The sequence below is a fragment of the Leptonotus elevatus genome, chromosome 14 (assembly GCF_054856555.1).
Source record: "Leptonotus elevatus isolate MCC_2025b chromosome 14, RoL_Lele_1.0, whole genome shotgun sequence".
Lineage (NCBI taxonomy): Eukaryota > Metazoa > Chordata > Actinopteri > Syngnathiformes > Syngnathidae > Leptonotus > Leptonotus elevatus.
In genome coordinates this window covers 11998541-12547318 of record NC_141252.1, presented here as the reverse complement: position 1 = coordinate 12547318, position 548778 = coordinate 11998541, and the positions used below count along the sequence as shown (strand labels likewise).

Below are 548778 nucleotides of genomic sequence, written 5' to 3'. Positions count from 1 at the left end.
GATGAATATGAGACAAAAGTTCAGAATTCCGGCTTTTATTTCATGGTATTGACATCTACATGTGTTAAACGACTCAGGACAGAGCACTTTTTGTTTAAAGCCACCCACTTTTCAAGGGAGCAAAAGTATTGGAACGGACGTCAAAAGTATTCATATTGTTGGAATTAAGACATTATTGAATTGATAGAGAAGTTAAGATTAGTTAAGTTGAAATAAGCAAGTATAGAAGTTGTACCTTTGTGTTAGTTTTGCTTTGTTTTTGAAATCTTGACCATAGTGTGGTAGTTTATGTTTAGTATGATCCCCCATTGGCCACTTCCTGCTAGGGTAAAAGGTCAAAAGCAAGATGGCTGCCTTAGCTCTGGCTGTGCGTGCCTGTGTGGGAGGGGAGACAATAAGCTAGGCAGGCCTCTTGGCTCGTTAAGGTTTTCAAGCATTATTTGACCGTTGTTTGACATTCTGCACTATTTCAATCCTAAAGGATTAGTATTGTTTATGTATCAACTCTTCAAACTACCCAACATCCATAACCCGGTTCCTGACCTCTTTGCCTGAGCAAACAATTAGTGAGTCAATGCATTGAAGCCCTGCTGAAACCTGCACTTGAAATCTTTGAAAAATGGCACAAGCACACATGCCGCCCTTACAGTAAGTTGGAGAAGCCTACTGACACTACTCCTCTACCTACATAAAAATACAGACTTTGAAATGTACTTAAGTTGTTATTGCTGTGACTTTTGGCATGTCCTTTCAGATTTATTTGTACACCTGCCGATTGTCCTCCCTGAAAATCAAGCCTGTGTCATCTACATGAAAAGCAGCAGAATATGTATTGTGTTTCAGTTCCATCCATATCAATGTAGCATATTTACTTAAAATTGCATGAAACTAATGGCAATTTTCTATTCTTATCATTTCTAGTTCCTCATCATAATACTGCCATTATCACGGAAAAAAAGAAAAGTAATATTTATTTTAAAAAACTAGAAAAGTTTTTTCACTCAGCAATTCTAAGTACATTTTTGAGGACATTTTACCGGTTTATTAAAAATAAAAAATAAACGGTTGTGTGTTAGTACGTATATTGATGGTGTCAGGCGGAATCCTTCTACTTCCAAGACCCTTTGGTCTCATTTTGGACACACCAGCAATGTAGTATAGTGGCAAACAGCAAGAGTGGCATGGCTCAGGTGGTAGTGTGCTCCCAAGATGAAGGTCATGAGTTCGTTCAACACTTGAGTAACTTTTTTTTATTTTAATAAACTGGTAAACTGTACTCAAAACTCTCCTTTGTAAAATGTACTTAGAATTTCAGAGTGAAAAAACTTTACTAGTTGTTTTTTTTCAAGTAAATATTACTGCTAATAGTACTTTTCTACAGTGTAGGCCGTCGTCTCGAATGCTGATACCTGGAAATAAGGGTATCGGCCTGATACCAGACTTGGTATCAGTGCTCGCCAATCGTGAGTAAACACTAAAAATATATTTTTTTATTTTCAGTAACTTGGCACAACAGAAAATAAAACTATTGCATCCAGAATAGTTTCCTTCTTTTAAAAAACTTGCATAGTGCTTCTGAAAAAAACAAAACAGGTACACATTATCAAAACGTGTTCCCTATGATTTTTTTACTTTGTGAAGTGAATAAGACAAAAAAAAAAAAAAATTGCTTCAGTCAGCAACTGTTAAAAAACAAACAAAAAACCTAACCTAACCTACATTAGAGATTATCTTAATTTCTTTGAATCTTTTGCGGCATCGTCAACGTTTTTTTTCCGCCTTATAAGAAGTCCCCAAGTTTCAATCAATCAGCTTTGTTATCTGTCCTGATTAAGTATTGGGCCTATTTTGACAAAATAGCTATCCGTTTTCAAATGTAGGCAATGAAAGTAAAGAGTCATCAAAAAAATAAATATTCAAATAAATATGCTAGAAAAAGAGTAACAAAGTGAAGAAACAAATGCATCCAGCCCAACCCTTGATTGATCGTGAAGTTTGTGTTTTCATTCAGTTTGTTTCGCACAATTTTGGGGGGAAAACATGTTAAACCAAACCATGATAGTTTTGCCTTGGCATGTTAAATTCTAGTTAATTAAGAGTTGTCTTGTATCGTATAATAGTTTTCTAGGATTACACTTCTAGTAGGCGCAATTATTCTTAATAAAACAAACTCTGTGTCTGGTAATGCCAAATTTGTCCTGTGTCAGACGCCCCCGTCCCCACAGACACGCACACAGCACTGACCCCGTTGTGATAAATGTGGCAGACAGATTTTGTTGAATACGAGTGGGTGAAAAGCCCACCTGCTAAATCCATCGCTTTAATCAGTGAGCAAACTGCGATGAATTGTGCGCATTTAAGTATGATTTACCGTAGGTGTACGCTGGACTGATATTACAATATTCCGCAGACAAATTTCAACTGCGGGAGATGCAAGACACCAGTCAGCCCTCTGATGAATGGAGTGTTAGGGTTACGCACCGTATAGGTTTACATCTCCTTAATTGTGATTAATCGCTATATTGGGGCAGCCATGTGTTTCTTCTTGAGACTTCTTTATTTGGGCCTTTATTGTTTCCCTGTGAAGAGCTTTGCAGGGCCTCCGCTGCAAGGAGATAGATCACCAACCTCCTTTCCTTTGCTGTTTTACAAATTACACTCCATGTATTACGTAAAGTGTCTCTGAGCTGATGATATTATCCAGCAGCCTTGTACGTCTCCGTTTCTTTTTTTCACCCCCGTCCTTAGCTCTACGTCTTCTGCCACTTTTTCTGATGGATGGTTACACAACGCAACACATGATTGTTGTATGTGCACAACGCTGTCAACAGGTAAACATTTGTCTGGATAACATCAGCATTTGGTGCCAGTCATCTGTTCTGGGATGCTTTATCCAAATGATTACAAGCAGTGATGTCAGGAAATTGGAACAGTACCCCATCACACACATTTGTCCTATAATCTCTATTTAGACCTCACATACGGAATTGTTTGGCATCTTACTAACAAGAAACAAAAAGCACAATTACTATAGTGCTTGTTTTTTGTTAGTTACTGTGTGTACTGTATTTTTGTTTTGTTTTTTTGTTAAATTTCACACTATGCCTGAATCCTGCTTCATTTCAGTCTAATAGACATATTTTAGGACTACTAAAATGCTGGCATTTTCTCTGCTTGTAACCTTACACATTTTGTCATAGTATTTTTTAAACACAAAAATCATGTAATGTAATGTGCATTAAAAATATTGGAATATATATATATATATATATATATATTGATCCGCGTTAAAATAATAAAATGGTCACATATTACCATTACACTTATAGTTTAAATATTTTAATAATTTCAATGATAATGACTAAAATATTAAAATAGCACATCAAAACCAATGCAGTAAATACATCTAAAAATGAGAAGTCGTAAATTTATTGATAACAAGATCTCATTAAAATTCACTTGTTAAAAACAGCAAATAGGGGTTTCACTTTAAATATTTTTTCCTTCCTCAAGACAACTTATTAGAATGATTTTTGCCGCAATGTAGGTCCATGATGGTGGTATGGCACAGGCATGCCCATATTCGGTGCTGGTTGCTATGTGACCAAACAGGAAGTAGCCTGGCGCTGTTGTCGGCTGGTTGGGACATAAAGAAGGCCTTAGCTCGGCAATATGTATTTGACAGTGGAAAATCCTGTCTTTGCTTATAATGAGGAGGAGGAGTGACGCATGAGTGGCTACGGTGAATTTGATTTTAATCACATTTTTTTTTGTGTGTGTTAAAAATACTAAAATCATACATTGCTACCACTTGGCTTCTTTTGTCACTCTGCCACCATCTCTCCTATTGGATGGGCCGAGATGTCATCACAGAGCGCTGCACCTACCGCGCTGGCAGACAATGGTTGGATTGCTCTGTACTTCTTCTTAAACGTGTTATGGTTAAAGTAAAGGTACTTGTATTTAATTGAATGCAATCCTTATTCACATTGTACAACATGCAGTTACTCATAATCACTGAGTGTGTTTAAGTAAAGCGGCCATGGAAGACTAATTGGAGAAAGGAATGACAGCATGGATGCATACAGCCCGGCCTGAGTCACATCACGATTCCCATCAGGCCCATGGTCATCGCCATGATTTTATTATAATGCAGCAGCATGTGTTTTCTGTTTACGAACAAGTTGGGAGGACGTAATCTGCTCAGTGTATCACTGCAGCTTCACTTCAAGAGGAACGGCTCCTCTTAGAGAAACAACTCTGACAATGAGTTTGGCAGCGGGGACGGGACAGCTTGACTTTGTTTAATGCATAGCAGGCGGCTTTCCTTCTTTGCGCCGAGTAGTTTACACTGAAACATTTCTAAACACTTGTACGCCAGTGTGTGTTGCCTTTATTCCAGGAGCACCTGATGTCATGTATTTCCCTTTTCAGTCACTATGGCTACTTGTTATCGACTGCTGAAAAGAGGCCTGATGGGGTTGGGATTTATTTGGACTGTGAAATTTTGTGCGTCAGCAGACATAACATTGTCCCACTTTAAGGCCCGACATGGTTCACTATTAATAAATCAGAGGATGCTTCAAAGGATGATCCCTACTGTCTGCTAAATGTACGACTCGGCATACGATGTAAGAACAGATGATTCGGACACAGAGTTCTATTTTATATTGTAATGCAGTTGTCAGCAGTTGGTAAAGAGAAGCATTTCACTTTGGCCCGTTCTTGTTCTGAAAACATAGCGGGAAAGAAATGTCAGATATTGTGATGACATGGTAGTCATTCAAGCTCACATCAACGACCCCAGTACTGAAAGCAAAGTATTGAATGAGGTCTGTGTGGCAGCACTGGAGAGCCCTGACCTCAACCCTATCAACCACATTTGTGATGTGCTCCAACAGAGATTGTCCTTCTAATATCACATTGGTATTTTTGCAAAAGTGTGGAAGCTCTGAGGACTTTGTGTTAAGGTCATTTTTCTGCCACTAGATGGCATAATTGCATTTGTAAGGCATTGGTGGCAGCTCATTGCATTTTTCTTTTCTTGTTTAATATCAAGTAACTTGTGAAATTTTGCAATTTTTTTTAAAATTGTAAAATACAACTTGACCCCAGTCTCCACAAATATATAAATTTGTATTACGTTTATTATTGCCAAATTTTGACATGGCTGTGTCTGCTACGTTCCGACTCAAATTCTCCCAGTACAGGATTTCCATGTAAAGGGCGGTCTTTTATCGCGCGTTAAAGACAATTAGCGGCGCTGTTTAGGCACTTTCAATTAACTTAAAATTAACACACTCATTTTGACACCCCTAATAATAACTAAGATATAAAAAGGTATAAAAACAACCAAAGTGGGTACTTAGTAGTACAAATGACTGTAGCTATAGATGAACACATACATACATACATACATACACATGCTGTTTTCATTTTACAAAATAATAGATGAAGTTGAGGAGAGAGAGGCACATTCTTAAAAACAGTGTGGTTGCTCTTTTTCCAGACCAATAGTTCACTGACAGTTATCTAATTCATAATTTGCCGCCTTTATTACAGGCTGTCATTGAGGAGCAAGGTCACTGAGAAGACACGGACACCCACACGGGCACACACACATGCTATATGACTTTGGGGCTAGTCACTGAAGATGTAGTGGTCCACCCGCCGACTTGCTTTAATGTGAGTTGTGAATATTTCTCTCACTCTCTGTCTCTATCAGTTTGTGTGTAAATTGGCTTTTGCCAAAAGTCAACTTCGATAGGCTGCAGTTCTCTGCGATCCTGAACATCGTCAAACAGCGTAGAAATCGGATGGATGCAGAGTGAGCTATTTCTGTCTGCATTTTTATCTCACCCTCTTTCTATCGCTCACTTTACTAAACAACTAAAGAGAGTAGGCCTGAGAAAGGAGGCTCGCAAGTGTATATAATCCAGAACTCTCATCTTATCTTTGCGCTCCTCTTTGTTTTCTTACCCCCTTCCTCTCACCTAAAAGTCTTCCAGGAAAAAGAATGTCTTCAATTTTCCTGTCCTTGTTAAAAAACACACATTCCTGATAGCAATAAGTCAGATCCTCCTTATCTGCTGTCAGCACTCATGGTGCTGAAACTCTTTAAGAGAGACAGCATTGCAGGGAACGAGCAGATACAACTTTTTTCTTCTTCTTCAATTTTGCAATGACAACATTGCTGTAAATGGTGCTGTCAAGCGAAGATTAGGAAATTACAACATATTGAGGGATGGCGGTTTGCTCATTTTAGCTTCCCAGAGCGATTCAATTATTTTTTCAAAAGCTTCAACAGCCTAATGTCCCATAAACCGTTTATTGTTAGCTGAACAGCCAAAACTCCTTAGTTGCATAGTTGCTTTGCTCGAATAATAAAACTGGCCTGTTACATTTTCATAGGAATGTAATAAAATACATTTTTTTATGAATTCATCAGTAAAATGTACTCTTTAAAATTCTCTTTATAATGCGGAGTTAAAGGAATTTCTGGCAAGTATTGGCGGTTTAATACATGCAACAACAATCTCCCAACTTAGACTACGTTCACACAGCAGGAAAATGCGACCCACATCGGATTTTTTGCCCAAATGTGACCTGTCAGTCTGAACGGCTCAATTCTGTTTTTTTCATATCCGACTTGGGTCACTTTCATATGTGGTTCTAGATCCGATACGTATCTGTCTGAACGGCTAGGCCCGCATATAGCCGACCTCGCCGTCATCAAAAATCCAATATGCGCTCCTACTTAAAACATGAAGTTTAAAGATGACATTTGTGGTGGTGATATTGGTCATTTAGCCACGCAGACGGCTCATTTATTACGTGCGGAAATGACGCGACGTCATCGTTAGGGAGAAAAAAAAAAAGGAGAGGTCTCCGTCAGCTGAGGCGCTCAAACAGGCTCGCCTCTTGTAATCTGCCAAAGATGTTTGTGAAAAACGTGCTATGGTAAGATTAAAAAGCAAAGTTACACTTTTTGGCCATAAACTGAGCAGTTCCAAATCCTTTCAGTGTTAGCACTTTCAGCAATTGGATGAAGGTGCAGGAATCTATTTTCACCATTTGATCACTATTGCAACAATGGAACTGTGTAATAATAATAATAAATAAATAATAATGGAGGAAAACCATTGCACAGTGGAGTAAGTACACTCGTCCATTCAGTGCCCTATGATGGGTTAATCAGACATGAATACTGTATTGAGCAACGTTCTGGCACAGCATCCCCGCCACTGCAGTACCGAGACTGGACAAACATCAGACAAAGATGTTTGCAAGATGACCTTAGAAAGATTAGTCCATGATATTATTCTCTTCTGTGCTGAGATGTCCCGTGGTGTTCCAGGAAAGGAAAGCTCTTGCACTCAAAAAGCACAGATGGTCCCCCTCGTCCCCAACCTTCCTCTCCTCCAGCTTGTCCTCTCTTCGCATCCACTCCTCCTTCTCGTCAGGGCCTTCACGACCGCTTCCCATCATCCTTTTTCGGTACGCGCTCCAAAAGCAGGAGCCTCGGGTGAGGTGGCTGCTTCTTATTCCGCATCGGAGCCATCCCAACTGGGCCATGGCCTAATGAATCATTTCCTCTGCGATACAGTGAGAAAATCACTTTCAGAGTTTGAAGAAATGGAGCTGATGCACCATGAAGACCGTGTGCCCTCTTTTCTCTAATTTGTGGTAGAGACAGTTTGTATACACATGCACATGCTTACCTAACCAAATCAACAAACTAACTATGTGCATGTATTTTTTTGTTTTTATGTCCCAGGCAGCTACTAAGCCCCCAAAAACCACAAACTTGGAAGAAAAAAAAATTCAAATTTGTTCTAATTTTAACATATGCATATCAGATGTGTCTGCTGTCTGTCAGTGTACTCTCTGTCCCTTTTTCTTGCACAAAAACAAACGCGCCCTTGCGAGGCAGATTTATTTGGATAACACAATTCATACACAGGATTCACAAATCACAATTCACGTTTCTTTACAAAAAAATAGAATAAAGGCACAAATTCTGAAACTATTTTCATCCGAGTAGAGGCTTTTCTGTCTGACTGAAATGGACCCCCGAGCATAAGACTCTTTTTTTTGAGAGAGAGAGCTCAGTAGTGTTCATTCGGTAATCTTACCGATTTGACATGTCATCATCATTGCTCTCTCTGAGAGTATGTGCGTGTGGGCATATGTGCGTGCGTGTGAGTGTGTGCTCATTAATTGACCTAAAACCTATTAAAAATCCCATACCGTTCAACTAAACCGAATAGTTCAGAATCCCGCTAGAGTCGTGAAGTTGTCAGGAGACCCGAGGAAGGATCAAAGGAAAGAAAGAAAAGGGAAATCTAGCACCGACCAGACATCACCTACTACCCACCGGGTAACCAACCAGAAGAGCATAAGACTTAAGCTTACTTGCTGGTTCCACTCGAATCCGTGCATTTTGGTCTCAGCTCGTTTAGAGAGTCCTGCGAGAATGCCATGCAAGTAGTCAAACGACCTCAACATAAATAAAGTCTGGTTTGGATAATAAGGCTTTAATTCCAGCTATGTTTCCGAGGTGCAAGGCTGATGATGTTATGAATTTAATGTAGCTGTTGAAGCCATGCCGTGCGTATCGTTGTGAAAACACACTGCCACTCATCATCATATACATGCAGTATGGAGACGTTTATGCAATCAGTCACACGGCCCTGTTTGAACCTCCAAAACGGACTCGTACAAACATCCATGCTCAGCCTGCTCTCTGTCACGTACCATCCCTCTGGCTTTGCGGACCTCCCTGCTGCGCAATCTGTGTGACTTGGCAGTACTTTGCTTTGCATTGGAAACACAGCGCACAGTTGTAATGCGTGCGTGCATGCGTGTGTGTATTTGTGTTTGCGTGTGCGTGTAAGAAAAGAAGGCCGTAGAGATGCCGAATGCATTCTGCACTATATTAAATTTGAAAATATTTAATTAAATAATAGTTGCTTTTAGTAATTTTGATAAATACAATATTAGTTACGTTTGAAAAATTGCCACAAAAACTTGGGATTATCATCAACAGCGGTGACTGGTGGTGTGTGTATATTAGGGGTGTCAGGCGATTACATTTTTTTTATCATAAGTAATCACATGATTTCAATAGTTAACTCACAATTAATCACAAATTTTATATCTGTATTAAATGTACAATGAAATGTATAATAAAACATATTTTTAATTTTTAAGTTTTTATACTCTTGTTAACATAAACATGGAAAAAAATGTTAAACTAATAAAAATATTGCTGCATCTTTTAGTCAGTTATGCAGTCATTTCATAATAATGATGCACCGAGTGTGATATTAATTTGTTTTAATTGGTCATTTTTCTGCCACTGGATAGCATAATTGCATTTGTAAGACATTGGTGACAGCTCAGTGCTATATCATCTTTAACATGAAGTAACTTGTGAAATTCTGCACATTATTATAATTGTAAAACACAACTTGAACCCAGTCTCCACAAATATATGCATTAAATATATTAAATGTATTACCGCTAAATTTTGACGTGTCTGCTGCATTGTGACTGGAATTCTCCCAGCACCGGCTTTCCAAGTAAGTGATCGCACGTTTAAAAAATTGTGCTGATAAAGGAACACACTCATTTTGACACCCCTAATATATGTTTTATATATATATATATATATATATATATATATATATATATATATATATATATATATATATATATATATGTATGTATATGAAAATGCTTAAATCAAAACGTAATCAAATGTAATTAGTTACTTGTAACTGCAACCAATTACATTTCCAAAGTAATCTTCTTCGTTTGTGTTTGTTAAGCACCATTAAACAAGTGGCTCCATGTTGCCGTGCAACCAGACACACTGTTCCCATAAAAGAACCGCAGCACAATTCCCAGCGTCTGGCGTCTTAGTTTTGTCCCTATCTTTATGCAAATGAGCCCCCTCCACCTTCCATCGACTCAATTTGAACCCTCACTTTTCCCTTTTGCCCTCCCATGGCTGTTTGACTTGGCCGCTTGCCCGGGTTAGCGCATGTATTTTGTCCCCCCCGGTTGCGCTCATTTGGGAGGATTATTTTTCTTTCATGCATGCTCTGCCTTCCTGTGTAGTTCCTCTATTTAAAAAAACAAAACAAACAAACATACTCCCTTCCCCCCGGGCTCCTTGTGCCACCCATCTCAATAGAATGCCAGGTGAGCGAATGAGTCTGATTCGGAACATGAAAACTTTGCTTCCTCTCAGCACTTATCTGAGAAGAATGTTGCAAGCTGCAACCACTTCAACATCAGTATAACTTTGATAAAGCCATAGGAATTTGGCAAATCAAGTGAACAACCCAGCAAAAGCAATGTAGGCCTTGAAAAAATGTTTTCTTCTTCATCTACTTCATGTACATGTTATTTTACTCAGCCATTTTAAGTCATGTGAGGCAACACAAGACACAAGTAGAAATTTTGGTCATAATTATGAGCTCTTTTAAAGAGAAAATGCATTTCAACAATCATGAGTCACGAGTCAAAAAGTCTTTTATAATTAAAATAAGCATGTGATGATGACATTTTTTCAATTCTATATTTCACTATTAAAAATTGCAACCCACTAAAACGGGCTCATTAAATAACCGTTTAATAACCAAGTTTGCTTTCTCCTGTCCTGCTACAGTATATTATTTTGTCCCTTCTGTCATTGGTTAATTTGCATCATCAAGAGTGTAAAACTCCGTCATTAATTTGGAATTTGAAACAGGTTCTGTTTTCCCTTTTTTCTTTTTTATAAATGAGATAGCATTTCAGAGATAAAAGCTTACATTTTCTGAACTGCATATACACAACACATTATATTTTCTAATAGTTTCCTCCGAATGTACTTTTAGCCTACTTAACAATTAGTAATGCTCTCCAGTCCCCAAAGAGCAATTTGATTTGATTTGATTTTATCTTTATTTGTCTCGAACAAATGCAAAAAAATATATAAACAAAAAAGGTCATATAGTGTTTGGTTCGAGAAGGGACAGAAAGAAGCCAAAATTGATCTAGTACTACCCCACCTTACAATCCAAATAATTACCGCTAACAACTTATAAAATAAAATACAAATAAAATAAATAAATAAAACATAAACTTGCATACATATACAGAATGTGTATACACACATATACACAAACCAAATATAATTTAGAATAAATACATTTCCACAAATATACAGAATGAATCACCTCTATACCAGTCAACATCCCAACCCCGCATACATGACCATAAATGACTATTTGTATCTATACTTAATTTCCTTAACATTTTGACACTTTTTCAGTTCAACAGCAAGACGATTCCAGAGCTTTACCCCACAAACTGAGATACACATACTTCGAAGACTTGTACGGACAGCAGGATGCTTGAGATTCATAATGTCTTTGTCTATCCATGAAGATTTTCTGAATATTTCCTGGGAGAAGTTTATTACAGGCCTCAAACATAATCTGAGCAGTTTAAAATTTTACTAGATCCATGAATACAAAAAAAAAACGTGACTTCAAAAACAACAAATTGGTTTGCTCTCGATACCCTGCATGTTGTACAATCCTTATTGCTCTTTTTTGTAATGTGCACATTTTTTGTAAAGTGCTTTTATAGGTATTCCCCAGACTTCAACACAATAAGACAGATATGGAATAATAAGTGCGTAATACAGAGTATATAATGCATGCTGATTTAGAACATTCATAGATTTACACAATATTCCAATATTGCACACATATTTCACATGAGTTTCCAGCAGAGCTTGTGATCTATTAAGACACCCAAAAAGTTGATTTCATAAACCCTTTCCACTTCCACATTGTCAATTTCCATCTTGACTTCTGTGCCTATTTTACGATTTCCAAGTATCATGAACTTAGTATTATTTAGGTTCAACTAAAGCTTATTTAAATCAAACCAATGTTTCAATTTATGCATTTTAATTTTGACAACCTGTAGAAGCTGCTGCAAGTCCTCCCAGAACATCAAATATTTGTGTCATCAGCAAAAATAACAAATTTCAATAAGTCAGAAACTTTACATATCTGATTTATATATAAAATAAACAAATCGGGTCCCAAGACTGACCCCTGTGGAACACCACAGGTTATATTTAAACACTCAGACTTATGGTCATTGTCTCCTGTTACTAATGTAACTTCTTAACCAGTCAAGTGCCACCCCTCTAACACCATACCGCTTCATCTTTATAAGTGATATCTCATGATCAATTGTATCAAATGCTTTTTTTAAATCAATGAAAATCCCCACTACATATTTTTGCTTTTCTGTACATCCTGTTATCTACTCTACTAACTTCATTAATGCCATGTCGGTTGATCTATTTGATCGAAAGCCATACTGACCGTCCATTAATAAATTGTTTTTTTCAATGAAATTGTCCAGTCTCATAACATAGTTTTTTCCAAAATCTTTGAGAATTGTGATAACAAGGCGGCTGGCCTGTAATTAGTAAAGAGATGTTTGTCTCCAATACCTTAAATACATTAGTTACTCCATCCCCTGCATGATAAAAATGTTTTAAAAGCCCTCAGTTAAACAAAGTTTCATTGAAGTGAACGATTGTCACAGTTAATGCTTTGTTTTTGCAAAAATAAATAAATAAATAAATGAAAACTCATCTCTCATTCACAAAGGTATAGTCTAACTTATTATTAAAATAAGAATACTTAACAATATATGAGCACCAAAAAAAAAAAACTGTCTTGTTCCAGGAAATTTCCACAAACTTGGCCTGAAATTAGCTGTCCAACGAGTAGTAGCATGGCAAATGGATTTAAATTGACTTCATGTCTACAATTCTGTCATCGGCATTCATAACTCAGCTATGTGAAGGTCAGAAGATTTGATGTACATTTCGTCCTCCTTCACGCGAATGTTTCCATTCCGGCACACCGCTGTCAAAAATTCAGCCCGAGTGCAGTCACTTTTAATACAGAAACATTCTGGCTTTATCCTGCAGTGCCTCCAATGTAGCAATTCGTTTTAATGGTGTCTGTAAAGCAGACACATTTTGCTGGCTTCAGTGCTTAAGCATTTAATGCAATAAGCACTTGCAAATGTGTGACTGTATCGGAATGTACGACAGACCTGATGAAAGCTCACTTCCCTTTTCACATACACAATTACACATATTGGCCAGCTACATAAATCAGTACTTGGAGACCTAAGTTAAAGTCGTAATGATGTGTTATGACATATAAAGCACTATCAATCGACTTTGACGGCTCATAGGCAAGATGAATGGTTGTAATTTATTGTATATTATCATCTTATTTTGGTTTTGGAATTATTGTTGGCCAGGCAGCGGGACTGGAAACGAGGCTGATGAGTGTGAAGAAAAAGCGGTGTTGGAGACAAACGATGGTAGCTGAGGGGACAGCTGAGTCATTACTGACGTGTTTCTGTCCAAGTGATTTTGTGCAAACTGGAAATGAGCAAAACTTTCATATAGCAAAATAAACATTTCATGTTTTGGCAAAAGGATACAGATATGAACTCATAGGTCAAAGTGATCTTTTTGACTTGAGAGTCAATCCTATTAAGACTAAGATAATTGTGTGTGATTTTGCATTCATAAAAGTTTCATGCAGATGGTATGAAAAAACTGGAAGAAATAAGACTTTTTTTTTTTTTTTACCAGTTCTTATTAATGGAAAATTCTTCTAATCTTTAAAAAAAAAATCCCAATATTGTTCAGCCCTTAGATTTCTCACTTTGAAATTAAAACAAATCTCCCATTATTATGGAACTGGATTTGGCTGAACTGCCGCCATGAGTATGTTCTTCCTGTGAAATCAACCGAGTTCTTCGTCCTCACAATCAGAGCTCATGTGCTGCACCAGCATCAGTACTTAGTTTTGACGATTGCTCGTAAATCAGTCATAGACTGCATGCTTTCCGTGCAGTGTTTTATGAATTGAGGAGAAGGAGTGACGGCCACATGGGGACAAACCAAATGAGTGTTGTGGGATGCGAGCGCTACAATTTCATTGTTGCCAGAGTTTCCTCCTCTTGCAGGTTGTGTAGAAAGTGCTGTTTTCTCAGCTGCTCTGTTCAGGAAGACACAAGCTAGCTCATAAATGTTTATATATCCAGAGTGAGAATTCAGCAAGGATGTATTCATCAGGGATCAACGTAGTCATAATTAATCTTGTCAATACACTGACACAAAAAACTAAAATAAAAATCAGTATTTCTTTGCAGCTGTCTAGTTAGATAAAGAGATAGTATAGAACTGAAATGCATCTTGGTGACATTTGTTTATATATACACACTCTAAAATACAGTTGGGTCAAAAATAACCCTAATTGGGTCAAAAAGGGAGCAACTCAATGTTTTGGTTTATTTTTCTAAAACAAAAATATAACCCCAAAACCAATAGTTTGGGTTGGTTTGTGGTCTATTCATTTTGACAACAACAAAAAATGAAGAGAAAATGTTTACAACCCACTTTTTGATTTGTTTTGTGTGTTTTTCACTTCACCCAACTTTTTGCTTTAACAAATTAACCCAAAACATTTTTGGGGGAACCAGCCCAACATTTTTGGATACTTATTTGAACAAAAAAGGTTGGGTCAAATGAATTACCCACAAAACAACACCATTTCTTTGGGACCATCCCAGCTCTTTGGGTTATGCATGTAAACCAAAAACCTGGGTGAAAAGAATAACCTAAAACCCAATATTTTGGGTTGTTTGGGTTTTGGCTTGTTTTGTGGTCTATTCATTTTGACAACAAAAAATGAAGAGAAAATGTTTTCAACCCAATTTTTGGGTTGTTTTTGTGTGTTATTCATTTCACAAAAATGTTTGGTTTAAGAAATAACCCAAAACATTGGGTCGGTCCCTTTTTGACCCGATTCAGTTATTTTTGACCCAATTGCAGGTCAAACAAAGACAAACAACAATTCACCATCACATTTATGCCTATGGTTGATTTAAAGTCTTCAAACCTGCACGGTTTCTGGAATGTGGGAGGAAGCCACCACACAAAACTCACACACGTACGGGGAGAAAATCCAAATGGCACACAGGAAAGGCCGCATGAGGTCCGCACCCCGGAATATGAGGCAGATGTACTAAACTCCAAACCTGTATCCCATGATTGAATGGCAACCAGTCCAGCGTGTCAACTGGGACAGGCTTGAGCTCACCCAATGAGGGCAAACACTGTAGAAATAGATGGATGGACGGAAGGTTGCAGAACATTTAGCTTTCCTTTTCCCAACTGAGCCATAACAACATTTCTGTGCTGTTTTTTTTCCTTCCTCTTCAATCCTTGGAATGGTCACATGTCCTAGGAATAACAAATATCGTCCAAATTTAGGAACTCTTGTCCTGAGTTTGAAAAGTGGCTGTCTGGGGATTAAGAATTTGGAAGAGAGCCGTGATTGGATTCAGGTTTAAGTTAGGATAAAGATTACTGAGGAGCATGTCGTTGTTGCTGTTTCCATTATCGCCGGGGGCCTTACAGCCTGAATAGGTCAATTGCATGTTCCTACCACGGTGATTTTGCGTGTGTTTAAGTGTCTGGCTTGTTTGTACACACTGGTATTCGTGTCGTCTTATCTCACATCTGTGCTGAAGACATTGGCTTCGTCTCATTTTCAAAGTGCTGTCTTGGACTCATTTTGTCAAACTAACAATGCAGGCAACAAGTGCTCCAGTGTGTGCGTAGTAACGTATTTCTGAGAACACAAAAACTATTGGCCCCCTTTCGGTATAAATTCTCCTGGGCCAAGTCCAGAAGCCAAAAGGGGAATTGGGGGCAAAGTGGATTGAACTATTGTTGGCTGCAGCTCCTGGCAGCTTTTTTGACCATTGTGATGCTGAAAGACGGGATGGAGAGAAGGTGAGAGAGAGTGAAAGAAAGTGCAGAATGTCTTATTTTTGCTGGCAGAGGCGAGGACGGCTACCTTGGAGGCAGTTCTCAGCAGAGGCCCATACATCTCCGTTCCTGGCAGACAACACGGCAGGGGGTGGGAGTGAGCGTGGGAGGAGTAAAGGGAAGAGAAGAGAAGAGGGAGGGTTGCGGTGGTATGCCTCGACGCCTGTGCTGCTGGAGAGTCAGCCAAAGTCCAGCACTGGCTTAATGGTTTCTCCCCGCAATGTGATGCCGGTTTGGAGAATTGGAGCAGACACCCCGACTCCCGTCTCTAGGGTGTGCTCTGGATGGAGCTGTTTTTTTTGAGGGGAGTTTGTGGATGCCTCATGTTTCACCATGGGCACTGGTTGACAAAACTAAATATCGTCTCTGTTGTCCTTCGTTTTGAGCTCTGTTCCCCCAGGTGCGAGCTGCTGTAAAGATTAGCTCACTGCAAACGGAGCGATGTAGCGGAACGGAACTCAAAAAGTTCGTATTGGGAAACGTTTTGAGGTCCCTAATTTTCATTTTTACTAGGGCTGTCAAGTGATACAATTTTTTTAATTAATCGCATAATTTTCCCTAATTAATTGTGATTAATTGACTTTAATTACTTGAAATTAATCCAACAAATGTCAAGTAAAATTGAAAGTAAAACTACCTGTAGTCTGTGTTTGTCTATCATCAGCGAAGTTTGGCTGCAGGTTATTGGTCATAACAGGAAGTAAATCAAACTGAGTTAACTCAGTAAAAAATGTTTGCGCTTGATTTTTAATTAATCTCCAGAATTAACGCTTTGATTTTGACAGCCATAATTATTAGTATTTTTCTTTCTCTTTTTCTTTTTTTGTATTGAAACTCAAGCAATTTGGTGTGATTGTCCAGGTAAAATGCATTGCTCTGACAATTTAAGAGATTTGAGTGCATAGAACCGAATCGAATCGTTCCATTTTGATTATTATCTCGAGGTATGTATCAATTGTACAAGAGAGAAATACCTTGAAATATAGTATAGATATTTCTTTTTAAATCGCATATGCATCATTGCAATCAATTTTTTGGAGAAAAAAAATTACATTATTTTCCATAATCATCCAGCCCTAATATATACTTACATAATAAATATAAATAAGTATAATTTTGACTGTCATCTTTTCATAAAGTAGAGTATTCATTTTACACAGTATTCATCTGATGAGAAAAGCTTTGTCAGCTATGAATATAGTGTGACATAAAAAATACAGTAAAAATGTCCATGCTTGTGCATGTGGCCTTTAATGTACATTGAAATGTTTTGTGTATAGGCAAACACCTGAACAACAGAGGCACCCAGTCACGCATTGTTGTGTCAGTAATCAAGTCGAGGCTGCGTGCTGTGCGACATGCACCTGAATGTCTCTGCAGTGTCGCTGTCTGGGGGTCTGGCACAAGCCCAACAGCATTACATAATGCTATGAAGTCACCCGTCACAGCTTGGATCCTGTAATGTGTATTTGTTGTTGTCATCCATCATGCTGTTCTTCACTTAACAGCTCAATCCAAAATCTAAGTGGTTGGTGCTGATGATCTGGCTGCAACAAATAACTCTAACAGTAAAGCTATTATTGCATATGACACATATTGGCAAGTCATGGCTTTGACATGTCGTATTTTTCCTTTGGCTTACTTTGGTGGACACAATAAGGCCACATAAATAGTCGAAGCATGATCGGCTTTGGTGTCTCCTCAGTTTTTCCCTGGGAGGATTAGAGCTGGGCTTCTCACACTGGAGGAGTCGAACCCGAGCCAAGGCCTCCAATGCTGCCAGGCGGAGTAAGCGTTTGTCTCCAAACCCTTGAAACCATCATCCCTATAAGCACACTTCATCCTCAGTGTTATTCTTTATGATCCTCACCTCCGCTCCAGCTCAAGTGGCCTTCTGAGACGCACTCTATGATGCATCTTGAAAGGCCTCCTTACTCCTTACATAGAGTCCCGCACAAAGATTCTCCAACTTGTTTGATAATTGAGTCAAGAAACAAACACAGACGTATTTGAGTGGATGAAGTCTCGCACAAAGATTCTCCAACTTGTCTGATAATTGAGACAAGAAACAAACACAGACGTATTTGAGTTGATGAACTATGCGTGTTTTTGTTGGAAGCGTGTTTATTATTAATATGGTGAGATGACACTGGGAAAATATGGCCAATTTCACGATACCAGTGGTGGCAAAAGTACACTCTGTACTGAAGAATTAGAACAACAGATACTTGAATAAGAAACTTTAGTGTAAAAGATAATTAAATTCAATAATCTGGCACAATGAGGGGGAGGAGGAGGTCACATGTCACATGTTGTTGCGATAGTGTTACCATATTTTCAAAAATAAAAACCAGGACACTGCAATTTTGCTGAAAATTTATTATACAATAAATATTCACCAGGAACTAACCGGTGGTTGTGTTATTGCTTTAGCTAATGCTAAGTTTTACCTTGGTTGACAGTTCAACAGCGCTAAACAATTCCAAGCACTCACCATTATGCTGTACAACCTTTTTGTTGGGTCTGACTAGAGACTGCAGTGTTAGGCTAGTAGGACTACATTTCCCATGATGCTTAGACACAGATTCAGGAAGTAGTTCTATAATTCCGCTATGGTGAAAACACATATGAATCGCTATGCGAACTGTGTGATTGACAGGCACGTGGCCCAAACAATTGGTTTGCTGACTGGACTGAAAATACAGGACGTTGGGATGGCACCTGCATAAATATCGGGACAAATCCCGGGACTAGGGGATAGTCCTAGTTAAGTTGGTATGTCTGTTCACCTAGTTTGAGAGCTTGTTAGCATTAGCTTGACTTTTATGCTATCAAAATATGCTCACTTAGTTTTGCTAATATTGCGAACTTGTGCTGCATTCGAGGAAAGTGGGAAGTCGGACTTTTCCGACTTCAAACCAGGAAGTGTGTACGGGAACGCCCCCTTGAACTCCGAAATCCTACTTGCAAAGGACCCCGACTTCACCGACCGACTTCGATGTGACGTCACTCTAAAATGGCGACCACTATTATAAAACTAGAAGGCTTTCTTCATTCATAAATATTCAACATGACTTGTCGTAACACAATGTATGTGACAATATGCCGCTATCTCCCTGCATGAAATTATACGGTGAGCTACTGAACTGTAAGGAATGCTTATGGAATAAGATAAATACAATAAATGTAGCAAAATTGCGTAAAGGCAAGTTTTGAGGACCAAAATGTTTTTTTTTATCACTATCCGCCGTTTTGGTTGTTTACTTTCGTCTCGAACGCTTTCAGGTCGGAACTAGGAAAAGCTAACTGGGACAAATCCGACTTCCGAGTCCTGACCTTCCTTGAATGCAGCATGAGTAACTAAAAATTGAAGTAAAAAAAATAAAATAAAAAATATGTAAAGATACCTGAAAATCTACACTGTAACAAAATATAGTTCCATCCATCCATCCATCCATTTTCTGTACCGCTTGTCCTCACAAGGGTTGCGGGGGTTGCTGGAGCCTATCCCAGCTGGCTTCGGGCAGTAGGCGGGGTACACCCTGAACTGGTTGCCAGCCAATCGCAAAATATAGTTTTATTTTTTTATTTTTTTGTGGCTTTCCACCACTGAATGCTACAGTGCACTAACCATAAGAAAACAATTCACTTTGTTGAGCAAGTTAGCCCTAATTTTGTTGCAGGGGTGTCTATTGATTTCGTTTTGCTCATTTCTATGCGTGCTGAATAAAGTAATAAGGTACATTATGTCTCAGCAGCATGACGACATGTTCAGTAGACAGCACATGTTCCAGGTGCATCTCTAGAGAAAAAGAAATGTGGAGCTGAAGTGAGGCGTAGGCCGCACCAAAACAGGAGACATCGTCTGCTGCAAAATAACGTGCACTTTTGAAAAAAAAAAAAAAAAAAAAAAAAACACAAGGCTATTAAATGCAAGAGGAGCTGTTTGTTTGTAGTTCTTGTTGTTACTGCAACCAAGACAACGAAGCCATAATATTTCCCTAACCCAAAGCGTTTTGGGGCATTAGCCTAAACAGGAAAAACTACTGTGGACCTTGCCAGGGAATTTGTGGAAATAATATACAGTTGACCAATTATGCTGTGTAGGTATATATGAGTCGCACACTGTGAACATACTGAAGAAACTATGAATACATTTTCATTTCCGTGTGATGTCAATATCTTGTTTTTATTCATCCGCCAAGTTAGTCACAGTAAAGCGAAAGTCAAGTGAAATTGATTCAATTGTCATTCAGAAACAAAACCACTCGCACTGTCAACAACATGCCTGCATGTTCAGAGTCTTAACAGAGCGACATATTTTCAGTAGTGGTCAGCCGTTATTTCCTCTGCGAGTGGCGGGAATTCTGTCAGGCAATCTGAGCCCACTACAAAAGGAGCATGCGAAAACAACCGAAAATTAAACGCCGCAGACGCAAATAGCTTATTGCTGAATTGTTTTGGTCTGGCTCGAAGCAGTGCTGAGACGAGAGCTTGGAGCTGAGGAGCGTGAAAGTGACAGACAGGGCAACGCTTATGCTGCAGTATTGGCGATGAATTATTGGTGGCTTGTTAAATAACGGGATATATGCAATACATATGTGAGGACACCATGAAACTGAAGTATACCCATAAATAATCAACATCCTGAGGTCATGGCATGTTCATCATAATAAGTGTCTCTCATTCTTACATACTTTAAAAGTTGTCTCAGAATTGTTACTTTCTGAACTGTTATTGAGTTTAAATGCCACAATATTGTTACCATATGCTTTTTTTGCTTTGAAACTTGTGAATTGTTTTATTTAAAACAAACCATGTGGGAAAATTACTAGTATAATCATAAATTAAATGTATACCTAATATAATACATTTTTCAATACTGTGAAAATATTTCTGAATCTTATTATTTACAGTGAGTCAAATTACTATCAACATAAGATATATTTTTTTGTCCGTTGATGATTTGCAGACCTTTAAATTACCAATAAGGGAGGCGAAATCACTCCCTTGAGCATTTCTCAATGTTATTCTGTTACGTGATATAACCGAGAGAGCTATAAATTAAAAACAAATCCAAAATGTATTTCAAAACACATCAGACACCTGCTCTGTGTCTTGAATAGAATCCACGATCGTCCAAAAGAATGGTGCTGGCGATTCGTCATCGTCTGGGTCGACTCCTTCCGTCCCTGACAACGCACGAGATTGACGGCACGTCAACGCTGCTGGACCACCAGGTGCACGTGCTTTAAAGTTCCACAACGATTTATTAGGAGATAAGTGACAACATCAATTATTTGTGAGTGGGTGTGTAGTTTACATCCTTTTCTCCAGTAAGTCAGAAATGCTGCCTGTGCCGCTGCACATGTTGCATATATCAGATGATGCACTAAATCGTAGTGCAGGGCCGGCTCGCCCATCAGACAAGATAGGCAGATGAAAAGGGCACCGTGGACTCTTGGGGGCGCCAAAAATCGGCTAAAATTTGACCGTCATTATAATTATTTTTTAAATTATTACCTATAATTCTATTTTCAAGTAATATAAACATTTAAAATCATATAAAATGTATGTTATTTATTTATATTACTTTTACCATTTTAAAAATGCTGAATTTCACAAGTGAATTCATGTTAAAGATTTAGATAGCTCTTAAGAAAGAAAAATGCACTGAGCTTGTCTTACAAACGCAATTATGCCATGTAGTGACAGAAAAATGGCCTCAACACAAATCAATGTCGCACTCGTTTTTTACAGTGCAGTACATATTTTTAATTTTAAAACAATTTTATGACTTATGAAATTACTGTATTAATGACAAAAAAAGGCAACCATATTTCTATTAGGTTAGCATTTCTTCCCACTTTTGTTAACAAGAGTATGAAAAATTAGGGAATTTTTTTCTGACATTTTATTGTAAATTTAGATATAAATTTTTAAATAAAAATGTGATATTAATTTGCGCTTAATTTTGAGTTAATTATTGAAGTAATGCGGTTAATTACGATTTAAAAATTGTATCGCCTGACACCTTTAATATAAATGTTAATAAAAATATTTTATATTTAAATGCAATAAGAACATGTATTTAATATCAATATTATTTGTATACAGTATTGACTATTTAATATTAAACTAAAATGTTCAAACAACAGTGACAACCTTATTTGTTGTGGAGAAAAGTGCAGCAGAGCTGGTCGTAACATATTGGGGGCTCGTCCAGGATTTCAAACCGGGACCTCTTGCAATGCTATTGAGAATCATACCCCTTGTAGATTTTTGTCGAAGAAACAAAAGAAAAACGTTTTTTGATTATGGACTAAAATTAAGATACAATTTTCTGTGGATGAAAAAAAAAGATACGGACATTGATGCATGCATTAAAAAAAATTCGGTTTGTCCAATAAAATTCAACATCAAATCACTTGCATGATCTGTTAGACAGAAATGAAATGGCCATGAAATTAAGAAAAATTTAAGTTGTGTGATGTTATCAAATTAATTAAAGTCAATGTTAAAAAATTATCTTTTGTAAGCGTATGTAAATCATCATTGAAGGGGGGCGCCACATGGGCCAGTCATAGTGAGAAACATTTGTCACGAGAGAGACAAAATTACAAAATAAAATTAAAAAAATTTTTTTAGTTCTTGTATTGGCTCCCACTGGCAAGCGTACCTAATGATGTGGCTGGTCAGTGTATGCTAGACGTCAGATTAAGAGCAATATCGTTGCCATGTTTCCATACCAAAGGGAAAAAAAACACTCGACGTAAACATTGACAGAGTACATGTTAGCGTTTGGCCACACTGACCAACATGGAGCACTTTCTTCCAGACCTCTTGAAAATAATCGCTTGGAAAGTATGGAAAGAACTATGACAGACTGAACCACACAATGTGTGATTTTATAAGAAAAGGTCCTCCGGTGCTCAGCGTTACGCCTTGAGAGCTCACGGGCGAATGTTTAGTGAAACGGGTCACTTCACGTCACGGCTTTACAATTGTTTGTCTTCCAAAACAGGAACAATTTGACGGCTTATTGGTTATTTGACCCATTCCAGAATATAGATTCAACCAGACATTGGTGCTGCAAAGTCATTATGATGTCAATTGGAACAATATAAAAGGTTTTTACTCAGTGTTTATGTCTATGACATAATCCCACAGTGGGAAATGGGGAAAATGTTTTTTTTTTGGGAGGGGAACCAATGGAACATCACAGGAAAACAATGGAATATATTATGGTCAGAGTGCAAATTATAATTTGTTTGGGGAATAAATAATCTTTTTTTTTTTTTTTCGCGTGGAGGAATGCAGGATTGTCGTCACTGGATCTTTATGCTATCTTGTTTTCTCTCTAATTATGACTATCAATTTTTACTAGAACATTTTCAAATGGTACTTCTTTTTTTTTGTGCTCAGTGTCACTTGACCCAAAGTCAGAAAACAGGTGATCCATGACCGATTGCTTCCTGACCCTGAGCAACTGTGATGTCATTTTCATTCGGGAAGAAGTTGAAAATGTATCTCGTGCTACCACTTATTCTTTGTATGTTTTGACTCATTCGTAAATGTAATGTTTTGCCTCTTTACAATATGTTTTACGTGCCCCCACTAGTCTAAACACGGCATTCTGGTTAATACTGTGTTAGTGGAATATGAGTTATGCAGCAAAATCCAGCCGTTTTTATCAATATCAGAAGGCGGCCATTTTGCCACTTGCTGTCAAGTGAAAATTACATCAAAGTTGCTCAGGTCTCAGGTAACAACCAATCACAAATCAGCTTCAGCAAACAGGTGAGCTGTGATTGGTCGTGGCCTGAGCAACTGTGATGTCATCTTCAGTCGACACTAATTGGCAAAATGGCCGTCCCCTGAGATGCAAAAAAAATGTTGCTGCATAACTCAACACAGAATGTCATGTTTAGACTAGTGAGGTCACATATAACATATTATTAAAAATAAATGTTTAAGGTTGACTTCATCTTTTAATGGTTGAACAAATATACCGTTTTGTATGCAATACGGGCCAAATGCAAGAACATCTCAATATCTGGTTAAAAATTTGAAATGCCTTGATTTGAGGTTTTGTAAATACATGAACTTTATGCATGCCATCCAAATGGGATAAAGTGAGTGAACCTCTTTCGAATACACTGGAGTAATTCATATTGAATGCATATATTTGTTTTTAAGTATTTTAAACACATTTGATTGATTGAAGATGGTGATGTAACTGTCATTATTATATGTACTTATTTTCTTAATCATGACACGAATACTTCTTGCCCTTCTATGGATAACGTATGTCTTTTATTTTCTTTTTTTTTAACAAAAGAGTGATTCATTCTGTTTTTATGTTTATGCTTTGGCTCGGAACCCGCAGAATTACAGCTGTATTTTCTTTTGTCGGCAACAATTTGGATAAGAAGTGAAGTTGTGGTGAATACGTTGGTGTCGAGGGCAGCCTTGTAGGAAAGACTGACAGACACCAGCCAACACGCAGACACAATTTTCCGCATGTGTTCCAGTAGAAGATGAGGGAAGAAATAACTCTACCCCACTGTGTGTCATCTAGAAGTGACTCTAGTGTGCATGTTAAAAAAAAAAAAAAAGAAGAAGAAAAAATAAACTGGCAGAGCTCCGACAGCCGAGCTGGAATGGTGTTAGCGGAGACATGCGTGTGGGAGACTGAATGTGAATAACCCCCAAGAGAAAAACTGTCAGCTTGTACATATTTTGTTTTTCTCTCAGGAGTCAAACTTTGCAGGTCATAAGCTGTGTGTGTGGGGGGGCAAAACTCAGGAGGTGAAAGGGAACCTTTCAACTGGACAGAAATCATGGATGTTTCGGGAAGTTGGAAACCGGGGAGGTCGGCCTGCCCGTTCCTCCCTCTGAGGTCCTTGCGGTGTCAGAGCAAAAGTTAGAACGTGATGGAGAACTTGTCGAGGACAGAATGTCAGCAACAACAAGCTTCCTTCACAGGGCTGCTCCTGCGAGTTGATTTTAGCACCAAGTGAAGTAAAGCCAAAGTTATGATAAGGATGATAAGCAGCTTGGACTAACATTGATCTAATATACTTTAAGGTAGGACATATTTCAACACAACGTAAACACAATGTTGGAATGTTATTGGGCAAAAGTAGAGAAGTGTAATTAGCTGCTGTGACACATTGTTTACTTCTATGTAAGTCATGAATACAGATGTATGTCACCTTAAAACTGAAACTTAACAACCAGAAAGGCAACCACAATTTATCCCACCCTCTGGATTTTCTAATGCATTCATTCTATAGAGGAGAAAGCACAATCTTGGCGAAGTTGTTCTACCCAGTGGCCAAAATGACAATTACATTTACATCTTAAATCCCTTAACATTTTAGTCCAATATTAAAACAAACACCATATTATATGATTAAAAAAACACTCCACCTAAAAATATGCCAAAAAAATTGTACAATTGCATGATTGACTATGACATGAGTACTATAGTGAATATATATAGGGATGGGCGAGTACCGATACCAGGTATGATTATCGTGCTGACACCAGCTATCGTATCGGGCCAATACCCAGCCTTATTTCAAGGTATTAGTATTCACAACGGTGACTGATAATGGCATTTTGTGGTGATTACAAGAATAGAAAATTTCCATAAATTTCATGCATTCATCTCAGGGTGTGGCCATTTTGATACTTGCTGTCAACTGAAAATGAGAGATGTGCAGTTATGGGCCTGATACCTGGCTTTATTTCAAGGTATTGGTACTTGATGGTGAACGATACGGGTCTCTTGTGGCTTTTTTACCACCAGAAGTTAGAAGAATAGAAAATTGCCATTTTATTTCATCTAATTTTAAAATAAAATTCTATATTGGATATATAGGTCTAACTTTAAAATTGTCTCTTTTTTTGAGGTAAATTGTATGTATCAAAAGTACTAGTGGTATCGGTACTTGGTATCGGTGACTAAAAAGTGATATCGCACATACTACATATATACAGAAAAACATATTATGCATATTACTGTCTGTTGTTGTGATGCACTTAATTCGCCCTTTTGAATCTTCGCATTCTGCACATAACATATCATCAGTTGGTTGCATCTGCAACAACAAAAAATGAAAACATTGTGAAACGAACCAAAACAGAAATTTGGAGACAGTTTTCCACCAGAAACAAAGCTGCAAAGGTCAGCCAAAAGTATTTTCCCCCCTCATTCAATAAATTGTCATAATTACTAAAGTGGGATAACTCACAGGAGCCCATCAAGGGTGGAGTAGCTACTTGTCACAGAACCTGAAGATGATTTAGTAGTTTTTAGAAGTGTTGGGACTTGACTGCCTGTCCTCCATTTGTCAAACCATCCAACGCTCACACTGCCTTCCAACATTTCAACCTTTTTCTTTCCAAGGATATAAAAGTCACTGTATCGACAGAGGCCTGAAAATAACTCGTCTGCTCTCAATTTACCTAAGACACAAAAAAATGAACCGAGAGACCTGTGTTAAACATTCATGAGTGGCTGATGTAGTGAGTCACGGCCTGCTTGGTAAGGGTTCAGTGCAGGCGCGACATGGGCTCGTAACACATATTAATCTTTCACAACAACACAACGCCAGACATGAGGTGCTATTATTATCTCCTTGACCTCATCGGACTTTTCTTTTTTTTTTTATTCTAGCTACCCTCGCTGACACACCACACTTTCACTTGTAAGTCAGTGGAGATGTTTATTTTACCTGTGAGGTTTTAGTCACACTCCAAAGTATATATTTGTCAAGTTTATTATAAGAAACTACTGTTTATATACTGTATATTCAGCTCTTTTCTCGGGTAATGTGGTAATTAGTCATAATTGTACTATACATAATGTACAAATAAAACAAAAATAGTTAGCTATTACCCTGGTCTCAAAATTAGGTACTGCACTGAAGCAATCCCTTCGCTCCTGGCTGTTTTACTGGATTTTGACTGATTTTGCAAGGCCTACGTAATATTGTGATCTGTTGCTACAAAACAAAACAAAGATTAGAGCCACTTCTTACATCAGGAAAAAATATATATATTTCTAACTGTTTCCGTTTTGCAGCAATTAGCATTAGAATATAGCTAAGTTTCATCATTATTCACAAATATATTTAAAATTGTGAGTAAATTAGCTTTTTTTCAACATGGCCCTGGTTGATCTATTTTGCTCTGCTGCCACCTGCTGGCCGTTTTTGTAATAACTATTTATTCAACTGTTCTCTGCAGTTGAGATGCTGCATCAAAGCTTTCTTTATGCTCTAGCATTAAAAACGTATAAATATGTCTTTGGGACACTTAAAACGTTTACAATAGAACGTATTTATACGTTTTTGGGAGCAAATGAGTTAACAAAGTTAGAGGCATTACGTCTAATACTGAGATGTTTTTATTTAAAAATGTTGGGTACATTATATGGAAAAGGGATGTTTGATACCACTTTTTTTCCCAGACTGATACTAGTATGAGAACTCCACTCCTGAGGAGTTGCCGATACCAAGTACTGATACCACCAGTATTTTTGACAGTACATAAATCCCCCCGCCCCCAAAAAACAATAACAGATCATTTTAAAGAAATAACTCTATATACGACGTTTTTCCATAAAGTTGCATGAAATTAATGGTACATTTCTACTCTATTATTCTCCGGTTCCTGATCAAAAACGGCCGCCCTTGTGAGTACCGATACCTTGAAAAATGGCCATGTATCAGCCCGATACCGATACGTGGTATCGTTACTCGCCCATCTCTAACCTTGATAACAGTGAGTTTAATTGTTGCGCATACTACACTTCATCATAATTTGCAGGTGTACCTAATAAAGTGGCCAGGGATATATACGTGCTATGCAGTATTTATAGTCAATTTCTAAACACAACAATCCCAACAAGTACACACAGGGTTTCTTATGTGTCCATTCACAGACAGTGAAATAAGTTAAACCAGGGGTGTCCAAACTACAGAAAAATAAAAAGATGCAAGGGGCAGTTAGATTTTTTAAAATTATTTATTTGATCATTTTTATGAAATTATTTTATTTATTTATTTATTTATTTTATTATTTAACACTTATTGAACTCCACTAAGCAGCAGAAATGTTTGCAAATCGGACTTTGACAATTTGCAGAAAGTGGAGAAACAAATGTTGTTTCTGAAAGTGTTATGAAGAGAGCTTCTGCTACTATGTCAGCTTTAAATTAATTTGTATCTTTGCATGGCTAGAAATGTTTAGTTCCATCACTCATGTCCGTCCACTTTAAATATAAGAATAAAAAAATAGCATTGCGGGGGCCATGTCAAAAGTTATTTTTAGTATATACCGCAGGCCGCTAAAAAAATGGGTGGCAGGCCATAAATGCCCCCCGGGCCGTAGTTTGGACACCACTGAGTTAACCAATAACACTATAACTATACTAAAATGTAACTTGTACAATTTGTATCCTTGTTCTGATTTAAAATGTCAAAAGTGTTTATAGCATGTTGTAAAATCATTCAAGCATATTGCTTCTACTTTTTACCATCTTCAGTTTAAAGTTGCTCTCGCCTGGGCTTGGCAGTGACTTTGAAATCCAAAGGCCTCAGTGTTAAACCGTAGGCGCAATTTAGGGACAGGTCTTCATCAGGACATTTCTCGAAGTGGCACTGATGAAGAAGGATCGCAAAGAACAAGAAGATCTCCACCTTGGCAATCTGGTCGCCGATGCAACGTCTCTTCCCTGCGGAGAAGATCATAACGTCGTTGGTGAGATCCTTGTCCAGGGAGCCGTTTTCGTCAAGGAACCGTGAGGGGTCAAAGATCTGCGGGTCCTTCCACTTCACGGGGTCGTGATTGATGGACCACTGATTGATGAAGACCACCGTGTCTTTTGGAATGCGAAGACCCTCAATGGTAACGTCGGAGGTGGTAGAGTGTGGGATGGTGACGGGCACGAAGCTGCTGAAGCGCATCGTTTCATAGATGAAGGCGTCTAGATAGGCCAGGTGACCTCTGTCCTCCACAGAGGGGAGCCTGTTTGGCCCCACCACCTTGTCCACCAGCTGGTGGAGTGTCCTTTGGATTTCAGGATGTTTCACCAGAAGAAGTAATAACCAGTCGAGAGCAGCGGAAACAGTATCCAAACCTGCGCCGATGAGATCTGACACCGTCCCCTCGGTGTAGCCTTGAGCGAGTCCCTTGTCACTCTCGGCCTCGTCAATGACCCCAATGATGGCGTCGCTCATATCCCGGGTTACCTCGGGATCGAAAGTCTGTCTGTGCTCTTCGACCTTACCCTGAACAAACTTGAAAAACTCCTTGTTCAAATGTTTGAAGTTCTTGAAGACACTGCGGACGGGATTTGGGAACGACTGCAGCCACGGCATCACATCCACCAAGCTGCCGGCTCCTACTGTCTGTCCAAAGTCGCTGACCCTCTGCAACAAGGCTCTGAACTCCGCGTCATCGTGTCCGTAACGTTTTCCGAAGCACAAGGCACAAATCACGTTAGCTGCGGCTACTGTTAGCTCATGGGAAGGGTTGAAATAATGACCCTGAGCACCGAGTTGAAGGAAAATCTCAACCAGTTCTTTCGCTTCTGCCACAATTTGCCACTCAAACGCTTTTTTGGTTTGACTGTTGGCAGATGAGAACGCTCTGATGGTAGATTGAGCAATTTTCCTGTGCATCCTCCACTCTTTGCTGTAACTGTTGAAAGTTAGGCTTTTCCCTCCCGACACACACTGAAAGGACGCAAAGTTCGGTCTGCCGGCAAACTCCCTGCTGTGCTGAATCAGAGCTTGGCGGATGGCCCTGTCGCCATTCAGCACCACAATGTCACTGCAGCCGAGCCGGATCTGGTACACGTTACCGTATTTTTCGGCCAGTTTGGCGAAGGTGATGTGAGGCATCCGGCCCAGCTGCATGGCGTTGCCCACCACGGGCCAGGCGAAGGGTCCCGGCAGTCTTGTCTTCAGCTTCAGGTTCCTCACCCACAGGCCGACCTCCAGGCAGATAAGAAAAAGAAAGGTCGCCAGGAGAGCAGGCTGGAGCTGTCCACTCCACTCTCGGGCAAAGCTGCTGCCCTTGACGGCAAACTCGGCGTCCACGTGAGCCATCGTCTGTCCTCCTTTGCATCCGAAGAAAAAGACAACTGACTTGAAATGTCAAGAGGTCACAGCCAAGGCCGTTCTTGTGCGTGTTCATTCATGATCAGCCCAAATAAAGGCAGCAACTTACAATCTCCACTGCAGTTTATGACAAGATCTCGATTAGGCTGCGCAGTGAGTCGCGGTGCAGCTCGTCTTCAGATGACCACTTTAGAAGAAAGCAGATTCAAGCCTTCACTTATATGTATCGCGATGGTGGGAGGGGTCCTACACTTGTTTTTTTTAACAGTTACTCCCCTCCCTTTTTGACCACAGTTTTGCAGACCTTAGTCCCACTTAGGCCTCCTTCCAGCAGCATCCCTTGCAGAATGACTGCACGCCATGTTGCCAAAAACGAGATATATTCATGATTTATGGCATGAAGACGATAAGCATGTCGAAATGGAAAATGTTCTACCAAACTGTAATATAAATATTTTTTTGGTGTATTATACGGTGTTATTTTGGAGGCTGCTTTGTCTTCTGCGATGACTGCTTTCCTTCACATTTTTTTATTAGCGATGGGCAAGTATTGGTCCGATACCAGGCCTTATTTCAAGATGTCGTACCTGCGAGGTTGACAATACCAGTATTGGCTGCCCTCTTGTGGCCGTTTTTATGATCAGGGACTAGAATTTTGAAATGAGAAGAATAGATAATGGCCATTAATGTCATGCTATTTTAAGGGAAAAGAATATATTAGGACGTATCAATCTTTCTTTAAAATAGTTTTGTTTTGGTGGGGGGGGATTATATGTCAGAAATACTAGTGGTATCGCTGCTTGGTATCGGTATCGATGACTACTCAGGAGTTGAGTACTTGCACTGGTATCAGTCTGAAAAAAAAGTGGTATTAAACATTCCAATAAATAATACGAGGAGATTTCCATAAAATGTATAGGGTTTCAAGTAATGATGATTGATACCACTTTTTTTAGACTGATACCAGTATGGGTCAACTCTTGAGTAGTCACCGATACCAAGTACAGATACCATTAGTACTTTTGATACTTAAAATGTACCCCCATATAAATCCAATTCAATCCAATCCACTTTATTTCTATAGCACATTCTATAAACAAGCACATAGAGTTCGACGATATAACAAATAAAAACAAATTACTACAAAAAATGAAAAACTGTCAATATAATGCTAAAATCCAATAAATAAAATAAAATAACAAATAATGACAGATTAATTTAAAGAAACACCTATATATCCCCAAAAAATTAATTTTTCATTAAAATTGTATGAAATTTGTAGCTTTTTTTCTTTTCTTTTAATTTCTAGCTCCTCAGCCACTGTCGCGAGGAACAATACCTTAAAATAAGGCTTGTATTGGCACAATACTGATACCTGGTGTCAGTATCCGCCCATCCCTAGTTTTAAGGTTTCAATACAAGACAATACAAGTTTCATCACGACCCTGTGTCATGTGTTGGTCAGTCCAAAAGAGTCTGTTATGTGTATTGCGTTAATTTCAAACAGTTGTGAAGTCTCTAGCATGTGTGCATGTGAGTGTTTGTGCAACAATAGGAAGGACTTAAAAAGTCATTGTCTCGTGGTCTGGTTGTTACGCGGCCACAAATCAAGGTTTGTTTTACTTAAAAAACCATGTCTAATGTCAAAGAAATAAACAATAGCACTTAAAAACAATGTCTATTGACAAACAAGTAGACAATGGTGGCTGTCACATGTTTGATTGTATGGTAGACATAATAGATCCACAGTCAGTCAGTCAGTCTCTACTGCGGGATTTTATGTCAATACAAAAAATAAAATGAAATTAAATCCAGACACAGAAATCACTCAACATTTTTTATTGTCATTATCAGTATTAAGTTCAGATATAGCTTATTTTTTTTCAAGCCGTCACATGAAGCCCCCGCCTGAGTAGTTGGTTGCAAAAGGTGAACGTGCACTGAGCGTGCAGGCCGAAAAACCGGTGCAGGAACATCCGTGTAGCTTTGAAAACTTTGTAAACAAACATAGTCATGATAATGCCTCAAGGGGAAACAAAACATGGCGCACATCTGTGCTGTGTGTATTGGTGGGAGCGTGTTTGGCAGGCGCCGTTCGGGGGAACACTGGCCGGCCGCAAGAAAAGTTTCTGCACATTTTCTCTGATGGATGTTGATGAAAGACTTCCTCTTCACTTCCAGGTTCTCTTTTCCCTTTCATCATCCCGCTTTATTTCAATGTCTTCACATGCTTTGAATACAGTAGATGATAGTAGACAGATATTCTTATATTTAGTGTTTTACCCAAAACGTATAAAACCACATTGTAAATGTGACAAAGGTTAAATATATTCTTATTAGATATGACGACTGAGAACAGTGAGTCAACAAGTGACTGTAACATTCGCAAACATTTCTTACATTACATTGTTAGTTCTAAATGGGCATTAAAGGTCTGTAGATGCCCCGTGTGCAGAATCTACATGCAAAACAAACAAACTCTTTAACATTGTGTAGAACATTTGGGGAACTTTTTGAACTTCTTGCACAAACCTGAATTCAGATTCAACACATTCCCGATGCATGTTCAAATACATTAAAGGAGGAGTCACATTTCTGGATAATAATATGTTATATGTGACCTCACTCGTCTAAACATGACATTCATTTGTGGAATACGATTTACGAAGCAAAATTAAACCGTTTGTATCCATTTTGCCACTTGCTGTCGACTGAAGATGACATCACAGTTGCTCAGGGCTCAGGCAATGACCAATCACAACTCACATGTTTTCTGTAGCTGAGCTGTGATTGGTTGTTACCTGAGCCCAACTGTGATGTAATTTTGACTCGACAGCAAGTGGCAAAATGGCCGCCCCCTGACATGGATGAAAACGGCTGGATTTTGCTGCTTAACTCATAACCAGGATACCGTATTTAGACTAGTGGGGCTGAATATAACATATTGTTGTCAAGAATTTTGTGAGGTTGTTGACGTCCCCTTTAAATAGAAACATTTTACAAGAAGACTACGCACTGTTAGATGCCACTGGCGGGGAAAGAAGTGTGAAGACGTCTCTGCTGGTCTTGAGTCACAATTCCGCTCACGCTGGGGAAACCAAGCCAAGTAACTTTCCTCTGAGCTTGGCGGTGACGCAGTATCTGAGGGGCTTTAACGAGAGCCCGTAGGCGCAGTCCTGGGTGACGGGCTGAGAGGGGTCGCTCTCTAAGCCGCACTGGTGCAACAAGACCGCCGTGAATAGAAACGCTTCCACCTTTGCAATCTGTTCGCCGATACATCGCCTCTTACCTATTGAAAAAATCATCACGCTGTTGACGACGTCCTTATCGAGGGTTCCGTTGTCAGCCAGGAAGCGCGAGGGGTTAAAGATGTACGGATCCTTCCATTTCAAGGGGTCGTGGTTGACGGACCACTGGTTGATGAAGACCACCGTGTCTTTGGGGATGCTGAGACCTTCAATGGTGACGTCCGAGGTGGTGGAGTGAGGGATGGTGATGGGGACGAAGCTGGTGAAGCGCATGGTCTCGTAGATGAAGGCGTCCAGGTATGCCAAGCTGCCGCGGTCCTCGGTGGAGGGCAGTCTGTCCGGACCCACCACTTTGTCGATGAGGTCATGCAGCTTGGCTTGCTCCTCGGGATATTTGATCAGCAGCAGGACGATCCACTGCATGACGGTGGATATCGTGTCTTGGCCCGCTCCGATCAGATCCGTCACCGTGGCTTCGACGAACTCCTTCGTCAGGCCGCTCTCTTCCCCGTGCTCGATCACGTTGATGATGGCGTCGCTCATGTCCCGGGTCACATTGGGATCGAAGGACTCTCTGTGCTGCGCCACTTTGCCCGTCACGTAGGCGAAGAACTCCTCGTTGAGATTCTTGAAGTTTTCGTAGATGCTGCGGACCGGGTTGGGGAAGGACTGGAGCCACGGCATGACGTCAACCAGGCTGCCCGCTCCGACCGTCTCGCCGAACTTGTCCAGCCTCATCAACATGGTCCTGAACTCCGGATCGTCATGCCCGTATCGCCTCCCGAAGCAAAGAGCGCACAAGACGTTGGCAGCAGCTACCGTGAACTCGTGAGACGGGTCGAAATATTGTCCGTCGGCGCCGTGCCGCAAAAACGCCTGCACCAGTTCCATCGCCTCAGCCATCACGTGCTGCTCAAAGGCTTTTTTGGTCTGACTGTTTGCAGAGGAGAAAGCTCTCAGGCTGGACTGGGCGATTTTCCTATGCGCCTTCCACTGTTTGCTGTAATTAGTAAATGTCAGGCTTCTTCCTCCTGAGATCATCTGGAAGGAGAGAAAGTTCGGTCTGCCGGCAAACTCCTTGCTGTGCTGTATCAACGCCTGACGGATGGCCCTGTCGCCATTCAGCACCACAATGTCACTGCAGCCCAGCCTTATCTGGTACACGTTACCGTATTTTTTGGCCAGTTTGGCGAAGGTGATGTGAGGCATCTGGCCCAGCTGCATGGCGTTGCCCACCACGGGCCAGGCGAAGGGTCCCGGCAGTCTTCGCTTCAGCCTCAGGTTCCTGAACCAGAGGCATGCTTCCAGGCAGAAGAGGAAGATAAAAGATGCAACAAGAGCAGGCTGGACCTGTCCACTCCACTCTCGCATGATGCTGCTGCTCTTCACAGCAAAGTCAGCGTCCACTGCCATCGGGACAGATATTCAGACACTGCTTTCAAAAAAAGAAGAAGAAAAAAATTGGAATTAAATTCTGAGGAGAAATGTTCCGTAAATGCCAGGCAGTTTAGTATAAATAAGTTTGTCTCAAGTTTTTTTTTTTTTTTTTTTTGCAGATGATTTAAGGTTTGAGTGGCCGACTGCCTCCCTCCACCTTATATATTTTGCTGTTAGTGGGCAGGGCTCGGAATAGATGTCATACTCCTCCCATCGAGGAAGTCCTGCAGACCCCCATTACATGATCTCCCTGACGCGGAGCGCTCTCACAAGCGAGCGCCGCATTTGGGAGCGCACGCGGGCTGGAGGAGTAGAGACTTTATAACCGGTGAAAGATTTAGTGGCGAGCGCGTCGCGCCAGTTTGTTTTACTAATTGGAAGACTGGCAACGTTTGCACTTCTGTCCGTGCAACTTTTTTTTGACATGCCTTTTTAATTCCTTCTTTTTCGGTCATTGGAAGGCTAACTGTGCTCAGAAAAAATATATATGTAAATGGTTTGTGTGACTTTTGGTTTGCAGTTGAAGTTAATGTACACTGTGGATGAGTGATTTATTGTGGTAATAGTTTGTTTTGGTCAGGACTTGGACTTTGAGGACTGTGCACTTTAAATGTGAACTAGTTTATTAATGAACTCTACAATACATGTTTGAAATATTTGTTTGTGTAAAATACCTGTTAATTTTAAATAATTTGTGATGAAAAAAAAGTATGTTTTAACAATTTATTTAAATAAATGTAATAATAATAATTACAAAATAATAATATATATATAAATAATAAATAAAAAACAGCACAAATAAACAAACAATAAATCAGAACTATCAGACTATATAAACAAAGTGATAGTCTTCACTTGGCTAAAACGTATAGAATAGCTTGAGGGCTGACACAATAGACAATGCACAATAATTAAGATAAGACAAGATACGACGTTACTGACCACACTGCAGGGAAATTCAGCAATGAAAGACAATACAATGAAAAAGAAAAAAAACCCATCAAAATACCAGATGAGAGACAAATATGTGCAGACGTATAAAATATTGATGCGCCAGTGCATGCAACTGACTTTGCCACATGGTCAGCTTTCTTGCTGCACATATATTCTACAGCGGGGGTTACTTGAGTATGTTCAGGTGGCCCACTTTAAGGTGGGCATTTGTTCAGCGGGGGTTTATTGGATTTAAAGAATTTCATTGCCACACCATGGATTTGCAAAAACATTTGGCACAAAATATAATACCTGTTCCAGGTTAGCCCAGTAAATCCCAAGCCTTTTGACAATAAAGACAGAATAACATTTACAACTTGCTCAAACAAATGAAAAAACACAACTTGCGTGACTGAATAATACTGTAAACACAAAGCATGCTTGTGGGAATTTTTCTATAAGTGATGGTGTCCTTTCACCCGCTGCTTTATTTTCTGTCATGTTGCTCAAACGCCCGATGAATAATAAATGATAAAAAATACTGTAAAGGAATGATAAAAAAAATAATAGAAAGATGACCAAACAATGTGTCTTCTATCTAAAAAGGAAGAAAAACACGTCAATTGATCAAACTTTTGATGTAACGATCTTACATGAACCGAGCTTTTTCTTTTCTTTCTTTTTTTTTTTAACAGAAAACAATTGTATATCAATTTCAATATCGGCATCCATTCGGTTAACTAGTCAGTAGCACCCTGGCTTCAAGATGAACGCATTCATATGCCAAAAGTGTGCTTTCCTCGTTGCAAATTCAAATGGGCAGTTTTACTGTCTAGACCACCACTTGTAACGTTTCCTAGGTAGAAAAAATATCATCTACTTTCTACTTAGTAACATGAACTGTTACATACGGCAAAACTAACGGCTGGTAATGATAAAAATGAGTCGATATTGAGTGGTACAAGTTAAGAAATTTGCCACATTACATTGTTTATGCAATATGCATATGACTACTTGCACACTTTATTGAGAAGAGGTTGGAGGGATGGGGTGAATCAAACCATTTTTTAGGCAAGGTACTTTTGTTTATGAAATATTATGTTTTTACCAAGTACTGTATGGTTTTAAGTTTAACACATATTTATTTTGTTTAAAAAAATTTTTTTTAAAGAGAGTAAATAAAATCTCAAGATCTCTCAAGTTTTAAGGGTTTAGACACGCCTACGGCGTGGTTTAAACCTTTTGCTTTTAATTAAGTGAAAATGTCATCATGCCTAAATTATGTCAACAAACAGGAAGGTAACAATAAAAGTTTGGTGTATCACAATGTGTCATTCTTGTTCATTGCTGACAAGAGGGCATTTACAGATACGGAGTTGTGCTGATTCCCAGCCTGGAAGCCGTTTGTCTGTAGAAATGTGGCGTGGCTAGGAACCAAAGCCTCCACAATGATTCCTGGGTTAACCAGAGAAATAGCAATGTCTTTGAATACACTGCACGGGGGGATGACTGTTTCTTCTCTTTTCCTATAGGAGAGCATCCCCCCGCCCCCACCCCAACCCCCCCTCGCCTTAGTCTGCTCCTCGCACACATGCGGCCACTTGCATCCCCATCATGCTAATTCGAGCCAGGTTTGTGGCTGAAGAAGAGGGTGGTAGGGTGCTGGGGTGGGAGGGGGGCGGTCACGGTGGGGGGGTCATGTGTTCATTTTGCGTGTGGCTGCTGTGTTTGCCTGTGATTACCTCTTGTAACCTGGCTGTGGGAGGCTGCCCCTGACCCGGCGTTGACTCTAGCTGAAGGCATCATGTGCGTGTGTGTGGGGGTTTGGGGGTGGGGGGGTCTCTCTATATGCTGCATGTGCTGGTGGGTGGGGGAAGTCAGTATGCGGAGACAGGACCAATTGTAGACCAGGCTGCTCTGGCTCTGGAGCTAATCATTGTTTACTAGTCTCATTTCCACTTCTCAGTGAGCTACTGTCACGCACAGCACCGACGGGGAGGACGGAAGAGAGGGAAAGGGGGTCAGGTTTTGGATCGGACTGGGTTGGGTGGGGGGTGGGGGGGTGGCAGTGAGAGCAAAGCCAGGGGTCCAACAGACATTTGGGGAGCTGGCGAAACTTAGGAAAAAGTAGTGTAGCGTGCATATAGGAGCATTTTTTTTTCCTGAAAAGCTGTAAACACACCAACAAAAACATCCTGTGGGCAGGCACCTCCGCAGACAACCAGGAGGCAACCACAGGGCATTTGTGCTTGGACTTGGTCACGTCTTTATATGCCAGACCACGATCTGAAAGCAAGTTAACTGAGGAACATTGTCAATGTCAGACATGATTGTTGTTCGCGTGAAAAGGCATTCAAAGTGATCTAAAATGGTATGTAAGCAGTATTTTGTTACATGCTTTAAAAAATGAGCAGCCCCCCCACACACACACACACGCACACACACACACACACACACACACACACACACAAGACTGAAGGGAACACTTCAAGGACTGCGGTCAGTCTCACGTGCCAGCCTTGGTTAAGTGCATAAGTAAAATGTTAAATATTTGCTTCTAAAGAATGCCAATTTGTACTCTTCCGCTTTCGGAATGGCACTTTCCATCTTTTTCTATGAACTGGGGTGCTTAAATCCCCCTAATAAATTTATAATTTGAAGTTGAAGCGTGATAGTTTGTTGCCAACTGTGTAAAAAGCGGCCATGATCATTTGCGTGCAGCTGTACATGCAACCTGATATAAAATTGACTCAATTACAACGTCACTGAGGCCTCTGGGCCCTGTGTTCATTTTTGGAACAAATAAAAACCCAATGAATCTGGTTATTGCGAAATATTTATTTCATTTGTGTCAGACCAAAAAAAAAAATCAACCATGACCAAGAGAGACGAGCATTTTGGAAAATGTTAGGAATGATTCAAGATTTGCAGAGGCCTTCCAAAAATCTCTTTTATGAGGTCGTGCGAATAAATATAGCAGGAACAGAGTGCAAAGCAGGGCATGGTTATACTTTTGTGACCTCAACTTTTACTCCAGGTCATTTAGGAACACGCTGGTTTGGCACATATGGGTTGACGCTGTTCAATACGTTTAAAAAATAAATAAAGAATGACACTTAACATCATGCATTTTTGTGTACAATTTCCAACACTTCCCAGGTGTCTTATTAACTTGCTTTCTTAAAAATACTGCAAAAGAATGATATACATATTAAATTGACAGCGTATTTCTTGTCAATATCAAATAGCTTTAGCTATTAGCCCCCCCCTCCCCACACACACACACACACCAACTTTTTATTTATTTATTACAAACTCCCAAACATTCTTCAATAGCCTCTAATGAATATTCAGTAAACGCTTTCCACTAAAAATGATGAGATGAGTTGCTTGGGGATCCCGCAACTGTGTGGCAGACATGTTGACCACTGCTGTGCTGCCCTGAAAGTCTTAACATTAAAGTTGATATTAGATGCTTCGTCACACACTATAAAGGTTAAAGACTCGCACAGAGACACCATTAACTTCTCACCTCCGCTGCATGCAGGCTGCGTGAGAGAACTTCGCTGCGTGGCACCCAGCACAGCGGCCATGTATTATGTACAGTATAGAGATATTTCTTTCTAATGCCGTGGAGTTTTTGCGTGCTTGGGGAGCTGAGCGGGGGATGAGCTTGCGTGCCGCGCCGGGCCTGGCGTGCGCGGACCTCGGCCACTGAACTCCGGCTACCCAGGGGAGCGGGGAGCGAGGAGTGGGGGCTCGCGCAGAGGAGGGGGTGCGGCGCTGTACCGAGAGATTAAAATGAGACGAGGGAGAGAATGTGAGGAGAAATGGCTTCCAGATGACCCCCGAGTCTGTGAGCTCATCAGAAGGCGCTGTTAGGACACTTTGTTAGGTGTCTCACCTCCTGTCTGAATAATACAAATGGAATCAGTCGAGAGGAGATCTCGACCAAGTAATACAAAAGAGATGATAGATCCCTCAATAATTGTGTTATGGTGCTAATAAGTGTTTTATACCTACAGTAATTTTCTGTCCTTCCTTGTTGGCCTTCCACCTTTTGCATAGAAAAAAGACAGAATGTGAAATACTTTTTTTGTCCTGGTTAGCTGTATTTACTACATACTATATCCACACATTGACAAAATTGTTAGTTTCCCACTGTTAATGAAAGAAAAACACACACAGAAATAACTCATCTGACAAAAGCAATACAGGGAGTCCTCGGGTTACGTCGTACGCGACCTACGTCATTTTGACTTTATGGCACCCGTGCCTCGTCCGTACTCGGGGTTTGCCCAAAATATCGATTCTCATTTAGCATGATTCATAATCGATTTTAAATGTCCCAAAATTGTATTTAAATTATTTTATACTGTCTTGCCTTTGTCTATGTGTGCCTTTATTTGGAGCGCTGTTCATGTTGTACCCGGTTTGGCCACTGAGGGGCAGTGTGGTTTCATGCGGTCTAATACACTGTTAAGTTGTAGCCACATTAGAGAGTCGAAGGAAAAAGTCACGATCAAGTTATTCCAATAAAAGTTGGGGTTTTTTTCAGTGTGGAGACGCTCTTTTGAGTGATAGAAGTGCTGCAAGTAGCGCGCTATTTAGCATTAGCGAGTCAGACTGGAGTAGATCATTACAATTCCTTGCACATTTATAGATAGAAGCAAAAATCATTGTCAATCAAATCATTTTGAATAAAATCATTCTTAATCGAAAATGTATTCTGAATCGAATCGCAGGCCCAAAAATCGTAATCGAATCAAATCGTGAGACATTCAAAGATTCCCACCCCTCGTCCGTACCACCTTCTTTTTCATTAGTTTCCCACAGTAATCACGCCATTCTAAAGTTATTTAAAGTTGTGTTGTTGTTACCTCCAGCAACGGACGTCCATCGAGCAGGTCGGCTCGCCATCAGGCGCGTCACATTTCCATGTTTAAGTTTGACTTCCGTCAGCAATGAATGTCTGTGCGAAAACGCAAAATATAGTTTTTTAAAACTACTGTACAAAGTATTTTTACGTAAATATCGACTTTAACGGTGAAATCCGACTTAAGTCAAAATTCGGGCTACATCGCCAGCGTAGGAACGGAACTTTGCCGTAAATTAAGGACTCTCAAAAAACAAAACAAAAAACAAAAAATCAAAAAAGGAAATTGAGGACTCTCTGTAATAAATAAAAATATTATGAATATAAACCCATGAAAATCAGGCATTGTTTTTTTGGATTGTGGTTCAAATGAATTATTTTAAAAACAAACTCATGAAACAGGCCTGGACTAACATGATGATACCCAGAGAAAGGATGTGTTCTCACAGGTGTCTTCAAATTTGTAACCAGTCAGTAGACCTATTTAAAGAGTGACAAGTAGTCAGCGTGCTGCCGAGTAACACTATGTGTCACACGAAACATGGACCAGAGGAAGCAAAATAAAGAGTTGTCTCAGGAGCTTAGAAAAAAAATGATGGAAATGCAAATTAAAGGTAAAGGCTATTTAGACAATCTCCAGCTTAATGTTCTTGTGACTGCAGTTGCACGAATTATTCCAAAATTTAAGATCCACGAGGCTGTTGTAAGCCTCCCTGCATGTTGACAAGTTACAAAGCTGCTGGAAGAATTTCCTGTGTAAAGAAGAGACAAATCTGGCAGCTCTATGTTCACAGATGCAAAATTGGACCATAAAAAGAAAAGAACACTATCCCAACTGTGAAATCAGAAACAGGCTCTGGTCAGATCTGTCAGAGGGTGTCTTGAATCTGTGCAATAAAATCTCAGACTATCACAGTATCGGAGAGAGAAATGTGCTGCCCTGGTGTCAGTCACGGGTCACGGGATAATGACCCAAAACACAGGTAGAAACACCCAAGAATTCTGTTTTGGCGCTCTCCATATAGACGAACACAGGAAAAAGTTTAAAAACATTTTTAAAACCATCATTTCTTAAAGCACAGGACGTTCCTACCTTTTTAATTACTATATATTTTTCCAATTTATTTGCTCCTCAATTACTTCCTAATGATCAGCAGCTTGTTAGATGTGGAACCAGACAGTGTTCTCATGCAACATGTGAAGTGCGACAAAGCAGCTAATGAGTTGACTAGACTGCTTTTTAAACCCAGTGCATGCTCATGTTGTTTTGCTCCTATTTATTTGTTTTGCTGCTGTTTGTTGCGATGAACTAGATCGCCGTCTTTGTTATGAAACAGGACGTTGCTGGGTTCTTGTTTTTTGATCGTTTTTTTTTTCTTTACTGATTGGCAATTTTTGATGAGCTCCTTTGTCTGTGTCTGTGCAAGGCTCGGCAGGTGGGGAGGCAGAGGCCAGTGGCTCAGCCTCAGGCGCACGGAGCGTTCCGTGCCGTATGGATACGAGCAGCAGGTTGCTCTCCTCATTGTGTAATTGGGCGGATAAAGTTCCGTGATTCCCTCTCTTTTGCACCTCCATGTGTTCTGCATGAGCAGCTCTGTGCATTTTAGTATCCTGAAAATGAAGCCGGGTCAGTGTGCGGTCACGATATCCCCCCTCCTACCCTAACCCCCCCCCCCCCCCCCTCCCTTCACTGCTCCAATTCTGCAGATGAGTGGATGGAATTGCCGCAAGATTGGGGCAGTGCACTGAGGGCAGAGTTCATTCACGGCCCTCGGTGCTTCACAGTAATCTCACAGCTATTGTTGCTTTCTTACAAATGCCCTGCGATTTGTCTGAAATCTGCAATTATTACTAATTGCTTTTTAATTTTTTTGAGAAATTATCATTTTTACGGTACACTGGCTAGTAAAAGGAGAAGTGTTTTAGTCTACTGTTGATGCACCAGCTGGTTGTTTTTCCCATGCTAATGCTGATTATGTCACTTGGGATTACTGTATCACAATATGTTGAGAATAAACGTGTAACCCCCGACGAAGGTCAAACAATCCTAAATTGAATCAGCGCGTCAATTAATTTTGACGGTCCGTCATTCATCAGTGGCCGAGATACCCGTCTTCTTCTTCTTCTTCTTCTTAGACTCTTTATTGATTTTAGTTTTTACAAGAGAGCAGGAGATTTAGATCGTTTTTGTGAGATGTGGACTGTTAACGGGGCACTGTGCGACGTGAATGAGGAGGCGCTATGTTTTAATGGTGTTCTGATGTAAAAGCATTTTATTTTTTTGATCTATTTATTTAATTGCTCTTGCCGAGCTGTGTGTTATGAAAAGAATGTAAATAAGTGCGGCAAATAAATGTCATTTTTCAAAATCAAAATCTCTTCCTCCTCCTCCTCTTCTTTTTCTTCTTTCTGTTTTTCTTTTTCTTCCTTCTTTCTTCATCTTCTCCTCCTCATTCTTCTCCTTCATGAGCATCTTCTTTTTCTTCCTTTTTCTTCTTTCCTCCTTCTTCCTCTTTCCTCCTCCGCCTTCTCCTCCTTCTTCTTAACTGCTCTTGCCGAGCTGTGTGTTATGAAAAGAATGTAAATAAGAGCGGTAAATAAATGTAATTTTTTCAAAGTCAAAAAATATTTTTCTTTTTTCTTCCCTCTTCTTCTCCTTTTTTCTTCTTCTTTCCTCCTCCGCCTCCTTCTCCTCCTCCTCCTCCTCCTCCTTCGTCTCCTTCTCCTTGACAGAAGCTGGCAGTAGAAGGCAACACAAGATGGCTGCCGTCTGCCTTCAGCCGCTATTATTGTAGCGTTGCGGTAATCAGGCCAAATGTCAAGCTATTTACCGTCATTCCTTATCCGTCAACAAAAGCGAGCATCCGTCGTTGATGGATTGATGGATCTTCCGTCAACATTGACGGACTGCCCACTTCTTGCGCACTTAATTCAAACCTCAGCATTATTCACTGATTAATTAAGGAGTATGTATGGAATTAGCAGTAACCCTGGATTTGCACCAAAATAAAATGTTTGGACAACATTTCTTGGAAATTCTGCTCAAAAGCAAACAGGCATTGATTAAAAAGATGTTCCTGTCTGATAAAAGCACCAGCCAAGTACAGTGGGAGCCTGGGAGACAAAAAATCAATTGTAACCTTGTTTAATATAACAGTTTCTGCCTTGGCCCTTCTGAGAACAGACCTCACTTATGCTAGACAACTCGGGCCTGCTTGTTGACTTTGAGCAAGCAGTAAAAACGAAAGGAGGTGTGCAGCTGTCTAATGGGAATAGGATTATCAATGAGGAGAATAAGTCATCCTAACGCTAGACCAGACGAGCGCTTCTCTAAACTGTGTTGAGCGAGTGCTGAATCTGCTGTTCTATCCTGTATATACACTTGCAAGGAAATTGGCTTTGGAGCTGCTGCCACTTTCCAAATACATGAATTAATGATTTCACATTTTTGTAAACAACTCATTGTAACCATCTGCTAGCATTTAACACTTTTTGGCAGGTCATCAGCTCTGTTATTAATTGACCTTTTTTCCCCTCGGGCGTTAGTCTTGTGCTTTTATATTTCTGCTACTTAGGGATCAGAATAGCTACTGTGAAGCTACTGAGCGAAGCTACTTTACGCCGTACATTGTATGTAACTGACGAGCACTCACAGCAAGCTGATGGATAATCACAGCGTGATCCTTGGTGTGATGACACATCTCTCGCGGCCTCTTGTCCTCTGGTGCACTCCACTAGTGCGATGTGTCATATTTGCTTTCAGTTGACTGATGAGGGGCCTCTGAGCGCCTGAATGTTAAAACGTTCACGCCTCCTTGTTAGCACGGAATGTTTTAGGTCGCTCTCGCATTTTAATATCACTGCGTGATATTATTCCTTTGCTCAAATGATGACTAAGCATTAATAACACAATACCGTGTATTGTACATACAAAATGGATCCTAGGGTGATCCCTCCTCTTTTGCACAGATGCCGATACTTTGGGGACCAAGAAAATGCATTTAAACCACCTGGGATTCCGTTAACTCGGTCCTTCAACAAAATCCACAAAGTAGCAAGCATGTGTGTTTCTTTTAGTAAGATAAGTAAGAGGATTTGCATTTGTATATGCTGTATATATATTTTTAAGATTTATGCATAATATGAATCAATATGCATGTGAAGTATAGGTAGTATTTTTGTACATTTGGGGTCACTGTGTGTGTGTGCGTGGGGGGTTACAACCCCCCAAAATTATTTTTTTTTAAAAGACAATATATGTTGCATATAGTATACATTTTCCACAAAGAAAGAAAAATTGGGTAAAAAAAACAAAACTGAAAAAAACAAAAGTATTTAAAAACAAATTTTTAAAAAGAAATTGTGAAACAAAAAACACACAAATATGTACATTCCTGGGTGTCAAATTGTGAGTATGCAGGGGAAGACAATAAAAAAAAATGCAACTAATCCAATCTTTTCAACCTTTATTTACAGTTTAAAACGTTAATGGTTCACTTCGGAATTAAAAAAGCTTTCATGAGCCTGAGCTACGGTAGCCCTAAGTGATAAAAAACAACAACAACAACAACAAAAACAAAAACACAATGCCCAGGGCAACAACACACAAAAAAAAACCTGGGAGCCACACTAATATTGAACTTTGATGTCAAGTAGGGGCCGCAAAATATCATCCTGCGGGCGACTAATCGTCCCTGGGCCGTGAGTTTGAGACCTCTGTTTTAGAGCATTATTGTATTTAAATGTGTTGTGGTACTTCACGAATAATTGAAATGAAATGAAATGTATTTGTTCAAAATAAGAAAAGTCGACCTGCTGTCTGTGGTTGGTTACTATAACATTGAATTGCTTCCATTATATGCTTTAATTGAATTAATGTTACAAAAAAGTTCAGCATTTGAGTGTAAAGTCTCAAATCTAATTTTGAACACAAGCTTTTACAGCAATACATCCAGCATGATGTCTTGGCCTTGGTCAAAAATAAAAGGTGAATTTTGACCTTTTCCATAAACAATTGGTGATGGTTAAATTCATTCTTTATTTTTTTGTGATATTTACAAAGGTGGTATGGGTCTTCACAAAGTGCACCATTTATTTGTGTACCAAGAGTTCATCTGTCACACATAATCGTGTAGCATTATGTCATCACCACTACAGTAGTCCGTTTTATTTCTTCATTTTCCAATGCATGTTTGACCACCACATGTGCACTGTTGCCATGAAGATGATTTCAAGCAGTTTGCCACACGCACACATCTAATTTGTGTCATTTTTACTTCTGCTAGCATGACTGAAGTTCATACTTTCCATTTCACACATAGTCAGGGTCACCATGTTCAGCCAGGAATTGAGAGTAAGGAAAAATACATTTACAGCCACTTTATCTTCGCCGTGTATATTCTTGTCTGCATTTTGTCTCCATCATTTTGGATTATATTTCAATACTTTTCACTAGTATTATGGATTGTAAACACAAAACAGTTAATTGGCCATTTGTCCTATTGGCCAATCCTCTCTCTCTCTCTCTCTCTCTCTCTCTCTCTCTCTCTCTCTCTCTCTCTCTCTCTCTCTCTCTCTCTCTCTCTCTCTCTCTCTCTCTCTCTCTCTCTCACCACACACACACACATTCATACATATTCTGTACACATTTACACACGTTAAGTTTTTCCAAAGAAAACACCCAGAATGATGTGCTTCTACTACTTACAACTGTTTGGAGGAAAGATCAACACAATTTTTACGAGAACATGTTCCAAATCTGATGTTGCTGATTACACTATTTATTACTTGTATATGTTTAATTCCATCCCACGACGTCCCAATTATAGATTTCATACATGAGAATGAAGTTAATGTCATATTTTGAATTCAAGAAAAGAATGAGAACAGTTTGTTTTTTTTTGAATGTGTATTCCATTCTCCCAGAGCTCTAAATTGTATGCTACAAAAGGCACTTTGTCATGAAATCTAAATGCAAGATAAAATAAGCATGGTCATTTTGGCGTCTCTCTGCAAGTCCCCATTGGGAGTAATTTAAATTTGGTGTTTATGTACAAGCAAGCACAAGATCGCGTGTTTGTAAGCAACAATTTGTGTTATTATGTTAGCAACAAATATTGATGCACATTGTAGACATGTTTTTGGAATGATTATTATTAAAAATGCTTCAATAATGATTTATTTGTAATTTGATTATTAAAAAAAATGTTCAAGGGCAACATGGTGGCTGAATGATTTAGCACACCTTCCTTGCGTTCAAATCTGGGCTTCGGCTTCCCTGTGTGTAGTTTATGTTTTGCTGTAATTTATTCATATAAACACGTTGGGGAACAAAAGTACAGAGAGCATAGATCAAAAATGTCCGACAGCATGACATCTTAAAACAAATCTTGAGTCCCCCCACCCTCGGACTTCTCATGGCGGCAGACCTCGATACAAACAACACTTTTTTTTTGACCTTTTCAGTTCTCCCCACAATCCTCCCTTCTCATGTCGCACCCTCCCCTCAAGGTGATACATTTCTAAATCATTCCTTAAGGGAAAAGTGGGGGCTGCCCCACAAGGTAAATAAAGTCTCCCATGCACAATGTATTCCACATTCTTTCTCAGGGGGGCCGAGAGGTATACCCTCTACTCCACATGTGGCTCGGACCACCTATGTTAGCTGATGGAAACGAGATGGATGTGACAAAATGTGGCAGATAGGATGAAAACGCATGACAGGCCGTGATTGCCATGGATGCCTGGCCAGATTTTTTTAAATGGGTATGAAAATAGAATTGTTCGAGTAGGCGTACAGTTTGTATTTCCCTGACATTGGGGGCGGCATGGCTCAGTGGTAGAGTGGTCATTTCGCAACCCAGATGTTGTGGGTTCAATTCCATACCATTATGGTTCAAAGTCCTCAAGCGTGTTGTTTATATAAATACCTACTATGTGCTTTTCCGGTTTTAAAGGCACACAGTAAATTCCGTCAATTTGACTCTATTTAGAGTAGGACCAAATAGACTTAGTTTTAGAGTAATATTTACACTTGGAAAAGAGTAAAATAAAGATTTGGTGAAAAAAGTACATAAAAGTCTCTCAAGGGTGGAAGAACGAACTCACAACCTTCAGCTTGGGAGACAGCCGATCTACTCCCTGAGCTATGCAGCTCCTGCTGTGTGTTAGTATATCACTCGTGTCAGCCGGAATCTTCCAAAAATGATGTCTTTGGTCTCTTGGACATAGGCAAGCACTAGGAGGGGCATAGCTCAGATGGTAGTGTGGCAGTCTCCCAAGCTAAAGGTCCTGAGTTCGTTCCTCAACCCTTGAGTGACTTTTATTTTATTTTTTTAAATTATTTTACTCTCTTCCTAGTGTAAATCTTACCCTACTCTAAAACTGAGTCCCTATCTAAATAAAGTCAAATTTACTCTACAGAATTTACTGTGTAGAAATGCGCAACAGCGCTCCCGGCACTAGTGGTGGAAATGCAGTAATGCGCGCCTGGCTTAAATGGGTTTTAAGTAAAAAAGAAAAAAAAGAAAAGTAAGGGCATGTTAATAAAATGTTGTCAAAGCTCAGTAAATTGTACTTTTGAGTGGATGGCAGTTTTATTGTTCTGCCTGTGACTATAGGTCGCTGGCATAGAGGAGCAAAGATACATTGTTAGTAGTAAATAAAACATTTTCAGACCAGAAAGTGAAAATGGATGATTTTGCACGGCACGCTAAATGTGCAGTGGCACAGTGCATAGAAGTCACAGAGACATGTTAATTCAATTTCCCTTGAGGGATCATTTTTAAATAAAAACTGCACACTTAAGGCTGGCTAAATGTTGTTAGCTCAACTTAACGGAAAGTCAACGGAGGATGAAGGAAGATGGTTCTGGTTCTGCTCTGCATCCCGCTGTTTTTGTTGCCCCCTCTGACTTTAAAGACACTGGTCATTAGGGGTGGGAATCTTTGAATGTCTCGCGATTCGATTCGATTCCGATTTTGGGGCCTGCGATTCGATTCAGAATCGATTTTCGATTCGGAATGACTTTTGATTCAAAATGATTTGATTGACAATGATTTTTGCTTCACTCTCTAGATGTGCAAGGAATTGTAATGATCTACTCCAGTCTGACTCGCTAATGCTAATTAGTGCGCTACTTGCGGCACTTTTATCAACTCAAAAGAACGGCTCCACGCTGAAAAAAAAAACAACTTTTATTGGAATAACTTGATTGTGACTTTTTCCTTCTACTCTCTAATGTGGCTACAACTTAACAGTGTATTAAACCGCATGGAACCACACTGCCCCCTCAGTGGCCAAACCGGGTACAACATGAACAGCGCTCCAAATAAAGGCACACACAGACAAAGGCAAGACAGTATAATATAATTTAAATGAAATCGATTTTGGGACATTTAAAATCGATTCTTAATCGTACTAAATGAGAATCGTGATTCTTATGAGAATCGATTTTTTTGCCACACCCCTACTGGTCATCTTCTCGTCTGCTCCCTGTGTTTGATTACCTCCATTGGCCCTAATGTGGCATAGTGGGGTCGGCCGGTGCATGACAAGACACACGTCTGGGCCCCTGCGTGACAAGGCCACCTCGTTCTTGCTGGGCTTGTTTTCTTTGCGTGACCATGTCCCTCCGCTCCGTCACTCCTGGCACCTTCCTGCAGGACCCCCCTCTGACCCTGTTCGTGCCCTCGTTAGCTGGCACGGTGCTGGTTTATTTGCTTTGGCCGCCCGCCCGTGTGAAAGGCACTTTCTGTGACAATGTTCACAGAGGGGTCATCGCATAGAGCGGAGGTGTGGCGAGGTAGCCGTGTGTGGAACAGAAAGAACTTTGCGCGCCGCCGCGTATTTGAGTGTGTGACCTTAGTGTCTGGTTAAAGGAGACAAGGTCCACTCCATCTACTTTTGAGGGGTGACATGCACAAGCAGGTCATTGAGAGTTTACTGTCCCACTTGTCCCGTCTACCGATGAGGGGGAAAAAAGGGAACATGATGATCACTGGGAGGAACTTTCGCTTGTTCCCACTGATGTAATCCGCACAACGCTCACGCTAACATTCATGTCTTCTGCCAAATGTCCTGTATTGTATTCTGAGTGAAGATAGCGAAGGAGAACGCGACACAAGAGCTTCGCACGATCATTTGCTGTCAATTGACACTTGTGAACATGAAAAATACACTCATTGCATATTGGATGTTTTTTATAGTATTATAACCAGAACAAAAACATTTTAAAAAAACCAAACGTATATTTTATAAATCATAAATGGTTCACTACTTGGACAACTATGAAGGGAAGCACAGTGATTAATTAGCACATCTGTCTCTGGAAAATGTAGAATTTAAAAAATGCATTCAACTTAGTCGACTGGCTTTTGATGATTAAATATTGGAACGGGTTACATTAATTCAAAAACATTGTTGTTAAGAAACAAACACAACAGCCAGGGTCTTGCATCGTGACGTTTTTACAAACATAAATGACTCTTGCGGCCATTAATGACTCCAGCGAACTTGAGGACTTTTTAAAGCTTTAGTTTTCTTACGCACTGTATGATATTTGCCACGATAATCACATCACGTTACACTCAAACGCTATCAATGCCTTGTAGACATTTTTTTTGAGCGAGCTAGTATGCTAAGTTCACTAGTAACTCACGTCAAAATACAATATAGTGTGTTCTTTTTTTTTTTTTTTTTCTTTTTTCTATAAAGAGCTCAGTATTGTTCATTCGGTAATGTCATCATCATTGCTCTTTTTTTTTTATTTATTTTTTTATTTTTTTATTTTTTTGTATGTGTATGTGCGTGCGTGCGTGCGTGCGTGCGTGTGAGTGTGTGTGTATTCGTTAGTTCAACAAAAAACTATTTAAAAAATCCCATACCGTTCACCTAAACCGAACACCGCCGTCAGGAGACCCGAGGAAGGACCAAAGAAAAGAAAGGAAAGTGTATATATATATATAGTGTGTTCTAACAAGCAATGGTAGGATACACTAGATGGTGCTAATGAGTTTTAAAAAAAATCCTACCTTTACTTACGGTAGTCCTAAAGTCATTGGTAGGTGGCAGCGGCTCGATGTCATGCATTTACTAGGGTGACCAAACGTCCTCTTTTGCACAAACTTGTCCAGTTTTTACACACTGTCCAGGTGTCCATTTTTTTTTCTCTTTGTTTTGTATGAATTCATGAAAATATCCGATTTTCATCGTTTTTCATGTGACGAATTAACATGTGTTGAATTTGACTGACACTCGACAAATAGGAGTTAGTGTTGTTACCTGCGTATTTGACGTCCAATGTGTGTAACGTGAACACGAGTGGCAGGGGAGGACCCGGAAACAAAGGCAAAAGTAGGAGTTCGACGGCAAAAATGTTTTGTTATGATACGTTAGTGCAAGAGAAAAGTGGAAACAAGATGGAAAATGAATGTAATATTGAATGCAATATGATAATAATGCAAGCAATATGACATTGTGTTCATTTATCTGCCTTTCATTGATGTTGTGCTGTGTTGGTGGTCCAGAATATCACGGAGACGTGATATATATATATATATATATATATGTATATGGAGAGTTATATTTTTTGTTTTATTTTCTACAAGTGTTGTTCCGATAACGATACAGGTATCGGGAGAGGCCCTGATACCGCAATAAAAACAGTGGTATCAGCAAGTACTAACAAGTAACATGCTGATACCGTTATTTCCGACGCTAATGTCGGACTTTGGATGCAACATCTTGTGTCTTGCTCTCGTGCACGACATTCACTGATGTGTGACGTGTTCACTGCATCCTATTGGCCCTTGAATGCTCTGAACCAATGGCAGGAAAGTTTTGTCATGTACGGTATTGGCATCGAATTTGGTATCCGAATCGATATCGGGGGACAAAAAGCGGCATTGGAACATTTTTACAATATTTTCTATGCATACATTGGCATATGCTAAAATATTTATAATGTAAAGTATGATCAACTTTGAGAATGATTTAAGGTTGGGCCGAGTGTCCTCTTTTGTAGAAATCAAATATCTTTGTATTTCTTTGAGTTCTTTAACATCCCCGGGTTCCCATTTGCAAGCGACCCCAGCGCCGCAGTTACGAGGTACGAAAACTTTTTTACTCCAAACTGATAATTCTGTAGCCTGAAGAGTACAATTTGCGTCTGGCCATCCACGACAACAATTGTCCGTACGGAAACACGGGACAATGGTTCCGGGCATCGCAAATACGCTTTAAAAAGATTATAAAGGCTTATTATATAGTTTTGAGGCATACGTTTTTGCATCGAGCAATTTTTGGGGTCAGCAAAACGAAGCTGGTTAACTTCTTTTTTTTTCTCCCAGCCCTATACTAGTCGAGATGCTGCAGTGTGATGATCCACAGTCTCCAATTTGCTGCAGCCCTCGATGTCTTATTGAGAGATTCAAAATTGAGAGTGAGAAAGGAAATGTCGTCTCTCGTTGCCCTTCACTGTTTTGTTAGCGTGTCTTATGACTGATAAATTCAATGTGGTGCGGTTTTTTTTTTTAAAGTTTTTATTGTATCCCTATTGACAGTAATGCCCCCAAAAAAAAAGGATGATACATTGCCACAGGGGTTCTATTAAAAGATCCACCCATCCATTTTCTGTACTGCTTGTCCTCATGAGGGTCATTAAAGCCTCCCCCAGCTGTCTTTGGGCGAAATTCGGGGTACACCCTGGAATGGTGGCCAGCCAGTTGCATGGCACTTATACACAAATAACCGTTAATATAACGCTGACATTCACAATGACAATGCGAAAAGGAACTCCAATGCATCATACCGAGAGCCATTTTGATTATTTTGGTAAACATAACATAAAAAAAAATGTCAAAACAGAATTTTACCTGGCACAAGTTATGACTAAATATACCGCAAAGCAAAATTCCCCGAAGAGACCAAGAGAGTCGCAAAATATTTCTGACTTTTTTGTTCACGCAAAAGCTTTTGTGATTGTGATTAAAGATGTTCAATGACTGCATGTGCACATGTGGTATTCATTCCCTGCTCGGAGACTTTCAACTGGCTGTGTTGATCAAACTCGCCACAGTGTTTAGTGTATGATCATTAGACTCAACACAGCAACAATATGGACCTCCTACTAGCGAAGGTTTTGGGTGTATTATTATACCGGGTTATTGACACATGCAGTCATACAACTTTGATATAGTACGTTGACTCCTGGAGAAGCCGCGTTTATTCGCTAATCCTTTAAATCGGGGGAAGGCAAGGAGCAATTACAGTATTTTGGGGACGGCAGGATATGTTCCTGATTAACCTCTGCCACCGTTTCTGTCAAGGAACCACTTTGGCTATTAAATACTGACACTCAAATGGTTTTCCGCATTTCTCTCGACCGGCTGATTGATGTCGTTGTCATCGTGTCGCAAATGCTCTTTTTTTTTGTTTTGCATGCTTGTAACAGAAACCCCTCAAAGTGAATCATTAGCATTTATTTGCTTCAAATTGGGAGCTCATCAAGCTCTAACTGTGTGGCTTCCCATCGACCTGGCCACATATTTGGACCATGCGCAAATAGAAGAGCCGCAACCTTATGTGCAGACATGGCCGTCAATGACAGAGGAGACATTAAAAATGAGCCACGCAGAAGATGAAAAAGCGAGCGCTGTCTGCTGTTCCAGGAAACCGACTTCCTGGTGGTCTCCGCACGTTACACTGCCACAAACCCAAACACAAATAAACAGATACAAACACGATTTGATTAGGACTGGCTCCAGCATGGAGGCTTCCTCAGTTTGTCTTCTCTTACTTCATTTGTTTACACGCAATAATAGTTTGTCACTGTTGGGTGTGCAGAAGGGTGATGGAGAGCTCCCTTGAGTGGTGTGGTACGGAGGAATGTGGCTACAGCTGAGCAGCAGTGTTCATTAGGGGGCTGCCAAAAAATCGATTCTCATAAGAAACGCGATTCTTATTTAGAACGATTCAGAATCGATTTTAAATGTCCCAAAATCGATTTTATTCCAATTATTTTATACTGTCTTGCCTTTGTCTGTGTGTGCCTTTATTGGGAGCGCAGTTTATGGTGTACCCAATTTGGCCACTTAGGGGCAGCAATACACTGTTAAGTTGTAGCCACATTAGAGAGTAAAAGAAAAAAGTCACGATCAAGTTATTCCAATAAAAGTCAGCGTGGAGCAGTTATTTTGAGTGATAAAAGTGCAGCGAGTAGCGCGCTAATTAGCATTAGCAAGTCAGACTGGAGTCGATCATTACAATTCCTTGCACATCTATAGATTGAAGCAAAAATCATTGTCAATCAAATCATTTTGAATCAAAAATCGGTCCTAATCGAAAATCAATTCTGAATCGATTCGCTGACCCAAAAATCGGAATCGAATCGTGAGACATTGAAAGATTCCCACCCCTAGTGTTCATCCTTGCACACAATTTAGAGCAGTGCTTCCCAACCAGGTGACCGTGACACATTAGTATGCATTAATGAGGGTAAATATCACTTAATTGTCCAAAACTGTAACTTTGTTTATCTATCCATGCCAGCGATGTCTCATGCTGAACAAATAAATACTCTTCCTTAAGACAGCGGAAGGTACAATAAACTGTTGCCATTCAGATCACAGAATAAGTCATGGCTTCCTTCCAGTATATCAGCTTTGCTAACTCATATTCCAGCGATGCGATATTAATCATAACACCGCTAGTGGGGCTGCATAGAAAATATTATTGTAAAGAAATGTTGGGGGTTGGCTTCCCATTTAGCTAAATATTTCAACTCATTCATTCCCAGCCTTTTTCACTGAAGCAACCCCCTTCGCTCCCGGCTGTTGAACTGGATTTTGACTCATTTCGCAAGGCCCACAGAATATTGCGTTCTATGACTATGAAAACATGAAACCTAGCAAAAGAAAGATAAGAGTCTCTTCTTTCATCAGGAAAAAAAAGTATATTTGTATTTGTTTCCGTTTTGCAGCAACTAGCATTAGAATATAGCTAAGTGTCATCTATAGTCACATTCCTAGTGAAAACACTGGCAAAAAGAGCTTTGTTGCAACATGGCCCTGGCTGATCTCTTATACACTGCTGCCCGTTTTTGTTTTTTTTGTTTTTATAACTACCATTGCTTTAAGCCACCTCGCATGTCAGAAGCTGCATCAAAACCTTCTGTATGCTCTGACATAAAAAAAAATACGTATTTGGGAGGGAAGGACAAAGTATTTTTTTATTTATTTACACGTTATTGGGATAAATGAGTTAACAACAAAATATGAATTCGGTACAGACAATAAGGTACGACCTTTAGCTGATCTGACCTGGATTTGGCACTTTGCACTTTAAAATCCGAGCAAAGTGAACATAAAATGTCTTGTAAATTTGACACACTTGTTTTAAAAAATGTCAAGTATATAGAATGAACTTCAAATTTGTGTGGGAAAAAAATCTAACTATACTCTCAGCTCTCTAACGCAGTGGCTAAAGTACTGACCATATGTTAAGTATCGCCATGAAAATGTATGCCTCTGAACTATTTTATTGTAATAAGGGTTAAAAGTTATTGCAACTTAAAAACTGCATGGAGAGTCTGATGCAAAAAAAAAAGTGGAGGGAGGGGGGAGGACTATTTTTACTGTTAAAAACATCCTTCCTACTACTGCCAGTTGTTTTTTATTGTGGTTCTATTGAATAAGAATACGATGGCAGGAAATCGTAAATCCCGTCATCTTTTTTCAATTAATATTTATCTTCTTTGCAAGATTCCTCCAGCATTGTATGTGACACCTCGCGTGCGGGAGAGCTTCTCTGTGAACGTGACCGTCACGGATGGAATAGAATTTATAGCCTCCTGCCTTATCCGCTTTTATCGTACCTTGGGCTCCACACGGCGGGGAGTCCGTATTGAAGGGGCGCTAAAGATGAGCCCATAATGTGACATAAGACGGAATGAGCCTTCCTGCTGCTGCACATAACGTGCGAAGGGCAGACATGCAACTGCGGGGAGGAGAAGCATGAAATCCGCAGGTCATGTTTTCCATGCGAGTGTTGAAGAAAGGTCATAACCTCGGTCACCTCACCCTCCCCTTAGTTTCATTTTAATTAGGCATGTTTTGGCCACCTACGTTTAAGACCCACGCTAATCATCAGGTGGAGGGGAACGTAAACACAAGGAACTCAATTTGTGCCTCAGTATTAAGTGTTATTAGTGAGTGTTTGTGTGCATTGAGGTTAATGCTACCTGTATTATTTGAACTATGCAATCACCTCAGCTAATTAGCATTGTATAAACGAGACATTTAAAATAAAATAACTGGCCAAGCCTATTCATTTGTCACTGCTGTTACGTACAAAAAAAAGAAGAAGATATATATATATTTATTTATTAATTTTATTTTATTTTTTGCCAATTTGAGCCTTTTTTTCTTTTTTTTTTACAATATCGTAAGTATTCTTTTACAATATCGTGAGATTTTTTTATATCACCAACCTCCTCATAACGTGAGGTTCATATCGTGATAATATTGTATCGTGATGTTTGGTTATCGTTACATCCCTGGTTATTACATCGCTAAATTTGTTATTGACCAGTTAACCGAGGAGCAAAAACGCTTAACATTATCAGTGATTAGCAACTTTGCTACTGTAATTAGCGTAATACTCAAATTAAATAAGTATTCAAATAAAATGTAACTTTCTTTGTTTCGATGTAAATGATTTATTCAGAAATAGTTTTGAAATTGTTTTTCATTTGCCTGAGTAAGAGTTGGGCCAAAAACAGCAAAATATATGATATGACAAAAAAAATCTCATAAAAAAAAAAGTGTAGCTACCGTTGACGGTGGAGCTGGGCTAAAAAAAAAAAAGATGATGGTTTATCGCCTGTTTTTTCTTGAAAGCAATTTTTTAAAGGTCTGTTTTTCATAAATGTTCATGCCTATATTGTCCTCGTGAAATCACCATCCTACTTGAATTTAGTGCTCGTGCAAAAGCAACAACGTTTGCACGACACGCTTTGTCATAAATCTGCGCTCCATCAGCCGCGGCGCTTTTGAGTCTGGGCCCACATGGTCCCGTGCGAGGATACGCGTTCTCACAGGTGCCCCCGTGCCGAAACTTACTGCTGGCCCCGCCGCCTCCCGCCCCCGACACGCTGCAGTCACGCAAGCGCTGCCCCCACGCCAGGACCTCAGACTGATTTTACTGCAGCCAGCAGGGAAACCAGACGCTCGAAAGGCCTCACTCGACATCACTTTCATGAGCAGTTTTACTAGGAAATAAATCATTTGGAGGATTTATGATATGCGGAGACGAACAGATTTTTGTCTTTACATGCTGTATAGTTGACTATGTACTGCACAGTTGTGCTATTTCTTATGTTTGTTTTTTAGTTTTTTATTTGGGGGGGGGGGGGGGGGGTCAATGTCCAATGTTTAAATTTGATAAGCCATTCAAAACAAAGTATAAGAACTTTATGTTTTTCATTTTTGCCATAATTGTGACGTCAAATTTAGTTTATTTCATCCAGTTGTGGACAAACTAGTAGAGCTGACTCAAAATGTTAAAAGGAAGACATATATTTATTGTTGATATTGATCTTGAGAAAAAGGAATTTAACAATACCGTCTTGTGCATACACTTTTTTTTGTCTTGTTTAGTTTTTTACCCTATAAGATCACTATATTTCCTACATGTTGAAAGTTGGCATGTTTAAAAAAAAATAAAAATAGATTAGGTTACTTGCAATACGGATGACACATGTCATACAAATGTTTAACTCAAAGAAATACAAAGAAGTGAATGTACTGTTTACCTGATTTATTTTTTCTGGACTGTCATTTGACAGAGTCTCCTAACAGGAGGGAGAGAGTGAAACGGTATGCCAGGTCAGGGGTGTCAAATTTCCCAACATCAACAGGAAGTGGCTCAAATCGAGCAGGAAGTGGCCTGAGGTGCCCCAAAATCAACAGGAAGTGCCCCAAATTGAACAGGAAGTAACACTGGATTTCAAGAATATTAAGTTTGGGATTGTAACACAAGACAGAACAAGGGAAATGATGATCAATACTTTGACAATAATGGCAAAGCAATTTATTCACAAATGTAGATTTATTAAATGTCGACCTTTGTTTTTGATTTATTGTAAGGAAATTGAAGAGTTTGGAAGGACATTGCGGAGAGTGAAGACGAAGCAAGCCTTGTCGGTATTTAATAACTTAAAACGTTTACTGTCCGATTAGACCTTTTGTTGTTGTTGTTTTTTTGAGTGTTTTCTTTTTCTTGTGTCTTGTTTGAAACAGCACCATTTATGTGCTCAGTTTGAATTGGATGTTGAAGTGTGAATTAATAAAGAAAGCAAAAAAAAAATATTGTTTTTATTGAACAGGAAGTGACATGGAAGTGCCGCAAAATTGAACAGGAAGTGACATGAAAGTGCCCCAAATTGAACAGGAAGTGCCCCCAAAATTATTATTTTTTTGCTTTCTTTATTAATTCACCCTTCAACATCCAATTCAAACTGAGCACATAAATGGTGCTGTCAAACAAGACACAAGAAAAAGAAAACACTGAAAACAAAAAACAAATTGAACAGCGTCGCCAAACGACCTGAAGTGCCCTAAAATCATCAGGAAGTGACATGAAATGCCCCAAAATCAACAGGAAGTGCCGATTACCCGAATATTTTAGAGACATCCAACATTTGGGCCTTTGCTTCTGTTTGAACCTTGAGGGCATTTATTTGCTTTTTGAGGTTCCGGCATATTTCCATTTGCCAAATCATATTTGAACAAGACCTCGAGGCTTTATAGGTGGCTTGAGATCAGCACTCTGCATTTTATAGGGCAGGCCTCCATCCAGACTGCGATTCATAAAACACATTCAAAGCCAACGTCTCTTTTCCTGCACCTGAAATACGCCACTCATAAAACTGAAGCCATTCACACGTTGGCTGTGATTAGAAACACCAATTATTCTTCATCCTGTCGCACTAAAACTAAGCAAACAAACCCTAAAGAAGCAGATGACGGGGAATAATTCACTGAGGTCGGTCAGATGACGTGCAATCCAACGACACTACGAAGATTTTGGTGGCGTTTCTAAAACGTCGGGAGATTTGCGCTGGTGCAGACCCAAGCCGCCGCTCCATCTGGTTTAAGGCTGAGAACCATTCAAAGTGTTTTCTCCGTTCCCCTCCACTGACGGAAACACAACTTTGCATGTTTGGCTTTTTAATCAGTCGGCCGCATTTGACACTTTTACGAGATGCCGTGAAAGTTGAACATTCTTCATCCGTCTCATTATGAAATCATTTGGATTGACACATTAAAATGTTCCCATAGGCCTCGGCACAAGAGCTTCCTTTTACGCATTCCTCTCAAAAGCCTGCTGCATGTATACAGCCCCCCCCCTTGCCCCCACCCTCAAACTGCTTTTCAGAGAAGTTATAAAACGACACGTTAAATCATTTATGTCTCGCGTGAGTATCTTTACAGACTTTTAAGTGTATTAATCAGATTAGCGCATAAAAACGATTGTGGCTTTGTGAAGAAATCCCCGCAGGGCCCATTCAAGTATGTAGCGCTTTCATTTTTTACATATCATATCAGTGTGCTCATTTCAACAGGGCTGCGTGGAATTGCACTCACACGCACACACACACACGCATTTAAGCACACTCACCAGTACGCCATAGAAACCTGCTGTGCGTGGCATGAAAGGCCTTTTTGGGGGAAACACAAATGAGATGTGTATGGCAGTAATTACACCACTTTTCGCCTGGCAAAAGCCGCTCGTTAAGAAGATTAATTAGTCATAGATAAATAAACACCGTTCTTGTCACAGTCTGATGTCTGTCCACACGAGAGCAGGATCCCCCGCCCCAGAATTTCCTCGGCAAACAGCTACTTTCACAAAAGTTGCAAGGTCATATAGCTGGAGGATTAAAGCTCGGGTCAGGAAGTTGAAATGGCGCCAAAAAAACTTTTCAATAAATGGAAAAGGTGTTCTTTTATCACTTTCTGATGCAATTTATTGAGCATATCCCACCTTGACTTCATTAAGTTGAGAGCAAAAATGGTAGTGAAAAATATCTGAGACTGTCTTAATAACTTTGCTTTATATTTGTTATATGTAGGTGCTAGATTTCGTTATGTGGATTTCATAATACTTTAGTTAATTTTTGCTTTGTTTTGACTTGTGTGTGTGTGTTTTTAATGTAGTTAGTTTTATTTCATTTTTAGAGTGGTTGTCCTAATTTTCATTAGTTTTTTAGTTTTTTTGAAATGCTTAATTTCAGTTGTTGTTTTTAAATTAGTTTCAATATTATTAGTAGTATTAACCAATTGTTTTAAAATATGACAGACCTAAAAAATGAGGAAAATTGGTCTTGTTACTGCTGTTACTCCAAATGACCAATCCAGCACACTACACACATAAACATACAGTGGGTATAAAAAGTCTACACACCCCTTCAAATGTAACATTTTCTTGCTATAAAAAAAAATAGATCAAGAGAAATTATTTTTAAACTTTTCACATCATTATTGTGACCACCTGTGGAGTACAACTGAAAAAAAAATGTTTTAACGTACAATAACATGTTGCATAAATATGCACACCCTCAAAGTGTGTTGCAGCACAAGTGTATTTTATTACAATTTGTGTAGGTGTCTGTCAGTGAGGCATGAGATTGCTTAGAGATGGCGTGAAAGTTTCTTTTATAGTCTACAGAATCAGGAGGAAAATGTGTCTACCAGGTCATAACTGACTTTGATGTGAACTTCTGAAGTGAGGGAAAGTGCTCAATTTGGCCCGTCGTCAGTACGCTGCGCTTAACTTTTCAACATCCTACAGAAAGTGAAAGTCAAGAATTCACAGCAAAAAAAAACGTATTTTCATGTTAAAATGATTCATTGCATTCCTATCCATGACTGATACTTTAATAGAAGAAATAAAATGCCTATTCTCAGTGAGTAACAACATTTTTTGCATGTTTCTAAATGAGTAAGATAAGACTTATGTCGGAGTCATCAGCATAAATAAAGGTTTACAAATGTTCTCTTGGGCCTCAGTTGGATGTTTTCTTTGATGAAAACATCTGAATTATTCATTTCCAACCAATCCAGTCTTTAGTCATGAAAAGGAAATACCATTAATGTAAAAAAAATTAAATTAAATAAAAAGAATGAGGCGGACGATCCATGTTTTAGAACATCTGTCTGTTCTTAACTGTGTGCAATTAAATGTCGCCCTCTTGTGGCAAACTATTTCATGTATTTTTTTCCCCCCTGCATTTCAAAAGTCACAATACAAAATCAAAAGGCGACTTGTAATGACTTTGAGATAGGAATGAGGCCTGTTAAAATAGTACGATAATGTGGTCATTTTAATTGAAATAAATCAGTATGCAAGCAAATGCTTCTAACTGTAAATTAAAATTATTATTATTATTATTATTGGTGTTTTCATGTCATATTTCCATGCTTTCGTGGCTTGTGAGATGATTTACATTCGGTATTTCATCATATTTCAATTATACTGCTAAAATTTCAGAACCAGGTAATCAAGAAGAAGATCTATTGGAAACATGAACATCGACTGAATGAAAGGCACTGTAAATCATCCCATGGGTAAAATAAACATGGCGGGTCATTGTGAAGAAAATTTTGAACGTTTTCGTGCATCGTAGCGGGCCACTGTTGTCATGATCACGTCAGAAAATGTAGGCTATGTGAATGTATACTTACTGAGGGGCTATATGTCAACAGTTGTTGACACTGTGGCAAAATTGATCAATTACAGTCAATTTTAATTTTGTATAAAATTTGAGGCAACGGTGAAAGCAACAGTGGCAAAGAACCGTTGAGGGAGAGAGAGAGAGAGAGAGAGAGAGAGAGAGAGAGAGAGAGAGAGAGAGAGAGTGAGAGAGTAGAGAGAGAGAGAGAGAGAGAGAGAGAGAGAGAGAGAGAGAGAGAGAGAGAGAGAGAGAGAGAGAGAGAGAGAGAGAGAGAGAGAGAGAGAGAGAGAGAGAGAGAGAGAGAAGCGTCTCACTTGTCTCACTATTTCACTTCAAATATCTTACTAACTTAATTGTCACACATGTCTTCAATCATTACGAGGAGAAGAAGAAGAAACGTGTATTCAATCAAAAAGGTCCTTGTTTCTTTTGGTAATTGTGTATTATGTTTGGAAATAATAAAAGGCAATTAAAAACAGGGGTAAGAAAAAAAGTGGGGAAAACGAGAACTCTATTTTAATTATTATTATTTAAATTAGAAACACCAAATTTGAATGATAGCCTGATTTTATTGATTATTATCACGGACGATTAAGGGAAATTCTAAAAACAGTTTCATTTCCAATTTATATTTCGGAAACGGGAAAAAATAGAGCACAATAAACAAATAGATGGTCCCTAGATTTGTTTTAGATTACCGGAAGTCGCCACCAATACTGACCAGAAGATGGCGACAGTGACACATACAGATGTCATTAGACACGCCAACCTTCTGAAAACACGTAGGAGGAGGGAATTTCTTCCAAAAATAAGAAGGCTATCAAGACCTTAATTTTGTGTTCTCATTTTGGTGTTTTTAATATTTCTTAGTTTAAGACCCATGACATTTTTTCCCCTTTTCCTTTACTGTTATTCTGAGATTGTTGTGTACTGTGATGATGATTATTTGCTTAATGTTTGCCATGTTTGGCTTTTGATTTCAATTTGTTAAATAAAGCAATAAAAACAGAAAAGAAAAAACATGTAGGAGGAGGTGCAAAATTAATTATGAGGCTTCATACAACTTTTAAGAAAATTAACCAATGTGAACATGCCCAACAAATGCACTTAGATTAAAAAAAAGAAAATAAACTCAAAATGGCTCCATATTTTACTATGCAGTAAATAACATGTTTTTGATCATGATTAGGATTATTATGGAAGCATTTGAACTGTCTATGCTCAGTTCAAAATTAAATGTATTGTAATAATAATAATAATAATGGATGTGTTCTTTCTTTATTTTCAACATATTTAAGTAGTTATGAATCCAACTAAAGGCTTCCACAGAATTAGAAAGACCTCATTTGATCAAAGACGTATCTAAACAAGACTCATGAAGACAAACGTGACCCGAAAGCACGAGCGATTGAAACAAATAGCGGTGATAAGCAGAGTGCAAGTGAGCGTACGTTGATGGATGGTTCCGCCTTTGGAGACGCAAGTTGTGCTTGTCTGTTAACAGGTTGCTAACATCATTACAGGCAGCCTGCTAGCCTGCCGAGGCAATTAGCGCTCCGGCAGCAGCAGCAGCAACGCTAAACGCGTTTAAGACTCAGTCGCGCGAGACCTGGTTGCCTTCAATAATGCTGTTTTTATTGACAGTGCGGGCTTAACTTGAAGGATGTGGTCAGTCAGCTGATGTCATTCTTATGTGCATTATTGTGGCTATACAGTATGTATGTGTTGTTAAAGAAGCAACGAGGAGTACGGTGCAGTAGTTGCTTATTTTGGCTCCCATCAGTGGTGAGCCATGAATTTGACTAAGTCATCTGGTGGCGCTATCATTTTCTTCTCTCTCTTGAGTGATATTCTGAAGGCCAAGGTGTTTCGTAATTGCTTCGGTTCTATTTGGTTGCATTTGTGATGGTCTGAAATAACTAACACATGAATTGCTTTGTATTGATTGTAGCCTTGCCAGCTTTCACAAATGAATAAATCAGCATCGCTGGGTGGAGGTGAAGTCTCATTAAAGCTGTGTCTTGGCACTTCACTGCAGGCGTCCTCACTTTGTTGTTGTTTTCAGCATCACTTTTCTCGCTGGGTTTTCTCTTTTAATGCCGCAGCGGGGAGAGAGGCAAAGCCTCAGTGCCGTATGGCAGATGAATATTTGATGGCCCTTAATGGACCCATCGCCCTCGTGCCGCCGCTCTATTTTTTCCGCAGCCCAGCGCCACGTTTTGGCATCCGTTTTCGGTGCTTCCCCCGGTGAATTCGGTTGCCGGTCTGTGCTGTGTGGCTCAACAGCTGCACAGATTTCATCAGAGCAGTTGGCGGCCTGGCTACAAAGTTGACAGACAACTGGTAGTGATGTGGAAGTCAATGGCGGAGCACAAAGCCACCCGGAGCACGCAGCTGGTTGTTTTGCCCTCTGGACGAACTTGTCATCGCTGAGGCCACCGGATCAGCCGCCATCTATAAAAACGCAGGTTCTGCGTCATATTATAAGTCGCCCCGCATACATCTGGACACATGTCAATATTTATGTCCACTGAGTATGAAACATTGTCCGCACCAATCCGGCTGAGCCGATTAAGATCTTCGGTGAAGAGAGATGTGACCCAGCCTGTCTTTCCAATTAAGAAAGTGACAGTGAGACTATGCGTTTGCTTGGTGACCTCATCGTCCACACAACACACTCCGTAATCATGACAGAGGGTCACCTCCAACAAAAGTCTCTTTGTCGTATTGCCGGTGTAACGGAATTACTCGGTATTTAGGAGCCGAGTGGGTCTGAGATGAAGGGCGTGAGGAAGAGGAGCTTGCTTGGCGTCGCGCTGGAATGTGGCATAACTGTGGTTGTGTGCGCATGTGTGTGTGTTTGTGTGATGTGCACCTGTTTTATACTGTCCCTGCATGTTTAAGCCTGTTTATTATGCACAATCACAGCTGCCCCTCACGTCACATTGCTATTTCGGAGTCGCCCGGCAAGTGTGAGGGAAGGAAGGACAAAAGAGTCACGAAGTTGCACTTTCAGTTGAAAACAATAGAATACAGTAGAATAAACTTTATTGTTATTGAAGTACACAACAAAACTGGAATACTACTCCTTTGCTGTGATAAAAAAAAAAAAGAAGGTAAATACAAACAATTGTTTGATGTGTATGTAAGGGAAAGTCAAAACTTTTCTATGCAGCCCCACTTGTCTAAACATAGCTTTCTGATTTATATTGCGTTTGTGAAATATGATTAAAGCTTCAAAAGCCACCCGTTTGTATCCATTTAAGGGGGCGGACATTTTGCCACTTGCTGTCAACTGAAAATGACATCACAGTTGTACAGGGTTCGGGCAAAGAGCAATCACAGCTCAGCTTGCGGACGTCACGTGACCAAAGTCAGAAAACAGGTGAGCCGTGATTGGTCGTTACCTGAGCAACTGTGATGTCATTTTCAGTCAACGGCAAGTGGCAAAATGGCCGCCCCCCTTAAATCGATAAAAACGGGTGGATTTTTAAACTAAAATGGCCGTACCCCTTAATTCATATTCCTCAAATGCAATATTAATCAGAACCCTCTGTTGTATTTCCTTAACCTTAAACGTATAATTTTTCTTCTCTGGCTTTCTTCTTGTGCTCATTTGCATAATCAAACCTTCACACGGACGTTTGTGGGGCTGTATTGAACATTTTTGTCAAGAGGGTAAAGTTTGGTGGAGGACCCAGTCGCAGGGAAGCAGGGCAAGGAGGCGAAGGTGAAGTGGAAAAAGGGACTTTAATTTCTACAAAACAAAAAGCGAACTCCAAATTACAAGGTAAAACAAAACATGGGGAGGACAACAAGGCAAAAACAGGCAGCATGACATGAGGGGAAAGACAATGAACCAACACAGACAGAGGGGAGACTGGAGACTAAATACATAGACGCTAATGACACAACAAGACACACCTGGGGCAAGACACAATTGGCTGAGGGCACTGATTGGTTCACACGAGAAAGGGCAGGATTACACACTTAACAAGACCAAGGGAGAACACACAAGGAAAACAGAACCCAAACATGACAATTTTGTTGTAAAGAAAATGTGTATGTTGACTACTCGTTTATGTGCAATTGAAAATCGTGAAATAATGTGACAGGAGCAATAGAAGCAATTTGACGAAAACAAATAAAAGTAAAAAATTATGAATTAAATGAAGGATAATATGGTGAGCTGGTAGAGCAAAGTAGTGGCATAAACAGTTTTGCCTTCATAAACATGTTAGTAAGATTGCCATGATCCATGTTTTCATTTAGATTTGGATTTGGTTTTGATTCATGTTATGTTGTGTTTTCTTGTGGTTCACAGCTTGCCCCGTTTGTTAGGTCTTTCGTTTCCACCTGTGCTCTTCTACCTTGTGCCTTCCTATCAACTCCCTCAGCCACTTGTGTTGCGTCCAGGTGTTTCTCAATGTCTCGTTAGTTTGCTTCTATTAGTTCCCTGCTTCTGTTGAGTTTCACTTGGCCATTTGCTTTTGCTCATATACTCCCTTTTAGTTGTCCTGTACATGTACTCAGGTGAGTTTAATGTTCGTGTGTTACTTTTTAATGATCTGCTTGTATTTATTTATTTATTTTACATTCATCTAGTTTTTTTCTCTCTCTCTCTTTCTCTTACCATCCGGTGACATCGTGTGTGGCTTTTTAAGCATAAATTGTTGTGAACATAAGAGTAAAAGTAAAAGTGTGAAACTTTTTTAAAAAACGCTGGGGGGAAAAAGTTTATTGTTAATGTACACGTGACTGGAAAATGGCTTTATAGTGCACCGTGTAAAAATATAGTGTGGTGAGGTTTTAGTGATCAACCAATGTTGATGAGACTGGGACCACCACACTGAGGTGTGAAGGGCTCGGGAGGGGGCCGAAGGACTGAAGATCACAAATTTTGAACCCCCTTCACAATAGAGGTGTGAAATGGCAGAAGAGTGTGAAGACATTATAAAAGCAAAGGAATGTGGATGTGCAGGTGATGGCTGGGTGATGATGGTTCATCGGGGGTTGGGGTCAGGACATCTTTGGGGTAGCTTGTGACCTTTTATTTAGATAATGACAGAGGTCATGAAGTGAGCAGTAATTCACATATATGTGAAAATGTTGACTTCAGCTTTGGGATTTAGGTGCTAAAAACAGGTTTGGTCACATCCATTCCAGCCTCCCAAACTTCACCACAAATGCTAATTTTATCACCAACTGCATCTTCAGCATTGCCTTTTTACTCAATAGGAAATCTTTTGTTGTTGTTGTTGTTGTTGTTGTTGTTGTTAAAGGCACAATTTCACTGTCTGAGACATTTAAAGATCCATTTATGTTGCAAAGTGATGATTTCATCACCCGGGTAGAGTTTCGTATAGGCGGCAGACAGAATTGTTCAGGATATTTTGACTGAAATGATAGACTCTATGTGACACAAGACTTCTTTACTTCCTTTATTAGCGGCAGCAGTCTGTGGTTAGCAATTTCTTCAGAAAAAAAAGGACCTTTTTTCAGACTGTTCCTTTGATTGGTGTAATATTGTCAGGGAAGTGCCACTTGCTGCCAGGCATCAGACTGCATGACGTCATTCTCTTTGTGCTGCAGTATTGTGTTGGTAACTGTCTGTAATTTGTCTGAAGAGCTGCCAGCAGCTTGATTTGTCTGTCTGCCCGGTGTCTGCCAGGAATCCCTGCCTGGCACTGCGCCCAAGGACATAATTTGTCTTTAAAGGTTGAATGCAACCATGTCACCTAAAACTGAAAGATGTTCTATTACATACAGTATATTATTGCCCATAAGTTATATGATCCCTTAACTTCAGCGATGCCTTAACAAGGCATATTATATATTTAATACACAAGACAGAGAGGAAACCATTTGGATAGATAGATAGATAGATAGATAGATAGATAGATAGATAGATAGATATCCAGGTAGCTAGCCAGCTCGACGGATGGACTTGTATTAATGCTATAGGCTAAAAGCAAATCATAAAATACACAGCCTGAATGATATCTAGCTAGCTATCTTGCTACTATGACTATATCTAGATATCTAGTAGCTAGCTAGCTAGATAAATTGAGTTGTAGTAATGCTATAGGCTACAAACAAATAATAAAATATACAGCCTGAATGAAACAGTCAGTTAACTGGATGTGTCTCAATTGTTTTGGTCAGCTAGTGTCTGGTGGTCACATTATGACTCGAGGCATTCTTGAAGAAGTAAACATTATTTGCTGTCTTTCAATATGCCCCTACACTGTTGCAATGGAAGCCTTGCACGTCTGAGACTTTGCTCACGTGATCGTCTTGTTTACAGTTGTCTGATTTTTTTTTCTTTTCTGCTTGCGGCCGTATTGTAAACACGAGACACAACAGTTGTCCCTTTCCGGAGGTAATAGAAAGTGGGATCCACTTTCCCGCCTGTCACCACTTTTCAGCTCGGCGGTGCCGATTTGAAAACCCATTTATTCATTAGCTTCAATGTCACAACTGCCCCTGCTGTTGTTGCGTTGTATTGATTGAAAGCAATCCCTCACCCCTCCTGACTTCTCGAAGGGAAACCTAAACAGCCGTCCTGCATGACCTCAAAGGCATCCCATTGTCGAGGACAATAGCGTGATCAGTCCTCGGTTGCAGGTGGCCAGGAGCCCTCCCGCTGAGGCAGGGAGAATCCCAGAGTCAGCACATTACCTTGTCAAAAGGAGCAGATTAGGCAACCAGGGATGGCTGGAGGGAAAGAATCCCTACTGAGACCCCCCAGTGACTACTTTGCAGCTGTAAATTCAGATAATTAACTAATATCAACTTGAATGTGTTAAAATGGTAATAAGATAACCTGCATTTAAATGTGTCCATCAGTTTGAATTTAGGCGTGAGCAGGTGTAGGCTTCAGGCCACATCTTGTTCCTGTTTACCCAATTTTCACATAAACTGTCAATAAACCCTCAAATGAAAAGTTCTGTGAGCACAAAAAAAAAAAAACGATTGAAAAAGAAAAAGTCTCATAGTTAGATAGTAATAAAGAAAAAAAGATGACCTCCTGCATGTTCACAGCAACGAAGGTAGAGTTGCTTCAGAGGCTTGAGGTGGGAGTGGAGCGAAAACCTCACAGCACATTTGTTTGGTCTGAGAAATCAATAAATCTTTCTTCGTATGAACTTCCCAGGAAAGAATGACCCAGAAACACTCGCTCGGCTACTTCAGTGATTATGTTGAGTTTCTTCGCAGCAGGACTCAAACAGCCAGCAGTTGCCTATGGGCAAGTGAAAGGGCAGAAAGACAAAGAATTTTTTTTTTTTCCACTTGCCATATGGGACAGCCTACATTAAATATGAATGTTAATCCATATGTTGAGTCTTTCACCATGAATATTTAACATTCTAGCTATGCAGATACGTAAGCTTAAACTCATACCCCTGCATCACCTCTATGCCCCCCCCCCCGCCATCTTACTGCAATCAATAAATGATGGCGCTTGACAATCAAAAGCCTGCCAGGATGAAACTAAATCAAACATCTTTCACTGACCACCTGAATCCAAACATGAAAGAGCAACGGCACTCCAGGACGGAAATATTGATCAAGCGCCATGGCGCGGCGTGTTGAGTTCAAGTGCGTCGTGCGCGGATCTGTGCGCTCATACTGTGGTTGAGACAGACACCGGGGTTACGCGGAGGTAGGGGTTACAGGTTCAAACTCCTCGCAGCTGTGGAGTGAAGTCTGAAACTTTCACAGAGATTACATTCATCTTTTGTTGCTGCAATTTCTCCACTGCAACACGGCCTCCATAAAACAACAGAAGTTTGCTTACATGTGGCTTAAAGTAGCATCGGTTTAAAGGGATTTTTTTTGGGGAATGCCCCGAGGATGTTATTTGTGCTTGGATTTTGTTTGATTTTCATTATCCAAATTCTCTCCTACATGAAAGGGGACCCTTCCCCTCTATTAATAATTGACATTTTATGACTTTCCCTCTCCTCGTGCCTCGCGCGCGCTTTGATGCGCGCACTGTTCTTTTATCAGCGTCGTGCCATGTATTGATCGCCTCGCAGATAAGCACAATCAAAGGGATTCCTCGTGGGGGAGTCAACGCGTGGTCACATCGCACTCCTGGAATGTGCTGGGACTCCGTCTTGTTTGGCTCATCCTGTCTGAGAGGCACTTTCTCTGGGTTAAATATTCACACACAATAACAAAGCTCTCAAAATGACATCATTTGAAGAGGAAAGGGAGGGATTTGGGGGATTCAAAGTTGTCTGAGAACAAACTTTAAAAGTGGAATTTCTTAACAACTGAGTTCCATTCGTAACATACGCTAAAGCAGTTGCAATGACATCATCACAGTAAACATTTCCATGAAAACCAAAGCCGGTACATCCAGTAATTGAGTGGTAACTATGTGGACCACTACACTGTCTAAATATAATTAGTCTTAGTTTTTTGTCTATTCTTTTGCTGTACTCCCTCCATCTCGGTCAGACAACATCATAGACTATATTTACATGCAGTAAATAACCCTTTCAAAACCCAAATATTGTCAATATTCAGGTTTTAAAAGGCCATGTAGACACACACAAAAACCGTACGCTTATTCTGTTTTTTAAGAATAAGTCAATATTTGGTCAATATAATGAAATATATAATAAAGTAAATATTTATAATTGAAAAATATTTGATAATATAAACGCGATCGGGGTACTTCCTTTAAACTGAACATTGTCTACCCGCAAGGAAACTTTTTTTTAACTACTTGCATGTGTGGGGGACATCTTACGTTGCCACGCGCTAAACAAACCTAACTTAGAAATATTGATTTCTCCACGTTATTTTCGGCAAAAATGTCACAGTGTGTAGTGCTTTGCAGACGAATGACGGGAAACGTAAGGAATAACAAAATACAAAAATGACAGAAGTGGGTCGTCCATTAGCTTAATCGTCACTAACCGGGTCAAGCACCAACGGACCTCTCAGTCCGTCATTAACAGACACCCATTTTTTTGAATGACGGACTGACGGACAGTACTGTACTGACAGAATATCCACCTCTGTCTGTCGGTTCTAAAGAAGTGGTTAAAATAAAATGACGGACCGGCGATTACAATTTGGCTCGGCTTGAAAATATGACGGACTAACGAAGACACAAGGGTGGCCAGGGCGCTGATGAAGGACGGACCAGCAAAGTTTTGTAAAATGGCCACCTGTGGTATTTGTCAGTTGTCGGCTTCATACAGCACTGGACAGAGTTTTTGTCTCCATTGGTTGGTGGTTTCAGCCAAATACGAAACTATTAATTACGATTTATTTTTTTAAACAAAGCCAATTAAAAAAGTGAGTCGAATGAGATAGATAGCACAATAGCATCTGCGTAACACAGCATAGCATCACATGAACAGGGAGTACTTCACTCCATAGCTATGCTAGAAATGCCTTTTAAATCCAGGAGATTTACATAATCCATCTGTATCCATGTAAATATATTTATAACTCTGTTTATGCCTCCCACATAAATGCTTTTCATACATTTACACCTCCTGCAGATTTGAAGGCCTAGCATCGATTGCCATTCGATACCCTGAGATCAATCGCCGAAAGCACTCACAACAACGCGCAGCACGCTCATAATGAGCACCTCCTAATAAATGAACATATAATGGCCACATATGAAAAGACACAGTCCATTTTCTGTGCTGAACACTTAAAGACCATTAGCAGTAATGTAAAAGCTGACCATCTTTCCATCATCAATATCAGATAAGTGGGCCGTGGCGTGTATGGCGAGGGCCCGGCCCGTTACGATCCTCCCAGGCTGCCGCCGCCGCCGCCGCCGCTGTTGTTGACGTCGAGTGTGATTGACAGCACTTTTGTTTTCCGCGGATTAAGTAATCTGACTTCATGCCTATCCACGAGGGGGTTCACGTAACAGCGGCTCGAGGTCACTCCGCCCCTTGTGACCCCTCCAGACCAAGCCCAGGCAATGGACGTGCCCCCACTCACACAGGTCACATACACATGACATATACTTTGACACGCTCCCAGGTCTTCGCGGCCAGAGTGTAAATTTTTAATGAAATATACATTAAGGAGCATTCACGGACTGATACGTGATGTTTTCCCCCGCAGCTAATATTTCAGGAGCCTGAATATCACATCAAGACTGAATGATTGATTTTCTATCAGGCTGCTTTTCTTAAATGAATAATTCAGTGTTATAGCTGGAGACCAAAGTATGCCTGGGACACCTTCAGCGTATTTCATTGCACTCCTTTCACCACAACAATCTGTTTGATGTTAAAAGTTAGCGCCGCAAATCATGGAATTGGATACAGACAAGACGAGACAGTTGGCTATGTAAAATCATTCTATGGATCAGCTGGTCGTGCGAGTGCGGCGCACACTCATGAGGAGTTTGCAGGTCGACTTTCTCTCCTGGCCTCCTGTCAGCCCAGAGAAATGAGAGACGGCAGCGTCTGAGGTCACACACTGATTACTTGTCCCCACACGGGGTTTAAATGACTCTTAAATGCTTTGTTTACACTTCTTCAACCACGTCCAGCCTCTAAACCCAAGTGAAGTGAACCATTAGGGTTGCTTAAAGCTCGTTACAAACAATGTGCTGGCTGTTAATAAATCGAATGTTACGCAACAGTCAAGGTGAAACTGATGATGACGCAAATGCCTTTCATTATTATACATGCCCTCATTTGCCATTTCATTAGGTACAACTGCACAGTCTAATGAGGACTAATACAAGATCTAAAGCTCCCGTTCAAGACAATAACAGGTACAATGTGCTTGATACTGTGGTTTGTGTCCACCGTCCAATGATGTGGAACTGCATTGCATCATACTGTGAAGTGATTTAAACATTGTGGTGACCTCATTGGGGGTTTAAATGCATGAATGTGAATTTTCATAGGAGACTTTTTTTTTCTTACACATAATTTGTATTTGATCTCATTGTGCTTAATGCAAGGGTGTCCAAACTTATTTATTTACTTACTTATATATTTATTTCTTTATTATTTATTGCACCCATTTTTATTTTTATTAAAAGGATGCAAAGGCTGCTTTAAAATTCTTTGACACACTCAAATCAATCAAGCAATCAATTATATATTGTTTATATTTTCTAGTTATTTTTGAAAAACTGCTACATGACAGCTTTCTGTTAAATAAGATTTCAACATTTCGGGGTGGCCTCTGCCCTGCTTCCCACTAGTCTAGATCCACCCCTGCACTTTGGAACCAAAGCAAGGGCAAACTGTAGTCAGCTGACCAATTTTAAAACTGTTACCTGAAGATTGTTAAGGTTCATAAATCGGATCTTGACACAGCACAAAGTGGAAGTTTTAAATATTTACTTAATTTACTTTGCACATCTAGAAAAGCTCTATAAGTATATGAATCAATTTATTATTATTAGTGGCATATTAGTAGTAGTGGCAGCTATGTCATTTTCGGTGTATGCCACGGGCCACTGAAAAACAGATGGCGGGCCGCAAAAACGCCACCGGGCCGTTGATTTAATGCCATGACCACTAAGCGCATGTTGCAATGTCTGTTTTTAAATGGCGAACACGTAATCAACAACATAGGGTAACTTATCTAAAAACAATGAATCGATCAATAATAATTAAAAAAAGACTCCATTTCAATTGTGTGTTCAATGGTGGACTCTTTTTTTCATTGAAGTTTGTTGGTGTAAAACATGTATTATCCATTAAGTAAATCATATCATTGAAAAGAATCATATTTAAATTTGTGTATGTGTTCCAAGAAAACAAATAATGACGTGTTTGGCTTTGTTGTTGTCGTGTTTTTAATAGCTTGTGAATCTTTTAGAAGCGTCTCCCCTTTCAACAGGCTCAAGTCCTCGAAGTGGACAAACAAGCGCTGGATAATTAGCCGTACCAGTGTTAAGTACAAATTGCACAGAATGGCTCTTAAAAGGATTTGCAAATCAGGCAAACACTATCCTGCCAATTAGATTAAACTATACTGACAATTACACCCCCCCCCCCCCCCCCCCTTATCTGTACACTGTGTTTTATTAATGGTTATACTTTGGGCCTTACTTTGTGGTGCATTTCAAGTAGCCTCACTAATTACAGAAGGGTCCTCCTGCAGTACTATTATGCTAATATGAAATAAGAGCCCAAAGATATTAAACACACATTAATGTCTAACTCAAAATTATTATGTTGCGCATATAAAAACTCAACATTGTTATCCTCATCCTCAGTTCTTGCCTGGCATTTGTGCTCATAATCTACCGCATCAGTTACAAAAACAACCCGAGGGCTATTTTACTGGTAATGCATCACAGGATATCATTATCCCTAAATATACTCCCGAGTATCCTGATGTTATTAGAGGCATGATGTTGATTAATCCAAGTGGAAGTTTGCGATTTTCTATGAAAGTTAAACACACAACGCAGGGTGGGGGAGGGGAAATGCAATCGTGAAATATGTGTCACATCATATTGAAAATATAAGACCTTAATTTGCTGGTTGTAACAACAACCTGTCATGTCACAGGATGCGTTTTAGCATTTTCGTTGCAGCACAACATGACGGTGAATGCTTGTCACTTGTGCAGAGAGGACAACCCGACACTGTGTGAGCTGCAGGACACTTGAAGGGCATGAGTCACTATATTTAGTTTCACCTGCATGACAATAACAAAGGCAGCCGGTGGCCTGAGTCATATTTGACATCCAGCATCAGTTGCGTTACACCTGAGGCAGGTGACGTCGTCATGACCCCGAGCTGCTGACCCAAGCGGTTTTTGTGAGGCTAAAGGATTAGCGCTTGTTTTTTTTTCTCCTCTCGCTGCCCTTTGAACCTGAAACAACAGAAAAGAAAATCTCTTGCATGAAAGGCCCATCTTGTTGAGAAAGCACAGAATTGAGGCGACGGACTGATGCACGCTCCTTACGTGTTGTTCGCATTTCTCTTCACGAGTGACTTCATAATGATTTTCTGCTGCTGTATCTTTTGTCCAATCAGGTGAGGCTTTCCCAGCCTCCTCGATAACAAAGTGTGATTAAATATGATTGCTAAGTGTTTGGTGGCTGCAGCCCAAAGCTGAAACCAGATCCATTGTGGGCCACTGGCAACATAATTAGTAGCTGATGATAGATGTCATTAACGCTCACAAGCCTCTAAGCCGGACCTCCAATACTGCGGCAACCTTTGAACCCGTCCAGTTAATTAAGCTGCAAATAAATAAATCTGACTGCACGGCGTCACGAGTGCTGGTTTTGATTGTAATCAGCTTTAGTTGAATTGTTTAAGTGATTAAATATTAAGCTACTTGTAACTTTTATTTGATCTGTAGTCGAACCTCTGGCTAGATGATGTTGAAAGAATGATGAAAATCCTGCAAAAAAACATATCACCATTTCAAAGCCTGACAGGCCAGTGTGACGCCTTTAACGGCGGGTAAAAGCCCTTTGTGTGTGCGCCGAAGGTTCCGAGGGCTCTTTGGATCGTCATAACCCCGGTGTGAGATTTGACTCATTCGTGACGAGAGCTTTCCAAGTTTTCATCCAGCTCTTCTTTCTTTGGATACCGCTGGGCTTCCACACTTCAGAGGGAGAGGCAGAGTCATGTCCACAGCTGTGAGGACATGCCCGCTTTGAGGCCGCGGGGCTTTAATGCGCCCGGCACATTAAACAGCCCGGCTTTGTTAAGTGGTCAGCTCCCACGCTGTTATCCAATCCAAGTCTGTGCATGTTGCGGCGTGATGGTTTGCGTTGTTTATCGTCCTTCATAGGCCAAAAAGAGCGAGCAGAGTCGCTCGACCGCCAGTCAAGACTCATTAGGTTTTCTCCAGATGACTCCCGACAACGAGGAGCCGACGGGCAATCTATGGAGGGAATTTAGGAGGAAGGAGTCGCCGTTGTGAATCGATTCTTCTCACTTAACATGAAAGCATCACCTGCAGTCTGTGAACTGCTCAAGTAGAATGTATCCAATTCATGATATCAAATACGGCGGATCGTGTCGGGCTCCACAACGTGATGGCAGCCTGCAGAGAAGATCAAACGCTTGACCCCCTAAGCTAGGGTCAATGAATGCAGAGCAGTTCAAAGTACTTAAACAGTTATGAGGTTTTTTTTCTTCTTCTTCAAATCCAGTAAAAGAGGACCTCCATTAGTTTCAATTAATAGATGAATAAAACAATCATTTGCAGTCTACAGATGGTTCAACGCGATTAGGGGCCATTTGCACATTGTCAACATTCAAACACTTCAAATTACTATAAAAAAAATGTTCATGCATTATTCTTTAGTGTTTCCCAAACTTTATTGAACCAAGGCACATACATACAGTGGCTATCAAAAGTGTACACACCCCTGTTCAAATGCCAGGTATTTGTGATTTTTTTTTAACATCACCAAGATGAATAATTAAAAAACTTTTCCGCACTAATGTTCAAATTAGTTGAAAATAATATAAATTTTCGTGAAGGAATGTAATAATCCCTGGATTGGCTGGCAACCAGTTTAGGGTGTACCCCGCCTACTGCCCAAAGCCGGATGGGATAGGCTCCAGCACCCCTGCGACCCTTGCGAGGTGTGTCACTTAAAGTGTACGTGTGGTGCTCAGAAGAATATGCAAGAAAAACTGCATTTTTTTTAATGAATTTTTTAATCAGAATAATCACATCATAGAATTTTGATTAATCACGATTAATTGCTTAATTAAAAAGGCTTTTTTATTGGAATTTTTCCCCCCGCCAAACTTGAAGAGCACCGGTTATGTGTTAATTCTTTCGACAATTAATGTTATGAGGACGTCTTCAACATTTTTGGATCCACTGCACACGCTCGTCCTCCTCTTTTTCTAATCAGTTAATTACTTGCATCATTTAAAATGACCCCAATATTTTGACATAAACAAATATTCTAAATGTGATACGCAAGCATTTATTACATGCTTTACTTCAATGCATGTAATTATGTTTATTGCTCAAACACAACCTGTGCTACCTTAAACGTAGCCATCCGCTGTCACGCTGAAGGATCATCTATGGTCAAAATTAATAGTACGATGAATCTGTGTTAATTCATGATTAATGCCATATTTTTTTGTGATTAATTAATCAGTTAATATTTGAACTTTGACAGCACTAGTTATATCCTTTCACTTTAAATAAATAATAATGAATAAATATCCGAGTCTGAATGTCAGATTGACATCCAAAAGCAAGCGATCTGGCATATCACATATTAGTGGGTACGAGTGACGGACTGTCAACGCGGTGACATCACATCCATCCCAACACGGCGACGCCAAATTATTTTGGCAAATGCAAGACTGGAAACAAAAATTTGAAAAATATTGCTCCGTTTCACCATCAATACCACAAAACGGGCCGCCGTTTAAGATAATGAGCGAAGGACCTCCAAAACCTAGCTGGGCACAAATGGACCTACTTCAAAGCAAAATGGAATGACGTGATTGAGTTCCCACTCTGTTTTTGAAACCCCGAAAGGTTACTTGAGAGGGGGTCATTTGGCCATACAGGGATGCATGGCGACCAGGCACACACACAGAGGTGGCCGCCTCGTCTTCTCAGTTACAAGGCTCAGATCAGGTGGCGTTGCTTCATAACCAGGCCGCGCTCCTCAACGAAAAAAAGCCAAAAAGACTCAACTCCCCCACGACTTTATTATTCACGCCGTCTTCACCTGAGAAGACCCGAGAGGGGCATGGGGCGGGCAGACTACTCTTTTAAGCTCCAATTTAGTCAGCAACCACTCCAGACTGTTGCTAAATACAAGTAATAAACACAGTATGTCACACACAAGCCTTGCATGTCAAAGTCTTAAAGTTGCAGTAGTTAATAGGCTTAAAACAGCAGATCACTTTGATGACACAATAACAAACCTAATCCAGTAAGAGCTTTAACATTTATGCTTACTGTATATGGATCTTCGAGTCAGTGTGTGCAAACATTGAAACAAAGATTAAGACGTGCTCGCCTCCTTTGTTGCTAATCTGACTTGGCTGATCCTGATCGTGTAATATTATTGAATATGTTGGAAAATAAACGCAAGGAAATAGATTACGGCGTTGTTGTTTTGTTTTGCTCATAATATCAAGCGGAATGTCAGAACCCCCCCCTTGTTGTTATCAGGTCACTGCTCCAGTGCCATCTCTGCCATTGGGTCAGTGTGCCACACATGTCTCATCGAACAGACCCGCAGTCGGGATGCGGTTGCCATGGTTGCCGCGGAGCTTGTCCATTATCTCGCTTTGCAGTTTCCAGGCAGGATTGCCGCTTTGTTTGGATGGCGCACGTGTGTGATGCACGTGCCCGTGCAGAGACGGAGATATCATGAGGGAGAATACGCTTTTGAGGTTACAGGGGAAGTAGGGCGTGTGATTGTGCAGCCATGTGTGTTTGTGCATATGCATGTGTGTGCGCGCAAGGGCGCTTGTGCAAGCGTCGCTGTTGGGAAACGACTCTCTGATGTAACATAAACTGATGCCTGCTTGCTCTCTCCCAGGGATCTCGGGCGTCCACGTGAACCTGTTTATGCGATGTGGCGCTCTCCCATAAAAACTCAAGTCAAAAAGTGTGTTGGCACGGTCACCGCTATTTATTATTAAGTCATATGTGTTAGTGGATTTCGGTGTTTTCAAAAAGCTCGCTGTCAAAAACACATCAAGTGAGTCTATTTATATCATGTTAAGAGGTGCAAGGACTTCATCTACTGTATGTTTATTATTAATGGATGATGTATTGAGTTGCAGTGAGTGTTGCCTTCCAGCCACTGCTCTCGGCAGCAACTGCCAAATGCTAAAACAAAGAGTTAAATGCGTGATGAATTAAACATGTTTGTTTTCTTACGATTTGTGAACTAGTGTCAACGTATTGTGTGATTTTATTATTTTATTTGGGTCAATGTATCACAAAAATAAATCTCTCACATTCTTAACTGTCGTATAACGCTGAGAAGAAGGCAAGTGCTACTTAAATGCCCATCTTGTTGTTATTTTCTTTACTGTAATTGATAAGTTTGTCTGACGATGCCCATTTTATGAATTATCATGTGAAATAACCAATTTAGGCCTTTATTTTGAAAAACATTTAAAGACAGGAGTTTGTATCATCCACAAGACAGTCAAGAACCCATGGAAGAAAGTATCAGGTTTGTACATGCAGGCTCATAACTACGCTAAAAAATAAAATAAATAAAAATTAAAATAAAGGGTTTTACCCTTTTAACAACTGGTAGGTAGTGGTCAAATGTGGACATCATGTGGTATGCCTGGGAAAAATATATAAATTTTGTCCAACAAATGGATATTTTCATTTTGTTTGGCTAGCTGGCTAGCTTGCTTTGTTTAGATGGCTAATTGCTAGCCTCCTAACTAAGTTGGAAATATTAGCTGGCGCGACCATTGTAGAAAGCTTTCCACGATAAATGTATGTCCGAATAGTACTAATGTAGATACAAGTAAATAATAATAAAGAATAAACATTTTATATGTTTTAGGATAAATTAACTGCGCTGGGTCTGTTACAATCCAGAAACCCTGATACATTATCTCTACTGAAAAGACAAATTCACGTTTTCTTGACAGTCAGCTGGAGCTCCTTTGTTGTGCTCGAGCACAACAAAGGGAAGCTGCAACTAATGCTTGCACATCTTTTCTTGTTTACAGCGATCGCTCAGGCAAGAAGTGATCCGCTTTCCAATATCTCAGTGGACATGAAATCCAATCCTCTCTTCCCTCATTGCATCCACTCATTCTGGCTGGACGGCAGGAGGATCAAAGTAACAAACTCACGGTATGTCCAACACTAGAAACACAGAAGCAGGGACCCATGACTTCTCACACAGCTCTGGTGGAGGGACGACATAGATGAAGGGCAAAGGAGTTGGGGGAAGGGTCTGTGGGAGAATGCTGAGGGTGAGAGGACCAGCTGGCCACAGGGTTATTGATCAATGCTCGTCCCGTGGGGAGGGGTGATCAGCAGCACCTGATCTGCACAACAATACTTGAGTTGGCACAGTGAGATTGTTGGTGAAATGTCAGAATGCACTTAGGTACACCTGCACAATGTAGTAGAATACAGAACAATGTACATTAAAATAAATTATTATACTCAGTTAATTAACACTGTCAAAAAGGTCAAATGATTAGAAATACTGCATTATGAGTCAGTGCTGTATTCTACATTACATTAAGTAGACTTTTGGTTGCTATACCATTACCATAAATGCATGCTGGATTCTCTTTTTTTCGTCCATTACAGTCGTCCTTGATTTCAGTATGCTACTAATGTTTTACCGCCATTGCATTGCAGCAATAAATGATCAATAATCTATAATATTGGCAGACATAGAAGACAAAAACGCCATGTTTTGCTTGGGGCACAATGGAGGCGTTGGCAACTAAAGCAGCACACTCAAGTGCATGTTTGGGACCAGATGAGAAAAGCACCGCACAGTAGTAGAAGCGTGCAAGAGCTCGCGTGAGAGTGGGAATTTCCCGTCCACGTGTCTGAAGACGCGATGGAGGAGGCGGGATCACAACAAACTCGACGATTGGTTACGGCGAGGCACTCTTAAAGGGAAGTGCTGCATCCCCGCCCGGGGCCACAGGAGATGACCGACATAAATACGTTCGTCTTTAAGAGGGTCTATTTACCAGGTTGAGGAGCCACGCCCCGGCGGCGGAGTTTAGTTTTGCAGCTGACGTCGGCGAAATGAAATCGGCTTGTTGCAGTTTTCCCCACAGAATGGAACTTGTCGTGGCGGAGGTACGGGCTAAACTTGGTTGACCTGGCAGGATATTAACGTCGGTTTACGGTTTATTTTTCTCTCTCTGAGTATTAACAAGGAAGCCTGTGTAACGGGTAAGTTCCGATTAATACACTCAAGGCGGCCTTTTTGTTTGTTTGTTTTTTTAACAGACCGGCGAGCCGGGTTTTACGTAAATTAGCATCAAAATACTTTTATCCTATTTAACCCAATTTAGTCTTAACACCGTGTCGAAACCGAAACTAAGATTACAATGCGCTTTACTGACTTTTCTGTGTAAACAACAACGTGTACTAACTACAAGTATATATAAACATAGCGTGCTTTACTCACATTTATTATAATTGCATTATTATTAAAAACAAACAAGCAATCTAACTGCCAAACGCCTACAACGATACAACAAAACATTAACGAGCCTCTTTTTTTTTTTTTTTTTTTTTTAACAGTGTCATCGCTTGAAATGTGCACTTAAATTTTTTTGGGTCATTATTATTGTGTTAAGGATGTTTTTATTAAACATATTTATGTGTATATGATTATTTCTAATGTCATGGGAATGTTTAGTTCTCAAACGAGTCGAGTTATAATGCCATAACTTAATATATATATGTCAACTTAATGATTGTATTTTCATTTGACAATGATGGTATCTTGATGTGAGGCTCTCGGAGAGTATAAATAAAGTGCACAACCCCCATGGCCTTCCCTTGGCTGCATTGTCTTACAGCAGGGGGAGCCATGACACAAATACTGCTCATTGCAAAGAGCAACTCAGGTTATCTGGAAGGTTTTTTTTTCTGGCTCATCCGAGTCTTCTATGGTCCTTGTAATATGTTTGTTTAACAAAGCCTGGAGTGTTGATTGTGAAGGCACAGACAGTATATACTGTAGAGTATATCAAAAAGGTTTAACATGTTCAGGCTGCTTGTGTGGGGTGAAGAAATGAAAACTTAATGTCGGAGAGTTGGCAAGCTGAGAGACCAGAGTAGGGAGAGGGATTGAACATTTTCCACCAAGACTGTCATTACTCTTTTTCTGTGAGCCCTAATTTGGTGGTGTGGTAGTAGTCTAACCCTGTATTACAACTCCATGTTGACTGGGGGATTAGCTCGGTGATGCAACTTGCATGTCACCCGTATTTTGATAACTCTTTGACTCTGGGTTGAGTGCAATAAATCATAATGTCACTGGAGAATAGCACCTTTTGCCTTTTGGCGGCAGAGTTGCAAGATTTTGTATCATTGTTTCTGTGTGTTGTGTTAAATGTACACTGATAACTGCCTTTATTACCTTCCGTTATTACCTTTTACCCCAGAAGCCAATCTTTAACCACAGCGAGCTGTGTGGTTTAAACAGTGAAAGGAACACAACTATCATCTTCACAGAGGGAAGACTCATCTCTTACCCAGCTTGTCCATTGTGGTTTTATTGATTGGAGAACACACATTATAAACCAGACAGGTTGTCTAGTATGCTTATGAGTGTATTAGGAAGACGTCTGATACAATCAGTAAATTGCTGTGTGTCCTCATTGTGGGCTCCTCATATTTCGCTCTCTTTCCCCCATTTAACCTTGTAGTGTGCACATCGTGTAGTGTCCCCGCATGGAGGATGAGGAGGATGATGTGTTTGAGCCAGACCCCCACTGCTGGCGCACCACATTCAAGGAGATAAAGTGTGAGGAGCGGGCTACACAGACACCTGGCCCCGTCCTGGCATCGAACAACGGCATGCTGCCCTGTGGAGTCGCAGAGGAGCCAAGACCACTCTTCTACGGTGAGTTGGAGCTAATCACTAGCGATAGGCCGCTTTATTGTTTTTTGTTTTTTTTAGGGCCGATAACGATTATTAGTCGTCAAGGAGGCCGATCACCAATATTTCGAGCTGATATTCACTTTCACTAAAAGGGAAAAATATTGGCGTAAAAAAAAAATCAAACTTATCTGAATTTTTTTTCAATATTAAGTAAAATATTGAATAAAAAAAAAATCTTAGATAATACCATCCTTGTTTTCAAATTCTAAAAAATTGTTTAGGGAGCTCTCTCCCAGGGTAATTAACGTGCCTTAAAAATTAAATAAAAACTTTAAACAAGTAAATAGCTACCTATTGTTTTCTATAGTAAATAACGTTTTCAAAAATTACTAAATATTTTAAATATAAAATATTAATTTATCTTGTCTTTAATAAAAAATACAAATAAACAGAAAATAAAAAGTTAAATGATATATTATAATCATATATAAATATAAAATAATAATTATTAATTTAAATAATAGATTCCCTGACGTTAACGCCGTTTTAAATTGACCTATTATCGTCCATCAAATTAATAAAAAAATGCTGATATTTGTCAAAATGCAGAATATCGTCACCGATAATCAGGCCTGCCGATAATCAGTCTATCACTACTAATCACCAACGAGGAACTGCGCGGAGAGCGTTTTCTCGTGCGTGACACAGTTGTTGCGCTGATGTGACCTGTGGCGCCTGAGAGTCGTGATCACGGCGAGCTTTTATGGCGCGCGTGGAGTGTACCCAGCTGCTTTGCTATTCAAAAGGCGCCCGGCTGTCATTGTGACTGAGCGGACATGACAGGGGCGACTGACTACCTGTGTGAGTAGGCTGTAACTGATTATCAGTGGCAGCGAAGTTTCAATGGCACCATATACTGTATATGTAATCATTGCTGGGTTGCTCCATAGTGATGATAGATACCGACTTTACACCGCATTAGGTGAGCGTGACTTTTAACACCGTAAAATGACTCGCTGTGATTGGCTCAGGAGAAAATACAGCAGCTGTGAAAGTTCAGTTTGAAGCCGAGCAGACTGACTTTCTGCCTGCTTTATCATCATCACACACACACACACACACACACAAAGAAAAGCCCATCAGGTGTCACGTTAACACATTCTAAGACCAAACCTCGACTCTTCAACAGGTAACGCAGGTTTTCGATTGCACTTCCCGGCCCACTTTGAACTTGTCGGGGATCAGGAAGACAGACTGCAAGAAAGCGAAGACGGAATGGAGCGGCAACGCCAGCAGCAGCAGCAGCCGCAGCCGCAGCCTGTGGCACGCAGCATAGAGGCCTGCATCGGTCAGAAACTCCAGCTGATTGGAGACCAGTTTCATCGGGAACACTTACAGCTGGTGAGGAGGAATCAACAACACAAACACAAATAAGACTGGCTCAAGCAGCGACTTTTGATTGGATTGAATGGATTAAAAAAAAATAATTATACATCACTCTATTTTGAGTCATCAAAAGCTCAGTTGGCAAAATACATATGCTTAATGTAGTATGTAAATCACTTCTTTCTGACCGATACCAGTGTGAGTACTCAATTCCTGAGTAGTTATCGATTCCAAGTACCGATACCCAGTGGTGTAGTGACCCCTGGAGAAGAGGGTATACTTTGAATTTCCAATTTTTTTTTAAGTAGTCCAGAAAAAAATCCTATTTTAGAAACTAGCAAGAATTAAAAATGTGATTATTTAATTATTTAATTTAATTAAAACTTGCTCACAATAATACAATTATCATCACTTGTTAAGAACTGTTTGAAGTGGGTATACTCAATGCTGACTGAGAAAGAAGGGGGTATACTCTGTATATACTGCTGATACCACTAGTACTGTTTGATAAATAAAGTCGCCCAATTAGATCAATGACAGCCAATTTGAAAGAAAAAGCTTTTTTAAAGCATTTATCCTTAAAATTGCATGAAACCAATGGCAATTTTCTATTCTTGTAATTTCTCATTTCTTGCCATGTATTGGTATTTACCCGTCCCTTACTCCTGCACATTTGAGTAAGAAGAAATACAAGAGCTGAGCCCATAGAAATATTATAATGCTCAAGCTCAATTGAAATCTTGAGATATTATTAGGTATTTAGAGCTTCACAACATTAAGAGATGATATGTTAAGTGTAGTCTGATGTCATGTAATTTATCTGATGTTATTTATTGGGTCATTAGCTTACCTAGAGATGGGCGAATACCAATACAAGACGTCAGGCTGATACCCAGCCTTATTTCAACGTGTCGGTATTCGCAATGGCCTTGTGGCCGTTTTACAATGAGGAAGTAGATTATTATTTATTTTTTAAGGAAAAATGCTATATTCTGATAGGTCTTTCTTTAAAACTGTCAGTGTTTTTTAAATATGTTTTTTAAGGGTGTGTGGGGGGGGGGGGGGGTTATGTATAAAAAATAATAGTAGTAGTACTTGTTATAATTATTGGTGACTACTTAGGAGTTGAGTACTTAAAGTGGTATCAATCTGGAAAAAAAAGTAGTATCAAACATCCCTAATCTTACCCAAACAACAACTATGAACTCAAAGTTAGTTATGTCATTGCAAATAGTTAGTAATGCTACCATCAGCAAATATCTTTGTAAGTTTGTCCCAATTCGGGGCACAGTTTATTTTTCAAAAGTAACCTTCCAACACTTGCTGTAAAGAAAGAGTATGTTGGGTCAAAAGTTTGTTCTCCTTTATTGTGTTAGCCCCATATTTGTTTTGGAGACGCTGCATGTGCATGTGTGTGTGTGTGTTCGTATGCTCCCCCTCCTTCCCAAGCCAAAGACAAGCTGAACCAGGGCAGCCCTTCCCCCACCTCACCAAGCCCTCCCCTGCCTCCTCTTCCTGTTTATTACTCTCCCCTCTCTTGTTTTCTCTGTGGCAAGTCGCATAGAAGATGCTTGGCCTCAGCAAGCACAATGTACTGTGTGGTCAGGGTGACATTGTCCGCACAGTCACCGAGCGCGCCGAGCAACATCACTTTTATGTATTTTTACGCGCTGGGTTGTAAAACTGTGCACGGGTTTCTTTTGCAAAGCGCGAGCGTTCTGTTGCACAACTGGTTAATGGTATGTTTGAACGCACAAAAAAGCAGAAGCGGCGGGAGTGCGTAAACATGTAACCTGAAACCCAGCGCGTGAGTCCGAGGGGAGCAGCTGCGGTTCCAGGGAGTCTCCAATCAGCCCCTTTACTGGGCGAGGAGTGGTCAGCTGAGAAACCATAATAAGACGTCTGCACACATGCGGGCTGGGGTGAAGGGGTGGGGGAGGTTGTATTACAGTCACTGAGGTTGTGAGGTGGAGAAATTAACCTCAAATTACCAAGTACAGTGCTACCTTATAATTCAAACGCTCCAAAGCTTGTCAAATTTGACATGGGACCAACGGTTTGGGGAAAAATATACCGAAAAAGTCACACTAAAGCTTCTTGTCAGCAAATCTCATGAGACCTCAGAAGGCTTTTTTTGTGTGTTTTGTTGTATTTTAAAAGATGGGACTGTGTCAATACGGCACCGTAGTTTTTTCGAACTTGGGCACACCAAATTATTCGACAATATCTGTTTTAAATTATTTTCATACATACGGCGCTCCACGTTAGTATTTAAAAAAAAATCTACATTAACCTTAGGGAACTACTTATTTCAATGTAGGTTACAATATGGTGCGTTTATATGCATGAGTCTCATGTTTTGTTCATTAACATGCACTCTCCAGACTAAATAAATAAATAATAATAATAAAATCAGTTAATTTATAAGAGATGTCGCTGACCCTGGGAACTCTTTTGTGTTTTGTTCAAAATTAAAACTAAGACGTGTGAAAGTTTTAAAGCTGCTTTACGGAGGAATTTGCCCTGAAATATCTTTACAATAGCCTTTTAATTTGACCATTTATGACTCAAGCGTCTTCTAATGAGCAGATTAACACCTTTTTCTGTTCACAATGGGTACTACAGTTCCAAAACATAACCTGCCACTCAGTTTTAGGTGTTCATCTCATAACCAGTGGAGGGCAGTCATGCATTAAACGTTGCCAGAAGAAGACAGGAACAGGAAGTTGACCTCACGTAGCTAACAGCTAGCTCTACCCTTGTTTACTCTTGGAATAAAGTTGAAGCATTGTTTGTAAGTGGCTTTTAAGACACTATTACATGTGTAATGTATATATCAGTTGTGTGTGAACACATGCAAAGAAATAGGTCGTTAGTATTTGTTTGCCTGAAGTGGTAATCGCTAGCGTGCTAATGCTAATCGTGATTGCTAACCTTTTAGCATAAGCTAATTTTGTTGGTGTTTAATAATGCACGTGTATAGAAGATAATAAATTATGAGAACTTATATCCACTCAGGTCATGTTACTTAAGTCAACTTCATTCTGGAATATTATGATGGAATAATCAATAGGATAATTGATTTTTAAAAGATTCTATAGCGACATCACTTGGCCTTGTAAATGGGAATGTTGCTGTATGGTGAGCAGAACGAGTGAATTAATGTGATTAATCAGAGAATCGCATACCTGCAGTTTGTATGTGTGAATGTGTGTGTGGTTTTGCAGCCTCGGTAATTGGTTTTCCAACTCTGTGCTGCAGTTGTGCAATTAGTTTCATTGAGCCTGCACGTGCTCGTACACGAACACAAGTTGTTTATCAGCTTTTTGCCATTTCTCACTTCTCACTATCTGCCCGTGAAAGAGGGGGGGGAAAACTCGCCTCACTCAATAATAGTGTTAGTGTTCATCCATTTTCATTCCTGTCAGTGGGTGATTGCAGTTATTCAGTACAGACACTTGTCCCTGAGCCGTCCAAGTGCTTGGACTGCCATCTGTTTGATGGATCGGGGAGCCTTGTGGCTGTGAGGGTCCTCCGTGGGAGTTGGCGGCCCCCTTGGCAAAAGTAGGGATTAGGTAGCCAAGGAGTGCCGGAGGATGCTGACAGATAAATTGCTCTTCTGTCAGTGAAGGCTAGAGGGGACACTCGAGTCCCCAGAGGATTGCCAACATTAGCCGCTCGGCCATTTGAGACATAGCGATAATGACAGTCACAATGGCAGGAAGACGGCTCCAGCTTGCACAGGGCAAGGAGCAGAGTCGGGTTTCATCCCGTGTTTTTTTTTTTTTTAAACACACCAATGACTCCTGTTGCTTTTGATAGGAGGTGTTGAAAGCTGGTTTGAATATTGCCTTGTGCGCATGTGTGTGTGTGTGTGTGTGTGTGTGTGTGGTGGGGGGGGGGTGAGACTTTATCTCTGCTGTTTCAGCACTTTGCAGAAGGGAAGAAATAAAAACACACCAATGTGACTTGGATATCTACTTGTGCTGCTTTTTTGTTGATAGTTAGCATCCGACGTCATGAAGTTTATTTTTCTTTGACTCCACGTCTCCTCCCTGATGAGAGTTTGTTCTTGCTCGGAGGCGGGCCTGCTTTGCTGCAGAGATAAGGGCGAGCTAGTGAGCAGCTGGCCTGATCGACAACCCACACGGGACACTGATAAAGCACATCAGTGCGCCGTTGGAGTGACGACACCGAGCATCTGGCTAAACTCTGGTGCGCTGTTGCCGGCTAAATTTAGAGCAGTTTTGACAGTTGGTGGCATGAGTTATTTGGAAGTTTTGACAGGCCTCCTCGCTTCTTTCTGTCTCAGTGTCACTCTTTCAGCTTGATTGAGTAAAGTGCAAAAGTCAGGATGAATTTCTTCTCGTCTGGTTTGTAGTAAACACACTTGTACGTAGTAGTGTGAAAGGTTGGACTCATCCATATCAGTCATCTAAAGACACATACCTTTAAGATGGACGTGTTCCTTTCGTTTTGTTCGATAGCTATTTGTGCTGGACTCGAAAATCACGCAGTTATTATGATGACTCCCATCACTCAACTCTATATTTATAGAGCACTTTAAAAGAACCACCGCTGTTTTCTTAAGACGGAAGCCAGGGGCAGCAGATACAATCAAAATAGCAGAGGCCCCAGAATTGAACCCTGTGGAACACCATACGTTCCGTTTATACATGTGAATTCCTATTGCACATATTCGTCCGACCACTTTGTTTTTTTTCTCGACATGCTCGAACTTCTGAGACTGACTCACCAAATCCCTGGGGTTCGATCGAACCCAGGTTAAGAACCACTGTTTACAGTATTCTGCTTTAATCTTGCTTTTACAGGTGGACTTTTTAAGCCGATTGATGCAACAAGTGAATCATTAAAAGTTAACATTCTGAGTCATGTACAAGTTGTTTTGAATCTGACGTAAGCAGGATTTAGCGCCCAATTGTTTTTTTTGTTTTTTTTTGTCTGTTGCGCTAGCATGTGTTTATATTACAGATTTCTTCATTTTGTTCCCTCGACTTAATAACTGCTGCCTTTTTTTGCACGCTGTCATAAAAGCAAAACCAAAGTTTACCAAGCACAGACATGTTAGCACTGATGTGTCAGAGTGACCTCATCAACGGCAAGATTCTTGAAAGTACCCCCACACATGGCCAGACACACAGGGCAGAACTCACAACACTCCCAAAATTCTCTTCTTTTTATTTTTTTAATTGAACAACATGTGAGTAATAGTTTGGAACAAATGTAAAAACCCTGGTTGGAAGTCAGTTAACCTTAACACTGGACATGTTCACCACACAACTGCAGTATATAAAAAAATGGAGATGTCCGTCCTTAGTGCTACCTCTTGGCTTGATGGCACTTTTGTGGAAAACTGTTCTCAAGGAAACAAGTAGTGATTTTGCCGTGTATCAATCTGGTGACAAGGTGCACAACTAATAGATTAATCAACAACTAATCCATTATCAAATTAATCAACAGCTCTTTTGATAATTGATTAATCATTTGTTTAACTTAAAATGTCCAAATCCTTTCAAAAAGTGTAAGCCTCCCAACAGTAAATACTTCTCAGATTTCTGTAATCCTCCATGAAAGTAGACTGATTATCTTTGTGTTGAATCAAAGTAAGACATTTGCAAACATCTGTTTTTACTTTGGAAAGCAACGGTCAGCATTTTCAACTATTTTCTGACATGTTACCGACCAAACCAGCCACAGAATCATAATCAATTTAAGTTGGCATGTTTTCCACACTGTCAATTTGAAACAAAGTCCTGATTTTGAATAAAACAATCGAAATTGCAAAACATGTTAAAAAAAAATCGGATTCATTAATGACTCGTACAAATAATTGACATTTTAATCAATTATTGAAATAGTTGCAACCATAATCAGTAAGCGGTGTAATGGCCTCTCCGCCATTGCAATGGCAATCACCTTGGTAAAATATATAATGGCTCAGCCTGATTAAAGAGTCCACATGGAAATGAGACGTGTGGAATCCATTCTCTAAACTCAGCGTACTGTGCCCCGGTTTTGGTCGATATTCTCCCCGACTAGGTGGCAGTGAAGAGCGTCTACGGCACAACATATAGATCTTCACCACAATAGAAGTAGAACACCTTTTTTTTTTTTTGCGCAGATAGATGAGGGTGTTTGCGCCGTTGTGGGTTGAAGCAACTCCCTGCTCTTCCCTTTAATTTCAGAGCAGAGATAGCGGAAGGACTCGCACATGCAAATTGATTAATGAATTCATCATTTTAAAAGAACTGCAAGAACATCTCAATAACTTGGAGACCACCTGTGACCATGTGTCTGCGTGGATTCCAAAATATTTTGCCCAAAAGGAAAGAGCATTTTCTTGGGGACGTTCAACCCTTTATTAACCGTACAGGCAATTTTTAAGTGATATTTGAGCATTCAAAATGGTCATATAAGCGTAAAAGTAACTTTGTATTAAAACAGAAAATAATAAGTCAACCATAATCATTTTAAAACATTAATGTTATATGCGCCCCCAGTAGTCTAAAATGGCATTCTGATTAATATTACATTTGTGGAATATGAACTTTATCCATCTCAGGGGGCGGCCATTTTGTCACTTGCTGTCGACTGCAAATGACATTACAGTTTCTCAGGGCTCAGGTAACAACCAATCACGGTTCACCTGTTTTCTGAGTTAGGTCATGTGACATTCGCAAATTGAGTTCTAATTTATTGTTACCTGAGCGACTGTGATGTCATTTTCAGTTGACAGCAAGTGACAGTATTGTACAAGGCAAAATGGCTGCCTCAGGGTTGAATATCCATCCATCTACTATTTGAATCGCTTTTCATTATCATCTTAACTCATTCAAACCCAAAAACGTATAAATATGTTTTTAATACTTTGTTATTCACTCCCCAAAACGTATTTATACGTTTTTATGTTTTTTTTTTAATGCTAGAGAATACAGAAGGCATAGAAGCAGCTTCTGACATGAAGAGGTCGCGTAAAGCAATTGTTGTTATTACAGTAAATGGCCAGCAGGTGGCAGCAGAGTATAAGAGATCAGCCAGGACCATGTTGCAACAAGCTATTTTTCCCAGTGTTTTCAACAGGTTTGTGAATAATGATGAAACTTAGCTATATTCCAATGCTAATTGCAGCAAATGGAAACAGATACAAATATACATTTTTACCTGATGAAAGAAGAGACTCGAATCTTTCTTTTGGTAGGTTCCATGTTTTTATAGCAAGAGAAGACAATGTTCTGTAGACCGTGCAAAATCAGTCTAAATCCAGTAAAACAGCCAGGAGCGGAGGGGGTTGCTTCAGTGAAAATGGCTGCGAGTGAATCAGTTCATGAACTCGTCCAACTTTAGAGGCAAATATTTCTTGAATTTTACCACCGTTTGTTAGCAAAGACACGATTTCTGCTTAAATTTGAATGAGACAGTGAAAGCGCACTAAGAATCCCACCACTTGAACTCTTGTTTACAACCCTTTGAGTCTTAAACGGCCTTCGCATTATCAGGCGCGGCGGCGTCTGCCTTTCGTCCAGAGATGAGCCGCCGGTCTGCTACTGTACCTCTCGCGTGCTGAGACGTCTTTCCCAGAGGCTCCCTGACTCTCATCAAGAACTCCCTAATCCCATTTGGCGCAATTATCTTATCTCGGCTACTCAATGGCTGAGATAGTATTATCCCGCTAATGGCGCACAGTCCAACTGGCTCACAAAACCCGAGCGTCTCCTCCTCCCGCATCGCTGCTGCTTTTTTTTTGCCAGAAAGGTTACAAAAGTGTGGACGCATTTACAGTAGGACTGGGAATGTCTGCTGAAGAAGGCCGTCTCAGGGACGATTTGCAGTTTGGTAAAGAAGAGACCGCCGTGAAAATATCATCATCATTTCAGCATGTGGTTTCGTTTTAGCCGCTGTAACCTTTTCGCTGTGTTCATTCAGCAAACACAAATCAATGTTTATTGCCCCTGCTTTTTGATTGCCCGACGCCCCGCCAACGTTGCTCTCTGTTTGTTGTTGCAGTATCATCGAAACCAAAGGATCCGGGGGCTGCTGTGGTGGCGCCTGGCCACGGCCGTCCTCGGCCTGCTCTTGGACAGGGGCTTCTTCTTGGCCGGACGAGGCGGAGCGAGACGGAGGTGAGGCGCTCTTTCCCCTCTCGTCCGTTGCAATCATCTCCACGAGGAAGCGGACTCCCGATGGCACTGTCAAATCGAACACGGGTCTGTTGGGCGGCGAGTGGTGGCACAGGAAGGGTTTGAAAAAGGTCACCGCGGGACGGAGACACGCAACTTTTATACAAGGGTTTTTCTTTCCAAGAAGATGCCATGATGCCCAGAGATTCCTCAACAGGACATTGTTCATATTTTGCGATAATTGGGGTGTAGTAGTTTTGTACAGATCATTAGTTCCATTTTTTTGCACTTCACAATTTTTGATGACCTCTACAGATCCTGGGAATGCCTTATTCAATGTTTTCTGCCATAAAGAGTATTGAAAGAATTTTACACGATGGTTAGAAAACAAAAGGAAATGTGGCTTTTAAACCTTTGTGAAGTTTTTCCAGGTAACCACTCAAGTTGATTTATAATTTCCAAAGAGGCAATTTCTCAGAAAAAAAAAAGCGTTTTGCACCTCAGTTAATGGTTATCTTCTTTGACATGTTTTTAGCTTGTCATTTCCCGCTCTTACTCAGTCATTTGCTGTAAAAACATTGACAGACTGTTTCTGTACATTGACGTCTCCTCACCAAGACAAACATTTAGTTCAACAGCGCTCATGCTACATGTCGCTATCCCATGAGTTTGCGCAACTTTAATGTTGCTCACTCATCAACCAAACTTCTGTAAAAAGGAACTATTCAGATTGGAAGGAATTCGAATTTTGGGCTCCATTTTCGTATACAGCGCAGGTCTGGCACGAGGCGCAGTCTTAATCGACGCGAAGGCAGGTTAGACCAAGTTTTTGGTATTTTCGCAGATGCACGCAGCTCGGCACAGTTAAACAGCAGAAACTGCTTACACAAAGTTAATTTATAAGGAACTGAAAGCAAACCTCCACGGGCAGGTAATAAAGAGGATGATGATAATAACAGTTTCTGCAGTGATTCAAAGTGTTCAGTGCGCACTGTTGTCAAATGTATACGACCTGCGCCAATACTTAGGCATGGTTCCAGCAGGCAAAAAGTCTACGCCATCTACGAGTCAATCAAGATTCTGAGACGCTGTATGAATAAATGTATTGCCACATGAAATATATCTTTAATTAATGGAGTTTTCTTTCCAGACTTCTCTAAATTTTCATTCTCCATAACACTATGCTTCCAAATTCATCCGAACAGTTTAGGGAGGGCCTTTTCTTTTCCCGGAATGAATTTAAACAGCAACCTCTGACCTCCCAGACACACTCCAAAATGTTGTAGAAAGTCTTCCCTCGAAAAGCGAGACGTTTTAGAGCTGCACAAGTGAGACTCGCGTCTTCCTCTAAGTTTCCCTTTCGGTGTCACGTATCTGTCCCAATACTTTTGTCCACACCGTGTATCAACCCATCTGCTGTAACGCTGTCCGACGACAGACACAAAAACGTGAGTTGCAATTTGTGCTAAGTGCGCAAAATGACAACTCGCGTCAAGCCAATTGCGCATTCAGCGAGAGCACCAAATCCTCTCGCATCCCGTCTTTCTGCTTTGTTCTGTCCGTGTTATTTGCAGACCTTCATGCCCTTGAAGTGGAGCTGTGGATCCACTGTTTTTGCACTAGCGCACCCTTTAAGACTTCCACTCACCGAACCAAGCCCGGTCTTACTGTATATGAAGGTTTTTCACTCAGTCGGTGATCACACAACATCCCGTTTTTCAATCAGTATCTGGGATCTGGGCTGGAAAGAAAATGGCTCGTCGTTTTTCCGCACCAAACGGTCCGCGGGTGAAGCAAAATCCTCTCAGGCAACTCTCAGGGGATTAATACCCTCTTGTATTGTCTTTGGTGCTCAGATCCAGATGTGAGGCAGTTTTATTCCGCACCACCATTCACTAAAGACTGTATAGTTAGTCACGATGTTTTGAAGACACTGTCGAAGATTTGTGTGTGGGGGGGGGGGGGGGGGTTCCCCATTGATAAACACAGGCCAACTTTTGGACCCACGGAGCATTTACGTGTCAAGGGTCTGTAATTACTTGCTCCTAACAATGTGTCAAGTTGATCACTGCGTCATTATTAGATTCCTCTTGCAATCTCAGGGACAAGGCTTTGTGGGCCACTGGTGACCTTGAGAATCGCTTTAATGGTCAGACGAAGAGCGGCGTTGCCACCCATGACGAAACCTGGTCTCTTATGACTCTTTTCCTCCCCCCGTTCGTCCACACAAAGGTACATTTTGACCAAGGAGTCGGAGGCTGACTGTTAGGAGGCGGTGACGGGGGGCTACTGAGCGTGTAGTTAGGAGGCGTGTGACGTGCACTGAATGTGGTTGTAGTTTCCTGCGGATCCTCAATGCTGAGCCAGTCCATGTAGTGCCCCGTCCCACCTCTGGCTCTCAAGTCCTCTTTGTACTGCTCCTTTAAGACACACCCATTGTTCATTTATGTAATTTATTTTTTCTTATTATTTATTTTCTTTTCTTTTATTTGTATATTTGCCCTATTCTACTGTATACACTCGTGTGTGCGATCACTTCTTATTAACCTTGTGAGCCTTATAGCACCCAATGCAATAATTTCCTGAAAATGTCATACGATTTGCACTCAAACTTGATCAAAAATGTAATAAAACCCAATCATATAATTCCACCAATAATTTAATTAAAAAAAAGACTGATATTGTAATAACATTTTTACGATAGTGTAATTACTTTATTACATTATTTTATCATATCACTGGCGTCAAGCCAAACCTCCAACATCGTCACTTTTCAGGAGACCCCAAAACGGCATGTTTGTTCATTCATTAACATTACATCATCAAAGAAAGTCATTTTCAACACATTTTCGATTGGTCAATAATTTGTAAAAAAATAAAAAAAAAATAAACAACATCCGCACCTGTGCACTGACCAATAATATAGAAAAAATTGGAATTTACCAAATTAGGAATTATGAGGTTTTGGCCGGACACCAGCAATATGTATTGCTGTATATCATATCCCAGAGGTCTTTGCGGCAGAGCAGTCAAGTGGGCGGAGCTTACTTTGATTAATGCTCTGCAGATTTGGTATCACACTAAATAAATCGGCTTTGTCAAATAACTTCAGCACTGACCTGTGTTTAAATCAGTCAGTGTTAAAAATACACTTTGGGTGTAGAAATCAACTCTGAATTTAACACCAACATTTTAACACTCCAATTTTTACTGTGAATGCATACAATAGTCCTAGATTCTCAAAACACAAAATGTGAACTTTGGACTGAAATAAACACATTATCTGCTTGCTTTACATGATCAGTTTTAACAGAAAAATAAGACACACCTGAAAAATGTAATGTAATGTTATTACATTGTCATAAAAGTGTTATTACAATATCAGTCAGTATTTTGAATTTTATTTGGAAAAAAATTGGTTTTCTTACATTTTTGATCGAGTTAAGTGAAAACGAATACATTTTCAAGTGTTTTCAGGAAATTATTCGTTTATAGGGTGCTATACAAGGCTTTCACTAATTTCAAGTTGTGATAGTTGTAGTCTATCACGAAGAGCAGTTTAGTTTAAAATTTGTTTTGTACAAAATGGACGAAAGTAACCCACTCTGTCACCAAAAATCACAGTCTCAATTAAAACCAGACTTGGACCTTGGCTCATGTTGATTCGAATATTCATCTTGCCTTTCAACTTGAATATTGTTTGCCTTATCGATGACAGCAGCTCCGCCTCTTCTTTAATACAAATACAAACCTCGTCCAATAGCCTTTCAATCCAGGGGAGCTCGTTTGCCCCTCGAAAAATAGATCCCGCTCAATTCAGCAGATTCTCCGTGTGCGGTTGAGAAAAGCAGCAGTTTCAATGCAGTTATTAATTTGCATAATAATTATAACGGCACATCTTTGCCCTAATGAAAAGTCATCCATCGAAAAAAAAAAGAGTTTGGATTCATGTTCCTTGAAGACACAGGGTGTTGGTTTATGCGTTCAAGTCCCGCAATCTTGATCAATGTGTTGTAATCAACATGCACTGGAAAGTACTTTGTTTCTGTAGATCCCATGGGTCCCTTACGTGTTGTGTGTTCATATATGATGTACAGTTTTGCTTTGGATTGTTCATGTTTTGTCACATCAGCTGTATATCTGTGCATTGGCCAAGGTGGCCCACACGTTTGATTTATTGGAAAGGGAAACAATCCGCCGCGGTCCCCCGCGTGCGTTTTGTTGCGATGACGTTCCCGCGCTGCACTCAAGAGTGGAGCGGCCCCCCGTGTGCGGGAGGGCATTGTGTTTTACGGAAACCGTCAGTGTCTTTCAATTTTGTAGTCCACTTTATATAAATTTGAAGTTTTTGAGGAAGTTTTTTGATGATTTTTTTTTTATAAGATTCCTTCTTCACGTTCTTTCTTAACTTTTTAAAATGTATTTTCTTAACAGAAAATTGTCCGTTTTTATAAGGATTTGATTTTTAAAGACTAGGATCCTTGCGACTCCATGATATCAAGGGCTTTTATTTCTTTTCTTTTTTTTTCAACATTCCTTGCACAGCTCTTTGCAGCGTGTAAAGCAAACCAAAACAATTGACCGTTGCTAATCTAGCGTGTTCCGTTGCCCTTCTTTTGGGACCCGATGGAGTGTACATGTGTTTGTAAAACCCTGGAATATGCCTTTAACTGCTCAGTTTCAAATGAAGTCTTGATTATCACACACTCTCTGTATACCAAGAAAGGAGACCCAGCGAAAATGTAGCAATTTTGTAAACATTGACTGTGTGTTTTCGAGACTCTACTGTGCACTCATTTTGTGTTTATATGTTGTTTTTCTTGGTTGTTCATATATTATGGAAGTAAAGACAATGTGTTATGTAGTGCAATATGCTGTACATATGGAGCTTTGCTCTACAAATCTTTTTTTCTGGATTTCCTGTTGTTTATTGGTACTTTTTTTCAATAAAATTTTATTGAACGTGTCGAGTGGAGTTGAGTCTTTCTGTATTTATGAATGTTAAATGTGTGCCTTTGCCAGATCATTTATAGTATTATTCTTCTTTTTCATATTATTATCATTATGTACTGCTTGTCCTAAAATGAGTACTATAAATAAATAAAACGTATTCATATCCTAACCCATTCATGATTAAAGAAAACAATTCTCAAGATGTGCAGACATGCAAAAAAAAAAGCAATACAATGTAGAATATTAATTCATACTGTACATACACCACACATATATGAAATTGTCCTTCCTTAGAAAATACACTGTGAACGGACGAGTACCGACACCAGGTATCGGGTCGGTACCTGACAATACTAGTATCGGCAGCCCGCTTGTGGCTGTTTTACGATCAGGAACAAATTGGAAGAATAGAAAATGTTCATTCATTTCCTGCATTGTGAAAATTCTATATTGGGATATAACTGAGATGGGATGTAACGAAGTACAAATACTTTGTTACTGTACTTTGCAGAGTATTTATTTTTTAGACTACTTTTTACTTTTATCCGTTACATTTTAACATGAGTATCTGTACTTCTTACTCTTTTGTTTGTAAATGCATGAAAACAATTACAATACTTGTAATCGTCAAGTATATTTCAGAGTCTGTACTTTTTTACTTTTACATGAGTAAATATTTGGCAGAGTGCTTTTACTTTTACCAATGTTTTTTTTGCATAAGTAATTATACTTTTACTCAAGTAGAGAATGTCAGTACTTTTCCCATCTTTGAAGGTATTTCTTTAAATTGATCTGTCATTGAGGAGAAGGGGGGGCATATTTATCAAAATCAAAAGTACTATTGTTATCATTCAGTACTTTGTATCGGTAACTACTCAAACGTTGAGTACTCGTACTGGTAACAATCTGCAAAAAAAGTGGTATCGAACATCCCTAATTGTTAGCCTAATAGCGTAAATTTCCATTTCATTTTTAACTTATGTTCCAAATCAATAAAATATACCAGTGAGCTTGCTAGAAATTGTAGTAGTAGTAAGTAGTATGTAATAGTAGTAATATGACTTTGGCAAGTATGCTATTAGAAGGGTTGCAAATGGTGTGCACGGTTCTTTTTTTTTTTTCTGGAGGAAAAAAAAGAAGGTGTGCAGGGTTCTATTTCACAAAGCAAGTTTAGTCAGAACCCTGAGTCAAGAAACCCTGAAATGCGGGAAACTGCGTTTTCCGTTTCAGAAAGCTGAAACCAACTTTTTTGCTAAAGACACGTTCAAATTCGCCATATGATCGCATTAAGATTTTCAGTTGAGAGGGGTAAAAAAACGCGCCGCCCTCTGCTTCCCCGTTGCCGTGGTGGCTCGTCCAATCGGGGCTCCATTCATGTGGTCTTTTTTCAGTGTAGGTGAAACGCCAGGTGAAACTACTCTGCGTGGATAAAACGACCTCAAATTAGCTGGAACCGAAAACGCAGTTTCCTCTCTCAGTGTATGTCAACTCGCTGTTCAGGGTTAGTCTCTGTGTTTGTTGAACATGCTTTGTGAAATAGACCTCAAGTGTGTAAGTGCACTGAAAATGTATTTTTCTGCTAGGAAAAAAGTATCTTTTTTTTTATTGCCAATTGTCATATGAACTGTTATCCAAAAAACGGAACCACCTGATGGATGAACTTAGTGTTTGTAGGTAACAAGCCACTGTGAGGCTGGCCAAACATTTGGCAAGGTCTGTCCTCATCACATCACTCCCGCTGTTAGGTCGTTAATTTAGCGAGCGCAGCGGGGCTTCCAAACCTCTCCGATATCTGTTGCCCGCCCTGTACACGTACACAGGCAAGTGTTGCATGACAACAGAATAAGCCCACGCATGGAGCCAATGAGCGTTACCTCACACTGCATTAAGGCAGAGGCTGCTGAGCTTATACAGATTAGTTACACCACAGCATGGATGCCCTCAAGGCATGAGAGTGATTGATTACTCCTGACACACATAAACATGAAACTCTACAGCTTATCACTGGTGAACGTGGACACCAAAAGTGCACTCTTTTCTGAGTTTTTTAATTAAATTAGTATAGAGAGCCGATGCAGGCCATCAAAAAATATTTTATAAATATTGGACAGTTTGAATGACATTGAGGTGTTTGTTTTGCAATAGTTAATGTACGCTAAGGTGTTTATTACCGTGGTTGGAGACTTGTTTGCTAAAAGTGTGGTTCTGCAGTTATGCTTCGTGTTTCAAGTATGATGTAATAAAGTCAAATCTAAAGTCAACACTGTTACTTAAGATTGTCAGTTATACTCCCTCATGCGCTCTCGCCCGCCTGCCTGAAGCACGAATCGGGCTTTTGATGGCGTGAAGGTCGGATACATGCGACCCGTCTGTTCAGAATGAGGTTGTGTAGCAAAAATTCCGATACGTAGCCGATCTAGGACCACAAATGAAAGTGACTAGAAGTGCACCGGTCAATCGGCCGGCCTATTTTTCGGCCCCGATTTCCTTAATTTCGGCCGATCCCTGACAAAAGTTTGGAACACTTGAAGGTGAATGCTGCTTATGAAAAAAAAAAAACAGGAACGGCAGGTCAGACTTTTTAAAAGATTGGGGATCGGTGATGGGACGGAAAATTGTGATTGCCGCACCCCTAAAAGTAACTCGTCAGATTTGAAAAATATCTGAATTGAGACATTCAGATTGTCTTTAAAAAATCAGATGAAGGTCACATACTGTATGGGCAACAAAAAAATCAGAAAAGGGGTAACCGAATAAGAGCATATTTAGGGTTTTGCGCGTGTTTACATTGCCTTTCTAAACTCGAATATTCTCAACATTTGGGTTTTGAAAGGGTTATTGACTGTATGTAAACAGAATGTCATTCAAAATGGAGCCGATTTGGATCTTTAACTCTTTTATCGCCAAAAACGTTTAATGACGTATACTAAAATCCAAATGAATGCCACCAAAAACGTTAATTGACGTTTACTCCTTCTTTTTTTTTCTCAATGGGCAGTGCAACTGGTCAATGCGCTTGTGAAATAAAAAACACCCACACTAACTATTGCCAGCAGATGAAAGCATTGTATCTCTTTTCAATGGGCTCCCGGTAGTAAGAAATTACAATGAAACATGACGAATCTGATGAAATAGAACATTTTCAAGGATGACGTGACTGATCAAAGCTTTTGTCACATTAAATGTTATTCACAGAGCGTCACTAAACAAAAATATTAGTGTCAAAGTCACTGTTGTGCAGAAAATGTATCTTTTCACAAAAAGCTTGTTTTTTCCTTATCTTTTCAATTTCCGTCACTCAAATGACCAATTTTCAAACGGTGATTACTAAAGAGCGGAATAAGGTAGAAAACATTTTTATTGTGGCCTGTGGGTGTACATGCGGTGTTTTGTTTTCAAGCATGCTGCTATATCTTCCAGTCCGTAACCTCCGGGTAGACACGTGGCACTCGTATTGTCATACATGCCAGGTACAGTTTCATGCTTCGCTGATACCTGACTCACCTGTTTGGCCACTTGCTAAGGAAAAAAAAAACACTCTTGTCTGCAGCCCTTCAACACAAACATAAGCGCAGGATGTGGTTAGAGAAGAGAAAAACAGCTCGTCTCCTCAGTCATCCTTGGCTTAGTATACACAACTGTTCCCCTCCTAATCCCGTTTTGGGTGTTTTAAGCGAAGGAATGTAGGACACGTGTCATATCTGCTTGATTTCGCTTGTATCAGAGACGAGATGTGACATCGTGCTAAGGATGTTCGTGGTCCGCCTGGCTGTTTACGCAGCTTCATGGCCCCAGTGCTCCTCTCCTCTAGGCCGGGCTCTTTAATAGGGAGAGAATGGGCTTCCCCAGGCCCAAACAATGGCTCCTCTGTTCCACTGGACTGGCCTCCTGCTGAAAGAGACACCCATTAGAGAAGCTCTATCTCTGGGGTCAGGCTAAGGGGTCACATACAAGTGCGGCTCTTGTTTATGTCTGCAAAGTCAATCAAAACACGGCAGCTTAACTCTTACTTGCCTGACTCTGCTTGGCGGTTTTCTGTTGGGGCTAAAGAGCAACAAATCCGAGCATGGCTTCAACTTGCTGGAAGCTTAAGAGATACGGGATGCTAAGTGAATGAGGCGGCTGCGTGAGAGCGAGAGAATAACAGCAAAGTGGCGTTGACATGCACCTCAGCACCTGCTCTGCACCAGCAGTCGCTGAGTTGACACCCCCCCCATCTCATCACCCAACCAGGAGAACTTCTCAAGTAGCTGCTAACACCACCACACAGAGACAATCACTTAATGATCACTTGCAGGCTCACCTATTGAACTGAACTGCTTAACATGATGATGACTATTGAAGATGATATGGCTCCTCTGAAAAATGAAAATTAGGAATTACTGACTTTTAATTAAGTTCTCCCTCTGTGACTGTAGAAGCGAGATGAGTCCAAGTGGGTTTTACTCGCGTTCCAGATGCTGGATGGCGGAGTCTCTCATTAAGTCAGTCTGTTAAGATGGCATCTCCCATCGTGGAGCTGCCAACACAAGCAAAACCAAAACCATCCATGCTTTTTCTACATCACTTGTGCTGTTCAGAGTCTGTTCTGGAGCTGATCTTAGGTGAAAGGTGGTCTACACCCAAGTTAGATTAAGATTGAAATAGTAGCCCAATAGATAGAACTTGATGGATTCCAGATGCAGTCCTCAAATGTTTATATCAAACTAACAGGACTTTGCATCAATACCCAACATTGTTGGTTATTTGCTATCCATCAATGGCTTCAGAGCTAGACGTTCCTTCTGCGATGGTTTTCCTCCGGGTTGGCCTGTCCTTAGCTCAGGTCGCCTACGTGTTTACGGTGACGTTGCACTTGTTTCAGATTGGCTTTCAGAAGATCCTTGTCACTTTTATTCTGGCCTCCTCAACTGAGGACAATGGAAGGTTTGTTTCGGTAGTCGGGAGTTCGGCATCCTAACGACGTGGCCACTCCATCTCGACTGGTTCTTAATGATGATGGCTTCAGCGCTGGTGGTCTTTGCCTCGGTGCGGTAGTCCACCCAGGAGATGCCCAGGATGCTCTGCGGGCAATGCTGGTAGAACTCCAGTTGCCAGTTCTCTGAGAGGTGTAGAGTAGCGTCAGAAGCATGACAGCCTTGTAGACGACCATTGTACCCGTCCGGATGTCAGTCTAGAAGTCACGGCAACCTCCGACATAATTCAGTTTGGTACTGGACTTGATGAGAGGTGGCTTCCAATATATGGCAAGTGGTTGATGATCTCCAGGACTTTGTCATGGATGGAAAAGGTGGGAGCTGCAGCTGCGACCCAGTGCCCTAACCATGACCGGTACAGGATCTGGGTCTTTTTTTGCGTTGACGGGAAGACCGAGACGGGTGTAGGCATGGTTGAAGGTGTTCAGGATCAGCTGAAGGTGGTCTTCCAAGGTGGACGTCATGCAGTTGTTGTTGTCGTGCTGGAACTCCATCAGGGCGGTGACGGAGGTTTTGTTCTTTGACTTCAGGCGAGACGGATTAAAAAACTCCTTTGTCTGTCCTGTAGACAATACCTAATCCTGGAGGGAGGGAGGCCATGTACAGAGGTTGGTATTACTCTCTGCACTTCTTCTGGAGTTGAGGTATGGAGAAGATCATGTCTGTAGTCCCACATTGTGAAAATGTAGTAACAAGAAGGTGATAACACAGCGAGAGCTACCGAAGGCACTTAACCGTAACTGTAACCGTAAGATTTGAGCCACGGACAGTTTAGTCTTGTGGATATATGGACGGATCAACAGGTGCCAATGTACTGATGCGTTGATGGCTATACCCAGAGGTGGGCAATTTACAAAATGTTGCTGGTCCATCATTCGTCAACTGCCTGGGAACCCTTCTGTCATCATCAGTCTGTCCATTTTTTAGGACTGATAGACAACGGTGGGCATTCCATCAATGCTGACGGACTGTCAGTTCATCATTTGTCAAGCAAAATGGGCGCCCGTCAGTGACAGAATGAGAGGTCGGTTGGTTCTTGACCCGGTTAGTGACGATTACACCTACGGATGAAAACCCACTTCCATCAGTGTTGAATCCGTTATTTAAAAAAATTAAAAAAAGAGTTTCTCATCATTCGTCAGAAAAACGAGCGTCCATCAGTGACTGACAGATTCAATCAATAGACCAATGGATTGATCTATGGGCAATATGGTGCAACTTGAGAAATGAGTAATGAGTTTTCTCCTCACTATTAAAACTTCAACTTCATCTTATATGCTTTTTAATACACTGCGCTCTCTTTTCCTCACTTGCTGTGCGAAGGGGAGGTTGGGCAATCACTATACACCCCTGCGAGTTCCTTTTGTTTACCAAGAGTAGGCCGGCTTTGCTCGGTGCTTTGTTGAGCAGCAGTCACTCGCAGCCTCACAGCTGTGACACACACACACGCATACGCACACACAAACGTCAGCACACATACAGAAATCTCTGACTCACAAACTCTTGTATCCTGTGGTCAAGGGGAGGGATTTAAATCCTCAGAGTAACGCTTATGAACCTGCTGAACTTGTCTTCTGTGTCTCCTGCTAGCTATTGTTCACCTCTCTGTATTTTCAGCTCGATCACTTTTCATACTCATGCACAGCCATTTTGGAGCCAATTAAGCCATACACCCTGTAAGCCTGCACACAGTGGGCAGCTGTCTCTCCGCACTGAAAAGAAAGAAAATCACGCACTTGGCATGTAGCTGCGAAAGACACAAGCCCGGCCTAATTATCAGGGAGATGTCACTCAGTAGACACTACATAAACAAGCGGGGGTCATTGTCGAGAACTAATTGGCAGGGAAAAAAAAGTTCCTGTAGCGGAGATAAAAATACGCAGCCGGCGTGGTTTCCTGAGGACACATGAGAAGCCCTCAGCTCGCTCCACCGAGGCCTGAGGTGTGCGGTAATGAGAGACGAGCTCACTTGGTGCCCGCTCTCCTGACGCATTGTCCTCGCAGCGGCGGAGGCGCGTACGAGATACACAAGCGGGCCCGTTTGAGGCCGGCGTCCTGGCGGGACGCCAAAGGCACGAGGCAAGCTGTCTGTCAGGTTAGCGCGCCTCACCTTGATAAGGGCGTAGGGGGGGGGGGATGAGGATGAGGAAGAAAAACAAGCAGTGTTACAGGGGTGGGGCAGCGGGACAATTAGGTTGGTGCGTGCGTGCGTGTGTCTCACGCAATGGTCCTCCGAAGGAACACTAACAACTGCAAAAACATTGGGTAGAGTGTTAAACGCCGAGGGTTTTTTTTTTTTCCGAGCTCATGTTTCACAACAGACCAGGTCCTCCCTCTCCTTCCCTCCTTTTCTTTCTCTCTCTTGACGTTTTCTTCCATCCTCCCATCCCCCAACTTTCAGCTACTCTATCTCCCCTCCTCTTTTTCTCTCTACTTGCTTACTATCTGTATGTCTATCACATACACAAACACATGGCAAAGTTTGGAACCCCCCCCCCCCCCACCACCACCACCACCACCATCCCTACATGCCCCCCCCCCCTCCTTCTCTTTCCAGGCTGTTGTTGCTGACTGACAGTGCTGATTTACTCCAGCTCTGGCAAGCAGCCAGCTCTTCTCAAACAATTGCACATGCAACGGGCCAGCCTGAGGACTTGAGTTTGCATGGCAGTAAACAAAGTCAGAGTTTGCCTCCCTTCCTCCCTCAGGCAAGCCCCAACTTTTATTTTTGCTCTCCCTTTTCGATTTTACTGGTACTAAATGTGTTGAAACCCCTTAATGGCAGCAGTATAAAGAAGAAAAAAAAATTCTTCACTTTCTATTATATTTGTATTAATTGTTTTCCCTCACGAAGTTTGCTAGCCAGCTTTTTATACAGTTGAACTTCAACTCAATTCACTCTGAAATGATTAGTATACGTTTTTCGCCATAGGAAATAATGCACATCATAAAAGCTTTTTTAAAAAGGTATTAGATAAGATTCTGCGGTGAAAGAGTAGCCCAACGGCTGTGTGTGATTTTCTCAATAGTGCGCATGCGTGAAAACACCCCCCACCCCCATCCACCCCCCGTCTCCTCCCTGCTTTTTACGCAGGAAATGTAGCATCAATAAACAAACCGTTGAGCTGCATTGACGCTGGTGTGTGTCATTATACAACTTTACATGCTTAACAAGCTTCATAAAGTATAGGTCTTACTCAAAAAGTAAACTGAAGCTGGTTTAGTTGAGTTTTTAGTTGATAACAAAGAAAACAAAACACGCAACATACATCACACAACATGTGTTTGATGCCGCCAATATCTCAACATGCAGAAGTCTCATGAGACGCGCACACATTCTGCTGTCCATTATTCCTCTTTTCGGTCAAGTTTTATGTCGTTTCCAGACGCTGCCAAAGCGGCTCACAATTATAAAAAAATATATATATTCTACACACAGTCCAGCTATCAATATAGCTGCATAATAAGCGACTAATGCTTTTCCCCAAAGGACTGCGAATAAACTCCTGAACCCGCTCTTCTCAATTGGAGAGAAGCAGACATCTGGAATCGGGAGCCACTTGGGACTAAAGCTCTGATATCCAAACACGTCTCAATCATCACATTTATGGCTGTTCATCATTAACCTGAAATCACCTCAATCCCTCTGCGGGATGACAAACTATCCGTCTAAAATAAACCAAACAACAGATCAACAAAGTGTCTCTAAAAACTGTTGGGAAAAGGGATTAAAATAATATCTGTTAAGAAGATTTAATTATATTCTTTAAGCAAAAAAATAGCATACTTTTTGTATCTTTTGTTGTTTTGGTGCAGTGGTCCCATTAAAAGTGGATGATTCTGACAGACGGTCCCAGCAGAACGGCATCAGGGGAGCGCTGTGATGCAAAACAAGACTAACCATTCCAGTGAGCAGAATCACTCATGAATAATTCTCTTCCAAGGCAGAGGAATTAATTTCAGAGGCAGACAGAGGAGATGAGTGTGGGCTGAAAAACAATTTAACAGGCATAAAGTACAATTGTGTGCTACAAGTGCCTTTGACAGGTCCAGCCCGCCAGTTAAAAATCGCTTTAGTAGAAAGTGTAGACATACAGATAGGAGTTGCACATACCTGCTCTAACGCAGTCTGTTAAATAAGAGCTCACCCATAAATACTGTTATGGCCTCAGGAGCTGACCTTAATTCCTTGACATTTCACTCTGTGCTCCATGTAGAGAGATGAACTTGTACAATGTAACTCTCTGTGATTTGTTTGCGTCGACCATTTGAACTATGTCACCTGCTATAGGATGTTAAAGGAAGATGCACTTCTTCTCAGCGTAACACAAAAGTTCACTCAAAATTGTAACTTTTTTTCCCCTGCATCATCTCTCTGATGATTATATGAAATGGAGGGGGGGAAAAAACTTTTTAGGGCCTAGACATTGATGCGTAACGCAAAAAGTTCCTTTTCACACTGCACTTGGTGTTTTTGGTGTTCACTGTGGGGCAGTGTGCAAGGTTGATAGTGCACCAGTGCACGCTTGCCCATATTTGGAAGTGCTTGCATAACTACCAGGAAGTAATGAGGAGGATTTTCTTACTGGTTGGCTCATAGTAGTCTGAAATCACTCCGCCCAGCCCCTCTCCTATTGGATGCGCTTTCTGATGTCACTATGATGCCGCTCTAAAGTTGAAAAAAAATTGTGTGTCACATAAAAAATTAATCGGTTCGTCGACAGCTGAGTATTAAGTGCAGTGTGAAAAGGCCATTACTGCCATGTCTCGAGAGTGATCATCAATTGATGTGCTGGCAAAAAGGGGGACCAAATGCAGAGAAGCTGGCAAGGAAGGCAGTCTCAAGGCCGAGATACACCAATCCGACGTCGGGAGTCGGACAGTAAAGTCAAATCGAGTTGGAATAAGTCGGGTGGCAAATTCGGCATGTTGAATCGGCGTCGAGCTTGAGAAGTATAGCAACTGTAATTAGTAAATATAATTACTTTTTCAAACACGCTCGGTTTCCGGTTTCCTTTAGAATGACTACCGCCGCCGATGGTACGGAGGGGAATTACTTCTCCCGCATGCCCTGAAGGTATGTAGTAGTTTTCTACGTGACGTGCTGACGTCTGGGCCAACGTCACGGGGGTAGGCATCGGTCACCTTCGGCCGACTTCGGATTGGTGTATCTAGGCCTTCAAAAGTATTTATTACAACAACAAAAATGTTATATTACTATATTAACTCTTTGACCGCCATAAACGTTATAAAACGTTTAGCATAAACCTACGGAAGGGCGCCGAGGACGTTAAAAGACGTTCACTATGTTTTTTTTGTTTTTTTTTGGAAACGGGTGGCGGAAAGCCTTGGGCAGCTGTGCTGAAAGTATCAGGCAGATCTGGTTAGTATAAGGACTCGTTTTGGCCCCTAGATGGCAGCGATGACTCTCTTTGCACAAGGTTGGATGGGCCGCCCACCGTGGGCGTCAGTAGAAGACGTGAGGCGGAGCTAGAGTGTTGAGGAGACAATGGCTGATGAAGCCACAATGGCTGATGAAGCAACCGGTTGCAAGCAGCTCACGCTTGAGCATTTTTTTCAAAGACGGAAAGCATCGATCAATACTAAAAAGCGCATTGATGTCGACGATGATGATGACTCCGAGCTTGACGCCAAAGTTGGAAGCCTTGACGCGACCGTTATGATCACGTAGTAAGCCTCACCGGCTAAGCGCGGCTAGCGCTGCTAACGCCGGAAAACGCGCACAATAACCGACCGGGTACTTCTACACAATCGGACATTCGAGAGTTGTCGAAAAGCATCGACTAATGCATTGATGATGATGATGATGATGATGATGATGGTGAATCCCGAGGTTGACGCCACAGTTGGACGCCACAGTTGGACGCGGCCTTTATTCTCACGTCATAAAGCATCACCGGCTAGCTCTGCTAACGCCGGAGCTCCACATGCGGACATTTTGTCGGACAATGAAGAGTACCCTGAGTCCAATGCATATTCATCGGAGGAGCGGGTACAGTCTGATCACGGAGAAGACACTGTTTCTGCTATTCCCCGGAAAAAACGGCCTGCAAGAAAGTGGAGCTTTTGCACGCGAAGAGGCAATCTGTTGTGCAAATGCTGTTGTGTCTCCTTGCACGCAGGGGAGAAAAAACAAAAAGAAAAACTGTCGTTGAAACATCCACATATTTGTAAATAGCACCACAGTTGCACACATTTATAAATAGTTTGCCAAATTGTTGTCAAATTGTTACACTGTTGAATGTAAATAAACGTATTTTGCTATCAAAAAACACTTTTTCATTCTTGGTGGTAGTGTTTTATAGAAGTAAAGCCCTATTTAGGTGTTTGTGGCATCATTCATGGACAAAAAGAAGTGTAAAATTCACTAGAATGCATGAAATAATATCGTTTCACTAAAAGCTTGATTTCTCCGTATTTAGTCCAAAACAAGCGAAATCGGATGAAACTAACCATTTTCTATTGTTGATTACTAAAGAACGGAATAAGGTAGAAACAAACTTTTTTCTGATGAAAGATGAAAGTCCAATATTTCATTTGGTAGTATGTGTGTTTCCATAGTCCAAACAGAACATTTTCTGTGGACCTTGAAAGATCAGTCAAAATGCTTAAATCGGCTGGCACTGACGGCATCCCTTTTCTGAAAACGTCTGGCAGTCAAAGAGTTAACATTTGGTAACATTAGAGTAAAAAAAAAATGGGTATAAAGTGAGTTAAACAGGGAGGACTCACTGCCACAGATGGTAGGCAACAAAACACATGACATAGTACATGCAACATTGACAATAAGTTGAGAACATGTGAAAAGAAACCAGGAACTCTAAACAAACATTCTGACAAGATAACGAGGCACACCTGGACTCGATACAAATTGCTGGAGAGATCTGATTGGTTGATACAGTGGGAGCAGTGCTCATGAGACCAAGTGGAGACAAAAGACACAATGACTAGACAGGGAAACAACAAGAGACACAGGAAAACATACCAAAACTAAAACACAACATAGCCAACTGAAATATTCAGTACCCATGTCAAGCTAAAAAAAACAAAAAACAACAACAACCCAAAAGCTAAACAAAAAACATTGTGAAACTTATAATGCATATCAAGTAAATGGTCTTATTGTGACTATGAGAGAGTGAAAAGCAAACCAAACAAGCAAACAAAAACCAAACCGGCTTTTTTTTTGTAATCATAATCAAATATAAAAATGACACGCTAATCAAGTCACAACCTGATTGGACAGCGTTTGTTTTGTTGTATTGTGGCCAACCAAAGCAGTAATGTCATCTTTTGCACTTTATTTTTACCAGCTGACATGTCATAAAGAGCCTCCTAAATGTACTGTATATGGTTATGGCTCCTCACACACACTAGTCAGACATGCAACGTATGCCCGTTTCCATCTGTTGTTCTTTTGCGAATATTGAGAGGGGACTCCGCCGCTGTAGGTGGCGGTATACACTATAGAGATGTGATCCATTAGTAATGTAACAGAAGAAGAAGACCAGGAAGTGACTGCACCGTGCGATGACGTCGTATGAGTTTGCTATTGTAATTCTTGATAAACCGTAGCGTTTCTTTGATGTTTTCTATCTAAAATTGCATTAATATTCGCTTATTTAATTAATTCCAAAAAGATTGTTTGGAATGATGTTTTGACGTCCGCCCAAACATACCTTACTTTATCGTCCGACAGTGCTTTGGGATTGCAAAAGTACGTGTGACGTAATATCCGGTCAAAACGTGTGCCAACATTCACATTTTCCTTTTTCCAATACGCTTCAAAATCCACCCCCTCTCATCATAAAAACGTATTTTTTTCGAATTTTTTGCATTTCCATTCAGTTTTATTTTCGCATTTCTTGAAAATTCGAGTAAAAGTGGGTGGATAGAAACCCTTCAACTGATGGAGAGATGACAGCTATATGCTTATCTTTACTCTCATATACACTATTAAAGCAAATGTGTGAATACACGAGAGAAAATTATATTTTTCACTTCATTTTTTGAAGAACTCAAAATAAAAGCCTACCAAATCACTGATGTCTTACTGTATTGGGTAATATTTTTTTTCGAATTTGGCCTTCGCACCACAATCATGACGTCATTTTACCGTCGTGCATTGCTACGGCTAATTTACGGCTAACAAATGGGTATTCGAGGTATTAAAAAAAAATGGAAGTCCTTGAATAAGTCGAAGACTCTTGTACTTAAATTACAGAAACGACAAGTGTTCACTGATACCATATTCACAAATGGTAAACCTATCAGGACCCTCAACCATTTCACATCACTCTGTAAAACTTCTCTATTTACTAACCTGGTAATCCCATGTGCAAATCCAATCACTTCAGCCATAGCTTCACATCCTCTGCTGAAGAGGATGTGAAAACCAAGAAAAAGCCTACATTTCTGCCACTGTACCCGACGACACCGTGCATGCAATGTAGAGAGGATCACGTGACTGTGGCTGCGTTCTGTCACTGTGTTGTGGTCCCGTGAAGTGCGGTGAGGTAAAGTCGGGCCCTGCCGACGCTGGAGCGAGACGGCGGCAAAGCCTTGCGGTCCTCGCAGACGACACGCGGCCAGCGAAATTCACCGCATGGGGCGAAAGCAGGCACGGGCCCTCAGCTGTCTGACCACTGCAGAAGCCGCCATCATACTATGTTATTACATCTGATTGAGCATTTGAACACGGCTCATCATTTGGGTTTGACATGCAAGGACCTGCTCGGCTGTCGAAGCTGCGTACAAACCGCAAGTTGCCTCCTATCTTGCTGGAGAGTGTTTACATAAATCCAACTTGTTTTGCCTCCTGATACTGTTTTCAAGGCTTTCTTGGTGAAAACACACAGTGGTCATCTGCCTCCGAGTAGATAACCAGGAGGTAAATACCAGCTTGTGATAGAAGGAGACGTAACTCCATTGTTTTTGGCATGCTCTGACCTCAGACACTTGTCTGTATTTGACAAGATCACAGTGCGTCTGATAAATACTCCGAGGTTGGCGCATACTTGAAAACAGCGATGGCTCTTTATCATCTTCCCTGTATGCCGTTATCTCCCCTCCAACATGTCCCCTAATGCGTTTACTCTGGAAATCAAGAAGATTAACAGCATTAGGCTTAATAAATCCAGTCATGGGCGTGATAAAAATTGAGGCTGGGGATTGTAAACTGCAGCCGGTCTCTCCCTGCTGGGCTCCAGCATGGGAGCGCTGCTCTAATCTGGTTACACGTGGCGGGATTTCACACTGGGCCAAATGACATCAGCTCTGCAAGGAAAAGTGAAAAACAAACGAAACAACATGCACATCATGCAAAAAGCAACAAGGCGTCATACTTTTACGAGCTATTTTTGGCATGATTGCAGATATTGTAATCACTTGTCCAATGCACAGTGTATTGCCAGTGTTTTTAATGCCCCACACACCTGTAAGATTTTTCAACCTCTGTAAAAAAAAAAAAAAAACATGTACTGGGTTAGATGTGCAACTGTAGACTTTTTAGGTCATTTTGACATGACATTAACAGGATAAGCGGTAAAGAAAGTGCATGAATAGATGGAGTTACCCAGATTAGCTTGTGTGTTTAAAGCTAAAGGTAAAACTTACTCCTAGAGTTGTTGACGCTCATCTCTATGCTTTATTTATATATATCTGTTTTTGTTTTGCAGCAATTAGCATTTGAATATAGCTAAGTTTCTTCATTATTCACAAATCTGTTTAAAACTGTGGGGAAAACAGCTTTTTGCAGCATGGCCCTGGTTGATCTCTTATACTCTGCTGCCACCCCCTGGCCATTTTTTTTAAATAACTACCATTGCTTCAACCGTTCTCTTCAGTTCAGAGGCTGCATCAAAGCCTTCTGTATGCTCTAGCATAAAAAAACATTTAAAAAAATGTATACATATGTTCTTTGGACACTGGTAATATTTAAAGTAGAACATACTTTTACGTTTTTGGGATTAAATGAGTTAAAGAAAAAAGGACAAGATCGACTGTAATGTAATTTGAGAACATTTATTTTGTAGACCACAAAAGACAAAATCAAAACTCATGGCTCTCGTTGTGAAAACAAATATTATTTGTGATAATTATACTACTTGTATATTCTTCATTCATTTTCCGAACTGCTTATCTACATATTTTTAAGCTTTTGGGCTACTCTTCCAGGCTGACATACACCATAGCATAGCATAATTCCTGTCTGTTTCCAGTTCTGTTTAGCAAATTGACTTTGCTTGCTGTTTCCTTGTTTAAAGTTAGATGCTCTCGGCTTGAATGCGGTTCCAGCCAGATGTCTGTCCAAAGTGGACTCGATCACCCCAAGCACTTCATTTTGGTGTTAAATGTGCTAGCCATGTCGGTCTTAGGTTAGCTTAGCAATTAGCATGGATTCTCCGTCGTAGTCCTCGTCATCCCTTTGTGAGAACGATACTTGTCAGATATGTAGCTTATTCGTCGCCTTGGTGATTACTGACTCAGGAACAAGTCCACAACGTCTTTATCCACACTAGTAGCTAGCGAAACTTGTTACTAGCTAGCTGGTTGTGGCGTAAGTAGCTTGATCACTTACGTCTCATGCGTAGCTGATGTAAGCGCGTTAAGCCTAGCGAACCTTTTTTGGGAAAGTCTCCACAGTTTGGAAAAAATTCAAAATATTTGATTTTCAAAGAGAAACCACTAATTTCGAGCCTTGCAGTTGTTTGTTTACAATGTACTCGTCATGTGAAGGTTTCCAGTTTGTGAGTGAAGGGCCCAAAAATTCCTTAACCGATAATGTTTGCTTGGACATGGCTATTGACTGGTTACCTGAATGATTACATTACACTGACTGGGTCATTTAGCTTCATTGAAACATGTTGTTCTCTCTTAAACACATTGGCTGTAAAGGCGGTTCCACCCCAGTAAATAGAGGGCATCCAGGGATGAATGGCGACTGCTCTCATGGGCCCGCCGACAATGCTGACTCCTACAATGCCTTTAGCTGGCATACAGATTTCAGTAATTAGACTGTGACTGCTGCTGGCAGGGGGCCAGGGTCAAACACACATGCACACACATGAACACACATTCTCTCTCTCCTATCAGCCCCCCCCCCCCCCCCCACTACCGACCCCTCCCCTATTCTCCCGTGTTGTGTTTTTATGGGTCTGAGTCAGGGTGCCGGGGCTGCTCGGGTTTGTTTACCAGTGGGTACTTCTGGGTTTTAATGGGGGCAGGGTGATTATAATAGTGGGGGCGAAAACAAACAGAGGACAGAGCAAGTCACATGAGAGCTATCTATTCATTATTGCTCCGATGGGAACCTTGCTTCGTTTTGCTTTAGGATGTTTGGAGTTTTGTGGAAGAGCAGAAAACAAATATATGTATTAGCAAACTGCTGAATCACTAGTGGGAGATTTACACGGGTTCTTCTTGACTCGTGAAATAGCAAGCGTGAAGAAGAACCGCTGTGTAGTTTGTGCTTGTTATTTCAATATTCTAAAAACACGCCAGCGTGCAAAGTTGAATGGAACGGCTCCCTCTCTTACTCAAACAACTGCACCTCGATGAACTCCGGCTGAACCGCCCCTCACTGCTGAGGTTTTATGAGCCACGTATCATGGTCAGTCACCCCAAACCAGTGCTGGTTGGCAGAGTGGCGTCAAGTGGTTAGCAACACGAGACAACCGATCCTGATACGATCTTCAACTCTTCAACTTCTATACCGCCAAAGTGTGCAATCAGTTTCGCTCCATCTCTTGACTCGATGTCTCGTTATCTCACTTGTCTTTTCAGACTCATGGCGGCATGCATGCACAGATTACATAGGCATACAGAGGACAGTATTTGTGTGTTGTACACTCTAAAAACAGTTGGGTCAGAAGTAACCCAGTTATGGAAAAACAAAAAATTGGACCGATCCACTTTATGGGTCAATTTGACCCAACTTTCTGGGTTGTTTTACACAAAATGTCCTTCTTCTTTTTTTTTTGCAAAACAATCCAGGAAGTTGGGTCAAATTAACCCAAGTACAGCATCTGACCCAACTTTCTGGCCCAATTTCTGACCCAAAGTTGAGTCAAATTAACCCAAGTGGAGGATCTGACCCATTGGTATGGTTTGTTTAATACAAAATAACCCCCCCCCCCAAAAAAAGGGGGGGGGTATTTTGTAACCCCCCCCCACAAAGTTGGGTCAGATCCTCTAATGACCCAAAGGGTGGGTCAAATGACCCAAGTACAGCATCTGACCCAACTTTCTGGGTTATTTTATACAGTGCGATCAATTTTTACCCAAAGTTGTGTCAAATTACCCAATGTGGAGGATCTGACCCAACTTTATGGGTTGTTTTATACAAAATGACCTGTTTTTTTTGTTTGTTTGTTGTTGTTGTTGTTTTTTGGGCGCAAAAAAAAAAACAACAACAGAAAGTTGGGTGAGATCCTCTACTTGGGTCATTTTCTGGGTTGTTTTATACAATATGACCAATTTTTGAACCAATGTTGGGTTAAATTGACCCAAGTACAGGATCTGTCCATTTTGGACCCATAATTGGGTTATTTTTGACCCAATTGTTTTTAGAGTGTAACAAGGCGGCTTCAGGCACACAAATGCCTGTTATGATGGCTGATGTTGTGAGAGTGAACAAGGAGAGTCTGGACATCATCCTGAAGTGTAGGTCCAAGTTTTCCCCAAGGGGAGTGCAGTGCGACGGGGGAGGGCAAGCTGACTGTCCCTTTGCTCACACGCACACTCTAGATTAGAACGTTTGGAATTGCAAGCGCAAGTGCCATCGGTGCCTACAGCCCATCCCCCACCCTTCATTCTCTTATATGACCCCCAGGTCATCTGCCTGGTCCAAGGATTGGATTTATGGTCGTTAGTAGGGAAAAAAAGGTAACATGATGAATAGATATAAATCAAAACAACAAATCAAAACAAGAAAGCCTTTTATGTTTTATTGAACCAAAGCTTGTAAAAATCATTATACGAAACTGGTTTCAAGACAGAAAGCAAACATATTAATAAATAAAGTAAAACCATAAACAAGGCAGACTTGCAATAAAATTTAATTAAAACACAGTCGAGGTTAGGTTCCGACTCCTTGATAGTGTGAATGTTAGTGAGAATGGTTGTGTATCTTTATTTAAAAAAAAAATGTGTGCATATTCCGTATTCCACAAACCCAGTAATAATCATAATGTCGTATTTAGGCTGGTGGGGGTGCATATAACATATTATTGTAAAAAAATATTTTAAAATATCTGTAAAATCTGTGTACAAATTTCCCACTGTTTCCTGACAACAATATGTTCTATGCAACCCCACTAGTCTAGATACGGTATTCTGGTTAATATTTAGTTAGTGGAATATGAGTTAAGCAGCAAAATCAAGCTGCATGTTTTATCGATCTCAGGGGGCGGCCATTTTGCCACTTGCTGTCGACTGAAGATGACATCAATGTTGCTCAGGTGTCAGCAAACCTTCAAAAAGCAGGTGAGCTGTGATTGGTCATTCCCCGAGCCCTGAGCAACATTGATGTCATCTTGAGTCGGACAGCAAGTGGCAAAATGGCTGCCCCCTGAGATGGATAAAAACGGCTGGATTTTGCTTCATAACTCATATTCCACAAGTGCAATATTAATCAGAATGTCATGCTTATACTAGTGAGGTCACACATAACATATTATTGTCAAGAAATGTTTCAGGTTGACTTCCACTTTAATTTAATATGGATAGTACGTTGTTTATCTAGATTTGATTCTAAAAATTAACACAGATCAGCCATTTTGTGTGAGTTTCAGCACAAATCATGAGGTTGAGTCTAAATAGCTTGCGGAGAAATCAAGTTAAAATTCTTTAACTTTTATTATTCCAGTAGTAATCAAATGCAGTGTAGTGACTATAAGTAACCATTTTGTTAATGGTGGAAATAAGCTGGAATCACATGATCTGCTGCTTGTGTTCACCTCTCACAACAGATCGTTTCATTCACTCGGTGGCGCAAGTTCAACTTTGGTGTTTACCGTTGCTTCTTTAAAATCTGTGAAAGCTGCAGCAGCTGGCCAACTCAAGAGATCGTCTTTAGCTCTCTTTCTCTCCGATTTTGTCCTCTTAACAACTTCTCTCACATGGTTCTCACACCCTGGAACCTCACGCTTTTCATCACAAAATGAGGTTGGAGTCCGTTACAAAGCACTCACCATTTCCCTAGTGTTGGCACAACCATGTTATGCTTGTGTTGCTCCAAAAGACAAGGAGGCTTGTGTTTTGTTTGATTGCTTTAAAAAAGAAAAGTGCACTAACATGTTTAATGCTGTACACCCAGTGTGACCATCTCAACAAGCTTTGGTACTTGTACTGTGGCTAAACATGTCATGTATGGTCTAAAAAACCCCCAAACTGATTTGTTTCCATGTTACACATGGTTGACTTCTCCAAAGTAGTAAGCCTGTTTATTGGGAATGCACGACTGTTTGGCAAAGTGTTGACGCCCGAGGGATAAACTTCTCAGAATTATCAATAAAGGGTTAATGATTTGACCTTTGGGGACTATGTGGCTAAATCACGCTTGGAAACCCCCTGCGGAGAGTTGCGCTTCATCTGCCAGGCTTACACTTGCGCCCATCCCCCATTAACTTTCATTCAACCTCCAGCTATCCACGGAGGCGCACCCTTGCACAAGTCTCTCCTCTTATCATGTGTGGCGCTTCAAATAGCTCCATACTGGCTGGTCCAGTAACTGACCTCAATCTGTCAATGCCCACAGGCCTGTGTCAATGTGCCACCCAGTAGTTCGATCAACTTTGTAAGATGTGCAGGAGTCTTTATCAAAGCCATCATCAACTAGTATGTTGTGTATGCATCCATCTTTTACAAAAAAAATAAAACATAATCAAAGAGTCTAACCAGACATACTGATCGTCTATAATTGCATCTGCTCTTAGAGGTTGATGTGTAAAGTTGTGGATTGTTTGTGTAGGCTCCAGCTCACCTGTGTCTCTGGATGTCTAACAGAGGTGGCAAATCCAGGTCCAGAAAGTAAAAACCCTGCCCCAGTTTGGGTTTAGCCCCGGGTGCGAGCTAGCTAGCTCCCTAGCTAGCTCCCATGGTGCTCGTTTACCTGCTAGGGAGCTAGCTAGCTAGCACCTGGGGCTAAACCCAAACTGGGGCAGGGTTTTTACTTTCTGGGCCTGGATTTGCCACCTCTGATGGCTAGATGTAAGAAAATTAGCAAATTAATGACCACTTGAAATAAGAAAGGGCTACAACATTGTGACAGCAACGTTGCTATCTTAACAGAATTTTCACTACATTAAAGTGACTTATTGACCTATAGTGACCCTTTTTTATACAAAGAAAAAGGAGATAATGCTAGCAGTGGACCTTATATTCAGAAGATTCTTATATAGATGGAATAAGGCCAAGGGGATTTGCACTGATAATGCGCGTATCTAGAGTTTAACAGCATTATAATTCATCATTGTGTCACTATCAATTATCATAATCATCTTTTTTTCTGTTTGATTACTGTACGTTTGTCTGCTGACTTTTAAACTGCAAAGCGTATTGGCGTTATATTTAAAATAAAATTTATTATTATTATTATTATTATTATTAATTACAGGGATGTTCAATACCACTTTTCCTCCAGACTTAGTGCATACCAGTAATAGTTAGTTAGTTAGTTAGTTTGTTTGTTTGTTTGTTTTGGATCCCCATTAGCTGTCATATGCTTGACAGCTACTCTTCCTGGGGTCCATTCATTAAATCACAAATAAAAGAGAGGCATTAAATGAATCATATTAAGTATTACATATTCTGGTACGTATCTTACACATTTTCAAAAAATAATTAGAAAAAAAATAAGAAAATTTTGCTCAAGTCCTCAACACTTGAGTATTTGTTGATACCAAGTACCGATACCACTAGTACTTTAAAAATATTAAATTATCTATATATCCCAATATAGCATTTGCATGATCGAAAAAGCTTTAACATGACCTTTTTAACATGCACAATTCACCTTTAATCTATGAAAAACCATTAGTAGGTGAAAACTGAATTTCCTCTTTTGTGCCACAAGACAACATATTCTTACTGTTTGCAACTTGAAATGCTGTATGTCATACCACTGGAGCCTCTGATCATACGTTGAAAATTGGGCTTTGGGTAAAACCTGAGAGGACAACCAGATGGTGCACGTGTTTAGTGACATCACCAACTCTCGGCTTTCCATGCATATTTCAGTTATCACATGTTTTGCTTTAGACATCTACGTACAGTATGCCTGAAACTTGAAAATGGAAAACTGCTTCTAGCTAAATCTATTAAATATTTGCTTGTATTAATTTGTGTTTGTATGCAGTATATTTAATTATTCATTCCGCTGAGGGCTGTTTGTAGTGACTGCCATTAGTAATGTTTGTTGTTTATGATGATCATCATTCCTGGACAATGTCTAATTATCATTATGTGTGGTGGTGAAAAATACAACCAGTTACAGGTGTTGACTACTGACCTAACATCCATTGAGCTCTGCCCAAATCCTTTCTTTGCCACCCCTTTCCTTTCTGAATCATTTCCTTATGAGAATGACAATAAAAGCAAATGCTTCAGCCTCTCTCTCTCTCTCTCTCTCTCTCTCTCTCTCTCTCTCTCTCTCTCTCTCTCTCTCTCTCTCTCTCTCTCTCTCTCTCTCTCTCGCTCTCTCTCTCTCTCTCTCTCTCTCTCTCTCTCTCTCTTATGAAAATGACAATAAAAGCAAATGCTTCAGTCCCCCCCCCCCCTCTCTCTCTCTCACACACACACCGCTATCCTCTCGTGCATCCGAGTTAATCTAAACAAGCTGACGTCTTCCCGGCCAGGAAACCAGCAGAGGCTCCGGTCTGTGGTAATCACGCCACCAGGATAATTGCACTCTGTAAAATACTAACTCAATGTTTATGTCCCAGCCCGGAAGGAAGTCATTAATGCCGTCTTAATTAAAGGTAATAAAGTTTTTGTTGTTGTTGTTGTTGCCTTTTGGGATGGGGGCAACCTTAAGTTGATCTCTGACAGGTCAATGACGAAACTCTATCGCTCACTCGAGCTGTTTTCACAGCTACACGCAAGATTCAGTTGCAGGCTCACCTCGATGTCTTGATCCTGGCAGCACAGGAAATAAGATGACGGCTTTAGTTGGCTCCGTCAGTGTATTACATGTTTTGCTTTGTGCGTTCTCATTTTGCTTAATCATTTCTGTGCGCTTTCATTTTCAGATCGTCAACAAACAACACAGCAGACACCAAACAATGAGTCAGTAACTGTAATTTCTTTCTGCCCCAAACAAAAAGGAATTAGCGGAAAAAAATATTGGGACAACTGATTAAACCAGACAAGCATTTTCAAATGAGTTGCTTTAAGCGCCGTGGCAGGAAAAACAAGCTGGCAGGGTTAGGCCAACAGTCATACAGCGACCGGAGCTCCAGTGGCTCGCAAAGAATAACACTGGGTCAGAGAGTGAGAAGGAGTGCATGCTGATATGAGTAATGGCAAACAGCTGCTCCGTTTGTCAGCTAAAAATACATGCGCGCGCACACACACACACGTGTGTGACAGGTGTGTGCATGTGTCAGTGTTAAACTACACTGTGCTGCAAGTTCGGTTTAATAGATGAAAACCTAGATTCCATTAAAGAGGCATTAAAAAGGCCTCTGCCTTAATGGCTGTGGTTAAAGAAAGTGCGTTCAATATGTGAACATCGGCCGCAAATAAAATACTGATAAAACAGTATTTTTTAGATGGACCTAATGTATAGCTGAGAAATTATTTTAATGACATCATCAAAACACATTATTATTATGATGATTATTAAATAATAACAATAATAATAATAATAATATTGTTTTTGATGATGTCATTAAAACAATGAATATTATCATTACTTATATTAACATTAAATAATAATAATATTAATAATAATAATAACAGATGTTCAATACCACAGAGCGATACCAATATGAGTACTCAAATATTGATACTAGTACTTTTGATGCATAAAATTTACCCCCAAAAAACAATAACAGATATAGAAAAACCTATATATCACAATATAGCATTTTTTCATAAAGTTGTATAATTTTAATTGCAATTTACTATTCTTCTCATTTTTAATGTCTAGTTCCTAAGGGTGTCGCCAATGCCAGTACCAATACCTTGAAATTAGGTTCGGTATCAGCCCGACATCAACACCTGGTATCCCTATCACCCATCCCTACAAAAATACAAATATACACTTGCTTTTTGCTTAACTAGCTGTACAAAGAACAAAGCTTGTAATTCTGACTTTAAGATAACCCATTATTTTAACTCTCTAGTCTCAAATGAGGACTTTTGGTGATTTCTATGGAAATAACACCAACACGTGTTGGTGAGATCTGCAGTAAGGCACCTTTTCAAGACATTTCCAACATGGCGTGAAAAAAAGCTTGACTTGGCATGCAGTGACCATTTAGTATTTACTTTATGAAAATGGTGTCCAATGGTTTAAGTTGAAATAATTTGAAACTATTGATTGGTAGAAAATCCGACTTACATGCATTTTTGGTTAACCGATAAGGTTCAGCCCAGGGTATGTTTTCTAGACAATAAGCTAGTTGGGGAACTCAAATCTCCTGTGTGGTTGTGTTGTGTAATTAATGACAAGATACGTGACTTTTGTTGAATCGCCGTTTACTTCCTGCATGAACACGACGCGACGTGCACTTGTCAGCTCACAAGGCTTAATCGGCGGTCTCGGCATACTAAGAAATCAATTGTAAAATTAGCATTATTGGCTAAGTAGCTATTAGCAAGTGCACAGCAACAACTGAACTGGCGCCACCTGTGGCACACCAAGCTATTTATACCCGCCACATGCAAGTGGGCGGCGCTGTTAGATGAACATCCTGTGTTTAGTTCACTGCAACCATTCAGAGGTTATATTTTCTTGCAGCAGTAAATATACATATTTAGATGTATGCAGATTATAGAAATCTTGGGATTTAGGACGTATGATCGACCTTGCGTTTGGAAACATCCTCGGTCCCGGTAAGAAGATCTGGTGAGTGTGAGGCTGGACCTCGGGCAGCAAAAACAATCATCTGGTTTCTACTGGGAGTTAGGAGCAGGCCCTCTGCCAACCATAACAAGCCTCTCATCAGGCGAAAAAGCGAGCGAGAGCAGCGGGGGGGGGGAGTCAATGTGTTTATTTCTTGTGCGTTGTGTAGGTGGCCGCGCGCATTCTCAACAACGTCTCAGTCATGGAACCGAAACGTCGGAGGGACCACAACTCTGCCTCGTGACCTTTTGTGCTGTCACGCGCGCAAACGCAAGCACAAACTGTCAAACAATAAAAGCAGCGACAGGAGGTACTGCTCACTGCTACCACAACTCTCCCCATCACATGCAGCACTCCCACAACATAACAGCCCGGCGATAGCAACTATTTAGCGCCTTCTTTTTTCGGGGTGTTAAACTTTGGCTATGCATGTGCAATCACAATGACACGCTTATGATGTCACTGAATGGGGAGGTCAACAAATCGCTTGGCTTTGAGAAGCTACTAAATCAGTATTGCACTTAAGCATGTCAGGCATGCGGATATTCTTAAACGGTGGCACTGCTAATGCTACATTCAGACCAACAGCGGGGGAGGCCTTCTGGAACGCTCCCTTCGCTAGCGTTTCAACGCGTAGCGTTTGCATGCCGCTCACACCAGAGAGGAGGAGGCGTGTTGCTTGGTGTACAACTACTGTCGAGCACTTTTAGTAAGCACAGTCAACAAAACAGAGCACCGCTAAGTACTTCTACTTCTTTCCTGCCACCATTTTCTCTAGCAGCGCCTTTTTTTGTTTTTGTTTTTTAGGTACATGTTTACTTCCACTTAATTTGGCGGCCGGTGGTAAAGCTAAATCGTTTTAGCTAATGCATGCTAAACACTATTGCTATCTTGGTCCAGTTCAACAGTAAATAAATACACTTACCAGCACTCAGTATGCTACTTTCTTGTTCACCATTCGGTCCCGCCTGGCCACGTTGTTTGGCCCCGTGTGACCACAGACAGGACGCTGTGTGTGACAATGCCGTTTGGCTGCCGCGAGGCGAAACGCGAAGAAAGTTAAAATGATTCAACTTGAGTGAAAAGACGAAAGTGCAGATCGCGTCGCCGCCGCTGCCCCCTCGCACCATTTCGCGCAAAGTACATTGACTACAATGTAATCGCACCACCTGAAATGCCTCCCCCGCTATTGGTGTGAATGCAGCATGCCTGAGATTTTGCTTTTTGGAACTCTGAAAAAAGCCCATCATGAACAGTCACAATGTTGGATTTTTCTTTCCAAAACAACCCTAACAAATTGAACCGATTTATTACACTATATGTTATAAAGTAAAAAGTATAATCTGTGAGTGTACTATGGCTCACTCTATTTCACTGGGGGGGGGGGGGGGGGGGGGGGTGTAATCAGAGCCCTATAGTATTTCATACAGTATGTTAGCTTATTTGCTAGCTACAATATTTTAATGCAAGAAACAACCTCAATCCTTAGTTTCAGCTCAGAATTTGTGTTCACGTTTCACACATTTTTATTCCTCCAAACTTTCATACTACAATACAAATGTAACAAATGTATTTCCTATCTAGGGATCATTAAGATTTAAATGTCAGGTTTACTGACACTTAACATGGATCTCAATGCAAATTGAACACAGATAAATAATAGAAAATTGTATATAAAAAAGAAAAAGAAAAAAGGAGCGCATAGATCGAGAGTCAACAAAGACAAATAAAAAACGACAAAGACTAACTGTCATTTAATTGTGTGAAAACTCTAAGTAAACAATATAACTCAAGGTAGCGGAAGAAACCACAGTGGGAAGGAGTTACCAAAACCAAAAATGCAATCAAAATTCCAAATCATAACTACAAGAGGTACGAAGCAAAAATCGCAGATGTGCTTACTGTAAAATGGAGACGGTCAAAAAATAGTATGCACACTACAGGATAGAGATAAGCAATTGGAATAGTCCTACATCTCCTCTCCGCCACAGCTGCACCTATAAACCAGCTGATTGGCAAATACACAGCAGGTGCACAACAAAGAGACTCCGCCCACCAATTCTCACCAAGGCAACTGAAACACAAAACAAAACTAGAAGAGGAACGTAACACTAGCTGAAATATATAAAATCCATGTTTTCAAACGTGTAGAAAGAAAGGAAATGGTCTGATTTATTGTTAATATTTTCTTGCTCATGTTAATTATCATTATTATTCATGTTGATTAATAAAAAGGTCATATCCCCTTCCATGTTCAATGTTTTTTTTGTTTTTTCCCCCCATGTTCATATCCACTTATTGTGGTATGAAAACAACATATTTGGAAATGATCGACCCTGTCCCAAATGTTGAGGTTTTGGTGGACTTTCAGGATTTTCATATTTCAAACTGCGGCCTGGAATTTGTTAGGTTTTGGGAACAATTGGGGTAGTGTTTGATTCAAAACATTCGAATAAGTAGGCAAAACTATAGATCAGTTTTTCCAAAGTCCATGAATGTCTTGTTTTGCTTAAAAAAAATTGTCTGATCTCATTGAATACTAAAGAAATCATATTCACATTTGTGTTCAGTGTTGCCATCCAACAATTAAATCCGTCATTAACATAGTTTAGTTCTTGGTTATTATATGAAGAGGATCAGTTAAATGCATTAGGATTATCATTTCCTCATAAAAGTTGGCTTACTCATGCACAATTTGTCCCGCCACTTCTGGCTATGCCCCTTATCTTGATCAATGTTTAAAATGTGAGAAAGACCCCACACATGACAAGGGGGAGAAAATCATCAAGTGTGTGTTTGTTGCTCTTATAGTCTGAGAAGGGCAGGCAAAACCCAACCATTTGCCCAGCTGAAGGGGGCCCCGAGGGACGGCTGACATTGGCTCATATCAATGCTGTGACATTGCTTTAGACACTGCAACGACATGTGTCAGAATTCCCCGCATAGGGCCCCTTGCTAGCTGTTGCTGGGGCCCAGAGAGATGGCTGATACTGATCCATGTCAACTGGAAACCCCTGAAGATAATGCAATGATACGTCGGAATTCTGGATTCTCCCTAATGGGGCCCCCTACCAACATAGAAAATGCCAATATTTGTCTCGATTGTCTGTTGAGTGTACCCCACTATAGAGGTTCCACTATACAGGGGTCTGAAACCTGCCGCTCTGGAGCCATATGTGGCCCTAAAAAAAAGAAGAAGTAGAAATTAATGTTTTTGTTATATATATATATATATATATATATATATATATATATATATATATATATATATATATATATATATATATATATATATATATATATATATATATATATATATATATATATATATATATATATATAGATAGATAGATAGATAGATAGATAGATAGATAGATAGATAGATAGATAGATAGATAGATAGATAGATGGATGGATAGAATATTCTTTAAATGAATTAATGATTCAGATAAATTTTTACGTTTTCAAAAAAAACTGACGAAAGATAGAGGATTAAAAATTTTTTATACCTAATAACCTTATTAACTAAAATTGTCCAAAACGTGACCATGAAATGTCCAAAAAGGAAGACGAAAAATAGAAAATTACCATTAAATGTCTATGAAAACAACCCCCCACCCCCTCCTCGCCCACTATAAGTCAGAAAATGTATTAAAGAAAAAGCAGGAAAGGCAATGTTTCAAAGTAACTATCAAATGTCCAAAAACAAAAGATGAAATCCCGAAAATTTCCACTAAATTGCCCCAAAAAAATATCAGAAAAATTATTTAAGAAAAGGCAGCAAAGAAAACGTTCAAAAAGTAACCATAAAATGCCCCAAAACAAGAAGAAATCACGGAAATTAACAAAAGGTCAGAAAATTGATAGCAAAAAAAAAGTCTGGAAAAAATGTAAAAAATAATAATAATAGCCATGCAATGTCCAAAAATGGAAAAAGAGGCAGAAGCTCTCCATGTCCATAAAAATGTAAGAAATTTGACAGGAAGGCAGAAAAGTGTAAACATGTATGTAAAAGAAGTCCAAAAATGTACCCAAAATGTTTTCATCCAAAAACGGAAGACAAAAATAGAAGAAATGTATGTCTAACGCATATTTTTCTGTTATAGTACAGCTCTGATTAGGGGTCTTCAGTACATTAGGCTAACACTAACACACTGTTTTGTTTATCACAATATTTAAAAGCTTAGTGGCTCCAGACAGATTGTTTTTTATTTATTCGGCCTAAAAGGGCTCTTTCAATATTAAAGGATGCCGACCCCTGCACTATACTGAATATATGAATAGTGATGAAAAGATGTGTACAATATATATATAGTATAAAGAAAAACAGATGCATGCAAGCACACTTTTCTTTTTTTCTTCCCCTGAAGTCCTTTTGTGAATCCCCACCCTAAATATAGCCTGTGTGTGAGCTTGCGTGTGATTTGAGTCTAACTAAAGGGATTAGGGAGGCCTATCTTAAATGTTCTGTCTGCTCTCCCTTGAGGCCCACTGGTGAGGACAGATCCCTGCAGGAGACCATCACTCCATCTATGAATCACTGTGTGGGCGTGTGCGCGCATGTGCATAAGCCATGTATCGCACTTTGTCTGTTATGTCGTCCATCTCAGCAGATGTTTCCCTCACTGACTGCGCTCTCGAGCAGATGTCTGTAAGGACTCATAGACATACATTTAAGGCCATTTCAAAAAACCGCAAGACTGCTTTTTATTTGCAACTGGCTGACTCACATTTGAAACTGCTGTGAATCTCGCAACCGCAAACGCACACCTGTGACCACTCACGGCCCGCCCACAGCGGCGTACTTTTGTGTCATTTAGTGTTCAAGCGCGGGTGAATATTCACAGCCATTTGGCACCACTAACGCCGCAAGTGGCAGTGGTGATTTTGCGCAAGTACTTACAGGAGGCAGCTGCTTGAAAAGTAACCCAAAAAATCAGTTAAGTCAACACAGCTTTTGCAAAATGCTTGTCAGTTCACAGCTGAGTCGACATGTGCCATGCGCTCAGGTGCTACCTTAGAGAAACATGAACAATTTCTCTGAAGCCACCTTTGTCAATGTATTGTTGACAGCCAATTGTAATGGTAGCATCCGTTGACCCTCCAACAGTGTAAAGTTGTCCAACCGACTAATGGTTGTCGATCTAAATAGAAATAAATGACAAGGTCCTCAATGAGTCTTAACTATTATTAATAAAGTGTACCAAAGTGCTAATGTTTTTTTTGGGCCATATGAAACAATGTCACAACAGATTTTTACAGTTAAGAAGTTAATTTAGCTATTTTGTCATTTTAAGTAACTACTGGTATGGAGGACCAACTATGCCAAAATAAAAAGTAAATAAATAAATAAAAGTGAAAATAAAACCGGATATAAAAATACGATTAAAAAATTAACAAATAAAGTAAAAATAAATACAAAAAATAAAACAAATAAAAAACGAGACTCCAAAATTGCACACTTAGGACTGCCCCCTCATTTGAATAACATTTAATGACGCTTTTCATGCTTACATCGTCTGTAGCATGAAACAAATAAATATGTGTTTTTATTTATGATTGACATTTAATTCTATTTATATATTTACTTTTGTATTTATTTGCACATTTATTTTATATTTATTTAAAACATTTTAAATCTCGTCTTTTATTTGTTTTATTTATATATACATTTATTTATTTACTATTTACTTTACATGTTTTTATATATATATATATATATATATATATATATATATATATATATATATATATATATATATATATATATATATATATATATATATATATATATATAGTATATATATTGTTGTTCTTGTTTTATTTCCATTTATATTTACTTTTTGTATTTCATTTTTTTCTTATATTTTTATAACCGTTTTTATTGTCACTTTTATTTATTTGTTTATTTAATTTGGGCATTTTTGGTCCTCCATATTGCACCCCTCGAATTTCTGCAGATATTCAATTATCTTTTCATGGGACAACACTGAAGAAATGACACTTTGACACGATAAAAAGCGTTCATCTTATGTAACAGTGTAAACTGCTTTTACCCTCAAAATAGCTCAAAAATCCAAGGTCTCAGTTTTGAATAGGGAGCGGGTGTGTTAAATTTGGTATAACAGCTTTCACAGTCTCTCACGCTGGTCACCGAAAGTTCAACAGGGCTCCTCACAACAAAGAACTCTCTAAAAAAGCCTGTTGTAAAAATGATGAGCAAAAAAGTCCGCAAACAGTTTGCTGAAGACAAGACAAAAGGATGGACTACTGGAGCCATGTCCTGCGGTCTGATTAGACCAAGATCAACTTATTTGGTTCAGATAGTGTTAAGTGTGTGTGGCGGCAATCAGGCGAGGACTACCACCACCCACCCCCATCTCTAAATTGCAATAATTTTTTAGAAACAAGAACAAAAACAGCATACGTATAATTTTGAAAGCAGTTTAGTTGAAGATGAACTCCTTTGTGCAGATGTAAAAAGTTGTCAGACAGATTGAAAGATCTTTGTGGCCAAGGAGGCGTGTCTAATATGTGCTTACTTGCCAGCACCTTTTTTTGCAGAAGCAACAGTGACCCTAATCACTTTGACATCAACCAGCAGACATACAAACAACAATTTGCAATCAGGTTCAGTGCCGATGACGATGAAGATGATGACATGATCATGATCAAGTGTCATGGCAGCACCGATCCGCCGGCCTCACTTCTAACACAGTCTTGATGTTGAAGATCACTTGCTTGTAATGGCTCGTTGCCCTCTGGATCTTTGCAGCCCGGGAGCGACTGTTGTTCTCTAATCAGCACCATTTGTCTCCGTTCTACCGAATGATACAGTGTACACTCGTATGTTTATCACCCTACAGGAACAGTATAACTTAGCCACATCGGCACTGTATCAAATGCGTAGAAATACAGGGGGAAAGGGTTCTTTTTGTCACAATAGTATGCAATGTTTTTGGTCAATTATTAAAAAGAGGGATTTGAAATAAGTACAAGGAAACTATGAGTGGATCAGCACTATCACAGAACTCACAGGGATAATAAATCAAAGGAAGAGTTCACTACGGTGCAGTTAAACATTTATCTAGTTTGGATCACGGAATTTGGAATTGTGTAGACCTTTCCTTACAACACATGTCATCTGTTTCTGCTTATATGTCATGTTACATGCTTCTTCTTTTTTTTTTCTTCTTTTTTTTACTTCCAATGAAGCCCAGTCATAGATTAAACCTGTTGGTGAATATTTGGCCAAATAGTTAAGCATTCACGTTTCTGTCCTTTGCCTCTTTTCTAGCACCTCAGCAGCATTTGCAGTCGTCTGCCGAGGCTGTTGTGATTTGGAAGCGGGTGATTGGCAGCCGTGACCTCAGCTGACCTTCAGTGCGGCTGTTGCTGATGTCAGCATCTTGCAGTAGATTGAAGCGTGCAATTTTTAAACAAGGTCCTCATCTTGGGCCCCACGGCGGGGGAAGGGGCGTCATCCACTTTACTTTTTAAAGAAACCGTATGCCTAATGAACTAGTGCCACTCAAGGTCTTACAAGGTATTCACTTCTGCTTTATTGTTACTGCACTCACTCAGTTTCACCATATGTCTAGTATTGTTGTTGGAGTTTGTACTTATGTACACTGCATGTTGTCTTAAAAATTGTTTTGTTTTTTATTTATTTACAGTACATGAGAGGACCACAACAAATCATCCCAGTATGACCACAATAATTAATATACATAGTTTTAAATGACCAATTTTTGTTTAGACTGTAACGGTAAAATTTACTTTAACTGAGTTAAGAATGTTTTTTCTTTTTAAAGACAAAACCCCTTTTTGTCTTCAAAAAGAAAAACAGTTACTTTAATTTAAAAACTTACATTTTCTCAATGCTTCAATTTTCTCAAAAATCAACAGTGCATGGATGGATGTCGGCTTTTTAGTTTGTCATCTTTAATTCAAATTTCATCTTATTACGTTCACATTTTAATCCGCATCTAATCACTAACAGGCTTATGTGTTTGTCATACCGGAACTAGAATTACTTTCTGCTTCCGTATCTAAGAATCATGGGAAATGTAGTCCTACTAGCATATTGCTGTCATCAGACCAATGCATGTTGATGGGCTGCGCATTTCTAATGTGGTATCAGCATGAGGTAAGCAACACAGCCAGCTTCCAATACATAGTATTCACTGACGTCAGGCCTTCATGGTGGGGCAACTTTCTAGTGAAGTCAGCTTTGCTTCTATTGAGTTTACACTGAGTGTTATTTTGTAATTGACAGCTTCCTCTAACGTTACTTGTGTAAGCAAGACGTATGCGGAAGATTTAGCTCAACACTCTTTGCAGCGGTACACGTTGAAACGTTTGGTTAGTGGAATTGATTGGATTACAAACATTTGCCGATATTGCCCGCACCGGAAGACTTGAAAACGTATGTTCTAAAGTAGGATAGCTCTCAAAACACGGACATTTTTTGCGTCTTCTGGGCTGTCGGATTTTACTGGTTGCTAAGTGCATTTATCAATTGTGAATTCGAGGTGAAGAATCTCGGGTTATTTTTAAACCAAGTAGCTAGTTCCCCCGAATGCGCTAGCTGCTAGCACTAGCATGTTACTACAAAAACAACAACAACAACAATATCAACAACAATTGTTGATTCATCACTTATTTTCATACACTTTAACAACAATTTCAACTTTTGGGCTGCTGGGAAAGGAAAATAAGAGACCTTAGTATTTGGAGAGCTCTCAAAATTGAACATCTTGACCACAAATCTATTTTTAGCCAGAGCTAGCCACGGCTAACAACTCACATATATCACGATAGCATTATGGTAAAAGCATTTTTACCATCTTACAATGACACTTACCTTAATCAAAATGGTCAGAACACACTTTGGTAGACTTTTTCGGTTGGAAATCCTTTCGATGTATCTTTGTAATTCTGGACACTTCTTTGCCGTTCCCATTCGACATTCCATGGGCCGGTGTACACCGGCACACAATGTGGCGCAAATGACGGCATGTGAATACTATCTAGAAGTCTCATTTCACATCTTTGTTCGCCCAATTTTGCACCCGTGAACGGCACACGTGTACGCCATTGTGAAGCGGTTCGTGAAAATCCGGAATGAATGAACAAATGAATGAATCAAAGTAACTTGTAGCAACACGAGCGCACCTCAGCATTTGGTTGCGTTGTCTCGCTGGTCGTTTGCCCCACGAAAGGCCTGCTGGGTCGATAGGTGGGGGTCGGTGACGTCATGTGAATACTATGTATAGCCGAGCAAAAAAAGTTAGATCATTGTGAGTGAATTGCCTTGTTTACAACTGTCAACCAAGATAGCATTTAGCATTAGCCAGAGTAATAATACAACCACTGGTCACCAGATTGACTACAATGTTCAAACTTTTTCTTTTTTTACCTGCTTGAAGCAACCCTCTTGCAGTTGCGAACAAAAGCAAGTGAGACACGGGGAGCTAACTGATATTTTATGTCCGATGTGAACCTAGCATGATAGCGCTAAACCTAACAAATAAACGGTCAAATTAGAATAAATGCTTCACAAAGATGCTCATTGATATTGTGCCTAATACGGTGTGCCTAAGGGTCAATAAAATACACTAGCAACTCTCTTACTGTCAAATCAAAATTTAAGGTAGACTTATTTATACAACACTTGAATGTGATCCAGTTGGCCAGTTGTGCAGTGTCTACTTGTTGCATAAGCAGTGCTAGTAGTGAGGCAGTACAAGAGAAGACAGTGTTGGCGTATGCTCAGCGCTGTGTCTGGTCAGGATATCCTGCCATGCCCTCGTCTTGTCTCAATGAACTCTCTATGGAGGAGGAAGAGGCATTATGAAACCAACTCATTATTTAGCATCTTATCACTCTGTCCGTCTTCCCTTCCATTTTCGACACACTTGCCCACACTTATTAGTTGTTAGATTTATTGGCTTTTTACACCCTAAGGCATTATGTATTATTTGAAAGTTGCCATGCTCTAACTACAAAATGCTTGCATCTATATTTGTTTTTTTTGCAGGGTGTGTGACACATGACATGTTGCACTAAGCTCAAAGAGGTTCATTAGACATCCTGCACAGGAGATGAGCCGGATTGGCTCAATGTAAACATGATATACACAAATCCCTACATTCAAATACTCACAGTGGGCACGCTGCCTGCACCTGACCCAACTTTATTGGCCCTGCGTGCCCTCCTCTGTGGCTCAGTGTCTTGTCTGTGGAGGTTTTGTGTGAACAGCTGGCTTGAAGACTCCATGGGCTCCGCAGTCCAGTCATCTAATATCTTCTGGTGGGCCCCGAGGCCTCCAGTGGTGGGGAAACACCAGCCATAAAGAGCCTCTTATCTGGACAGGGCCTCTTTACATTGCTAATAAAACACCACAGAGACTCTTTGACTGTATTTGAAATCTCTTGGATAATAACTTTGGATCAAAAGAAGGGATTTGCCATCCTCCGCTTTTAAAGTATTTGGTTCAAGCCCCATTCTCAGTTGGCTGAATAAATTATACATGATGAATCAGTTGATTTACAGACCGTCTCTCTCAAATTTTCTAGCAGGCAACATTAACCTTTGAGCATGATTATTTTTTTATGTATTTGTACAGATGCGCTAATAAAATGAACCTCCTCATTCTTGGCACATTAATAGATCCAATCAGTCACAGAGTACGGTTGTATTAATGTTCCAAAGATGTTGGTGAGTCCCACACAGAATTTTCGTCGAACAGTGAAACTACTGTCTCTGATGCCTCACAAAAAAATGCTGAGCATCTCATCATGAGATACCCGTTTGATTTTCATCAAACACTCTTTGCTGAGTGCATGTGTAAAATTTCGACAGGCAGCAATTAGTGCTTTAAAAAAAAAAATCAACATCATTGTCAAGTCATGTCTGCTGTAACAATGGGCGGAGAGTTAAGAAGGCTAGTGATCAAGAAGGTGTAGTCACAGGACGGCACCTGCATCCAAAAGCAGAAAATAATGTCTAAATGTTATTCTTTTAAAGCTCTAGTCTGTTGAATTAATTTGAATTTGTCTTGTTCAAATACATGGGTAAGGTGCGAAGTGTGGTCGAGAGCAGTTGAGCCTCACCTCAAATTGCACAATCCCTCAATAACTGGGTTAAGCACACTTGTTAAAAAAAATAATAATTAAAAGGTTCCTGTTTTAGTATATAATATAAGACACTTTTAATATACACTCTATATATTTAAATTTCCATAGTCGACTTCATGGATGGCAAGACAGCTTTATTTATGCAGCACATTTTATATACAAGGTGACTGGGTGTGCTTCACAGGATTAAAAGTGCATCTTTTAAAAGCATTTACAAACAAAATACATTTTTTCAACTTAATTGTGTTTGTGATTTACAGTTTATTTTTGTAAGGACCTCGATTTTGCGGACCTGGAAGTGATGGACTCAGCCAGAAAATAGAGTGCAGTCCACTCAAAAGCATAACGTCCTGTCAAAAGTCCAGCCTTCAAAATAAAAGCACACCAGCTTCATAACAGCTTCACCACACTTTTTTTTTTGCCTTAAAGTGCTTTATTTAGCAGTCACATTCAAAATTGTGCTTGTCTATTGAGTGTGAGTGTTAAATAAGGCACCGTGTGGCCCAAGAAAGCCGGATGAATCTTTTATTATACTGGTGTGAGTTTTAAGTATGAAATTGAGGGGATGTTCGAAAACCAGGACATTTACACCCCACAAAAAAAAAATCACTTAAAAACGAATCATGAGAACTAGGGCATACAAATGCTTTCAAAATAGTAATTCATTCTACACATGCTTTGGCACTTGATGTGACCAAAAAAAATTGAGGAGCCACTTGGGAGCTTAATGAGCTCTCGAAAAAGAGCCAAAATTCCCATCACTAATACTTGACCTTGTCATCTCAAACTTGTTTTTCTAGCCTCCAGGCTATTGCTGCCTTGTACACAATGCGTAGCTCTTCTCCAGTCGCCCTCTTTCCCTCCTGGCATCTGTCCAGTGCCTCAAGCCATCGCAATAGTCACACGATGAGTCTGTCAAACAGACGACTGTCAGACTCCGGCCAGTTTAATCGTTTTAGGTCCCGATGAGCTGTTTGTAAAAGCAACCCCGTAGAGGGGGCAAGAATAAATCCACCTAACAAAAATAAGGAACTTTTTGTCTCACAAATGATTAATACTTCACAACCAGATGTAGGAGTCCAGATCCGTTCCTGAAAGTGCAGGATCTATTCTACATTTAACTACATCACAAGGCTAAATATTGGACTCGAGAGAGAGTACAAACAACTTTTGTGGGCAACAATGCAGAACCAGGTTCAACTTTGTGAATACCTTCAATGATACTTTATATATTTTTGGCCAAATGTTCTCCTTCAAGAACTTAAAGGCCTCAAGACAGACACAAAATGAAACTCAAGCATTTTAACTATTATATTTTCACAATTAGCGCTGTGATCTTTTTTTATGGAAGCGTGGAGCTGCTAATGTGGAGTTAAAAAATTTTGACCGGCAAATACGTTCAAATGCATTTTTATACATGTTTGAATGTACTGTACGTTTAAATGTATTTAGGAAATATGTTTAATCAAACATATTTGTATGTACGTTTGACCGTATTTAAATACATTCAAACATATTTAGACATATATTTAGACGTTTTTTTTCAAGTGTGTTAAATGAACATACCGTGGTATTATGTGGACACATGGCAAACAGAAAATCCTGCAGTGGAGGCAAATTGATAAATCTGAAAAATTAGGAAAAAATTTTTGTGGGTTTTTTACGTATTGTTATGATGTAAGCCAAATGCTAAACAAAAAGAAAAAAAACTTTTTTTTGTTTTTTTTTTACGTGATCATGAGCAAATCAATACCCAGTGGAATTATGGGGGGGAAATGCTAAGGTTTTTTTTGTTAGTTTTTTAGCAATTAGCCTACGCATTTGAATGTATTTAAATATGTTTAAAAGTATTTGCAAACATGTACGATCGTATTTGCCAGTCAAAAATGTCGAGTCCACATTGGCGTTCAATGCTTCCATATTTTCTAATTAAAGTGGAAGGTATTTTTGATTTGTGACGTATGTTTTCTGCATTCAAATGAGATATAAGCCATATTTTATTGGCAAACATTCACCAGTATTAGCAGCCTGAGCACAATTAACATAATAAGCAGCTAATACTGAGAGTCACGGGGGGGGGGGGGGGGGTATATTAAATGGCAGAAGTGGCAACCGCAATGTGACTCAGCACACGCACACACACAGAAGAGCAATTAAATCTGATCGCAGTATAGTGAACAGTCTTACGGCTGGCTCCGTGTCCTGACATGTACCCTGACCTGAATGGGACTGGAAGCAGCCCAAGGCAAGAATCAACACTTTAATAAGATGTTACTCTGACATGCTGCATGGGCTACCAACTGCTGCTGCAGGCTGTCATGTGAGTGGTTGGAAACAAAAACACTCGAAAAAGACCACATTTTCAAAGATGTCTACCTTTAATGAAGTTCCAAACAGACACAACAACTCACGGAGAGGGGAGGAGGAGGAGGTGGCGACTGACACGAAGCGCTTTTGAAATAAGTTCGTATTTTGGACTTGTGTTGCCTCTGCAGCAGCTCCAGCACAATGTGCAACATAAAAGCAAGCCACTTCACAGAGCTTGTTGAGCTTTCAACTTTCGGCATGTCCCTCCTGAGACCTCCACTCACTGTCAGAGCGCTCACAACAAAGCACCCCCCCCCCCCCCCTCACGGCGGCCGCTGGAAACGTTAAGCGTGAGGGATAGTGACGAGAGCCTGCTGCATTAATGCAAGAGGCGAACCCCCCCCCCCCCCCCCATTCAGAATGTTACTGTTTGTACTTGTTTGCTTTCGAAGTTGACAGGCGCATATTTTGACTCGCTGCATGCAGACCTGTTCACTTGAAACCACGTCTAATATGACGAGTGTTTGACATGGTGCTCAGAAAACAACAATTAGTGTACTTTTAGGGATTGTGATGGCTTGACGCTTTGGTGGTACCCTAAAAAGTGTTGATTTTGTAGCAGTGAACACTTACCGCTGCACTTGATGCATAATATGGCAGTGCATGCGTTTCATATTTAATACAGAGCATTTTGGTGATTGCAAATGATGTATTTTGGCAAATGTGTACAGAGAAACTTTTAAAATACAAATGTTATTGTTGGAGCCTTTTTTGGTCAGCTGAAAGTTTGCCAATCCGAAATACGCCAATTTCCCTTTTTGGCTTAGGGGCATTAATGATTGTGCTTGATAAATTCTGCCTAGCAACAAATGGATGTGAAACGTGTGACTTTGAAAAGTTCTGTTTTTATTTTACAGTCTGCTAGATCGTTGCAAAATCACATTAAACCCCTAATCATATCCATAACATAGTGGCTCTGAAACTTATCCACTTATCAAATCAACTACCGACTAAAAAAGTTCTTAGCTCCCCAACTACCACCATAATGATCAATATTAAAATACTGTAGTTTACTAGGGTTTATTAAAAACACGTCAAAGGTTTTATTTCTAAATAGTAGATTTTATATTATTGTAAGCAACTGTAGCATGCGCAGTTTGAACAATAAGATGAAGGATGGGCAAATACTAATGTCAGGTGTCGGTATCGGCCATTACCCGGCCTTATTTCAAGGTAAAGTATCAGTACTTGCAACAATTGCAGATACCAGTATCGGCCGCCCTCTTGGGGCCATTTTTCGATCAGGAACATATACAAAATAGATGATAGAAAATTGCCATTAATTTAATGCATTTTAAAGGAAAAAAATGCTAGATTCGGATATATAGGTCTTCTTTTAAAATTAGCTGTCATTGTTTCTTGGGGAAATTTTTATGTATCAAAAGTACTTGTAGTATCTGTATTGGAGACTACTCGAGCATTCATAACGGTATTGATATGAGTCTGAAAAAAAGTGTTATTGAACATCCCTAACACTGCTGAAATGGGACAACTAAAAGAAAACTCAAGTAATGATCAAATTAATGTGTGCTGCAAATAAAATGAAAATCCTATTGTACCTGAACACATGTTTGAATACAAATATGATATGCAAATGTCCTTAAAATTTAGATCCAACTGAAGTGTACTTAACAAATGTGCCGTGCTGAATTCAAGAAAGGCGACATTGGGGAATATTTCATGTTTGTGCAACGGAAGAGAAATTATTATTATTATTATTATTTTAAACACATAATTAGGGGGGCTAGTGCAATGTTTTTGATAGTAGTCACACTAATGACTTAAAAAACCCAAATTACATCGATTGAAAAACAGATGTGTACAGAAAAATCCACACCGCCGTCTAAAAATCTGCAATCTACATTGTCATATGCAAACGACAAACCTGTTTCCGTCAAGATGAAATATTTTCATCTAGAGATGATTTTTTATGGCTGTGGTCAAAATGAATGAAAGTGATACAATGAACGTTTTGTGATCCTGCAAGTATGATCTATGTTTGGAAATGCCCTCTAGAAATTGTCTGCACATATGTCCATAAATCAGTGAAATCATGGACTTTTTCAAGATCTTCCAACAAAGCAAATTAGATCAAGATGACTGTAAGTGCACCGAGCTGGTCAGTATTTTATGTTGATTTGCTCCAATTGGTCTTTTCCTTTCATGTTGTCCTTGGCTTGGGTGCAAACAGGTCTTCAAAGGGAGTGTTTGACCCGTGTTCTGAATCCCTCCGTCCAACACAGCCACCCACACACACAAACACACACCGTACCCTTAGCCAGCACAATTTGGTTTGCAGACGGGCTCATCAAAGACATCGTTTGGCTTTCTTCAGCTGGTCTGACCACCATGACTGGAAGCCAGATTCTTTACACAAGCAGGATAGCATGGCCGGTCACTTATTGTCTGCTTGTGGCTCGGGACATTTCCAGTGAGGTGCAAAAATGTACAAATGTAAGGACAAGTAGCACAATGTAGTCAATTGTGCTGTCCACCAAACATATGCAGTCTTGTAAACATCGTATTATGATTCTAAAATAATGTACAAAGCAGAAAAGGCTATAGCAGCATTCAAGAACTATTGTCCAGCATCCACCAAGAGTCCCACATATCGAAAAACACTTCTGTCCATTATTTACGTTTTTTTGGGGATGTCTGCATTCAATTTCATCTCATAAACATAAAAAAAACAAAAAAACAAAATGGACTTAAGTGTTGTCTGGGAGTGTCGGCTTAGCTGCTTTAGCTAGCTAAACCTACAACATTAACAGGGCAGCTGACATGGTAAACTCAAGAAGTGTGCCAATGGAAGCTAGCTAGCTAGTAAATGGCACACTTTAGTGCTATAAATGGGGTTAGTAACAATAACAGAGTAACTTAAAATTGTGCTGGATAACCAAAACATAGGCAATCAAGTTTTTATATAGTGGTGCAGGTGGGACGCTTACCTGAAGCCCAGTTAGCGCCTACGCACTTCTGTGTCGTGTCGCCACTCAGAACGAAAAGTGAAATGGGGAGCAAATTGTTGAACGTTGAAATTCAGTACTGCATACTTCTCAGTCTTTACACATGTTTGTGTTTTTTGTTATGGAGAAAACAGACAAATTAGAATAACGTCGTTGTCCTGTGAACAACACTAATGTCCTTTTTTGTTTTTGTTTTATTACGTTTTTTGGGCTGTCCGCATTTATTTTCACCCCCTCAACATAAAAAATGTAAAGTGTCTTTCACAGGACAGCAACGATAAGTAAAATAGAATATAGAACAAAATCGGTATCTGTTTGTATTACGTTAAATGTTACGTCATACGTTCATATGCAAAACTAAAGAAGACTTGAGCAAGTACTTAGGTGCATCCCAATAAAGCATAACACACCTGCAGCTGTGTCATTTCCTTCACACTCATCATGTTCCTGTCTCTTTTACTCATGTAGCCTTCCTCTCACCTCTTCCTTTCCTCCCATCTGTGCCTCATCTGGACAACATTACCAGTGCAGCCGACATGGTAGACTCCGCGAGTGTGCCAACGGAAAATTTGACCTGCAATTTAAAGTTGCAGGACGAAGGCCGGCCTACTACAACAACAGTGGCACCTGGCTCCAGTTGGGGCAGGGGAAGCACTCGTCCCAGAGGACATGGAGAGATATGAGACTTTCTCAGAAACAAAATATACTGAGCGCTTACAGTGGGAGGGGGTGTCGAACTGTCACTTAGCTTGACGCATTAATCTGTTGACAAGCTCAGCTGCTCCCACAGCTCCAACCTTCCCTCCGCTCAGAGCAAATTGGCCGTCCTCTCCGGTCCGAAGTGCTTGACTCGGATCTCCAGGCTTAGCTGTTACCTGAGGCAAGTCAGACCAAGACCTGCCTTCCAGCCTGGCCTGCCTTCTTTTCTAAATTATAGCCTTCTACTGTCACGGGTGCCTGGGGCCATCTGTGCGTGGAAATGCGTCGGCTAACTCATTGCTTTACTCAGAAACACACGTTGACTCACCACCGCAGCCACCACACGCACAAATACATTGAAAAGCGAGGAAGGGGCCCCTTTTTGCAGTGTTATCATTGAACATTGTGTTGTGGAGAAACAGCTCCAGTAGCCTTGGTTCGTCCTTCTCTAAATAAAGACGCGTGCTGTCATTTTCCCATAAAATGGCTTAAAGCAGGAACCTTCTTGGCTCTCTCCTACTGTGTCATTTCCCGTAGTGCAGCAATGGCATCCGTTTTTTACTCCAATCAATCAATGCGTGCCGTTTGCAGCAAAGCTAAAGTCCCATTGTGCGCAGCTGTTACGGAGCTTAAACGTAAAAGAAAACATTGTTTGTAGCTATATTTGTGTTTCTGCGAGGAGTTTGCAATTTGCAGTGTTGCCATGGTTACCCTAAAAAAGTAACTTTTCTGATTGCATGCTTTCAAAAGTAACTTAGTTACTTACCTGATGACTTGATTTTAAGTTAGATTGCAAATTATTTCATTAATGGTATTATAGTATTATATATTCAGAAAATGACCAACAGCCAGCTGACATCAACTCAAAACGAGTGACCGTACGTCCATCTTGAAAACGTGAATCTCCACCTTCCTCCAGTGCCGTTTATGGACACATGAGTAGTCAATGCGCTGAAAGCGATGATGTCACTCCCTCGGACGGTAATATGAATTTGAATACACCCACAATTCCCTTCTCCTTATTCAAGCTGTCAATACCAGAGTTCCCATTTCTTACGTGTTCTAAAATTTGTTTTGTGACTTTAACTATAGAATCCGGTGTCCACCTGTATTATATTATTCATTAGTTTCGGTGCATGAGGGTGCCATCATGGGTGAGAAGAGTGTGCTGTTCAACTTGTCAATTATTTCTCTCTGTTGCCTCTTGCAGGCGCTCAAGTGCTACTGCCGATATTTATCAAATACTGATGCTACTTGCTTGTGGAACCACTTGTATTATTCATAGTGTATTTTAGATATATTGGAAGACTTGACTTGAAATATACGTGTTGTAGATTAGTTGTTAATTAGGTGCCGGTAATTGTTTGCAAACCCAGTTTAGTATGCCATAGAAGATACTGAAATACTGAAACAAATGTTTTGTATGTGCATTGTGTGTTTCAATATATCAAAATAAACAGGTATTTCGTTTACTGGCTTTGAAATGTGCAACAAATTGGAATAGTGATGCAAAACATGTGAAACGCCACACATATTTTTAGAAAACACACGACCCCCATGATTAATAATTAAGAGGAATTTCCAGTCATCTCAGATGATATTCTATAGAGCCTTTACTTTCATTTTGAGACAAGACAGACATTTACTTTTGTGGAGCTGTTGACAACCAGTACCAAAATCTGTATTTTCATTTCTTATCATTTATTTGCCATTCACATTCATTTGATTCTGTTTCAAACATTTTTTGCTTAAGCCACTCCTTATATATATATATATATATATTTATATATATATATATATAGGGGTGTTAAAAAAAATCGATTCGGCAATATATCGCATTATATATTACAGTGCACAATTCTCGAATCGATTCTATATGCGGCCGAAACGATTTTTAAACATCAATTTTTGATGGAAATATTTAACAAAATGTCTTACTTAGGGTTAGGATTCACACTTTAAGCATCGAAGAATGTTCTATTAATGGAACATTAAACCTTAATATTTTATTTCATTTTCATACAAATCTTATGGTGTGCATGTATACGTTTACTGATTAGTATTTTCTAAATTTGAATTAAAAAAGAAAAAGAAAAAAAAACTAATCGCAATAATCGATTTATAGATTTGTATCAGGATTAATCGGCATTGCATCGAATCGTGACCTATGAATCGTGATACGGATTGAATCGCCAGGTACAACGCAATTCACACCCCCAATATATATATATATATATATATATATATATATATATATATATATATATATATATATAATCACCATCATCATCATGAAATGTTTGACTCATACCAATGATAAATCATTCGTAAACGTTTCGGTTTATTTGGTATGCATTGAGCCAGCATGTACTTGAAAGGTAGGAGAGCAATTTTTTTATTTTTTGTTTTTTTTGGTCACGTTTCTTTCTGGCTGGTGAGAGGTCTGTCATTATGCTGTCCCACATAACACATCAAAATGTCACCATTGGGGTTCTTCACGTTGGATTGCATCATTGCTGCCAGCACTTATTTTAAAGTTATTTAAAAACTTTTATGTAGGTCATTTTTGAAACTGCAGCAATGATCTATCTGTGGTTTTGTTTCGAAAGCTTGTGTCTTGTTCACAAGGCAAGCACTAGAACATATAAAATACGCCCGTCGTGTCAGTTGTGGAAACGACAGCATTCAAGTGGAAACATATCCACCTGTAACATCCACAGTGCTCACAACAACAAGAGCGCACGAGGCAGGTTGTGCTTCCAGTAAGATTCCTTACTGTTGAACTCATTGAACTGTGTACTGATGACAGACAAGCGAAAATGAGCCACAATGTTTATCCGGGCTATCGATACTACAGTTTCTCTTCACTCCGCATGCTACTTAACAACTGAGTTACTCTCTTTTGTGCTTTAAAGTGCTTGTGTTATGTTCACATCTGCAGTGTGCTGAACTCTCGTCCAAACCGCAACGCCATGAGAGTTGACTGTTTCGTTTTACAGCTTTCGCAAGGCCATATGAATCCATAAAAGCTTGTAGTGACGGTGTTGCTACGTGATAAGCGATTGCCCCGGAGGTTATTGTACTAGTAAGAAGAGCAGTTTCTTAACTAGGTTCGTACAAAGTAACAACCTTCAGAGAAAGTAGAGTCCACATTTAGTCCAACAATATTTTTTAAACGACTTTTACAGCATTTTCTTTTTAACCACTTAGCAGGCACCCATCCGTCTATTCATCCTTCCATCCATCCATCTGTTTTCTACTGCTAATCCTGTTCAGGGTCACCGGTGAGCTGGAGGCGGGGTACACGCTGGACTGGTGGTCAGTCAATCACAAGGCGCCCTTCAGCAGGCATGGAACCATATTTGGTAACTTCAAAAAAGAGCACCTTGTCACTTCTGGAACTCGTTGATTTCACCACACCAATTAGCCGACCGCATCTTTTACAGTTTTAATTTAATGATATCTTCGGTATATAATTATACAATTCATGAAAAAGGCCACATCATCTGTGGTGGTTTAAAAGTATTGTTTAGATGAGAATAAAGTTGTAGTATTGCAAGAAAAATTTAATCTCAGACTGTTGGCAACACTCGCGATATTGTCTTATTGCTAGAGCTGCCAACCGATTAATTTTTTTAATCAGATGATCACATTTTAGAATTTTGATTAATCACGATTAATCGCTTAACAAAAAAGTTTTTTTTAATCAACATTTTTCCCCGCAATTTTTTTGAAGAGCACCTTTTATGTGTTAATTCTTTTGACATTTAATGTTATGAGGACGTCTTCAACATTTTTTGATCCCCTGCACTCGCTCGTCCTCCTCTTTTTCTAATCAGTTAATTACTTGCATCATTTAAAATGGGGAAAAAATTACCCCAATATTTTGACATGAACAAATGTTCTAAATGTGACATGCAAACATTTATTAAATGCTTTACTTTAATGCATGTAATTATGTTTATTGCTCAAACACAACCTGTGCTACCTTAAACGTAGCCATCCGTTGTCACGCTAAAGGATCATCTATGGTCAAAAATAATAATAATAATAATAATTCATGATTAATGCGATGATTTTTTGTGATTAATTAATCAATTAACGCTTTAACTTTGACAGCACTACTTATAAATACTCATACAATTGTAACTATTATTATAAAATAAGCAAGCTTTTTTCTGTTTTTAAGAACCCAATAAAGAGTAAGGGCTTAAAAAATAATAATAGCAAAACTGCTTCTACAAATTGAATGGCATATTATGAAGAAATACATGAGAGTCCGAAATAAGGCAAAAAGAGATGTCAAACACAAAAGGTTTGAGCGTGCCGTCACTTCTCCTTGAGGTTTACTTTGTTTGATGTAGTGAGCAGTGCCCACATGTCCAGCCACTCTCTGCCAGGAAATTACAACTGCGTCCCCCTGGAGCCCCTCTGACTGCTGGGAGAAACTCTCTTCGTTTGATGTTCTAAAGAAGGCTCTTCAATACAAGTTGGCCTTTCATCCACTCGTTTCTCTTTTTGTCTGTGATTCATCCAAATACTGGCAAAAGTTAGCAACATTTGTGAATTTCCCTTGTGGATGATTTATCCATCTATCGCTCTATCTATCAATTTCACAGGGCAAAGGTTAGAATAAGACACTGAAATAAACAGCTTGTGAGACAAAGGGAGTAATGTAGACTTTAATCCTGTCAGACATCAGTCAACTCGGAGTGTGTGAAAATAGTTGAGGGCAAAATTAAATGCAACGAAAGTGGCGGTTTTTACATTACAGGCAGGAGCGTGCATGATAATAAGCTAGCGTAGGCCGAGTTGGCCTTGCTGTAATGGAATGTGGGATTGTACTTGAAGATGAAGAGGGAAGTGAGTCGTTGTTGTGTCATTGTGGGTTTCTGTTGTCCTCAGGCCAACATAAAAGGATCAAGAGCTGTTAAAGAGGAGTTTAACTTCTTTCTTTTTTTTTGTGGTGGTGGTGGTATCCATAAATAGATTGACAATCAAATAGATTCCTTTTCCAGATGACTAGTATCCATCTATCAAGTTCCTTTTTTTGTTTTGTTTTGTTTCCCTGTCACCCTCTACAGTTGTGAGATGAAACTAGATTTTTAAGGAAAATTTGGCGCAAAAAAATTTTCTCCAGCTTTTTCCTGTGTAGGCAAAGAGGAATGTGGTAATTGTGTTTCTGATTTGTGTTGGGGCCGAAGTGTAAAAAAAAGCAAGTTCAAACTTTGAAGCACACACCATCTAGGTACAAACCACAATTTCAGTTGGGACGTTGAGTAAAATATAAATTAAAAACACAATACAATAATTTGCTTATACTTTGCAACCCATATTCAATTGAATGCATGACCAAGAGAAGATATTTAATGTTCAAACTGATCAGATCAAATCAAATTTCATCTATATGGCACTTATTAAAATTTGTAATCGTAATTAATTGCATGACTTCGATAATTAACTCATGATTAATCGCAAATTTTACATCTGTTCTAAATGTACAATGAAATGTACAATAAAATATAGTTTTGTAAGTGTTCATACTCTTATTAACATAAAAGTGGAAACAATGTTTAATAGAAATATGGCTGCATCTTTTAGTCATTGGGAAAGTAATTTCATAATAATTCATAAAATTGAGTTAAAAATAAGATGTACTGTACTGTAAAAAAAAAAGGTGTGATATTGATTTGTGATCAGGGCATTTTTCTGCCACTAGATGGCATAATTGCATTTGTAAGACGTTGGTGACAGCTTTTCTTTTCATATTAAGAGCTATCTAATCTTTGAAATTAAGTAACTTGTGAAATTCTGCTCATTTTGAAAATTTTAAAATACAACTTAACCCCAGTCTCCACAAATATATGCATTATTATTACTGTAATATTCCCAGTACAGGCTTTTCAAGTAAGGGGCGACCGTTAATCACACATTAAAAAAAATTTTTTTTTAAATAGTGCAGTTAAAGGAACTTTAAATGAACTCAAAATTAACACACACATTTTGACACCCCTATTTTTTAAACATTAAGTGAGAGGGGGGGAAACTCCATCTGATGAGATAGATAAGAAGCGCTTTTAAACTTGATTGCTTGTCAAAGAGGCGTTGAAGGATGGAATCATGCAAGGTTTTTGAATGAATTGGTTTCTCAACATGCATCTGACGACTGTAACTAAGATTGCAATGTTACTCACTCACCATGTTGACCTTGAGGGAGCAAATAACTCAAAATATGGATCGCTTTCATCCTCATTCACTCTCTGACAAGCGTCGCTTCCCACCAACACCAGCCTGGCCCCTGAATCTTTGCTTGGAGCTCAGCTCAGCTGATCTGACAGCAAACAAAGTCAAGGACCAACATCTGCCTTATTTTGATGACGGAGAGAGCTTGGCACCGACACGTTTTGGACAGCATCCAGTTTCACATTTTAAACGCAACCAGAAAAACAAAACAAAAAGATTTTTGCCTTCTCTGGATTCATAAAGCATGCAGGCACAAACAGCTGTTTTGTGTTGCCCTCCATTTGCACTGACTCTTATTAATCAGCTCTTGGTTCACACAGGTGATTTATGTAACTTGCATCCTGCATGGGATTGAAGGAGAAGAGAACGCAAATAGATTGCAGACGCCAGCTGGGGTGTGAGTAATGTCCAACAGGCGGCGGTTTGCCAAAACGTGTCACCACCACACCTCCACTTTATATCAACACCCTATCCAAGTTGACATCCAGGTGAAGTGGCATGACACCAGTCTCTCCGTTTAATTCTGACTTACAGCCATCCATTTTCCACGGCTCATCCGGTTCAGGGTCACAAGTGAGCTGGGGACCATCCCAGCTGAATTACAGCACACATTGGTCAGCAGTCAATCATGGGAAAAGGGCAGACGATTATTAGAGTTTTCAATCAATCTGTAAAAGGTTCTCGCCAAATTTTGGATTCTAACTTCAGTCCTACTTATGTTCGTACTGTGGTATATAATAAATAAGTTAGAGTGCGCCAGAGTCTATCACTAACTAAGCTAAGGCAGTAGTGAAGACATAATTTCAACCATCTGTTTTCTCCCTGCCATCATTCCCCGCTCCCAGAAAAGTTTTTCATTATCACACTACATACAGTACATGGTAAAAAGTTCAAGTAGAGACTTGTTCCCCTCCATTAATGTTTGTTAGCATGTCTTGTACTCAGTGATCCATTCAACGGATGTGGTTTTCTACTACAAAAGTGATACTACCATTTCCCAGACGAGTACCAGAGTAATGCATAAATAAATAAATAAAACAAAAATAAAATAACAAATATAAAATATAAAAAAATAATAATTTAAAAATTTAAAAATTAAAACATTGAACAATTAAAAAATTTAAAACATTTAAAATGAAAAAAATTTAATTAAAAAAATAAAAAAAATTGAAAATTACAAATTAAAAATATTAGAATATTTAAAAAAAAAAATAATAATAAAAAATTACAATTAAAAAATTTAAACAATTATCTTTCTGAATTCAGACTTCAACAAAAGTAAAATGCCAGAGATGAGTCATCAAAATCCCTCGTTACTAATTTATGCACTGGGCAGTTCATCGCATGTGGTCTAAATCGAGCCTGGCTGTGGTTTATACTGACGCCTCAAAGAGCTTTGCCTCTTTCTTTAAGCCCCATATATGGATGACTATATCATAATAGTAGTAAACTACTTGATTCCCCTTGAGATAGGAGTAAAAGTCAGCGGGCCTGGGAACAAGAGACACAACAAAACAATGTTATCCTGTTCGGTCAATCAGAATGCACAAGACTGATGATGTGACTATGGCTATTTGACAGTGTACATAACCTCAGCCAAATAATACCAATTCTCTCCGTATGCAAGACAAACGTCTAATTAAGTAGGATATGGGATTATTCAGTCAGGGAGATTTGTTTTGGACTTTTCCTCAACCTGAAACATATGGAGCGCTATAATTTCTTGGCAGGCTTATGTGGCAAAGGCCTGACCTCTTCCTGTGGTTCTTTTGTTCTAAGAGGGGCCAGGAGGTATCGAGGGATTATGCTTATCATTGACACAGGATGCCAGCAGGAGTTCATGGTGCAAGAAGGGAAGTGACAGTGTGGCATTTGCTTGTTTTCATAAAGAACGAGGCGCTATTGTGACACACGGCTGTGCGAGATGGTGAAAACAGGAACACTAATGACGTCCCTGAAGATTGTCAAGCGGTTTCTGCGCCGTAGCTGCATAACATCAGGCTTCTTTTTTTTTTTTTTTGTCTCCTTCACTCATTTTGTGTGCTATCCATAGCTGGTCAAGACTTCAGAGAGACATATTGGTTTCTTGCATATGTGCTTGGGAAGGGGATGTGGTTCACGGGTCGGAGAAGTGATGATATGTGTCACAGGTGCACTTCCCCCTGAGTAAATGTGGTTTTACACCGGCGTCGAACAGCTTGAATGTGTTTAAGGTTTCCGTGTAACAAACACATGACGGCTGCAAGCAAGTGCAGGGCAATGATCGTGACACAACTGATCACTCTTGTTACAGTATCAGCGCAATTGTAAATGCTGCAGAGAGCATACCGCCGTTGTTTAATGATATTCACTCATTCGCTGCCATTGACGCCAATAAACGTCAAAAATTAATTTGAACTATTTCTATTAGTTTAACATTTTTTTCCACTTTTGTTAACAAGAGTATGAAAACCTAGACATTTAAAAAAAAAAAAAAATTTGGGGGGGGGCAAGAAAAGATGATTAAAAAATTAGGGGCGTCAGGCGGTAATTTTTTAAATTGTAATTAATTGCATGACTTCAATAGTTAACTCACGATTAATCACAAATTTTATATCTGTTCTAAATGTACAATATTTTTTTTCGAGGTTGTCATGCTCTTGTTAACAAAAGTGGAAAAAAAATGTTAAACGAATAGAAATAGCTCAAATTATTTTTTTATTTTTTTATTTCTTTTTAAATGATCAAATTATTTTTTGACGTCTGTAGCCCTCAATGGCAGTGAATGAGTTAAAGGGAAGTCAACACCCAAAAATATTTATTGACAATATGTTCTATGCAGCCCCACTAGTCTAAATACAGTATTCTGGTTAATATTGAGGCAGTGGAATATGAGTTAAGCAACAAAATCCAGGATTTTTTTTTTTCAATATCAGAAGGCGTCCATTTTGCCACTTGCTGTCGAGTGACAATGACATCACAGTTGCTCAGGTCAGGTCTCAGGTGACAACCAATCACAGCTCACCTTCGGAAAACAGATGACCTGTGATTGGTCGTTGCCTGAACAACTGTGTAAACTGTGAAAACAAAAGACTGTGATGTCATATTCAGTTAACAGCAAGTGGCAAAATGGCCGCCCCCTGATGGATAAAAACGGCTGGATTGACTTCCCCTTTAAGACTGTCTAAAGCAGAAAGTACTTCTCACCATCGCTTAGTGAAATCTTAAGTTTGTGCAGTCTGCCTTTGAGGAGTTAAATCCACCAATCCCCTTGAGGCACTTCATTAATCATGTGCAGCCTCCCAAACTGCCACCTCCACCCCAACCAAAATCATATATATTTTGAACATGACCTGTTGCATCAGAATGCATTATTAGAGCATTTCACTTCACGTTAATTTGTGAAAGTTATCCTGTATCGATTGTTAAATCAGCAGCAACCCACCACCAGAAGTGGTGAGTTTTGTCTTTCAGAATAAGAGTACAATACATTGTTAAAGGGAAAGTCAACCCCAAAATTCTTTACACTATGTTCTATGCAGCCCCACTAGTCTAAACACGATATTCTAATTAATATTGCATTTATGGAATATGAATAAAGCTTCCAAATCCACCCATTTTTATCCATCTCAGGGGGCAGCCATTTTGCCACTTGCTGTTGACTGAAAATGACATCATAGTTGCTCAGGGCTCAGGTAATGACCAATCACGGTAGCTTGCAAATGTTACATGAGCCAACCCAGAAAACAGGTGAGCCGTGATTGGTCGATACATGAGCCTTGAGCAACGGTGATGTAATCTTCATTTGATAGCATGTGGAAAAATGGCCACCCCCTGGAATGGAAAAAAATGGGTGGATTTTGCTATTTTGCTATTTATACTAGGTGTATAGAACACATTATTATAAAGTAACTTTTGGGGTTGACTTCCCCTTTAACTGTGGACACTGTTGTAACACATTGCACAAAAATGGCGTGTTCCAAGTTCACTGCTAAAAGAAAAGTGGAACACACTGGAACACACTTGAAGTGTGAAGTCCCGGAATAATAGGACGGACACCCCCCAACTAAATAAAAAAATAAGGGAAGTTCGACAATACTTTTTTTTCCCAGACACATAACAGTACAAGTACTCAAATCTTGAGTAGTCAGTGATACTGTTACCAATTACCAACACTACTAAAACTTTTGATACTTAAAATGTACCAAAACAAACAATAACAGATAATACTAAAGAAAGACTAATATATCTCAATATAGATTGCATTAAATTAATTGCAATTTTCTTTTCTTCTTATTTTAATTTCTAGTTCCTGACCATAAAACAGGCACAAAAAGGCGGCCACTACTGGTATCGGCAACTGTCGTGAGTAACGATACCTTTAAATAAGGCCTGGTATCGGAACTTGCCTTGCAAAAGCATCTGCACCACTTGGCTACCACTGAACACACAACTGAAAGTCAGTGCTTTGTCTTCTTTATTTAGGTGCAGACAAAATACGAGTTTGAGACGCAAAGGTTAAAATCGTAAACGTCCAGCAGCTAGAAAGTTGCCTTTGAATAATAGTGTAAAAAAAAAGGAAAAAAAAGTCTATTAGCTCATAAATCATAGTTGATTATGTTTGTCTTATGACTTGTCTCCACAAAATGGGGACCAGAGGTCAGAGCTGGTCAAACGTCTCCACCCCTGTCACCTTTTGAACTTTGATCCGGCTGCCCCCCCCTCACCCACTCAATGCTCAGTCGCAGGGGTCAGGGGTTTGACCTCACCCACTCTGGCTCAGCAGGCTAATGGCCTGCCACTGTCACTGCCTGCCACAATGACAGCTCCGCGACGCCTTATTACAGCCAGCGAGCTGCCTGTGGTCGCTGCAAGTGCGTCTGCATTGGCGTGACACTGATTTGTCTTATGCTGCAAACACAGACGGCGTAGTGATAAGACGCAGACACAGAGGGAGCGTCTGTGCGTTTCTAATCAGTGCAAGCATGTAAAGCCACAGAATATCAAAACAAGGCCAACGCTGCTGCTTACCCTTCCATTGCAGAAGGAGAATTGTGTGCATCTGTCTAAAAAGGTCCTGTGATAGCGAACAATGCTTCCTCTTCATCTGGTCATGTGGCGCGTTTGTGCGCGTGCGTGCGCGCACGTGTGCGTCGTATCCAACTGTGTGTGTGTGCGCGCGCGTGTGTCTTGCGGTGCAGCCCGATCACATGAAAACAGTGCTAATGAGGGACTGCTGTTCACAAACATTAGTTGATCTCTGCTGTAAGCACACAAGTACGTGTGTAAGGTTCAACGTGTGATCATGTGATTGAGGTCACGCTACTTTTTCAATACAGATGCACATGACCATGGGCTAAATTGTGTACACGCTATTGAAAGTGATGAAACTAACCCCCACCCTCACCCCTGAGTACTTATTGGCTCATTACGATTAGTGTGTGGTATAGGACCCAAATCCATGCCAGCAGGTTGGTGACAACAGGAAGTGAATGGAACAGAGTATCATCAAATCTATGTTAATGCTAATTTAATTCAAATGAATGTTGTTCCATTTTAATGCAACTTAATGCCCACGTCGTACTGCATATGTATACTGTTTATTTATTGGGGCTGTCAGTCGATTACAATTTTGAATCACAATTAATCGCATTTCCATAGTTAACTCACGATTAATCGTAAATTAATCACACGTCATATCTATTGTAAATGTACAATGAAATATATTTGTCAACGTTTTCATACATTTGTTGATTAACTCATTCACTGCCATTGACGCCTATAAACGTCAAAAATTCATTTGAACTATTTCTATTAGTTTAACTTTTTTTTCTATTTTTTTTTAATAATCTTTTTTTTTTTAAGAAAAGATTATTAAAAATTAGGGGCCTCAGGCAATTCAAATTTTCAATTGTAATTAATCACATGATGAATAGTTAACTCACGATTAATCACAAATTTTATATCGGTTCTAAATGTACTATAAAAAAAATTCTAGGTTTTCATACTCTTGTTAACAAAAGTGGAAAAAAGTTTTAAACTAATATGAATAGTTCTAATGAATTTTTGACGTCTATAGCCGTCAATGGCAGTGAATGAGTTAACATAAAATTGGACAAATATGGTTACTGAATACAAATGTGGTTGTATCTTTTAGTTCACTGAATGGTTTGAGTCCTGAATATATTGAAGAAATGCTGATTGAATAAAAACCCAGCAGGGCTGTGAGATCTACAGACTTGGGCCGAGTGGAACCCAGAGTTCGAAGTAAACATGGTGAAGCTGCATTTAGCTGTTATGCTGCACACAAATTGAATAAGTTGCCAACAGAAGTGAAGTCAGCCCCAAGTGTAAATGTTTTTAAATCCAGGTTAAAAACTTTGTTTTTTTTTCACATACCTTTGATTAAGGCATTTTAAACAATTTTAAATAATGTTTCTTCTCCCTTTTATTTTATTTTTTTTAACTTTCTTACGTTAAATGTTTTCTAATGTTTTAACATTGTCAAAGTATGTTCTTCAAGTAAATTTTGTAATCTACTTTTTTTTTCTTTGCTTCTGAATGCTGTTAACTACTGTTTGTTGATGCTTAGAGGTGTTGTCTTTCCTTGTGTATGAAATGTGCTATACAAATAAACTTGCCTTGCCTTCATTGATACAGTAATTGTATAGTAAGTAATTCATGAAGTTACAGTTAACAGCTATGGTTAAAAAGAGTGTGAAACATTGAGTCATAGGTTTGTGTTGAGGTAATTTTCCAGCCACTCGGTGGCATTAGTGTTTTATGTTGGGCATTGAGGAACAGTACCTTTTTCTTTTCAAATTCAGAGCAATTGGTGTTTGGAACATGAAGCAACTCATAGAGTACAGGCCATTTTGTTCATTGTAAACTGTATTGGCCCCAATGAGTCTGATTTAGATTCTGTGATAGAAAAGTAAAGTCCTACCTGATGCGAGAATCTATGATGTTAAGTCTTGTAATCGACAGTATGTGAAGGGTTTTAATTGGTGGCTATAAACGCACTGTATACATGTGCACACAAATACACACTATACACACCGGGATGCACAGAGAGTCGAGGACGCTTTATTGTGCCAGTTAGTAATCACTGTCCCATTAGGAGGTTTTGCCAATGGAGCTTATTTAAAAAGGCCTAATCCCTTCTCCCAGTGGGGCGCTATTGTTGGCCACCGCTCGGCGTCCAGGTGAATCATTACAGGAAGTGAAGTGGATGTTATTGGTGTGTCTGGCTCACAGTCTCTTATTGGAAAGAGGCCAGCTGACAGCATTTGGCAGCGCCTGTGGAGTCTTTGTGTGAAAACTTTCTTTAGCCAGAGAACCAAACACACAAGTGTAGTTTTGTGTGTTTTAGTGTTTAATGTGCATTTACAGCAAGCAGATGAAGACAGATGCCCGCATTGGAGTCATTTTGGGAAAACAAAAGCCTCTTGGCCTTTTTGTCTTGTTTGCTCCTCTGGTGCCTAATTAGAGAGTTCCATTAAAGCCACCAGCATGACTCAAGAGTAGCCGTCTTGTCCCTGATGCCTTTTGATGGAGCGCCTTAAATTGCTGGGCCTCGCCCAGTGATGTTTCACTCAAACTGCTCTGCGGTCACATGATGAGGATTAACGGCGACTGGTGGTCAGAGTTAGTTGTTTGAAGATCACACAGGTTCAGACGCAAAAGATAATACAAAAACACGCTTTTGCTCAAAGGGTTTAGCTTATTGAAATATTCTTTAAGATTCTTTAAGGGGATAACACGTTTTCCTACTCAACATTTCAGTATTCGCCTTCATGTACTCTCAACACTGTGCATCTTAAATGAACAACAAAATCATGTTTTATGGTTCTTCTAACACAGTGGTGTTAAACTAATGGCCCGAGGGCCATTTGTGGCCCGCCAGCCATTTGTATGCGGCCCGTAGCATAAACTAAAAAAGACATCTGTTCCTAAAATATGTGTTTATATATTGTAGAGCTTTTCTGAATATGCAACAAGTAACATTTCTCTTTGTAACACCGTGGAGGATAAAGACAATGAAATGTTACAAGTCAAAATAGTTTACTCCACTTTCTGCTCCCTGTCAAGTTCAAAATCGCGAAAATATCACATGAATCATTCCCAAGTAACTGTTTTTAAAATGGTCAATTTGGCTGCGGTTCGGTGCAGGGACCACAACCACCTCGAAACCTTGTAAAAGTTACAATTATTTTACAGAAAGCTGTTCAGGTAGCGATTTTTCAATAAACAATACGCAATTGCTTGATTGACTGATTTTAGTGTGCTTCATGAATTAAAGTCAAAATATTTCCAAGCATCCCTTGCATTTTTCAGTTTTTCTTAATATGACCCTCGGAGGAAAAAAGTTTGGATGGCCCTGATGCAAGAAGTTAGAATCTAACATATTGCTGTATTTCACAATATTTGATCTTTCATATTTTGTCACAACAGGTGACTTTCCTGTGCTGGTGCACCAAACACAACCGACTGGAAATGGCACATTTTACCAAGCAAAACGCAATACAAAGTCTCACATTTGTAAAAAAATTAATAAATAAAAATAATCAAGCTGACTTTGTATTTCTGTAAATATCATACAATCTTTAATTAATCCATCTACTGGCTGACCTTCAAAACTGAATTAAAACAAAACAGAACCACATGATGAGGAGATGGTGGCTCGGCCTAGCTTACATCGCATCGACAGCTCTGTTGTTGTAATGCAAAATTCCAGCCGAGAGGGCGACAGAAGCTACTCACTGCAGCTTTATATTACGCACATTTTGACAAGCTTGGGTAACCAACGTAATGTTTTGAGCTGATTATCAACAATAAAGACATGTTTTTGCGAAACAAAGTCCAAATTGGGAGGCTAAAATCCCCATTAGACTTGAACTGCCAAATTCGCAAACAGGCACATTAGATGTCTGTTGTAGTACCAAAACTGACCTGTGAGTGGCAGCAAGGCGCCACAATACATCCTAACCGCCACAAAATATAAAGAACTCTCAACACAACCAGGTGCTTGTTTGTTTAATTCCCGAGCTTCAGATCGCTTCCTATCGTTCCACAGAATGAAAAATAAGAAAGGGGGCATCGAGCCTGACAGACAGTGGCCATATGTTGACTGTATGTTTTAAAATGTTAGAACTTGAAGAGAGTTGTGAGAACAATGCTAACAAAAAGCACAGCCTGATCTTCTAGCCAGGAGCAAAATGCAGTAGGAACAGAAGATGATTCTAAAACTCCGGCTTCTTTCGTCCCACCTCACGTTGACAAAAGTGCACACGGCATTTGAATCGATCACATCTGCGTGACAGAGCAGCCTTCACTCGAAAAGTCTTGATACGAAAGTTAGTGCGTGTGAAATGTGCGCAACACAAAACAAGGGGATTAAATGAGGAGGGTGACTATCAAAGCCATATGTGGTTGGGAACACGCCACGCTAGCCGGTGCCAGAAAGGAGAACGTTCGCAAGCCTTCATGTTGGTGAATGCTTTTAATCAGAGAGAGAAGTGACAAAGAATTCAAGAAAATCCATTGGGAGAGGTTAGCGGGGGGTGGTGGAGTCTTGGCGAGCTTCGACTAATGCGGATGTGCAAATAAACTTTCATACCACAAGCTGTTTTATAGTGATATTTACTACAGAGCAGGTGCACAACTATGAAAATCTCTTTTGACTTTTTAGGGCAGCCACACTGTAAATAATTGGTGGAATCAATCTTAAACATTTCTTGACAATAATGTTAAATGTAACCTCACTCGTCTAAACATGACATTCTGATTAATATTGGATTTTTGGAATATAAGCGAGATGGAGAAAAACGGCTGGATTTTGCTGCTTAACTCATATTCCCCTAATACCAGAGGTCATATTTAGACTTGTGGGGCTACATAGGACATATTATTGTCCCGAGAGAAAAAAAAAGGTGGACTTCCCATTTAAGACACTGCAATAGTAAGTCACGATTTAAAAATGCAAAAAAAAAAACATGAATATAGGTAGATATTGGATTGGTTTATAAATGTGTCTATGCACAGCTGTTTCTTTATTATTATTATTATTATTATTATTATTATTATTATTATTATTATTATTATTATTGTTCAGCTGTCTCTGTCTCTGTCTCTAAGTCACTGAAAGAAAACAGATCATCCCAAAAAATTACATTTTTCCAACAACAAAACAAGTTGCTGTTTTTTTTTTCAAGTGTTTTTGAGTGGACAAAATATTAATTGTAATCCTTCATGGCACGGCCTGCCAATAAGAAACGGTCTCCTTCACATATGCAAAAAGGGAGGGGGAGTACTAGTTGAGGTGGGAGAGAGGGGCCCACAGGTGCTGAGCCTTTAGACTGGGGGAGGAGTGTTTGAGGAAGGGAAAGAAGGGAAGGCCTGGGGCTGCCGTGGATTTGCTTGTGTTGTGCTGAGGATGGTCAAGGGGGCGCTAAATGGCTTTGCCATAATTACGCAACCACGTCAGGTGACAATGTATTTTCTGAAGGGATGTTGGCCATAACGCATGCTCGCTTGCATAGTGATGGATATTTTCTGCATGTTTCCAAAATGTGTGTCAGGAGCAATAAAAGTCTGCATAAAACTTTTAAAGTTGCCGTAAACTCCACTTGAAGATGTATTCACCCACTCAGGGAGAGAGAGAGAGTGAGTGGGGGACACATCAGCATATTGTATTTGCTCAGCAGAATTTAATATGCGCAAGCTGGAGGTGCTTTTCTTCTGGGGCCAATTCCCTGGAGACACATCCATCTCTGGGAGATGGTTGGGAGGACAAAAAGAGAAGGGGGCGGGGATGTTGGCGGGGGAGTGTTTTGCCCCCGAGGCCCAGTCCGGGCTCGCTTAAACACACACACAAGCATGATGGCGCAAAGCAGATATCAACAGTTGCGAACACACACAAGACGTACACACAGATGCACGTATTCACACATGCACGGTCCTCAGACAGAGACCGCCTTGTCTCACAACAAATACAGACTTGGTCAAACACAGGGGGGAGGAGGGAGGAACGGGAGGAGGGTGAAAAGGATTTAAAGGGGGGCACAGGGGGAAAAAGACATATACTCTAAAGTAAAATGTCGAGAGAGAGAGAGAGAGAGAGAGGGAGGGAGGGAGGGAGGGAGGGAGGGAGAGGGAGGGAGGGAGGGAGGGAGGGAGGGAGGGAGAGAGAGAGAGAGAGAGAGAGAGAGAGAGAGAGAGAGAGAGAGAGAGAGAGAGAGAGAGAGAGAGAGAGAGAGAGAGAGAGAGAGAGAGAGGAGGCTATTTTATTAAATGAAACATGGTAGATAAAGAAGCTCCAGAGTGAGTAGAGGTGTGTGCTGGTGAAAGCGAGGGACAAGTGAGAGGAGCGCTAATGTCCACTGACAGCCTTGTCAGAGTCAGGAAACAACATGAACTTAAAAAAAAAAAAGAAAAAAAAAAGAAGAAAAGAAAAAAAGGAAACAACATGAACTCTTGTTTATGTGAGGACTTGTTGCTGCTTTGTGCAACAGTTTGTGCCACATTACTTGCCCAGCTTGTTTGGCGCTGAGTCATTTCTAGGCTGCGAACAGGTGATCTTGTTTTGTCATAGTCTGAATATGTCTCATACGATGACGTAGACTAAATTAGGCCTGAAATAGCAGCACTTTCAATCTACTGAACACAACTGAACTGTTACGCAGTTCTGGAACTATAACCTTGATTCCAATGAAGAACCTGTATTCAACTAAAGCCAAGAGCCAAGAAATAAATACGCAGTTCAACAACATACGATCAAAACAATTGAAGATTACTCATGGGGTTCCCCAAGGGTCTGTGCTAGGCCCCAAACTATTATATTGTCTATAAATGATATCTGCTGTGTCTCAAAATTACTCAATTTTTACCGATTTTGTGATGACACAACTCTCTAATGCTCTGGAGAAAATTTGAAACAGCTTCTGAATACTGGGGGAAATGAATTTAACTTTTTTTTTTTTTTTTATGGTTTGCTAACAAACAAATTATCACCAAACACTGAGGAAAAATTATGACAAAATCGATGTGTTTGAAAATACATTTCTTTGAGTCTTTATTGAGGAAAAATTATGTGGAAAGTTACAAATATAGGATCAAGGATGTCCTATATGAGAGAAACCTACAAAACAACTCCCTGTTCTCAAACTACAAAAAAGAGCAATAAGAATGATTAATCTGTCAAAATATAGAGAGACACTAAATTCAGCATTTATCCAATTAAACACACGCAAAAATTAACTCAGTTTTATTTACTTGGACTTGCTGGAGCCTATCCCAGCTGTCTTCGGGCATCTAAGAGCAAATGATTTTGCGTCAATTCCAATATTTTGCTCAAGTAAATATCTGTTGCAAGCTTTGTATAACATACTAGTAGAAAATGCGATTATATAGCGATTAATTACGGAATATTGCATGATTAATTATTTTTAAATAATGTCAGCGTTTGACAGCACTTTGAAAAATGGGACTTTAAACATGGCTGTTTGAGAGACATTTACACGTAAAACCACAGCAGCCTAAATATGGCAAAATAAACTATATATATATATATATATATATATATTGTGTTTTGCAAAAATATTTAACTCTATTTATAATTTCTTATCTACCTGTGGCTAAAAAGCAAAGTGTGGAGAATCTCTGTCACTGAAATGCAGTCCATTGCAAACAGCTTGTCAAGTATCTGCACTCTCTCCTTTATTTCTCACTCGTTTCTTCTCTTTAACGGGTCACTCGGCAGGAAATTCGATTCTCTTTGCTCTACCCCTCACTAAGATTTGAAATCAGCGCTCAAAGGGGGCGTTGCCTGGAGGACCGTTGGGTTGCAAATGGGGAGAGGGTTGGGCGTGGCCTGACTGTGATTGACAGCAGCAACTCGCTAAGAAGGCGTTTCAGGAGGCGTGTGCGAGACTGAGCCGGTGGCTGGGGGGGGGGGGGGGGGGCTACATCATGCGGCACAAGTGACGTAGTTTATAACTGTAATGTGATGTAATGAGAGGACAAACAGCCAAATTGTGTTTATATCAGTGTTTAATCTTAAGATGGCACCAAATTCAAGCTTTCAACAAACATACACTAAAATGTCAAAAATAATGAGTTACCCTTTAAAGTTCAGTTTCTTTCATGACAATTGTGCAATGTCTCTGTGAACTGTAATTTGTTTGTGATTGTCTATATAGAGAGAGCTCATACTGTCCATCTTTTATAGCCAGCTTCCTTTTGAATCCTCAAGAGGAAGCAAAACTGACTTAGCATACAAGTGCAATTACGGGAAACTGTGTTTTGGTTAGCTGCTATAAGAGAATATGTCAACACAGTTGAAGCAATCCCGCGGAGAGTTGATGCAGTTAAACGGCCCCGCTTAGTTCATTTCCGGTTAGGAGCGCAGGCAATGAGGGATGAGAAGTTCCAATGCTATGCTTGTTGCTTTTTATGGTGTGGTCACACAAGCCCTCTAATTGGGCAATCAGAGAGAGACGGGTACACACATACGCACGATTCCAGGCTGGTGGAACTGTTCTATTTAGTGTAAAAAACCGCACCTCTGAGTTCTGATGTTTGCATTTCGGTTCTTGGCTTCAGCCTTCTGTTTTAAAATCACGCATGTTAGGTTCAGTGACGAATCTAAATTGGCCATAAGTGTGAATGTGACCGGGAATTGTTGATTGGACATTAATGCAAAGACTCCGTCTCACCCGTGACTCAAGGTCAAGGATATACGATCCCAAAGCTGTATGAACATGTCTCACTTTTACTTTATCCATTATTTTATTTCATTACAGAATGTGATTCTTTGTATATAAATTAAGTATTTAATTCATTTGATTCTGTGAACTAAATGCACTGACCGTGTGTTTATTGAATGACAATTAAGCATGACAAAGTCTATTTTTTTTTACTAATTCAGAATGAAAAATAAAAACAAAATAAATACAATTATTTATATTTATATATATATATTTATATTTAACCATTTTTAACACATATAAACTCAGCAGTTTGCCCGAATGGCCGAATAAAAAAGCCGTTAAAATAACAAATGCAAAGTGTTTATAATTGAATGAACATTCTAGTCTTTGTGGGCATACAGCTCTTGTATTAGATCTCAAATGGGAAACTTAAATGATGGTGATGACATTTTTTTTCACCCACGCTAATGGGGGGACCACGCTCTACCTAACCAATGGCCCGCGAATAGCGAAAATCCGTATAAATTTGACATCCATTGAAATGCATTCGAAAATTGGGCCTTTTTTTTTTCAAAACAAAAAACACTGATAAATATCCAATATGTTGAGACTCCCCAAATCACAAAACACACACAATAATTTAAGGAAAAAAAATCCAGTGAATAAATATTGAAAAACATTATGTGAATAGGTGAATTCATGCAGAATTGGGACTATGTGGGGGTCCACTGTAGTAGAGGAAACATGTTTATAAATATATATATATATATTTTTTTTTAAATTGTTTTAATATTATTATTATTTTTAAATTATTTGTTGGCCACTCAGAGTGTTTCTCCCCCTCCCTGCTATAGCTTATGTGGCCAGCACCTTTAAAAAAATAATTATCATAAAAACAAGACCCTAAAACATGCATACAACAGACAGTTACAGAGTCCACATAATCAAATCATTCGGTGGTGAAAATAAATGATGTTGGAACTTTTATCTAGCCTGAACCAAACTCCCCCCAAAAAATGCTAGTCACAAATCATAAACACAATCCTCAGTTCTTCAGCAAATGACTGCCCGGATTGCATTTGAAACCCATGCTGCATGGTTGCAGATACCCATGACCAATCTTATGATACACTTACCCAATTACTAATGTACGAAGTCGGGACACTCACACACATACGAGCCTGCGCGCACACGCTGTCCGGTTTATCGAGAGGCAACAGGGGTCGTCGAGTGTGAAAGAAAGGATATTGACAAAGTGCATCAAGTTTGCATCCAGGCTTGGCTTCTGCCCAGCTGGCCTTGGACCATGTTGCAGGTGCCACATGAGATCACTGGCCAAACTCGTATAGCCCCCAGCGAACCCGTATCGCTGTCCGGCTACTGTGAGGCTCCACAACAGGTGCAGTAAGGTTAGGCTGCAGGCATCAACACGCGAGGAAACAGACTGTTATTGTGGACCTTCCTTCCATCATCTCCTCTTTTTTCAGCCCAGGATAGACCCCCCCCCCCCTCCATCCCATCCCTCTCGTGCCAACCCCCCCCCCCCCCCCCCCCCCGCTTCTCTTCCCAACAGCCCCGGGGAGCAATCGAGAGGTCCAACCTGGACGTGTAACCTGAGTGCAGCTCTTGTGTATCGTGCAAGGATGTTGAAAAGAGGAGGGGAAAGTGGAGGATATGTTGCACATGGGCAACTTGGCAGTGTGTGAGTGTGTGAGTGTGTGAGTGTGTGCGCGCGAGTGTGTGTTCCTGCATCTAGTGTATTATAAATTCCATCAGTAAATTTTAAGACCGACATGACAGATGATTGCAACACTGTTGAACGCAGACTACAACTGTTTTCACGACTTGTACAAAACTTTACGCATGCTCTCATTATATTTATATTCAATATTGTCATTTGAAGATAGAGTCAGGGCAAGGTTTGGAAAGTCCACCCGCTTTTATCAATCTCAGGGGGCGGCCATTTTGACGCTTGCTGCCGACTGAAAATGACATCACAGTTGGTAGTTGTCAGGTGATGACCAATCAGGTTTGGCAGGATTCTCACTTTATTCTCAGAATTCTTACTTTAAAGTTAATTCTGACTTTAAAGTCAGAATTCTGACTTTAAAGTTAATTCTGATTTTAAAGTCAGAATTCTGACTTTGACTTTATTCTCAGAATTCTGACTTTAAAGTGAGAATTCTGACTTTCTCAGAATTCTGAGAATGTACTTTAATGTCGGAATTCTGACTTTAAAGTCAACATTCACACTTTAAACTCAGAATTCTGAGATTAAAGTCAGATTCCTCACTTTAAAGTCAGCAATCTCACAATTCTTACTTTAAAGTCAGAATTCTGACAATAAAGTCCGAATCCTACCAACCTTTTTTTTTCTCCTCACTGGCCCTAATCCTCTTCCGTAGATGTGAAGTTTACAATAAGAAAATATGCAGACTATGAAACACAAACTACTGTATACTGATTTTATGTCCACAGTTTTCAGACCCCCCCTAACGGTAAGGGCGACTCTCGAATCCAAGATAGATTTGAGAATGTACCATTTTTACACTGCTTATATTTTTACACTATATTATATACAATATACTTGCTGCAATGTGCATGTAGGAAAGGAGAGCCACTGTAGCAAATACACGAGTCCAATTTATTGAAACCTGGGAGAACAGTTAAGACCTTTTCACACTGCACTTAGATGACGACAGGCCCCCGGGAAGTTGTATGACTGCTTTTCCCATTGGTTCGTCTATTGCTGTCACTCTGAAATCTCTCTGCCAACCATTTTCTTATTGGATGGGTTTGACACAATGATTGTTTTCTTTGTTTTGTTTTCTACACACAAAACAAGCACAGTCACGGTGCAGCTGCTGTCAGCCACAGCTCACATCCAGACATTCACTCGATGATGTCACACATCATCACATGTTTTTGTGTGTTGAAAATCATGCAGGAGAATTAACCTTTATTTTAATTTTATTTTCACACGGTCTTCATATATTACTTTGCCGACTGCTAACATATATGCAATCCAGCTAGACGGCACCATTTGAATGCAACCGATAATATGCTGCATTCTGTATGCATGTTATTATAACTTTTACATGTGTGCCGAGTTACAGATTGTGTTACAATTAAATGATCTTAACAAGACCTCGTCATTGTGTTTCTACTGTATGTGCGCTCAGGAAAACTTTTCAGGCGACTGCATTTCTTTATGAGAAATCCAGATGTGTGTGTTGGCTGCCAGTATGTGTTCACAATGAATGTCTTCAGCTGTGTATGACACCGTTCTTGGCCTCGGTGCACCCAGCTCAGACACACAAATGATGCCTCGGGCAAGACTTAGTGTTCTCTCTCTTATTATTGTGTCTTTCTTCCATCTCGCTCCCTCATGCAGTTTCCTCGCTCCTTTTGTCTTTCTTTTCGCTCAGCTACGCTTACTCTCACTTTTTTTTTCTTCACCTTCCTGCGTGTGTCACCTCTCAAAGTGTTGTCTGATCTTGTTTCAAACCCTCACTTATAACTTTGCCCCTCCCGTCATGGCGTCGGCTCAAGGTGGGTCTGACCAGTGTCTAGTCGTCAGAGGGCACGAGGGAGCCGGCTCCAGAAAGTCTGCCCCTATACCAACTTTGACACTGGCTTGCACACACGCGCACACACACACATGCATGCATTCACGCAGCCTGCATGGCGGGACAGCGATGTTGACTGTCAACTTGGAAATGAGTCTACTTTTGAGTTTCAAAGAGTCAGTCAGAGAGCATCAAATTTGTCATAGTCATGTTAGGCATTGTTCGGAAGCCCAACACACTTGAAGGTGCTTGTATTTGTGCGTGCAATTTTAGTGTGGTTTTTTTTTGTGTTTTACACCAAATCACATATAATAACACAGGGGCAAAGAATTTTTGAATCTTATTTCAGTGTGTAAGACAACCCGAGTCTGATTATTGTATTGAACACATGAATGCAGTTTTGAATAAAAAGATTAATGGTGGCAATTCACAAGTCAAAATGGCGATCAACTCAGTGACTGTCCAGTGAAAAGCACTTGACTTTGGATCATTGTAATTTGATTTGTGAGGATTATTTTAATCTCGGTGTGATGAAAATGTTTAACAATCTGCCTTGTTTGTATGCTAGTCACAAAATCAATACAATACGCCGTTTGTTTTCACCTTGTAAGGAAATATTTACATTGCATTTAATATATCATTAGAATTGTCTCGGATTAGCATTCATTTATGTGGACCTTTGCATTGTGACCTGAAAGAAACTCTGGTAGTGTTCTAGTTGTGTCATTCTGCCCTCTATGTCACAAGACATGTCATTGCAGCTAGTAGCGCTCGCTTCGTGTAAATATTGTATTTGCAGTCTATCATCTTTGAGCATTTTTGTGGAGTTGTATGTAAAGTGTCTTTTCTTTGCTTATTATTACCCCCTCAGGCTGAAAGCAAAAGGATAGTTTCCTGTTGTCAATGGAAAGCAGAGTAACATGATCTTCACCAGATTAGATCATGTTTTTGTTGGGGGGAGGGGGAGGGAGGGTTTGAGGAGGAGAATTCATGCAGTGTAAAGCAATCCAAACTTCTTTCTTCAAAGTGACCTCAGCTAGACAGGTCAGTTGTCATGGCTGTTGTTGAGCCGCACAGAATCACATCAGACGCAGCTGATGGGCTGCCGTCTAGACAAAGAGCGGACCCCTTTCCTAGTATTGTTTGTTATTGGTTAGCGGGGAGAGAAAAACAGGAAGCGAGTGTGACTAAAAGCCGGTAAAAAGCCTTGGCCCGTCAGGAATGAAGGCTTCCTTCCTTCAAATGTTGCTTGTTATGTTATATGAGTTGCAAGCACATAGAATCATCAGGTTTTTTGTTTGGTTTGTTTTTTTACTGTGTGATGAAATGAGGCTGTGCTCAAGCGTCACACACCTACTTAACTGCACATTCTCTATTTAACCACAAGAGGACGGCAGAGCATCATTAAAAACAAGGCTCCTCAGTATGTATCTGTCTATCTATCGAGAGGGAGATAGATAGATACATACTGGGGCTGGGGGGGGGGGGGTGCAGGTTGGTATGAATAATGGTAAGTTAAATATATCACAAAATAATCATTACTTGCAGCTGAAGTATGACTACCCAGTATTTTACATGCACTTAGTATAGTGTATGAGTAGTCAAGAAGTAGTTCTCACTTTCAAAAAGGTCGTATAACATTATTCCCTTTTATGTGATGTTGCTGAAATGACGAATTAAATTAAATTTACAACAATAATCAGTTGATAAACAATAACGGAGAAATAATCTATTTTACTAAATGATTGAGTAATCGATAGAATAATTGAATTCTAAAAATATTCAATTGTGGGTTCTAGGTTCAGTTCCAGATTAGAAACTCTCCGTTGTTGGGTTTGTATATTTTTTCCTGTGCAAAGAATATCCACAAAAGGATGGCATTCATCACGTAGGAATGACAGATGCAGAGAGCAGTGGTTGTCAAATGTTTTACACCAGAAAATACCACAATAATGAGAAACATAAAAATAAAAAAATAGATGTGTAATAGGCCGGAGTGTTAGCCTTAGGAGGTTAAGGCTCCCCTTAAATAAACGTTACTTAAAAATTGATTAAATTAAAATGTATTCATAAAAGTAAATAAAAGTCGACCTAAATATAAAACATTGTTTGTAAATGATTCAATACTGCACTCATAAGTTAATTACAACTCAAATATATTTAGCATATCGATTTTTAAAATACCACTGACATATACGCACCCTTTGAACATTTAATTTAGTAATTCTTTCACATACCACTAGAGGGTGCCTGCTGACCACTAGTGGTACTCATACCACACTTTGAGAATCAATCAGGTAGAGTACAGTACCCCCATTTCCAGTCAACATTGAAAATCATAATAATTTCTCTAATCTGGAGGGAAAATTCTGGCCCTCTTGGATGTTACCAAATTTTAGAAACCCTACTAAAAATGAATAGCCAGGCCTTCACAACAGCAACCTTCCCTTGTGGCTTGTTTGTGCATGCATCTCTTTTGTTCATCAAATAGAGGGTGGGGGCCACAATTTTTCATCAGCATTAAAGGGGGCCACATAGGACAAGATGTATGACAAAAATGAAATGTAAATAATGCCAAAATATGTGCCTGTGTCTGTTGTTTGTTTTTTTTTAACCACAGAAGAGTATCTTAATATATTTTTGTATATTGGCCAAATGCAAAAGATCCACTCCTCAACAATAAAGGCTGCCATTGACCGCTGTTCTGCCCGGTTCAAAACAAACCGTACAATCAAATTTGCTTATTTGCTGTGACATACAGTGTTCCTCACTCTTAGGTGCGGAAGTCCATTGGGAGCGACAATAGTTGCTTTCTTTCATCATTCAACTCAGTTTTAAATGCGAGGGACAGCCACCCCCCCCCCCCTCATATTGTGGCCTGCATCTACTTTCTTTTGGCTCTCCTACAAGCATACACACGCCGCTGACTAATGATGTCAACTCCCTGTTGGCCTTCACAAAGGTGAATGAGCTCAAACATTTCTGACATTCCTGCCGCTCGTAAAGACAGGGGTGAATCCCCCCGTCCCAGACATAACATTAAGCACTGATGATTTTACCCTCGCAAGGTGGTTGTTTCGCCTCGACGCTTCAGTTAGTGGCACTGTAATTATGTCAAGTTTACAGCTGAAACACAGGTTGTGAAATTCCTCTGCCAGCTGGAGGTCCACCTGTAAATGTGGCACCTACAACCGAAGAGCTTTTCGCCTAAAGACAACAGAAACGGCGACAATCAGTTTGTACAGACGCAGGTGTAAGGAAACACGGATTGAAGACCAGAGACTGAATTCATTTTAGTGAATTACACTGGATTATTTCTAAAGCTAATGTCAATGTATAACTTCATTTCTCAAAGTAAAGTTGAGTCCAGCTTTTGGAGTGTCCTCTGGAGGACGTTCTGGAGAGTCTAAAAATGTAACTTATCAAAACCTAAATACATTCTATACATTTCGTTGCTGCTATGTGAAAAGCACTTATGGCAATTATTATTTTTTAAATACATTTTTACATTTGTATGTTTTTGGGATGTCTGCGTTTAGTTTCATCCCCAAAACATAAAAATGTAATGCAATGTAAAATGTAAGACAAAAATGGGCATAAGTGTTTAAGAGGCAGCGCAGTGGAAGTAGTGGTTTGCACATCCACCCCAAAGGTCTGAGGTTGGGGGTTCGAATCCTTCCTGTGTGGCATTTGCACGTTCTCCCAGTGCTTGCGTTTGCCTGTATGTGCCCTTGCCCTGCGATTGACTGGCGACCAGTCCCAAAATCACCTGGGATAGGCTCCAGGTTACCTGATGCTCCAAGGATTAGTGGTATTACAAAAAAAAAAAAGATATTAATGAATAACTCTCTGCAAATTCCAATAACAATTACAACACACTTGGATTTCAAATCCAGCCTTCCTGAGTGGAATTGCATTTTGTTCAGGATCCGCAGCTTGCATGCATGTTATGTTGATTGAAGACGTCCAAATCCAAGAATTCAAATCGAAACGCAAGTCGCGTCCCTGCTATCCACGCAGTCAGCACGTAAAGACACGCCCACTGAAATTGTATAACGACCTGTTTGAAAATGTGTCCTCTCCTCATTGACTGTAACTGTAGACTCTGAGAGGCTCACTGGTCCAATAGTTGAATGATCCCATGCATGAAAGAGGAGATTACACCAGGCAGGTGCTGTAACAGTCGGAGTGGGTCGGACACAAGAGTGCTTTATGGTTCCAGTCCACTGAGGAATTCACTATCATCACATAGATTAGCAGATTGAAACCACCAAGAGATCCACTTTAAGATCGGCTGAGCAAGTCGGCCACCTATGAATGTCAAACAAGCTAAGCTACTTATGTCATCACTATTGCATCTCGTCCTTCACCTTGGTGTTCATCCACCAACCACCAGGGGATTCCTAATTAGTCTTTTTCTTGTTTTACTTTGAAATGAGTTACCTCGTTTGACTGTTTAACTTCCTGCCTTTGTGTGTCTCTTGCGGAGAATTTGCAACATACAGCCTTTTCATCACTTCACTTCAACACTTTGCTCTTTTTTTTTTTGTTGTGGCATATTTTAGACTATAGTAGAATAGAATAGAATAGTCTTTTGTGAAGAACAATGAAAAACATTAGCAAGTCTCAGTTTAACAGCATATTCATGTAAAATCAAACTATCTGCAGTATCTTGCAAAAGTGAGCACACCCCTCACATTTCTGCAGATATTTCATCATATCGTTTCATAGGACAACACTAAAGAAATTACACTTTGACACAATGAAAAGTAGTCAGTGTTCATCTTATATAACAGTATAAATTTATTGTTCCATTAAAATAACTCAAAATATAGCCATTAACAGATAAACACCTGGCAACAAAAGTGAGTACACCCCCAAGTGAAAATGCCCAAAGTGTTGATATTTTTTGTAGTGGCCATAATTTTCCTGCACTGCCTTAACTCTCTTGGGCATTAGGACCAGAGCAGGTTGTTACTGGAATCATCTTCCATTCCTCTACAGTATGACGACATCGTGGAGCTGGTAAAAAGCATATTTCGGTAGGCCGCCACCATTTTCTTTGTCAATAAGAATTGCCTTTTCTACGTATGCCTAAAATTTGTAATCATCAATAACTTTTTTGGAAAAATTGGATTTTAAACGGCTGTTTCAGAGGTGTAAATATGATATATAAATATGGCAAAATAAACAATAATTATAACTAATCAGCTCTATTTTTTTTAAATAAAACACAAACACATAAAACAAACAATTGTAGAGACAAAAATAAACATAAAATCAAAAGAATAATAAAAAAAACGGCTGATGGGTTAATGGAGGTTGAATGCTAATTGAAAGAGGTAACGTTTCACACCATGTAGATCCTTCAAATAAGCTAGCATGCATATTTTTGGAATGTGGGGGGAGGAAGCAAGGCAAGTTCATGCAAACTTCACTCGGGACGGCCAAATTCGAGGTTCCAACCCAAGAACCCTTGTACTGGGTGACAGACATGCCAACTGCTACTTCCCCATACGCCAAAATAAATCATGATATTTAATAAAAGTGCTTCCTAATGTGAGTGCATTCTTTGATTACTATTTGCTACTTTCTCTATGATAACCCATGGCAAACATGATATCTGAAATGATATCTGGTTTAGTATATTTTGTACGTGTTTAATGATCTTTGCTGTTCTGTTGTACGTCATAGTTAACAATGCGGTCTTGTGGTTGTCAACACCTTTTTTTCATGCTTAAATTTGGGCATTCTTCGTATACTTTTTTAGGTTCCGAGGCTGACTCATAATGACTCAGCGAGCCAGTCATTCCTAAAAATATTTGACATTACAGCAGCTGGTCAAAGCAGCGGTTGTCATACTGATGCCTCATTTAGTCTTTTACACACACTTTCCCACACTGGTGGAGACTACACGTGGAAAACTTCTCATTGAGAGAAAAAAGGTTTGAGCATAAACCTCAAGATTACCACAATAAAGTCTGCAGGATGTTGTTTTCTGACTTTTTCCTGCATTTTCTTGAAATGAGACATAATACTAATCTGCAAGTTATTTATTTTATTTTTTTATTTGGGGGGGAGGTAAGTATTTATATGCTAATGATAAGTAAATATCAGTTGTATGCCATAAGATATTTTTTGTTAAGATGTCAGACTAAATGTAAAGAGTGGGGTTTTTTTCACAGGTTGCTTTTGGAATGCCTCAGGTGAGTGCATTTTGAAAATGATTCTGTGACCAAAGACCAATTCGTTTTGAAACGGAAAGATTATTAAGACTTGAAAATCATCACTGAGGCGCATAGAGGGTTTATCCATTAGTACATTTCATCTGAAAAGTGAGTGAGAATTAACACAGAGACTTTTCCAGTCCAATGACGTGATTTATATGCTGTTCTTTATGATGCAGGACTCAGGAGATGACCATCTTTACTGTTATATTAAAACGGCATCTCCTTGTTGACAGAAACAATCAATCCATTTCACAGATCGCAAATCATCCGTTATGTCCTATAGCCCCAGGCGTGCTTGAACGTCTGCGATGGGAGTTTTTTTCCTGTGAGTGGGGAGAAGACAGCTGGAGACCTGATGTGGTCATAAAAGAAACACAATGTATTTTATGAATCGGCTGCTTTTGTAACATGAGCAGTGTTTCACAATATTTCCAGTTAAGTTTTCTGGAACATGTTTGTTTACCTCGGCCTTGATTTTCAGATTCAACATTTTCTCACAGAACACTGTAACGAATTTACAAGAAATAACTGGCAAACAAGTTGCCTGCTAATTTGTGTAAAATCTCATTAATTTTTTTGTGAAACTATATTACAGTATATTACTGTATTTATTTTACAAGTATTTACTGTAGATAAATTATAGTTACTTACTGTATTTACTTCTTTTTTTCTTTATGTTTTAAAAAGAAAACAACAATTCACTGTAATCTAGTTTACCACAGTTTCTTGTATTCTTAATTCCTGTACCTGTAATCCACATATATACATGCCAAAACATAGCTGCTGTAAAATTTACAGCATTTGACCGCTAATTATACAGCAAAATACTTTGTTTTACCCATAATGCATTGCTGTATACATTTAATTACTGTAAAATAACAAAATAAGATAATGCTGTAATTTTATATTTTATATCATATATATATATGGTTTTGGAGAAATTCTTGAGAGAGAACCCACATATGAAAAAAATAATAATATTGTAGATAAAAGTGTTTGTGGTAGTTTTTTTTAAGGTATAAATATCCAGATTACCTAAATAATCTCATTTTATGTAAAACAATGCAAGATATGAATAATTTTTTAAAATAAATATCTACCCATATATGTCTCATTTACAATGTAATCAGCTTCACTGGATTCCTTGCCCCAAGAATGTGGATTTGACCACTGAAATTTTGATTTTAGGACATCCAGGAGGTGAGATATTGAGACATTTGTTTCTAAAAGTAGCCATTTTTAAAGGTCCAAGATGGCTGATATAAACAACCTTGGAAGAAAATGGCAACAAACATTTTCTGATTTGTTAGGCTGTAAGGTTTGCAAAAAATATGTAGTTTAGCAAATCTCCACACACAAAAAAAAAATCCTACGAAATTACACAAGGAATCTGACTATAAATGGAAGTCAGCACACACCTGCCACCATTTAAGTGCCTCTGTTGTTCTAGTAGGCCTTTCCTGATATGTATTCTTTTTTTCTTTCTAGCAGAGGCCTGAAGGTTTTGACTGGTCACTTATAAGCCACAAAAAATTTTCAGAATGATTTATGTTGGGGTCATTTTTATATCACAAAAAAAACCCTGGCATTTTCAAAAGGGTGTGTAGACTTTTTTAATTTTTCATCCAATATATCTTCCCTTTAATTGGCTGACAACCAGCTGGATATGCTCCAACACACCTGTGACACTAATAAAAAGGACAGATGGATGGACGTGGAAAGGCGTGAAGTGAGTTTTTTTTTTTCAGGGCCCCAAATCCCTGCCGGCGCCCCTGCTAACCACCATAGGCTGACGCTTGTTGAGTCAACCCCGACAGATGTAATCAGGTGTGGTGCATACTGCCCACTTAACATGCCCTCAACACGTCATAGTTGACGCCACGTTCAGCCAAGTGTCACCGTGCTGCTGCCAGTGAGTCCGACAACACCCCATCATCCCCACCCTGAAACACCTCCTCAGCACCAGCGTGACGCTTCCACGCCGTCGGGGCGAAAGTGACTCGGCGCTCACTTGCAACACGACCAAATGGGGGCGAGGAGGGGCGGGGGTCGTCTAATCTCCATCAGATGGAGCCATGAATGCGGACCACCTGAAGCTGTTTTCACAAGCCTCGATCACATTCAACACACAGGGGAGCTCATCGTTGGAGAGAGAGAACCTGGTGCCCTCACACTGCTTTAGTTTTCCCAGAGTTGTGTGACTCACAACATCATTAGCACACGCACACTACAGTTATTCAGAACATGCTAACGCCCTGCTCGACCCCACCTTTCCCCTCTTACAGCGCCTCTCTTCAGTCCGAAACCCCTCTGCGAGGATGACACATGTTTTGGAGAGGCCTATCGAACAAAGGCTAATCGTGTTTCAATCATCTTGTTGACTAGGGCAACCAGATTTTCAAAACTAAAAACAGAGACAAGACAATTTTGCTGAAAATCACACAAACAACTAATTATTACCAGGAACTATTTATAACAAATGTAATTGCTAATCAGTCTGGTGTTCTTACTTTAGCTAATGCTAAAATGCTATCTTGGTAGTCAATGCGGTCCCTATAGCCAACCTTTTTTGCTCGGTAAAGTTGTTGTGGCAAGGTAGTTACCCCTGAAAATAAAAAATGCAACATCTTGTTCTGATATTGGTGCGTCAAATAAATTATAAAATATTTCCATGTACTCCATGTAATTTGATTACGTACTAGTCATTGCTTTTTGGTGCAATGAATGAGTATTTCTATGTATTGATGAGATGTCGTACTGTATGAGTAGTCATTGAACGCAACCCGTCACTGATCTGAATATGTGACTGGGTAGCCCGTACACGCTAGCCATTGAAGTCACAGGACGGCCATCTTGCTCCTCCAATCGCTCGAGCAGACTACTGCGACGCGGGGGTTCGTGGGGAGGTGTGTGTGTGTATGTGTGTGTGTGGGTGGGGGGATGGGGGTGGGGGGTGTGGGTATTTATGTATTTTTAAATTAACAAGTGGACGGAATGTGCTGCTTTAAAGACCCCCTCTTTCTATTATCACTCAGTTCCTTAGACCCCAATATTAGATTTAGAAGAGGCATTTTTTGTTGAATTGCAGTTATAATTCTTTAATAAAAAAAATATACAAGTGTGTTACGTGTGTCATGTCTTTAAAGGGGAAGTTAACCCAATAATTTTTTTCACAATAATATATTCTATACATCCCCACTCTCTCTAAACACGGTATTCTGATTAATATTGTGTTTGTGGAATATGAATTAACCAGCAAAATCCACCTGTTTTTATTCATCTCAAGCGGCGGCCATTTTTCCGTTGACTAAAAATAACATCAGAGTTGCTCAGGGTTCAGGTAACGACCAATCAGCTTGCAAATGCCACATGACCAAACTCAGAAAACAGGTGGGTCGTGATTGGTCGTTACCTGACCCATGAGCAACTGTGATGTCATTTTCAGTCGATAGCAAGTGGCAAAATGGCCGCCTCCTGAGATGGGGAAAAAACTGGTTGTTTTTACTGCTTAGTTCATGATCCTCAAATGCAATATTAATCATAATGCTATGTTTCCACTATTTGGGGCACACACAACATATTTTTATAAATAACATTTTGGGGTTGACTTCCCCTTTCAATGACAACAAACGCACTTCCAAAAACGCTCAGCTGACATTCAGTCCGACTACATTTCCCATGATTCTTAGACACGGAAGCAGGAAGCAGCTCTCATTTCGGCATGGCATGAATGTGAAAGTAGATAAGCAATAATTTAACAGTTAAAGTCATTTTCTAAATTGGTTTATTGTACGAATTGCTATGACAACTGTGTGATTAACATACACTTGGGCCAAACAATTAGCTTGCTGACTGGAAAACCGGGATTATATCTGTGTAAAATGAGACAAAACAATGGGGCTGGCGAAATCTGCCGGGACTGGAGATACAAGTCTCAACAATGGGACTGTTGCGATTAATATTGTTGGCTAATGCCTTTCTGACAACCTTCATTCTTTTTTTTTTACATCAAATTGGACAATTAGTGAGAGGAAAAACGGGGAACAAGAGGTACCATGACCTTTCTGTTGGCTAAACATAAACGCATGCCCCATGATAGCAGTATGACGGGCCTCTTACATTAGCCAGCTGGCCCCTATCGCCCAAGCAAATAGGTCAGCGTGGTCAGGCAGCAATCTCCACATGTCACAGGAAACGGAGGCTCTCCAAGTTCCACAAGCGATGTGTCGTCAACCATCAGAGGCTTTCTGGCCTCCGCTCAGAGAGGCTGCTGAAGTGACAAGGGCTTTAAAGAGGGATGCAAGGGAGGAGAGGAGAGAGGGAGAGCCATTGGACAAGAGCACGGTTGTGTAGCAAAGGAGCTGATTATACTCACAGCAGACCAGCTTTCCTGGATGTTATGTTTGTGTTGGCGAGGATAGCGGCAGGCAGTTATGCGTTGACGCACTTATCCACAATGACATCAAATCAGGGATTAGTGAGTGCATAAAAAAATGGATCCATCTATTTTGTTATCAGTCACCATCATTGCTATTGCTCTTTTCCTGTCTACAATGTAGGTGGCACAATGACAACCGACGTCCCAGATGTGCCCGCACGCATCCGCCATCCATCTGCCAATGTAAGCACACAAACACAGCTTCAACAAACACCCGGCGACCTTTAACCACGCCAAAGCCACCTGCATACACAATCGGACACCAACAAACACAAATAAGCTCACGTTGGCGCCGCACAAAAGGCAACGCTGTGGAATGATAAGGTCCTGATAGTGTCTGCCATGTTTGACTGCGCAGCATTGACAGATTGATGGCTTTGTTGCGGGGTACGATAAAGAACAATTTGGCGGTTGGTGACAAGAGATGGAGGGTAGGATATGGTCAGTGTAGGTAGGTCCGTATCTGTAGCTTACCTTTATAGTGGAAGTCAACCATAAACATATCTTGAGAATAATATGTTATATGTGACCTCACTAGTCTAAACATAACATTCTGATTAATATGACATTTGTGGAATAAGAGATATGCAGCAAAATCCACCCATTTTTATCCATCTCAAGGGGCGGCCATTTTGCCACTTGCTGTCGACTGAAGATGACATCAATGTTGCTCAGGGCTCAGGCAACGACCAATCACAGCTCACCTGTTATCTGAAACTGAGTTGTGATTGGTTGTTACCTGAGACCTAAGCAACTGTGATGTCATTTTCACTCAACAACAAGTGGCAAAATGGCCACCTTCTGATATTGATAAAAATAAAAATAAATGCTGAATTTTGCTGCTTAACTCATATTCCCCTAATACCAGAATGTCATATTTAGACAAGTGGGGCTGCAAAGGACATATTATTGTAAAATAAATAAATGGGTTGGTTTTCCCTTTAAGTGTACAATGGCTTGGGTTGACCTAAAGGTTCTGCTGTAATACACTCGATTTAGCAAGTTAACAATATGCAATAGCAGTAAAAAAATTTAGAAAGATGACATTACCTTGGCGATGCACAACATGCAATTTCCACACAAGAAGGCTTCAGGCAGAGATGCAAACCTTGGCCCGGTAACACCAAAACTGTCAGGCAGACATGCTAACCCTTTTTACACGTTTGGGCAAAAGACACATTGCATTTTAAACTGGTGACCAGTCAGTCACAATGTACATAAACAACCATTCACACTCACATTCACACCTTCACTGAGTAGGAACTGAACCCACACTGCCTGCACCAAAGCCAGGCGAAAGTACCACTATAGTGACTAAGCATATTTGTTCAAATTAAATTAAACTAATAATTAAATTAATGATTAAATTAATGATTAAATTATATTATTATGTGCAGTGTTCCCTTGCTATATCGCGGTTCACTTTTCGCAGCCTAGTGGATTTTTTTTTTCTTTTCTTTTTTTTTTTACAGTAATGTACCTATTATATAAAATTTGGACAAGAGAGAAATGTGAGGAAATGTAAATGCCTAGATGAGAAAAGTGTATAAACTGTGTCATGAGGGGTTTTAGAGCCTTAAAACATTTATAATAAATGTAAAACATAAAGCTAACTGCTTCGCGGATTTCATTCATTGCGGGTATTTCTTTTTTTACCTAACCCCAGCGGAAAACGAGGGAACACTGTATATAGGCACAGGAGGGGAAAAAATATACAGACAGTATGTATTTATTTTTATAGCACAATAACTTCTACTATCAGTTATGAGTTCAATCAGAAGCATAATTACATTTGGAAGTGGTGGGAACTGGGAAGTAAAAAAAAAATACTTTGTTGCTGTTCTTAATATGTTTTGCTTGAGTATTTATTTTTCTGATTACATATTTGTACACCTACATTTGAAAATGTTTTGATTTTGGCCATATGATTAAAAGGGTCCGACATTACTCTATTTTCTTTTTTTACTTTACAAGATCATCTCGTGGGCCGTACATTTGACACCCTGGATTATAGCATTATGTTATTACGAGCACAACATAAATTAATTCAACTATTTTGTTTAAGTCAAGTTTTTGGGGGGGCGCGTTTTCAAAACAGGCGATTATTGACATTAAAGACATTTAAAGGAATACTTTTTACGTTTAGTATAGGCTATTACTTTACGTTTACTTGAGTAAAAGAGTAGAGGACTTCCGTATAGTCATCCTACTATTACTCAAGTAACTTTTTACTCAAGTATCTGTAGCTATACTACTCCTCGTGTGAGTACTTGTTCCACTTCTGTTCATTTCTCACTTCATGAGTTCATTGAAAGTTCTTCTTCAGTGTAGTATCATTGCGCAACAAACAGGGGTCCATGGACCGTGGTCCTCCCTTCCTTTTGGCTCCATGTGACTGGTCGGTACCGGTGTCAATCAAGGGGAGGGGTAAACCGCTAATTTCTAAATGCACGCTGTGTCAATTTGGGTTTCAGTTGCGTCCTCGTGTAAGGCTGTCAGCAGGCAGCAGCAGCAGCAGCAGCAGCAGCAGGTTCGAGGCAAGCTTTGGGAATCCTGCACGTACTTCATCACATGAGCAGTTGTACAACCTTTTCATTTGGATCGTTGTGCCACAAAGTGTGGCGGTGAGGGAAGACGGAAGACTTTGCTGTAACTTTTTTTGGTGTGCGCCGTGGCTGCTTCATCATTTGACAGTTTTAACAACACGAGATTATTTTTTGGCTCACGTTTTCTTTTTCTTTTTTAAAAATATGTTCCTCAAGAGGTCCGTTTTGCTTTTGATTGTGTTTTGTTTGGTTCGGGCGCTTGAGGCACACGAGTGCACTCCGTGCCAGCTCCGGACATGCCCCGCTAAGGCGACACAAGGCTGCGATGGTGGCCGGACCTTGGCCAAGGATCCTTGCGGCTGCTGCGAGCACTGTGCCCGCCTGGAGTGGGAGCCGTGCGGGGGGGCGGACTGGAACCTCGGCTACTGTTCCCTGGGGCTGACATGCGCTTCTGTCAACTCTACTGGACATGCCGTTATCCCTGAAATTGGGGTCTGTAAAAGTGAGTAGAACATGCATGCCATTTATGTAGTTTTAGGAATTTCAGATAGTATTTGGTAGTAGATATAGAACAGGGGGAGTACCATGAATTGCCATTTGCTTTTGCACCAACTTGCCACTTTGTGGGATCATACTTTTTTTTGGTGACCTTTTCAAAAGTTACCCTATAAGTATAATTATTAATCCTATTGGATACATTGACCCTGGTTCACACCATAATTGCATCATTGTACCTGCATGCTGCCTTTTCCATTGACACTGTAACAAAACGTTACATTTAATAGAGTTATTAGATATTTAATAGATATGAAATGTGTATCCCTTTGAGGACAAATAGGAAGTCGATATTGAAGGACAAAAAGGGGCTCGGAGTGCATGATTGTATTTGTCATTGTACAATATCTTGTCACTGAGATAATAGTCTCTCATCGTTTCAATATAGATGTAACTTCTTGGCTATAGTAAAAGAAGCTGCAATTCAATAATTAGGCAGATGATGCGGAAATTAACTCGCGTTGTACCACTATTTTGTGACAGTTGTGCTCGACAATATTTACATCAGCCAGTGAAGTCCTGGCAGTAGTGACTACTATGAGTGTGTGCCCGCTGTCAGTTTGGAGCAGCTCCACAGCTCTCTCAAGGGCTCTTCACTGCCAGCAGACTTTCCAGGTTCTATTGCTTTTTCTTTTCTTCGAGGCTTGAGTCACTCTCTAAGCGCAGAGCATGGCAATATGTTTGGCAAATTGAATTACATGCACTCTCGTCTTGGCAAGTCTTGCTGTTGAAAAACTCACAAGGTTGTCAAATGTCAATTGAGATGGGAGGAAATTAGAGGAACTGTGCAAGGGAGCGTTTTTGAAAGTTGGAGCAGTTGTTCTCTTGCCATGCTGCATTACTGTTAGGATGTGGACTTCAAAGTCATATGTGAGGTGTCAGGTTCCTCCACATCCACAATGAATCATGGAGCGATGGCTTTCCTTAAGGAAGCAAGCAACCAGACCCTCCACCTGCACTCTGTCCAGCCCCATGTGGAAGATTGAAGCGGACTGACAGCTCTCAGTGTGTGTCTGCTTTCCTTGACCCAGTCTTTCAACTGTCCCTCTGTAAGGGCAGTTGAAGTCAAGGTTCCACGGGAATTAGCAGGGGTCTCAACCCCCAGGTCATCCGGGAGACACTGCTTTGGATTGTGCCTCGTACTCGTGTTGTTTGGAGGACATCTCGTCTTCAAAACGAGGAGCTCTGGCAAGGCCAGGAGACCTAATGGCTTCCCTGATTGAGTTGTGGCTCTGGTCATGTGGCTCCAGGCTTCTCGGAGCATGCTGCTGACCCTCAAGTCACACACACGCACGCATGCAGCCCAAGGGTCTCGGTGGGGGTAAATCAACACCTCCCGGCATGTTTTCAGGGGCCACAGTAGGCAGCCTGCTCAAGACTGATCCCAGATTTCCCTCCTCAAGCTCCAAAGGTCTTAAAGTGATTAGACCTGCAATCAGCAGCAGGGGGTAAATGTTTCCACTTTCTGATCCCCTGCTCTTCTGGTCTTCTGGGTGGTCACAATGTGTTAGTGTGGACTGTGGTACCGTTGTAGTGCAGGTGTGAGGCCTTGATCAGGATGCCCTTTTTAATCTACTATCTTACATCATCTTGACTTTTTTTTTTTAAATACAAAATCCTGTTGTTTAGAGAGGATGCTGCCATTGAAATATGCTAAAAATGACCGGGTAAGTGCTTAATTAAGTGATTTCTGAAGGGATAATAAACAGAAATGATTACATTAGCCTGAGAAAAATGTTGCTCGTAAAAGAAAATACGAGTTAAGATAAATTGTCTACATGGAGTGCAGACAAAATATGCAAAATATGTGGAAGAACTGTAGCCCCTTCCGTTTGCATGCCGTGTCTTGAGTATACAACGACATACTTCGAAGGATAATCATCAGGACCTCTTGACTTATCTGTGATCTGCCTGTCAGGCAGGTGAAAAGCATCCAGTCTTCACTGCTCAATGATTTGTTTGGATGTTCTCGAGTCAAAGCGTTTACCCTCCCACATTTATTTCCCCCAACTTTGCATAGGTTGTAGCAGAATGCTAGCTTGGACGCTATGTCCTTTGCCCTCCTTCACATGCTTTTCTCCCTTCCTCCGGTATTATCTAATGTTTCAAAGACTTCCTTTTTAGCCCCCTATCAACCAGAGGGCCTCTAGAGGTCAGCTTTCTCATCCCGACTGTGGATGCCAAGACAAGTAGCCTGAGTGGCTGAGCGAGGGATCCCCCTGGGATGAAGCCACGGGCCTCGGCCAGAGTCATGCCAGGCCAGATCCCAGATAACCCGGTCAGACTAGACTGTGGTCAGGCAGGCTTTGCATAAACAATGTCCAGTCTTTCATTGACTGTTTGGACTCGCTCGGCTCTACCCTTATCCAAGTGCCATAGAACGACACCCGCCCAATACGGACGGGCAGCTTTGTTACCAACCATTTCATAACAAAACACCTTACCAGTGACAGGAATATGGAAAAATGTTGAGATGAGGTTTATTGAAAGGACTTCTTTTGCTTGCTGCCTGGGAGCGCTATTAACAGCACAGACTAACTCAGGTTAAATAAAGGTAACATTGCCTCCTCGTTAGCATCCGTCATCACTCAGGAATCAGCAACACAACCATCCGGACCGTGCGGAAAGAGCTTTAAAATATGCTTGCGTTCATTGTCACAATGTCTACATTCAATATTCAATATGCATTCAATATTCGGGTTAAGGTCAAAATTCCGGTTTCGGAAACATTTGTGATAGCCCGTTGGGCAGAGTTAATACCATTTACATATCCCAATCTGAACCACAAAGCACGGGCAACTTCGTTATGCAAATAGAGGTCCTTTCTGCTTTAAACGATTAATAAAATGCATTATATTCATGTCACTCACCACACTAATAAAGGTAGTCGGTTTCCTCCTCGCTCCAAAAGTGAGCTGCTGTGTTGCGTCGCCATGTTTGTTTACCTCTGCTTGTGTATTTCTGGTGGGTCGAGCGTGAGACGCACAAACTTATTTATATACATGCATGTAAATGTATAATCACACTGTGGCATTTTTTTTTTTTTGCTGCAGAGACAGAAAATAACATGAAAACATAGCGGACAAATCAATGTATTCAAGTTTGGCACGATTAGCAAGTGGCAAAGTAAGATGGCCGCTGTAAACACAAAAAAACAAAACAAGATTCCTTTTGAACAGAACAAGAAGGTACCACGATTATATTTGTATGATCGAACTGGATTAGAGAAGGGATAATCCTGCAATCATTATTTTGATATTAAGAAAAAAAGCATATTCGGGTTTTGAAAGGGTTATTGACTGTCAGATAACTATTATCAGATAACGGCAATACAACTGTAACTGAGAATAAATAGAATTCTTAGTATTGAAGGCTATTTAAAGTGAGAATTTTACAACGGTATGCATTCCAACTCTTGGGAGAAGAAAGCCAGAGAGTTAAAATAAACCCAAATTGTGCTTCATCGTGGTTTTAATGAGGCATGGGAGCCACATGCTTGGGAAAGTGTCACACTTTGTCTCATCCTGTTTACTCCGTTGCCGTTCTTGTTGATCTTTGACAACTATGAAGAAGCGTAAATTGATGTATGCAGTAGTCTTTAGTCATGCATTCATAGGAAAGGAACACTATGCCTAACGTGTATGTGAGGACCCTCTAATCCTGCCATTTTCGGTGGGGATATTCAGTAATGTGGCTCATCACTCAGTCAGTCGCTCATAGTATTGGCTTAGCCTGAATGCGCCATCGTGGAAGAGGCGTGCCTGGCAAAAGAACGGTAGCTGGTGTAATGAGGTTGGTGCAAGTGGCCTTGGTATAAAGGGAGGCGTTTCTAGGAAGCAGAAAGGATTCACTCGCTGGGGGTGCACCATGCTGCGGAACAAAAGCGAGAGAATGGGTTCAATGGTTGGAGTAGCATGGCACAAGAAGGGGGAAAAGGAAGGGCAGCCCGGAATTACACTTGACACTTCACTAACTGTTGAGCTGTAAAATGTAGCAATTTACAACAACAAAAACAAGCAAATTATGTCTAGTAAACTGTGAGTGAAATTACATAATCATTACGTTAACATGCATTCAAGAACCCTTTCAAAATATGAATATTGGCAATATTAAGGTTTTTATAAGCCCCAACAAGACCCTTGGGTTACCTCTTTTATAACCTGAATACTTGGTCACATAAACGTGTCTCGGGGTATCTCCTATGAATGAAACTTTGGTTTGTGTTCTGAGCATGCTCTATTTGCAAGGAATCTTGAGCTGCGCGGCGGCCATCTTGCGTTGCCACTCGCTGAACAAGCCAACCTTTTAATACATTGATTTCTCCGCGGCATTTTCACATTATTTTCTGTCTCTGCGGCGAAAATGTAGCGTGTAAATATACACACACACACAGTGCGCGTTCGAAAATACGGTCTGAAGTCTCAAGTCTGTGCTCTGCACTGAGAGTGCGTATGTTCAGAGAGGCAAAGTGCGCTCTGCTCTCGTTGATTTCTCAACGCACCAGCCTCTTTTGCTAGCAAGACTACTACTTGTGTTTTGTTTACAACTCGACTGTAGTAGTCAATTCGCTAGCCAACACAGCTAGCTTGCGTCAACGTTAGCCAGCCTAACAACCACCACCTTAAGAAAAGCCCCAGATTTAGCACCATTAAATTAAACTGCAAACTTCTAAAAAAAAAAAAAAAAGTTCATAACATACCAACTTGAGAAATATCCACGCTACACCCGCTGGGCCACAACCGATATGAATATAATTCCTTTTGTTGACCCAAGTTAAAAGTGGAAATGACGTCCATTTGTGTAATGACCTTCCGTGCGTTGTGGTTTAGAATGTATGCGGGTCTTGCAGGAGTAAATCTGTCCACTCACACTTGTAAACATGTTATCCCAAATGTTACTGAAACTGCAATTTTGACCTTAACCTGAATAAAGACTGCATGTAAACGTAGCCAGTGACAACAGCTTATCATTAACCCATTCACGCTGGACTTTTATAGCATCATTACAAACCAGAACCTTTTTTTTTTTGCTGCAAAGGAAACTAATACTTACCCTTATGAGACACACTTGTGTCAATTACAGCTCAACAAATGAGCAATTCGCTCAAGTGACAACGGTCCTGACCCCTCATCCCTTTTCTACCCAACTCTCATCTGCAGTGCTTCCGGACCATCCAGAAGCCGGCCTGGAAGACGAGCGATGCCCACTGATGACGGGCTGCGACAGAGAAGAAGGTCAGTGTGTTTGTGACGCCAGACACACCTGCTTGGGATCTTTCACCTACCCAGACCAGGAGACCTGCTTGAAGGCCCATTCAGGTGAGCAACCCATCCCGTTTCGCAGTAAAGTAGTTTTCAGAACAGATCCGTAACAGTCTAAGACATAGGTGTCAAACTCCGGTCCTGGAGGGCCTCGGTCCTGCAGGTTTTGGATGTTTCCGTTCTCCAACACAGCTGATATATGATCAGCTCCTCAGCAAGCTCTGCATAAGCCTGATAACGATCCTGCTGATTGGAATCAGCTTGTGTTGGAAGAGGGAAACCTCCAAAACCTGCAGGACTGTGGCCCTCCAGGACTGGAGTTTGACACCCATGGTCTAAGAGGTTGTAATCCTTAACAGATGTTGCTCAGATGTGACTAACGCTACTTAGATATCGTAGTGATGACACACACGTTAAGACTTCTGGTTTCTTGTGACTCATCGATGACTGTTATGCTGCTTCATGGCTGGCGTTTATCCAGAGGGTCGGAAGCAAGAGCAAGCAAGACACAGGCAGAAGTATGTGGGACCGTCCAACCCGGCCTGCATGTTCTCTGGATGTAACCTGACCACTGGCGGCTGCGTGTGCGAGTCGCAGAGCTGCAGCCACCACTTTGCCTACATCAACCGCAGCCAGTGCAAAGAAGCTGCAGGTAACCTTCAGCTTGATTTTTTTTTGCCAATTCCTGTCAAATGGAAATGACATCACAGTTGTTCAGGTTTTCTGAGTTTGGCCATGTGACGTTCACAAGCTGAGGAGCTGTGATGTCATTTTCAGTTGACAGCAAATGGCAAAATGGCCGCCAGATGGATAAAAACGGTTGGATTTTGCTGCTTAATTCATATTCCACAAAACCAGTATTAATCTAAATATCGTGTTTAGACTTGAAAGTAAAACTTATTGTAGAGTGTGTGACTAGAAGAGGTTATTATATTGTTGTTTTTTTACACTTAAAAATGTTACATTTGCTACGGAGCTCAGTGAAGACTGAGTGAAAACAAAACAAACCTTTATTTTGTGACTCACAGTTCATAGTGGTCGTTTGTTCCCCCGGGAAGTTATGGTCGTCAAAAGCACCATCATTAAAACCTGTAGTGACAATGAAAGAACTTTCATCCCAAAGCCCAACTGATGACAGTTTCAGCTCACACCAGCGAAAAGGGTAAACAACATTTTTCAGCGGCTTATGACACACACACACGCACTCAGACACTTTTATGGCCTCTCATTAAAAGGCAAATGCGCTTCCTTGCAGCTACTGTACATATTGTATATTGTATGTGCGTATATGAACCCGTGTGTCTGTGTTTATACACGTGAGTGATAATTATCCAGTCTGTCGCTGCGCCCCAGCCAGACATTTTCCTTTGTCTGCCATCAAGAGGTACTTCCTCTTGCAACCACACCAGAACGTCACGGTTGAAAGTCTGTTTGCTGCCTCTTGTGAGTGCCAATAGTGCCCGAATCCATGATTTTGTTCATTTATTTGAGTAAAGAAATGTAACCTAAAAGCTGCCCTTTTACCCCAGACATTTTTATCTTGACAATAATAATAAACATTACTCTTCTAGATAACTCCAACCAAAAATAAGGTGATATCACGGTATTACAATTACAGCTCTAAAATGACCATTTTGAAACATTTGGGTAAATAAAAACACATTTTTTTTTGTTGACATGCTGAGTAGGAGGAGGAAAAAAAATAGTTGGAGGCAATTACCTTCAAAGAGGCGTCTCATTTAAGCAACTCTGCAAGCAGCCAATCACGTTGTGCTCTGCGTAGAAGTCCCCTAAAAAAAAAGAAGAAGAGCTCATTACCAGTTACCATGTCCAGTATTAGCTGTGACTTGACTTTTTAGAACCACGGTAAACCGCCAAACCGGTAATTGGCCAATGACTATTTCCAACCTTTATTGAACCAAGGCACATATTTCACATTCGAAAAATCTCACAACACAAGCACCCAACAAAAATCTGACAAAAAACATACACGTACTGAAATAATGATCAGTTAAACACACCTATTCTGTTGAAGACATTTCAACAACAGGTGGTTACATGCTACAGGTTAATAATGAACTATTCCACTAGATGGCAGAAGGTTCAATTAACCGTTAATTGAACCTTCTGCCATCTAGTGGAACTTGGGAGAGCATTAAATTGTCCTGCCTGTTACGTCACTGGCATAAATAAACAATTAAACAAACTTGCTTAAAATGACTGATTTCTGTCAAGTATTGAAATCAAATGATCCTTACATTACTTCAAAGTGTTGCACACAAAATGTTATTTATAATACAAGTAATAGAATAGCCCTTTTTAAACTTGTTAGTGTGTTTTGACACTTTCCCTCATTTCTTTACGCCGTAGCGATCCGTCATAATATTGCAACTTCGCTGCCGCCAGCGCTCAGTGACATTGTACTGTATTTTCGCTGCAATCTTGTTCTCCGCTGGTTTACAAATTGCTGATGTAATGTGGATGCAAACATTTGAACCGGGGCGACACGGTGAGAAGACACACTCCCTCATGTCCGGGACTAAAGAGGACGTGATGAGTGTAAAGGAGAGGAGGGGGGAGGAGGGGGTGGGGGTGCATGCAGGCGATGTAAGATAGGAAATCACGGGTAAAAGCAAACATTTTGATGAGGTTTTTCTGTCAGGCCTGTCGCTTAGACGGGTGGTGTTGGGTCATTTTACACTCAAGGAGAGTGTATGTGTAATTCCTGATAAGGTCTTGGTCTGCTATTTGGAAGGAATTCCCCTTCTTTTTCTTGCTGATATGAAGAAGCACAAACAATGTTTAGAGAAGTCATACAATTGGCGGCACATAATAATAGAGCCTTATCAGCCTTTCACAGATAGCAGTATGAGCAAATATACACTTTAAAGTAACAACACACACTGATACAATCCCATGTGGATTTCCCAGTTTGTTGTTCAGATTTAATACCTAATCATCATGCATTTCATATTACGAGAATGTTGAGCATAAACCTTATACCTACTGGCCACAACATTACGTGCACCTTCCCAATTAAACAAATACATATACCAATTCTGAACTTAGAAAGATATAAATGCTTGCCTTTGATCGACACGCTAAGAGAGGTGTTAATTCAAATATACAGTATGTGTATTCTGGAGTGTTTCTAATGTATTGCTGCTATGTAGCTCAATGAGGTACAGCCTTGCAAACTGTAACTACAATAAACATCCATCCATCCATCCACTTTCAATACAGCTTGTACGCATTACGTTCACAGGCCACATACTGACAACCAGTCTTTCACATTTACACCTATTTAGAGTCTTCAAATAACCTAACGTGCATGTTTTTTGGAATGAGGGCGGAAGCCAGACTAAGTGGAGAAAATCCATTCAAGCGCAGGGCATGCAACGTCCAACTTGGAATCGCTCAACTGTTAGTTAGTTAGTCTTACTTGGCTAGTTAGTTAGCTAACTTACTCAAGTAAGTTAAGTAAATTTAGTAAGTAAAGTTAGTAAACTAACTTAAAAGTAAGTTGGTTAGTTAACTAGTTTAGCTTTGTTAGTTAACTTGTTTAGCTTCGTTAGCTAATTAAGTTAGTTTACTTATTAACTTAGTTACAGTAATTTCTGGACTATAAGCCGCTACTTTTTTCACTTGCACTCAACCCTGCGGCTAATACAAAGGTGCGGCTTATCCATCAGATCACAAGGGGGCGCACTATAAAGGAAACGCAAGAGCGTCAGGCAGAGCAAAACAAACCAAGTGAGCCCAAATACAGTAGGAGGGACAGAACCAGAGCGAGGCAATTTGCGCCCTCATTATGGAAAAGAAAGTAGCAGGAACCTGGTGCAGTAACATAAAAACACCTGCGGATTACAGTCAGGTGCGCCTTATAGTCCAGAAATGACTGTAGTTAGTTAGTTAACTTACTTAAGTAATATATGTAAATTAAGTAAGAAAATAAGTAAAGTTTGTAACGTAACTTTAAAGTTAGCTAGCTTTAATAAGTAAAGTAAACTAACCTCTTCTCATCGGATGGACTGCTGCTGGCTGCTGGAGGTAGTGGAAGGTAGGAAGTTTAGTGTACAGAGGAATGAGTGAAATGGGGTTAAACACAATGTAAAGCAAATTATTATTCAGGTTGACTTGCTCACGGTCTCAAAACAATTATTACAAAAATAGTGTAGTGAAGATGAGTTATTTCAGTTTTTTTTCCACATCAGATTAAGAGAATCACACAAAGAGGGGAAGCAAACCAGATTTCTATTAGGGTTTAAATGGACTTTAACTTGTATAGCGCCTTTCTACCTTGGGTATTCAAAGCGCTTTGACACTGTCTCCTCATTCAGCTATGGGGCTGGGGTCCATATATTGCTCATTAAATGCTCAAGGACACTTCGACATGCTCACAAGGGCTGAGAATCAAACCCGCAACCTTCAGGTTGGGAGACGACCACTCTACCATTTGAGCTATGACGCCGAAGTACTCATCATTGGCTGTACATCATCATGTATAGGGCAGGACCTGTTCGCAGGTGATGCTCAGACCCACAGCTTCTGGCCATGGTCTCAATTTCCCCACACGGCATCCTGCTCCGTCGGCCTCACACTTGCTCGTACACATAGTACAAACAATGCCAACCCTCCCAGCTGTAACCTCTTGTTAGGCATGATGCCAGACCCCTACAGTTTTACACTAGAGACGGCCTGATGTGTCCCCATTGTGGCGCAACTTTATTAAACCTTAGGACAGACCAGAAACCCACAGAGGGCAGCTGGACTGAGACAGCTTTGTTCTGTGCTGACTTGCTTCCAAAGTCAGTTGGTGAACAAAACTTGCTTTGTGCACTTTTTCCATGAGTAAACGGAGGCTGTCAACACAAGTCTCCTCTGCCTGGTTGAAGCGCTCTGGTTTGGGGAAAGACTGCTCGCCTTGTGCCCTGGTTGGGAGTGAAGAAAAAAAACATTTAGAAAGGAGATGTTTTTCTTTCTTCAATGAGCTGCTGAGATGCCAGAAATACGCATTGTTGACAAAAGAGCTCATTCTGTGGTAATGGCGCAATTTTCTTATCCTAGCTCCTTCAAGGCTAGCGTCAGATATCTTTGTGCATGCCTGTAAATTAGGGACAGGTTCATTTTTTAATTCTTGCTGATTATGTTCTGGCCTAATGTTTTCTTTTTTTTGCCACTATGGTGTTGGAACAAAGGCACCAAACGTGATTTTGGTTGAAGCACTTAATCAAGCATACCAAATCAGGCCTTTTGTGTTCGTGCAAACTGGAGTATGGCCACCATTATAATACAAAGATTGGTTCTAATTACACCCATCCATGCTCAGTGAGAAAACACAAACATCACAAAATCCATTTGCTGTTGACTTTTCCCATCCTCTATTGTGTTTGAAAATGTGCAGCCAGAAAATTATATTAATTAGTCGTGCAAGGGACGGACGGTTTTGCAAATGGATTCTATTTATTCTGGTCATTTGAATGACAATAGTGTGTCTGACAGCTGCTTTTCCCAGTGCACTCTAACCTCAGCCATTATCAGCGTGAAAGAGTGATCAACATTCTCTCCGAGACATACAATACATGGAAAGTGTTTTTCAGTGCAGAGCGAGAGCATTTTCTATGACTTGTGCCACATGAGGTTTTCATATGCAAAACCTTGAAATGATGTGTGGCAGACGGAGTTAGAAGAACTCATTGTCGGTAATCCAATCACAGTGACTAAGACGTTTATTCAACTCCACTTTAGGAATAAGGCCAAAAGTCATTGAATACAGGGCTTTCCCCAGAATTTCTATGACTCCATTTAATGAGTTTTGTGACAGTCCTCACTATTCCCATGCTGCCCGAATAAATGGTACAGTGAAAATAAATCATGCTCCTGCTCTATTTATCAAAGGCAAAATCAAATAAATGTGCTTTCCCAATCTTCAATTTCATCTTTCAGTCCCTTCCACAACAATTTAAATACAGCAGTCGACGTGACTGTGCAATGCGACTAGACCATCTTAATTTATGGCTGGAGTGATTGTGGATCAACTTTGGTTGTAGGTTCTAGTTTATCAAGGTTCTGAGCAGGACATTTTTTCACTCTCCCATTCTGTTGTCCTATTTCGTTGGCAAAGTTCGGAGGGCCTCTGGTAGTTCTTTAAATATCAGGGATGAGGCATATCATCAGATGGAGTCATGTTGCACCATGGAGCCAACAGTTGGGGCATGCTCCAGTCTGGGATGCTCATCACGAACTGGAAATGCAACCAAAAGACTTACAAAATTTCACACAATGTCAATGTGTGGGATTTAACTTCATTCACAAACCATATAGTGTAGTGCAGGCAAATATTGTCAAGTACGTCCCATCACTAAATCCGAATCCAGATTTTAACGCCATTGTCTATTGACACATTCCAGTCTTTACAAAGTCAGTAAGGATTTAGCAATGACTGGATTTTTCCTTAACCATCATCTCTGCTCTAGCTGCTACTGCAGATTTCCTTTCAACGTCCAAAGTGTTTATGTGCCGTATGTTCAGGAGCGGATCTGTGAAATTGCTTCATGAAGTGATTGACAATTAGAGGACAGAATATGAGTCTGTGCTCCCAATCCTCTCTGCCAGTGCTGTATACATTTCTGTAGTACTAAGAACCAGAATAGATGTGATGGTTGGGGTAATCCAATCTTGGTAGGGTAGATTCTTTTCTCGAACAATGTTGGTACAGAGAGACCTTCCACTTTTCTTTTCCTGAACAGCCTCCAAAATATACCCTTGCAGCCCCTTTGCCCAGATTTGCAGTGGCCCTGCATGCATCCATCTCCCCCTTAACAAGGGGTATCAGAGCTATTATGTTGGCTCTGGTGAATGTATAGACCAACACATGCCAAGTGAAGCGAAGTAGGGAGAAGAAGAAAAGCTCTGTTGAGGAGTTGTTTGGATTGTGATCCAGTCCAGTCATGCTGGGTGGGATCCGAGACCCCTTTGACGGAGTTTACAAGGGCCTTGTCACGTTTAAAGTAGCACCCTCGTTTCCCTGACCGTAAAGCTGTCACAGAATGAAGTGAGGATCTAATGACTGTGTGTAGGGTTTGTGTTGGATGGCGGTGTGAAGTTGGGTTTTTTAGCCGTAATAGGAGTAGCGTCTTTGTAAAGTCGCTGGACTGAGTATGAGGTGTGAGGTAGCCAACATGCCACACGTTTGTACTGATAATGCAAGTTCACAAGCAGCTCTTGCGTTCCTACCTTTGTCATTTGATCAGAGTGGGTATGTCTGTTCGTATGGTCATTATTTGGTCTCCAACTCCCTGTGTAGAGTGATGTATGAATTTGGATACTTCCTAATAAAAAGGGAAAGCTTCTTTGTTTAAATGGCAATTTTTTTTAAATCTGTTACTAGCTCTGCCAAATTTGATCAGATCCTGTTGGAATTTGCGTTTCTGGATCTGGATGAATATCCATACATCCAGCCAGCCATATTCTACCCTACATATTCTATATTAGTCTGTGCAGGGTCGTTGGTCTACCTTTTTAGCTGAAATAAGATGGAATAGGCTTCAGGTGCCCTGGACCTGGACTGGTCGCCAGTCAGTCATAGGGCCCATAAAGAGACAAAGACTATTCACTCTCAAGTTCACACCATCACTGAACCAAACACTGCCTGCACCAAATGCAGGTGAAAGTGAATGTACCACTACACCATCAGTGACTGGATGAAATATACCAAACGTTAATATATTAATATCTTGGATTGTAGCCAATCACATATTTATGTTGCAGCAGGGTTGTAGTACTTGAGTCTGAGTCTAGTCTCAACATGTTTTTTGTTGTCTCGGACTTGACTCAGACTCCTATGTATTTGACTTGTCTTGGACTTGGACCTTTGTGATGCAGACTTGACTTGGACTCTGATCTTGTGAAGTTGGAATTCACTTGGACTTAATTTGGACTCAGACTTTGTGGACTTAAATTTGACTTAGACTCAGACCCTTGTGCCTCGGACTTGACTTGGACTAGGATCTTGTGAACTTGGACTTGACTTGGACTCAGACCCTTGTGACTCAGACTTGACTTGGATTCGGATCTTTGTGACTCAGACTTCACTTAGGCTCGGCCCTTTTGACTCAAACTTGACTTGGAGTCGATAAAGGTGAACTTGACTACCCCTGTTTTGCAGGTGACAAATATTTAAACTGTATGTGTGCTTCACATTCATCCCGCATGTTCCTGTGTCTTCATGTGTGTCCATTTCAGAGACGCTAAGGTGTTCCAGTGTTACCTGTCCCGCTCTCCAGGTGTCATCGTGCCCAAAAGGCTCAGTTTTGACCAAGAGTTACACGCCTCCTGCTGGTTGCTGCCCCTCTATCCCACCCCAGTGCACCTGTGACTTCGGGGCCTGCCGCCAGCCCAACTGCCCAAGTGGACAGCGTGCTGTGCCGCTCAGCAAGGCCAGCGGTCAGCCTGGAGACTGCTGCGATGTGTTTGAGTGCCAGAAAGGTGATTCCACAAACACAAACTGTTCTGACTGCTCTCCTACTGGGGGTTGTGGTTCTGGCATAGGAGGTGAGGGATTCATCTCCTTCTTGGAGGCAATTATTCACTTACGCTCCTTATCCCTCCTGTTGGCCAAAAGGACACACATTTCCTGGTTACAGATAGAGGTTTATCCCCCCCCCCCCCCCAAATCAAGTTAACCGTTATCAATAGATAAAAACTTACAGTATCTGTGATGACGAGTGACATCAAAGACTGGAAGGAAAGCTGTGGCAACCATGGTGATCATGACGATAGACTGGTACACATGTTTAATCCCACACCTATTGTCCAATAACTGATTGGAAAGCTTAGATTTTAGACTAATGACATGAGAGCCAAAACTTGAGCCAATGAATTCTTAAAATTATTCAGCAAGGTAAACACAGCAGCAAGAAATTGATCTTGAAGCATGTGGAGAATAAATAAAAATCCTGCAACATAACTCTTATGATGCAAGTCTCTAAACTAAAAGTGCTGTAATCAGTCTTCTAGCCACCTAAATCGAACTGACAAAGATGAATGAGTCAAGCAATTCCCTGTGTAGACCATTAACATTTTTCATATAATGCTCATCCAGGAAATACAATGAGTGTCTTGGATAACTTCCTCAGAGACTTTCATGCTGTTTGTGCAGCTTAACCCCCCCCCCCCCCCCCCCCTTTTTTTTGTTTTTTTGTGTGAAAGCCTTGTAGCGGCCCAGCATCAAAACACTGCTGGAAAATGAACTGAAGTTCCAAATCCTGCTTCATGTTTCAGGCCCCATGACAACTCAGTGAGGCTGGGAGGGGACCTGTGCGAGTTCTCTGTTTACTCTGCAATCTCAACAAATATTCACTGTTTTACCAACAGAACAAATTCTCATTCTGGCCCTTCCACATGTATAAATGGATGCCATGTCCTGGAATTAATGGACTTAACAAGCCCACTGACCAGAAAAGTGCTTAGGCTATGAATTTGTTCAACAGAAGTGCAATGTCAAAGGGTTTCTGTCTGGTCACACGTCCAGAGGGAAAAGGTTCAACAGTTCATTGATGGGAATGCTTTTTATGTGCTCCATTCTGCCAGTCGGGAGGGTAATCGAGTCCGGCAGGCTGGCGGGGGCTGAATGGCAGCCGTGGGGGCCAAGGGATCAGTGTTTTGATAACAAGTGTCTGCTGCTTTTTGGGTGTAAGGCTTGATGCCTTTTGTGCACCCTCTACTGTCTGTTAGCCATGCATGCCTGAGCTTCATGACGCAAAGTTCAATAGACGGGGACATTGACAAGGACAGGCACCAAGACTTGCCGTCGCAATAATAGCCTGTTTTTTTCCCCTCTCTTGTTGCCTTTACGACAACCTCAGTGAACCCAGGAATCCTGTGTCGTATAACTCAAAACGATAAGAGGTTTTACTGTAAAAGGTCTACAAAAGGTCCTGACAAGAAACCTCTTAGGACCAAAGATATGCCAGAGACTAGAATTACACACAACATGCTCTCATTGTCACATTGTATCCACTATTGGAATGACTCACATGTTTCCATTGCCCACTTGGCTCTGACTTTGTCCCACTTGGCTGTGGGTTGGTCGCGGGTCTGCGGGCTGCAGTGGCACCATGTTCCACCTGTTTTTAGAGTCGTGCCATTGTTGGCTGTGCGTGATTAGAGAGAAAAGAGCAAAGCGGGCGGCGTACAGAAGTTACTAATGATTCTGTTTGTTTGTGGTAGGCCTGCTGAGGATTGTCAATTACGTTGGCACGTCTTGACGTTCTGGACAACACTTGTTTTCCGAAACTTTGCGTCAGTGTTGAGCAAGAAGGATGAGCTCAGCACACTAATTGCTCCCATGGAGCTCAGCTTGAGTCTGCTACAAACATGCACAACCGTGAGCTTAGCATGATGACATTATTGTACTTCATCTTGGGGATTCGAGCTATGACTGCCAAGGTTAAAACTCATGTTGTTTCCAACAAACTGTCAGCTTGTTAAATATGGTGACATTAAAACAGCTTGACAACTCACCAACGATTTAAAAAGAGGATCGTAGGATCTCTGTCGACCAATCAACAGCAGTGTGGCTTGCGCCGCCATTTAGGTGGTTGGTATCTAAATATAGGGTGCCAAAATTTGATGGGGGGTACTGGTCAGTTATTAAGCCTATGATTCATATGTGAATGCTTAGTTTTCCGAACATGGTGTAACAAAGAAGAAATGTTATATTGTAGAAGAGAGGTTTGATTGACTTCACCTGCCACAAGCCCACTTTCTGCCAAAACCTCAGAACCACTTCTGTTTTCTTTTGCGCTGTACAGCAAGCGGCTGACACGCTTTCAATGCTTGACAGATCCCGATGAAAGTTCTCCCCATCGCCTTGACTTCATTGTTTAACACACACCACACCAACCCACATGGTTAACCTCAGCCATCAGAATGTCCCTCAGTGCCAGTTGGTTTCATGAATGCCAACAGAGGACAATCATGAAAATGGCTTTTTACCAAGACAAACTCCAGTACTGCCTGCTTGTCGGCTTAGGGCTTTTTTAAGCTTAATTACATTTTTCATGTTTTTCTCTTTAGTCTCCCCTAAGTGTGTGCACAACGGGAAGGAGTTCGCCGATGGCGAAGTGTACCGCATGGACCCGTGCTGGCTGTGCCAGTGTCGGGGAGGAATCTCCTTCTGCTCCAAGGCAGAGTGCGCTGAGATCGACTGTGAGAACTTTTACATTCCTGATGGCGAGTGCTGTCCTGTCTGCATAGGTAGGTTTTTATAGAGAATACAGAAAAAATGAAAATTATAACCTTCTAGATGAACTTATATTTTGAAAGAGGTATCAAACGCTGACTTTAGATTAATTACCCTAGAAAGAGTACAGTAGTAGTCATTTTGATCAATTACTCTATATGTCAGGGTTCACCAATTCCGGTCCTCGAGGATACTAAAGATCAGGATCGTTATCAGGCATGCTGATGAGTTGATTATACGAATCAGGTGTGATAGTGGGCGGAAACATCTAAAACCTGCAGGACTCTGGACCTCGAGGACTGGAGTTGGTGAACCCTGCTATATGTCATCCAGAATGTCTCTCAGCACAGTGCTGGCTTCCACCAAAGCCAAACAATCCTAAACAAATTTGTCAGCTCAGTAGGTGTGCTCTGTTGGTTCGAACAATTTGGTCACTGCTTCACTTCACCCCAATGCAAGCGGACTGTAAACTAAAAACAGTTGGGTCAAAAATAACCCAAATTGGGTGAAAATGGAGCAAATTTTTTTGAGTTGTTTAGATGAAATGTTGGGGCACATTAAATTAATAATCCACAAAGCAACCCAATTGTTGGGGTTCTTTTGTGGGTTATTCATTTCACCCAACTTTTTGTATTAACTGAATAACCCAATTGAATTGGGTCAAAAATGGCCCGACCCAGCTTTTTGAGTTATTTAAATTTGTCTATGTTCATTTGTTGAGTTGTTTTGTGGGTTATTCATTAGACCCAACATTTTTGTATTAACTGAATAACCTAATTGAATTGGGTCAAAAAATGGCCCTATCCAGCTTTTTGAGTTATTTAAATTTGTCTATGTTAATTTGTTGAGTTGTTTTGTGGGTTATTCATTAGACCCAATTTTTGGGGTTAACTGAGTTACCCGATTGAATTGGGTCAAAATGAATCGACCCAACTTTTTCATTTTTTTCAAGCCTAAAAGATGGGTCAAATTGAATGAATAACCTACAAAGCAACTGTTTTTTGGGGGGTTGTTTTGTGAGTTATTCATTTGACACAACTTTTGGGGTCAAATTAATAACCCAAAAAGTTGCGTTGGTCCCCTTTTGACTTAATTTGGGTTATTTTTGACCTGTTGCTTATTACTGCAACTAAACCAATCCAGACACAAAGCAATACATGACACATTTGCAGGCAAAAGTGACACTATCAGCACATTCAAATGATTGAAATCAATCAACTTTAATGGACATCATGCACATAGCACTACAAAAATGACAGCGTCAAACTCTTCAAAGTTCACTTTCTGAATGCTTGAATTACTTAAAGCTGCTAGAATGACTTATTAGCGTTACAATGGCCACATTTATGCAATTAACGGCCAAGCAATCAATGGATCCGAATCTGGTTTAATGAACTATTCACAGTTTCACTGTACAGGTCCAAGTTTACTTGGATTTGCACGTCTTAATCTTGGATACACCAAACTATATAGAGCAAATGCTATTCATAACAAATTTGATGATTTGAAGAGTCACTTTTTACCAAACCGGATGTTGCAAACGGTAGCTTGGGCATACAGTAGTAGTGCGACTTGTGTAAAAATGGGGCGTGAGAGAGCTTAACGATTGTAACCTTTTTGTGGTGCCAAAAAGTTGCATAACAAAAGCAAAGACTTAATTTATCATATGAAATAAACGTGCCAAATGCAATGCATTACCTCAGACTTAGAGTGGAAAGGTCAAACTGTCACAAAACGTCCTGATTGGACTATAGCTCTTACCTTCTCTTTGCTTTGTAGTCAAATTATGACTGACCTTCGCCATCCCAGCTTTCAGCAACAGCCGACCATTTATGACTATTACCCCCACCGAGTTGAAACGATGATGAAACGGTCTCATTCCAAGCCCTCATTCAAGTTAAATCCATTCATAAGTCAGGAACCTAAGTCATCCAAATCCAACAGCGTCTTCTTCATAGCTCTTGGTGTCTGGCCAGTTTCCTTTTCTTATTAGCTCCCCCTTAGAGTATCATATTCCCGGCTCCTACTTACAGTAGGGGCACACAACATACATTTCAACTCACTCCGAGGTCGCCAAAGCAAACGACCACATAAATCGGAATGAGTTTTTTATATTTTCTTTGCTCCCCTGCTCAACGTTTCTCCCCTTCCCCAGATGTGGAGTTACTGTCAGTGGACAGCACAAAGGCCAGTTGCTGGGTGAACAACAAGCTGCGAGCCCATGAGGAGCAGTGGAAAGAGGACGACTGCACCTTCTGCCAGTGTGTGGACGGCGAGCCGCACTGCACGGCCATGGCCTGCAAGCAGAGCTGCCAGAATCCCGTCAAGATACCCGGAGAGTGTTGCCCCTTCTGTGAAGGTATACGGACGGAGCAGTGCGGTTTTTATCTGGCTCCTGTGAGCCTTTAGTTTTGCTCCAGAGGCAATGCCGCTGTGGGCTCATTAAAATGGAGGCCACGGAGCATTCTTCAAGCCGCGGGGTTCTTTGTGTCCCTTTTATTACTCTTGCCCGCCAAAACGAGACCCACCTGTTTATGAGGCACATTGTAGTGCTCTCTAAAAACAGGAGGGCTGCATAATTGAAGTGGATCCCCCTTTTTTTGTGTGTGAGCGTAATTAGTTACAGCTCATTGCTCCGTTCCTCCTACTTGAGCGTGGCAGGGGATGTTTGACAGGACTTCACAGCACTGGATGTATGTTTTTGTCTCTTTGCTCTCATCTCAACCCCCGAGGTACCTCTCACTGTGTGCCCCTCAAGTGTAATTGCTCTATATTTATCTGTATTTTTTTTCTCTCTTGAAAATAATAGTAGTCTGAATAGGCAATGATTAAAGTTGGTACTGAAAAAATGCGCTACAGGCTATGGCAGCACTAATACTCATACAAAAATAAACCAATTTGGGTCAAAAAGGGACCGACCCAGAACCCAAATATTAGGGTTGTTTTGTGGGTTATTCATTTAACCCAAAAAGTAGGTTCAACACAAACATTTTGTTATTGTTGTTTTGTACCCTAAATAAACAAACAAACAAACAAACAAACAAGGTTGGATTGTTTTGGGGAAAAAAAGGGTTCTATATGACATGAAACAACCCCCCAAAACTGGGTTGTTTTGTACAAAAAAAATAATGTAAAAATAAATAAAATAATAAAAAATTAAATAACAATAAAATTAAAAAATAAATAATTAAACCGCCCCAAAAATTAGTTATTTTGTACAACAAAATTAAAATTTAATTATTTTTACAAAACACCCAAAAATATACAATAATAATAATATTAAAACATAAATAAATAACCGCCCCAAAAATGGGTTGTTTTGTAAAACAACAACAAAATTAAAATTATTTTTACAAAACAACACAAACAAATGTACAAAACAAACACAAATATGGGTTTTTGCTGCACAAAATAGCACCCCAAAAAACCGTACAAAACAAACTTGGGAAAAAATGGCTTGTATAACCCACAAAATGACCCCATCAAAATAGGATTGTTTTGTACAAACGTTGCAGGTTATACATTTAACCAACTTTTTAGATTAAATGAATAACCCAAAAAAGTTGGTTCGGTCCCTTTTGGACCCAATTTGGATTATTACTATTATTAGCAAACCTAATTGTTTCGTTTTCAAATATGTTTGCTGTCTTCTGCCATCCATCTCAATTTTCTTTCTCCAGAACCTTCCTATGAAACAGTCAGCCCCATGCTGTGTCCTCCTCTGGAAAACTGCACCCTTTCTGCGAACGACTGCCCTTATGGCTTCTATCAAGACAGCAATGGATGTCTGCTCTGCCAGTGTCTCAATAGTAAGTTTGCTTTTACTTGCTTATGTTGGATGGAATTAGTTGAAGTATCATGGAATTTCTCAAACATGCCGATTTATGTAATAACAGATTAAGGGAGTGACCGTAAGATTAAGTGGCCTTTTGGGGCATGAAATTGTTAACATGTGAAAACAGGCATTAAAAGAGACATGAGACACGGCTTTTTTCTTTCTTTTTTTTTACAATTTCAAACCATTTCCATGTGTTACAGTACGTACAGTAAGTCTTTAGATTCTTCAATTTCGTTATTGTATTTGTATGCAATATAGTGCCGTTTTTCTTTATTAAAACACATGACAAGTTTCAATTTAATTTCAATTGTCAAAACAGATTTAGTCAAGTAAGTTGGACTACATTCTGATACAGAACCAATTTAAACTCTTAAGTGAAGTTACCACTATACAGAGATTTTTGCAGATGAATTGGGATCGCTTGACAACATTGTCAAAACCTATTTTTCCACTAGATTCTTGTCATACAGATGCATATTTACACTCCAGACAATATGAGAAAATACAATTGTGTCCATGGCGACGAGCCATGTCCCAAGAATGTAGTCTGCATAGTAACTGCTGATGGATGACCTGTGCCTGTAATCAGCTGACCTCCCTCTCAACACTTTCAGATGACTCCTGCCCCGACTTGGGAAAATATTGTTCCCTGCAATGCCCCATGGGATACGAGAGGGACGACTTTGGCTGCGAGGTGTGCGAATGCAGCATCCCCGTGCCCAGGTGCCGACCTTTGACCTGTGCCAAGACCTGCCCTTTTGGATTTGTGTGAGTACACGCAATACAGCACACATCCACGCCAGCTCAACTCATTTGTCATATTTGTTTTTGGTAAGGATGGGCGAGTAGTGATACCATGTATCAGCCTTATTTGAAGGTATTGGTACCTGTGGAGGCTGCCGATACCAGCCACCGATACTTAAGGCAAAAATAAAAAAGCTGTTCTATGTAACAATTTGCCCAAAAATATTATAATATAATTAATAAAACAGCCTTTTTATTTGACCATCTATGACTCAAACAGCTTCACATCTTCTAATTAACAGATTAACACCTTTCAGACTGGATTCGGGTTCAAATTTTCCACCCCCTGTCTGCGGATGTGACGTCATGCATACATTGTGTACGTGAAGGAGGGCGTGTGCACTTTCATTTTTCGGCCACGCGTGGCAATAGAGATTGAAGATTATATTTCCTGCGTTGAGCAGCTTTAATTGAAATTCTGTGTTAAATTACATTTTATATATCAAAAGCACTACAAAGTACTTTGTATCGGTGATCAGTGGTATTCAAACTATACACGTTTACAGTAGTGTTGTGGGATTATTGTATTATCAAACGACAGATGCTAATAAATATGAGCTCATGAATTCTTTGCCCGTATTCCGGCGAAATACGGCCTTTTTAGCAACGTATCGTGCTACATCTCGTGCTATAGTGCTAGTACAGTGTGACGCATCTTGGTGAACAAAGCACTTCATTCAAGCGGGGAAACGTGAGGTTCGAGCAGTCTTACCAGGGGTTAAGGTCTCACAAGTGCATCAACATTTAGCTATTTCGCCCCCCACACGCCCACCCACCCGCAAACCACAGCTTATGTGTAAACTGCTGAAGTTAAAAGAGGAATTCTTATCTTAGTAGAGAATGCCAGTGTAAGTCTATTTCTGCATTGGTTTGCGTTGCAACTAAAAGCATCGACCGTGTTGGTCAATGCATGTTTCTAAATCTGTGTATGTGGAAGCGATTCACTGTGAGATCCTTCTTGGCCTCGCAGTCCATCAAATATCTGGAAGCTGTTTCACTTCCTTGACAATAGCCCTCTTTTTACAAACTGTCAACCTGTCGTAACAGCGCAATCAATAACACGCCAGGATAAAAGCGTCCTATTGTGTAATGTAAACGCATTGGGATTGTTTTTGTATCCCAAACACGCCCATGCACGCCCCGTGGTCAAAGGAGGGCCTGATTCATATCGGCACGTGGTGCCAGAGAGGTGAAAGGACGAGTTGGAATAACAGCAGCGGTTAGTTCCCATCGTTCATAAGCAGCTGTTAAGGTTTGGTCCATCATCCCTCGTCTGCGTGTGGATTGACACAAAGCCATATAAGATATTTGTAATCGCTTTCTGTACTGTATTTACTATACACATCGGCAAGGCATTATGCTTTTATAATAATTGAATTGGTTGCCTCTCTATAAGTTTCTTCAGGAATAACTTTCTGCAAATATTTTATCATGGGTCTGTTTTGTCTCAATGTACAGAAGAACAACAGTTATGCAGTCCCTGATGTTGGACCAGATAGCTCTCTGTTCTAATTCATCCTAAATGTGTTTGATAGGGTTGAGGTCAGGGTTTTGTGTGAGGTCTTTCACAGCAAGAGACTGTCAAGTTGCAGAATGTTAACAGTAAATCCGACCAGTCTAATATTATTTTTAGCCAAATGATGTTCCCGTGAGAGTGAATGGTTGTCTATATCAGGGTTGTAATAGTTTGCGATTTATCATTATAGTGTAGATAGTGTGCATTGTAGTCGCTTTTTATTTGTTTATATTTGAGTGGGTTTGTTAGTTCTTTAAAATTAGTTTTTATTTGTATTTGTAATTGTTCATTTTAGTTTAGATTTAAAGGGGAAGTTAACGTTAAAGATTTCTTGACAATAATATGTTATATGTGGCCTCACTGGTCCAAACATGACATTCTGATTAATATTACATTTGTGGAATATGAGTTATGATACCGGTACTCAACGGCTTTTGACCTCTCTCTTTTTTTATTTGTTAAATTGTATTTATTCATTTAATTGGGTGGTAGCAAATGTTCATCATTGTTTATTTAATAGTAAAATGTTTTTAAAAATCTATTTAACAATTACCTTTCAATATATAAAACTTGACAAATAAAATCAAATCATTCAAATGAGCCAGAAAGGAATAGTAAAAACAAAGGTTTAACATTTTACAATTACTGAAGTATAATTAATCAACATAAGTTAATATTGCAAAAAACAAAGTGTAAGTTCTGTGCAATGAACAACATTCCAGCATGATTGCATTCAGTGGGGGAAGACCGCCGCCGACACCCCCCTCCCGTGCGCTGATTGTGCGGGGACATTGCCAGCTTTCCACCCGGGGTGGAGGCTTTCATACTTCATAAACTACAGTATATTTGTTTGGCTTGGCGGCGCGCTTGTTTCCAAACCCGGAAATGTTTACGGCCCGGCCAGGACCAGGTTGGATGGACGCAGCGGGGCACCCGCCAGCACCCGCTCACCGCCTGACGTTACCGCTAGCCGGGCTCCGACCACGCCACACCAGTACGCTGGTGCACGTAAAATGTTGTGTTCAAGTGCGCCATGGAAAATCGCCAACTCTTCCACTCCCGCACGTGCTTCAGAACATGACATTGTGATGCTCTGAAGTACCGACCCAAATCGGTCCATACCACAAAAAGTACCGTCTTTGGTACCCATCCCTACCTCAGAGGGCGGCCATTTTGTCACTTGGTGTCGACTGAAAATGACATTGCAGGTGCTCAGGCAATGACCATTCACAGCTCAGCTGTATTCTGAAGCTGAGCTGTGATTGGTTGTTACCTGAGCAACTGTGATGTCATTTTCAGTCGACAGCAAGAGGCAAAATGGCCGCCTTCTGATATTGATAAAAACATATTGTTGTCAAGAGTTTTTAATTGTGGTTTACTCCGTGAGTAGTAGAAACTCAACAGAAAGGACGATCTTGCTTCCCTTCCCTTATTTGCCAAGTTTCCAACTTCTAAAGTGCATTTGTGGCTTAAATTACCTTTTAAGAAGTACTCCACACATATTACTAAAAGCTACTTTGATAGTCATAATTATGCTGAGGATATTTTTGCTCCACGTGCTCAATTCACAAGAAAGATGACATTTTACTGCTTCTCCATACAATACGAATCCAATTGCCTTCTCGTGGGTTGCTTCTCAGCGTTCTTCAGGTTAAACTGAAAGCATCTGAATTGGATTTAGAATGCGTCTTAGGCTCGTATGATGTGCAAACCGCAAGGACCTCTCATGTTGGTCTTTTTGTTTGGCCTCCTTCAAAGGCAGCCAATACAGAGATGAGGAAAAGCGGGTCCAGATGTCGATTATACCAGTCAAACCTCGGCATCTGGTCTTCACCGTGTGCCACACACAACATTCAAACTTTTACACGTGTTGATGTTTTATGGCCTGGTACGTGAATATGTTCTACGTGTGTGTCATCCCACAGTCGCAACAAGCACGGCTGTGAGATGTGTCGCTGTGTCAAGTGCCTCCCGTTCACCTGCGACAAGCACTGCAGCGACGGCTACAGGCAGAACAAGAAGGGCTGCTCCATCTGCATGTGTCAAGGTAGCTCGCACTCAAAAAACCGCACACAAACTGTGTTCAAAGCACTTTGATATTAATAATTGGACGGTTTGGCAGAGCTTTGTGGTCTCTCTTAGCGGTTTAAGCAATAAAGTGTCAAATTGCTCGGTAGGAGAGCTTGATAATTACATATATTAAATCTAGTGTGTTATTGCCCCATTGTGTAAATGTTCACATGCCGGCAATGCTTAGTCATGGCCTTGTTTAAATTAACACTTCAACTGCAATCATCTCAACTACTGTAAATTCCTGTGGTTGGTATAAGAGTGTTGCATTCAGCAAAATGAGTTGAGAAGGCAGCCCAGTTTTGGTGACGCCAATGGTCTGAACACAGGCTTTTCATTTATGTTCCAAGATAATAAATACGCAGTCAAATTGTTAGCACTTCTTGTTCACGCGCACACTTCAACCACTGTAAGTCAGTATAAGAGTAAATGGATGCACGCATGGAGCAAATCTACGTGTGAGTTTGTTCTACAAAGCTGCACTTTTGATTTCCTGTGACCTCTGGCTGCTCCTCTGCGGAGACTTAAATGTTTGCCTTTTTGGGGTTTTGGTTGGTATTTGGCTTTATCCAGTAGCTGTGGGTGCAAGTCTAATTAGATTCCTGAAACCTCCAAGTTAAAATCTAGATGACTGATTTATACTCCTATTTTACTGTAAGTGTTTAGTTTTTTTTTTTAGCTGTGTTATAAATATTTCAACCTCAAGATATGCTTTACAAATAGAACGACTCACAGACCTTTACTGTAAACAAACTGATGCTAACCTGAAGAGCTGGGGGCGTCTTTATGTGGTTTGTCAAAATATTCAGTGTTGGTAAATTATTTATAGAAATATTTTTTCCCAAAAGAAATATGGAAATGAATGAGAGGGCACATCTCAGTTAGTGCTTGAACTGGGAAATGCTTTTTATATTTCAGTTTGGCTCTCTTTGTGTAGCCAAGAAGCCCTGAAAGCTACTCTGGGTTAAATGCATTCTACTGATGGTTTTGGGAGTTGAGTCTTATTTTGACAAAAAGCAAGGAAGATGTATCAGGATTATCATACACCACGAGGCAATATGTCTGCTGTATTTTAGATCTCAACATAATTTTCAATTAATTAATGTATTAATTGCTTTGTCGACCAACCTTTATGGTATTTGTAATCATATACAGTAGGGGTAAATAGGTCCTCGGGTAATTTGAGTACCTCAATAAAAACAAAAAATAAATTCTCAAGGATTTTTTTTTTTTATGCCTCTGGGAGGTGTCAAAATGTGTGCTTTAATTTTGAGTTAATTTAAAGGGTTTTTTTTTACGTGCAATTAACTAATTTGCTCCCAAAAACGTATAAATATGTTCTAATAGAAATGTTCTTCATGTTAAAGATTAGATCTTAATATGAAAATAAATATGCACTGAGCTGTCACCAATGTCTTATAAATGCAATTATGCCATCTAGTGGCAGCAAAATGACTTGCACAAATCAATATCACACTTGTTTTTTTAACAGTACAGTACATCATCTTAAATTAAACTCATTATTATGAAATTAGTGTATCAATGACTAAGATGCAGCCATATTTATATTAGTTTAACATTTTTCCACTTTTATGTTAATAAGACAATCAAAACTAAATTAAAATTAATGTACATTATATTGTACGTTTAGAACGGATATAAAATGTTTGATTTATCCTGAGTTAACTATTGAAGTCACATGATAAATTACGATTAAACATTTCAATCGCCTGATACCCCTAAATTTTTTTATTTTTCATCAATTTGTATCAGTTTTAAGAGTTTTCAGTAGGATATCTAAATATTTCAATAGTGCATCCCTAATATACAGTATCTCACGTTATGGTTGTCTACACCAGGCCATACGTTTGTTTCTAGTTCTTTGCCAGTGGTTCAATTAATCCCTTCTCTTCTAACCATAAATGGCCGCTTTTAATGTTTCCTTATCCAGAGAATGCCCATTCCCCCAGCACCACCGCCCCCATCCCAGTTCCCAGCATTTGCTTTACTGCTAACGGCAACCGATACGAGGAAGGCGATAGCTGGCACGACGGCTGCCGCGACTGCTACTGTCATTCCGGAAGGGAGATGTGTGTGCTCATATCCTGTCCTGTGCCCAGCTGCTCTCATCCAGTCATGAAGCCTGACCAGTGTTGTCCTACGTGTGAGGGTATGACACTAAATTACCTCATCTAGATACCCGTTTTCTTTACAGCTTGTCGAGATGGAGTACATTTGTTGCATAAAGAATTGAGCCTTTACAGAGATGATGTTGGTTCATTTTGATTAGTAGTTACAACATAGTTAACAATAGTTAAGTAGTTCTCTTTGGACCCATTATCCCTTTCCGTAAAACCTGTTTGAAGATGCTCATGGAGAAGTTAATTGCTTAACTGTTTTGGCAATAAATAACACATTTAGACCCCACTTTTGCATGCCAAAGACATCTCGCTAACGCTTTGCGTCAAAACACAACCTTACCAGTGCTATAGGCTATTACGTTGTGGGTCTCTGGATACGCAACGTGCCTGACTGTGACATCGTTTCTCTCCTGTTGTAACACTTTAGACGAGTCGGGTAGCGGCCTGCCGGAGGGGATAGACATGGTGGTGTGCAGAGCCCCTGGGGGGGAGTTCTACGTGGAGGGGGAGACCTGGGACCTAGACGAGTGTACACGTTGCACCTGCAGACAGGGACGCGTCCTGTGCGACACTGAAGTTTGTCCCCCGGCCCTGTGCCCGACACCGACCAAGAACAAGGACACCTGTTGTCATGCGTGCCTCGGTAAGTTGTTAAAAGACTTGAGGAAAGCAGTGTTTCCCAACTAAAACTAGCTGGGTTTACATAGCGATCCTTTTCACCCTGCAGGAGTGTCTGTTGTCATCTATCTCTTTTCCAAATGATCCCGCCAGATCTGCGCTGCTCCTAAAGCAGTCAACATCCCGCATATAAACTGACACAAAACCACACGGATCTTTATTTACAGCTCAAGTCGCATTCAATTAGCGACAAGATGTGGCAATTGCTTTCAAGCATAAGGCCTACAAATCAGCAATGCATGACTGCGCCTGTAAGCTTCTCCTTGAGAATGTCGGCCCCGTCTTATCGCTGCATCTGCCTTCGCAAAAGCAGATTGCGAGAGGCCTGGCCTTTGATATATACGTGGGCCCGGTCACCAGGAATGTGAGAATAATACACATGCCGCTGACAGGGCCCTATGATGGATGTCGACGCTGGGCAGGCTAGAGCCAAGCCTCGGGTCAGGAGAAGACTCTTGGTCCCTCAAGAGAGTTGGATGAGATATGCAGATGAGGCCTCAGACTGAATTAACATCTGCCTGCTAGAATCCCGTGTTTATACTCCACATTTGGGAAGCATCTTGAATCAACAACTCGTCTCGGCTTCTCACGCTCCTTAATTAATGATCCGCAGTTAGCTTTGCAGCGAGACGAACTAGCTAGATTAGGAAAAAGGAGGCATGCAGTTTTTTAAACATCTAAAAATGACCTGGTCCATTTGCCCATTTTAGAAAATTCTGTAAAAAAAAAAACAAGTTTGCCCACCCCTGTTGTTTTTTCATGTTACCGCTGCAATCTGGACGAATGAATCACCAAAAGCGATTTCTCTTATTTGAATGGCGTTTCCATGCATCCACAGAGGAGACGCAGAGTCCGCTACTGCCGGTGAACACCAGCCAGCAGGAGTACTGCATCACCAACGATGGAGACGTGCTGCTGGCAGGGGACTCCTGGAAGACCAACGCTTGCACCAGCTGCATCTGCAACAACGGCACCATTCAGTGTTTCTCACAGCGCTGTCCGCCCGCCAACTGCAGGGTGCCCGTCTTGCGCAAGGGCCAGTGCTGCCCGTACTGTCTCGGTGAGTTTTGCTTTACACCCACAAAAGGACACTTTTTAGGTAGTTTTTTCGTCCTATTAAAATCTTTAGCCAATTTAACACCACCATCACGTCATAGTTATAAAAAAAACTATAATGCAGTACAATAACATGACATGAAGTAACATACATCATCATAATCACTTGACATGCTGATTGATAAATGTATAAATGTGTGCATATCGCTTAACACTAACTTGGTTTGCTCTGACTAACCAATCATTGGACGGAAAAGTGCTAACGTTATTGTAGGCTAGCTGTCTGGCACTCTGAGATTAAATGAAATCTGATGGGTTAGAGAAATGGTCCCATTGCTAATATATCTAGGCTAGCTAGCTAGCTCTCTAAGAAGAAATTAAATCTGATTGGTTAAATAAATAGTCCCATTGCTAATATGTGTATGCCAGCTAGCTAGGCCCTATAATTGCTAATGCTAAATGCTATCTTTGTTGACCGTTCAACAGCACTAAACAAGACAATGCGCTCACCATTATCCAACATTTTTTGCTGTGTCCCAACAGCTATTGGAAGCTGGCTGTGCGGTTTACCTCGTGCCAGTCACGCATTGCAACAATGAAAATATACCGCTAGAAAGTTAATCTTGCGTTGTCTGACTGGCAAGTGCTGACCGCAGTGGATAATAGGACTACATTTCCCATAATTCTTGGATGCAAAAACAGGAAGTAGTTCGAGTTGTGGTCAACGCCTTCTTCTACCGAATAGATGTCAATAAGAACGCAACACAAATAAATTTTGGAAGTAAATAGGAAGGAATTTAACAGTGAAATTCCCTTTTAATGGGTTTATTGTATGAATCGCTATGACAACGCGGCAAAAATAGGGCTATGGGAAGGGACCTGCGCAATATCGGGACAAAATAATAAGGTTGGCAAAAACCGGCAGGAAGCGGGACCCAAGGCTGAAAACGTAACTGTCTCAGTTATTTGCGAGCTAGCTGGTCCTTAGAGTTGAAACGAAATATGATTGGTTAAAAAAAAGGGCCATATAGCTAATATATTTCAAGTTACATCGGCACTACTAATTCTGAAAGCTGTGGGCAAATTCGATTGACATGACAGCACATAGAGACTGAAATATGATTGGACGTTTAAAAAAACTAAACAATAAAATCGTCTACATACTGGAAGCAATGCAGCCAAGAGAAACGCTACAAAATGAAGAGAATAGGCTGTTGGGAATAAAGAAATGCAATTTCATGGAAGAAATATAAAAATTTAGGTTGTAAATGTCAGTCATTGATTCTGAACCACCACTGCTAAAAGTAGCTTGTACAAGACTTCCACACATAAAAATCATAATAGAGGTATTAGGAGAACAAGGCACAGCCTGTTGATGGGGGAAGTTATAATTTATAACGGTACCTGCCAAAAAGAAGGAGTGACTGAGGGAAAGCCTGTTTCAAAATGCGTGTGTATACGTGTTAGTTCGTTAGAGCCAGCCATTCTGGCGCTGCATATGCAAACACCATCTATCGCAGCAGCATTCCATGTGACATACACACAGTCAATTCAAAAACATTCCTCAAGCATCCGCACATTCACACGTGTTTCCTGCCCCCGGCTCAATCGGACCGCAACGCTCGCTCTGTGGCAGCGCAGGAAGCTCCGCGTCAGCTTTTCCTACAGGGGAAAACCTCGGCATAGGATCGCATTGTTCGGCCTGATATGCCGTTTGAGCGCCCTTTGTTTTTATTATTTGGCTTTCGCACAAGCCGCAGTGAGAACAGTTCCTAGCTATTCACGGAAACACAGGGGACTCGATACAATAACATGCTTGTGCGTCTGTTGGGTTTTGCATTACAACAGCCGCTTTGAAAATAAAACCTTTATTTCTGTCTGGGAAGAAATGACGACATCTGCGCCAGTGCTGTTGTCCACCGTGGCCCCAAAAACAAGGGTCACCACGAGTGTGCGGCGGGCTGATGGGAACGCTGTTGTCACAGAAACACCCGTTGTTGCAGACACAGGTAACGATGCAGCACCTAATCCACACCTGCTTTAATCTCTTAAAGGGGAAGTTGACCTTAAAAAAAATTATTTGCCACAATATGTTGTAAGCGCTAGTCTTCCAATTAATATTGCGTTTGTGGAATATGAATTAAGCAGCAAAACCATCTCATGGGGCGGCCATTTTGCCATGACCAAAAAATGACATCACAGTTGTTGGGGATCAGGTAACAGGTAAACAGGCTCACCTGTTTTCTGGATTTGGTCATGTGACATTCACAAGCTGAGCCCTGATTTGGTCATTACCTGAGCTCTGAGTAACTTTGATGTCATTTCCAGACAGCAAGTGGCAAAATGGCCGCCCCCTGAGATGGATAAAAACGGCCGAATGCTGCGCCTTTATTCATATTCCACAAATGCAATATTAATCGGAATGTCGAGTTTAAACAATTGGGGAAGCACAGACTACCTTAGCATAATTGGCACATTTTTCTTTGTTGATGGCTACTGACATTGGGTTGCTTGTCTTTGAATCCGTCTCACAGATGAGCCAATATTGGGTAAAAATTACCCCAACCAAACAGAGATGGCCCTCATCTACCAGTCAGCGGCCTGGATCTTGGCAGGTCTCCTCCTGGCTATCATCATCTTCCTCGTTGTTGCTTTGCTCATCAACAAGAAGAAGAAGTGGGTGCAGATGTCCTGCTATAGCGCTCCAAAGAAAGTAAGTTTATAATAAATAAATAAATAAATAATAAGAAGAAAGAAGTTTGTATTAATAATAATAAAAAAAAGAAATATAATAATTAATACAATAAATAATAATAACAATAATGAAGAAAGTAAGTTTGTAATAATAATTTAAAAAATATATATTTAAAATAAATAAAAATAATAATAAAAATAAAGTAAGTTTGTTGACTTTTATAGCATCAGTATGATATCACTGTGGCTCATTTTCACTTTGCCCTCTTTCCTTCCAGACTGTGATCCTGAAGCATGTGAACAAGAACCAGGTGGTGTACATGGAGCCCTCCAAGGAGAACAAGTTTCAGAACGTGAAAAACGACTGCGGGATCCATTTCTCCCCCGAGACGAGTTCTCCCTGTGCGGACAAGATGACCATCCCCAGAGCCAAGCTGGCAAACAACTGGACGGCGCGCTAACATCAGCCAACAGCAGATCGGAGCTGTCCGCCACCTCATGCTCTCACGTCATGCTGTAATCCATAGTGATTTGCGCATCCACACACACACACACACACACACACTATGGACGACGCCTGCTAAACGCGATTCACTCTGGGACTGGGAAACAAGAGGGACACCCTCACGTTGGATAAAGCAACAATTTAACGTGACCTTGTGTGTTTGAACTGATGTGAGGTGCTGGGAGGACACACACTTGCTCTGCTTTACTGCACAATCACTGAGGCTTCTCAGTCAACCATTGTTACTCTATCACCTTTTTTGCCTCCTTTCGGACTAGAAGGGGAGGAAAAAAGTTTCCGGATGTGGGGGTCAATCTTAGAGGTTTACAGCAGTGTTCATGGATGTTGTCAGTACAATTAGCAGAGAGGCCAAAAAAAAAACTGGTAATCCACCAAATTGTAACAGCCCAGCAGGCTTTATAGACAGCCTGCGCTCGAATGTGTGGTTTCTGTTTAGTTTGTGTATATTGCAGCAGTACTGTATTCCTATTCATGTTGTTCTAGGCTCACTCTTATTTTTGTTGATATCTTTTTAGGGCCAAATTTACGCTGGTCGAAACATTCCCACCACCGCGTGCACAAATCTTATAAAACGATTGCCAAGAATTCCCTCTGGAATCTTCCGTGCAAAACAGAATCTAACCGTTTTTCCATATAACTTAAGATGAACCTAGCAGGCTGGTTTTCACATTTCATCCTATCTGGAAGCTGAATCGGAGTGATGTCCATCTCGGAAGAATGTAAGAAGCGGAAAAGGAGATAAAATGGTGCAGTTTAGAATGGTTTTAGCTCAACTTTTAAGGAATGCCGCTTCAGAACTGCACATTGTGTGTGAATGTTGCCAATGATTCCTTATAAAGCATTGATGCTGCAGTCTTAAAGGAGAAGTCAACCCCAGAATTGTATTTACAATATGTTCTACGCAGCCCCACTAGCCTAAATACACTATTCTGATCAATGCGTTTGTGCAATATGGGGAAAAAAATAAAATAAAAATCCACCCGTTTTCATCCATTTCAGGTAGTGGCCATTTTGCCATCGACTGTCAACTGAAAGTGGGTGGGTTTCCATTCACCTATTTTTTCCCCTTGTATTTTCAAGAATTGCGAAAATAAACCTGAATGGAAATAATAGAAATTCTAAAGAAGGCAAAAATTTGCAAACGTTTTTTTTGTTTTTTGTTTGTTTTATAGCATATCGATAGGCCTCATGGCGCCGTCTCCTCTAAATATTTGCAAAATTAGCATGTTTGTTGTGCTCATTTTCACTAAATTCGCTTAAATAATTTGAAACATTTGGATGGAAACCCCATTGAGATCACAATTGCCCAGGTAACGAGCAATCATGACTCAGCTTCAGAAAACAGGTGACCTGTGATTGGTTCTTACAGCATGAAGCAAAATGGCCGCCTCCTAAAATGCATGAAGCAAAATGGCCGCCTCCTAAAATGGGAGAATTTTTATATTCCACAAAGTCAATATTAATTGGAATGCCATGTTATTGTAAATATTTTTGGGTTGACTTCCCTTTTAAAGGTTTGTTTGCAAACTGTTTAAATTGAACTGCTTAACAAGCCCTCAAAAACAAAATGGTAATCACTCTAAAAATTCTATCTGCAACTTTAAGATGTATGGCGGAATATAAGGGCCACAAAAAAGTTTACAAGGCAAAACAATTATCTTTAATGTACAGTATTTTTGCAAAATTTTTAATCAGAAAAAAATATTGTGTTAGTTTCAAAACTCTTCAGTGTGGCCCTTACTCTCGTAAAAAACTGTCAGTAATTGCACATAAATGCATCAGTGCGTATCATGTATTTAAAAAAAAAAAGTAGCATTTTCCTTTTTTTTTTATGCCACTGCAGGATTCTTGGAGGGATAAACACGCTAATCAGGGATTTGATGTGCGCATTAAGCCACTCCAGTAAACACACATTGTTCATGCTGGAGGCCATCAGCTCAGAGTAGAATTCCATTTTTCAATCACCACTCCAACCTACGACTCCATAACAAAGATGATTGTGATGCCAAAATTGGTAGATTGGTTTATATTGGTGTGTTTTAGAGACTCTGAATTGTTTGACTCATGAGCATGAGCTTTAAAATGAAGTGTGGAAAAAAATCCCTGTTCTTTGTTCTACTTTGTGTAAAAAGTTAGTTTAAACTAGTTGAGCAGAAGAGTACCCTATTTATTTTTTCACATAGCTTTATTTATTAATACTATAGTTTGACTTTTTTTTTGGAGGATGATGAACTTTGGTAGCCAAAGCTGCTGTACATTTTAGAGCATTTACACCTTTCTGCTTTATTCAGCATCGCCTTATTTATTTCTCTGTTCCAAGCCCTGTAAATAAGTGAAACTGTAACATTTACTCATTTTTGAGAAATAAACGTGTGAAACAAAGTGGTCTATCCTGAACATAAGAATATGCTCAAATGCAGACCATTCACAATGTGTTGCGTTTTAATTCAGCTGTAGAATGGCATGTGCCTTTCCAAATAGGGAATTCAAACTGTGGTAACAGAAGCACATGTTAAGCAGAGGCAGTCTGTTTCTTCACGATTACTTCAGATGGGAGGGCAAGAAGCCGCTCATCTCGCCAATAGCCTAATAAAAAGCCAGGAAAGTCATGCAGGCTTGTCCGTCAAAACTTGCTCATAAACTTCAAGGTGAGGAATCTTCTCCGGAAGGATCAATAAAGCAAACTCTTTTCTCATGTTCCCACATTTGAGATGAAACACATTGAAAAGGAATAACATGCAACATCATGTTAGAACGACAAGCGAGAATGGTAAAAACACAAGATCACAGCATGTGAGGAAAGGATTTTTTCCTACTTTCAGTCCCATTCTTTATTACAAGAAAATAAAATTTTCATGTGAAAAAAGCCTACTAATGCATTAAGGCCATGTTTAAGTCCACAAACCTTCTTGTACCGGGTTACTACATACAATTTCATCAACAAAGCTGAGGTATGATGAAGGTAGCAAAGAGTCTTTGGGGGCAAGTGCTTGACGACATCCAAGGACTCATTCAAGTACAAAGGCGAATGTTTCCCGAGCCGGCGGCAGGAAGTGGCCCAGGTCAGGGAATGCAATGCTTTTCACACGAGGGTCTTGTAGTAGTCATCCTTCAAGCTGTACAAGACCACCACGGCCACCCTGCAGCAAGACGACACGTGTCAGACACTTAAAAGAATTTGCAAAGTCGTGGCACACAAATGCTTTTTTTTTTTTTTCAAGCTACTCATGAAAGCCGAGCCCCCAGGACATGTTGACTTTATGGCCCGCTCCTGCCAGGTGACTAATTTGACCTGCTAATTTGGCCTTGCTTATTTAGTTCTCACATTCTACAAAAACAACTACACATATACTTAGCTTTAAAAAAATATATATCTTGCTTCTGTGAGGCCTTGAATCAGTTTCGACTCACTCAATTGTAAATCAAACACAGACAGGAAATTAAAACCAACTGTTCTTGCAAGGCTGTGATTTTTTCCCGCTACCGTCTCAGTCATGAAAGAGAAAATCCTCCACAATCCCTCATGTGGCTGATCTCTAAGGGCATTCACGGGTGTCACAACACGAGAGGCTCAAACACGGCGGATTTAACATCGCCGGGGGAGATTGAGAATATTCAACAGGAATGCGCAGCGTAGACCTACCTCTCTGCGCTACTGTTTCAGTGGCAAGCAACTGTGGTGCAAACAGGTCAGACATGATAGGTGGCTAGGTCAAAAGTCAATGGTGGCAGTTTCCTTTCTAATTGGGAGTCAAATTTGAATCTTCAACAATTCATTGACAGAACAGTGATCATCAAAGCAAAAGCAAAAGCTACGACTTGTGTCTTTGCAGTGTTGCCAATTTAGCGATGATTTTGCAATATTTAGCGACGTTTCCCAAACCCTCTAGCAACTATTTTTTCTAAAAAGAAAACCACAAAAATGACAACAGCGCCTTAATGTTAACAACATTCTTATTTCCTTCACGGTGGAGGGAAGAGGCCCAAGGAGATTATAATACTTATAATACTGTATGCAAATCTGCATATATCTGTATGTACTGTGTGTATTGCAAGTCTTAGTAAATACAGTATTTCACTAATTCCCGCCATCACAAATGGTAAATTGACTGCTATATATATATATATATATATATATAGAATATATATATATATATATATATATAGAATATATATATATATATAGAATATATATATAGAATATATATATATAGAATATATATATATATATATATATATATATATATAGAATATATATATATATATATATATATATATATATATAGAATATATATATATTCAATATATATATATATATATATATATATATTCAATATATATATATATATATATATATATATTCAATATATATATATATATATATATATATATTCAATATATATATATATATATATATATATTCAATATATATATATATATATATATATTCAATATATATATATATATATATTCAATATATATATATATATATATATATATATATATATATATATATATATATATATATATATATATATATATATATATATATATAATATATATATATATATATATATAATATATATATATATATATATATAATATATATATATATATATATATATTGAATATATATATATATATATATATATATATATTGAATATATATATATATATATATATATATATATTGAATATATATATATATATATATATTGAATATATATATATATATATATATATATATATATATATATATATATATATATATATATATATATATATATATATATATATATATTGAATATATATATATTGAATATATATGCAATAATATCTGATAAACTTGCCATTGACAATAAAAAACAACTTTTTTCCCTCACAATTGAAGTCACGTCATCGGATCAAAATTACGAACGTGTGCGAGACAAGGGACTGAGGCCCAATTTTGACCTTGAGATCGCAAAAAAAAATCTGATTTTTAATTAAAAAATCCTTTTAAATCTCCCTCAGTGATGCTGTTAAACGTTCATGAGTTGTTTAGTTAATTGGCTTGTCATTTATATTCCAGATGACTGCTTAATTAAAAAATAATGTCAACAAAAACAAATTTCACTTTCACTCAAAATGTGTATGAATCATTTAGTTCAATTGAAGGTAGCATATGATGGCAAATCGTACCTCTTGGTCATTTTAAAAGTGTGGATCTCATCACAGATGGACTTGAGGTAGCGCTGCTTGGGGAGACGCGACAGCAGAGTCCTCACGCTGCTGTTGTACTGCTCTTCGTTCTCAAACTGTGGAAGCGAGACAAGTGCAAGTTGAGAAGGGCAAATGTGCGCACCGTGTTATAATTAACCGGAGGCTGTTCACTTGGAAGCCTCTTGCTTGCTTGCTGTCAAACTGCCATTGAAAACATGACGGCATCTTATTGCAGACTCAAAGAAACGTTTTTGTTTTTTTATAGGGTTTTGTTACGTACCATTGGCTATGTGGAGCTTGTTGCATAGGTGGCTCGCTAATTTATGAGGTGCCGCTTATATAACAGCGCTCCCCTTCACCCTTTTTTCCTTGTTTCTGGTTACAATGCACTGTAATTAAAAGTCGTTTCAACCCTCAGTTCTTCGGGCAGTTATTGCAAGGAGACTTTTGGTCAGGTCACGGGTTTGGAATGTGAACATTTAACACCCCCTAAGCATGCACGCCTGACTGTATAGCAGCTTTGTTATAAAGGGGTGCGGGTTTAAGCGACTGGAGCAGGTCTCCGAGCTGGTGGAAAAAGTCAGGGGTGTTCCCTCGCACCACCTCCTGAATGGAGACCACGTTAAAAGGAAGGAGACGGGATCCCCTCTTCCTGTCTGGGCTCTTGAGTTATAATGCCCACTCTTTCCACGCAGCCCCAACCCACCGCATTCCTCCCATCACCAGGATGTAGCCTTTTATTGAAATGTGTTTGACAATGAAAGTCATAAGGTAACCAACCTCCAGAGACAGGAAGTTGATCAACGTTTCCTTCTGAAGGTCCACCTGCAGGAAAGAAAAACAATTTCAAAGAGTATATTTTGAAACCATTGTGTTTGAAAATAATGTGACGATTTTTTTATGCCGTCTGTGCAATCTCACTCAACAGGTTGCGTAATTCTTTCAGAACACGATTTCTCAAAATTCCACTTTCCCCTGGCTTGAAAAACAGCCCGTGTCCCTTTCCCAGGAAGGGGCTAATTGCCTCCTGGGCCTATCATTGGAAAATGAGCGCTGCTGTGTTCCAGTCGGACCGATACACAAACAGGCTGCTGACATGCAACAACAAAGACTTGGAGGCCTGCGCAACCGTTTAGTGGAATGAAGGTGATTAGGCGTGGGGATGTTTCAATGAGTTGTATTTACAAATGAGAGCTTGATACAATCCAGAGTCTCGCGGGGAGGACAAAAAAAACGTTTGGCTCAGGCAGTGACAAGGCAAATAAGATGATTTATGGTGTGAATATCTTGGCAATAAATCTAAGAAGCAACCACAAAACAACTCAAAATGGCAGTAGTGTATTGATAATGTTGTAAAGCGTATTCAGAGCAATCTTTGCCAGAGCTTGGCATGAGGAATAGTAAAACAACTCTAAAACGGTCTTCCTCCTGATGTTTCATACTTCTATCTATCAAATACTTCTATCTACTATGCTATCAAAACCCTTTTCCTCGCACAAAGATGTCAGGCTTGAATTGGAAAGATAAAGAGGGACAGTACTAGAAGGGCAAGTGGATGTATGGGTAAACAAACAAAATGACTTACTGCCAGAACCTCAATGTCACTGTTCTTGTTTTGCAAACTGTTTGCAAGAGTCTGTAATCTGGTGTGGATCTGAGAGGGGGAGAGCAAGATAAACAAAGTCAGAAATCATGAAAAGGAGTAGGGTGGAAAAAAAGAATTCTTGCCATGATCAAAATGAAATGGCACAAACATAAACATATAAAAACAAAAACAAAAAACTGTTTTTCCATGCAGTTACTTCATAAGCAGACCATTAGGCTCATGAAGACCCTTATGTTGAACCTGATGCATTGTGGGTACTCAAACATTGACAGGAGATCACAGTGATGGGTACAATAACAAATGAGTCAATTAACTGATCCTTAAAGTGGAAGTCAACCTTAAGCATTTCTTGACAATATGTTAGATGTGACCTCACTAGTCTAAACATGACATTGTGATGAATTGTATACATTTGTGGAATAAGAGTTATGAAGCAAAATCCAGCTGACATCACAGTTGCTCAGGGCTCAGGCAACGACCAATCACAGCTCACCTGTTTTCTGAAGCTGAGCTGTGATTGGTTGTACTTGTTACCTGAGACCTGAGTAACATTGATGTCATTTTCAGTCAACAGCAAGACTAAAAGGTGCAGCCGTATTTCTATTAGTTTAACATTACCCGCGTGTTTGTGTGCGTCCCATCCCTAATCAGCACCCCACAAAATATTAAAATATCCCAATGCCAAACTAGAAATATGCAGCGATTCACTTGACTGCAAAAACCCATTGAAAAAAAAGATTGTTTTAAAAACTGCAATATAGCAGGGATAAAGCATAAAGAGAGGGAAGCAACAGGATTCCATTTATGAGAAATTGTGCAACATAATGCTGATCAACAGTCTATAATAAAACATCAAACAAGCTAACAATATTTATTTTCCGAACTGCTGTGGACCGTTCCTTGTAAATGTGGCAATGGATAATTTGTCTCAGTTACCTGAGTCTCAAAGCGGCGTCTTACACTGGCAGACACTTTCTCCGAACTGATGACATTCACATTCATGTTTATCCCGCAGTTGCTTCCATGCTGCTCAGAAGATCCTGCGGGCCAAAACAGTGTTAGGTAGGTAACCACGAGCCAATGAGGCAGCAGTTTAAAAAAAATAAAAATAAAATAAAAAAATAAAATAAGTACTTGTGTGATCAATATACAATATCATTATAACAAATAAATTGTTAGCTGTGCATATGTGGGTAAGTAATGCAACACTTTAGCCTAATCTTTCAAAGCACTAATCTTTCATCACTCAGGTTGAAAACATGAATCCCCCGTTTCCCAACATGAAACTTTTATTTTGGAAAAATGAAAGTAACTCTGCAGGGAAACAAAGGCACAACTGTTGAATGTGTTGAGTGCAACATAAGGCAAATGCTTCACATCAGCGTTGCGTGTAAACAGTGGGGGTGGAGGTGAAGGGGTGTGTGCGCAATACCTGTGGTGTTGAGCTGGGAGCCTTTCGGGTTCTGGCCCATGCTTTCAGATATTTCCCTGCAGGAGCACAAGGAACAACTTGTAACAAGCTTCCCAGAAATGAAAGCAACACTTTAAGCCAGCACAGAATCACTTTACCTGATGTATCTTTCTTCTAAGAATTTGGTACGAAATTTCTGAATGATGTGCTCCACCACTTCCAACTCAGGAACTCTTTTCTCGGACTGTCTGTCCTTCTCAAAGGATTTGACCTGAGGATTGATTAAACGACTTAAAGATGTGCTTCAGTGGAATGGCAAGCCAAGTGTTGACAAACTAAAGAACAGATGCTTTATGGACACACTTATTTGTATTTACTTGACCATTGGTTGGGTGAGATCACATAGGTGGCCTTGAATTCTAATTCTTAATTCATTTTGGACAAATCTATGCTTTAACCTTGGTGGGAAGTGTGGTAAAGGACTGTGTCTTTGCTCCAGTGCACAAAGTAAATTCCATCTTAACTTACGCTAGAAAATACATAGGTACAGAAATAAAAATAATAAAAAAATGGAACTGACAAACTAAAATCTTACAGAAAGTCTTCCGAGAAGTGGAAATTAAATCAACTCCATATTTTTTGAATATGTATAAAATCAATTCTGTTACCTTCACGTAGTTGCCCTCTTTGTCAGATACTATGGCCATGCATGTGATGCCAGCCACCCGGCAGTGGTCCATCAACGTCTCCTGAGACTAAAACAGAAAACAATTGCTCGATTTTAGTTAGCTTTGGAATGAGACATGCATGGAAATCTGTGTTTTCAAATTATGCGTCACATATATGTGTACACTGTTAGAATAAATTATTTGCCAAAATAACTCAATTCTCATCATGTTGTTTATCTGTTAATACAGAACAAAACCTGCAGTTTTCTGCAACTGTGTAAATAAAGTTAAAGTCAAAGTTTAAGTACCACTGATTGTCACTAAGTGAGCAACACAAAAAATGTCTTTAAAAAATGTTTCTATGCGCCGCCACTAGTCAAAACATGGTATTCTGATATTGTGTTTATGGAATGTGAATTAAGACACAAAATCCATACGTTTTTATCCTTTTCCAGGGGCAGCCAATTTATAGGCTATGACACAAAAAAAAGACATCACAGTTGCTCAGGGGTTAGGTAACGACCAATCACGGCACACCTGTTTTCTGAGTTTGGTTATGTGATGTTCGCAAGCTGAGCAGTGATTGGTTGTTATCTGAGCCTGTTATGTCATTATTAGTTGACAGCAAGTGACAAAATGGCCACCCCCTGAGATGGATTAAAATAAGTGGGGGGGTTTTCTGCTTTAATTCTTATTCCCCAAACGCAATATGAATCAGAATATTGTGTTTAGACTACTAAACTAGACGACTGTAAATAATATCTTTGGTTTGACTTCCCTTTTAAAACATCCCCTGATGTGAACCAAAGGTTACAGATAATGTGAAAATGCTCCTTTGCTTGACCGAAAGCCATATTTGGCTTAGGCAAACTGGAATTGTGCCTTAAGTGTCGCTGCAAAAATTTGCCATGTGATGGGAGCCAACAAAAGCCTAATCTGAATAAGCTGTTCTCAAAAGTCTCACCACTTATTTGGGTGCTGGGCCGCACACGTAATCAGCTAAAACCACACAAACACCATCAACAATTAGAGAGTGCTGCTTGTTTCCAGCCAGAAACCAACGCTTCCTAATTTGCTTCTGGGGGTTTTGAGGCAGAGAGGGTGGCCACTTACATCCCATGTCAGTACAAAAGAGCAGAAAAGTAAACACTGTCAGAAGTGGATTATTCAAATAAAGAATCGAGGGGGGGCTGTGCGGGAACTGTGCAATGCCCGGGTTTACATCTATGTAGAGTGCTTGGACTTATCAAATATACTAAAGGAAAGTGAAAGTGGCATTAGGACTTTCTGGTTGCTTTTTTCTCCAATCACAGCCTGTTATGTCTATAACAGAGACAAATGTCACTTTAACCCCTAAAAGGCAAAGCCATGCTCATCATATTCAATGTTTACTATTTCTGATCCTGCCCTTGTAACGTATTTATTGGGGGGCAGTTGTCAGTTGCCATGAGATAAAAAGTTGTTGGTTGGTATTGTTTTTGAAAGATTCACACATTTTAATTTCAAATAAGGGGAACTAAAATTCTCCTGACCACTTGAACTTGCATATTTACAGCGCTGAAGTATCGTGCAATGTTTTTAGATTTCTTACTTGCGGGTCAGGAAGTCTGCATTAATGTTAACACACAGTCACTGACTTGCAAAATTCTGTATGACATTTAAATCCATTTTCATTCAAGGAAAACTTAAACGATTTCTATTGGGTGCCAAGAGAGGAGCTACTTATAAAGCAGTGGACAGAGAGGTTAATTTGACAATGTCTTTATTGCAGCCGTTACCTCTGTAAACCTAATATTGGGTCATTAAGAATTTTTATAGCAGTGCTCTGGGCTCATACAATATACAGTTTATATTTGCTGATACTGTTGCCTGTGAGAAGATGATAAGGCTCCATTAAGTACCGACCGTTGCATGACATTGTTACTGCTCACTCTTATCAGCAAGAAAAAGGGGCAGAATTCCTTCCAAATAGCACCGAGACTGTATCATTTAGGTTGAAATTGCCCAGCTAAGGGCCTGACTTTAAAGCTGAACTAAAACGTTGGCTTCAGTTCACGTCAGTAAACATTCAGTTGGGGACATATACCCTTCACAATTACGAGTAAACATAACCATTAGATTGACACAAACCTGTGAGACGTCGTAGGCAATGTCTGCAGAGACACTGTTGCTCCACAGCTTCTGGACAACAGTGATGGCTCTGGGCATGGATGAATGTCCCACAGGGACCACAAGGACATCACAAGAACTTACTGATGGCTGAAAAAAAGAGCCCAGACATGATAGTGTTACAAAAATAACATTGAGAGCAATTTATGTCAGTGAACACAGCAAGCACAAATGGACGGATGGAACTCATGGCAAAGTTGCTGAAAAGTTGCCCAGGACTACAAGCACTTCTGAAGCAAGTCACATTGAAGCCAAGTTCCACAATTAAAATGTATATAAATAAAAAAACATGTTTTTTATTCTTCAGCAGCAAAGTTTTCTTGCACAGCACTTCATTATACATTCTGATTTGTATTATGTGCATTATTTTCAAAGGTTTTAAAATTGCAGAACAACATAACCAATCATTTCCTCTTATATTTTTTCTCCGAAGATTATATCTGAACCTAAAATATATTATTAAATAGTAACTAATAATAGAACCCCAGTGATCATAGTTATTAACTTGCTTTTGAGAATGTCGGCCAACTGCTATAATAAGGAAGGCATTAAATATGAATTCTGGTCTGCCACTTCATTATAATTAGATGTCAGATGTTATTGTGTGCGTGTATATGTGTGTGTGTCTCACTGGCTCCTCCATGCTGGCCACCACGGCACACACTTTGTCCAACGCCACACTGGCACCTACTGCAGAAGGCACTGGCGCCGTGGAGGCGGGCCCGCGGAATTCCAAGATCTAGCAATAGAAACAGCAATCTTTGTCAAGACACCCCTCATCACTAAATGAAGTTCTGACAAATGTTCATATAGAGAATTTTAAGTTTGAGGATTAAACTTCTAGTACAGATGATTTATTTAATGTGTAAATGTGGCTTGTGCATGATTCTACACTACCAGATGGTCGTAGCGTCCTCCAGCAGCCAGGATATCTGGTACAGTCCGTTTGCGCTTCCTGATGAAGGCCACAAACTGGAAGATTATTCCAGAGTGGTGCTGCACCTTGTAGACTAAACCTAAATTGACTACCACCTGTAGGGGGACCAAATTTACATTAAATGAGCTCAGCAACATACTGTGGATATAAAGAACCCTGTTCAAATGTCACATTGTGATATAAAGATAAATCATTTCAAAACTTCTCTCACCATAAATGTCACCTAAGATGGGTACAACAAAGAAATTGAAATCTTCGAGAGGGGAAGTAAAAATTAATGACCGAGAAAATATGGCTGCACAATGTGTACAGCCGCTTATAACTGGGGATGTGATAGCGTCTAAATGGTACGCTCACTGCTCACCATCAAAAGACACACCATACATACAGTGATACATGGTGGTGGCAGTATCATGCTTTGAGGCGGTTTCGGAGTTTGAATAAGAACACTTTTGAAACCGGGCTCCAGAGTTTCAAAAATCTGAAATTCTTCTTCTTGTTCTAATAGTTTTTCATATCACAGAAACCTGGCATTAGAACCAGGGTGTGTATTTCCTTTTTATACCCATTATGTACATTGATAAATTTGCAAGAGACTTCCTTACCGGCAGTTTCACTCCAAGTCTTTGAAGTAGCGCCGTAACCTCCTCCAGGTCCTTGAGGCCCTGCTTGGCCAGTTGCATGACGGCCGTCTTCTGCTTGGTTAGTGAAGTCAGCAATGGTGCCACTTCTTCCAGAGTACCTTTCTGTTCTATGTACTTGTACAACACCTGCAACTGTACATGAGAGGAGAAAAAGCTCAGCATTTACAAGGGAGCAAGATGCTGCTATGGGATTATTTATCCGGACAATTGAAACACCTGGTGGACACTTACACTGTTTGTGGACAGCGAAAAGTTGCAGAACTTTGCTTCTACCTCACGTTTGGTCAGCTTTTCACTCTAGATATTTAACCAGAACAGGACACTAGATTTAGCAAAAGCTAACAGCACATAACCTGCTACAGACACGCCATGTGGACAACATCTGTGATACATGTGAGACAGTTACTGACCATGGCATCACATAGTATGTTGGAGGCCTGGTTCAGTTTGTCCTCAGGGATTCCGCTGTGAAGAAGGATGGCCTTCAGCAAACTAGTATGGTTCAGGTAAATGTTGTAATTCCGTTCCTGGAAATGTGGGATGCAGAAAAAAATACTTCACTAGATGCTGCTACTCCATCTACATATATGCATTGTGGAGGCCGTGGCTCAGGGTGTAAAGACGGTTGTTCAGTAACCAGAAGGTCGGCTGTTCGATCCCCGCTCTCTCCAAGTCATGCGAAGTGCAAGGCACACACATTGCCTCCAGTGTTACTCACACTTGTGTATGGAAGGTGCGAATGTTTGGAGGGGCCGTAGGCGCACATTGGCAGCCACGCTTACGTCAGCCTGTCCCAGGGCAGCTGTAGCTACTTAAGTAGCTTACCGCCACCACAATGTGAATGTCTGAGTGCATGAATAAGGTATCCATCCCATTGTAAAGCATCTTTGAGTGTCTAGAAAAGCGCTATATAAATCCGATGCATTGTAATTATTATTATAACGAAACATATGGCGTTCCACAGGGTTCAATTCTGGGGCCTCTGCTGTTTTCATTGCGAGATTTGATCTAGATTTCATCTCCCTGTTCATGTTGTTCACCAGTAAACCCTATACTAATGTCTTGAATTTGAATAAAAAATTATATTTGTTTTTCAATAAAGAAGGCTTCGGTTATTGCGCATAGGAAACTGGTGGGGTTCAGTACCTCCACAGCAAAGTCATTGCTTATAAACAGAGAGGAACCTACTACTGTATGTAACAACAGGACAGGGTGACTGTCTGCAAAAGTGTCATATCTTAAAAAATATATGTACAATGTACAGTTATGACAATCCTGTCCATTCCTCCTCCCTTTCATTCCAACCCCTATTGGGTGGCTTGTGGGACCCCTGCACAGGCTGAACCAGGGTTGATTAGGTTGAAGAGACAGTGGCAGCATTGGGAAGTGTGGGCAGGAAATGGATTTTGCAGGGAGGGAGGGGAGGAAGTGGAGTAAGCTTTGCCAAACTGATTTCGGGTGTATATAATAAACATGGTGTAAATCTGTCAGGCTTCCTCAACAGCTTGGTATGTTAGGAATGTGAGTGGGACATTAAGGGGAGAAAGAAAACAAACAACGCAGGTTGAGATGACGACATCCGTTGGATAGGACCAGGACGCGTCAAATCGGTCAACAAAATGTTCTGTGTAGAAGTGGCAGCGCAGCGCAGCACGCAGTTACACTTGAGTTATTTCAAGTATTGAATAAGGGGAGTAACCTGAAGAGCAGGGAATTCCTGGACTATTTCAGAAATGGTGTAAATGGTCTCGGCATCTGGGAGCAGGCTGTTGGTGACGGGGGTAATGATATCAAAGGCACACTCGAGAAGCTCCCTTGGGTGAGCGCGATCCAGCTTCCTGGGCCGAAACACGCGGTCAATGCTGTACCTTGGAAAAAAGGAACGCATTAACACAAGCTTGTTTTTACTCAACGTAATTACTAAATGGCAAAAAAACAAAACAATTATATATTATTCTACTGCTGTTATTTTTCATGAGCATTTTTAATGACATATGGCCATAAGGAAAAAGCATGGGATTTATTAATTTGGAAGTCAACATCAACATTTTCTTGTTGTTGCATGCGCCCTCATTAGTCTAACATGGCATTCAGATTAATAGTGCATTTATGGAATTTGAGATAAGCAGCAAAATCCACCCATTTTTGGTGGCAGCCATTTTGCTATTGACTGAAAATGACATCACATTTGCGCAGAGCTCAGGTAACGGCCAATCAGGGCTCACCTGTTTTCTGAGTGTGACCATGTAGTGTTCGCAAGCTGAGCCGTGATCGGTTAATACCTAAGCAACGGTGAAGTCATTTTCAGTTGACAACAAGAAGCAAAACGGCCGCCCGCTGAGAAGGATAAAAATTAGTGGAATTTGCAGCTTCATTCATATTTCACAATTGCAAGCTTTATCAGAATACCGTGTTTAGACTACTGAAGATGCATAGAATATATTGTAAAGAAATCCATCCCAAATTAAATATTTACCTCTTCATATGTGTTATGTTGTTTCGGGCGACATATCTCGCAAACGCCATCTAGAATTGTGAAAAAAGTGAAAGTTGAGTTGTTGGAAGCATTCATATAATGAATTTTGTTGGTGCATATCTTCTCTATCATCAATCAACCACTTAGTCCACATGATGGAAAAATAATCCCTTTCTAGCGTGGAGATGCACATCTGGCACCGCATGGTTGTGTTGAGCAAAGTGTAATAGGCTCACACGAAGGTTGTAGGGAAGCGTCACCAGCATACCACTGTGGTCCATGAAGCAAGCCGGCTCGCTGCCTTCACAGAGCTTCCTGTGTTTGGGAAGCAGCAGCGGTGTCTGCAGGCGTACTGCACCTGATGACAAACATCACACAGGGCTGACAACATATGCATAAGATAACATGACCTTCACCTTGAAAGAAGTGATGCATGTGAGGAAACAAACCGACAAAAAGAGCATAAACTAATAAGTACAGCTGGAGGTAATCAGTGTTTGCACAAATGCAGTACAACACAGACACCTGCTTCGACTCTTGCTCTTCAGAACACAGCATTTATTGTTCATGCGACATTCAGTGGAGCAGATGTCTGAACCTCAGAGGTTCGCAGACGGATGTCAGCTTCCCACATGCACAAATGCAACTCACTGTGCTTTTTGAAAATCCTGGTGATTGTCTCATACACATACTGCTGCAATTTGGCGCTGCTGAAGCTGAAGCTGCCCTGGAGGGGGACAAAACAAACAACCTCTGTTAAGGATCAGAAGGCATGGAACAAGCATTAACATGCCTTTGCAGGGCACATGATGAGCAAGTTTGCTGCTGTATATCACTGGGCCACAGTGACATCTAAAGGCTGAGAAGGGGAACGGTGAAATAGGGCGGTCAAACCATTTTTATTATGGATTTTTTATTTTTTTAAATCTGATTAATACCAGTAAGCGCACTCAACTCTGGAGTAGTCAACCAATACCACTAGTACTTTTGATGCATAAAATTAATTAAAAATAAAATAAAAATAATAATAATAAATATTTTTTTTAAAACGACAGACAATTTTAAAGACTTATATCTTAATATAGATTTTTTTCCCCCCATAAAATTAAATGGCACTTTTCTATTCTTTAAAGTTATAATTTCTAGTTCCTGATCATAAAACGGTCACAATTAGACCTGGTATCGGCCCGATACTCATACCCGCTCATCCCCAATTTTTATGAAAACCATTTAGTTCAATTTACTTAATTTGTAACTTAAATGTGTGTGCAAAATTGCCAGTTAAACCGTCATACCTTGTGGTCTATATCGTAGGTGAAATCCATGACCGGTGAATTAATCTGAGAAAACAGCTGGGCCACCATGCTGCGGTAAGCTTTGCAATTGATATTGGCCATTGTGTGCTGTAACACTTCATGTAGCTCTGACTCCTCCATCTGGGGCGGAGGGAGCAGTTCACTCTTGAGAAGCTCCTGGGCAGTCGGCCGCAGCACAGGGTCATGCTTCAGAAGCCACTCTATCACCTTCCTCTAACATGACAGATGGTTGATATTATATTATTGGGAAGGGCCGATAACAGAGAGAGAACATATTCAATTCTGTCATGCAAACATTCTTCACCTGCGTTCCTTGCTCATATCTACTGTAGTCGTCAGGGAAGTGAATAGCCTCCTGCAGAAAGAAAGGAGATGAGGTAAGTAACATGGCCCGAACCGCTTCCTATTATAAATCTCAGGTGTGAAACATACCACACGGAGCTGGCTCAGGACAGAAATGCGCTCAGCCCCAGTGATCATTGGTCGGTAGGACATCTCGAAGAGGATTATACCCAGGCTGAACAAATCAACTTTCTGAGAACAGAAAGAAAAAAAAACTAACTATCTGCACTGTGTGGTCAACTACTGATTACAAACAAAATAGCACAAGGCCAGCTACAGTTTCCAAATTTATTTGACTGATCCCAAAATATTTTGTCATAAACATAATGTCCAAAATACGAAACCTTACCTGATTGTAGGTGGCTTTGGTATTTCCTTGAACTTCTGGACTAACATAGAGGGCTGTACCAACCATGCCAGTCAGGTTTCCTACAGTTGATAGCAGTGCAGAAGAAAATATATGTCAGAGGGCATAAAACAATAAATAAATAAAAAATGTCAAGCTTAAAAATATATAAATATATATATTTTCGGGTTTTTGCACCTGTTGGGTCCAGCTTTTGCAGTGCTGCAGAGCCGCTCTCTTCCACCTCAAATTTGCCTGCAGCCTGTGAGAGAGATTATATTTGTTGTAGTAACAAAAATACTAACTAACTAAATAAATGAACAAACAAATAAATACTGATTCTTTTCTATCTATCCAGATATTGTAGTGGTGGTTCTCAGTGGGGCAGCAGTAGCTTATCTGCTTTCGAACAAGTGGGCTCAAGTCCCATTGCGAGCAAATAAAATACCCGGTAGCAACTTAATGTTTGCAAAATGTTAGTCTACATCATTTGAAAGGTGTACATTAGCAACAAAAACTCAGATTACAGATTAACAATTACCACAGTGGCTGGATGGTCCGTAGCCAGGCCAAAATCCCCAATTTTCACATGATCTTGGGAGTCAAGGAAGATGTTGACAGGCTTCAGGTCCCTGTGAATCATCCCCTGAGAAAGAGGAAGATAAATGGGAAAGTTTCATCAACAGAAATTGAATCATGAGTAAAACATAGTTTTAAAAAAAATTGTCAATTTAAAAGCATGCATCAAAACCTGTTCATGGATGTAAGAAAGACCATCTAGGATTTCCCTGAAGAGCCTCCAGAGCCGATTCTGGTCCTGATGCAGACCTTGGTCGATTGTGTCCCGCAAAGTGCTTTTTTCACAGTATTCCATCTGCACAGGAATCAGACGGTTTACAAGTTGTGGGACCACATCGAGTGGTTCTCGTGGCCGCTTACTTGTATGTACAAATAATGCACTGTGACAAAGGGTCGATCAGAGTCTGCACTTCCCGTTGTTTCGCACAGCCTTTTGCTTGGCTCACCCTGCAGAAAGACACCATGCATTAGTTGTATTGACTTGACAACAACAAACAAGTAACCAGGTGATGGCAGAAAACATTCAAACCTGCGACATCTCATCTGTGCTGTCATCGCCATTGTCAAATATGATGTCAATGATGGAGTCATCTGATGGCCTAATGGCAGAAAAAAAAAACTTCAGCGGTGTATGATGAGTTTGCACTGTCAGAGCTAAAAAAGAACTCACAAAAAAGAGGCACCAAAAACATCATCATCCTCATCATCATCCTCTTCATCACTTGACTGGTGTCGACCACATTTAGCGCTGGAAGACCTCTCAATAGACGTGGACCACTCCACTGAGCTAGACAAAGCTGGAGGTGGTGCAACGTCCTCCGTATTGTCAGCAAGGCCCAGCTCGTTGACCCAGGGCAGAGGTTTCCCGACCGGAGGCTGCTTGTCAGCAGTGCTCGGAGGCTCTGAGCTATCTGTGTTGCTCGACAAACCCGCGACTGGCATTTCGCTCCTCTCGATCCACGCGTTGTAGTAGCGCACAATGTTCTCATGGTTGAGACGGGACAGCAGCGTCACTTCGCCTTTGATGCGTCTGAATTGTTTGCTGGCAGGGTTGACCTGAATGCACTTCACAGCATAGTAGCAACCATCAAGATTGTTCTGAACCTAAATATGAGATCGGGGATGAGTGATGGACATGTAATGCAAGTGACATCATTTCAATTTTAACTGAGAATACCTTAATCACAGCACCAAAGGCCCCTTTCCCCAAAAGTTGTTGTTCCTCAAATTCGTTGAAGTAGCGGGAAAACTGTCTGTGAACTCCAGGAACGAATGGAGCATTAAGGATGTGGCTACATGGGATTACAGATGATGCGAAGTCCACAGCAAGATCTGCAAAAACAAAAGAAAAAAAGAAAAACAAAAAAAAGGGAAAAATAATTAGACTTGTTTCAGAATTAAAAAAAAAAATCTATATAACACATTTGCCACATCTTAAAGCAACACTAAGGAACTTTCAGTTTACATTGATTATGGCGACGCCATATAGACAAAAGCGGTATTCTTATGAAGACCACTTTCCTATGAGGACAAGCATATTGCGTCGTTTTTTAGCTCACACCAGCGAGTGAAATCCGGGCCAATGTTGATCCTTGACTCTCCTTTCGTCCGGGGTAGCTTTTGACATATGCCACAAAGCAGCCAGCACATTTATAGTTTTTGGTGTGGCAGTGTTCCTACCATCATCGTCAAAGTTGCTTGTGCCAGTAAAAATGATATAGACCCCCTCAGGCCATGGAAAAAGTACCATTCAACTAGTATTAAGTCGATGTTTCATCAGAAGAGTTATGAAAAGATTTTATTAAGGCTGAAAAGTACCTTAGTGCTACTTCAAGCTACTTTAAATTATTTACCAAAAAAAAACCCTGACTGTCATGACAAGTTCTCTCTATATTATTTATTTGGTTGTTACCAACATAACTATAAGATTCAGTTTTCAAAAATCATTATTTGGATGTACGCCGCCATTGTTATTTACGTTGCAACGCATTTAGTGCGTAGTGACGTAGAATGGCGGCAGGCTCGCTGCCGAACAATGTGAAATGCCCATAAAGAAAGCAAGTTAAGCCTCGTAGCGTTCCTAAAGAAACAACATGCAATCGGGAGAGCCAACCTCCCCCACGCCGTGCTTTCGACATTCACCAGACACATTTAAGAGTTTTGATCGTCCCTTTATAATAATATGTAATATTAACATTATGTCACTGTCGAATCAATCGAGTCATTTATTTAATAGCTCCCGCGAATCTGCATTAACCATAAACGCTCAAATAAAATTCCAGGACATGCAACGAGGCCCACGTCACCCTCTCGTGCATATTCTGATTAATTTAATCGGCTAAGAGACCAAGAATTGGTCAAAACGAAACAAAATGACATATCCGCTCTCCCGAGTTTAAAGGGAGAGGCGTGGTCACGCGCACCCGGCTTTAACGGTAAAAGCGCGGTCACGCACTCCCCGGTCTTAATGGGTTATATTAATACCTCTCTAACAATGACATAAAAGCTTGGTATTACCATGTTGGTAAAGTCAAATTTATTTTTATTTTTTTAGCATCCGCTAAGTGTTTGTCCTTATAATATTCATATATTCACCTTCTGGGCTGCTATCCTGCAACTGAGGCTGTTTTTTAGGTGATGGAGGTTTAAGGAAGTTGTGGTCCAAAAGTTGCTGGGTTGTCCATCGATCGACGTCATTCAGGCAGACGCACCTATGAAGCCACATTATGCGTTGATTTCTGGCATTGACTTGCAGCGATCTAGGATCTAGTGGCATTGTCTGAATTACCTTAATTTGGGCCACATTTACACTTAATTCTAAAAAGACAGACTTTCTACAATAAATCTTATAAGAATGCTTCAGTAAACAGGATTTTATTATTAAACTTATTCATAAAGCTTCTTGATCTGATTCGAACGTAAAGGTATGACAAAACTAATTGCGCAGTGCGTATTTCTTGCTATAAATCCATACGTACTTTTGGAGGAAGTCCTTGAAGTCAGCAGGCAGGTTGGAGGGAACTGTCACAGGATACTCGTTCACCTCTTTACCTTGACTTAGAGCCAGCAGCATCAGCCCCAAGTTCCACACGTCCCCCCTTTTGCCCATCTTCGTGGGCATCGCAGTGTCCTCTGAAAAACGCACATGCGCCTGCTCGAAAATATCTTCTTTGCAGATATCGGAGAATCTCTTGGATAAGCTGTAATCAGTCAATCGAACGTTGCCCTCAGAGTCCACCAGCACGCTGGAGGCCCCCAAATGTTTATGAACCACAGAGTTCGAGTGCAGGTAGTCAAGCGCTGCCAGCAGCTGGGCCGTATAATGGCAGAGTTTGTCCAGAGGGACGGGGGAGTGATTGATGAGGCTTTGGTTCAAGTTGATGCCGGCCACATGCTCAACCAGAAGGTCCACCACGAGGCAGTCTTCCTTCTCTCTGGAGCTCAGCGCCCGGTAGTGCACTAGGTTTGGGTGCTCAAGTCGCAGTAGGGAGTTGAATTCATTTTCTGCAGCATGGATCTTCAGAGGTTTCAGTGACAAGCTTAGTTAACAACTTTGACGTTTGTAAAAAGTTATCTTACATTTATTTATATGAACTTTGATCCAACTCATGTATATGTACTGATATGTCTTTTGGTTTCAGTCATGTTAGATCTTATAAAAGACATAACTAAGAAAGTGACAGTAAATAGAGACTAGTAAAACAAAGACATCAAACAACTAATTTGTCCCTTGACAATCTGGCCAAATCAAATGTTTTGACTAAGATTCATAAACTGGATAAGCAATTTCTGGAGAAATTGCGTGTGAATGCTGAATGCATTGGGAATGATGTAGAATGCTTTTTAAGGATATTGAAAGTGATATATTTTGTGAAAATTATTAAAGATTTAATGATATTAATTGAAGCCAACACTGAGCTACAGCTGCCTTGTTAAAAAACTTGAAACAATGTTTAAGTGTATTGAATGGCATGAATGAATACTGAAAGGTGTCAAATGAAGGCGATAGATTTAATGGGTTTAATCATCATTTATGTGATATCTTAACGCATTTCATGCAAATATATTTAATAGGTATAAATGCACATCACTTAGTGTCTTGCTCATGGATACATTTGCAATATACAGTCAGAGTTGGACTTCGAACTCCTGACCCCTTTGGTCACTGACAATACACTTTACGAACTGCTCCACTGCAGCAGTATCAACAACCTGTGCATGATGTTAGTATTTACTATTTAATTAAGTGGAATGCTGAATTAGAATGTTTAAAGTCTGTCTCGTTGAAAATTAATGGGACATTTTAGATGTGAAATATTAATTTGTGGGGAAACTCTAAGCATGGGCATTGAGAAATGTAATGTCATGTAACACATGAATTGGTGTATATGGAATGTATTATGTGGGAGTTGAAACGTGTCCAAAAAATGAAGCGAATAATAAAAATAAAGAATCAAAATTTTAACAATCACATAGTAAGACTGATGAGAAGATTAAAAATGAAGCGAATAATAAAAATAAAGAATCAAAATTTTAACAATCACATAGTAAGACTGATGAGAAGATTAACTCTTGTAAATAGAAGAGTACTGACGAGGAATTTACTATGAGTTGGGGGAGACGCTGAACAAAATGCTAAACCCCATGTGAATTTATTACATGGCAGCACAAAATTATTATCTATCTGTACTCGCCTGCTTTTTGCAGTTCTCAATCTTTTCTTTCTCCTGGCTGGTGAAGAACTTGCCCATATTCTTGTTCCAGCGCAGTGACCACTCATAAATTACTACAAAGTCACCCGAGTTCACCTCAAATCCATTATAAACGTCCCGACCAAGCCTCTCACTGACCCCTGTAACATTAACACACACACAATTAATAAACAGTCAGCATTTGGAAGCGTAATCTCACGACTGTTATTCTCACCTAAATGTCTCCCTCTGTGGACATCGAGCTCTCCAAAGGTGCTGCTGTTGAATTGAAGACGCTCCTGCGTGTGTGGGTTGTCTTCACTAATTGTCTCATGTCTGGCAGATGAAGAAAGATCATAACTGCAGTGTTTTTCGTTCAAAATAACTCAAATAAATTTTAATGTTTTTACGTACCTGTGACGTGTAGTTGAGGTATTCCGTCGGCGGTTTGGGACTCCTTTCTTGGCGTCTGTGATGTCAGGAGGAGTTCCACATTCACTGGGTGGGCTCCTTCCCAACACGCTAGCAGGGATTGGTACCTCCTTACTCTCAAGTCGCTCCTGTTAATGTAAGCACTAAGTGGATCAGAATAATGAGATACATTTTGTGTCACAAATTTGAATTTCTGAAGCTCTGGGACCTGTTTGGCAATTTCCTTTCTTCTCTTTTCCTCTCGTTTCTCCTCCTCTCGCCTCTGGATTTCAGCAATTATTTCTTTTTCCTATGAGAGGAACATTTGTCACTTCCCATTTCAGCACAGCTTCTGCATTACAGTGGACACCTACATACTCTAGGTTCAGCATCCGCAAATTCTTTCTTTTTTTTTTCTTCTTTTTTCCCCCAAATATTTTTTCATTATTTTTTTATATGCGAGTGCACAATTAATCAAATTTGAATTGTGGTCATGATTTTAGCTGTCACGATTAAATTAACCTGATCGTGGCTGATATTTCTTTTAAACGCTCTACTCAATGAAAAGCACCCTGCAGTGGGAGCTTTAAGTTACCTGGTAAGACTGAGAGAAGAAAGTACAGGAAAAAATGTAAAAGGGAAACTATTGATGTAATGTTTGCTGAGATGTAGTGGATTAAACATACAGATGTTTTCTCTAAAGAATCACAATACTGATCAAAAATAATAGTGATTATCATTTCATTCATCACTCAAATGAGGACTGAAAAATTATGATTCTGCAAACCATCTCCTCCTCTTGCTTGCGCCTCTGGTCTCTCCTCTGCTGCTCCTCCAGATCTCGTTTCTCTTGCTGTCTGCGAAGATTCTTCAGCATCTCGTCGTGGAACGAGCGCTGGGGAGGTTTGTTGTGCTCATACAGGAATCCCTGGATGTGGTCCGCCAGCTCGTAAATCATCACCTGGGTGTTAAGGGGCAGGCCTACACGTTTGAGACAAGACGTGTACGTTCACAAGCGCATGTGTGTTCACTCTCACCTCTCCACATCGTGCCGCTGCCAGCTTGGTGAGTTCACTCTGGAGGGTCTGCAGGTTATCATTTGACAGACCTTTGACATTCGTCAGCTCCAGCTCGGGAGGCCTGAAGAACGGCCACGGAAAAATAAATAAAAACGACTCTTTAGAACTAAACGATTGTTCTTTATCTTAGCGATAGACAAATATGGGGGGGGGTTCCCAGAGCCAATGCGATACAGATTATTAGTAGCCGATATCACTTTCACTAAAAGGGAAAATATTGGCGTCAACATTTTAGAAAATAAAAACTTCAACTTTTACTTTGTTAAAATGTCTTTAAGTATATGTTTATCAAACAACTTTTCAGATTTGCAAAATGTTGTTTTAAATTTTAGGCAGTCGACATCATTGTTTTAAAATTCTAGCAAAAAAATAATAAGTGAGCTCCCAGGGTCATCAGCATGTCTTAAAAAGTTAAATGCCAATTTTAACAAGTAATAAATAGCTCCCTATTGATTTCTACAGTAAATAAAGTTTTCCAAGATTTAAAAATATCTGAAATGTTAAATTTTCACTTATCTTAGTTTAATTTCAAACAAAAACAGAAGGCGCACTGCAAAGAGTTTCCATGGTCAGCAGCATCTCATACAAAGTTAACTGAAAATTTTGATAAATAGCTCCCTGAACTTAACACAGTTTTAAATTGATTTATCATCGGCCTTCTGATTTATTCCTATATTATATCACCATCTGTAACCATGTATGTTATCTTTCACACACAATCCATAAGCCTAACCATACCCACCTTGAGTCACCTGAGTGCTTGCTCAAGTTGGGTTATGTTGGGTCCTGAGAGGACTAATATCAAAGGACGCTAACCTTTTTTCCCATATTTTGCTAACTGAATTGTGGCATTTAGGAGACATGCTTAAGATATTAGTCAAACACATGACACTGTGATGAAGGGGGTGTTGAAGCAGCTATAACAACATACTTGGATTTAAATATTCACAGCTTCTCTTTGCAACCAGGAACTATACAACAAAAATGTAAACAACTAAGAGGGCACTCACACGTCTGGGTAGTTTGGTGGGCATTTGACCTGAAGGTCCACAGTCACGTAACATTCCTGACTGTGGTTCAGGCCTTTAGGGCGCAAACAGAGGTGCACCTCAGGAGGTCTTCTCACCTATGAGGAAGAAGGAGTCAAGAGAAGGATGTACAGTACACTATTGCTTTGTTGGGCGTGTTCGCCAATGGTAACAGTGGTGCGTCGCAGTTACCTTCCACGGATCATTGTGGCGAAGATCCTGAAAGTCTTTCTCGAAAATAGATGCTAGCGCCTCCAACTCATTTTCCTGTTGGACCGTGTGGTCGTCTGTGGCCTCTGTGGAAAAGAATTGACCACTCATTCTTCTTCTGCTGCGTCTACATGGCAGCCTTCCTCAGCCCTGTCACGCTCAGCCGAGAAAGCGGAAGACGAGTCTTCAGTAAATCTCTTTGCTGTCCCGCCACTCGCTCAACATCAAGCTTTTCACTTTTATTGAAACACAAACTAGAAACCACTTATTTAGCTTCTTACGCGCTGGGCAACTGTGTTTTGTCGCGTGTCTGCGACTCGACCCGTCGCAGATATAGACGTCACCCTGTTCCTTTCTTTAAAAAAATAAAAATAAAAAAATAAAAATAATAATAATAAAGAGCCCTCTAGAGGGCAGCAACCGATATGAAGAGAAATACGCCAGCGCGCTAAGAACCCGGCTAATCGACGTGCGTATGTGGCGGCCATCTTGGTAGGGGCGATGGTCCTATCAAAGTCAATGCACGGATATTGAAAACATAAGGTGTTTTTGCCCTTTTCTCAACCTATTATTTTTTCAGGCTTACTGTTTTCTCAGTGCCAAAGCAAGCGCTATTATTACCGAACATTTGAAGGGGAGAAAAAAAGTCCCCAAAAATTCACCTGTGAAAGCTTCATTATAAGTGTTTATAATTATGTGAAGACACTTGATAATGTCAATGATTTCTCACAAAAAATACAGATAAATATCAATATGCAACATTTTAGTCCTATAAATCACTGTAAGCGTTTATATTTTCAAATGCTCACATCTACAACATTCCTAGGAAATCACAATGCTCCGGTATAAACCAGAGAATTAAATGCCTTGCTACTACAGTGCATATAATACAACCCATCTCACAAATTTGGAAATGCAGGCTTAAACTACCACATGTTGAAGGAAACTGCAGGGGCGACTGCATTAAGTGGAATGTAGTTCTCCTGGTATGTGTCTTAGAAAATGCTGAGAGGAAATACTGCTTGGCAGAACACAAGTATAGGGAAGGTGCTGATTCCCCAAAACAGAAAGTGTAATTACAGTTAGTGAAGAAGCCAATATGGCGGGGGGAATATGAAATGTCCAAATTAGTGCGTTAATTTTGAGTTAATTTAAAGTTCCTTTAATGCCGCTAATTCTTTAAACGTGTGATTAATGACTTGGAAAGCCGTCCAAATTTAATAGTAAAGCATATAGTTGTATTTAACATTTTAAAAATGTGCAGAATTTCACAAGTTACTTCATGTTAAAGATTAGATAGCTGTTAATATGAAAAGAAAAATGCACTGAGCTGTCGCCGTTTTACAAATACAATTGCGCCATCCAGTGGCAGAAAAATTACCTAAACACAAATCAATATCACACTCACGTTTTATACAGCACAGTATAGTGCATCTTTTTAATTCTAACTCAATTTTATGAATTATTATGAAATTACTACATCAATGATTAAAAAATGCAGCCATATTTCTATTAGTTTAACTTTTCTTTTCTTTTTGTTTTACATTTTTATGTTAACAATAGTAAGAAAACAGAAAAAAATATTTTATTGTACATTTAGAACAGATGTAAAAATTTGCGATTAATCATGGGTTAACTATTGAAGTCATTAGATTAATTGGGATTCAAAAATGTAATCTCTTGACACGCCTAATTTGAACCATAAAAAAAATACACTACAATAGAATTTGCACACACACACACATAAGTCATTACTTTCCCCAGAGCTCGGACAGTTAAATTTGCACAGGTAGCAGAAGGTGGGTGCAAATCCTTGTCAGGAGCAGGGCTGAATAATGATTAAAGGGGATTAGGAGGAGGGTCATTGCTTGGCTACTAGTGCTTGCGGCTGCCTTTATACAACCTGTCTGTCTACTACTACTTTTACTACTATACTTGTTGCTTTATGTGAGCAAGCCTGGAAGACAACGAGAAGAAAAAGATGAGATGGAAAAATTATTTGAGCCTTTCTACTAATCGCTAAGCAGGTTAAGGTAAGTGGATGTGACAACCACAGCTTATCACCTGTTTTTTCTTGAGCAACCTCACTCTAATGACATTGTGAGGTGCTTTGTCAATCCAGAAGTATAAACACTTTTTTTCATATACGGTAATGTTTGTGGTCATAGCATGTAGATGTATAATAGACAAAATAAATGTCAACACAAGCAGGCTAAGTTGCTTTTGAAAGCACGCTAGGAAAACTCTACATCTTCCCACCGAATTGTCAGCTCCTCTTTCTGACTTGCTACCTTAATCCATCCACAGGCAAACAGGATATAAACAATGGCTGTTTTGAAAGTGACCTTTACCAAGACCAAGAGGGACAAACTAGCTCAGGTGCTTTGGATCCTAAATTGGATTTCCGTAGTGACGGGCGTGATTCTGTTCAGCCTGGGCCTCTTCCTTAAGGTGGAGCTCAACAAGCGGTGGGAGCTGATGGCCGACACGGACATTCAATACGTTCCCAACATGCTCATCTCCGTCGGCCTCATTGCCTGTGCCATTAACTTCTTGGGCGGCAAGATCTGCTACGACTGCGTCGACACGGCCAAGTTCCTCCGCTGGAAGCTAATCATGCTGCCCTACATTGTATGCACTTTCTTCTTCACTTTCTGCATACTGGTGGGGGCTCTTATGTGCTATACAATGCATTGGGAGCTGGATGAGTCCCTGAGAGAAGGCCTGAACAAGGCCATGAAGTACTACAAGGACACGGACACGCCGGGGAGATGCTTCCTGAAGCGTGCTGTGGACATGCTACAGATAGAGTTCCAGTGCTGCGGCAACAAGGATTACACAGACTGGTTCCGAATCCAGTGGATCAGTAACCGCTACCTGGACATGTCTCACAGAGAGGTGGTTGAGTAAGTACCAAGCACACATTAATCAGTAAACGTTTCTGGTATGGGCAATGTGTACGGATGCACAGGGTGGCATTTCTGTGGAGGCGGCAACAGGTGCAAAAGGAGGGTCTCACATTGAAACCCTCAGAGCCTGCACAAGGCATGACCTTATCAAGCACCTGCTTAGGACCCTGCGACCACTAGAGGGCACCCAAATGCAAAAAGTCATTAGAGCAGGGGTCACCAGAGTAAACAAAAAAAAAGCCTGGAAATCCAGACTCACTCGCGGGAGAGTGAGTCTGGTCAACCGTCCTATCAGTCGCGTTTATAAGGCGGGGCAAACCTGAGCAAACAGACAGTAGAATGAACCAATGAGCGAAGAGCGGAGTGACGTCAGAAAAGCGACTCGTTGAAGTCTTTTTTTTTTCCTGCTGCGGAGACCTGCTGTTGGAGTAAAAATCCAACATCCAGCCGAAGAGAGATAATAGTGAATGCCTTATGTCGTTGTTGAACCTGAAGAGTGAAGACTGACGTTGCTCACGAAGACGTCACGCAAACAGACGAATTTGATTGGTTGGCCTGTTTTCGGCCCGAGCTAGCTCACAGGTGATGGGACATTGGAATGTTGAAGAAGTTACTTAAAAGGGTGAGCAGTGACAGATAATTCGATAAAAAGTGATGAGTATTTATATTTGTTTTCCTAATTATTGTGAAAAATCACAATAATGAATATCATAACTATTATTAATATAATTATATCACTAATAAAGTCGAGCATATTTCAGAAGTGTGTATGAAACATCGCATTAATTGCTACCCAAGTAGCTCTCAGCTTAAAAAAGGTTGGTGACCCCTGCATTAAAAGGACACCAATAGGGAAAATCTGCCAATAATTGATGGCTATTGAAATGCATGGTCAATGGGTAATTAAAAAAAAAAAGTTTCCCCCACCCAAACCTTTTTTGTTACGTCACATGTGGTATTTCCTGATTTAATATATTGTGGCACTTTATTGCTGTTCTTGCACAACAGATTATTTTTGTAACAAAAACAAGTCTGAAAAACAACATTTTTGTTGTTGCAGTTGTTCAGACTAAAAATAAATCAAATAGCACAGTAATGTAAATGTTAGTTCACTGCTTTATGGTTTATAATTTTAGTGGGCCTAAATCCATTATACCTGTGTTAACGCTTTATCACTTGGAATTAGTAAACCCGTCTGCTCTTGAACGTCGCATGTAATATACTCATAGTCCCTCAAGTGGAAAATTAAAAATGAACAATCAATAATCAATATTACTGGCATAGAGGACCCCAAATTAAAATTTTGCTCAAAGCCCCAGTGACGCGTTGGCCAGCTCAGACCCACTGAACCTCTCTTGTGTTTCAATTAGTCGCCTGAGGAGCAACGTGGAAGGCAAGTACCTGATGGACGGCGTCCCTTTCAGCTGCTGCAATGTCAACTCCCCTCGACCGTGCATCCAGCAGCAGGTCAAAAACAATTCGGCCCACTTCAACTATGACCACCACACGGAGCAGCTCAACCTGTGGACCAGAGGGTGTCACCAGGCTCTCTTGGACTACTACAGCGGCATCGTACACTCCATTGGCCTGACCGTGCTCATCACGTGGCTCTTTGAGGTCAGTCAAGAAAGTCATCGTATACAGTATAGTAACATTCTGATGCTCTAGTCCCAATTTACTCTCAAGCAATTCATGAGCCTGTTGTGTGTCGTTTTAGCTGTCGGTGTTGACGGGCGTGCGTTACCTCCAGACGTCCTTGGAGAACATGCTGAGACTTGGAGACCCCGACTGCGATTCTGACGGCTGGCTGCTGGAGAACAGTTTCATAGAAACGGCTCGAAGCAACCTGAACATCATCAAGACCCTCAGCAAAAACAACCACGTGGACGCCGCCAACAACGGGGACCCCAACATCAACGTACCCTCCACTTCCAAAGCTCACTACGGGCCGGATAATGTGCCTCCCCAGAAAATACCTGTAGTCAGTTGACCAGGAACTGGACTATGGAAAATTTCATGTTGGAAATAAAAGATGCCTCGCTCATATTTAGCATCACACCTTTAATAATTTTTACTTGGAGGAGAAAGGACATTTTAGAGATCATTTCTGACTGATGTGCAAATTGACAATCTATCAGAGCCTTTTTAATGCAGGGTAAAACAACCTGCCTCTGACACTTAAAGGGTTACAGGACAATGTGGCTGTGGATGATGTGGCCTTGCCTTGCCTTAGACTGCACTCTCCACACACCACTTGACGGAACACTTGTCTTTTAATTTTTGAGTGATGAAACCTCTTCTCACGCAAGATTTTGGAGAATTCTTGTGTGCTTTGCTCAAACAAACTGTGATGCCTTTTTGAACTTGGAGAAGTTGTATTGGTATCAAGTTTACATCCAATCACCATCCAACTAAATGTTTTGAACTTATCTTTTTTTGCGGGGGTAGAATGGCTGTAAACACTATATGGACACAAGTAAAAGTAATGGGACACCAGAGGATGTGGACATTTGAAAATTGAGGAAAATCTCAAATTTGTCAACAGCTTGTACTTAACATTTTGGCGTGTCAGTACTGCATCAATCAACAATCTCTGTTGCAGTCTACCCCAGCTGTTTTAGATGGGGTTGATGTCAGGGTTCTATCCACATTCAAGGGCTTCCCCCAAAATGTTCACACACACCATTACAAGCATACAATTGTCCAAAAAAACTAATGGGTCTAATTCAAATCCTCATTGATTGATAGGTGTGTCCAATGACTTTTGTTCATATATGCAATATAAAAAGTCTACACACCCAGGCTGTTCAAATGCCAGAATGCGGTTGAGATCATTAAAAAAACTTTTTACACCCTATTTTGACCTACAACTTGTAGAACTCAAATGGAAATCAACAACAACAACACAGGAATGTGGCTGTGTTAAAAAAAATTAACCAATCATATTCAAACTCTTGTTAAATGGGAGTCTGCACACAACTGTAACCATTTAAAGTGCCTCTGATTAACCCATAATAAAGTTAAGAGATTCTGGTAGGTTTTTGTGCCAACATTGACTGCTACTGTACATGTTTCTTTTCACCTTGACTAAGACAGTAAGGAAAACAGCCCCAGATAACGATGACGCCCCAATACTTCATGGGAGGTACAGTACAGTACAGTGCTCTTTTGCTGAAGGAGCATTGTTGTGTTTGTGCACCAAACATATATTTTGGAAGTATGGCCAAAAAGTTTGCTCTTGGTTTCATCCGACAGAGCATTTTCCCCATGTGTGTAAATTGGGAAATCTCAAATTGACTAGTTATCTTGTCATCTTTTCAACAAGTTTGAAAAGTCGTCCAATTGTGTAAGGCGATTACTATGCTCTATGGGTTAACCCCTTGGAAATTCTTTTTGTAGCCTTCTCCAACATGTTGAATAATGAGATCCTCAGATGCTCTGGAAGCTGGAGGAGCATAACTTGTGATGCAAGATGTGACTACAAAAACGTCAAGGAAAGCCTACTAAAACATGTTGAATGTGTTTGTAGTGAATCAGAGGCACCTTGCATGAAGGCAGGTGTGCGCAGACTCCCATTAGTGTGAATGGAATTTTTTTTATACACATCCCGTTATAAGTGGGTGTGCACACTTATGCAACCAGATCTTAGGTCTTAATGTTTACTTTCCCTCTCCAATTGAGTGGTTCTCGTTGAAAAAAGTTCTTAAATGGTTCATCTTAGTCTCATTTTTTTTTTTCAACATGTATGAAACCTGGCATTTGAACAGGGGTGTGTAGACATTTTTCATCCACTTTAGTGCGGATTGAAAAAAAACAAGAACTTGCCTTGATCAACTCAAAGTTCAAGCATAATTAATCAACAACCAGGTACTTCTACAATCTATTCAATAGACTGTATAAGTACTTAATTGCTGATTAATTAAGTTTCTAGATTATATCCCATTTGTTTATGTACATGTTAAAGTAGGAGCCATTGATTAGATAGACTGGTGGTTTTATTACAATGTTGCGCTATCAAACAGCACAAACATACTAAATGCACCTATTTCCAAAGGGTAACATACGATGAAAAGGTGTTGCAATAAACTGTGTGACATTATTTTTGTTTACTTGAAGAAGTGTTAAAAAGTGACCTTGTGGGGAAAGCAACATTCAGTCAATACAGTATTGCGTAGGTTTGGCTTGATACATGATTTGTGATTGAGAAACCCCAGCGGGTTTAAAAAATTGGAAGAAATTTAAGATAAGGAAATCAGGTAGCTGCTTGTCAGATGCTACGCTAGTGAGATACCAAAGATTAAAAATGGTTAATGGACATCACAACGTGTGGATCTCATGTATGGTATTGTCTTTTTTTGAATACATCTCTATTAGCAGGAGGTTATTTGCATTCCCAAAAATGATAAATACAAACAAGGCTAATGCGCTTTGTTCTTCAACTACACAACCTCCACCCTTTCTTTCTGTCCATTTCTTCTCTCTCTTACTTTCCCTAATCTCTCTTTGAGCTCCAGCAGGAGGCTGGGACTTCTAAGGAAGCGTCACTGTGCGTGCGTATACGCACATCAAGGGGAAGCGGCAGAGAGCAGCTCCGACGGCTTCGCTCTGCTCAAACGTCACAACATTTGCCAGTCGAAAGCGAACATGACGTTGACCAACTCCAGGCTGCGAGCGATCTCCTCCAGTATACAGTGCTGCTGCCACATCTGCTTCAATTTCCTGTAACGCTCCGGACAAAGGTGCAGTGGATTGCCCCTCCTTGGGAACACAAACAGAAACAATCAATGATTAATATACGGAGGATTTACTTTCTAAGATCTCGTCTATGCATGGCCTCTGGAATGCCTACCCATTCCAAATTTAACAAACAAGTAAATCTTTTTGATACCCATTTCTGAAAATGTGTCAATGAGTGAGCCAGTCTGCGCATCTGCCCCACTGTTACGTAACAACTAATTTACATAATGACAACCCCCAACACCTAATTCAGATTCAGAGCCACTTTCAAGGGATGACTGCTGGACTACACTGTCTGAAACACTATCACGCACCGAGGCATTATCATGCATGAACACCTACATCACCGAAAGCCCCTCCCTCTATCATGTCAAAGGCAAAAAGGTAAGCAGAGTTGAACTGAGTTTTGTTGACTGCTCAGATTAACGTTAGCTAACAGTATTAGCTTCAGGTTACCGGAACATACTTGATTGCCCAGTGAAGTTGTTGACATGGTTGCTAACATTTGTGTTTGGTTATGTGCCCATGCATCTTTAACACATTATAAAAAATGAAGCAAAGTTTCTACCAAACTCAAAAGAATAAAACATTTAATTTAGAATTTAGGGTGTAGAATCAAGGTTTTGAGAGATGAGACATTTTTCAAAAATTTTTAGTGACTAAATAAATCATAGGCATAATGACTTTGTTATGCATTTACACATTATAAAAGGTGTACAATTGGGAAGAAATCAAATTAAGATAAGTATGAAGTGGCAGTCAACAATATTCTGATGAGTAGAATGAGTCTCATTGAAATGCCAAATTGTCACTCACTCACTGTCAAAATATCAATAAAAATACCAATGTGCTTGCAAAAAAACCCCCACTTTTCTTCACGTCTTTGTAGATTCTCATTCCAATAGTTCAAGATAACTGGCACTTTGTGTTTATTGATTCCCCCCCCCCCCATTTTTCTAAAACATAAAAAAATGACTTAGATGCTTATGCTATTAATAGGCTAACGAAAATATATGGTCAAAATAATGGGAAACTGAATTGTCATGACAGTGAGCACCTTAATGCATGAATATAATTTAAATAAAGATTTTCTAGAGACTCAAAGAAAAATGGCAGAGAGAAAAAAATACATTCATAAAAAAAAAGTACTGAAATTGAGAAAAAGGGGTGGGTGACATAAGTCAGTGTTCGTGTCATTTAGTCTGTTGAGCACAGGTAAACAAAATATATTATCATTTTCATTAGCATTATTATGACAGGGAACACAAACAGCAAATAGAGATTCTTACCCGAGATGTGGATCAGTCTCGCCATAGTCATCCAAATAAGGAGCGGGATATGTGCTTCCTCTGGTCTTACTGGCCATCAGTACAATTTCACACACTCGTATCCTGCCAGCGGGTACAAACAATATCACGCTACAAAACTGTGGGTACGTTGAAGTCACAATCAATATTTGGGTCTTGAAACACACCTAAGGAACATGCCCACTCCCGCGCCGCAAACGGCGGCATGTGCGGTGCAGGCGCCCACATCTTCTCCATCCAGCTGACTGAGGCAGCAGGAGCTTTGAGAACACAGCATGGCGCCACAGAATAGGCACAGGGTGGGATGCTTCCTCTCGTCATCTGCGGATTTGGGGCACCTGAGGGCAAGCACAAGAGATGAGATCCCAAAGCCCAAACTTTTCCTTGGAATGAAGGAGCTGTGCGGCACATACTGAAAATGGCTGGCTTGATTGAGAAGAGCGCTATAGTCCTCAGGGAGGTCAATAAGTTGATTTCTTCTCCTCGGGAATCTGTTTAACAAGAACTTACAGACTGAATAGGTGGAATATAGCGTGACTCCAATTTAAAAAGCAAATCAACTACCTGATTGTCTGAGTTTTGCCTCTCAGACCTTTGGTTATTGCTGGGTTGCTGCACCACCTTAAAGCAAAAAAAAAAAAGTTGATTCAGTCATTTATGTTGAAAACATTACTGCTAATGCTAATATTAAACACCCACCTTTGCAACAGTGGTGCCACGGTGTCTCTGTGCTCCTGGAAAAGCTGGAACACATTGGAAGGCAGTGCCAAATAGCTGCATATTGCCTCCATTTGACCTTGACAAGAAACTGCAACAGCCACAAAATGTCGGTGTAAGAATACTGTACTGTACATCATCATAGGGAAGTTTGAAATGATATTAAAGTCTTACACACTACAAGTAGTTAATTCAAGAAATTGCGAACAAAGAAAATAGGCGGCACCCATTCATGCTATGTGTGTCAGGGCCTGGTTCCCAACCTGCCAATCCACTTACCAGATGCACCGAAAAGCTCCTCCGGAGGACGGACACCGGTAAGACAGCTGAAAAAGAGAGCGGTACAGCGCAGAAAGGACTTGATTCCCGTCTTCACTCTTTCAGCCACAAAGCTGCCGCACACATCAGGAAGTAGCCTGGAAAGAAAACAATAATCAGTTCAACATGACAAAAGCCACAGTATGTTATCCTATATTACTACATTATCCAAAAAGCACTGTCCATATAATGGGTTTGTCTATCCCATTTTTTAGGAGTGCTGAAGTACCCTGAAAGAGAATCCAAGCACCCACAACTTTTTCTTGATCTTTATATGATTTTTTTTAAATTGTATATCAATAAGCTAGAAAATTGTAAAAACCATACAGTATTAAGTTGAAATGCAATATTTTATTATTCCTAAAAATGGTTTGAGCCACCTTACACCTCCCACCTCTGCTTTTGAGTAGCGAGCAAAGCATGATCTGTGCATTTCCATCATATCAAGAAAATGTAAGCTTTAACCAGGTCATGTGGCAAATTCATTATCACATTATCATTACCAGCCTGCTTTTCTTTTCTTTTTTTTGTTGCTGCATTTACGACCCGTGAACATTAAAGCAGGGAACAAGGAATAGTGTTTCCATTAACATTAAGAAAAGTGCAGTACGGTCTTGTTAGAATCAAAAGCACTAAGCAAGCAATAATTGGTCACGTGTACCTTCCAGTGTGTTGTGACACAACAGTGTGTAGTTCGGCTGCTGCTCTAGCTTCCTCCGTTTCTTCATCACCAACCACAACAGGAATTTCTGCACAAGAAAGAATTATTTTAGACAACAAATGGTTCATCTTATCATAAAATAGCATTGAACTCTTTTGACGATAGTACAGAGAGAAGGCCTGAGGGAGGGTTTAAACTTAGAATATTTACTTCTTTTTTTTAGGGTGGATTTATAATATTCCAGAATTCTGCCCCTACTAAGTTAGAATACATTACCAGAAATAAATATAAATAGTTGAATGCACAGCTACAACTGACTGCATGTCAAAATAAAAATTAAATTTTATTTCGGTTCGTGTTTTGTTTGTTTGTTTTGAATATTACAGAATTATTTCATGTGGCATGACAGACCTCAATATTGAGACCTTTGACTCTTAAAAAAAAAAAAAATCGCCCTTTTAAGATTTGTATTTAAGTATACCTGGCTTAGAGCATCTCTCGTAATGCCTATACTAAACAGGTAAGCATAAACAATAAAAACAATATCAATATTCATGTATTTGTCAGTTTTCCCACTAGATATTCTGTCGATTCACACATTTCTCCAGTGATTCAAGAGGTAGCATTATCAGCACGAGGAGAGCAGGTGGCATGGTAACATTTGCATTGTGTTTACCTGTTGCTAGAAGCAGCACCTGCACGACGTGAGCCATTGTAACCAGATGCAGGATGTGTAGATGGTTGTAGGCTGAGCTGACAGCAGAAGGCTGCAAGTCTACAGCCTCCTCCTGGTACAGCGAAGGCAGAGACAACACTAAACCCACCTGGAAAAACACACACGTACAAAGACAACATTTAGCATTTACTACATATGAATACTCACTTCTTGAGATGACAAAGATGCCACATCCATTCATTTTTAGGAATAAAATAAAAAGCTAGCACTCTTGTCTATATCAGCACCACCAGTCCACAAACATTTGCACTAATTATATTCATTATGTCCACTCAAATAAACACTTTTTTTTTTGTTTACCTCAAATACATCAAACTGTAGCACTGTGCAATTCTCATATGAAAAGTGTATTAACAATAATATGTAATATACACGTAGTAGTAGGGATGGGAATTTATACGATTTTTATGATTCCGATTTTGATTCTGTACAACGATTCGATTCTTTAATTATTTTTTGGGGGGAAAAGTGAATAAACATAGATTAGCATCCACTTTTTAATGTCTTAGTTGTATCTCTCAACAAGAGACATGTTTAAAAGTAACATGGCCTTACAAACCCAACAATGAAGTTTTAAGAGGTCCACATTCGATGACTCCTCAATGGGGTCCCCAGAAGAAAAAAAAATAGGAAAAAAAAGAAAAAGATTTGAAAATAAACATACATTTTCTTTTAAATTATCTTCTGTAGGAATTTACTAAATATAACCTAGATTATTTTGCTGGCGGCTATTGCTGCTGGGTTGATCCCCCCCGGACCCCGGAGCGCTCACAAACACGACACACGGTAATCGCATGCTGTGCATTTGCATAGATGGTAGTGTTTCCTCCCTTAGAGGAAATATCCAATTTGCAAATATTGCAAGTTGGCCTTTTGTTAGATGTCAACAAAACTTCGAGCGTGGCGCCATGTTTGTTGCTCGACGCGCACGGAAATGATGCGCGCGTTGTGACGTCATCGTCCCACACGGACCCGATAAGAGAATCGTTTGCAAAAATGGCAAACAATGCCCAGGAATTTAAACACTCCACAAGAACCGGTTTTCGTTTCCCATCCCTACGTAGTAGTAGTTATCAACTGAAATGGACAGAATGTCAACTGAATTGCTGATCACCTACCAGAAGATGGAAGAAGTCGACTTCCAGAATAGAAGGCGTGTTCTTTCTGCTCGTGACCGGAAGCAGAACTGGGATTTGAGATCATTTCATGATGTAAAAGATGTCACACAAAACAAATGAAAAGTGCAAATGTGTTGTATTAAAGGTATTGTACCTGCTAACATATCAGTGAAGTGTGTTTGGATGACTGCCTGGGAGCTTTTAATTCTTTGTGCTGCTGAAAACTGAACAATTGCCTTCAGACCTGCCAGCTAAAAAAGAAAAAGCATTTAACAATAACATCTATTTAAAACAAAAAAGCTCTAATTATTATCATATAAATGTGCTTTGTTGCAGACCAACCTGTCTATTTTGTAAAGACCCAAAGAGCGGCTTGTCCTCTTCCAGCAAAATGTTCTCTGTGAAGACACAGCATTCACACTGACAATCGCGTTGATAGTGAATATAAAGAAGCTTTTCAAGAAAGAGTCACACCAATTGCTTGAATGGTGAAGGCACAGGTGTTCCAGGCCATAAGGGGCACACGTGGGCACAGCTCATTAGGTACTGTCTGAAGCCCAACTCTATGGACCGTGGTGGCGCACACCGCCAGCATCTCTGCTATACTATCGGAGAACTTCCTCCTAAAAACAAGCAGTCAAGAACAATGTTTTAGGATCAGAGGAGAGATGAGATAAAGAATGAGGATTCCTCACGGTTCTTGTACGCCATAACTCAATATGGCCCTGAAATCCGGCTGACCGTCTCCACATAAAACCATGTCGCCATCATTATTGCTTTCCATGTCGCAATCTGTAGGAAAGCGCGAGGAATTTTATTTGGCGTCGCAATACTTCTGTCCATATACTAGTAGATGACTTGTATCTCGGCTCACCATTTTCCTGCATGTTGAGTCCTTTAATCCTGGCCTCAAGAATATCGATCCAGCGACTCAGAGTCAAATGTTGACCAATTATCTCTGCATTTTCACTGCAAAGACAAACACAATGTGTACATTGACATGATAAATGCGTATAGACCTCACTAACAAAGAAGGTGGAATGAACTCACTAGTTGAATACGAGTGGCTCCAGCGGGATGAGGGGGACAACGGTGTTGCATAGCGACTTGCACAAAGGACACAAGTACTCCCCATTCTCAAGGTCAATAATCAATTCAGTGTGGAGTCTGTTTCTGGTGGTGTTCTGGACCGCTTCAAAATATCTATTAATGAAAAACACACAGGATAGCAATGCAAGAATTAGATAAAATGGAGGGAGTGCTTTTTATTAGGGATGGGCAAGTTCCGATACCAGGCTTTATTTCAAGGTATCGTACGATCAGGAACTACAAATTAAAAATTAAAAAAAGAATAGAAAATTGCAATTATTTTCATGCAATTTTAAGGAAAATGCTATATTGGAATATACAATATAGGTCTTCCTTCAAAATGATCTGTCAGTGTTTTGGGGGGAAAATTGTATATATCAGTGTATACCAGCTCAGTAGCCCATGAGGACGACGGCAGAATGTCAACTGAATAACTAAATTGAAGTTTGTTTGTTTTATTATCTTAAAATAATTTACCTTAACGAGAAACCGGGTGACAAATGTCACAAATGAAAGTCCACGATAGAGTGAAATGGCAATAATTGAATTGCGAAGTAGCGAGGGAACATTGCATTAGTTAACATTACAATCAATTCGCACAACACAACCCTATTATTAACAATCAATCAACCATGATTACGCCCAACCCTACTCTTATCAATTGCTTACTTACTTCTGCCAACATGTGGCATGCATGACGTGTCCACAGCTGCCCGTGTGGGTGCCTACAGCCAGTTCAGGAGGCATAAATAATGCGTAGGATGTTGCTGTATCTTTAAAAAAACAACACACACAAAATGGCTTTATAATGTATGCCTCTTCTTACGTACGTGGATATGAAGGTATAAAACAATACACTACCTAATGTTGTGGTAAAGATGATCTTATTATGAACATTTCCAGTTGTTTAAGGAGAACATCTAACGTGTACTATGTGTTTTGAAGTTCTTGTTATTTTTAAACCTGTGTTTGGCATTGTCATTGTCCAAGACAGACAAGGGTAAACCGTATTATTTGCAACTGATGAGACGTCACGTGTAAAGAAACCACTCAATCAGCGCAGACTCTATAAACGATAGCTTGCATTATGCATTGACTCGGTCATCCTACTAACTGTATGTGTCCTATTATGGTTTATTCCACCAATATGGCAACTGAAAACATTTGTATTAAGTGAATGGAGGCTGACCGTCAGCACTGCTTGTTGGCATCTTTCCTCTGCACTGGGTCAACACAGTGGATCTCTGCACACACGCAGTCAATACCATGGCCGGAGCCTGGGACGCCACTTCCTGCTCCTCCTGACAAAGAATGCAGGTCAGCACCTCCCTCTCAGCGGGGGCGGACCCTCGATGCGGTCCCACGGCAACGCACAGCTCCTTCTGCTCCATCGAACTGCCGGAAATATAGATATCACAAATGAAATCGATAGAATTGGCATTTGAAGAATGTTTTTCAAGCATCTCTCCTCACCTCTCTGTAAATGTAATTGGCTCTCCCTGTATGCCGCTCTCCGGCATGTTGTCATAAAGCATCTTGTTAGACTCGATGAAGTTTTTCTGCATGGCTGACATCTGGGCCATGATTTTCTGACGGTGAAGTTTGGCTGCTTCGGCCTTTCTTTTGCGCTCAGCTTTTTCTTTGTCCTGAGCACTCTGTGGCACCAAATTAAAAAGACAAAATGATACTGCTCACTAACAGGCCAAGAGATAATGTGTAAAGTCATCATTATGTTGTAGTAGTTACCTCCTCAGGCTTGCTTGTCTCCATACTCATGGAAGTAGTTGGACTGGACTTCTCTCTGAGGCACTTGACAATCTCAAACATCTAGCAAAGGACACCCACACAGAACAATGACGGCCACACCAAAAAAACAAACATGATTTGTAATTGCTAAAGCCAACTACCTGTAGTAGCCATGTGATCGTGTCTTTTTGGGCTTCAAGCGAGCGAACACCCTTAATTTTCGATAGCAACAGGAAAAGAGTCTTGCTGTGTTCAAGCCCGACTCCTAGAAGACAAGAAGCAAAATCCCACATTGCAGAAAATGACAAAACCCTTTCCCGCCATTTTGCACATATGAAAAGAAGTCGACTTACTCCGAGCCTTCAGGCTGAAATCAAAGGTCGCTTCCTCTGAAGCGTTGTCCTCAAGCTGGCTTTTTTCTTCTAGCAAAGCCTGGCCAATAAGGTGCAGGGCCTGTGGTATACAAGGGAAAATGGTTTTGTAGATCTCTGCCCAAGCTTAAATGTTTGTCATTTAGATTTAAATGGATGAATGGATATAATTTAGACTAAGTTGAAAAATGGTAAGAAAAAAAAAAACTTGGACTTGAGAATTACATGTTAACTCATTCACTCCCAGCCATTTTGACTGAAGAAACCCCCTTCACTCCCGGCTGTTTTACTGAATTTTGACTGAAGGCCCTGTGCTCTATTGCTATAAAAACATGAAACCTTCCAAAAGAAAGATAAGAGTCTATATTTCTATCCGTTTCCGTTTTGCAGCAATTAGCATTAGAATATAGCTAAGTTTCATCATTATTCACAAATCTGTTTAAAACTGTAGGGAAAATAGCATTTTGCAACATGGCCCTGGTTGATCTCGTATACTGCGCTGCCACCTGCTGGCCGTTTTTGTAATAACTACCATGGCTTCAAGCATTCTCTAGCATAAAAAACATAAAAATGTAGTTATACGTTTTTGGGAGCAAATTGGTTAAATAGTAGTTTCTTGCTGAATTAAAATGACTGACAAATGCACCGAATATATTTTTTTTATTAAAAAAAACTTTTATTATTAAATTTTTAATTTTAAAAGGCTTGATTGATTTTCTTCCATCAAATTTCCAACGTTTCATGGGATCACCTTTTGCAGCAGTGGTACTAAAATACAAATCCTAAAAGGCTGCAAACGTGTTTTTTCCCAGTCAAGTCACACACATGATAATACTGTAATATTTAAAACAATATGTAAGTTTCATAAAAAAAAATAAAACTGCAATAAAAATGTATTTTCTATTTTCACAAGAAAATAATATAAATAGTTGAATGAAACAAAACTTGACTGGTCATGAATCCAAAACAAACATATCAGGAGGGTGATAAGAACATAACTGAAACTCAATTATGTCATTCCAAATATTTGATCTTTACTACTATTTAACATTAACTTTTGTAAAATGACTGCTGTGAAAAATTTAATTAAAATAATAAAGTTAGCAAGTGTTCAGGCTTTGGCACACTGCCAAAGTCAGGAAGCTGCATCTAAACAAATAAATGAAAACATAACTTCCTTTGTGAAAGTAACAAACAAATCAATTATCAAAATTCAATGCAGTTTTGTTACCCGCTGGATCATGATTTCCGTCCAGTGAGTAGACTTCTCCTCAACTGCTCTCTGTAGCACGCGTCTAAGGACATGGATGAGGATGTCGCAGCAGAGGAGACGTACGATGGAGGAGAAGGCCGGACAGAAGGGAGGCGGCACCGGAGGGCGGAGAGCTGAGCGTAAAAAGACAGAAAAGCATCGTTTAGTACAGATAGTTGGTTTATAAACAGGTGACTGACTAGAGACGGTGGTGCAGAAATCTACAGTGGATCACCTTTATCAGCGCCTTCATGAACACGTCTTTTCTTTTGTGACTCTTCCGCCTAGAACGGATCAGAGAGAGGAATAGTATGAATGATATTAAACAAACAAGTTTTACTGAGAAGTGGTACCTTGCTGTGTTGTGATCTTGAATAATGGTAGAAGAATGGGTTGAATTGGGCCAAATACTCTCTTTTCACCTCATACAATCCATGTCCTGACACTCCTGGTTTCCTATCATTAAAAAAAAATAAAAAATACTTAAAACATGTTGAAAAAGCCCTGAAAGCAAATATAAAATCAAATACGTACTTGAATGTGGCAACTTTGTTGATTACAGACTCGAGGCCTGTTTCATGGCTCTCCTGTAAAAAATGTGATGTTAAATTGTTGTACCTACATAGTATGAAGCAAGATAATGTGGCATACATTCTCCGGCAGGCCTTTGACCAGGCTACTGTGTGCCATGGGTTCAATGCACAGCAGGTGGATGACCTCCCTCATTGTCACGTCCTCTTTGGTCACATTAGTGACACCGGGGACGTATCGCTCACCTGCAATCATGTTGGTCAGCCACATCATTAAGCATCAATTAAACTAATAAGTGCCATAAAGTTACATTACCAACTATGGCAATAAGGAGATACAGCATCTCTTCTGTCAGTCGATTCCACTGCAACAATTCATTCTGCAAATGAGTCCACATCATCATTTATACAAAGAGTTGAGAGTAACACCCGATTATTACTTTAAATTTGAAACATTACGTACATGGTCTCTGCTGGAACAACTCCCATTGAAGAAATTAAAGAGTTCAAATCTTAGTAAGAGCAGCATGAGAAAATGGTTGGCTTCCATTCTGGAAGCAGCTATCTGCAAACAGAGTTTGGCAAGTTATTTCCAAAATGGAATACGCATATCAAATAGGACGAGTTTTATTACAATATTACTTCCTCTGAATTATAATTGCATTACACTACTTCTATTTTTTGGGGGGGGTTATGTTCACCATAATGTCTGCAGAACTAGTCAAACCAAGTTTGACATTTTACTGTACATTGGAGGGCAACAGATCACAAAATAAAATAAAATAATTTATAAATAATTGGCAAATATACGGTAATATTAATGATTTATATGCAACATATAAACTAAAAGGTTAAGATTTGTTGCTGTGTGTAGTGTACACTAGGGGTTGTACTGTCTCGTCAACTTCACTATTCCACAATGACGTTTGGGGCATGGCGTCAAAAAGTCACCAATCCCATTTTTGGCTCGAGGATAACGCAGAGTACTTGCAGAAACAGGCGAGCGTGCTGAATAAAATTAGTCTGTCACCTTAATTGACTAAATTAATTCAATTTACTTCAACACAAATAGGTCCATGAACCAGATCAGTGGCCTCGTGGTAGAGTGTCCGCCCCGAGACGGGGAGGTTGTGGGTTCAATCATACCAAAGACTATAAAAATTGGACCCATTGCAGCCCTGCTTGACACTCAGCATTAAGGGTTGGAATTGGGGGGGAGGTTAGATCACCAAATGATTCCCGAACGTGGCCCCTGCTGCTGCTCACCGCTCCCTCAGGGGATAGGTCAAATACAGAAAACGAACTTCGCCCCACTTAGGTGGGTGTGACAATCAGTGGTACTATAACTTTAACTTTATTTGCAAACACGGCAAATTCCCATCATGCAGAAACCGCAGTGGTGGGCCCAGAGAGGTTATAATGTAAAAGTTCTGGTCAAGTTCAGTATGAGTAGTCTATTGTTAATTAAAATAAATTATTGCAAAATACTCCTTGTTTTTTTATTACAGCTTTCATCTAATACCTTTAAAAAGAAAAGAAAAAGAGTGAGTAGTGCTGCTATAATAATGGTTCTATAGATGGGTCCAATGACTGCCTAAACAGTAACATAAAAAAACTGGCCAATTCCACAAGAGTAAGATCGCAATAGGATGTGGCCTTTAACAGAAACGCACATAGGATGCAGACTTTTCTATATGACATCTGGTTAATGGATGGTCAAAACATATTGTTGCATGAAGTGATAATTAATGCAATTTTATTATAACAGAAAAAAAGGTTACTCCAAATACTGTTTGAAAATCATTTTCAGAGTGGAGAGGGTAGCTTATTGCAAATGAACCAACCTGAAGCATAAGGACATCTTTATCATACATTTCATCTCTGCATTTTACGTCTTGATAGTAGTAGACCTAAGCATGAAAGAAAAACAGGCAACTCAATAAGCAATGTCAATCCTTTTAGACAATTAAAAAATTTAAGCAAAAAAAACAAAACATGTATCACACCTGGCTGACCAAAGACAGTCCATTCCTGCGCCACATTTCAGCTGATACCTGTGCAGCCAGTACCACACAGCGCAGAGGATGCTCAGCCAGGCTGCGAAAGTCATAGGATTCCTGCCATAAAGCGGGAAAACATCAACTGTAACAACAGACGCATCAGTGGACACGATAGCTGAGTATGTGATTTGAACTTCAATTAATTAATCCTCTTTTTGAAAATATTTTTAAATGGGATAGGAAAAAAACTGTCTCTGAAAGTTCTGAATTCCTCCCCAAAAAAACAGTGCTCAAATATTAGAGTTTCAAGGCCAGCGGTAGAATTTCAAGTAAGTCTGTGTGTTGTTGACCAAGTAGACGCTAAAAGTGGCAGTGGGACCAGTCCTTCTTCCTTCCTTCCTTCTTCCTAATTTGCTTCCTTCCTCCCTTTTATAGAGCCTTGTTAACTCCCTTCCTTTTGTACATTCTTCTGTCAAGTCCTTATGACATTTTTGTATCTGTCCTTCTTTCCTTAAATTAATAAATATAAAACTTGCACACCTACATTTAGCACACACGGTGTATGTTTTTGGCTGCATCTTACAACTTACCTCGTCAAATAGTTGATCACATAACCCATTCTTACAGATAAGAACATACAGGCCTGGGGACCACAGAAGAAGCATAAATTCATGGAAAATATACACTAAAAAAAGCATACGACTCGAATAGTTATAGTCTACCTGCAAGCAGCCTGGAGAGTGGTACATGTATGCTGACGGGCTCCTGAGACACTTTGTAGGGCCGAACATGGATGATTTGCTTGCACATGTAGTGATCAGCTGCCTCCCTGCGGAAAGGTTGATTGTTGCATTGTAGCAAGACTTTGTGGCAATCTCTGAAGGCTTCCAGCAGGATCTTGTCCTGTGGAAGGAAAGCGGTAAGACAAAAGCAAAGGGTGCTGAACAGTACATTGGGAGATGGCAGAACAGGTTTGACAGTCACGCACATCTGAGGAGCACCAGTCCTGAAACATAGCAAGAATGTGGCGGAGCTGGATCTGAAGCGTAAAGCCGGCTTCCCATTCGGGCTCCACAGCAATGTGTTGACCAAACTGACGCTCAACTTCTTCCATACCCTAAAGAACAAGGGTCAACATTCAGTATTTCTAGATAAATAGTAGATAGTTGTGATAATAAATTACCTGCATGCATTTGAGAAGGCCTAGAAAGGCATTGAAGCCCTCTATGAACTGTTTCCGAAGCTTAGAATTCCACATTGACGGTTTACTGATCAGAATATACCTAAGAGAGACACTCGGATAAGAACAACAACAACAAAAAACGTTGCTAAAACTGCTACCTGGTCAAACTACCTGAGGTCATGAAAAATGACCTGGATGCGGGAGAACTTGTCAGAGTTGTAACCCAGGAAGAAGAAGCGATTGTTGACATCCAAATGCTCCAATAACAGTGCCATGACTGTATTAACTATCCTTGTAATGACATTTGTTTCTTCAATCAGGTACCTTGCCTGGAGGGGGAACAGAAATACAACACAGAAGCAGATAACCTATTTAAAAACAGCTTTTTAATTCAAATAATTTCTTAGCCTCCTTTAGATGAATCAATGATGTTTGTACTACAAAGTGCACTCACCAGTGTGGGCACAGTGAAGATTTGAACAGACAGCGCCGTAATGGAAATACTCCTTTCATGATCATCATCGATGAAGTTATTCTGCAGATTCTTATACAGCTAAAAAAGACCACATATGTAAGAACACTGTAAAAATATACCTATACTTGGTTTAAAAATGTTTTACCTTTGTGAATTCAATTGCAAACAGCCTCTTGAATTCTGTTTCCATTAGTATGCTAGAGAAAATCAGCTCATGTACAATCTTGCGTGCACCTTTAAGAAATAATAACAAATGTTGACATATGATGCAAGTGTATTAAATCACCAAACACGAAAGTGCTGTTGCATGACCGTTAAATGGCCATGCTACCTGCCTTTATACAGTTTGGCATCGAGCAACATGAGCCTGCTGATGCAGCAGACGCTGATCTGGTCTGTGTTTGGCTCCAGCGCCACCATGCAGAAAGCCTGTCTGAAGCCCACTGCACAGTGCACACGACACAGAAGATAATGGTCACATGACACGCAATGAAGCACTGTTTTTGTCTAACACCGAGGTTACAGAGCATGCACGGCAGAACCTGAATAACTGATGATCTTCTGGAACCAGGAGCCGAGACGCAGAGCGAATGTTTGGTGAGCCACGACGGTCGAGTGCAGGACTTCCACACGCAGCGGCTGCAGGGAAATGTGCTCCGAGTTGTACTGCAGCACAAACAAAAATATTCATGCTTACTGTAGAAGTGCAACAAATCTTTATTACATAAAAAGGAGAACATTTTAAGGTTCATTTGTCCTTGGCAAAAGCGCTGCTCTGCTGAGTGCCATTCCATTTTTCCTACGAGACCAGTTTTTACCTTGATGAGGTCTTTAGCTTGCTGGCATGACTCCAGACTTCCTCTCTTTACTGCCCGTCGACCCTGTGCAGTATAATTAAATCGCGCTTGCATTAAAAGGAATAATGAGACAGTGATATTGTAGAGGTGTTGTTGAAAATGTCACACACAGCCAGGAAATAATGCGACATAAAACACACATATACCGTGGATTAAAAAGTCTACACACCCCTGTGGAAATGCCAGATTATTTTATTTTTTTAATAAATAAATATAAATACAAATAACAAAAAACGAGGGCAAGAAATTATTTCCCTTGAAAATATTTCCTTTCCCCCCCCAATTTAGATGTACAGGTTATAGCTCTCGTAGGTTGTGGAAAAAAGTTTTGAAATTATTTATTTTGGCCTCTTCAAAGTTGTATTACAAAAACCTGTCATTTGAACAGGGGTGTGTAGACTTTTACTATCCACTGACTGTACCTCCTTGTCAATAAGTGCCGTGTGATTCTGCGCTTCAGCCTGATCACAGTTAACAGACCGCTGCAGGGTGTAGATCACATGGTCGTATGAATGGTGCTCGTCGTTGTACAGCACACAAAAGTATGTGTTGTCTTTTTCCCTGTGCACATGATGACACACTTTTTCAAAATGAAGTCATACTCTGTTGAGGCTGCTGATTTGTATACACATCATATGCAGTACATGCGTGCAAGATAAAGTGGGCCGTACTCGGGTTTGAGTGGAGCTAAAAGCTGACGGTCCTCTGCCCAGTCCAGGAAGTCTGTAAAGTAGTTCAGCAATACCCTGAAGAGCATCTTGCTGCGCTCACACAGTTCTGGCTCCAATGTACAATCATCCTGGAAAACATGATTTAAGGGACATATGAGCATCAAGATATTGCTCTAAAAAGCCGACAGAGAGGGGTCCTCAGTTTATGATGGCGCCCCGTTCCGATGGCAATGTAACAAGAATTTGTATGTAAATCACAAAGCAATCATAGCCAATCACATGCAGGAACTTGGCGTTCCCTTATGTCATGTGACCACGTACCGGTACTCTTACGCTGCATCAATCTAATTCTCTGGACACCATTCCTAACCTTGAGCTGAGTTGTACAACATACGTCATAGGCCGAAGGCCTTATGCACTGTTTTATATGAGTAATTGCCTGCAATAACATCGACTGGATTCATTTCCTGTGTCACTAGCAGCAAGTTTATCCCTCCGTCCATTTTCTTAACCGATTGTCCTCACAAGGGTCGCGGGGGGGGGCGCAGTAGGCGGGGTAAACAGCAAGTGTAAACTAGTTCAAATATTTTGCTCAATGGGGAAAAAAAAAAAATCTGTCCCTGTGACATTGCTGGTAAGTCTCACAAGAGCAAACATTTCTCTTGGAAGCTTTCATACAAATGTCTAACATTTATCACACAAGTCAAACAAACATGCAGCTCGCCTAAATCCCTTGCTACGTCACACCACTGTGTGACAACAAGCACTGGGATCTAGCATATTGTAAACACAATGCAAAAACTGGAATTGGGTGGAAACACTGTGAACACATTTTGGTAGTCGAGCATTTTGGCTTTAAAAGCAAAGTGTACATTACAAAAGACAATAAGCCAAATTGATGCTAGCCATTGACTCCTGTTCATGGAGGCACCTGTTATTGACGGAAACAGGCGCAATGCAGTCAGGGTTACAAGATCTTGACAAAGGCAATCTGATAAAGACACTCCTAACAAGCAGCAGCTGGACCATTAACCAAAAAAAGGGAAGGAAAAAAAAAACACACACACCCAATGTTATCAAACACATCCCTGCACAGATAAAGGAAATATTCTAAATGTTGTTTTCACCCAATGTTACAATTTTTCATCCAGTTTATCAATAAAGCCAGTTTCCACATCTCTCAGTCGAGTTTAAAATTAGATTTTTCCAGAGCCAAGGCCACGGCCAAGACAGGGGCACTCAGCATGCACAAGATGAGAAAATAAGCATTCTGGGATTCAGTGACACAGTAAGGGACAAGTATGTCCCTCCCCACTTGCCTCCTTCCGCTCTGTTATGTAACTCACCGTTACCATGGCAGTGGCTGCCTCCGGGTCGTGTTTGGCGCAACACGGGCCAATCTTCCAGGCTTCCACATCCCCACAGTCACAGAAACCACCACCAGATGACGCGTGCATCTGAGGAAAAATAGTAAATATTTACATTCTATGTTACTGTGTAATAGAGACATGAACCAAGTGAGGTGTGTTTTTAATGATTAATGGGCTCCATAGGTGTTCGAAACAATCAAACGCACACAATAGTGGACAGGAGTGAGGTAATGCTTTAATAGTGAAGATGTTATCGGCAACCAAGCATGATCAACAATATTTGGGTGACAAAATAGTAAATAAAGTTATAAAACGGAATTGAATTTTACGATAACAAACACAAATGTCTAAAGTTTTATTTTTACACGGGGAAAAAAAAACGAGACATAAGAAAATAATAAATATGAACATTAAGTCAAAATATTATAAGGATATAAAGAGAGGAAATAAGTGAGTTTATGAATAAAGGCATACAGCAATAAGCAAATGGAAATATCACAACAAAAAACATTTTCTATTTATCTGTCATTTTCTTTTGTACATAAGTAATAATGAAAACGTATACTACTCCTATTTATGAAGGAGAACAGTGTGACCATTAATTCATTCATATTGAAAATTTCAAATGTAAGAAACTCAATTGCAGTCAACATTTGCACCCACCTTGTAACGATGACTTTTGTGTACGCTCTCCTGAAAGCAGTCCATGCACAGCACACATGTAGGATCTATTGCACAATCCCTGCAAGGTGTGGAAAAGCATGTCATCACATAAATGCCTTCTTTCTTTTTTTTTTAAGTGGGCTGAAAAAAATGTTTTTACTTTCTCATCCTCTCACCTGGAGACACGGAAGGCTTATAGTGCAAATGATGAGATAATCATCAATATTTTAAATAATTGAAAGTTCAACTTTGTGGCCAACGGTAGAATGATTATGTAATTACCACTGAGAAATATTTGGTTAGTTAGCAGAATTTTGGAAACAAATGTTTAATAAATATTTGATTTTGGTGCAAATCTGCATACATTTGTTAAAAGTTAGGATCCATATTTTATTTTGTAGAAGATAGACAAACATGAATTTACAGATACACTCACGTTAACATTCACATCTCGGGACAATTTAGAATCTAGACTACCTGAGGATATACCTAGTATGGTCATCCAATTGCTACGTCGATAGATATTATTTATTATTTACATCTATGTTGTTGGGGAAACCATCACAATACTCATTTCTAACACACACTCGGGGATCATTTTGGAACCTGCAAGAGTAGACTGTCTCCCCCTCTTTGAAGACGCGTCCACAGAGCTGGGAAGACGAACTGTCCTGCTTGAGCTTTTGTACACCTTCATCAGGATCTTCACCAAACAGCAAGTACTCCAGCGGGTGAAGGAGGAATTTCTGTACTTGCACCTCTTCCACCTGAGGATTTGACTCCTCCTTGTGGCAGAAGATCCGAGGCACCTGCTTCCTCAGGTAGCCATACAGGGCCGGCTTCAGATCGGCGGACGCCTGCCATTCCTGCAATGCAACACAATTTGACATTGATTACTTTTCAATGTTGCTTCCTTAGCCAAATCTTCATCCTGTGTTGTAATGAAGGAGGAATTGTTGCATTTTTTTTTTTAGCCTTTCGTAAAGAATTTTAAGTGGTGTAATGTATGTATATGAAGGAAGAATTGATATTTACTTCTCACTGTTTTCTCTGATATCTATCTTAGTAGTAATATGCAGTGACACACTAACTTTATATGTTCAATAAACCAACACTCGTCAATGTGGGGGAAAAAAGCAGATATTCAGTTTAGGTGAGCCGTGAGAGATCATGCGTGCCACTGGAAATTATTCAATTTAACCTAATCAATCTGAAAGTTATCATTTATTTAATACAAATGTTGTGTCTTTGTTCAGCTCTTTGCAATCAATGTATAGTGGCAGGTTGAACAATGACTGTGCACTATGTATATTTTAATGTAAAATATATGATTTAGCTCAATAACTGTTAGAAAGCGCTGGTACAATCAGTCTATTTAGCATTAATCGCTCCAGATAAAATTGTTGATGAGGGATGAAACTGCAATGACTTCACTTTCGGAAATTTGGACCAAGTCACGTTGTTATAATTTATCAAACGGACTAAACCTGGGGTCACCAGCATAGTGCCCGCGGGTAACCCCCAAGTATCACATGAGTAGACTGTTCGGGCCTTTTCTAAATGTATCCGTTTTCTAATTACTGTGAAAAATCAAATTAATTAATATAATTAGCTATCAATAGTAACATAAAATAACATTATTAAAGGTATGTTGAGCACATTTGTTATCTCAGAAGTGCGTATCAAACTAGTAGCCCTTCACATTAATTAATCAAATCGCCAGGAAGTAGCTCTCATCTTCAAAAAGGTTGGTGACCCCTGGACTAAACCATCGGTTAATAAGGCAGCACCCTCCAACACATTAAGACGCGACAAATAAAAATACAGTAAACACTAGTCAACATCCACCTTTTCAGCAGTATGTGAGGCACTGCAGAGGCATTTTGTGAGAGTGAGTGCACAAGCTAAATGCCACTGCTCGTGACACGTAGAAGTGGAGCGTGATTTCAGCGCATCATACGTGTAGAGTGAGCGAAGTAGCCAACACATTTAAGCCCGTCGCTTTCTCCATAACCCTCCGTGCACGATGCCAGTTGTGTACGGTTGTTGAAACCCATACCTTTATGAGCTCCAGCTCGTCAAATGGTTTCTCAGGCTCCGCCATATTCCATTTGCCGTAAAGGAGACGGAGGGACTGTCGTTAATGCTGCATTCCAGAAAAGTGGGTGTAGCGCCACCGCTGGTTCAGAACGTGCGGATTTAGACGCCATATTTAACCGGGAGCCCCCCGACCATTTCATTTACATGTATGTTGTATTTGGCTCATTAATCATACATCGTCCAGTTCTTTAGCTATTTTGACACAGATTGTTTTGTTAGAAAAATCAGATATGCAGTTGTTCTACCCGACAAGTGGGTAATTTATTAATCGCGGATTTCCCAACACATTACTTTCATGTTTACAGTCAATGCTGCATTCGAGGAAGGTAGGAAGTCGGATATATTCCACTGGAAATCTCGCAGTTCCGACCTCAAAGCGGTCGAGGCGAATTAAACATAAAAGATAATTATTACATTGATAATTTGATAATAAATGATTTAGATAGATGTATTTTTATAGTCTAGTAAATAACATTTTACCATTTACGTTTCTCTATGGGGGTCGCAGTAGTTTTCGAGTGATATATCACATTATACTGAGCAACTCGGTGAAGTCGGGGTAGATATTTTCTCTGACATCGCGACTTTGGACCTCGACGAGTGGGTGGGGTTCCAGTGCATTAAGTGCAACCTTTCTTGATTGAAGGTCGGAAAATTCCTAATTCCCACTTTTATGGAATGCAGCGTAATTAAAAGCTCCATGTCAGGCCCTTGTAATACAACACCATTGCAACTATTTAGACGGAATGTTTTACGTGGCTGAAATATAGTCATCATTTCAATTAAACAACCGTTAAGCGTACGTCATTTGTGTTTGTGCTCGTTCCCCTCTTTTCCATTGGGAACATACCTTTGTAAACAAAACATACCCGAGATCAATAATATCAAGAACAGACAGCGCCCTCTGGAGGTCGCTTAATTTGCGTCCTTTGATTTCGGTGTCACGCGTCAGCATGCGTTTAAATAAATGTTTTGTGTTATGTTATGCCCGTGTATTAAATATTGCCGTTTTCTGATGCCTATCCGGTGTCAAAAACAACTTATTCATAACGTGTCAATGAAATTTTGAACGTCGCGCGCGTTTCTCAGTTTATCCACCAGGAGACGCTGCTCGTTTTGTCTGTGTTGTGACGAGCGAGGTCAGAGTTGAATGTTTGACAGGGAGAGCAATGGATGCCATATTTCACGAGAAAGTAAGTTAAACGTCTACATACGGCTTTTAACTCCACCTAAGCCCCTTCGTGTGTCTATTAAAGCGCGAGTCTCGTGCCAGCGATATGTAAACTACGCTGTTTGGTCAGTATTTGAGCGGTTTGTGCTTGCAGTATTGTTTCCCTATTAGCTATGTTGCTAAAGTTGCCATTCAGTAATCGTGAAAAGTTTATTTACAGGAAGAACCCAGGGAGTATAGTTAAGGCTCAAACTGCTAAACGCGTGGTTTTATTATGGTGTTTACCTGCTAAGCGAATAACTCATAGTAGCTTCTTGGAATGACAATCTAGGCTAAATAGCAGCAGTGGGGAAAATGAATATTTGATCCCCTGCTCAATTTGTTTGTTTGCACACACTGTTAATGTTGATTGAGTGAAAGGAAAGGAAAGCTAAAATGTTTGATCCCCAAGCAAAACATTGGCAAATAGTATAGAAAACCTTTACAATTTAAATCACTCTTCTTTGACATGACTAAAATATGCAATGAATACATAACTGTAAGGCACAGTGGAATAATAATATATGTACATGGAGCTCAAATCCTTGTGGGCAACCAAAGTGTGATGAGATGTTTATTTTTGTATTGCTTGACTGCTGCATGGAAACTCGAACCTTTAGCTCCCGCCACATGATTTCTATTGCGTTGAGGTCTGGAGACTGATTAGGCCACTCCATGTCCTTAGTATACATCGTCTTGAGACACCCCTTTGTTGCCCTGGTAGTTAATTGTAGGTCATTGTCAGTCTGGAAAACACATCCGCAACCCATTTTCAGGGTTCTTGCTGAGGAAAGGTTTTCATCCAAGATTTCACAGTACATGGCTCTGTTCATTAGTCCCTAAATAATAAAGTGAAGTCGCCCTGCACCTTTTGCAGAAAAGCAGCCCCAAAACGTGTTTCTATGGGTTTGTGTGCTTGGAAAATACTTTTAACTGTACAGTATTTGTGTTAAAGAAAAAGAAGATGATTGTGCTTTCATTGCGTTAACTGATGTTTAATGTGCAGCAAGAGGGCTCTCTCTGCGCCCAGCACTGCCTCAACAACCTGCTGCAGGGTGAATACTTCACTCCCGTGGATCTCTCCTCTATTGCACATCAACTGGATGAAGAGGAGAGGATCAGGATGGCAGAAGGAGGAATGGGCAGCGACGAGTACAGGACCTTTTTACAAGTGAGGGAATGTTAGAAATGTCGACGCATTTGTTGACATTCTAAAATTAACAAATGTGCTGTGTTTGTTTCTAGCAACCATCTGGAAACATGGATGACAGTGGGTTCTTTTCGATACAAGTGAGCTCCAAAGATTGGCTGTTATGTTTTTGCAGATTACATATCATTCTAGATTCATAACATTTTCTTGGGATTTCATCATAGGTTATTAGCAATGCTCTCAGAGTTTGGGGACTGGAGCTTATCCTCTTCAACAGCCGGGAGTACCAGAGCCTGATGATAAATCCAATGTACGTTTCCGCTATCAAGCTTGTTTGGCGTCATAAACTGGACTTCTGAACATATTACCATAATAAAGTGTCTTTCTGTTTGTTTAAGCAATGAAAAAGCCTTCATATGCAATTACAAGGAGCACTGGTTTACTATTCGCAAACTTGGACAACAGGTACATGTCTTCCGACATAAGTGTCGCATAGCTTAAGTCATGAAATTAATCTTTGGTTTCTCATTTCAGTGGTTCAACTTGAATTCCCTTTTGACTGGACCAGAGTTGATCTCCGACACATATTTAGCCCTTTTTCTTGCACAGTTACAGCAAGAGGGTAATGTAATAGTCAAATGCATAAATGAAAATGAAGAGTGTGTAAGGCACTAATAAAGTCAACATGTGCAGGTTATTCCATATTTGTGGTCCGAGGAAATCTCCCCGACTGTGAAGCAGAGCAGATTCTTGGGATCATGAGAGTGCAACAACTGCAACGACCAAAACTTATTGGCGAGGCCCAAGCTCAGACGAGTGCAGGGTACATACAGACATATTGAATGGTCAATCTAGAAACTTTATTGTTTCAAATAAGTAACTTAAATGGTTGAAATTAACATATATATTTTTTTAATCTATGTGGGACTTGCAGCAGGTCGGCAACACTGGGCCAGACGGAGATGAGCTTTGGTGTGGAGAGTGACATTGTGGATGAAGATGAACAGCTGAAGAGAGCTCTCACACTGAGTAGACAGGATATTGATGTAGAAGATGAGGAAGCAGATCTCCGTAGGGCCATTCAGCTTAGCATGCAAGGTAAAATAACACATTAGTGGTAGGGCTGGGCAGTTCATTTATTTATTTGATCAATTTCAAGTTTATTGCTTGAGGTGTGTCTTTACAAAAGTGCAGACAGTGTTACTATTGCCAACTTAGCCTTTTTTCCCTCCCAAAAATTGACATGTGATTATAATATCTGCTGAGAAACAAATGAGTGGAATCATTTTTACATTGTTTTCCATATGACAAGCAAGAAGCCTGGTAAAAGGCAGTCGTCAAGTCAATCTTGCTGAACGTTACCAAAGACACGCTGGCAGTTAATTATAAAAGTAGGGATTTGACATGTTGGAATCTTTTTGAGATATGTACATCCCAGCAGCGCCTCAGATAAGATCATGAGAAATATGCTGTATAGACCTCATGCAAATTGAGGGCTCAGTCATTTCAATATGTTAATTTCAAACTTTTATTAGTGAACGAGGCTTTTTATAAGCAAAGGCGACAAAATAGATGTATATCGGAAACCTGTCGCCCAGCTTTAGTTGATCAAGTATATGTGTGTCTTTTCAACTGTCTGATTGAAATTTTGGTTTTCCATCAAAATGATAGGAGCTGCGTTGACCAACACTTCTTCAGATTGTGGGAGTGGAAATGTGAACCCCGGCAGCGAGGCTGCAGGAGAACTACAAGCCCACAATGAGGCACTCACAGCAGACGAGCTGAGGAAGAGGAGGCAGGCCTATTTTGACCGGTGGGTACAACAGTGTGTGTCGATACGGTCCACGTTCCATTATTATGAGAATGCCTAATCGACCTGGCAAAAAGTTTCCTTTTCGATTGATTTTCTATTTTGATGTAGTTTTTCAATTCCTTCATTTGTCCAAATTGTGCAGTCTCACGTCTACTGAACTGAAATGCAATGTACACTCTAAAGTCAATAGGAAACTAACAGCATTTTTTATAGCATATTAAGGTGTGTTTTTAATGTCAGAAAGTTATTAAATATTCTTGAGTATGACAACATGTAGAACAACAATACTGTGCAAAATGCTCAAAACTAGTGATAGACCGATAAGAGTCTGACTGTTATTAGTAGTCAAGGAGACCGATAACCGATATATTCAAGCTGATAGTCATTTGCAGTAAAAGAGAAAATATTAGTGTCAAAACAAAAAAAGTATTTTAATTTTAAACATATAAAGAATAACCAGCTTTGTTTAAAAGTTATAACAAAAAATTGCGGGTAGCTTCCAGGGTCCTTTCCCTTAAGTTTTCTACTGTAAATAAAGTTTTCCAAAATTTTAACAATTTTGTCTCTGCATGACAATGTAACTAATTAGGGGTTTTCATCACGGTTTGTAAAAGTTTTCAAAAGATCTTCGCAGACAGTAAAAAAAATAAAAATGTGAAATGTTTTTGCGACAAGTAAAAACTGTGCACATCTTACAAATTCTGATGAAAACCCCAAATTTCTCTAGGTTCACAAGCATTCACCACTCAGTGAGATACCAGCTTTATCGGCCTTCACTTTCGTAAAAAGGCTGATATTTTTCAAAATGCCAAATATCAGCACCGATGATCGGTCTGTCCCTACTTAAAACCATTCTTGTTTATTCAGGCAGCAGAACCCTCACCAGTCTAACATTCCTCAACAAAGCAACACAACATCAATAGGTAAGCATGATGCAGATCATTACTGTCGACAGTGATAGATGAAGAAGATTCATTCCTACTCCTTGCTGGCCTTTTCCCCAGAGAACAGTTGCACTGAAATGGACCAACAACAAAATCCCAGCCTGTGAAGGTGCAACACGTCTGCTTTTGTTGAAAAGCTGCCTCGGCCTGACAACCCCTCCCAATTCAGGGGTAGCTTTGCTCCTTCCGCGAGTCTACCTTTTTGCACCTTTTGCGAACATGTGGAACATTCAGCAGAGAGGATCCCAGTTGGTTCGCTGATGGGCATTGGAAAGCCACAAGAGAAAAAGAAGCAGGCGGCCTAGTGTTGCTTCCACTGAGGCTCCAAAGGAGCTGAACTCATGATGCAGTGAAACAAGTTTTGCCTCTTTTTTTTTTTTTCTAACCACAGCGCCTTCTATTTCTACTGTATACTGTATTATTTCCTAATTTTCTCTCTGCAAGGGATCGATATAGGAACTGTTGCATTCAAAAGGGTGTTTATGGTGGGAGGTGAATTTATAGCGCTTGTCCACTGTCAAGTTGTAGTGAAAGTGCTCTTGCGTTTCTGTTTCCGACCCATTTATCAGTCCTTTGTTAAGTCATTTCTTGTGGCTATAAAGCAACAAATCATTTTGAAGCCAGCTCTGAAAATGTCTTCTCATTTAATATCAGAATATCATTTATGTTTTAGTTGACAAGGTAATTGAGCAACACCTTTTTTTCAGTTGCTGCGCCTTGCTTACTGCTGTATATTAATTAGTTGTTGTCGTAACTCATACAGTAATTTAATATATAGTAACATATGTTATAGTCAGTCTAGTTTGTGAACATTAAAGAAAACATTAACTGTCGGTGACTTTTCGAATTATACTTAATTTCCCATTTGTTGCTGTCATTATGTATGCAGTACTTTGAAAGGGAACAAGATTTGCCGTGTGATAAACAAATCAATTCTTTATTCCAGCAGGACTTGGTACATTCTTTGCTCATCAGTATCTATAACGATGAATGGAGGACTTGTATTTTGACAAGTCCCCTTTAAAAAGGTTGGCTGTTGAATTGCGCTGCTTTGAATAATTATGTGTCTCTGCCACTGATTGATTAGTGGCCTTCCAAATTTAATAGTGAAGTTTTGCTAAATGAGCTGTTCAGATGATTACAAATCCAAAGAACACATTACAGCATTATTGTTGCATTATTATACCATCATTGTATTATGGCAACAGTTTATTGTTCACATTTCCAGTTATGCATAGGTGGAATTTCTATGAAATTTGAATTCATGTGCAGTTTGACCTCAGTTGAGATTCCATGATTTAATGATTGAACACTCCCCACTGCCACCCCTTTTTTTAATCATGTTTTGCTTGATTTAAAATGTACAGGCAAGCATGCATTCATTTGCTTCTCACTGTAAGCACTAACTCACCATTTTGTCAAGTTTTATTCCGTAATGCACACATTCTTAAAATACAGACTGGAATTGTTCCAGGATTAAAGAAACATTTGCCATGCTTTGTCATTTTATTCAACTTTTATGCACAGCACATAATCAAGCAAAAATAGCCCAAAACGTGTGGACAATTTCCCATAACTCCCCTCATGTGCAAAGGGCGAATACGCCATGTTTTTGTGCTTCTGACAAGTGGAAGAAAATGGATGGAAGGACACTTGATGCTCTCTCACAGTACACTTATGTGTCACAGCACATTGGTTGGGAACAGGGTTATTATAGTTTTGGAATTTTTCATTTTAGTTAGTTTTTATTTCGTTTTGTTTTTTTAAATTGTGTTCGTTTTAATTCGTTTTCAGGGTGCTATTTCATGAATGCTTAGTTTTACTTTAGTTTCAGTTTTTTGTTTTATTTAAAGTGTATTACTTGTGCGCAATATTTAAAAAAAACACCATGGGAAAACGTCATCTGAAGGTGCTTTTCTATTGGCTGCTGCTAGATGACGTCACTTTTGTGTGACACACTTTCAAATGTTCTTATTCCGGTTAATATCAAAATAAATCATCACCAAAGGCTCATGCATTAAATTGATTACCAAAGATTAAAACGAAGGACATTTTTGTTATATAGTTTTAGTTAGTTTTGTGAACATAAAATGTAGTTTCAGTTAGTTTTAGTTTTTTTTTTTAAAGCATTTTCGTTTTTATTTCATTTCCTTAACTAAATAGTTTATTGAATTTTAGTTTTTGTTTTTTCGTTAGTTTTAGTTAACTAAAATAACCTTGGTTGGAAATCACTGTCCTAGACTGATCGTTGTGGATTAATATTATAACTATTTCTTTAACTATTCTGAATCGAATCGTGAGACATTCAAAGATTCCCACCTCTAATACTCATCCATGTCCTCCACACACATACATAAGCAGAGAGACACTGATTCTGGCCCCATAATTGACAGGAAACCCTCGCCCGTTATTATTATTTAATGATTAATTAATTAATTTTCACCCACACAAACACACACACACACACACACACACACGCTGAATGCATCACATTTGGAGGGAGGGGGCAGGCAACAGCAAATAGCCTATGTGCCTTGGTTAATGTGTAACACTCAAAGCACACTTGCACTTTGTTTCCCCAAATAACAAGTTTTGGACTTAATGTTACTCAAGATGGATGGTATGTATGACAGTCATCTGGAAATAATGTTTGTACAAATTAAGGGATGTCAGATGGAATGTTATTGTTTGAATTTGCCGTTAACAGCATGTTTGTCTTCATGATTCAGGTTGTGCGCCCAAACATTCCCAGTTACAAATCATGGCTACATACAAGCTGAAGATGGGCTTTGTTTTTGCGCTGATGTGTCTCCTCGCTCCGGTGCAGCAAGCACCGATTCCCTACTCCAGCATTTTGAATTTCTCCTTCAAAAATGTGGAGTTTGCTATGGACCTCTACCGCAAAATATCCACTTACCACGACGAGAACATCGTTTTCTCCCCTCTGAGCATTTCCACCAGTTTTGCCGCCCTCTCCTTGGCCTCTGATGGCAGCACGTACGAAGAGATACTTAAAGGACTCAAACTGCAGAATCTGGAGCAAGCTGACCAGCCAGATCTTATTCCAAAGTTGTTCCAGATGCTCCACGAGAACATCTCGCAGAATGGAACGACGAAACTGGACCAAGACATGTCCCTCTTTGTCCGCCAGCATTTTAGCATCGAGAAGACGTTTGAGGAACAGATTAAGTCCTATTTTTACGCAGACATCAAGAGTGTAGATTTTGGAGACACAAATGCAAGCATCAGTCTCATTAATGAGTATATAAAAGACAAGACGAGGGGCAAAGTGACAAAAATGGTCTCCGGAATTGATCCAACCACCGAGCTCATGATGATCAACACTTTTTACTTCCAAGGTAAGTTTAAATTTAATGTTGACAGTTTTCCAGACAACCTCATGTGCTGCACTGCCATGTACTTTTGACTTCTACAGGTGGGTGGAAGATGCCCTTCAACCCCAATTTCACATACAATGCACCCTTCTACATTGACAACTACAACATTCCGCAAGTGCCAATGATGTTCAAAGAGGACAAGTTTGAAACAATGGAAGACACTCGTCTTGGTGCCCGTGTGCTGAAACTGCCCTACCTGGAAGGCGTGGCCATGCTCATCCTGCTGCCTAACAAAGGAGTAGATTACAATACTATCGACGATGAGATCACTGCGAAGAGAATGCTTGGTTGGATCAAAAAACTGCAAAAGACGTGAGATGCTTTTTTTTTTTAAACGCCATGTGACAAAAGATCAGGCTGTCTTATGCATTATTCTGTTCACAGTAAACTGGAGATCAACATTCCCAAATTTAAGATGGAGGAGTCGTACTCTTTGCACGACATTCTCCCGGAGATGGGTTTCACCAATCTCTTCAGTGGCTCTGCCAATTTGACGAAGCTGAGCAAGGACAAAGGCCTTAAGGTTTCAGAGGTCAGTTTCACACATATTACAGTCTGCAACGTTGTCTCTTTTAAATGTCTTCAACTGACTTTGAATTGCAGGTGCTACATAAAGCCGTTATTGATGTGGATGAGTTGGGGACGACTGCAGCCGCTGCCACAACAATTGGCATTATTCCCTACTCACTACCCCGGACCTTCATTGTCAACCGTCCGTTTTTCTTCTTCATATACCATGAAGACACAAAATCTCTGTTGTTCATGGGCCGGGTGATTGACCCCACCAAAAACTAGCAGCTGTGACTCGCTGTACTTAGGAAATGCATTAGGCACTTCTTGATTCAGGCGTATAAACCTCAGACATAGTTTGAAAATTTTCTGATGGTATATTATGTAAAAGACCTATGATCTGTAATAAAATGATACAAAATATGTTGTTGTCTTTGTGTATTTCATTAAAAAAGAAAGAAAACAAAGACTTGCCCACTTGTGCTAGCCTGTACATGTCATAAAAAAAAAGTGTCTCTAGATGATAATTGGATTTAATCCATCTTTAAAAATGTCACAGTGGTTGTCTTTCAAGAAAAAGACAATTTCACGATTAAAAAAGCATTGTAAGAGGATCCTTGACTTGTCCGTTTAAATAAAAGCTAAACCAAATGCCAGCACATCTGTAATGCAGTTGTTTCATGGACCAAATATTAGAATTGAGAATGTAAAGAATGTATGCACTTCTGATAGCATCGGTCGATCTTGGGCCTTGCTGTGTTTGATGGCCCACCACTGATCTCTACCCCATGCTAATGCAGTACTAAGTCATAATTACGGTAAATATATGAAAAACACTTGGCCATGAATGTAAAATATTTCAATGAAAAAACAATAAGTAGGGTGGTGGTGGTTACTGAGCTTTCGCAACAAAAAAAGAAAAGAAAAAAAGACGACCTCCTCGTTACTTGGGGGAGGGCCTTATTATTATTATTATTATTATTATTATTATTATTATTATTATTATTATTATTATTATTATTATTATTATCTATTTTATTTTATTTTTAGAACGTGAACAGGCATACTTGATCCATACTCCATACCAGTAGTCGGCAGTAATGCGCATAATCGTACCACCAATGAAGTTATATCTAACCACGTGACAACCAGTAATGGCTGTTCTCTGGTGACAATGTGCCGATATCTTCAAACTCCACAACATTTTAACGCTATCAAAAGGCGACAGTGTTATTAATCGTAGCGGTTTGTATCCTGTGAATTTTGAAGGAGAAGATTGGTGCCACTGAACCACTTTTATTGCGTGAGTCACGCGTTGCCTCATGCTAAACAGTGCACGTGTCGCTTGATCTAGAGCCTCTTTTTTTGTTAACATTTTCAGAAAATGGACACAAAGAAGTCAAAAAAGAAGCGAATGAGCTTCGCGGCGCCCAAGCAGAAAAAACGGAGCATTCAAGTAAAGGGTCAATGGACGGCGGTGAACTTGGATCCTGAACTATTCTCCGAGAATGGCTTGCTGGAGGGACTGGTTTGTTGTGAAAAACTGACAAATTACACCATAGTGGACTGCAAAAAGCCTGTTGTTGTTGCTAATGCTAATGCAGAGAATGAACTTAAAGGTAAAAAGAAAAAAGTAAAGAAAAGAAAGTCCAGTGAAGATGAGGCGGTTGAAAAGGGGGACGTGGACAGCAAAGAATCAGAGAAGACTTCCGAACCTGTCAAGAAAAGGAAGAAGAAAAAGAACATTTCAGAAAACGAATGGACCAAAGATGAGACCATCACGGAGCTGGTGATGCAGAATGATGAAATGGAAATGAAAACCGGTCAAGAGGACATGTCCATAACTGCACCACCAGCCACTACTAGCTTAGAAATTAAACCAAATCTCAAGATAAAGACTAAAACGAAGAAGAAGAAGAAGAAGAAGAAGCAAAAAGAAAAGGACACAAAGGAACATACCAACTCCAATCGAAATACAGCGAAAAGGCAAAAAAAAATAGTGAAAAACTGGACTAATGCCGCCCTTTCAGGCTCTGAAGTGATAAACGCTGATATGCATGCATGGAAAGACCTGTTTGTACCACCTGTTGTGCTCAAGGCCCTCGGCAGCCTGGGCTTCACATCGCCGACCCCAATTCAAGCCCTAGTGCTGCCTCCAGCCATCAGAGATCGTATGGATATATTAGGAGCAGCTGAGACAGGTAAGAGTCTAATCAATACAAATTATTTCCCCACATGCCTCACATTATAGGTCAGAGATGGGCAACTTAAATGATGGTGATTAATTCGTTTTTTAAATTTGATCTAGGGGCTACTGAGAGCATGGGCATGGGGGGCAGTTACCCATCCCTGTTATAGACTGAGACAACTTTTCTCATTTCAGGAAGTGGTAAAACATTAGCTTTTGGCATTCCCATGATCCATAACATCCTGGAGTGGAAGGAAAGCCTTCAAACCCCCGCAGATGACCGTGCGGAACCAGACACAACGGATCATGCAAGCTTGACAGAGTCCCCTGAAGCTGATCCTGAGGACCGGGACCAGGAAGAACCTGGTCCGACTAATGAAGGCGAATCTGCGCAAGATGCCAGTGAGGATGACCACGATGACGATCAGGATGGGAGGCTTGGGTGCGTGCGGGTCATCGAAGACGTTGAATTTACCGCCGCGATAGAGAAGAACAGCGCTGTTGGTCAGGCTCGGCCTCTGCTTGGATTGGTCCTCACCCCCACCAGGGAGTTGGCAGTGCAGGTCAAACACCACATAGATGCTGTGGCCAGGTTCACTGGTGAGTTCTGCATGCACTCACACCCAAATGCAACATTTTTATGAAACACGGCTGCCTTGAGATTTGAGTTGGACTCGTAAAGTGAAAATACTTGTATCTCAAATAATATTTTTTCACTAAAATTAATGGAAATTATATTATACTATACTAGCAGTAAAAAGCTAATATTTTATGCAGAATGAATTTGATAACGTAATTATTTTTCATGTAGAATTAATACCTTTAAAAACAAACTTTTCCACTTGCTGTCGACTGACGATGACATCACCTGTGCTGAGCAAGTAGGTAATGACCAATCATGGCTGAGTTAGCTGACCAAACCCAGAAAACAAGTGAGCCATGACCTCTAAAGGGTTATACCACCATGACACCAATGTTTCTTGTTAGCTCTCTCTGTTATTTAACATTGTTAGCTGTTAGCTCAACTGACTTTAGGAAGGCAAAACCAAGTTGTTTACCTGTGGTTTTAATATACGTGTAATTAATTATTTCTTTTTTTTTAGGGGGGGGGCAATACATATACTAACTATACTATTATACGGACTATACTTAACTCATCCCTATTTTGCATATAAACAATATTGGAACATACTTTCAAATCAGTCAACCAATGAAGACTTTAGGGAAAGCCATTTTTGTTGCTTTACTAGTGCACCAAAGTTGGTAGGCATTCTTCGATGACTTTGGTGCGCAAGTACTCGAGATTCCCGTCCTTTTACCTCATTCAACACCAGTAAGCTTAAACTGTTCTTCAGACAAACGGAAGACAGCAGAATTGTACATTTTATTTCACTGTCACCTGCACGTTGTCAATAAAGCCACTCGCATATCAGAAATTCATCAAACAGGCTCTATTAATAAAACGGTTTCTCTTGCACAGACATCAGGACAGCCATTGTGGTGGGTGGGATGGCCCAACAGAAGCAGAGGAGGATCTTGAATTACAGACCAGAAATCATCATCGCCACACCTGGACGACTGTGGGACTTGATCAAGGAGCGACATCCACATCTTCTCAACCTCCGACATCTCAAGTGGGTCACATATCTGCTTCTGCACTCGGCCGCTAATGAGACGTCTTTTGATGCGGTAATAATGTTTGCCGCGTTCTCCAGGAGCCTCGTGATCGACGAAGCCGACCGCATGGTAGAACGAGGCCACTTCGCCGAGCTGGAGTCTCTGCTGGAGATGCTGAACACCACCTTCTTCAATCCCAAGAGGCAAAAATTTGTCTTCTCCGCCACGCTGACCATGAGCCACAGCCTACCCATGCGCGTGCTGCAGAAGAAGAAGAAGGAGCAGCTGACCGACAAGGTGGCGCTCCTCATGGAGAAAGTGGGGATCAAGTCCAAGCCCAAAGTCATCGACCTGACCAGGAAGCAGGCCACTGTGGAGACCTTGACCGAGACGCAGATTCACTGTCAGAAAGAAGACAAGGACTTTTTCCTCTATTACTTCCTGTTGCAGTATCCCGGGCGCACCATGGTGTTCGCCAACAGCATCGACTGCATCAAGCGACTTAACTCGCTGCTGATCATTCTGGACTGCACGCCGCTGCCGCTGCACGCCAACATGCACCAGAAGCAGCGGCTGAAAAACCTGGAGAGGTTTGCTGAGAGGGAGAGGTGAGGCTTATTTTCTGCCTCTATTGGGTATATCAGATATACAGCCCATTAACATAAATGAGACATGCATTAAATGAATGCATATAAAGTTGCTTCATATTTGAATACAAGATACTTCAGTTTTTGTGATGTAATGGACACATTGTGGGTCAGCGTGTTTTCACAGTCTTGCATACCTTTTACGGTGTTTTTTTCTTCTTTTTTCCCCCCAGTTGTGTGTTGCTGACGACTGACGTGGCGGCAAGAGGGCTGGATATCCCCAATGTGCAGCATGTCATTCACTACCAGGTAACATTTTTTAACTTGACATTCTCCTCTCAGGAAAGCATTTACTCTGAGGATAATTGAAAAAGCACAGATGTTTTCGGCAAATCAAAATGGCAGATTACATGCTTGACCACATGATCTTTCAAAATGTATAAATCATTTCAAAACTTTTTCCACCTGTCGCCATGAGACGGATAACCTGTACAATTGAAGAAAAATAATATGTGAGAGATGGTGAGTAAAAATAAACAACTGATATAATGTGGTTGCATAAGTGTACACCCCCTTTTTAAAACTGGTCGTTTTTTTGCAATTGCCTGTAACCATTTTACATTCCATTTCCAACTCATTAACGTATTGTTTTTTTATGCTAGAGCATACAGAAAGAAGGCTTTGATGCAGCAACGGTTGAAGAAATGGTAGTTATTACAAAAACGGCCAGTGGGTGGCAGCAAAGCAAAGGAGATCAACCAGGGCTATGTTGAAACAAAGCTGTTTCCCCCGCAATTTGAAATAGATTTGTGAATAATGATACAACAGCTATATTCTAATGCTAATTGCTGCAAAACGAAAACAATGGAAATATACTTTTTTTCCTGATGAAAGAAGACTTCTAATCTTTCTTTTGGTAGGTTTGTTTTTGTAGCAATAGAACACAATATTCTGTGGACCTTGCAAAATCAGTCAAAATCCAGTAAAGCGGCCAGGAGTGAAGGGGATTGCTTCAGTGAAAATGGCTGAGAGTGAATGAGTTAAATGGGAGTGAGCAGACATTTGCCAGCATTTTAAAGTGCCTCTGATCAACACCAAATAAAGTTCAGATGTTCTAGTAGGCTTTTCCTGAAGGTTTTGTGCCAACACTGACTCATATTATACTGTCAGCCAATATTTAGCATTTTATGCAAAATCTGTGATTGACTGTAATGTCATGATTTGCATATCAATCAAAACAAAATTACAGTAAAAAAAAACATTGTTCCCTCCAGGGGTGATCCGTGCTGCCATGTTGGAGCCTGAAAGTTCATCTATTTTTAGCCTTGCTGCCACTAGTGTGAGCGGAAATCTTTTACACTGGCAGGCGGGCGTTCTGCCTCCGCATCACATGCAAAATGTCCCCCACTGCCCAGGAGGTAAATCAATTTGGAAGATTTGCTGAATTCATCATATCCTCCTCTTTTCAGGTTCCTCGCACATCCGAAACATACGTCCATCGTAGTGGCAGAACGGCCAGAGCGACAAATGAGGGTCTCAGTTTGCTGCTCATCGGCCCTGACGACGTGATGAACTTCAAAAAGATTTACAGGAACCTCGGAAAGGATGAGGAGCTTCCCACTTTCCCTGTCGAGATCCAATTCATGGAGGCAATCAAGGTGAGAACTGTCACTTAAAATTCTCTATTCAATTGTAGGGCTGGACGATTAACCAAAATATTATCGCAATTTTGATTTTAGCTTCTCTCATTCATTAAAATGTAATGATCGAAGAAAAAGAAAAAGAACAAGTTCCCTATGTTGTGTAAGGACCCTGAATGCACCATGTAGCTAGCCTGGAGCAAAGTGCATTTCGGACGTCCCCAAGCGTCCTTTAAGCTGTTTAATGACACTCGAGTTGGAGTTAACTGGAAAACTAAACACACGATAAGGAGAATTACATACAGTGTGTATTTAAATGCAAAACCTGCTTCGTTTTTAACACATTGTGAGCCTAGCGCTAATGCAAGTGAATGGAAGATCCCATTCAAATGCTAACAGGAAGTTAGCATCAACTTCGGGAGTAATAGTCCTTCAAATAACAAATATTCACACACAAATGCTGTGGAAACACATATGCACAGGTAAGATAACACTACTCAAAGGCACACATTCTTACCAATTTGTGAATTTTTATTTTTATTTTAACTCTTTGACTGCCATAAACGTTATAAAACGTTTAGCATAAACCTAGGGAAGGGCGCCGAGGACGTTAACTCTTTGACTGCCATAAACGTTATAAAACGTTTAGCATAAACCTAGGGAAGGGCGCCGAGGACGTTAAAAGACGTCCCCTATGTTTTTTTTTTTTTTTTCAAAAACGGGTGCAGGAAAGCCTTGGGCAGCTGTGCTGAAAGTATCAGGCAGATCTGATTAGTCAAAGACTCGTTTTGGCCCCTAGAGGGCAGCGATGACTCTCTTTGCACAAGGTTGGATGGGCCGCCCACCGTGGGCGTCAGTAGAAGACGTGAGGCGGAGCTAGAGTGTTGAGGAGACATGGCTGAATAAGCCCACAATGGCTGCCCAAGCAACCGGTTGCAAGCAGCTCACGCTTGAGCATTTTTTTCAAAGACGGAAAGCATCAATCAATACTAAAAAGCGCATTGATGTCAACGATGATGATGACAACGAGCTCTACGCCAAAGTTGGAAGCTTTGGCGTGACTGTTATGAACACGTAGTAAGCCTCACCGGCTAAGCGCGGCTAGCGCGGCTAGCGCTGCTAAGGCCGGAAAACGCGCACAATAGCCGGCCGGGTACTTCTACACAATCGGACATTCGATCGGGCGATGGAGAGTTGGCATCGACCAATGCAGATTGATGATGATGATGATGATGATGAATCCGAGCTCTACGCCAAAGTTGGAAGCTTTGGCGTGACTGTTATGAACACGTAGTAAGCCTCACCGGCTAAGCGCGGCTAGCGCTGCTAAGGCCGGAAAACGCGGAGCTGCACAAGCGGACATTCGATCGGACAATGAAGAGTACCCCGAGTCCAATGCATATTCATCGGAGGAGCGGGTACAGTCTGATCACGGAGAAGACACTGTTTCTGGACTACGATGCCACCATGAATGGAGTGGATAAAATGGATCAGAATATCTCCTACCACCCGGTATAGCAACTGAAGGACACGGGGAAGCGAGACGTAACGAAACCGTAACGTAACCGTAGCATGATCCTGATATTAGACTTGATGACACACTGCAGTATATACTTGCTATTCCCCGGAAAAAAACGGCCTGCAAGAAAGTGGCGCACGCGAAGAGGCAATCTGTTGTGCAAATGCTGTTGCGTCTCTTTGCACGCAGGAGAGTGTTACAAAAAGAAAAACTGTCGTTGAAACATCCACGTATTTGTAAATAGTACCACAGTTGCACACATTTGTAAATAGTTTGCCAAATTGTTGTCAAATTGTTACACTGTTGAATGTAAATAAACGTATTTTGCTATCAAAAAACACTTTTTCATTCTTGGTGGTAGTGTTTTATAGAAGTAAAGCACTATTTAGGTGTTTGTGGCATCATTCATGGACAAAAAGAAGTGTAAAATTCACTAGAATGCATGAAATAATATCGTTTCACTAAAAGCTTGATTTCTCCATATTTTGGTCCAAAACAGGCGAAATTGGGTCAAACTAACCATTTTCTATTGTTGATTACTAAAGAACGGAATAAGGTAGAAACAAACTTTTTTTTTCTGATGAAAGATGAAAGTCCAATCTTTCATTTGGTAGTATGTGTGTTTCCATAGTCCAAACAGAACATTTTCTGTGGACCTTGAAAGATCAGTCAAAATGCTTAAATCGGCTGGCACTGGCGGCATCCCTTTTCTGAAAACGTCTGGCAGTCAAAGAGTTAAAAGACGTCCCCTATGTTTTTTTTTTTTTTTCAAAAACGGGTGCAGGAAAGCCTTGGGCAGCTGTGCTGAAAGTATCAGGCATATCTGAATAGTAAAAGACTCGTTTTGGCCCCTAGAGGGCAGCGATGACTCTCTTTGCACAAGGTTGGATGGGCCGCCCACCGTGGGCGTCAGTAGAAGACGTGAGGCGGAGCTAGAGTGTTGAGGAGACAATGGCTGATGAAGCCACAACAATGGCTGACCAAGCAACCGGTTGCAAGCAGCTCACGCTTGAGCATTTTTTTCAAAGACGGAAAGCATCAATCAATACTAAAAAGCGCATTGATGTCGACGATGATGATGATGACTCCGAGCTCTACGCCAAAGTTGGAAGCTTTGGCGTGACTGTTATGAACACGTAGTAAGCCTCACCGGCTAAGCGCGGCTAGCGCTGCTAAGGCCGGAAAACGCGCACAATAGCCGGCCGGGTACTTCTACACAATCGGACATTCGATCGGGCGATGGAGAGTTGGCATCGACCAATGCAGATTGATGATGATGACGATGATGACTCCGAGCTCTACGCCAAAGTTGGAAGCTTTGGCGTGACTGTTATGAACACGTAGTAAGCCTCACCGGCTAAGCGCGGCTAGCGCTGCTAAGGCCGGAAAACGCGCACAATAGCCGGCCGGGTACTTCTGCACAAGCGGACATTCGATCGGACGATGGAGAGTAGTCGAAAAGCATCGACCAATGCACATTGATGATGATGATGATGGTCACTCCCGAGGTTGACGCCGGAGTTGGAAGCATTGACGCGGCCGTTATTCTCTCGTCATAAAGTCTCACCGGCTAGCGCTGCTAACGCCGGAAAACGCGGAGCTGCACAAGCGGACATTCGATCGGACAATGAAGAGTACCCCGAGTCCAATGCATATTCATCGGAGGAGCGGGTACAGTCTGATCACGGAGAAGACACTGTTTCTGGACTACGATGCCACCATGAATGGAGTGGATAAAATGGATCAGAACATCTCCTACCACCCGGTATAGCAACTGAAGGACACGGGGAAGCGAGACTTAACGAAACCGTAGCATGATCCTGATATTAGACTTGATGACACACTGCAGTATATACTTGCTATTCCCCGGAAAAAAACGGCCTGCAAGAAAGTGGCGCACGCGAAGAGGCAATCTGTTGTGCAAATGCTGTTGCGTCTCTTTGCACGCAGGAGAGTGTTACAAAAAGAAAAACTGTCGTTAAAACATCCACATATTTGTAAATAGCACCACAGTTGCACACATTTGTAAATAGTTTGCCAAATTGTTGTCAAATTGTTACACTGTTGAATGTAAATAAACGTATTTTGCTACTTTTTTTTTTTTTTTAACTTTTTTTTTCTGATGAAAGATGAAAGTCCAATCTTTCATTTGGTAGTACGTGTGTTTCCATAGTCCAAACAGAACATTTTCTGTGGACCTTGAAAGATCAGTCAAAATGCTTAAATCGGCTGGCACTGACGGCATCCCTTTTCTGAAAACGTCTGGCAGTCAAAGAGTTAATAGAATTCAATCGCAACTTCTGTTCTCATTGTAAGCATGTATGTACAGCATGGATGCATGGCACCACACTGCCCCTAAGAGGTCAAAACATGCAGGTACACCCAGTATTTGGTTTTGCAATTCCCGTTTTAGTATACAATATTTTTAAATTTACTTTATTTGAACTTTTTTTTTTTAGATTCACAGAATTTTCTTTTTCTCATAATTCAAGGATACAAATATATCCAAGGACTTTTTGTGTCATAGAACACATTTCCACATGACAAGCACAAAAGACTTGTGAAAATAACATAAGATAAAAATAAATATGATTAGACTTTAGTGTAAATAATGCTTAAAGTTGCAATATGGAACTCCCCCCCCCCCCAAAAATAACTTTACAATAAGCTTTTTATTTGACCATTTATGAGTGAAAGGCCTTCTAATTAGTAGATTAAGACCTTAGCTCTTCACAATGGGTACTCCTTCACACCTCTGGCCAATAGTTTTCAGACTGGATTCGGGTTAGAATTTCCCGTGCCCTGTCTGCGGATTGACGTAATGTGCTTGGCGTGTATGTGAAGAACGATATGTGCAGTTTCATTTTTCATCAGCAGGTGGCAGTAGCCATTCATACACATTTATAAGATTGTTATACTTGACAAAAAGAATAGTGTTCAAGAATAAAGTGTTCGTGAAGGGATGAATGGCTATGATCATAGTTTGAGTAGTTGAAAAAAAGATTACGTTTTAAAATCAACGAATAATCGTTTTATTAATCGTGATTTAAATCTTAATCAAAATAATTGTGATAATTATCTTTCCCATAATTGTCCAGCCCTATTTAATTGGTTCTTTGGGTGTTGTATTTAATGTTTTAAAATGTGAATCTCAATACAGGAGCGTGTAAACTTAGCCAGAAAGATAGAAAAGATTGAGTTCTACAACAGCAGGCAAAAACATCACAACTCCTGGCTCAGGCAAGCAGCAGAAGCTATGGACATGGCCCTCGACGAAGACCTCTTGCTAGGTGAGCACAATAACACACAAGTCTACATTTCCAATCAATCAAGCGCAGAGGCCTGAACATTCTGTGTACATCTTTCTGCAGGCAAAGGGAGGGATGAGGACGATGACCGGGAGCAACAGAAAGTGGTGAAAGGGATGAAGAGACACTTGAAGTATCTCATCTCCCAGCCCGTGTTCAAGAGTTTGACCAAGACCAAGTACCCCACTCAGATGGGACGCCTGTGCCTGGACAACCTGCCTGTCGCGGGGAAACAAAACGCCCTCTCGAGTGTGTCGGCGCAGCAGAATCAAAGGAAGAGTGGTCCGCCGCAGCAGAATCAAAGGAAGAGTGGTCCGCCACAGCAGAAAAAAAGGAAGCAGAAAAAAGGCCAGCACTGAATTCTTTCAGAAATAGAAATTTTAACTCCGGAGTTAACTGCAGCTTTAACTTTGACAGCGCTAAATTTTCATATCTTGAAAGTGGACAGTTTGGAACAGCAATCACATACACTGCAGCTTTGCCTCATTAGAACCAACTATTTTAATAAATTGTAATTATTTCTTGAATTACATACGAGTTGGAATGCAGAAGAAATAAACTGACTCACACTAGTAAAACAGTACTTAAGCTGTGAAAAGTAATATCGCTAAGCTTCACATGTTGTCAATGAGAATTGACAGTGCTTTGTAAAACATTTGACGTGCAATTGTGTGTGGAAAAGTCACTCACACGCTCCTAAAACACTCTTATCGGAATTTAACTCCCAGTCTGCATTTCTGCGACTGGGCGGCGGGGGGGGGGGGGGGGGGGGGGGTTGACAGTCAGGGTGGGGGTCGCGGCCCCAGAATGCTAAAGTGTGAAATATGGTGGAGGAGGTGCATGGAGGGCTCGGCGCCATCAGGGATAACGTGGTGCACCAACTGGTCATCTTCGCCGTCCATCGAGACGATGTGGATGCAGATGTCCAGTGCCTGAGTCAGAGCCAGGATGTCCACATGGTCGCACTCCATCCCCATCGCTTCCACTTCCTGCACGTAAGAGTTTATTTTGAGGGGCTACAGAGGCCTTCGAGCCCAAACGTTTGCGCCCTCCTGCTGCAGAGTATGACACGTTTGTTGACTTATGGGGCAGCAACTGACTTGATGACAGTAGACCTGCAGACTGGGCGCCTCCACGAAGTTGCAGAAGTCGTCGGCGTGGTTCTGCAGGTGCGCGGATGTGAGCAGGCGCAGGTACTGCACCACGCTGTCCGAGGTGACGTGATCGTTGAGGAACCTGAACAGCATTTCCTCCCGCTCGCTGCCTTCACAGTGCTCGATGACATTCAGGAGCTTTGCAAGTGGAGAGAATTTAAAAAATATATATACAGCTGTGGGTTCAAACCAAGGTTAGGGTTTTAAACCAGGGTTAAGGTTTCAAATGTAACCCCGGGATTACACTGCATGCGTGTGCATTGCGGCGGAGCCCGCAGCACGGATACACCTATTTTTGCCGGACAACGCATGCGTCGGCATCCGTCAAATGGCAAACTAGCACAGAACAGGAAGAATAAAACACTCGCCAGATCCTATTTCGCAATCATGTCAGCAAAACGTCATAATGCTTAATTCACTGTTTAAACACCAGCGAACATGGACGAGTAGAGATTTATAATGAAGGTGGAAAGCCACAAAATTATATGACATGGTACATCATTTTTATAATGACAACCTAACTGTGGGAGTGGATGGTGAATTCAATCAAAGGAAGTCAGCTTTCAGCTTGCTTCTCTATTGAGCACAGACTTTGTGTTTGTCGTTTTTAATGCCACGTTATCGCGCGCCATCATGTGAGAGACAGTGGGAAGTGGTCGGCGACGTTGCCAGACCGAAACGGTGTGCAGCTGGTGAGTTTTTCTATTAAATTGACCTGTCCGGAGCACGCGGTGTAATCCCGGGGTTAGGGTTTCAAATCTGGGTGTGTTTTAAAAAGTGACAAACAAATGTTTGGCTTCTACGTTTTGAGAAAATCCCTGAATACACCATTAAATTAGTTGAACATTTTCTTAATGTTTACTATGCAGCCCCACTAGTCTAAACACAATATTCTGAGGAATGTGTTTGTGGAATGAGTTAAGCGGCAAAATCCACCAAATTTTTTTCCCCATCTCAGGAGGCGGCCATTTTGTCACTTGCTGTCGACTGAAAATCACACCACAGTGGCACAGGTAACCAATCACGACTCACCTGTTTCTGAAGTTGAACCGTGATTGGTCGATACCTGAGCTCTTAACTCAAAATTCACAAACACAATATCATTAACGCTATAGGGCCACATACAACATAAAGAAAATATTTGGGTTGACTTCCCCTTTAAGAGTTTTAGTATTAGTTTTGCTTAATATATTTCGTATAATATAAAGAGACATCACTGTGTTCAAGTGGAGCTGGAAGGAACTCTGGTCAAATCCTGCCGAAGAGAGGTGTTCACTCGTCGTGATGATTTTCTCCTTGAATCTGAATAATTCAAGATTAATACATGACAGTAATCAGAAGTTTGAAGAAGATTAAAGTTAGTTGACGGTAAGAAAAATCGTGACCTTTGCAAAGCCTTGACATTGTGCAGGATTGATTCCAAATAGGCGAAACAAAAGGCTCTGTAAAAACAGTTTCCATCGCCTCGCACTTTCCTCACGGAGGAGAACAAGCCGCTCAGCTCCTGATGAAGCACAGCAGTGGATTAACACCAGAGCTATGTTATTTGCGCCTTCGGCTGCGGCGTCATTACCTACTTGACATTTGCTGGAATGTTTTTGTTGTCCGAAGAGCACAGAGACATCTTCTCTGTCAGATACCAGGCTGCCAGCCTCCATTTTACGGAGAAAGATACCTGATGGCACAAGCTGCAGCTTCGAACGGCGATCTCGTCATGCCACTTGGCACCACAACATTCAGTCACGTTTCGTTGATAAAAGTCCTGGACTAATCAGAGGCATAGCGTTCAAAAGCACTAGGTTTGTTTTCAATTTTGACGGAAGTATGATAGTACCACGTGTCTGTCACTTAAAGCTGCAGTGCATCTTTATTGTAACACTAGGGCGGTAACGACAACGTGATGTCCTGCCTCATGCAATATTTTTTTCAAGGATACATTAAAGTAGAGGTGAGAGTACGTCACGTATTATGAAAGTCCTACGTTTCAGGTAAAGTTTTAAACAATCCAAAAGTTACTGTGTCAAAAAATAAGCAGTTCAACAAATTGAGTCCAGGGCAGGAGTGTGACTTATTTTCAGCTGAGTTTCAGAGCTCAGACTCAGATCAGCCCACTTTAGTTCACAGCGTTTTAATGAAGATATGGCACTAGACATTATACACTTTTTTATTTATTTATTTATAACTTAGTAAGGCAGCTAACACTACTTCCTGTTAGCGCTCTTATTTAGAAAAACTATTCACACATTTTCCGGTGCACTATTTAACGGACTGAAGCCAACTTTTGATCGCCAAACAAGGAGGCTTTCATACTTTGTTGTCGTTAGCAAGTTTGTGCTTGTGGCCATATTATACCTCTTTATGTATTTATGTATATATTTATGTATTATGTAAGATATTAATTCAAACCCATCCATTTTGATTCGTAGTAATGAGAAAAAAAATCTAAACCACATAATTTTGATTCGTACTCATGTAAAAAAACAACTGAAAAACTATTTTGATGCGTTTTAGTAGTCACAGGGAAACAACACTCCAATTATGTTATATGCGTCATTATTCATATTTGTAGTGTTATGGCAAATATGACTCATTATTATTATTATTTATCCTCACTGAGAATCACCAGAGTAAATCTGGTTTTTTTCTTCTTTTTTGAACCTTTTATTTCCTCATATTGCCTCTCTGCCCATATGTTCATTAATAATGCATCATGCTTGAGTCTACCAATACACTGAATAGGAATGAACAGAAGTTAGAACACTGACTCAAACTTTATACACTGTACACACATCTTTTGTCTTCAATGTACTGTATTTATTTCAAATATGCTCTGTATTTGATTACAGGTACTTTCAAAACAAATTACAGTACTAAAACAGTTAACAGTAATATGGAGCAACAACGCAGACTAGCCTTTAGTTGTACTTTTTTTTGTGAGTGCCCCTTTTTTTGGGGGGGGGGGGGTGTTAATACAAGTCTGTATATCATCAAACATAAAATGAAAATGTTTTGCTCAGATTTTTTTTCCTTATGTGGTCTAAATCCTCAATATGAATTTTTGTGACAATGTCGCTTTTACATACATAAATACATTTGTGGGAGACAAAATGTCTCATTTTTTGACACGTCACATTTAAGTTATTTTGTTAATTTGTGTCGTAACACAAGGTGTAAGTTGCATTATTTTCAGAGGACCTTTGTCATTAGTGTAAAAGTAAGGATACATTGTCCAGTGCCCATTCAATTTTGGCCAATTGGAAACATTCTCGCGTGTGTATAATTCAGTGTTTGTAACTGAATCCGAGAATGAAAGCGACCTTGTGTCAGTGTCAACTTTAACTCGGATCCATCGCACTTTCACTTTGATTGGCAGATTCTTGGATTTATATGGTAATGAAACAATGCTGTATTTATCATTACGGAGTCTAATGCCCCATACAAAGGAGCTATGCGGCAAATGAGAGTCCCCACCAACCACCCCCACCACCCAATCTGTGTTGTCTCCCACCTCCACATCCCAAACGTGCGTCCCCGAGCTCAAAGCTGAACCGAGGACGCGGTTCCAGTACTGGTACCTCTCTAGATTCCCTGGACGTTGCTCTTTGGTGTTAAAACTCACACTGGTCAGATCTTCAGATAGGTTGAATTGTGAAGAGGCAGTGTTTGGATCCAGAATCACGGGACTATAGGATACCATCTCCTTCATTCGTTCCCACACGGTGAACTTGAGGTTGCCTAGATGTTTGGCTTCATCCAGCAAAGCTCCTGGAATCAGCTTGGGCTTGTCAGGCAGCTGTTGGATTCTGGTCATTGCAATCTGGTAGCTCTCCATGAAGGAAACGTGGTCAGCAGAGGTCAGCTGCTTCTCGGTGGTTCGGATCGTGTCTGAGAGAGCGGCAATGTCTTTGCTGAGAAGTTCAATCTTCTCCTTCATCATCTGACTCTTCTTCTGCTCTTCCTGCCGCACCTCCCTCAGCTTGGCCGCCTCCTCGGCCTGGAGGAAACGTTGAAGCTCCGCAAAGGTCTTCTTAATCTTGCTTTCAACCTGGTCCCTCTGGACCTTGATGTACTCTGCTTGTTCATTGCAGTTGTCTCGGACCATAGTAACATTTTCCAGTTTTTCCTTGACTTTTTGCAGGGCAGTGCCGAGCTTCTCTCTGTGATCCTGCGCAACGTCGTCAAGGGAGCAGAACTTGTGGCCGACGTGGACTTGCGCATCTCGGCAGATGAGGCACACACACTCCTGGTGGTCCAGACAGAATAGTTTCTTTTTCTCCTCGTGTAAACTGCAGATGGCCTCTGACTCCAGCGAGGCTTGTTTAAAAATCTCACACACGTTCTTCAGTGTCAAATTCACAGTCACATTCCCCGGTGAACAAACTTTCCTGCAGACTGGACACGAGTGAGTGAGTTTGCGTTTCCACCACTGCTTCACACACGCTCGACATAAGCTGTGGCTGCACTTCAGCATGACGGGATCTTTAAAGATTTCCAGACAGGTTGGACAGCGGAGCTCATCCGCAATTATTCCAGCCATGGCTCCTGCGAGGACACGTCTCAGTGTATTCCTGTAGTGTGATGAAACAAAAGAGGTCAACAGATGTGAGATCTCTTCTCAGCCTTAAAATGTTCTTAGGATATAACATGCATATGAATGAATGCCGTGCACTTGGAACCACATTTCATTTAACTTTTAAACAGGGACGTTCGATGCCACAACAACCGATATCACTCGTACTTTTGATACAGAAAATTATTATTATCATTTAAAAGAAAACCTATATCCCAATACAGCATTTTCCTTAAAGTTGCATGAGAAATTGACAGCAATTTTCTATTCTAATTTCTAGTTTCTGATCAATAAATGTCCACAAAAGGATGGCCGATACTAAATCGGCCGGGTATTGGCCTAATATGATACCTGGTAGGTACTCGCTCATTCCTAATTTAGATGATCCATGGCTTTTACACATACGCAGCGAAACCCGTAGCAAGCCGTTTTGTGTTTTTTATACTTCGCCAGTGAATATGGGCACACCGGTGACCAATGACCCTTTAGGTTTCTGAACAAAGCCTTTGCCTTTTAATCAAAGCAACAAAGAGCATAACCTACTTTTTTTTTTTTTTTTTACTATTACAATTTGTGATTTCAAAGGCCTTAGCCAGCATATTTAAGAGATGAGTGAAGTTTTAGTCTTCCGGAAATGTTCACTAGTTTTAGTTAATTTCAAATCTTTGATTTTTTATAAGAAAGCCTATGAAAGAAGACATAATGACAAACATTTTGCTGTAGTATGTCAATACTTCTTAATTAAACTAAAGTGTTGAAAATAGAAACTATCATATATATATATATTTCATATATTACATTTCTAAGAGTGGTACCACTATGAAGTTGCTTGAACGCACTGCTCCCTTCACCACCTTTGTAAATATATAACATATATTACATGCTTTGTTTGTGTGAGTCAAGTTAAAAACATCCTGATGGGTTCTCTCTTTGTTTTATGACTAATTTTGTCGATGGGTACCACATTTATTTTTTGGGGGTGTTACAGAACCTGCCCAAAAAGTCCAATCACGCCGCACAACATGAAAATAACCAAATACATGACCAAATGACTGTAATTTTCACATTCAATGAATGTTTATTTAAAGTTTTAACTCGTGTTTCAAATACATACCTTTCCCTTGGACAGGATGAAAGCAGACTGATAAGAGATTGCGTGTCGCCTATATGTCCACCCACTACGATTGACACGTCAGAGAGGCCGCCATTTCGCAGTATACCGCCACCGCCCTGTCAAAAAGTTTAATACAATTTGATTTTTATAACACGGTGCCGTGAGTATGGAAGCTTGCCAGTAAATATTTATCATATTTTTAAATACATATAGGCCTAGCCTAGGGCAGATAGACTTTTATTTATTTTTTTTAACAAGAGAAGAATGCCCCTTTCCGTAATAATTTATTAATTTGAGCAGTGTGAAACCATTCACAGGTGAACTGTATTTATGGTGACTTCTGAAGGGGATCGATCGCACTGGATTGTATTATCAGACAGGGCTCAATAATGCACACAATACTTTCAGATTTATATTAGCTTACATTTTTGAATAGCTCCACTTAGTGATATTTGTGTTGGTCTGCATCAGGGTTATTATAGTTTTGGAATTTTGCATTTTAGCTAGTTTTGATTCCGTTTTGAGTTTTGGTTTTTAAATTGAGTTAGTTTTCAAGGTGGTTGTGTTAGTTTTTATTAGTTTTAGTTATTTCATAAATGCTTAGTTTTAATCAGTTTCAGTTTTAGTTAAAAAAAAAAAGTGTATACTTGTGCCCAATATTTAAAAAACACCATGGGAACAAGTCATCTGAAGGGGCTTTTCTATTGGCTGCTGCTAGATGACGTCACTTCAGAGTGACATACTTTTAAACGTCCTTATTCCGGTTAATATCAAAATAAAACTACTTAAAATCACATTTAAAATCATCCCCAAAGGCTCATGCATTAAATTAATTACCAAAGACTCAAACGATGGACATTTTTACTATAATTATTGTTAGTTTTAGTTAGTTTTGTAAACATAAAATGTAGTTTCTGTTAGTTTTCATTGTTCAAAAAGCATTTTCGTTTTTATTTTATTTCGTTAACAAAATAGTTTTTTGAATTTTAGTTTGAGTATTTTCGTTAGTTTTAGTCAACTAAAATAACCTAGGTTTGCATACAGTTTTTGATTCTAAGGGTTTCAAATGGCAACATGTGGACTTTCAGGGGCTTCACCAATCTGAGATTTGACTTCCTGGCATCATGGCTCAGGTGGTAGAGTATCTCCCAACCCAGAGGTTGTGAGGGCAATCCCTTGCCCTTGTGACCATGACGAAGTGTCCTTGAGCAATATACAAGTGCATATGGGGTAGATGCCACGGACTTCCGACTTCTACACATCAGCGCTGTTTCCGCCCACTGCTGGCCGCGTTCCTAACACTCGCACCCCCACCCCTGCGCCCCCCAACCGCGCGCTCCCGCTCATCAGCGGGAGGGCGTCTCGGCTATCTGAAATGTTGAGACTGAGACAGACACTACACACTCGCAGCCTTGCACCCGTCGACGGTAACGCGCAGCCGAGGGACACAAAGGCGGAAGCAGCAAGTACTGGGACGCGGCCCACACGTCGCAAACCAGAAACGGAAACAAAGTTGATGGGTGAAAACCCGGAAGTCCCGCCTCCTCCGTGGCATATAGTCTATCATGCTTTGCAAAAATACACAAGAAATATTTTTATTTAAATAAAAAACTAAAGCAATGGCAGTACAGTACAGAATTTGCATTTATACAACAGCCTCAATTCACAAACACATATTTAAGTGAATAATAATAGATTTCACTTCATATCACACTTGCGTTACAACTTTTTATTACCAACATTTTAACATTCAACTGCATGTTTTTTGAAATGATAATCTTGCCACACATTGTATTTAAATGTTGGCTGTAAGTAACACAAGGCATTTAATTTATTGTGGTGTCTCAGTGTAAACACTAGGGGGCACTATGTAAAAGGCGTACTGGAGCAATTCAAATGTTCAACGAGACTGATCACTTGTCCCACTGACTTAACTCTGACTTTTAAGTTGACTTTTACTGCCAAAGCTGCTCATGGAGGCCTTCGCTTTCATGTCAGTCAAGGCTGTTTTACTCGTAGTTTGGGAACCACACACCATCAGTTTCCTCGCCCTCTTCTCTGTGTCTGCCTTGTCCATGAGGTACTCCTGAAAAACAGTCATTGTTTAATTAGGACTCAAGTTAAAGCGACCCAAATCATTTCTTACCTTCACCATGTCCATCATTAAGGATGCGCTCATGTTTTCCAGGGTTCCGTACGCTGGCAGGAAGCACTGCTCTGCAAGGTTGCTGATGGCCAAAAATAAGCTTCCCACATCTTCAGCCTGAGAGATGATGACATGATTCATAATCCCACACTGAAATAGGACTTTATTTTCTTAATATTACTCTTAGTGTGGCCTTAAAGGGAAAGTCAACCAAAAATCTTCTGTTCTATTCTATTCAGACTCACTAGTAGACTTTTTATCCATCTCAGGTGGTGGCCATTTTGCGACTTGTTGTTGACAGAAAATGACAACGACAAATCACATCTTACCTGTTTTCTGAAGCTATTATATTACAATTGTGGAACATGACTTAAGAAGCAGAATTTGCAGTATTTTGAATTTTGAGTTAAGCAGCAAAATCCACCCGTTTGTATCTATCTAAGGGGGCGGCCATTTTATGGCTTGCTATCGACAGACAATGACATCACAGCTGCTCCAGGCTCGGTAACGAGCAAAAAACGGCTCACCTATTTTCTAATTGGCTGCTGCAAAGTGGGCACTTAGAGACTGCCCGATTTTAAAAATATAATAAATGCGATAATAATAATAATAATAATAATAATAATAATAATAATGATGTTTTCACTGAATTTATTTCAACAATAGCTCAGATGGTTTGATGCACGCTGACATCATATTTAAGAATGAAATACAATGGCATCCATCACCACATGTCGGAATCTGTCTGCCTGCACCAGGATCAAATCCATCAAACTCGACTAGCCCCGGCATAAAAATGAAGATGCATCAGTTTCTACGCCGAGTGCACATGAGTGAGAACACCTTTTTTCTGGACTGTCCCTGCTCCTTCAGCAGTTTGTCCTCTGCCTGTTTGTTCTTCTCTTTAAAGCTCTCCAACTCCCTCTGAAGTTCATAAAGTTCTTTACTGGCCATCTAAGCAAAAGGTAACAATTCAGGTCAAGTCAACCTCGCAAGTGTATGAATTGATACACGAAATATTGTTTAATATCTCTCGTCAAACCTTACCAATTTGTGCAAGCTGTGTCCTTGCTTCATGGCGTGCAGCTGTCGCCTGCCTCTCTCCACCTCCTCCTCCACACGGCCCAAACGCCGCAGGAGCTGCTGGTGAGTGAAGCACATCGTCTCGTGGCGCCGGATGATGGGCATGGCTGCACATTCTGAGTCGGTCTCAAGGTGACCTTAAAGTAGCAGAGTTAGCGCCGTGCTTCACAACATTTGATCGAGTGAAATCATTTCTTGAGTACAGTGATTTTCTTTCTTTGTCATTGCTGAAGGTGTCAATTTACACATGGCAGTTATTTGTCTGTATCACCTTGAGGTTGGAATAAAAGGAATTAATTAGGGGCGTCAAAATTGGTTTGTTAATTTTGAGTTCCTTTAAAGTTCCTTTAACGCCACAAATTTTTGTAACGCACGATTAATGACCGCCCCTTACTTTTAAAGCCTGTGCTGGGGGAACTCCAGTCACAACGCAGCAGACATGTCCACGTCAAAATTAAATTTAGCAGTGATAAATTTAATAATAATGCAAAGTTTTTTCATGTTAAAGATTAGATAGCTCCTAATATGAACAAAACAAATGTACTGAGCTGTTACCAATGTCTTACAAATGCAATTATGCCATCTAGTGGCAGAGAAATGACCCCGACACAAATCAATAACACTCGTTTTTTTTACAGTACAGTACATATTTTTAATTGTAATTCAATTTTATGAATTATTATGAAATTACTGTATCAATGACAAAAAGGTGCAGCTATATTTCTATTAGTTGAAATTTTTCCAATATTTATATCAACAAGAGTATGAAAACTTATTGTACATTTGTAACATATATAAAATTTGCAATTAATCATGAGTTAACTATTGAAGTCATGCGATTAATTACAATTTAAAAAATAATCGTCTGACACCCTTAGAATTAATAAATGTAATGAATAAAATAATCAATATAGTATAGTAAATAATATAGTTCCAATAGGGGTTGAACAACTATGGATATTTTTTGTTGTTGTTGATGCTTAAGTGATGTTAGTGCAAATGAAGCCGACTAATCAATGACGTCGTCATCAGAGTCATAACAGTAAATGTCCACATACTTTTTGGGAGATAATCCAACGTTTTCATCAAAAAGTCCTCGTAGATTTTGTATTTGGATAATCTCTCCTTTAAAACGAGCCGCCTGCCAATTAAAATAAGCAAATATGTCACTGGAGTTGTGATTGAGCATCACATAAAGGTGGCGGCTCTCACCTGGCTCGAAGTAGTTGCAGTTGTTTTGTCAGCTCCTCCAGCTCGCGCTGCTTCATCAGGTTGTGCTCGCGCACTGCCTTGTACTGCTGCACAGCTTGATTGCGCCTCACTTCATTGTCACTCACAAGCTTTTCAAATTGAAGCACTTTCTCTTTTGTCTGTGGGAAGATGCATGTCACACAACAGAGTAGAATGTCTAACATAACACACATACTGTGTACCTCCTGATGTTTTATTTGCAGCCCAGTCTTCCTTTGAGCCAGCTCCTCCACGTTTCGTTTAAACTCTTCTCTCTTGCGTGTGAGAAAGCTGTTCACCTCATCCAGCTCGGCTTGTTTTTTCAGAACCAGAGTCTTTTGTAATGTGTTCACGCCAATCTTAAGGATCCTGCTTGGAGGCTATATATCAAACCAATAATATTTTCATGCACTTACTATGAAATGCTGGTCCCAAAAAATGCACAGTACAGTCTGTCTTATACTGCCCCCAGGTGGTCAAGGTGAGCACACCAGAATGAGCAGTACAATTTGCATTCATGGAAAAAGTGTGAACAAATATTTTAATTATACAATTCAGCGTGCTCCCTCCCATTAAAACACTTCTATTTTTTGTTTTGAGGCTCGATTAAGGTGTTTTAATTCGTTTAAAGTTTCTCTCACCTCAGTTACAACTGGGATATAATTCACATTCTCTTCTTTGTTCCTGAGAAGGGAAACATTACACATAATTTAGTCAAAAGTAGGTTGAGTGGGATTTGAATGCAGAAAAGAGCAGGCCTACCTGCAGTCATCGGGCTGAGTAATAAAAATGTTCTTCGTCTTCTTCTCTACTCTGAGCTTCAGCCGCTCGTGGTCGGCCAGGAAAGGAAGCGAAGTGGTCGTCATGTTGATGACAAGTAAACAAGTGTTGTCCACGTTCGAACAATCAAGGGCAGGGAACGTTCCGGATGTTGTTGTTTTCTGGATTTGACGCCTGGTTGCTCGGAGATCACACGCCAGTTAAAGGGAATGTGTTCAGATCGGTTCTCAGTTGTCATAGCAACGTCCACAAGAGGCGGTGCCGTTTGTCGCACCGGGATGCAAATGGCTTCCGGAAGGTTACATTCGGGTCTCAGGAAGCCAGTCCTCAAGGTGGATTTCACACTCACTGAACAAATAAACATACGACTTTATTTATTTATCTATTCTATTTCTTTATTTTACAGTAGATGTTGTGCAATGCGCAGTAAGAAACAGCTTTGGATAAGCCGTTAAATAAAACAAAAACAGAAAAAAAAACACAATCACAGATTTTTGCTGCCCTTGCATCATTATTTTAGAATAGGAATGTTCAATATTAATTTTAATATGGATACATTACAATAGGTTTTGCAACATTGTACATTTACATAATTATTGTAAAGATTTACTGATGATTTTAATGCTCTTGTAAAGGTATACTTAAAATAAATGCATTCATTTCCTCACAATTAATTTTTTAAAATATTTTTTATTGTAATGTTATTTATGTTTTTTTTAAATGGCCCATTGGGTGCTCCACGTCAAAATGTTTGGACATTGTGTGTGGCATCCTCTAGGGGTCAGTATAATGACGAAAATTGCTTAATGATTGTAAAGTTTCCCACTTATTGAAAAATGTTTGTTTGCAAAAGATACAAATATTTTTTTGTGAGAAAGTGCAACATATTTTAGAGAAAATAAGATCAGAATAAAAAATGTGGTTTGATGAAAACAAGTTATCAATAAACTTAAATAAGACTAAACCTGTGGTATTTGGAACTGTTAAGGTAAACAACCAAGAGTACTAATTATTGACTGTCAAATCTAAACTGTCAAAAAGTATTTATATTCTGGTTGGAGTGAAACATTTTTCTCAACCAGAAATCTTTGCACATGCTTTGCATTTCGTTAGTGTTACCATATTTAAACTATTGTTCAGAGGTTTGGGGAAACCTACAAGAATTCATTACAGACTGTTTTTACTGCAAAATAGAGCTGTCAGAGCAATCCACAATGTCGGATAGCTTCACCATACAAATGCACTGTTTCTATTTGTTTTTCTTGCAGAATATAAAACATGTTGTCGATTAAAATGACATCACAGTGCCTGGGGCCTCAGGGTACTGACCATCACGACGGTTTGCCTGTTTTCCGGTTTTGGTCATGTGTTTTGTGGAAAACACTACTTTACCTTTATATTTTTATGCAGGATCGTGAGTGGTCGGCGGTAACAATGAATACACAGAGACTTGATATGCTTTGCTAGAACAACTGTGTCTTTTATTCCCCGCAAACAGCAATCAACATTTATACTGTGCTAGGATAATCGTACGTTTTATCCCCCGCAAACAGTAATCAACATCTGCGCTGTGCTAGAATGATTATACCTTTCATTCCCCGCAAACAGCAACAATCACAACTCGATTTGCTAGAATTATTGTACCTTTTATTCCCCGCAAACAGCAATCAATACACTACAACGTTAAGCAGCATAATATGATCATCATCAGCGCTTACCTTGACACTAGACCGGAGAGCCTACGGTCCGGGTTAAAACGAGCTGCAAAACGGCTGGGCAATTGTAAGTGTTCCACAGCTGACTCTGTCCGGACCGTGTGCCGCTCCGTCTTTTATTCGTTAGCAAAAAGTTGTGAGCGTGAGAAACCGGGCTGTCCAAGCCCTCTCCCAGACACTCTCGAAAACATGTTTGCGAAGCAGGGAAGGCTGTAGTATAAACAAGGAAGAGTTCCCAGGCTGATCCCGCCCTTTATTTACAAATTGTTGGGCACCTGGATTCGTACAACATTTCAGGACAACAACATATCCTTATATAAGAGGTTACATGAGGACATATCAAACCATGTTTTTTTCCCCCTTCATCATGTCATGTGACATTCACAAGCTTAGCCCTGAGGCAGTGATGTCATTTTCACTCGACAGTGAGAAGTGAGCAGTACAGGGCAAAATGGCCGCCCCCTGAGATTGATAACAAATGTTTTTTTCTGCTTATTTAATGTTCCACAAATGAAATATTAATCCGAATCTAGGCTATTGGGGGCACAGAACATAATATTGTAAAGAAACACTTTTCCGAACAATACTTTTTTTTTAAAAATCGGAAAAATTGCATCAATCTCAGTTAAAATTATTCGTTTCATATAGAAATTAGGTTTGTCACACAATGAAAACCATTGTGCTTTTGACATACACAAATATACTTGCGGTTAAAAGAAGTGACGCAACCACGTCAACAAGTTAAGCTTACCCCGGTTGAGCAATGATGTGGTGATCCACATACATTTGCTAACAGTAAGTCTGGTCCAGTTCCTCTGGCTGCAAACAGACACGCTTGAAAGACGTGTTTGTGTCGCACAACAAGCAGACGCCACCTCCAGTTTTGTCACAGGAAACATATTTCACAAACACTTCTGCAGACATGATTGCGAAACCCGAATGTACGTGACAAGCGCTGATTCATCACGAGAACTCTTTGATATTGATTCAATGATCTCTGGCTCTCGGGTGAGTTAAAACCTTGTATATGATGTAATATTATATTTGGTCATACAGTACTGTACATGTATTTGGACCCCCCCCCCCCACACACACACTCTACAGATACAGTATGTGTTCTGTGTTTGTATGTTTTTTCTAATCTGCGCTTTAATGTCAAGCGTCAAACTCCTGCTACAACATTTGACAATGCAATTAACTTGACCAAGACATAACTTCCCATCAGCTTTCCCAGTGGAGCTGCAAATGGGAGCAAAGTCAGTTCAACATATCCTTAAAAGGTATCTGTCCTCATCGCCTGAGCTGCTCTCTGATGTCAACCACAGCACATCGCAGAGCTTTCATGTTAGTGTAGCCTGATTTATAGAGAGAGAATGCACAATCTCCTCAAATGGGCCTCTGGATATTATACTAAATGTTTTATTGACGCGCCATGTTAGCGTTTTTGCTCTTCTTATTCTGCGTTCCGGATCAACAGCTACGTCGCGAGTCTGTGGGCAAAACATCAGGACGCAGTGGATATTTGACTGGACTTTTGGGATGATTGCAGTCAACAGATTTGGGTCTCTTTATCAGAGGCTGGACGTGGATGTCAAAAACAGGCTGGCTGGCGATACTTTCCATGCATCAAGCAACACTGTACTAAGGTGAGCAATGCAATGATGTATTCTGCTTCCTTGTCACTATCGTTAAGTCATCAGCGTGGACTGTTTGTTGTGGTCTTCTAGAAAGTATGTTTGAATGTTGACAACAACAACAAAAATCCAAAAATCACAAAATCCAGCTCACTCGTCACCCAATAAGGACAAGTACTAGACAAAATGGATGGCTAGTACTCTTTATCTTATTAGGAACACTAACATGTTTCCTTTACATCATGACATTGACAAAAATGCAAATTGTAAAGCCACAAAGTTGAAAAAAAAAAAGACCAATCATGTGCGTGATGTGACACTTTAACTTTACCATGTCAACTTTTATTTCTTCATTGAGACAACATACTTATTGGCTTGCTGCTCCAAAATAATCTTTGTGCAAACAAGCAATACTTGTAGGATTAAACGTTCTTTTTGTCCATGGATGACTATAAGGTTGGCCAAAGCACACAAAAAAAAATCATATCTACAGGATTGGCTGATTTCATGTTTGATGTTGAGGCAACATGGAAGGCCGCCCATATTCAGTAATGTTAAACACATACAGGTACTACCATACTATATACATTTTCCAGGTCGTATGCACGGTCACATGGGTTTGCTGTAAGAATACAAACACCGCACCAGATAACAGGTGGAAAAAAGGTTATACGAAGGGCAGACGTGTTTTTCATTTCCTCTTTTGAGGTCCCAGCAAAAATGAACTGATGACTTCTGTTGTGGTCTTCTAGAAAGTATGTTTGTTCTTTTGATTCCACTTAAATGAACCTAAAGTTGCAATATGGAACTTTCCCCCCCTCCCAAAATAACTTTACAATAAGCTGTTTATTTGACCATTTATGAGTGAAATGCCTTTTAATTAGTAGATTAAGACCTTAGCTGTTCACAATGGGTACTCCTGCAAGCCTCTGGACAATAGTTTTCAGACTGGATTCGGTTTAGAATTTCTCGCGCCCTGTCTGCGGATGTGACGTAATGTGCGTGGTGTGTACGTGAAGAACGGTATGTGCAGTTTCATTTTTGGTCAGCAGGTGGCAGTAGCCATTCGAAATGGAATATTCTATGTTCAGTAGCTTTAAGTTCAAGGCTGATTACTGTACTCAGCAGCACTATTTCTTTTACTGAAATTATTAAAGACTTAATACAGAACGAAACAAAAAATCATATTAAAAAAGAACGTTGAACATATTTAGCATAAGTGTCATTATCTGTTTACATTTCTAGACAGAATATTTCAGACCGGCATTGCTGCATTTTTACAAGTACGAGAACAGTGCACCCGTAATAAAAAAATAAATAAATTTATTTTCTTGAAACGTGTCAATCATCATGAATTGAGTTTATGGTTACGAATACAGTAGGCCTATCTTGTTTTTTCCCCCACCCGTTTTAAGCAGAGTGTTTAAATAGCAAAGGACGCATGCAAATAACGAAGGCAAATGATGGCAAGGCAGACAAGTCTGCGTTGTGTTCAGGGCAGGCTTCATGTTATCAGAGGACGCGTGAGTGTCCTGACATATAAGGATGAAGCATGCCTCACAATAAGATCCTAAAATAATCCGAGCGGCCACAGCTGATCCCCCCACGCCTGCTGCCTCCTTGCCTTTCAGCCTGCCCACCGCCGTGCTCGTACGACTGCGTGTCGCGTGTGACAACTCAGCTGTCACCACCCGGCGCCCTCCAGCCACGATGACCAAATTCAGCTATTACCAATATTTAGCTCAGTTTCGTCACGGCCGAACGAAGCCATCTATTGATAATGATGATGATGACGATGAGGTAACGTCGAGACTGCGTGGAGACAGCTGGGGAATTAACGTGACGTCACACGCTGAGTGAGTCTCTTGGGTGTTTATGTTGTGCGTTTATATGGCTGCCATTGTGTGAATACGATTTACAATACTACCGAAACGGAACGTACCGTTTTTAAAATACTGCGATCGTTCTCATTACTTGCGCCAAGGAGTTTTTTTTATGTTCCTATTTTTAACCGGTGTAATAACGACCGTTTTGTTTTTTTGTTTTTGTCTTTCTTTTGATGAGTCTGCAAGCCTACAGGGACATTGCCATTAATTCTGGTGACATTTATTGTGTAAAATAATAATAATAATAATAATAATAAGGATGATGATGATGATGATTAATTTTATTATTATTATTATTAGTACATCAAGTCATCTTTATTTATATAATCATCATCGTAGTAGTTGTAATAATCAGGGCCGCAGATCAAGGTTATTATAGTTAATTAAAACAAAAAAAACAAAAAACATTTTGTTAATAAAATATATCTCTACTGTATATATGTGGTCATAATAGACTGTATGCCACGGAGGAGGCGGGACTTCCGGGTTTTCACCCATCAACTTTGTTTCCGTTTCCGGTTTGCGATGTGTGGGCCGCGTCCCAGTACTTGCCTTTGTGCCCCTCTGTTGCGCGTTCCCTTCGACGGGTGCGAGGCTGCAAGTGTGTAGTGTCTGACTCAATGTCCGAAGCATTTCAGATACACTCCCGCCGATGAACTGGAGCGTGTGGTTGGGGGGGCGCAGGGGTGGGGGGTGCGAGTGTTGGAACGCCAGCAGTGGCCGGAAACGGCGCTGATGTGTAAAACCCGGAAGTCGGAAATCCGTGGCATCTACCCCATATGCCTTTTTTTTCTATTTTCTCTCTCTCTCTCTCTCTCTCTCTCTCTCTATATATATATATATATATATATATATATATATATATATATATATATGATCAGTCTTATATGATGGATGTTGGTGTGATTGTAATTTGTAACACTATTGTGGGCGCTGTCCTCTGCCCTATTTTATTCTATATATGACTATGACTAAGTGGTTTCTTCTTTCTCTTCCAAGGGATGTTGACCCAGTGGTCCTGGCCATCCGAATGGGGGATGTGGAGGCTGTTAAAAAGCAGGCAGCATCTTCTCCTCACAACCTAATGTGGGAGAACAAAGAAGGCTGGATCCCTTTGCATCATGCAGCCTCCAGTGGACAGCCTGAGTGCTTGAGGACCTTACTGAAAGGTAATCAGCTATCGTGCAAATATATTTAAATGGCCATGTTTGGTTCACAAATGTATCCCTCAACTGGTTTGTGTGTTGTTTCCTGTTCCAGCGTATCCAGGTTGTGCAGACAAACGCACCCTGCAGGAACAGACGGGCTTGCTGCTTGCTGTGTCTGGTGAACATTTGTCATGTGTGAAGTGTCTACTGGAATATGGAGCTGATCCTGACATTAGCAGCAAGAACAAAGAAACCCCTTTGTATATAGGTAGAGCGGTTCCATTATTTATCAAACACACAACGACAATAAAACACTTACTGGCCCACAATATTAGCTGCACAGTGCAATTAAAAAGTCAGCTGTGTTCTGTTTTTTTGTTGTTGTTAAAGAGCAATGCATCATTTGAGAGTTGTTCCTAATGATTTGGTTTTTATTCAGGCACATGGGGGAGGCTAACAATACACAATAATATTAGTATGACTGTTGCTGTTCTTCTGCAGCCTGCAGGTTGGACAACGCGGACATGGTGAGCCTCATCCTCTCCTTCGGGGCCTCCGTGAACCAGCGGTGTGCTCGGGGATGGGCAGCCCTTCACGAGGCCGTGTCCCGGAACAATATTGCCATGTGTGACATACTCATTGGAGCGGGGGCCACTGTTAAGCCCTCCAACATGTACAGCATCACACCACTCATTGTAGCAGCTCAACTGGGACGCTTGAAGGCACTGAATTACCTCATTGGGAAAGGTAACTATAGTTGTATTGCTGAATATTGACTGATAGGAATAAGCGGTTCAGAAAATGGATGGATTATAAAATAGTGTTTTTTTTTGTGGTTTATTAGGTGCCAATGTGAACATGCAGACTTGTGACGGTGTGACAGCGCTGCACGAAGCCAGTAAAAATGGCCACAAGGAAATTGTGGCGGTGTTGTTGTCCAAAAATGCAGACGCTAATAAGACGTCAAACTCAGGATTACTTCCGCTGCATATTGCAGCGCAACATGGACACCATGAGTGAGTTTATTTCTCCATTGCAAGTGAAAACACTGTGCCTATGAATATGATACAAAAAGCAGCAATGCAAGATATTGCTGTAACCACAAAACAGAATCCTGCAGATAATTGTTAGTGTCTGAGGCGATCTACGTGTCAGACGCACTCTAAAAACGGTTGGGTTAAAAATGGGCCAACCCAACTTTTTGAGTTATTAAACTGATTAATAATCCACAAAGCAACCTAATTTTTGGGGTTTTTTTGGGGGGGGGGGGGTTATTCGTTTGACCCAATTTTTTGGCTTCATTGAATTAACCCAATTCAATTTGGTAAGAAATAACCGACCCAAATTTTTCAGTTATTTAACCAAAAATGTTGGGTACAATTCAATTAATAACCCACAAAGCAACCCAATTTTTTGGGCTATTTCATGTGTTATTCATCTGACCCAAATTTTTTGGGTTAATTGAATAACCCAAAAGATTGAGTGTGTCCCTTTTTTACCTGTTTTTTAACTATTTTTAGAGTGCAAAGACAATAGCTTTCAAGTTTCAACACATTAGGTTCTGGGGGATAAATGTTTTAACTTTTCATTTGCAATACACTTCAAATACAGCAAAAAAAATAAAATAATACTCATCAGTTGTATGTAACTTTTAAGTACAGTACTGTTTCATATAACCTTTAGGAAGAGTTTTTTTGGTAACAATTTTGATAAAAAAACATTTTTGTGCAAAATTATACAAAAATTCAAATTATACTATTTATTGTTGCGACGTAGAGCGTGTGTGTCGGGGGTGGGGGGTGGGGAGGGGGATCATATGTTCTTCCTGGGGGGCAAAACAAAAACATAATTGAGGAGCAATGTTAAGGAATAAAACCTTTTCCCAGTGTTTGATAAACCCTTAAGGCCTACTTTGTCACCATATTTTAATGTTGACATACTTGTAGAGGTAATAGAGGAGTCAAGTATTTTTTGTGTGATGGTACTTGTAAAAAGTTAGCCAATCATTGAACTAAAGTTTGTCAGTTAACATTGTGCCTTTTGTTTTCAGGATAGTGTCCCTGCTTGTCCCTGTGACGAGTCGCACCAGGCTTCGGCAGAGCGCGATCAGCCCTCTGCACCTGGCAGCCGAGCACAACAGGCCGCAAGTGGCAGCTGTGCTCCTCAAGGCAGGTGCCAACGTCGACGGCACGCTGGCTCCCGCTCGCTCGGCGCGCTACGCCGACGGACGCGTGACGGCCCTCTGCTTTGCCGTCGCCAACTGCGGCGTCGAGACGGCCGAGGTCCTTCTGAACGCTGGTGCCGCCACGGGTCTGGACCCCGTCAGTCCTCTGCTGCTGGCCGTGCAGAGGAGCTGCATGGCCACGGTGTCCCTGCTGCTGCAGAGAGGGGTTGACGTTAACGCCAAAATCCCATCTTGGGCCACGGCATTCCCTGCGGTTGTTGCGCTGTGCGGGGATAATCTGCCTCTACTCAAGTGTCTTCTAGATAATGGCTGTGATGCCCTTTCCTGCTTCTCCTGCCCATTTGGCAGAGGCCCTCATCCAGAACATTCCCACATGAGAAGTATTGGCACTGTGTCTTCCTTGAACTGCAATGGACCAGCACATGAAGTAACACAGGTGCCACAATGTACCAACAACATTTGTGAGATGCCGTTAGTCATAGGTAGCAAAAAATGTTACACTCTTCCGAAAATGGCAAAAATCCATGAGCTATTGACATGCACTTAAAAAGGGTTGTGATTACCTATAGATGCCACAAGGTGGGGGCAAAACACTTTTCCCCCCTTAGATTTTGGCCTGAGCACAAAAACAATGATTAGGGTAGTTTTTCAGCCATTAAGAGAGGATAGGTTCCCTCCCAAAAATCTGTCAATTAGCAAACTTGCAAATGCCGAACTCCGGACATGAGGGGGTTCACTACAGATACTCGTGCACTTTGGCAATGAATGCTTCTTTTGAAACCGAGAGCTGGCTAGCTAGCTAAAAGCGTTGGAACACATTTTAATATCATAAAAACCTGAGCCAAGGCTCTTAGCTAAGAGCTAGCTAGCTAAATTCTGAAATGATGTACAATACACATTTTGATAAATTGGTAAAAAGAATGTTTCTTTTTAAACCAAGAGCTAGCTATTTAAGAGCTAGCTAGCTAAGAGCTATTTTTTGATACATTTTGATAGCATAAAATCCTTGGCCAACTGTAGCTAGCTAGTTAGCGTTGGCTCAAGTTTTTCTTTTTATGCTATTCTGTACTTTTTTTCCGTACTCCCCCCCCCCCCCCCTCAGATTAGACAGAATTTTTGACTGCCATAAGCATATGGTTTTAGACTGGTACAAGACACAATTTACACACAAATTGTTCTTGGAGCCGACAACATCAAACAATTCTCTTAAATAAGGGGAATATCTTGCTTCTCTCATCAGTGTTAATGTTCCCTGGTTCACGTTCCTCCGTGATCCTGCTGACCTTGTATTTTTCCACCTCAAAAGTCCCCAAGATCTCAATCACTTATCCGACCAAGCTCTCAGCCACGGTTGACTTCTCTCTATTTACATATTTTTTAAATCATGTCATCCGATGAACGTTATTTTAATTTTATTTTTTTTAAATAACAAGCCTAACATTATAATGTGCAGACATTTGTAGGGAGTAAAATTAAAAACATATTAGAAAAATAAACACTCAAGTAAAGATACATGAAAAAAAAGTAGTAGTCACAAAGTAAGCATTTGTTTACTTTCTTACTTCCCACCACTGTATTTGTTTATGTAACTTCTCCTTTTTTTTTTTTTCTTGTGTGTTCCTCTCTTTTAGTTCTGTCAATGGATTTCAACATCAACAATGAGCCAATGGGCCGGACCCATCATTGACGTGCTGTTGGATTATGTCGCTCATGTTCAGCTGTGCAGCAAACTCACTCAACTCCTGGACAGCCGCCACGAATGGGTCGCTGTCAAGAGGAAGTCATGTAAGACAACAAACAAACACATGCGCGCACACACAGTACTTACACTGACTGGTCACAATATTAGGTACACTTGCACAGTTTAATGAGAACCAACAGATCATAAATTCTACCTTCACAGTGTAACAATTCACCTTTTTGCTGTCGTACTGAACTTGTTAGCAGGATTACGCATACACAAGTGATTTTCCATGAGACTTTATGAAGTTGTATGTCAAATAAAAAAAAAACAATTTGATATTTCTATTGATATTGTGACATATTGTAACACAGTAAATGCAGTTAAAGTCACCTTAAGTTCTTCGGGAAAATATGGCCACAGCGCGGCGCTATTCCTACCTGAGCATTGGCGAAGTAGTGCAATAACCATCAAAAACCAGCAGATGGAGCTGTTCCAGCACAACTAAAGTTCAATCTGCTATGTATTTAGTACGCAAACAATTCAGCTAGACAAGTTTGAATAATTTTTGCCTATTGGTGATTTCTTTTTTAACGCACACTTTTTTTCAGACAACGCAAGCGGCGAATGTGTTTCTTTCTACTTATACACATCCATCCGTCTATTTTCAGATTTAAACTAATCATTATATTTCTTTCCATAGTGGCACCTCGTCCGCTGCGTCACCTTTGCAGACTGAGTGTTCGCAGCCAAGTGGGCCCACATAGACTGCAATCCCTCTCGAGTTTACCTCTACCAGGACGACTGATCACATACCTCACTGTGATGGACTGATGACGTTTAGATGAACCTCGCTTGGCATCTCAGCCATTAAGTACTTTTATATTTGTCCGTGTGTGTTTTTTTTTTACAACCTAATATATCTCATCTGTATGTCTTTTTATAAACTCTGTGATGTGACATTATCTCCTTTATTATTATTTTAATTTTACAGGAAAACTCAGTGAAGGATAAAAATTCACTTAAGCCCACGGGACTTCTTGTGGGAATTGTTTATTTAAGAAATGAAAGCGGCTGTATCAAACATTACTGTGACTAAGAAAATCATTTCAACTCCTCACATTTATAGCTATTCTCATAAGATGAAAGAGACCTTGAGTATTTTTTTTAAGAGAGGCCTTTAAAAAGTCCTAAAAATAGAAACCTGTCAACTTACTGTCTGCCATCAGAGAATAAGAGAATGAAGAAGTGCATTTTAGTCCTGAACAAAAATAGAGCCAAGTATTCCATTAAGTGCCTGAGGAAGAGTCTCATTATTGATTGCGGAGATGAACATAATTAGTTTTGTTTACGTTTTAAATGAAGCCAAACACGCTGAAGATAGGAGACGGGATGGCGGGCTTGGTGGGTATGGGTTTGACCACCACGTGAGTGTGAATCTTCTGCCCACGAGGCTGTTCTAGTGGCTCGGGCTCCGCCTTGCACCACAGTCCTAGAGCTGGACGGGGCACCACCATGTGACCTTGGAGAACCTGCTGGTGCTGGTGGAATTGGAACGGGCAGCAGGCGCACACGCTTAAGCCGTGGTGAGAGTTCCGCTCCAATTTAAGTGCCTCTCTGGAGAGCGTGACCTTGGCGTCCTCATCTTGACCTCCCTTCCTGTGTTCTCGCGTCTCCATCGAGGCGGCGTGACTCTTTCTCAGTCCTGAGTGGGAGTGCTCCCGCTTGCTCAGCTTGGGTTCCTCCCAGAAAGAGGCCGGGAGCTGGCGTTTCCTCATGGGCACCTGCTCCACAGAACCCCCCACTTTGCCTGTGCTTGTTTGCACGCAGCTGCCGGCCGCCTTTTCCTGCGGGACGTGCAGCCCCGCAATGGGCTTGGCACACTGAACGGACCTGAGGGGGTGACATCGTGGCACTCGGGAGTATTTCTGAGAGAAGCGCTTGAGCTGCTTCTGCAGGTACTTCCTGTGGTCCACCGAGCGTCTGCACGGGGCCGACTTATCCAAGGCCGCCTTGATGTCGCTGGACGCCAGGTTTACGAAATTTAGCAACGTTCTCACCTCGCTGTCTGCCATTTCATCCGGCGCTTTTGTGTAAAAATGTTGGTTGTTGAATCAGTCCATGTTACAAATGGTCGTCCATTTTGAAAAATCTGCAGGTAGATGACAAGGGACATGCGTCAATCTTCTGACTATGTTTACATGCCGTCGACAACAACGGGGTGGGAACGCCGAAAGGCTAATGCTAATGCTAATGTCAATCAAAGCAGCAACATCCGCTTTGTTTTCTGTTTTATTTTGACTAGCCAAATGATATGTTTACGTCATGCGTGAATGGGAATGAGCGTGTGTGCGTCAAAGTTTTTTTAGAGTTAATCAAACAAAAATTTACACACAAAAAAAGAAAAGAAAAACATGCAGGCAATAAACTGCTCACTTTTTTTCTAACCCAAATTCTTGGTCATATAAACGCATATCGGAGTACTTTCTTTGGTTTGTGTTCTGTGCATGCTGTATTCGCAAGGATGGTCTTTGAGCCCAGAAACTAATTGTAAAGGGCACATTCACAATTATGGACACATTTTAACACCGTTTTCAAACTCAAGGCCCGGGGGCCAGATCCTGTTGTCGCCATCATTTTATGTGGCCTGCTGAAACAATTCATGTGCATGTGCTTGATGTTTCTTGCTAAAATAAAATGTTGTATTGTGAGCTTTTTTTGTTGCCAAACCTCTTTTTGAAATAAAATTAAGCAATTTTCAGTGAGTTTTGATATGATGAGGCGATTATTTATATTTCTCAATTACAATAGCCTGAAGAAAATCCACCTGTGACAAAAATAATTTTACACCCCTGAATTTTAATCTTCAATGACACATGCTTGTTTTGAAATTTTGGAGAAAATTGACAAATACGATTCGAACCATGAACCTCAGAACTACGAGGCACATGCTCCCCTCCATTATGGTGCTTCTCATTGTTTATGTAAAAATACGTCAGCTGTACAATTTATTTCTATTATAGATATGAAATAATAGTAATAATGCTCACCTCTGGTGTGCGGATGCGGCTCTGTCCTGCAGCCTCCAGCCTGCATTTGGGGGTACTTGACCAAGCTGAATGAATATAAACTGCTTGTAGTTATGGTGCTTCCCTTGAACCAATCAGCGACCTCAGACCCCTTACAATGGATCACAATCAGCCTGCGAGCGCCCTGCTATCCAATTCTTCTCCATCGCACATTGTTGTCATGGAGATGTAGAGGTTAAAAAAAAGGCACTTTAGTAGCGATGCGTTGTTTGCCTTTCGCTGGTCTTTCTATTACGTCATTTTTTCCCCCCTTTACAGTATGCGGCATTTAACCGCGGCGATGCGCGGTAATGTTTACATTTAAATAAAGTTGCGTTTGCATCTCCAAGTTACGGCGGGAAGTGGAGGAGGAGGGGACGGGGGCTATCTAAAGAGTGCATAACCATGGAAAGGGGCTTGAGCGCTCAAGAATCTTGTCTTTCTGTTTGCCCCCTCAATCGAGCCGCACAAAGGCTGAATTACTCATTCAAACCCGGCGGGACAAAAGCAAAGGGAGCTGGATAGCACTCCTGCATTTGTAGTCAAACATTTAGAGACTTAAATCGAGTCGTCATGAAGGAGAAAGAGTGGGACAAAGCCCATAGAATTGCCATCAGCAAACATTTTCCTGTGTCATATTATTGGGGGTCTCCATGGCTCCCCCTGGCCGGTGGACAATGGCACAAGTTTGCACACTCGAGCACTGTCACCCTGCCAACGGCCACAACAAGGGCCCATGCAGGACAGGAGCGGAGGACTGCGGGGAAGGTGGAAGAGGAGGGTGAGGAGGAGGAAAGGCCCACTTGTGAAATGCTAATTGGCCTTCATCCCCTCATTGATGTGGAGCACCGAGGATAGAGCTTTTGTGTGGGACACCTCGGGGTTGAGTGTACAGTCTGAAATTCACACAGCGGAAAAGCAAAAGTCTTGGGACACACCTCTTGAAAGGTTAAATAATCAGTCAAAAGTCAGGATGGACCCAGACACGGTCGGTGGTGATCTGATTTTAATTGGATTTTAGTTGTCATATTTTTCCTTGAGTCCCTTTTTCCACTGTCACTCTCATTAGGTTTTATATTGTGTACACCTGTACTTGTCAACGTGGGCCACCGTGTCATCCAATCAGCTCCCTCAGCCACTTATGTTTTGTTCAGGTGTCTCTCGTTATCTCGTCAGCTTATTCTCTGTTTTCCCGTTTGTTTGCTGTCTCCAGTTAAGTCTTGTTCATATCACAGTATTTTTTTGTGTGTGTTCAGAATCTTATATTTTGGAGTATTTTTAATTGTGTGTTTTTTTGATAACCCAAGCACCTTTTTGTTGGCCTGATCATTCTCTTTAAATTAATTTACTCTTTTGTGAGCTCACCTGCCTCACCGTCTTGCTTCCCGGCATACCAAAACGTCACAATCAGCCTCGTTTTGTGGCTTGTTATGATCAAGAACTAGAAATTAGAAGAATAGGAAATTTGCCATTATTTTCATGTCATTTTAAGGAAAATATTGGGTCTTTCTTTTCTTTCTTTTGATTTGATTTTTTTTAAATTAATTAATTTATGTATCAAAAGTACAAGTGGTCTTGTAACGGTATTGGTGACTACTCAAGTTGAGTATTGGTATTGTCTGAAAAAATAATGGTAACAAACATCCCTAATAGAAATAATTAATAAAAAAAAATATATATTTGTGCCCAAGTAATAGAGAACACCTGCATATACATTAGATCAGATAAACATTTATTGGTCTCACGATGGAGAAATTTGCATTGGGAGGTTATCGTTTACATTGAAACATTTCATTTCAAGAATGAAAGTTACCCAGATTTCTTGAACATCGAAGTTAAATCAATTTGAGGATCATCTTAACTCTGAATTCATAGTTAAGAAAACGGATTTCACTAAAATACTCAAATAAATTTTGTCCACGTTTAACATTTAATCCCTTGTAATTTTAATTTAATGCTGTGAGTTCCAAATAACTCGAAGCTTTGGAATGAGGATAGCATAAAGACCATTGTATAGTCTACCATACATGCAGTGTCTATAAAATGTCTACACACCCCCTGTTCAAGTCCTGACTTTTTGTGCTACCTGTGCTACCACAGCCACAATAACTCTTCCAAAGGAAAGCTGTCCTTCTGGCATCTCTGAGGACTGGAAACGTTGATCAAATTGATCACAGACACACACACAAATCTTGCAGAAAGTCTTAATCGGAAAGTAAAAAGTTTGAAGCAGTCTCGTAGTTTTTCTTTTCTGGTTCTCGTAAGATGTCCCAACACTTTTGTCCATGTGTGTTTTATTTGCTGCCAACGTGATTGATTGTCCTCTTTCAGTCACTTTTGTGAGTGCAGTGAGGAGAGTCACACCAGCCCGCATGCTCCGACTGGTCTATATCTTTTCAGCCATTGCATCCTGCTTTGTGTGAATGAGGCAATGAGACCCCATTGTCCTACTCTCATCTTCTTTTTTTTTTTTTTGTGCTTTCAGTTCTGTGTCTAGCTGAAAAGTCCAATTAACAATGGGAGCACTCCCACCGCCCTCCACCCAGTGGGGCCTTTCCATGAAACGTTTGAAGTGCAGGAGAATGAGACGGAGGAAGTAGAGTGGCATCTATAAATCGAACTGGCTGTGCGTGAGTACAGGTGGCTTCAACTTTTTGAACTAAATCTAAAAGGCAGTGGCTACATTTATGATCATGTTCTGAGAGCTATTTTTTTACTTTTATAGATCCAAACATCTTACCTTGGTTTACCTTGCAGTGTGAAATTGCATCCAATAGACTAAAAATAACATAGACCTAAAAGACACCAGCTACAATGAAGTGACCTCAGTCATTAGATTTTTTTTTTCTGTATGGCTTTAGTTCAACATAACCGTTTGAAATGATACACCAATTCACATATAATATAATACACTATATACTTAAATTGTATAGTCCAAATGCAAAAAGTTTAAGCTAGCTTATCATGCACAGACATTGAAGTAGCCCCAGCATATCTTCCATCTTGCAGCATTGACGTGAGCCTCTTTTCTTAGTCACCGGATCGTCATTGCTTAAAAATAGCACTTCATTGATCCCCCCTGGGAGCAAATCGGGTGTTTTTGCAGCATAAGAAGCAAGCCAGATAAAGATGTATAAAAAAAGGAACGTTGGCGTCAACATTTGGCTTATGAGCTTCCTAATGGAAGTTAGGCCGTAACATTGATAAGAGAAAAAGCTTTTATAAGACGTTTATCGTTGTGTGACTTTGCATATAAATAGATGGGCATTGCAAAGATAGGCTGGAAAGGCTGCGATGGCGGACACTTTCCTGGAAAATGCGAATCACCTTCACTACAATCAACAATACTGGATATGTAAAAGTAAACATACAGATTTCAATTTTTTTTTATTTCTTAATTAAAAGTGTAATAAAAACAACCTGAAAAAATGAAATATGACTTACAAACATGCAGAATACATATTTGTAATTTAAAGAATAATAACTACTGGATGATTATCTAAATATGCAGTAGTTTTGATGACTCACACATACTGTCCTACGGGTCAAATTTGGGCAGCAATAGAACCCCCCCAAATGTATGCCTTTCTTTCACCGTGAAATGTAACGAAAAACAAAAAATTAAAATAATTTAAAACACAAATATATCACTTCCTTTGGAGGGTTAAAGCAAACAAACCCATTTGTATTTTTTCATTTCCTCACACAATGAGAATCGATACGGAATCAGATTAATAAGCGATACCATAATGGAATCGCAATTGTTAAATTCTGAGCGATTCCTATCCTAGTGGAGATGACGTTCATGTGGGAATTTGAAACTGTCCAAATAACTGTCTGTATTTCAGAAACATTTGTACAGGTTGCTGCAAAAACATGTACATTTTTGTCTTTGGAGGTCATACATACTAAACATATACAGTATGAGGTCAGAGGGTGCCTTGACATGTTTGATAGTAGATGTTTTTTTTGTTTTTTTTATTATCTATAAGTGGTGTAAAACATGAATAATACATTTTCACTTTCTCTTAAATATTGATGATGGCTGAATCATCTTTGAGAATCTAAGAAAGGCTATTAGTGGTTCATAATTTGATAGCAACAATCATTATGTGTAAGTTTTCAAAACTGACCAATTAACGCACTATATTTAAACTGGACAATGTAAATAAATGGTGTTGCTGGATTTTAGGCATGTCATGTGCACTTCCTGCCACAAGAGGGCACTCCACTTCCACGCTCACCCCTAACGCTGACGCAGAACCTTCAAGTACATCAAGAAATTGGCCTCTACATTGACCACCATTGATTGGTTGAGTTTGAAATGATCTTCTTGGCACTGGTGTGCTCGCCGAAATGGAAAGACTTGGCAAGGACGCATACCAAAAAGCAATTTAATAAGGACGCTTCCTCATGTGACTTGAAAAAAGGGCAGTGATGTATATGCTGAGGCTGCTTGTTAGATTAGAAGGAGGAAGGAACCAGGGAGGATGGAGTGCTTTTCGCCTAGTCAGATAATCAATAACGGGACGTATTGAAGGAGAGACTGGACGAGCGGAACCGCTTGGTCGACGCTTTGCCCGATCCAATTCTGTACTTCATAAAGTCAGTAAAAAAGAAGCTGACTGTTTTGCTCAGTTTCACGTGCAGTGGGACAGCAAATAGGTGTTTTCTGCTTTACAAGTCAAATTTATTTTTCTATATTTCGTCAAACGTTTTTGTATTTTTTTATTTTTTTTTTAAATAATTAATTTGTCATACATGTTTAGACTTTTCTCCTTTTCTGTCAAATTTTTGACATTTTGGGCAGTTTTATGGACACATTATGTCTCTTCTTCATTTTGGACATTTTATTATTATTATTTTCTTTTTTTGATTATTGTTTTTTTTTTTAAATAATTGTTTCTGCCTTTTTTGCTATAATATTTTTCTGACCTTTTTGGCAATGTTGTGGACACTTTCTGCTTTTCTTCTTCCTTTTTGGACATTTTATGGTCATTTTTTAAACACTTTTTTGGATGTTTTAAAGTATTTTTTAAAGACATTTTCATCTATACCGTCTGTCTTTTTCTGACAACTTAAAATTTTGGATTCTGTCATTTTTTAAATATTATTCGTTTTTTATCTAATCATTAATTCATTTAAATGTTTATTTTTCTAAGAAATGAAAATACATATGTAATAAATAATTTCTACTATATACTGTGTTTATATATATATATATATATATATATATATATATATATATATATATATATACATATATATATATTAGAGAGAGAGAATCACAAAGAGCCACATGTGGCTCCAGAGCTGCGGGTTGCAGACCGCTTTTGTTAGACAAATCAAGCCATGCAAGTTTTAAAAATGCTGCATAATGCACTCGTACATGATGAGGCTCTCCACAAGAAGGCTGCACTTTGCTTTTTCAATTATCAACTGGCTTTATTAAAAGTGACACGAGCAGAGAATAATCTAACCTCAATTTCCTTAAAGCCGCTTCCACTTTTTTTTTTTTTTGGGGCAGGTCAACCATTCGGAACCTAAACATATTTTAAGATTAACATGCAAAAAGAGGAAAGATTATTCCAAAGTTTGTTGTTGTTTGTCACAGTTCTGAAGTTCCACATTCAAACCTCAGCTCAGGCAGAACTGTGTGAAGTTTGCGTAAATTTCAGTCATGGAGTCGTGGACCCATTTGGGTGATGGACAACTGAAACCACAAACATTAATTTTCTTCATTAGTTGCAGTAAAAGAAAAAGGATGATTTTGCAAAAGTTATCAGTAATAGGCGGTGACATAATGACCACAGGAAAATGTGTGTCCCAGTAAGTGTGAGTTGTAGAGCCGTGTTACCACGCAGCAATGATCCAACGTCTTTCCACCAGCTCTTGTGTCAGAGGCAGCACTACAATGAGCACCAAAGGTTTGATTCTCACTGCCAGTTAACTGTGATTGTCACGTACACTACATGGCTGTGGGCTGCGGCATCATTTCATAACCGACCAGTGTTGTTACGCAACAGGCCGATGACGCAGAGTATGGAAAAAGTATTGGGAAACCTAGCCCTAGAAAATACATTAGATTATTGTTATTTTTATAACAATGCAATGGAATTAGCGTGGCAGACAATCGAGACAAAGATTTATTCTAGTCGAGCCAAATTTATTTATAAAGCCCCTAATCACAGAAGAGTCTCAAAGGGCTTCACACGCCCACGGTTGACAAATATTAACGACATCCCCTGATTTTGACCACAAGAAGGCAAAGAAAAAAATAAGAAAAAACTTGAGAAGGAACCACAAATGTGGTTTGTAAATTGGGAATCTTAGAGAATAGCTGAAATCTCATGAAATGATCTGAAATCACACATGAACATGGTCTGAACTCCAAGTTATGTTGGACTTTCGAGGCATATTTTTCCCAGACCATTATGGCGGAACACTGTAAAAAACAAAAGAGTAATATTTACTTGAAAAGTTATTTTTCTGAAATTCTAAGTACATTTTACAAAGAGAGTTTAAAGTACATTTTACCATTAAAAAAAATACTCAAGGGTTGAGGAACAAATTCATGACCTTCAACTTGGGGGATAGCAACTCTATCACCTGAGCCTTGCCACTCTTGGTGTTTGCCACTATACTGCATTGCTGGCGTGTCCAAAATGAGACCAAACGGGTCTTGGAGGTACAAGGATTATGCCTGACCATAAATATACTAACACACAGCAGGAGAGGCATAGCAAAGGTGGTAGAGTGGCTATCTCCTAACCTGAAGCTCTAGGTTCATTCCTTAACCCTTAAGTAGCCCCCCCCCCCCTTTAATTAACCGCTAAAATTTACTCAAAACTGTCCTCGTGAAAAGTAACTTTTTTTTGAGTGAAAAAAATTATAATAACGTTTTTTAATAGTTGATCAAATAAATATTACTTTCTTTTTTTTGTTTTGTTCCTAAGATATGCTTGTGAAAATAGATAACTGTATCGTCACCACATCATATTATTTTGCATACAATACACAACAGATTAAGGGATAACAACTTTTGAAATCAGACAGAAAAATTATTTGCTCCATTACTGCTTGATTTCTTTAAAAAGTGGTTATAAGAAAAATGCTTATCATATCAAACTGTTATTAAAAGTGAAAACAATTTGCGATATTTCCCCCCCAAAAATTATACTTTCATGCCCAAGTGTAGCGCAAAGTGTGGTCTAGGTGTGCGCATGGGTGTAGTCTCCTTTTTTTTTTTTTTTTTTAAAGTATAAACGCTCTGTTGTGGGCGTGAACACAGCCAACTAGCTCCAAGTCAATGCAAGCGGCTCCCTGAATTCCATTTCAATTCAGCGCAGGAGAGGTGCACGGGGGATGGCGTAATAATAATAATGCCTTTAATGAATTGGTTTCTATAATGCATGCTGTGATCATATTTATGAACAAAACATGATGGCTTGAGCTCAGAATCTGTCTGCATACTTGCACCACAAGTTAGACCTGCTTTCTTCAGAGGTAAAGTTTAGTCTAGGTGCGCCGGGGGCAGGTAAAGGAAAACATCCTCGGTCCGATTGGAACACCCAAATTCCCAAATACACAAGCCGAGGCACTGGACTGAAAATCAAGATGTGTCACTTTTTACGCACGAGTGCACCAGGGCTTTCTATGAAAATGAAAGTTACTGCGTTATATATTGAGTCACGTAAAATGATGTGGCAGCTCGGACCCCGGTGACTTGGGAGATCCCACTGCACTTTGACCCAGCATGCACCAGCATAACCCCTGTCCAAAAATAAGTCATGAGTGAGAGTGTGCGTGTGTATTTAAAAAAATTAATATCTTATGAATATCTTATAAATGTCTTGCAGCTGAATGCCAGGTTACATCAGTGCTGTTTATCCCAGCATGCTTTGGGACATTGGAGTGTTCTAAGCAGGCGCACGCAGCACAAGACATATAGTCAGTTGTAGGCGTCTCTCTCTCTCTCTCTCTCTCTCTCTCTCTCTCTCTCTCTCTCTCTCTCTCTCTCTCTCTCTCTCTCTCCTCTCTCTCTCTCTCTCTCTCTCTCTCTCTCTCGACTTTAATTGGATTTCGTCATACTCCACACACATGTGCACATGCTCACTGTTGATAGGTTGATGACTTTTGGCGGAGGGGAACTTACATGCATATTTATTTTCATGAAATTCAGTAATATTTCTTTTGTCTATCATCGATTTGGGCATTGCATTTATTAGATTGTTTTTTTTTAACATGCTGAACTTTTGTTACTGCGCATGTCATGAACACGAGAGAGAGAGAGAGATGAGAGAGAGAGAGAGAGAGAGGAGAGAGAGAGAGAGAGAGAGAGAGAGAGAGAGAGAGAGAGAGAGAGAGAGAGAGAGAGAGAGAGAGAGAGAGAGAGAGAGAGAGAGAGAGAGAGAGGGGGGGGGGGGGGGGAATCCGAGCGTCGAAGAAAGAGTTTTGAATAAAGACGAACATGAATCCTGTCCTGCCGTGTCGGTTCACTTAGCAAGGAAGACGCCAGAAAACATCTGAACCTTAATTAATCCTAATTGCAACCAAGCCTCCGAAGAAAGGATAACAACACGTTAGGGTTACACATACAAACACACAAACTTGCACATGCGCAAACACACACAGACACAAACGCATTAAGATACTCTTCATAAACACGCACACTAACACACAGAAAACTAACGTATAGTGCAGCTAACGCGCACAAACACACAATAGGCTACTCTCATATCCAAACACACTCAACACACACGCAGTCACGCACTGTGAGCTGATGCTCCCAGGTGGCCAAACCCAGCTTGTATTTTGGCACATAAAGGGGGACGGGGAGGAAGAATCAGTCGAACCCTCGGTTCCGCCCTCCGGACTCGCCCTGCACGCACTAAAGATAAGTTCTGACTGAGAAATCTCTCTCTCTCTGTCTCTCTCTCTCCCCCTCTCTCCCCCTCTCTCTCCCCCTTTCTCTCTCCCTCTCTCTCCCTCTCTCTCCCCTCCAACTTCCACGGCTTGAGTGGCCCATTTGCACTCCTGCTGGCAGCCGAAGAAGGGACAATGTAAGACATCGCGTAGATCCCACCAAAAGCAAAACAACAACACAAAGCCGAATTTTTTTTTTTTTTTTAGCGCGCATGCGAAAGAGAGCAACTTTAGAGATGTGGATCTATTTGGGTGATTCGCCGCTCCTCATGCCACCGGCTCGCACCGTCCTCCGCTATCGACACCGGTACTATTGCGTCGCCGCCGATTTGGACTAGGATCCCGCCCGGTGGATGAGGAGAAGGAAGGTGGTGTCCCGAACACTTGACGCCCGTGCTGTATGGATGCCGCATCCGTTCGGATCGCCCAGAAGAGCGCCGATGGGAATGTCGCTCCAAGATCTCATGCCATTCACTTTAAGTTGTTGGCCTCTCATCTTCGCTCACTGCCTTCTCTCGCTGCTCTTACTCTCATGTCAGGTAACATGCAACACTTTGTTATTCCTCTTTTTTTATTTTTTATTTTTTTGGTAGGACACTCCACCCAGGACACCTCATTAGGCACACTTACACATTTGACCATTCTGTATGATCACATTTCTCGTGTAATAATTGTGTTACTGTGCTTAGTTTGCACAGTACTGAGAGCTGTTTCTAATATTCTGGTTATTTACTTCCATGGTACGTGAACTGCAAGCTGATCAATATCACACTCTTGATGTTTCGAATATTTTTAGTCACATGACTCCCTCATGTCAATACAAAACATTAAGAACGCCACAATCATAAATATTGTTCAGTGTACTGTATTTTTTTAAAGACTGTCTGCCTCTCTTACCAGGTAGCCATTTTTTTAAGAACACCTCACTGCAGTTTTTGGCAAGTGACCAAGCCACAATAATAGACATCCTGTTTAAATTTGTGTCAAATGAGAGCATTACAAAAGCTTCCCTTCTGCATGACCTCTTTCGCTAAAATCAGGTTGTCGTCAACATTCCTCCGTATAACCACAGCAATAGACGTATTGTTGAATTAGTATTAAATAAGAACATTGTTTGGAAAGTCTGCAGCACTTGCATTGCCTATAAGCGCTAAATCAGGTCGCCAAAATATTAGAAACACATGTCAGTAATTCTTCTACATTTAAATAAACATATAAACCGCTACAACACAGTAACACTTACATCGTGATAAATGACTACCTTTCCAAAAACGTCACAATTATCTGTGTAAAGCCCGACAACCTACACGCTTTGTGATTTGCATGTCACCATATTGTGCAGACATATCTAATGTTGTGGCAAGAGAGAGAAGTGAATGCATGTCAGGTTGGCGGTGAGGTGACACAGCTCATGGCACACAAATATATCACCAGTGGGAACATGGAGTGTTTTTCCCCCGACACTATTCGTCGATCTCAGCGGGATGCGTGCGGCAGGCGTATGCCAGTGCTGAGTAGTGTAACCTGTGCCCCCCCACGCTGCTGCCTACAGATACACGGTGAGCTGTTGCTCACGCACACGCACTGTTAAGCAGGGTTCACGTGTAATGTGATCCGCTTGAGTTTGCAAGTCCACCCACTCGCACTCCTCGGGGCAGCCTGCTGCCCACTCTGTTTGGTGGGTGGGTGGCTTCTTGCAGGGATTGCAGCTGGAGATGCGCTACTATTCCGCGTGAGCCAGTCACAACAGCAGCGGGAGAGGATGCTGAGTACAATCAAACTCGTGTGTGTGTTGCGAGGATGGGATTTCAGTCTTTTTTCTTCTTCTTCCATGTCTTCCCGGTTACAAACAAAGGGAGAACTCCAGAGGTCATGCTCGCAGACCGTGGCAGAGAAAGTTAGCCAACAGTGCCAGCTGGCGTGCCACTGTAGAAGATACCCTCCACTTCCCCCACCGCCGCCTCCTCCACCTCCCCCGCGGCTACTGGGCGCCACAGGTAAGGACTCCAGCATCTGTCTCACTCTTCTTTGCTCTCTGTATAATACTTTTACTTTTACTCACTACATTAAAACACAGATCCTGTATCTGTATTTTCATCATTATTATCATTTGCTAACTTATCACTTTTTGTTTCTCACTTCACAAGGTTAGCAAAGCTGCGGGCACAAGTTTTGATAACCTCAAAACCTATTGACAATTCCGAACATCCAGGCACTTCTGCTATTTCCGCAACGCTTCGTTTTTCCACGGCGTATTGTATTGCTTTTGTCTTTGACTAGCATACAAACCAGGCATATTGTCATAGTAGTCAAACCACATTTGATCACATTTTCAAATGAAAAGAATCCTCACAAATCAAATTACAATAATCCGAAGTCCAATGTACTTCAATGAGCGGACAGCGTTGTTTCACCGAGGAAAAATGCTGCATTCGAGGAAAGTGGCAAATTGTTATTCCACTCGGATTGCGTCGGTTCCGACCTCATAGCGTTAGAGGTAAATGGAAATACAAGACACACAACGTGATTTAGAATGACTGTGTTAACCAGAAAAGCAAAGAATTTATCGGAATCAGCCATCTTTGTTGTTTACATTTGCCTCAAGCACTTTGAGAACCGAACTGGGGCACTTTGAGTGGGATAATCCGAATTCAGACCCTCCTTGAATGCAGCATAAGACCGCCATTTTGACTTGTGACGTAATTTCGGAATAGTCAATTAGCCAATGCTAGTTAGCACGCGAAAAAAAAGAAAAAAAGGGAAGTCTGTTGTTTGTAAAAATCTTTGTTACTGTTGTATTTCAGAGTCTGAACTATTGCACTATTACTGAAGTGAAGGATTTGAATCGTGTGTACTTAAAAGTTAGAAAACTCGAGAAGCATTATACTCCTCATCCATGGCTTTTATTAATAGAATTCTTTGATGTTGTCAGCTACAAGAATTATTTGTGGCAAATGTGTCATGTCTTATGCTAGCTCAAAACCACCATCTTCTGAGATTTAATTACTCAATTTAATCTGTAAAAAACACAAACAAAGGTAAGGTTTATTTGTTCAGTAGTTATCATGCTAACTTAGCATTTTTATTTTATTTCTGAATTTGCGTTAGCAAAGGTATGGGAATACGTTTTGATAGCCTACAGTAGAAGCTTATTAACCAACGCTAGCTAGTATTTGAAAAAGGCAAGTGTGTTGTTTGACTGTAAAAATTGCTTGTTACTTTTCTACTTTACATTTCAGAATCTGAACTTTTACTGAAGGATTTGAGTCAGTGCTTTCTTTATACATGTATACTTCTACAGAGTGTCAGTACTTTTTCCACCTCTGTCTCTCTCCCAGCTTTCCATGCGACAGGCTTCCTTTCGTGCAGAAACGCACCATCCGTCCTCTCGAGTTTTTACACGTGTACGCTCGCGCATGTGATGGAGCCAGCAGGATGTTGACAGCAGAGCTAATTTATGCTGGGGCTGACCTTGGGGAGTACCCAGCTGCCTGTGAGATCCAAAGCCTGCTGGGCCGCCAAGCTCACTGGCTCATTGCGAGGGTTTCCCCCGAAGGACCCCCTGATTAAAACACAGACGACTTAATTAAATTAGCTATAATTCGATCAAGAGAAGAGGCTAATGAAGCAGCACACTTTTTTGTTTTGAAGTTGAGCTGGCGGCGATAAGTGTGTGTTGTGTTCAGCGCCTGTTGCAGCAGTTTTTTTGTGTGTCTGAAATCCGCTGATAGACCAACATATTTCACCTGCTAGCACACAGAAAGTGGATATGATTTGTACATGGCCCCGTTAATGAACAGCGCACTGAAATATGGGCGACAGGCGCTGCTGATGATGCAGCCATTGTGAGCTATTACCGTGACTCTTTAGAATCACTCACCCTGAGCCCCTTACACGAGGAGGGATGAGTACTTCATCATCAGCAGACAGCACTGGAAAGGTTTTCATCAATCTGCTCCAGTGATTTTTATTTATTTATTTATTTTTTGCCAACTGTTTATGTTTTTTTCCCTTGACACACCAGTGGGCTCCCTTTGAATTAGAAGTCAGAGCCCCTTCGTGATTGTAGTCAAGGTCACCGTGCAAACACTGCCAGAAGCATCTGACAGCAAGGTCAAGTGGGGCTGTGAATGCTCAGTTTTTTAAACTAGGTTGTTTTTGGCAGTTGATTTATATGACAGTTATGTTTTGACTGTGTTTTGGCTCGGGACATGGGGTCATTGAATTGCTATGGTCCTGTAGATGTATATATGATGATGATGATGATGATGATGATGATGTCAGTTGCTATGTCCCTTTTTATAGTCCTGTAATGAAGATTATGATGAAGTTGTCAGTTGTTATGCATTTGCTTGTGATTATGATGTCAGTTGTTATGTCCCTTATGTCCCTGGTTATGGTCTTGTAATGAAGATGATGATGAAGTTGTCAGTTTTTATGCATTTGCTATGTCCCTTGTTATGATGACATTGTAAGTTGCTTTGCAGTTGCTATGTCCCTCGTGATGTTGATGTCAGTTGCTATGGCCCTTGTTATGTCCCTTTTTATGGTCCTGTAATGAAGATGAAGTTGTCAGTTGTTATGCAGTTGTTATATCCCTTGTGATGTTGGTGACAGTTGCTATGTCCCTTGTTGTGTCCCCTTTTCATGGTTGTGTAATGAAGAAGATGATGAAGTTGTCAGTTGTTATGCAGTTGTTTTGCAGTTGCTATGTCCCTCGTGATGTTGATGTCAGTTGCTATGTCCCTTGTTATGTCCCTTTTTATGGTCCTGTAATGAAGATGATGATGAATTTGTCAGTTGTTATGCAGTTGCTATGTCCCTTGTTATGATGAAGTTTTAAGTTGCCGTGCAGTTGTTATGTCTCTTGTAATGATGATTTCAGTTGCTATGTCTCTTGTTATGATGAAGTTTTAAGTTGCCGTGCAGTTGTTATGTCTCTTGTAATGATGATTTCAGTTGCTATGTCTCTTGTTATGTCCCTTTTTATGGCCTTGTAATGAAGAGTATGTTGTCAGTTGTTATGCATTTGATATGTCCCTTGTTATGATGCAGTTGTAAGTTGCTTTGCAGTTACTATGTCCCTTGTGGTGATGACTTTGTCAGTTGTTATGCGGTTGCCATGTGTCTTGTTGTGATGAAGTTGTCAGTTGCTATGCAGTTGTGTTCCTGCAATTGTTACTCTTAGGTCTTGCGTTTTAGGTTATGTATTTGTGACCCTTATTTTTGCCATATAAGCCTTTATTCTGTCATCTTTACGTCAATGTTCCTTAGTCAAGGTTTTCTCTCAGGATGTCGAGGTTTCCGATCTCTACTCTCCAGCAAGTGTTTTTTTTTAGGTCATCTGAATCCAACCCCGCTATCTGTTGTTACTTTGTATAAAGACTCTCTGTTTCCCAACACCCATGTCTTGTCTGTGTTTAGGTCCGCACCTCACCTGACAAGTTATTTGGGACCTGAAAATGCTAACTTTTGAAAATACTATACGTCCAACTTCCTAGTTCAGTTTGGTTCACCATAGTGCTGTTCGGTTCTATAAATCCTGATCTGGCTCACTTTGCTAATGTTTCTGGGCTTGTAGGATGGCACTTCTGAAGATCCAGTATATGTATTTGTCCAGCCCTTTGAGTACCCATTGTCAGTCAAAGTCATAACACAATAAAAAGAATGCTTACTAATTGCCTACATGCATCTTACAACAATTTCACTTGCTTTTTGCAATTCAACTGTGTTATCTGTACGAGGAGTTTTGGTTTATGACATAGGTGTCAAACTCCGGTCCTGGAGGGCTGCAGTCCTGCAGGTTTTGGATGTTTCCGTTCTCTAACACAGCTGATATATGATCAGCTCATCAGCAAGCTCTGCATAAGCCTAATAACGATCCTGCTGATTGGAATCAGCTTGTGTTGGAAGAGGGAAACCTCCAAAACCTGCAGGACTGCGGCCCTCCAGGACCGGAGTTTGACACCTATGGTTTATGACATTATAAGGTTCTAAACCTTATGGTATAGAAGTGTTTTTCATAAACATATTTACTGTAAATGTTACTTTGCTACTGCAAAAACACATGTTAGTAATGTACATACTTCAGACTCTGTTCACAGAATAAACTGAGGAACCATTCCGCAAGGCTTTGCAAAAACGCACCCAAAAAGTTCTTGTCATGTAACATATATTAATGCCTTACAGCCTTGACGAGCTGTTCTGTGTTGTGAGAAAATATAACAAGCGGGCCCATTTAGTGTGTTTTATCTCCTTTACAAGACTGTTTAAAAAAAGGGTGGAGACCTCATGAATGATTCACATAATGGAGGCCTACTTTAATCCTTGTAACTGCATAATTATCATCCCATTCTTTCATCTCAGGCTTGAAGTTTTGCTCCAAAGTGTAATCGTTAGAAGGCAATGAATATGGATGGCCAGAAAAACACTCTTAAAAAATAAAATAAAAAAATAAATAAAATAAAAACTATTTTCCTTCAAAGCAATTGGTTAAGCTGAACCTTACCTTAAAGTGAAACCTGTGTTATAGGGGGTGATAAAATGATGAGTAAAGAAATGCAACCATTGACCACTGATTGAGTGGTTCAATTTGGTGTGACTTATAACAAGATCTTTATGCATATTGATGAACAATAAATAGCGTAGATAGCGTAGATAGCGTCGCTAGATAGATAGATGCACTACAATTTCAAAGTTGCTGATGCATACAATGTAATACAAGTGAGTGGATCTTTCTGCACACACAACTAATGTGCGGTGTAAGAGTGCTGGTGTAAGGGAATCTAAATGATTTATGTCGTCATGTATATGGATATTACTGACTTTTAAACAGAAGAACACAAACCTTCGAAGTAGATTCAAGTATCTCCTCAGCTTTTTCTCGATGCCGTGTTGAGATCCTGCTTTTCTTCTCTCCAGTGGCAGAACCCATGGCGCCCTCGGTGAGACCCTGGTGGACAGACATGGACTTAATAGTGCTGGGAACAGTGGGCTGCGCCTCGGCGCTTTTCCTTCTCTCAGCTGTCATCATTTGCTACAAGGCCATCAAGAGGTCAGTTGTTCTTTTTCTTCAGTTCAGTCAACCCTCTCTCATAGTTGGGGATGAAAAAATCACAAACACCTTGCGGCGAGCAGCAGCAGTGAAACTGTAACGATGAATAGAGAGAGATTGATTGTTTCCATGTTGAAAATGGACCAAAAAAAATGCTAACTAAAGTGGGGGGAAAAAAAGTGCTTGTATACTGAAAAGAAATGTCTTCTAAATTTGAATGATTAAATAATTACTGTATATAAAATGTTTCAAAATCGTGGAAAATCAAGCTCTTGTCTCTGCTCTCAGACGGCGAAGGCACTGAAAAACTGTCATTTAAATACCATTACTACAAACAGAGGCTACTTTATCGAGCATTTTTCCTATGCCTTCACATAACTACATGATTGGAATTTCGGGAGTTTCTCCAACGGCCGGTCCATTTTCAGACAGGTCGCAAGCCCCACCTTCCGTTTGATGAATCGTAAATACTGCATGCGCACTCTCTTCCCACGTCAACAAACGACGAATAGTAATAGCTGGATGTCGGCCCCACGTCTGTCTTTTATTTGCCTATTCCGGTTTATGTTGCACGGTTACTAGCTTGTCAAGTACTTGGTCGTATGCGTGGAATTCATTGTTGGATAATCACAATTGAGGCAAAATGGAGTTGACGACATCAGTGCATTTGTAACTTCCTGTCGAAAGAAGTACTTGACGTCGGCTATGTCATAGCGATAATTTAGCTTGACTACTCGCAAAAGTACAAATACGACTTGAAGGTAGTAACATTACGTGCAATTTGACACAGGTTATTTGTGTTGTGTCATGTGAGGGTTAAAGGTTTTTAAATGTCAAAATCTCAATGGCGGCTGGGCGCATGGGAAGGAAAGCAAAAAAGGAATCCCACGTGGGTGCTGGTGTGACGGAAAATGTTTCCCCCCCCCCGTTTGGCTTCTTAGAGGAAAGGCCGCGTGAAGTTTCGGCAGACATTTAGTAAAGACACATACGCACCGATTCCCATGACATGCATGTGAGCAACCATCCATAAACATCTTGACATGTTTACACGCCCGTGTGAGAGTAACTCCAGATGTATGCTAATTCAAAGCTGTTTTATTTGTCCGTGATGAATCCACATTGTTGTACGTTATATTTATTGAACTATATGAAACCTCCCTCAGCAGAACTCAATTTTCTCCTTTCTCCAAACAACAAATAGGCAAAGTCAGGCAGCGGAAGTAATGGGTGGTTGGCTGAGGAATTCATTATGGCAATTCTCCAGCCTCCCACCCCTGTGTAGCCAGGGGGCACCTTTTTATTTTTTCTTAATGCAGCAGCAGCAGCAGCAGGAAAGTGTTGTTGCAATACAGACTCCATCCCCAAACCCAAGTCATTATTTATGAATTAATTTGCTCAATCATTCAGTTGCAGGCCACATCTTTTATACATGCAAGCGGGTCGTGTCCTGAAGCCCCGTGGGCTGCAGACTGCATACAGACTTCAGTGCCACGCCACTTAAAACCAGCTCATTATGCATTCATTTGTCAGCGACAAGCAATCTAAGGATAAATGGGCTTCCTTTGGCATTTGTCACGGCTGCCCTAATCATTTAAAAGTCAAGGCAGAATAAATGACGATGAGAAGGAATGATAAAATGTTCTGTGGCAAGGACAGTCGAGAAAGTCATTGAGAATCTTGACCCCTACACACAATACGCTGTGCTTATAGTTTGTGGCGTACTTAGGATGACCAACAAAGCACATGACATGCAACATTATATCCATTCACAAACCGGATGTTTTGTTGTGCTAAGACTGACAAGTGGGAGGCGACGTGGTGCCACGGGGTATCGAGCCCAAAAAATACAAAGAAGAAGAAAGGGTAGTTGCAGTAGTAGTTGAAGAAGAAGAAGAAGAATCTGATATACACAAATATCTTCTCCAAAGTTACACGGAAAAGGTTATACAGTCAAAAAGTAGTTTTCAAATGTGGCTAAGCTAAGTGTTAGCTTCTCCATTAACTACATTGCGGTTGCAAACTCTTCTCGTCATTTTCATTTTGGTGACTGACTTGACGTGATTTCACGTCACAATCACAGACTCCATGGTTTGGCCTTGTTTGGCGTTTACCACACACAAGGATTTGCCATCATAGACAATGAACATGTTTATTACGGGGGCGGCCATTTTGCCACTTGCTGTCAACTGAAAATGACATCACGGTTGCTGATGGCTCAGGTAACGACCAATCACGGTTCACCTCTTTTCTAAGTCACATGATCAAAAGTCAGAAAACAGTTTGAGCCGTGATTGGTCGTTACCTGAGCCATGTGCAACCGCGATGTCATTTTCAGTCGACAGCAAATGGCAAAATGGCCGCCTCCTGAGTTGGATAAAAGAACAGGTAGATTTTGCAGCTTTATTCATATTTCACAAACACAATATTAATCAGGATGCTGTGTTTAGACTAGTGGAGCTGTAGAGAACATATTGTTTTAAAATTTTTTTTTTAAATGAGTCCTAGTTACCAGTTTGTGTGCAGTTTAATTCATCACGGTACGCTTACTTCCACAAAAACATACCACGTGAAAAGGTATGAAAGAGTAGGACGGTTTACATAGTAAAAATGACCTTTAAAAAAAAAAAAAGTGGTTTTCATCAATACCAACAATACCAATAAGTGCGAAGGGATTGTCAGAGAGAAATAAACCACATCAGTTGACTTCTCCCAGAGCCCTCAGTGCTTCAGGCTTTCGCAAATGAAATCATCTGGACGAAGGCCAGGGCAAGAGCGCCGCAGACAGCCGAGGAGGTGAGGCCACAGCCCTCCTGGCCTTTTCTTATTTTTTAGCATCTTGGTCTGCCACTCATGTGTCACGAGCAAAGGTCCTGGCAGGGTGGAGAAAAAAAAGATGAAGAAAGAACACTTCCCCACTATTCTATTCTATTGAGAGTGCACAGCAGCAGCAGCAGCAGCAGCAGCAGCAGCAGGGAGGCTGGTGTGCGCAAGCATAAAGAAGAGGATCAGACACATGCTGCCTCTCAGTGTTGCCGTTGCATCCCAAGCAAAAGACATGAAGCTGCTCTCCCTCCCGGCTGTCTGCCAACCCAGAAAGCCAAAATAAACAAAGCTCAGCCCGACGTGCTAATGGAGCGAGATGCTTTTCCTAATCACTTAGCGCTCTGGGAGGCTTGTCTAAAAGCGGATATTACTCCGCAGCTGCTCCCGACCGATTCAAGGGCAATGCAGTACATCCCAAAAACTTGTTAAATGTTAAGATCGACGAATTCTAACGTAATATTTCATCGTTCAGCAAAAATTCATGACAAACATGTACGGAGCACTCCACAGTGTTGCGGAGCACCGAATGTTACTCTAATTTCCAGATGGTGGTCGTAAACAGCACGTTTCACATGTCCTAATTTCACTACGAGCCCAAACTTCAAACACGACTGTGATTGCACAGCTTTCCTATAAAATATTCATCTAACATGTGAAGTGTTGTGTTGCCACCTGCCACATGTCAACAGCTTGGCATCCATTATTGAAACCCTGCGTACAGGTCTGTTGGAAGCCCAAGAATGCTCTCTGTCCAGTAGCCTCAAGCAACATGGTCAATTGGAGTGGTTGTGAAAAACAAAAAATTAGAATATTGTGGATAAGTACATTTATTTCAGTGGTTCAATTACAATTATAAGTAATTAGATAGCACTCCTGTGTCAACTACAACTGTCAAACGATTCATTTTTTAAATCTGATTAATCACATCTTCAAATTTGGATTAATCACGATTAATCGCTTAATCGAAAAGGCTTTTTTATCCACATTTTTTTGCCCGGCAAATTTGAAGAGCATCTGTTGTGTTAATTCTTTTGACATTTAATGTTATGAGAAGTCGGACGTCTTCAACATTTTTTGATCAGTTAATTACCTGCATAACTTCAGATGGGAAAAAAATGACCCCAATATTTTGACAAGAACAAATAATCTAAATGTCATACACAAACATTTATCAAATGCTTTAATACATGTAGTTATGTTTATTGCTCAAGCACAACCTGTGGTACTTTTTATTTTATTTTATTTTTTTTTTATAAAGAGCTCAGTATTGTTCATTCTGTGTGCTGTGCTACCTTTAACGTAACCATCCGCTGTCAACTAAAGGATAATCTGCGCTCCAAATTAATAGTGGGATTATTCTGCGTTAATACATGATTAATGTGATCATTTTTTGTGATGAATTAATTCATTGGTAAACGCTTTCACTTTGAAAGCACTAGTGTCAACCCATCTCCTGGCCGCTGACTGTGAGACTAAATTCAGGGCAAATTTCCCACAGCTCCACACATTGTTGCAAGTTGTTGCTTCCTAAATTGGGTTGAAGTGGTTTGGTTAATCTTCTGAGTCTGGCTAGAAAATTCCCATCACCTTGTAAAAGATGTTTTATTTATTTATTTTTTATTTTTTATTTTATTGTTTCCTACTAAATTCTTATTCTGTGCTACTCCTGTCCCCGTAGTTGCTTTTCATTGTCTCGCACCCTTTTTTAAATTCCCATGTAGATGAGAAAATTCATATCATATCATACACATAAAGAACTTGATTGTGTGCTGTGTGTGTGTTTGAATCAAACCTCTAAGCTGTTAAACAAACTCAAAACTCTCCAAATATAGCATCAATCTAATTAATGACAGATTTAAAGAGGTTTTTCCTCGAATCCAAAAATCGACATTGAGGCGCTCGAGGTTGGCATTAAACTCGAGTCGCCCTCAATTAATTCAATAATTAATTGACCCAATTTACTTTATAGCATAGATTGATTAAACACAATGGAACAAAAAAAATTAACAACAGCCTACTTGAGGAATTCCAACTACACTCCTATCGTAGTGGTAGATGCAGATGGCACGGGTTCGATTGCCAGCCAGCGGCCACAGCTGGTTCCAATCCCAGACAAGAAAAGTGGGCCGGTTGCATCAGCAAAAGCATCTGGTGTAAAAACTGTCACAAACAAACGGGTGAGTCCCCTGATGGAACGAGCCGAGTAGCCGACAGTTGCAACATCTTCAGAAGGCCAATTCACACTTCATTTCTATTCGAAGAATCATTTTTATTGTTTATTATTTAAATTTAGTCAGATGGTGAATTTGGGCTAGCTATAATCAGCCAAATTATATATTTTTAAAAGACACCACACATACACTGCAATACACAGTAAGTCGTATTTCACTCGGTGTGTAATAAATCTGTATAATACTGTATATGACTTACACGTTTTTGAATTGAACCATGATATTCCAATTGATTGAAAGGGTTAAATCCAAAGTAGTGAGCCATTGGTGGGAAGTTGGATACATGAATATGGCCGCTGCTGACTTTTGTTTTCAAACTAAGAGAATCCCCAAATTGCCCGTTTGGTTCCCTTGAGAATACCGTCAGTACACCCCAGCTCCCATAGCCGGCAGTCACATGGGCCCATCCTCACCCACACAACAGATTCCCCCTCCGGGCTGGGCTATCATATCTCTTGGGCTTTCCCAGGGTCCTGCGAGGACTCGGCGAGCAGCATCTGTCTCCAAGGAAGCGTACGTCGTGACTCATTCTTTGTTTACAACCAAGCCATTAGCCGAAAAGCACCACCTCCAGGCAGCGACCTCAAATACTTTTTAGTGAAGTGCTCATGTTCACTGGGTTTAGTTATTATATGGTATTTAACACAGCACAAGAGTCTACAGTACTGTGTTTTGATTCGATTTAGTTTTGTTTCATGCCTTGTTTTCTCTGTGTGATGTCTTGCTTATTGCATTTTTGTTTTCACCTGTTCTCGTCAGCCCGGTCTCGCGTGTCTACCAATCAGCTCGCTCAGCCTCTCGTGTCTTGTCCAGGTGCTCCTCGTTGTATCATCAGTTTGCTTGCATTTGAGGATATGGCTTGGAAAATGGATAGATGAATAGATAGTTCCCTGGTTTGTTTCACTTTTTGGCGGTTTATTGCTTCTGTTTCTGTCAGCTATTATGTTCCCAGTTGTGATGAGTTTGTTCTCGGTGTTGGTTTGTTTACTTGTTTTTTTATTTTTTGGGGGTCTTTTTTGGAAGCCCACCAAATTTAAGTTGTGACATACAAGGTTATGAACGGGGTGCAATGAATTACTCAATAATTTGGTCACATGGCACAAACAAACATGCTCAGTCACACTATACTTAAAGACCTTGTAATATGGAGAGATAGCGGTAAACTGTTTTTCACCATTTCATTTTTACTATTAAGCCCGTCGCTCAAATGGTGTCCAATGATGTGCATGAGTTGCCCCTCCCTGACTGTATAAAAACTGAGTGCCTTCGTTCATCAGTGGCTACTTGTTGCTATCATAAATTAGCATGTAGTTAGCTAGCTAGCTTGCTATGCCTACAACCCCAAAAATGTATCTTAGCTGATGCTGCAATTTTACAGAACAGCTTTTTGTCATATTTCTAAGTTATATGTATTTGTGTTGAGTTACAGTAATACTATATGTTTAAATACAAATAATTGTTGAGTTTATAACTAGCAGGAAGCATGATATCAAAAGTGTGACGTGATCTATACTGTGAGTCAAAGGCTGAATAACTTGATTCAGTGATTAATAAACACCAAAACAACACCAGCAAGGCAAAAATAATCACATTTTTCATTTTGGAGGCAACGCTAGTGAGCTAACTGCACACTACAGTGGCAGAAATGGACCAAGTAATTATAACTATACTAACTCACAATTCCGGACAGACGCTGATAGAATGAAGGTGTTCAGTGCTGCGCCATTTTAGCAATGCCCAAAACAACCAGGAGAACTGAAATCATGAAAAAAAAAAAAATTAAAATACTAAAAATACACAACTCTAACTTTTTGTTTCAACAATTATCTTTAAACATGTACAGTATATTGACAAACAAATCACAAAATTGACTTTGCACTCTCTTTAAAAATGTGAACCTGTTCTTCAGAGGTGGTCATTCTGTCAATACAGGCAGTACTCGAGTTACGTCGTTTCGACTTTACAGCGCCATTTTAAAGTTATTTAAAGTTGTGTTGTTGTTACCTCCAGCAACGGGCGTCCATCGAGCAGGTCGGCTCGCCATCAGGAGCGTCACATTTCTTGGTTGCCGTCCGTCAGCAATAAATGACTGTGCGGAAACACGAAATATTGGTTCCGGCTCTTAAATATGTTTTACAAAGTATTTTGATGAAAATATCGACTTTAACGGTGAAATCCGACTTAAGTCGAATGACGGATTGATGATTACAATGCAGTTTGGCTTGAAATATTATATATAATATATATCCCGACTGTTGACGAATGAGGAATGCTTATAATTCATTTTGGCAGCCATCTCTGATGTTCTTTGTTTATCCATTCCGCCGCCTCCTCAGTTTTGTTGTGGAAATCATATCTCAAAAATCCATGACCTCACATATAACCAGTACATAAACCCAGTCCTTGCACTTGGTGGCGTAGAATACATCATGATTCTTGTCGTGGCGACACAGTTGTTGAGAGCAACTTTGTTCAGGGATGAACGTCCTCTCTTGGACGAGACAGCCGAGCAGGAATCCTGAGGAGTTGTGTCGTGCATGAGTGGCGGAGGCCATGACAGCCCAGACAGCACCAAGTGACATAACGATTTAACAGGTGTGACAAAATCACATTCACATTCGAGAACGGGGGCAAACTGAAAACGAGGGCTGACGAATCAACTCGACAGTGGGAAAGCGTTCAAACAGTGTGAGTGTGCAGAGGAAAAAAGTCTTGGCAAACCAAAACAGAAATGCTGTACTAAACTAACCTTAGATGACAAAACGGCAGGAGATTGAAAAAAAAAAAGGGATTTTCTTTATTTTTCATTTTTACAACATGCAAACAGCAAAATTCTGTGCATCTGAAGACCATAAAATAAACAAGTGAAGGAAGAAAAGAATAAATAAATATAATAAATAAATATAATAAATACATATAATAAATAAATATAATAAATAAATATAATAAATAAATATAATAAATAAATATAATAAATAAATATAATAAATAAATAAATAGAATAAATAAATAGTTCGTAAAATGGCTGGCTGGATAAACAAACAAACAAACAAACAAATAAATAAATAAAAGCATTTCTCATCTCCACATTCGACACTATGTATAGCACTGGACAAACAACACTGGGGAAAAATGAAGGAATTGCTACTACTCTGATATTGCTACGATTATGTTTGAGTAAAATTAAAATTTTATTTAGACTATTGAAAACCTAAATGACAAATTCCAAATACGAATATTGTCATTTAGAGCTTTAGAGAAAATACAGAAAACGGCCACTTTGTCCATCTCCTGCTGGGGGTTCTTGAGGCGTTCCCAAGCCAGCAGTTTCTCCAGTGTGTCTTGGCTTGCTCCGGGGGCCTCGTCCCAAGGGGATGTGCTCAGAACACTGCACCAGGGAGGCATCCAGGTGACATCCTGATCAGATGCCCGAGCCACCTCATCTGCAACAGCTCGACTCGATGGTCGAGTTGATCACCTTTTTTCGAAGACACTCTGTGCAGGAAACTCATTTGGGCTACTTGTATCTGGGATCTTGTTCTTTTCGTCATGACCCACAGCTCGTGACCATAGGTGAGGTTAGAAACGTAGATCAACTGGTAAATCAAGAACTTCATCGCATCACTGCAGACAATGCACCAAGCTCCCCTCCTTCGTGAACAAGACCCCAAGATACTCCTTCACTTGGTCTCAGATTTGGAGGTGCTGATTCTCATCCCATGGAATGTGGGAGGAAGTTGAAATATGCATTGGGTAGAAAATACAAACTCCACACAGGAAGGCCACCAAGCTAGACAATCGTTTGTTTGTGTTTTTTAGCTAGCAGGCTACTTCCTGGTTTGTGGACGATAACAAATAGTTGGACAGGGCTCGCGAACAATTTCATCCTTGAACAGGGACAACTTTGCCATGGTGACTAAAGGAGTGAAAAGAGAAAAATAATTAGTGTAACACGCTAAATTCACTTAAGTTGTAGGTTACTTCCTGGTTCATGGCAGATGACATACCATGACTGTACCAGTTTATTATTCTTTATTATTGGGCCAGAGGCAACAGACTCATCCATCCATCCTTTAAGCTCTTGTCCACATTAGGTTGCGGGTGAACTGGAGCCTGATTGTGACAAAATGTAATCACACAGTAAATTTGAATTTGAATTATTGTTATTAATTATAAATATTATTTTATATAAATTATTAGAACGATAAATTATTTTTTAATTAATATTATTAAATTATATAAATATCATAATTAATCATTTATATATTTTTATTCCTATCTCATAAAAAAACTATTACAGATTTTTCGCCCAGAAAGTAAATTTTGCAAGGAGAGATTTTGACAAAATTGTATTTATTTATTTATGTGTGTGTGTGTGTTTTTTTTTTTTTTTTAAGTAAAGTCACTCAAGGGTTGAGGAACAAACCCATAACTTCAGGTTGGGAAAACACCACACCACACCACGCGTACTGCGTGTTAGTATGTCGCTCGCGCCAGCTCGAATATTTGTTCCTCCAAGACCCAAAATTATGTTTTTAATCTCCTTTTGGATATTAGCTAACAGTAGGAGTGGCATGGCTCAGTTGGTAGAGTGGCCATCGCCCAAGCTGAAGGTTGTGAGTTTTTTCCTCAACCCTTGTGTAACTTTTTTGCTTTTTAAAAAATAAACTAGTAATATTAACTTTTAAAATCCTTCTAAAATATGCTTATATTTTCTTAGTGAAAAAAGACTTAACTAGGTTTTTGTCATGGGATAGGCCACAGTAAAAATACTTTGAGTAAAATTTACTCTGTTTAGAGTGGGACCAAATAGACACTTTTCAGATTTAAATGTACTCTCCCAAATTTACTGTGCAGTGATGTGTACCAACTATTTTTTTTTTACATAATCCTGCCAACTAACAAAGTTAACACAAACAACTCCAACGTACACATATTTCCTTCAGTGCCAGGTCACAGTCAAGCATAAGTAGTTAGCGGGTGCACGTTGGGTCTGGACCGGTCTGAGAAGGAGCGGTCAGTCGGAGCGACCAGTCGTTGCTTTTGAAAGACAAGATGTCGCTCAAGGCTCCTCTGCGTTGGAGAGGACATTGTACGCTGCTGAGCGGGACAATGACTGTACTAACTGTATTCACATGTGTCTCTTGAGTTACATAAGCCAGGCCAGTTGAGGGGGTCGCCGCACAAGGCACAGTACACTGGACAAATATAATAAGCACAAAGGCGCACAAGAGTGCATGAAAGGCACGTCAGTGAATGAAACTAGCCTTCAATTCGTGCCATCTTTAGTTTTGCACCAGGAGGTACTTTCACGTATGGATGGATGTTATTCCCAAGCTCGTTTCGACAGCCGAACACGTACTCATTACTTGGGGGAGAGATTGCATCTAGCAGTCGCAGGAGGTAATTGCCTTATCGCCTGCGTCGCAATGCATCTTTCCCCTCCTGCAAATGTGACCTTTGGACACGGACGGGCCTTATTAGAAAGGATCGACGAGACAGAGGGAATCAAATCAGCCTGTTGAATAACTCAAAAGTTGCTTTTTTAATGGCGTGGCCTTTAGCTGACATGGGGCGCAATGGGGAATCGCAGTGACCATTGATGGCGGCATTTCATTTCCTCTCACTTGCGCTACCTACATTTGCTAACGCAATGAGACATATGCAAATTATAATGAACCCCTGAAACAACAACGACGGAAAGAAACCAGGGGAACTAACTGATGAGACAATGAGAAACACTTGGACAAGACACAAGTGGCTCAGGGAGTTGATTAGTAGATGCAAGGGACCGGACTAACGAGAACAGGTGGAATTAAAAATTAATTAGCAAGACAAGGCATGAATTAACATTACAAAATAAAATCTAATCAAAACAAAGTCAGCAAAAACCTTTTGGGTGTAGGACGTCAATTACTAGCAATTACTTTCAATTACTAGCAATTACTTTCAATTACTTTTCAATTACTTGCTGATAATGACTAAGTAAAGATTGCTAATGTCTTGTTATTCATGCATTCAACCAAGATTTTTCTTTTCTTGTTATGAGCAAGCCTCAGATACACAACCTCTAGAGTGAAGTAAAAAAAATATATATCTGAACAATAAGGTACAGTTATCCTCATGTGGGCAAGGAGAGCCACATTCACTGATGCATTTTCTGCTTTGAGCAGGACAAATAATAAAACACACAAATACAAAATGAGAACACTCACGTGGATCTGCTGTCAGCCACAACTCACACTCAGACGCTCACATGCAGGCTAACCGAGTCCATCAAGTTCATTTATCACATTCTCAATTATACAGATACGACTCGTAGTATTTCCAGTGAACGTATAAAAGCAATACAACATTGCCCACACAAAAAAATACCCGCATAAATCACCCACAATAATAGTACCAACATTTATTTTGCATTTTTTACACTCACTAGGCCTTTTAAATGGGAGTATGTCTTTTTAAAACTCCACCTCTCCCTCCCTTCCAACCTTGGGTCTCGGATCAAATGTCCCTCACAAAAACTTTAGCCAACGTTAGCCACGGCTGCTAAGTTGGCAGCATGACTTATTGTAAAGGAATGTTACTGTAATGTTAAATGTTATCACTCAATTTAGATTTTTTTTTTAAATGTACAATTAATTAATAATCAAAAAGAGATTATAAATGTACCTGTCCTCAGCTGCCTGAGGTTCCCCACTCCGTTTCTGTTAGCTCGTCTTATGCTCAGTTGTTACTAAATGCCATAGTTTCAACAAAACACCCGAAGCCCAAGGTCACAATTCAGCGTGAGTCTGCAAGAGTGTGCTCACAAGTGCACGGCAAATGATTGACACCATGTTGATCTCGCCTTCTCTTTTTGGTTGATAATCCTTGGGCGCATTGATTTTCATATTAGGGGTTCAAGATGGGGGGTAGAGAGGGCTACTTTATTTACACATCATTTTACAAAAGTACTACTGTCAGGTTTCGGTTTGTACAGACAATTTGAACAAATATGACAAAAACAATGATTTTTGTGGAGGCACACACCCAGCACATGAATCATGTGCTGGGTGTGTGCCTCCACAAAAATCATTGTTTTTGTCATATTTGTTCAAATTGTCTGTACAAACAATACTGTATATATGTACAATAGTATTCATGATTCATGAATACTATTGTACATATATACAGTATTAACACCTTATAAAATCCGCTAATGTCTTTACATTCTTGAATATAAACACAACGCTGCTCTGAGGTCTGCAAACTCGGGTCAATCAGAGCTCAAAGCAAAGATGGTGGAGCAGCCTTTAACTATTATGCTGCACACATCTGTAATAAGCTGCCAATAGCATATGCGAATGCTTTTAAATTAAATTGTATTCCCCCATCCCTATGATTAAGGTTTTTCAAAGCATTAAAAAAAAAATCATGTTCTTGCACTGTTTGTTCTGTTAGTGATTTTAGTAAGCCAATTTTATTTATTTTGTTTGCTTTTAAATATCATTAACTATTGTGTTTTTAAATGCTTTTAAATATGTATGCCTTGTCTATTATTTGAACATGTTTTTTTATGCAAAGGAGTGCCATTTTTTCTGATGAACTGATGGATGTGTTTATTTATTCATTTATTTTTCATCATACAACTTTTGAGGCCCTTGGAGATTTGTCTTGTAATTTGTCCTCATTGTTTGTTTGTTTTTGCCAGGAAACCGCTGCGTAAGGAAGAGAATGGGACAAGTCGCGGGGAATACGCCATGAGCATCCGCACCAAGAAGGCCATGGGTACAAACAACACTGTGGTATAGACTTGACTCCAGCTCGGAGCAGGAAGTGACAGCATTCATCATCTTTCAGCACCCCTTCCTCAGTGACCCCTTCTCACCCAGAATGCAACAGGGTTGCAGGGTACCCCTCCTCTTCCGCTCGGACCGAGGACACCAGTGAGCTGAAGAAAAGGTGGAAGGAAATGCCATGAAGGCAAGCGAGGATGAAAGGCCCCCACCCCACCCAACCCCTCCGCCGATCCCCCCCTCCCCCGGTGTGTGTTGTTGAAAAGTGTCCCAGCAGGCTGAGCACTTGCTCTTAGTAAGAGCAAGTGTTGCTGACAGGCTGCTGACTGTCGGCCAGTCTGCCGCACATCCAGACCTCACGCGTGCGATAGAAGCGCAGACAATAGAAGCGGCCCCGCGGCGCCATCACACACAATAAATAACGTGCATGCACTTTTTACAGAGAATGCAACTTTTTTTCTAAATAGTATATCCTCCATTTTTGGTTCTGCATTTTGAAGATGGGATGCCTTGCAGGGGCGCGAGCTGACTGTCACTCCTGGCTCTGAGGCGTGCATTCATGACTATGCAATTTAAAGAAATCCATATTTTGAGAAAAAGAGGAGACAACATCAACACGTTTTCAAGACTCGGTGTAATATACTTCAGTCATTCATCTATTTATTTTCTCTATTTATTTTTCTACCAAAAAAAGATATTGTACAGTCCTCAGCATTTTCTTTCTTGATTTTTTTTTTTTAAGTGAATTATTTATACACAATTTCATTTGGCCACCGAATGCCGTTGACGGTGTTGTGGAGACACTGATGCAGAAAACGGCATCTCTTGTTTGTGTCTGTGAGTCTGATGAGATTCTGTGTTTTTGTCACGGTGTGCTTTGGAGAATGGGAGTTCTTTCTCTACTGCATCACACGCTAGCCCACTTCGGAGTTTGCAAAAGTCAACTCGGTACACGTACTTCCTTACAAGGACAGTGGAGCCTCTAAGGTCCAACACAATCCATTTTGGGACACAAGGAGACCTCTGAACTGTTTGTAATGCATTTCCCATAAGAAATGATTAAAATGAGAAATAAGTCCCAGATTGAAATTGTTGCCGTCATAAATATATAAGTAACATTTTAACATTCTTATTTGCCAAAACAAGTGTAAAAACAACTCAAATTCCCCAGATCAATTACAAATAAAATTCACAATAATAATCGCTTTAATGTTATGGCAGAATTCCTCGGACGTTTCTTTCCTGTTATGACATCATCGTTGTATTGAAAAATGAGCACGATGCTGCCTACAGGTGTTGTGCCACAGCTGACGTCTTAAATGTATCCTCTGGGGCTCAATAAAGGATGATCTCATCTTAGGTTGAACTTCTTGAGACAGCAAGCTAATTGTGAGTGAATCAACAGCGCCTCTGGTGGTTACAGCCATGTAGTGCACTTCATTTAGCTTGATTTGCTTCAAGAAATGTCAATTCTGCGCAATCAACTGAATACTGATTATGCCCATACGCAGTGGTAGCGTATAGTGGATACAAAAAGTCTACACATTGAAAGACTGTGTTATGGTCTGGAGTACTTTGGCGCTACTTTTCTTCTTCTTTCTGCAACAATGAAAGCTACATCTTGTCAAGGTGCGGTCTGTCGACAAAATCGCCGTATTTACTTCCTGGTAGGTTGCTATGCAATATGCACCACTTTTTAAATATGGGCACGCTGGTAATCGGTAATTTCGCACATGCGATTCTTTCACAATGAGTGAGTGCAGTGTGAAAATGGTCACGTGATTGGTGTAAAACGTTTAGAGGACATTTTACCTGGTCTCATTGTTTGTTTTTTTATTATAGCACAATAACCTGGCATGTGTAGACATTTTAAATTGACTATTACTGCATCTCATTCTGTTTGTGAGGCAAATACATTTTCACAGTAACACGACAGATCAGTCCTCCGCCATTTTTCATCCCATTAATTATTCATTATTTATGTCAATATTATATTATATATTATAGAATTATTTATATATTTATTAGGGGTGTCAGGCGATTTAATTGTAATTAATCGTATGACTTGAATAGTTAACTCACGGTTAATAAGACATTTTAGATATGTTCTAAATGTACAGTAAAAAAGTTTTCATACTCTTCTTGCTAACTCAAAAGTGGGAAAAATGTTAAACTAATAGAAATATGGCTGCATCTTTAAGTAATTGATACGGTAATTTCATAATAATTTATAAATTTGAGTCAAAATTAAAAAGATGTACTGTACTGTAAAAAAAACATATTGACTGATATTGACTTGTGCTGAGGTAATTTTTCTGCCACTAGATGGCATAATTGCATATGTAAGACATTGGTGAGGTAACTTGTAAAATTCTGCAAATTTTTTAAATTGTAAAATACAACTATACCCCAGTCTCCAAAAATATATTCATATTTTTTTTAATTTTGATGTGGATGTGCCTGCTGCATTGCAGGACAGGCTTTCAAAGTAACGGGTGGTTATCAATCGCGCGTTAAAAAAATTAGTGGTGTTAAAGGAACTTTAAATTAACTCAAAATTAACGCACTATTTTTGACACCCCTAATATTTATATGTATTATTTATGTATTTATTTTTTAGTAATTATATTATATAATATTATATCAATATGCATCATTCATTATTTGTAATTAATTGAATTAATTCATTTTAATCAGCTCACCAAAACACCACATAAGCTATAAAAAAAAAAATTGTTGTTGTGTTTTTAGATTGCTTTGGTGTAATTGACACAGCCCTCAATCTGTAAACATTCTCATTGGGTCCAGTGTGCCCCTTGTCCACATGCTGCAATAAATTCCATGGTCCGTTCAATAGTTATCATCACGTCTGTCTTAAACATGCAAAAGAAAACCAGAAAAGCAAACACTTGTGGAGTTAATCCTTAAATGCACAACGAGCGGTAAGATTTTCTGAGGTCTCGCATCAAACTCACATTCCAAATGCAATGAGTTGAGGACACTTGACTTTAGAGGTTCCACTGGAGCAGAAGTGCCGCGTGTGCGTGTGTGTGTGTAGACTCGACAATCTTCTTGTTTCTAAGTGTGTCACCGAGGACTCGTCACCCTTCACCATAGTAACCGTGGGCTGACCTTGTGACTGGTGAGAGACAGGACGCTTGGCCAATAGTCAGAGATCAGATTGCACCCGTGTGTGTGTGAGTGTGTGCGCGCAAAGTGCTATCAAGGCTGTCAGTTGAGTATCGTTATTGGCTAATCTGTTGAAAACAAGAAGCTTGCAAGCACCCCTCTACCATGTACCTAACTGTATGTGAGAGACGTGACGGATGCATGAATGTAAATATCGCTATTTAAATATCTGCCTTCTGGACTGTTAATTTATGCACAGGATCATGTGTTTATACGTACGTCAAAGGAAAATAACGTGCTACCATTTAGAGTTGTTAATGTTGTCATGTTGATGGAACAAGCCATTAATGTACATATGGCAATTGGCACGCTAAACACACACATTACACTACAACAAACAGAAAGAACCATGTGCATACGTTGATATCCTTGCTGAGTTTTGTAAATAAAAGTGTACATAACAACAGAGTTACCTTTGATTTTGTTGAAAGGACATCGATGCACGCTTTTAAAAAGGAGGTGTTATATTTAGCCTGTGCCCGGTCAGCTCTGTGTGGTGCAGGTCTGGAGCTGGGCCCCTCCCCTGTGGTGGGGCGGCGGGGTGGGGGGGACATGTGCTAAGTCTGTCTCACACGCTGCATCTTTAATGAGGTGCCATCAGCAGACCTTTTCCAGCCTGCTATGCCACAAACCAGCAAACAGGTCACATATTAGCCGTAACGTCAACGTGGAGGCAACAATAAAGTCAACATTTGAAGTGGAGCGGAATAATGAAGGGCATACTTGAGTCAGTTAGCCATTTTCTGCATCCATTTTTTGACTAGCTCCTCCCGCTAGCCGCTCTTATTAGCTGCTCCGGCTAATTCCGGCGTCACAACGGCTGCCAAGTCGGCGTCGCTGACTGAGATGCTCGTTTGCTTATGCACTATAAGAACCGGTGGTAGGCTTTTGAAATATGATCTCTCTGAGCCACCGTAGTGTGCGTGCTCCTGCGTGCTTCTGATACTATTCTTTGACCACTAGATGGCGCTAAGGACTACACACACCGGGTCTTTAAGAGCTCATTTTGCCACTTGCTGTCGACTGAAGATGACATCACCCGTGCTCAGGAAACAATAACGACCAATCATGGCTCACTTTTCTGGCCTTTGTTGCCGTGTGCTACTACCATTGTAAATGGGGTGTAACCGTGGTAACAAAAAAATGTATTATACACAGCTAAATTGCCAGTGTTAGATTAACACTAAGAATGTTATATCTAACACTAGAAAAGTGTTTATATAGGTCCACACCGATGAGTGTAAATCTGACACTTTTGAAAGTGTTACTTTTTTCAAACTTATCCAGTGTTACTCCAACACTGTATATTGTTAAAAATCGACTCTGAGTAGTGTTGAAAGTACTCTAAAGTAGTGTCAGAGTTAAACATTTAATTCTGCCAAACTACACTTATGGATGTATTGCACTAGTGTCAGTGTTAAAAATTTAAGTTAAACTACACTTTACTCTAGTACATCTTTCATATTGTGTTTTTCCTCCTTACAAGGCCCTCTGAGCGCTTTACATTTTGACTACTTATAGCGCAGCATCAGGAGCAACTGGGGGTTTAGTATCTTGCTCAAGGGTACTTTGACTTAGTGACACTGGCCTGGGATCGAACCGACGCTCTTAGGGTTGCAAGACAACCACTCTACTACTGATTCACGCTGCCCCAACAGCAACAACTGGATGTATCGCTATTAACTCATTCACTGCCATTGACGGCTATAGACGTCAAAAATTCATTTGAACTATTTCTATTAATTTTACACAATTTTACACAGCAGACACGTCCACGTCCAAATTTAGCAGTGATATATTTAATAATAATGCATATATTTGTGGAGACTGTGTTCAAGTTGTATTTTACAATTTAAAAAATGTAGTTACTTCATGTTAAAGATTAGATTCTTAATATGAAAAGAAAAATGCACTGAGCTGTCACCAACGTCTTACATATGCAATTATGCCATCTAGTGGCAGAAAAATAACCTCCGCACAAGTCAATATCACACTTTTTTTTACAGTATAGTTCATCTTTTTAATTTTGACTAAATTTTTTTAATTATTATGAAATTACCGTATCAATTACTTAAAGATGCAGCCATATTTCTATTAGTTTAAATTTTTACCCACTTTTGTGTTAACAAGAAGAGTATGATTTTTTTTATTGTACATTTAGAACAGATATAGAATTTGTGATTAATCGTGAGTTAACTAGTGAAGTCATGCGATTAATTACAATAAAAAAAATTAATCGCTTGACGCCCCTAATTTTTAATTATCTTTTCTTTTCTTTTTTTAATCACGTCAGGCGATTAAAAATTTAAATTGTGATTAATCACATGACTTCAATAATTAACTCACGATTAATCACAAATTTTGTATCTGTTCTAAATGTACAATAAAATAAAAACATTTGGGGGGGGGGGGGTTCATACTCTTATTAACAAAAGGGTAAAATTAATAGAAATATTTCAAATGAATTTTTTGACGTCTGTAGCCGTCAATGGCAATGAATGAATTAAAATGTAGACAGCGGGCTGGAAAATTGGAAAGTTTCTCCTTCACCAAAAATTAGGGCGTGGTCAATTCAACACTCAGGTTACGCCCAACATCCACCCCAACACTCAAGGAAAAACTACTCTGACAGTGAAACGTTTTATCCTAACACTGCTTACTGCATATTTGATCAAACTCTGGAAATTTAAAACTGACCAATTTGCTGTGTATAGTTATCAGTTTCTTCACGTTTTCAGCCCTTATCTTCAATTACTTATAATGTAGCCTACATTAGAAACAAATTTCTCAATTCACTTTACTGGGTCTTATCCATATGTTATGTATCGTAAGCTGTCCTAAAAGGAAGGCCTGCTACTATCACCACTGATGAAAAAAAACAAATTTAAAAAAAAAAGTCTATCCAGAGGACTGCACTGCTCTCAGCATAAAAAAAAACACTCAATTCAGCGGATGTTTCGGAGAGCAATAAAGCTTTATCTATTTCAACTTCAGCTTGCGCAAAAAACAGAGCCCAAGCTGTCAAATATTGACGGCCTCACATTTGTCTAAATGATAACTCAATGACACATGAATACTACTGTGTGTGAGTGTGACCTTTATCTTAATTACACTTTATAAAAACTGTTAATTTCCTCACATTATCTGTCATTGTCATTATTTTTATCAAGGAGAGTCCAAAATGTAGCTAGCTCAAGAGGCGCAGCACTGTTTGCATGCCCTTTCACATGTGAAGTGAATTTTTTGAGGTGGAATTATCCGGGCAATTTCGGATGTTGTCAGGATTAAGAAACTTCGGGACACAGCTATCGTTGATTAGTCTGGTTTTATTTTGGTAACCAGCTAGATCCAAGGTAAATCTAAAAAATGGTGCATGCTTCCGAACCTTTTCTAAAAGTGTCCGCTTTCACCCCAAAACCATCAGCCCAGCAATCTTCCTTTTTTATTTTCAAACTCCAGGAAACAGACATTCCCTCTCTGCCGCTTATTAAGAACCACAATTACAAAACACAGTATTAAATGTACAATATAACCCTCTTCTTTGTAAAGCATAATTCCTGATACCACTCTCATGTCTGATCAGGTGTGCTTAATGTTGTAGCTGTGTATATACACTGCATAATGCAGGCTGATTCAGAGGAAGGCTGAAGACTCAATGAATTCTAATGTGAATGAGGCACCGTAGACTACTTTTACAGCGGCACTCGCTGTGGATGTGCCGCTTGACGCTAACGCCAATGGACACGGTGAGCAATTTAAACATTCATGCATTGGCCAGCCTGGCCTGTGTGGCTTTTGCTGTAATAAAAACAAAGTGACAGCACTGGGCGGGGGCACCAGAGATTGTCATTTTCTCAACAGGCTTTTACCAGGAACGATCATCTACAGGACAAAAAGGGATGTTTTGTTTTCCAGGTGGAAAAAAGTAAGGGAGATAATTATAACACTTTTTTTTGCAATTGCTCTAATCAGGAATCATCTAAATCTCCTTACACGTGATTAGTTTTAGTCCTTGGTCCACATGTGAATAAATCCTGTCATAAAGCAGAGGCAGAAAAAAAAAAGTGACAGGAAACATAATTTTGACATTAGAAAACCAAAATTTTTGCTCAAATTATTTTTGGGAGAACATAAAGTAGCCTGCTTTAATAACTCATTAAACGTGTATCGTGTTGTTTATGTGTCTGTTTAGCTCTATTTTATTGACATTGTGGTATAATTGTCATGTTTTGGTTCTGTGGGGTTGGGTTTTTGTTTGCTTTTGGGTGTTCATACTCTTTGTTGTTTGTGTGTTCAGTTTTGTGTTTCTTGTCTTTCCCCTCGTCCCGTTATGTGTAACCACATCCGCCTGTGTATCTTCCTTTCCGCTGCGTGTCAACCTATCAGTGCCCTCGGCCGCTTGTGTCTTCCCCAGGTGTTTCGTGTCAAGTAATTAGCAGAGGTGTACTTCGTTTGCGGGATTTGTTCAGTCAGTGTGCGTGCATTGTCTGCGTTTTGTGTGGAAGTTTGTGTGTCAAGTCTTCACCACAGCCACAGGCAAGCCATAGCCCTATCCAAATCATAGCCATTCCACAGCAAGTCAAGGCAAATCAGGTCCTGTCACGTCACGCATATTTCAGTCGTGGCGACCAGTCCAGTAACGTCACATCCAGTCATGGCGACCAGTCGTGACGACCAGTCCAGTCATGGTGACCAGTCCAGTCACGTCGCATCCAGTCTTGGCAACCAGTCCAGCCACGTCACGTCACGTCCAGTCATGGCGACCAGTCCAGTCACGTGCCGTCCAGTCATGGTTGTCTGCTCACCTTTCAACCTATGTTTCATTAAAGTACTACGCATTGCACTTGGTTTCTGTTTCACTGCCTTATTGTCCTGCATTTGGGTGCGCCATCCCTCAATCTCTCACACAACAGTAATGTTTTAACTGTTAGCGATGATAGCTAGCTTATTACTTATGCACTGAGCGATATGTAGCTACAATGTAGCATATCACTCCATGCCATTTATTATTAGACACTCGAAACGAGTTTGCAAAGTGGTTTGAACACACAAGGTCGAAAGAGCTCAAAGCAAGAGACACAAATGTCCAAAATTTTACAATTGTCCAAGGTTTCCCCTATTCACACTGCACTTAGAATACGTAGATGCACATATCCCTGTGTATAAAAAACACAAAAAGACTGGTGAAAGTGAAAGTTATAAAGTACGGATTCTAAAAACGTATCAACAGTAAAAAAGCAAAAATTATTTATTTTTTGATTGTCAGAGATTACGCGTTTAGAAAGATGACTTCACCACTTTTGCTAAGTGCAGACTTTCTTAATCACTGACAGCGTAATAAATTAGCAATTTTTGGGGCATATTAAATTAGCAATTAAAGATTATTTTGGGGTGGTATTGTGCTGCTATCGGTGTACAACAGTAACTTAGACAATATGAAGCTGGTCGTTGATGAATATTTACTAACCTTGTATGGTTTTCTTTGGAAATAAAGTGGTGGTGTAATAAGGTGCAACATGTCTCGAGACTCACAAGAGTGAAAAGACCTAAAATTGACAACCCCTTTTAAATGTATTTTTATATCAATTCTTTGCACATTTAATTTAACAACTCTGATAAAGAAGATCGGATCAGAAAAACAATAATAATAGTACAGAAACAAAGTATTTGTACTTTGGTACTTCCCATCACTATGCATGAGTGTTTATATGGAAGAGTTGTGACTTTCACAATTTTTTAAGAGCCACTCGCACCCTTATCCACCCAAGAGACCTTTGGTCAGTGTTAATTACTGCTGACTACCACGCCGTCCACCAGGAGTCCATCAAGCAGGTGGGTCTGGGCGGGGAAAAAAACGGAATACCTGTAGGGCACTGATTACATAAGCCTGTTTGGGAGGCGGCTGACAGATTGCAACCCTGGCGCAGGGCGACTTGATTGGACAGACCCGTGCGCTCGCGCACACACGAACCAGCCTCCCTTTTTTTAGTCCGCCCGCCCCGCAGCAGGAGAGCGTTGATGAGCCAAGACTGGAGGTTGATGACAAGGAGGGCACTGCGAGCCTGATTCAGCCAGTTTCGCGGGTCAACCGGGTCGAGAGCGTGAGCGTGCATGTGTGTGAGTTCATTAGTCACATTTGTGTGACTCATTTGGCTCACACCTCTCATCGCAGGTCCTCTTTTTGCACGCACAAATACAAAAGTCAAATCCCCCCAAACGGCACACGGCGAATGGCGCAGTGCTCTCGCTCTTCAATTGGCAATATTTAAATGAGCAAATTGGATTAATGTTAAATCTTGATAATGAAATCCGAAAGGAGACGAATGTGCCCTGCTGTCATGACATCTGTTATCCTCAGGCTAATGCGGTTAGACCTCACAACAATGCTTCATCATAACAAACCACATTAGGCCAAAGGTAATTGTGTTTGCTTGGTATAAGCATATCTGCGATGAGGATGAGAGGGAGGCCTCCGCTTTGGGCTGGTAGAGGGTGTGGTGACGGGGAAGTGTGGGGGACCTCTAACCAAAATAGTCTTTGTTTAACTCTAAGCTCTGGCTCCGTCTTATCGAGTTACGAAGCCGCTCCCCGCAGCTCACGCGGCCTTCCTGATGGATCCGAGTCGCGATGGCGGGAGGCAGCGTGACGGACGTTCTGACAAGAATCGGAGACGGCGAGCGGGCTAAATGCGTGTCATGTCATTTTCCCGGAGAGGTCCGGTCTCTGGTCCACAACCGTAAACAAGGCGGGCTGATTTAATCGCCCCGCCATTCGCATTATGGTAAAATGGACATTTGGAATATGAGCGGGGGACGTGAAAGGGAAGTAAATGTCACATTTGAATATAGGAAATGACAAGGTGTCTTATAAAAAAAGGAACTTTTATTGTCCGGTCGAAAAAGATTTGCACGCATTTGCATTCAGAGCACAACACAGATAAATAGAAATCTTCTGCCAAGTGAGCCATAACAGCTAAATAGCATAAATCTACTGTACATATTATACTAAAGGCGGTTCAACCCAGGTGAGCGTCCTTTTTGGTTATCCCGAGCGGGGTTGCAGAAAGTAGGTTACATGGGGTAGAACTGGGAGGCGGCCTCAGATGACTGAATCTCCACCTGAGCCATCTTGAATTGAGTGCACTGCAGCCACTTGCGCAGCGCGAAGGGGGGCGCTCCCGCCGTCTGACCTTGCAGATGCTGATGGTTCACGCGGTTCTGGATGGCTTGGAGACGCAGCTGCAGACCCGCCGACAGGTGCTGATGCAGGACGGGAAGGGAGGGCGGTTAACCAATAGAATGGTCGGAATATATTTGCTTGGATATTTAGATGATATTTACAGGGTTTGCTACCTTAAGGTTGGACTGGATCATGGGGAGCCACATTGGAATAAGCTAGGGGAAAGAATAAAGAGGGGGGGGGGGAGAAATGATTGGGTCATTTATTTGCGCTGCCTGCTTTGTATATACACAGTCAATTTTGTAGAGTACATTTTACTCTAAAAAGAGCCTATTTGGTCCCACTCTAAAACAGAGTTAAATTTACACCTATAAGAGAGCAAATTTTATTTAAAGTATGTTTAGTGCATACGAAAGAATTTGCCTATCCAATGAAAAACCTAGTAAAGATTTTTTTACACTAAATTTCGCAAGAGGAGATTTTGACTAAATTTGACCAGTTTATTTTTTATTTATTTTATAAAGCAAATTCACTCAAGGGTTGAGGAACAAACCCATAACTTCAGGTTGAAAGACAGGCAATCTACTCCCTGAGACATAACGTTTTTAGTCTTGGAAATTACCGAACAGTAGACATGACATAGCTCAGGTGGTAGAGTGGCCGTCCGTCTACCAAGCTGAATGTCGTGAGTTTTTTCCTCAACCCTTGTATATATTTTTTTAAATAAACTAGTAAAATGTACTAAAAAATATATTTTCTAAAATTTACTTAGAATTTCTGAGTGAAAAAGCTTGACTGGGTTTTTGTCATAGGATAGGCCAGTTCTCTCGTACAAAGTAAAAAAATACTTTGAGTAAAATTTACTATCTTCCGAGTGTAAATTTGACTTTGTTTAGAGTGGAACCAAATAGACGCTTTTTAAAACAAAATTTACTCCACAAAATGTCCTGTGTATGCAGGAAAATACCTTCCAGGCATGCCTGAAAAAAAAAATCCACAAATTAATGAAATAAAATAAAAAGCTCTGATACCATTTTACCAGCCTGCACAGGTGCAACCGTGTGCAGATGACTTACCCCCCTGTTATTTTTGTCTGAGAGGAACAAAAATAATGTCCCTGGGTCACTTCGACCCGGGGTGTGTTTTAGTCATCCAAATGTGTCAGAAAAGTGTATAATCCAAATTCAACACTTTGTTTTAACCACTGTGTTATGTTCAGTTCTCAGGAACAGCAATGATGTTTCTGGGTCAAAAGGACCCACAGGCGCATTTAATTATCCAGAAGTGTCAGAAACGTCTTTTTGTGTAGACACGCACTTGCTAATAACAAAGACAATACTTATTTTTTCAATTCATCATTGTGTTTGTTTCTCTTGATTAAGTAATAAGTATCAATTTGAGTTCATTCATATGAATTTAGGAAAGTCAACAAGAACTGAGTCGAATCGAATCATAATTCCAGAGAATCAAACCAAATCAAATCAGTTTTTTTGGAGAGATGAGCCCCTATTTTCATACCTTGTGGTTTTTCTTTTTACGCAATTTATTTTTCACTTGGCTCAGAAGTAACGTTGCATCTGTATTCCTTCTATTAAATCCAACAGGTTCTATGTTCTTATTTAATCCTTTACATAGTGCCCCCTGGTGTTTCGACTGGGACAACACGTAACTGAAATGTCTTGCGTTACAAGCTTCATTTGAATGAGATGTGCGGCAAGTTAGGAAAACAAGCCATAAGATTTTAAAATGTCAGTAATGACGAGTTGTTACTCTCAAAATTTCTATACATGATATTATGATATAAGTTTGTGTTTTGGGTATCTGAACAATATTTGATTAAATATAAAAAATAAAACATCAAATATTTGTTTTTATGGTTTCTCTATATTGCTTTCCTAAACGTGGGTGTCAGTGTAAATAGATATTTTTTTATTCTGATCCAAATAAGGATTGGTTTACTCTGAGGAAGAAAAAAAAATCTTGCAAACCTTGACAAAGATGGTTGAGTTGCACTCCTGCAGTGCTTCCATCAGGCTAATAACATGAAGACACACCATCTCTACCATCTGAGAGAATAAAAATAAAATAAAAAAAGTTCATCATTGTTAGAAGACTTTTCTTATGTCATATTTTCCACACTTTAAGCTTGTGAAAGGGGAGGCAAAGCACTCACCACCTTATTGTGCGCCATGAGTTGCAGGATGCTGGGTGTCACACGACTCCAGAACTCCAGGCCCGTGAGAATGGCGCCGGAAGAAAACTCTGTATGGTTCTGGTTCTGCAAAGAGGGAGCGGCGGCCGCCTGCTCGCAGTAGATGGTCCACAGCTGGGCAAACATGAAGGCGTGGAACAAAGAGCACATGTGCAGCACGGACGTCTGCGTATAGACACAAATGTAAAAGAATCCCGTGAATAAAAACAGGGCGCGATCATTAGAACGGATGCGCTGATTCATGCCAGACCTTCGACTGCTCGGGAAAGCCAATAAGGATGACAATAAGATGGTCAGCGATGTGGGAGCCGGCATCCAGAGGGATGGGCATACAGGAAGTGGAGCCCTGATGCAGGGCGCAGTGCGTGAGGGAGCCCAGAAGGAGCCAAGACAGCTGGCGCACGTGGGAGACGCATTCGATGAATTCCTTCGGGCTGCACGCAAAAACGTGACGTTGACGACATCGTTACAACATTCGCTAAATACTATTTTTTTTTACCACTTCCATCAACATTCTATCACACAACTCCTCCAATTAGTTTTTTAGGTATTTAACCCAAAAAGAAAAACTTGTGTCAAATTAAAACCTTTAAACGGAAAGGAGTTGTTTTGTGGGTTATTAATTTGACCCAAATGTTAAATATAAACTTTTTCATTTATTTAACTCCAAATGTTGGGTCAAATTAAATTAATAACCCACAAAGCAACCCAGGTTGTTTTTTTCTTTTTTTTGGTCGGGGGTGTTTTGTGGCTTATTTGACACAACTTTTTGGGCCCAATTTGGGTTATTTTTGACCCAATATTTTTTTTACCCAACTGTTTTTAGAGATCTGGTGTTTGAAATGTGTGGCCAAATGCACCAAGACCCAACTTTTTGGGGTTAATTTAATAACTCCATTGAATTGGGTCAAAAATTAATCAACCCAGCATTTTGATTTATTTAACCCAAAAAGTTGGGTCAAATTAAAATAATAACCCAGAAACACATTTTTAACCCTAACGCAAACATTTAAAAGTTAATTGCATAACCCAAAATGTTAGATATGTCCGTTTTTTTTGACCAAATTGGAATTTTGGATTCTTTTGATGATTTTAGTTGTTTTTTTTTAACCTAATTTTGGTTATTTTTGACCCAACTATATTTAGAATGCAGGTGTTGAAAATGTGTGGCCAAATGCACTTCACACTTTTCAACCTTAACTTGAAACCTTCTATTATTGGTTAAATTGTCCTGCCAAAGTCCTTAAATGGCAGACACAGCATGTCCCATTGTGAGCCAAGGACTCAACTCTTTGGGCTAATTGAATAGCCCCATTGAATAGGGTCTAAAATTAATAGACACAATATTTGGAGTTATTATAATTTTTGGGTTAAATTAAATTAATTTTTATTATGTTGTTTTTTTGACCCAACTTTTTGGGGTTAATTGAATAACACAGAAATTTAAATGTTGATTGAATAACCCAAAATGTTAGGTGCGTATATCCCTTTTTGACGCAATTTGGGCTTCTTTTTTTCCACCCAATTATTTTTGACCCGATTTGGGTTATTTTTGACCCACCTGTATTGAGAGTGCAGGTGTCCGAAATGTGCAGCCAAATGCACTTCAAACTTTAAACCTTTAACTAGTGGTTCAATTGTCCTGCTAATGTCCTTTAATGGCAGGCACAGCATGTCCCATTATGCGTCTCACCCTTGTTGCATGGTGGAGGGAGGATGGTAAAGCCAGGGCAGATAACGGACCACAGCTTTGTTGTCACGGTGATTGCCTTTGCTGATCTCCATGGCGACCACTTGCGCCAAGCCCACTTTCAGGTTCCCTCCGAAGGTGTCCTCGTGCAGCGGCTGGCAGCAAGCCTTCATGTGACTCTGAAGGACATGTTGAAAGAGGGCACAGTAAGCTCTGCCACTAATAGTGCTCTGGTGATGCAAAAGAAGACTCACCTTGAGTTTGGTCAGCGTGTGCATGTCTGCAATGAAGTCCAGGAGCTCACTTATGTATTGTCTCATGCATTCCATTGCTGCTGTTGTGCACTGTGAAAAAGGGGCGCACTTTTTATTTTTAGGGCCGTCTTTACTCCAGCTGCTGATTCTAATAAGGTTCTTAGTAAAATCTCACCCCGGGCAATGTAGCGATCATGTGCTTTTGGATGATGGTGGATTCTGCTAGCCGTGTGCCGATATCTGCACAAATGAACTAACAAAAAAAAAACACCACAGTGCAGCAAGTTTCAACATACATGTCAGTGTGAAAATCAACTTTTTGCCGTGCTTTTTACCTGGACCAGCAGTAACAAGTTTGTGTCAGGCAGCGGGGATTTGAACTTGAGAGCTTGAAGCAGCTCCAGCACCACAATGCGCGACATGTAGAACTTATCTCGCTCCTGGATGTGAAGAGATAAGAGAAGGGAGTAAATGTACTGATGCAGCAAGACTGCCTTTTTCTATTATCGCTCTCCCTTACTCATGCTGCGAGGAGAGCATAAACTCACGCGGCTGAATAGAGGGGGAAGGACAGGCGGCGAAAGGGTGGGAGGGAGCCAAAGAATAGACAGACAATAGTGAGGCTGAGGAGTAGATTTAGGCCAGTTCGGATCTCTCCTCCCCGAGTCCCAGGCAGCTCAGATGAGGCTGTCAGGCTGCCTTCTCCCTCCCCGAGGACAGGCTGCTCTCTTTGTTCATCCCTTCCACACAAAGCCCAGCTGCCTGTTTACAAACCACACTGTCATCTCCTGGCTTCCACGTTTGCCTCCCTTTCTTGGTGCCATCGTGTTTGCTTATGTTGGCCGCATGCTCCCAAGGAATGTAAAGCCATTCGCTTTGAAGTGGACACAGCCATGTTGTCACATCCCCACAAAAAAAAATGGCGACTAGAGCTCAGACTTAGTGAAAAATCTAAGATTGATTGGAAGAGTGGATACGCTGTCGACTGAATGCAAAACAAAAGGTAGATTAACAAAAGCAACCCTTTCAGACTTTTTTTTTCTAGCGTTAAAGACTCTCTTGCATAAAAATTGCCATTCAAGGGCGGCTCATAAATGCTGAACAGCAAGTTTATTTTTGTGCATTTTTTTCCCACAAAAACTTAAAATGCTAATTATTATTGAATAAAAAAATTATTCACATTATATAAGAATACAAAAACACAAAGAGGGCACAAAATGCTAATTATTATTTTTATTATTATTATTATCAAGGTACTATATTTGTCCTGCATATCATTTCAAATCCGCCCCCCCAAAAATATTAGGCCTATTCACTTTGCAGTATAGGGCAGTATGGCGTAAGCGCAACTAAGCCATGTCTGCCATGTAGTAGTGAATGGTAATATTACAACTTATTAACATATATACAGATTTTTTTTCAGTATTTTTAAAATATTTTGTGTATTTTCCAGTAATTTTCCACCCCATTTTTCTAGTAATTTCCTCCCATTTCCACCCATTTGTCCCGTAAACGCATAATGAGTGCTTATCAGCGTTTTTTTTTGTTTTTTTTTAAACAATTTTATAAATTTGTAAACAAATAAAAATATATACATAAAAAATAAAAAATAAATGGTGAAGGGCTGATAAAGGGGCCACTCAGAGTTTGACCAGGGGCCACGTGCAGCCCACGGGCCGCCAGTTGCCAACCCTGCCACATGTTTATTCTTAAAAATTCAGAATTTTCATTACCATAAAAAGGCTGCTATTTTAACACACCCACTGTGTTTATTTTCTATATCCACTGTATGTGCGGTTTGTGCACGGCCACACTTAAACTCTCTAAATTAAAACTTAATGGAGCATGTCAAGCTCAGTAAATAGAACCTCACAGGCCTTGTAACAGCAGAATCCACTGATGCATACTATAGCAACTTCAATAAAATAAAAAAATAAAAATAAAAAAATGATTAAAAAAAAAAATGATTAAAAAAAAGATTTAAAAAAAATCCATTTACTAATTTAAAATCTGACCTCCAACGACAGAAGAAATGAGTTGAGAACATTTCCCAGAAATCGCCTTTAAAAAAATTCATAAATAAAAAATAGCATAGGACAGGTTCCAAGAGTAATTGTTGATAGTGACTCTGGGTTTTGAAAAGCGGATATTGTATGGTGAGGAATTGAAGCGGGTGTAGAAAATCAATACTGCAGGAGACATAAAGCATGCACTGTTGACAGTGGCGGAGGATTGAAGATCCTCGGGGCCAAAAGGTGTAGACGAGTCTGGCTGGCAACTCCGTCTGAGGCTGCGCCTCAGGAAACCGCCACAGACTCGTAGTCCTATAGCACACCAACCAATCATGTTAATCAATACTGGCTGATTGCCTACTTAATCACGTGTGATGCAAGGCCACATTTCTGGCTGTCTGGGGAGTCAGGGAAGTCGCGCAGCACCAAAAGAATGATGACCGAAAAGGCCTGCGAAACAACACAACTCAACATTTTTGAGCGCCGGTAATTTGTTTAAAAGGTTCAACTCTTTAGATGGAGTTGCGGCTCACAATAGCTCTTTCATTGTGTCATCAGAAAAATAATGGTAGGCGATTGGACTCTGATCTGTTTCTTACAGCATCCTTTTGGAGAAATGGGCAACGACAGACTAAATCGATCATGGAGGATAAATGATCCTATCCCGTTTCAGAGAGGCAGCAGAAACACAAACATGGCACCAGTTGTTTTGCTCAAAGAGTCACTGATACCAACGACTCAGATTGTGCCAGTAATAACAAGATCATCAAAAGGAAGGCTAGTTCTTCACAATCCAGAGTAATGTGTTATGACTGTGTTTTGGGTTGGGTCACGGGGTCATTGAACTGTTACGGTCCTGTATCATGTTGTCCCTTATGATGAGAAGGTATCTGTCTAATTTTGTCGAGTCATTTTTATTTTCTAGTTACTATACAGTTGCTAGAAGAGGTATTAGTCAGTCTTATTTTGTCTGGTCATTTTTATTTCGTAGTCGCTATACAGTTGCTATGAGAGGTATCAGTCTTAATTTGTCTGGTCTTGTATGATGTCGTCCCTTATGAAGATGTGGAATTTGTCAGTCACATTTTGTCTATTCATTTTTATACAGTTGATATGGGAGGGATCTTATTTTGTTTGATCCCGTATGAGGTAGTCCTTTATGATGATAATGTTTGATGATGATGTGTTAGCCACTTTTAGTTTGTCTAGTCTGATGCAAATGTCCCTTATTATGCGAATGAGAGTCAGTTACTATGCACTCTTTTTTTTTTTATCATATAGGCCTTCGTTCTGTCATATAGAATTGTGCCTTGCCCTAACTGGAGTTTCTGAGTAACACTTTTGTCAGTATGCCGAGGTTTTTCTCAGCATGTTGAGGTTTCCCATCCGTACTCTACTGTGGTTACTTTGGTTTACTTTTCAGTTCAGCATCCAGCCTGCTCAAGACTCTTAGTCAAGGTTTCTCCATCAAGTGGTTTCTTCAAGGCCATTTGAGTCCAACACTTCTTTCTGTTGTTGCTTTGTATTTTTTTTCTGTTTTTACTTTGTATTTTTTTCTGTTGTTACTTTGTATTTTTTTTTGTTTATAAAGAGTTTTCAACTTTGGTGTCCTGTCTACGTTTGGGTCCAAATTCCTCACGTGACATAATGTACCTTGTTGAATGCTTTGTAGCAGAGACCACACAGCTCCACAAGGTAGGAAAGGCTGAAGATGCCATACTGGATGACGAAGCTCAGCAGCTTGGAGAAAGGCTCCAGAAGGCTCTGAGGGACACAGGAGGTTAGATGTTAAAGGCCAGGATTTGGATAAATTAGCTTCCCCCAAATCTTCTCCGGGCTTACCCGAGTTGCATTTGTGGTTGGAATTTTCAGAAGGCAAATTATAATCCTCAAACTGGAATCCATGGGGCACTAGGGCACAGACAGATTGAAAAAGCTTTAACGTCGAGACTTTTCTAAGTCCAAAAGTTCATGCAACTTATTCACCATGATGTATAATCATAACATTGGATCAAATTCATGTGGTGATAAAAAGATTAGGGACACTTTAATTTGACCTCCAAGGTCAAACGCGGCAGAGTCAAATCAATTACAATCTCGAGACTCAGCCCTATTGGAGCTGACAAGTGCGCAGCTCCATGCTTTCTCCCGAGCCATAATCACATCAAAGCATATCAGGCGCAGGGCTAAGTGAGCCGTGGCGTCGATGGCTACCTTCAGAGGAAGCACAGAGGGCAGTTTAGTGAGGAAGGTCTGGAATTGGTTGCAGATGGTGGTCCACAGGTTGCTTGGGGAGTCCATGGGGAGGGCCTCCATGAAGGTAGCAATGTTATCCAGGCAGTGCAGCATAGTGCCTCCTGCTGGCAGACTCTTCTTGTTGTTCAACCCCTGCCGGGGAGAACGCAAAGGCATAAAGCGCAACTGTGTTATATAATGGCATTCTATAAGCGTGGAGATATTTCCATTTAACTGATCGTTCAGTTCTGATCAATCACAACGCTCAGGACTGCAGCAGCGGATTTAGGACACCGAAGCACAGATTATTGCTCGCACGGGGTCCCACGCCTCGCTGGGCTTTTATCTGTGTCATTTATTTAGCCCCGGCAATAACAATCAAGTGGTGCAGTTGTGCAGGGTAATAAGGCAGGTTCTCTTGAATACCCTGAGGAATCATTGTTTTAAATGGGCTTATGCTGCCTACACGGAACCAAAGGGGCCTCAAATGCTTTGACAAGAGCTCCTCCTGCTGGTTACAAGACGAATGAGGAGAAAGCTCACCTCCAGCAGCATATTGAGCGCAGCAACAGAACTCAGCTCATTAAAATCGATCAGCGAGGAGGCAAGCGTCCGAAGAAAACTTCCATCTGCAAAAAAAAAAAAAAAAGCAGAAAACTGAACTTTTAGGGTTTTTTTGCTCTGTAAGGTTTCAAATGAATTGGAAGTGGTAGGAGTTGACCTTTTATGTTGCTTTGGAAGAGTTGTGGCAAAATGCCATTTGGAGCCAGCTGGTGGAACATACAGCGGAGGAACTGCTTGGCTACACCTGCAACATTCCCTGGAATCAACATGCTGCAAAGCACAAGGGGGCGGGGGTCATGTGAATGATTCAAGTCATCATCTATGGGAAACGTGGATATCGAGTGTGACAGCTTCATGTCATACCTCTCAGCTTGTCCGGAAAAATTTGCACTGGATGCCAGCCTGAAAGAAGTCAAAGCAGTGGATTAGACTCCAGAAATGAATCATGCATGCGTCCTTGAGGGTTAGTTATGAAACTTCATCTAAGTGCAGCGTGGATGTAGGTTGCAGGGAGGGGGGGGGGGGGAGCTGCTCTACCTGCCCACAGACTGCATGATGTCCAAGAGCATAGGAGCAGCCAGATCAGGGCTGAGGTGGACGAACATGGAAAGCACCACCACCGCGAGGCCCAGGGTCTCTTCGTCATATTCTTCCAGGACAGCCGCACAGTCCCGACACCTAAAATGTCACAACACACATTTCTCCATCAGTAGCTGTCACTAAGCTTTTGATCTTATTAAGTTGTTCCTCCCTCTGCCTTCCAGTGGGCGCTTCTGCTTTCTTAGCTGTAAATTAGGCTGCTGTATTTCACAATTTTAATCCAGTACCTTATAGCAGTTAAGGATCTAATTACTGCATCTGAAAGCAATTTAAATGTCTATATAACTATTTTACATAGCACTTGTCCACATGATCTATCTATCTATCTATTATCCATCCATCCATCCATACTTGTGACAGTGGCCGATACCAGTATTGGCCGCCCTTCTTGTGGCCATTTTATGATCAGGAACCAGAAATAAAAAATTGGGTAAATAGAAAATTGTCGTTAATTTCGATGCAATTTTAAGGAAAAATGCTATTTTGATATGTAAGTCTTTCTTTAAAATTAATTGTCATTGGGTTTTTTTGGGGGGGGGTTTGATGTATCAAAAGTATTAGTGATAGTCCTAATTTGTATCGATTACTACTCAAGATTAAGTTCACTTACTGGTATCAATCTGGGGGGAAAAAAAAGTTGTGTCAAACATCCCTGCTATAAAGAATGTGAATCCGAAAATGTATTCATTCACCTGTCAGACATTAAAGTTGGCTGCTCATCAATGAATTCTTCAGGTGCAGGGACGAACATGCTAACTGTGCTCGGTGCAGAAAGCAGACTGGTCTTTGTTGGACCTGCAATATAATAAGGGGAAAAAACATTCTAAAAAAAAAGAATAACAAAACCGAAGTTGTTGGGGTTACTGCGGTTGATGCAATGGCTGACCTGTGTCCCAGGTGCTGATGTTGTGCGGTGCACTGGACTGATGCTCCAGCTGCCTCTTCATCAGTTGGCTCATGGTCAGTGCGCCCAGAGAACCTCGCTTCACCTGCCGGTACTGAGCTGAAGGTCACACACAAACAAATACACTCACATTCACGCTGCTGTTCAAGTATCCATGCAGGCAGATTGCGTGTGTGCTGATATGGAAAATGAATGCTTCAAGGACGATAAAACAGATGGTGAATCCGAGTAATAATGAAAACTCGTAAATTTGCGACAAATTTCACTAATAAAGTGGAAAATTTGTGAGCCGATACTTTTGTCAGATATTAACCGTAAAATTGTTAAGCATTCACACTTTGAAGCGTTGGGTACTGCCAGCGACAGATGCCTCGCGGAGGATCAAGCATTTAAGTTAATTTGTTAAAATATATATTTACTTGTAGATTGATGTTTCCAGAATTATAACTTACACATTCATATTATTATTATTTTTTGTACAAGTAGCTAATATAATGTGTCGAATCTGCTGTTCTCAGTCATTCCCTTGTATTTACCTAATGTATGCTAGCTTTTGATTGGTTAGTGTTAGTCAGCTGATAGGGGGTCAGGAGGTGTTGTTGCTCTAGCTGCCGTGTGTGACGAGTAAGAAGAAATCCGTCTCCATCCTGTCTTTTCATTTAATATTATTATAAATATATAATAATATATATAATATATATATATAAATTTATAAAGAGTGTTCCATTAACCACCAACAAATCCTCACGTTAGCTCCTGGTGGACAAAAGCCAGTACCTCGTCCAGACTATACCTACGCTATTTCTTGATTTTTGTTTTTTTCTCGCAAAATCTGCGAGTTTATTTCTAATAAATGTACTAGTTTTCCTTCTCAAATTTGCCACTTTATAGTGTGGCAAATTTGCGAATTTATTTCTCGTAAATTTGTGAGTTTTTTTCTCTCGCAAATATGCCACTTTATAATGTTGCAAATTTGCACGTTTTTTTCTCTGATAACCCCCCCACACACCCTTAAAAAGGCCGTTGTAGTAAAAACTCACGATATTGTGAAAAAATATATATAAATATTTGCTGGTATGACTGATTTATATGAGATAATCGCCGCAGTGGCCCAAACATTCCTAATTAAAATTAAACTGCACTAATAAACTAACCACCAGAGTGTGCTAGAACTACACAAATGAACTACAATCATACCTTTTGTGACATGACAACGACGATATTGTGGCAATTTCAAAATCGCGATATCACGATATTGCAGTTATCGTTACATTCCTACCGGATACTGAAGAGCGGTGACTTGTTTCGGGCACCGCGGCTTCAAGCGTTGGCGCTGAGGAAGATTCTCGCGGCTTTTCCAAGGTAGACAGAGCTTTGTGATCTGCACGGTTAAACAAACACTTTCGGGTTAAATCAAATGGACAAAACAGTCTTGTATGGTTCTTATCTCACCTGTGTCTGCAGCCTGCTCGTTGCCAAGCTTATCAAAGGTGTTGAACGAGATGTCCAGGTACTCCCTCTGGATGGCGCTCACAGCGATCTTCCTCTGCTTCCGCTGTCGAGGAACAATCTGAATTTTAAACTCTGCCTCGTCGTTGTCATCGCCGTCATGTGGTTTGAGTTCGCTGTCCGCTTCATCGCCCATTTCGTCGTCTTCCTCATCATCGCCGTACTCTTCCTCGTCGTTGCTTCTCTCCGGTGAGGACAGAGGTTCCGCTCTGTCTTCCGGGATGTCCAGGAAGATGGTCCTGCCAGAGGGGCTGGAACCCTTGGCTTCCTCGAGTGTCCCGAACGCCTCGTCCAGTGAGATGTCCGGCAGATGGGGTGACTTCCTCAGCAGGTCTCGCTTCTGCTTCAGGGTCATGATGGGGCTATCGTGACAGATGTTTTCCAGTCGTTCGGGTAGTTCCAAAGAACTAGAAGGAGTCAGTTTCTTTTCCAAAAGCGCTTCTCCTGTCAGAAGGTCTGTGATCTTTTTGTCACTGGAGCAGTCCTCTACACTCACCTGCACCACAGGGGACAGCCGCAATGTGTTACTACTGACAGGGGAAGACACAACTTTTGGACTTCCATTGAACTTTGAGCCAGTTAACACCATGTTGAGGTCAAAGTCCTCATCGCTCTCAACGATCCTGAGTGGAGGTAAAAGCTCGAATACTAAGGAGTCGCTGTCAGACATGGAGAGCAGTGAGTGTTTTTCCGGAATGGAGGTGCAGTCAGAAGAGAGGTCGATAAGGTCTTGGTCCTCCTTTCCCGCAGCTGACCCCCCAGCAGAGCCATGATCCAGCTTGTCCTCAAAGGTCTCCATGCAGCTGAGACGGACTTCGGGGATGACAGGTTTGGAGATGTCGGAATGGCCGCCTCGAGAGCCCCGCCTGTCCACTGCATCGCTGCCCTCCACTCGAACCCAAGAGCCATCGGACGATCCTTTGCCATGACGCCTGCTGCGGGCGGGACCCGATGGGGTACGGACAACAGGGGGCGCCTGTAGGTCGCAGCGGTCGATGCAGGATTTGCGTCGATGTTCGTCCAGGTTGAAGAGGATCGAGTCCGTGTTGGAGATGTCCAGAGACTTCTGCTTGTTCATGGCCTGCAGACGCTTCTTCCTGGTGCTCTCTTCCCTTACGCAGTGCAGAATGCTGTCCTGAAGGGCGCTAGCTTCCCGGTACTCTGACAGCTCTATTTCACCTGATGTGGGTAAAAAGCAGTGCTGTCAAACGATTAGGGCTGGATATCGATTCTAATTTCCTCAATCGATTCCATTTCGAGTCAAATAAGTTCAGTTCGAATTAGATTTTGGTCTGATTAGATTTGATTCACTTCAATCCGATATTGATTACCGTAATTATGGAACCTCAATTCTTGTTAAATATCAAGGACATGATAAAAACAAATTCCAAATTAAATTTTGCGGAGGCAGTAACTGGTTAAATGATTTTATTTATTAATGAAAGTAACACGTGTTATGATCACTTAAGCGTTAGACAAACATTCACATCAGCAAGGGTGAGATGAAAATATTTTCATAATTCTAATTCAATAATTGTAAATATAAATTTAAAAGATTCTGAATTGTCTTTAGGTGCATAAGTCAGGTCTTTCATAAATGTAAAAAAAAAACATTTAAATTCATGTGAACAGTAAATTTCAGGAAAACAGTAAGATACAAAAACTTATGAATATATGGGAAAAAAAGATATGAAAATAATTGATTTATGGTTTTATGAATCAATAGGCTCAAAAAGGAAAATCGATTCGATATAGATTATTTGATTTTTAAACCCAGCCCTACAAATTATTATATATATTTTTACTAATTAACTGCACAATTTCCCATAATTAATCGCGATTAATCAGATTTTTCTACTTCTGCTTCTACTTTTTTCTTCAAAACTAGTTAACTGTATTTACTTGAGTAAAATCTTGGAATTAATGTAAAATCATCAAATAGAAAGTATATTAATCATCAAAAACTGTTCTAATAGCTGTTCTTTGATCCTCGAATAGTCACCTTTTTTCTCAAAGAAAACAATTCTCAGAACTTGATTTGTGTTTTGAATTTGGCTCTGCAAAAATGTGCAAATGACTTTAGAATACTCCGACAAGGAGGTAAAGCTACCAAGTTTAACTGAGTGATTTTTTTATTTTTTTACCGTTTTAATACATTTAAATGAATCTCCGGAGTTAACGCTTTAATTTTGACAGCCCTTGTACGACATCGGTAAAGAAAATATGTCATCAGCAAGCAGCAATGGACTGGACTCTTACTTTTCTTTGCATTCAGCTCAACTGGTTGGTATTTCACAGACTTGCTGCCGCCAATTCTCTTCAGGCGGGCAAAGAAGGTTTGTGACTCCTTGTTTGCGGCCCCGGTGGGCGTGTCATGAACATCTGACTCATCAAATACACTATCCTCCTCTGAAATAGGGTGAAGAAATGCAGAATGAAAAACAATCATCGTGTTGAAAATATCTGTAGGCAGAAACCGAAGCTGTAAATTCACCTTTTTCCTTTTCACTGTAACGGCTCATGTTAGAGTTGTCACTGTAAAGGGGGCCAGCGGTGGCGTGGGGGCGGCAGCTGTGATACTGGGCGTTCAGGGTGTTGATGGTAATGTAGATCAGATGGAGGACAACTTTACTTCCATCCATTTCTCTGTAGGGATACTGGAAAATGACACTCAATTACTACTACTACCTTTTTTTTTCAGACCGATACAAGTACGATTACTTAGCTGTTGAGTAGTCACCGATACCAAAGTACCGACACCACTAGTACTTTTGATACATAAAATCCCCCACCCTCCCAAAAAAACACAATCACAGATCATTTTAACGAAAGACCCATATATCCCAATATAGCATTTTTCCTTCAAATTGTATGAAATGAATAGCAATTTTCTATTCTTCTAATTTTATTAAATTGTATTAATTTTTAAAACGGCCACAAGAGGGTATCGGCCGATACCTGGTATTTGTACTCACCCATCACTGCTAAACATAGTAGTAAGCAATAAAGTATAAATACTTATCAATACTTAGTAACTATTTCTGTTATCTGCAGTTAAGGTGAGTACCGGACTACTGGTATTTATTTTTCTAACAACTTTTTACTTTTACTTTGAGAACAGATACAGTATCTATGGTTTCAACTTTTCGTTTAAACGCTTGCTTCTTTTTTCAACCTCAAAAGATGATGACAGTGCAAAAAAAAAAAAGATGTTAATAGAGAGGTAAACTCAATTTAAGATATTCCCCCTCCATGGTCTTAACTAACATACTTTTTTGATGTTGTCAGCTCAAATGATCATTTATGGAGAATTTATTTGTGTTTTGTGCCAGCCCCCAAAAAAAATAAAAAATCTGTATATATAATTTCCAGGTGTCTGTCAGCTAATTTAGCATTGAACTGAAATGTCATTGCCAGAAATTCAAAACAGTGGGGGGAAAAAGTGTACCTTATACAGAATGACCAGCAGGGCTTTGAGCCACATCTGTCTGATGTGCGGCCTCAGGGCCCAAAGTGAGCATCGGGGTGGTTGTTGAAAATAGTGCCTCAGCTGAGGACACGTGCAGTACTTCAAGACCTGGACCACCAGGGGGAGCAGCTGCTTTCCTAAACTGATGTTATAGTCCATGACCTGAAAGAAAGGACATGGAATTCTTCAGCCTACACTATTATATTCATGATAAAGCAGATGCACGTACACACACATTAATAAGTGATATTCTATAATAAAAGTGAGTCACCTGTGCAATACCAGCAATGAAGGCATTGAAGCATGTCGAAGTGCGCATCTTCTGAGGCGCAATCATGAAGCAGCCCTCCTGCTGGTCGTAACCCAGCAACACGTACAGGTGACGCTTCACCGTGTTGAAGGCCTTGGCGCTGCCAATGTCTGCCTCGGCACTGCTCTTGTCTTTGGCCATGAATTTCATGAGCACCATGATGAGCTGGTGAACAGTCTGGTGGTCTATGCCTGCGTCCTCTGGGAGCAGGTCTCTGATGATGCTGTCCTCTTCAGGGGGCAGTGTCTGGCCTGCATGACAGACTGAGGCGTCAGGGTTTCACAGATGGACGGAATGTGGAGCCAGAAGGGATATAAAAAAAAAGAAAGAGGCAAGTGTACTCTAAACTCATCTCTTGGCCTTCTCAGTTGGCTGAGGTACACACAGACAAAATTGTTGTCGATAAAATTGTATTTTATTAATATTATTTTTCTTTCATTTTCAGACAATTTTACCAACAATTTTATCCACGTGAGTATAATGCATATGCAAAATGTTATTGGAATGTGAACATTATGTGTGGTAAATGAAATACATTTAAAGTGTTGTTTTTGTTTTGCAAAATAATGTTGCATACTACTATTTTAAATATTGAATATGTATATGTTTTAGCCTTATGTTATTTTGGGTTGGTCACGGGGTCATTGTGTTATGATAATTATGCTGTTGTTTGCTTATGCAGTTACTATGTCCTCTATGACGATAATGTGGTCAGTTGCTATGCAGTCGCTGTGTGCCTATGTCAGTCACTCTTTGTCTTATGCGGTTACTATGTATGCCCCCTTATGATGTTATGCGGTCAGTTTCTATGCAGCTACTATGTGCCTATATCAGTCACTCTAAGTGTGTCTAGTCTTATGTGATAATGTATGATGATGATGTATTAGCCAGTCTTAGTTTGTCTAGTCTTACATAGTCCCAACGTCCTTTATGGTGATAATGTGGTCAGTTGTTATGCAGTCTCTGTGTGCCTATATTTGTCACTTTTTGTCTTATGCGGTTACTATGTCACTTATGGTGATGGTGATGGATTAGTCAGTCTTAGTTTTTCTAGTCTTGCACAGTTACTATGTCCCATATGATGTTAATGTGGTCAGTTGCTATGCAGTTGCTATGCGCCTATATTAGTCACTCTTAGTTTGTCTAGTCTTATGCAGTTACTATGCCCCCTATGATAATAATGTGTTCAGTTGCTATGCAGTTGCTTAGTTTGTCTAGTCAGCCATATTTTAACATATTAGCCTTTATTCTGTCATATAGAATTGTGCATTGCCCTAGTGAGAGTAACTGAATGTACATTGAGGTTCTTTAGCCCTGCTCTCTTTTGTTACATTGTATGTCACGTGACACCTTATCCACCAAGCTTAATATATTGTACATATTATGTGAAGTAGCAGTGTTTTTATATTTGGATATTTTGTTTACCTGGCAGGACTTTCTCAATCATATCACCAAGTGTTGGGGCTGAGTGCTCTTGCCTGGTAAGCCTTAGAGCTACAAAGAAAATATGAAGAACATAGCTGAGAGAGGTGACAGGAAAAGGTACCACAGGGCACACAACTAAGCACACACAAACATGCTCGATAAAGCAGTCCCCAACTATTTTTGTGCCACGCAGAGGCTTCACGTCAGGCAATAATCAGGTTGTTGAATATAACTCAGCAGTGTTACCTCCCTACTCTGGCACAGTGTAAATGGTTCACTATTTAGAAAGTGTTAATTCAACTCTGTAGAGTGTGGAGCTGAAACTGGAAAAAGTGTTGAAACTGACTCTGTGATAGCCATTTTAACACTTGACTTTTTTGCTGTGACAAAGGGACAGCGGTACATGAGGCATTTGAGATCAGCTTCAGCATTAAAAAAAACAAATTCATGAGCATGCACTTGAAAATGTTGTTGGACCCCAGACTAAATGAAAATATCACAGAATACTTTTGAGGACAAAGTGGCCAATCCACACTACTCACAGAGTCGGTTGCTCAGTGACTCGGGGAGCGAGAATGCCCGCTTGGACTCTGGCGGGCCGCCCTTCACGCTGTCACGCAGGGAGCGCACACTCTTCTGGCGGTTCCTGGCAAAGCGCGCCCGTCGTATTTTCCACATTGCCGCATCGCTGAGGTTTGCCACGTTGGTTCGAACTGCAGTGATGGCTGTCAAAAGAAAGGTTAAGATTGTAATTTGGAATGGACTGTGATGTGACTGTCACAAAAAAAAATCACGTTAGGTGACTTTGACTATGGCGTACTTGTTGGAAAAGGGAACTCCTTGTTACAGTCCAGGTGCAACTGAGCCTCCAGCGACAATGTTTCAAAGCGGTTGACGAAGAACTCCCAGCTGAGGGCAGGCACGTCTTTCTTCAGGAAATGAAGCAGGAGGAGTTTGCTGAGGATGACGGGACGATCCCTCACGACTGTGTCAAATTGGAAATCCAGGCAGAGGCATAAGCCCTGAAGAGCACAGACAAAAGTACATTTAAAAAAATAAAAAAATAAAAACACACATTTGGACACTCTTATTACACTGTAGTGTCTTCAGAAAGCATATTGCTGTTAGTTGAAGGACTTGTGTGAGCACCTGCAGCGCTGGCCTCTTGATGGTGTCCAGCAGCAGTCTGGCTCGGGTGGCCACAGCCGGATTGACATCCTCCACCGAAGCCAGGAAGCAGCAAAAGGCGTGAGCCAAAGAGTACTTGAGCAGGTGGTTTTTAGTCACAGCGCCAATGTCTAGGAAGCGGCACAGCACTGCAACCTTCTCCACTGAGAGAATATCATAAATAGAACCATTTAACAATTTTTAGATAGTATATATGTAGCATGAAATGATATATAAGTGCACTCCATTTCGCATTTACCATATTCAACCATACAATAAATCCCTTGCCTAAATTGACTTGTTTAACTTGCTGCACTACACAAGAATGAACACAAGGTGTCAGTGTAGGCGCAATAACGTTCACACGGCCTGTTGGTCATGTCACACTCGAGTAAACAAGATCACTGAATCACAAGTATTTATTCCAGCAAAAAAGATTAGTTGGGCTTTGGAAAGATTGAAATATCACATTAATTTTGGCATTAATTTCAATGTAGGCATACCATCAACTCACTGGCCAAGAGATCAATTTGTTTACAAGGCTACAAGGACAAGTAAATTACCAGGATCCTGTATTGCCTGTCCATCAGAGGACATATTCCTGATTCTCTCAAGGTCAACTTGCAGCCAATCACCAGGTGGTTAAAAAAAAAGAAGTCCTATCAAGCCGTCAATTCCTATTTGCCGGGTGCTCGAGCCGCACTGTAACCATGACAACAACGGAGGAGATGTGGGCAGCGGTGTAGGACGTATGTTATATAAAGAGAAAAAAGGGGTCTTGTTCAAATGGTTCACTCGTCATATGCTTATAAATCACAAGATTGGGGATTTAGGACCATTATAATTACCAATGCTTATACATCTACAGTGCATGCAAGAATATTAGATAGAATTGCACATCTATAATTTAATGAGCTCCAAAACAAGAGCTGCAACAAAAAATGTAAACTATCCGATCCATGCATTTTCTTAACACTCCTCATTTGGATCACACATGGGTGAACTGGAGACTCTCACAGCTGACATGGGGGTGACAAGCAGACGGATCATATAGAACCTTCAATTTGATCTGTGTATACATTATACTGTTAAGAGTTGTTTATCAATGTGTGCTTATTGTACCTCGTTTGAACTGGTAGAAAACTGCACAGCAAAATAATAAGCGCTAATGAATTTCTTTTGGTTACTTTGTTTTGCTTTACGAGAGGGACATATATTAACATCAGAATTTTCAGCATGCGCAGTGCAAAACTACACTACAATCTATAATACATTTTAAAATATATTTTGATACAGCTCATGCACTGCCTCTTATTAGATTGTGCAGGTTAAGAGTATCAAAAACACAAATTTTGTTTTCCCCCCACATCTCTTCTATAAATCATCTCAAAAGGCAGAGGCGGAGAAGAAAATGCTTCATTTCACCTGCTTCAAATCGTATTTTCCAGTCTTTGCTGTTGAAGTTTGTGTTGATGAGGTTCCAGAAGATGTCCGCCCCGTGGGACAGGGAGAGCGCGTGCAGGAGTTGAGGCACCGCCAGAGAAGCCAGCTGGCAAAACTCGGACTTTAACATCGACCACAGACTGTAAAGCAAATAGAAACGAGTGGCATTTAGCATTCTTAACTAGCCAATGTGTTCAGGAGGGTTGCGGAAAGGTGTCATTTAGCACATACCATGGGATGAGCATTTTTTCTTGGATGAAAGCCAGAAATTGGGGGTGATCCTTACGGGCGAAGTACAAACACTCTCCATGCAGACACAAGATCCTCAGACAGTTCAGCATGTTAAACAAGATGTCGGGCTCTTCAAACTTGGACATTTCCTGAAAAAGAAAAACAAAACAAACATGAACCACCAAAGCACTAATACCTCAATGTAATTTCTACCCGTTAAATTTTACCTGCAAGATGGTGTAGATAAGTTTTAAAGACACAGGAAGTTGCTGGTAGGAGAACTTTTTATCTGAGTTGTTTTTCATTGCTGCAAGGAAAAAGAAGGATTAATTAATACAATTATACCAAGCCATCTGATTCCATTTCCTGCTTCAAATGAGATGTGAAGTATCTTTTACATATATAATCGATAAAATTAGGGCGGTTCGATACCACTTTTTTCAGATCTATGCCAGGGCGAGTAGTCAACTGTTGAGTAGGCACCAATACCGAAGTACAGATACTACTAGTACTTTTGATAGAAAAATAGATCCCAAAAAACAATGACAGATGATTTTAAAGAAATACCTATATATATATCCATATAGCTTTATTCCTTAAAACAGCAGGAATTCAATGGCAATTTTCTATTCTTTTAATTTGAACTTCAAGTTATTTTGATACATAAAATTTCTAAAAAATTAAAATAAATAAATAAAAAACTTAAACACTTAAAAAACTAAATCACACAATGACAAATCATTTTAAAGAAAGACATACATATCCCAATATAGCATTTTCTTTAATTCATGAAATGAATGGCAATTTTCTATTCTTATAATTTTTTAAATTTCAGTTCTTGATCATAAAACGGCCACAAAAGGGCAGCAAATACGTCGTCATTGCTTGAATTAGGCTGGGTATGGACTATATGCCACGGAGGAGGCGGGACTTACGACTTCCGGGTTTTCACCAATCAACTTTGTTTCCGTTTTCGGTTTGCCACGTGTGGGCCGCGTCCCAGTACTTGCGCTTCCGCCTTTGTGCCCCTCGGTTGCGCGTTTCCGTCGACGGGTGCGAGGCGACGAGTGTGTAGCGTCTGTCTCAGTGTCCGAAGCATTTCAGATAGCCGAGACGCCCTCCCGCCAATGAGCCGGAGCGCGCAGTTGGGGGGCGCAAGGAAACGACATTGGATACCTGGCATTGGTACTCACCCACCCCTACTTTTGATACATAACATTTCTCAAAAAACAAAACAAAACAATAACATATTTTTAAAGAAAGACCTACATATCCCAATATAGAACTTTCCTTAAAATGTATATTGGTATCAGCCATCATTGCGAATACCGATACCTTGAATAAAGGCCAGCATTGACCCAATACCAATACCAATACCTGGTTGTACTCGCTCATCCCTCAATAAAATAACCAAACTGCTCAAATGTATCTAAAGCATATCATAGCTGCATAAAAGCCGGCAGAAAATTTGCCCACTGATGAGTTTATGCCATGACATCATTGATTTTGTGTTCGTGATCTTTGATTGCTTTCTGTCGCATACTTTGTTCCTTGTCACATTCACACACCATATACATTATTCCAGTAGGCAAGGCAAAATGTGGGCCTTCCTCAGATGCACCTGTCACCACTTCAGGGCCACGGAGACTTCAGCTATTGTTTATTTAGCCTCATGTGATGTTATTTTTGTGCACAGTTTGTCTTGTGACAGGATGCTGGATGGAGATGACACTTACGTGCAGTATCAGGAGAGTGGTTGTCGGGGTTGTCAGTGTGTGGCGCACTCGGGTTGGCTTCTCCCTCACTTCCGTTCTCCGCTCCAAGGGAGAAATCGGACTGAGGAAGCAATAATGTTTCCTCTAAACTATCTGTGGGTTCCTGCAGAGAAAATCAGTCACACGTTTCCAATCCAGACAGAAGATGAGTAGGGGTGGTTTGGGACGCAGCATGCTATTTAAAAGCTTTAGTTGCTAACGCACAGGGTTCATTAACATTCAGTGGAATAAAAATGCACGCTGTGTCTCACCACCAGGCGAATCTCTTCCCGGGGGGTCAGCCTCTCCAAAAGCTCGCAGCCCAGCTGGTAACACAGGATGCTGGATTGGCAAAGGCTGCACTCTAGGGCCTTCTCATCCTTCTGGCAGGTGTGCGAGCCCCCCCATGGGGCTTGGAAGACATTGTTGATGATCCCTACAATATCTTTCCCCAGGCTGGTGTCTAAACCGAGCATCACACCGTCATCCTGCAGCTCCATCTGGGACAGCGGGCGGGGAGGTGACCGTTAAAAAGACGGAAAAGGAAGTGGAGCACGACGCACTCATCTCAGGATCCCACCTGTGGGCACTGCTGTCATTGCACTTGTTGCGACTTGAGTGACAACTATCTATGGTGCACATTACACTCTGAAAACAGATGGGTCAAAAATAACCCAATTGGGGTCCAAAAGGGGCCAACTCAAATGCTCGGGTTAATCATTTCAACCAAAAAGTTGGGTCAAATGAATAACATAAAACAACCCCAAAAAATTGGTTTACATGCATAACCCAAAAAGTTGGGTCGAGCTCCCAAATAAAAAAGGTTGTTCAGTGGGTTGTTCATTCGACCAATGTTTTGGTTTACAAAGTAAATAAATAACCCAAAACATTGGGTTGATCCCCCCAAAATGGGTTGTTTTGTGGGTAATTCATTTGACCGAACTTTCTGGTTTAAATAAGTTAACCAAAATGTTGGATTGGTCCCTTTTTTACCCAATTTGAGTTATTTTTTATGCAAATTCTTGTTTTTCATGCACAACCCAAAATGTTGGGTCGGTCCTCCCAAAATGTAGTTGTTTTGAAAAAAAAAAGAGTTGTTTGGTGGGTTATTCATTTGAGCCAACTTAATGGTTTGAATAAATAAACTAAACTGTTGAATCGGTCACTTTTTGACCCAATTTGGGTTATTTTTGACCCAACTGTTTTTAGAGTGTATACTTACTGTATGTATTCAATACATTTAAGAAGGTCACCTGTTTTAGTATGAGGTCAAACATGAGGATGAAACAGCCCAGGTTCATGTCGTCGTCGTCACAATCTAAATCCAAGGCACAATGGCCGGTGGCGTGGCCCAGGTTTTTAAACGGACTACAGCGTAGCGGACTGCGGAACGGGCTCCTGAAAGGACTTGGGAAGGGGCTGAGGGTGTTGTGCAGCCCACGGCGCCCCGGATCTGACACCACGCTCACCTACATGGACAGAAGCCATCACAATACCATAATGGACAGTTGTGAAAAGATGAACTAGTTACTATAATGTATTGGTGAGCCATCAGGGCTCAGCTTCTCTGCTGGCCTAAAAACACAACAACAAAAAAGTCATAGAAGCTCTGGCCTACATTTACAAATGGAATTCTAACAGTTGTTACATTAAATTGGATTAATTTATTCCCCAAAAACTATTCTCATTTTATAGCTTTATTTATTTATTTTTATGGGCCGCATTTTGTCATATGAGTTAAAACACTCATGTATGACATGACTATAGAATATTGAAATGGTTTTGCCTCTAAATAAATTTTTATTGTTATTTTTTAATTTATCATTTGACTAAATTAGCCAATCATGTAGCGATAGAAGGTGTGACCAAGGTATGTGTCAATCACTTCTTGGTAGGTTATTATGACCTTTGATTAGCACCAAAAATTAAAAACAAGGGAGTTAACTATTTCATGTCATGCGATAAAAAGATGTTGTTTGAAGCTCAGATGGATCCAAATGGACGGCTGCATACAGCTGCAGCCACTGGTGCCAACCTGACCATTCCCACAGGGCCATCGTATAAGTTGATCGCCACTCTTATGTTTTGATAAGGAAATATAGCATAAAAACCGGTAACATTTCGTTTTTTGGCAATGCTCCATCATAAACAAGTCATTCTAGCAATGTAGCTTCCGGGCAGCTGCGATTTAACCAATGAAATTTCAAGTGTGCATTTTTCCATCCTCTGATTGGTTGGTCGAAATGAGTCAAGTTCAATGAGAAAAGCAGAATTTGAATACAATTAATCAGCATCTCCAGTGCATATGATATATTTTATATAATGTTTATAAAATTATTATGTTGCTGACATGTTTTTAGGTAAACTGTTAAATTGTTTCTGAACTGCTCCAGATGTGGTACAGTTGGTTTGTATAATTGTGATTTGATAGTGGCAGTATTAAGAGGTGGAGTAGGTCAAGTAAGTGTCCATTGAAGACCCAGGTAACAAATGCACAGCCCGACACTGCTGTGGAGTGCTGTTGGATGTTATCTTGTCCTGAGTTCACGCAAAATAATTTAAAACAGGCTGCAAATTTCTGAAATACTGAAGCTTAAAATGTTAAACCCTGATATGTCAGTTCGACTGCATTGATTGTAAATGGGAGTGTTACATCTACATTGCAGATAAGTTAAATTAAGCCCTTTCAGGAATCTATATTTAGAAATTGGCAGTTACCATGGCAACATTCAGCACAAGTCGGTAAATGGTAGAAGTCAAATCCAACAACAGTTCAAATGTGCCCAGTCTTTACAAAAACCCAAGCGTCCATGAATTGACCCTCAAGTGATGCAATAACTGCACTTGTTTTCATGTTTTGCGACCGCACCGGGAAATGATCAAATTATTAAATAAATGCCTTAATAATTATAACAAGTTAATTTCTTTCTTCCTCACCCTGCGAGCTCCAGTGTTGCTAGTCAAATCAGAGGCACGTGCCTTCCTCTGATTGGCCAGCTCCTTCAAAGAGTTCACGCCATCCGAGAACATGCCAATTAGCAACTGCAGAGGCACCACGATATCCAGCTCTGACAGCACCTAGGACCATTTAAATAAAAACTGTCACATTGGTTGATATTTTCATTTGACTAAAAAAGGAGATTTCAGGTTTCGTGTTTTGCTTGATTGAATTGTCTGCGTTTGCGCAACAATGACTCTGCAAATGTGCTGCGAATCCTTTTAACACAGCAAATGACTTCATTTTTTTTTATATTGGGACATGACATATTAAACAGTGGCAAACCACCACTTCTCTCTGTGATCTCAATCTGACCTATTTACTAAATTAATTCAATCTCTCCATCACAGTTGTGTCAGAAAACTTGAAAATGATCCATGGTGGCAAGCTCTAAGTGCATATGGGATGGAAGCCAAAATCTCTCCTCTCTCTCCGTCTCATTCTGTGACCCAGATCCATATTCAGCAGGCTCCTGCCCAGACTTGACACTCTACGACAACCTGTTCAATTCACACGCACTGCGGACAGAACCACGGGATGGTCAAGGGGAACAATGTGTGAGTCTGCGTGTGGGTGTATGCTTACATGCAACCACAGCAGAGCCTGCTCTTGCACGGACGCTGGATAGCCAGAAAATCTGCAGCTGATGAAGCCAAACATTTCTTCCATGGAGAAGGGAAGGGGGCACAGCTCAATGTCAAACATCTTGCTGCATGAACAAGCCAGGGGAGAAGGATGTTAATTATCCAATAATTGAAAATAGAGTTTGTGTCACCCAAGGCTATATGTTATAATAAAAAAAATATATAGACATAATGTGGGAAATATATGAATTACATTTATTGGCCAGAGTTAGTTGAATGACGGTCACATTTACCTAAGGACTTCCCGGAACTCTTTGAGTTGCTGGTCGGGCACCTCTGTGCGGATGGCCTCCAGCCACTCGGGCATGAAACATTCCCACAGTGGTTGGCTGATGACATTGTAAGGGATCAGACACAGGATGCGGTTTAGACCCTCCTTCAGTTGTGTCACTGTGCTACAGGACTTGTCCCAATAACCTCCCACCTGAAGAGAAAAACATCATGCACAACCCAATGGTTGACTGGTAAACAGTCCCGGTTTGATTGTGGCATACAGGAAAAGTGGTTACTGTTTATCTGCCAGCAAAGCAAATTATGTGCACTGATTTATAAAATATAAAAATTGCACCCAAAAAAATCACTTTTTTTCAAGAAATTGTTGTTATCAATCACCCTTCATAATAATAATAAATACGTTGAAAAATAATTGAACCAACCTTTTTAGCTGGATTTTGATGTCAAAATTAGTTATCCATCAATTTGTTGCGTATATGTGATAATATGAGGCAATCATACAGTTACATGGGTTCACAGTCATAATGGAAACCATAGCTACATTAAGGCCCGTGACAAAAAAAAAGAAGTTTCTTTAAGGTACGCACGGATGATGCGGTGCATCAAGTAAAACACTTCAGGCTACATTTGTGTAAAATGTCTATGTGACTAAATGACTACAAGTAGGCTATTAAAATTAAATTAGTAATTTTACTTATAGAGGAAGTCAACCCCAAAAACATTTCTTGACAATAATATGTTCTACTGTATACAGCCCCACTAGCCTAAATATGGCATTCTGGTTAATATTGCATTAGTGGGATATGAATTAAGCAGCAAAATCCAGCAGTTTTTATCAATATCGGAAGACGGCCATTTTTGCCACTTGCTGTCGAGTGGAAATTACATCACAGTTGCTCAGGTCTCAGGTAGCAACCACACAGCTCAGCTTCAGAAAACAGGTGAGCTATGATTGGTCATTGCCAGAGCCCTGAGCAACTGTGATGTCATCTTAAGTCGACAGCAAGGGGCAAAATGGCCGCCCCTGAGATAGATAAAAATGTCTGGATTTTGCTTTATAACTCATATTCCACAAAATTTATATTAATCAGAATATCATGTTTAGACTAGTGAGGTTATTATTGCCAAGAAATGTTTAAGGTTAACTTCCCCTTTTTGCCATGTTCAAGAAAAGCATGCGTTTTTGTGTTTCCAAGCAATATTTCTTTACAATGAAACACATTTTCATCACAATTCTACAAAGTACAAGCATTACTTGTGCTCATACTCACGCTGAAAAAACGATGAGGTATTGATGCTCTATACTGCTATATTGCATCAAGAAAGCTATTACGAAATGACAACAGCATGTCAAAGAAATGTTACTACCTGAAAGATGACAACGTGTGTAAAATAAAAAGCCACTCTATCAAGTATTAAGAGGAAGTTAAATTTATAGCCTGGATATACCGAAACTTATTCCTGTTACTAAAAGATACAAAACATACTGGTCACGTACTTTAGGTGCATGGATGAATGCGCATGACTCAGTAAATAAGAGTGTAAGCAATAAACATACTTATTTTAGTTTAAAAGTATGCTAACATAGCTTTCTAATTAGCATTTTTGTAGGACCCACAAAATAACAACAAACATAAAAGAAAATTATTATTTTTTCAATTCAAAACAAATTTAAATTAAAAAAAACTAAAAATACATGAGTTCACGTTATGAATTTACAGGAATTCATTGTGATATTTTCCACCATGACCTTACCCTGGCAAACTCAACAGGTTTGGGCAGGAGACACATGACCATGACGTCAAATCGCACATCGCACACCGTCTTTAACCATTTGGTGACAAACTGTGGCTTTAGCTTCTCCACCAGGCTTCCCACCTCGTCGTCCATCATATAGGCAGTGGAGTGAAACCACTGGAAAACCATACTAACCAACCGGGCCAGACTCTCAGTGGGTGTGTTCTCATTGGGGGTACACAGGCTCACCTGTGCATGAAAGGGAAGTACAGAGAAGCAGAGCAATAAGCCATATAGTTGCGATAAGGGAGCCATGTGACGCAACTATCCTTATCTAATGTTCCCTGTTATTGACAGACTTGGCAACGGGCCTTCAGTACACACCAGGAACCAGATGCCAAACTGACTGAGAAGGCGCTGGTCGTGCTGGTCGTCCTCTTTGTTATCAAACTCGATGTTGTCCAGAGAGTGATGCGAGGAAGACAGGCCCATCTGCCGACGCCTGTTCAGCTCAAACTCACGTTGTTCTGCATGAATTTCAGCCTCTTTGAGCAGGCTGGAGAGATATGGAGAGATAATAAAAGACACATCAGTCGGGACTGCAGGAATAGCATCTAAGGACGTCCAATTTAACATTATCATTATTATTGTGGTGGGTGAAGAAATGACAACATCATTACGGAGCTGTTTCTTCAATGTTCTCTGTTACATGATTATCAAAACAGCTCACAGGATGATGAATCACAGTACATCACTACAAACTATTTGGTAATATTAGCTGGTTATATGTACAGATAATAATAATAAAAAAAATAAACATTTATTTTTCCTTTCGGACATGGTATTCATTTACAACGGCCTACAATATGTAACTTAGTAGATCACAGCCTCCGAAAGAAAAAAAGGGCTTATTAAACCCCATCCTCAATATACATAATGACGCATCAATCATCAAGACCTTAATTTTTTTCCCCAACTTTTTCAAAAATAATTTTCTTTATTTATGTATTTTTAGGAGTGTCAAAATTAGTGTGTTAATTTCCTTCCTAACCTTTTTTTAACGCGCAATTAATGACCGCCCCTTACTTGGAAAGCCTGTACTGTGTGAATTTGCAATGCAAAAGACACGTCCACTTCCAAATTTAGCAGTAAGATATTCAATAATAATGCATATATTTGTGGAGACTGTGTTCAAGTTGTATTTTACAATTTTAAAAATGTGCAGAATTTTGCAAGTTACTTCATGTTAAAAATTAGATAGCTCCTAATATGAAAAGAAAAAAGCACTGAGCTGTCACCAATGTCTTACAAATGCAATTATGCCATCTAGTGGCAGAAAAATGACCTCAACGCAAATTATATCACACTTGTTTTTTTACAGTACAGTACATCTTCTTAAATGTAACTCACTTTTATGAATTATTATGAAATTACTGTATCAATGACTAAAAGATGCAGCCATATTTCTATTAGTTTAACATTTGTTTCTCCCCCATTTAGTATGGGAACTTAAAAAAAATGATTGTACATTTTATTGTACATTTAGAACAGATATCAATTTTACGATTAATTAATTATGATTAAAAAAATTAATCGCCTGACACCCCTATATATATTTTTTTTAATTAATATATATATATTTTTTATCTTAGTATATTGCACTGTAGCCTAGTTCATAATTTTTTTGATAGTAACAAATGGGTATATTTCAAAGGGCAGGTACTGTATTGACATTACAGCATGCAGATGTACTTAATGTTTTGCCCATAGACTGTACAGTAAGACATCCTGATCCTGCTTTAACAAGTCTCCTTCTTAACATAAACCCCAATTAACAGGATCACAGAGATGTGAATTCACCTTATAACAGCTTCCACGGTGCAAACGAGCTCCTCTGCCCCGCACTCGCGGGTGTTGATCGGAGGAGGCGAAGTCTGGTACAGATGGGTCTCCGCCGCAGCCCCCACCTCGCTACTGTGGTGGTTGACATGGCAACGCTTGCAATAGCGGACAGGCCGGTTACCATGGCGCCCACAGCAACCGGCCGAGAAGCAGGTGACCACAGCCCTCCTGACGTGAGAGCTACAGTTCTGAGAAGACACGGGGACAAGTCATAAGAGTGAAAGACGCACTGTAATTTCCATTCCCGCTTAACGATGTTACATTCATCCCATGACAAGCTTCTTCTAAGTTTCAAAATGATACATGCATTTGTTGAGAAACATTCATCCCTACACATCTGCTGGGATTTGTGAAAAGAAAAATCTTTTTGCATCCCCAGTGTCTCAGGCTTCTAAAAATAAAAAGCATGGCACGAGGGAACCATCCTAATCTGATCAGCCTGTAATCTTCTGCCATTTAGAGGGATGCAGCGCTGCCTATCAAATTAACATATTTGTCCTCAGATAGTGACGTCCCTCATTCAATCATCCATCTTTCAGCAGTGCCGCACGCCTGATGTTACATTTGGAAATGCTCGCGGTATTTTTAAAGATTTGGGAATGCTGGTGTGCTCACGATGGCCGATGTGACACGCAATGAGCGGAAGGAAAGATGACTCAATTAATAATGAAAGCTCCGGTGTAAATCCAGGTGGGAGTTGAAAGGGCTTTCTGAGATGAGTGGAGCAAAGCCTGCTGCAAAGGGGAGAGGATGTGGATTAAATGTTCTGGACAAACTAGGTGGAGGCCGACCGTTTCTATTGACAACGTAAGGTTGCTACGCCCGATTGGAATCCTGGAGATCATCTAACATTCATTATTCTTTCAGGTGTCTCTGAGGGGGCCATTAGGGAGAAATCACTTCAAGATTTTAAGATTTGTTTTTTTGTTTTTTTAAGTGACTCCTCCTGCTCCACCAGCACAGATGTAGTTATTTATCATGACCAAAATTTATGTTAAAGTTAATTTTTATTCAATTAATTGATATACTGAAAATGTCAGGTTTTTACTGTACATTTTGATAATAATTCATATGCCTGAGCTTTTCCAGGAAAGGGTAACTGCATGTTTCAAAAGGTTTATGGGGTTGCTTTGAACAAAATGTCCAAATTTTAGGGTTTGTTTTGTGCAAAATAACCCAAAAAGTGTGGTCAAATTGACCCAAACAGTGGATTGGTCCCCTTTTGCCACAAATTGGGTCATTTTTGACTCAACTGTAATTCATTCTAAGAATTGAGTTCTACAATGCTTCAGAGGTTTATGAATGAAATAGGATGACACTCACACATATCCACTGACTATCCAAATTGACCAAAATCACATTACACTACCTGCGCTAATACTTAGATATGGTTCCAAGCAGGTAAAAGGTTTAGTCTGCTTTCAGCCACCAAATTATTGTATAAATAATAATAATAATAACCAGACTTACACCAGCAGAAAACTCAAGATTACCCAGTTTTTATACTCAAAGGCAGCTGTTCTGTCTAAATATGCATGTTTCAGTGAATTGGGCTATGCAGCTCTAAATTTTCATTTATTTGCATATATTTGAAATCCTCTTACCTTCTTTTGACAAATGGCCGAAATTTCAGCTGTAAATCAAAATAAGAAAATTATTTTCATAACCAACAAGAAAAAATGCATAATGTGCATCTTTTAAAGTAGTAGTGAGGAATCAAAAGACAATTCTAATATTAATACAACCTCAGAAGAACTGTATTAAAAAGCCCAAAAGCATATAACCCCAAAATGCTCATAAAAGATGAGTACAATTAAAAAAAAAAAATGTTTTAAGATTTTTTCATAAACTTAGTAATGGACTTCATATTGCCCAGTTTAAAAATTCGCCTCAAATAAGAAAAAAAGTCCCAACCCCTGCTTTAAAGGATCACGTGTGACAATTTCTACACATTTATTGAGGATCTTCAAATAGATGACTTATTGCACTATTATGTATTTAAAATCAATATTAGGAACGCTCACCTTGAGGCAGAAGAACGTCAACAAGCCATTCTGCATGGTCTCTGAAAAGGTGGGAACAATGTGGAAACTACGTTTGTTTATATATATATATATATATATATATATATATATATATATATATATATATATATATATATATATATATATATATATATATATAATTTTTTTAATATATATTTTTTATGTGATTAGTGACTGCTTAGGTCCCATACCACAGTTTTTTTTTTGTTTGTTTTTTAATTAATAACCTGTGATGTCATTTTATCAGGTTTGCGAGATCATTTGGATTGGAAATGCCAAGATGCCCATTTTTAAGTTATTACAACTGGCATCTTCAACGAAAAGTTGTTTTGAATAATATCCTTGTGATTTGTTTTTAAAAGCCTATTACCATTAGAAATCAGATTCTTGTGCACACAAAAAAAACTCTGAGATATTATCTTAAGGCAATATCAGCCTGGCCTATGAGGAAGCGTTGCATACCCGGCTATTCGCTGGCTGCACTCCTCGCATATGTAAAGAGGAGGTGGCTTGTCTCCCAGGGCAACCGAAAGAGTGGGATCTATACACATCTGCAAAAGAAAAGTGGTTTAAAATCATGGATGCTTGATCAATGGTATGTAAACACAACTATACACTATGGTATATTTTCTACAGATATCCCTCGAACAGCCCAAACGGCAACGGTACAGTACAGTACAGCAAATAAATACTGTCACACTACAACCAGTCTCTCCATGCCTTGATGTGAATGGCTTCCTGCATATGGTACACTCTGCTCCCTTGCAACCTGTGCTTGGCATATAGTGCACTGTGAATTAATGTTCCCCGCACCTCCATCCCCAAGGGCTACGTGGGGTCACCACTTCCAATTAAGCCTAGCCCTCCCCTCCCCCCAACAGCTCCAAGTAATTGAAATCCATCTCCTGTCCCTGCTCCTGCTCACACTCTATTTGTCCATTTTGAGCATGGCTGCATGGAGGCAGACCAAGCAAATAAAAGAGAGCAACAGACAGCAGAGGCAGTAGCGATGCTGATATCATTACAGCTGCCTGGATGTGCGCTGATTTATTTACCGTGGGGCTCACAAAAGCAAACACGCTGATGTGTGTGCTTGAACAATATGCAGCATGCCACATGCAGTCCCTGTAAAGTTCATGTGTGAATTTTGCAACCCGGAACAGTCAGGCTAACCCCCTCCCCCCTCCCCCCAAAAAAACACTCAAAATAATAGAAATACATTTAAGGCACATCTTGACTTGGGTCACCTTGACTGCAGGTTTATTGATGGCATTGTGGCACTCAATATGTTGACAGTGAATGGGGTTCCAGGCTGTTAGGAATAAACAGCAGAAGAGAAAATGGAGAGCTTTGGTTAGTTCAAGGACAGATAGAGCCGAGAGATGAAATCTAAAAATGATCTGACCAGTGTACTGCAGCCCTCGGTATTCACTGATGGCTCCTGGTGGTTTCAGGTTGGGCCAGTAATGAAATAGCATCTGCACTGCTGGAGGCTTGACTTGGGATGGGCCATACGATATGACGTAAAGAAGGTCCTGCACACAATAATGCACACACAAGTTAAAACCAACAAGAGCTGTGACAAAAATTCTAATTTAAAAAGATGGTCTGAGTGGTATTAAGATAACAATATTTTTGTAATTGGACAATTGTTTTCTTTGTTAAGGCTATAAATCAATTCCTAAAGCTCATATGTTCTCATTAGCTTATTTGCTAATTGTGGTGCTAGCGCTAGCTACGGGATATTTAGCTTGGAGCCTATTATGGGAAACAGGGAGAAATAGGCCTACTTAAAATTTGCTCTTGAAAATTATTGAAACAAACTCAATGAGAGGTGGCGAAATACTGAAGAAGATATTGCTTGTACCGTAACTTGGGTACATTTAGCGGTTTCCTTTGGATTTTACTTATTACAATAATGTTAGCTTAGGACAAACTTAGCATCCTGTTATCTTATAATTTGCACACATGCATGGTACTGGTTTAATTTTACTAGAAAAGCTATCCAATCTATTTGATTTTGAACTCTGGAATTTGGTATATAGGCTACTGTATTATTATTATTATTATTATTATTATTATTATTATTATTATTATTATTATTATTATTATTATTATTATTATTATTATTATTATTATTTTACATATCAATTGTAGATCTGAATATTCCAGAATACAGTTGATATATTAATTAAAGGGAGTAACAGATAAGTTTAGGCTTTCCTACTGCGTTTTGAACATGAAAATTACGAGGTACGACTATATAAATAAGGTAGATGCAATTAATTGCATTTTTATTCATTTCAATGAGAATTATTACATCGGTTTGCAAACGTTTTCGGTTTGAAAACAGGTTCACAAAACAAATGACATTTGTGTCTACTGCGTACGTGGGCAATTTATTAGTATTACGCACATATATTAAGTTTGCGTTTATTGCTTCCATTCTTTAACTATGTATGTTTTTTTCCGTAAGTGACTGTATCATATTTTCCCAATATTGTACTTTTAAAAAAAATTCTACGTTTTAAAATAAATAGATAAATACAACTTTTATGTGATTAAGCAAGTTTTACACTTTCATAAACATGATTCAAATTGTAATTAGAGTTAAAATAAAATAGAAATACCTTCCAAACTTCTTGTTTGTGCTTCATCAGACACTCCAGCAACTGACAGTGATAAACTGGAAAAGAGCAGGGGTACCAATGATTTCATTCATTCTTTTACATACACTATATGGACAAAAGTATTGGAATACAGCTTTTATGTTTAAGTCTCATTTGGAGTAGACTGCTTAGTTCCGTGTGAATCTTAATTCATTTAGATAACAAGACATTTTGGACTATTTACAGCATTTGCAGTGTTTGGAGATGGCCCGTTTCCTGTGTTCATTGCGCAAAACAAGGTCCACAAAGGTCTGCTCGGAAGAGTTTGGTGAGGAGGAACGTACCTCCACATCATTTGAGATGAACTAGATTGGTATTTGTGAGCTAGGTGCACCAATACTTTTGTCCATAATTTATTCATATTAACACACCAAGGTCAGAAAACATGGCAGATTACCTGGATTTGTAGTGTACTGCATTGCTATCATTAGCATTGAGGAAGCAGACAGATTAACATAGGCTGGGACTCCCCCCTCCCTCCGGGTGGATCCCACTGCATTTGAGAGACAGAAGAGTGCTAACAACGTGATTTACTTGATTTTATGGTATTAGCTTTATTTTTGTAATTTTGTACAGGTACCGTGTGTTGATTTTCCTGTCAAAAGTCCATTTGGGAGTCCATTTCTACAATGTACTTTAAGGTACAATACCACATAAGGCAAATTGTTGAACTCCAAGTGTGTGTAACGCCTTTGATGAACGCCAAAAAGGTGTGAAAAGTGTCGAGGGAGGTACAGACACAGGTTACCACCCCTGTGACAAGTCATTGTGGACATTGACATAAGTGGAAACTCCAAAGCCAACCATAAGTCTGCTTCCATTTTTTTAGGTATCATTCTATCCTAATTAACTGTCATCCAAGTGCAAAACAGGTTAACTGATGTACAATAGCACTCAAATAAATACGAAATGATACAGTCAAGCGAACAAAGCAGAAGGGTGTTAAGTCAATTATACGTAGATCACTGTCATTAAAGTGTTTAAATAAATGAACAATTAATTACAGTATGTATTCACCCATCCGTATTTTAGTGGAGCAGACCGTACATTTCAGTTGTATTTAAAAAAAATTAAGTACAATATATTTCCATCTACACTTTAAGAACCGTTTTGTTTATTGATTTTTATTGAGGTACAATTTGTATTTAACATTTGCCTGTGCAAAAGATTTTAATTAAATCATTATTTAAAAACAAGTTTTTTTGCTTTCATATATTTCATTTCTCATTTATTTCATTCTGTTTTTAAATGAAAGGGGGCAGAAAAAAAGTTAAACATAACATCTGCCCCTAATTAAAACAAAATGAATGACATATTTAAGTGCTGTGACCCGTGTTTAAACTGTGCATAATGTTACATTGGCTTAAAATAATATTAAACTTACTTTTTCTGAACAAAATCTGCCTTGTTTTGGTGGTCACATAGGGTCATTATGCTACTGTATTTTAATGTTGGTCATAATTGTGGTATCTGGAGAGCTCAGTAGTTGTTTTTTTTAGGTGTTGGTGTAAGATGTTTGAGAGTTACTGCTTTAGAATCGGTGCCATGAACTAATTTTATGTTCAACTTTTGAGACAGAAAATATGAGTTGGCTTCCAAGTTACATTAATTCAGAGTTTCCCTCTTCTGAAGATAGACAGCATTTTGGACTCCTATGCTTCATATTGTTGCTCCATCACAGTATGCTCATATGTGAATATATGAACTTAATTAGGACATACTTACATATGGCCATGGGGAGGAAAGAGGTGCTGAGGTACTCAATGATGTCTTTGTGGAGGAAAGGGGGAAATGTGGCTAAAGTGGAGATCATAGTATAGGGCAAAGTGCTGAGAATATCATCACTGAGAAAGGGCAGAAGGCAAGTTGTAGTGTAAAATATGGACTGGCCCAAATCTGATGAGAAAGAAGAGAAGCAAAAAAAAAAAAAAGACAAAGAGAGATACACAGACACTCATTCAATAAGCTGTACATACAGTACTCACATACTGTATGCAGCCACAATGCTAAAAACCTTAACTACATTTCATCATTTATCAGTACAGCAATGAAAAAAAGAACAATTGGAATATGGTCTTTCTGAAAAGCTGCTAAAAGTAAAGTTTGCGTTCAAGAAAAGTGGAGCATTCTAGTCAAGGTGATGGGATTTCATGCTTTCTAGCTTTCTTTAACAAGGGTCAAATATTCATGAGAAAAAAAAGCACTGGCTGTAGAAAGAAAACTGGCAATCATTCCCTGGTATACTAACAATGTCAAACTTTGCTTTACAGTATGCATACGTTTTCCATTTAGCGTAATGTACTTTCACATGAGCATAAACATTTCCTCCCACTGCACATAACAAACATGCAGTCGAATATGATGCACAGAAGAGAAGGCCTATGGCTGGTGTGTCCAATGGCTTATGAACGATTAGGTTGACAGGATCCAGCGTGCTCCCAATCACCCCATGCATCCCTCAAGATCCTCAGCGGGACTTCTCTCCGTCCCGTTACAAAAGAGGCCAAAAAAGCGGAAGTGGCTTCATGCAGGCCAGACGGCTCGAGGGGGAGGATGATGATGACAAACAGTGGTGCACTGGGGCCTTGACTCACCATGCTGACCGTGCTGCAGCAGGGGCACCAGGTCAAGCAGGGTCACGAGGGTCACATAGAGGCCCTGATAGTCCAGAGAGGGGTACTCTGAGAGCTGAGCGTCCCGACTCTGCTGCCCCTGCCCCCCGCGGTCTGACGGGGCATCGCGCAGAACGCTGTAAAGGAGGGAGCGAGTAACTGTAGGGTTGATGGAACTGACTTGTGGTCTTAGAGATGGGGTGAGTGGGAATGGCACAGGAAAAAGACACATGGTCATGGGCACGGCCAATTTGGAAGCTTCCTGGTTCTCCTTCCTGCCTGTGCGGGACAGAATGCTGCTCCGGGGTGGGAGGGGGAGGGGGAGGGGGGAGGGGAGGGGAAGGTAACAAGGGAAAAAAAGAGACAACAAAGACACAAAAAAACAGCACATTACATTGAAATGGCACTACAGAGACAGCGTAAATAGAAAAAAACAAACCCAGATAAACCCCACATAGGATGCAGTGTCTCACTATTTGACTGTGTTGCCCTGCTCGGTCTATTCACAGTGACTTCAATTCAATTGGTCATGATTTGTCAAAAACTAAAAGCAAAAAAATATGAGCACATACTGCGATGATCACTGCATCTCATGCGTATCTGGTGACAAGGAGCAAAAATATAAAAAATGGCATGTTTTCAGTGGCAACCCCATACTTCTCCAAATAAAAGAGACAGAGCAAACGTCTGTCCCTTGCGACGGCGACCATGCAAAAAGGCCAATGTGCGGGAGTGGAATTTGTGGGGAGGGAGGAAAAAAAGAAAAAAAAAGAAATTTCCTTGTCTTTAGTAGGGCTGTCAAGGATGGGAGTGACACCAAATTGGCTTAGGGAAAATACAGAGGTGACACTTTTGAAACATGCTTCAGCCAGTAATAAACATGTGTGTGAGGTTAGATCAAGTGCTCCTATTTCACAGCACATGTTTATTGCACCAGAGAAATAATGTCCGTATGCATACAATATGATACTGCACCAGTATCATCGGGAGAAATAATGAGATCCAACAGGCATATGGATTCAGGTTTCTAAAATAAATGCCACTAGTCTACGGTAGAGGAGAAACTAGAATGACAAAGGAATAGGTTGTATCAAGGGGGATGACTGGTAACAATTATGTTTGTGAGCTAATGCAGGATGGACAATTGTGTTTGCTGTCCCCTGGGGAAAGGTGGTGGACATATCGCATCTTAAGGGGGAAAAAAAAATTAAAAACTTGTCGGGTTGAGTGTGGAGCATCTAGGGTGGAGGAGGGGGGAGGGGGCCAGAGAGCATTGCTCTTTTACTGCACATTATATGAAGAACTACAGCTGTTCTATTGGCAAGGAATTGAATCCAGATTATAAAGGCTGATGCATCTTTGTTAAAAGGCCACTTTGGTAAAAGCAACATTTGGATAGTAAGTCAGAATGGGGGAATAATTGACACTTTTTACACATTAAATGTTTGAGCTTTAACAGCAGAACGCAACATTTTATGACTTATCACCTCAAAGTTGGTAAGTCGCATACAGTGGATGTCGAAAGTAAACACACCCCTATAAAAAATTTGAATATTTTTCTGATGGAAAAAAGCAAAAACAAAAAAACCAAACTCTTTTATTTAGGGGAAACAAGTTAATAATAACCAGTATGATTCAATTAGAAAATTAAAAAAATTAAAATAAATGTGGGAAATATAAAACATAAAATGAGACAAAAATGAAAAGGAAAAAAAAAAGCATTCCAAGAAATTATGATTTTTGCATTTTATTTATTCTTTATTATTTTGAGTATTTGCTATATTTGTCCACATGTACTTGCAAAAGTGTTAATATGTAAAAATTTGAAGGTAGCTTTTGTCCGCAGCTCTCTTCAGGTCAACGATCCCCATATATGATTTTTTTTTCAGTTCTCCGCTGGACCACTTTTAATTGAGTTTTTTTTTTTAAAGAAAGAAAGAAAGAAAAGGAGGGTTATTGTCCCGTTTTTTAAACCAGAAAAATCTCTTATTTTAACAGGGGTGCGTTCACTGCATCCACTGTACATCTTTGTTACAGAATCAAGTCAATACACAAACTTTACCTCTGACTTTTTCACTGCCCATTTCTCATTTACAGAATACAGTACATCATTGAATTGAACCATGAACAACACACAGACACACTCGCACGCATACACTGGACTGGTACACGCGGACACAGACATTCTGCGTGTGTCTACACACACAAAAAAGTACAAACATATACACATAAAACACATGTAGAAATGCACTGGTACAGACACGTGACATTGACTGTCAAACCCTAAACTGTCAATTAATAAATAACTGACTATGTGTTGCAATAATTTAAAATATAATATAAAAATGGTCAGATATTACTAAAAGAAAAAAAATATTTATATTTTTTCATTATTATTATTATTATTATTATTTTTTTATGTATCTGCATCTGGGAAAAATAATGTGAGTATGAAACTTTTTCCTGGAGCCCATATAATAATGAGCAGGATGAAGCTTGCTGGAAAAAAGTTTTTTTTTTTTATACTTTTCTCACTTAATATGACATTGTCGCTTAAGACAGGCTGTCATGGTTTCAGCATCTATTCTGCTATAATATGTCAAGACTGCACAAGTTTCTCTGTGGAGTCATGTGCAGAAATATCCTGTCATTTGATGAGGAACAAAAAACTGTGAGATTCAGCGTATCTAAAATGGCTGCCCACTCGGCCTGCACTGGAGGAGGATGTTTGTCCTCCGTCTTCCACGGCACCCGTGGGAGCGGGCTGACCCCACAAGTGTAGATCAGCCCTCCGTAGGCCCCTCAGGGAGGGCCACGCCAGGGAAGCGTTCATCCAGCAACTGACCACTGAATCAATAAACATTCTGAAGCTCCACCTCAGCTGTTTTCACATTTAAAGTACTTTTGAGAGCTATGGTGGTCGGCTTCCTTCATTTTTCTCATTCAGTATTTGTTTTATTTGTGAGATGGTGTAAAAAAAATTATAAAAAAGTGTCACAAAAACACTATGCTACAAAAAATATATATATATATATTTAATCTGACCATGTAGAAGTCTAAATATCAGACATTTTGAAATGTGTTACCTGTTGGTTCCAGAGCAGTGTACTTACCTGAGTAGGGTTTGAGAAAAGTATTTCAGTGTGTTTGCAATGTCAGTTCCGGAGGGCACAGGATAAATATTGTGTTGCACGCGGTTGTGATACTCTTGCAAGTATCGTATCTTAGAAGCAACTATAGACAAAATAAAGAGCAGAGTGACAAGCAGATTAACAATTTGAGACACAAACATTGATGTTTACAAAAATACAGTTTGAGTTAAAATGTGATACTGCATGTCTCTCCCATCCATGTAACACAGATGTTCCAGTTACAAAATTAAACAGAGGCCATGATTACAATACCCTCTGGCCCTCTTCAAGTGACCTTTTTAAGCTATTTCTATGAGGTCACAAGAAGCCCAAGGGGCGGCGGTTACCTAATGCTTATAAGAGTCAACGTGCTAAAGGATGGTCAAGTCCCAAGGCAAGAACATTTATCCATCCATATATCAATTTTCTACCTATCCAGGGTCAGGTCGCGGGGGCAGCAGCTTTAGCAAGGAAGCCCAGCATTCCCTCTCCCTAGCCACTTCGTCCAGCCCTTCCGGGGAAATCACTAGGCGTTCCCAGGACACGCCGGGAGAAGTTGTCTCTCCAGCGTGTCCTGGGTTGTCCCCAAAGCCTCTTCATGGTGGGACGTGTCCAGAACATCTCACCAGGGAGGCGACCAGGAAGCAGCCTGATAAATTGCCCAAGCCCATGGTTGCCCGTGCCAACCAAGATCCCTCAAGGGCAACCAACTATCCAATTATCTTTCAATTGAGCAATGATGTTCAGCACTGTACAATGCAAAAGTCTTGGGACACCACTATTGTTGTTTTAATGATCATTTGAAACATACTGGAAATGGAGCTAACTTCAGAAAAAGGCAGACAATGCCCTTCACTGGTCGCCAGTCAATTACAGGGCATATTTGTTGATAGACAACAATTCCCACTCACATTCACACTGTCAGTGAGTGAGAACTGAACCCACCTGCCTACACTGAAGACACTGCGTGAACCACCATGGTTAGCGACTAAACGGCAGTTGACAATTGATGCACAAATGTAAGGGTTGCTCACATAAATACAAAACATTTTAGTCTGTTTTAGCTTCTAGATAATTTATCTTACAGTATATGGTCATTGTAGCAATGCTAAAACCACAAATCTGATGGCATACTTACTTTTATACCATATTGTAGCTACTGTAGTATATCTGCTGGTGTGAAATAATTACAATATGACGGATTATCATTTGGTCACGAATCAAGTTGTATCTACTGTATAGTACATGTGCCCTGTGGGCCTGAGCTGCAGATAATCAAATGGGATAGGCTTCTGCTCAACTGTGACCGTGAACATGATATGTGGTAGAAAAATGAATGGCTAATGGCTTAACAAACCTTTTTTTTTTCTTGAAAATGTATTGCTTTGGTGATGGCTGACACCAACAATGTATAAAGTCACTTATTTATTGTGTTTTACACAAAAATACATAAAGTAGAAACCATATTTATTTTAATTTTTTGAAATATTTTAAAGCTTTGTGATTAATATTAATGTTGTTACTGTTTGTTTAATAAAACGACCGAAAGTGCACTGGCGGCTGTCTATCCTTGATAACTTGTCGGGGCATTACAATACATTCTAACTAGCAGTGGTAAGCTATATTAAATTAGCTAACAAGGTTTATGTAGTCAGCTCGTAGATGTCCTGTACTGTAAACGCCCTTGCGAGTCTGATCGCCGCTAAATCCTACAATATAGTGAAACATTTGTGACATACATGTGTTGTACATATATTGTTTAAAAATACACGATACAGTGAGACTGCCGCAATTTAACAGTGATATGGTGAGGGATGACTTCAAATACAGTACAAAATTCAAAGGGGAACACAAATTTCTTCCTTGTTCTCCAATAATACCACCCTATCTTCCTCCTCCTCTTCCTCCTCACTGCTACTAGCATGAGTGGGGTCACCCAAGCCCTCTGCTCCTATTTGGTGTACTGTAGTCTGTAATTATGTTTTGTTAAAATATATCTGCATCTATTGGAAATTATATTGGAATTAGGGATTTTTTTTTTAAATAAAATAGACCAGTCATTCAGTAGTTGTCCAGAATTTCCCAATTGTCACCATGCCCCTGATGTTTATCTTGTTCAAGACCACAGGTGAGTTGGAGCCTATCCATGTGGGCGAGAGGTGGCGTACACTCTGGATTGGCTGCCAGTCAATTGTGGCACATATAGACAAACTAATTATTACTGATTTTACAATGCACAGTCCAACATGTTTCATATTACAGTGATTTCCTTGCTTATTGATAGCTTTAATACTTTCTCTCTAGTTTACAACCGATTAACTTTTCTTATCAAGCATCTAGTCAGATCGATCGGACGCTATATGCATATACTAATCATAGTCCTATACGGGGCATGCATTTGTGTGCTAACTGTATTAGAAAGTGTTTTTGTAGGCATCTTTAATTTGGCAACAACGGTATTCAGGCACTATCATACCATATTTTAGCCTACTTGATTACAGATAAAATGATCAATCTGTTTAGCATTTTGATTCCTATAATGAAAAATAACAATAAACAGAAATGGCACAAGCACACACACGACACAACAACTTTTCAACCCTAAAACAAGTTTGAGACAATCCACGCCTTGTAAATGACTAATGGCTGGCTCAGAGTGAGTGTGAGGAGAGCACTCAGGATTAATACAGGTTGTTTTTCCACCTGTTCACAGGCAACAACGGGGGGAAGCCTGTCACCAGCCTGATCCCAGCATATTAATGAGCAATCTTCATGCCACCATATTGCTATTGGGGGAAAAAATCCACCGAATCGACCTTGACAGTAGCGTCTCGAATTGATTTGCCCGCATTTATGTTGAATTTGTCAAATTAGCTGTCAGTTAAAAAGCTATGCAAACGTTCGACGGACTTGTCTTAAGATGCAAAGAAATGCGGAGGAGGAGTGAGGAAGGAGGGGACACACGAACACAAACGTGCGCACACGGACACACACAGACACATCGAGTCCTCCAGCCTTCCTCTGCAGTAAGAACGTGTTGCAAGCTGCCTTGGCAACCGAGCTCTCATCATCACCAAGGACAGCTCCCATCGTCCTCTCTCTCAAACAAAAAAATAAAAATAAAAATAAATATATAGAAACATATAAACATACATATATATATACTCACACTGCTCTGCCTTGGTAGACATTGCGGAGACACTTGTGGATACATAAAAGCCACGCTGTCAATTTAATTTGGATATTTTTTGCACCCTCTTCAGTGTTCTGTTTGTCCCTCACTGGTGGAAAAGTGAACACTCTCTCTCTCTCTCCCTCTCTCTCTCCCTCTCTCTCTCTCTCTCTCTCTCTCCCTCTCTCTCTCTCTTTCTCTCAGCTTGATCGTACCACTGCGCGCAAAGGATTTGTGCACTATTTCGGTTCTCTCGTTCTCTGCGCGATGCTTTCAGTCATATTAAAATAGCGAGACTTAATTCAGCAAATTGTTATTGTTTGGATAAGAATAACTACATGCCTTCCATGGAAGGGAAAAAAAGGACGGAAGAAGCTTGTTGTGCAGATGCTGCAAACAAGCACACCTTTCCAAATGGACTCACCCTGCTTTGACAAATTGCCTTTCAGGAAATCGAACGTCGCCTTGAAAAAAAATTCAAATAATCCCACAAGACAAATTCTCAAATTTTTTAACCTTTATTATTTTCCTTTTTCTTTTTTAACTTATGTCTTCTGCATACAGGAGGCAAACGTGCAACAGATGACTGGCAACTTGGCACAATAATATATTTTTTTATAATATATAACATGTTTTTGATAGTTTTTTTTTAACCATTAGTGCTCCTACATTATTGATCTCAGAAATAATTGGGTTTTATGTACATATATCAAAGAGATGTTAAATTTCAATTTATGTGCTGCAGAATGAGGCTTAAAGTACAACATAAACAGACTTGAGGGTTTTACCATAGCACTGACTGAGAGCCAAGGATTTTTTGGAGTATTTCCATCTCATATCCAGCTGATGAGAAGCAACATCCTGTCACTACATGTGGGGAGAAAACATTACATGCTACTGTTATGCAAAAAAAGATTATACAGCAAATAAATACAGACACACTAAGATAACGTAAGATACTTGTTTATTATTGCGATTTCCAGTAGTGTACAACCGGCCTTCATTATATTAAAAGTTTATTTGAATAGGCATATATTACGTTTTTGGCTATAGCCAACAACTTAAATCTTAGAATTATAATTGCAATAATTGTAAGAGCAAAACCTTAGGCTATACTTGATACATCTATTGTAATGTTGTAGCCTATTGGTGTTTTCACATCACAATATTTGATCATCAACATTTTTGTACATCTTTAGCCTTCTTGTGTTGTGAAAAAAGATGATTTATTTCACCACCGATCAAGAAGTCCATCTGTCTTCGATCATACATTTGTGGACTACTAAGAATGGGAAACCAGGTAGAAATCAACACATCTGTGTTTGAAAATGTTACACAAATTTAAGTTTGATATTAAGTTGTTCTTGTAGCTCACAAATACAGTTCCCTGGCATTAACGATGCTGCAATTGAAAGTTGGAAACAGTAATTCCATACAAAAATAAAATACTAAATACACATTTATAATATTTCAATTTTTGCTGGATACAGGGGTACATTAATTCACAATGATCAACTGGTGAACTGATGGTGCTCTTATTGTTTATACGACCAATTTTTTTTTAAATACAAAGAACCAATTGCTCGTGCATCATGTGTGACAAAAATAACCCCAAACATTAAGAGAAGTACAATGTGTTGGTTAAAAAAAAAAAAGGAATGTTATCTAAGGGCCAAGTCAGTGGCCTGATCTGAACTTAGCTGAGCTTTTCAATTACTAAAGACAAGAAAGCAGAAAATATATGTGTCTGCAGTGAATGGCTGGAAAATTAGAATTTGGTGAAGTCCAAGCGCTCCAGACTTCAGTCAATCTATTTAAAACTAAAGATTTATTTAAGTGTAACTGTTTATATTAAAATCACATCACAATGTCCAAATACTGAGCCCCTGATGAAGGTAATCTGTATGAAATAGCTGAACATAATTGAAACATTTTAAATGAGGGCTTCAAACACACAATGATTGTCTTATTTATATTTATTTGTATTTGTTTTACTTGTATAGGCGCAAAATCATAATAACTCTTAAATTGTCCAAATACTTCTGGGCCTAATCACTAGAAGCTCCACAGTCATGGTGTCGTGCAGATGTTTCCTTCCGGTAGTGTGGAAGATGGTGCAAGATCCATCCAGCTGGAGCCAGCAGAGTCACGGCAAACACACATAAGACGAACACAGATTGCTGTGAAGAAGTCAATTAAAAAAAAAAAGAACATTTTCACTTAAGTAGAGTCCATGTCATGAGTTAAACACCTTCCCGAAGGATAACAATACATGCCTAATAGTTTTAACAGGCCTGAATACAGCACGTCAATTTCACCGATTCCTCGAGTTACATTCCCACATTCACTTTCCAATCTTAATACTTTCGCTCATGCCACGTCACTCCTGAATATTGCTAACATGGACCAGGCATGTGGACGTCCCTGAGGACAGATCAACGCATTTATTGTGGCATAAACAAGCGGCCGCTCTGTTTCACTTCCATCAGTATCTCTTAGCCTTCAACTAACTTATGGATAAGAAATTAATAAAACATCTCCTCTGCTCTGCTCGTGAGCTGGGAAGCACACTTCGCTTGACTTCCTTGCATCGCGGACCATAAAGTGCTCTATGACAGACTGATTTTGTTTGGATGACAACTTTAAATTTGTTTACCACCAAAGTAATATCTGCTTAAACAACAATAGTGTGAGTCCTACCACTGGCCCGATCTTGTCCTTAGGTGGCTTGTGCTGGATGATTGACCTGTGATCCTGCTGGAAGGTTTTCATCACTTTGGAGCTCCTTAGTGAACATGCCTTAAGAGCGGAGAACATCTTCTTTGCTCGGCTCGACTTGGGACAAAGTGTTGCTCTTGACATTCTTCCCCACTTCCCGTGAGATTATGAAGACACACTTTGATGAAATTCCCAACCCTCATCCTGGGAGGAGTCAATTCCACAGCCTTGTGTAAATAAATATACAGGCCAATTTCTCATCAAGACAAGATGAGGACATAGGATAAGATGATAAGAATAAATAAATAGAATAAGGTCAGAAATGGTCATGTTAGACTACACTTAAAAACAACATTGATATTGGGATCAAATGTTTCCTGATTTGTTTGAGTAAATGTCTATTAATCATGATATGATTTTTCTTGTGAGCGTGTCGTCATTATGAGAAAAAAAAATCGGAATCAGTTTTATTGGTCAAAGACACAAGGAATTTGTCTCCAGTAGTTGGGCCTAGAGCCATTAAGCAATAAAAGTAACCAGTAGTGCGATACTGATCAACAAGAAAATTGTCAAATTGGGTGTATCAAACTTTTCATAAATGTAATATCAAAACCCCACATGAAAATTAAAATGGAGGGATATATTTTTGATATCTATGATTTTTATTATTTTTTTAACAGTAAATCAGCCCTCTGGACTAACTCGTGCAGCAAGAAAGCAACTGCTATAATTCTGGATCATAATCAGATTTGGAATTTAGTATAATTGTATTGTGATTATAAAACAGTAAAAGTATTTTATCTATAAAATTCAGTAATTCTCATAAGATGGATTGACCTTGGAGTTAATATTTTACCTATACAGTATTGTGTGTCTTCTATTGCCCTCAACAGGACATCAGATGAACTACAGCCCATTGCAATAAATGACGTGGCTATTAACATGTCGTCTACTAAATTAAAAACCTAACGTAAGGGTGTAAGAAAAGGTCTAGGTCTGATATAAAAAATATATTTCAAACTCAAACTCACAATGTTGCCCTTGAATGTGGGACTTCTCATCACTTCAGCACATATACGAAGAGAATGAGATCCTGCAGCATTTGCATGGCGTCCATACATTTGAGAAAAGGCAAGAGTTGCGGCATCTCAACGCATGGCTTCTTCACCATGACAACGCATCTGCTCACAATGCTGTGAGCATCCAACAGTTCCTGTCAGAAAAGAAAATCGCTGGGCTGAAGCAACCTGGCCTCACCCGACCTGGGTCTGTGTGATTTATTTCCTCTTTCCCACGATAAATGGATTAAGGGAACCCATTTTGAAGCCCTGGATGACATCAAGATGGTCATGATGATGGAGCTGCGGAGGACCACGGAATAATCCTTCAATAAGTGCATGAAGTTGTGGTAGAAAAAACTGGGGAAGTGTGTTACACTCGAATGAGGATTATCTGTACTTGGAAGGAGATAACTTGTATTTTGTAATCTTGCTGTTAGCAGTATGCATGCTTCTAATTTTAAGGTTAAAGCTTACACTTGTTTTAAATGATAGAATGTAAGGGTTTGTCATAAGAATGCATGATTATTGCTCAGTGTCACTAATTTCCATAAGCACAATTATTTGTACTGTATTTTAATTATATACGTAGCACTGTAACCAATGTATGCTATAAAGACAGTATGTCCAGTGTTGAGCGCATTGCATTGTTACACAACTGGTCGCGAGAGGGCGCTCGTCACTGTATTTTTGCCCAACCTGCGCGAGTTCTTTGGTCCTGACAGCGTACTGGCCCGTCACTAGTCGACGTTGATGGGTCTGTCAAGTGGACCAGAATATAAGGAACAAAGAGAATTTCCATAATAAGAGTAACGCAAACGACGTAGCAGTAACCTTCCCTCCACAAATTTTGCCATAATTCGCTGTATTAATTCTCCGAAGAGACTTATGTAATTCATATTTGAAACAATTATGATTCATAGGCCTAACTTTTCTACCAATCAAACACGATGCATAGGTGACAACGCTTTAGTTTGAAAGTCACAACCGGAAGCTGTATGTGATGTTAATGGCGAACTCGAAGGAGGGCAGCACTGGGCCATAACAACCACCCAAGAAGGCGTTGAGCTACTACGAAGGAAATACGGTGGCAAAACTGAGAACAAAACCCATCCAAGATTGTTTTTTAGTCGCGGTTAACGTCGGCGGTCCACCCGAAAGTCGTTCCAAGTGGAACCGGAGTGCTCACTGGCGATCAAATGCGGACGCTGACGTCGAGTCGTGCGTAACGAGCGGAGTTGGAAAAAGAAGGTGTTGAGCTGCAATTTTTTTTTCTCTCCCTATGCCAGGGACAACTTGAGTCGTAGTGCTGCATTTTTCATAAGAGGCGAGACGAAGATAAAGATACCAGCCATCAACGACTACCACTCCCTCTGGTAACATTTACATATTATTTGTCTTGTAACGGTTACATGGCATCGCGCTCGTGGTATCAAATCGCTGTTTGCGAGGAGCGAAGTAGATAGCTTACCTTTAGCCTCCTGCTCGAGATATGCTACTAATAACACGAAAGCGGTCGGGGGAGCCCTTTCTTTCGTTGGCGGCGTTTCCCAACAACTCTTCCGAATTCGAGCCAGCTTGCCGACTCGAGGCGCTTGGCTTTTGCCGTTAAAGCACTTTGAAGCGAGGAATCCGCTGAGAAGCCTTAGACCCCCCCCTTCATCCGCCTCCTCCTCACCCTAACAGTAGCCCACCGAGCGATACTAGCTCAGCGTTGACGTTAAGCTAACAAAGCCACAGCGAACCATTGGAATCAATATACACCTACTAATTGGTTATAATCTTTTTGGAGTCAATTGCTTTATCATTGTCGTAGCACAGTTGAGCTTTGAGGGTCAAGCTACGTGTTGCTCTGCTTTCCCTAAACTGAGGGCTGTTAACATAATTTATGATCTGATTGATGCAGATAACAGTTTATTGCTATATTATAGTGTTACTTTTTTCCCTTTTATTTTTATTTTTTTACAACTGCCAGGTCACGTTGGTAGTTATTTCATTATAGGATTAATGTTTTCCTTAAGTAATGTGCCTTTGCCAGCATGAATGGTATAAAATGTAAGGCCCAGGGGCCAAATCTGGCCCATTGTGACATTTTATGTGGCCCGCCAAGCTTGCCTCAATTTTTTCTTTACTTCTCAAGTATTCATGAACGTGATAATATCCAATTGTCATATACTGGGGTGAGTGTTATGGTTCCCAGGCAGGAAATATACAATAAGGAACAAAATTGTAATCGCATTGTATTGTAATCGCACACCTATGCCATGTCAACAAGGGTATGGGTAAAGCCCATTTCTCACTGAGGGGTGAATGTTTCCAATTGGTGGCATAGGCAAACTCGGTCCTCGAGGGGCGGGAGTCCTGCAGGTTTTGACGGTTTCCCTCTTCGAACACAAGCTGATTCCATTAAACAGGATCGTTATCAGGGTTATGCAGAGCTTGCTGATGAGCTGTTCATATATCAGCTGTGTTGGAGAAGGGAAACATCCAAAATCTGTAGGACTCCGGCCCTCGGGGACCCAGTGTGCCCACCCCTGGCCTAGAGTTTTAATGGTTTTGCTCGTTGCAAGTGTTCAAAATGTCCTTGCAACAAGGAAAAACATTAGGACTGTTTAGAGAACGTTTCGAAAACGTTGCGACCTTCAGCACCTTGAAATCAACACTCGCTGCTGTCGTAAATGTTGACCCCTCAGTTGCATATGGGGCTTAAGTATTCAGTGTCAGCAAACGTTTTGCGTTTTTACTTTTTAGGTTCTGTCCACACGTAACTTGCATTTTGGTACCCCAAGTACAATGGATCATTTTTGAAACCAGGTTCCAGAATAACTACATTTGCCGCTACTGTTGCGTGTGTACAACACATCTTTCCTGAGTCAATGATGTGTTTGTCCTAGTTCTCACATGCACCACCACCACCGACGTCAACAATAACAACGGTGGACAGGATACCGTGTTGTTTGTCTAGGCGGTGCTATAAGCTTTCATTCCAAAGCAGAAATTCTACCTCGTTGTCAGTCCACACAAATGTCTTCTTTCTTGTTCGCTTCAAATTCCCCGCCATCCACACACTTCTTATTCTGTTTCTGGTGGCCTCCTGTGGCACCATTACAGCGCCACATCAGGCCTGGCATATATGCTCCAGTGTTTCGGCATCTGTTTGTGGGCATACACGTTTCCTGGAACAAATTTGTGTTTGCTGGAAACTTTTTTTAAATGAAAACAAAGTATGTCTGCTCTGTTTCTGTGCAAACATGCACCTTTCCTAAAACAAAAATATGTTGCTTTATTTTAAATATGACATCTGTTCCTGTTTACGCAAGAGAAAAGCATCTTGTTCTCTTACTGTACCCATTGTGAACCGAACAGTGAGTTTGAAACCAATGTACGCGCCGAACTGTTATTTTTGGTGCCGTTCCACCCCTTTGTGGTATAATCATCCCCCTGATGGCTACCATAGCTACAATGTGGCCTATGATGAAAACGCATTTGACGCCCCTTTCTCAACGTCGTCGTGAATAATTTTTTCCGTGTTGGTGTCAACTTCTGCTCGATGTGTGACTGGTGCTGTCATCCATGTAAAGTGGCGTGAATCCCAGAGCGTGCGCACACTGGATAATCCTGTGACTAAACTCAACATTCAGCATGTACTGGAGGATAAAGCCGTTAGAATGTTTGTTGAGGCGGAAAGGTGCTTTTAAATGACATGTCAATATGGCGGTTCTCCTTTTGAGCAGGTTGAGGATTTGAGTCAGCGGTCTCCAGCCATACAATGACATGTCATTATCGGAGTGACATGCACTCAGAAGTCCATGACTGGCATAAAAGCCTGTGTTTGCTTGCAAGTACTTGCCCCGGAGCGAGTCAGACTTTGGCCCGACTGATATTCTGTGGTTGTGCAACAAGGCCTAAACAAGATACATTGACATTTCACTTACAAGAAGCATGCATTGTCTTTTGGAGCTGTCTGTCATCCCTTGGACATTGGCTGGCAGACTGTTTGTGCAGTCATTAGAGTAAGTCTTTTCTCCTCGTGGTTTGCAAAGTCACCAAGGCTGAATGGTGTATGGCATGGTTAAAGTCATACCATTCAAATTTTTTGGCCCTCAAGTGGCACAATTCACCAATAGAAAAAGCCGCATGGAATCAGATATCCTTAGATCGGAATCAGGCCTCTTCCAAATGTGGATACAAATGTGATACATATCAAATATCTGCCAATGCGAGCACAGCATAAGTGGACAGATCCAAAATACCCTGTTAATGCCAACATGACCATGTCGACAAAATACCCCCGTTACCCTGCTGCGTCACGGTTCATCTTTCGCAGCCGTGCTGTACTGTATTGTTGGAATTTTTAATTGATAGTTTTTTATTCAAGTCCAAATTTACAGTTGTGTACCATCAGTGTTAGTAATTATGAGTAAACAAAACACATATCTTAAACTAAAATTAAATACAAATTCTCATTAATAAAATAAAATAAAAAAGTTAAAAGCAGAATGCCTTAGATAACTAATTGAAACTACATTTTACGCCTTCGCAGCCTCTAATGTGTTGCTGCGTGCGTCTCTCTGAGCCATGGCACACCTCTTGCACAGAGCTTAATGTACCAGTGGAGAGCTTCGAACATTTTTGCTGTCCCCTGCTGCAATTACACAGATTTCGTAGTAAATTTTGGCCATAAACCAAATTGTGAACTAAGATTTCACTTTCGTTTGTTCTGGTAACCTTCACATTTTGTTCTCCGCTGTGGACAATTTATTTTCCTTATTTAATGATTGACACACCTTTCACTTTTAATGTGCCATTATTAGACCATATTAATTCACCTGTGCTTTTACTGTGATTTAGATTGATCACGGGGTGTGTTTATTTATATAGGTGCATTTGTATATAGCATCAATCGGCGTATTTAGCTGGCGTCAGGCCCACAACAACTGTTGAATGTGCACTTGCATTGCCACACATTAAATCAATTTAAGTCAGGTTTTTATCCATATTTGGAAGAGGCCTGATTTTGATTTGAGGATATTCAATTTCATGTGCTTATTTTCTCTCATTTGAATTGTGCCCCCCAAAAATGGTGTCACTTGAACCGTGTGTCAATCTATCTTTGGAGTCAAAGCATCAGGTGCCTTTTATGAATGGCACACTAAGAACAAGCTCTAAACAATTTTGTGCGTAGACTCTGAGTGACAGAACATCATGAGATCCAGTCGACAGTCTGAAAGGAAATCAGCTGACAAAATCCGCATGTGTAGTGGTGCTTGACCCAGTGTAATCCACGGGCTGCCCACCATGAGTCATCGCTCTGGACACATTGTATTTGCTTGTCTCTCATGTCTGTGTGTGCGTTGTTTATTCTAGCCGCTTCTAATTCCTCCCGTTTCCTGTATCTCTAATGACGACGGATCCTACCATCAGGCAGATGGCCCAATTCGCCGGTATACTGAATGACCTAATTGGCAAATGCAGCCCTGAGATACATAATCTCTTCTGCTTGAATTAAATGTCAAGATGCATTATTTGTTGTAAATAATCATTTTCAGACTCAGTCAATGGTAAATGGTACTTCATTTACACTTATATAGTGCTTTTCCACCTTACAAGGGCCCTCAAAGTGATTTACCTTTTGACTACTCATTCACCTCCTGATGGCGCAGCATCAGGAGCAACTGGGTGTTCACTATCATGCTCAATGATACTTCTACATGGTCACAATGGCCTGGGATCGAACCCACGACCTCAGGGTTGCGAGACGACCACTCTACCGCTGACTCGCACCGCCCCCGAGTGAAATTAGATAACTTCCCGTAGAACCCTTGATCCTTAACTATGTCATCAGGGAGGCTTATTATTCTTTTTCTTTTACTGTGGAATGAGGGCAGACGTTGGTATAGGAAGGTCACAGTGACAGAATTGTGGTTTCCGCTTACAGCTGCACTGCTTATTACGATCCTTTCAGGGTGCCTATGATTGTATCAAATATCCAGCAGTCTATAATCTCCGAAAAATAAGCTTTGTTCGTATCTATTTTGGTATGGTAGAGGTGGTGTAGTCATCTTTTAATTTTCAAAAAAGTGAATACAACATTTGCTTATTGATCGGTAGCGCCAACAGATCTCCCGTTCTGCTAACGATTAGTTTTTTTTTTTATGAATACTGTCAAATGATCATCAACACAGACATAGTGTTCCGAGTAGGGAGGACGGAATATAACAACTTTCATGGTTGTCGTCTTTATCACTTGTATCAATCTGTAGTGACCTAAAAAGAACACACTTTCAAAGTGATGCTCACTGAGCTGAAATCTTGCACAGAATCTGCCATTGTTTGTGACATCTGTATGAATCCAATGCTTTGTATTGACTCCAGAGGCTATTTTTTCCCCAAGTAACTTTGCTTGAATATGTGAATGATTGTTTATCTGTGTTCCCTGTGATTGGCTGACGGTCAATTCCAGTTACTGACAACGCCTTTTGCTCAAAGTCATCTGGGAGAGACTCCAGCTCAACCCCGACCCTAGTGAGGATAAGCGGTATAGAGCTCAGGATCATTCAACTTTAGAAGTTCCACAGTGGTTATTCACATTAATTCAAATGTGGTCAAAGGGGATCACCTGAATTAGGTCAGATTTGAAATCCCAACGACTGCTGAAATTTGGAAATTGCAGCTAAGGAAGAAGACCCGGAAACATACCTTTTGGTCTGGTCGGGAAAATCCACATAAATGATTAATATACGTGACATGGGTCCGATTTAAATAATACATCAATCGTGTCCTTTGTATGGAATTGTTCAGTTGAAGAGTGGCTCATTTTAATTGAAAGGATTCGGAGGAGTGCAGTGAGGTGAGTGCCTAGAAAGGTTGCATATGTCCAAGTGTGTATAAAAGGGATTTGTGGAGGGGGGCAGGTAGTGTCTGCTGTCACCTCTCATTAGGGACGTGTAGTCCAGCGCTGCCTACCCCCAACACCTCCACTCCTCTATGCCACTGCCCTCGTCTCGCTCCGAGTCAGGGCTCAGCACAGCGACAACACTGTTTCAGTCTTGAATGCAGGAAAAGCGTCTTAATTCTCAGCTTAATAGAACATGTCAGGGGGTGCTTTTTGTTTAATGGTGTGAGCCAGCTCCTGTGAAGAACAGGAGCTGTGCTCGATGGCGCTTTAACATTTCGTCTGCACTGCAGTGCAAATTAAATTTGCTTCACTCGTTCGTGCGAGTTAAAGATGGCCGTGTTGAATAGTTGTTGGTTGCTTTGTTTTATCCTCCTTTGAGAATCCCCACCCCCTTTTGTAAACAATATGTATATCTCACGGGGGTTCCTCTCATCTCCTCCATATTCAAATTCAGTTTCTAATTTTGTCCAAATGAATTCCCTGTGCAGATATATAAAGAAAGCCTAATGAAAAAAAGATCAACCAATGTTTTTGTCGGAGCCTTCCACTGTGACTGCATGTTAAATAGTGTGAAGAAAGAAAGCAGTGAGCACCTTCCCCAGTTGGACGCTCTGTACGTGATTGGCGGCTCCACAAGCGCTGACGCCGTGTGTAATTGCTATGGCAGTCAGAGAGAAAACACATCCTCCATCAGCAAAGTTCTCGATTTAGTCTCATTGAGGAACACTTTTAATTATATCTGTCTGTTGACAGTAATTATGTTTGTAATGAAATCTACTTGGCCAACGTCCCAGATGATCCAAATGCCATTAAAATTGAAGCAGGAGTCGTAAATTAACCGATAATTGGGCCTAGCAGTAAAAATAGGTGATGACAACCGTTAGCAGTTAGCAAAACATGTTGCAACCAGGTGTGTGATATGGACGAAAAAAGTATATCATACAAGTAGTTCTATATCCAGATACCGATATTATTTTTCCTTAAAATGTAAATTATTGGCGTTTTTCTCTGATATTTTCTCAGTTTATTTTATATACCAATATTCTATAGACCTACACAATAAAATAAAAGATAAATACAAATAAAATAATGCACAAATATACGATGTCCAAATGGATACCATGGAAAACATCTGGTAGTATAAACACTTTTCAAGGAATGTAGTTAAGTGCAAATAATTTGAATAAATACAACACAGTTGCTCCAGTAACATTCAAGTATGCCTACCATTTATTCAAGTAAATGAACTGTTTCAGAGGTTGGTTGTTAGGAACACAGGATTGCAAGCTTGTTCTGTAGGCCTGACTGCCATGTATCAGTCTGAACATACGAAGTTGTGTGGATGGAGTTTGTTTACAAGTAGATAGAAGAATACTGTGTTGGCTCCATTTTCTGAATTGTGAATGAAAAAAGAAATCCTGACCGGTGCAAGCATATTCTTTAGCGAAGGAAAATAAACTACAGCAGTCCACAAGCCAGTGGTTGGGGATCTCTGACAGATGTCATCTGTTGTTTGTAAATTGGTGCTATGAAATTACTAAAAATGATTTTTATGGTTTGAAAAGATTTCAACATTATACATTGACAATTAAAAAAAACATTAAATAAATGGTTTAAAGTTGAATTTGGATCGTCATTGCCACAAAAGCAACCATTTTGAGAAGAGGCAGCCAGCAAAGTGCTGGCATTTTGCTGCAAGATCTATTGTACAATGTCCAATAACACTGGATCCCAGTCTGCTCTTATTTATGATTAATTAAAAATAGATTTTCAGTAAAGCCCTAATAAACATAACTCATATGTTATGACCACTAGCAGCTGTCTGTTCTCCTTGTTCATAGTAGAATGTCTACTGTTGAGAAATATGATAACATGCTTTGAGGGGAATGTTTGTTTTAAGGTAATCCAATTATTACCGCCCAACAAACCAAAAGACACCACATGCAGAACTAAATTGCATCATGCTCATTGCCTCATTGGCAACTTGCCGAATGGCTTCTGGTTTTGCTTTAACCACATTTGTGTTTTTATGCTTACTTCGGAAAACCTACTAAAAGTCTGCTTTTCATTTCGGTTCTCATTGCAACACTTTCATTGAGGCCCATCATTCCTTTTAAAAACCTTTGTATCGTTATTTTTAGCGTTTCAACAGATCAATGTGGCTGGAAGGGTGTGAAAGATAATTTTAAATGTCCCTTTGTGCAGGCTTCTTCTAGACATTGATGACTGTATCGCTTTGTTATCTTTTGAAATGGTCAGCTCATTATGTTGTTATCCCCGCATGGGTGTTTTGTTTACTCGGCTACTTTTTAAATTCAATCATCTTCTTGGATACAAGCGTCTCCCTCACGTCTGCCTCCTCCTCCTCTCCTCTCTCATCTTCCTTCTTCCAGACGTTTTCGACATGGCAGGCGGGGCCCGGGGCTCTGGGAACTGTTCAGAGGATCCGTGGCGGACACGACTGAGGACTGAAGGGAGCACCGTCGCCTGAGCAGAATGACTCAGCAAGAGGGGGGACCCCCACGTAGCAAGTGAAGAGACGAGAGGATGGGTGCCAATGGATCCAGCTATCCACACTCATGCTCCCCGCGCATAGGAGCCAATGCACAGACGCAGCAGACCTTTATTGGTAAATATAATGCACATATATTTGCACATTTTTACTTAGCACAGTCATATTTTATATACAATGGAATATTATTGGGCTAACACAAATGGGTCTGGGGGTGTGGGTTGGTCTTGTATTTCAAAACTATTCTTCCCTTAGGAAACAATGGTAATAGATAACACTCGTGTTTTTAGAATTGTACATTTTGTAGGATGCTTGAATATGGGGAGTTTGCTGTATTTTCAATGTTTAAACCAAAATATTTAATGTTTACATAGTTGAATACGCCTGTGTTATCCCCATCTCTTTTAAATAATTCAGGATTGCAACTAACGCATCTTCCACTTATAACCTCACGTGAAACCTGAGTCGGCCAGAGACAAAGGCCATTGTCATGCACACCTATTTTTCCACCTCCAGCTGTTATTAAATGTTACCCAATCTCCTGAATGATCCCCATAGTCCGTAGTTGTTCAACTAAATAAGATTCCATGATTCGGTTTTCATATTTCTGCCATGACCACTCGTCCATTATAGTTTGCAGTTGTTTTTTTGTGGGAGATCATTGCATAGTAATTTCTCTTGTAAGCATCAACACTCCGACTGACCTGATCCATGTCTTTCTCCTACTTCCAATTACAGTTGTTTTGTTTTGTTTTTTTACATCTGATTGACGTTTATTTCATTTTGTTTTGAATCCAGCCCCTGGATAAAAAAAAAAAAAGCCATGTTTTCTGCCAAGCAATATACTGTACAACCTCTGAGGAAAAATTGCCGAATTACCACTCCTATAGAGGAGGATCATTTAAATGTTTAGTTTTGCAGAAAAATGGTAAATCGCTGATATTTCACAAAACAATTAGTAATCAAAATGTCACCCTTCTGGGTTCACGAAACACTAAACAGAAGCAGGAAAGAAAACTGTTGCAGTCATTCATTTTTTTTAAAGGGGGGAATTGAACCAATTATGGAAACGTAATTTCCATTTCTAAAAGTGCTCACACCTTGGGAGAGGTATTGCACCACGAGGTTTTGGACCCTTCTGAATCCATTGATTGATAGGATGCATGGCGATGGCATAATTTTCCAAGATGATAATGCAACTTGCCATACAGCAAAAAACCTTCATTCAATAACAATCTATAATATTAATGTCATTGCCTATAGTTGAATTCTGGCACCAGATGGATGAAGAATATGGTTTATTGACTCAGACTGCAATCTAGCAGCCAACACTAAGTGCAAGACGTTGTCCTTTGGTTTAATATGTTGCATTCTTTGTTAGACTTATTGGAATGTTACATTTTGATGTCACCATGTTTTCTCTGTTGCCGACACACGCAATAGTTGAAGCAGCATTCACATCAGGGTTTGCCATTCCCAGCTGTACCATAGTGCGCTAAACTGAACTGTATCACTGTGGAAACAAGGCTCTTGACTTTGAAGTATTGTTGTTCTTCTCTTTTTGAAGCACCGCACAATCACATTTGCTATTTTGAGGGACTTTTTGATGTGTGTCTTATGTTGCGTTTGAGCTCCCTGCTATTTATGAGGAACTCATTATTATAGGAAGACATGTAATTGTGCAACGCTGAAATCCCCTTTTGCCTAAGGCCTAAATTTCTTGGCCCAGCCCGATCTCGCTAAGGTTCACGTAAGGAAACCCTGTCTATAAGAGTTGCTCACTTAAGCTGGTCTGGCTTGCAGATGATACACTGCATTGCAATTATTACTATTTGGGTCATGCTGATTGATGTTGGGAAGAGGACGGGAAGGGAGGATCTCCTTGGCAGAGCTTCCTCAGACATGAGTCCCCTCTCATGCCAAAGACAACTGTCAATAGTTTGAATTATGCAGTCTTAGTACTCAAATAGTCTGATAATCGTAGAGCGTGCATGTGACAATGTTCTCTACAATAAAATAGTTTACACATGTGGACAAAATTGTTGGTACCTCCTTGTTAATAAAAGGAAAAACCCGCAGTCAAAATCATTCAATGCTTTTGAATATGTGTGCACTGATCAAAATTTTTCGGCCGAGCCCCGATCTTGTAAAAAGTCTGAACTGCCGATCCCGATTTTTGCCAATCCCGAGTTTTTTTTCTCGTAACAAGCATATACCTTCAGTGTTCCAATCTTGGTTTATTTATTATTAAAACATTGAACAATATCTTTCAAATAATACCAACGGGTTGATTTAACTGCATATGAAGTAGTTCTCTCAAATAAAAATGAAAAGTAGTCATCTCAGCAGAAGAGGACAGTGGCTGACTTTTTCAGACCTCTGAGGAGGGAGAAGAGATCGGTGGAAAAGATGGGTTTATTTTTAAGGGATCAGCCGATCACTGATCCCTGATCGGCTGGACGATCGATCGGTGCACCCCTGCTTTTGAATTGTAGTTCAACAGAATATATTTTAAAGAACAAATTCATGAACTGGGCCCGGACAAAAATGATGTTTTATTTTAAATATTGCCATGGTCCCAATAATATATTTATACGTTTTATATGGGGGGTGGGGGGGTTATGCTAAAGCATACAGAATTTCTTTGATGCAGCCTCTGAACTGAAGATAACATTTAAATCAATGGTAGTTATTACAAAAATGGCCACCAGGTGGCAGCAGAGTATAAGAGATCAACCAGGGTTGTGCTGCAAATAGGCTTTTTCCCTGTGTTTTAAACACATTTGTGAATAATGAAGAAACTTATTAGCTATATTCTATTGCTAATTGCGGCAAACAGAAACAGATAGAAATATACTCTTTTTTTTCTCCTGGCGAAAGAAGAGACTCTAATCTTTCTTTTGGTAGGTTCCATGTTTTTATAGCAATAGGACACAATATTCTGTGGGCCTTGCAAAGTAAGTCATAATCCAGTACAACAGCCGGGAGCAAAGGGTATTGCTTCAGTAAAATGGCTGGGAGTGAATGAGTTAAACATGGACCAGAGGAAGAAAAGGAGAGAATTATGTGAGGACATTAGAAATAAATTACAGCACGTTGAAGGTAGAGGCTATAAGACCATCACAAACTTGCTTGGTGTTCTTGTGACTACGTTTGCACATAGTGAGTGCTAGTTCAGGGTTCCATCCCACCTACTGCCCGAAGACAGCTAGGATGGGCTCCAGCACGCCCGCTACCCTAGAGAGGATAAGTGGTTTAAAAAAATAAAAATAAAATAAATGGTGTTTGATGTGTCATCTTGGACTCAACAATGCACCTCAGTGTCACTGTTTCCTATTTTATGTTGAGCATAAGCTGAAGCTCAAGTGTGTTTTCTTGTGTATCCCTTCTAGGGACCTCATCCTACTCACAGCAGGGATATGCATGGGAATCTAAGCTTTACAGCCTGGAGCATGGCCATGAGCGCCCCGCCGACAGGAAGAAGAAAAGCCTTGGCCTGGCCACCCTTAAACGGCGGTTCATCAAACGAAGGAAGTCAAGTCGCTCGGCGGATCACGCCCGGCAGATGCGCGAGCTACTGTCCGGTTGGGACGTCCGAGACACTAATGCCCTGGTGGAGGAATACGAGGGTACGGCTGCCCTCAAGGAGCTGAGCTTCCAGGCCAGCCTCGCACGGGCTGAGGCCCCTAGCTTGCCTCGGAATCTAGCTGCCCTTTACCAGCATAAATACTGCACTGACGTGGACCTCATCTTCCAAGCGACGTGTTTCCCAGCGCATCGGGCCATCCTGGCTGCTCGCTGCCCCTTCTTCAAGACTCTGCTGTCCTCATCGCCCGGCTACGGAGCCGAGGTCCACATGGACATTGAGACGGCAGGCATCGACGTGCCCATGTTCTCCGCGCTTCTGCACTACTTGTACACAGGGGAGTTTGGAGTGAGCAGCGCAGAGGATTCCAGGTTGCAGAATGTGGACGTGCTGGTGCAGCTCAGCAAGGAGTTTGGCACGCCCAACTCCCTAGAAGCAGATATGAAGGGCTTGTTTGACTACATGTGCTACTATGATGCCCTTTTGAGTTTCTCTTCAGACTTTGAAATGGTTGAGAGTTTCAATGAGCGAGGCGCTGGAGCGCCAGCTGCCGTCTCAGGAGGCGGCGGAGGAGCAGGCACCCCAGATGAGGACCTTCGAGCTCATAAGGCGATCCTTTCTGCACGCTCCCCTTTTTTTAGAAACCTTTTGCAGAGGCGCATTCGTACAGGAGAGGAAATGACGGAGCGCACGCTGCAGACTCCGACCCGTATTGTGCTGGATGAGTCCATCATCCCGCGCAAATATGTGCAGGTGATTCTCCACTGCATGTACACAGATGTGGTGGAGTTGGGACTAGTCCTGCGTGGTAGCCCTTCTGCGGGCAGCCTTGGCGAGGTACAAGCCTTGGTGTCAGGGGGCCGGGGGGCCAGCACACGCACAGAAGAAGCCATGGAGCTCTACCATATCGCTTTATTCTTGGAGTTCAGTATGCTGGCACAGGGTAAGTCATTATGATCCGGTTAACAGCACACATGCGTACAAATGAATAATTCATGATTATGTCTAGTGCTGTCACCCTGTCGCTATCGAATATTTTTAGAATCGATTAATCGATTTTGCGTTAGTGTGTCACAAAAGCATTTTTTCCCCTGAACACTCTTTATTACCCGGTGATTGGTGTTTATTTCGTACTTCGTATTTGTATAGTGATTTTAAAAAAGGGGGGGTGGGGGGATTGATGTTTTACTGTGTTACCGTTTCAGTCATTGTTTTCCAAAGTAAAAACAGATGTTTGCAAATGTCTTATTTTGATTAAACACAGACGATAATCAGCTTTCTTTCATGAAGGACTACAGAAATTAGTGAACAATTACTGTTGATGTGCTGAAATCAGAGAATTTTAAATAAATAAATAAAAATGGCTCCAAAACAATTACTCGATAATTAAAATAGATAATCGATTACTTGTTGATTAATTTAGACAACTATGTCAATATGTCATACCACACGAGTCATCATTTTTTTTTTGCCTCACTGTGTTTTATCTTGGACTGATTTGTTTAAAAACTAACTCTCTGGCCTAAATTTTTTTGTTGGCATCTCAAACATGAATGCATTGAGGGTTTGTTCCACTCCAGTTATTGTTCCACCCTTCAGGGCAGATTAATCTTATGTTAAAATATTCCAAGTATGACTTCTGCTGTCCAGACTGCAGCTTGCCGTCTCAGGTCAGAGGTGTTAAAGTTGCAGCAGGATGGTACCGAATGAAAATGTAGACAGTAGGAATTGATGCAGTGTATGGGTAATAAATGTGGTATGTTGAGGTAATACAGTATCATAATACTCAATATTTAATTGTTTTACTTCGTTTATAGTCTGCTATATAACATGAAAGTCTATCTTTGCTATGGTAAATTTGATGTCCTCTACCTCAAGGCAGCTTCCAGCTACTTCATACTGAGAAAAGTCATTATAGGTGATTCTGGCATCACTTACCCAATGTCCTGTATTTATTGCCTTTTACAACTCCTATATCTTTGGTGCAAATTATTTTTACAATTTACATAAAGAGCTATTGCACATCGTCTACATGACATGGAGCTTTTTTTTTTTATCTTGGGAGTGGCAGCTAAATTCATCTTTATAAGTGGTAGCTGTGAAGACAATGTAACGTCTTATGTAATGGGCTTTACAAGCTAATTTCTGCCTGTGAGAAATATTTTAAAAGCACAGCTCTGATACATAGACTGAAAAGTCTCAAATCTGTCGACGACTGGCGTGCGGCGGTCTGATGTAAACAAACGCAGTCAGCTGATCACACAGCATCTCACACCCTGGAGATGTGCTGTCGCTGTCATCCTGACAGCTTTGCCGGTGAGCAAGCAAATTGTGCCATCCAACACAGCTCTCCCGATTCAGAGGGTATTTTTATCTCCACTCCCCTCCCTCTCCCACTGAGCTGTGCAGCACTAATCAGTTCCCATGAAACCTCAGTGAGGAATGTGGCGAGATAGTTGAGGTTCAGCCGCTGTCATCCTGTCCAAGTTGCCATCCTTGTCTGCTCTGCAGCTTCCTGTTTATTCCCATTTGGAAGGCCCGTTTTACTCGTCTTGAACGACAGCCCTGCTGCACACCGTCAGGTGTCATTTTAAAGTCTGTGCTGTCTGTGGCTTCACTATAAAATGAATGGTGGCAGCTGACATGGCAAGAGTGTGATTCTGACTTTCTCCATTACGCTCCAACTTTCTCCACAGCTGCTGACTTTCGAGTCAATGTCAGAATTATTACATTGCAGAGTGACAGGCTGTAATGGACTGCTACTTTCCTTTCCGAGCGAGATGACCTAGAAGTACATGGTAGAAAGCTTGTTCCAATTCTAAAAACGCTTGAGAAAATTGCCTCAATGCAACTTTTAACCCACTTTCTGCACAAGTTACTCCCATCCTTTACGAAAGGATGTTACCCATCATAATCCTCTACGGCACCAATATTTAAAGCAACAGTCCACCAATGAAGTTTACCAACTATATGCAAAGACGCTCGTGAGTGCAAAAGAAAGGAAAACGCCTGTGTTAATGGCGTGTCTTCGGCCACAACTGCTCTGTGTGTGTTTGTGTGGGGACTCCCGGTTTTTGGGTGAAACGTACAAATGAGTCTACTGATCATTTTTTACCTTTGTGTTGCTGCCTTTTTTGTCTTATTTTGCTTCACATACAGTCTATCATTTCCTCTCTGGGTGTTTGTAAGTCATTGATTCACATTTAGCAAAATTGCTCTTCAAAGAAGTTATGGGGGAGTGGTTTCTAAATAGGCGATTAAAAAAAACTTTTATACACCCTATGGAGCCAATATAAGAGTAGTTTATTATGTACGGTATATTATAGTACAGTATTGATAGATTCATTGCTAACAGTGGAGGGTGGGGCTTTTCCTAGGTTCTAAAGGAAGCGCCTTTTTCATCTGGCCTTGAGACAATGATCTTTTCCGCAAAGGTTAAGGAAAGGTGATGAAAAGGTCAGACGTTCCGAAGAGAGCTCCATTACTCATTAACTATTTGTCCAACCATCATAAAACTTTGAGGAAATTGTGGAAGCGTGGTACAATGACCGCCAAAGTATTCTGAAACCAACCTATAGGGGACGCCAAATATCAAAGTAGAAAAATCTGTCCGATTTTGAAAGTGCATCGAGTTATGATTATCTTAAAACTTTCCTCAATAAGCTGTACGAAATGGCCCTTGGACCACTGATGTATGTGTCATTAATGCCTAGAAGTGAGCTTTGTTGCAATGCAGTCCGCCAACTGTGTGAATCAGTAAATTGCACACAGCCTGCACATTAAGGACCTTTTTCCCCTTTGGTTTAAATATACACATACATGATATTATTAGGTATGTTGTCATATTAGAGTAGCATGCTATATATAGTGCAGTTGTGTGAGTGTCAGTGGAGATGTGCTGATATCGCCTTTTCTTTTTTTTTTACACTGCCAGAAGTCCTGATGACAAATGTCAGGCCAGCCAGTTTCACAATTCTCGTAAAACAATATTTTGAAGCAGTTTCAGTGGACACCAGGTCTCTTTAGGAGGCAGCAGAGAGGTTTATTTCAGGAGACAGATGAGGAGAATATCCTCTCATCTGTCACGCTGTCATCGCCATCCCGTGCTCCTCAATGGCATCCCGTTGCTGTCTGTGAGATTTAGCGGCATGGAGGTGTTTTCTGCAGTAGCCGATCGGGCGCCATCATCCGTCTTTTATTTATCCTCCAGACATGTTTCCCTTTATGATTTCCACCTCGCCTAGCTATCAAGCAATATTAAAAGCCTTATTAATTTTTCAAGTGCCTTGCAGAGAGGGCCAGTGTGGTTTTGTTCCTTCCTTCCATTCGCCAACGCTGACCATCCAGCCTCTTGCTTGTGGTTGCAGCCTGGTTCACTCGGTGGCATTGCTTGAGTGATCCTCGCGCATGATTTACATCCACGGGCTTGTTTACAAGCCATCGAGTGCGGTCTGCATTTAAAGTGATTTTAGCGGTTGTGTCCTCCATTAACAGGAGCGCCACATAATAACAAGTCAAGTTTCATCCAATGGAATCGCTCAATCGTACAACAGTTGTGTGGGGTTACCAACTGTGGAGAGTTCATATTGGCTGTAATGGCAAATTTAAATTTTCAGCTCATAATAAAAGCTCTTTCTCTTTAGATTGGCGGCTGCTGTGAATTTTAATGGGCTAATGTGGAGCAAAGCTGTTGGCTGCAAGTGTTTACTTTTGTGCATGTGTGGCCAAGGATGCACAGAGCTAAAAGACTGAAGAAGACAGACGGCAGGGAAGATTGTCAAAGACTGAGACACAGCTGGCAGGGGAACTAGAACAGTCATTTAGTTTATAGCCGACTAAAAGGCAAAGCGCCATAGCTTTTTGTTTCGCTTTTCCAAACTATTCTGGGTTTTCCCCCTTCCTTCCAAACAGCTGTTTCTGTAACTTGCTGATAAAACTAAAAGAGCCTAAAGTGCTACAGCTCATCCATTCTTTTGTTGGAACTGCCGTCATTATTTTAATTTGCATAGACAATTAAGTTGGGGGGTATGTTAAGAAATTAATTTTAAATTTATGTCCTTGAACACTTTATTAATTTTAAATTTATGTCCTTGAACACTTTGAAGCATAGGTGCAGCATATGGACAAAAGTATTGGACAGGAACTAAAAAGAAGAAAATACAGTAGAACTTTCAGTCAAACATAATCTTCTTCATAAAACTGGTAAACCTCCACTTTGTTTGCATGTCAAATAATTTGGCCAGAACTATATGGGCAAAACTGTAATAATATTAAGTAGCAACATGGCAAGATTTCCCAAAATTGACCGTTTGAGTCTGATTGCCATTTCAAACTGCATAAAATGCACCAAGAATTTTGAAAATCAGATGATGGATTCTGGAGAAATTGAGTTGTTTGTGTAAAATACCTTTTTGGATATTGTGTTTGTGTAAAAATATGGAAAATAGAAAATCTGGTCAAAAAACACCTCCAAATTAGAATAAAACGGCATACCTTGACTATTTCTCAACATTCTCCTTGACTCTTCGCCCTTCTCCAATTGAATGACTCGTTTCAGTTAAAAATATTCACCATTTCGCTCGTACAATCCAAAATTCCAAAATATCAACGGGTCAAAATGATCATGATGCTCCAAACATCAACACTTGCCCTCCAAACTCAACTAGTGCAAATGGATGATAATTTGTTAGAAGAGCTGAGTGGGCAGTAGAACAGGTCATGCACTTGTGCAGTTCATTTTTTTTTTATGAATGTATTTCTTATGGAGGATTTTTAATGAGATTTGAAGTGCTCGTTTCATGTTTTTTTTAGAAAATTCAACAAAGATGGCAGATTCAGGGGTGTTTTAACAATACTTTTGTCCATTGACCTAATTTTTCCCCAATGCATGTTTAATCCATGCACACTTGTGTGTACACCTTTTCAAAGTGCGCGTCACGTTTACTCAGGCGTCCATGGTTATTCATCATGTTTTTCGAGAAGGCAAAAAAAAACCACATCAAGCTCTCAAGGCATTTCTGTGGGTCGGTGTGTTGCCGAGTTAAACCACTGCCTGCTGTTCTGGTATGTGCTTTGATTTAAGAAACACAGCAAGGAGGATGATGTGGAGGTTAGTTGAAAGAGAATCCCTGAGTGCGTGAACGTGAGGGGAAAAATACTGACGGGTGCTTTTTAGTATTCAAATGTTTTTACCTGCAAATGTTCTTGACTCAAATCCTTGAAATGATGACATCAAAATCTATCTCACTGGCTTGCTTCTCACATTGTCGCCCCACAGGCTGTGAGGACATTATTGTGGAAAGTTTGTCTCTCGACTCACTCGTCCCCATCCTCAAGTGGAGTTCGCAGCCATATGGCTCCAAGTGGGTACACCGGCAGGCCATGCACTTCCTCTGCGAGGAGTTCAGTCAGGTTGTCACCTCAGATGTTCTCTATGAGCTTGGCAAGGAGCACTTTCTCAGTGCAATCCAGTCAGACTACCTACAGGTGAGGAAAGCATAATAAATTGTTACAAAAACAAACAAACATGGATTCGTCTAAATAATATATATATACATTTATTTTATACTCTTAAGTTATTCATTTGTTAAATGTTAGGAATCTTTCTGCGCTTGTGTGAAAAGTAATACCCCGCCATTGGCAGCAATAGTCACTATTCCTCATTGTTAGAAAAAGACAACCGGAAAGCTCTTTTCGGGGACGGGACATAAAAACAAAAAATATGTGGACATATTTGTAAATATAACCACAACTTTTAATAGTTGATAAAAATCTAGTCTATAAGTCTAGAGCTCACCAAATTCCTCGATGGTGACGCTTTTCCAGGCCTTTCATTGCAGTCACCTTCAGACAATTTAAAAGCAAATAAATTTAAATATTCTCCAATGATCTCAAGCCAGTGTGCTTTTCTCATACTGAAAACTAAAGGGAGGTACTGTGATGTGACTTTTTTTTTTTAAGTTACATTTCCAATGCATTTCACATATGAAAACAAGGTGGTCTACATAAAATGGTTGTAATTCCTGAATGGAAAAACTTCTTCAATGAAAGCGGGATGTTTACACTTTAAACACATCCTATTTAAAAATCCACTGTCGTGATGTATGGATGCAAAATCCAAATAATCTCCGTCAGTGTCCAAATAGTTGTGGATATAACCATCGGTCAGCTATTTCTCACCAAAATACCTCTTTCAGAATCCAGTGCAGCATTTGCAAATTAAATAGCTTCTGGGTGGCCATCAGTTGTGCCAAGCTACTTGGGCCTTTGGCCAGACCGTGGAGGTGAAATGTTGTAATCCAACTACACAAGCCAACCGGGTTTGCACCTTGCTGGAACACTGTCTAAACATGTTGCACTGTCACCCTATCCTCATTTAGCAGCTGTTTTTTTTTCCCCCCTGACAATATCTGACCTTCTTGTCCTGATAATTATGTTGTCTCCCTGCATCCCTCCTCCTCCTCCTCCTCCTCCTCCTCCTCTCCCTATCGCCACGTCTTCGTCTCATTTGCAGGCCAGTGAGCAGGACATTCTCAAGCATGTTGTTAAGTGGGGCGAGCAGCAGCTTATTAAGAGGATGGCAGACAGGGGTAAGATAATACACTCTATAATTATCCTCCGAGCACAGCCCCTAATGATTCTGAGGACATTTCACACTTACTAAAGCCTCCAAAATATATTTAAAAGAATATCAAACATTGGCTGAATTTGAACCTAAAAGAAGAGCATTTGTCACCCATTTTGTTTCTTTGAATTCAGAGAATTCATGATCCGCTCATAGTGATGGCGATCCTTCATAAGCATAACAAATGACTAACTGATCTATTGAGGTTTGATAAGAGAAAAAAACAAACTCGATTCACTTTTTGTAGCACAATGACCCCAATGACAATAAATGATAGAGAAAATGGAAGATGATTTATCCTCTTCGAAAGCTAAACTAAATGGCAATGAACCATTTTAAGATGTAGTCGTCATTAGCAACTAATTTGATGTAATATTATTACTTCTGTATATCCATATGCTTTCATTTTAAATCTGGCTGTCCATGTTCACATTTGGCCAGAGCCCAATCTGCTGAGCGGCACAGCCCACAGCGTCAACAAACGTGGAGTGAAGAGGAGAGACCTTGACGTGGAGGAGCTTAAGGACATCCTTTCACCCCTCCTGCCCTTCATTCGAACCCAGCACATTTTGCCCCCACACAGCGACGTCCTCTCCGACGCGGTCAGCGCCCCTTCCCCGTCTTTTCTGACCAGTTTCTGCATGTCTGTATCATGGTGGTCTTACGCCCTGTTCTCCCACACAGCTCAAAAGGGGTTTGATTAGCACCCCTCCGTCAGACATGCTGCCAACGGCCGAGGGGGGGAAAGCCAATGCTTGGTTGAGGCAGAAGAACGCTGGCATTTATGTGCGCCCTCGCCTCTTCTCTCCGTACGTAGAAGAGGCAAAGGTAGGACACTGATTGATCAAGCTGTCAGATGACGGCACACGTTAGTTTGAGAGCACCATTGTTGCTATGCTTGCTCAAAAATGTGATTCTGTAACAATTTTCACATTCGCCAAATGAGCTGTAGCTGTGTCGATGAACATGCCAACAGCCCAGATAGATTCATTATAAGCGCTTTGAAACCAAGCTCCTAATTTGCCTTCTCTCTCCTCAGTTGGTGCTGGATGAAATGATGGTAGAGCAGACTGATCTGGTGCGTCTGCGACTTGTGCGAATGTCCAACGTCCCAGACACCCTCTACATGGTCAACAACGCCGTGCCGCAGTGCTGTCACATGGTTAACCATCAGCAGATGACCGCTAACTCGGTCGCTGCTCCGTCAGTTGTAGCCAATGAAATCCCAGGTAAGCTCTTAGTCGGAGAATCTTCGTTTCTATATTGTGTGTTCCCTTTCAGGTTACAGTGAACTTCTCGTTTGTCGCAAGAGATACATTCCAGACCCTCCTGCAACACATGTTTTTATCTGTTCTAAATATACAATAAAATCGTTTTTTTCTAAGTTTTCATATTCTTGTTAACATAAAAGTGGAAAAAAATATTAAACTAATAGTAATAAACTATAGTAATTTCATAATAATCCATAAAAATTAGTTTTTCTGCCACTAGATGGCATAATTGCATTTGTAAGACGTTGGCGACTGCTCAGTGCTTTTTTCTTTTCATATTAAGAGCTATCTAATCTTTAACATGAAGTAACGTGTGAAATTCTGCACATTTTTAAAATTGTGAAATACAACTTGACCCCAGTCTCCACAAATCTATGCATTATTATTAAATTTATTACTGCTAAATTTTGAATTGGACGTGTCTGCTGCGTTGCCACTGGAATTTCCCCAGTACATGCTTTCCAACTAAGGAAAAGTACAGTACATTTATTGCGTGTTTAAAAAAAAGTGGCATTAAAGGAACTTTAAATTAACTCAAAATTAATGCACTCATTTTGACACCCCTAATTTTTATGCATGGTAAATTTGAAAACTTGCCAGCATTACATTTATGCTGCATTCACACCAAAAGCGGGGGGGTGTTTTGGTGGAGGGCGTTTGCATTGTAGTCAATGTACTTCGCGCGGACCGGAACGAAAGTGTGTGGGGCGGCGCAGAGAACGCGTTTGGAGCGCTAGGACGCGGTGCGGCGCAGCGAAATCCGCACATTTGTGACAAAAATCCTCACGCTCGCATGTTTACCAAATTTTTAAAATTTGAACTTTTTCCGCATTTCGCCTCGCGGGTAGCCAATCGGCTTTGAGTACAGGCTACGTCACACACAGCATCCTGTCTGTTGTCACCCCGAGCGCAACACCACGGCCAACCGGGACCGAATGGTGAGCAAGGAAGTAGCATACAAGTGCTGGTTAGTGTATTTACTTGCTGTTGAAGTGTACCGAGGTAGCAGCAGTGTTTATCATCCATGCCAAAGTTATTTAGCGCAACTGCCGGCCGCCCACTAAAAAAAGCGGAAGTGCTATCACGTACCTCAAAAACCTCTCGCTGCTGGAGAAAATAGTGCCCAAGAAAGAAGTGGAAGCAGTCGGCGGTGCTCTTTTTGTTGACTCGTAAAGCGCTCTACAGTTTTCACCAAGGGACACGCCGCCTCCTCCGGTGTGCGCGAATGCATAAATGAGCGGAAATCGTTCCAAAAAACTCGAAGGAAACGTTCCAGATCGCCGTTTCGGTTTTGGTGTGACTGTAGCATTATAGAAAACACTGCACATACTGCAATGTCTATATAACTCTTCTTTCCTAAATGTGAGTGCATTACAGTAAATAAGGATACTGTAAAATAAATTTAAAAAACTATCACTTCAAAAAAAATTATGAACCTCGGGGGAAACACTGAAGAGATGAATTTCCTCAGTTTGCCTCAGCATAGATACTCCCAGTTCTCAAGGATGGTTACATTTCACGTGTCCGTCTTGCAGTGCCGCAGCTGTCGGTGGTGAAGGAGATGATCCGGAGGCTACAGGAACTGAGACACACGGAGCAAGTGCAGCGAGCGTACGCCCTGAACTGCGGCGAGGGCGCCATCGTCAGCTACGAACTGCAGTTGCGAGTGCTCCGGGAGTTCGGTCTGGCTGACGGAGCCACCGAACTTCTACAGGTCAGGGGGAAAGCCAGTGGAAGAAAGGGGCTACAGAATTTCAAGCAAAGAAAATTTGAGTTTGTTTTCTATTTAATTTTGTCTTTTCAGAACCCGTACAAGTTCTTTCCTGACGAGCGATTCGGAGACGAGAGTCCGATTCTGGCTCTGCGCCAGGTGGGTCGATGTCGTGTAAACAGCAGCCCAGCCATGGACAGCATGTTCACAGAGCTGGAAGGCGTAGCGGGCTTCCGCCTGCCGCTGCCTCCCCCGCCTCCCCCGTACCACCCCCCTGCTACGCCCAGCCACGCTCAGCTCAAAGGTGCCTGGCGACCCCGCGTTCCCATGCCGACCCCCACCCGTTCCTTCTCCTACCCCTGCAACCGCACCCTTAGCCAGCGCCATGCGGCGGCCAAGCATGGCGGCTCGGACTTCTCCTCTGTGCCCAGACCCCACCCCCCAGACTGCACCGAACCGCAAGCTATGGGCCGAGCCTTGCTATCCGAACAGCAAGCGGTGAGTGCGTCTGTTCTGCCATTGGGTCTTTGAGCTGTGCATTATTGCAGGGCTTCCCAACCTTTTTGGCCGCAAGTGACCAGATCGCATTGAAGGAGACATAAGTATAACTTTTGCAGAGGTGACAAAAGTACTCGCTGTATATACAGATACTTGTGTAAAACAAAAACAAAAAGAGAGAGAGAGAGCCTCTCTGATCCACTACTGTGATGGGTTGAATACAGAGGTCAGATTTCGTGTAAAAGTGTGTACATGACAAATATTTCCCATTCTATTCTATTGTAAAGGTAGAAGTACTCATTTAATTCCAATACTTAGATGACGGTTAATTTTTTTTTTATTAAATACAAAAGTATTATATTTAATACCAACAGAAAAAAAAATTCCAGTAGGGATAGACTGAATATCCGCCGGGCCGATTATCCGGGCCGATATTTGGCATTTTGACAAATATCAGCATCGGCCTTTTTACGAATCTGAAGGCCGATTAAAGCTGGCACCTCACTGAGCGGTGAATACTTGGGAAATGTAGCGAATGTTCGGTTTTCATCAGGATTTGTAAGATGTTCACAGACAGTTTTTACGAGTACTTGTTGCAAAGAAATTTTGAACATGTTAATACAATTTTTCACTGTCTGCGAAGCTTTTTTGAAGCTTTTTACAAACCCTGGCGAAAAACTAAAATTAGCTGCAGTTGCATGCATATGTCGCTCAGTGAGATACAGGGAACTTTTCATTTATGTATTTATTTAAATTTCCACTTTAGAAAATATTATGCTGACATTCGGAACTCTCTAAACTTTTTTTGTTAAAATTAAGAAATTATGTTGAATTTTACTATCTACAGTAGAAAACTTACTTGCTTAGTTTTTAATTTAGTTTAAGACATGGTGATGACCCGGGAAGCTCACTGCAATTTTATCATTTTTAAAGAAAGCTCTCTAAACCTTCAAAGTGTTGACAACTTAAAATATTTTAACAAACATGCTTAGTGGCATTTCAAAGTACTTTTTTTAACATTTTGATGCTAATATTTTTATTTTGTTCCTTTTATATTTTCATCTTTTAGGATCTCAATCATGATTACAACTGCAGTTAACTTTTTGTAATTCTGTCTTTTTTGCGTTGTAGCCATCTGCAGAGTTTAGAAAAAAAAACAACCACAAACTTATTGTGACAAAATAAAGAGTAGAAAATGCAGACGTGCTGTCCGATGTAGAGAGTAAAAGTAATACATCAACATACAAGAAAGCAGTGTTTAATCAAAAGAAGACATTTTACAAACATATGCTTTTACTTCGGAAATCAATGATCAACATTTTTGTTCATATTCTGTTCGTCCACGTGTTGGGATATCCCTGTATTTAACGACGTCACATGTTTGGATCATGAAAATGACTTTTAGGTATGATCACAAACGTGTGTCTTCTGTTCCAGATGGGCATGGAGCCCGTTATGAGGGAGTTCATGCCCGACATCGCGCTGGGCGTCTCGGTCATGTCGCTGAGGGAGCAGCACATAGCGGAGATGGACCGGGAAGGCCCTCACAGCCCCATGGGCCCCATGGGCCCCCCGGGCCTTCATCTGCCCCACGGGCCCCGCCCCTCCGTCCGCCACAGCCACGGCCCTGGACACGGGCACTCCTGCAAGAGACACGCTCCCGAACCCAAGCTGGAGATGCAAGCGGAGTTCCCCGACCTGTACGACTTCTCCCGCCGACCTTCATCTCCGGCCCCCGCGCACACACTGTCCACGTTTCCCGGACCAGACCTCTACAGCCACAGCTGCACCCCTTCGGGACCCTTTACACCCACTTACATCACCGACTCTCAGTCCCAGGGCCACGCACAGGGACGGACTGGCCCAGACCCGCTCCGGCTGGATGTCCTGGGGATGACCCCTCAGAGGCGTGACGCCGTTAGCCCCTCGGGGCCACAGCCCAGGATGGGACATGCGCCGAGGGGCCGCTCAAACGAGACAGACCTGACCCACGGTTTGGGCCACCTGCGCTCGCCCAGCGGAAACATGGACGGCTACGAGGACAGAACGGCCGGGCCTCGAGATGCCCCGGAGGAGATGGTCCTCGCCGGCGAGTCGTCTGGCCCGGGGCCCCTTCAGCAGCCTCGCAGGAACAGTGTGAGCGAGGACATCGCCAGAGACCGCAGGTCACCCAGCAAGCCTGACTACCCGTACAAAAAATCTGCACTTTAACCCCAGCAATTGAGTTTGGAAAAGGGAATGACTGACAGCCCATTGTTTTGAATGGTCAAGCACTAAATATGTGTGTGCGTGTGCGTGTTAAACAGAAGCAAGGGGAAAGGTGATTGCTATTTATAGGACGTGTCCTACCTCTGCCACTTGACTCCATCCATCACACAGTCAGAGAGGAAGGGCGAGCGTCCATCTGGAGGTCACCTGGTCGGATGTTGGTTAAGTCAGTACCTTAATGTAGCTCAGTCGTCAAGTGGCGGTCAGACAAACACTCCATTCATGTTGATGAGTGTCAGATGGCAGGATATGATTGTCCATTTACAAAAAAAAAGCCACGCAGTCTAGAGGCGAGCATTGTGATAAAAATCATATGGAAATGTCCCCTTATCGTTTTCGGCCGGTTTTCTGTAGCATCCCATGCGACTGGTTTCCACCGTGCTAGTTCTGGCTGTCACGCAAAGACACAAATCGGACCTGATGCGAAGTCGTAGTCGAACCCGTCTGGTGGCTTAACACGGTTCATACTGTCTTTCTTCAAAATATATTATTTAGGTTTCCTTTTAAGTGACAGCCTCGCAAAATTCAAATGAACCCCCAGCCTCAGCTCTTGCATAGAACGAAACCTAAATGGTAGCAGACTCGTGTGTTCTTGCGACTTGCACACGGAGGTGTGGTGACAATCTCAGTACTGTACTCGCACATTTTCAGCCTGGTCTCTTTGTACATATCAGAAGGAGCACTCCTTCCTCCTCATCAAATAGCATCAAGTAATCCAGTCTTGAAGCCTTAACCAATATTACATTTCAGCTACCTTCAAACTCACTTCTCTATGATGTCATACTATCGCAAACCACTTAATTCACAGTGTTTTCTAACCTTTAAAATAAGGCACATACTTAAAAAAAAATAAGGTGTATAGTGAAAATGTAATTTGGGCCTGTTTGCTTGACCACAAAGCTATAATTCTGTTGTATGAATGGCAAGTAGTAGAAGAGCTGTTCGGCCTGCACTGTGTGTTGCCGGCATAAATGAACAAGGATGCATATTTTGTAGTGAATAAGTAAAAGTGGATAATCTCAATATATGGTTGGGCATCATTATACTAACCGACTGTTCTTTTCACTGTACCTGCCTGCACGCATCCGGCCACCGCCTTGCCGCCATTGTAGCGAGGCCAGGGACACCTGCACATTCTGTTCAATAAAGTGACGGAAGTGCCGCAGCAGCATGTAGCTCCAGAACCATGCAAAGTCCACGACTGAAGCTAACACGCCAGCATGAGTGTCATTAGTTTAAGGGGGGGAAAAAAGAACATCTTGGAACAAAAGAAATCACGCGGCGAAGTGAAGAAAGGTCGCTGGCTCATTTCGCGCAAATTGTACATAACCAATCAAGCGCCACTTGTTTATGGTTTCTATTACATTTAAGTGGTCGTTGTGTTTATGCGACAGTGTACTTTGTTCCTGTCGTGAAATCTCACTGCGAATGTGCTCTAAAGATTGTGTCTCAGAATGATTTCCTTCCTAAATGTTCTGCATTTGGGCCAATTTGCTCACTATTGTAGCTGGTGTGGATTGTCATGTTTTGTTTTTCATGGCAAGAGGATCTGAAGGTCGCCAATGCAGAAACAATTTTCCCAGCTTGCTTTTGTGTCAACAGGTGGAAAATATGCTAAACTTCAGATTCCTCATGTTCATGTTGCGTAGTTGTTGAATTCTCCAAGAGGACGTTCCATCGAATAAAAGCGGTTGTTTTACTGTTTGCTGTAGAGGTCAGTGCCTTCCCTGCCTGCAGCTGGGTTTTTATTGGAGACCTTGATGTCTATGCAAGCTCTTTTCTACCAGCTTACCAGCCTGCATCAGATAGTTGTAGCGCCCTTTTGTGTACATAGATGTTATTTAGCACCTTTTATTGTTAGTTTTTTTTCTTCTTGGAGTTGAATCATCTGAAATGTGTTGGATGCATCTTAGGAGTCAATGTTTGTAGACTGATTACGTTGCATTTAGTTTCACTGAATCTATTTTTCTACTGGCACCTCAAAAGGTGTGCAACAGTGGTCCTCAAAAATAAACTGGTTTGATATTACGAAAATGTACTTGTCATGTTTTGTCAATGAAACAAGGACTTCGTTTACATAACGTTGCCTGTGCGTGGCAAAGGCGTTTTCGGTATCTTTCAGAAACAGGAAATTTGACCTTTACCCGAATATTGATTGCATCTAAACGTAGTCAATGACTCTCAGTGGTGAATGGTTAATATTTTTTCTTTATTAAAATTGGCAACAGGACAACTTTCCTCATAAACACAGCAGCATTTGCAAGCATCCTGTGCTGAAACAAAACAGATCAGTAAAAAAAGGCATGTTGAACAAAAACGAGCGTGCTTCCAACATTTGCACGACAGTACTTCTAGAATAATTGCCGCATAAACACCCCCTTTATTCACAGTTTTCATAACATAAGCACCACAAGACTGCAGCATGTCCCGCTTGCGGTCACTGCTCGTCCGCGTTGGTCCTGCGCCGTTTTTTAGCCTGCAGCTCCTCGAAAAGCTCGTGTACGGCTTCCACCGTGACAACCTGATGGAGACAATTAATGGATCAGCAGACAACAAAAGGAATTTGTGTCACAGCGAACCTCTAGATTCAAATCCAGTCATAAAATAAAATGTATAAAAAATTTGAATTTATGACTGACCTAGCCTCTAACTACTTTAAAAATTAAATATAGCCCATGAGCACAAAAGTTTGCCCAACACAGGCTCACACATGCTCCTTACCTTTTTATCTGCTGTACATTTGTGAAGTAATGCAGCTATTGCATCCGTTAGCTCTTTGCAACCTAAAACCGAAGGAAGCGGGATTAATAGCACAGAAATGTCCGTGTAGCCAAAGAGGAAAACTGCATTAGTTCTCACCGTAAATGAACTCAAGTTGCTGGACTCGATCCATCGAATTGGTCAACATCATCAGCGGGTTCTTCCCAAACGGCTCTTTCAAGCCTCTTCTTTCGTAGGCCAGAACCGAGTCGGACGGGTCCATGAGGAAGTGGACCTGTGCGGCTACGTAAGCCCTCTGGGCACCACGGGGATGACAAATGTATTAGACGACGGGCCGTAACCTGACAGTAGTACAAGTAAAATGATGGAATTATTTGTAAATTGAGTGTTATTACATAACACTGATATTGGTTTTGAGTGCACAAGAAATGATTGACACCGCTCTGATTGGTTGTTTGTTTTTATACGGTGTAGTTGTGGTTTTGCAAATCAAAAGGCACAAGGTGGGACGAGAGAGCAACATTTTTCACAGGTTAGCCAGTTCACAGCCAGTTTTAACAAATAAGACAAAAAGGTTTTGTTTTTATTATTGAAAAATCCTTTAAATCACCAATTGTATTAAATAAAAATGTTAAATGTGTAAAAAAATATGATTATTTCTAACATTATTTAATAAGCTAAATTAATCAAAATGAATAAATATACAGTATTTAAATCAACCGATTTCAATTTGTTGTCGTAATTACTGATTTGGTCAACACATAAAATAAAATAATTTAAACTCATTCAATTATATTGCTTACAATTGATTGAGCTTTTGTGTCACACGTGCAGTACATAAAGAAATGAAAACCGTTCTATATGAATACCCCATACTGAAATCTGAAAGTTTATGCTAAATGTATCATTTAAATTAGAGTATATTAACCTATTATCTAATAAAAGAAAATACAATTCAATCAGTTAAATTATTTAATCAGGTAAGTGTTTTTTAAAAATACAAATGACTCAATAAATACAATTTGTGGTCTCAAGGCACCAAATATTACACTAGTTTTGATCATGTAAATACTCAATGGGCCGTATTTTGCACACCCGTGGGCCAGTGTGATACCGGAGACCCACCTTGCAGCTTGTGCAGGTGCACAGCAGATCGCGCCAGTTGGAAGGCCAGAACACGGCCCCCGTCCGAGGCCTCGACACGTTCAGGGCCTGGAAATGATTCAGCTTGCAAGCCGTTTTGGTCTCCCCGTTACGATCCGTCATGTCATCGTGGCTCCGTTTAAAATGAGAGCTCCCGGATGGCGCTCCCTAACACGGGATGGGACTGTGAATTATGCCGTGACATGGCTCCATGAAACACAAGATTCACCCGGCGAGGACGAGATCATCGGGTGGTGAAAATGAGCGCTTTACAGTAAAGCTGGCTTGTGAAGCGCGGCCAAAGCTGTCTGCAGGGCCAGAAACGGAGGGGGCCTTGTGGGTCACGTCTCCTCTAATTACCCAAGAAGAGGCCTGCTCTTTGGCCTGTAACGTTGCTCTTCTGTGCCATCAAGTGGCGAGATAAAAAGCAGCAGCTGCCACATCAGGCCACAGCTGAGAAAACACAGTAACGCTGCTTCACATCTGCGCCGCATGAATTCATGGTGGCAGTTTCTACGCTACACTATTATTCCTTTCAAGGCCTTCTGCATCACACAGGAGTATACATAATTCCAAGTATATGCTTCCCCAGTACAAGAACTACTGTATACATATTTGTCTTTTATTTAAATACAAATCTGAACAATTATTTTTCTGGTGTGTTTAGTTATTTTTACTTTAAACTCTAGACTAAAGCACCGTGCCTCTAATAATCATATTAAAAATATGGGGTCCCCCTTGTATAGGACCTCTGCAGGTGCACAGTAGCTTGAGAATTATTATTTTTTTAAATCATGTAAAATCTATTGTGAGAAGAAAATTAAACATACAATCAGTTCGTTAAAGGGTGCAGAAATGACAAGTACTTATTACAATGTTGACATTAACTGATAATTAAGAGAGAATAAAGAGTTAACTAGGTCAAGTAGCACATACTCTATGCTTGAATGTAATATTGCATTTTTATATCTATTTCTAAAATATGAATTTAAAAAAATAGAACAAATCACCCGTATTTAATCAAAATGAACACAAACTATACCTCCTGCTCCTTCGGCTCAAGAATGGTGGAAGGTCCTTCATGGCTAATTTCACTCGACTCCAAAATGTCCACATTTTCTTTTACTTCCACATCTTCATCCTCCTTTATCTCGGCTGAAACTGTAAAGGAGACAAAGATGTCATGAAGACCAGATAATTGGCACTTGTGCATTTGTTGCTGTCACGTATTAAAAGGAACCCCGACTGTCATGACAAGTTTGCTCTATATTATTTATTTGGTTGTTACTAACATAACTGTGAGATTGATTTTTCAAAAATCATTTCCAGTTTAATACATTTTGTAGAAACATTATTTGGACGTACGCCACCATTGTTATTTACGTCGCAACGCATTCAGTGCGTAGTGACGTAGAATGGCGGCCGACTCTCTGCCAAGCAATGTGAAACGCCTATAAAGAAAGCAAATTAAGCCTTGTAGCGTTCCTAAAGAAACAACATGCGATCGGGAGAGTCACCCTCCTCCATGCCGTGCTCTCGTCATTCACCAGACGCAACTTTAGGAACGCTACGGAGGCTTACCTTGCTTTCTTTTATAGCCGTTTCAGATTGCTCGGAAGAGAGCCGCCGCCATTTATCGAAATAAAGTTTCTACAAAATGTATTAAACTGGAACAGATTTTTGAGAAATTAATCTCATAGTTATGTTAGTAACAACCAAATAAATGATATAGAGCAAAGTTGTCATTACAGTCGGGGTTCCTTTTAAGATTACCTGACAGGTGAGCAGCATACGTCCACAAGAAAGGAGCTTTGTTCATGCAGTCCTCACATACCATGTCATCCACATCCGCCACTTCGCACTCCAAATGCTAAATATAATCAGATGAACGCTCATTAGAATGCAAGCGTCAACTAACACCAGCAATCCTTTTTCCATACGGTTTGTCCTCAAATTCCGTCACGAGTCAGCTGAAGCCTATGCCAGATTATTTGGGGCTGGTCACAGGGCTCGTATAGCTAAACATGGGCAAAGTTCAGCCGGTGTCATTCCTTGACTAGAGTCCTATAGTAAACTTCTCTTCACACTTGCAAGACATTTTTGAATGTTACGACTAGGCCTGTCACAATAATTACTATATCGACTTATTGTTCGGTAAATAAAATGGACCTGTAAAACATTTAAACAGTTTGCTTTGTTTCTGTTTGATTGACAGCCGCTGCTTTGTACGGTAGCGCTAATGGTAGCCAAGTAGCGCTAATGGTAGCCAGTGTAATCATACGTATTGGGTAACAGCTATCCTCTTCAAGTACTCTTCTTTTTTTCTTTTTTTTTACTCAAGTATTTCATTTCTGGTTCATGCACTGGTTCTGCTAACATCCGCTACACCCGCCAGGAGCTTATGAGACTGTTTGGAGTGCCAGAACTGAAAGCGAGACCAGTTTACTAAGTCTGTATCTCTCCAATGCAAGATCTGTGGTGCACAGAGATCCTGCGATGGAGAGATTACAGCTCACTTGAAAAAGAGTCATTTGTTGTTGGGTTTTTTTTTTAAAGATATTTTACTTCTGTACATTTCAATACAAATTTTCAACATTCTTGAGATAACTGCTCTTGAAAAGGATGTACTTGAATAATTTTTGCTCTAATATAATCACTATAAGATATCATTTATCGTGATAGTTTCTGGTCAAATATATTGTCCTATTTTTTTTTTTATCGTTACGTGTCATTACAATTTACAACTATAATGTATTTATTTTTTTAATATTCCTTCAAGGGAAAACACAATTTACACTATGTTGCATATTTTTATTTTCATTGCAGACAGACATGCAAGGAGAGGTGTCTAGGGTGAGTAATATTTACCCTGGTATGAAACCAATCCTCGCAGATGACACACTGAATCATCTCATCGGCAACCTGTGGAGAAATGACTCATTCGTAAACATCACATAGCAAGCAAACACCGACCGGCGCACAAATGAACAAATGGCATACCTTATCGTCTTGGTCAGGATATGGCCGGTCGCACGAGCAGTAGCGTCCAAAGAAGTTGTGATTGTAAAAGTTTTTGGTGTTTTCCTCATCTTTGGTCTGCCAAGAGCACAGAGTGATCATGATAAGCAAAACACAAACAACCACATTTTTGACCTCATGAAGTCTGATACGAGAGGTTCACCTTTACGTCATTCATTGGCCATTATGCATCTGGCTATATTTAAGATTTATACATTTTGTGTATGACAGACACTTGATTTACGTAGATGAAATACAATGGTCTGAGGTGGCATTTTGCTATATTGTGACACGTTTTACTTTGGAGGGTCCTACTGTTCTGTACTTTACACATCAATGGTGCAAACGTGACGGAGGTAGTACTTCACATCATCTTAACATACTGTATTTAAATATCAGCTGTATATATACTACATACAGTTCAGTAGCGACTACTAGGCTAGGCCCTCGTACCGGCTTTGTTATGATGACCCCTGAACTTTGACACCATGCTCATCCTACATTAGGCAAAAAAAGAAAAATAATAATTCTCACCGGAATGAGTGTACACTGAAAATCCCCAAATTTGCCGTTTCCACAATCACAGCGAAAATTTCTGTGGGGAAACGCAGGAGGGGAAACTTTGAAAAATATTAGAATACATGTATTAACACACTTTTTTTTCGCAAGGGGCCACATTGGAGTTATTTCCTCTATTAAACAGAATCTACAGTATTTTGTTTTTTAAACAAAAACACTGAATACATTACAATATTAAAGAAGAAACATGTACCATTTTAAGTTTCAAAATATACATAAATGCTAACATTCTTATTCTGTTTTAATTCTTCTTATAAAGTCACAATGTCCCAACACTGGTGCACATGAATCATAGCAAAACAAATTAGCGTTTGCAGTGTCTCTTTCGTTAGCTGTCTTTTAAGCATTCACGACAACAACTTTACAAAATTCTACCAAACAAGTGCGGCGTAAACATAAATCATGAAATAGTGACACAGCATATAAACATGTGCACTGCCCTTTTTATGCACTGAACTTATCAGGATACTGTATAAATACGTAAATAAAAATACAAAATCCTACAGACCGACCGAAATTTAGCACAGGGTTGAAACATCAACAGTTTTTCTTTGCAACATTGATAGCATTTTTATTTATTTATTAACATATGCAGACCAGTCTAAGAGTAACAATGTTAACAGTGTGAATAATTAGGCTATAAAAAAAAAAACACTACTAATAGCATTTGTTACTGCTTTAGCATGATCTAGCTGTATACCTGCATTTTTTCTTTTAAACAAATGGCTAGCCATGACGTCTGCTAACCACTTTTGACCCGCTTGACAACACAAGGGTTTTAACACCATACCTTTTGGTGTACAGTTCAAAGATGTCGTGCCCATCGTGGCATTTATTGGCACAGGCCAGGCAAATGCCAGCAGGCTGTGATGCATCGGGTGTGCATGTGTTGCATGCAAACACAGCCTGCCTCTTCACATAGCCCTGCAACAAAAACACACAAAGGGAGCTTAAAACACAACAGAAAGTGCTCAGAATCCACACGACCATCACGCATACATGAAATCCAGTTCGTGCGAGCACGACATTCCTAGTTTGCATGAATGGAAGACAAAAGGCATGTTTCTTACACGGGAATAAGAGCAGTTTTCTGGGTCACTTCCCGCCAGTACCCACAAAGCATGCTCCAGATCTTCCTCATTTTCAATGAAATCGTCAAGTTGGGAGTCCTCTGTCTTTGTCGCTGCCATGACTAGTGTTAAAAATGCCGAAGAGCAAACAATGCTGTAGTTCCGAGCGGGAGTTTGGAGCAAATACCACGTGGCGGAAAAGACGTCATAGGAACTGTTTGCAAATAAATTCGGCTGGATTTATTTCAGCGTCCTATTGTCAATTCAGCCTCAAATAGTTCAAACTATTTATTTGCAGTTTATTTTCCTATGTATTTTATTTTTATCTATTTGTTTTACCGTTTACAAGTACAATATTATTCCTGTGGAATGCCGGATGTTGCAAAAGTCTCCCAACAGAGGGCGCTACTATATCTTTGTTTTACCTGTTACCAGTGGTACAACAAAAGCGTGGTGAAATAAAATACAAATATCTTTTGGATTCAAGTTTGTGAAAATGTTTTTAAAATGACAAAACACACAAATTTACAACTTATCCAATATAAAATTATTCACAGAACATACATTACTCAATATATGATGAAGAAAATGGGACTCTCAGACTCCGACATTTGTCTCCAGTGTTTACAAAACACTACAGACACTTATTTTCATGCTTTATGGTTATGTACTCCGGTTATGTGTTTCTGGACTAAAGTCTTAGAAAAACTTTCCGCTGTCTTGGACTGTAGGATACCGTTCTCTCCAAACTTGTGTTTGCTAGGTGACTTAACAACAATTGACTTACCACATAAACAATTTCAATCTATACTTGTAGCCCTTACTATCGCAAAAAAAACAATTCTTGTTAACTGGAAAAATAAACAAACTTTGAATATTGACCAATGGTCTAACCTCCTCATAAATCATATTTTAATGGAAAAAATATCTGCCTCAAATAAAAACCAAATGTCAAAATTTAAAGAAACATGGTCTACGTATATAGAATTTTTTAACCTAAACTTGGATTTTAATTCTGCCTGTTAGCGAGAGCCACAGCAGCGTTATAACTTGCATTGATGTTTCTGTATTAGGCAATTTGTAACTAATGGTTGTGTTTCTATAGTCAGGAACCCGGCTGCTGCCAGCGGGATCGAGCGGATTCACCTCCGATGGGCACCAGGGGTTGATATTCGGATTCACGGCATGCCAGTGGGTTAATTCTGTGGGTGCTGTCCCCCCTGGCGGGGAGTGGGCGGGTCTGCCCCTCTGTTGGCTGCTGGGTGGCGGCTGCGTCTTGGCCATTCCCTGGGTCTCTTGGGGGGTGCTGCGTTGCGGGGCTTTCCCTGGTGTCGGGGGCGGCGCCGTTCCGGCGCGGTCCGTCGCTCTGGGCCCGGCGACGCGGTTCGGGGCCTGTGGGCCGCCGGGGTGCCCGGTGGTTCCCTCTCCCCTCCCCCTTCCTCCCCCTTGCTGCCTCTCCCTCCTCGCCTCTCCCCGCCCGTCCTCCGCCTCCCTGTCCCCTCTCCCTCGTCGCCCTTCCTCCTCCTCTCCCCCTCTCCTTGCGTCCCTGCCGCTGCCCCCTGCCCTTCTTGTCGTCCCCTTCCCTCCTCCCTTCCCCTTCCCCGGTTCGCCTTCCTTCCCCTCCCCTGGGCCGGGGGCTCCATCCATGGCCCGGGTCTCGGTGCTATGGGGGCCGGCGGGGGTGGCTGGGGTTTGGTGTCGTGCCCGCCCCGCTCCGGTGGGCGTCCTGACACCTCGGGCGGGACCCATATGCCCGCCGGGGTCCTGGTGGGGTGGGTGGGGGCTTGGTGGGCCGGTGCGCCTCCTGCCCCCGCCCGGTTGGGGGGGGCCCCGCTGGTCACACCTCTTAACTCACTACACTAGGTTTGCACAATACACTTTTATAGACATATAGGGCACATAACACACTTTGGGGGGTGGGGTGGAAACACCGTCTTCACCCTACAACTCCCCTCCCTTGGGGGAGGCGGTGGTGGGGGTTGCGGGGTGGGGGGGTGCTGGGGGTGGGGGTGTCTGGGGGATTGGGGGCGGCTGGGGCTGGGTTGGAGGAGGGTGGCGGGGGTGGATGGGGGGCGGGGGGTCGTGGGGGGGCGGGGGTTGGGGGCCGGTGGGGTGCCTGGTGGGCCTGCAGTGCCCCGTCCTGCTGCGTTGGGCCGGGGGCGCGGGCCGTGTTGGGGCGGGGGGCGCTCCTGCTCCTGGGTTTGCTCTCCGGCCGGTGGCCCTGGCGGGGCCCGGGGGTCGTCCTTTGGCGCTGCCGCGGCCTGGGGGGCCCTGAGGTGTTGCGCTTGCTCTGTTCCGGCGGGGGTCGACGGCTCCCCTCTTTGGTGGAGATTTTCATGCATGCCAGATCCACCACACCAGCATCTACCGAAACTCAGACACAATCTGTTTCCTCCTCAGGTTATTGAATCGGTGGAGGCTGGTGTCTGCGGATCTCACGCGGCTTCGTCTGTCCTTCCTTCCTTTTCTCGGTCTCTCCTTTGGTCTCTTGAGGCCTCCCTGATTTTATGTTTTTTGGATTTGTTGGGGTCTGGATGTTTCTTGGGCTGGGGAGGAGTTCTGGTGGGGGGTGTCTGGTCGGTGCTGGATTTAACCTTCCTTGGTTTTCTTCGGTCCCCTCGGGTCTCCTGGTGTTCGATTTAGGTGAACGGTATGAGATTTTTTTCTACGCACGCACATACACATACTCACCCACACACACAAAAAAATATATATATATATATATATATATATGTATATATATATATATATATATATATATATATTAAAAAAAATAATAATAATAAAAAAGAGCAATGATGATGACATTTCCGAATGAACAATACTGAGCTCTTAAAAAAAAAATATATATATATATATATATATATATATATATATATATAAATACAAATATTGTAATAATATTTAGCTTAATTTAATTAAACATGTTTGTTTTTTTGCTGATTATGAACTCAAATAAGTTTCATGACTAATCTCGACCTTTATTTCGTTTGAAATCATTTAGTGTGCATAATATTACAAAATTTATTTATACTATTTACATTTTTTATTTGCTATCTATTTCTTTTAATAGCTTAATATGTTCCATAATTACTGTCTTAGTTATTATTTTGACGCACGTACTGCACACTTTAAAATTATTTTTGAAATGTGCACATTGACATTATGACTTCGTAAGTCTGAGGCTTTTTATTTAAACATTGTAAATAATAATAATAATAATAATACTATAGCCATAGCAGGAAATGCAAAAAACTACAAAAAATAAATAAATAAAATAATAATAATAATAATAATAATAATAATAATAATAATAATAATAAAGGATCGGGTAAAATAATTACTGTTGTTGTTCTTATTAACTTGGCTTTTAGATATGTTCCTTGATGAATACAAGTCACGCCTTGTTTATTCGAAATACTACAGTCCTATGAACGATTTTGAAATGTGCATATTACAACTTTTATAAGTTTGAAGCTTAGAGTTCACTTAACAAAACATTTAGGTTATAGGGAAGGGGAACCAATGTTTCTTTATTTTAGAGTTCTATTTTTTTATTTTTTTTATTTTAGAGCTCAGTATTGTTCATTCGGTAGTCTTACCGATTCAACATGTCATTATCATTGCTCTTTTGATGTGTGTGTGTGTGTGTGTGTGTGTGTGTGTGTGTGTGTGTGTGTGTGTGTGTGTGTGTGTGTGTGTGTGTGTGTGTGTGTGTGTGTGTGTGTGTGTGTGCGTGTGCTCTTTAATTCACCTGAAACCTATTAAAAATCCAATACCCTTCACCTTAAACGGATAATTCAGAGTCCCGCCAGTCGTGAATTTGTCAGGAGACCAGAGGAAAGGTCAAAGGAAAGAAAGATGAAACAAAATGAGATCCAGTATCAACCAGACACCGCCTATCACCCACAGGGTTACAAAACCAGAATCTTTCACCAACCCAAGAAACCTCTAAATTTCAACAGATTAGGGAGACCTCAAGAGACCAAATGAAAAACTAAATAAAGGAAGGATAGGTGAAAGTATCCAAATCCCACCTAATTTGACTGATCTTTGTTCAGTTATTTATGCCATGACATGTAGTGACAGAAAAAAACAATTACGGTACTATAAATGCTCTTCCAATATGTGGAAGAATGTAAAAATAACCATTGTAGTTCATATTGCCGTTCAAGCAGAATAATAGCTTTGTGTGCAATTACATAGGTCCATGCAAAAAGGTGGAAACACAGGTCTTCATTAATGCTGGGGCTTTAATAACAGGAACCACAGGCTCAACTTCTTTGACCACCTCTAGTTGCTTTTAAATACCATCGGAAAATTGAGTTTCCATTTGTAAAACTAATCGATTTAGGGCATAATTACAATCAAAAAATATTTTCTACGCACTTTATAGCCAGTGTGTCTTTTGTTAACAAATATTTGAAGGCATGAACAAGTGAGGGGTAAAGTAATCGCAGCCACGATAAAAAGCGAACGAAAACGAAATAGGAAGTGATCATTCCCGAGCGGTACTTGGATGCAGCACCAGCCTCCTGGATCCTGGGTGTGTGCAGCCAGTCACAGTCAGTCAGTAGAGCTCGTACACAGAGGGGAGAAAGCACCAGCAACATCGCAACGTGACTCCAGCTGTGCCTGTCAACTGTCACCTTGTCTGGAAACTTCTCCCTTTGCTCCAACTGGCGGGCCGAGAATGGGAAACTACCCGAGCTAGTTCCTGAAGAGGAGCTCTATTCAGGGGCGAACTGCCAAAAGTGCCAGGTTAGTTAGCTCTCCGCGGCGCCTCGTCACGAGCGTTATTCGCAGCCACGGCGCTTTTTTCATGTCTGGGCGAACACGCGTCGAAATGTTGTAAATACGACATTTACATATCGGCCTGCCCGTCCGTTTTTGCACCTTATTTGTGTTACTGCTGTGCCATCGTTTGGACTAGCAAGCTAGCCAGCTAACATTAGCAAGTGAAGTTAGCTTGGAGGGGCGCGTGCATGAGTTTGACTGATGCTCCACATAACCTGTCAAGCTTCCAGGCTGTGTGTTTTGTTTTTGTTGTATTATGTTCGTCATGGACTTCACAAACCTGGTGCCCGTTTGTGTGCACGACACTCCCTATTGGGATTGGAGTGGTGAGAGACTTTACACAGCTTTCCTGTTTGTGTTGTTGTTTCTTTTTTAGGTCGGTCCCTCATCCAGTCAGCCAGCCAGTGAGTCAGACACATCCTTCGCGTCCAGGGAGGGGATCCAGGAGCATCAGTGGAGATGCAGACCTTCCTAAAAGGCCGGCGAGTCGGCTACTGGCTCAGTGAGAAGAAGATGAAGAAACTGAATTTTCAAGCTTTTGCAGATCTGTGCAGGTATGTCAGCATCTTGAGTACCTCTCATTTGCATGAACAATGGAAGCTATGAAGTCCAACACAAGCCATTCCGTGATGCTTGGTTGACTTCAACACAATTGTTGTCATTCCGAACTATTAAAAGGTCCTGGGTAAGGCTGCACAATATATATATTTTAAAAAATCATCGTGATAATGGCCTGTACATCATTGTCAGACCAATTACATTCAACCTTAAAATGTGCATTGCCATCCAATAAGACAAAAGTATCTATAGTGGTGGCATTGCTAAGACTAAATAACTTTTAAAAAAAATATATAAACTTGGGATGTTCAATGCCACTTTATTTTTATTTTTTTTATTTTTATTTTTCTTCCCCCCAGACCGATGACAGTAGACGTGCTCCACTCTTGAGTAGTCACAGATAGGGATAGTTGAGTACTGATACAAGGTATCATATCAGGCCGATACCAGGCTTTATTTCAAGGTACACATGACGGTGGTCGATACCAGTATTGGTCCCCTCTTGTGGCTGCTTAACCATCAGGAACTAGAAATTAGAAGAATGGAAAATTGCTATTAGTTTTATACAATTATAAGGGAAAATGCTATTTTGGGCTGTAGAGGTATTTCTTTAAAAATATTTTTTTTTTTTGGGTGGGGGGGAGGGATTATATGTATGAAAAGTACTAGTGGTATCGGTATCTGTGACTACTCAAGACTTGAGTACTCAGAGTGGTACCACCTGTGTACCCTCTAAGACGCGATTTGCACATTATGCAACGTTTCATTTTGATTAAATCATCAGCATTGCTGCACTTCTGCATTCATGCATGCCTCATTTTAGACCCGAATTTTTTTGGTGGTTTGCATGAATGCACAGAGGGAATACCAGAGTCAAGCCCTTGGTTGGCAAAGGTTGTGTTTGTTATGTCTTAAGTGGAAGCTTGTTGAGACATGGCACTCAGAGCAAGACGAGTGTCTGTGTGTTAAATGTGGCAAGCGCTCAAGGCACAGAAACTTCCAAATTGTCGACTAGTCCATTGTTTTGAAGCAATTACAGTCCAAGGCATTCTACATGTGTCAATATGACAAGGATGTATACTTGGTGATCCATTACAGGTTATAGTGCATTAGGCTTATATTAATTATATAACAGGAAACAGTCTGGGGTTGTTATTACTTGCCATTATTTTAATAGAAAATCGTTGATGCAGAAGATGATGATGAATTCATGTAAAACAGTGACAACCAAATAAGGGATTTGGGGAAACAAATGCTTGTAATATCTGCTTTAAAAAAAAGTTTTTCTGCCAAAATGAAAGGAACAGCTGAATTTAGCACGAGAGTATGCTATATTTGCTTTTGTAGGCCACATAAAAGGATTTGGCGTGTCGGATATGACCCCAGGGCCTTGGGTTTGACATGTATCTTAGGGGTGGTCCTGGTTGTGGGCCCGACGCAGCAGGCTGTGACGAATGTGAATCTTGTTGTATCTTATCCATCGTCAACAGTGTCAAAAGTTACGTAAGTTGTCAGAAGCAGGACATGATTTTCTCGAGCGCTTGAGACCTTCAGGATAAGATAACGTACAATGTCTATGGGATTGGGAACGTGCTAGCTCCAGCGCCACAATACTTCAACTGTGACGGTTGCCTAACACTTAAAAAAAAAAAAAAAGAATACAAACGAGTTTTTTAATTGGGTTCACTGTTCAGTGTAGTGTGTGAAGAGGCAAGAGGGTTGTTGCCTCACATAGTGACCCGATTGAGCCAGCACAGATTACTACAGTGTAATCCTCAAAACATTTTTAATCTCTTTTAAACTCCCAAGCAGCCACCAGTGCCCTCTCTAGATCCTACCCAGCAGACCTGGAAGATGAAGAAAAAATAGCACAAGAAATAGTTACTTTAAATGGAAAAGGGATTGCGTCTACTCGGGACGTCATTTACAGTAGTTCTCTTTTTTACTGATATTTCCCCTGTCACTGTTTGAGAAACGAAAAGTCATCTTCAAGAGGAAGGAAAAGATGGAAGTCGGAGAGTAGGACTCTCACATGTCAACATCAGCTGCATTTTGTGTTATCAGGAGGTCCCTACTCGGCCGTCTCTTGGGTTGTTGTCATGTACACTACTTGAGGAACATTCACCGTGACATCACGTTGAAAGGTTGATTTAATGCTGAGAAAATGGCAAACGTTCTTAATGCCTTCCTAGAAAACATATTTCCTTTCACCAAAAGGCACGCCAATTAAATAGCGCCCCAGTGGTTTGTTGCTGTTTATCACGTGGCACGCAACTGACAATGAGACTTCTTCCTTTCCTGTCTCCTGCAGCTGGATGAGAGAATCCTGAGAGAGAGAGAGAGTTAGGTGCACTCGCTCAACGATGCTTTCAAGCCACTTAGGCTTATGGTCGTGTCCTTGTGTGTGTGTGTGTGTGTGTGTGTGTGTGTGCGCGCGCACGCGTGTGCGTGTAACCGTTTGAAAACTTCCCCCTGCTCATAACTGGGTTGTAAAATAGCTGATCCATTAAGGACAACCTGCCTGCGCGTAATGCAAAAATCAAGTTGCCTATTTCTCTGGACACAAAACGCAACAGATTAACTCTCATTTGTAACTGTATTTTTATTTCAGTCAGTGAGACATGACCCTCGCCTCAGGTATAGCATGCTGGTTAGGTTAGTTTATCATTCACTATAATAAAACAGTTCAGTTGCAACATTTATTGGCAACGTTGTATTCAACTCTGACTCCAAGCTGATTTCCACCAGTCTGTTACAATGTGCTGATTCTCCAGTTGGACGTCAGAGGTTGAATACATCCCATTCCGGGATGCCCTTCAACCCCCAATTTGGTTCAAAAACGATTTTCCCCAAAGGAAAAATTGTAACTAGAAATCATCAGTTTCAGGGTGAAACTGTTTACATCATAAAACCTTTATTAACTGTTCAGTTTTAAGTAATATAGCAACATTGTTAATGCTCATATGAGTCTAGAAATATGTTTAGCTTAACATGTTAAAAATAATAAAAACAATAGAACACGGCATTTTCGTTGGACTAAAGGCCTTACAGTAAAAAAAAAAAAAACTGTGGAAAGTGGCAACCAGTTGTTGTGGCATGATAGTCATACTTGAAAAGAAAAAAAATAGTGCTCTCTGTTTGGTTACATATGCTCATTATTTTATATGGCGCTATTTAAAATTGCTGACACGCAACAAAAACATTCCAATGTACTGAAGCAACACATGCAGACAGAGCATACAACAATAATCACAGGTGTATATTCTGCATCCTCTGTGGGGGGAAAAAACAACTCAAATTACTGCAGCTTAGTTGAAATGGTCTTATTGTATGCTTTTCTCTATGCCTGTATGTATTTGACTGATTCCTGGTCGCCAAAGTACGCAAATCATAAGCATCAGACGATGCACAAACTATTTAATTCTTTACGTTCTGTTAAAGTACACTTATGTTTTCGTGAAGTGCAATACTGTAGAGTGCTATTTTTCTTATTTAAAAAATGTATTAATACATTTGTAAGGTTCAATTGAATTGTGAGGTTCACAGTCCTTATATAACAGGGATTCGAGCAGCCGTTCTTTAAAAAAAAAAGAAAAAAAAAGGGAAATCTGACAGTCAGGACGAGTGACAGTGGAGTGCCTGGTTTAACTGCGAGATTATTTCACCCGTCCTTTGAATAATAATAATAATAATAAAAAAAGAGGCTAGCTAACAAAAAGTAGCCACTAAGTTATATTTCAGTGGTTTAGAGGGATCTAATCAGATCTATTAAAGAGGAAGTCAACTCCCCCAATTTCTTTTTGACAATATGTTCTGTGCAGCCCCACCAGTCTGGTTAATATTGCGTTAGTGGAAAATAAGTTAAGCAGCAAAATCCAGCAGTTTTTATCAATATCAGAAGGCGGCCGTTTTGACACATGCTACCTAGTGAAAATGACATCACAGTTGTTCAGGTCTCAGGTAACAACCAATCACAGCTCAGCTTCAGAAGACAGGTGAGCTGTGATTGGTCCTTGCCTGAGCCCTGCGCAACTGTGATGTCATCTTCAGTCGACTGCAAGTGGCAAAATGGCCGCCCCCTAGAGATGAATGAAAAACGGCTGGATTTTGTTGCATAACTCATATTCCACAAATGCAATATTAATCAGAATATCATGTTTGGACCAGTGAGGTCACATATAACATATTATTGTCAAGAAATGTAAGTGTGGAATTACAGTAACAAGCTTTTTGTTCTCATTTCTCTGTTCAAACGGGTTACTTCAGGGCACGGACACACCCACTAAACTTTGCAACCTGTCTACATGTACTGTAAGGCAGCAGGCTCATCTTGATGTACGATAAAAGCCAAACAGAAGTTAATGGACATATGATACCACCTCTGACAATAAAATCTTATGTGCCACCGGTGCTTCCTCACATTTTTGTGACGCCGGCCTGCTTGACTCTGTCGGCAGCGCTCGCGTTCCGAGACGACCTCCATATTTGAGACGGGATGACACAATTGACGACCGCATTCACGGGGCATGAAACGAGCCAGCAGCTGCAGTATTAAATGTCTACATTGTTGTGCAGCGGTGAATAGCCGAGCTGCTGTTGTCATGGGGATATAACCTCAAAAACAACTAGCATGGACAAGGCCGGGTGCTAAACGTTTTTTTGTGTCCTTGGTGCAAATCGCTTTTGTTTGTTTATTTTGTTTTCTATCTGTTTCAAACCAAATGTTTGTTCTACGCTTTGTCTGATGGCGGTAATGCAGCTGAATGATCTCGGATGCTTCGAACTTCTAATTTAAACACAGCGTTGATGTGGCCAGTCTAGTGGAATGAAATGTTATTATTATTATTATAATTCTTCTCTTACAAAGAGTCTGCTGGTTGCCAAGCAACAGATTTTTAATTTAAAGCATGTCTGATAAGTCAAATGTTCTCAGGCTCTAAGGGGGGGGGGGGTTGTATAGCCTTACATTTGCAGTGGTTCTCGCTCTCTTTCTCTCTCCCTCCACATTATAATTTATTTGTAAAGTAGTTACATCCTGTCATGGTCATGTGTCTCATGAACTGTGTTGACAACTATCCTATTACTAATCAATGTTCCACTCTCATACGGACCGGAATTTGTTGGACAGTGAATCGTAATATTCCAGGATAACTTAATGTGTCCGACTTGGTTGTGTATAACGATTGTCTTCAATATGTTCTCAAAGTATGATCCCTGAAGAAGAATTGAAGTTATTATAATGACAAAGCTTTTCTATGACTTTATTATCCTAGAATATTATAGTAGGGTTCCCTCTGGTATCTAATGAGCCTGGCAGCGTGGCGTTTAAGTAACAAACGAGTTGAGACTGAATTAATTGCAGCTAGTTGCACCTCGCTGTATTGAGTCAAGATCTAGTAACACACAACATATCGTCATCAATACTACTAACTTATCGACCAAAACCATCATCATGCTTATGACTAATTATATGTTATTGACTGTTGCTTTTATTCACTAATACTTTGCTCTGTTTATTTTTCAGGAAAAGAGGGATAGAGGTTATTCAGGTAAGTTCATATTTGTGCTTTTTGTTGCAATTCCAACTGAGTCTCTAAATTATTTCTGCTCTGTATGAAATTGAGGTTTGTGCTGATGGTTTTATTTCTCCTTCACAATATTGTAGTTCCTCCCGACATGACGAATTGTTGTTGTTTTCTTCACTGCTCTTCTCAGTGTCCTCCAGGAATTGTTGAACTTTGATTTAGCAGTATATCACATGTATCAACATGCTGCATGTAATAATGATTTGTAAGCACTAGACTACAAAGTCAAAGTCAAATGTTTTTCTTACATGTGCTGATGTTGCTCATGAATGAAAGATTTCAAGCCGTGGCTTAGTTTTTTGAAATGCATTTACAAGCGTGTACCATTGAAGCATGCCAGCTTTGTTCTTCTGGGGAGAATTATCCCTGTGCGGTTAAACTTGCAGAAACCAAGCAGTTGCTATTTAGGTTTCTCTCCTTTGTTGATAGTGCCACTTGTTCTTTGATGCTTTTTTTTTCTCCATTAACACATCTATTCACTTTGTACTGCAGACAGACAGTGTTCATAAGCAAATGCACACACTTGTAATATTTAGAAGAGACTCGCACGTACAAACGGTTTTATCCTGTCTAATCGAAAAATAATGCATTATACACTCTTTAACTCACTCACTGCCATTGACGGCTATAGACGTCAAAAATTCATTTGAACTATTTCTATTAGTTTAACATTTTTCAACAAGAGCATGAAAACCTAGAATTATTTTTATTGTACATTTAGAACAGATATACAATTTGTGATTAATAGTGAAGTCATGTGATTAATTACGATAAAAAAAATTAATCGCCTGACGTCCCTAATTTTTAATAATCTTTTCTTTTTTCTTTTTAAATCGTGTCAGGCGATTACATTTTTTGTCGGTAATTAACTGCATGACTTCAATAGTAATCACAAATTTTATTTCTGTGGAAAAAATGTTAAACTAATAGAAATAGTTCAAATAAATTGTTGACGTCTATAGCCGTCAATGGCAGTGAATGAGTTAATCATATTAATCTGGTAGAGAGTTGGTGCAAATTAAATAAATGATCTTCCTGTTTGAGTTCAGGGTTAGCAACTATTATCCGCAGGGCAGTAAGGAACACAGGAATAAAACATTTCCCTGTGCATGTACACACGCTACACATTCAGTCGGATAATAACTATTCAAATCCAAAATCCTGGGAGCTCAGTGATGAAAAGTGCTTGTCAGTAAGATGCAAGAGGAATTGATCCAAGCTTTTCTCTCAGGCAAAGTATCCCGGTGTGTCACTTTTTTCCCCTTTACACTTTGCAATAATTTTTTCTTCCTTGTGCTAGCTACACCGTCGATTGCAGAACACCCAGTTAGAAGCTGGTCATGGGAATAATCCCAATGTAAGCATGCTTTGCCTCCCACTGTGCTTTCAGCTATTCAGACACTCAGAGCAGCTCGCAGATCCCGAGACTTAAACAGCCCTCCACACTTCACTGCGTTTATCGCTCAGTGGATTTGATCCCTCCTGCAAAAGGCAAAAACGTAATATCTGAAGCGGCGCTGTCAGTGCCAATTAAAGGAGCTCATTTTACACTGATGCCCATTGACATCACTGTTTGCACTATCTGTGCTGCACCCATTTCCAGTCAGCGCCCGGTACTGTAATGGCCACATCACAAGGGGAGAGAATGACAGCCATTGTAATGCCTCAGCCCTGTTACACAAGTCTGTGTACAAAGCTGTCTTCTCCTATTTCCCTGGTGAATTATCTGCTCAACAATTCATCAACTGTTTTTTTTGTTTTTTAATCAATGCTGCATTTCTTTTAATCAATGCTGCATTTTTCTAGCTCCGTGATAGGGAAAAATACTTTCCCCATTTTCTGGATCCGGGCCCTACTGTGACTTGTACGTCCATGCTAAATAAAAACACTCTAGAAGTCTAGAGTAGAATGAATAACAGTTTATTTACGCAACCTTGCCCCAGGAGTCAGACTGACTAATCCTAGTGATAACAAGTCAACCTTGTATATTCTTGGATGAATTAATTGTATCTCTGGCGAGAAAAAAAAATAACACCGAGATTGGCTGGTGGCTAAACCGGGGTCAGCTGGGATGGGCTCTAGCTCGCGCACGGCCCTCAGGGGGGATCAACGGTGTACAAAATGGATGGATTAACCAAAAAAAAACATTATGGTGCAAATAACTCAGTTCATTTGGTTAATGTCCCAATACAGAAAGACTTTTGAATTTGGGTCAGCTGCAAATGGTCCACATTGGGCAAGGTGCGGATTACTGTACACAAGTCATAAATTCCAGCAAACGGTGTGATATTTACAGTCACTACATGCATACAGGGAAGCAATATTAAACATACTGTATGAACTCATACTGATTATATAGAAACAAACAATAAAGAAAAACAAAGCGCACCGTGGAGCTGGAATCGAAAGTTTACGGTTTAAATCGAATGTAAACACCACTTTCTTACCTCACATGACGTTCCATTTACTTTTATGGTCATTTTGTCCCTCTTTGTCATCATCACTACCAAAAACACCAAAAACAAGTTTGTGGAGTTGAGATAAGCGCTGGTCTCGAATGAATTCTTGGTGAATTTTCCTGAAAATTTTTGCTCAAACATTTTGTGGTCCAACTGCTGGCATTCGACTTCAGAGGTTCCATTCTACTTGTGCTGATGTTGTGGCAGCCCGTTAAGCCACCAGCATGATGACATGTTTCGTAGGGTTTCCTTCTCAACTTCTTGCCCTCACTGATTTTATAGTAGCATCCCATATGTGACCATCTGGCTAGTTGACTCATTTTTGATGTAAAAAAAAAAAAAAAAAAAAGCTCACAAAATGTTCATGTCATAGCATATGTGGTTTAAGATGTAAAAGCTCTCCAGAGATTTAGTGGTGACGTTCTCCTGTGTAAAGGGATCTTTTTTCTTCTTCTTTTTTTTTTAACGAAAGAAAGGAAAAAAAGCTACCCTTGGGACTTGCTTTTTCTAGTTTGCATGTGGGAAAACAATTTGCTTCAACCAGGATTGTCACCGCTGAAAACAGGCTTCATTTGTTTTATTTGTACTTACATAATTGTTTCTTCAGGCTTCTTCAGGCAACATAACTGTTGCTTCTTTTTTTTTTTCACATCCACTATTGCATTACTCGCCCCCTCCATGCAATTTTTCACCAGCTCATCAATACTGACCCTCGTGCCTCGAGCTCACGAGGCCCATCCTTGCAGGAATCTGTACATTAGCCTGTCTGCGTCTCAGAGTGATGATGAGATTAACGCACTGCGCTTCAGAAAGCCGATATTCGCTCTCAAAGTGAGAGCCAGTTGCAGTAAATCAATTTTGTTTGACTGGGTTGGCCAAAGAAAGTTATTGAGTTACAGTTTTTTTTTTACTATAGGGCAAGTGTTAAGAAATGCGAAGGTAATTTCTGGTACATCGTATCTTGAGTACATATTGATTGTGTGGTTGGCGCGCTAATGAGATTATGATCAGTGTTACAAAAGATGATGTCAGCCAGGCTCTACTTGACTATTAGCAAACATCCTAGTAGTTGGCTAACTTTTTTTGACAGGCTGTCAATAAATTATTATTTTGTAATTGTATATTTTCATGGTGATAATAACAATGACATTAGGTAAAGATGAAATCAAATATTGTTTTCGACAAAAGGGATGATAAATCAAAGGCTTCTTCTATTGCGCAAGCTCATACTTTTTTAGTTTAAATGTTTTTTAGTTTTATGTTGATCACCTCGTACTGTACGTTTAGCCTCTCAGACACACATGTTCTCTCACACGAGGATGTGGGGTGCCACACTGCCCACTAAATGCATCATTCATCACAATCTGAGTTTTGCATGCACTCTGTCAAAGCAATCTTAGGAACAGTCAGATGAGATCAAACTGAGAAAGAGACGTGGTTTGACTTAAGTTTTTAGGTCAACAAAAACAAAGCAACAAATCTGTTCTTTTTCCCATCGGCATCGTACGGCTAACATTTTACATTGTAACGTTTTATGTTCGGCAAGGTTATGTTCAACTAAACTTTCCTCCTATGTCCTCGGTCCCCAGCGTTTGTATAAAATCTTTTATTTCCCATGAGTGTAGCCCGGCCCCGTTACAGAGCAGCATCAAAGCTGGAAATATATTGGCCCTGACCTAGCCTCTCCCCTCAGGATCCAGCGTGTTTTCTGTGCTGTCCATCACTACCATAGCTCTCTCCGATCCCCCCCCCCCCCTGTCCCGGTCCCAGAGGGGTCGGCAGAGACGTCAGTTGACATGTCTGCTTTTAGCTTTTAGCAGCACATCAATGACTTTACCGCTGGGTTTTTGGTGGGAGCTCGAAAGCAGGCTCATTCTGTCTGTGCACAGGATGAAATTCATTCTCTCCGTCTTTGCCAGTTGATGCTGTTTTGTGGTCAGCATTTATTCATTTTTGAGATTGTTACCTACCTACTTCGCTTTATACTGAAATATGACCAAACCGAAACAAAAAAAACGATCCTTTGCAACTTGTGTTTTATTCCTGGGCGGGAGTTTATCCACAGGTGACAGCATACCTTTATGAGTGTTGACTTAACCATAACGGGTCTATTCATGTCATGGCACCAAGCCGACCGACGTGTCTCTTGCATGTGTCATGTGCCTCAACTACGGCTGATGGACAGTTCACTAAAATATACCACAAACCATTTGGGCTCTAACATTCTACAGTTTATACTTAAAGGGGAAGTCAACCTTAAACAATTTTTGACAATGATATGTTATATGTGACCTCACTAGCCTAAACATGACAGTCTGATTAATATTACATTCGCAAAATGTGAGTTACGCAGCAAAATCCAGCCGTTTTTATCCATCTCAGGGTCGGCCATTTTGCCACTTACTATCGATTGAAGACATCACAGTTCAAAAAGCTCAGCCAATCACTGTTTACCTGTTTTCTGAAGCGGAGCTGTGATTGGTTTGTTACCTGAGACCTGAGCAACTGTGATGTCATTTTCACTCGACAGCAAGTGGCAAAATGGCCGCCTTCTGATATTGTTAAAAACTGCTGGATTTTGCTGCTTAACTCATATTCCACTAACGCAATATTAACCAGAATGCCGTATTTACTGTCTAGACGGGGGCGGGGCTGCATAGAACATAATTGTTGACAAGCATTTTTCGGGGGGGGGGGGGGGTTGACTTTATATTGACTTGGTGAAGCATAAGGAGGTGAGTGGGAGGAGGTGAGTGGGAGGTTGCTTTTGTGCAATATGTCACCAGCATACGTCATGTAAAAATGTATTCTTACGCAACCACTTTTCACAAATTTTTGTGGAAGTTTGAAGCCAATCAAAGAAACCATAAAATGTTGAAGTCAATCCAGGAATTTGATGATTAATCATTGCGAAAACACCAGGTTGTTTCTCTTCAATTGTTTTGTGGCAGAGTGGGAATGTTTTGTCCCTGAATTTGCTTAACCTTTAAAAAAAAAAATAATGAACCAGCTATTTTGGACTCTGCTTCTTTTAAAGACAATAATGCTGTTTTTGGTCTGTATGGGACCGACCTGGCTCAAAACAGCTTTCAACTTTATTGTCATTGGCAAAAGATTATACTGCTTCAATAATGATGACCTAAACCACTGCTGGTTTTACCCTCATTGGTCAAGCAAATTCATCATCCTTGCCATGTAATTGTCATTTCAGGATGTATGGCTAAATATGAAAAACATTTAATAAACATGCATGCTAATGCTAGTTTACCCCTTTGCCGTGCCTCAGATGTGAATATGAGTAGGTTACGCCGCATGCCGGACACCGTTTTGACAGTTTCCCACATTACACTTTTGAAGAGGAAAACCAAAGCTCAAGGCAGGTAAAGCTGAACCCAGCACCGTGCAGTGGAAAAGTGGATGGAATCTACTGTTTAGAATATCTGGCATCATTCTTCATTTTTTTGGCAGAGGTCTACTCTCTACAATGTGCTCTTGTATTTGGTAGCATTACAAACAATTGTTAGCGACCTCAGAATTTAATATAGCCTTTCAAAAAAATGTGTTCCCTCGTTTAAGTATGACTGGAATGACTATTGGATTTTATCTTCTCTGTGACGTGTTTGAAGAGAAAAAAAAACAGCAACCTAATCATGTGATTTTTTAAAATATTTTTTCCAGACTTACACCTTTGTGAAAGGAACAAGGGTGCCATAATGAGTAATCTATCACCTCTCACAAATCATTAACTTAGTGTTCCTCTGAAAGCGGCCCGCCCTTGACTAACCAAAACCGCGTACCTTTTTACGATCTCACATTGATCGTCCCCTGACAGTGTGACGAAGGTATATACAAGGCAGGTTTGCATATTGTGGCTTCTGTAGTCTGACCTTAGCTGGTTTATTTGCACAGGTGTTTAAATATTTTTATTTCATTTTGCATACAAGACCTGGTCTCCGTTACTCAGTAACAAATAACGACTCGGCTGTCTGTTGTTGTTCTATTTTTGTGAATTTGCTCTGATTAGGTTTGTAGCCATTTAGGAATCCTAACGTGCTTTTAAAAATGTTGTCACTTTGACCTAAGCCGAGTACATTTTATCAATCAGTCAGTCAGACATTTTGACTTAGTGCTACTATTTAACACACGGCCAAGGTCTTGGGTTGATGTTTCATATCATGTTTATCAACAACAATTGCACTTTTCACTCCCCCATGCACATTAGAGGCTATTTCATCCCTCGGTGTGATGACTTCATGTTCAACTCCCTAATTGAGAGACATCTGCTCGAAAAAAAGAAAAAAAGAAAGAAAGAAAGAATCCCCACAAGCTTTAAAGACACGTGTATTTGGAAACTTTTATGTGTAGTCTCTCACACTAACAGACTAAATGCTCTTTTTTGTTTTGATGTTCTTTTCTCAACACAAACTGACTTAGTCCTCAGTGAAATGGACTTCACTTTTCTTCAGTGAAGTGCTTGTCAGCTCAAATCTATCACTGGTAAAGTTGATTTTTAGGTGCGTGTGTGTGTGCGTGAAGTCCCAACCAGCTCTTATCTCTCTCTGAGAACTGGATTTTCTACTTGCAAGACACTTGGCCAGTGCAAACAATCTGCTGACCGGAATGAGTAGTTTTAAACAAAGGTGAATTTAATATCTGTTGACTATGATGTGCATGTAATGAACACATTCTAATTCAACCTAAGAAAAAAAAGATTTGTATTTTCCTTCCCCATTTTATTTTTTTCTCAGCCTAGATACAATAAGTACCTAATCATGATAACTTTTTTTTGTCATGTATATACAGATTAGGGGTGTGAATTGCCTAGTACCTGGCGATTCGATTCGTACCACGATTCATAGGTTACGATTCGATTCGATACCGATTAATCCCAATACGAATCTATAAATTGATTATTGTGATTTTATTTATTTGTTTTACTCAAATTTAGAAAATACTAATCAGTACATGTTCATACTGTAAGATTTGTATGAAAATGTATTTATTTATCTGAAAATTCAGGTTGCAGTCTGTTTCATGTTTGAACAGCACTGAAATCAAATATTAAAGCTTAATGTTCCATTCATATAACATTCTTCCAAAAAAGTTTTTATCGGGCTTTAGTGTCAACATCAGGCATTGACATCTTGGACGGATACAAAAATAATAATACACATTTTTACCGTGACATTGGTTTGACTCCAGGCCACCGTCCGCGTCTCCATTATATCATTGTTTATTATGGGGTTTTCCAGAATACAGGCAAGCCCAAATTTGGAGTTGTCTGCCTTCAGTGTTGTGCTGCAACATGCGAGGCAGCACTGTGGTCTAATAGAAGATAGGCAGCATCATTAAGCGCTAGAAGAAGGGGCAGAGAAGGTCCCCAACTGAGCTATATAACTAATGGTCCTTGTACCCACAGAGCAGTGAGAATATATGCCTATGAGTATTGTATGCTTTGTTTGCATGTGTTGCTGAGCCACGTGTGTCAAAGTAGCAGCTTTTAAAGGTGTATAATTACCGTAACATCTTTGTTAGTTTTTGTTCAACTGTGTATGGTGTTTCATATTACGCATTAAGCTAGTAGACTTCTATTGTTGGAAATGTTATGATTTCTCTGGACGTTTAGGTGTTTGAATATGAAATGTTTTATTTTTTCTTGTTTTATGTGTCAGTTTTAGGATCAAGGAGCGACAAATAGCAAGCACACTTGGCGTCTTTTTGTGGAAAAATGTGCGAGTGAGAGAGTGAGATCAAGCACTCCGTAATACTTTTTTAAAAAGTATTTAAATGAGTAGCGTGTGTTTGATCTCTATATAGCAGAGGTCCACGCATTTTGGGTGGGCTGTGAATGTAGCCCCCACTTAAAACAAAATAGTCACTGTATATTTAACGGTCTATGCTTTCATTGCCTCTGTCATTTTCCCAGGGTGTTTTTTTTTTTATATGGCTACAACATTATTTGTGTTCGTATGTGTGTCACAGACTGCCATATTTCAGTGACTTCAGTCTCGCATAAGGTGGTCCATCTGTCTGTTGACACTGCAGTCACATTGGCAGATATCTGATTCATATTTGGGAGAGGCCTAATTCTGATCAGGAGATATTTGATTTCATGCACCTTATTGCAATTATGGCACTTGAAATCCAAAAAATGAAGATGAAAAAAAAATCAGAATTGCATCACTTTGACCATATTGTGTAAATCCACCATAGTCAGACATCTATCCCTTGTTTGAACCCAAAGCCAGATATTCTATTTTCCCCACAGTTGGACCTCAGCCAGCCTTTGGAAGAGCAGGGTCCCCTGGACGTCATCATCCACAAACTGACGGACCTCATCCTGGAGGCGGACCAGAACGATTCTCAGGCTGTGCTGCTGGTGCAAAGAGTGCAGGTATTGCTGGATCACGATGACTTCGAGCAACAACAACAAAAAGAGCACGTCAACATCCTCATTAGACTTTGCAGTTTGTAGTGATGTAAAGACAGCTTCTCATCATTTTTATTGTTCTTCCCAAAGGGAGAAAGATCTCACATGGACATGAGGCCACTCGTCCAAATGTTACCCTGTGGTCATATTAAAAAGAAGCGTTTGCTTAGCTGGTGATGGTATCAAACTCCCATTCAGCAAACCGTGATCAAAACTTGCTAGCAAGTCTCATTGAAATTAGGGCAGATTGGAAGTTTGTCTTTTGTTTTATTCAGTAGACACAAATTCATGAATTTGCAACCTTCCATTTGTTCAGCATTGTTTCCAATTGGCAGGGCAGATGGCGAAGGTTTTGAGGTTGGAATGCAACAGCGTGGGCCACGGTCCAGGTTTTTGAATTGAAGTGAGGGCTAAACATTAGCAGGCAGTCCTGTTGTTGAGATATTTACCTGAGCATCACATTCAATCAGCGTTTGTATTTGTGATCATAAACACGTTTTTCCTTGGTGGCTGCTGCAAGCACCTTTGCTCAATGACTGACAGCTGATGTTTGAAGTGGTCAATTAAGTGACCTCAGCCATAGATTTGAACCTCTGGCCAAACCTGATCTGCACTGTGAGAGGAAAATGCAAAGCATTTCACACCCACTTGTCTTTTACACCTCCCTTCTCATCTTGTGCTGGATGTGTTTCTTCCTCCGGGATGCAAAAATCAGCTGTGGATTGTCCTTATCGTCGATGTGTTCCACTCAACTCCTGGAAGATTAGTATGGCCTTTATTTTTGCCAGCGACATGTTTGATTTACGTAATGGGCTTTCACCAGCATCACCCATTCAGATCTGGGTAAATCCTAAAGATGAATTCTCTTCAGAGCCACAAAGAGACATCTCCATTGCATGCCTGCGTTGGACGCATGTTTAATTTTAGGCAGGCGCGCGTGTGACGGCGCTGCTGCGATTTTTTTTTCTTTTCACTGAGCTGTGATGTGAAGAGGCAGCCTGTTTGTTTAATGCACACGTCAGCCAGCTCCAGCTGACAGCGTTTGTGTGTCAGGAAAGAAATTGCCGGGAAGGTTGCCGGAGAAATCCACAGAGGCGAGATGGAAGCGGAGATGGAGCGCCGTTACGTAAAACAGGCAACCCCGCACTGGCCCAACTGTCGGCCGTGCAGGGATGCTGTGATATAATCCACACAGACCGGCTGGCATACATCGCATTCTCTGTGGAGTGAGGCGTGCTGACCCTTTAACGGAATGTCAGTGTTTAGATGACATCCCTGAATGTGTGACACTCCTTTTGCATACTTTCAATGTGAGCCGCAAACGTTTTAGTTGTAAATGTCACAAGAAGCAGCCAATAAAAGTGTGAGTAATCCTTATGGGCTGCATTGACTTCATACACCTTAATCTGACGTGTTCAGTGAGAGAAAATGGAAGAAAATATAATATTGCATAGTGATGGGTTTGTCAGGGCCAATACCGATTATTAATTGGCAAGGAGGCCAATTGCAGTAAAATAAAAAATATTAGCATAAAAATAAAAAAATAAAATAAGCATGTTTATTAAAACAACTTTTCCAAATTGTCAACATGTTATTTTAATTTAAATACAAAAAATAGACAGCTTTTGTTTTAAAATTCTAACAAAAAATGTTTACATAACTGAAATGTTAAACTTTGACTTATTTTTGTTTGAATTTTAACAAATGCAAAAAAAAAGCAGCATCTCTAATAAAGTTAAGTGAATTTTAAATAAATACATCCATAAACATTTCCAGTTCAGATCTCTTAAACTGGCATCTCTGTGCTTGCGAACATACGGTAGCAAATTTTAGGTTCTCGTCAGAGTTTGTCAAAGGTTTTAAAAGATGTTCGCAAACAGTGAAAATTTGTCAAAACATGATCAAAATGTTGTTGTGACGAGTAAAGACTGTCTGTGAGAATCTTGGCAACCTTTTGCAACATTTTACAAACCCTGAAGAAAACACAAAATTCACAAAAAGTTCGCAAGCATTCATCAAAATGGTAAATATCGGCACCAATAATAACCCAGACTATAATCGGTCTATCCCTATTATTGGGACTCTTCTTCGGATCAATAAACCCCCAAAAATTCTTTGCACTATGTTGTATGCGCCCCGACTGGTCTAAATGCGGCCTTCTAATTAATATTGTGTTTATGGAATATGAATTAAACCGCAAGATCCAATCATTTTCATCCATCTCAGGGGGGCAGCCATTTTGCTCGAGCGACTGTGAAGTCATTTTCAGTCGACACTTTTCAAACTTGTGTTTGTTCTTCAGGACTACATCGATGCCCACCCCGAGACCATTGTCCTGGATCCCCTGCCAGCTATCAGGACGCTGCTGGACCGCTGCAAGTCTTACCAGCTCATCCACAGGATAGAAAGCTGTATGCAAGGTGAGAACCTAAATTAAATTCATCCACGCCAGATGAAGTCCAGCAACAAATTTCAGTGAAACGTGCATTCCTACTAAATACGATTATGCGATCGTTCCATGTGCTCCTCACGCTATGCCGACGGTGTCATGGTAGCTGCCGGAGCTCTGTCTTTGCTCTCCCCTTCCACCATTGACACCTGGCTAACGTATGACCACAGTGTTGCTTATCCGCTTGAAATATGCCCTCGTCGTTTCCGCGCAGATGTTTAATCCGCTCGCCTGCGGGGCTCAAGGATCACGCCGTAACTCCTGTCCCCCTCCTAAAGACGGCAAATGGGTCTTTCCATTTCCTGCCGTATGTTTGTCACGGGCAGATCACAACCTGCCGCCCTCCTCTGCTTGTTGTCGAGTCCTATCAAGTCATCAGCGGGCCTTTTGACTGGAGCTTGTGACGACACAGGCACATTCTCTACCCACTCACTGTAAACACACCTGTGACTCATGCACATTTCCTGCCGCACCATACATGGCAGGAGGCCTTTTAATAAAAGGTGAGCGGCCATGTGTGTATGCCGGGATGTGGTGATTAGAGATGTTTCACATGTCGCCTGTGTAGTTTCCGAAAATAGAATCTCAACAAGACGTCTTTTTCTCCAAACACACACGTTGGACGTTATGTAACGAGGAATCGCTGTCCCCCTCTGTGTACTTGATTTGAAAAGGAAGATCCCCCCCCATCCCCCACCACCACCACCAGCAGCAGCAGCACTCTGCTTCCATCAGTGCTGGTGGTGTTGGGCCTGCATGCCAAACCTCCTTGACAACTGTGGTTTGCTTTAGACACAAACACTGAGAGAAAGACTTTAGAATCTGACACCACACCATCAGCAGGCCTGCTAGCATGCAATGCAATGGCAGATTTTATTTGACCTTTTTTATTTGTTGAGGAAAAGTGACTGGAAGTGTGTTGGAGTCAAGTGTAGGTTGATCGTAGAAGACTAATTTGCTTTCATAACCACTTCCTGATTGGGCTGGGTGATATGGATCGAAAAATAAAATCTGTTTTTTTTTCAAATCCGATTGACCATTTGACAGCTTATAGTAATATCAACGTTTTTTCACTTTTGGGATTTGCTTTATTACCCCTGATACCAGACAAGGTTTGAACTGACACCCCCCCCCCCCCCCCCGAAATTTGTATCAACTTCTACAGAAATATATATATATATATATATATTATTTTATTTTTACGGATAGTAAGAAAATAAGTGTTTTCGATAAAAATATGTCTTTACTCTAAACGTGTATGTGCAATTCATCCTTAACTCATTCACGCCCAACCATTTTCACTGAAGCAACCCCCTTCGCTTCCGGCTGTTTTACTGAATTTTGACAGATTTTTCAAGGCCCACAGAATATTGTGTTCTATTGCTATAAAAGCGTGGAACCTCCCAAAAGAAAGATTAGAGTCTCTTCTTTCATCATGGAAAAAAGGTATATTTGTATCTGTTTTTTCCGTTTTGCAGCAATTAGCATTAGAATATGGCTAAGCTTCATCATTACTCACAAATCTATTAAGAAATGTGAGTAAAATAGCTTTTTTCAACATGGCCCTGGTTGATCTATTTTGCTCTGCTGCCACCTTTTGGCCGTTTGTGTAATAACTACCATTTCGTCAACCGTTCTTTGCAGTTGAGAAGGCTTCTCTATGCTCTAGCATAAAACAAATGATAATTGCGTCTTTGGGACACTTAAAACATTTACAATAGGACGTATTTATACGTTCTTGAGACACAAATGAGTCAATAAATGTCAGTTTTAAATTTAACATAATAGAATGAACCATCTAACTGCATGACTGGTAGAGCGTGACACGGAGCAGATTTTCACTCTCATCCCATCCTACTGCCACAGAGAAAATCTTGTCCTGTCCTGTCTGGTGTAAAATTCAGTTCAGAATGTCTCCCATTTGGAGGTCAGCTACATAAAAATAAAAAAAAATAAAAAACGTAACTAAATATGCATTTTACTGATTTATTAAACAGTTTGTCCTTTCTCCTTATCCACTCTCACTCATTTGCACAACATGTAATAGAGAAAAAAAATGGAAAAGATTGACAAAAAATAAAAATGCAACCATAACAAATAAAAGTACAGGAGCTTGACATCCCTAAATACAACCACCACAAATTTCCTTCCCCACTACTTCTCCACATTGCCACGTAGAAACAAAAGTGTGTCCGTTTTTTTTTATTCTCTACTTTTGAAATGTATAAATGGCCACCACGTCCTTGATTTAATCTTTTGGAATGATTCTGCTCGAGTGATCGGTTCCTTAGCATGGGTTAAACGCGCTCGTTTTTTAAATGCTACCAATACATCGACCAAGTAGCTAATTTGGTTAACACAGTTAACTGGTTCCGCTTTTTTTTTTTGTCGTTGTGTTGCCGTGAAAAAAATGAAATAAATAACCAAATAAACCCAAATTAATCGATAGCCAATCAATTGCTCACTCAGCCCTACTTCCTCATCCTTATCAGCCTGGAGCACAAGGTCCCAAAGCAGCTTGGACCGCCAGAGAAAAGTGTTTGGAAAAGGCCAGAGAGACGCGACTCAGAATAGTATTCAATAGCAGGATGCACTTGAAGTGCTTTCGCTGGAAAATTAATCTTGCTTGGGAATATTCTCATTCATCCACGCCGTTTCATTCCCAGAGCATTGGGCTGTTCTGCTTTAAAAAAAAAAGTTTTTAATATCAATTCATCATAAAAGGTCTTCAGTCACAGAATATCCAGATGATGTGTTGTAGCTTAAACTAAGCGCAAGAATTAGTGCGAAAAAGCTCGCACATTAGCAGTAATGGACCATTGTCGCCTGGTTCCGTCTTCCGGCAGTCGAATCTACGTTTTCTTTTTTTATACTCGTCCCGTTTTCATAGCTCGGACTGTTTTCGCGGGCAGAAACCGTTGTCAAGTCAACAGCTTTTTAAAAGCGCTCAGGATCAAGCACTCGGATTTGTTCACAAGAACAGATTGTCTTGAGGTTGCTGCGCCTTCAGCGTTTAATCCACGCGCGGCTCAACATTGCCGTTGTCCTGTTTATGCAGGAGATTAATAATTAATCATAGTTGCAGCATGAGAAAGACAAACACTTGGGGAGTGTGGACACTCGTTCCAAAGCTGAGCACGAGCATATTACTGGCAGTAATAGCCACGTGGTGACATGTTTGTCATATTGCTTTTGTGCTGATAAAACAATCCAGATATCCCCAAAAATGATTCATGAATCTAATTGGAGGATAAAAACCCTCTTGGAGATAGGACAATGCATCGCCATGTATGGGGCTCGCTTTGAAAATATCGCAACGTATGGGAGAATGCCAAGGTTTGTGGAAAACAAGCTGTAAATAGCAACGGGAAAGACTGGCCATGCGCATAAACAGCAGCGCGCGCGCTTCACGTAGCGTGAAAACGTCCCGTCGCTCTCTTCTCCCGAAACAAGATGGCAGACCTGCATGTTGAGAAATTCCCACGCTCCAAAACTTGGATGGCGTATTTTGCCTGTCAAACAAACGTCGTCCTGATGAGATGCCGGATCGCTCAAGGTCCAATTCAAGGTTCTTGGCTACAGTAAACATTTTACCGTGGAGCCTCGAAAGGTCCATTCAGGACGTCGGTCCTATTTTTCCACATGGGAATAATTGTTTAAACTGTCACTCTCAGAATATCAATTCACTTCTGAATTGGGTCACTGATGTGATGTCCTTTTTGAAAGTAGAGAAAATCAGACATTAGATCAGGTATACGCGGGCCAGAACTGACCCATCAGAAGGTCCAATCTGGCCTGTATAGACAGAACCCAAACTGCACACTCCACAAAAAGTAACTGTTGCTGCTAATTTTGTCCACTGGGGGGTGTACTGACGACCACTTAAATGACATTCTGAAATGTGATTGTTATTCAGTATTTGATGAAAAAAAGATGTCTTAAGAAATTTCTGATTACTCTGCAGTAATAATAAATATGAGTGTTTGTGTAATTTGCACCCCCAAAAATGTTTTCGTAATGAATTTCATAAATAAATATTTTTTATTTTAATAAATATATTTTAATCAAATATTTTCCTCTGTTGTTACTTAAAGCTTATTAGACCACGGACATACTGATCTGGCCCACTTGAGATCAAATTTGGGTGAAAGTGGCCCCTGAATTAAAATGAGTTTGCCACCCTTGCATTAGAGAGAAATTTGACCAAGTTCTTTAACAAGTGGCGACCTTTTATGGACTTATTTCAAGTCAAATCAAATCAAACTTTATTGTCATTTAGTAGCACGTACAATCAGCAGTGCACAATGAAATGGCACTTGGGATCCCCATGCAATCTATAATACCAATCTATAATAAGATCAATAGGATAATCAATTAGTTGTTTAGAAAAATAAGGAGAATATTTTTTAATTATGCGGTGTACAACTGTTGTAAGCCTCTGAATATGTAAGTATATTTTGCTTTTGTATTCACTTCAATAAAAAATAATATTAAAAAAAACTTTAAAATATTTATAAAATTGATCAATAATAATATAATTGTATAATTTATTAATTTTTTTATTTAATTTTTTTTTACATTTGTTTTATAAAAACATTTCAATATAATGCCAAATAAAATTAATTTAATTAATGAATTAAGCAATGCAAACGTTCATATATTTGACTCTGTTAGCTGCAGTAATATTCGATAATATTTTTGGCAGAGGATGTAGAATAAATGTTTGCGAGTATTTATAGTTTTATTTTCAGTTTATGTCTATGGGACTTTGCATGATTTGTTAGCATTAAGTAAGTTATGAGGTTTGAAAAAAAAAAAAAACTAATTGAGCTATCACTCTTAACGTGGGGTAGCACTTTATATCTTTTGTGACACCTTGTCAGGAACTTGACTGACCTCTATCTGGACGGCATTGCACTGAAATACTTTATAATGGCAGACACCACATTAGAACTTCTTTGATTATTTGTCCTCCAACATGATACAGCAGAGTGAGTGTCCTCACCGCTTAAAAGCCCCAAAAAAAGCAACCAATGGAAACGGTCGGTGACGTTTCAAAAGGAATCCTGTAATGAAATCCTGTAAACGTCACCCTCGGCTCCGCTCAGTCTGACGCCAGCACGCGGTGTTTAGACACAGCCCGGTTGATACCCGCCCACTCCACCTGCACGTCCTCTTCCTCACCCCAAAAAGCGCTTCAGAGCCAAACCTCAACACATCTTTACCCCCGTCGTTAGAAATCCTTTCATTGTGTCGTTTTTCAGCGAACTGACATTAGTCATTAGCAGCTGGCAAGTCGGTGATGTAAAAGGCAACGCGTTTCCTCGAAAAGACATTAAACGCTGCTATTCCCGTCCTGCTGGAATAACACAGTGAGTGGGACGAGACGGGTGGAGATGAGTGATGGGTGACCCTGTAGACTTCCTGCTTGCAGAGGCAAGATGGGAGCAGACTCAGCTGCACAAATCTCACTTTATTGGTATTAAGTGTGTTTGCATGGTGGATATAGGAATTATACCCGTTCATGTCATTGCCCTCTTTAGCCTTTTTTGGAGGGGGGAAAAAAATTTGTGGGGCCTCTCTACAATTCAACAACACTGTGATGTGATTTTTTTATCCTGACATCAGCACTAGTAGAGGGGGGGGGGGGGGGGGGGGTACACAAACATGACACTGGAGAGGCGCACAGTTCATAAAGATTAGCTGGTTTATTGTGTGTTTTTTTTTTTATTGTAATGCAATTTTCCCCAAATATATTAGCCAACTTTGCATCAAAAACCACAAATAAGAATATTATAGAGTTGTGTCTAAACATGTAAATGTATCTGAACACTCAAATCATCGTTCACCATTGAAATGCATGCAAATCCCATTAATGATTGGCGGAGGTATGTGCTCCACTGCATGCGAGCAGGGAGATTAAATGAGTCACAACATAAATTGCGACGCATCCTGAGCTCTAATTCTGTTGTGGAAAAAAAAAAGACAGCGCCATTTTTCACTTGCACCCAGAATAGAACAACCTTGGACATAATCAAGAGATTGGAGTGCAAAAAAAAAAAAAAAAAAAGTAATTCACCCGTTTGTCTTTGCTGAAGACGAGTGAGCAATTGATCACACGTCAGTTGAGCGGTGACTCTTCTTGTCCGCTGCTTCCTGTATCTCAGGACATCCGACGCGTGCATGCGTGCGTCTGCTGCGTCCACGCCACCGTCATGGTGTGAATGAACGGACATTTGAAGACAATGTGTTATCTTCTTTGAAAGTCCTCAAATCTCTCCTTGGTTCTTTTTCCTCGCCGCGCCCTCAGACGAGAGGATTTGCTCTCCGCCGTTCATGGTGCTCAACACCGAGTGCAGCCCCGATGTGCTGGAGCAGATCAGGAATCACGGACTCACATTCCCCTTCAGTAAGTCTTCCCGGCTCGTTCACACCCATTATGAAAATAAGTCATTGTTTCAATTCAATTAATTTTGCTTTCATTTGACCCTCTTTTGATTTGTCCTCAGTTTGCAAAACTCGAGTGGCTCATGGTACCAACTCCCATGAGGTAAGTGTTGACTGTTTGCACTTCTCATATCAACTGTCATCAAAAACAAACAAACAATGAGTCCCCTTTTAAATTAAACCAACCTAAGCTAGCGCTAAGCTAGTTCGCCTCTCAGGTCACAAGTTTACAAACTCCCTTTTGTTTGTTCGACATCGGCCGAACTCAATACATCCTTTTGTGATTTCCTGCTCTCAGATGGCCATCATCTTCAGCGAGGATGACCTGAAAGACGTGAAGCCCCCCTGCGTCATCCAGAGTTTCATCAACCACAACGCAGTGCTTTACAAGGTCTTTGTGGTGGGGGACTCCTACACGGTGGTGGAGAGGCCTTCACTCAAGAACTTCCCTGCCGGACCTGCAGGTAAGCAAACTAGCAAGACTTTGTTTGGGGGGGGGGGGGGGATGTTTCCTCAACAAATGAGATTTGTCGCCACCTACTGCTTACATTGAACAAATACAGTACAGGTATATATGACTGGCTTTTTGCTTTGTTGTCTTTTCAGACAGGAAAGCCATTTTCTTCAACAGCCACAACGTTTCCAAGCCGGAGTCGTCCTCAGACTTGACCTCGGTACGAGGCAGATCTTATGTCACGTTACTGGCATGTTTCAGATGGCATTATGAATGTCAAATGTACATTAAAAGATTAAATATTTTATTGATACAATAAGTGTCAATAAATCAACGACCAATTGCCTACCAGCGCCCGGTTGTTCAATTCTCGGTTATTTTAACCCACCGTTAACAAACCCATCGATAAATATGCGTTGTTCAAAACATGGTTAGTCACGCTTAGTAAACGGCACCGTTAAAGTTAACTAAACTGCACGGGTTAGCACAGATATATCCCACAATTTCTCTTTTTACTTCTGGGTCGGCGAAAGGATTTGGATACTATCCAAACGACCAAACAAACAAACGTTAATCAATCAATGATTGAAGCAAGTTTTTGTGGAATAATTTTTTTTTTTAATTCATTATAATAATAAAAATTACTGTGTATTTTCAGTAAATAAAAATAAATCATTAAATATTTTGTGTAGTATTTTGGTATTTTGCCAATATTTTTGTGGCATAGAATATTGCATGTGTTTGTGTGATTTTGTTTCTCATATTTGTGTCCGATTTTTTTTTGGGGTCTAACGTAAATGTATTTTTGACTGATTTGTATTTTTTGTGTAATATTTTTGATATAATTACTTTTGTTTGTCTTGTTTTTGTATTAATATACTTCTAATATGTCTGTATTTTTTTTTTATCTAATACTTGTAATGATTACTAATATTTGTAATTAGTGTTTTAAATTAAAATTAATAAAAAAATATTATTATAATATACAAAATGTATTAATTTAACGTAAATAATTAGCCGCTATTCACAGTGTTGTTGTCTGTTTGATTATTGACATTTAAGCAAACAAGAAACATTACAGGTAAAATCACCTTCCACTAAATGTTGGGCAAGCCTCCATTTTTGAAACTCATCTTAAAAAACACATGTTTTTGAATGTGCGTGGGAAGTGTAAAAATAAATAAACACACTACATAAAAATGTTGATATGATCTCTCTCTATATTAGATGTTGACATATTGTGTTACTCTTGTTTAAGAGGGAGAACGTGGAGGGTGTGTCTCAGCCTCCCAGCGACGACGTCATCCGAGAACTGTCCAGGTCCTTGCGACAGGCGCTGGGCGTGTCCTTGTTCGGCATCGACGTCATCATCAACAACCAAACTGGCCAGCACGCCGTCATCGACGTCAACGCCTTCCCGGGTAAGTCTATTCTGGGACGGCGTCATTTCGTTATAAGTCACATCGTTGCAACCTTGTGAGTGAGTTGAGGAGCTTCATTTAGAAACTTAGGCCTTTGCTGCCATCTTGTGGCTTCTTTCTGCTAAGAAATGTTGTCGAAATGAGTTGAGGACTTTTGTTTGGTCTAAACTAGTACTTTGCCGCCTACCTTTGGGATCTTTGTTCCATGTTGAAGTTAGTTGGTGAGCTTCATTTAGAAAAAAAGTAGTGTTTTGGCGCCATCTTTGTGCCAAGGAATTATGCGGAAGTGAGTTGATGAGCTTCATTTAGACAAAAGTAGACCTTTGTCGTCATCTTGATGCAAAGAAATTGGGTTGAAATGAGTAGAAGACTGTCATTTAGGATAAACTAGTGCTTTGCTGCCATCCTGTGGAATCTTGGTGCCAACAAGAAATTATGTTAAAGTAAGTTGAGGAGCTTCATTTAGACAGACTTAGTGCTTTGACACCACCTTGTGGGATCTTTGTGCCAAGGATCTTATGTTGAAGTTAGTTGGGGAGCTCCATTTAGACAAAAATAGTGCTTTGCCGCCATCTTGGTGCCAAAGAACTTTGTTGATGTGATCTGAGGAGATCCTTTTCTCCAAAAGTAGTACTACTTTGCCGCCATCTTGTGGCTTTTTGGTGCCAAGGAATTATGTCCAAGTGAGTTGAGGATGTTTCTTTAGGCTAAAATAGCACTTTGCCGCCATCCTGTGGCATCTTGGTGCCAACAAAAACAATGTTAAAGTAATTTGAGGAGTTTCATTTAGACACAATTAGTGCTTTGACACCACCTTGTGGGATCTTTGTGCCAAGGATCATATATTGAAGTTATTTGGGGGGCTCCATTTAGACCAAAGTAGTGCTTTACCACCACCTTGGTGCCAAAGAACTTTGTTGAAGTGATCTGAGGAGCTCCTTTTCTCCAAAAGTAGCACTTTGCCACCATCTTGTGGCGTCCGGATGCAACTGACGTCCCACCCGTGTCGGCAGGTTATGAGGGCGTCCCCGAGTTCTTCAGCGACCTGCTCAACCACATCAGTAGCGTGCTCCAGAGCCACGCGGGCGCGAACGAGCCGCCCCCCGCCGGCGAGGCGCCCAAAGGCCCGAGCGGCCCTGCCGCGACCGCCGCCCCCCCGTGGATGGTGGAGGGCGACGCGGGACTGAAAGGCGCGCGCCACCAGCGGCTGGGCTGCAGCTCGCCCATGTCGCCCAACTTCCAGCAGCATTGCGTGTCCACCATCGCCACCAAGGCCTCCTCCCAGTGACTCTGCTCCGCCCCTCCCTCTGGATAAAAAAACCATCACAACAGTGACAATAACAATGAATAATAAATCATAATAATTATGATGCTAATGCTAATCTACCTAATCACAACCTTTTCCTGTGTAGTTCTTGCAAATTATGGTGATTGGGTGTAAAGCTTCTTTTTTTTATTTTCTTTTTTCTCATTCTCTCTCTCTCTCTCTCTCTCTCTCTCTCTCTCTCTCTCTCTCTCTCTCTCATTCTTTCTCATTCTCTCTCTCTCGGCCTTTATTTTTTTTTTGTAATGTTGTTTTTGTCCAATGAGACTTTAACAGTACTGTAATGTGAACCTTTTGGGAAGTCATTTGTATTCTTTGCTGCAATGACGCCCGGCTCGGCATTTTTCAGACTGGGTATAGATGTGCCACTAGATGAGCAATGTATGATCCCTGAACATCGCGGACTCCTCCGTGAGGGGCGGGAGCGTGCGTTCGAACCCAGAGATAAGCTGCCGACTTCCTGAGTGCCATCACAATTTCGACTCGAGTTGAACAGCTGAGAAGGAAAATCTCCACGTGACCAAGCGAACGCAGGAAGACATTCCGTTTCGTTCCTTCTTTCTTTCGTTTGCTTGTCTTCCGCAAAAATGATTTCCATCGTGAGGTTCCTCACAGCACTTTCGCGCCGGTCGTTTTTTTTTTTTCCTTTCTTTTATGCTCACTGCGTTTCGAGCGTAATTTATTCCACTGATTGTTTTAGATCAAAATGTGCCGTCAACACTTTAAAGGAGATTATTAAATAATTAACATTGGTTAATGGGGCAGTTTGCTTGATTGGACTCCCATACACAACTCTTGAAACGCACAGCTGAATGGGAGTCCATCCAGTCAGCTGTAATCGTTTGAAGAGCAAGTACGGGACGAGATTTTTTTATTTTTTTTACTCCAATGTAATTGTATTTTTTGTTCTTTTGAAATGTACTAAATGAGATTTTATTGGAGAGGGGGGTGTTTTATATGAATGACAGCATGTGAACAAATTTATTTACAAGAGGAACAGCTATAAAAAAAAAAATTGTAAAAGACAAATTGGAGAGTTAAAAGGGACTCTGTGCAAAATGGCCAAAATCTGGAAATTGATCTTCCTCTAAGTCTGCCACAATTCTTCTCCCGAGGTTAACAGCCTGTTGCCTTAGGTCGGCTGGGAATAAGTGGTTAAAAAAAAAGAAAAGATGGCTGCAATATGACCCTTGGGGGTTCCCCTGAGTGAAAACGCTGCCCACCCCTGCTGTAAAGTCACATCATCTCACCAGCATTCAGGACATTTTCCCACTTGGCCTTCATTTAAAGGCGTAGCTTGAAGGCAGGCAGGCTTAGAGGGAGCCTACGATTTGTTTTATGTCGCACTTGTATATGACCAAAAACTTAAAACATTTGTGAATCCTACCTGTGGTCACGTGTACCCCAGTGAGATCATGATCAGCAAGCCTGTTTTCCGCATTTGAAATGTTTACTCCTTGGGTGTCGTGTACAGTACGTGTATATACGCCTAAGCTTGCTTCCATACAGTGCGTTGTTTGGTATGCATTGTACTGAAAAGAATCCACAAACTTTTTTTTTTTAAATCAGTCGACTCACAGAGATGAAATAAATGAGTGGAAATGTCTCTTGTGTTTGTGGGTTGCTTTGAATAGTGTTAATATTAGTGAGTGAATTTGATTTCATTTGAGTGTCCAGCGATTGAAAACAAAGCCTCTAGACATTTATTGGCCCGCCACTTGATGAATGCCACATTTTATAGTACTGCTAGTAGACAACTACAACACGTTGCTGCTTTACAAAAGTATTGCTTCATAAAAATTAAATATTTTTCATTTTTCCTCTGTACATGTAAAAAAAAGATAAGAAAAAGAAAGCCATCTAACATACATAAACATGTAGATATTTACAAAGCGAGTGAAGAAGTAAATGCTAATGTGCTTGAGGATGACAAGATGCCGGGTTGGCCAACAGCCCGAGGATGGTGGAGAGGCAGTGCAACTTCTCCTTCACGTGTTCTGGAAGCTTGTCGTTCTCCTTGTACCTACGATCAACACACACGCAAACAGTTGTTTTCTTCTTCTATTAATTAAATCGATTACAGAAATTAAATTAACTGAGATATACACGCGTTTTTTTATGTTTGTTGTGCGGAGTTTCACTATATTAGTGTCAGAAAGACTGGGGAGAACGAAAGCTATATTCTGTCTTTTTCGTTTCATGTGTGTCCCCTTACGAGGTAACGCTTTCATTACTTCCGGCAGCGCCATTTTGGTATGCGCTACTGAGAATAAGTAAGTATTCTTGTTGTAAAAAAAAATATCACCTAAATCGGTGGTTCAATGTGTGTTATACATGTTTGTAGCTCAGGTAACTTCCCCGTGTTTAATTGTTTGTGCGGCGCGCTTAATTGCCTCGTTAACGTCATCGAGCTTCGATGCTAAAAATAGAACGGCGCCGTTTACGGTGTCAGTACCAGATGTGATCGGGCTGCCAGATCGTATCGGGGTCGCCTAACGAACACGTTACGCTACAGGATTGGCCGGAAATGATCCAGTTGACGTCAAACATTGGAAAGAAAATATTAAAGATGTAATTTAAAACAACAAAATGTACGGACTGAAATTGAAAAACGTAAATAAACCTAAGAATATAAACGCAAGATATGTTGAATAAATAATAAAATAGATCGAATAAATAATAAATACACAAATTAATTGCCTGAGATGTGACAAATATTGTCAGTTTAGAATGTTAATTGTTACTATTATCATTAAGTCTGTTTTTGTGATGTATTGTGATTTGTGAACAGCTAAAAAAAAAGAAACCAAACCGAAGTGAATCGCGCATTTCGTTAGCGCTGCAGTAGTGACGTCACCGGCAAGCGCGAAGGCGCTTCAATCTATTTGATTATTTCTTCAATCTTAAAGTATCCTGCTTTTATATTCTTAGGTTTATTCACGTTTTTACCATTTTCGCCCATACATTTCAATGACATCTTTATTCATTTATTTCCAATGTTTTGAATATAACTTTATTGAATAATTGTAAACGGACAATTTCCAGCCAATCCTGTAGCGTGACGTCATCTGTAGGCGACCCGATACAATCAAGCAGCCGGATCACATCGGTTACCGACAATGGCCCTCGCAGACGCTAATTACAGCTCTTATACATACTACATTATATTTTGTAATGTGGCTTTTTTTTTTCTTTGGATTTTATGTATACTAAGTCCTGCATATTGTTTCCTTCTGTTTCAGACCACACACCATAATATAGACCATACCTATAACATGCATTCAATTACATATGATTCCACCTGCTGCCATTAAACGCATTCAAGACATTCCAGCCTCCTGATTCTCTAACCAGAATCAGCGATCCATCCTGCCCGCTTCAGTCCACGTCATTCTTCTAAGTTAATGTGCACGACACTACAATTAGGTTTTGATGAAGTCATGAAAATGCTGTTTCTCACCTGGTGATGCGCCCCTCGGGAGAGGTGTACATGATGCAGGAAACTCCAGCCTGGACCACCAGCTGAGAGCCGTCGTTGAACTGCACCCACACTTCGCCACTCGTCAGCTGTGGAGTCAACACAGAGCATTTGGATGACCACCTCCGACGCGGAGTTCTTTCTCAATTGCTTGGGCCTTCAAGTACCTGCGAGGCCCAGCCCACGTTGGGCACAAAAATGGACTTGACCACTTTGCCAGCGCTCTGCAGGTCGTCCTGACACGCGGGGGAGCTTTTTTTACTCAGGCTGGCCGAGGTGAAGTCGGAGCCGTCGTAGGAGATCATCTACACGCACATGTGTTTTAACTTCAAAGATGCTGTTGTTTAAGATAACTGTGTTTGTCTATTCACGCTGCCAGTGACTTACGGAAGGAGTGATTTTTGGAAGCCGGGGAGGCGAAACGTGATCGGTAGGAGGAGGCTGGGAGGGAAGTGATGTCGACAATGGAGAGCTGGGCAAGACGGGCCTCCTAAAAATTGCAAATACAAACAGATACATTATACCGGGGGTTGGCAGCCATTTTAGGCCAATTAATTAACAACATATCTGGAGCCTCAAAACATTTGAATTCATTTTCTTCTACCTTTTGTCTTACGATTTTGTAATTTTTCATACATTTTAAGATTTTTCTGCCTTTCTGTTAAATTTGACATTTTTGGCAATTTTGTGGACATTTTATGGTAATTTAGGGGATTTCTTTTATTTTTGGACATTTCCTTTCCTGCCCTTTCTTAAATCGCTTTTCTGACTTTTTTTGTTAATTTGTGGACATTTTATGGTAATTTATATGATTTATTTTGTGTTTTATAGTTACCTTTTAAACATTTTATTTTCTGCCTTAAAAAACAACAAGATTTTCTGACTATGGCAATTTTATGTACATTTTACGCTAATTTTCAGGATTTCTTCTTTTGTTTTGGGACATTTTATAGTTACTTTTGGAACATTTTATTTTCTGCATTTTATTTACCGGTAATCAATTTTCTGACTTTTTGGGGGGCAACTGCAAAGACATTTTTGGGTAATTTTCTGCCTTTCTTCTTTTGTTTTGTTTGTTGTTTTTGTGGATATTTTTTGGACATTTTGGGGAAAAAGTCATCCACCTTTCATCTCTTTTTTTCTGACAACTTACATTTTTGGACTCTGACATCATTTTTGAATATTTAATTATGCATTGTTTTTTTTTTATCCTAATCATTAATTAATTGAATGAACATTTTATTGAAAATATATATATATATATATATATATATATATATATGTGTAAAAAAAATAATAGTTTTATCATTAATTCACTAAACGAATATTTAAAGAAAAATACAAATGAATACGTAAAAAAACATAAATTTCTACTAATTGTTTTATCATTAATTTATTTGATGAATATTTTTTATTGAAAAATAAAAAATTATATATATGTAAATAATTATTTAATATTAATTATTTCATAAATAATTCAATAAATGAATATTTTATCTAAGAAAAGTAAAAATAAATATGTTAAAAAATATATTACTAATTATTTTATCATTAATTCATTAAATTAATAATTTTTCTAAGAAAACTAAAATATGTACAAAAATATATACTAATTGTTTTATCATTAATTCATTAAATTCATATTTTATCCATGAAAAAAATATATATATATTAATTTCCACTATTTGTTTTAGCGATCTACAGGGATCCACAGGAAAGGGACGAAAGAGGCACACGTTGAAGACCCCTGTATTATAACATATATGAATCATTTGGAATGACATAACATGTACATGTACATGTATGTAAAATATTTACACGTACACAAATATACACAATATACACACAGATTTTATTCTACAGTGTTTACCTTCCAATCATGATGGGGAAGAAGGGACCTTTCTGTGTGCTTCTCTCCTCCACTTCAATGGCGGCCTCCAGCGACAGGCACACGCGATGGCCCTCGTCCGACAGCTCGGCGTAGACGCGGCTCTCGGCGCTCAGGCCGCTCAAACCCGCCTCGCCTTTCACCGTGTACGACTTGCCACTTTTCTCCACCACCCGCAGCAGTTCCGACGTCTTGTGACTCTTTGCCCCTGTGACGTGCAAGCGACAAAACTAACATTCATATGTATAATATATATATATATATATTTTAATGTTTTGTTTGTTTTACAATAAATGCCTTAAAAAAAATTATGATTAACCATGTTAATGAAAATATGTATTAGAATAATTTTAATGTTTTATTTGTAATATTTTGTCAAACATATTCACACACAATAAATAAATATGTTGCAAATAAAGATGCGAGAGACAAGTGAGAGTGGAGTGCTGTTGTCTCACCGTCATAGAAGCAGACCTCCAAGTCAGCGTTGGGGGAGTTCTCCATCAACATGACCTTTGCGTACTTGGTGTAAAGCGTCACTTTGGGGGTCTTGGACTTGACCAGCTGCACAAACTTGGAGGCGTACTGGTACTTCTTCCAGTATTTGTCTAACACAACACACAAACACGAGGATGGGATTGAGTTGAAATAAGAGGGAGGTTGTTGTTTAAAATGCACTGAAAGTATGTTCGCACCTGGAAGATCCTCGTAGCTGCAAATGAGGATATCTTCTGGGGGAGCAGGCGGGCAGTCCAGCACAGGGAAACCTTTGCCACCATTGGGCTGGTATATAGTCACCTGCAAGAAATAACTCAATATCAGTGATTCCTAAGCACATTACTGAAGCGTGGCACTGTGATGGATCATTAGGAATGCAGCAATTTCACACACTGTAATCTCTTACACCTTTTTGGGGATGAACGTTTTAAATAAAAAATAAAAATATAGTGTAATTCCATTCCATAAGCAAGATACTTGAAGCTGACTCCTATCATCAAAACATGACTGCAGTATCGATTGCCACCAGTAGAAGGTGCTAATCGACCGCAAAACGTTCACCGCGAGTTGGAATGGAGCTCACAGTTGGATATCAGCCGCAAATGTCTGTGTGGAAAATGGCCAGAAAACAGCGGCTGCGTTTCTTGAAGGCACAGATTCCGTGTCACCTGTTTTGGGAGCTGTGATAAGTCAGCTACAAAAACGGACAAGTTATCAGTTATTCTGTTTGTTTTCCCCAGCCCTACAGATAGGTAACAAACAGCAAATTCGGACATTGTCGTATTCATGAGTACAAAGTAATAGAGATTTTGAAGGACTATTTTCAGAGTGCGCATAATATTTGAGTTTGTTTTCCTTATTTATTATTATTATTATGTATTGTTTTATTTGATTATTTATTGAGAAATGATGGTAATTGGTCTAAAATGATTTATTTACAACAAATAATTGATATTTGTTGCTTTAGCTAGCCTATGCCAGTGATGTATAGAGACTGGCAGAACAATTATTCTAGGGGGTGAATCTTTCCTCTGTAATTTGCTGATATAGTGCGCTATCTGGTGGCATCTTTATACCAAGCACTTATGTTGAGCTTAATAAAAATAAAAATAAAAATAAAAATAAAAATAAAAATAAAAATAAAAATAAAAATAAAAATAAAAATAAAAATAAAAATAAAAATAAAAATAAAAATAAAAATAAAAATAATAAAAATTAAAATTAAAAATTAAAAATTAAAAATAAAATAAAAACATTCAAATTAAAATAAAAACATTCAAATTAAAATAAAAAAAAATATATTAAAAAATCAGGATTTTGTCTAATAGAAAAAATTGCCACCGCATAAACTTTTTGTTGCAAGATTTTTGTGCCTTTGCTCAGTAAAGGTTAGAAAGAACTGCATGATAACAGATTTGGGCATAAAAAAAAAGATGTTAGTGACATGACTCGCTCACCATCGAACCATCGGAGGAAATCCGAAGGACTTCCTTGACCCTCTCCTGCCCATTTTGACACTTTAAGAGCTCCATGCACACCTCCCCCGTATCCAGGATGCTCACCTGTCAAGAGGATACATCACGCTTCCTTTCAATAAGTGAACTCAACTAAAGTGACAGGATAAAATCATCAAGTACTTACGACGGTATTTTTGGTTTTCTGTCTGATTGGCTTCAGCCTGGAGGTGCACAGAGGCGGGAGGAGGTCTCTCAGCGTCTTCTCCCTGTCTACGCCGGCTTTGGCTGAGGGCAGCTGTGAGGAGGAGCATTGAGGAGGCTGGAGGTGGCTTCCGGGTGTATTCTCTCTCTGGTACACGTCCAGGCTGGAGTGGTGGGGGCGATGCGGGCCGTGATGCGGGTCAGCTGCCCGGTTTGCGGGATTTTCCGTCCACGAGCCGTGTCCTCTGTCGCTGTGGAAACTGACGCCGCTGCTGTGAGCGCTTCTGTCGATGGGCCTCAGACCGCATCCTGACAACCCAAAGACAAGATTTGTACATTTGAGCCGCTGCTTTGAACCGTGTATGGAGGATTTAAAGCTACTGTTTTTATTGGCCTCCTTTCATGCGGCAGCTTACAAAGGTGAGCAGAGGGCAGTGAGGAAAAACTTTAGGAGGTTCATCTGAAGTCTATAAAGACGAATCAGAGCCAAGTGAAAGATGAACAAAAATACTGAGAAAAAAGTTGTAATTGTATGAAAAAAACCTACGATAATGAATAAATAGTCCAAATTCCCACACAACTTAAATTGAATGTAGTGTGATGTGACAAAATCTTAATTATGTGACTCCATTCACAAAATTGTTGAAAAGTTATTTGTTTTGTTTTCTCTTCATCGTGTGACCTTATTCATTTCACATTCACTTTAATTTCGACTTTATTCTGGCAAAACGACAACTTTATTCTTGTAATATTAAAGCTTTCTTCTCAATATTTTAAGACTTGATTCTAGTGACGTTAAAACATGATTCTTGCTTGACATTTGGTTGAAAATTATAATTTTATTCTAATAAAAATTGACTTTACGTTTGTACTCACAATATTATGACCGTTTTAAAATTGCATAATACAACAACTTTTTGTGATAGAGATAATTGTTTTCAATTTTCATTTTATACAGATAGTCAGCCTAATAGCAGAATTGTCATTTTTAAATTACTGTCACAATATTCATTATAAGGAAAAAAAGTTGTATTTTTTTGTCTGCTTAGATTCTCAGTCAAAGCTCAAAATTTTAATCAAGACAACTAGACTATTTTTTTGTGTAATGTTTGCTTGTTTTTCCTAAAACATTAAAAAATGACTTAATAATACCGTTTGGTCAACATATATTTTAAATTGTATTTGTTATAACTCTTTAAAAAAAAAAAACAGGACTTTTTTCCCCCCACATAGAATTTTGACTTCATTTAGAAAACTTTTTTTTTCCTCATAATGTTACGGCAATCTTATCACTGTGGCTGTCATTCAATTAATAGAAGTGCACGATCATTTAATAACTTACCCAAGTATCTATTTATCCATCCATTCAGTTGGTACAATATTTACAAAACTGATTTGGGAAAAAATAAAAGCTCACCATCATTATTGAGCCAGTTAGTAACTCCCTCCATGTCCTGATATTGAAGGTTTGGTGGGTGTGGCGTCTGTGTGGAGAACAAGTACCCTGAGCTGGAAAACAAAAGAAGTCCAAATGAGTAAGCAGAGCGCTTCTGTTTCTGTCAATGGGATCAAGTGGAAAACCAAAGTGCTTACTTTGCAGGCTGCTTGACAGGAGGTGAAGGGATCGGCGCATGTTCAGAAAATAGTTGAGGAGTAGATGACGAGGGGAAGACTGGTCTTGTGGTGCCTGTCAGCGATTCTACAGCGTGACACCGGCCCTGCTCGGCCTGACCGGAGGAGCCGAAGCGATCTGAGGAGTGGGCTCTACGTAAATAGTGGGGCTGGTCACTCCCTCCTCCGTGAGGCGGCCTGCCCCTGCCTTCGTTGTGAAACCTGTCCAATGGCTGCTGCCGCCACTGGTCTCCGTCCTCAAAACAGGCCCGGCTGGGCTGGAGCGCAAGACCGGCCATGCGGTTGGGCAGGGCCGAGCCGACGACGTGCCTCGTCCTCCTCTGGAGACGGCTGCCGCCGCTGACCGATGTGGACGAAGCGCAGCCGGTGGAGATGGTGGCGATGCCGCTGTCCATGGAGCCGTCGTCACCCTGGCCCAGTTCCTTGGTCCTGCCCGGCAGGCTCTGGGTCATAAAAGGGTGGTCCAGCACCGCCGACAAGCTGGGCCGATGGGCGGGATCCCTTTGCAGCAGCTGATAGATGAGATCCTGCGCCTCTGGGGAAATGTGGCCGGGCATTTCGTAATCCCCGAGCACCACCTTGGAGAGCGTGTGCTTGACCGTGTCCGTGTCGAACGGCGGCCGGCCCATGAGGAAGGCGAAGAACATGCAGCCCAGGGACCAGACGTCCGACTCCAGGCCGTGAGCGCTGCGGGTGACCACCTCGGGGGAGATGTAGTTGGGCGTCCCGCACATGGTGAAGTGCTTCTCGTTGGGGAGTTTGAGCTGAGTGGCCAGGCCGAAGTCTGCGATCTTGATGTTCATGTTGTTGGTGAGCAGAAGGTTGGGCAAGGTCAGATCCCGATGCAAGATGCCGTGCGTGTGCAAGTACAGCATCCCTTTCACTATCTGATGCATAAAGTGTCTCGCTGTGGACAGACATCCAACACACAATTTAATAAGACATGGCTTCTACCCATCAACCTTTCTTTCTAGGAATAGACAACGGTATTCAGCATTTTATGAATCTCTACATCGGCCTCTTTTTTTGTTTTGGTGGCCAATGTATATTTTTTTTAAATTTTGGCTCCGACAGGAGCTTTTCTCCTCTGTCTGCTCTGAGTCAGCGGCTGTTGACTCCCTGCAGCATTAGCCTGCCCACAGCACCATCCGAGTGGTTGCTCGTGCAGTGCTAACAGCCAATAAGCAGCAATTAGCCCGCGAGCTAACGGTTAGCTCGTAAGCTAACCTAATAGCAGTTTTTTAGCGGCTATTTGGGAGTTATCCCGGGGTTAGCGTGTGGGAGAACAGTTAGCTCGTGAATTAGCAGCTATTTGGGAGTAAACGTGCGGGTGAATGGTTAGCCCGCGAGCTAACCCGCTAGCTCGCAAATTAACGGCTAGTAGGTTAGCTCGCGGGCTAATCTAATGAAAAATGAGCTTCTTTGTGGGGTTTTTATTTAATTTCATCGAACTTTTTAGGTCATAACTTTAAAAAAGTTGGGTTTGTCTATTCTTGACCCAATTTGGGTTATTTTTGACCCAACTGTTTTTAGAGAGTAGACATCAATCATGTCCGGAATTTAATTATTGTTCCCTCTAAAAAGAGTAGCAAAACAAAAAAAAATTGTATGTAGGGCTGCTCGATTATGAAGAAAATATTAATCACGATTATTTTTGGTAGTAATTGAAATCACAATTAGGATGATCATTTATTTTTGGGGACAAAACAAGAAAATGTTTAAACGTAAAAATTTGTAAGACAAATCCATTTCTTTGAAACACTATAATTATACAAGTTCATTTTGGATGAAACAAATGTATTAAATTAGTTATTTTAAATTTGAAAAAAGTGAATATATAAATTTAAACAACTCAAACTTAGTATTAATCATCTTTTCTTTTTTTACAATTATGCTGATTTTGTAATTGTAGAGTAATAATTGAAATTGTAATTGATTTTCAATTAATTTCACAGCCCTAACTGCATGTGATCGTTTTTACATACTGCATATGAAGAACATTGTTTTTTTTTTGTATAAACTGCAAACTAGCTGTCTAAGTAAAAAGTAAGGCTGAATGATTTTGACAAGATAACTACAATTTCCTTCCCTTAGTATTACAATTTGTTTTGTGATACAACTTCACAAAACATGTACCAGCGTATTCTTACATTCATTACACTCAATACTTACCTGAAACTGTAATAAACCAAAGACACCTTTACATAAATACATAAATGTGATTTTTTGATTGAAATTGAAAATAGTTCTAACCTTCATCCTCAGTAAACGGCACCTTGCGCTCTTTCAGGTAGCGGCCCATCTCCCCATTTTGGCACATCTCCAACACCAGGTACACATAGTTATGGTCTTCAAAGTAATTGTACAGCTGAAAAACAGACGGGAAGGGAAATTTAGCTGAGGAATATACAAAGTAGGTAAACACAAAATAGTTGTCGTAATAAATGAAAACTAAAAAGAGAGGGATAGGATTCATCGCTGCTTATAGGACCTCTACTACAAACACAGCGGTTGAAAGTTGGAAAGATTTGAGTAGCATTCTGTGTTTTTATTGTCATGTTTCCCCCCCCTTTTTTTTTTACATGATGCAACATTGGGAATTCCTGCAGGTCAAAAACATACCGAATAAGCACAATCATAATGGAAAAGTCTTTGAAAGCAAAAGAGTCAACAGTTGAAAAGAAGACAATACCGGTTGAGGATTAAACAATACAGAGCCTATGCAATGCAACCATGGCGACACTAACAAAAAGCGTAAGTGTGTGTGTGTGTGTGTGTGTGTGTGTGTGTGTGTGTGTGTGTGTGTGTGTGTGTGTGTGTGTGTGTGTGTGTGTGTGTGTGTGTGTGTGTGTGTGTGTGTGTGTTTACCTCAAGTATAGAAGGGTGCTTTAAACGGCAGTGAATCTCTACCTCGTTTGTCACACGCTGGACCATCCCAGCTTTGTGCATAATTTTCTTGTCAATCTGCAAACAGAGACACAAAAGAAGATGACGTAGTTGCGACCAATTATTTCTCAACAGTCTCTAACAACAGCTGCGTGGGAGTCGTCGGTTGTTGGAGGCTAGACTTTTCATTACAGGTAACGCCAATTACCCGTCATTAGCCAGGTCATTCTTACCGTTTTGATGGCAACCTCCAGACCCGTCTTGACAGATTTTGCCCGGTAAACACAGGCAAAGGAGCCTTTGCCAAGGAGGGTGAGGACTTTAAAATCCTGAATAGAAAACAAACAGGAAATTATTTTTTTTATTAATTAATTAATTACTGTGCACCTCTTTAGATGTAATCCATTTTCTTATTCTCATTCGTACTGTGATGAGCTCGAACCCATCACAGCTGACTTTGGGTGAGAGGCAACCTCTCTGACACTGTCAATCAAAAGACAGCTCACAGGCTTACTAAATTACACTTGGATCCAAATGAGACCAAAAGCATGATACCTCAATACTGAGCTCCCGTGTAAAACAAAATCTCTCCTCTTCATCTTCACAGCAGGTGTGATCGTGGGAGTAATTGAGCACCCTGCGGCACATGTTGCCTCCGTTGCAAGACGAGGCCAGACGCCAACGCTCGACGGCCGAGACAAATGCTTAACGGCCGCACAAGCCAAGAACACCTGACGCCGTCAGATGGCCAACCACAACCTGCAATTATCCCGGCGCGCTTCCCGCGAGCCGAGCCACTTGGTGGAGACGTCTCCCAGCAACGGGGAGGGGGGGAGCCAACGCGCACACGCACAAACGACAGACTTACAAAATAAATAATAATAAAAATAATAATAATAATTTGATAATTTACATAACACACCAAAATGTGTATGTTCTAATGTCAATAATAAAAACAAGTAAGAAATTGTTTAATATTCAGAATAATAAGATAGAGACTGAATGCTGTAATTGGGTAAATAACTAATAATAGTATGATGATCAGATTGGACATCCGAATTTGGGATATGACAACAATAACAAACAATAAAATACAATGTTAACAACTAAGAGTGCACAGTGTACTTATCAATATCAATAAAAAATCTAATGCATTGCACTACTGTAGAAAGACAAAATTAAATTATAGACTAAATAAAACAATTGTCCCGGTATATCACATTGGAGGTGTGTTATTTTGTCGCGAACGGCTCTAGTAAACGCATAGCAAAAAATAAACATGCAGCTCTGCTCTGCATTAGAATGCAACCTGGTTTTATTTCATATCTAGACATAAACAAAGACAGTTAACATTACTACAGTACAGTAGTTAATTTCCAAAATGAATTTTTGACTTTGAAGATGCAACCACTTCGAGGGAACGTTGAAACACAAAACAAAACTTGTCTACATGCTAAATTCATAGTCAGAATATCTTTGTTAACACAAATATCACTTTCGTATGAGTCTTTTGAGACCGTAAGCAACAAGTAGCAACAAAAACATTTCGGCTACCGAGCTTACTTAGCGAATGCCCGTGTTAGCTATAGCTAATCCAGGCTAGCGTTAACACTCACCTCAATTCTATCGCCGATTGAAACGCTCATCGTGAGTGCTTTTGTCGTTGCCGATGCATGTAGAAACTGTGCAAATGTAATCCATTCATCGATATGCGTCCAAGCGGTTCTCAGACGGCAAACGCTGGATGTTGTTGTGTTACCTCCAAAACGTTGCCGTCGCCTCCATTTTTGAAAATATGCGCCCTTTAGCCTGCGTGGCTACGTCACGCTACGTCATCGAAAAAGGGGACGTTTGACCACGCCCCCTACGCAACGCAAGTGAAACAAGACGGGGGAGATTTGAGGGGCGATTCTTTTATCTTTGGACAGCATCTTCAGTATTTTTAGCTTTTTAATGTTTTCAATGTTTAATTTTTGTTTATGTCGCGTGCCATTTTTTTAAATTATTTTTCTCTTGTGCATGTTGTTGTTTAGGATGTCAGAATCCCAGCCAGTCAAGATCATTTTCACTACTTTGTACATCGTCAACACAATTTCATTCACACATTTCTGAAATGTTTTAGGAAAGTCTGCGACTGTCAAATCTGACACATCATTTAAATGTTGAGCCACAGTAAACGATAAATGGACTGGTATTAAAAATAATGCACTTATTCAATATTTTCTTTTTAGCCAAGTGCATCAGTAGTTAGTGGTCTTTTTAGGAAATGCAGAAAAACAGTACTAGTTGGAACAGTCTAAATTATTTCACTATAACAAATATTAATGGCATTTGTTATGGCTCTGAAGAAGACAGGAGATGCTTTTTAAATTCTGTTAGCCACTTTTTTTTCCCATCATCTTATGTGAGCTAGTGCTAGCCAGGAGTTGTGCTGAACTGCGCTGTTCGTTATTATGGACTTGACTATCCATAAGGTTTTAGCATGTTACACTTCTTGTCTCTTCTGCAATGTACTCTACATTGGAAGCCAAATTTTCATAATTTAACATTGTTTTTCTTAGAAGAAAATTGTTCAGATATTTAGCAGACTTTAACACCGGAGAATATTACCACAATAATACCATTTGCCATAATCAGTTCTCCGTTGTCTACCACATCTTGTATTTTCTTCATAACGTCCCAATATTTCAATTGGTAAACATTAGCGTTTTCATCTCATCCACCAAAAATATGATTGCACAATACATGACTTGTTTTTACAGCTGAACGTTTTTATTTTTCCAACTTAAATCCTAAATGGAAACTTGCAAGAAAATCAACATGTAAATAAATACAGCCCATCACTTCCTACAGAGACTATAGTTCAGCCCATGTTACCATTGGGAATGTGTTCTTATATACCTTAAATATGATGGCTTTTATTAAATATTAAAATAGAATTTAACTCCCAAATGTATTACATACAAATATAAACCGTAGAATCAATACTACTGCATACAAACTAACAGTTTGGTAAGAGCTGTTGTCTACTCTTGGGGAGGTCACACCCTTACAATAGAGGATACAGAAGGCAAATGCTTCCTTTAAGGGATAGGTGAAACAATTCAATCGATTTAACGGTTTCTCCTTGAATAGTCAAAAGCTTTTGAGAGCGGAAGCACACCATAGTCACACATGAGGACAGACAGTGCAAACTGAAAATATGGAATTCAACAAAGCCACTAAATCCACCTGTGTGGCTGGTGAGGATTGAGAAGTGGTCCCTGGTACTGTGACGCTATCCCTACTGCCTACATGGTCGCTGATGGTCGTCATAGTGATGGATGCGGAGATGCCAGACAATCTGTTAGTCCACTTCCATCTCCTTTGCCATATGTTTTGTGTGCTGGCTTCCCTTGGCATCTCCTGTCTCATCTGGGCCGTTATTAGGGATGCCGCTGTTTTGGTCGATCACCTCGTGCGTCTCCTCCACCGTGGGCTTGGACCTGTTGATCACTGCAGCGCACACATCCTGCAACTCCTGCAATGGGGGGTCACAAGTGTTGAGAACTTGAGCGTGTTGAAGTTAGCAGATATAGCAAGACGCTTAGTTGAGGGGGAAGAATTTATATCACATACCTGTATTTTGGCAATGATATCTGCTACTTTGACAACGGGATCTTGAGTGACGGCCAGTTTACTCTGCGCATTTATCTTGCTGTTCATCCACACCATGCTGTCATTTAAGCACTTCTCCACGGTGGTGACATCTTCTGGAGCCAAATGGAGATAACGCTCATCCTGTGGAGAATTTGGCAGCACATATTATGTTGTTTGATTTACATTTTGACAAAAAGTCCAAAAATGGTCTAAATCAGTGGTTCTTAAAACTCATTTACTGCCATAAATTTATTTAAAAAAAAAGATTATTAAAAATTAAAGGCAAGAGGCGATTACATTTTTTTATTGTAATTAATCGCATGACTTCACTAGTTAACTCACGATTAATCACAAATTTTACATCTGTTCTGAATGTACAATATAAAAATTCTAGCTTTTCATACTCTTGTTAACAAAAGTGGGGGGAAAAATTAAACTAATAGAAGTATTTTAAATGATTTTTAACGTTCATAGCCATCAATGGCAGTGAATGAACAAACAAAATAAAATAAAAGATTATTAAAAATTCGGGGCGTCAGACGATTTAAGTTTTTAATCGTAATTAATCGCATGACTTCACTAGTTAACTCGTGATTAATCACAAATTTCATATCTGTTCTAAATGTACAATACATTTTTTTTTTGATTTTATACAATTGTTAACAAAAGTGGAATTTTTTTTTAACTAATAGAAATAGTTCAAATGAATTTTTGACGTTTATGGCAGTGAATGAGTTAACCTGGGTTCGTAATAATTTTGACCTTAAAATGTATGTTCAATAAAGTTTTCAATCTCGAATTTAAACCTACATGAAATCAGATTGTAAACATATTTAAGAAATGCTCACCTTCTGTTTGTAAGAGTCCACACACTTCATGTAGAATTGTAGCCTCTTGCCGAGCTCCTCAAAAGCTTTTGGCCGGTCTTCGTGCTCTCTGTGCCGGTCTTGAATAGGCTGACCCAGACTCTACAAGGACAAGCACGCATATATCAAATTTCGGTAACACATCCAAAACAATGTGATAAAAAAACAAACCTTGAGTGCATCCAGCTTTTCCACATAGACGTCTTTGGATTGGTCTTCCCCTTCCTCATACAGCCAGTTTTCAGTGTCCTCCAGAAGCAATGTCAACCGGTTGCTATCCTATTTAGTCGCACACACATTTTAGGAATCAACATGCTGATTCTTCCAAATATGCAACACAATAAAATTAAAAAAAATGCACTTACTTCCTCTGTGATATAATTTTCATAGACGCCACAGAGTTTGTTTCGGAGATCATAAACGTATTCTTCCACAGCATTTTTAGCATCGTTCGCCTCTTTCACCTGTTTGTCTTGAACGATCATTTGACGCTGTGACCCAGAAAAAAAAAAGTATACAGTTATATACAAGTTGACATTAAAATGTCTTCAGAGCATGATAAATAACAAACTATAAAGGAAACTGAGTGGTCATTTGTTGCTAGGCAGAATTCAATCATTACTGGAAATAGGCCAGCAATATAGCTGATCCTACGCTTGCCCTTTTGCAGAGCCAGTGTGACAAGGCCATTCCAGAGACTCACCTCAAACTGGACAAAGTTGCAAAGCACCTCACTGTCAAGCTGTCTGATATTGCTGGCCACGATGGGCAGGTCAGCACTCTTCACCTTCACTTTGGTCTTGCTCCCTGCCACTGCTGCTGGATCCTGCTTGTCCCCCTGCATCGCATAACACATTTAAGCAGCTGCTCTTTTGACCATTATATCCAAAACCACTCATTTGGACGTTAAAAGGCTCATTTTATGTTTGTACAGGGGGCATTGTCTTCTATCAGTCTGGTTGTTTCCTTATATTACAGCCATATTTGTGATACACCAGAAATCCAATTGTTTGGTAATACTTCATTATCAGGAGTTAAAAGTGGGACACATTATATATAGACATGGATGTTTTTATTATGATTCCAAAAAGGACAACACATGACAACAGTGTTCCATGCCACTAACTTTGTTGGTGCAAATGTTGTCTTCATTTGGCTGGTCCCCCTGGCTTTGGATGTCCTGGTCTACCTGCATTTTGGTCTGAGAAAATATCATTGACATTTAAACGACAAATACAAAGTAGTCACTGTATGTGTGATCAAATATTTGTTAAAAGTGTTAATATCTGAAATATGAATCTGAAATCTCTCTACCTGCTCCTCTGCTCTGCCTTCATTTTGCACAAGTGGTTCTGCGTCAATCTGCATGTCCTCCCCCTCTCCTTTCTGCTTTTCAATCAAAGAGGCACTGGACACGCTGAAGATGCCGTGGACATTAAAGCGCACCTTGACCTTCACTTTGGAGCTATCGCCATCTGGCTGGGGCACCACATTCTGGACTGAAAAACATCCTGCAGGCAATAGAAGGAGAGAAATAAGTTTCTGAACTTCAAATAGATAGTTGGATTTCAAGATGTTGGCGTTTACTGGTTCATTATCCTTAAGTATGATATTCATGACGGGACATTGAGCACAGAATAATCAGAACAAAAACGTACCTATCCTACAGTCTGGATATGGAAGCTCGTGAGCGCAGCTGTAAAAGGCTTCAAGGTCAAAAGGCTCCTTCTTATGGAAGGTGATGACTTTGGAAAAAGGGGCAGCATGATTCTTGCTGAACACCTCACACTCTCTAAAACAACAAGAAAATAAATAAATAAAAAGGTTTTTGGACACTTGAGGTAAAGAACAATAATAGCAAATATAAGAAGTGTGATGAACATATAAACAATTAAGTCAATTACATACAAATACATTTTACAGAGCATGTGCTGAAGCTGAATTAATATAGTTATTAGTATACAACACTTACTAATTAAGTAAATAAGTAAGTGGCAAACGTATTTTTTATTTTTATTATACAGTATTGCGTGACAATAGGAATGTTGTAAAATTACTGAAACCTTTCACTTTATACATTTAAAATAACTCTTGCTTTAGTCTGTATGGTTCAGGAATCAATTTTGGTTTTGAGTTTATTATGCACATGTAGAAAATGGAGTGAAATGACTAGATTTAAGTTGATTTTACTTTAAGTACTGTACTATATAGTTCACTGTTCCGAATAGTTGACTTAATTTTTTTGTGCCTTTATATACAAATACTTTTTTCTATTAAGAAAATCTGAGATTGTGCTTATTGTTTTATAAGTCAACCCCCAAAATGTTTTGCAGCCCCACTAGTCTAAATACATTAATATGGTTAATATTGCGTTAGTGGAATATTAGTTAAGCAGCAAAATCCAGTCAATTTTATCCATCTCACGGGGGCGGCCATTTTGCCACTTACTGTTGACTGAAGATGCTATAAATGTTGCTCAGGTCTCAGGTAACAACCAATCACAGCTCAGCTTCAGAGAACAGGTGAGCTGTGATTGGTCGTTGCCTGAGCCCTGAGCAACATTGATGTCATCTTCAGTCGGCAACAAGTGGCAAAATGGGTAAAATTGACTGGATTTTTGCTGCATAACTCATATTCCACAAATGTAATATTAATATGAATGTCATGTTTAGACTAGTGAGGTCACATGTAACATATTATTGTCAAGAATTGTTTAAGGTTGACTTCCACTTTAAATAGATATTCCAGATTGACTTGTATTGCTTTGTTTTAAAACAAATAGAAAACACCATCTTATTGTCATCTATATTCATTATTATGTTATGATTTTTCATGGTTCAGTTCGCTTGACTTCAAATAAGGCTTTGTGTAGCCCCTGAACTAAATGAGTTTGACACGGGACTGTAAAATGGGATTTGCCCTCACCCGAGTCCATCGTCTGTTGGTGATTTCCAGCGCAGAGTAATGGGGAAGGGGACAGCATCGGTGATGGAGAACTCGCGCACTTTAAATGCTGGAGACAAGATTGCGCACTACAAAACAAAAATTAAATCTGAACATTAGCACATAGTAAGATTTATTTCAGAAAGAAAGAAAAAAAAATGGGCACCTGAAGAGCAGAGCCCCTGGCGACAGCCTCGTCAGCATTGAGCGTGGTGCTGACGTCTTTGCCAAAGAACTTGCCGATCCGGTCTTTGACGGCCGGCATTCTCGTCGCGCCTCCGACTATCTCCACGGAGTAGATGTCGTCCCGGCTCATCTCTGCCACACAACATGCTGACTTAACATCAACTGACATACCGCAGTGGATTAAATCATCGGGACGTACTTGAATATTCGAGGGCGGCCTTGAGCGGCATCTCTACTCGCATTAAATACTGGGCACACATCTCTTCAAATTGGCCTCTGTGGGTTGCATTCAAGGTCAAAATCACGTCACATGCTATCAGGCTAAACAACAATGTCTTTATTTGGACCTGTTCATCCTGCTGGACACGTCTATGTCATTCATGAAGCACTCGATGTTGAGAGGCAGGTCTGAGGAGTTGGCACTCATGAGCTTCTTGAGCTTCTCGCACTCCTGATGCAGACGCAGCACGGCCCTCGGGTTGTCTCGCACGTGCAGCTTGTACTTGACTTGGAACTCCTCGCAGAAGTAATTCACCAGAGCCTCGTCAAAATTACGCCCGCCCAGGTAGGGGTCAAACGCCGTGGCGAGGACCTGGCGACCAAACATGCCAACGGCGGAGTTCGGTGAGGAAAAGGTTCAGGTTTGGAATTGAGAGGAAGGAAATGAAAGGTGGCTGACCTTGAGTTTGCCCTTGTTGAAGGATGTGATTGCGACCTGGTAAGATGAATGGCCCATGTCCACAAAAACAACATTGCGAGGCTTCTCCTCTGGAGTGGGAAGGTCCTGTTTGTAGATTCCATAGGCTAATGCCACTGTCAAATAAAACAGTTATCTTGTCCATTAAGCATTTAAAAAAAAAATTAATTATATTTTATGTCTGCCATAAAATATGATTTTATATATATATATATATAATATATTTGCATTCTAATTCAGAAAAGAATACATATTGTATAATACTCAGCATAAATCTATTTAATTGTATATTCAACTTAAGACTGTGTATTATTTTTGATTGACTGGTAACTAGGAAGTTAGAGTTAACCGTTACGGTTGAAAGGAGTGTGAAACACTGAGTCAGAATTCTGTTCAGGGAATTTCTTGCCACTAGGTGGCATTAGTGTTTCATGTTGGATGTTGGCAACAGGAACATGACATTTTTCTTTTCAAATGAAGAGGAACTGATATTTGGAACATGAAGCAACTTGTGGACCCCAGGCCATTTTGTTCATTGTAAATTACAACTAGTCCCCAGTATTTTATGTATGTTTATATACAGTATTTGTATCACATCACAGTGAGTCTTTTATACATCGTTAGAAGTTAAATAAAGCATCAACAATTGTATTACATTTTTTAATGCCGCTCAACATCGTATTTAAAGCTTTTCAATGCTATTTAAGGCCTTAATTTGAGCAAAAAATGATTTAATTACTTTTAATGCTTTACACATTTACGCATGACACATGGAAACCCTGGATCAGAAGCACTGGACTACATTCCTAGCCCAAATTATATTGTTTTTCCCATGAAATTGTAAGATGAATGAATCTTAACCAGTGTTTTTTTAAATGAATTGTTTGTGTTTGAATTTTTTAAAAAAAAATTTACATTAATGGCCATCAATTATATGCGGATATTTGCTATTCACAGGCCGGCCCGGTCCCTATCCTCCACAAAAAGTGGGAGTCCTCTGTAATGTATTCCCAACAGTCCGTTCTCTTCATTGCATATGATTCCTCTTAGCTACACTGCTTCAACTACGTTATGCGGATGTTCTTTCAGCCTCTATGTGCTAACGTGATTCTAATATGCCCAGGGCCTACAAGAATCAGTGACCAATGAAAATTACATCTGTTCTGGTCTTTTTGTGTGGAGTTTGCATGTTCTCCTATTGCTAGCATTATTTTTCTCCAGATCCAAATTTAATTCCTAGTCCCATTAATGGCTCACGGCCTAACAATGTGATCTTGAGCCATAAAGTAGCGGACAATCTTGCAACTCCACTGACCTGCGGTGGTGTCATTTATAAGCCGTAAACAGTTGAGCCCTGCTATTTGCGTAGCATCCAACACAGATCGTCGCTCAGCATCTGTAAAAAAGCAGGGGACCTGTAGAATATAGAGCACAAGCAAACATGATTGAATTTGTGAAGCTTGCAAGTGCGATCAGCAGAAATGTTGTACATCACTCACAGACACCACACAGTCCACCACGGGCTTTTTCAAGGCGCCCTCTGCGGTCTCCTTCAGCTTGCTGAGTAGCATGCCTGTGATCTGCTGCACCGTGAACACCTTGTCCTCATCCAAATAACGCACCTGGGAAATACACTTGGCCATTAATCCTTCAAGTTATCCTTAACTCAGTGTGACGGGTAATTAGCAAAATTAAAAAACGTTGACATTGGATTGGGTCAGAATTGGATTTTGTAAACACTTCACCTTGAGACCAGTGGTTCCGTCAGCCAGTTTATGCAAACTGTAAGGTAGTTTGTTTTTTTCTGCTTGCACAAAGGGGTCATCGAATGCTCTGCCATGGAACCTTTTGAAGCCATGGACGGTATTTTTGAAGTTTGTTATCACCTGGAGAGGGAAAAACGCACCATTTAGTTTTTTTAAGTAATTTAAAGTGAGCGTCATTTTGAGTAAGTGAACAGACAGTATGGGAGTGTCCTTACTTGACCCTTGGCTGCATTTCCAATGATGCGGTTTTTGGCGGCAAAAGACATGCAAGCCCTTGATGAGGATGAGGAGAGACAAGTGCATCAGCAGATGAAGTGAACTAGGGAGAAATAATCAAGCTAATATATGTGGCCGACGGAGAACAAGTGTAATTGACTGCCTGCATGAGTGCAGAAAGACACGTTTCGATTATGGACATTTCACAAAGAGGGACTGACGACGCATAACTGAGCCATGATTGTTCACCTTCAAAAATCTTCATCCATTTTCTGCCAACTGTCATCAGTATCCTTCACAGGACAAATGAAGTATTTAGATTCTAGATATTTGATGGAGAGGGTGAGCTAGAGCAGGGCACACCTAGTAGTCAATAATGAACCCTTGTCTTCAAAAACCTTCCAAATGCATATAATTCCTTACAGTAGGATGTGATGATAGGATGCACGGGTGTATAGTTGTAGTTTCCCCACGCTTGTCTGACAGCATTACGAAGTGACACGCTACATTAACACTTTGATGACAAGTTGCTTTCTCGCGGTTTCCAGACACATTTTAACAGAATTGCACAACACAAAACGATATTATAAATGATCAGGCCACTTATACTACCAAGTCTGTTACAATTGATTGTGATGACATTTTGACCTCTTTTAACCTGCTTAGGGTGAAAGTAAAAGGCCTTCCTCTCATCCGGAGCCATGCAGCAGCATCCCTGGCTGCAGCCTGCACCAGCTCGTCGAAGCGTCACACAAGACGCACACATTGCGTAACAAACACGCAACGGGACCGCTTTTCTCCGCGATGACGCCTGTCTTTTATTTATTTCATTTAATTTCATTAATTTTATACTTACGGCGTGCATCTGTCACTGTATTCGTTGGCTATGGTCTCAATGCCACCACTCCTGGCCACAGCGATGTAGCAGTTTAGGAAACCCACATCAATGCCGACCACTGACATGATGGAAGCTCTTATTTACCCTCCTGAGAAACTTATCCTTTTGCACTTGCCACCTTGTGAAGAAAACAGTATTATTACACTATGCTACTCAAATAAAAAGAAACATACGACTCCTCTGAAAATCAACACGTCCTCCAACTACAAGTGCGCCGAGTAAATTACGCGCTGTTATGTAATTCGGGTTGTTTATAGCCAACTCATCCGGCGTAATCCCGTGTGCAACGATGACCAGAGCGGATTCTCCCACTCGGAGGCGACCGTAAAACATCACCAAAGGATCTAAAGAGTCTGATGCGCCTAAGACCCGCCTTCACACGTCACTGATTGGTGTGTCGCCCTCACTGCCTTTACGTGATTGGCGCGTGCAGCGATCGATAACAGAACAATCTAGAACTCGCTGGAAATGGGAACCTTTGAAAACGTCATAGCGGTGCTACGATGACAGAGAAAATTTGTGATGTTCAATGTTTAAAAATATATATATATTTCACTTGGATTAGTGTTGCTTTTCCTAGCTATTTTGCATTATAAATTGATACAAAGAGCTATGACGTGAGATGAGTTCTTACAGGTGTGGTCTTTAAAATGCAGGTAAAAGTAAGTGAAAATAAACGACGTAACATAGACATAAGAATGTAATTTATAAATTAATTTGTTACAAAGAAAATGCAAATTGGCCTTTGTTTGTTTACATTCGTTCATGGTGATATAGGTCTTGGAAATGGATAAACAACCCCGATAGTAACGTACCAACGTTGTTATAATTCTGTATTCATTCGCTAGTTTTTGAACAAAAATCCCCTTTGCTTTTAATTGCTGGATTAAAGCACGGGCTGTTCCTTTATATCCGCACTGAGCCGCCTGAACGAGAACAGGAAGTGCAAGTCGTGTATTATTTCCAGGTAGACATCTACTTCCAGCAAGTAAACAGGCTAACATTCTGGTATTTAAGCCATTTTGGCAAAATGGGACTGTTCGGTAGAACATCGGAGAAGCCACCGAAAGACATGGTAAGCACAGACCACAAAAAAACAAACAAACCTGGTGACAATCCTAAAAGCCTGTGATAAAAGTCGAACATGATAGTGCTAACTTTGCTAACGTTAGCTCTCAGCAGATCACGGTGCAATCCTTTTCCAAAACATTGTTAGCTGAATGGCGAATACGCTGCTGCTGCAATTCATGTGTCATTTGCGTATGGGTCCCATTGAACGGACCCGCTGGTTGTAAATACCGTGTTTATATGTGGTGCTAGTCAACCAAGCTAGCATTTAAGCTAGGCTGCTGTCAATCAAATCGATGTAAACAAATCTGATTTAAAAGTCTCTCCTTCCCTTTGTATATGTAACAACTGTTGTGAAATTACATGGTTAGTGTTATGCAGTGGTCAAAAGTAAGTATATATTAATTTATACATTAACGCATTAGAGGATGGACGTAAGGGGCTCTACAAACCCTACTTCGAAACCCGACTCTTCCCGTCTTGAAACCTTATTTTGAAACCCTACCACTTTTAACTGTTACTTGAGCGACCTATAAACCTTAATCTCGGGACGCTTTTGTTGAAATTGACACATTAGGATTTGTCTAAAAATGCTGTTTTATCACATTTTTCAGAAAGCGTTTGAGGAATGTTGTAATGTTGAAGGGCATTTTGCGCAATTGTAACAAATGATGATGAATAAAATGTGAAGTGTTTACCTACTTTTTAATTTGACCCATCCTGTATATCGTTCTAGATAAATGAGTGGACCCAGAAAATCAGGAAGGAATCAAGAACAATCGACAGGCAAATTAGAGGTGAGGACTAGGAGTGTGACGATATATCGATGTCGCGATAAATCGTGAAACTTTGTCTCTCGATAGATTATCGATACGCCTACTCAAGTATTGCGATATTTGTAGTTAATATACAGCCACTATAACGGTTCCATTGTTCATTACTTAGTGAGCAATTACTTGACAGGCCGCTAGGGGGAGCACCTCATAAAAGTGGCTGGGAAATGTATGGAAGTCTTCAGGCGAAGAAGACTCATGACCTGACTCTTACTTGCGTAAGACCTTTATTATCTGTCCAGCAACTGACTCAGTTTTGCATACGTAACATTTTAAAACATATTTCATGGTTCAACTTTTTGAAGCACGCATTTTCTGAGGAATATTAATATTGATTTAATTGAATTTAATATTTAAGTAATTTTATTTATTTACTTTTGCAATGTTACACACACAAAATTGTCAGTTTATAAAATGAAACAATTCACTATGTACCTGACTGACATGTTGCATGACAATAGTGTTTAAGAAAGACACAAATTTGTTCACAGAAAGGGGTCTCTGTTAAGAAGGCATTTGTATTTGTTTAAAAAAAATATACACTAAAGTATTCACTGTGAAGATGACACCAGTTTTAATATTTAGTTTCAGTGATGGTACAAAAAGAAACAATTTTCTCATTGAAAAAACATCAATTTATGTCTTGAGTAGTTTTATCGTAGATTATGGAGGATTTATTACCTGACAAATATATCGATAGTCGCGGTATCGTCATATCGTGAGATAATCGTTATCGTGAGCCTTGTATCACATATCGTATCGTATTGTGAGGTACCCAGAGGTTCCCACCCCAAGTGAGGACATGGCACAATTTACACCTTGACTCACTATTAATCCTGTATTAAAATTGTGGGTACCACAATTTTAATGAAAGACAAAAACAGCGACAACAGCATAAACTTGAATCTGACAAAAAGAAGAAAAGGAAAAAAAATTGTGATCATTAAGCAATGAAAATCACCCAAGAATGGCAAAGAGGTAAACGTTGGACTATTCTTTAAGTGACCTTGTATGAGCCTTGATCTAAATCATATTGAGCATTCGTGGAAGGAACAGAAATATGCCAACTGGAGAAAGCGCCCTTCAAACGTGAGACAGCCGGATCAGTTCGCTTTGGAAGAAAAAAGGCATTGTCTGATTCGCAATGGTTAATTTTTTATAACATTTTTATTTGTTATTCCTTTTGTCAGTCACGTTATTTCTGTGACCACTGTAAGATTTTAATTCATTAATAGAGGGGTACCAACAATTTCATAATAATCTATAATTTGTCATCTCACTCATCTGACAGCAAGCAAAGGAGGTCATTATATTATTTTTTCTCCCCTGACCCAAAATTGAATTAGGACACCTAGCAGAGTTACACTGTTCGTTGTTCTGGTTTAACAATAGGGATAGGCCGATAATCGACGCCAATATTCAGCATTTTATTAATATCGGCATCTGCCTCTTTTTTTGTTTTGATGGCCAATATATTAAAAACTGTTATTTTTGCTCCGACGGGCGCTTTTCTCCGTCTGCTCTGAGTCAGCGGCTGTTAACTCCCTGCAACATTGGCCCGCCCACAGCACCATCTGATTGGTTGCTCGTGCAGTGCTAACAGCCAATAAGCAGCAATTAGCGGCTATTAGCCTGTTAGCTAACCAGCTAGCTTGGGGATTAATGGCTATTAGCCCGCTTTAGCTTAGCTTTTGAACGGTTAGCCCGTAAGCTAACAGTTAGCTCGCAAATTAGCAGCAATTTGTGAGTTAGCGTGCGAGTGAATGGTTAGCCCGCGAGCTAACAGTTAGCTCACAAATTAGGGGCTATTTGGGAGTTAGCGTGCGGGTGAATGGTTAGCCCGCGTGTTAACTGTTAGCTCGCGAATTAGCGGCTATTAGCCCGTGAGCTAATAGTTAGCTCGCCGGCTAACCTAATAGCCATTTTTTAGCGGCTATTTGGGAGCGTGTGGGTTAATGGTTAGCCCGCGAGCTAACAGTTAGCTGTATATCGGCTTCAAATATCGGTTATCGGCCTCCCTGACTACCGATAATCGGTATCAGCGCTGAAAAAAGCATATTGGTCTATCCCTATTTGACTTCAAACTTGAAAACAGCATATCGGTCTATCTCTATTTGACTTTAAACTTTAAACTGAATCCAAACATCTTAAGTTGTTTACAGTGGGTGTTTCTAAGTCACCAGTGTATTTCGATGACGTCAAGCTTATCTTCATGGGATGCGTCTGTTTTGTTTGTTTACACTACATTGGGAGACTTTTTATCCACATTTGGAAGTGACCTACATCCAACCTAAGTCAAAAAAATAAATTCACACTTTTGTTACAGATATTCAAAGGGAACAGGAAAAAGTGAAGAAATCCATTAAAGATGCTGCCAAAAAAGGTCAGAGGGACGTCTGTGTGATTCTGGCTAAGGAGATGGTTCAATCAAAACGAGCCGTCACAAAGCTGTACTCTTCCAAAGCTCACCTCAACTCGGTGACACTCAGCATGAAGAATCAACTTTGTGAGTTGTGCATCACAGTTCAGCTTTTTTTTAAATATATATATATATATATATATATATATATATATAAATGCCTGCAAAGAGGGTGTATTTATTTTTTGTTTTTAGCTTTACTGCGTGTGGCCGGTTCCCTGCAGAAGAGCACAGAGGTGATGAAAGCGATGCAGAATCTTATCAAAGTCCCCGAGATACAGGCCACAATGCGAGATCTCTCCAAGGAGATGATGAAGGTCAGCAGCCATATTTACTTAAGACATATTCCCCTTGTGTCAATTATCTGATGAGATGTCTGTCAAATAAAACATCTCATGTTATTTTTTTCAGGCTGGGATCATTGAGGAAATGTTGGAGGACACGTTTGAGAGCATGGAGGATGGAGAGGACATGGAAGAGGCAGTTGAGGAGGAAGTTGACAAGATCCTTTTTGAGATCACAGAAGGTGATGACATGTCTGTGGGCTTCACATGTGCTGTCTTGGAGTTGACGCATGACGCACACATGACTAAGGCCCGATTTACGAGGGTTGTGTCATAGCAGCGGGGTGGGGTTGGGTGGGTGTGAATTTGGATATCTTCAGGTAGGAATCAGACCTCCTCCAAATGTAAATAAAAACCTTATTTGTGTCAGATATATGCTGCCAAGTGCAGCGTGAATATACTGATCGGAAGTCGCCAGAAATCAGTGTTGGCTTGATGTCTTTTGGACCAAAAATCCCAAAATAAAAATAAATAAACTAATGAAAGTGAAAATAAACACAGATATAAAAATTTAATTTAAAAATTAAATACAAAAAAATATATGTATATATATATGTTTTTGTATTTAATTAGATTTTTTGAATCTTGTTTATTCTTGTATTTATTTGTACTTTTATTTATATTTTTTATTATTTTTATTTCCATTTATATTCAGTTTTTGTATTTAATTTTTGAATTTGATTTTTATATCTGTTTTTATTTTCACTTTTATTTCTATAGTGAAAGCTTAGACCATTATATGTGTTGTAATGCTGATATTATATACCCTCATTTAAGTCTACTAGCGTCATGCTAACCTATAAAGCACGAATGGGCTAATGGAAATTAACTCATTCACTGCCATTGACGACTATAGACGTCAAAAATTAATTTGAACTATTTCTATTAGTTTAACATTTTTTCCCACTTTTGTTAAGAGTATGAAAACCTAGAATTGTTTTAGATTGTACATTACGGACAGATATAAAATTTGTGATTAATCGTGAGTCAACTAGTGAAGTCATGCGATTAATTATAATTAAAAAATGTATTAGCCTGAAATTTTTTATTGTAATTAATCGCATGACTTTAATAGTTCTAGGTTTTCATACTCGAGTTAACATTAAGGTAATCAAGTGTACGGCAACTTATATATATATATATATATATATATATAACGGTATATGGGAAAAAAATGGATATAGGCATTAAATCAGAATTGGACACTTGGACTTTGGACAAATTACAAATCCAGCCTAAATGTTCTGTTTGGATGCTTTACTTTGTGTTTAGGTGCTCTCGGCAAAGCGCCAAGCAAAGTCACAGACGCTCTGCCCGAAATGCCCTCGGCGGGGGCCACTGCAGCCTCGGAGGACGAGGAGTCCGAGGAAGACATTGAAGAAATGCAGTCCAGACTGGCCGCTCTTAGGAGCTAAGTTTGTCGAGCTGTTGCAGTACTGAGCAATCACACTTTTTGACTTGCTCCAATTTCATTTGCGCATAATCATCTGGGGTTAGATTTGTGCTTGGGTCATTCACGTCACTTTTGATTTGGTCAGAAGATTTTTGCTTTTTTATTATCAGTGGTAATCCTCGGTAAACTGACCATCCAAAGTCATTTAGAAGGTTTGAGAAAGTGTAAATAATGCAAGTATGAAAAGCCTCCTGTGCCTATAGTGCTTCATCTGACTTCTCTTCTGTCCCATGTTATGGACAGCGTGGTATTGTTTGGTAATTGTTTCCAATTCATCATTGACAAGTGGTCATTGAAATGTTCACGTCACTAACTAGAACCTTGTTATAACTAAAACACTAGAGTTGATGGGCGCATTTCTTTTTAAATAGACGTCTGTACATTCATTGTGTCGTTATGATATTTGAATTACACTTGTCATAAAAAATGCACAAACTACTTTGTTGTGCGTTAACACTCGGCGTGTCCAAGGTTTGTTTCATGAATGAGAAAAAAAGTGCAAAAGCACTGGAATGGCTGGTAAGTACAGGCAATCTGTATTGTGGAAGTGCAATTTTTTTATGTACCCGGGGTGAATTAAGGAAATAAACTTTTGAGGACATCAGGACTGTTTCAGAAATGAGTGATGTTTTATGCCTGTTGTATTTCCCCAAAGGTTGACCCATGTTAACTCATTCACTGCCATTGACGGCTATAGACGTCAAAAATTCATTTGAACTATTTCTATTAGTTTAACATTTTTTCCCAGTTTTATTAACAAGAGTATGAAATCCTAAAAAAAAAATATTGTACATTTAGAACAGATATAACATTTGTGATTAATCATGAGTTAACTAGTGAAGTCATGCGATTAATTATGATTTTAAAAAATTAATCGCCCGACACCCCTAATTTTTAATAATCTTTTTTTTTCTTAAAAAAAAAAACAATTGTTATTTTTTCTTTTTCTTAAAAAAAGAAGAAGAAAAGCTTATTAAAAATTAGGGGCGTACATTTTTTTCGTAATTAATTTCATGACTTCACTAGTTAACTGACAATCACACATTTCATATCTGTTCTAAATGTACAATATTTTTTTTCTAGGCTTTCATATTCTTGTTAACAAAAGTGGGGAAAAAATGTTTAACTAATAGAAATAGTTCAAATGAATTTTTTACATCTGTAGCCGTCAATGGCAGTGAATGAGTTTTAATATGCACAACATTATGCAGCTGAAAAGTACATGTATTTTGTTTTGCTTGAAGCAGTAACAAGCAAATGAGATGAATGCGTTTTTGGGTGCTCCCCGTTTTAAAGCAATTCCCTTGCCTCTTAAAACGGACAGGATACTATTTTCAGTGGCTCCTTTTGTTAGACTAACAAAACCTCGCTTGTTTTTGTGGCTCCTGAATGTCAGCTGGAGTTGCCAGCAGAGCAAGGCAGCAACTTTCAAAGCATACTGTAGGTGCTCACAAGAGCTTTAAATCGCATTCAAAAGCATGTATTGTTTTTAATCGCTACCATAAGTTCACTAATGGGACAATAATGTCAATACTAAAGTGATTCAGAAGAGCGCTTATATTTTTATTTGGACCAATTAAAAAACAAAAAAACAATCATGTTAAGAGCAGTGGTGTAGTCCATGTATTTTCAGTCAGCAGTGAGTCACCCATGGCCTACCCTTCTCTGGCTGGTACCCCCTGCCTACACTAATTAGGTTGGCAAACTTTTGGCATGAGGACTGATCAGCCAATCGGAGGCCGAGTAGGGTGGGTCATGTCGAGAAAAATCTAATCCTTCAATTGCTCCCCTGAGCCACAATGGCGACCCAGAAATTTGCCTCAGGTGAACTGATTTGCTCTTTGCGTACACGGGATACTTGATTGCGATGTGGGTTCGATTCCCCGGGTGGACGCTGCCTGTTACACACTATCTACATGCTCTAGTTACGTAAAAAAAAAAACATTAAGTACCCATAAATTAAAACACAAAAATAGAGAAATAGTTTGATTCAGCACAAATCAATACTGAAGTCTAACCAGATTGTTTTTCACTATTATTGTTCACTAAATATTGTAATTTGTTTTATAGCATATACTTTGTTTGTTTGTTTGTTTGTTTGTTACCAAACTGTTAAGAAATCATGATACTTGTATTACTTTGAGAGAGTACAAATTATTTTTAATTCTTACATGTGGCCATTTCTAAAATACGTTTTTCTGGACAACTTAAAAAAAAAATAATACACAATAATAATAATAACCCACTTCTCCAGGGACCACTACACCACTGGTTAAGAGGTGTTTCTAATATGTTTGCTGTATTGGTGCTGCTACGTAGAATGTGCAACGAAAACAATTCTATCCACTCCCGAAGGCGTGCCTTATTTTGTGCGTAGCAACAGCGCTCCCTGTGGCCACATGTAGCACTGCGTGACGTCGGCGCCCGCGCGTGCTTGTGCTCGTGCTGGGCGCCTTGACTCGCCTGTCATCATCATCAGGAGGAAACTCCTCCTAGCACCAGACTGCGCGTTCCGTCGCCTCTCCGGCGCAATGGTCTCTTGGATCATCTCCAGACTTGTGGTGTAAGTCATTTATTTTTTTAAAACATTTCACACCTGAGCGTGACGACAATTGCGAAATTGCTTTCTGTTTTTTTTTTGCCTTTCGGAAGGCGACGCTCGATAGGCGTTTTTCGACCACGAATCTTAAAGCATAGGAGGACATGTATTTTATTGTGTGACAAAATGTAACACAAATGTCACTAGATGGTATGAACCAGCTAGTTCGAGATGAATGCTAGAGGTGGGCCTGTTTATTTTTACCATGCTTTTAGTAGCTGCCTGACGCTCTCTGGTGTTTTGTTATTGTTATCATTACGACACATTATCCAAATAAGACCGGCACCGATGTAACTGGGCGGTTACACAGTAATAATGTGTTGATGTCCTACATTGGAAGGGGGGAAAAACACAAAAAGGGATGGGTCAGCCTTCTCAGGTTACAACCAGTCATGTTGAAAGCATGAAAAGAATAAATCCAGACATATGCTAATAGAGATATTATACACCCCTCACTATACCCCCCAAAATAGAATAAGATCTCTATTACTACTACCGAGGCTTTTTTATTTATTTATAATCCTGCTATGACTGAGCGCCATTACATACAGCCTGGGCCAAGTCTCACAAAATAAGCCAATTACATTTACATGAGTCTTCATTCACAATGGCCTAGCCCAAAATAAAGCGCATGTGTATGTACAGTACACAAAATGGTGATCTCGGACAAGTGTATTCTATTTGTATTGAGTGCATGTGGGTCAGTAACTTGATCGGCTCGCCCTCAGCTGTTCGCCGGACCACGGCGCTCCTTTCGACGGGTGCAGGTGTCTCACGCAGGCTAACTTTGTCTCATATGGTGGGTGAGGGGAGGAGAAAAAAAACAACAATATGGCCTACCTAAGTCTGATTAAGTGTTGGGACCTTTATCATAAGCGTTGTAAGCTATGATGACATCATTATGACATAAGGACACTGCCGTGGATCGTGTGTAATAAAGTTATTACAGTGAGATGTCAATGTAAATAGATAGTCTATAACTTCCGTATGTGTTAATGCTGTAGTGGGATTAACGCTGACTACAATGGTAACCTTTGCACAATTAATACATGCCCTGTTCACGTATGTAGATTTATATCTTTTAATATTGTCCTAATGTAAATCTCCCATATTGATAAACATTTTCTTGCAGACTTGTGTTTGGTACGCTATATCCTGCCTACTCGTCTTATAAAGCCGTCAAGTCCAAAGATGTAAAGGAATATGTAAGTACATTATGTTTTTACTTCGGTAAGATTGTGCTCTTTCTGAAACGTCCAAAAATGCCACAAGATTGTGCCAAAGACCTGTCAATTAGGAAAGTAGTACATTGCTGTCAAATAACTGACATCAATGTACTGTACTGTATGTTGAAGTGATGCATCTCAACTGAGAAGCTGTCGGGGAGGAGCTAAATTCACCTTTGGATGATAATAGAATGGAATGAATTATGAGTCCCGCCGCTTGAGGATGTACATGTTAAATTGTAGAGTTAATAATCTATGTCATTTATCAAGGGTCATTTTGGGCAGTGTGGGTTTGAAATCATATTAAAGGGTTTGAAGGTCATAGTTTGTGGTATATTCTCAGTGAAGACATTATTTAATAATAGTAATTATGACCATTTTGGAGGAGCATTAATAACTCACGTCTTCGCAATTAGAGGGAGATTACTTCATAGTCATATGTTGTCATATGTGCTTTTGTTTTTATGTCTCAGTGCCATATGATATTTCTAGACAGTTCCCATATTTAAAAATATCTACAGGACAAAGTATCAATATACGTATACTAAATCGTTTTGCTAAATATTGTGACGTCAAATCAGGATACAGGATAGACTTCAGTTTACCCCACACCCTAATGACATACACAGCACAGTTAAGAAAAAAGATCCCAATACAGTATATCGGTTATCATATAATTATCATCAGTAAAATATTGTGATATTGTAACTTGAGCTACCCTGTGATTAATCGACCAATTACTGTATTATTCTGTAAATCCATGTACAAAATTGGACATATTTTGCAACATTTGCATTTACAGTTTAATTGCTTGTATGTGCACAAATATTTGGTTTCCAGGAGTGCTTGATTCAAATTTTTCGGGATTGTACAGTACGCAACAATGGGGCTAATTTACATATACCAGCTGCCACATCTTTCTATCTATCTATCTATCTATCTATCTATCTATCTATCTATCTATCTATCTATCTATCTATCTATCTATCTATCTATCTATCTATCTATCTATCTATCTTTCTATCTATCTATCTATCTATCTATCTATCTATCTATCTATCTATCTATCTATCTATCTATCTATCTATCTATCTATCTATCTATCTATCTATCTATCTATCTATCTATCTATCTATCTATCTATCTATCTATCTATCTATCTATCTATCTATCTATCTATCTATCTATCTATCTACCTAGCTACCGCTAGCTATGATTTGTTTTTCCTGTGTTTTAGGTGAAATGGATGATGTACTGGATAATATTTGCTCTATTTACATCTGTGGAAGTATTCACCGATATGTTTATTTGCTGGTAAGTAGTGATAATAACCATATTGATCAATTAATACAATCGTAAGTAATTGTGAGCAGTAAAAAAATCTTGACTGTGTTGTCGTATCATCACATACTCTCTAGGCTTCCTTTCTACTATGAACTGAAGATAGCCTTTGTGGTGTGGCTATTGTCGCCGTACACGAAAGGCTCCAGTGTGCTCTACAGGAAGTTTGTCCATCCCACTCTTTCCTCTAAAGAAAAGGTGAACATTCCCTCACTTCTTTTGCCACTTCCTCTTGTGTAGTCCAAGAAAAAATGAAGGGTTAAAACACCATCCTTCCCTTTTAATTTCTACTGTTGATTCCCCTCAGTAATAGCATTTGAGTTTCTCGGCTAACCGGGGGGAAAACAAATGTGGCTTTGTGCTAATTCACTTTTACTGTGATACTATCTTCGCCTTTTTCCCCGCATCTGTGATGGAATGAGTTGTGTGTGATCAGAGATGACTCAATCACGCAGCTACAGTTGACACGCAAAGAGACACAACGTGTTTTTGTTTTGTGGCTTGTCCCAGGATATTGACGACTATATCTGCCAAGCCAAGGACAAAAGCTATGACACCCTGGTGCATTATGGGAGGAAGGGGCTGAATGTGGCCGCCACCGCTGCAGTCATGGCTGCAACAAAGGTATTGCCGACGATGAACATTTTTTGTTTTGTTCTGACCTAAAAACATTGAAGTCAGCGTATCAAACATTTGCAATGGGACAACGATACAATACTGATACACCTGAAGCCAATTTTAAGATTGATGTCTGTACTGCACTAGGTTAACAACAAGAAGCAGTTTGACAGTCAGGAATTCTTAAAAAAAAAAAAAAAAGCCTTCAAGCTCATCAATGCTACCCCAGTTGAAGTTTACTATTAAAATAAATTATTTAAAAGAAAAAGAGAGAGAGAATTACACGTTATGGATGTAAAACAGCCACATTTGTCTTTGGAAAGTGCACTTAGCTTAATGCTAACAAACAATGCAAAACCAAGTAGCCAGCCAGGCTACTAAACAGCATTGTTGTCATGGTGCTACTCCCTTGTAGCCTTGTGTCCGTATGTCTTGTTTTTTTTGTTGCTCCCAGGTGGCCAAGGCGCACACACCCGGAAGCTTTTAAACCCACTTTCACACTAATGAACAATTATGAGTCTTCAATAAAGCTAACATGCATGTTTTTTGAATGTTGAAGGAACCCGAAGCACAAGGAGAATTCCCATGCAAGCACACGGACAACAAATAAACACTGGAGGGCCCGAGTCAAGATTTGAACCTAGAACCTCTCAACTGTGAGGCAGAAGGACTTACCACTAGGCCAAATTGTTTATTCCAAAAATACCTTTGTACAAATAAAGGCCTTCCTGGCCACTAATATCTTGTGGCAGCATATCTTGTGATACATAAAATTGGTCTACCTTTTTCCTGCCACGCTCCATAGTGCCAATGTGTACTAGTTAGCCTCAAGGACAACATGAGTAGCCCACAGGTCTGTTCTAAAAATAGCTCACCTGTGATGGGGCACTGACTTACTAAGAAGAATTAAAACAAGAAAAAATTTAACATTTATGGATTTATTTATTTACTTAACCATTTTTTTTTAAAGAATAAAATAGTTTTAGTTTATTGGGAAAAAATGCTGTTTTTATTTACCCAAATATTTAAAAAAAAATAATTTTAGACCTATAATTTTAATACTGTGAAAGTCATATCTGTGATAATGTTATACTGTCAAATTTGATTATTGGCCCTTGCCTAGTGCACACACACACACACACACACACACAAAAATAACATCCCTCACAGTCCGCGGTCTACCAGTCAATTGTGATCGACAAGTTGGACTTCTTTCTGTCTCCAACGACCTCTCTCCTCTCCCAGAGCCAAGGAGTTCTGACGGACAGGTTGAGGAGTTTCAGCATGCAAGATCTGGCCGGTTACGACTCGGACACGACCGGCTCCACCCAGCCAACAAGAGCGGAAGCAGCATCTCAGCACCGGGCTCGCACCATGATGCGCAGCAAGTCTGAGAGCTACAACAAAGGTGAGCGGACACACCAGGGCGAGGGACCTGCGGCCTGTGGGACTTTCATGGCCCGAAAGAGTATGCCTGTGTTCAATTATTACATATTGTTTTTCAGTTTAGTAAGGTCCTTGGAGGACTTCACAATGCTGAAATCAACTGATAGGGATAAGATTCCCCATCCCTAAAGAAACCATAGAGGCATGTTTAAAATAACACAGAATATAATAGAGAATAATAGTTACCTGGCTCCATGGTAACTATTATTCTCTATTATATTCTCCCACCGGCAATAGGTGAAAATCTGTCGTACAAAAAACCCACTTTTTTGTCGTTTATCCCCTTCCAAATGTTTAATTATTTATTTAAGCACAGTTAAACTTACTAAACCACATTTTTCAGTTAAATACATTTTAACCAAAACATGTAAATAAAATAAAAATAATAATAATAATTAGTGTGTGCCTGTGTCAAACATATCTTCAAAAGTGTTGATTTGTCTACCAGGTAAAATTTACTGTAAAACTAACATAAAATGAGACAATTAAAAAAACAAAAAAGTTTAACCAAACCACATGGGCTACAGTGATAATGAAAGCTTGCTAGCTTAATGCTAACATAATTCAAAACACCATAGTGGTGACGCTAATGGAAATTAGCATCTATTGTATGTTGGGTTTTGTTTGTTTTTTTGTTTGTTTGTTTGTTTGTTTGGTTCAAATAATTGCTACTTTAACACATGGCGCAGCAACACTTTCAAAAAGGTGAAAATAGTCACACTGACATTAACTAATGCTAACATTCAAAAATCACCATAGAGGCTAGGCTAAAGGAAATTAGCATCTATAGAAGGCTATGTTGCGTTTTTTTGGGGTTTTTTTTGTTAGTTTTTTTTAACCTTCAAACAATTGCTACTTTAGCACACATGGAGCAGCAACGCAAAAAGGTGATAACAATACTCACACAAATGCAAAAAATAAGTTTGTCATCAAAGAGAGTAAGACAAGCACATGTGTATTTGAGAAAAATATTAAATTTAGCAAAATGTAACTCGCTAGTGATATTCTTTCTGCTTTTTGGGAAAAATCAATAATATAGTCCATTCACTCTTCTTTCCTGAGTGACCCCTTACAACGCCCCCGAAACCTCTCCCTCGGCCCGTCTTCCTGTTTGGAACGGGCAAGTGTGTCCTGTGATAATGCTCACAAGTACAGTAGCAGCTGGGGGGATTTGTTCCTTATGCCGTGTCATGTGAACAGTTTTTCTTTGAGACGACTGTTCTATTTTTTTATATTGCTGTTTATTTATGTTTCGCTAAAATAAGACGATAGTAATACGATATCTTTAAATATAAGTACAATTAGCAAACTCCAACACCATAATTTGAATGCCAAAATAACTGAGGTCACTACTCGCCGCAGTATATCGTAATAGTATTTTGTGTCTGGTCGCTTGTCTTCATTTTAACATCTATGCAGACATTCAAGTACATTGTTTATCTTTTCACTGTTACCGGAGGGCATTTAGTGAATTCGCTGACGGCCTTCGTGAGGATTTAGGCTTTTTGTAAGATAGCATTGCTAACCTACTATACACAATGCAGATCATCTGATGCATCTCTAGCTACCTTTGTTTTAGGGGTGTGCCAAAAAAATCGATTCTCATAAGAATCGCAATTCTCATTTAATACGATTCAGAATAGATTTTAAATGTCCCAAAATCGATTTTATTTAAATTATTTTACACTGTCTTCCCTTTATTTGTGTGTGCCTTTATTGGGAGCGCTGTTCATGTTGTACCCGATTTGGCCACTGAGGGGCAGTGTGGTTCCACGCGGTCTAATACACTGTTAAGTTGTAGCCACATTAGAGAGTAGAAGGAAAAAGTCACGATCAAGTTATTCCAATAGAAGTTGATTTTTGCAGCGTGGAGCCGTTCTTTTGGGTGACAAAAGTGCCGCGAGTAGCGCGCTAATTAGCATTAGCGAGTCAGACTGGAGTAGATTATTACGATTCCTTGAACATCTATACGTTGGAGCAAAAATCGTTGTCAATTAAATCGCACACCCAAAAATCGGAATCGAATCGTAATACGTTCAAAGGATTCCCACCCCTACTTCGTATTGCTCTTGTGCTTTATCTCGTGAGAGGGCGCAAGTGTACAAACAGGTGACATTTAGGGGGATTGTTTACAAGGGTGTTAGTATTTATGCAGATCTGACATTTTCGTGGGATTAGCTGCCAATAAGAAAGTTGCTTTCAGACGTCCTCAAATGCTATTCTTAGTTGGCCATAAATGTCAGCAGTGGGTTCACTGCTTGAGCTCAATGTCATACACATTGAAAGATAATTACGCCGCTGCAAATTGATATTCACTTTCATAACTTTCTGGCCTCTGCTTTGTTGTTTCGAGGGAATATAAAGTCAACTTTTGTTCCTAATGGCCAATATCAGTTGCATCTCTTCAAACAATTACAAGCCATCGGTATCAATTATCAATCAGTCACTGGAAAGTTGACGGCACAATTCATAATTCACCCCCCCCCCACCCCCTTTATAGATTTTGACATGACTGACTATGAGGTGCTGGCATTAGACCAAAGGGAGCCGGAGGAGTCGCTGACACCCGATCCCTCCCTGCCCTCCACGCCTTCTCCCACTAGTCCAACTCTGGAGGAGTCAGAGGAGGAGGGGGGGGCTCCAAACTGGCCTCAGGTCGGGCTTGTGAAAAGAAAAGCTCCGGAGGTACCTGCTCTGCCTGGTTACGAGTGCTCAGCTGCTGCCTGCCTCTAACAGAGTGCTCATTCACTCACTCACACAGTGGCTCTTTAAAAAAAAAATATATATATATATATATATATTCTAATGCTGTGTCACTAAATAATCTTCATGCTTTAGTGCAACCTGCAGTTGTTAACAATTCCCTCATGGTCCAATTGGAGTTGCTGTTCAATGTGTGAGTGCGTTTGGAATTGTGGCATGCAACGGACAACTAGAACGAATGATGTGGTTTGACTTAAGTACGTTTTCACCACATAATTGCTGTATCATGGTTGTCTTAATGATTCGTCTGGAAAGCAAACCACTTGCAAGTGTTCGACTACTTTATGTGTGTGAACTGTGTACTTTATATTGTTGTATTGTGTGAATTTAATTATGATAACTTTTGCGCAACTTGTAGACTTAAAGGTGAGTGAAACCCATCAATGTAATGATAATGCCATAACTTTTATTTAAATCCTATTTTATATGAATGCAGGGCTGGACTGGCACAAAAAATCGGTCCTGGCATTTTGACTTATGCCCGCCGGCCCAACCCAGCCCAACTCTTGCCTAACATGTAGTTCTGCCACTTACGTTTACTGATGATGTTTCATTTTGCTATTTATATTCAAAATAGATTAATGGACTGGTCCTTTTAAATTGTGGGCCAGTCTCTTGGGGTAAAATGTAGGAAAATAATAATCTAAAAGCACTGCATCGGCCCCAAAAGAGACCGGCCCACCGGGCATCTGCCCTATATGCGAGATGGCCAGTCCAGCCCTGTATGAATGTAGCATTGCAGAAATGAAAAAATGTGCGCATTAATGTGGCACTTCAATGTAAAAGGGCATTTATTGAATTACTTGGAAATGTAGCCTTTTAACTCCAGAAAATTATTATAAATACCCAGAACATATACCTTAAAATACCTTAGAACTAGATACATAAGAATTAGACTTTACAGCAATCTGATTGGCTGGATACCACAATATTTAGAATTGTATGCAAAATTGTTGATCGGCTGTAATGTCTTAATTTGCCCAATTGATCAATGACTTCATTGACCGGCTTTACGAAATAAGACATTACATGTTATAATTTTATTTTATAAAATGAACATATTTATATGTTTTTGGGAGCATGAGTTAAATGGATGTACAGAATTGCTACATCTTCTGATCGAAACTGTGATCGGTTATCTTTTTTTTTTTTTTTCAAACTGATCGGTCGAAAAATCCTGATTGTGTAAAGCCCAATCAGAATATTCATACCTTATGAAAATTTAGTCTTACGTGAACCTGACTAACAAGCATGTTTTGGGAATGTAAGATCAAGATGGAATGCCGTCATTTAATTGTTTTCAATATTGTCGATGACAAAAAAAAAACATGTCTACTTCTGTGACAGTGAGATGTGTAGTATTAGATTAATGGAGGCATTGATGTGTCATTAATTTGGTGAGAAAACATTGATGAACGCTATATGTATAGGATTTCGAAGCTATTTTAAGAACTATTGATGAACAGGGAATGTGACTTTCAGAAGTCTACATCACCAAAATAGCAAGATTGCGCTGGGAGCTGGAAGTGCAAATAATACTCAAAAAAAAAAAAAACATCAAGTACTTTTCTGAAACTGATCATGTGGCTGATGTTTGCCTTTCTCCCCCCGCAGCCTCCTCTTAGAGTCTTAAGGCCTCTCACGAGATCCAGGAGCGCCGTGTGTTCCAACGCTGAAGCCATGTGAGCGCGTGGGCCGTGCACATCGACGCCTCCAGCTGCCTCCAGCTTGCTGCAACACGTAATTTTTGAAAAAAGAAAAAATGGAAAAAAAAAGGAACCTTACGTGACTGAAGCGGCATTGCTTTGGAATTCGGTATTGCCAAAGTGACCTGTGACGACCTGTCTATATGATACAGTTGTGATACAGCAAGAACGAAAAGTGAGAGCTCCATGCTGATCAGACCTGCTAGAAGTTATTATATGTACAGAGTGTATTTTTTTTTCTGTCAGGTTCGGTTGGCCACTTGCATGTGTCTGGCCGTGCATTTTTTTTTTAGTTGTGCTACAGAATGTACTGCAGCTCGCTTGTCAACTGTAAGTCGCCATGGGTCAAATGCATGGCTAATGTGGTGAACGTTTTAAATTGTTGGTTTTTTTTGGGTGGTGTCCTAAAAACAGCACGTCATGATAAGTCAAGCAGCTGTGGATGAATTATTTACCTCTATTAAAGCCTTAATGAGGGACATTACGTATCACCATATACAGTTAGGGTCACAAGTATTTGGACAGTTTTCAACATGTGAGTCAGATTTTAGTTTCGCAAAAAATATGGCATTTACCATTTAGGAATGATTCATTCTACTGTATGCAAGGAAAACTAAAAGTGACTGTCCTAATATTTCTTAACATTGTGTTCACCTGAATTCATTTTTTTGCACTATGTAGTGAACAGTCATTCACGGACTGCCCATATTTGTAGATATCGACCCAAAAACGTATCATGCACAGGTGCATCTCAGTAAATTACAATATTGATTGCTGACTTTGAGAAACGTTATGGCCGTCACGACACTCCAAGATGTTTATGCTATTTTACCAACTTTTGATGAAATCCCCAAACTCTTGGAGCAGGCATTCTTGCAAAGCCATGGCAAGTCTATCCGGAAACATAACTAATTCTTGATTCAGTAGCTCTCGCATTGAATTCTGGGAGCTTAAAAAAGCTGCAATGTCGAAGATGTCAAATGCTAATAGCCTCATTAACTATAAATAGGTATTATTTGGCCGTCTGAAGTGTGTTAAATTCATCTATCAGGCAATTTTTCTCATGTTGTGATTTATTGAGATTTACCTGTACAGTCGTCTGTGATGAGCATCACAGTTTGTACTCGTCACTTTCACCGGATTTTGACAATCTACTGCAACCCTCTTTTGTGTGTGTGTGTCATTTTTAGGCCCTATAATTCAAATCACAATATCACTTAAGGTTTATTGTTGTGTTGTATTTTCTGCTCTTGAGCATCTCTACTGTGGAATTCTTGAGGGAGATTTAGCAAATTCCCCATCAGCATATACGGTATGTGTGCTTATGTGTATGATGAGGGGCTGCCCGGGACATAATTCAGTATTACAGAATTATGACCATGACAGGCTATCGTAGTGATATGTCGTCATTTTCTTCACATTCTGTTCTTGAGCCTTTGCATCATTTGAGTGTCACTGTCATTTGTTGATGGTTGGATGTGCACAGTAGTAATGTCATCACTGCATCTTTATGCTGAAACAATAGCTTCTCAGGTACAATTGTCTTGTTTACACACCGTTCACTCGGGACGTTGTAGATACTCACCATTCACATTACGTATCCTTTTAATGGATGTGATTAAAAAAATAATAATGGGAAAATCGTGTTTCAGCATTAGTATCAGTATTACAGGTAATTTCCTTCCTCCTATACAAGGTCACCCCACTGCCTAATAATTACTACATATACAGCCCACTAGATCTGGAGAAAAAGCGCTTCACATGTAACCCACAAATGCTCAAAACATACATTAATAAATGTCCTTGATCGAGTCAAAATTGTTCACAAATGCATGCCACACCATCTAAAAGGGCCACAGATAGGAAAAAGGTTCCCCAGCCCTGCTTTGGATGGAATTCTTAAGTGACTTAATGTGAATCTGTCAATTATTAAATGCTTCCACTTTGCAGGGTTATCTTACGTTTTTTTGTTCTGGCAGGCCAGAATGACTTCAAATTGATGTACGCTACACGTAAAAGTAGCCGCAGTGATGTGATGGACATGGTTTATTGTTGGTTAAAATCACTTTACAGCCATTAAACATGAAGCAAACGTTTTATGTGACTGACTTCATTATTGTTTTTGCTTAATTGCTTAAAAAATGGGTGTTGACTATTTAGATGACATGATATAGCAAAACACTAATACATGAATTACTACTTGAGATTGACTCTGTCATGGTACTTCAGGTAGGGATCATCCACAAACCAGTTTCTCCTTCTCCAATACGATGTTGTCATTTTATCTAACTTTTTACACTGCGTTTTATTGCAAAAGACGTGCTCCCTCAGTCGCCTTCGTCTGGCCGCGCTTTTCCTCCACAGTTTCTTCTTGTAACCAGCCTGCGTGCATGAGGGGGAAACAAGATTAACACCTTTTCTTTTAATAAAAACATAAAATGGACTCGTACCTTGCGTCGGATCCAAAGACCGCAATGTAGCCTCATGAACCGTTGTGTGACAGACTTTACAGTCTTCCTCTTTCCTTTCTTTACACTGTAATATGTCAGACTTCTGCTGGGCTGCTGATTCAAAGGGGGTATAAGGGCAGATAGCCTGCAAAACAGGGCACTCTTGTCATAAAGGAAAAACTGAGGTATTTGGAACCCATTCATTCATTCCATAATCACTAGTTGTTTTTTGTTTTTTTACATGGTGGACTACAATCTATAACATGATGTGCAGGAGTCACTGTGCAATTTATCTTCAGGAAATGTTGCATATGTGTCAATATTTGTCTGAACTGTGCATACACTATCAGAAAAAAAATTCCTAAATTCGTAACTCGAATGTATTATTTAAGACTAATAGGACTGCAACCCTAGATGGCACTGTCAAATTAGTGCTAATGATGATCAGGGCCAGAGCTACTTCAACTTGTCTGTGCTAAGTGCTAACAGCGTTTCAAGAGTTTTTACCGTTGGAGGGGGCCGCCCCGGAATAGTTGACAGGCTGGAGCGGGCAGTGGAGCGCGTATGGCCATGACAGCACGGGCATAAAGGGGATGAGCAGCTTGGGTGAAGCCGGACAGACGAGCCACGTTCGTTATCCGGGTGCACAGCGACACAGTAAGCGGCGACCTCAGCATCCCTATCCGAGCAGAAGGACAACGTGAACACGGGAACGACAACTCGCTCCTGCTTGAAAAAGACCAGCATTGCCTCCCGTACACGTTTCAACATACTATAACGTAAGCATTACGCAAAACACCCAGTAAATATTCGCAAAATTAGGAGGGGAAAAAACCGCTAAAAGTCCAAATGTTACATCGCTTACCAGACAGGGTCCTCGCCAGGAGGGCCGCCATGTTTTCCTCTGACAAATGACGTCACTACGGGGTCCTGAACGGACAAACAACATTACGACGGTTTACGACACAATGCTACCATCTAGCGGCAGGTCTGTCGTGTTCCATTTACAGTGAAAACTCGTTTGAATACATTAATAATAAGAAGAAGAAGAAGAAAAAGAAAAAGTACATACTCCAATCTGTACATAAGTAGAAGTACAGATATGCCTGTAAAAGTAGTTGTTTGTAAAAGTAAAAATACTGTTTAATAATTAAAGATTATTGTAGCTCGTGTCATAGAAATGACGTTTGCATGTTGTTTACACAGTACTTCAATACGGGTAAGAATTATTCTGTGCTGAAGAAAGTAGCCCCTCTCCGTAATAACCGTAATTGACAATTCTGAAGATCCGCGCATTTCTGATATTGCTTTTGCCTGTGATTAGCATACACCATCAGATTGTTATAGTAGCCAAACAAAATGTAATTACATTTTGAAATTCAAGTAAATAATCCTAACAAATCAAATTAAAACGATCCAAAACCCAGTGCTTTTCATTGAGCGCAGAGCTTTATTACACAGAGTAAGACCGCCATTTGGCCAATGACAGAAAGTGTAATAAACTTGTGTATCCACCTGTTGACATTCATACAATAGGTGTTCTGCGAGAATATTACCTTTAAACAGGCCCAGATTACACAATGAGTGAGTAAATTAAGATATTATTTCAGTATTTAGTTTGGTGGTGTGCCTTGAGATTTTTCAAACGTAAAATAGTGTGCCTATACACTAAGCCACTAAATCATTGTGTGTGCTTGTAACAAGTGCAACTAAGTGGAGTAATGAATGTCACGCTGTCGAGGCTTTCACATGTTTTTGTTGCAACCAATTTTATCAGCTGTCACATGCCCAAAAACAATCTGCCATGAAAAAAACAGCACTGCACAAAAAAAAAAAGTGCTGCCTCTGAAATGGTTGCAATTACAAAATCCTGTTAATTTGGATAAAATGCATGACTAAGTCAGTGTTTCCAGCATCACATTATTACTTTTTGACATTTTACAACTTACTTTGTGTCCAGGCATTTCTCGTTTCTTTGTGTAGACAGATTTTTTTCTACCCAATGATGTCAAGCAGTACGGAAAATGGATGGATTGATGGATTATTCACCTATAGGTGCATTTCTAGACGAAATAAAAAGCCTTAAATGTTAGGTTGTAGATTATTTATTTTTCTTTAAAACATACAAACATCTTTAAAAAAGGTTACTTAGACAAAACAAAGAATTACATTGAAATACATTAAAAATGAGCCAACATGTTCCGTGCGCTGTCGTCGATCATCAAGCTGGTAGTTGCACCTACACGTCTACAGACAAACACATGAGTGCATAGGAAAGCAAATATTCCAGTCAAAAAGTGCTTTTCATAAGAAAAGGAAAGGCTCCCACCAAGTCCTGGCATGCATCTGCTTTTGCAGCATGACGCTCCTAATCCAATAAGCTCGCTTACAAAAGGACAGTGTTCGACAACTGTGAACCTATCAAACTAGAATGTCTCGCACGACAGCCAACACGTGTTTCAGTAATGCATTAAATGTACAGTATCTCCACTTTTTGCTCTCTCTTTTAAGGTTCACCAGCCAGCATACACGGGCTCGGCATCACAGGGAATTCCATAATAGCGACCTTGAGGCCTCTCTTTGCCTAATAGTGGCGCTCGGGACACACTCAGTTCCCCATCAGTGTCTTTCATTTTGCGTAGGACCATCAGAATGATGAAGAGTAGAGCCACTAGAAGCAAAAAAAGAAAGAAGAAGATGCAATTAAAATCCTCTAAGGGGCTAATGAAAGCTTGATGCACACACGGTACAGTACACATGATACTTATTTGGGAACATTGCAAGTTTCACAAGACTGGATGTGGAGCTTTGATAGAATATGCCTCATTGTTCCTGTCAGGGTGACAACTTACCCCCTCCTCCAATTACTAATAAAGCAATGGTGACTGGAGCCAGTTCACATGTGTCCCCCGCTTTGCGAAAGAAAGTCTCCATGCAGTAGCCTGGAGCAGAGCTGCCCTCTGGACAGAAGGCGTCACTGGGACAATGAATGGGGCTCACGTCTGGACTCTGGAAGCATAAAACAAAAACATAAACATCAATAGGACCACTTGCACGATTAAATCCAATACAAATTGTGCGTGCCTGTACAAAGAAAGAAGCATTTAACAATATTATGTTGCAAAACAAACAGCTCTCGGTATGATGCAGTATAGTTCCAATGAAATATACACATCTAGTATTTGGGATTTGCTCAATCAGTGTCAAAGTATTAGCTCGAGATAGAACGATGTTTTTTTTTTTTTTTAGGACTGGTACCAATAATTAGTAGTCAAGGAGGCCGATAACTGATATTTGGAGTCGATATTCATTTTCACTAAAAGGAAAAATATGGCAAAATAAATGTTTCGCGAAATACTTTTTAGATTTGTAAAATGTTGGAGTTTTTTTATTTAATTTTATTTAATCTTAGATAATAGATATCTTTGTTTTAAAATTCTAACTAAAGCTTTAGGGCACTCTTAGGTTCATCAGCATGTCTCAAAAAGTTATATGAAAACAAGTAAATGGCTCCCTAGTGTTTTCCCCAATGTTTTCCAAAATTTCCAAAATATCTGAAATGTTTCATTTTTACTTATGTTAGTTTGAATTTCAAACAAAAACAGAAGGTACAGATCAGTAAGGATTGTAACCATATCTAAACATCAGGGTACGATATTATCACGATATGAAGGTCACGATACGATAATTATCACGATATTGTGGGGAGGTTGGCGATACAAAAAAAGGTCACAATATTGTAAAAAAAAAAAAGGTCATACTAAAAAAAAAACACAATATTGTGCTTTTATACATTACGCCAATGCATATAAACAACCTAAAATCCTAATAACACTTAATATTGAGGCACTTAGTTGCTAATGCATGCACACATTGAGTTCCCTCCACATATTGACTCGGTTCACAAGCATATTACGTTCTCCTTCATAGGACGATTAGCGTGGATTTTAAACATAAAATGACCAAAACATGCCTTGTGAAAATTAAACAGCACTAAAAAACTAGCCACCTGAATGTGCTAGAACTGCACAAATGGAAATCAACCTGACTTTTTTAACAGATGTGCTGCTTTTAATATCGTGACATGAGGACGACGATATATTGTGGCAGTTTTAATACCGCGATATCACGATATTGCTGTTATCGTTACATCCCTACAGATCAGCAGCATCTCTTTTGAAGTTAACTGAATATATTTAATTAAATAGTTCCCTGAAGTTAACAGTTTTAAATGGATCTGTTATCAGGCATCACATTTTTCAAAAAGGCTGATATTCGTCAAAATACTGAATATCAGTCTGGATGATAATCAGTCTTATCATCTCATCAGATACGGTAAATTAGTTGTGGTTTGTCCGCTATGTCTACCTGTAATTTTTCAGTTCAGATTATTTTTGAAAAAAAAAAACAACAACATCAAATGGTACAATTAAGAATGAAAACTACATAAGCACAAACACCCTTTCTCCAGAAATGTAAATACATTTAACCTTGGGACTAAATTGCAAATCCCTTCAATTTTTTTACAAATATATGACAAATTTACACAATAGCAGTTATAATTTGCATGATAAGTACTTTTCGACCCTCACGAACAGTATTTCTAGTTCAGTTTCTCAGAACGAATTGTTGGTACAACTCTTGTATTGGTTCTCGCTAAAGTGTGCAAGTGATCATAATACTATAGTCTCTCAATGTGTAGTCAATTTTGTGAGGCAAAGTACTGACTGGACAGTAGTGGTCTTCTGGGCAGACATCACAGCTCTCTTGGCCCCAGTGGATCTGGAAGGAGCCACTGCTGCAGATCTGACACATTGTCTGATGAGCAGCCTTATGCATGCCTGTCCAAAATCAGAAACATCACATCAACTATTAAAGCCTCCTACTGTCTATTATGGACCGCAGTGCTCGTCGACAGAATCACACCTGGCCGACACGGAGTGCAATCTTTTGCTGCAGTCTGGAGTGCCTCTGACCCCCCGGGACACGTCTGGCATTGCGAGCAGCCAGAGGAGCTGTCAGGAAAAATTATATTTTGAATACTCCGGTTGACAACACTCAAGTCACCTTTGCACGATTCCCACGCAATCTACTGCACACTGGAAGCATGTGATGCTCCAATTGATTTTTCAAAGACTGACGCTGATAGCGAATCTTCACACCGATTATAAATGTTTTGCATTTGAAAGGCAGAGACTTACTTGCAAAAACTCCCTCTTGAACACGGTGTACACGACGTGGAACTGTGCAGCGAGGAGAAGAAACCTGGAAGCAGCACAGTCACGCTCATTAATTCACATCGCGCATGGGCCAAGAAAGAAATACTTTAATGCAAAAACCTGACATTGCAGTGTAGGTGGCTATCTATGAACAATCTAAGGTCCTAATGTCTCTGCACGATAAATAGCTAGTAATAGTTCTGTTGTGATCAACCCACCCGGGGAGCAACTTGCACAGATCTCTGCACCAGTGTTGTTGTTGAAGGATCCAGATGGGCAGGGGTGACACAGTGGGCTCCCAGTAAAACTGTGGTAAAACAAATAAGGACATGCATTTCATTTTCCTTATTATAGTACTTAAGTAGATCAAAATACAATGTCTTGTCTTTAAAATAAGCATAAGAATCAACTAACTGTATTGTCATTTTAAATTTGACACATTGTACATGAACATTGACATGAAATGCCACTGGAGCAAATGGAATCTTGTAGGGCTGGAGTATTATTTGTCAGGGTTCTGTGACTTGTTCAGTATTATTTATCCTGCTCACATTTACATTAGCCACTTGTTGCCAGGCAGAATTCATGTGGCTCAATAGCGATTGGCTACTCCGTAGGCCAATGAAAAACTTGCACTCTAAAACTGACCCAACTTTTTGGGTTATTCAATTTAGCCAAAAGTTTCAAATAAATAACGCACAAAACAATCCATATAATTAGGTTGCTTTGTGGGTTATTCATTATATTTGACCCAACCTTTTGTGTTAAATAACTTATAAAGTTGGGTCAGTTCATTTTTAACCCAATTCAATTGGGTTATTAAATTGACCAAAAAGTTGGGTCACATGAATAACCCACAAAATTGGGTTTCTTTATCGGTTATTAATTTAACTTGATGCAACTTTTTGGCTTAAATAACTCAAAGTTGGGTTAGTTCATTTTTAACCCAATTCAATTGGGTTATTAAATTAACCCAAAAAGTTGAATCACTTGAACAATCCACAAAACAACCCCAAAAATTGGGTTGCTTTATGAACTTTTAATTTACTTTGATCCAACATTTTGGGGTAAATAACTCTGAAAGTTTGGTCCCTACATTTTTGACTCAATTCATTCGGGCTATTCAATTAACCTCAAATGTTGGGTTAAGTGTATAACCCGCAAATCAACCCCAAAAACTGGGTTTGCTTTGTGGGTTATTAATTTAATTGGATGCAACTTTATGGGTTAAATAACTCAAAAAGTTGGGTTGGGTTATTTTTGGTAGAAGTGCCTTGACTTGCGAGCAATGACTTGAGTTACAGATTCTGACTCAATAGTTCCAGTTAAGTGAAGTAAAATGGCACAATCAAGGTGGAACTTTGGTTTACTAACAAATCGGTTCACGACCTTTCTATCTAACCAAATAATGTTTAAAGTCATTTATTTGACTGACTAAATACTTAAATAGTCCCTGCTGCGCTTGTTTTGTATCACTCCTCTGTATTAAACACAAAATGGAAAGCCGCCCCCAATGCCCCGCCAAAGGTCTTACTTTGTGTAGAAGCCCTGTCTACAGGGCAAGCACTGCTGCTGTCCAGCCAGTGGTTGGTAAAAGCCAACGGTGCACGGGAGACAAGCTCCAGGAAATAGACACAGCCCAGGGTCAGAGCAGCACGTGCACAGCAGGGTGCCTAGGGAGGGATACAAAGTCCAATCGCATCAGCTCTTCCGGACCGCTCCCAAAAAAACTTTGAGCTACTTCACCCACCATTGTCGTACTGCGATCCGGGTGCACAGGGCTCGCAGTTGGAAATGTTGAACGCGGAGCAGCTGGTGGTGGTGCTGCTGACGGGAGCAAAAGTTGGCGTCGGGGCAGTGGTGGCCAGGGCGGCAGGAGTGGGCGTGGTCTGACTCATCACCATGCCTGCGACACAAAAATATGTTGGTGTGAGACATTTGAGTATGGAGGAGGATGACTCAGTGCTGTCACACAATCAATTGACCAAATCAGGAGTGTCACACTTGTTTTCATTGCAGATCCAAATCGTTGTCACGGTTGCCAGCCAAACATGTGATGAAAAATACATTACATAAAAGTGTTTTTGCAAGGGCTGTGACAGTATGCCAAAAATAACGATAAACACGCAAAAACAAACAGCTTATCTTTTGTTTAACACATTTAATAACCTTTTAAATGAAACATCAACATCTAGCCATGAGATCTGCTCGCAAGAGGTTGATCTGACTTTTATCACAAAGCCACACTATCTATGCTTTCTAAAAAACAGTTTGAAATGTGGACTCGTCAGACCACAGCAGACTTTTCCACTTGAGTTCATTTTTTCAATCGGTAACACACGATTGAATTAAGCGTGTCCAAAGTGAATATATTAAGTTTAATTAATAATGAGTTCATTCAACTTAATACTTTGAATTAGAGTCACTTTGGATTAACCTAATTCGGGTAAATATATTAAGTTTAATGAACTCATAATTGATTACATTTAATATATTCACTTTGGACTAACTTAATTCAATCGTGTGCTACCAATTGAAGCGATGTTTCAATGTTGGCTCAACAATTCTCTTTTTAGAGTGTAGTTTATTAAAAAAAAAAAGAAGAAAAAAAAGTAAAGTGACTCAAGGGTTGAAGAACAAACCCACAACTTCAGGTTGGGAGACAGCCAATCTACTCCCTGAGCCATGCTGCTCCTACTGTGTGTTACTATATTGCTTGTGTCAGCTGGAATCTTTGTACCTCCAAGATGTTTTTGATCTCTTTTTGGATATTAGCAAACAGTAGGAGTGGCATAGCTCAGGTGGTAGAGTGGCCGTCTCCCAAGCTGAAGGTAGTGAGTTCGTTCCTCAACCCTTGTGTAACTTTTATTTATTTTTTAATAAACTAGTCAAATGTACTCCCAAAAAATATCCTTCTAACATTTACTTAGAATTTATGAGTGAAAAAACCCTGACTTTACCCTGTATGATTCAGCTTGCTAACATAAGGAGGGGAAAACTGCACCTTAAAGTGCACGGACCATATTTTCATGACCAGCAAAGTACACCACTGCAGCTTAATTGTGCACATGGGTGGAGTTAAATTATTTTTGCACCGTTGTGGGAGTGAACACAGCTGATTTCATTCCTGGCCAATTGAAGCGGCTCCTTTCACTCCCTTTAAAATCAACACAGGTGAGGCATGCAGTCTACACGGCGAAAGCATAATGGACTCGCTCGCTGGAGTACATGCAGGAAACAAGCGCACACAAAGAGTTATTTTTATTTTTATGTCGTACGTTTATAAGGAAATTGGCCATTGTAAAGTGGGCAGCTGGAGACCGCCTTCCACTCCCAATCATGTTTCTGTGCGTGACAACCAGTTGTGCCGCAGTCAAGGGGATACTTTTAAAAAAATCATTAAAGATGATCATAATAATAATAATAATAATAATAATAATAATGCATTCAGTGAGTTGATTTCTAAATTGATTCAGAAGGTTTATGAATGAATACAACGACATCACAGAATATGTCTGCCTACACCACCACTATTGCATTACCTGTGCCACTACTTAGACATAGTTTACCCCAAAACAAATAATAATAATAAAAAAGTGTTGTTTTCAGTTCAAAGCGACATCTGTGCGGGAAAGTGGGGCCAGCAGGTGTATCTTAAATGCATTAGCGAGACAAGAGCGCACATTGTGTGAGTAATCACATTAGCCATGTGCTTGTGTGGGAGCCATCTTCCTCTAAAAAAAAAAGCAGTTATTCAGAGAGAGGAGGGGGTCATGTGATTTGGAGCCAGAACTGGATTGGCAACAAGTCTCAAAATATACATCTATATTCATAAACAGCAGAGAGAAATGAGGCAAATCGAGAGAACATTGAGGGATTTCATTTCCCATTGTTTGATGTTTAATCATTGGGCTTTGTTAAGGATGAAATAAAGATTGTAAAGCATAAAAAAAAAAAACCTTTCAGAACAGAACTGAACGAATGTGGAAAACACCGAATGTAATGATCATGAATGTCTATACAAACAAGTATATTGCACATGTTTCCAAATTCTTGAATACTCACCAATGAAACAAAAGGCAGAGATCAGGGGCAGAGGTGGCCAACGGTCCATCCTCCTCTTGATGGTCCACAACTCTTCTCCTCTTCAAAGTTCATCTACAGCATCATCGTGTCCCCTGACAAATCACTGACAACCTTGTTGTTTTTTGTGTCCGAGTGAAGCTCGCTTGAGATGGGACAAGTCCTCTCGTTGGCATCATATGACAAAATACACATCATGTGATTTTGCTTAGAAGGGAAAAAGGGGGAGGAAAAAACTGGTTGGATGGGGGTTTTATGCGAGGCTTCCACCAGGAGTGCTAATGAGCAAGATAAATCCATTAGAGGCGCACACGTCCTACTTTTACAGCAGTTTGAGGATAATCTAAGAATACTGTATTGAAGATTTCAACACACGGAGGCGTGGTTCATTTTGTGTAGGAAATGTGACGCATAGATGGTGAAATAGGTGATGACAACTTTCTGTGTATAATTAACTCATTCACTGCCATTGACGCCTATAAATGTCTATTTCTATTAGTTTAACATTTTTTCCCCACTTTTGTTAGCAAGAGTATGAAAACCTAGACATTTTTTTAAAATAATCTTCTTTTTTTTTTTAAGAAAAGATTATTAAAAATTAGGGGCGTCAGGCGATTCAAATCTTCAATTGTAATTAATCACATGACATCAATAGTTAACTTACGATTAACCACACATTTTATATCTGTTCTAAATGCACTATAATTTTTTCTAGGTTTTCATACTCTTGTTAACAAAAGTGGAAAAAAGTTTTAAACTAATATGAATAGTTCAAATGAATTTTTGACTTGTCTATAGCCGTCAATGGCAATGAATGAGTTAAGCAATCCTGATACAAAACTGTAAAACTCGATAGAGTAATCGGCCATTGTAAACTACATTTACAAAATGTCCAGGGCCATGTTGAAAAAATGTGTTGACTGAGTTATTTAAAAAATAATAATATTTTGTTGGTTCGTTGCAAACTACTTTCAGTTTGTAAATATTAGCTTTACTTGTATGACTTTGCTAAAAGAAGCTAACAGCTAAAGAAAAGCTTTAACATGGCAATTTGGTTGGAATTTGCCTGCATTTAATGATATGCAAATATATCAATTGAATATATTTCTTGAGTGCCTTCCTCTCTGAGAAACAACATGAGGGTCTTTCCTCTCGATGTACTGCTCCAGGCACTGCTCCAAGTCCTCCCAGTTTATTTTCTTCAATCCATCCTATCAAAACATAACATAAAAAGACGTTATTTGCTGTGACCATGACGACGTCCAGCATAGACAACAAGTCATTTATTGTTGCGGATTTCACACAGACTTTGCCGTGGGTCTCTATGGCGCCATCGGGGTGAGCTGCTGCCTGCTTTGATGGTTTGGCCTGGTTGTTTTCATTTTTCTTCAGTTTTTGACACTCCTTCTTCACCACTTCGATCTTCTTTTGCAGAACCAAGACCCTTTGGTCCTGGACTACCGTGTTCTGCAATTGCAGCTTGGATTGCTTCTCCTCCCGTTTCCTGCAGCACACCAAATGTGATCAGTCACTCAATTGCAGACAGCATGAAGTCTAAACAGTTATGCACTGTAAAATCTTGCATTAAAAGCTCTTTTTTCCTTTTGTTCAATGTCCACAAACAATCGCTAGCGTCGCAAACCTCAGTGGAATAAGGGCTTAATAAAGACAACTAAAGATGAACTCATTCACTGCCATTGACGGCTATAGACGTAAAAAATTAATTTGAACTATTTATTTTAGTTTAACATTTTTTCCACTTTTGTTAACAAGAGTATGAAAACCTATCAATTTTGTTTACTGTACATTTAGAACAGATATAAAATTTGTGATTAATCGTGAGTTAACTATTCAAGTCATGCGATTAATTCCGATTACAAATTTTAATTGCCTGATGCCCCTAATTTTTAATAATCTTTTCTTTAAAAAATAAATAAATATATTTTAAATATTTTTTTTTTTTAAAGAACATTTTTTTTAAAAATTAGGGACGTGGGGCCATCACAATTTTTAAACATAATTAATTGCATGACTTCACGAGTTAACTCACGATTAATTTTTTTTTAATTGTTTAAAAAAAAATTAAGAAAGATTTTTTTAAGGACAAATTATAAAAAATTAGGGGCGTCAGGTAATTAAACATTTTCATCGTAGTTAATCGCATGACTTCACTAGTTCACTCACGATTAGTCACAAATTTTATATCTGTTCTAAATGTACAATAAAGAAATTCTAGGTTTGCATACTCTTGTTAACAAAAGTGGAAAAAGATGTTAAACTAATAGAAATAGTTCAAATAAATTTTTGACGTCTATAGCCGTCAATGGCAGTGAATGAGTTAATTGTGACTGGGTCTTCTGGCTTGACAGTGGCCTAAAACAGTGGTTCTCAACCGATCCTATCCAGCCTGTTTTCTATGTCTCCAACACAGGTGTTTCAAACAGCTCAGCTAATCAGCAAGCTCTGCATGAAGCATGATAACGATCCTCAGCTGTGTTGGCTGAGGGAGACATGGAAAACAGGCTGTATAGAAGTATTCGAGGACCAGGGTTGAGAACCACTGGCTTAAAACATACAGACCTAATGCTGCATTCGAGGGAAGCAGGAAGTTGGACTTTTCCAACTTTATACGGGGAAGTGTGCAGGGAAATGCCCCTTAATGGTAATGGTGAACGGTATAACACAATTTACTGGAGTATGAAACTAGATTGCTTTCTTCATTCATAAATATTCGACATAACTTCACATAACACAACGTACGTGACAGTATGCCGCTGCATGAAATGATACAGTGAATAACTGAACTATATGGAATGCGTATGAAATGATCAATACATAATATTTACCTTGTTTGTCGTTGTTCCTCTTCCATTTGATTTATTGCGAGAAGGCAAGTTGGCTGGAGGTCAAAATGTGTTTTGAGGACCAAAAAAAACCAACAACAATTTATCACTGTCCGCTTTTTTGGTTGTTTACTTTCGCCTCAAACGCTTTCAGGTCGGAAGTGAGAAAATCCAACTGGGATAATTCCGACTTCTGACCATCCTCGAATGCAACATTGGGGGGCGTGGCTTTGGCTGAGAGGGGAGGGATTAGTGAAGTAAGGCGACATAAAACTCTCGCTAGCAGTTTTAGCAATTTCTTACAAATTATTTCCTCCATTACAGGTGATACAGTGAACCGCTGAAAGCTCATTTTCCATAATTTTCTGTGTGCTCTCAGGACAAAGCAACATAAGTATTAATTTGTCACCATCTTGGTCCTATTAATGTCTTTCGACCGGATGGACCAGCCCGTGTCACGTGATTGAGCTGACCTGAGAGTATTGGCGATTATCAGGGCTTTCGTGTGGAGGCTGATATTCTCCATGTCCTCCAACAGCACCTTCTTCTTCTTCTGATTCTGATTCTGGATGTAGTCTCGCTTCTTCTGCTGTTCAATCAACTCCGCTTCCTTCATGAGCAACAGACGCTCCTTCAGCTCCGTGTGGGACATCTCCACGAGCAGCTCGTGACCTGCAATCTGACACAAAAGGCAAACTGTGACAAAACGTTATCTTAAATCAATCTTCCCCGTTGACTTACCTGCGTGTTATCAAACAGGTTGCTTCGAACGTTAGGGAAACATTCCATGGCGTGGATTTCACTGATGAGTTCCATCTTCTTGTTAAGTGATTCCTTTGCCTCCTCGTGTGCTTGATGAACAATCTCTTGATGGTTCGCTACAAATTCTTTGACTATGGTATCGCAATTAAATAGATTCGTTATAATCAGAAATCAGGAAGACATGGTGTGACGTGAAGGTGCGTACCAGCACTCTGCCTGCATTTCTTCATCCTCTCTGTAGCTTTTTGGGAGTTACTGTGACCCTCTGCCACTTGTTGTACTAAGTCTTTTTTTTCTTTTTCTTCCTCCAACTTTCTCTGGACCTTTTGCTGAGTTCGCTTAACTGTCTGCAAAAAAAGTGAATAATGTTCATATTACTGTACTGACTAGGGGTGGGAATCTTTAAATGTCTCACGATTCGATTCAAGTCCAATTCCGATTTTTGGGTCTGCAATTCGATTCAGAATGGATTTTCGATTAAGGACGATTTTTGATTCAAAATGATTTGATTAACAATGATTTTTTTGCTTCAATCTATAGATGTGCAAGGAATTGTAATGATCTACTCCAGTCTGACTCGCTAATGCTAATTAGCGCGCTACTCGCGGCACTTTTATCACGCAAAAGATCGGCTCCACACTGCAAAAAAACAACTTTTATTGGAATAACTTGATTGTGACTTTTTCCTTCTACTCTCTAATGTGGCTGCAACTTAACAGTGCATTAGACCGCGTGGAACCACACTGCCCCTAAGTGGCCAAATCGGGTACAACATGAACAGCGCTCCAAATAAAGGCACACGCAGACAAAAGCAAGACATTATAAAATAATTTAAATGAAATCGATTTTGGGACGTTTAAAATCGATTCTGAATCGTACAAATTGAGAATCGCGATTCTTATGAGAATTTCTTTTTTTGGGCACACCCCTAGTACTGACTCAAGGGACAAATTATTTTACATTAGAAAAATCCCACTGTATACGCCACTAAACAAAAATTTAATTGAAAAAAAATTGTAATGGAAAAAAAAAGGGTGATTGTAAAATGTAAAAGTTATACTTAAACTATTTGCATGTTCAGTTAATAAAGGGTTAGTTTATAATGGCATCCATTTGAGCCTTGAACAAGTTAATTCACTGATTTCCTGAGACATTTGTTAGAAATTGACAAAGTAGAACAACATGAAGGTCCATCAACATCACACAATAGATAGAGTTCAACTTTGGAGGTCTCCGATGTTTGTTGCTGTTTTATTACTGGATGTTTACCCACCTCATCTCTTTTGAGCCGAGCAGCCTTCTTGTTACGTTCCGCTATTTGTGCACGGGCCAAAACGGCCTCCCAATGGCTGAGAATGACACTGGCATGCTTCTGCTCAATCTTTGCCAAATACTGCTGATGGTCTTTCTCGCACATTTCCTTCTCCTTCAGTAGAAAAACTGAAGGCTCATTCGCACCTTCCACCAGATTCTCTATTCTATATAAATAGGGTAAGAAAAAGTTTTTGACAAAATCTATAATTGGATGAAATAATACACAACATATCTGGTATGATATAATGTTGCATTTAACTCATCTGTTAATTAATGTCAGTTCCCAACTCACCTCTGCAGCTTGTCCTGCACGTGGCGGTCATGTAGCACCCGCCGCCTCAGCATGGCTGCCCTATTGAGTTTGGTAGGAATAGTGTCCTGTGAATCGTGGAAAATGTGCATGAAAATAACATTGCACTGAATACTTGCGCAAAGATTCAGGTAAAACTGCGGAATAACTAAAACAATAACTTCTCACCTTAACAATGGGAGGGGGAGGGGCCTTAAATGGGTCAAAATGCAGTCCTGCGTCCAAACCTTCTCTTAACTGGTACATCAGTCGCTGCATTCCAAATGTACACATAGTGAAAATGATCAATGATGCAAAAAAAGCATTTATAATTTTTTCAAGACAATAGTATGTTCTATGCAGTCCCACTAGTCTAAATATGGCATTCTGATTAATGTTACGTTAGTGAAATATGATTAAAATCCAGCCATTTTTTTATCAATATCAGAAGTCGGCCATTTTGCCACTTGCTGTGGAATGAAAATGACATCACAGTTGCTCGGGTCTCAGGTAAAAAAACAATCACAGCTCACCTTAAAAAAAACAGGTGAGCTGTGATTGGTTGCTGCCTGAGCAGCTTTGATGTTATCTTTCGTCAACAGCAAGTGGCAAAATGGCCGCCCCCTGAGACGGATAAAAACGGCTGGATTTTGCTTCATAACTCTTATCCCACAAATGTAATATCAATCACTAAATCAGAATGTCATGTTTAGCCTAGTGAAGTCACATATAACATATTATTGTCAAGAAATGTTTAATTAACAATACGCTTACTGTCGCTGCAATGCACACAACTGCAGAGAGCGGCCAAATCAGGTTAGCACAGTTAGCTGCTATGTATAATTATAGAAAAAAAAGTTAAATACTGATATCAAATTAACAAATATACTCTTTACATAAAATATGCATTATATAGGCACCTTAAATTGTACAACATGACAGAGTTACTCGCATCACTCACATTTTAATGTCTATTTTTATTGAAAAACACTGAACAAATGACACTAGTCAATGTACAGCTTGTTTAGCAGCGTAAATGTACAATAACCTCGTCAATGTACAGCTTGTTTAGCAGCGTAAATGTACAATAACCTCAGATACTGAAATAATGTATATCTGATAATATATGCAAATGTTAAACATGTGTCACTATGGCATGCAAGGGCGTATTTCACCATGCAACTGCAACTCCATATATGTGTTGCATTGGAGGTGGGTCCATACCTGTGTGCAATCAGTTCTTCTTGGTCTTGCAAATCCGAACTGCTTCGTATTAACCTCATACAGCAGCTCCTTCAGCCAACAACATACAGGAAGTCAGTACAATCAACTCATTCACTGCCATTGACAGCTATAGACGTCAAAAAAACATTTAAACTATTTTTATTATTAATTTTTTTGTCTCCATTTATAGTATAAAAATCTTGATTTTTTTTTGCATTTAGAACAGATATAAAATTTGTGATTAATCGTGAGTTATTGTGTTAATTATGATTACAATTTTTAATTGCCTGATGCCCCTAATTTTTAATAATATTTTCTTTAAAAAATAAATACATTTTTAATTTTAATTAAAAAAATATATAAAAAATTAGGGACGTGGGGCCATTACAATTTTTAAACATAATTAATCGCATGACTTCACTATTTAACTCACGATTATTATTTTTTTAAATTGTTAAAAAAAAAATTAAGAATGTTTTTTTAAAGAAAAAAACATTTTAAATTAGGGGTGTCGGGTCATTAAAATTTTTAAACGTAATTAATTGCATGACTTCACTAGTTAACTCACAATTAATCACACATTTTATATCTGTTCTAATACACACACACAAAATCTAGGTTTGCATACTTTAATTAACAAAAGTGGGAAAAAATGCTAAACTAATAGAAATAGTTCAAATGAATTTTTAACAACTATAGCCGTCAATGGCAGTGAACGAGTTAATGGATAAATGCCTTTAATGTATCTCTTTTATACATTTCTGCTGTTGTACCTCGGCCATTTCATGGTTCCTTTGCTTTATTTCTTCTAAGATCTGGATTAATTTTGGAGTCCTGTAAGTGCTGCTGGGTATCTGCAAACATTACACGAGTGGAACATCCATCACCAACTATCATCGCGAAGGTCAATAACATGTCTTGATTGTTTTATCGAAAAAGTATATGCATTCATGGAAGTTTACATTAATTAAATTGTACTAATAACTACAAATGGGGTTGACTTGTTTGTGTTTATCCGGCAGAGGGCTGAGCGGAGGCTGGCGTGAAGATGACGGTCTATGTTTGACAAAGGAGAACTCCATAAGGTCAGTAGTTTTGGGTGGAGCTTTCCGTAACCGCATCCCTTCGGACACTTTGGCGGCCAGTTTCTCCATGAGTGTCTCAATCTCAGAGCGCTTCCTACAGAAGAAAAGTGATCAACGGCTTTGTGATTCGTGCCTTGAAACGATCGCATTCAATGTTTTCATTGATTCCTTTTGTTACCTGAGCAGAGGGTCGATCCAGTGGTCCTTCACATACGAAACATCATAAACACGATTCCACTCATCTTGTATCCAAGTGGTGAGGTTCATAAAGAAGAAACTCAGGAACTAAAAGCAAGCACATGATATAATAGAATGTACACTTTGGGCCATAATTGATGATCATTTCAATGCAACAGCATTCTTACATTGTGCATGTTTTTTATGTCCAGAGATCTGACAATGTCGCTGAAAGCCTTCAGTCCAAGGTCATCAAAGTGGAATATGGTGAGATAACAGATGACTAAAAACAACAGAAATACACTAACAATACGATTTTTCATATTTAAAATGGCATCAAATGTGAAGTTGTTTAAACTTACCAACAAAATGGTTGTGATAACGTTTGGATATGAGTTTGCCACCCTGGCCAAAGAAAGGATTGATGACAATATCCAATAACTTCTTGTACTCGATGCATCCAGAGACGAGGTCAAGAATGTACTTCATGGAACCAGGTTCCATGTCCTACGAAATGAATCCAGCAATGATGCTATCCAAAGCTAGTAATACGACTACTTTTAGTTGACACATCCATGCAGCAAACTGGTAATTTGATCAACTATAAAGCTTTGACTTTTTGTACTCCTTCATGTCATGTTTATATGTTTATGACAGCCTTGTTGTTGATTACATTATCACATGACTTTACCTGCAGATCCTTAGCTGCATCTTCCATAAAGTCATCCAAACTCATTCTCCCTGCAGTGAACTTGTCGAGAAGAAAAATTGCCTCCTTCACAAGTTCTCCATTGCCTTTCGCCATTTTGCACAACATCAACACAAACTTGTGTTGAATTCCTCAACAGTTAAAATCGCAAACAATGCAACAGTTAAAATCGCAAACAATGTCACGTAACGACTGACGGAACGAATTAAGACGTCACGCATCCAATGTCCAGGCGGTGTCCGCTACGATAAAAATAGCGGGTCATATTACGTATTCATTGTGACGTATTCACAAAACTTTGCGCTGGCCTCGAGCTCAATTGGAAATTCGTCTACGCGCCATCTCTATGTGTGAACATCCATTCGTGGCACTGTACACAATCTAAATGGATTATAAATCTTTTTAAATGTGAAAACTCTTAGGGTTTGTTATTTTTATTTTCGTTAAATGATCCGGAGTGGCTGACTGACGTTGTGACAGCGAATGCATCACGACATGGGAAAGTCGTACGTGCATGTCGTCAACTTTAGAAGTGTCCGGCTCAGTGGTCGATTCAGGCAGGTAGTAAAGATACGAATACGTCATTATGATTAATAAGTTGTGTTTTTATTGCACTCTCACACACACGCACATATACCAACATGGTCTCCCTGGCGGGGAAGCTAACCCACGCCAATCCGTATCGTAGGCAAGTAACGGTACCACTCCGCCACCTGGAGCCCATTATGATCAATAAGTTCTACGAGACGTTCAGGGACCACTTACATCAAGTCGCGAGCGCATCCTATTGGCCAGATGGCGGACAGACTGCTCGGTTCGAAGGTAAGGGCTTAAACGCTTTTATTTATTTATTTATTTAAGGTAAGAGCTGAAACTTTTGTATTTATTTTATTTATTTATTTAAAATGTATTATTATTGGTCGATGCTGGTACTAAATGTCAAATTGTACTAAACATACACCACCATATTACTTACGTAGTTTCTGTCTTAGTGTCTTTCTGTACTGTAAACCCCCAGCCGATCATGCATTAGCGAAAGCCTGCTTCCCCCCAAAACATGTTTATATTTGCCTGTACTGTGTTCATGGCCAGCCCGAGGCAAAAATGTACAATGGGGAGTGTAAACCGTGGACCCCACCAATTATGCTGTAGCTTAGTTTTCCGAGTGATTCCCAACCAGTGTGCAATGGCACATGTCTTGTTTTACGTGAAAGATCATCAGGTGCGCTGCGGGAAATTACCCAGTGTCAGTTAATCGGTCCTAAAAATATATATATATTCTCAACAAAAACGTGTTTTTATTCAAGTATCAATGGCAGCAACGTATACGTGACAGACAGAGAAATTGAATGTTCTTCCACTAGATGGCAGAATAACCACCGTGTCCGGTATTGTTATGATTCTGCATTCATAAAATGAAACAATGCAGTTTATTCTCTGCTAACTCTCAACAATGCATCAGTGACATTGATAGCCGTCAATAGTAGTGAATTATTATTTTTTTTTTTAATGACAATTAGCATTCAGGTCACTATTACTACATCCAATACGTGTGAATACAAAATATCCAGTAGTTAAATTTCCATCTACCTACTAAAAATGTTCCCTAATCTCCAGTAGGGAATGATGATCACAGAGCATACTAATCATGTACTACATCCATTGAGCAGACCAGACTGAGGTGTTAGCTGGAGGGCGAGCAGGACAAACATTCCGTCCAACCTGAAGGCTCTGAGGACGAATGAGTCTAAAGACCTAAATACCGAATGGGCATCTTGTGGATATTTATTTTTGGAGTGTTTCCCTCTCAGATACAACTTGAGAGTCTGTTCTCTCGATGTACTCTTCTAAGCTCTGCTCCAAATCCTCCCAGTTTATTTTCTTCAGTCTAGCCTATCAAAACAAGACACACAAAAAATGAGATTGTAGGAGCACGTCCAGCCTGTCATTTACCAATACGGATGCCATACTCACTTTGCTGCGGGTCCCTGTGTTTTTAAGAGTGTTTGCTGCCGCCTGCTTTGAAGGTTTGGCCTTGTAGCTGAGATTTTTCTTCAATTTTTGATATTCATGCTTTTTGTCTTCCAACTTCTTTTGCAGTGACGTGCCTCTCTCCTCTCGAGTCTGCTGCAATCTAAGCTTGTCTTGCCTTTCGTCTTCTTTCCTGTAATGTCACATAACTACACTTTATGTATACATCTCAAGTCATTAAGCTGGGTTGATCAGTCAAAGCGTCACATTTGGCTGACCTGAACATGGCAGCCATTCCCAAGAGTCTACTTTGAAAATGGATGTTGTCCATTTCCTCCAAAAACAGCCTCCGCTTTTCCTGTTTCTCCTCTAGGATGCAGTCTCGTTTCTTCTGCTGCTCATTCATATCTTCTTCCTTCATGAAGAACAGACGCTCCTTCAGCTCGGCGTGGGACATCTCTCCGAGCAGCTCGTGACCTGCACCCTGATACAAGAGGTGAGCTGTGACACAATGTCAACTTTTATTGCATTTCTAGCCCATCTTACAAAATGACCACGTCGCAATTGCAATGGATAATCAAACATTTACTGTGCACCGTATGGCTTACATGTGCCTGTTTCACGATGTTGTTATTGTTTGCTATTTACCATTTTCTCTCTCGATTGTGACACACTGTCTGAGAACTACCATCACATCTACTGTTTATAGTCGGGCTGGGTATCGATTCTAATTTCCTCAATTGATTCGATTTCGATTCTAATTTCCTCAATAGATTCGATTTCGATTCACAAGAGTTCAGTTTGATTAAATTGAGATTTTTCCCGATTCGATTCAATTCACTTCACTTCAATCCTATTTTGATTATGGAACATTAATTCTTCTTAAATATCAAGGATGTGATAAAAAGTCCACCTACATTAAATTCCAAATTAAATTTTGCGGACGCAATGATTTAGTTTATTGATGAAAGTAATACGTGTTATAATTACTTAAGTGTTAAACAAATATTGACATCAGCAAGGATGAGATAAAAATATTTTCATAATTCTAATTCAATAATTATAAATTAAAAATATTCTCAATTGTCTTAAAGTGCAATAAGTCAGCTCTTTCATAAATGTAAGAAAATACTTTTAAATTCATGTGCACAGTAAATTTCAAGAAAACAGTAAGATTTAAAAAAAAATCTGCTTTTAATATCCAATTATCTTATGAATTTATAAAAAAGAGATTAAAATAATTGCTTCATGGTTTTATGAATCGATATCAGGCTCAAAAAAGGAACATCGATTAGATATTGATTATTATTATTTTTTTTTTTATAAACATTCAATGCCGCCATTTACAGGGATCTGTTATATATTTGACAGTGGTTTAGAAAGTTGAATTCCACAGACAAGATGGCCGAGACCCCGTTCCAAGGCTGAAAAAAAAGAACTTGACGAATGTAATATTTGCGGAAATAAACGATTGGATTACAGTTGACAAATCCACAGCAGGCGAGTAAATTAATACTACAACAACAACAATAGTGGCTTTCAACCAAACAGATTGGGCCAAGTGTCAGGTATTAAATCCACGCCCATGCTGGCACTGCAAAATACTCTCATACATAGAAGGCTCCCAAGCTCTGGTCGTACCGGCAAAGGTGGAATTTTATTGGGTCGACTTGTTTGACCAACCTTCCGTGTCAGTTTATACAGAACAGCGACATGGAAAAATATCTTGGAAATTTACATCTGTCTGCCCTCACACTCACCTTTGTGTCGTCAAAATATTTTAGCCTAATCAGAGGGAAATATTCAATTGTGTGGAGTTCGCTGATGGCTTTAAACTTCCTGTCGCGCTCTGCTTGCGCTTCCTCCTGGGCTTGACGAAGGAGTTCTTGACTACGCTCTGAGACTCGCTTTACTGTTGTGAGGGAATCAAATATATTGTCTTGAATAGGGGACACAATTCGATTGATCAATGTGCTTTGCATTTTTTATGAAGGTGCTTACCGACATTTTGATTGAAATTCTTCATTTTCTCCTTTGCTTCTTTGGGGTTCTTTATGCAGTTCTCTGACACTTGATGCACCAAATCTTTCTTTTGGTTTACCGCCTGCATTCGTTTCTGTGCAGTTTTTAGTTTAAATTGAGACTCCTGCAAGAAAGTCATGAAAACAGACATGTGAAAATTGAGCATATCAAAGCAATGTGTCTTTTGTGAATGGTGAATAGTGCACCCACCTCTTGTTTTTGGAGTCGAATGGTGTTCTTTTTGCGTTCTGTTGCTTTTGTGCGGTCGATAGCAATCTCAAGATGGTTGATGAATGCGTCGGCATGCTTCTGTTCAATGATTGCTCTCTTCTCTTGATGGTCTTTGTCACGCATTTCTTTTTGCCACTGAAGAAAAGAAATCGGTTCATACCCTCCTTCCACCAGATTCTCTATCCTGCCAACAAAGAGAAAAGTATGTAGAATTGTTATTATTATAATAACAAAAATGTAAAAGTTTTTTTTCTTCGTTTTAAATTTAATTTTTTTTAAAAAGTCCTGGGAACCTAAAATGGCTGTGGGGAGGGGGGGGGTTGACTGGAGGCCACTAATAGAAGTGTTAATTTCATACTGATATGATTATTAACACATTCTACATTTTGTTTTGTATTGCAATGTTTACTTCGTTTGAAACTATATTAGTAACTAACGTAGATCCAACATCAAATCCAATCATAATCAAACTTGGGAAGTTGGGAAAGCAGCTACCTCTGTAGCTCTTCCTCCACTTTGCGGTCATGGAGCGCCCTCTGTCGCAGGATTGCGGTACTGTTGAGTTTCACAGGCCACGTTTTCTAACACAAATGTCGAGCAAGTTAATGTCATTATGCAGAATTTGTAACCACAATGCTGCAATTCTCACCTTATTAGTTGGACATGGCTGACTTTTAAAAACGGAATTGAACTCAGGTTTTGAGTCCAACTCTTCTTTTATCTTGGCAATCACCTTCTGCATTACATATTTGAATGGTAAGTTATGTTTAATAGTTTCCCTCTCCTGAAATTAGAAACTCGTTCCCTACCTTTGTGTGTTCAGACTTTTGTGGTCTTGCACATTTGAATCGTGTCAAATTAGCCTCTGACAGCAGCTCCTTTTGTGATGAACAGAAAGGATGTCAGTAAGATGTAATACATTTTGGAGATAATGGAAAATGTGCACTACCTCTGTCATTTGTTGGTTCTTTTGCTTGAGTTCGTTTAATATCTGAATCTCTTTTGGAATTGTGTACATGCTGTTTGGCACCTACAAAAGTCGCAGGATTGGTAAACACATCACAAACTCATCAATGTGAAATTCAATAAACCTGTTTTGACTATTATAAAAACGCACAAGTTAATGTAGTGAATACAGTTATAAATTTCTTACCGGCATGTATTTTTCTGGTGGAGGGCTGAAATCAGGCTGTTGTCGAGATGGTGGTTTACGATTATAAAAAGAGAACTCCACAGGTTCAGTGGTTTTGGGTGGAGAGTTTGGCATCTCACCAGCTCCAAGCTTCTTTATGAACGCCTCAATCTTAGAGCGCCTCCTAAAGGACAAAAGACTTTAAAAACTGCAAAAAATATTCTTGATTAGCGGTTTTCCTTGGCAGCTTTTAGCACCTTAGCAGTGGGTCAATCCAGTGTGCTTTCGCATATGGGACATCATAGACACAATTGAGCTCATCTCCTATCCAAGTGGTAAGGTTTCTAAAGAAGAATTTCAGGAACTACAAAAATAGTACATGTTACAAAATACACTGAACATATTGGATCTTGTAGTGCAACAATATTCTTACCATATGCATGTTCTTAATGTTCAGAGATCTAACAATGTTGTTGAAAGCCTCAAGTCCAAGGTCATCAAAGTGGAATATAATGAGATAACAGATCGCTGATAGGAACAAAAATACAATACAATTTAAAAAAAAATTTTTCCATTTCAAACTCAAACAACCAGTTGAATTAACTTACCAACAAACTGGCTGCGAAAATGTGTTGGAAGAAATTTGCCATCATAGCTATAGAAGGAATTGATGATTATGTCCAGTATCTTCTTTTGCTCGATACTTCCAGAAACAACAATGGTCACAAACTCCTTATGGTGAGGTTCCATGTCCTGGGAAACGTGCAGTAACGTTAACCACAAGGAGACATAGAATTGTTGTGTATTATATTTTTATAGTATGTCTTGTTTGTAAATTTATTTAAAGTAACTAATTAATAATTTGTCATCCATGCTTGTATACGTAATGACTTGTTTTTAATTTTGGATTAGTTTATTATTTTCTGTTTATTCTAAGTTCCAAAAATAAGAACTTCCATATCAGTGGTGTGGGCTGAAATCTTTATAGGAGACCAAAAAAATATATATATATATATATATATGTTCAACTATTAACTACGAGGCATCATCAACGAGAGCAAGCAATTGTCAACACTTTAGATAGGTCAATAATTTGTTTAAAAATATATATTTTTAAATACAGACGCACATGTGTGGACTTGTGAAAAACTTTACCATAATTGATTCTGATCATAATGGCTTACCGTCAGATCTTTTGAAGCATCTTCAATAAAGTCGTCTATAGTCTTTTTGCTAGCAGGGAACTCATCAATCAGCGCAACGGCCTTTTTCACTAGTAATCCATAGCTTTTTGCCATTTTAGTCCAACACAAAGAGCTGCGCAGAACGTAGGCTCGAGAGGAGCAATTGATTACGAGATGCCAAACAATGTATAATTTACAGTAAATACAACCGTAAATTAAAAAAAGGCCACGAGATCTGAAAGCCGTTTAGTCTGCTTGTTTTCCTTTCGTTGCCAGGGTGACGGGTTGCGTAGCGACAATCTAGAACCTCGGAAAACACATGTGAAAGGCAATTGTTTGTTTGTACAATTACCGACCCTTTGAAATTGTTTTATTTTAACATTATAATCATTTCACAATTTGAATGCATCGGTTTTTGAACTGATGTCAACATTCTCTGCCATAACAAAAATTACGTCATGTGTTGTGACGTAGGTGTGCTGCCTTCCGGTTATATTGGAATTTACATTGTCTAAATTAACCATAAACATGCCACATCGCCCTGTTAAACAAAGGAATACACGTGCAAGGGAATACTATAAGCCCCAATTCTATTTAGAGAAAAGCTAAGGCCCCTAGCTTTTCTCTAAATTTTACTGGCCTTTAGAAGAGAAAAGCTGATTACTAAAAACACATGCAAACGGGTTTTGACCACTGAGTCTCACAATGTATCGTCTGTCTGCTTGAATCTGATTAAACTAATCTGATTACCATTGAGCCTATACTGTACACAAAAACAGTGTCTCAGCGTAGTGTTCACACAAATAATTAAAATATCATGTAGTTTCAAGAAAAAAAGTGTATGAATTTCACCATACTTCACGAAAACTGTACTACAAAGTATTATTGTTCGCACAAGCATGAATTTAAATTATTTCTCAAATCAAATATGATGTCGCCCGTCATAATTGAACGCATGTAAAATATGTGTAAAATAGGTTATAGTAAGATGTCCGTGATTTACGATGTTTCGAGAGCAACACTTGAACGCATCACTTCCTGTGAAAGTGGGAGGGGAATGTTGTCAACGTGACTGTCATCAAGTAACGTCGGACGTGCACCAAGCCGCGCAGACGTCGGCCAGTGCAATCGCTTGGATTCTCACTGCTGGAAGCTCGGGACTTTGCAAGTGGCAGGACCGGGGAGACGGACGGCGAACCCTGCAGGACGAGAAAATGCGGAAATAAGTCGTTGTCTCCGTGTGTCACCGCCGTCTGCCTTTAGTGCCATTTTGTAGCATTTAGGACAACTTAACGTACATTGTTTTATTTGATTTATTTTATCGGATTTAAAGCCACCGTCGCTAGCTAGCTTAGCAGCCGAGCGAGGCTGTCAGACGCACAGGTACCGCGGGAGAAGCGGACGAGGGCTCGGTGACAAAAGGAAGGTGGCGAGGTAGCGATGAACCGCTTTCGAAAGTGGCTTTACAAGCCCAAGGTAAGTTCCGAGGAATTCACACGTCATGACAGTCCATCGTTGAGCCATTTTGTTTGTATTTCCCGGGCGGGAGGAAGTGGCGGTAGTGTGGCTGCTTCGGGTCGGCTCGGCTCGGCTAGCCCGCAAGCATCGCTTGTGTCACACATCAGCTAACGTTAGCCGACCGGCCGGCTCTTGTGTCTTCACGTTGACATATGCAGCCTAGCTGAGCCCCCCTCCCCTTTGTTTTTGTTGACCCCTTTTGTTCAAGAGCCGCACTGGGAAAAACATGTTTGCGTGTATGCCCAATCGCTCCCTACACACGCACACAATGCAGACACTACACATTTTATTGTCACACGTTTTACTGCACCGTGATTGTTGACACTGCTGTGGTGAGCAAACTTGGGCTCAAAGGCGACTTTTGATTGCATTTAGAAAGGACTAATGGGCATCAAGTCATTTGCAGATGGGAGGAAAGGGTTAAAATGTATGTAAAAGTGTTTTTTTTAAAGGTAAATATTAAGTTATTTATATATTCATTCATAAATTAGTTAAAATATAGTGAAAGATAAAAAAATATCTTAATAAAATTCACTCTATTGTATTTTTAATAATATGATGGTCATTAACTTAAAGGGTCAGTGTGCAAAATTTAGTGCCATTTAGTGGTGAACTAAACTAATAATTCATTAATGGAAAAAAAGCGATTGATTTCAGCAATATGCAAAAAAAAAAAAACTGTTCTAGCCCATCAACACATTTTTAAAGATACAGTCTGCAATCCCTAGTTCAATCTAGTGGTGAACTCATTCATTTTAAAAACAGATTCTCAATAGTATGCAAAAAAAAAAAGTATTGCATAAATGAAAGTTTTTATATAATCGTAGGTAACTAGTAATTATTAGTTATTATTACATGGCTGTAGTCTCATCATGTGTTTCTGCAAAACACTTTGTGACAGCTACTGCTGTTTGAAAGTGCTATATAAATACAGATGCCTTGACTTGACTTACTAGAGAATGCTATGTTTTGCCGCCATCTTCCTGTTACGGATGCCCAAAGGACATCTTCGCAAACGTAGTTAGTCCTGGTGGTGCTTGTATCGAGTGTCGGATCGCTGAGTCCCGTGATTCGAGCTATAGCCGCCTGTCTCCCTCTGCTTTGCTCTCTCTAGCGTGAAACAAACTTGTCCCGCTAGCCGCTCTTGTTAGCCGCTCTGGCTAACTCCTGCTTGCCCACTCTGTAACTCACCATTGCTCGCCCACGACAAATGATAATTGGTGGTAGTCTTGCGAAGCGTGGTCTCAGGCACTGTAGTGTTTGCTTAAAATCATATTCTATTAGTTCACCACTAGATGTCACTAAAAGATGCACACTGTACCTTTAAAGTTGATGACTGCCTCCTCTTGGTTTAATGAGTAATGTTTAAGCTTTGGTGGATTTAAATCCTGCGTTGATGGCTAAACTCGGGTCACATTTGTACTTGTGAGAAGCCAGTGCTCTTCTAAATCTGCTGCTGTCAGGCCCAGTCATTTCTTTTAGAGTCAGGAGTTATTGGATTTGCTGTAATTCTTCAGATCAAGCAAGCAGAGCAGGTTGCGGGTACCTTGTTAAATATTCCAGCTGCAGCACTTTTGATATGTGAAAGGACTTTAGTTTTTTTGTTGTTTTAACTTTTTAGGTGTAGGGAACTTTAACTACTTAATGCAACCGTTTGACTGTATAGGTACTGTATGTAGTAGGTATATCAATAATGTATATGGGCTGCATCATCACTATAACATGGTTTTCCCCAGACTTATAGCAGTGTGTTTCTTTGCCAGAGGTCGATAAAAAAATGATCTACGTGGTCTAATGCTTGACAGTAATTCTCGACTTGTTCTATTTTTAGTGACCACTGTGTGAGTAACTGTCCAATTGAAAGTCTTGCGCAACACTTGTACTGTTCATTATTGTAATGTACCCTCATTTTTCAGCACCGATGAACATTTGCATAGCGCTGTTAAACGTAACAAATTAATGTGTTCAGCGTAATAAAACAGAAAAAGCAAAGCTAAAATTAAGGAGTATGCTCTCCACTCTGATTCACAGCATACATTAAAATTCATTTGAATATGTCTGCACAGTAAATTGACATAAGAACTGCTCTTAAAAGTTTCTCAATGGAATGTAATAAACTCTGGGGGAAAAAAACTGAAATATTGAAGTACATTTTTTTTCTTCTTTATGAAATTTAATTTAATAATTATTTTATAAAATTTCTATGCTGGAAAACTAATTAGCTATTAGCTCGCATGCTTTTGACAGCATATGCTCACCTGCGTCATTCTCCCTCTCTCTGTTCCACCCTCACTGTCGGTGCAGCATTGTTTGTGGCCCACTGCTGGGCTTAGACATAAATATTGATGCACAGTTGCACGCCACAAGCATTGTCACAGTCATGAATTGGATCGCGTTTAAAGAGCTGAAGCTGAACTATCACACCCTTGTCTTTTCTTCCAAGTCATTGCTATGGTAAGAATGAACATGATCATCTCCGGGTTTCAGGCAACCTGTTCTCCTTAAAAAAAAAAGCTTCAGTAATTAAATGACGAGATAACCACAATAAGAGGAAGAAGAAAACTTATGGTTAATTAATTGTCCTGGGAATAATAATAATACAAATAATAAACTAATAGAAATATGGCTGCATGTTTTAGTCATTGATACAGTCATTTCATAATAATTTATAAAATTAAGTTAAAGTTAAAAAGATTGTACTGTAAATGAATGTGATAGTGATTTGTGTTGAGGTCATTTTTCTGCCACTAGATGGCATAATTGCATTTGTAAGATGTTGCTAACAGCTCAGTGCATTTTTCTTTTCATATTAAGAGCTATCTAATCTTTAACATGAAGTAACTTGTGAAATTCTACACATTTTTAAAATTGTGAAATACAGCTTCACCCCAGTCTCCACAAATATATTTTTATTACTGCTAAATTTTGACGTGCTGCTTTGCGACTGGAATTCCCCCAGTACAGGCTTTCCAAGTATAAGGGGCGGGCATTAATCGTGCGGTAAAAAAAAATTGTGGTGTGTTAAAGGAACTTTAAGTTAACTCAAAATTAACTCACTCATTTTGACACCCCTATTATAACTATTTGAGCGAATGACATTGTGCCCCTGAACAGACACTGACACTAAATTTAAGGAAACAAGTACTATAGCATGCCATTTGGTTAGAGAATGTTCACAGAGAGTTGTTGCCTCCTTTCACCATCACATAATTATCAGCGCTGGACTTTTTCTGGCCAGTTCGAATCAAAAAGATGTGTACCGCTGCAAACTCTTGGGTTACGGCTGTCGGCGTGTGTCATTTGCAGCAGCCCGTTTAAGCGTCTTCACTCTGTCACTGTTTATAACAGTGAAAGGAATGTGGACACATTTAGCCTCAATGTGAGCCATGCGATGGTAGAGTGGCTGTGGGTCGTTCCATCACAACGGAATCATGGCAGAGTGAAGGTGCATTTGGCTGAATTGTAATCATATGCTGAATGCTACTAAAGTAATGTCTACTCATTGTCATCCTGGATAATGGTAGATTTGGAAAAGTGCATTTACTAGTAGCAGTGCCTCCAGCAGAAATGGAGAGTTTGGTACGTTGTTTCTGACTCCAGAACAGGCCCACAGTTGTATTAATTCAGTGTGTCGACTTCTGCTCCAACTGATAAGTGGCAACACTAAAGGCAGTTTATCAGATTTCGTATTAGTGCCCGAAGCAGAATAACTTTATGATCTGTAAACAGAATTTGAAATCTAAAATTACTCGCTTATTTTATTATTATTATTTTTTTTTCTACTTTCACACTCACTGGTTTTGTGAATTCATATATCTAAAATGTAACTTCTCCGTTGTAGCTCAAATCAGTCAAAACGGCCAGTTCTTGATTGTATAACCAGATTATAACTTGTTGCATAAGAGGTTTCATTTGGGCGCTGGCAAACGGGGTGACTCCACGTGACACCACGATAATAGCGTGGGCACCTGGGACACACCTTTTAATCAAATCTGCTCTCCTGTGTGTGCTGTCCTAATGGACGGTAAGTGCCGGGCGCATATAGAGGTCACTGCCGAGTCCAAATGTCACATCAGGACAGTCCGCAACTCTGCATTGAAGAGGCACAGATTAAGCCATCATTCCAGATGGGTGGATCACTCTGAGTCAGTGGACTGCGATAAGTAAGTCTAGTTCTCTGATGTGGATCCAAATCTTCATCCCGCTGATAAGAATAGATTTGAACAGTAGTGATATTCCTGAGCATTCTATAGTTGGGCAAAGCAATTGTGAGTCATGCAACAGCTGTGAGGCAATCAACCAACATGACAGTTTGACCACCACTACGTTTTGATAAAAAAAAAAGAAGTATTTAGCGTCTTAAATTGGCTCACTCTTGCTTCCAACACCGAGTCCTAAATAATAAATGACTTGATGAACCAATGTCCCCCGAAAACATTTGCATAGGATCCTTGGATGGCAGCCAGAAGGCAGCAAATGGGGCTTTGAATAAAATACAGAGGGTAGAAGTAAGGTCTCTTTTCAAGCCCTTAAGTGGGTTCAGATGATATTCAAGTGTCTGGTAGCTCTCGTCAGCTTGCACGCTTAGAATGGAAATGAAGTGTAGAATTTGAAGACCTTGGAGAATGCAGAAATGACAAAAATGCTGATGCTGTGCAGTGGCGGCCTCTCAATTTGATCAGACACTACCGCTTATCACAGAAGAGCAGGAAGTACAGAATCCTTGTGAATTGTATCGCTCTGAAATTAGTTTTGCGTCGTCGTGGCTTGCATCATCTTCGGGGCAGTCAAACAGCGGGCAGGCGTATGTCACACCACAAGGGACGTGAGTCTGCTGAATCATGTCCTTACTGAATGCAAGGTAGATCTGTCATTGGGGGTGATGACGTAAGTTCAAGAGCCATATACCCGCATTAGCACTCCTTTCTGAATTTTTGCCAGGATGGTTTTACGAAGAACACAGCAGCAGTAGTAGTAGTAGGTTGGTATTTGAAAGTTTCAAGTTGAACGTATAAAATGGAATGCACTAATTGGCTAAAATGAGTGACCGCCTGATATCAATCCCAATATGACCACACAAATTACCTGCTCGGGCTGCCCGTGATGGTTTATTTTTTTTTGTGATTGGCAATGACAACAAGTGATCGTAGGACCACAAGCTTCAACTAGCCGAATTGAGGTTGATACAGCCTGGCTCATAATGACAGGGAATATCGTGTCTTCTGATACCACCGAGCACTGTTTCGGATATGGGGACATCCAATTCCCTCCATTTTCCTTTTGTTTATATTGTCATCATGGTTTTGTGTCACTTGAACCGTGAAATGTGAATCCAGCCTAAATGAAGCACATATCCTGAATGCCCAAATGAGGATGAGTTTGTATTTTGGCAACAGACAAAATGCGTAGGCAAGAGGGCAATAACTGCGTCAGCTACTTGAATATAGTGACATCATTCCAGTGCAACCCGCAAAGAACTCCACACAGAAGAATGTAAAGACAATGAACACAGTAGAGTGCATACTATTTAGTCTTTGTTTATTCTTCCTGGAAAAATTCAAATCAGCACAGTTGATTTCACAACTCTGTACTGTCCAAATGCATTGCTGATTGGTTGCCACTCACTGTTACAAGTTCATTAACATCTTTAAGCCTGGTTGCTAACATTTGAGGAGTCATTATTTCATGCCATTTTATAGATGAAGCAGCATAAATCAAGTGTCTTTAGTTTCCAGTGCATCTTGAACACTGCCCGCCTTTCACTGAGTTTCTCCCATGATGCGGCGCTGCAGGAATTTTCCCTCTTGTATGAGGAATGCAGCAGGAGGAGGCTTTAGGAGGATGACATGACGTTTCAAACACTTCTTTTCTTTCTCACTGCACACTGGCCTAAAAAGATCTTTCAGTTTCTCCTTCTTCTGGTTCCTCTGTGGTCACCGTGACATTTGTGTCACAGAGCTTCCCATTGTTCAGTGTCGTCAACGAAAGCCCGCCTACTGGTAACTTGTGATGCCACTGCCAAATATTAGATATACAGAATATTAACAAATATATATGTATTGACAATATGTTCTATGCAGCCCCACTAGTCTAAATACGGTATTCTGATTTATATTGCGTTAGTTGAATATGAGTTTAGCAGCAAAATCCAGCAGTTTTTGTCAGTATCAGAAGGCGGCCATTTTGCCGCTTGCTGTCGAGTGAAAATGACATCACAGTTTCTCAGGTCTCGGGTAACAACCAAATCACAGCTTAGCTTAAAAGAACAAACAGGTGAGCTGTGATTGGTCGTTGCCTGAGCTTTGAGCAACTGTGATGTCATCTTCAGTCAACAGCAAGTGGAAAAATGGCCGCCCCCTGAGATGGATAAAAATGGCTGGATTTTGTTGCATATTTCAGACTAGTGAGGTCACATATAACATATTGTCAAGAAATGTTTAAGGTTGACTCAGCCCCTTTTGAACAAAAAACACACATCTTACCATATGGAAGTCTTTTGAACAGCCTTTTTCAAAAGTACTGTATTTCTTCTCACAGTACTGATGCGACAAGCATCCTTGCTGCAGACGACTGTATATCTCTGCATACCCTCCTTGCTGTTTGTTTCATTATTAATGAGCGGGAGTGAGGGGAACAGTGTTGTGTATCATATTCAGGGAGACGGTCCACAAGGGAGCGGATCACGCAACAGGAAGAGCACTGCAAACTTGAGGGGAAAGCACCTGTGAGAGATTTCTCCATTACAGTAATACTAATGTTCCATTTGATGTCATAAAAAAACGCTTTCACTACACCGCAGACAAAAAGACAAGTGTCTCTCCCAGTCCGCCCAGTCATGCTGCCCTTTTAGCGCCCGAGCTCCTGTACTATCATTTGGTTTCTCGCGGAGTGTGCGTGATGTTGCGTGTCGGCATGTGGTCGCCATTTTCAAATCCATTAACCTTTCCATCTATCCGAGTCCTCCCTTGAATTTGTGTCTGCGTCAGCATAGGTTGTCTTTTGTTTTCAGAATTTGAGCGTATCTGCGATGCCATATTTTCTTTGAGTTGCAAGCACAACTAAGTGATTATTATTATTCTTTTCTTTTTTTTCCCCCATTCCTTGTGCAATGTGTTTCCACTCAACCTATGCACGCTTTGCTCCACTGTGCTGTTGGTCCCAACACCTCCAGTGCACAGTGGGAGATAATGACACAAATGTGCTACCAGGGTTAGGCTCACTAATTACGCCTCCTCTTCTGGGAGCTTTCACTGTATTAAAGCTGCCTCGTGACAATGAATACTAAATATGTAATTTGCATCGCCCTAAAAAAACAATCTCAAAATTGACTTGTGTTGTCAAGAATTTGTACATATGCTGCAAAACAACTGTGGCGAGCGGTGCGTCCTATATACGCCGGTAAACTGGTTTTAATTTAACTCCAATACATCACTTGTATTCAGCTTATGTGTGCAAAAAAAGCATAAAATTACCCCTTAATAGCCAATGCATCATTTGTAAATTAGCATCTAGCCCAGTTCTGCTGAAGAATAAACAGATGTGTCTTCATCTGACGCTGTAGTTATTTCTGTAGAAAACCTCTTTAACTCATTCACTCCCAGCCATTTTCACTGAAGCAACCCACTTCGCTCCCGGCTGTTTTACTGGATTTTGACTGATTTTGCATGGCCCAATGAATATTGTGTTCTATTGCTATAAAAACATGGAACCTACCAAAAGAAAGATTAGAGTCTCTTCTTTCATCAGGAAAAAGAGTACATTTTTGGCCGTTTCCGTTTTGCAGCAATTAGCATTAGACTATAGCTAAGTTTCATCATTATTCATAAATCTGTTTAGAACTGTGGGGAAATCAGCTTGTTCGCAACATGGCCCTGGTTGTTCTCTTATGCTCTGCTGCCACCTGCTGGCTGTTTTTGTAATTACTACAATTGCTTCACCCGTTCTCTGCAGTTCAGAGGCTGCATCAAAGCCTTCTGTATGCTCTAGCATAAAAAAAATAATAAAAAAGTATAAATATGTCTTTGGGACACTTAAAACATTTAAAATTGAACATATTTATATGTTTTAGGGAGCAAATGAGTTAGTGGTGGTGGAGGCAGACGGCATCCATGCGCTTTTCTGTGAAGACTCAAAAGTGGAGTTAGGTGGTATGAAAACTGCCCCAATCTCACTGGTGTACTGTATAAGAATTGATATGCACTGGATGCTACATCATGGTTTTAATTTAGCTGAAAGACGCCAATGGGGAAGATATAAGTAATGTCCAGTCAAACGGCTTTTGTCAGTAGTTTGTTGTGATTCTGTGCAGAGGACGGACCCACAGCTTCTGGCCCAGTTCTACTACGCAGACGATGAGCTGAACCAGGTGGCCGCTGAACTGGACAGCCTCGATGGAAGGAAGGACCCTCAAAGATGTACGCTGCTTGTCAACCAGTTCCGCTCCTGCCAGGTGAGCTGGGAGGGACGAGGAGCAAGAGTATCTCGCGCTGCCTTTCATTAGAAATCACAACATCACACTGGGATAGGTGGGATTTATGTGGTTGCTGCTGAGATGACAATTGTTACAATTAGTTTTAAAAAAGTCACATTTTTTCTACTAACTACACTCTATAAAAGCTGTTTACACGACACCACATTGCAAATGATGATGCAAATGATGTTTTTGTCTTATTTTTTATAAATAGTCCATGCAAATGGTGCACCAACTGCTGTCAAATAAGAGGTACCATGTTAATAAAAATATAACTTGATCTTTTAAAAGGAACCCCGACTTTAATGACAAGTTTGCTCTGTTATTTATTTGGTTGTTACTAACATAACTATGAGATTCATTTTTTCAAAAATCATTTCCAGTTTAATACATTTTGTAGAAACTTTATTTGGACGTACGTCGCAACGCATTCAGTGCGTTATGACGTAGAATGGCGGCAGCATTTAAAATGACCATAAATAAAGCAAGTTAAGCCACGTAAATAACAATGGCGGCGTACATTCAAATAATGTTTCTACAAAATGGATTAAACTGGAAATGATTTTTGAAAAATGAATCTCATAGTTATGTTAGTCACAACCAAATAAATAATATTAGTTGTACGAATCTTTGAATGTCTCACGATTCGATTCTGTTACGATTTTTGGGTTTTGATTCAAAATGATTTGATTGACAATGATTTTGCTTCAATTTATAGATGTGCAAGGAATTGTAATGATCTACTCCAGTCTGACTCGCTAATGCTAATTAACGCGCTACTTGCTGCACTTTTATCACTCAAAAGAACTGCTCCACGCTGAAAAAAAAACTTTTATTGGAATAACTTGATCGTGACTTTTTCCTTCTACTCTCTAATGTGGCTACAACTTAACAGTGTATTAGACCGTGTGGAACCACACTGCCTCTCAGTGGCCAAACCGGGTACAACATGAACAGCGCTCCAAATAAAGGCACACACAGACAAAGGCAAAACAGTATAAAATAATTAAAATAAACTCGATTTTGGGACATTTAAAATCGTTTCTGAATCGTACTAAATGAGAATCGATTTTTTTGCCACACCCCTAAATAATATAGAGCAAACTTGTCATTACAGTCGGGGTTCCTTTTAAGATGTTTTTGATTGAAATAGCTTTTAATTTCAGCAAATGCCATTTTCAGTTCTTCACAACATATCAAATGTTTTGTAACTTCTGTGTAGAATAATTTGGAACAGTGCATTTTAACAAAAACTATTATCATCGGGGGAGGTGTTTACAAATATTATTAACAGTTGATGATTCAATTGTATTGTGTTAAATTCAAAAACTTTCAATTGATTTGACAGTATTCCACAAACCACCTGGCTGGACATTGTTTTTATGACCGACAAGCTGAAAATAGACACGGCACTTACAGCCTCGGTCTAAAAATTGGCGAGGTGGTCTCATTGTTACCTTATCTGGGTCAAGTTTCCACATGAAGCACGTTAAGCTGATAACGTGCGATAAGTCGTTTTGTCAGTGTGTGAGGGACTTTGAAAACAAGGAAACACTCATTTGTATTAGTTAGCAAAGGGCTTTGTGTCATGTGTTTAGTTAATGAATGTCCAACAGTGGCTTCTTTCGGGAGAAACGGTTTACAACGGCACCTTGGATACGATTATGGAACAAGACTGTTTTTCACAAATTTCACATAGCTGTACAGTTAGTTACATGATAAAAAGTATATATATCATCCATCTATACATTTTCTATAGTGCTTGTTCTCATTAGTGAAATGGAACCTACTGGGTCATTCCATGCCACATCAGCCAAAAAAAATCTGAAAATTGTCCTCTATCAGATGTGGATTTTCAGTGAATCGATGTGAACTAATACATGTCATAAATTTTTTTGTTACGGTCACATTATCCTTAAGATCAAATTGTAGGTCAAAAGGTCAATTCACTACAGTATGCACCAATCATCTAAATGATGGCAGATTTGGAATTGTTGGTTTGTGCGCATGCATGTATAATAAGTCTGTGGGTGTCTTTAGTCTTCATTGTGTTGGTGTTAGTGTGCATTGTTAGCTCTGGCCGCGGCCCAGATGTACATGATGATAGAGGTAAATGGTTCGAGTAGTCTTTGTGCGGTCAGGGCTGAGAGGCGCTTGGAGGGCAAGGCTCTGCATGAGTGATGGCTGCCATGCTGCATCATGCTGCGAGAGCGACAGGTGGTATTGGGAGGTCGTCATGTGGCCTGTTGTGCTCCAGCAGCCCTCCTAGCGCCGCTGCACACCAGGCAATGCTTAATAAGGTCACCGCTTGACCCCCAACTGTTCTTTTACCTTCTTCCTTTGACAGCGTGTTTATTTTTATTTAGCATGCTTTTATATGTTGCAATATATGTTTTTTGTTTTTTTTTCTCAAACGTTCCTCCTGAAAGCTTTTGACGAATATATTAGGCAGTGATACCCGACAGCCTGGGGCATCAATAATAGCAGATGAAACCACTCGGGCCAACAATTTACACTTGAACCGGCCACCAAAGCTATCAGCTGTGTCTGCCTGAGCGCTCTGCAATTTTTGTGTGTTTATATTTTGAGACACGGGTGGGTGATGAGGAAGGTTGAAAGACAAGCAGGGACGAAAATAGAAGCTGAAAGGAAGGATGGCAAAAACATTTTTTTGTCAAAAGAGGATTCGCAGCCGGTCCTCGATGGTTATCGCCAATGTCCCCTGCTACTAGAAGCTTACAGACACACCCGCAGCTCAAAGCTGTAAAGGAATCAATGGTCAAGCTTTCCGTCTCAAATCTTTTTAATCTTCGTCCTCTGGGCATGCAGAGAAAGACGCAGTGCTGCGCCTGACAAGATTACAGTGCACAGTGCCGCCACAGTTGAGTGAAAAGCTCATTGTAAGTCATTGTTATGGCTCTTGTACATGCCAGAGGCACATAAGCTCTTGATTAGCTCTCGCGGTGTGTGACACAGTATTTTCACAGCTTGAATTATGAGCCTCATTTGAGTGTTTTTATTGAACGCCAGCGACCCTAATGGTGTAATACCCTCGTCAAAGTGCCTTCATTCACCTCCCAATCAATGATCTCCAAAAGCCACAATGGCTGTCTTGAAAAAGATGTCATTAGCATTCATGTTTTGTTCATGATGCTTTCGTGACTGCAGGACAATGTGCTGAACATCATCAACCAGATCATGGATGAATGTATTCCCTGCGACCGAGCCAACAGAGACTTCTGTGTCAAGTTCCCCGAGGAGATTCGTCATGACAACTTGGCAGGGCAGCTCTGGTTTGGAGCTGAGGTACAGTATTCTTTCAGAATCAATCTGGAGGAAAACAAGCCTTCGGGAAGACTACAAAATACTGTTTATTTCACGAGGACAAGTTTCCCATGTGGAAATGTGTGACATGAGATTGTTAAAGATGTTCCCGCTCTTGTGCAGTGTTTAGCTGCGGGCTCCATCATCATGAACAGGGAGATAGAGAGTATAGCGATGAGACCCTTGGCAAAGGACCTGACTCGCAGCCTGGAGGAGGTACGCAACATCACCCGAGACCAGGCCCTGCGAGACCTCAATTTCTACGCAGACCGCATGAAGGACGCACTGCGACATTTCGACAGCCTTTTTGCTGAGTTTGAACTCAGGTAAATTAGAAGCAGACCTTCTTGGCAGTCGTAGCGCAAATAATAATTCACATTTGCCAACAACAAACCTTTGACTCGACTGCAAATGTCATTGCTTCCTTTTTTTGCATCGCAGCTATGTGTCAGCCATGGTGCCTGTCAAGTCTCCCAAAGAATACTATGTGCAGCAGGAGGTGATTGTTCTCTTCTGTGAGACGGTGGAAAGGTAACTTCCCAACTTCTCAAACTTTTTATGCCAAATACCACATAAAAGGAAGTCTTAGCTCTCCAGGTACCAGCGTCGTGACAACATTCCAAATTCAATGGTCGGCATGGATCAGTGGTAGAGTGGTCGTCTCCCAACCGTGAGGTCGTGGCTTCGATCCTCAGCCCTTGTGACCATGTCAAAGTGTCCTTAAGCAAGACACTGAACCCTGATTTGCTCCCATTGGACTAGGCCTAGGCAGCACCTTGCATGGCAGCATCCGACCACTGGTGTATGAATGTGTGTGTGAATGGGTGAATGTGAAGCTTTGTAAAGCGCTTTAGGCACCATATGGTGTAGATAAAACCCTATATAAAAAAAAAAGCAGTCTATTTTTAATTTCATTAAAAAGAAAAAGATTTTATTCCTAAAACGTATATTTAGCCACTGTAACAGAATGCGCAGTTTCAACATTAACACTGTGCTTAAATATAGGCTATATGGATTATTTTTAAATTTTTATTTGGGGGGGGTTAAACCTCTATTTATCCATTACAATCAACCTCTACATGATTTCCACCATTCTTAAGACTTGTTACACTTAATAAGTTTAATTTAAATTTTTAAAAAAGCAAAATGTAGAATGACTACAGAGCTAGTGATTATATAGTAATTTCTGGAGTATAAGCCGCTACTTTTTTCCCTTGCATTTGACCCTGCGGCTAATACAAAGGTGCGCCTTATTCATCAAATCACAAGGGGGCGCACTATAAAGGAAGTGCAAGAGCGTCAGGCAGAGCAAAACAAACCAAGTGAGCCCAAATACACTAGGAGAGACAGAACAAGAGCGAGACAATTTGCGCCCTCATTATGGAAAAGAAAGTAGCGGGAACCCAATGCCGCTTACAGTTGGGTGTGGCTTATATTATGTGTATCTTGTTATATGTGTAACAAACTTGAGTATTCCCCAAATTTAGCTAGCACGGCTTATAGTCAGGTGCGCCTTATCGTCCAGAAATTACTGTAGGCTGCGTTCATAAATTAATAGAAATGTCCGCTTAATAATTACATTCAAGTTTTTCTTTTTAGTCTTAAAATGACTTGCCTTAACCAGGAACTAGTGTTGCTTTGTAGCCAAATTTACAATCCTAATGGATTAAAGTACCTCATAAATCTAAGTAATATGACCACCATTGCACCTTCTTCGGTGTCAACAACTTCTTTTTGTTTGCCAACCGCCAAGAAACTGAAGAAGTACGCTTGGAGCGTCTTTCAGAACGCACCCACAATGAGGAATGTTCAAGGTCTCGGTTTTTGTGAAGCAAATTTCCCCTCTAAAAAAATTGACAGTTTTGACTGGTCTGACTTAGAAGGAAGAAAATAGCAAGAAAATCCACAAAATAGCAAGGTAAAGTAGCATTAGATGAAGTTATGGTCACAAATAAAAATCCGCTATACAATAGCGAGGGAACACTGTACATTGCAAATGGACTGTGCTAAAAATTAAATATAACGAAACTCTACTTAGGCAGTGGTTCATGTAACACTTGAATAACTGGTATACATATACAAAATACTAGGGGTGTCAAAATGAGTGCATTCATTTTTAGTTTTTTAAAAAATATATTTATGATTAATGACCATGCCTTACTTGTAAAGCCTGTACTGGTGGAATTCTAGTCGCAGCGCAGCAGACACGTCCACATCAAAATTTAGCAGTAATACATTTAATAATAATGCATATATTTGTGGAGACTGGGGTCAAGTTGTATTTTACAATTTTAAAAATGTGCAAAATTTCACAAGGTACAAGTTAAAGATTAGATAGCTCTTAATATGAAAAGAAAAATGCACTGAGCTGTCACCAACATCTTACAAATGCATTTATGCCATCTAGTTGAAGAAAATTAACTTCAACACAAATCAATAATTTTTTTACAGTACATCTTTTTAATTTTAACTCAATTATTATTATTATTATGAAATTATTGTATCATGGACTAAAAGATGCAGGCAGATTCTTATTAGTTTAACTTTCCCCCCAATTTTATGTTAATAAGAGTATGAAACTTAGAAAAAAGTTTTATTGTACATTTAAAACAGATATAGAATTTGCGATTAATCGTGAGTTAACTATTGAAGTCAAGCGATTAATTACGATTCAACATTTTAATTGCCTGACACCCCTACAAAATACTGATCTCGTCTGTCTTTCCCTTCTGTCCCAGGGCGCTCAAAATGGGCTATCTCACACAAGACATGATTGATGACTATGAGCCTGCGTTGATGTTTACAATTCCCAGACTAGCCATTGTATGGTAAGTGTTGCCCGTCTTCACCAGACTTCCCGCCTCGCTCCTCCTTCCAAATCTCCATAAACGATTTTCAATCTATTTTCAGCGGGTTGGTCGTGTACTCAGAAGGACCTCTCGACCTTGACCGAAAATCAGAGGACATGTCTGAGCTCTTCCGTCCTTTTCGTACTTTACTTAAGAAAATCAGGTACAGTCAATGAGTGCCATCTTAAATTCTTAATTCTTAAATTTAAATATTACTCTTTGTCACTTTTTCAGAGACCTGTTGCAGACTCTGACAGAGGAAGAGTTACTGATGCTGGAGCGGAACCTCTGTATCTCTCAGGATGGCGAGTTACCTACAGGCCAGGAGGAGGAGGAGGAGGCCACAAGCAAAACACCAGCACCTATTCAAGAGTCGCCCTGCAGCCCCACTAATGTCACCTCCGAGGCGGACGGTGATGAGCAGCAAAAGCATCTGTCTCTGTTTGTCTGTCCCAGCCAAGAGGAGGAGTTGGCGCAAGTGGAAAAAGGCTGGGAGGAGGTGGAGCCCGAGAAAGGGGAGCAGGCGGAAGAGTTGCAGTGCGAGGAGGCCGAAGAAGCTGAGCTTGCTTGTTCCATGCAATATGACGAGGAAGAACTGGAACAGCTCAACATGATGGTGTACCGCGTTGGAGACGAGATGTCAACTCTGCTGTCGCCTCCCAGCCAGGGTCAGTCTCCGGCGCGCCGTCCCAACAGAGGCGAGGCAGGAGGCGGCGCCAGTGGGGCTTCCAGTACTGAGGTCTCCCCTCTCAGAGTACTGAAGCGCAGAGGAAAGACGGGCGTCCATTTAGAGGAGGAAGACCGGGTCTTCTTCATGGAAGATCTGGACCCAGCAGGAGACGGCGTTACCAGCATATCAAGAAAAGTCAGTAGTTGTGTTGCCTCGCCTTCTAAAACCCCAAAGTCTGCTCATCCGTTGCAGCGTAGTCCAGATGTGCGGTCGGACGCGGTTCGCAACGGTTGGCTCCCCGAAGGACCTTCAGATCAGCCTTGTCTCCAACCACGCAGTAAGAACACACCGTGTCTCAATGCAATGCGCCCTCCAACGCGCACATCCGCTCCCAGCTCTGAACCGCTGCCTTACACCAACGGCTGGGAGATGGGCTTAGAGAGCGCCGTGACTGAAACCGCGGAGGTCATCGCCCATCGTATGGGCGGCATGAAACTTTCAGCCACGGTCATATTCAACCCTCGCTCCCCCAGCTTGACAGAGCTGGCGGTGGACAAGATGCTTCTGCCTCGGCCCGCTCCGTCTGAGATCGATCCCTGCGGCCCGCTGGTGGCCACTCACTGCTTACTTAACTCTTGCGTCTGCTGCGGGAGCTGCGAAGACGCCCATGAGGACGGCATCACCTCTGAGACCGCAGGGCTCGGGTTAGGCCTCGCTCTAAGAACAGATAAGCACTGTAAAACCACGGCCCCCGGCGCTGTCATCCAGTCCTCTGCTTGCCGGCTGCCCCCGCGAGGCCGCGAGTGCTTCAGTAGAAGAGAATTTTGCCAGCTGTCTCACGCTTCTTCCCGCTGCTTGAACGAGCCCCTGGAAGAGGAAGGGCGAGCTGAACTGTGTGAAAAGTGCCTGGCGGGCGATCCACGACCGGGGAATCTCACTCAGAACTGTGACAACAGCATAGAGGACGAACCCTCCACATGCTGCCTGGAGAGGGCTGAAACGAGGCAACACGCGACTGGAGGCTTGCTCAGGGACAAGGCGGCGGACAAGGACAAGCAAGGAATGAAGGAATCCAAAAGGGACACCAAAGAGGACAGCAGGAAGGGCTCCAGGTAAGTTGTAAATTGATTTGTGTCATAACGAGCACTTGATTTTGACTTATTTCATCATATCATCAATTCATCATTTGTGAGTTTGACTTCTTCCTACTCTCTTTTTCGGACTAGCAGTCATTTGGGATATTTGTATTTGAGAATTTTCCTCTTTTTTTTTTGGTTCCTGTTTTTTGACTGCACGTTCAAAATAATCTTCAATCAATATCAATTTAATATTTGACTGAACTTTTATTTTTATTTTATTTCTTTGTGCTTTTATGTTTTCTTTCCTAATGTTTTCAATATTTCCTCTCCTTTCTGTACTATTGTTTTTAGTCTTCACAACTCCCCCGTCAGCTCTTTGTCAGGTAGTGACTGTGAGAGTGTGTCGGTCACCACATGTAGTCTATCCAGCAGTGTTTACACTCCCAGGTAACTATAAGCAGCATCATATGCTAGTATAGTACTATTTAATTATGGGACAAAGCAGCAGATGATGTTTTCTTTCAGTCTTCATTTATGATAGTCAGTTGTCTTTGCTGTCTTAAATCGCAACATCTTCACTCCATGAATTATGGATGGAAGGTGTGAATAATGTAGGGACAGTTGAGGGGGTATAAACAGCCTCTCCTGCTCTGTCTTCCGTTGCTTCCTGCAGCCCCGTCAGCAGTCTCACTCCCAGCTCAGGCACGTCAGAGGACCTGGACCATGAGGAGATCCGGCTCGCGCTGCAAGATGCCAAGATGGCTGCCCGAAATAAGATTCGCTCACGCTTCCACAGCAGCAGTGACCTCATTCACCGTCTCTTTGTTTGTATATCAGGTAAGGTGTTGCACAGCGCACCTGTTTGTTCACACACGCAAACAAAAACAATATCACAAATGATTTTTAAAATGTGAGAGACCCCCACACTATATGAGGAAAAACTTTCCTTGTTAACACAGCAAACCACACGCATAACGATACCTCCTCAGATAATTAATCTTTTCTCCTCTCCAAAACTGTTTGTTGCAGTACCAAGACTAACCTGTGTGAGGCAGCGTGGTGCCACATGGCATCCACGCTGGTCAAAACCCCCAAAACAGAATAATAGTGTATGCTATGGATAAAATAAAATAAAAATAGTCGACGTGGTATAAAAAATGACTGCAATTTTGGAATCAGCATAACAAAATTGTATTATTTAAATGGTTCCCCAGTGTTATTTAATGAGACAAATAAATACAAATCCATTATAAGTAACTCATTTTAAGAATGAAAGTGGCTTAATTAATGCCACAAATACTACAGCTGGCTTAAAGAATGAAGCAGACCATACTTTGCCCCTGCGTTATTCAAACTCCCTCAACACACCCATTTGCTCCTCTTAATTAGCTGTCGTCATGTTTCACATCACTGTCATGGAGTCTGTGGCTCGGTCCAACTCTGTGTTAACCACACACATAAGGATTGGCCATCAAATATTGAACATTTACAATTACCATCCCGACTATTTTCCGAGCAGATCAGGAAGGACAAAAAAAAACTTCTCAACAAACCCCACACCACAGGATAATTGCCCAGGATCATCTTTCAGAGACATCCCAGAATCGGCCCTTTGCTGACTTTGATTGCACGGAAGTGTAGATGGTGAAATTTGGCCTCACTTCACCTGCTCTTTCTTCTCATGATTTGATTTTCTTTGTTGGGGGGGGGTGTATAGGTGTTGCTGATCAGCTGCAGACCAACTACGCCAGTGACCTTCGCAGCATCCTCAAGACGTTATTTGAGGTTATGGCAACTAAGTTTGAGCAGGGAGATAACGATAAGCAAAAAAAAGGTAAGGATCGTGTGTTGGGCATAACGCTTTCAACTGTAATTGAAGGGGGGGGGTGTATATATTAATTATGCACAGCTTGGTTTTAGTTTGTTTCTCTGTGGTGCCCAGCAGGCCCTGTTCTGCGAAGTGCAGTACTAGAGGACTGCGCTCTGTGTCAGGAGACCATTTCCTCATCAGAATTGGCAGCCAAGGCCCGCGAGGGCCAGTTTGAAGGTCAGCACATCCACAAACATACAGAATGTAGTTGAAATGTCAGCCTTTCCTCCTCAGATGCCGCCGAATTGAGGCTCTCGTGGTGGAAAGCCGACTACATGCGTGATTCGGCAGCTCGTTCGCATGAGCTGTCGACCGTCGGCAACTTTTGGCTATGATTCCAAATGTTAATTCACAAGCGAATGGCGTGTCAATAGCACCGACTTTTATATTCAAGTTAGATTGCATGAACTTTCACACACAAAAAAAAAAAATGCTGTTTAGGAGTGGTCACCAATCTTTTTGAAACTGAATGCTACTTCTCAGGTACTGATCATTGCAAAGGTCTACCAGTTTGATACACACTTCTGAAATAACGTGAATTTCTCAAATTACCTTTAGTTATTGTTATTATAAGTAATTATTGATATTCATCATTGGGAAGTCATAGATCATGCTAATGATATCTCACAATGGTTTAACAATGTAAAAAATTGATAAATATGATTGATTTCTATAAATATCTACTAGGCTTTAAATTTTCTAAGGAACACTTGTACACTTCTTGGGAGCCGATATTGGGCATTTTGACGAATATCGGTATCGGCCTTTTTAAAAAAAAATCTGATGGCCGATACCGACGGGAATAAGCGGTTAAGAAAATGGTTGGATGGATGGAACTATTTATTACATTTTTCAGTTAACTTTATAAGAGATGCTGCTAACCCTGGGAACCTTCTGAACTATTTGTTTTTGTTCGACATTAAAACAAAGAAATGTGAAAGTTTAAAATTTCAGGTGTTTAAAAATTTTGGGAAAAAATATTTACTGTAGAAAACTACTTGTTTAAGTTTCCATTTCACTTCTTAAGACGTGCGCATAACCTTCCTTGGGAGCTCCCTGAAAATTGTGTTAGAAATTCAAAAGGATGTCTATTGTCTAAGATAAAGGGAAAAAAACGTGTACACTTTCAAAAGTCTGAAAAATTGTTCAATAAACATGTTTAAAGACATTAGAACAAAGTCAAGATTTAACATTTTTTACTGAAAATGAATATATTATATCAGTTATTAGCCATCCTGACTACTAATAATCGGCATTGGTATTGGCCCTGAAAAAAACATATCTTTCCTCGGAATTCACAATTACCCATCACTTGTGGGCTATTTTTAGGACATGCCTTGCGAGCTACTCGTGGTCGTTGGAGGTGACCTGGTGCCCGTGAACACCATGTTAGGGACCGCTGATGTAGTGTTTACCGTATACAGTACAGTACTCACAAAACGTTATTTGACTTTTTGTATGGAATTTCCAAATGAACCTAAAATGCACCATAACCTTTACAGGTGAACTTAATTTGACCTCTAAAACCAAAATTAATACACTATGAATTGACCAATAAATGTCCTGGTGCAATTACATTTGGTATTTAAACAGTCATCACCATTATGCTGTTTTTGACATCATGAGATCAAGACGACATCTAAGATTAGATCAACAGAACAGAATGCTCTCAGAAGGAAGTGGCCATTATCAGCAGAGAGGCGAAGACGTGGTCCAACACCTCTGTGAAAACTGTTCCTGTTGTGGACTTTGTTGCAGATCCTCCCGACTGGGTTCCAGATGAAGTGTGCAGCTCCTGCATCGCCTGCAAAGCTCCTTTCACCGTCATCCGCAGGAAGCATCACTGCAGGAGCTGTGGAAAGGTGCGAACCAAGGTTCCGTCCTTCAATGTGTTGATGCCACAACCCCCTAATGTTACCTTTTGCTCCCCTCAGATCTTCTGCTCTCGCTGCTCCTCCCACTCGGCTCCATTACCCCGGTACGGCCAGATGAAGGCCGTCAGGGTGTGCACGCACTGCTACATGTTTCACGTCACGCCTTTCTACAGCGACAAGGCCAACATTTGAAGCACTGGCCGCCACCGCGACAGCAAAGATGACGCAAAGACACCTTCACAGTCAACGTACGTGCTTGCAGAGAGAGAGAGAGAGAGAGGATGGGGAAGAAACCAAGGGAAGGTCTCACCTGTTTCCCGTGTCGTTTCCTGGAACAGACACACTATTCCCACATTTGACTGTGAAGGTGTAAAAGGAGGCAATCGCAGACTTGAAACTGGCTTTGTGGTGCAGCACAACATGAAAACAGGCCACCTTAGGAGTTTTATTGCTTTTCATGTACAAATGAATGGACTTCCTTATTCTACAGCGAGCTTCCAACATTTGTGCCAGAGCTCCCACGGGACTCGGATTAGTCAAAGAATGTAAGTCATGATAAGTATGTAAATAAGGATCATTCTGGTTATAACTAAACCACAATGTCGGCTGTTGCTATTCACACGTGAACTGGGCAGAAATCCGCTGCACGCTTCCAGCGGCATTTACACAATAGCGATGAGATAGCTTTTGTATTGGGATTTTGTCACGCTTTTGATGGCAGTGAATGTTAATGGGTCAAGACTTTATGGGCTGTGCCCATTGTGCACTCTGGATAAAAGGGATCTCGTACTTATCACCACCGTCTGGTCTGGAAGGCCCTCTAGTGGAGAGTTGACCTCTCTTCAACACTTTTTCAATTTGACCCGAAAGCCTTCTTCGCAGGTGCTGACTTTTGCTGACTCGTGGCTTTTCTTTTCATTCTAGTGCAATATTCTGACTACTATAACCAAACGAGCCATTTCATGTAAGTGCAACGGCGTTCATTAGCTAAATGACTCGCATATCCCTGGCGTCAGGCCAAAAGCTTGTACTTCCAAATTCGGTACTTTTCAGGAGAACCCCAAAACGCCATCTTTGTTCAGCCTTTAACATTGCATCATCATAGAGAGCAAACTCATTTTTAAACACTTTAGAATGGTCAATAATTCGTAAAGATATCACCTGCACATGTGGACTAACCAGAAGTATAGATTTTTGGCTAAATAAATAAATACATTTGCAGAATTGTCTTAAAGGAGCATTGTGGAATTGGACACTTTTTTTTTTTTTTACTCATGACACTTCTGGCCTAAAACGTGCAATGCTCTGTGTGCCCCCAGTTTTCTTGGAATCTGAGCTGGAATTTGTGCTTGAAGCCGGCCTCTTGTTTTCAGTTTCCACCCTAATTTTGTCGTACGCTAACACTAAATGTCCGCAGGGACGAACGAGCATGACGTCTCCCTCCACCCCTCCTCTCCTCCAAGAAACCGAACACTCCACACTGAAGGGACGATATACTCATCTGGGTATTGACGTATGCGTGATACAATAAATTCTTTAACGTTAAAATGTTAAACTCCACAATGCACCTTTAAGAGGTTTCGGAGAGGTTTGATTGATGTTAACTTGAGGTACGTCACACTAGACGCACACTTTTTGTGCCGAATCCGGTCTCATTTGTATATCAAGTGCTGTTTGCTAAATATCTGCTTCCTTTGCAGTGACAAGCAATCTTTCACACTGATCATCATCATCATCATAATCATCATCATGTTGTTATATTACATTAGGTACCGGTACATGAGAGTGGGCATTGTGTTATTCTGCTGTAACTCAAAGCAGCTTCTCAGGCATTTCATAATCAGGAACATGCTCTACTGTTGAATCTAAAGTTCAACCTCACTTAGGAAGGGTTTTGCTTTTTCTTTTATAAAGAATAAAAACGGCATATGGAGCTAGATCAATTTTATGTATATAAACGGAATCATGCAGTAATTTAAAGGCGCAATATTCTATTATTTCAGAGATTGGTCTTATTTTGTAAAATGACGCTACATTTCCTTGATGGGAGCTGTGTAATTTTTTTTTTAACAATGTTATATAGTTTTAAATGCAATGTAAACGGAAATAAATTATTTCCCCCGTTTTAAACCTTTTGACTGGTCATTTGTGTGCGCGCGTGTCTTGCTATTGTTGTTTTAACTGTTACTTTACCTCTTATAACAGTATGAAGATATAGCCAGAGCTATGTATGTTATTGTAATGACATTGCTGCTTTTGGTTAAATTCACAATGCAGTAGTGAAACCAATGGGTATAACTGAACACACAGGAAGTTAAGTGTTGCATTTATTTATTTATTTGCATTACAACACACCTGAACTGGCAGTGTGCGTTTAAAATTTTGACCAACATTTCTTAAAATAAAAGTGTTTTGAAAGTCTGCTGTTCTTTTACGGTAGTGCATTTAATTTAAAACTTGTAGGTTATAAAAAAAAGGTTACCTTGCCACACATGCTGGTTTATGTAGCGGTACTTAATCCTTTACTAAGAACTATTAAGAACACTAAATCAGCAAATATACAAATAACCTACAAATGACATCACTACTGTAATCCCTAATTTATGCCTGCAGAAGCAGCTATGTTATTGTGTCTGTAAAGATGGAGTTTTCATCTCAAGTGACATCTAAGGACAATGAATGAAGTGTCCGCATATTGACAAGAGGTGGCAGCATTTCGTTCATTTGGTTAAAAGTGGTTTTCATCTGTGGATGCCCCTCTCAGGTGAATGCTCACTCTTCGTCCCATCCTCGGCACTG

At 40.2% G+C, this 548778-nt stretch overlaps 28 protein-coding genes, 1 long non-coding RNA gene and 2 pseudogenes across 48 annotated transcripts; 13 read left to right on the top strand and 18 right to left on the bottom strand.

Moving 5' to 3' along the window:
• Nucleotides 1–24213: 24213 nt before the first annotated feature.
• On the bottom strand, nucleotides 24214–30256 carry LOC147163025 (cytochrome P450 1B1 pseudogene; annotated as a pseudogene).
• Nucleotides 30257–31904: 1648 nt separating this feature from the next.
• cyp1c1 (cytochrome P450, family 1, subfamily C, polypeptide 1) lies at nucleotides 31905–34860 on the bottom strand. Its single transcript, XM_086095326.1, has one exon. The coding sequence runs from the start codon at nucleotides 34740–34742 to the stop codon at nucleotides 33165–33167; it is 1578 nt and encodes a 525-aa protein (XP_085951452.1). The 5' UTR covers nucleotides 34743–34860; the 3' UTR covers nucleotides 31905–33164.
• Nucleotides 34861–79969: 45109 nt separating this feature from the next.
• Nucleotides 79970–93302, top strand: bmf1 (BCL2 modifying factor 1). 2 transcript variants are annotated; one of them, XM_086095046.1, is made up of 4 exons: nucleotides 79970–80086; nucleotides 81670–81866; nucleotides 83035–83246; nucleotides 91257–93302. In XM_086095046.1, exons 2-4 carry the CDS (start codon nucleotides 81695–81697, stop codon nucleotides 91374–91376), a joined length of 504 nt encoding a protein of 167 aa, XP_085951172.1. In that variant the 5' UTR covers nucleotides 79970–80086; nucleotides 81670–81694; the 3' UTR covers nucleotides 91377–93302. The 2 variants fall into 2 exon arrangements, with proteins under 2 accessions (XP_085951172.1, XP_085951171.1); XM_086095045.1 differs by having other exon boundaries at nucleotides 79989–80182.
• Nucleotides 93303–99857: 6555 nt separating this feature from the next.
• On the bottom strand, nucleotides 99858–121496 carry LOC147163022 (uncharacterized). Its single transcript, XR_015097003.1, has 3 exons — nucleotides 121314–121496; nucleotides 105885–105967; nucleotides 99858–100213 (listed from the first exon to the last, which is right to left on the bottom strand). It is a non-coding gene; the product is annotated as an uncharacterized LOC147163022 (long non-coding RNA).
• A 52712-nt stretch (nucleotides 121497–174208) lies between these two features.
• LOC147163021 (cysteine-rich motor neuron 1 protein) lies at nucleotides 174209–209041 on the top strand. The gene is made up of 15 exons (XM_086094430.1): nucleotides 174209–174777; nucleotides 179990–180148; nucleotides 180573–180743; nucleotides 188336–188578; nucleotides 191171–191350; nucleotides 193492–193695; nucleotides 195017–195145; nucleotides 195789–195942; nucleotides 199420–199541; nucleotides 201516–201734; nucleotides 202133–202348; nucleotides 203222–203443; nucleotides 205326–205448; nucleotides 205974–206152; nucleotides 206412–209041. The coding sequence occupies exons 1-15, from the start codon at nucleotides 174480–174482 to the stop codon at nucleotides 206592–206594; spliced, it is 2802 nt and encodes a 933-aa protein (XP_085950556.1). The 5' UTR covers nucleotides 174209–174479; the 3' UTR covers nucleotides 206595–209041.
• Nucleotides 209042–209078: 37 nt separating this feature from the next.
• On the bottom strand, nucleotides 209079–232164 carry eif2ak4 (eukaryotic translation initiation factor 2 alpha kinase 4). Its single transcript, XM_086094429.1, has 39 exons — nucleotides 231757–232164; nucleotides 231547–231662; nucleotides 230495–230597; nucleotides 230245–230418; nucleotides 229687–229767; nucleotides 229461–229606; nucleotides 229282–229382; nucleotides 229050–229207; nucleotides 227334–227872; nucleotides 226951–227066; nucleotides 225533–225687; nucleotides 225026–225459; nucleotides 224885–224954; nucleotides 224716–224802; nucleotides 224528–224650; nucleotides 224318–224422; nucleotides 223975–224038; nucleotides 223780–223859; nucleotides 223521–223622; nucleotides 223393–223443; nucleotides 223068–223301; nucleotides 222424–222499; nucleotides 222009–222130; nucleotides 221773–221822; nucleotides 220996–221164; nucleotides 219707–219823; nucleotides 219528–219593; nucleotides 219258–219428; nucleotides 218613–218747; nucleotides 218347–218454; nucleotides 217677–217805; nucleotides 215547–215633; nucleotides 215037–215149; nucleotides 214900–214955; nucleotides 214404–214507; nucleotides 213447–213515; nucleotides 212642–212686; nucleotides 211841–211956; nucleotides 209079–209799 (listed from the first exon to the last, which is right to left on the bottom strand). The coding sequence occupies exons 1-39, from the start codon at nucleotides 231883–231885 to the stop codon at nucleotides 209742–209744; spliced, it is 4959 nt and encodes a 1652-aa protein (XP_085950555.1). The 5' UTR covers nucleotides 231886–232164; the 3' UTR covers nucleotides 209079–209741.
• A 1468-nt stretch (nucleotides 232165–233632) lies between these two features.
• On the top strand, nucleotides 233633–239006 carry prph2la (peripherin 2-like a). Its single transcript, XM_086094088.1, has 4 exons — nucleotides 233633–233807; nucleotides 234082–234680; nucleotides 236054–236300; nucleotides 236401–239006. The coding sequence occupies exons 2-4, from the start codon at nucleotides 234100–234102 to the stop codon at nucleotides 236671–236673; spliced, it is 1101 nt and encodes a 366-aa protein (XP_085950214.1). The 5' UTR covers nucleotides 233633–233807; nucleotides 234082–234099; the 3' UTR covers nucleotides 236674–239006.
• On the bottom strand, nucleotides 238661–258765 carry ubr1 (ubiquitin protein ligase E3 component n-recognin 1). 2 transcript variants are annotated; one of them, XM_086094081.1, is made up of 47 exons: nucleotides 258544–258765; nucleotides 257098–257350; nucleotides 256485–256570; nucleotides 255798–255908; nucleotides 254452–254579; nucleotides 254203–254341; nucleotides 253742–253804; nucleotides 253466–253589; nucleotides 253259–253366; nucleotides 253069–253157; nucleotides 252903–253001; nucleotides 252620–252777; nucleotides 252449–252548; nucleotides 252254–252382; nucleotides 251988–252168; nucleotides 251856–251908; nucleotides 251272–251382; nucleotides 251110–251175; nucleotides 249729–249830; nucleotides 249582–249645; nucleotides 249387–249511; nucleotides 249270–249322; nucleotides 249089–249191; nucleotides 248971–249019; nucleotides 248715–248869; nucleotides 247466–247565; nucleotides 247274–247377; nucleotides 247113–247193; nucleotides 246841–247021; nucleotides 246556–246765; nucleotides 246040–246139; nucleotides 245328–245480; nucleotides 245152–245246; nucleotides 244973–245069; nucleotides 244752–244900; nucleotides 244620–244675; nucleotides 244432–244528; nucleotides 244278–244345; nucleotides 243100–243247; nucleotides 242424–242511; nucleotides 241724–241860; nucleotides 241427–241535; nucleotides 241292–241348; nucleotides 241141–241218; nucleotides 240895–241065; nucleotides 240710–240811; nucleotides 238661–239441 (listed from the first exon to the last, which is right to left on the bottom strand). In XM_086094081.1, exons 1-47 carry the CDS (start codon nucleotides 258586–258588, stop codon nucleotides 239300–239302), a joined length of 5217 nt encoding a protein of 1738 aa, XP_085950207.1. In that variant the 5' UTR covers nucleotides 258589–258765; the 3' UTR covers nucleotides 238661–239299. The 2 variants fall into 2 exon arrangements, with proteins under 2 accessions (XP_085950207.1, XP_085950208.1); XM_086094082.1 differs by having other exon boundaries at nucleotides 246556–246761; nucleotides 246840–247021; nucleotides 258544–258764.
• Nucleotides 258643–265197, top strand: atxn3 (ataxin 3). Of its 4 annotated transcripts, none has more exons than XM_086094087.1 (11): nucleotides 258643–258730; nucleotides 260801–260965; nucleotides 261040–261084; nucleotides 261169–261254; nucleotides 261343–261409; nucleotides 261479–261566; nucleotides 261638–261767; nucleotides 261879–262042; nucleotides 262616–262757; nucleotides 263625–263680; nucleotides 263762–265197. In XM_086094087.1, the coding sequence occupies exons 2-11, from the start codon at nucleotides 260918–260920 to the stop codon at nucleotides 263806–263808; spliced, it is 873 nt and encodes a 290-aa protein (XP_085950213.1). In that variant the 5' UTR covers nucleotides 258643–258730; nucleotides 260801–260917; the 3' UTR covers nucleotides 263809–265197. The 4 variants fall into 4 exon arrangements, with proteins under 4 accessions (XP_085950213.1, XP_085950210.1, XP_085950209.1 ...); XM_086094084.1 differs by lacking the exon at nucleotides 258643–258730 and adding an exon at nucleotides 258745–258910; XM_086094083.1 differs by lacking the exon at nucleotides 258643–258730 and adding an exon at nucleotides 259674–259777.
• Nucleotides 265198–266204: 1007 nt separating this feature from the next.
• On the top strand, nucleotides 266205–268032 carry serpina10b (serpin peptidase inhibitor, clade A (alpha-1 antiproteinase, antitrypsin), member 10b). Its single transcript, XM_086095790.1, has 5 exons — nucleotides 266205–266321; nucleotides 266431–267060; nucleotides 267138–267411; nucleotides 267484–267631; nucleotides 267703–268032. The coding sequence occupies exons 1-5, from the start codon at nucleotides 266303–266305 to the stop codon at nucleotides 267892–267894; spliced, it is 1263 nt and encodes a 420-aa protein (XP_085951916.1). The 5' UTR covers nucleotides 266205–266302; the 3' UTR covers nucleotides 267895–268032.
• Nucleotides 268033–268748: 716 nt separating this feature from the next.
• Nucleotides 268749–279051, top strand: ddx24 (DEAD (Asp-Glu-Ala-Asp) box helicase 24). Its single transcript, XM_086095231.1, has 9 exons — nucleotides 268749–268912; nucleotides 268991–269810; nucleotides 269993–270397; nucleotides 271278–271431; nucleotides 271513–272022; nucleotides 272235–272310; nucleotides 273471–273659; nucleotides 278321–278450; nucleotides 278532–279051. The coding sequence occupies exons 2-9, from the start codon at nucleotides 268994–268996 to the stop codon at nucleotides 278825–278827; spliced, it is 2577 nt and encodes an 858-aa protein (XP_085951357.1). The 5' UTR covers nucleotides 268749–268912; nucleotides 268991–268993; the 3' UTR covers nucleotides 278828–279051.
• Nucleotides 278946–281475, bottom strand: LOC147163014 (ubiquitin thioesterase OTUB2-like). Of its 2 annotated transcripts, none has more exons than XM_086095232.1 (5): nucleotides 281200–281475; nucleotides 281008–281126; nucleotides 280840–280924; nucleotides 279569–279760; nucleotides 278946–279457 (listed from the first exon to the last, which is right to left on the bottom strand). In XM_086095232.1, exons 1-5 carry the CDS (start codon nucleotides 281278–281280, stop codon nucleotides 279251–279253), a joined length of 684 nt encoding a protein of 227 aa, XP_085951358.1. In that variant the 5' UTR covers nucleotides 281281–281475; the 3' UTR covers nucleotides 278946–279250. The 2 variants fall into 2 exon arrangements, with proteins under 2 accessions (XP_085951358.1, XP_085951359.1); XM_086095233.1 differs by having other exon boundaries at nucleotides 279584–279760; nucleotides 281200–281450.
• Nucleotides 281476–282407: 932 nt separating this feature from the next.
• On the bottom strand, nucleotides 282408–285407 carry LOC147163013 (E3 ubiquitin-protein ligase TRIM35-like). 2 transcript variants are annotated; one of them, XM_086094759.1, is made up of 2 exons: nucleotides 285307–285407; nucleotides 282408–284190 (listed from the first exon to the last, which is right to left on the bottom strand). In XM_086094759.1, the coding sequence occupies exon 2, from the start codon at nucleotides 284157–284159 to the stop codon at nucleotides 282756–282758; it is 1404 nt and encodes a 467-aa protein (XP_085950885.1). In that variant the 5' UTR covers nucleotides 284160–284190; nucleotides 285307–285407; the 3' UTR covers nucleotides 282408–282755. The 2 variants fall into 2 exon arrangements, with proteins under 2 accessions (XP_085950885.1, XP_085950886.1); XM_086094760.1 differs by lacking the exon at nucleotides 285307–285407 and adding an exon at nucleotides 284544–284650.
• A 1478-nt stretch (nucleotides 285408–286885) lies between these two features.
• On the bottom strand, nucleotides 286886–292338 carry ccdc197 (coiled-coil domain containing 197). Of its 2 annotated transcripts, none has more exons than XM_086095125.1 (9): nucleotides 292264–292338; nucleotides 290528–290893; nucleotides 290407–290449; nucleotides 289748–290145; nucleotides 289594–289676; nucleotides 288500–288672; nucleotides 288296–288406; nucleotides 287453–287569; nucleotides 286886–287392 (listed from the first exon to the last, which is right to left on the bottom strand). In XM_086095125.1, the coding sequence occupies exons 2-9, from the start codon at nucleotides 290629–290631 to the stop codon at nucleotides 287237–287239; spliced, it is 1185 nt and encodes a 394-aa protein (XP_085951251.1). In that variant the 5' UTR covers nucleotides 290632–290893; nucleotides 292264–292338; the 3' UTR covers nucleotides 286886–287236. The 2 variants fall into 2 exon arrangements, with proteins under 2 accessions (XP_085951251.1, XP_085951252.1); XM_086095126.1 differs by having other exon boundaries at nucleotides 289748–289905.
• Nucleotides 292339–293175: 837 nt separating this feature from the next.
• Nucleotides 293176–303505, top strand: LOC147163011 (ankyrin repeat and SOCS box protein 2-like). Of its 3 annotated transcripts, XM_086095124.1 has the most exons (9): nucleotides 293176–293268; nucleotides 293738–293906; nucleotides 296780–296949; nucleotides 297041–297196; nucleotides 297430–297675; nucleotides 297773–297944; nucleotides 298979–299549; nucleotides 300745–300898; nucleotides 301498–303505. In XM_086095124.1, the coding sequence occupies exons 2-9, from the start codon at nucleotides 293800–293802 to the stop codon at nucleotides 301626–301628; spliced, it is 1707 nt and encodes a 568-aa protein (XP_085951250.1). In that variant the 5' UTR covers nucleotides 293176–293268; nucleotides 293738–293799; the 3' UTR covers nucleotides 301629–303505. The 3 variants fall into 3 exon arrangements, with proteins under 3 accessions (XP_085951250.1, XP_085951249.1, XP_085951247.1); XM_086095123.1 differs by lacking the exon at nucleotides 293176–293268 and having other exon boundaries at nucleotides 293562–293906; XM_086095121.1 differs by lacking the exons at nucleotides 293176–293268; nucleotides 293738–293906 and adding an exon at nucleotides 295432–295750.
• On the bottom strand, nucleotides 300685–304206 carry LOC147163010 (protein FAM181A-like). Its single transcript, XM_086095128.1, has 2 exons — nucleotides 303845–304206; nucleotides 300685–302946 (listed from the first exon to the last, which is right to left on the bottom strand). Exon 2 carries the CDS (start codon nucleotides 302867–302869, stop codon nucleotides 302150–302152), a length of 720 nt encoding a protein of 239 aa, XP_085951254.1. The 5' UTR covers nucleotides 302870–302946; nucleotides 303845–304206; the 3' UTR covers nucleotides 300685–302149.
• An 8706-nt stretch (nucleotides 304207–312912) lies between these two features.
• prima1 (proline rich membrane anchor 1) lies at nucleotides 312913–336266 on the top strand. 2 transcript variants are annotated; one of them, XM_086093963.1, is made up of 5 exons: nucleotides 312913–313326; nucleotides 314643–314784; nucleotides 319709–319841; nucleotides 332589–332665; nucleotides 332738–336266. In XM_086093963.1, exons 1-5 carry the CDS (start codon nucleotides 313141–313143, stop codon nucleotides 332752–332754), a joined length of 555 nt encoding a protein of 184 aa, XP_085950089.1. In that variant the 5' UTR covers nucleotides 312913–313140; the 3' UTR covers nucleotides 332755–336266. The 2 variants fall into 2 exon arrangements, with proteins under 2 accessions (XP_085950089.1, XP_085950087.1); XM_086093961.1 differs by having other exon boundaries at nucleotides 332589–336266.
• A 6460-nt stretch (nucleotides 336267–342726) lies between these two features.
• On the bottom strand, nucleotides 342727–386102 carry unc79 (unc-79 homolog, NALCN channel complex subunit). Of its 3 annotated transcripts, none has more exons than XM_086094574.1 (51): nucleotides 385962–386102; nucleotides 382775–382895; nucleotides 379644–379957; nucleotides 378775–378945; nucleotides 377447–377542; nucleotides 377011–377066; nucleotides 375786–375915; nucleotides 375628–375692; nucleotides 374843–374931; nucleotides 374360–374400; nucleotides 373940–373968; nucleotides 372294–372523; nucleotides 370818–370989; nucleotides 370452–370682; nucleotides 368696–368886; nucleotides 368404–368527; nucleotides 367758–367898; nucleotides 366074–366289; nucleotides 365093–365320; nucleotides 364803–364944; nucleotides 363294–363373; nucleotides 363067–363215; nucleotides 362818–362975; nucleotides 361375–361556; nucleotides 361046–361247; nucleotides 360768–360950; nucleotides 360226–360294; nucleotides 358762–359063; nucleotides 358470–358652; nucleotides 357516–357678; nucleotides 357281–357430; nucleotides 354965–356200; nucleotides 354792–354893; nucleotides 353495–353611; nucleotides 353301–353403; nucleotides 352546–352686; nucleotides 352372–352410; nucleotides 352166–352278; nucleotides 351988–352073; nucleotides 351424–351597; nucleotides 351052–351120; nucleotides 350863–350973; nucleotides 347533–347637; nucleotides 347373–347450; nucleotides 347198–347287; nucleotides 346947–347122; nucleotides 345504–345687; nucleotides 345215–345418; nucleotides 345030–345107; nucleotides 343215–343256; nucleotides 342727–343121 (listed from the first exon to the last, which is right to left on the bottom strand). In XM_086094574.1, exons 1-51 carry the CDS (start codon nucleotides 385981–385983, stop codon nucleotides 342933–342935), a joined length of 8067 nt encoding a protein of 2688 aa, XP_085950700.1. In that variant the 5' UTR covers nucleotides 385984–386102; the 3' UTR covers nucleotides 342727–342932. The 3 variants fall into 3 exon arrangements, with proteins under 3 accessions (XP_085950700.1, XP_085950701.1, XP_085950703.1); XM_086094575.1 differs by having other exon boundaries at nucleotides 345218–345418; XM_086094577.1 differs by having other exon boundaries at nucleotides 358762–359051.
• Nucleotides 386103–387922: 1820 nt separating this feature from the next.
• Nucleotides 387923–393092, bottom strand: LOC147163007 (uncharacterized; annotated as a pseudogene). The gene is made up of 4 exons (XR_015097116.1): nucleotides 393089–393092; nucleotides 391219–391375; nucleotides 388665–388938; nucleotides 387923–388144 (listed from the first exon to the last, which is right to left on the bottom strand). The product of XR_015097116.1 is annotated as an uncharacterized LOC147163007 (transcript).
• On the top strand, nucleotides 390736–418142 carry btbd7 (BTB (POZ) domain containing 7). 2 transcript variants are annotated; one of them, XM_086094817.1, is made up of 11 exons: nucleotides 390736–391116; nucleotides 399032–399267; nucleotides 402543–403679; nucleotides 409014–409222; nucleotides 410250–410325; nucleotides 410802–410962; nucleotides 411045–411188; nucleotides 411400–411589; nucleotides 413167–413345; nucleotides 413436–413840; nucleotides 415278–418142. In XM_086094817.1, exons 2-11 carry the CDS (start codon nucleotides 399186–399188, stop codon nucleotides 416049–416051), a joined length of 3357 nt encoding a protein of 1118 aa, XP_085950943.1. In that variant the 5' UTR covers nucleotides 390736–391116; nucleotides 399032–399185; the 3' UTR covers nucleotides 416052–418142. The 2 variants fall into 2 exon arrangements, with proteins under 2 accessions (XP_085950943.1, XP_085950944.1); XM_086094818.1 differs by having other exon boundaries at nucleotides 390737–391116; nucleotides 413436–413501.
• Nucleotides 418143–418296: 154 nt separating this feature from the next.
• On the bottom strand, nucleotides 418297–424817 carry LOC147163005 (putative E3 ubiquitin-protein ligase UBR7). The gene is made up of 11 exons (XM_086094813.1): nucleotides 424640–424817; nucleotides 424360–424493; nucleotides 423525–423585; nucleotides 422973–423068; nucleotides 422841–422894; nucleotides 421746–421842; nucleotides 421015–421133; nucleotides 419955–420140; nucleotides 418968–419124; nucleotides 418830–418891; nucleotides 418297–418629 (listed from the first exon to the last, which is right to left on the bottom strand). Exons 1-11 carry the CDS (start codon nucleotides 424757–424759, stop codon nucleotides 418546–418548), a joined length of 1170 nt encoding a protein of 389 aa, XP_085950939.1. The 5' UTR covers nucleotides 424760–424817; the 3' UTR covers nucleotides 418297–418545.
• A 4359-nt stretch (nucleotides 424818–429176) lies between these two features.
• LOC147163004 (inositol-tetrakisphosphate 1-kinase-like) lies at nucleotides 429177–458170 on the top strand. Its single transcript, XM_086095285.1, has 11 exons — nucleotides 429177–429400; nucleotides 429813–429990; nucleotides 435519–435543; nucleotides 444307–444432; nucleotides 446771–446888; nucleotides 453228–453326; nucleotides 453427–453467; nucleotides 453663–453828; nucleotides 453971–454038; nucleotides 455077–455239; nucleotides 456253–458170. The coding sequence occupies exons 2-11, from the start codon at nucleotides 429896–429898 to the stop codon at nucleotides 456525–456527; spliced, it is 1176 nt and encodes a 391-aa protein (XP_085951411.1). The 5' UTR covers nucleotides 429177–429400; nucleotides 429813–429895; the 3' UTR covers nucleotides 456528–458170.
• Nucleotides 458171–458282: 112 nt separating this feature from the next.
• Nucleotides 458283–470387, bottom strand: plk4 (polo-like kinase 4 (Drosophila)). The gene is made up of 15 exons (XM_086094859.1): nucleotides 470220–470387; nucleotides 468837–468932; nucleotides 468586–468681; nucleotides 467971–468085; nucleotides 465679–466624; nucleotides 465503–465594; nucleotides 464069–464394; nucleotides 463885–463989; nucleotides 462625–462727; nucleotides 462388–462537; nucleotides 461912–462137; nucleotides 460429–460531; nucleotides 460209–460346; nucleotides 460024–460130; nucleotides 458283–458586 (listed from the first exon to the last, which is right to left on the bottom strand). Exons 1-15 carry the CDS (start codon nucleotides 470247–470249, stop codon nucleotides 458475–458477), a joined length of 2745 nt encoding a protein of 914 aa, XP_085950985.1. The 5' UTR covers nucleotides 470250–470387; the 3' UTR covers nucleotides 458283–458474.
• Nucleotides 470388–471353: 966 nt separating this feature from the next.
• On the bottom strand, nucleotides 471354–480171 carry hspa4l (heat shock protein 4 like). Its single transcript, XM_086094300.1, has 19 exons — nucleotides 479773–480171; nucleotides 478916–478973; nucleotides 478680–478820; nucleotides 478434–478556; nucleotides 478250–478349; nucleotides 476917–477050; nucleotides 476585–476829; nucleotides 476437–476513; nucleotides 476218–476369; nucleotides 476034–476140; nucleotides 474767–474900; nucleotides 474423–474619; nucleotides 474235–474309; nucleotides 473812–473946; nucleotides 473474–473599; nucleotides 473280–473387; nucleotides 473091–473210; nucleotides 472222–472383; nucleotides 471354–472123 (listed from the first exon to the last, which is right to left on the bottom strand). The coding sequence occupies exons 1-19, from the start codon at nucleotides 479877–479879 to the stop codon at nucleotides 471950–471952; spliced, it is 2475 nt and encodes an 824-aa protein (XP_085950426.1). The 5' UTR covers nucleotides 479880–480171; the 3' UTR covers nucleotides 471354–471949.
• Nucleotides 480172–480279: 108 nt separating this feature from the next.
• Nucleotides 480280–486535, top strand: chmp3 (charged multivesicular body protein 3). 3 transcript variants are annotated; one of them, XM_086094304.1, is made up of 6 exons: nucleotides 480280–480470; nucleotides 481619–481679; nucleotides 484042–484221; nucleotides 484330–484451; nucleotides 484546–484660; nucleotides 485751–486535. In XM_086094304.1, exons 1-6 carry the CDS (start codon nucleotides 480465–480467, stop codon nucleotides 485891–485893), a joined length of 627 nt encoding a protein of 208 aa, XP_085950430.1. In that variant the 5' UTR covers nucleotides 480280–480464; the 3' UTR covers nucleotides 485894–486535. The 3 variants fall into 3 exon arrangements, with proteins under 3 accessions (XP_085950430.1, XP_085950429.1, XP_085950427.1); XM_086094303.1 differs by having other exon boundaries at nucleotides 480280–480476; XM_086094301.1 differs by lacking the exon at nucleotides 480280–480470 and adding an exon at nucleotides 480574–480889.
• A 1810-nt stretch (nucleotides 486536–488345) lies between these two features.
• Nucleotides 488346–499729, top strand: reep1 (receptor accessory protein 1). Its single transcript, XM_086095244.1, has 8 exons — nucleotides 488346–488494; nucleotides 489663–489735; nucleotides 490994–491070; nucleotides 491175–491295; nucleotides 491608–491721; nucleotides 492961–493123; nucleotides 495662–495846; nucleotides 497539–499729. Exons 1-8 carry the CDS (start codon nucleotides 488463–488465, stop codon nucleotides 497608–497610), a joined length of 837 nt encoding a protein of 278 aa, XP_085951370.1. The 5' UTR covers nucleotides 488346–488462; the 3' UTR covers nucleotides 497611–499729.
• Nucleotides 499659–501007, bottom strand: mrpl35 (mitochondrial ribosomal protein L35). Its single transcript, XM_086095245.1, has 4 exons — nucleotides 500946–501007; nucleotides 500588–500759; nucleotides 500081–500225; nucleotides 499659–500012 (listed from the first exon to the last, which is right to left on the bottom strand). Exons 1-4 carry the CDS (start codon nucleotides 500974–500976, stop codon nucleotides 499827–499829), a joined length of 534 nt encoding a protein of 177 aa, XP_085951371.1. The 5' UTR covers nucleotides 500977–501007; the 3' UTR covers nucleotides 499659–499826.
• A 1162-nt stretch (nucleotides 501008–502169) lies between these two features.
• On the bottom strand, nucleotides 502170–509747 carry LOC147162998 (uncharacterized). Its single transcript, XM_086094856.1, has 9 exons — nucleotides 509365–509747; nucleotides 507050–507205; nucleotides 506834–506972; nucleotides 505518–505606; nucleotides 505282–505345; nucleotides 505007–505095; nucleotides 504809–504921; nucleotides 502933–503089; nucleotides 502170–502751 (listed from the first exon to the last, which is right to left on the bottom strand). Exons 1-9 carry the CDS (start codon nucleotides 509411–509413, stop codon nucleotides 502594–502596), a joined length of 1014 nt encoding a protein of 337 aa, XP_085950982.1. The 5' UTR covers nucleotides 509414–509747; the 3' UTR covers nucleotides 502170–502593.
• Nucleotides 509748–509924: 177 nt separating this feature from the next.
• LOC147162997 (cilia- and flagella-associated protein 99-like) lies at nucleotides 509925–518021 on the bottom strand. Its single transcript, XM_086094855.1, has 15 exons — nucleotides 517768–518021; nucleotides 517439–517583; nucleotides 517265–517359; nucleotides 517078–517184; nucleotides 516816–516993; nucleotides 516588–516668; nucleotides 515815–515883; nucleotides 514780–514863; nucleotides 514594–514679; nucleotides 514261–514465; nucleotides 513193–513334; nucleotides 512967–513118; nucleotides 512699–512904; nucleotides 510691–510886; nucleotides 509925–510593 (listed from the first exon to the last, which is right to left on the bottom strand). The coding sequence occupies exons 1-15, from the start codon at nucleotides 517891–517893 to the stop codon at nucleotides 510474–510476; spliced, it is 1992 nt and encodes a 663-aa protein (XP_085950981.1). The 5' UTR covers nucleotides 517894–518021; the 3' UTR covers nucleotides 509925–510473.
• A 238-nt stretch (nucleotides 518022–518259) lies between these two features.
• LOC147162996 (cilia- and flagella-associated protein 99-like) lies at nucleotides 518260–524755 on the bottom strand. The gene is made up of 15 exons (XM_086095062.1): nucleotides 524326–524755; nucleotides 523750–523894; nucleotides 523575–523669; nucleotides 523399–523505; nucleotides 523163–523325; nucleotides 522959–523039; nucleotides 522819–522887; nucleotides 522659–522745; nucleotides 522505–522590; nucleotides 521989–522193; nucleotides 521758–521902; nucleotides 521517–521668; nucleotides 520035–520240; nucleotides 519760–519949; nucleotides 518260–519678 (listed from the first exon to the last, which is right to left on the bottom strand). The coding sequence occupies exons 1-15, from the start codon at nucleotides 524437–524439 to the stop codon at nucleotides 519571–519573; spliced, it is 1953 nt and encodes a 650-aa protein (XP_085951188.1). The 5' UTR covers nucleotides 524440–524755; the 3' UTR covers nucleotides 518260–519570.
• Nucleotides 524756–525417: 662 nt separating this feature from the next.
• zfyve28 (zinc finger, FYVE domain containing 28) lies at nucleotides 525418–548109 on the top strand. 3 transcript variants are annotated; one of them, XM_086095566.1, is made up of 14 exons: nucleotides 525418–525801; nucleotides 534152–534292; nucleotides 537482–537619; nucleotides 537761–537963; nucleotides 538079–538168; nucleotides 540376–540465; nucleotides 540548–540649; nucleotides 540721–542268; nucleotides 542587–542682; nucleotides 542909–543072; nucleotides 543953–544069; nucleotides 544181–544282; nucleotides 545864–545967; nucleotides 546040–548109. In XM_086095566.1, the coding sequence occupies exons 1-14, from the start codon at nucleotides 525766–525768 to the stop codon at nucleotides 546169–546171; spliced, it is 3063 nt and encodes a 1020-aa protein (XP_085951692.1). In that variant the 5' UTR covers nucleotides 525418–525765; the 3' UTR covers nucleotides 546172–548109. The 3 variants fall into 3 exon arrangements, with proteins under 3 accessions (XP_085951692.1, XP_085951691.1, XP_085951693.1); XM_086095565.1 differs by having other exon boundaries at nucleotides 544178–544282; XM_086095567.1 differs by lacking the exon at nucleotides 542587–542682 and having other exon boundaries at nucleotides 544178–544282.
• The last annotated feature ends 669 nt before the right edge of the window (nucleotides 548110–548778 follow it).

What these genes read in the sequence shown, in the direction of transcription:
- cyp1c1 (XM_086095326.1), bottom strand. Translation starts at nt 34,742, where the DNA reads ATGGCAGTGGACGCTGACTTTGCTGTGAAGAGCAGCAGCATCATGCGA.
- bmf1 (XM_086095046.1), top strand. Translation starts at nt 81,695, where the DNA reads ATGGAGGATGAGGAGGATGATGTGTTTGAGCCAGACCCCCACTGCTGG. An exon ending in GCCAAGACCACTCTTCTACG is followed by an intron (nt 81,867 to 83,034) that starts GTGAGTTGGAGC and finishes ACTCTTCAACAG; the next exon opens with GTAACGCAGGTTTTCGATTG. An exon ending in ATCGGGAACACTTACAGCTG is followed by an intron (nt 83,247 to 91,256) that starts GTGAGGAGGAAT and finishes TTGTTGTTGCAG; the next exon opens with TATCATCGAAACCAAAGGAT.
- LOC147163021 (XM_086094430.1), top strand. Translation starts at nt 174,480, where the DNA reads ATGTTCCTCAAGAGGTCCGTTTTGCTTTTGATTGTGTTTTGTTTGGTT. An exon ending in TGAAATTGGGGTCTGTAAAA is followed by an intron (nt 174,778 to 179,989) that starts GTGAGTAGAACA and finishes TCTCATCTGCAG; the next exon opens with TGCTTCCGGACCATCCAGAA. An exon ending in GTGCTGTCCTGTCTGCATAG is followed by an intron (nt 191,351 to 193,491) that starts GTAGGTTTTTAT and finishes CCCCTTCCCCAG; the next exon opens with ATGTGGAGTTACTGTCAGTG.
- eif2ak4 (XM_086094429.1), bottom strand. Translation starts at nt 231,885, where the DNA reads ATGAGTGGTCAATTCTTTTCCACAGAGGCCACAGACGACCACACGGTC. An exon ending in GCCACAATGATCCGTGGAAG is followed by an intron (nt 231,663 to 231,756) that starts GTAACTGCGACG and finishes TCTTCCTCATAG; the next exon opens with GTGAGAAGACCTCCTGAGGT. An exon ending in AACATAACACATATGAAGAG is followed by an intron (nt 221,165 to 221,772) that starts GTAAATATTTAA and finishes CTTTTTTCCAAG; the next exon opens with GTACAGCATTGACCGCGTGT.
- prph2la (XM_086094088.1), top strand. Translation starts at nt 234,100, where the DNA reads ATGGCTGTTTTGAAAGTGACCTTTACCAAGACCAAGAGGGACAAACTA. An exon ending in TCTCACAGAGAGGTGGTTGA is followed by an intron (nt 234,681 to 236,053) that starts GTAAGTACCAAG and finishes TGTTTCAATTAG; the next exon opens with TCGCCTGAGGAGCAACGTGG. An exon ending in TCATCACGTGGCTCTTTGAG is followed by an intron (nt 236,301 to 236,400) that starts GTCAGTCAAGAA and finishes GTGTCGTTTTAG; the next exon opens with CTGTCGGTGTTGACGGGCGT.
- ubr1 (XM_086094081.1), bottom strand. Translation starts at nt 258,588, where the DNA reads ATGGCGGAGCCTGAGAAACCATTTGACGAGCTGGAGCTCATAAAG. An exon ending in CGATGCCAAACTGTATAAAG is followed by an intron (nt 253,158 to 253,258) that starts GCAGGTAGCATG and finishes TATTTCTTAAAG; the next exon opens with GTGCACGCAAGATTGTACAT. An exon ending in GGTCTTTACAAAATAGACAG is followed by an intron (nt 244,529 to 244,619) that starts GTTGGTCTGCAA and finishes TTTCTTTTTTAG; the next exon opens with CTGGCAGGTCTGAAGGCAAT.
- atxn3 (XM_086094083.1), top strand. Translation starts at nt 259,754, where the DNA reads ATGGATGCCATATTTCACGAGAAA. An exon ending in ATGCCATATTTCACGAGAAA is followed by an intron (nt 259,778 to 260,800) that starts GTAAGTTAAACG and finishes TTTAATGTGCAG; the next exon opens with CAAGAGGGCTCTCTCTGCGC. An exon ending in CAAGCTCAGACGAGTGCAGG is followed by an intron (nt 261,768 to 261,878) that starts GTACATACAGAC and finishes TGGGACTTGCAG; the next exon opens with CAGGTCGGCAACACTGGGCC.
- serpina10b (XM_086095790.1), top strand. An exon ending in ATCAAAAAACTGCAAAAGAC is followed by an intron (nt 267,412 to 267,483) that starts GTGAGATGCTTT and finishes TTCTGTTCACAG; the next exon opens with TAAACTGGAGATCAACATTC. An exon ending in AAGGCCTTAAGGTTTCAGAG is followed by an intron (nt 267,632 to 267,702) that starts GTCAGTTTCACA and finishes TTTGAATTGCAG; the next exon opens with GTGCTACATAAAGCCGTTAT.
- ddx24 (XM_086095231.1), top strand. Translation starts at nt 268,994, where the DNA reads ATGGACACAAAGAAGTCAAAAAAGAAGCGAATGAGCTTCGCGGCGCCC. An exon ending in CTCAACCTCCGACATCTCAA is followed by an intron (nt 271,432 to 271,512) that starts GTGGGTCACATA and finishes CGCGTTCTCCAG; the next exon opens with GAGCCTCGTGATCGACGAAG. An exon ending in AGGTTTGCTGAGAGGGAGAG is followed by an intron (nt 272,023 to 272,234) that starts GTGAGGCTTATT and finishes TTTTCCCCCCAG; the next exon opens with TTGTGTGTTGCTGACGACTG.
- LOC147163014 (XM_086095232.1), bottom strand. Translation starts at nt 281,280, where the DNA reads ATGGAGGCTGGCAGCCTGGTATCTGACAGAGAAGATGTCTCTGTGCTC. An exon ending in AATGTCAAGGCTTTGCAAAG is followed by an intron (nt 280,925 to 281,007) that starts GTCACGATTTTT and finishes TGAATTATTCAG; the next exon opens with ATTCAAGGAGAAAATCATCA. An exon ending in TCCAGCTCCACTTGAACACA is followed by an intron (nt 279,761 to 280,839) that starts GTGATGTCTCTT and finishes CCACTTGCAAAG; the next exon opens with CTCCTGAATGTCATCGAGCA.
- LOC147163013 (XM_086094759.1), bottom strand. Translation starts at nt 284,159, where the DNA reads ATGGCTGGAATAATTGCGGATGAGCTCCGCTGTCCAACCTGTCTGGAA.
- ccdc197 (XM_086095125.1), bottom strand. Translation starts at nt 290,631, where the DNA reads ATGACGACCACTTCGCTTCCTTTCCTGGCCGACCACGAGCGGCTGAAG. An exon ending in GACACAGCTTGCACAAATTG is followed by an intron (nt 288,407 to 288,499) that starts GTAAGGTTTGAC and finishes CCTTTTGCTTAG; the next exon opens with ATGGCCAGTAAAGAACTTTA. An exon ending in AGGGACAGTCCAGAAAAAAG is followed by an intron (nt 287,570 to 288,295) that starts GTGTTCTCACTC and finishes ATCATCTCTCAG; the next exon opens with GCTGAAGATGTGGGAAGCTT.
- LOC147163011 (XM_086095121.1), top strand. Translation starts at nt 295,605, where the DNA reads ATGACCAAATTCAGCTATTACCAATATTTAGCTCAGTTTCGTCACGGC. An exon ending in CTTGAGGACCTTACTGAAAG is followed by an intron (nt 296,950 to 297,040) that starts GTAATCAGCTAT and finishes TTCCTGTTCCAG; the next exon opens with CGTATCCAGGTTGTGCAGAC. An exon ending in GCGCAACATGGACACCATGA is followed by an intron (nt 297,945 to 298,978) that starts GTGAGTTTATTT and finishes TTTTGTTTTCAG; the next exon opens with GATAGTGTCCCTGCTTGTCC.
- LOC147163010 (XM_086095128.1), bottom strand. Translation starts at nt 302,869, where the DNA reads ATGGCAGACAGCGAGGTGAGAACGTTGCTAAATTTCGTAAACCTGGCG.
- prima1 (XM_086093961.1), top strand. Translation starts at nt 313,141, where the DNA reads ATGAGGAGAAGGAAGGTGGTGTCCCGAACACTTGACGCCCGTGCTGTA. An exon ending in TGCTCTTACTCTCATGTCAG is followed by an intron (nt 313,327 to 314,642) that starts GTAACATGCAAC and finishes TTACAAACAAAG; the next exon opens with GGAGAACTCCAGAGGTCATG. An exon ending in GCGGCTACTGGGCGCCACAG is followed by an intron (nt 314,785 to 319,708) that starts GTAAGGACTCCA and finishes TCTTCTCTCCAG; the next exon opens with TGGCAGAACCCATGGCGCCC.
- unc79 (XM_086094574.1), bottom strand. Translation starts at nt 385,983, where the DNA reads ATGTCTACCAAGGCAGAGCAGT. An exon ending in GGGAAGAGATTCGCCTGGTG is followed by an intron (nt 364,945 to 365,092) that starts GTGAGACACAGC and finishes TTTTCTCTGCAG; the next exon opens with GAACCCACAGATAGTTTAGA. An exon ending in GAAAAAATGCTCATCCCATG is followed by an intron (nt 362,976 to 363,066) that starts GTATGTGCTAAA and finishes TTTGCTTTACAG; the next exon opens with TCTGTGGTCGATGTTAAAGT.
- btbd7 (XM_086094817.1), top strand. Translation starts at nt 399,186, where the DNA reads ATGGGTGCCAATGGATCCAGCTATCCACACTCATGCTCCCCGCGCATA. An exon ending in TCCAGTCAGACTACCTACAG is followed by an intron (nt 409,223 to 410,249) that starts GTGAGGAAAGCA and finishes TCTCATTTGCAG; the next exon opens with GCCAGTGAGCAGGACATTCT. An exon ending in TGCTATCCGAACAGCAAGCG is followed by an intron (nt 413,841 to 415,277) that starts GTGAGTGCGTCT and finishes CTTCTGTTCCAG; the next exon opens with ATGGGCATGGAGCCCGTTAT.
- LOC147163005 (XM_086094813.1), bottom strand. Translation starts at nt 424,759, where the DNA reads ATGGCAGCGACAAAGACAGAGGACTCCCAACTTGACGATTTCATTGAA. An exon ending in AAAACTGCTCTTATTCCCGT is followed by an intron (nt 424,494 to 424,639) that starts GTAAGAAACATG and finishes TTTTTGTTGCAG; the next exon opens with GGCTATGTGAAGAGGCAGGC. An exon ending in GCACCTGCACAAGCTGCAAG is followed by an intron (nt 419,125 to 419,954) that starts GTGGGTCTCCGG and finishes CGTGGTGCCCAG; the next exon opens with AGGGCTTACGTAGCCGCACA.
- LOC147163004 (XM_086095285.1), top strand. Translation starts at nt 429,896, where the DNA reads ATGCAGACCTTCCTAAAAGGCCGGCGAGTCGGCTACTGGCTCAGTGAG. An exon ending in GCTTTTGCAGATCTGTGCAG is followed by an intron (nt 429,991 to 435,518) that starts GTATGTCAGCAT and finishes TTTATTTTTCAG; the next exon opens with GAAAAGAGGGATAGAGGTTA. An exon ending in TGCTGGTGCAAAGAGTGCAG is followed by an intron (nt 444,433 to 446,770) that starts GTATTGCTGGAT and finishes TTTGTTCTTCAG; the next exon opens with GACTACATCGATGCCCACCC.
- plk4 (XM_086094859.1), bottom strand. Translation starts at nt 470,249, where the DNA reads ATGAGCGTTTCAATCGGCGATAGAATTGAG. An exon ending in GGAGGTCTGCTTCTATGACG is followed by an intron (nt 462,138 to 462,387) that starts GTGAGACAACAG and finishes TGCACGTCACAG; the next exon opens with GGGCAAAGAGTCACAAGACG. An exon ending in TTCCCCATCATGATTGGAAG is followed by an intron (nt 460,532 to 461,911) that starts GTAAACACTGTA and finishes TGCAATTTTTAG; the next exon opens with GAGGCCCGTCTTGCCCAGCT.
- hspa4l (XM_086094300.1), bottom strand. Translation starts at nt 479,879, where the DNA reads ATGTCAGTGGTCGGCATTGATGTGGGTTTCCTAAACTGCTACATCGCT. An exon ending in ACGGAACCACTGGTCTCAAG is followed by an intron (nt 478,557 to 478,679) that starts GTGAAGTGTTTA and finishes TGTATTTCCCAG; the next exon opens with GTGCGTTATTTGGATGAGGA. An exon ending in AAAATTATATCACAGAGGAA is followed by an intron (nt 473,388 to 473,473) that starts GTAAGTGCATTT and finishes GCGACTAAATAG; the next exon opens with GATAGCAACCGGTTGACATT.
- chmp3 (XM_086094301.1), top strand. Translation starts at nt 480,845, where the DNA reads ATGGGACTGTTCGGTAGAACATCGGAGAAGCCACCGAAAGACATG. An exon ending in AATCGACAGGCAAATTAGAG is followed by an intron (nt 481,680 to 484,041) that starts GTGAGGACTAGG and finishes CTTTTGTTACAG; the next exon opens with ATATTCAAAGGGAACAGGAA. An exon ending in TCTCCAAGGAGATGATGAAG is followed by an intron (nt 484,452 to 484,545) that starts GTCAGCAGCCAT and finishes TATTTTTTTCAG; the next exon opens with GCTGGGATCATTGAGGAAAT.
- reep1 (XM_086095244.1), top strand. Translation starts at nt 488,463, where the DNA reads ATGGTCTCTTGGATCATCTCCAGACTTGTGGT. An exon ending in CTCTTTCCTCTAAAGAAAAG is followed by an intron (nt 491,296 to 491,607) that starts GTGAACATTCCC and finishes GGCTTGTCCCAG; the next exon opens with GATATTGACGACTATATCTG. An exon ending in TGAAAAGAAAAGCTCCGGAG is followed by an intron (nt 495,847 to 497,538) that starts GTACCTGCTCTG and finishes CTCCCCCCGCAG; the next exon opens with CCTCCTCTTAGAGTCTTAAG.
- mrpl35 (XM_086095245.1), bottom strand. Translation starts at nt 500,976, where the DNA reads ATGGCGGCCCTCCTGGCGAGGACCCTGTCTG. An exon ending in CGGGGCGGCCCCCTCCAACG is followed by an intron (nt 500,226 to 500,587) that starts GTAAAAACTCTT and finishes CCTGTTTTGCAG; the next exon opens with GCTATCTGCCCTTATACCCC. An exon ending in GTCTTTGGATCCGACGCAAG is followed by an intron (nt 500,013 to 500,080) that starts GTACGAGTCCAT and finishes TCATGCACGCAG; the next exon opens with GCTGGTTACAAGAAGAAACT.
- LOC147162998 (XM_086094856.1), bottom strand. Translation starts at nt 509,413, where the DNA reads ATGGACCGTTGGCCACCTCTGCCCCTGATCTCTGCCTTTTGTTTCATT. An exon ending in CTCTGCCTTTTGTTTCATTG is followed by an intron (nt 507,206 to 509,364) that starts GTGAGTATTCAA and finishes TTTGTGTCGCAG; the next exon opens with GCATGGTGATGAGTCAGACC. An exon ending in CTGTGCAAGTTGCTCCCCGG is followed by an intron (nt 505,346 to 505,517) that starts GTGGGTTGATCA and finishes TGCTGCTTCCAG; the next exon opens with GTTTCTTCTCCTCGCTGCAC.
- LOC147162997 (XM_086094855.1), bottom strand. Translation starts at nt 517,893, where the DNA reads ATGTTGTGCAAAATGGCGAAAGGCAATGGAGAACTTGTGAAGGAGGCA. An exon ending in CTCCCCCTCCCATTGTTAAG is followed by an intron (nt 514,680 to 514,779) that starts GTGAGAAGTTAT and finishes CACGATTCACAG; the next exon opens with GACACTATTCCTACCAAACT. An exon ending in GTGCAGGACAAGCTGCAGAG is followed by an intron (nt 514,466 to 514,593) that starts GTGAGTTGGGAA and finishes CTATTTATATAG; the next exon opens with AATAGAGAATCTGGTGGAAG.
- LOC147162996 (XM_086095062.1), bottom strand. Translation starts at nt 524,439, where the DNA reads ATGGCAAAAAGCTATGGATTACTAGTGAAAAAGGCCGTTGCGCTGATT. An exon ending in ACATTAAGAACATGCATATG is followed by an intron (nt 523,506 to 523,574) that starts GTAAGAATATTG and finishes CTATTTTTGTAG; the next exon opens with TTCCTGAAATTCTTCTTTAG. An exon ending in GAATTTCAATCAAAATGTCG is followed by an intron (nt 521,669 to 521,757) that starts GTAAGCACCTTC and finishes CCCTCACAACAG; the next exon opens with TAAAGCGAGTCTCAGAGCGT.
- zfyve28 (XM_086095565.1), top strand. Translation starts at nt 525,766, where the DNA reads ATGAACCGCTTTCGAAAGTGGCTTTACAAGCCCAAG. An exon ending in AGTGGCTTTACAAGCCCAAG is followed by an intron (nt 525,802 to 534,151) that starts GTAAGTTCCGAG and finishes GATTCTGTGCAG; the next exon opens with AGGACGGACCCACAGCTTCT. An exon ending in TTCTGTGAGACGGTGGAAAG is followed by an intron (nt 538,169 to 540,375) that starts GTAACTTCCCAA and finishes CTTCTGTCCCAG; the next exon opens with GGCGCTCAAAATGGGCTATC.